The sequence below is a fragment of the Equus asinus genome, chromosome 1, assembly GCF_041296235.1.
Source record: "Equus asinus isolate D_3611 breed Donkey chromosome 1, EquAss-T2T_v2, whole genome shotgun sequence".
Taxonomy (NCBI): domain Eukaryota; kingdom Metazoa; phylum Chordata; class Mammalia; order Perissodactyla; family Equidae; genus Equus; species Equus asinus.
In genome coordinates this window covers 127,714,885-128,280,048 of record NC_091790.1, presented here as the reverse complement: position 1 = coordinate 128,280,048, position 565,164 = coordinate 127,714,885, and the positions used below count along the sequence as shown (strand labels likewise).

The following is a 565,164-nucleotide window of genomic DNA, read 5'->3' as shown; positions in this document are numbered from 1 at the left end:
GATCCAGATGGTCACTAATATTTAGGTCTCAGCACAATCTGATGGACATCAAAGTCTGGTAGGAAAGGATAAAAGTTCCCAAAGTGTGAACACTGATCGGCTTCAATTATTTGGTAATTCTTTTTAAGTGTTTTTTATTTGAAGTATTGTCATCTTTCTGCTTTAACTATCTTGGAAATTGATAAAAAGCAGCAGAAAGGCATGAAACAACAATGCAGGCTGTGAGGTAGAATTATTGTGTTCATAGAAACTTTCAGAGATCATTTAGGCTAGTTCCCAGGAAAGACTACTGTATATGTTAGATAAGCTGGAAGGGGGAAGAAAAAGAAGGACTTTACAAAAGTATTTTATACTGTCCATAACTGAAAAGAGCATTACGTTTAAAACTCAATGGGCAGTGCATATATTCACGGTAGCAAAGCAGACAATTTTTAGAGAAAATTGAACTACACATTCTTTAATGCCTTAAGTTGAAGTCTGTTCTCTGGATATCTTTCTAGGCTCTGTGTTTCTCAGTCCTGCTATGTTTAAACATTTTGCACCAATACAGCACAGCTCACTCTGCAGACCCAACTTTCATTATTGGCCATATGATGATATAATATATTTAACATAACATAAAGGAATTGGAAGAGAGTGCTCAAAAATAAGAAATTTTAAGAGCATGAGGAGCAGAAAAATCTCAAATGCTGTGAGATTATGAAGACAGAGAGAATAGGGGCCGAGTAGCAAGGGAAGAAAGTGCATTGATCTTCAAAGAAAGTAAAAGCATAAAGAACACAGCTATCATCTCTTTTATTAAGAGTGCAAACGCTTGAGTTCCTGTATACTTCCTCTTTTCATCCTTCTGGAGATCTCAATCTTGTGTGCTATTGATCTCTCATTATCTTGTCTGCTTTGGCCAACCAACCACTACATCTACGCTTCTGGAAACACGTAGTCAAAGTGTGGACTGCCAACATCGGCATCACCTGGGAGCTTATGAGAAATACAGATATCTAAGACCCAGCCCAGACTCACTTAATCAGACCTTCCATTTTAGCTCAGTTCTCAGATAATTTGTGCACTAATGTTTGAGCAGCAGTGCTCTAAGAGATTTGGATCTCATTCTCTTTCAGGGGCACAAATTTAGATTATTCTTAATATTTCATGACTCATTTATCAAGACTTCCCTGGCCCAATGGCTCCACACAGGCTTTCTCCTGTCCAAGCCCTAAGAAGACTAACCTGCCTCTAGGGTCTGTTGGCACCAGGGGCGGAGATCAGACACTAAGATATCTGGGCCCTGGACTATCAGGGGAGAATTACTTAGCCTATTGATGAAGAGAAACTATTATACATTTTGAGAATGATTGTGATAGAAATAGACAGAAAGTTGTTGTATTTTAAGTAATACTTATCCAACAATGATATAGCCTGGATTGGGGGTGGGAGAAGTCCCTTAGAAGATATTTCTACTATTCAGCTTTTTAAAAGTGATGCCTCCTGTTTGTTTGTTCATTTGGATTTTTTGGATAAAAAAGAATATGGTAAACCTCAACAAATAGTTTTATCTAGTTTTTAAATAACATTCTTAGGAGAGGGAGTGGAATGCAATGAAAGAGTATACTTATAGATAATCTTATCATCTCACTTCCTTTAGGTTTCCAAGTGTAATTAAGGTAGAAATTTTCCTGGAATGAAAGTCCCCAGTATTAGGCTTCCTCAAATTTGGCAGCAGTATGAGAGTGACTGCTTGAATTTCTCAACTATTTTTTTCCAGTAATTTTATAGTATTTTAATTCTATGAAGAGAATATAGTAATTTAAATACTTCCTTTTAAATAGAACTCCTTGAATTACCAACAGAAAGACTTTTTAAAATTAAATATGCAATTTAGTAAAAAACAGTAATCAAAGCCTATTTCCTTAGGATATTTTAGTGACATTAAATCCCAATAACATATATAACCAACACTTGAACAACCCACATTAATAATGCACACATGTATACATGCCATATATTTCTAAGATTTATTTTTTACTTCATCCTGGGTGGTCTACTACTGCTTTTTACACTACAACCAACTGATTCCGAAGTTCAGGGTTATTGAAAAGCATCACAAATAGAATCCATGTGTGCATTGTTTAAGTTCCAGTTGATATTAACAAAGCTTTCAGCAACTTTGCCAGTTCACTGCCAGCAAAAGTTACCAATGTCTACCATTGGTTGTAGAATCACAAATGTTTTTGTATTGTTCAATTCACTCTGATAATCTTTCCTGGCAAATTCAAGTATGACTGTTAGGAAATGATATTATTTATGTTGCACTCACTGATGCATGTCAAAGCAACAGATCCTATCTGTTTAAAGCAGCCCATACACTCCTTGTTAGACTATTCACTGTCACAGATCTATGCATTCTTATCAATCAGACTATCTGTCCTTTAGAAAAGAAAAAGTCTCAATGCTATTGTTTCTATGAAAATAGTTTGTTGATTAGCAGCAGCATGTGGGCCTATTAAAAATCACTTCTACAAAACCATTTAGAACTGAAATACTGGATGTTTTATGTCAATGAGATTTCAGGAAGCAGAGACTAAATTAAAGCTCATGGGAATTTCTAGCCACAAAGTTTGAAAAGCACAATCTTCTCTTAAGCTCTCTGTAAATCATCTTAAAATACTGCTGATTTGCTAATGTGTAACACAGACTCCTAAATTTTTGTTGAGGAGAAAGGATAAATTGAGAGCAATGAGAATGGGAGTCTGGGGATATTTTGAGGAAGAATGTTTCCAAAGTAGACATGATGTACTAACTGTACAGTTGCAAGGACACAATAAAGTCACTACCAAAGAGGTGCTAGTTTACTGTCCCTGAGTCATGAAGCAAGCATTTCATTGTGTACCATTGAGTATCAGCTTCTTGACATGACAATTACAAATTATGTTTTTATATTTTTAACATAAAAGGATAACCCTTGGATAAAATCTCATATAGCATCAACCGCTATAGAATTTACAAATCCAAGTCTCCATTGATAGCAAATAATCCACTCCAGTCTCAGGTCTGCATTGGCAAATGTGTCATGCTGAAGTACATTTGTGACAGTTCCCTTCAGAACCAATGAGCCTTTTGGAGCTGTTTTCTTGGCCAAGCACAGTGCACAATCCGTATTCTTTTACTGGTCAATTCTTGTGCTGACTACCATAGAGCAGTGGCCAGTAGCTTATGACCCATAAATGTTTTGTAAAGTGGCCATGGCTTTAATTTGTCAAAACTGTTGGAAAATTGTCTAGTGTAGCAGAAAAACTACACTTTCCAAAAGGTTGTTCATCCTTTCCATTTTGGGGCTGAAGAGAGGACCACATAGGACAAGGGCTGAGGACGGGGATAGGAGGACTCTGACCACTTCCAGAGAGGAAGGATGGTTCCTCAAGCCAAAGCTAAAGAGCTACAAGTGGTTGAGAGGTCAGAGGAGATATGAGAAAGTAAAAGTAGGGAAAGAAGTGAGAAAGAAGGTGGAAGGGTAACTAACTTTACCTTCCTTCCTTTAGGAAATCTGAATTTTCAAAAGGAGAGTTACGATGAAGCTAGATGGAAGATAATTTTAGAGTTTGGGTTAATCTGAAAAATGATATGATTAAGGTTTAGGGAGTTGCCTATTTAGCTGGAAGTGCAGATTCTCAAATCTCAGGTTGTTTGATCTAAGTTCTATAGAGCTGTGTGCATGTGCTTGTGTTTGTGTGTGTGCATGTGTGTCTTTTAATTAATTCGAACACGTCCAAACTAACTAATAGCCCTCTATTCAAATTTTAAAGCAGGTAACTTGTAGAACCTTATTTTCAAAGCTAAAATTGCTTGTTTGGAATCTACAGTCTTTACGTCTCAAGCACCTATCCACCTTCCTCATCTTTGCATTCCATACGTCTTTAGCCAACAGAATGGATTATAGCTCCCCTTTCACTAGGAATGTACACTTCAGGGGAAGAAATCCAACAGCCCAACCTTTATCACTAAACTCACAACTTATTTGGAAAAATAAAATGCAATATGGCACCTCATTGTGTAGGTTCCTTCATAAAGCCTTGCCCTTCAAGCCCTGTATAGTGCTTGTGCTGCAATCCACCTTCAGTTCCTGCTGCTCTTCCACATTCAACCCAATTCCAAGCCTCTACTGCTACCAGGCTGTGCTCATCCCAAGCTTACTGTGACGCTATCACCTGAACTCCTTTGAGCCCATCTCTGCTGATACTCACATAGCCAGAACAAGACACCTGCTCTAAGCAACCACAACAATCCCTGGTGCCATTCATTGGTGCCATGCCAATTCCTCTACTATCCCAGCCTTGATATTACTGACAGTTTCTAGTTCTAATATGCTTCATATAATTGAACAATAGAAGACCTAAGTCTGCGTAGATTTTTTTATTTCTCTAATAATCTCTTTTAAGAGTTTTAATCTGAACCGAAACAGACTTCAGGCAAAATGAAGATTTATGTCAAAGACTTTCATCTACCTCACGTGAGAGTACTCAAATGCAATTATTCTCCTTCTCTCTTCAGAGTGTATTTTTTAAAGGAGAAAGAGAAAATAGACCTCCAAGTCCTTCTTTCAAACTCCTCCCACAGATTCCAGAGGGAAGAAGGTAAACCAAGTGAGTCCTTTAGGATATGCTACTAACATCATAGGACCATCCCAAAAGGTTTAAAAATGTGACTCTAACAACTTCCCGGTTGTGCATATTAATATAAATAAAATAATTGCTATAAGTGAGGGAATTTCAAAAAATCTAAGTGACAATATCAAATATTAAAAGGGAAGTATTTGGGGGACAGGAATGATCGCAAGAAGTTTAAATGCTATGGCAAGTCATACACCGTGTTGTTCAATAAGACTCAGAAATAATTCTGGAAGAGCTCCCTTCTTTCAGGGAGATTCAGCGTTCTTAGCCCCATTATACAGAGAAACAGACAAGTAGAGGAATGCTTTGATGCTAGAGTTCATGTCAGTATAGAGTGCTTTTCATGCTAATTATCACTGTCTCTATGATGTATGAACTCAACATAAATATTTCTCCATGGTAATTGAAATATTTATACAAATTCACTCATATAAAATTTTTTGTAAATATTTTTGAAATTTTAGGAATAAATATTTTAGTTACGTAGCTTTCTGCTTTTCAATTTGCCTACTAGCAGCTTGTATGACTTCATACCTATTAAATCCTCCGTAATAATTGTTTTGTTTTTATGTAGAAAAATCCTAGAAGTTTAGATTACTCATCTCCTTCACGTAACTCTGATGTTATGCACAATTTATATTTAGCTAAGTGTGTTCACTTTTAAAAACATACTTCAGAAAGAGTTCAGTCTTGAGAATGGGTTTGTACTAGGGGAAAGTGTCAACAGGTTGTCAACTTTTCAAGTAAATACCTCTCAGGATAGGAGTATCTAGGGATTTTGCAAAGGCTATTTTCGCATAATAAAATGTCTCAGTCTGAATTTCTTGGCAACTTTTGCTTTTGACATTTTATTTTTCAATTAAAAAACATCTCAATGTGTCATTATTTGAAGAATGGAACATTACATGAGTCCAGATGAATATAAAAACAATGCAAGCTCCATGATTTTAGCCAACCTGCACCTGCCGTCTTCCCTGGAGACCCACTCCTGTGTGATTTCCTTACATGAAGTAAGAGCTTTTCACTGGTCAGACTGCAGTAATTCCCAACAGTTATGAAGTTGTGAAACCCTCTCATTGTTTGATTTCTGCCCTCCGCCTCTAGAATTTTGGAAAAAATTGAAGGAATTCAATTTAATCTAATCTTTTTGAAAAAATCCAAGTAATCAAATGAAAGAGCATGAAAATGAGATTGTAAAGTAATTATTAGCTCTTCTTTTTAGATCAGACTCGCATTCCTGGGCAAAGAATTGCTTCTACAGGTGATATCTCCTTCTATACCTCTGATTTGTATATTATCACTCCAGGAGAACATATTTCATTCATTCATTCATTCATTCATTCAGTAAATGATAAGCACTACTGTGTGCCAAGCATGGTTCTAGATACTGAATATTTAGTGGTAAAAAAAAGATGAAATTCCTATACTAAAGGCACTTACATTTCAATGTGTGAAACACAACAAAACATTAAACAAGGATCTAGTAGCCCACAATTTTCTTTAGCACCAAGCAAAGAGCTTTGTACATAGTAAGTGTGTAGTAACTATTTGCTGAATGAAAGATGTAGCCTAGCTTTGCTATTTACTGGCAAGCTACTTATCATCTTTGCTAAATGAGAATAACAATAGGTATCTATTGGGTTTCTGTGAAGGTTTAAAAATATAATGTATTTAATATGTAAGTCACAGTGCCTTGCATATAGTAAATGGTGGAAAGTGTCAGTTCACATCAGCACAAAGTTATGCACAATACATTGTAAGTATTATGGAAATTGAAGGCAAGGAGTTAGTGATGTTCTGGTGGATGGTTAGGTACAGTTAAGTGGGATTGGCTGGACCTGAATGCATGATGAAGGATGAAAGGAAGCATGCTATTACTTCCTCATCATCAAGGATGGTACCTGACAATTTACAACTGGAAATAAGAAATGTAAAGGAGTAAAAGAGATTTCAGCTAATGATTTGAATCTGCCTACAAGTGACGATGTTAGCTTTGTAAAATGGGAAGTAGGTCAGTATGGGTATGAAGACCATAATGGTTAACCAGGCAGTTCCACAGCTGTGGCAGAAAATTAGTCTTCTCCATGTGTCTTTAATATACAAGCTGAAGCAGTGAAAGAACTTAGAAGGGCAGATATGCCAAGCGGGAGAACAAAATGCATTACAAGTACTAAAACTGACAGTTATTGATAGTTCCAGTATTTGCACTATATCCCTTCCCTTTCATCATTATTAATAATTAAGTTTTGATTATAATATACACCTTAATTCACTAATTCAACAAATATTGAGTACCTCTAATGTGCCAGAAAATATGTGTATACTTTAAACTGGAATACCACACATAAATCCTTTAATATGAGACAAACTCCTCCACAAGTTATTATAATACGAATTCTCAGCTAACTGACCCTTAAAATACTTCCATTTAGATTGATTCCTGTTGTCCAACCATATAAGAGCCTTCACTTGCAAATTTTGCACCATGAACATAGAATCAAGTGGAAACTATTTAATGGAGAACTGGCCCACTCAGTTTGAATCTCGACATCTGTCCTTCAAATTAAAAATCTCCAGGGGAGGAAAAAAGGACACATTGTAAATCTGTGATAGTTTCAATCAGTGTCAGTTGGTAGAATTTAACTAATGCTATTTGAGCATTTAATAACATGAATAAAGTCAAAGTGTTTGACATGTGTAGATCCCATACACAAATTTAGTTCAATTACTAAATTCATCTATTTTTATTAAAAGGTAAGTAGGTGCCATAAATCACAAAATTATAATCTTTCACTGCTGAAGAAGAAAATAAGCAAGTGAATCAGTATACTGGCAAACACTGAATAATTAACCCTGCACCCAAAAGTATTCCTTCAACCTCCAAGGCCTTACTTGCTGGAATCCACACCCTGAGAAAATATGCTTTTCTTTCTAAACTTTCTCATGAGCTATAGAAAATAAAACCTGGTTGGTTAGGTGAAAGGAAGTAATATAAAATGCAATGAATAAATGAGAAAGATTAGCATGGAGAAATGTGGGTAATCTACTTATTCAGGAATATTTTAACAACAGCTCTTTTCTGCTGCTATCTCTTAACTCTGAAATCACAGAGGAGTTGAATACTATACTTATTTGGATTGATTCCTCAAATTCTTTGTTAATTGAGAAAGCTGATATTGTATGAATTCTCCAAATGACTATGGTTTCAAATGAGAGGTACATTCATGAAAGAACTTTAATTCTTCCACTTTCGAAATGAGAAGACTATTAATCTCAATTACATATTATTATAGCACCTAATATTTTAAAACTGAGGGGTAACTTTAAAAAGAGCAAAATCAAACTTCTTTTAGAAAGACTTTCCCATTAGGATATAACAAAATTATGTTTTAGATATGGTGAATTTTTCTTCAAAGTATTTAAAGTTTGTTCCATTTAAAAGATATTGTTTCTTATTCATTGCTAACAAACAACTCTGAAAGTCAGTGAGTTATACATCTGCAGTTAGCTACATAATAAAAATATTTTTATTTTTATTATTTACCCAGTGGTGTAGTGGTTGGGTTTGCACACTCTGCTTCTGCAGCCTGGGGTTTGCTGGTTTGGATCCCAGGTGTGAACCTACACACTGCTCATCAAGCTGTGCTGTGGCAGCATCCCACATACAAAACAGAGGAAGATTGGCACAGATGTTAGCTCAGCAACAATCTTCCTCAAGCAAAAAGAGGAAGACTGGCAAAAGATGTTAGCTCAGGGCCTATCTTCCTCATCCAAAAAAAAAAAAAAAAAGGAAATACTTGGGTGAAAGCTGAACCTGGAATTAAATTATCTGGATAAATATTCCGATTCACAATATCTCAACCATCTCTCAATTTTATCAGTACTTTCTAATTAATTCAATAGTTTTTATTATCTTGATCACATTTAAAGCACATTAAATGCAATAAATAGAATAGGAAAACAGAGGAATATTGAAATATTTATGCAAAAATATGCAAAAAATAATCTCAGAAGTATCATGAATTATCAAATACGATTTTTAGGAACATATGTGAAAAATAAAGACACATCAATCTACCATGATGCTGTGTAGAATAATTTCCATTTTTCTGAAAGTTATTAGTTAATGAATATCCCAAATTATTTAATGGATAAAAAAAGAAATTGCAACTTAATACTTTCATTTAATTAAATTATAACAATCTTTTTAAATGTATTTTTCTTCTCAAAAAAGACAGAAGCACGAGAAATCTATGCCATGTGGGAGAAAACACAAGCAAGATTGTCCAATAAAATCTGGCTAAGGAAAATCCATTTTATCTCTATCTAACTGGGATTCTTTACTGAAGCTATTTTGGGCCAAGTATATATGAAGAATAGCAGTAACAGGATGATTTCTAAAATCAAATATAGCGACCCCAAGCAAAAAACAATATAATAAAGTTGCTGAGGAAATGCACCTGCCACATAGATTAGTCTCCAGTGAAACAATGGCAACAGGCAGGTCACTGACGCCGAGCTAAGATAGAGTGATATGTCTCAAGCAAAGATTTTACACAGCTCACAAGACAAAGAGGTGAAGTCAATATCAGATTATATAAAGAGTGGAAAACAAACAGAAGGCCTGTGTGATCAGGTAACCAAGACCATAGGAAGCCAAGTGACTCAAACTCTGAAGCCTTAACCAAAGCACTGCTCTCCCCCTAGTGAGAGAATTTCTGAACTCAGGTTAAGAACACAGAGGAAACTGACAGTGAACATAACCAAAAAAGCAATGACAAATATGGAATCTTGATCCCTCAAAGGCATAGGGCCTACTATTTATTTTTTTAACTTCAGAAAAAATCCTGAATGTGCTTCTATTCTAGCACACATTATCTTCTATATCTATATAGAGATATACTCTATATTTTTATCTGACTGGCATCTTAACCAGATGATGAGCTTTTCAAGAGAAAAAAAAGCATGTCCTATTTATCTTTATATCTGCAGCTTCAAGCTCAGTTCTAGACATACAGTAGTAAGTACTCCATAGACGTTTAATTGATTGATTTGTAAAGTACTACTAGAAACATGCTAAATTTTCTAAACAAGTATATTACAATCAGTAGTGCTATGTTTGAGTACGAGTGAGAAAGGTGTGCATGTGTTTCTGTGTACATATAGTATAGTGTCAAGCGTATGTAACTTGATATTATATCATAGGATTGGACAAAATGGCATACTGAGCACACCCTATAGTCTTCTTCCTGATGTTACACCCCAGAACTGCCAGAAAGTGTATATTTTTTAAAAATTGCATAAATGTAGAGCCTTGCTCAGAAACAGGAAGGAAAGTTTCAAAAGATCAAAACAGTTATGCCTGAAAGACTGAAAGGAGACAAACTGATCAATTAGAAGAATGTCAGCTCCTCAAACTTTTGGAAGAGTATGACTTTTAAAGCTTGATAGGAGTAAAGCCCCAGAAATTCCATGGTGGATGCGTGGAGTGAGGGGGCGCAGGAGCAGCCATGGCAGGATTAATTGCAGTACCACTAAGGGAATAGTCTATCTGCCAACCCAAGCACATTTCATGCCCCTCTACCATCCCACACGACACATCCCTCTCCACCAAGTCAAGTTATAGTATTAGTGTTTGCCTCAAGGTGGACTTCCCAGGTTGGAAACAAAAGACAATGTTCTAGACAGCTGGCAATGCTAGAGGAAAATGGAGGGGAAAAGCCCAGAATAAAAGAGCAGAAACACTTTTATCAAAGGCTCATCTTGCCCCTCCAGCAGAATCACTGAAAACTGTGAGTAGGGAAAGGGCCAACTGTAGTTGGAACGCTCTACACTCAGATAGACTTCACAAGCTATAAGAGCCAAACACCTGAGAGAGAAGCTGAACTACAGATGAGGACACTCTGATAGGTCACAAGACACCTCAGGAGAGCCAGCCCCATGAAAGAGACACAATACTCAGGAGAACTTCAACCAGAGAAAATAGGTCAGATACAGCAGTGATGATCAACCATTGCTGCACTGCAATCTCCAAAAAGTGTTGAAACCTCAATGTCTGAGGGTCAGATATTATGATGTTTTTGGTTCAGGGTGCTACCTGAGAATAAGAATTTTTAAAAGCTTCCCACATGATATTAAAGTGCAGCCAAGGATGAAAATTTCTGTGATAGGGCATCAGTAACAGGAATTTAAAACACATGCGTGCTTATAGAGTTAAAGATGAGATTGCATCTGTGGTGCCTACTATGATATTCAAAGACCGTTTTAGGATTTATGCTATTATCTTTATCTTCTGCTAGTTTTCTTCTGTTACCATTCGCCATTATTGGAGGAGAGAGAGGTTTAAACAAAGAGAGGCTGTGTTGAGTTAGGGTATCTCCAAGGGAAATCCTAAGGATTAGCCAAACAAAGGACACACAAAGTAGAATTACCTTCTTTTATTCAACAAGGTCCAATGTCTGGTACTTACATGCTCAGAAACTTGATCTGCCAGATTTCAAGAGCCAATGTACTCAGGAATGCTGACCCCAGACTACAAAATACAATGTGGAAAGAACATGGACAATTTATTAATTTACAATGAGGAATATAACTGTGAATGAGATAGAAAAGCATGCAGAGGGAGATTTTTACTTAGTGTGAAATCAGAACAAGAGGAATTAGTCACATTTCTCAAAAGTTTGAGGGCCTCAGCTATGAGGATTGGAAGCATACTTCTTCATTTATTTATTAAAAGTAAAAAAGATTTACTGAACTCCTATTATGTGTCAATATAGGACATGAAGATATAGACAATGTTTCTCCCCTCAGGGAGCTGACATTCTAGTGGTGGGTGGGATGAGGAAGACAGTAAAGAAATGGATGCATAAATGAAGAAAAATGACATAGTGAGTATAGTGGGTTTAACAGAGTCCCTCCAACATCTGTGTCTACCTGGAACCTCAGAATCTGACCTTAATAGGGAATAGGGTTTTCACAGAGGTCATTCTGGATTGAGGTGGGCCTTAAATCAAATGATTAGTGTCCTTACAAGAAGAGGAGAGGATACAGAGAGACACACGGAGAAGAAGTCCATGTGAAGATGGAGAGAAGCCGAGATTGGAGTTATGCTTCCACAAGAGAAGGAATTCCGGGAGCCACCAGAAGCTAGAAGAGGAAAGCAAGGATTCTTCCCTAGAGCCTTCTCAGGGAACATAGCCCCTCCAGCACCTTGGTTTCAGACTTCTGGTCTTCACACCAGAACACCTAGTTTGTGGTCATTTGTTACGGTAGCCCTAGGGAACTAACACAGCTGTGATCCATTGTAGATAAAGAATTAAAAAGAGAACAGTATAATAGAAAGTCAATGAATGACACTGAATATGGGGTTTGACTGAAAAGAAAGAGCTAGCCACAAAAACTGAGCAGTAAGAATGCTCAAGATAGAAGAAATGGCCACAGCAAAGATACTAAGGCTATAACAAGCATGCCACATTCCAGGTACCAAAATCAGGCCAGTCCATTTAGAGCTCAATGGGCTGAGGGCAGAGGGGTAGGAGACCAGGTTGAGAGGAATTCAAAATGCATGTAACATAATGACTTATATAGATGTTAATTTTAAGTGCAATTTGAAAATGTTGGAAAATCTTAAAATAGGCAGGAAAAGGACTCAATTTGATGGAGGATTCTAAAAGATCCCTCTGGTTGCTTTGGAGACAATGTATTTTGTTTCGTTAACCCTTCACCAACTATTGTGTGGTCACAGAGGGGAGTAACTTGGGGTCAGCACAACATGTCATTTCTAGATCTCTTAGTCCAGTCGCTGGTAGCATGTTTTGGCATCAATAAGGTGACAGTAGGAAAGCTGAAGAATATTAAAGGAGGAAAAAGCAACACTGAATAATTGTCGGGAATGGCAGGCCTCTTCTCTTTTTGCTTCTCATCTGCTCTCTCAGCAGCTGTTGATTTCCTAAACTGAGAGTGAAGGGCTAAGACCTACAGCTTATGAATTGATCTTGTAATTTTCTCCAGCTAAGAATAATTTAGAGAAGTCCTGTTCATTTAGTAAGTATACTATTTCTCATAGGAAGACATAGCTAAATAGCAGTAGTATTTCTAATTACACCTAAGAATTTGAGATTTACTAAGAAATGACAAAAAAATGCTAACTTCAAATGATGGTTACTGGATATCCAGTTCAAAGGGAAAGTTATCTTGTATTACCTAAATAAATAATAACGTACCCATATATGTGTATATATGTATACATAACATATTTATAAACTTGCGTGCTAGTGATCCTAATCTTTGTAGTAATTCTAACAATTTCCCTGTATCGCTTCAGTATGTGTACAGTCACTAAAAAGGAAATGAGTAGCAGGTATGTACTTTGTTCTACTGAGAAGAAGCAGTGACAGGGATATAGAAGGATAATGTATTTTGCCCAAGTGAATTTCCCAACACATAAAGTTGAGAATAACAGCTAGTGAAGGCATGATTCTTTGGTCACCTACTTTTCAGAAAAAAAAAAAATCTGGCGAACTCATGCTCACCTGGGGAACTTGCTCTCATCAGCTAATTTCGAGAACAGGAAAAAGGAAATTGCGTCCCAGGCAGTTTGACACAAGACAATGGGGCAGTCTCCTTATTGCTTAAACATGCAGCATTGCGCAGAGCCATTCTGCACTTTCCTTCTCACAAAAAGCAAAATCAGCCTCAAAGACCAGGGTAGATATTGCACAAGGAGAATTTATTGAGCTTCCTTACATCTTGAAAGGATTAGTTGCACCTGCACATAAAGAACCTCAACTGGTTCAGATAAACAGGCTGAAGGCACCTTCGTTATTACACTTCTTTTATGGGGAGATATGTGACTGATACTCCTGACCAGTTTCACAGCCTCCGGGTTCACTGCTGAGGAGCAAGATTGCCATCTTCTGGTAAACAAGATTGAGAACATGCAGCTGGCTTTCCTTGAACTTGCTAGGAAAGTAAGTTATTAAACAAAGAATTTTCGTTTCTTTGAGGCTGAATTACAGAATTGTTAAAAATATCATTTCCTCCTTAGGATTTGATTCTAATCTCAATTGCAAAAAATGAAGTAAAAATGCACTCTAAAAAGTAAAGTGGGGGGGCTGGCCCCGTGGCCGAGTGGTTAAGTTCGCGCGCTCTGCTGCAGGCGGCCCAGTGTTTCGTTGGTTCGAATCCTGGGCGCGGACATGGCACTGCTCATCAGACCACGCTGAGGCAGCGTCCCACATGCCACAACTAGAAGAACCCACAACAAAGAATACACAACTATGTACCGGGGGGTGTTGGGGAGAAAAAGGAAAAAAAAAAAAAATCAAAAAAAAAAAAAAGTAAAGTGGGAAGAAGAGGGGGAAAAGGACAAGGGGAGATCTTTTAATAGAGAACATTAACAGAGAAGTTCAAATTTTACAGGTGAAACTAATTTTTTCCTAACTACTTGTATTTTCTTGTAAATGCCTTCAGGTAAATTAGCTATTAAATAAACTGGAAATTCTGATAGTTAAAACATAATGTTCTCTACTCAAGGACATTAATATCAACATTTAGAACTAGAGCAAGCATATATCAAAATATAACATAGCATAATAGCTTTATTAATGTTAAATTATTTCAATAACTTCTTTGTTCCACTTAAAACATCACTCACTTATGCAAAGTAACTTTACAATTTTCTCTCAATTTCTGACCTATAATTTTAACAATATACTTTAAACATTCATATGTAAATTTTTTTAAACCATTACATTGAAATAATTTTACCTGGTCTACAAAACATACACTGTTTCTAACTACAATTACCAATTCCAGAGTCCTGACCTTACTTGTGGTTCACATAAATTCTCCATAAAACTAAGCTGTGATAGATCTCCCTTCAAAGAAGAGCTTATTGTCCTATACTTCAGGTTGCAACCTCTTTAGGGATTCCTCAGCTGCACCTGCTGACTCTTCCAACTGCTCCAGGTTCCCAGTGGCCCACATCCAGAGACTGGTGGATACAGGAAAATAAAGGCCAGCCATTTTGGCCTAACTTTAGACTACTCTAATGGACCATCTTAGCTCCAGAGCAACTTATAGGATTTACTTTTGTCAACCTTCCTAGCCTGAATCTGGTCTTTGCCCAATCGTGTTTCCTCATCCTCCCTTCCACAGTTGTTAATCCCACTGACATTCCCTAATGAATATCTTGCAGGCTAACTCCATCTTAGAGTTTGCTTCCAAGGGAATCTAAACAGCAGCTCAAGCTGAAGGACAGCCTCATTGTGACCACTTACTTTGTCTTGTGCTTTTCTATGAAAAAAGACTTTCTTTTTAACTTAATCAAAAATGATTTATCTCATCAAATTTTATTAACCACATAACATACTTTTAGATAACTAAAATACCATAAGATGCATGGTTTTTGGCCATTTTGTCTATTTTATATCATTGAAATAGTTCACATAAGCCTATATGTGTGTGTATTGATCTAAATATTGATCTAAAAATTGTATTGATATATTTATCTAAATTGGAAAACTTGAATTTTATTGGATCAAAGTTTTAAATTCTAGACAGTTTAACTATAGAATATGTATACTTAAAATTTGTATTTTACAGTAATATGTGCCATAAAGAATATGTGATTTTAGTAATTCGAGATGATTGATTTACCTGAAATATTTTATCTTTGCAAGTTAAGAATGTATACTCAATATCTCCAGTTTAAAAAAAGATATGGACTAGGATTTTAAGATGGAAGGAAAATGCCCTCTAGTGGTAAATATTAATAAAATAAGTTTTATTTTTAAAGCATTAAATTTAATATCTTGTTTAACAAAGTTATGAAGTGTCTATTACACACTAGGTGCTATGCCAGGCACAGAATAAAATGAATAAAATAGAAAGAGTACAAAACCTCTTCTAATGTGCCTTCTAGTGGGAGAGTTAGACAAATTTTACAAAAGAAAACAAACTAATTGCATATTTAATGAACAAGATGAAGAGAAAAAACAGGATTCTGAGACAGAGAACAGCAAGGGGAACTTGCCTTATTATCAAAAACTGCTTACTCCATCATTTCTAGGAATCTTCAATCTTCTCATTTAGATTTGGTGGACTAAGGATGGTTGTCTTTATTGCTGTTGCTTTGTTTCAAACATTTGAGGCATGTGAGCATCTGAAACTAGAATCTCAAATCTGAAAGAGAACTCAGAGCTAATTCAGTTGTATAGAGGCATCTTGGAATAGTAAGTCATATACACAACTTCTAAAATTTTATATAGCAATTTTGCCAAATAAAACAGAAATAGAAGAAGCTCATTGTATTACCAGTAGGTGGGATTCACAAATATGTAATAATTCAAAGCCTTCCTCTCACTACAAGAACATAATCTCATTGGAATAAAAAAAATAATTTATGGAAATCCCCAGAATCCTGTCAATTAGATGAGCACTGGGCAAAAGAAAAACAAACTTCTAGATCCTACAAGATCCCACTACCTTCATCACTGAAATTTCCTGGGGTCTGTCAAATTTTCTTCCAGGATTAGACTCAACATGTTGCTCACAAATTGCTCTCTGACAACTTCAGTGCCCCCAATCACACTTCCACAGTTCAAACCTTTTATAAGTAGTTTAAGGCAGGGAGATGATAGTTGGTGTAAGAGATAATACTTGAAATCTCAGTAGGATGGCATAATGGAAGTGTGTTTGTTTACTTTTGTTTATATAAAGTCCAATCTGGTGTTGCCAATCAAGAGTTGGGGAGAGTGGGGAAGGGGTGTATTTCCATGAAAGTCCTACAGGGTTCCAGGTTATGGAAAGTGTATCACCTTCAATTCATATTTTATCAGGTCAACTTGGGTGTCAAAAACCAGCTAGTGGATGAGAAACATGAATGGAGATTACATAGAAGTTATGAACTGCCTATGGAGTTTATATGTATTATTTCTACTTCCATTCTGTGGTCAGAAGCCATTCATTTGCCATACCATAATGCAGTAGAGTTTAAGAAATGTGGTCCTACACTATTTTCAGGTAGGAAGAGAAATAGGACTGATGAACAGCCATACACAATTGTCATAACATTTTAGAAATATATTCAGCCATTTGGTTTATTATTGATCAGCAACAAAATAGCTTTGAGTCTCATTTTCCTGAAACACGAAAATCAATTTAACAAAATCTTCTTTACAACACAGTCTTAAGGTTAAGAAAAATAATTTATGTGAAAAGGAGTAACTCAGTGTTTGGCATCCAGTAGCTGCCAAAATTTTGAAGTTTTAATGATGTATTTGTGGAGGCCTGGAATTGGCCATCCCAAGATATGTCTCTTTGGCATGATGATTATGTGAGGCTGGTTACTTTGCAGACAGGAAAGCAACTGAAAAGTAGAATTTACTTGTCCTTTGTAAGAGACATTTACATTGTAAAGGAAATCTCCATCTGTAAAGATACCTCCCTCTCTGTACCAGGAAGAAGAGGGGGATGACTTTACCTCTAGAAACTCTTAATTAATGCCAAAAGCAAGGACTTAAATCTGCATAATAATCTTATTCCTGTTTCTGGTAATCTCCTATAATTGACTCCCCCCACCCCAACCTCCTCCCTTGTCTTTAGCTGGATATGATATTTAAGGTGGGGGCTTCAGCCATTTTGGTGAGTTGCTCAGCTTGCCTGAGCCTCCCATGTATACATTTATAAAGCTTTGTTTAATTTTCTCCTGCTATTCTGTCTCATGTGAATTTAATTCGTTCTCCCACCAGATGAACCCAGAGAGGGTAGAGGAAATGTCTTCCTCCCCTTCATATTTATTCCAAGAGTATCACAAAGTTTTAAAACTTTCCTAACTGACTACATCACTAATTTGATAAAATATTCTACATCTAGGTCATATTTTCTAATAAGATCAATATGTTATTCCTCTATTGTATCACACTTCTGTTTTTAGGAGGAGATTTCACACACATAGCTTAATGCAAAATATTGACTCTAAATTTGGGGATTCCACATGTGAGGTCAAGCCAAATGGGATAACATTTTAAAAACCATGCATCAAAATAGATGGGTGTCTTGCTCAAGCAGGAGATGTGTAAAGAAATGATCGGTTATGTTATAATATTAAAACCGAAGGCAGATAGTCCTGAGTCCTCACTCATGCTTAATTCTTGGCAATGGTGATATTGTATTCAGTAGGTGAAGCAGTAGACTAACATACCTTATAGATTAAACCAAGCTCTGTACTTTATTGTGTCTCTTCTCTAAATAAGAGAGTATTCAATGTTGTCAGAGTATTCAGGATATTGATTTATACATTGCATCATATCAATTATCAGCAGAGTTAGCATTGTTTCTTCTATGCATTTGACTCAAAGTTCAAATCTGATACTACCATTCTGTTTGCAAACTTCTCCTATAACTTTCCCCATATCCTAGCATATATTGATATGATCCTAAGCTATATCCCTCACTTTTATTTCTGGTACTCCTTCCTCTTCAGCCTGCCCTATAGGCTAAGATCCACTTTTATCAAGTACGCCATGAGCAATCATGTTTCTTTGCCCTCACCCAGAAACTGTTTTTATGCCTCTCATTTTTCTAGCTCAAATGCCACCTCTTTGAAATCGTCTCCAAATCTTTCTCTCACCAAAGAATTAGTGTGTCCCTAGACAACAGTCCCACAAAATTACAGTGCCTTTCTTGTGTTTTTTTTGTTCACATCTCCCCCAATACAATGAAAGCAGCTAAAGACTATCCTTTCTATGGTGTGCCTGCTTCACCAACTAAAGTATTGTCTGGCTTGGGAATCAGATGCATATGTTCTGGGCCAGTGATAAAACTTTAAAGGATTATAAGCTCATAATGAACTAGCCCAGTGCTTCATTTAACTTATAAATCATCTGAAGAATTTTTTGATATTCAGATTCTGATTCAACAGATCTGGTGTGGGTATGAGATTCTGAATTTCTAACAAGCTCCTAGCTGATGCCAGTGCTGCTGGTCCAGGGAACGCACTTTAAGTGAAAGAAAGAGGGCATGCCCACCTACAAATACTTAAATTAAAATAAATTTTTTAGAAAACTAGGCATGCAAGATTCAATCTTTTCAAGATGTCATTTCTTCAAAAAGTGATCTATAGATTCAATGCAATCTTTATCAAAATCCCAGGATGGTATTTTGTAGATATTGACAAACTGATTCTAAATTTTATATGGGGAGGAAAAGACCCAGAATATCCAACATACTCTTGGGGAAGAACAAAGTTGTAATACTGATACTACCCTACTTCAAGATTATTGTAAGTTTACCGTAATCGAGACGGTGTGGTATTGGTGAAAGAACAGACAAAGAGATCAATGGAACAGAATAGAGATATCAAAGTAGACCCATATAAATATAGTTAACTGATCTTTGACAAAGGAGCAAAAGCAATACAATAAAGCAAATACAGTCTTTTTGGCAAATAGTACTAGAACAAATAGACATCTACATGCAAAAAAAGAAAAATCCAGAATCTAGACACAGACCTTATACCCTTTACAAAAAATTCAAAATGGGTCATAGACCTAAATGTAAAATGCAAAACTATAGGAGAATATCTATATGACTTTGGGCTTGGTCGTGAATTCTGATACAATACCAAAGGTACAATCCATGAAAGAAAGAACTGATAAGCTAGACTACACTAAAATTAAAAACTGCTGTTCTGTAAAAGACAGTGTTGAAAGAATAAAAAGGCAAACCACCTAGTAGGAGGAAATATTTGCAAAAGACATGTCTGATAAAGAACTGTTCCCCCAAATATAAAAAGAACACTTATAATGCAAGGATAAGAAAACAAATGATTAAAAAATGAGCCAAAGACCTTAAGAGACACCTCACCAAAGAAAATATACATATAAGCATATGAAGAAGATGCATATAAGCCTATGAAAAGATGCTCCACATCATATATCATCAGGAAAATGCAAACTAAAAATACAAACAGAGACCACTACATACCTATTAGAATGGCTAAAGTCCAGAATACTGACACCACCAAATGCTAGTGAGGATGTGGAGGAAGAGAAACTCTCATTCATTGTTAGTGGGAATGCAAAACAGCATGTACACTTTGGAAGTCAATTTGATGATTTCTTACAAAATTAAATATACCTTTATCATATGATCCAACAATCATGCTACTTAGTATTTACTTAAAGGGGTTGAAAACATATGTCCACACAAAAGCCTGTACATAGATGTTTATAGTAGCTTTATTCATATTTGCTAAAACTTGGAAGTAACTAAGATGTCTTTCACTGGGTGAATGGATAAACTATGGTACATTTAGACAATGGAATTCAGTGCCAAAAAGAAATGAGCTATCAAACCTAAACAAACATGGAGAAGCTTAAATGCATATTGGTAAGTGAAAGAAGCCAACGTGAAAAGGCTACATACTGTGTGATTCCAACTGTATGATCTTCTGGAAAAGATAAAACTGTGACAATAGGAAACTAATACAGGACATAACGAATCCCATATTTTTAATCTATAAAAAATACATTCAACAAATATTTACTAAAGAAAAGTAGTGAGACATTTGGGGGTAAGAATTTTCTAGTCCTCTTAGTAAAGAAAGCATATGCTCTTTGATATGATATTGCAATTATACGTTTTATGCAATAGGGAATGAAAGATGATGCTCTTTGCTTATGGAAGGATAAAATAGGTTAATCTTATTCATATTAAAGGGTGCTGGGTTGGTCTCAAGATGGTGGTGTAGGTGGACTCTGAACTCACCTCCTCCCATGGACACAACAAATTTACAACTACTCTTGGAACAATTACCCCTAAGAAAGAACTGAAAATTGGATAAAAAGAACCCCCCACAACAAGGGACAGTCCTTACTGAGGTGGAAGAGGAAGAAATTGCTTTCTGGAGAGAAAAAAAAGGCATCTTCACAAGCTGCAGTGCTTCATGACCAACTGGAAGAAATCCTAACGTATGCAGTCTTCCCTGGAGGAGTGGGGGAGTGTTACTGCTATAAGCATCTTTTGGACTCAGCACAAGTGATATGAGTGTCATAATATCTAGTTTTTCAGGCTATTAACAACAATGGGGAATACCCCCAGAAAAGCTATCAGACACGACAGGAAAAAAGCTGGCTCTTAAAGGGCCTGTGTACAAATTCACTGGTTTTGGAAAGCAACCTAAAATTACCAGAAAGAAAGGTGCACAGTCCTTTGTTGAAAAGAAACTCACCTGATAGGCTCTGGGTGCATCTCGGTGAGAGGTGAGACCTCTCCAGGGACTGAGACATTGGTGGCAGCCATTATTGTGACCTAGTACAGGTGTGCTGACAGACACTGGCAGAGGCCATTGAAGTTCTTCCACTGGCATGTTAGCCCAGGGTCTGCCCCACCCATGAGGCCACCAATTTAATCCAGCTCAGCCAAGTCTGCTCTAGGGACTGGTCCCAACCAACAGCAAGCCCTCAGGCAACTTGTGGGCCTGCATATGCTGGGGACCTGGATCCTATGCAGCCAGGTGAGTCAGTCCATCTCTGAGGGGCAAGGCATGTGTGAGGAGTGAGTGGAATGCATGGGGCATTGGTAGAGTGTATTGGACTTCTGCAGTCGGGTAACTGGGTCCACTTCAGGGGGTTGGGGTGCATGCATGGGGAAGGAGTGTGTTGGTTGTGTGTGTGGCCCCATGGGCAGTGGTGCTTTTCAGCTGCAGCAGACTTGTGCTTCTCAATAGCAACATAGAGGATCAGCCCCACCTTCCAAAGCCTGAAACAATTGTATGCTCCTGTGCCTGGGACCTGCCCCACTCAGAGGTAATCATGAGAGAGCTGACAAGAGCCTTCAAGGCCACAGGCATGCAGCAATTGTAAACTCCTGAGCTCAGCAAACAGCCACACAGGGGGCTTACTCACTTAAAGAAAAACTGCAACAAGAATGTGGTATTAGATCTCACAGCCAACTGTGCTGGGGCTCCCTATGCCCAGTAAAGTAACTGAAGGGTCCATAGCAGCCACACACAGCTGAGCATTACAACCAAATGGCCAGGGGACAGCCTAGCTTCCCTGGGCACCTGCAGCAAGAGAAGCCCTGTCACAATAGAAGGACACATATACCACACAGAGAGAACACTCCTGGAACATTTGGAACTGGTGATGAGAGAGAAGCACATTGCTGGACCTCATAAGGCATCTCTTACCTAAGGCCACCTCTCCAAGATCAGGAGACATAGCTGACCTACATAATACATATATACAAGCACAGAGAAAGTGGCAAAATGAGGAAGCAAAGGAATACATTCCAAGTAAGGGAACAGGACAAAACTCCAGAAAAAGAACGAAATGAAACAGAGATAAACAATCTACCTGAGAAAGAGTTCAAACAAAAAGTCATAAGGATGCTCACTTATCTTGGGAGGAGAATGGATGAACTCAGTGAGAATTTCAACAAGGAATTGGAAAAATATAAAAAATAACAAATCAGAAATGAAGAATACAATACTGGAAATGAAAAATTCACTAGAGGGACTCAATAGCAAAGTAGATTATACAGAAAAACTGATCAGTGAGCTGGATGAAAGACTAGGGGAAATCACCCAAGCTGAACAGATTTTAAAAAAAGAATTTAAAAGAATGAGCACAATCTAAGGGAACTCTGGAACAACATCCAGTGCACTAACAGAGAAGAACTTCTAAAACACCTAGAAAAAAAGTAACAAAATGGCAATAAGAACATACTTATCAATAGCTACTTTAAATGTCAATGGACTAACTGCTCCAATAAAAAGGCATAAGGTGGCTGATTGGATAAAAATTAAAGGCCCATATATAAATTGAACACAAGAGACACACTTCAGACCTAAATACACTCAAAAATTGAGAGTAAAGTGATAGAAAAAGATACTTCATGAAAATGGCAAAGAAAAGAAAACTGGAGTAGCAGTACTTATGTCAGACAAAATAGACTTTAAAACAAACAGTGTAACAAGAGACAAAGAAGGGGCACTACATAATGATAAAGGAAACAATCCAACAAGATGATATAACACTTGTAAATATGCACTCAACATAGGAGCACCTAAATATATAAAGAAATTATTAACAGATATAAAAGGAGAAATAGACTGTAACACAATAATAGCAGGGGATGTTAACACTCCACTTATACAAATGTATAGATCATCCTAACAGAAGATCAATAAAGAAACATTGTCTTTAAATGACACATTAGACCAGATGGGCTTAGTAGATATATAAGAACATTCCATCCAAAAACCACAGAATACACACTCTTTTCAAATGCACATGGAAGAGTCTCCAGAATAGATCACATGTTAGACCACAAAACATGTCTCAATAAGTTTAAGAAGGTTGAAATAATACCACCCATCTTTTCTTACTACAGCAGTATGAAACTAGAAATTGGCTACAGGAAGAAAATCAGAAAAGCCATGATTATGTGGAGATTGAACAACATGCTACTGAACAACGATTTAGCCAGTTTGTTACTTTTTTTTCTGGGTGATCTAGTAGTTCTCTATTCCTTTGCTTTTCTCTTGCTCTCTTCCCTTGTGGTTTGATGGCTTTCTTTAGTAACATGCTTGATTCCTTTTATCTTACTTATTTCCTTACTTATTATCGGTTTCTGATTTGTGATTACCCTAAGGATCCTATAAAATATTCTATGCATATAACAGTCTATATTGAGTTGATAGACTCTTTAGCTTGACCTCTTTCTAAAAGCTCTACTTTTTCACTCGCTTCATCCCACATTTTATGTTTTTGAAATAATATCAAATCTCTTGTTTAGTGTGTGTCGATCCATTACCCTCTTATCATTGAAATAGGTAATTTTAGTACTTTTGTCTTTTAACCTTCATCTTATCTTCACAGATAGTTGTTCTGCTACCTTTACTATTTTTTTACCTTTATCAGTGATTTTATTACCAGTTTTTTGGGGGGTTTTCTTGATAATTTTTTATCTCTATTTATGGTCATGGCTTTCCCACTTAAATACGTCTCTTCAGCCTTTCTTGTGGAACTGATTTCTTGGTGAGAAATTCCTTTAATTTTTGCTGTTCTGGGAAGCTCTTTATCTCTCCTTCCATTCTGAATGAAAACCTTGATGGATAGAGTATTCTTGCCTGTAGGTTTTTTCCTTTTAGCACTTTAAATACATCATGCATCCTCTTCTTGCCTGTAGGATTTTGGCTGAGAAGTCTACTGATAGCCTTATGGGCTTTTGTTTGTATGTCACTTGTTGCCTTTCTCTTGCTGCTTTTAGGATTCTCTCTTTATCTTCAATTTTGGACATTTTAATTATAATGTGTCTTGGTGTGGGCTTCTTTGAGCTTATCTTGTTTGAAGCTCTCTGTGCTTCCTGTACTTGAATATCTGTTTCCTTCCTTAGATTCAGAAAATTTTCATCTATTATTTCTTCAAATAAATTTTCTGCCCCTTTCTCTCTCTCTTCTCCTTCTGGGACACCTATGATACAAATGTTAGCATGCTTGATATTGTCCCAGAGTTACCTTAGACTGTTCTCATTCTGCCTAATTCTTTTTTCTTTTTTCTGTTCAGCTTGGGTGATTTCCTCTACTCTTTCATCTAGCTTACTGATCTGCTCTTCTGTATCCTCTACTCTGCTGTTGAGTTCCTCTAGTGAATTTTTCATTTCCAGTATTGTATTCTTCATTTCTGATTGATTCTTTTTTATATTTTCCAGTTCTTTGCTGATGAGCTCACTGTGGTCATCCAGTCTTCTCCCAATATCAGGGAGCATCCTTATGATATTTTATTTGAACTCTTTGTTGGGTAGATCACTTATTTGTGTTCCATTTAGTTCTTTTTGGGAGTTTTGTCCTGTCCCCTTTCTTGGAATGTATTCCTTTGTCTCCTCATTGAGAGAAAAACTCCAGGGGATCTAGTCATAAAGGGGCCCCCACAATGTTTACATGAGGTAAATATGTATACCATATGGCCCAGCAATAATGTTCCTTGATATTTACCCAAAGGTGTTGAGAACTTATATTCACACAAAAACCTGATCATGGATGTTTATAGCAGCTTTATTCATAATTGCCAAAACTTGGAAGAAATCAAGATGTCCTTCAGTAGGTGACAGATAAATAAACTGTGGTACATCCAGACAATGGAATGTTATTCAGGCAAAAGGAAGTGAGTTATCAAGCCATGAAAAACCATGGAGAAATATTAAATGCATATTACTAAGTGAAAGAAGCCAATTTGAAAAGACTAATTACTGTGTGGTTCCAATTGTATGACATTCTGAAACAGGCAAAACTATGGGACAGAAATAGAATAGTGGTTGCCAGTGTTGGGGGTTGGAGGAGGGGATGAATAGGCAAAGCACAGAGGATTTTTAAGGCAGTGAAAGTATGCTGTATAATACCATAATGATGGATATATCTCATTATGTATTTTTCCAAACCCATAGAATGTAGAACACTAACATAAACTATGGATTTGGTGTGATTATGACATGTCAGTGTAGACATTGGTAGACGTCAATTCTAAAAAATGTACTACTCTAGTCGGGGGATGTTGATAATGGGGGAGGCTGTGTGTGTGGGGTGAGAGGATATACAGATCCCCTCAAATTTTTGTGAAGTAAAAACTTCCCTAAAAATGTAGTCTCAATAAAAATAAAATAAAATGAAATTGAATGTTCTTAAGTAGTTGGACCAGTACCTTTTTATTTGAGTTAACTCTAGTGAAGCAAACATGGCCTCCTTGAGGTCAGTGGAGGCTTCACAACTGAAGGTTCTCAGTAGAAGCACTCTCACACACCTTTACCCACACCAACATAAAGTCTGTTGTTGAGAATAGTTTATAGACAAGAAAATAGGAAACCTTTTGGTCTGGGTTAGACTTACTAGGATCTCACAGAGGTTTGATGATTTTAAAATGCTATTTCAAAATATTTGCATTAATAGTGCCATTTTTGTGAATTTTATGTTCTATTTGATTCTCTAAAATTATTAATGTCTTCATGCTAACAAAAACAAGCTCTCTTTCATTAAATAATTTTTGCCAATTTTCTTGCTCAGCATAATAATCTGTAATCAGGATGATGATACTTGTCACAGTCAATGGAATCATCACTGTGAAGCTGCTGCTCACCTTTGTGAATGCTTTGTGAACTGTCCTCATTGAGAGGGTTTTATAAATTATTAATTTCATCTTCTTTCTGCTTTTTAATTTCTTGTCTGGTATGTGTCCTAATTCTCATATTTTTTTATGTCTTATTGTTTTTCTTATCTGTATTTTTCTATTAGTCAAGGTTCTCCAAATATACATGTTTATATATATATATATATATATATATATAATATACATACAAACATATCACAACATGAGGAAAAAATACCCATAACAATATACCCCTCATTTCTGCAACTAGTCACATAGTTGTAGCTGGTATTAATACCTACCTTCTTTCACTACCCATTCTGTATTCCCTTTACCCTCAGTAAACATCTAAGTGGATTATGGTTTGTTGCCTGATGAAGTGATCCAAATCTTCATTCCTGAAGTGTCTGAGCATTAGTAGTCCTTCATGAATTGGATAGGTGTAGTTGTCCATTGACTTTAATGACAGGGTGTGGTAATACTAAGAAACTCCTAAGAGGTCTTCTGCATTTCAGACATACTCTTATTTATTTCTATTGTGGAGTAGCAGTCCAAATTCCCCTTGATAAACAAGATCAATAACCTTAGGAAGTACACTAACTTCCTTCTTTGCCTGTAGATTCAGAGGCATGAGGAGCTCATAGTGGCTGAGAAGCAGTCTCAACTTCTAGTTCAATGGAATCATTCTTGCCTCCCCTGGTGGAAGCAGGAGGTTCATCCCTTTTGCACTCTAGACCAGCAGAACGTAAGGTTTTAGGAACAGGAAGAAAAACTTTTGCTAGTGGATCACCAGGTGTAATAGTGAGTGGTGTCACTCTCATCTTTACCTGTTGATTCCTGGATGTGTGAACCCTGGCTATGGGAAAAATAGCATCATACAGTCTCCTGCAGACCCTTGACCCAATCCTGAAAGATATTGCCACTTAGCTGGTATTGTAACTGAATCTTCAAAAGGCTATTCCACCATTCTATCAAGTCAACTGCTTCAGCATGATGGGGAACAAGGCAAGACCAATGGATTCCACTAGTGTGGGTCCACTGATGCACTTCATTTGCTGTGAAGTGAGTTTCTAGATCATAAGCAATGCTGTGTGGAATACTACGATGGTGGAGAAGACATTCTGTAAGTCCATGGATGGTAGTTTTGGAAGAAGCATTGCATGCAAGGAAGGCACTTCTGCATCCACAGAAGTGTGTATTCCAGTAAGAACAAAATTCTCCCCTTTCCATGATGATAAGCAATCCAATGTTATCAACCTATCAAAAAGTAGCAGTCTGATGACCCTAGAGAATGGTGCCATATTGGGGGCTCAGTGTTGGTCCCTACTGCTGGTAGACTAGGCACTTAGCAGTGGCTGTAGCCTGATTAGCTTTGGTGAGTAGTCGTCTATGTTGCTGAGCCCACGCCTAACCTCTGTCCTTGCCATCATGGACACTTTGTCCATGAGTCAATTGGAGAATGACAGGAGTGGCTAGGAAAAGAGGCTGACTAATATTTGCAGAACAGGGTCATCTTATCCATTTGATTATTAAAATCCTCCTCACATAGGACTCAAATATCTTCATATTTTGTGTCCATTTGGAGAAGCCTGTCCACAGACCTTTTCTACAGACTTCTTGATTACCAATTTTCCAGTCATGTTGCTTCCAAGTCCCTCACCATTCAGTCAATCATTGGCCACAGTCCATGAACTGGTATATGACCACATGTCTGGCCATTTCTCCTTCCAAGCAAAATAAACAACCAAGTGCACTGCTTCAATTTCTGCTTACTGGATAGGTTTCCCTTCACCATTGTCCTTCAGGATGTCCCAGAAAGGATAGTGCTATAGATGTCCACTTTTGGGTGGGGTCTGAATAACTCATAAAACAATGTGTAAACCAGGACAGAGGCCTCTTTTTTCTTTGAAGATTTTATTTTTTTCCGTTTTATCCCCAAAGCCCCCTGGTGCATAGTTGTATATTCTCAGTTGTGGGTCCTTCTAGTTGTGGCATATGGGATGCCACCTCAGCATGGCCAGATGAGCGGTGCCATGTCCACACCCAGGATTCAAACCAGTGAAACCCTGGGCCACCGCAGTGGAATGCGCAAACTTAACCACTCAGGCACGAGGCCAGCCCCAGGACAGAGGCTTCCGTTCCTCAATCAAATGATTGTAGGGGACTCCCCATTATGCAAAAGATGTAGGCTGAGAAAGAGTAATATAGCAGCAGTGGAAACCAGAGGCATTGGGGTGACTTTCATCTGTGACTTAGTTTTGCCTTCATGGCCTACTTGAGCCCAACCTCATCTATAACACTTTCATGTGATGATGCAGTACTGCTGCTGTGCCCACCCAGCTTCATAGCTTGGTGGGTCAGACAATGCTTAGCTCATAATAGAAGGAAAAGCTCCAAAGTAATATACACAAAATTTTTGTTAAGTCAACTGGGATCCCAACATGATAAAGAATATTATGTTTGAAGAAACAAAGAAAGTGCAAAAGTATGTACCCATAGCATATTTTGTTCTTTCTCATTAACAGTTCAGAACAGTATATTTACAAGAATGACTTAAGAGGACAATTCCTTATAATTTTCTGTCTGTAGAGGCTAACAGTTTGAACAAAAAGGTGTTCAAAATTATTTCCATAGTCTGCTAACCATTTTCAACATTTCAAGTCAATGTATTCTTGAGATTTTTCTCAAGTATGACTCCTTGGTTTAACATTCTTTCTGGAAAACATGCTACAAAAAAACATTTCCCTGAATTACATTCCAGAGTGCATACAAAAATCTTAGCAGGGGCCGGCCCTGTGGCACAGCAGTTAAGTTCGCACGTTCCACTTCGGCAGCCTGGGGTTTGTTAGTTGGGATCCTGGGTGCGGACATGGCATCGCTTGACAAGCCATGCTGTGGTAGGTGTCCCACATATAAAGTAGAGGAAGATGGGCACAGATGTTAGCTCAGGGCCAGTCTTCCTCAGCAAAAAGAAGAGGATTGGCAGCAGATGTTAGCTCAGGGCTAATCTTCCTCAAAAAAAAAAAAAATCTTACCAATATTATTAAATGTGCTGTTTGAAAGTGACTACCTATTTAATATTTTAGTATTAGTATGTGACTCAGGCACATTATAGCAGTTAAAACTTATGTTCCTGAAGTATAATGTAAAACTTTTGAAAATGTATTTCTACAAGTTTAATAATAAAATTTAATAATAATATTGTACTCTTTTGCATAAAAATCAGCATTTCTTCTTATATACCAGAAACTTATTCTATATGTTGATTTTTTTTATTCTCACTTTCAGACAAATTTGATTTTAAGTAACTTAACCCATTTAACATTGGGTAATGTGTATTAGTTTCCCTCATAGTATATTTCAATAACAAAAGTGTTAAATAAATCAGAATATGCTTCTTATTGCAAGTGACCAGAGCTTTAACAGGAAATCCAAGAATCAGAGTGTTATGTTTTCCAGGTTATCAGAACTGGGAATTTGTGGAATTATGATCAATTTTGAACCACTGAAAAATTAACAGTTTCAGAGTGTAGAAAGTGACTCTAATGAAAAAAAACGTAGATAATATGAAGAATCACACTTGTGTATATGAAAGGACATTACGAGAAAAAAAATTACTGGAGCCCAACTATAGCAAAGAGATTTTGAGGAGTCATATGGGAGAACTTTTTGATATATTATACCTTAAACCTTCCATCAAAGAAGATGTTGGAACCTCTTTTCTGGAGATCTAAGTGAAAAAGTAGACTGGATTTTATCTTTCAGACTTAAAAGCCAGGTAATGTCGGGAACCCAAACAAACGAACTTTCTGTTCTATGATTCGGTTATTTGAAAGGTTTAAGAAATCCCAGCCCATCAATTTCTTTCTGGTACTTGTCTCCTGTTAAGTCCCATAGGTATATTTTCCTCTCAGGCACCAGCTCACTTAAAGCAAAGTAGTCACAGGAGTGGCCAAATCATCAAAAGCAGGGTCTAGTCCAGCATTAACCTAATTGTATGCTGCAACCACTTTCCTATGCATCTGGGAGTAACATCTTGGCTTTGAGACAACATCTCTGGGATTTGATTTTCAAGTGACATAGCCAGTTGCTTTAAAAGGTTTACCTCCTGAATGCTGGAGATGGAATGTCATCAACACAAAGAAGCAAGTTCACAATTGGATCAAAAGCTTCTGCTTACATTAGCCAGCATGGCTTTGTCAATGGCCAGAGAGCCCTGAGCTCTGGTTTCTCTGGACCCATATTTTCTCAGTAATGATGCAGTATCTGGTTCAGTATGATTCACTCTGAGATGATGAAATCATTATGTGCCTTGCTTTTTATTTCACAGAGCATTGGTAAGCATTTTTTTAAGGAAAATTTTATACAAATCTTTGATATGTCTGGCAAGGAAATTTGGCAGACATCTGGAAAAGAACCAGCATCATTTATCCCCATCCAAAATGTATTTTTGCTTCATGTCTATACTTTTTCTAAAAGACAATGTACAAGTTCCTCTTAGCCATGAGATTTTCTTCAGCAAAATTGTCTGAATATTCCATGGGTTATCTTCTGTGTCTTAGAAAAAGAAGTCTATGTTTCTATTCCACCCCTAGATTTCAGAGGGCTACAGTGTGGTGTAGAGCTGTCATATGCATTAAATCAATAGCATTTACTGTTGGCAGGGAAATATAACCTGCACTCAATAAGAAGACACATAAATTCAGCCTTACAAGGAAATTAGTCAATAAGTGCGTTTCTTCTCCATTTGTTGCTGCTGAGTTTGGCTACAGTTATCCCTTATGGTGGTTTGTAGTCTCTGTCTTCTGCTCTGTTCTCCATGGTAGAGGCTTTATGAGGTGGTTTCCTGAGCTGTTATAAGGCTCTTTTCCACACTCATGGAGTGACTGCTTTGATTGATCTTAGCACCTTTGCAAATTCTGGTGGAAATCTTTTCTTAGTTGAGGTTTTTAGATATTGGCTATATAACTAAATAAGGAGTTCCATATTTCAAAGTAGTATGTTTGGAAGGGTGCCTAGAGTAAAGAAAACATTAATAGGCATAAAAAGCTAGCATATGGATGCTATAAAAAGTATAATGGAAGATGTCCAAATAGAGTAGTGGAAACTCCCAATCAAAGGGTGTGAGGGGCAGTAAGGAAAATATGTTCTCTTATGTTTCTGCCAAAATGTAAGGACAATACAACCTATAGACTAAATGCAACAGATGCTAGAAACTGCAAAAAGGAACACTCGTGGCAGCCACCTTAATTTAAAATAACATCCTATTTGTCTCAATTTGATTGTAATTATATTCTATGTTATTTTATCTATTTATTTAGTCTATTAAGACCACCTTGAATTAATATAATTTTAATATCATTATATTGTACTATATTGACCTCACAGAAATAATGAAACATTAAGAAATATTTCCTTAGAAAGGTCAATCTAAAAAAGAAGATCTATAATATGTCCTGAACTCAATCAGTTGGTAATTGTCTTTAGGTTCCTATTATGCACCTCGACATACATGAGGCATATAAGTGAGGAAGATGGCATAATTGCTTCTTTTAAGGAATTTAAAGGTTGGTTTAAAATGGTAACTGGCTATATTTTCTTTGCCCACTCTAGCACAATTATTTCAAGTTTTTTGATTATGAAGATTTTTCCCTTCCCAAATTCCAAGGAACACTTCTTATTTGGAGTTCTCAGTATAAATGTTAAATTAATTATTTTTATTTGATGCACGTAGCTTTTAGGTAAGGATTGTAGTATGTTTTACAAGATTTAAAGATTCTTTTGATGGTAGGACATAAGACAGTAACAATCAGATACATGAAAGGCAGAACGTTTTGTTCCTTATAGCTCAAAACTAGGGAAGGCTGCCAGGCAGGGCCACACAGGAACAGAGTTACAGCAAGGTGGAGCTGTAAGAGGCAGAGTTTCTGGGGTTCCCTGTGGATAGGCTAAGTTGAATAATTTTGTGGGCTCTGAGGCACAGGGGCTATCTCTAGTTGTCTGTAACCTGGCCCTGGGGTGATTAGGGCAGGTGAATGGTGGCCCGGAGCAAGAGAGCCCGATGAGGTGAAGTGGTTTGGTGTGGACTTAACTAGCTGCTCAAGAAGAGCCGCTGATTGACCTCTAATCAGGGCCTCCAAACTGGGTCAAGACAGCACAACTAAAAAAATAAAACTATATTATACAAGATACAGATTAAACTGTAAAAATATTCTTCATAACTTATTCAGACATTTATTCACTCATATTTTCAATAAGTATTTAATGAACACACATCACATGCTGACTCCATGATGGACACTGAGAAAAGAAAAGATGAATAAAAGGTTTCCAGTTCAGTGGGAGACAAAGCAAACAATGGCAATGTAGTTGTAAATGGAAGAGAGTCATAACATAAGATGCTATTGGAACATAAATTTTTACAGTCTAAACCACTCAGGGCAAGCTTTCAGACACAGGATGCATCATGAACAAAGATACAGAAGGGAGACATAATATAACAAGCAGCAATGTTAGAAAAAAAGACTAGTACAAATACACTGTATAAATAAAGGCCCAGAAAGATAAAGAGACAGATTATGTCACAGATATCAACTAGAATACCTTCCACAGCCAGTATTCACCTGTAGTTTCCCTTGCATGGTCAACATGAACTTTGTTTTATCACAAATTGCACAGATTTGACTGTCCGGACATGATATGTAAGCATTATAATAATGTGGCCAGAATGACGTATCACAAGAAAGAACAGATTTAGAATTCCATTCTTTCAAAATGAAAACATAACCTCTTCTACTGAGCAAGTGGATATCTGGGCCCTCACCTGGTCTGGAAACCTTGGATATGAGATTTACAGTGGCTATCATTGGGGTGGAGCTTAGTATGAGAGCATGAAGCAAAGGGAAAGAGTAAAATGGAGTCTCCTCCAGAGACATAAATGTGTTCTCAAAGTGTTCAATGTTAAACCCAAAGGAAAAGGCAGAGAGCAAATTCAAGTTTTCGTGACACCTAGGAGGAGTGAGTTGGATCCTGGAATCCAGCCTGGAAATACGCCCTGAACAAGGGTTGGGGAGGAAAGTTGTAATGAATGTTGGTGACTTAATCTGTAAGTAATGATAGAGCCCTTAAGGATTCAATATGTTGATGATGGAGTTTTACCTTATAAAATTGAGGCTTTCTGTATTTTATGACATTAAGAGAGCTCTCTACTGAGGGAAAGATATTGAGATACTTGATTTTTATGTAATTGTAAACTTTATTAAAATTTTCCATTATTATATTAAAGGAATTGAATAGATTCTATTTATTCTGAGCCCATATAGAATTAACCCCTGGGGGCCAGCCCCGTGGTCAAGTGGTTAATTTCACGTACTCCACTTCGGTGGCCCAGGGTTTCACTGGTTCGGATCCTGGGTGCAGACATGGCACCACTCGTCAGGCCACATTGAGGTGTCATCCCACATGCCACAACTAGAAAGACCCACAACTAAGATATACAACTATGTACTGGGGGTATTTGGGGAGAAAAAGCAGAAAAGGAAAAAGAAGAAGAAAATTGGCAACAGTTGTTAGCTCAGATGCCAATCTTTAAAAAAAAAGTTTTTTTAAAAAAAGAATTAACCTTTGATTATTGAAAAGAATTATTGATCATCAGAGTCTAATAAAATGTATTAGCTATAAATCTATAGCTCCCTCTATAGGGAAGTTCATCATACAATTTAGAAAAAATAAATAACCCACTTATAGTCTCATTGGATATAACAAATCCACATCTTGCCAGATAAATGTATAAATATTTCAGATGTATGTACCATTTATGTGAAATAGTTGACTTTTTGGGTTAGGATTCCTTTGTCTGTCACTGAAGATGCAGAGTGTGACACTGCTATACTTAGACCCTAAATGCATGACTTCCATTTCTGAACCAGTCCCTGAACCTTCTATAACTCAGACCTCAAAACTTAGCTTGTTCAACTCAAACTGACTTTGCCATTATTCTCCTATTTGAGTTTGCCTTCATTGCTTAAAATATGTCTTTTTACAATTGGCTTATTTAAATCATGATTGAAACAAGGTTTAATTATTGAATTTGGTTGTACATCTCTTAAAGTATACACAAATAGACTTTACTCTTGAACTGATCTCTCTCACTCCAGCTTCACCATCATTTTCATGCCATCAGTTTGTGGACAGTTGTTTTTAGAATGTCCTATACTCTGGAGCTAACTAATTACTTCATAGTTTTGTCATTGAATACATTTTTGCATCTCCCATATTATCCTTATATAGGTAGTATACACATAGATTGATTTTACTTCATTATCTTATCTCGTAATCTCTGTCTTCTATCTGTCAAGCTTGGCCTATTATTTCCATCATGATGACTGACATATTTGGACTCATTTCTGCATTTTTATTTTACATTCTTAATATGTTACTTTTTCTGTTTCCAGTTTTCTTACATTTTCCTTTTTGGCATACTGAGTGTCTTTTCATTTTAATATTTTCCCTTAGAATAGATATACTTTAAAAACTTTACCACATATGTATTTAACCTAAGAACTTTCTAAAGTTATTCAGTATCTCAATTCCCTACAAAGCAATACAAGGTACTTAAAACACTGTAATTCTGATCTCTACTTTCTTGACTTATATGCTATTGTTATATAGAATTTTACTTGTGTTTTTTGTTAAATCTACAAATTAGACCATACTATTATCTTATATAGACAATACATATTTCAATTTACTTACATATTTACTTCTTTCTTTGTTCATTATTACTTTTTGTATCTCAAGTGAGTTTTCCTCTTCCTTAAGTATATCTGATAGAAATTCCTTTATTGCAGATCTATTGATGTAGATTCTTATTTGAACATTTATTTATGTTTCTGTTTTCTATTCATTTTGGCTCACTATTTATTTATTTGCCAAGGAAGATTAGCCCTGAGCTAACATCTCTGCCAATCTTCCTCCACTTTATATGTGGGTTGCTGCCACAGCATGGCCAACAAGTGGTGCAGGTCCATGCCTGGGATCTGAACCCGTGACCCAGGCCACTGAAGCTAAGCAGATCGAACTTAACCACTACACTACAGCACAAGCCCCTCACTATTTTTAGTGTTGTTGTTTTTGTGGATTGTTTTGTTTTATTTGTCCTTAGAAATTTCTTTAGTTTTCTTATGAGTTCAGTATGAATTAAAATTATATGTATTTTCATTGATTTAGAATCTTGTTTTATTTCCAAAGGGCTCTTCAGATATCCAGAACACATGCTTCAGGGGAATGGGTATTACAGGCAGTTATGATCTGGATGACTGGTATGATAAATGGGAGAGCAAACATATAGACCTGAAGTAATACCTAAGAAAGGGAAATCTACAAAGGAGGCTGAGAGAAAGTCAAGGACCAACTGCCTCAAAAGGGGATGGAGATTTGGAAGAAAAATCTTCTGAATGTTTCTATAATATAATAAGGAGTTTGATTCAAGCTCATTGATATCAACACATCAAGATTCACTGTCACTACTACTTGATTAACAATCAAGCTAGTATATCACAATGTCTCAAAAACAAATGGAGTTCAGTAATTTTTGTTAACATAAGTTTACAACTTAATATTAATACTTTTAACTTTTAAAGATTCAACTTGGAAAATACACACAATAGTCATGACTTACTAAAGAGACAACAGAATTCCAACCTTCCTAAAATACGTAGAGTATAAATATGTATGTGGTTTTAAAAAGACCTTTCCATCTGGCTTAAACTCCTTCTTACAGATATGTTACATCTGGTCATCAACTTTGACCCAGGGATGGGATCTAAAAGTCGTCCCCCATCTGCCGTTCTTTCTAGGCTTGCCTCTGAGATGAGATTTCAGAGAAGCTACTACTGTAATAATAACATGGGACTCCGAGGCTGTCAGTTTTCAGCTCAGTTCATTACTCAAAACATCTCTCATAACTCATCTCAGCACATTCCTTTACATTAATCATGCAAATGAGCATTCTCTCCTCTATAATCAAAACAAGGGAAAGGAAGTTGTATTGTTTTACTTGCCTTTTTCACTCCCTCAATATCTAATAGGACTTAGAATGGTGTTTTGGAAAGACACATTGAATAAATGAATGAAATAATAATTTGATTCTCCTCTTCCAGAAATACCCCTTCTACCTCTTCTCTTAGCTATGTTTTTTGTCATGTGAATCTCAAATTAAATGTCAACTCCTATCCAATAGCATAGGCTCAAACGCTTACTACCAGAAAGATGAGTGTCTGAAATGTGCTATCAGGTGTGGCAGTGCCAACACAAATATGATGTTGTCCTTTCCTTTGTAAATAAGTTGAGGGCCATGTAAATGTAGTTGAATTACATTCTATTTAATTCTACTTTTACAGAGTATTGTAGATTTACGTAACTATCACTTCTCTTTAAATTATTAAAAATAGCACACTCTTAGCAAAAGTATAAAATTTATAACTAACCAGAGACATCAAGATAATTAATTAGTTTCTAAAATCACTCACTTGTAATAAAAACATTATTTCTACTGTGAAAATAGAAACAACAACAAAAACACAGCTGAGTTTTGAAAGGGTTTTTGGTCAAAAACAGTTAATTCAGTAACCTCAGAAGAACATTCTGTAAAGTTGCTACTATTTGTCAGAATTCAAGTCTCATTGACCAAAGAAGCAAAAAAAGAGACAAAAACAAAACAAAACACAATAAGATAACTTATTTAGGGTTAAGAAAACATCTATTTGGTTTCAAATATTTATAATTGATGTAATTCTATTTTACCTATTTGGAGTAACATATAATTGTTTCAGTTAAATAACTTTAAGCTTTTATAAAGGTGAAAGAAAAGTCTAATTTCTATCATCTCTACATGAATTGCTCTCGTCACATGCAAATATAAGGTTTCCCGTATTCATTTCATAATCGTCCTCCCAAGAATGACTAGCTAAAGAATTTCAATGTCATGAAGGCTCTAAATCAACTGCCATGCTCAAAGAGCCTTTCCTGGAAAGAGTTTAGAGAACAGTCATGAAGACTGCCATTCTTGGAAATAAGATTAGAGGTGCTGGAGGATGTTCTTTTCCAGCAATTGAGATGTCATGTATCCTCAAATTTAACACTAATCTAAAAAAGACCTCCCTCTTGGTTTGTACTTGTGATATAAACATTTATATAAAACCAAGATTTGAGGCAAATCAAGGGTTGCCATGGTGTGAATTATCTTAATGGAAAAGATTGCTCTGTGTTTATAATCTATGTGCATGTTTCATTCATATTTTACTCATGTATACTGTTCTTATGAACTAGACAGCTAAGGTTTTGTAAAGAAATTGACATGTACTTTCTTTTTAAACATTGTCCAATATTCTCCCTTCATTTGTATTTTCTTTCCCCTAAGAATATGGTAGGTACATTCAGAAATGCAGAACCTCTAATACACATGGACCTATGATAGAAAAATTCACACTGGAAGTTTGTCCACCAAAAAGCTTCATTTCCTTGACTACAGTAAAATATTTAACCAATAAAAGCATATAATTTTCATTCAAATGGGATATTTTATGTTTAACTATTTTTTATTCTTCTTTTGTAAAACAATTGAACACAATATAATTTAAATAAAAGTTGTAAAAAAGTAAAAGCTAGATCATTTTGTCCCCTCCCTTAATAATCTAGATTATTCTAAACTGTCAATCAACATTAGAATGGAACATGGGAAGGGACTCTTAAGATGGTATATGAAGTGATGTAGTCCTCCAAATGACAAGTTTCATAGATAAACAGAGCAAAAGGTTTTGGGTGAATCTCAATTCAGCAGATAGAATTTTCCCAATGGACAAATATTCCATAAAGGTAAAGTTGATAGAAAGTTATTGATGGGGCTCGTGTTAAAATTTTGTAGATTCTTCATTGAAAAGAAGATACAGAAGTGTGATTATATTTAATTAATTTCCAAAATCTAAGGAACTAATAAGCTTTAAAGATAGTTGATTATCATTAGTAGTAATAGTGATTGTAATAATAGCTATAGTAGAAATTAGTAATAGCACTAATAGTGGTAATAGTTGTTATTTATTAAGCACCTATTTCATGTGTTATACATGTAATAAGCTATATGTATTAAGCAATTTACATGAATTAAGCATATGGTCCAAGATCAAAATGCTTGAATGAGATGGAGCTAGAAGGAGAAACTGAATGGTCTAACTCCAGAGCCTGCACTGTTGGCCACTATGCTATACTGCCTCCATTGGTAGAATCATTGTCACCATTTGGGAAACAAGAGCACTTAGAAAAGAGATAAACTCAGTCTTTAGAAATATTACATTTAAAAATATGTTTTTATAATTATTTATTAATTATTTTTATGTCAAGATTATGTAGGTTACAGATGTTTGAAAATGGAGAAATAAGATGAGTCAGGAAATAGAAGCAATCTAAGTGGACAACAGAAACAAAAACAGCAATTTCAAAACCATTTAAATGTTGTGCTAAGTTAGCTTACCTTGAAAAGTCTCTAAACAGAGAGCAATAAAAGAAAAACAGAAAACCAAAGGTAATAGGATCACATTCCATTATGTACTGAGCACCGGCAACGGCTCTCTTTAGATTGATACAGTGTTGTACCAATCATGTGGGTGCATCTGCCTGCCTAATTTGTGACCGGTGACAGAGCATCTACTCCATCTAGCATCACATGAATCCATAGCCTTGAACATGGCTGGTTACGTTAGGATGGACACACAACCCACAGGGAGAGGAGGGATCCATAGGCTGAGCTAAACCAATCAGAATATTTCTCTTAAAAACTTTAAGAATACAAAATGTAGTCAACCAATAACAGATGCCAGCCAAATGATATACTTTGGGGTTAAGGCCACCAGCTTTGAATCATTTAAGGGTGATAAATAAGCAGAGGAAGCCATTTTACTGACAGAACCAGGAAAGGACAGCAAATAAGCAGAGAGAGGCAGAGAAGGGAGACATGTAAACTCTGAGAGACACAGATCAGTTTCTGACAGTTTTCCAGGTTCTGTGAGACCAGTCTCTACTTATGTCCATTGCTCAAAGTCTCTGAATCTAGGTTTCTTACACAACAAACCCCTACCTGGTCTTTGTTTAAATGACACATGATTCCTTGAAATTAAGAATACCTTGACCAGGAGAAGGGGTGGAGCAAAATGACGGGGTGAGCTGACCTGGGACTCTCTCCCCTCCAAACTACAACAAAGGACTGGAAAAAAACCCTGAATTTCAGCTAATAAACCTAACGCCAGGACTCAGAGACCTACAGTATCAAAAGACGGAGAAGGGAGACCCTGCTGCCAGCCTCAGAGGAGCTTGAACGGGGTAGGAGAGAACTTTGCTTCTTCCCCTAGAGTCTGGAATTGCTGCCCAGGTGTGGGAAGGAGTGGGGGAGGTGCTGTGTGACCCGGCGATCATCTAGGACTCCAGCCGCTGGTACAGTGAAAACCCACTGATGGGGGAAAGCTTCTGTGTGCAGGGACCCCATAAACCCAGGTCCCCGGGAGACCAGAGAACAGAACTGATCCAAATCCAGATTGGCGCACGAGAAAAACCGCCTCAGACCCACCCCAGGAAACCGCACTGGGCACCGCCATCTTGCCCAAAGGCGGAGAGCTCAGAACGCGTGGCTCTCGACCCCCATCTGGTGGCAACAGGCTGTAACTGCAGCCGAATTCTACCACCATGAGAAAACACCACTCCTCTACCATCCAGCAATTTATAAAAGCCCCAGACCAGAAGGAAAAGAATAAAAACACAGAGTTAAGTCCTGAGGACTCGGAAATAGGTAAACTAAGTGAAATGAGTTCAGAGCGGCTATAATCAAGAAACTCAATGAGGTAGAGAGAAAGATAGAAAAACAAGCCGAGTTCTGGAGTTACTTCACAAAAGAGATTGAAATTATAAAGCAGAATCAAACAGAATTACTAGAGATGAAAAACACAATGGACCAGATAAAACAGAATACTGATTCCCTGAATGCCCAGGTAGACTCCATAGAAGAGCAAATTAGCATAATTGAAGATAGGCTGAATGGCTCCAGACAGAGGAAGAAAGAGAACTAAGGATTAAAAGGAATGAGGAAAGTATTAGAGACATAGCAGATTCAATGAGGAGAAAGAATTTAAGGATCATAGGAATTCCCAAGAACGTGGAAAAGGAAAATGGAGCAGAAAGTGTGCTTAACGAAATTATAGAAGAGAACTTCCCAAATCTAGGGATTGAGGAAGAAATGTGTGTAGAGGAAGCTTTCAGATCTCCTAGATTTGTCAATGTAAAAAGACCTACTGCAAAGCATATAGAAGTACAAATGGCAAAAATGAAAGACACAGAAAGAATACTCAGGGCAGCAAGACAGGAGAAAATAACCTACAAAGGAGCACCTATCAGACTTTCAGCAGATTTCTCTACAGAAACCTTACAAGCTAGGAGAGAATGGAGTGACATATTCAAAACTTCAAAAGATAAAAATCTTCAGCCAAGAATACTCTATCCAGCAAGAATATCCTTCAGATATGAGGGAGAAATTAAATCTTTTCCAGACAAACAAAAGTTAAGGGAATTTGTAACCAAAAGTCCTCCACTACAAGAAATCCTCATGAAGTCTCTCATACCTGAAAAAGAAAAATGGGAGAAAGGGTTCACAAACCACAGAGTAGGGAGACAGATAGATAGAACCAGAATAGGATAGCAAATATTCAACTATAACATTAGGATAAAGGAAAGGAAACTACCAAAGCAAAGACGATCTGATCACTCTAACTACAAACTCATAACACGAGTTGGAATAAGAAACAAAAATAATAATTTAGGAGGGGAAGAGCAAAGGGACTAAATCAGTCTAGGCCAAGTAAGTCAGAGACCACCAGAGAATAGACTATATTATACACAAGATTCTAAATACAATCTTCAGTGTAGCCACTAAACTAAAAAAAGAACAGAGCCAAAAAACATAAATAAGGAAAAATCTAAGAAACCTAGCATAAGAAATTTCAGTATCACATGGGTAGGATAAAGCACACAGGAAGAGAAAAGCAGGAAAACCAGATAATGAGCAACAGATTGACAGCTTTAAGTCCACATGCATCAATAATCACTCTCAATGTAAATGATTGAACTCTCCAATAAAAAGACACAGAGCGGCAAAATGGATTAAAGAACAAGATCCAACAATTTGTTGCCTCCAGGAAACACACCTCAGCCCCAAGGACAAACACAGGCTCAGAGGGAAGGGACGGAGGATAAGACTTCAAGCTGATAGCAAGGGGAAAAAAGCAGGTGTTGCAATTCTTATATCAAACAAAGCAGATTTCAAAATAAGACAGGTAAAGAAGGACACAGAGTGACAATACATAATGATCAAATGGACAATTCATCATGAAGAAATAACGCTTATAAATATCTATGCACCCAACATAGGAGCACCAAGGTTCATAAAGCAACTATTAACAGACCTAAAGGAAGATGTTAAAAACTACACAATAATAGTAGGGACCTCAACACCCCACTCACATCAATGGATAGATCATCCAGACAGAAAATCAACAAGGAAACAGTGGAGCTAAACGAAAAACTGAAACAATTGGACTTAATAGACATATATATAGATTACTTCATCCTTTAAAAAGCAGAATACACATTCTTCTCAAGTGCACATGGAACATTCTCAAGGATAGACCATATGTTGGGAAACAAGGCAAGCCTCTACAAATTTAAAAAAATTGAAATAATAGCAAGCATCTTCTCTGATCATAATGCTATAAGGCTAGAAATTAATTACAAGAGAAAAGCTGAGAAAGGCACACAGATGTGGAGATTAAACAATACACTACTAAACAAGCAATGGATCATTGAAGAAATTAAAGAAGAAAAAAAAAATACCTGGAAACAAATGAAAATGATAACATGCCATAACAACTCATATGGGATACAGCAAAAGCTGTATTAAGAGGAAATTCATCGCAATACGGGCACATCTTAACAAACAAGAAAAATCCCAAATAAGCAATCTTAAACTACACCTAACTGAACTAGAGAAAGAAGAACAAATAAAGCCCAAAGTCAGCAGAAGGAGAGAAATAATAAAAATCAGAGCAGAAATAAATGCTATTGAAACAAAAAAGGTGGTAAAAAGGATCAATAAAACAAAGAGCTGGTTATTTGTGAAGATAAAAAAAATTGACAAACCCCTAGCCAGACTTACAAAGAAAGAAAGGGAGAAAGCTCAAATAAACAAAATCAGAAATGAAAGAGGAGAAATAACAACAGACTCTGCAGAAATACAACAGATTATAAGACAATACTACGAAAAACTCTATGCTAACAGAATGGATAACCTAGAGGAAATGGATAAATTCTTGGATTCCTACAATCTCCCAAAGCTCACTCAAGAAGAAACAGGCAATTTGAACAGACCAATCACAAGGAAAGAAATTGAAACAACAATCAAAAACATCCCAAAGAATAAAACCCCAGGACCAGATGGCTTTCCTGGGGAATTCTACCAAACTTTCAGAGAGGATTTAATACCTATCCTTTTCAAGCAATTCCAAAAATTTAGGGAGGATGGAACACTTCCTAACACATTCTATGAGGCCAACATTACACTGTTACCAAAGCCTGACAAGGACACCACGAAAAAAGAGAACTACAGACCAATATCGCTGATGAACATAGATGCAAAAATTCTAAACAAAATTTTGGCAACCAGAATTCAGCAATTCATCAAAAGGATCATACATCAGGATCAAGTTGGATTCATACCAGGGACACAGGGATGATTCAACATCCACAAATCAATCAACATGATACACCACATCAACAAACTGAGGAATAAAAACCACATGATCATCTCAATAGAGGCAGAGAAAGCATTTGACAAGATCTGACAGCCATTTATGATAAAAACTCTGAACAAAATGGGCATAGAAGAGAACTACCTCAACATAATAAAGGCCATATGTGACAAACCCACAGCCAACATCATACTCAATGGGCAAAACTGAGCACCATCCCCCTGAAAACAGGAATGACACAAGGATGCCCTCTATCACTACTCTTATTTAACATAGTACTGGAGGCCCTGCCCACAGCAATCAGGCAAGAAAAAGGAATAAAAGGAATCCAAATAGGGAGGGAAGAAGTGAAACTCTTGCTGTTTGCAGACAACATGATCTTATATATAGAAAACCCCAAAGAATCCATTGGAAAACTTTTAGAAGTAATCAACAACTACAGCAAAGTTGCAGAGTATAAAATCAATTTGCATAAATCAGTAGTATTTCTATATTCTAATAACGAACTAACAGAAAATAACTCAAGAAAACAATACCATTCACAATCGCAACAAAAAGAATAAAATACCTGGGGTAAATTTAACTAAGGAAGTGAAGTACCTATATAATGAAAATTACAAGGCCTTTCTGAGAGAATTGGATGATGACATAAGGAGATGGAAAGAGATTCCATGTACATGGATTGGAAGAATAAACATAGTTAAAATGTCCGTTCTACCTAAAGCTACAATCTACAGATTCAATGTTATCCCAATCAGAATCCCAATGACATTCTTTACAGAATTAGAACAAAGAATCCTAAAATTCATATGGGGCAACAAAAGACCGCGAGTTGTTAAAGCAATCCTGAGAAAAAAGACCAAAACCAGAGGCATCACAATCCCTGACTTCAAAACTTACTGCAAAGCTACAATAATCAAAACAGCATGGTACTGGTACAAAAACAGGTGCACAGATCAATGGAACAGAATTGAAAGCTCAGAAATAAAACCATACATCTATGGACAGCTTATCTTTGACAAAGGAGCTGAGGGCATACAATGGAGAAAAGAAAGTCTTTTCAACAAATGGTGCTGGGAAAACTGGAAAGCCACATGTAAAAGAATGAAAATTGACAATTCTTTTTCACCATTCACCAAAATAAACTCAAAATGGATTAAAGACCTAAAGGTGAGACCTGAAACCATAAGGCTTCTGGAAGAAAATGTAGGCAGTACACTCTTTGACATCAGTATTAAAAGGATCTTTTCGGACACCATGCCTTCTCAGAGAAAGGAAACAATAGAAAGAATAAACAAATGGGCCTTCATCAGATTAAAGAGCTTCTTCAAGGCAAATGAAAACAAGATTGAAACAAAAAAACAACCCACTAACTGGGAAAAAATATTTGCAAGTCACATATCTGACAAAGGCTTAATATCCATAATATATAAAGAATTCTCGCAACTCAACAACAAAACATCAAACAACCCAATCAAAAAATGGGCTGGAGACATGAACAGACATTTCTCCAAAGAAGATATACTGATGGCCAATAGGCACATGAAAAGATGCTCATCATCGCTGATCATCAGGGAAATGCAAATCAAAACTACACTAAGATATCACCTTACACCCGTTAGAATGACAAAAATATCTAAAACTAATAGCAACAAATGTTGGAGAGGTTGCGGAGAAAAAGGAACCCTCATACACTGCTGGTGGGAATGCAAACTGGTGCAGCCACTATGGAAAACAGTATGGAGATTCCTCAAAAAACTAAAAATAGAACTACCATACGATCCAGCCATCCCACTACTGGGTATTTATCCAAAGAGCCTGAAGTCAGCAATCCCAAAAGTCCTGTGCACCCCAATGTTTATTGCAGCACTGTTTACAATAGCCAAGACGTGGAAGCAACCTAAGTGCCCATCAACACATGATTGGATAAAGAAGATGTGGTATATATATACAATGGAATACTACTCAGCTGTAAAACAGAACAAAATCATTCCATTTGCAACAACCTGGATGGACCTTGAGGGTATTATGTTAAGTGAAATAAGCCAGCAAGAGAAAGATAATCTGTGTATGACTCCACTCATATGAGGAATTTAAAACTATGGACCAAGAACAGTTTAGTGGGTACCAGGGGAAAGGTGGGGTGGGGGGTGGGCACAAAGGGTGAAGTGGTGCACCTACAACATGACTGACAAACGTTAATGTACAATTGAAATTTCATAAGATTGTAACCTATCAATAACTCAATAAAAAATAAATAAAAAAAATAAAAAAAAATGGGCTGGAGACATGAACAGACATTTCTCCAAAGAAGATATACTGATGGCCAATAGGCACATGAAAAGATGCTCATCATCGCTGATCATCAGGGAAATGCAAATCAAAACTACAATAAAATATCACCTTACACCCATTAGAATGACAAAAATACCTAAATTTAATAGTAACAAATGTTGGAGAGGTTGTGGAGAGAATGGAACCCTCATACACTGCTGGTGGGAATGTAAACTGGTGCAGCCACTATGGAAAACAGTATGGAGATTCCTCAAAAAATTAAAAATAGAACTAACATATGATCCAGCCATTGCATTACTGGGTATCTATCCAAAGAGCTTGAAGTCAGCAATTCCAAAAGTCCTATGCACCCCAATGTTCATTGCAGCATTATTTACAATAGCCAAGACATGGAAGCAACCTAAGTGCCCATCAACACATGATTGGATAAAGAAGATGTGGTATATGTATACAATGGAATACTACTCAGCTGTAAAACAGAACAAAATCATTCCATTTGCAACAACCTGGATGGACCTTGAGGGAATTATGTTAAGTTAAATAAGCCACTTAGAGAAGGATAATCTCTGCATGACTCCACTCATATGAGGAATTTAAAAATGTGGACAAAGAGAACAGATTAGTGGCTACCAGGGGAAAGGTGGGTTGGGGGGTGGGCAAAAAGGGTGAAGGGATGCACCTACAACACGAATGACAAACATTAATGTACAAATGAAATTACACAAGATTGTAACCTATCATTAACTCAATTAAAAAAAAAAAAGAATGCCTTGACCAGAACAAAATAAGAGTAGTGTGTCACTCTTCATTTTCTTATTAGAAAATGGCTTAACTTTGTTTAGATTTAAGCAAGGAGTGAGAAATGGAAAAATCTTACTCTATGTAAAGTTGCTTTGTTATGAATGGAGGGAGAATTGACTCCCTGGAGCTAGTTCTCTGATGAGATATTCCCTAAACCAGGCCTCCTTGTTAAGTAGCTAAAACCTGGGAGGACTCTCAGGTTCTGATCAAAAGAACAAATAGGAAGTAGAAGATGAGACAACTGAGAGATTTTCAATGTTCGCTATAGGGAAAGGTTATGCTGAAATTAAATATAAATGCATCCAAGTTATTTGGTTCATTTAAAATATGTCCCATTATAATTTTTTCCCCACTATTGAATAGATTTTAAATTGGTGACTTTAACTCATTGTAGTCTACATTACAAAATAATGATTTTTTAATTCATTTCCACAAAAAGAAGAAATTATATTAGATTTTTTGACTCATTCAATTAACATTTATTGAGTGCCTAACCTCTGTGTGGTGCCAAGGTTTCAAAGGAAAATAAGATATATTCCCCAGTATAGAAATAGCTTACAATTTAGTGGGGAGAATACTAATTCTAAACTACCAAAATCATATTAAACATTTAAATGATGTTTTAAATCTTGATAATAACTCATCAACATTTGCTGAAGATTAAGTTATAGTTGAAATTAGGTTAAGAATTTTATGCAAAATGTCATCTGCTAAACTGAGATAGTGAATCTATCTTTGTTGAAACTTCTTTGTGAAATATACTACCCAATGAACATTAAATTAAAAATAAACCTGCCTAATGATTTAATCAGTTGCTTAATTGAAGACTTTGATTCAATTATGTCATAAAAATCCTACTGTCAATGAAATAAAGGCTTAAATGTAAGACCTGAAACCATGAAACTCGTAGAAGAAAACAAAGGAAAAAAAACACCTTGACATGGGTCTTGGTAATGATTTTTTGGAAATCACATGTAAAACATAAGCAGCAAAATAAAAAATAAACAAATGGGACTATATCAAACTAAGAAGCTTCTGCACAGCAAAAGAAATCAATAAAATAAAAAGACAACCTACGAAATGGGGAAAAATATTTGCAAACCATATATCTGATAAGAGGTTAATGTCTAAAATTTATAAAGAACTAATATAACTCAATAGCAAAAAACCCAAATGATGCAATATAAAAATGGACAAAGAACCTGAGTAGACATTTTTCCAAAAAAAGATATGAATGGCCAACAGGTACATGAAAAGATTCTCAGCATCACTAGTCATAAGAGAAACACAAATTGAAACCACAGTGAGATATCACCTCGTGCCTGTTAGAATGGCCATCATCAGAAAGACAAGAGAACAAAGGCTGGTGTGGAAGTGGAGAAAAGGGAACATTTGTGCACCATTGGTAGGATTGTAAATTGGTGCAGCCACTATGGAAAACAGTATGGAGGGTCCTCAAAAAATTACGAATAGAGCTATTATATGATCTAGCAATTCCACTTCTGGAAATATATCCAAAGGAAATGAAAAACTAATTCAAAAATATATCTGCAGCCTCATGTTCATAGCAGCATTATTTACAATAGCCAAGATGTTGGAAACAACTTGTGTCCAGCAGCAGTGGGTGAATGGATAAAGAAATTGTGGTGTATACACACACACACGCACACACACACACACACAAAATGGAATATTATTCAGCCATAAAAAAACAAGGAAATCCTACCACTTGTGACAACATGGGTGGAGCTTGAAGCCATTATGCTAACTGAAATAAGTCAGGTAGAGAAGACAAATACTGTTTGATCTCACTTATATGGGGAATCTGAAAAAACAAAACAAAACACCGGACTAGTAGAAAAAGAGACCAGTTTTGTGGTTACCTGAGGCAGAAGGTAAAGGGAGGGGGGAATTGGAGGTAGGTGGTCAAAAGGTAAAAACTTCCAGTTACAAAATAAATAAGTACTAGGGATGTAATGTATAAGATGATGTCTATAGTCAACGCTGCTGTATGATATATAAGAAAGTTGTTAAGAGAGTAGATCCTAAGTGTTCTCATCTCAAGGGGAAATATTTTTTCTTTTCTTTTTACTGTATCTATATGAGAAGATAGATATTAACTAAACATATTGTGGTAATCATTTCACAATAAGTGTAAATCAAACCATCATGCTGTACACCTTAAACTTATACAGTAATGTATGTTAAAAATCCTGTCAGACAAAAATAATGTTTAACACATTTTTATACTATGACTTCTTATAGATTAAATTGTGAAATATATAATTTAGAATTCTTTACTCAAAAGTTGATGAATTGTATGCTAAACCAAGTTGTATGAAAATAAATGCCTATTGTTTTAGCACGAGAGTAATTAATTAGATATTTACTAATCCTCACCACATCAACACTTAGCAAGTAATACATAGTAAATGCTTAACAAAAAATTGTTGAATAAATTAATAACTCAAGAGTAAGCATTTTTAAATCTATTTTCTATGCTAAGCAATACATGAAACAGAAAAGAAAAAAGCTTCCTAGGGGTGAATTATATATTTGGGAAAGCCATATCAATATAAATAGTTACTCTCTTTTTTATTCTTTACTTTTTAATTTTGCTTTAGGAATTTGATAGTTAATATAATATTGCTAACTACAAGGAAACTAGGTATTTTAACAAAAATCTATTATTTTGTGCAATGGCATATGGAACTAGTTCATGGATGACCTTGCTAAAAATTCCAGACTCAATATGTAAAGAATAAATATGCTTTTCTCTCTCTAAGCCCAGCTCAAATTAGAAAGGCGTGAGTACTTTCAAAGAAAATCCAGCAAACTTATGGTAGATATCGCTCATATGAAACGGATTGTTTAAATTATTTCAAAAGGGAAATCCTTGATTTTCAGACACAGATGGGCCCATCAGGGGACATAATTAAAACCAAACGCAAAGAAATTCATTCAACTTTCTGAAATATGTAGGTTGTTTATGAAAGTCGGCAGAGGAGAGAGAAGAAAGCATACAGACAACTGATAGTTTTTAGCACAGGTGAATTTAGATAATTACATTTAGATATAAAAATTATCTGACAAAACAAATAATTTCCTCAAATTTCTAAAATCCATTGACATTTCATAACATTTTCTATTTCTTAACAAGTTGTACTTCTTTTGAAATTATAAATATAATTCATGTTCATTATAAATGGCACATAAGCATCCCTATATCACCCCTCCATATTTTCTAACATCAGTAATGTGAACTTCTACATGATGCGATACCCTGCCCACATTTCCCTAATTCTTCTATTAACTTGAGTTTCACTCGTCAACATTCGCTCTATACTAATGGTCTTAACTTTAGTTAGGCTTGGGGATAAAGTATAAAAATTGCAATCTAGAAAATAATTTAAGAGAATTCGAAATCATAATTTAAAACCTTCCTAGAAAGAAAACTCCAGGCCCACATTTATTCACTGATAAATTTCTCCAAATATTACAGGAATAAATGATATTTTTACACAAACTATTCTAGAGAATAGAAAAGGAGGAAATACTTCCCAGTTTATTTTTGAAACCAGCATAATCATCATATCAATGTGTGATATGACTATTACAAGAATGGAAATACATAATATTTCTCATGTGCATAGATGTGAAACAACCATCAAAATATTCACAATCACATCTGTATATGTATGTATACATATGCATGCACAGATACGTATGCACACACACATGTATATAACATCACATCCAAGTGGGAGTTATTTCAGGAATTTGAAATTAGTAATCATTCCAAGGACAATTACTGTAATTTATCACAGTGACAAGAAGGGAGAAAAACCATATGACTATCTCTGGAGGTGGAAAAAGCATTTGACAAAATTCAGCAACCATTTATGATAAATATTCTCAAAAAGCTAGGAATTGAAGGGATCTTCCTCAGCCTTATAAAGGATATCAACCAAAAATCTACAGCTTTCATTCTAAAAGGTGAAATATATAATGCTTTCTCTTTAAAATTGGAAAAAAGATAAGGATATCCATTCTCATTACCTCTTTTCAATTTTGTACTGAGGGTCCTAGCCAATGCAGTAAAAGCAAAAATAATTAAAACTGTAAATATTGGGGAAAAAAGTAAAATTATTTTTGTCGCAGATGACATAAGTGTGTCTAGAAAACTCAAAAGAATCTACAAAAATATTAGTATTTATAAGTGAATTTAGAAAGATCACTCAATGCATTGCCAATATGTTTCTATATACTAGCAACAAATAACTGGTAGAAATTATTAATATCAAATTATTAGGCCTTTTCTGAGAGAAATGTGTTAGATCTTTGCTAAGAGAATTTTAAAAACACCTAAACAAATAATGAGATTTTCCTGCTCGTGGATTGGAAGACTCAATATTTTTCTCCTTTATTGATCTATAGCTTCAATGCAATGACAATCCAAATCTCAGCATGCTTCCTTTTTGTGGTAATAGAGAAAACTTCTGTAAAAACTTAGATTTTTAGGCCAGCTAATTTCTGTGCTAAAAAGGACTTGAATTAGACGATGCAAACTTGAAAAAGGAAAAAAAAATTTAGGGGCTTACACAGCTAGATTTCCTACTTCTACTAAAGCTGCGATAATTAAGGCAGTCGGGTATTGGTGCAAGGATGGGCTCTGGACTTATTGTCACAGCGCTGCTACAGTTTAGGGGGAGGACGGTCTTTCCAATAAATGATGCTAGAAAAATTGCATATCTATTATATCCATTTAAAAAATAAAAAGAAACTTGATCTCTACCTCATACCACATTTAAATAAATAATGTAAAATTTTCAATTAAGATTTACACATTTTCACCTTAAATCTCACGTGATTTGATCCTCAGTGTTGTTACTAACAAAAAAATGATTCAAATATTATTTAAATAAGGGAATAATTCAGATATCTAGAATATTTTACTGTTATTCATTCCATCTCATAATTCTACAGTGTTCACATATGTTTTTAATGGAAACAATATTTGAATTTACTCAGCAGCCATCTCAGGTATTAATGTTTGGATCATTAATTATGCACCAATGGTTATTAGAAATTTTGTGAATCTATTTCTATCTTGGCACACTTGTTTCTTCCAAGTTAAAAGTGGAAAAGACAGAAGATAATGGAGCACAAAGAGAATTCATTGATGCTGTCAGCTTAGCGGAAGATTTGACAACTATGTTGGACTGAAAATTTTCAAACCGTGAGGGGATGAGGGCATGCAAGATATCAGGGCAAAGTTGACACAAGTATAATAAAGTATTATCTAAAAAATGTGTAAAATGTATCAGTTACATTACAATGATGAACTCAATAAATTACTGAGCTTGGTGCACTTATTCCTGGGAATTCCTTGGATAGTTATTATAACAAGAGATATGTGAACCAAAGCTTGGAGGAGACTTTACCTTGTTATGTATGAATTAATTTTATTTATAAAATTTTATTCCCTGCTTTGAGAAGTATATTTTAAAAATAGATCAAATACTTCCCATATCTTTATTTTATGGGCCGAAAAAACTTGGTATGTGATTACAAAACATAATAAGAACTACAACTTCTAAAATTTCTAGCCATTCTATTTTTTAAGAAGTAAACTTTGAACATTTTCATAACCTCTAGCATTCTGCTCTCCGTCCATTTCTTTCCAGTTTTATTGAGATATAATTGACATACAGCACCATATGAGTTTAAGGTATAAAGCATAATGACTACGCTTAGATGTATTATGAAATGAGTACCACAATAAATTTAGATAACATCCATTATCTCATATAGATACAAAAAAAAAGAAAAAATGCTATTTTTCTTGGAATGAGGACTTTTAATATCTACTTTCTGTGCAACTTTTCAATCACCATATGGCAGTGTTAGCGATAGTCACCATGCTGTGCATGCGTCCCTAGAACGGATGGATCTGACAACTGGAAATTTGTCCCTTTTCGCCACATCGTGCAGTTCTCCCGCTTCCCACTCCTTGCCCTTGCCTCTGGTAACCACAAATCTAATCTCTTTCTCTATGAGCTTGGTATATATATATATATATATATATAACCTAATATATATATATATATAACCTAATATATATATATATATTAGATCCCACATACAAATGAGATAATACATTATTTATCTTTCTCTGTCTGACTTATTTTACTTAGCATAATGTCCTTAAGGTCCATCCATGTTATCACAAATGGCAGGATTTCCCTTTTTTACTGACTGAATAATATTCCATTGTATGTATATATACACCACAATTTCTTTATCCATTCATCCATCAGTGGACACTTAGGTTGTTTCTGTGTTTTGACTATTGTAAATAATGATGCTATGAACATGGGGGTGCAGATATCTCTTTGACATAGTGTTTTCATTTCCTTTGGATATATACCCAGAAGTGGAATTACTGGATGATATGGTAGTTCTATTTTCAATTTTTTGAGGAAATTCTATACTGTTTTCCATAGTGGCTGTACCAATATGTAATCCCACCAACAGTGCACAGGGTTATATAAGCCCCATAAAACATTAATTAATTAATTAATATTAAATAATTAACTATTAAATATGTTTCATGCTCATACAAGTTAGCACCATTGAAAAGTGATAGTGAGGAAGTGCATGACATTTTACCAGAGGAGCAGCTATATGATACAGGTACATTGTACAAAGAGATAAGTGGCCGCTGTGAATATGATATATTTAACCACAACTACAATGTGACACTCCTGTACCTCTACCCCCTGGAGTTCACCAGAATGCTTAGATGCTTCTAGTGTTTTCTTGACGTATTGGATGAAGTATTGGTTATTTGTTAAGAGCATGACTAGCTTCATCCAAATCTTAACTCCAACATTCAGTTGATGTGTGTCATATGGAGTAAGTTATTTATCCCTCAGTTTCCTTATTTGGAAGATGGGGGTAATAAAATTGTACTACCCTGATAGAATTGTTCTAAGGAATCAGTGACCTAGCACATACAAGATTTAGAATATAAAAACATCCAAAAAATATTAACTGTTAGTAGTAGAAGTAGTAGTAAGAGTAATAGCAGCAGCAATAGTAGTACCGATTCTGAAGATAATAAAAAGGAAGCAATGACAAATTTTTAACATGAAATTTTAGGAAAGGGAGAGTATATATTTTTACGTGGCAGGAAATCATGTCCAAGATATTTGGTTTTAACTGTGTTTTTAGAAATGATCATCCATGATTTCTCAAAGCTATGTTGAAATTCCAAAAGCACTCTCCAGACAACAATAGAGTTCAGTTGTCTAGGCCTCTAGTTCGTGGTCTCTACTTCCCACCTTGAAATAGTCTCCATTAGGGTAGTGATGCCAAGGAACAGGCTCTCTAAAATCACCACGTGATCTATCAGGCAATCATAGCAACACCACAAATCACTGCCCTGAATAACACTGTGAACACAGTACATGGTAAAGTGATTCATTGCTGAGACAATGTTCATTCAGGAAAACTTTGGAACTGAGACCTAAGTGCAATATAGTACTACCATGGTTCTATTTAAGAATGATATTTTTTAAGGTAAAGTAAAGAATTTAGTATAAAATCCTTCCATTTATGTGGAATTAGAATAAAATATTGCCTTCTCTGTAAGAAAGAAGTGATTTTTCATCTTCGGAATGTTTGGCATGTGGAACAGTATTTCCTTAAAGAAACGAAATATGCTTATTTCTGCATGATTACTTACATCTTTCTAGTTGATCAGGCGCTGAAATGGCCTAACAAATAATTGCATGATGAAACCAAGAACATGATATTACAGTCAAGAAGAAGCATTTTTTCACAGAGCAATTCCCATGTGGGGATTGGATAAGGCATATGTATTGAAGGCCCTAGCCTATGTGTAGCATGAAGTAGAGAAAATGGGAGTTTATGTTAACCTATATTATTGCCAGTGGCCCCAACATCTGCCAAAAAGTGATGCCTGAGACAAAATCTATCTTTTTGTGTATACATACTTATTCCTCCTAGTAAATGGAGAAAGGAGAAATTTCTGTAGGCAATCACAATAGACAGCTAAGTTGAAATAACTACTTGGCAGGGTATAACTGGAAAACGACAAAATTTTGTGTTTCATCTACAAAATTAGTTCTGGAACTCATCAAAATTCATAATCTAGAATTCTTTCAAAAATACAAACTGTATAGTCTTCCTTTGGTTATATACAATGAATGACATATTTGAATTTTAGCCTTCATGAAAAATCATAACATTTTTACGGGGAACCAGAATTCAACTTTGGCATTGACCTACAACCTCAATGGTTGTAGTTAGAGGTGAGTAAAATGTTATTGCTACCACTATGATTCACATATCTATAAGAATTTCTAATAAAAAGTATATGCTTAATAAATATTTAAGGGAAAAACTAAATGAATGAATATATTCTATGTATGGGAGTGTTCTATACAACTATAAGACATTTTGGCCATCATCTTAAACATGGTTAGACAAATCCCGTAGTCGCATTTTATATATACAGTGCAGCGTTATTCATTCTGGAGGAAATTCCTCCAATCTAATTTCAAGCTCACCTTTAATTTTCTTGCTTTACCTCTTCAAGTTCACCAGTAATAGATGAAACTAAAAAAGCTACTTTTATAAAACAGAGAATTCATTTTGTGTGAAGTATATAGAAGCAATTGGAATTCAGTATTTCTAGAAACTTAGGTAACACCATAAATGCATTAACTCCACTAATTGTGTAGTTGAATTCATCATGATAAAGGCAAATTTTGTGTATTAGTTATTTATTGATGCATAGCAGATTACCCCAACATTTAGCAAATTAAAATCACACACATTTATTATCTCAGTTTCCGTGGGTCAGTAATCTGGACACAGTTTAGCTTGGTCCTCTGTTTCAGCATTTCTCACAAGACTGAAATCAAGACATTGGCTCAGAGTTTGCATTCTTAACTGAAGGCTCAACTTTTCATGCTCTTCGATGGGTGTTGGGAACATTCAATTCCTCTCAGGCTACTGAACTGAGGGCTTCATTTCCTCCCTGGCTATTGGCTGGACGCTGTGCTCAGGTCTCAAACACAGTAGATTACACCATCAAAGTGTGAAAGCAATAGAATTAGCTATCAAGACGGAAATCACCACCCTTCATAACCTAATCCCAGAAGTCATCTCCCCTCCACATTGCCATAGTCTACTGGTTAGAAGCAAGTTACCCAAGGCGAGAGTATTACACAAAGCTGAGAATAAGGTGTGGGTTATTAGGGCCATTTTAGAGGCTGGCCAGCACAGTAGATTTGTTGTGTTTGTCCTTAAATTGCCAAGCGTTATTTTGTGCACAAAGATTCTAAACACTTTTAGCAGCTAACTTATTATTTTGTAATTTTCAATTTCATCTGGCTCCTCATATTGGTTTAATTCAAGCTATTTCACAACATAAAGGTTGGAAGAAAAAGTACGTATATAAAGGAGAAAATATCTTGTGCAATCAGCAGAGGGAAAATCTGCTGTCACTTCTGCTCAATGTCCAAGAAAACTGGAAGGCAAGAAAGCCCCTTCCTTGGTATTTTGCCCAACCACCCTCTCTGGAAATTTAATAGACGTTAAGTGAATTTACGTTAAAGTGTGTAAGAATATGACTGAATTATTTAAACATTTGTTCCCCTTCACCACCTTTTCTTCAAAGCCTTGGAAATTTGTCTTTGGGGTTTGAAGGGTTTCCTTTATGCTTTTTTTTTTTTTTTTTTGCAAGGAAGATTAGCCCTGATCTAACATCTGCTGCCAACCCTCCTCTTTTTGCTGAGGAAGACTGGCCCTGAGCTAACATCTGTGCCCATCTTCCTCTATTTTTTTACATGTGGGACACTCACCACAGCATGGCTTGATAATCGGTGTGTAGGTCAGCACCTGGGATCCAAACTGGCGAACCCTGGGCCATGAAGTGGAGTGTGCAAACTTAATCACTACACCACCGTGTTGACCCCTCTTTTATCCTTTTCTCTCTTATAAATAGACTATAACATGATCAGGTAATTCACAACCACTGTTATTTACTATTTTAAAGTCCTAATTTTAATGACACTCTTTTGTATATAAAAATGAATCTGAAATTGAAATAATGATTATACAGCTTTTAAACCTTACTTTCCCAATAATGCCTACAAATATTTGAGTATTCTGCAGACCCTTAGACAAATAAGAAGCTCTATTTCTATCATTGCTATTAAAAATATAGTTTTAACAAAATTCTTAAAAGTTCCCGGAAAGATAGAATAAGTTACCATGCATTGCTCTTCTTTTGCAGGCTATTAATCCATTGCCGTATAATTGTGAGGACTCAGTTAGTTGCAAAATAGAAAAATCAAGTCAACCTAGACTACACAAGAAAAAGGGGATTTATTGGTGCTTTTATGAAGGAATCCCAAGCTTAAGTGGTGTCCTCAGGTTCCCATTCATCTATCCCTCTCCTATACTTCTCCTTGGAAGCTGGCTTCATTCCTCCTGCTTCTGCAGACAGACTTACTTCATACCCTGGGAGTACATGGCCTCTGACAGATCAAGCCTTATATAAGCCCAGGTAGTCATTCTGGAGGAAAGAAAGGTTTTCTCTTTCCCAATGTTTCCGTATAAAAACAAGATTTTATCAGATCCCTGTGACAACACCTGGGGCTTGAAGGATAAGGTACTTTTCTTGTCCAGCCAGAGTTAAATTCCCACTTTAAAAAAAAAAATTTTTATTGAGTTAATGATAGGTTACAATCTTGTGAAATTTCAGTTGTACATTGTTTATCAGTCATATAGTAGGTGCACCCCGTTACCCTTTGTGCCCACCCTCCACCCCACCTTTCCCCTGGTAGCCACTAATCTGTTCTCTTTGTCCACATTTTTAAATCCTCATATGAGTGGAGTCATACAGAGATTGTCTTTCTCTATCTGGCTTATTTCACTTATAATTTCCTGAAGGTCCATCCATGTTGTTGCAAAAAAAGGACGATTTTTCCTTTTTTATGGCTGAGTAGTATTCCATTATATATATATATATATATTTCTTTGGAGAAATGTCTGTTCATGTCTCCAGCCCATTTTTTGATCAGATTGTTTGATTTTTTGTTGTTGAGTTGTGAGAGTTCTTTATATATTATGGATAGTAAGCCTTTGTAAGATGTATGACTTGCAAATATTTTTTCCCAGTTAGTGGGTTGTTTTTTTGTTTCAATCCTGTTTTCCTTTGCCTTGAAGAAGCTCTTTAGTCTGATTAAGTCCGATTTGTTTATTCTTTCTATTGTTTCCCTTCTCTGAGAAGACATGGTGTCTGAAAAGATCCTTTTAATACTGATGTCAAAGAATGTACTGCCTACGTTTTCTTCTAGAAGCCTTATGGTTTCAGGTCTCAACTTTAGGTCTTTGATCCATTTTGAGTTTATTTTGGTGAATGATGAGAAAGAATGGTCAATTTTCATTCTTTTACATATGGCTTTCCAGTTCTCCCAGCACCATTTGTTGAAAAGACATTCTTTTCTCCATTGTTGGCCCTCAGCTCCTTTGTTGAAGATAAGCTGTCCACAGATGTATGGTTTTATTTCTGGGCTTTCAATTCTGTTCCATTGATCTGTGCACCTGTTTTTGTACCAGTACCATGGTGTTTTGATTACTGCAGCTTTGTAGAATGTTTTGAAGTCAGGGATTGTGATGTCTCCTGTTTTGTTCTTTTTTCTCAGGATTGCTTTAACAACTCGGGGTCTTTTGTTGCCCCATATGAATTTTAGGATTCTTTGTTCTAATTCTGTAAAGAATGTCATTGGGATTCTGATTGGGATAACATTGAATCTGTAGATTGCTTTAGGTAGAACGGACATTTTAACTGTGTTTATTCTTCCAATCCATGTCCATGAAATGTCCTTCTATCTTTTTATGTCATCATCCATTTCTTTCAGAAAGGCATTGTAATTTTCATTGCATAGGTCTTTCACTTCCTTAGTTAAATTCACCCCGGGGTATAATATTCTTTTTGTAGTGATTGTGAATGGTATTGTGTTCTTGAGTTCTTTATCTGTTAGTTCATTATTAGAATATAGAAATGCTACTGATTTATGCTAATTGATTTTATACTCTGCAACTTTGCTGTAGTTGTTGATTACTTCTAAAAGTTTTCCAATGGATTCTTTGGGGTTTTCTATATATAAGATCATGTTGTCTGTAAACAGCAAGAGTTTCACTTCTTCCCTCCCTATTTGGACTCCATTTATTCCTTGTTCTTGCCTGATTGCTGTGGGCAGGGCCTCCAGTACTATGTTAAATAAGAGTGGTGATAGAGGGCATCCTTGTGTCATTCCTGTTTTCAGGGGGATGGTGCTCAGTTTTTGCCCGTTGAGTATGATGTTGGCTGTGGGTTTGTCATATATGGCCTTTAGTATGTTGAGGTAGTTCTCTTCTATGCCCATTTTGTTCAGAGTTTTTATCATAAATGGCTGTCAGATCTTGTCAAATGCTTTCTCTGCCTCTATTGAGATGATCATGTGGTTTTTATTCCTCAGTTTGTTGATGTGGTGTATCATGTTGATTGATTTGTGGATGTTGAATCATCCCTGTGTCCCTGGTATGAATCCAACTTGATCCTGATGTATGATCCTTTTGATGAATTGCTGAATTCTGGTTGCCAAAATTTTGTTTAGAATTTTTGCATCTATGTTCATCAGCGATATTGGTCTGTAGTTCTCTTTTTTCGTGGTGTCCTTGTCAGGCTTTGGTAACAGTGTAATGTTGGCCTCATAGAATGTGTTAGGAAGTGTTCCATCCTCCCTAATTTTTTGGAATAGCTTGAAAAGGATAGGTATTAAATCCTCTCTGAAAGTTTGGTAGAATTCCCCAGGAAAGCCATCTGGTCCTGGGGTTTTATTCTTTGGGATGTTTTTGATTGCTGTTTCAATTTCTTTCCTTGTGATTGGTCTGTTCCAATTGTCTGCCTCTTCTTGAGTGAGCTTTGGGAGATTGTAGGAGTCCAAGAATTTATCCATTTCCTCTATGTTATCCATTTTGTTGTCATATACTTTTTCGTAGTGTTCTCTTATAATATGTTGTACTTCTGTGGAGTCTGTTGTTATTTCTCCTCTTTCACTTCTGATTTTGTTTATTTGAGCTTTCTCCCTTTTTTTCTTTGTAAGTCTGGTTGGCATTTGTCAATTTTATTTATCTTCTCAAAGAACCAGCTCTTTGTGTCATTGATCCTTTCTACCACCTTTTTCGTTTCAATAACATTTATTTCTGCTCTGATTTTTATTATTTCTCTCCTTCTGCTGACTTTGGGCTTTATTTGTTCTTCTTTCTCTAGTTCAGTTAGGTGTAGTTTAAGATTGCTTATTTGGGATTTTTCTTGTTTGTTAAGATGTGCCCGTATTGCGATGAATTTCCTCTTAATACAGCTTTTTCTGTATCGCATATGAGTTGATATGGTGTGTTATCATTTTCATTTGTTTCCAGGCATCTTTTGATTTCTTCTTTAATTTCTTCAATGATCCATTGCTTGTTCAATAGCACATTGTTTAGTCTCCACATCCTTGTGTCTTTCTCAGGCATTTTCTTATAATTAATTTCTAGCTTTATAGCATTATGATCAGAGAAGATGCTTGTTATTATTTCAATTTTTTTAAATTTGTAGAGGCTTGCCTTGTTTCCCAACATACGGTCTATCCTTGAGAATGTTCCCTGTGCACTGGAGAAGAATGTGTATTCTGCTGTTTTGGGATGAAGTGATCTATATATGTCCATTAAATCCAATTGTTTTAGCTTTTCATTTAGCTCCCCTATTTCCTTGTTGATTTTCTGTCTGGATGATCTGTCCATGGATGTGAGTGGGGTGTTGAGGTCCCTTACTATTATTGTGTTATTTTTAACATCTTCCTTTAAGTCTGTTAATATTTGCTTTATGAACTTTGGTGCTCCTGTGTTGGGTGCATAGCTATTTATAAGTATTATTTCTGCTTGATGAAGTGTCCCTTTGATCATTATATATTGTCCCTCTGTGTCTCTCTTTACCTGCCTTATTTTGAAATCTGTTTTGTCTGATATAAGTATTGCGAACCTGCTTTCTTTTATTTTCTATTATCTTGGAGTATTGTCTTGCACACCTTCACTCTGAGCCTGTGTTTGTCCTTGGGGCTGAGGTGTGTTTCCTGGAGGCAACAGATTGTTGGATCTTGCTCTTTAATCCATTTTGCCACTCTGTGTCTTTTTATTGGAGAGTTCAATCCATTTACATTGAGAGTGATTACTGATGCATGAGGGCTTAATGCTGTCATTCTGTTGCTTGTTATCCAGTTTTCCGGTGTTACCTTTGTTTTTCGTCCTGTGTGTTTTAGCCCACCCTTTGACTTCTGCAATTTATTATGCTGGGTTTCTTACATTTTTCCATATTTATGTTTTGTGACTCTGTTCTGTTTTTTAGTTTAGTGGCTACCCTGAAGTTTGTGTTCACAATATCGTGTATAATATACTCCATTTTCTGGTGGTCTCTTACTTACTTGGCCTAGACTGATTAGTCCTTTTCCTCTTCCCCTCCTAAATTATTATTTTCATCTCTTATTCCAACTCGTGTTATGAGTCTGTGGTTAGAGTGATAAGATCATCTTTGCTTTGGTAGATTCCTTCTCTTTATCCTAATGCTATAGTTGAATATTTGGTATCCTATTCTGATTCTATCTATTTGTGTCCCTACTCTGTGGTTTGTGACCCCTTTCTCCCTTTTTTTCTTTTTTCAGGGGTGAGAACCTTCTTCAGGATTTCTTGTAGTGGAGGTCTTTTGGTTACAAATTCCCTTAACTTTTGTTTGTCTGGAAAAGATTTAATTTCTCCCTCGTATCTGAAGGATATTCTTGCTGGATAGAGTATTCTTGGCTGAAGATTTTTATCTTTTAAAGTTTTGAATGTGTCATTCCATTCTCTCCTAGCTTGTAAGGTTTCTGTAGAGAAATCCGCTGAAAGTCTGATAGGAGTGCCTTTGTAGCTTATTTTCTTCTATCTTGCTGCCCTGAGTATTCTTTCTTTGTCATTCATTTTTGCCATTTTTCCTACTATATGCCTTGCAATATATCTTTTTACATTGACATATCTAGGATATCTGAAAGCTTCCTCCACACACTTTTCTCCCTCAATCCCTAGATTTGGGAAGTTCTCTTCTATAATTTCGTTAAGCACACTTTCTTCTCCATTTTCCTTTTCCAAGCCCTCAGAGATTCTGATAATTCTTAAATTTGATTTCCTCATTGAATGCACTATTTCTCTGAGATTTTCTTCCTTCTTTTTAATTCTTAGTTCTTTTTCTTCCTCTGTCTGGAGCCATTCAGCCTGTCTATATTCAATTATGCTAATTTGCTCCTCTACGGTGTCCATTTGTGCATTCAGGGAATCCGTCTTCTGTTTTATTTGATCCATTGTATTTTTCATCTCTAGTATTTCTGATTGATTCTTCTTTATAGTTTCAATCACTTTTGTGAAGCAACTCCAGAATTTGTTGACTTGTTTCTCTATATTTCCCTTTACCTCATTGAGTTTTTTGATGATAGCTACTCTGAACTCATTTTCACTTAGTTTACCTATTTACAAGTTCTCAGGACTTAATTCTGTGCTTTTATTGTTTTCCTTCTGGTCTGGAGCTTTTGTAAATTGCTGAATGGTAGAGGAGCGGTTTTTGCACATGACAGTATTATTTGTTTGCAGTTACAGCCTGTTGCCACTAGATGGGGGTTGATAGTCATGTGTTCTTAGCCCTCCACTTTCAGCCGCGATGGCAGTGTGCAGCACATGTTGTGGGAGGAGAGACACTTTCTCTCGCATGCCCACCTGGATTCCGATCAGCTCTTGCTCTCTGGTTTCCCAGGGCCCTGACTTGATGGGGTCCCAGCATGCAAAAGCTTTCCCCTGTTAGTGGATTTCCACTGCACGGGTGGTGGGAGTCCTGGATGATCCCACGGATGTGCGGCCTCTCCACCACTCCTTCCTGTACCTGCAGCATCGATCCCAGTCTCCAGAGGAGGGAGTGAAGTTTTCTCTTACCCTGTTCCAGCTCCTCCGAGGCGGGCTCCAGCCTCCGCCCTCCATTATCATTTGGCTGCTCTGGGTCTCTGACAATCTCTGTATTAGTCGAAATTCAGTTGTTCCATTTTGGTTGTAGTTTGGAGGGGAGAGAGTCCTGGGTGAGCTCACTCTGCCATGTCACTGACGTCATCTAAATTTTCACTTTTAAAGTTCAGAACAGACTTCAGTGATCGGGACTTCCATTAGAGCCATATGGATAGAAGAGGCAGATGCCCCATATAAGTCTGTGTGTCATTTCCTGAAGAAAAGAAGAAGAAACCTAGCAAAATAAAAACAAAAGATGTCATGACATAGCTGTAGGAGAATTAGAAATTTTCAATCTCCAGTTTACTAAGCTTTTTACTTTATTTTGCACAAATTTTGTTATTTTTAATGGAATAATTTTACATTTACACAGTAGGAAGCTAGAATAATAATATAGGAAATAATTTTTCTTTATGTAATCATTTCTTTCTCTTTTTTTTTGCTGTTCTGGTCATACTTGTAAAATTTATGTACAATCATAATACCTCTAGAATAACATAGCAAATCATTTGGTGTGCATCTGCTAAATTATAATATCATCACAGAAAAACAGTTCAAAGTAATATTAGCCAAAGGTAATATACAATACAAAATCAAAATCTAGAGCAATTTGTATAGTATACACTTTGGCAAAATACCATATTGTCCCTTTGTGCATAAAGTCATTCGTAAATGCTGTTTCTACCTTCACCATAAGTTTCTAAGTAACTGGAGCTAAATATATTCAGCTTCCTAGAAGCTAATTTCTAATAGTCAATTTGTAAAGTGATATTGTAGAACATGGCTGAAAGTAAATCTTGGATTTTAGAATATTTCATATATTCTACTTTAAATTTAGTTTTTATAGAACTTGACTCTATCTTATTTAAAACAATTAAAATGTTTAGATTAAAAAGATAAACACTAGTTTTGGTTTTACCTTCTGCTTAGAACTGTAAAATCTCATTCACTATTATCTAGGTTTTACGTAGGCATTCTAATTTTTTAATAATGGAAACTAGGATGCATACATGCAAAAACATAACTATTTTGAAAATAACTACAATAACACCTTCTTCTATTATTTTAAATTTCTCACTTTTTACAGATTTTCACCTTATTCACTACAAAGGTGTTATTATTTCACCTGGTATGCATAATAACACTAAATGAGAGATTACGATGACAGTAAGAAGGTGATTCAATTAAATCTAATTATTAGATTCCATTATTTTTAATGCTCATCCTTCTCTGTCTTTTCTTCTGCAATTTTGCCATAGATTTCACTCTGGTGTCTAAAGGATTTGAAGAAGCTAAACTCCTCCCTCTTCTTTGATTCCCATGAAGAATCTTATTTTTTAAAGCAGTCAAGGAAATAAAAACTCCTACCCACTCTCCCAAATGTGCTTCCTTTAGGAAGGCTCCTACTGAAATCTAGGCTACATTTAAAACCACATTAGCAAACTATGTAATTTTGAAAGAAAGTTATATAAGTATACATTTACTTAAAATTGTGTGGCTAAGACATAAGGACAAGAGGCATAAGAATTATCTTTAATATTAAAATGTTGCTGTGTGGAAAAAGGAATTGAAACAATTTTGAGCTGCTTCTCAGAGAATGAACTAAACTAGTGGATGAGATGGGTGTAGATTATAAAATGAAGATTTTCTCTCAACAATTAGAGTTGTTCCTGATTCAAGCGGTTGCTAATTTATTGGCTATTTCCTAGAGGGATACATAGGGAAGAAATTGCATTGGATGGATCTCTAGGCTCACTTTAGACCTGAGATCCTGGTGATTAAGCCAAAAGAGAGTCTTATATTTTTTCTGTTAAACGATAATGTGTAGCACAGATCTCAGTATTTTATTAATACTTACTATCTGATGATATACAGTGTTAATACTCTGACATCAGAAAAAATATTATATGTGTCCTCTTACAAAATTGGCTCTTTTGACATAGCTAATCTCAGTTTTACTTTATGTTGTTGACTTGCTTTATTCTATTTACCTCCGAAAACAATAAGGAGAAGAAATCACTGAGCATATAGTCAGAAAAGCCCTCATAAAGGAGGTAGGATATTTTATATTTTGGCAACACATTATAAACATTACCCTAGAATACATAAAAAGAAAGCCAACTTAATAAACCAATAGCATTTATACTGTACAACAACTGAAAAAAATTAACGGAAAACTTGAAAATATGGACAAAGATCCTAGTTTTATAACTTTGTAGAGATTGAATACCACCAAAATAACAGCACCAAAATTCACCTTTTTAAGTTTGTTTCTTGAATTTGCTTTATGCAAAGTTCAACATTCTTTGTATTTGTCTTGAATGGTAGAAAGAGAAAAGATAATATTGCAAAGTCTTTTCACAAAATTGTGATTTCAAATTCCAGAAGGAGAGCTGGAAGAGTAACTCCTAGTTAATGGACTGTAGATGAGTGATTTTTATGACTCTCTTTTTGTTAACAGATAACAAGAAATCTTTCAACAGAAGTATCTTCAAATATACGAAAACAAGCACAGCCAAAGAGGTGAGCAGTTTCCTTTGATGCTTTTTTGATTAGACAAGTTGGACTATCATGTACAGTCATTCACTGTTTAGACCAGGTCAGACAATTTAATTCCAACTATGGCTTTATTTGTTCATTTGCAAATCAACAGAAGTTTGCTAAAAAACAACAACAACAAAAAACCAACCCAAATCAAAAACACGCCATCCTTACCTACTGACTTTAAGGTCCTCTCTGATTGAGAATTTCATTAACAATTTCAAAATTTGCAAAGAAGGACTAAGTTAGGATGCAAGTCAAACTGTGATTTCTCTTCATCGTGTTCTTATTTGAAGGCTTTAGCAGTGAGAGCAAAAGAGAGAAACATAATTTGCTATATTGTGGAATTGAATACTGAAAATGTATGGAATTGTGGCAGAAATAATTCTGAGTAGACGATAAAGATATTTTGGTTTTAGTCTTGGCTGTAAAACAAACTATGTGACCTTGGAAAGTCATTTCACTTAATTATTAAAACTTCACAATCTGTAATATAAGGAATTTACTAGATACATTATTTTAAAACAATTTTTGCCCATGAAATTCTGCAGCAGCTATGAACATGCAGCACCCATATCTTTCTTCAAGAGAGAACTTTCTCCAAGGAATGTAGTTAGCTGACAGCCCCCAGCTGCTGCACCTTTAGAATGTGAGATAGTGTTTATGTGAAAGTCACTTTCTTCCTGGGCCACTCCCAATGACAGTCAACAATGGGAGTACAAGAACTGTGTCATTTGTGCCTAATTAGGGTAATTCTCTCTATCAGGTAATCTTTGCTCACAGTCTCTCCATCAGGTTAGCAGAAGTTTCTCAGAGCTGCACTGTAGTTTGAGGATCTTACCACTCAATCCTTTTCATTTCCCCTCTTTCTCCAGAGGTGTCAGATCAACATTGTGGTCTGGAGCTCACCCATGTGGCGGCCTTGAGAATGTACTTTACAGACGTCCAAACTTCAGGAAGAATTGATGAAGAGCTCCACAGCTGTGCTCTGACATCCATTGTCAAGTTTGCAAGGAAACTAGGCATTCCATGGGATCCTCCCCACCAATGACTGAAGGATCTTAAGGCAGCGCCATTCCTGGTAGACATAGGATTCCCCTGAAGGTCAACTTTAGCTTGCAAACTCCCCAAAGACCTTGCTGACTCTCTCTGAAGATTGCACAGCTGTCTGAGATGCTTCCATTCAAGCTTCCCTCACTCCTTCCCTTAGGATAAGACTTACATCATGGTCTAACAGTTTTCTCAGCCTTCTCCAGCTACCTGCCCATTTTCTTTCACACAGGAATTTCTGCTATAAAATCTTGACATTTTTAATTACATCTCAGCATCCACTTCTCTGAGGATTCAGGTATCACATTCCATCTTTTCTGCTCCTTCTCACCTTTATCCTTCACAGGTATTTTCCCCAATTAATATCTGACACTCTTAATTCCAAATTGGCATATGCTTTTTAGAGGTTCAAAACTACCATAAATCCTTTCTTTCAATGAAATTCTACAGGAGAGCTCAATATTGGAAGTAATAGAACGAGTTTCTTCTGGCTGAAGCAAGATTTGGGGTCCAAAGAGTTCCTTATTCACTGCCACTCTCACTCCACCTTTGCTTCCAGTGGAAGCTCCTGAAACATTTTTGAGAAAATGGGAAAGATAGTTTGGAAACTCCAAAACAAGATATCTTAACACATTAAATGCTGTAATTTTGTAACATCTAAATGTCTTAATTGGAGTCCATATAAGGCCTTTATAGTGCTCCCCCAAATCTGAAATTTTTCACCAGAGCCAGGTCATGTAGAGGTATTCCCTGGCAGAAGCCACAAAAATTGGAGCACAAGACAAAGGTATAAGCTCGTTTCTGGAAGATAGCGGCCAACTGGAGTGAGACAGAGGGAGTGCAAAGATGACGACCACCAGCTTCTGTTCCCTGAGAACAACTACTAGGGCTCTAGATATGGGCCAAACCAAGAGCTTGCCCCTCAAGCCAAAGTTCCTGGACAAGCAAATAGGCCTCTTTCACAGAAGTCTGGGGCTGTGTTTCAGTCTGTTGTCTGTGCGGTTCTCTGGGGGTGGTAATCTGCCAAGAACTCTCTCTCTGATTGTTACAGTCCCGTGGGACCCTAGAACGCAAGTTCCCTGGCCTCCAGAGCCAAGCCATCAAGGGGTGTTTCCTGGGCCGCAGCTGCAAAAACCTGGCACCAGACGTGTAAAAGCTCTTCCGGGAGATACTGGCACATGGAGAGGGCGAAGATGGAGCCCACCAGGGGAACAAAAAGAAGAAAAGACAGGCCTAGAATTAAAAACAACAACAACAAAAACGGTAGAGAGGGTAAGAAAAGAAGAAAGGCCAAGAATTAAAAAAAAATTTAAAAATGCACCCACAACGGGTTGGGGGTAAAGTGGAGATGGCATCCTCAGGAACAAAAAGGGCTGACAAAAGAGGGAGCCTCAGGGGGGCCCCCCTGGCGCCCGCAGCGGATAGGCGAGAAGAGAAAAGAAAAAAAAAATGACTTAGAATTTTAAAAAATAATAAAATTTCAAAATACAAAAAGGCACCTGGAGGTGAGAGGGGAGATGGATCTTAGAAAGAAAGAAACAAAAAAAGATGGCACCCGGCGGCTAAAGCAAGGCAGAGGGACAGCAGGAAGAGGGCTGGCCAGTCTCCATGCCTGGAGAGTGTGCCAGCAGGCTCCTAGACGTGTGTTTTAAATTCGTGCCTACCCCTCGACAGAGACTTTCGTATAAACATGAGCCTCTTTCACGCACCTCACGCCTGGTGGAGACCCGCTGCGTAGGCGCTGGGCCCTGGGGCCAGTGAGCCAGGGGCACAAGCCCTTTCAATAGCCTTTCCCAGCTCCCTGCAGCCTGTGGCTCTTGTGGACGTAAGTGCCGTTTGGTTTTCAAAGCAAGATCTTTGGGGGGCTACTCCTTCAGGTGCAGGTCTAAGAGTAGGGGTGCCCCATGTGGGTTTCAAACCCGTTGCTCCTCAGGAAGCAGCTCTGAGGTTTGAGTTCCCTCGTGGTTGTGGGACACCGCTCTGGGGGTGGGGTTTATGGTGAGACTGGGTCCTAGCCTCTCGTACCGGCTTCCGTGTGGTTTTCTTCTTATTTGCCTGTTGTAGTAGTTGCTCAGCCAGCTTTAGGTTTTTTGAGAGGAAATTGTTCTATATGTAGCTGTAACCTCGGTGTGTCCTGGTAGGAGGTGAGTTCAGGATCTTCCTAGTCATCGGCTTGCACTGGAACCGCCCTCTCTCTTGTAGTTGAGAATTTTTCATCTGATTGAATCTCCTATGCTTTGTTAGAGTTTTACTCTCTCCTGACCCTACTTCTTTGTTGTCTCTAATTTTCTGTAGTTTGGAATATCAGGCAGATTTATTAAAAATTATATACGAGATAGTATGAGGAGGAGAAGAAAAAAGATTGCATGACTGTAGTGTAAAAATCACTCATTTGGAGTCCATCATAGACAAAACTTTTTGTAACTTGAAGTGAGCAGAGACCACTTCATCTGACGATTTCATGTTTGCTCGTTCATATTTCCATAAGAAGCATTATGTTGAATATCTATAGTGATTCTCACTGCTCGATGAGTACCCGAGCCTAACTTAGGCTAATTCCTATTATAAGGAAAATGAAATTAATTTTATTTGTTCATCTTTTGCTGTGATGTACCAGGGTGTGTGTGTGTGTGTGTGGTTGTGGCTGAGGGAAGGCTGGGGCAGACAAGGGGAAAGAGAGGAAAAAAGCCTTCTAGACAGGTGATAATGACGATATAGTACAGAAATAGTACAGCAAATAGATTGGAATGGAAATATAATAAAGCAGTTCCTAAAGAGAATTGCCTTATTAATATAATCATTAGGGATTTTAATAAAAAAGATAGCAACATAATACAGCCTGACATTAACGGACTTTCAGATTCTTTGAATAACAAGGATCAAATTTGAAGTTATATTAATGTCACTGATCCATACAACTTTTGATTAGTTTCCTTTTCAGACTGATCTGGAATGAAAATTGCTCAGAACCATTCATACTGTGAGCATTAAAAGGGCTATTTGTTCACATTGTTCTGGTATGTCATCACTTTTTGGGGTTCATTAGAAAGATAAACATGGTTTATATCTGTGAGTTGTAGTCAACTCAGCAGGCATTTAAAACATTAAAAGTATGTGTTTCTCTTTAAAAGAGAAGAAGCTGTGCAAACAGTAACTCTTTATGTCTAGAATAGATAGGAATTATTATTTTTTTTTGTGGTAGTCCATTAATCACCAGGAGTTTTACATGTGATCTTGGCTGGGTTGGAGGACATTATTCATATTATTCATTCGTTTTTCTATTTCAATTTTGAATAGTTAACATGTTATTAATTTCTCGAGTTGGCTTTCGTTTGGGGTAATTTAGGAAAACGTTTCTATTTCATTGCCAACATAGACACTCCCCTACCTCATCTATGAAGTCTCCCCTGACTGCAGGCTGTCTTCTCTGATCAGAGTTTAACTTGCTTTCTCTACTGTAATTTGTCACTTTCTACCTGGCACTGTAATTTCCTTTGCCTATGCACATATTATCTCCTCAGATAGATCTTAAGCTAGCTGAAAGTCAGGCATTTATCTGAAATCTCTTCATATCTCCTAGACCTTCAAGTCTTTCATTCGTCAACTCTTGGTAAAGTTTTGCAACATAAATTTTCTCAGCATATAACATGATTTTTTTTTCTATATAAACATTTCACTTTGTGTGTTAACTTGTTACATATTCTGACAATGCAAATACGATACTAAATGTAATTGAAAATTTCCCTCATCTTTTATGATCCTAAATCACAATTTACAAGTAAAATATCACAAACACTAGAGATGAAGGTCAATTATTGATATACTTATATGTAATTTTTCCAAATAAGTGCTTCACATGTACATCAAAAATGACTTATCATCTAGATTAAAACAGATCTGGAAACCTACCTGGCCTTCAGTCGGCTGACTATACAAAATTCATTGATCTAACCATCAGGTTGTTCAGCTGCAGAACTAAAGGATTTAGAATGTCAGAAAACATGGATACCAGAACTCCTAAGCTTTACATATTAAAAAAATAATCTCTAGTGATCTTCTGATGCCATATTGCTTGTGCATTCACTCAATATTTATTGAGTACACGGCAAGTTCACAAACCCTGAGAATAGACCCTGACTGGAATGATTAAGGAATGCTAGGTGACCTGGTACGATCAACACTATCTGAGCAGGGGGAAATGTAGCAGAAAATACAGTTGAAGAAGTGGTCAGGTATCTGATCAGAGGATCTAGCAGGACACACAAAGGATTTTCCATTGTATTCTGAGTATGGTGATGACAAGTCTTTGAAAGACTGGAGTCAGTTGAGTCGTGATCTGACTATGCAATGCACGTGATGGTTAAGACGGACCATCAGAATTACTGCACTGATGAAACATGATTTCCACTGTGAGTTAGAGTCGACTCAGCAGGTATTTAAATTAAATATATGTGCTCTTTTTCAAAATATATATGTAATTAAGCCACATCTAGGACTCTGACTCTTAGGGATTAACCTAAAAATACAAAGATAGCTCATTTGTTAATTTTTGTTGTTTTCTTTTAAGTGGTGGTGACACTGGAGCTGAGTACTGTGGAACTACAAAAGGGTTTGGTGACCCGGAGACCAAGAGGGTGGTGCTACTATCGACTGCTTAATGGCTCTAAGTGATTTAGGAGCTCTATTTGAATCATTCAGATGGCATAAGCCAGCTATATTTTCACAGGCCACCTTTTTTAATCTCTTGTTTGCAACCAAAAGCTCTGAAAACCTTGCACTGTCCACATTTAAGAGACATTACTGCCAAATGCAACTTCCACTATTGAATAAATATAAAGAAAATACTAGAGGAATTTAATTGTCTCTGTTGGACCAGTTGTCCCATCCTCAAGCAGTAAGCCATGGAACAGAGGCCCAGTCCACTGTGTTTGGAGCTTTTCTTAGTGATGTGGGAGAAAATCTTCAGCAAGGCAGCCATCTCAAAAATCTCTTCTCCAGTTACAGTGACAAAGACTGGGACACATAGCAAAAGACATGGTAAGAATAGAGAGCAAATAATTCTGTAACTCTCAGCCAGAAATAGAGATGCTTGGGAGACAAGATTGGAGTCAAAGTAACTGTAACAGCAACATTCATTCATTCATTCAATATTTATTGAGTGGCTAATATGTATAAGCACATGAAGATACTGTTTGTTCAGTGATGACCAAGATAAAGTCACTGTCACTCGTGCATCTACATTCTATGGTGTTTTTCGTCCTCCATTTCCCCACCTAAACTAGAATCAAGACAGTCCTAGAGGAGAAAAAGCCTCATGAAGGCATCAATAGCTCTTGTTTTGGAAGTAGGGTTACAAATTCAGAGAAACAGAGAAGGCTGGCTGGCGTGCTTGTTCAAAAGAAGGAAAATCAAAACATTTTATGATCATATTAGCTCAACAGCTGCTAATTTTTTAGGTGCAATTTTGAATCACCTGGGAAGCTTTGAAAAAATCTCAGAGCGCTAGGCTGCACTCAAGACCAGTGACATCAGCATCTCTGGGATGGATGGGGCTCAGCCATCAATAATTTTTAAAGTCCCCAGGTGATCTCAATGTGCATCCAAGATTGAAAGTCACTGCAGTAGTTTATTATTTGTCTTGTGTCCTCCTAGGTATTTTCTTCGGCAAACATATACTGCAGAACATGTGTGTATATGTATATTTGTATGTGTACATATACATATCTATGTATGTCTGTATGTATATGGTGCATTATTATTTGAAGGCGGCAGAGATTATCTGACCAGGAATATATTTGGGGAGATTTGTTTTAATAAATGCATGGAAGCTCTTCTGTAGGCTGTGGTAATTTGGTGTAATTAACAAATCATGTTTGATGTCACTGCAAAAAGAAAGTCACCTGAAACTACATAAACTCTACAGTAATAAAAAAGAAATCCAGCGTTAGTTTCTGGCTAGAAGTTATTATCCCTGCATTAAATCCATGATCATGTATGCTACCCTAATTTATTTTCCTGTAGAAAAACTAGCATAACATCTCAAAAGTTAGACTATATCTTTAAATAAGATGAAACTATTTTGTTACCGTAACTGTCAATTTCCCATTCAACCATTAGATGTTGATCTTACTACTTGCAAGCAAACCTGTTGTTCGCTATATAGTACTTATTTATGCAAAGCCTCTTTCTTGCTCGTGATTAGCAGATGTGTAAAAATAGGTGATGTACACAAGTGGTACTGGCACCACCCCCTGACCAGCACTACTGTGTCTCTTCTAGAGTGTGGAGTAATTTCTCAAAAAATAGTTTCCATGTCTCTCTGTTCCTCATCTTCTGCCAAATTGCTTTCAGAATGGCCCCTTCATCCTCTCCCAGTTCTCACAGTAATGGCTACAAACCCAGCCAGACAGAGGAAAGCCGCTGCTTCAGGAGTTTAGAGTAAATTTGGTCTCCTAAAACAATAAGAGAATGGGCCACACAGCTCACTTATATTGTCTGCCCTTAGAGAAATGTATATTTCTTAGTGTGAGGTAGGGAACAAGTCAACATTAAATTATCTCTGTGGAAATAAATTAAATGACACCAGCAATTAAGAAACTTGAATGTAAGAACACTGTCTGATACAAAAAGATTAAGATTTACTTCTAGATCAGCTGACATATATCTTTAAACCCTTTCATGGTGCAAACAAAACCTTTAAGCAATTTGATTCTCAGCCTCTCTCCTCATCCTTCCAGGAGGATTCAGCTGTGATTTGTCAGATTTTGTCATGTTGTTATCAGACCTGGAACGACCGTGCTAATTATTCTCCTAATAGATGCCAGGATTTGATCATGCAATAACATGCTCCTAGTGAAATGATTTTAAAAATTGATTCCATCACACTGTCTCTATTGCTTATTGTTATTTGTAACAGAAAATAGGGCTTATTGTCTCGGTACTATTTGGGGATCCATGACAAATATTCCTTTTAACAGCGTGTAAACATGGATAGCCATAGAGGGATTTATTGCTGAAAACTCGAATTCTGTTGCTCTTGGCTTCTTGATCTCTTTTACCACTGTGCAGTGGAAAGAGCCTCCAACTAGCTTGATTTTGTTGCTGCTCCCACTGCCAGATATAGCAAACCTCAGACACGTTGCTTTGAGTTATGTCCTGGTAGGTTTTGTTAGTTTTGTAATTTAGCTTCTCCACTTTAGTTCACTCAAGTAGTTCTGTAGATATCTTGATGCATTCCATATTATACATGGTGATAAATATGCTATAGAGAAGAATTACATACAATAGTCATTGCTTCTGTGGTTATCACATAGGTTCATTATAGAACGGAGACTTTTTTTATTGATAAACAGTTCCAAAAATTTAATTATGTATGTATAGGTTATCCTGATAAAACAGTAAGAGACAAAATATGTTTGAGGCACATGCAACCAAATCATATCAAAAAATAATGTCTTACATTCAGGCCTTCCCTGACCTTCTATCATCAGATTAACAAACTTGAGTGTTTATTAAACTCCACAGACCAGAACTTCTCAATTTTAATGTGTGTACAGAATACCTAGGAATCTTAGTAAAACGCATATTCTGATTCAGAAGTTTTAGGGTAGGGCCTGAGATTCTCATTTTTCAAACCTCCCCAGTGATATCAATGCTGCTTGTCTAAGCATCACACTTTGAATAGAAAAGAACTAGGGAATTGGCTTAAGACCCAGATTCTTGGGGGCCAGCCCCATGGCGTAGTGGTTAAGTTTGGGACACTCCACTTCCATGGTCCAGGTTCATGGGGTCGGAGCCCAGGCATGGACCTACACCACTTGTCAGCCATGCTATGGTGGCAATCCACATCCAAAATAAAGGAAGATTGGCACAGATGTTAGCTCAGGGTGAATCTTCCTCAGCAAACAAAACAAAATAAAACAAACCCTAGATTCTTGGGCTCTGTACCTCACTTACTAAATGGGAATCTCCACTGAAATCTCATTCTTTTTTAATTCGCCTGTTAATTCCAATGAGTAGCAAAGTTATAAACCACAAACAATGAGGCACGATGTAAAGAACTCAACAGGGCAAGTCAAAGTCCAACTTCTAATTAATTTTTCTAATATCTAATTTCCTCTTAAACCTTGGAGGAAGCTCATCAAATTAAGCACTGTGGAGAATTAGGCTCTTAAAGTGGAAGCCTGCGTGGGAATACAATGCTCAATCAGGAAACAGCTTTTCTCTCAGCTGTCCCCTCAATCCAAGATAGAATATTTCTCAGAGCGAGAAGCACATGGATGCTGTGATGCCAGAAAATTGAAAGTGCTCTTCTCCACTCCTACCCATGACCATGTTCTCATAGCATTCAAGAGCAGACTTCAGTCTGAGGTGGTATTCCCAGGGTCGCTAATATTATCATGCACAGTGTCCCTTAATGTGAATGAAAACTTTTAATAGTCTAGCGTGTAGAGGTCCTCCAAGTTGCTTACCATATCCCCAATGTGGAGAATTTGTTTATGATGTTTTCCAAATATCCTATAATATTCATAATGTAATGAACACCTTTATGCATAAATCTTTGTCAAATTTTTCATTTCCTTAAAATATATTCTTTTTTGGGGGGAGAGGAAGATTTTCCCTGAACTAACATCTGTGCCCGTTTTCCTCTATTTTGTTTGTGGGTTGCCACCACAGCATGGCTTGATGAGGGGTATAGGTCTGCGCCTGGGGTCCAAACCCATCAACCCTGGGCCGCAGAAGCGGAGCTCATGAACTTAACCACTATGCCACTGGGCTAGCCCTTTAAAATATATTGTAACAGAGAAAATATTTAAACATACTTATTTTAAGGCTATTGCTATACAGTCAAACAGAATTAAAGAAGTGTTGAACCAATTTATAATTTTACCAAGAACATATAGAAATGTATCTTTTACTTCACCCTTGGTAACATTAACTGGAACTTATCTAAAAATAATGTGTGAGGTTGTGCAGTGGGAGTAGAAATGAAACAAGATTGGCCATACTCTGGTGACTACTGAAGCTGGATGAAGGATATGTGAGGTCTCATTATACTGTTCTATCTACTTTTGTACGTGTTTAAAATTTTCCTCAATAAAATGGAAAAAATTTAGATCGCAATGTTCCCAAACAGCCAGACAAATCTCTCTAAAGGAAACTCTGGTCATGTTTGTCCCCTCCTCATAGACTTTGCCGACTCCCATTGCCCTCAAACTTTAAACAAGTTAATTGAGCTCATCTGGTGCTGCAGATTCTAGGCCTTCTCTAATTCTTCAGCTTCATCTTACACAATGTCCCCCTTCATTCTCTAAGGTTCTCTGAGTTGATTTATTTGCACATCCTGTGACATGCTTTTTCTCTTTGGGGTCGCATTTTCTTTTCTGTATGAAGCTCCCTTCACTAATCTCTAATCTCAGTTTTTCATAAATATTTTTTAAATTTATGGATTTTCTTTGTGATTACTTATTGTTTGTAGTTTGGTGTCCATATTTTGTCCATGCATCTTTAATATTCTCTCATATAACTTTTATCTCTCTTCTTTTACCTTTATTTTCTTCCAAAGATTTTGACATTATCACTATCACCAATTAAGTGTAAAGCATTGAATTTTGCTTTTAGTGTTGTTAGTGGTAATGCCAAGTCTGCTATTGCTGTTTAGTTTATTTGCATTCTTTTCTTATTTCAATCATCTTTGCTTTATTCAGCTGATCATGACATTTGATACTGAATATATGCTTTCTTATTTTATTGAAAATGAGAAAAAGATTTTAAAACTTTCATTTCATCTAGTAAATTACTTTTAGATATATGTCTTACATGTGCACTTTCAGGGAAATGTTTCCTCATCTTAATTTGCAGAATCTTTTAATTGATTTTGACTTAGATTGGGTTCCTGCAAAGAGACTCTGAAATGGACATTTTCATGCAGAGGAACACTGCTTCAAAGATGTGAGGGAAGCAGGACTGGGCAGAGGGAGAAGTTGAATTGCAATGCAGTCGCAAAAGTGACCTCAGCTGCACCACGCTTTACCTTGAGAGTAGTCTGGAGTGAAGGCAAGGGTTCCAGGCTTTGTACATCTTCCCCTGCATTAATTAGAAGGGACAATTTCTGGGGTGCGTGCAGCTTTGAGACCTCAGCAGCCAAAGTGCTATGGAGATTAAGTACCTTGGACTTTTATGGATAGCGCGTCAAAGAATTACTAATATCTACTCACATCCACTTGCTGGTTCTTGTAATCTCAGCATGTCTGGGAACAACTTTCTCAGGATTCTGGTTTATTTCATTTCCTGGGGAAATTTAAAAGTTGAACGTTAGTGGAACAGATGATGATCTCTGTTGCTACAGCTTGTCTAAAAACTCAGCCATCTGCTCATTTTAGATTCCCCGTGCCCAGGGACAGTACTTCTGCTGCTGTATGTGGCATACCTGGTGAAGTGACCCAGACCTAAGTCCTTGGTCACCATGTTCTTATCTGGATAGCAGCAGCCTCTTCCTGATGGTCAGGGTCACTTACACCTGCCAGAATGTTGTTTCTTTTGTTTGTATGCTTTACTTTTGTCACGGGATCCTGAAGTGATTGGGTAGCACCTATAGCTTAAGGTTCAAAGGAACTCTCACTCCGTCCCATGGTGGGAACATTTTCCTCTCTGGGAACCAGAAAGTCTAGATCAGAGTTTCTCAGCCTTGGCACTATCGACATTTTGGGCTGGATAATTCTTTGTGTGAGGGACTTTCTGGCACGTTGCAAGAGGTTTAACAGCATCCCTGGCCACTAACCACTGGTTACCAGTAGGGTTCTCCAGTTGTGACAACCAAAAAACATCTATAGACATTGCCAAATGCTCCCTCTCCTCCAAGGAGGGGATACAAAATCATCTTCAGTTGGTGTAGGGCCACAGAGCCTAAACTTGAGGGAACAAGGAGCATAAACACCCCAACTGCCTCACTGGGAGTGACAGTACTACTATGTCTTGGTTCCAGTACCCATGCATCCTACCATTTGGGTACCAACTTATATTCATTAATTTAGGATATGTACCATGTCCTCCCTGGAGAATGGTGCAGGATATCTTCTCTAAGCTGGCCTTACAGCTGTACCTTCAGAAGACCACCCTTCACTCTATTTGTCCAGAGCCTCAGGGCAATGCAGGGGCCTGGGGAAAAAACACTTGGGAGTCTGTGGGCCTAGTGGACACATTGTGAGCCAGACCTTGGCCAGGGCTTCATTTATTACTAATTCCTCCTATGCCTATTTAACAGCAGCACAATGGTGACATTTTGGGATGTGGGTTATCAGTATAAACTTAGACCCTGTATCCTAGGTTTGAAATCCCTGTTCCTCTTCCCCAATAGTTTCCAAGTACATGGTCATGTGTTTCTTTAGAAAAGCACAGGGGATATCATTACTGTACACATTGTATAGTCTTTCCATCGTGTGGAGTCCTTCCTTATGGGGACTTAGTGTCTCTCCTTCAGTCAGTGCATTCTAGTCATAGAGCCGGCTCATGTCTGGCAACTGGGCCTGAGAATGGGACTTTTTATTGAGGAGGCTGCCCTCAGCCTTCTCATCATCCATCTGCAATTTTGTTTTGATTGTACAGGTTAAGTCATATTCCTGTTGGCTTCCCTACTATCATGGGCCTCAGAACATTGCATTCTGTTTTTTCTACAGTTCTCTCTGGGTCAGGATCGCAGGCTGCCACTCACACCTTGCTACTCTTTATGGTAATTGCTCCCACCTGAATTCTGATGGCTAAGTGCCACCAGCTGGACTTTTTTATTTCAAATCCTTATTACTTTCAGGGACCTCTGTTCTGAATCAGCATTTTCTACAATGAGCATAGCCTGTAGAGGACAACCACCATGAAGCTTCTCAATGATATTGGCTCACTCTCACTGATATTTTCCGTTCTGCTTTGATAAATGGAGTGTCCTTAGGCCCTCCCACTGAACGTAATTAGCTGGTGGGATTTTCAGCCTTACCTAGTATAGCCATTACAGTCTACACACCTGTTTGAGCCTTTGGAGACTGTTGTGGAATTGAATGTTCATGTCCCCTCAAACTTTATGTGTTGGAGCCTTTAACTCCCAATATGATGTTAATAGGAAGTGGGGCCTTTGAGAGGTAATTAGGTTTAGATGAGGTCATGCACGTGGAGCCCTCATAGTGGAGTTAGTGCCCTTAGAAGAAGAAGAAGAGAAGCCAGAGCTGATTCTCTCTGTCATGTGAAGATATGGCAAGAAGGTAGTTGTCCACAAGTCAGCAGAAGGGCCCTTGCCAAGAAATGAATCTGCTGGCACTTTGATTTTCGACTTCCCAGCATCCAGAACTGTGAGAAATAAATGTCTATTGTTTCAGCCCCATAGCCTAAGGTATTTTGTTATACTACCCCAAGCAAACTAAGACTTAGCCCTTCCTCTATGATTTAGTTTAAGTCATCACTTCCTCCAAACTTGCAAGGTCATCCCAGTAGCATGTTAGCACTGTCTCATGAGGTTCCTGCCAAAATATTAAATCTCCTATTATGCGAGAACTCTTTGTTATCCAACTTTACACCTCTTTCCTTGTCCTGCACCCATATATGTTCTCTCATCTTTACCAGAGAATAGTAAGGTCCATATATGTTGCTTGATGCTAAAGCTTCTTTGGAGTGTATTCCTTTTCCTCCCTTAGCAGGTCCGACACCACTTCAACTGGCTTATGCTGACATTCAACCCTAACTATGGGTCTAGTGGCCAGGTAGGGAAGAAAGGGTTCATTCTGTAGGGCAGAGCCTAATGTCTTGCAAGGCAGAGGCCTCTGTATTGCCTATAAACAAGTGGCAAGAAGGGACACTAACATTTGACTAAGAGATTGGGCTATTTCTACAGGTTCAGAGAGATCTGGAGTTTCAGAGATCTCAAACTCATAAACTAAGATGGCCCTATTTCAGCTCTCAAGTCTCCATTTCATCCCAACCAGTGCCTAATCTTGGTGTAGCAAACTTGCCGGGGTTGAGAATTCAAACTTTTCCAGGGCTCTCCTACATTTCTGATTAAGTTCTGGGCCTGATCTGCAATTTTTTCTTCCGTCTATCTGCAGCTGATGGGAATCTCTTTATGAGCAGCCAGAGAAACACTCTGACCTTCACATTTCACCTTAAATTGGTGATCAGTCATCTTCAGCCTTTTATTTCTTTCTCTAAAGCACTGATAGCTCCCAGCAAAAACCATCCAATTTCATAGTAGTTAAAATTACTACTTTCCCCTATAGCTCTCAAATGCTTGAGATACCCCACCAGACCTTACATTCCTTTCACAGGTATCTGTTCCCATTTACCATCAGTGAGATTTTTCACAATTGCCTCACTAGAGAATACCAAGGTCCGTCACTACTCTGACGGTGTACTTCTGGGGTCTTCGTGATCATCTGGATGGCGGGTGAGTCAAGCCTCCAATTCTCACTTTAAAGTCTGCTTCCTAGGATCATTCCTAATGCCAACTCTCTTAGGCCAGTTTTGCTTGAAACAAAATGCAGAAGTGATTTGTGTACAGGAGGTTCGTTGGGAGCACACACTGGGGCACTCCTGTAAGGCTGTGAAGAAAGCAGGACTGGACAGGGAAAAAAAGTTGAACTGCAATTCAGTTAGCATGCTTCACTTGACCCTAGCAGAGCTCTAGAGCTGGTGTGGCCCTTCAGAGTTATCTGGATTTGAGGCAAAGAAACATCAGGCATTTGTTCATGACCATCTTCTCCCCTCACACTTAAAAGTGGTAAATTTTATTGTTTATAAATACTACCTTAATAAACAAATAGGGAAAATATTTACACTCATGACAAGTAAATAAAATTTTAAAAATAACATCATTAAATAGGAATGAAGATTTTTCTGAAGATTTCCTAGTACAAAAGAGAGGGTTAGAGCACATTTAAAACAAAACTTTTTAAAAATCCTTTTTAAAACTCTTTTTGTCCAACATCCCACTCTGCAAAGCACTTGCCACATTTCTTCTATACTCTTATTCTTGTAGATTTAATCCCTCTTGGAGCATTTCCAACATCATCGTGGGCTGAGTTCTCCTTTTCATCTGTATCCTTATTATCCCTTTTTTACATAGGACAGTTAGGCGCTCTCTCAGCTTCTGCTGTTTGCAGCTCTCCTCACCAGTCCACCTTACTAATCAGGGATCTTCTTTGGGATCCATCTGCCTCAGAGGGGTCAAGACTGGAAATTATAAATTCTTTGTATTTAATATGTTATCCTCTCATATCTGTATATGCTAATTACAGCCCTTAAATGTTCCCCACCAGTTAAAATAAAATCTTTTAGTATTTTACTTCAAAATGACCAATAGTCTCCACTGTTTAAAAGATAAAAGTCAGAATTCATCAGTCTTAACTTAACCAAAGGCTACAACTTTTAAAACTAGATTTGGTGGGAAAAATCTAAAAGCTGTCCTAGGAAGATGTTGCATTTCTCACAATAGAATATTTTAAACAAATGTATATCAAAAATTAATATTTTAGGAAAATTTTGTTATATGTAGGAAAATTATTGACCTTAGTACAAATATTTTCAATTAAACAATAGACAATACAGCAACTCCACTAAGACTCAGTTTTCAAGGGCTGCAAGCAAGAGTGGTGATTCATCTTCTGCATGTTTTAAAACTATCATCTGTTCTCTGCCTCACATACTCTCTTGTTTACTAGAGAAAAGTTATAAAGAATATTTGTTAACCTATAGGTGAGCTCAGATAGAATTTTTTATGCAAGGAAAGGGAAATCGGAAATTGCTAAAGATAAACAGCTTATATTCAATGGAGTCATGATGCCAGAAAATAATGTGAGAAAATAAACCAGGTAGATAAGAAGTTCTCTCTAGCTTGAGAGGGGGCTGATGTCAAGTGTCCTCAGAGGATGTCTTAATTCCCTTTTTCTCATCCTTTCAGGACCGCATGTAAGCTGCCTTAGCACTTCGTTAGACTCACCCAAGGTGTTCTTTCATGATGTATTTACCAATCCAAAGCCAGCTCTCTTTTGTAAGGGAAATGTATTGAGAATGAAAAAAAATCTATAACATTGAGGATCATTCCAAATAATTTGAAAATAAGTATATAGGCTTTGCTCCAATGAATTGCACTATATTCTACACAAAACAAGGATTGCTTCATACTTGATCCCTTGAATTTGTACTCATTTTGGCAGTAGAATCTAAAAATATACCACTCAAATATAATGCAAGCATTTGCCACGAAACCTGATTATTTAGATATTAGGTCTAAAAACCTTAGAGATTATGAAGCTTATGGGGTTGAATCAAAGTCTAAAGATAAAACTCTAGAACAAATATTCCACTTAAGTCCTATCAGGCTATTTCATGTGTATGGTTATTTCTCAAACATGCTGAAATTGGGATAAGCTCAAGAATTTTATAAAATGAGAGTTACTATAGTTTCCACTTTTAACAAAGCAGTCTATGACTCTCCGCAGTACAGTTTAAGAAAAAAAAAAGTCCTGCTTATCTATCTATTATAAAATCTCAAAATTCAATCCAGTAACAGTGAGCAGTTCAGATTCATTCTATGTAAGATATTTGCAAAAATTCATCAGAAGCCTACAAAATTAGATATTTCTATACGATGTTTGCTTTTGCTAAACCTCTAAGACAAGCAGGAAGAGCAGTCCTAGGTCTTCTAGGGAAAAGGAAAAGTCGATTCAGAATCAAAAAACAGAGAACTCATCTCTGTTTGGATGCCCCCTTTCTTTACTAGGATATAAATGCACCACCCAACTCCAGCCTCCCAGAAAGTTATGCATTTGTGAAGGCCACACATCAATAGATAATTTTTATTCTTTTGCTCTAAATTAGGATCTTATTTAATGGAAGTGATTGCTATAATTGATATTTTAGTTATTTTATTTTCATTTTGTTTAACGAATATTTATATAATGCTAGCTATGGTCCAACCAAGGCACTGTTTTAAGTGCTTTACCAATGTTAACTCATTTAATCCTGAATACAGTGAGATAGGCAATAGTTGATACCCCTATATTACGGACAAGGAAACAGGCACAGAGCTGTTAAACGACTTCTCAAAGGTCACAACGGTAGTAATTGGCAACAGCAGAACTTAGTCCAGGGCTTCTCTCTCTGGAGTCCATACTCCTAACCATTACACTGCACTGGGTAGTGGAAGAATAAATTATAAAGCTAGAAATTGTTATATAATTTTATTTTTCAAATTCATAACAAAAATAAAAATCGTTTTAAAGGAACTCTGTACCTCATTCCCAATTTCTCTCTCCATACCTTCTGCCATCATCGTCAGTGACCCCACCCTCTTCACTGTTAATCCATAACACACTATAGCCTTATGTCTGGCATGTTACCTTTCTCTTTATCAGGCAGCAAAGCATAGTTTTAAAGGGAAGAGTCCTGGAGCTGTGCTCTTTGATTTGTATCCTGGGTCTGCCACTCACAAACCATGTAAATTCGTGCAAGTTGTTTACCTTCTCTAGGTCTCCATTTGGGTTGCTGGGAGGATAAAATAAACTAGAGCATGAAGAGCCTGAGATAGTGAGCAAATAAATGTTGCTCTTCTTCTTATTACTTTCTCTTCTCAGTAAAAATGTGCACTTCATAAGAGCGTTGCATGTTGACTCAGATGTTCTTTAAAGCATCTACCTCATGGCCAGATACCTAGGAGGAGCTCAATAAATGAATGAGTTTCTTCTTTCTGAAGTTCAGGCCCTCTTTCTCTCTTTACTAGACTGTGGACATCTAAATGGGCTCTTTCTTTCCAAATTTTTCAACCAATTCTGCAAATTAGTTATATTTCAAAATCTAAATTTGAGTTACATTGTAGCACATGTAATTTGATACAGTGTAAATTGTTAAGTTTTAGAAAGCCGTTCGATGTCCTGTGCACTTTGGCTGTAGCTTCCTTTCCTGCTTCATGTCCCTACTCTTTCTCATTTATGCACACAGTGTTCCTGTCACACCAGAGAAGTCACTTTCCAAAAACACTTTGATAGCTCTGTGCTGGTAATCATGCCTTTCTGCTTGAATGCCCTATTGCATTACCACTCTCAGCACAGGCCCCATTTGAAATTTCTCTGTGACCCTGTTCAGTTCTCTGGAGACAATTTATCATTGCTTCATCTCTACTCCAAAGGCACACCACTTACAATCTTCCAATAGTTCTAATCACCCTCCGTTGTATTTTGTAATTAATTGTATACCTGTTTCTGTCACTGTGTAGGGGGTAAATGCCCTGCATGCACCTCTGCACCATGAACAATGCCTGCTATATAATAACTTCTCACTAAATGTTTATCATATGCACAAAATATGAATTGAACACTTAATGATTCCTCAAGGACAATTTGAAAAAGGTAGCTATGTCAGAAATACAGAAGGAAAACAAAACCTTAATATCTACAGTGGAAAATTGGTTGGCATTCAACTTCTAAAAACAAATTTGGGGGAAAAAATATAAAGCAGATAGCCCGTTAATAGGAACAAGATGGAAAATGCTATTGCCAAACCATATTTAAGAGCAATCAAGTGCTCTAAATTGAGCATAAGTCTGAAGCATGATGAGGTTAACAAAAAAGAAAAGACCAGTGTTATTTTGACTGAATTGAAAACAGAGTGTGAGGAAACTTGTATTTTGCCTTGGAGAAGAGCCTGACTTTATTTCGTCCATTAAGCCAATTTTGTGCCATACCTTAGTGAGTGCTTCAGATCTTTATCAATAACCTCTGTCCCCATTGAGCATATTTATCCTTTGTTTCATGCCTGCCTTGCTCTGTTCTCTGCCAAGTGGTTGCTTATTCACCTTAAATTTTGTGTTAATGGACATCAAAGTAATAGCTTCACTTATATTAAATACATGTTTCATAAAGTTTTCTAGATTTAGAGACTTGATTATAAACTAAGGGTTGAATTTCCCTTAGACTGACCTTGGAAGATAGTAGGTCAGTCGGGAAATTCATTAACTATCTATTATATGTCGACTATTATAGGATGTAGCAGTGTCAAAGAAAGACCTAATCACGATCCACATGGAGCTCACAATGAAGCAAGAAAGGCAAACAAAGTGTAGATGAGATCAATGTTATAGAAGAATACTGTATATCTGCAAAACTAAAGCTTGTATATCCAGTTGAAGGATAAGAAAGTGATATTTAAGCCTAGTCTTAAAACACAAATTAGAATTAGCTGACCAGAGTAATAAAGGTAGGGGAGAGGTATTCTGGATGAGGGAGAGTGGTCCAGGTAGTGGGAATAACGTGTGTGCACACTTTGAGATGAGAGAACACTGAGAGACTATAGAAGAAACTGAAAGTCAGCATTTTTGCAGAGGAGATAATGAAAGAAAGAATAGGATACATAAGGCTAGAGATAAGGGCAAACTAATTTGAAGTCTTCTAGTTGACTTCAGGATCTTGGTCTTGATCTTACAAGCTCTGGCTTCCCTCATACAAAGGATGGATTCTCCATTCACTTATCAAAAGCCATTCACTCTACTTTGCACTGTATCCTGTCTCCTCTAGCACACCAAAGACTTTATTCCTGAAATCGCATTCTGTCTCCAGAATAATTACTTTTTTTCCTACTCGATCATTCCTATATAAATATAAATATACCATAAGAAATCACATCTTAAAAAATAAAAAGCCATTTCCCACCAGTCCATCTTCCCTGCCTAATTTCTATGTACCTTTTATAGAAAATCTCATCCAAAACTTTGTCTATACTCACTGTCTACACATTCTCATTAATCCATCATACTTCAACACAATTTTATCAGGATTTTGTCCCCATGCTATACTAAACCCACTTTGGCAAAGTAATTAGTGACCGTCATCATGCATGCTCTAGCTGATCCAATGGCATTTAATGAGCCTACATCTCATTCTAAATTTCTCAGTCAGATATCAGACATTAGTTCATCACCATATTCCTAATTTTGTTGAATACATATCAAACTGTCTAAGTGGTTCCTTTGAAGCCACTGTCACAAGTCTTTTACTAAGGTAGAGTAGAGAGTGTGGGGACTCACAGCACACTGACAGCTTTCTTTTAAAATCCTTTCAAATACTCCTCATTTAATCTTCATCTCCTGAACCTTTGATACCCTCGAGGTGGGTAAAGATTTAAGAGTTGTCTAACAGATTTTCAACCACTACATTTGATATTTTTGCACAGTTGTCTCATTTTTGCATAGTTGTCTCATTTTTGAATGTACAGTCTCTGTTCTTAATGCCTCAGATAAACTGAGATGAGAATAATTTCATTTTAATATACCATTACCAATGTATCTTGAAATGGATCACATCTTTTCATTTAGAATAGAGAATCAGTCCAATTTGGGAGTCTCAGTTCAAAATGCCTTAGGGACTCTTCCCTCTGCAATCATTAAGTTGCTAGGTAGATAATAGTTGAGAAAGTTCCAATGTGTACTAATGTCCATGATGAGGTCATTTTTTCTTTTCTTAGCAGGAGTTTCAAATATAGATTCACAGAGAACAGTATGCTCACCCTGCTGCAAGCCTCTTCACCTGAGTAGAGTAGAAACATATGGATGAGAAAATAAACAAAGATGGCTGTTCTGCTAATGCACGTGAGGGGCCATTTCAGTCACATTGTTAAGCCCATAATGGACTGAGCTTGCTAAGTATGTACAAACATGCTTTCTGTGGACGAGCATGTTATGTTATCTTGGAAAAAAGACATCTGCAAAGTAAATTATAAAAGACTAAAAACATTGGAGAGGAAATAAAGATAAAATAAATAAAAATAAGGATGTTTTACACTAAGAACGGAAGAAAGGTGACTCGGATTGATGACTTTGTGTCTTTCTTAATAGCAAAGCCCAGTGTACATAGCAGTGTGATTTACTGTTTATCTGTTAATAGAAACAAACATATATGTGGAATTTTAATATGGTAAGATATATATTTTGTATGTAAAAACATAACATAAGAAAATCAACCTTTTAAAAAGAATACACCAGTTTTGGCACTCTTATAAGGAAGACCAACTAGAAACAGTGCTGTTATTAGTACCCTTCCAAAATACAGAATTCCAATGTTTGAATAGCTTATAAAAGGAACTATCTCAAAATCCTTAAAGAAAAATGTAGATACTAAATTGTCACATGAATTCTGCCATATCCACTTGTGGTGGTTCTCACCAATATTTCTAGCTAACTGTTGCCAAATTTCATTATAAGCCTCAGAGATGTTGTATTGATAGGAATAAAAATTCATTGCTGAGCAAATTTTAGATGTGGCATATAGAGGGGTTTGGTTGATAGATAATCTCTACCCATTACATAATTATGTGGCTATCATGTAATGTTGCAAACCTACCATTGCTTAAAAAGTAGCAGTTTTTTCTATTCACATTACATTCCACTTTTTATCAGATGCACTTATTTTGAGTATATTTTGTAACTTAATTGCTTGTGATGACTGTGAGCATTAACAAGACAGTACAACTTAACTACATCATTTTATTTCTGTACTAACTTCATACCCATACAGTTGAAGTGGCTATCATTACATTGACATTTCACATGCTGAGGAAACAACTCTTCCTACCCACCAATGCAGCTAAGAATATGGTATATTTCTACTAATTAAGAGCAACATCCACGCAAGCTCTGGTGCTCCCATTAAACTTTTGGGACTAATATAAAGAGAAAAATAATGAAAAATTTGGTGAGGTATAGGGATGGGAATATAAATGATAGATTAAGCAAGAGCAAAGGAAAGGTGAATGCATCTCAGTTAGTACTTTGCAGTTAATTAGTAAGGGATCTATGACCTTAACATGTCCTGCTTTGTCTAATAACACAGGGTGCTTCCCCTCTATTAGATATTTACCATTTTCTATTTGTTGACCATCTTCACTATTAAACTAGATTTTTCTCTTTTTATCCTTGGTACTTAGTTCCATGGGAATAAAACACTTATAGTATAAAAACAATGGCTTTGAACTATGTATTAAGCAAAGTTATGTTATATATTCTCTTCAGTTAAGTCAGTATCCAAAATAAAATATCTTTCTTAATTTTCCAATGGTATATTACAAAGCAATATCACCTATAAAATACTGTTGACAAATAACCAAATCACATCTTTAGATGTGAATGATTAGAGTCAAGGAAAGAGAACACTTATCAAGCTCCAATTGCTCATTGTCCAGGAGAAAATAGATTTTGTTTTGAATTTATTTATTTACTTTTTTGGTGAGGAAGATTGGCCCCAAGCTAACATCTGTGCCAATCTTCCTCTATTTTGTATGTGGGACACCACCACAGCATGGCTTGATGAGTGGTGTGTAGGTCTGCACCTGGGATCCAAACTTGCAAAATGCAGGCTGCCAAACTTAACCACTATGCCACCAGGCTTGCCCCTGTTTTGAATTTTTAAGTTTAGGACACATAGGGGAAAATATTAGAGTTTGGAATTTCTAGCTGAACCCTACACTTTAGGTGGTTTGTCTTTGTTTATTCTTGGCAAAATGCAATCCTAGTAGAGATCAAAAGGCTTAAATGAGCTGTTAAAGTCTCCTTGGACTTCAAAGAGCTCTTAAAGTGAACATTTTCACGATTTAAATACAAATGAATGAAACCTTGTGGGTTGCATTTCTTAAATTACACATGCATTTAGAAATTAAGGAAAAATACACATGGAAAATAAATTCTAGGTTTTCATCAGACTCCACACTGAGCAGTCAATAATGTCATAACACGTCTATAATTAGTTTAAAATTTAAATATATCTGAAGCAGAAAAACAATCACTAGATTAGAATTCAAAAAGCTTTACCATGGGACTGGCTTGGTGGTGTAGTGGTTACATTCTTGCACTCCACTTCGGTGGCCTGGGGTTCGCAGGTTTGGATCTCAGATGCAGACTTAGCACCGCTCACTCGTCAAGCTACTCTCTGGTGGCATTCCACATAAAATAGAGGAAGATTGGTACAGATGTTAGCTCAGCAACAATCTTCCTCTCGCACACACACATAAAAAAGCTTTACCATAATTCAAATCCTCAACGTCACCAAGAATTAGTTAGTAATTTTCTGACTGTATGTGGCAAGCTACCATAAAATGCTACTGTGTTAGATCCCATCTCTGCTTTCTGAGAGTTTATAATAATCCACAGACATTGTGAGATAAGTTCATTCATTCACCCTAAACTAGAAAATTAATAGATAATAAAATATTTACAGGATGTGCAATGCACCACAAAGAGCCTTATGCTTTTCAAGACTGTGTACATGGCTGGAGAAGAACCATAGACCCACCAAGTCAAAATATTATGACAGAGAAGGATATGGACGGGGAATTGAGAGCTCTTTTTGTAACATCTGGAAAAGATTTTAAACCTTATGTAAATAGATTTGTTTATTTATTTGTTTGTTTATTTTTTTGGTGAGGAAGATTGACCCTGAGCTAACATCTGTGCCAATCTTCCTCTATTTTGTATATGAGATGCCACCACAACATGGCTTGATGAGCAGTGTATAGGTCTGTGCCTGGGATCCAAATCTGCAAAACCCAGGCCACCAAAGGGGAGCACACAAACTTAACCACTATGCCACTGGGCCAGCCCCTGTGAGATTTATTTTTAAACGATGAAAAGATAGTGGCTTGTCAAGCTAGAACTTGGAAGGATATTCTAAGTACCTGGTGTTACTAAATCAAATCAATTCAGTGTATCTTTATTGAATTCCAGCTATTGTACTATGCTACCAGCAAACATTCCTTATAATAGTAATAATGTGGGGCTCTGTTTTCAAGAGACATCTAACAGAGCACTTAATCTTGGAGTGAAACTAAGAATTGATTATATATTTTTGACTCACATCATTTTAGGTTCTCCAACTGGAGACAGGAGACAGAAAATATGAAGTTTCTAAAATGACAGGAACCATGTTCCAGGCAAGCTTAGTGAAGTGAGGCTTAAATATAAATGTGGCCAGCCACATTCATTATATATGTTTGGCCTAACTTCCCAGTCAGTATTTTCTCCTGTGTTATTTCTTCCAGGTTTCTAGAATTATGCCTATTCCAGAATTATTTGGTTTGTCTCTCCTCAGGAATCATATTCACAAGTTTATTCTAAATTGTGACGCCAGAGTGCCTGCTCTGTGAGTCACTTCTTCACAGCCATTGCATTAATTCTTCTTTAGAACTCTCTGCTCTGCACTGGATGCTTTAATTTAAAATTCAGTCCCTCGGTTTTTGCAGATATCATATAGAATTTCTTTTAATGATAGCCATACATCTCTCTGTCAATCAAATTGAGAAAATCTATTTGCTTTTGACATTGTCACTCTCGATACAATCAGGTTCCTATTTCTCCTACAACACTTATCTAAATGGGATACTCTCCTCAGAACTAGGTGTTCTAAATATAATGGGTCCACAGTCACAATCTTGAATATATTGGGTTCCCCCAGGTCTGGTTTTTAGGAACCCAGAATCAACTGCCATCCATCAACTTAGTCTTCTTTTTCAGAAAAGCACAGGTGAACAATTAGCGTTCTTTCTTCAAGCACGTCAAACAAACTTGTTACCAGGGCCAAAACCTAACTGCTGTCTAAGGTTTAAAACTTTACCCAGATTCTGATCTCACTGGGAAGGATTGACATATCCAATTTAGACCCAGGCATAAAGCCTCTATTCTAAACATTAATGGCAGTGTTCTGGTGTGGTCAAAGGCCCTGTGGGCCTCTCATGAGTCTCAGCAATGAAGCTACATGAAGTTTGAAAAAAGAAATCTCAGTTTGTTTATATTATTTCCCAGAAGGTATCACTCTTAGTTGACTCAATTTTGGTTTCTGGAAATGGAAGAGGTACCATTACCTCTAGTTTGGAGTTAAATATTTTCTTCCCAAAGGAAGACCCTCAACTCAGTATGAGTACCTATTTATTGTACTAAAGTTTAAAGAGGGCAGGACAAATGAGACAAGCAGACTTTTACACAGTCTTTCTTGCCATCTTCCTCAGAACATATTTGATAGCAAGTAACTGAAGCCTACTTAGGCAGGTTTCTAGGGGATTTACTGTACGATCACAAGAGTATCTCATGAAACTCAAAGGAAGAGAGCACAGCTGAGCCTGCCTTAGGATAGGACATGCTTGCTGGAAAGTCATCAGGGGTCAAGGAAGTTGCTCTTGAATTAGTGCAGGATTTTGCAGTGGTTGACAGCTTGGAATCTGGAAGCAGACTACATAAATTCAAGCCCTAGTTCCTCCATTTGCTTGCACTGCATTTTTGAAATATATAATCTCTCTCTGCCTCTTTTCTTCAGCTATAAAATAGAAACAATAATAGTTCCTATTTCAGAGGATTGCTGTAATAGTTAAGAAATACAAAGCGCTTTATAGTACCCGGCACATAAAAATGCATTCAGTAAAAGTTAACCACACTAATAACCTATTTATTGTCAGTGTGACATTGATTATATTATGTATGGGCAATTATCCCTTCAATTCTTACCTTTAAAGAAAGCTATCCCTTAACAGAAAATATTAATAAATTGACTCAGCCAAAATGGGGAAGGGGAAGCTAGGTAAATTAAGAGTAATATTGAACAAAATAGATCATGGTACAGAATATTCATGAGATAATATTCATATAAAATCAAACCCACATAAATTAGTGGCTTATTTTATAGAGAATTTAAAAATTCTCCATAAAATCTGTGCCTCTATGGCTTTAGTATGCATCAACTATGACTCAGCAAAATATTCTTTGTTCTTTTTTGAAAGTATAAAAATTATTTTATAAACTAAAAAACTGTTACATACAATAACAACATTTGCTAAGTAAAGAAGGGAAAAAAAACTAACATAGAGAAATCCATTGATTGCATGATTGCATGTATGTATTTTAATCTATATATATCACCTTATGTAATCACCCAAATTTCATATTGGAAAAATAAACAAGAGTAGCTGAAGGGGGTGTGCTGTGAAAAAGAAGAAGAAAGAAGGCAGACTAGCTTAGAAGATATGAAAATATATTATAATGCTTAATATTCAAAACAATTTGCTAATTGGAATATGAATAGACAGAGCAACTGAAGATATTAGGATGTCCAGAAATAGATTCAATTGCAAATAGTTATTTATTATAGCATATTGATGAGCTCTCAAGTCAATAACTATTGCTGGGAAACAGGGCAGCCATCTGTAAAAATAATAAACTTGGATCCATAAGACATATCATACCTGAAGGTAAATTCAAAATTGATAGATATTTATAGATGAAAAATAAAATCATAATAAGCCTGGAAGATAAGAGAAAATAATGTTTTGTTTTTTTTTTTTTTTTGAGGAAGATTAGCCCTGAGCTAACTGCTGCCAATCCTCCTCTTTTTGCTGAGGAAGGCTGGCCCTGAGCTAACATCTGTGCCCATCTTCCTCTACTTTGTATGTGATACGCCTACACAGCATGGCATGCCAAGCAGTGTCATGTCCACACCCAGGCTCTGAACCAGCGAACCCCAGGCCACCCAAGAGGAACGTGCAAATTTACCCGCTGTGCCACCAGGTGGGCCCCAAGAAAATAATGTTTTTATAATCACTAAAATGGGAAGGCCTGTCTATAACTCAAAATCCAAAAACCATGAAAGAAAGATTTACTAAGTATAATTGCATATAAATAAGAAGACTCACCAAGGAAGTAGCCTAAAAGCAAATCAGAAGATCTGAAGAGGGTCTGGAGAGAACCTCGTGACCTGTTGACCAGGGAGCATGGGAACATGGATGACTCAGCAGATGCCAAAGTGGAGGAAAAATAAGAATCAAGGATGAAGTGGAAGGCTGTACTTCCTAGCAGATGCCACCATGATGACAATCAAGGACATGCCCACAAAGGCAAAGCAGTGTGTTAGTTTCCTAGAACTTAGACCTAAAACTAGGGATTTGAGGAAGAAGGAAATGCCTGAATTAATTGATATATCCTGATTGATTGAGTTAGCCTACAGTGAAAGTTTTCACTGTCAGGCAGAATGGGGGCTCAAGAAACAAACTAAGTTCAGTTATGACATTTTGTGTGTGTGTGTGTGTGTGAGGAAGATTGGCCTTGAGCTAACATCTGTTTCCAATCTTCCTCTTTTTGCTTGGGGAAGATTGTTGCTGAGCTAACATCTGTGCCAATATTCCTCTATCTTATGTGGGATGCTGCAGTAGTGTGGCTTGATAAGCAGGGCTAGGTTCATGCCTGGGATCTGAACCTGCAGACCCCAGGCCACCAAAAATGAGCATGTGCACCCAACCATTATGCCACTGGGCTGGCTCCCCCTTTTTTTTATTTTGCATAAAAATTTCTTCTTAGGACGGTGACAAAATGGCAATGTAGGCAGACTCTAAACTCACCTCCTCTCACAGACACAACAAATTTACAACTACTCTTGGAACAATTATCCCTGAGAGAGAACTAAAACTTGATAAAAAAGAACCCCCGCAACAAGGGACAGGGTTGACTGAGGTGGAAGAGGCAGAAACTCCTTTCTGGAGAGAAACAACACAACCTTTGAGAGCCACAGTGGTTCACAACCAGGTAGGAGCAATCCTAATGTTTGAAGCCCCCCTTTGAAGATTGGGGGATCTGAGCAGGGGAGCATTAAAACCGTAAGCAGCTTTGGGACTCAGCACAACAGAGATGAGTGTTATAATATCTGTCTTTGCTGGCTACTAACAACAATGGGAAATACCTCCATAAAAGCTATTGGACACAAGGGGAAAAAATCCTGCTCTTAAAGGGCCCATGCACATCCTACATAAGGCCACTTCTCCAAGATCAGGAGACATGGCTAACCCACCTAGCACATAGACCTAAGCACAGAGAAAGAGGCAAAATAAGGAGGCAAAGGAACATGTTTCAAGCAAGGGAACAGGACAAAACCCAAGAAAAAGAACTAAATGAAACAGAAATAAACAATCTAACTAGCAAAGAGTTCAAATAAAAAGTCATAGAGGTGCTCACTAATCTTGGGAGAAGAATGGATAAACATAGTGAGAATGTCAACAAAGAATTGGAAAATATAAAAAAGAACCAATCGGTAATGAAGAATACAATACTAGAAATGAAAAATTCACTAGAAGGAAACAGTAGTGGAGTAAATGACACAGAACACCAGATCAGCAATTTGGACAAAAACCTACAGTAAATCACCCAATGTGAGCAGATAAAAGAAAAAAAGAACTAAAAAGAATAAAAGTCTAAGGGAACTCTGGCACAACATCAAACACACTAATATTCATATTACCAGTGTCCCAGAATGAGAAGAGAAAGACAAAGGGGCAGAGAATCTATTTGAAGAAATAACAGCTGAAAACTTTCCCAACCTAAGGAAGGAAACAGATATCCAAGTGCAGGAAGCACAGAGAACACCAAAGAAGATAAACCCAAAGAAGGCCACACAAAGACATATTATATGTAAAATATCAAAATTAAAGATAAAGAGAGAATCCTAAAAGCTGCAAGAGAAAGGTAAGTTACATACAAAGGAAACCCCATAAGGCTATCAGCTGACTTCTCAGCAGAAACCTTACAGGTTAGAAGGCAGTGGCACGATATACTTAAAGTGCTGAAAAGAAAACACCTACAGCCAAGAATACTCTATCCGACAAGGTTATCATTCATAATGGAAGGAGAGAGAAACAGTTTCCCAGACAAGAAAAAAATAAAGGAGTTTATCACCAAGAAAACAATTTTACAAGAAAAGCTAACAGACTTATTTAAGTAGGAAAGAGAGGACCACAAATAGGAATCAGAAAATTATCAAAAAAAAAAGGCAATAAAATCACTGGTAAAGGGAAAAATACAGTAAAGGTAGCAGATCAACCACCGATGAAGATAACATGAAGCTCAAAATACATATGTACTAAAATTACCTATTTCAATGATAAAGGGGATGAGGGGAGCAAAAGAGTAGGGCTTTTAGAACAAGGTCAGACTAAAGAGGCTATAAATTCAATGTAGATTGCTATATACGTAGATTATTATATATGAACCTCACAAATCAGAAACCCATAATAAATACACAAATAATTAAGAGAAAGGAACCCAAACATAATACTAAAGAAAGACATCAAACCACAAGGGAAGAGAGCAAGCGGAGATGAAAGGAACAGAGAAGAACTACTAAAACATAAATTTAAAAAGTAACAAAATGGCAATAAGTACACACTTATCAATAGAATTTTAAATGTCAATGGACAAAATGCTCCAATCAAATGGCATAGGGTGGCAGATTGGATACAAAAAACAAGACCCATATAGATGCTGCATAAAAGAGAAACACTTCAGACCTAAAGACACTCACAAACTGAAAGTTAAGGGATGGAAAAAGATACTCCATGCAAACGGCAAAGAAAAGAAAGCTGGAGTAGCAATCCTTATATCAGACAAAATAGACTTTAAAACAAAAACGGTAACAAGAGACAAAGAGGGGCACTGCATAATGATAAAGGGAACAATCCAACAAAAGGATACAACACTTGTAAATATCTATGCACCCAACATAGGAGCACCTAAATATATAAAGCAATTATTAACAGATATAAAAATCAGAAATAGACAGTAACACAATAATAGTGGGGGACTTTAAAACTCCACTTACACCAATTCATAGATCATCCTAACAGAAGATCAATAAGGAAGCATCGGCCTCAAATGACACATTAGGCCAGATGGACTTAGTATATGTATGCAGAACATTCCATGCCCCAACCAAAGAATACACGTTCTTTTCAAATACATATGGAACATTCTCCAGGATTGATCACATATTAGGTCACAAAACAAGTCTCAATAAATTTAAGAAGATTGAAATAATACCAAGCATCTTTTCTGACCACAACGGTATGAAACTAAAAATCAACTACAGAAAGAACATCAGAAAAGCCACAAATATGTGGGGATAAAACAAAATGCTACTGGACAATGACTGGGTTAATGAAGAAATCAAAGAAGTCAAAAAATATCTAGAGACAAATGAAAATATGACATGCCAAATTTTATGGGATACAGCAAAAGTGGTTCGGAGAGGGATGTTTATAGCAATACAGGCTTACCTCAATAAACAGGAAAAAATCTTGAACAATCTAATAGTGCACCTAAAGGAACTGGAAAAAGAAGAACAAACAAAGCCAAAAATCTGTACAAGGAAGGAAATAATACAAAACAGAGCAGAAATAAATGAAATAAAGATGGAAAAAAATAGAAAACGTGAATGAAACTAAGAGCTGGTTCTTCAAAAAGGTGAAATTGACAAAGCTTTAGCTAGACTCACCCAGAACAAAAGAGAGAAAGCTCAAATAAATAAAAGCCGGAATGAAAGAGGATAAATTACAATAGACATCTCAGAAATATAAAAGATTATAAGAGAATACAATGGAAAACTATACACCAACAAATTGGATAATCCAGAAGAAATGGATTAATCCTTAGAATCATAACAACTTTCCAAAACTGAATCAATAAGAAATAGAGAATTTAAATAGACCAATCACCAGTAAGGAGATTGAAACAGTAATCAAAAACCTCCCTAAAAATAAAAGTTCAGGACCAGATGGCTTCCCTGGTGAATTCTACCAAGCATTCACAGAAGACTTAACATCTATCCTTCTCAAACTCTGCCAAAAAATTGAAGAAGAGGGGAAGCTTCGTAACTCATTCCACGTGGCCAACGTTACCCAGATAACAAAACTAGGCAAGGGCAACACAAAAAGAGAAAACTACAGGCCAATAGCTCTGATGAACATTGACACAGCAGTCATCAACTAAATACTAGCAAATTGAATACAACGATACATTGAAAAGATCACACACCATGATCAAGTGGGATTTATTCCAGGGATGCAGGGATGATTCAACATCTGCAAATCAATCAATGTGATACAGCACATTGCCAAAATGAAGAATAAAAATCACATGATCATCTCAATAGATGCAGAGAAAGAATTTGACAAGATACAGCATCCGTTTATGATAAAAACTCTGGATAAAATGGGTATAGAAGCAAAGTTCCTCAATATAATAAGGCGGTATATGACAAACTCACAGCTAACATCATTCTCAGTGGAGAAAACCTGAAAGCTATCCCTCTAAGAACAGAAACCAGATAAGGATGCCCACTTTCACCACTCTTGTTTAGCACAGTATTGGAAGTCCTAGCCAGAGCAATCAGGCAAGAAAAAGAAATAAAATGGATCCAAATTGAAAGGAAAAAGTGAAGCTGTCACATTTGCGGATGACATGATTTTATATACAGAAGACCCTAAAGAATCCACCAAAATCTTTAAGAAATAATAAAGCAATACTGTAAATTTGCACACTATGAAATCAACATACAAAAATCAGTTGTGTTTCTATCCACCAACAACGAAGTAGCAAAAAGAGAAATTAAGAATACAATCTCATTTACAATTGCAATCTAAAGAACAAAATACCTAGGAATAAACCTAACCAAAGAGGTGAAAGGTCTATACACTGAAAACTATAAAACGTTGAAATAAATAGAAGACACAAAGAAATGGAAAGATATTCTGTGCTCTTGGATTAGAAGAATTAGCATAGTTAAAATGTCCATAATTCCTAAAACAATCTACAGATTCAATGCAATCCCTATCAAAGTTACAATGACATTTTTCACAGAAATAGAACAAAGAATCCTAAAATTTATATGGAACAAGAAAAGACCCTGAACAGCCAAAGGAATCCTGAGAAAAACGAACAAAGCTGAGGATATCACACACCCTGATTTCAAAATATACTACAAAACCATAGTAAACAAAACAGCATGGTACTGGCACAAAAACAGAAACATAGACCAATGGAACAGAATTAAGAGCCCAGAAATAAACCCACACATCTATGGACAGCTAATTTTTGACAAGGGAGCCAAGAACATACAATGGAGAAAGGAAAGTCTCTTCAATAAATGGTGGTGGGAAAACTGGACAGCCATATGCAAAAGAATGAAAGTAGACAATTATCTTACACCATACAACAAAATTAACTCAAAATGGATTAAAGACCTGAATGTAAGACCTGAAATCATGAGACTTCTAGAAGAAAACCTAGGCAGTATGCTCTTTGCCGTCAGTCTTAGGAGCATATTTTCAAATACCATGTCTGACCAGGCAAAGGAAACAACAGAAAAAAATAAACAAATGGGACTACATCAAACTAAAAAGCTGCTGCGCAGCAAAGGAAACTATCAACAAGACGAAAAGATAACCTAACACATGGGAGAAGATATTTGCAAACCATATATCTGATAAGGGGTTAATATGCAAAATATATAGTGAATTCATACATCTCAACAACAAAAAATCTAACAACCCAATTTAAAAAATGGGCAAAAGATCTGAACAAACACTTCTCCAAAAAAGGTATACAGATGGCCAACAGGCACATGAAAAGATGTTCAACATCACTAACTGTAAGGGAAATGCAAATCAAAACTACAATGAGATATCACCTCACTCCCATCAGAATGGCTATAATTAACAAAACAGGAAATAAGTGTTGGAGAGGAGAGGAGAGAAAGGACCTGTCATACAGTGCTGGTGGGAGTGCAACCTCGTGTAGCCACTATGGAAAACAGTATGGAAATTCCTCAAAAACTTAAGAATACAACTACCATACGATCCAGCTATTCCACTAGTGGGTGTTTATCCAAAGAACATGAAAATATGAATGTGTGAAGATACATGCCCCGCCATGTTCATTGGAGCATTATTCACAATAGCCAAGACTTGGAAGCAACCTACGTGCCCATCAGGGGATGAAAGAATAAAGAAGATGTGGTATATTTACACAATGGATTACTACTCAGCCATAAGAAACAATGATATTTGGCCATGTGTGACAACATGGATGAACCTAGAGGGTATTAAGCTAAGTGAAATAAGTCAGAGGAAAAATTCAAGTACTGTATGATCTCACTCATAAATAGAAGATAAAAGCACCAACAAACAATCACATAGAGACAGAGATTGGAGTGGTGGTTACCAGAGAGGAAGGGGATAGGGAGAAGGGCGAAAGGGGTGATTAGGCACACGTGTGTGGGGATGAATTGTAACTAGTCTTTGGGTGGTGAACATGATGTAACCTACACAGAAATCAAAATATAATGATGTTCACCTGAAATTTATATAATTTTATAAACCAATGTTACCAAAATAAAAAATAAAGTGATGAAAGAAAAAAAGTAAATACTGTCAACTTAGAATTCTATATTCAGTGAAAATATCTGTGGCAGGCAGAATAATGGCTCCCCAAAGATGTCCACATAAAAATAATTTCTTCTTTGCAAAGACAATCATAAATAAAGTCAAAAGCCAAAATCCAAAAAAGACCATAAAAGATTATTTAATTTGGCTACATATAATTAAAACTTCTGTAAATATACCATTAACAAAGTCAAAATACAAACAAAACACTGAGAAAAAGTATTTACAATGTGTTTCACAGAAAATGACTGATCTTTTCACTATATAAAGAGATCATAAAAATCAATAAGAATAAAGACATATAACCAAAAGAAATATGATCAAAGATGTGACAGAAAATAACTTATGAAAATTTTCCCTGCCTCATTATATAAATTGTATTTTAATACCAAAAATCATCCATCAACATGCTTTATTGAAGAGTCTGTGGGGAAACACACACTCTCATATATTGTGGGTAGAAGTGTAGGCTTTTACAAATGATGTGGACATTAGGCAATATCTGTCAAAATTATAAATACATATAAATGACTCAGTATTTCATCCTACTGATTTATTTGCTTGTGTCTGAAATGCGTATGTTTACTTTTTTATTATACATGATTTTTTTCATAGCAAGTGATTGGAAACAATTCAGTATCCATCAACAAAGGACAAATTAAATATTTTAAATATACAGCCAATAAAATCTAATTAGAAAGTTGTTCCATTATTCTAGGAGGAGTGAAGTAATATATTTGCTCAACTTATTTTTCTCAACCTTTTATTATAAGAAAACTTTACATTAAAATCATACTATGATTCCTTTTTTTGTTTTTCAAATAGGACAAGTCTAAAATTTAACAATTAACATTATTGGTGAGGCTCTCAGGAAATAGGCACTGTTGTATATAGCTGGTGGAAGTCTGAGTTATCTGCCAACTCTCCAACATTATTCCCACTCATTTCTTTTTTTCCTAGCAGGGCCTGTCTCCTGCTGTAATAGCTGAAAATATCATCTACTTGCTTTCCTAGCAACATGTAGCTAGGGCCTGTGCATACACACTAGAACAGACAAACAGAACCTGAGACAATGTCTGGGATTTGGTTTTTTCCTTTGTAATAGAAAGGAATACACAAAAGGAGAATGTTCTTTGTTCCTTGTGAGGCTTTTGACTGTGGCAACCATTTTGGACCATAAAGGGATGAGCAAAAAATGCCTTGCATTCAGATTTTGTGTTATATGAAAAAGATATGCCTGTCTTTTCAACCACTTTTAGTTGGATAGTCTTATTGCAGCTGTAAGCATTCGAACTGCTACAGGAAGTTTCTCAGAGGGTCAGATGTAAGAAACAGCAACTTCAAGATATGGTCATACCTGTTTTTCACAGGTCACAGTGGCAATGTATAGGAGGCTAAGGGTGAGAGAAGACTTGAAGGAGCAAACAGCGCAGTTTTGTATAGGTGTGCATTGTTGTGCATTGGCAACAAGCTTCTTTACCTGCGGGTTTGAGAACATATGGTTTTAATCTTCCCATCAAATATAACTTGTGGGCATAACAAATGCTGATATAATTCACTGAATGAATGTGGAATTCAAGAAAATATCTTCTCAATGAACAATGATAACACTGAGTTTTAGTCTCTTTCACTTCTTTATTGATTTTATCTATTTCAGATGTCAGCAGCTCTTTGTCATTTGGACCCCTAAAGTAGCAATCATTCAGAACAGAAACACATCAAGGTTGTCTCCTAAGCTATCCAGTGACCAGCAATTCCCTTATGAAAACCCCAATTATCTATGATTCTATGAAACCCCTGCAAAATTACTACTGCCTAATAAACTCAACAAGATTACCTTCCAAGCACAATTGGTTTTTAGGTTTTCAAGTTTATACCGTAAAATAATCCCAACAATTTAATTTTCCTCTGAATCAAATCATATTACCGATTGACAGATATTTGCGCATAAAAGATAAATTAATAGTAGTATTTACAAAGAGGGATATAAGTAAACATGTATTAGCAATGACTAAACCAGTTCTAATCAAAGAGCTGATTTAATTATTAATTTACTATGTTGCTAATAACTTCTCTAGCTCTGGTTTCCTACACTATAAATACTCATTTTGAATGAAATCAGTACTATGCTTCTGAAATTTGGAAATTCTATGTAAACCAATATCCGAAAATCATATATAAATATTTTTAATTTATGAGTAGTAAAGACTTACTGATTCCTTTATTTTGCCATTACGTCTATGGCCAAATCATACTTGTTATACAAATTGGTTTTCAGGCTTACTATGTTGTGGAGTTTGAGATAAATTTTTCTATCACTTTGTAAAATCTCGGTGAAATTGCAACCATTTTATCTGCAACAGAAATAACATCTAAGAAATTATGAACCTTTACAAATATTTAAGGTTTTGTTTTCCAGAATTACATGAAATATTTAATGTAGAAATTAATAGAATAATTGAATTCTTCGTTAAACATTAAATTCTATGTTGGCCATTCAAAATGTTTTATTCTATTTGTTGTCTATAATCATATATCTATATCTTTCCTTTTATACTTAGATATTTTAATTAGTGTGAGATCCACGTTGTGTCTTCAAGAGGATCAGAAGTATATACACTGTGTAGCAAATTCGGTTGATTCTCTATGCCTTAAGGAAGCTGAAACTGTGCATTGTCTCAAGGAGGCAATTTAGGATGAAAGACACACTGTGAGGGAGGAGGAAGAAGAGGCATAGTCAAAGTACCTGTGATCTTTTAAAGCAATCCATGGTTATATCTGAGGGAAAAAAAGCACAAGTTCAATACCCAGAGCTTTAAAGGGTAATATAGATTTGTCTGAATGATTCTTGGAGACGTGGGAGTAGAGACAGTCATCATCAAATGTCACAAACAAAATTTCCCAAAAACCCTTCTTGAGCATATGTTACTCATGACAAATCCTATTCCCTGAAGCAGATGACACTCATCTTGTTTTCATTCTCTCCTTCTGCCCAAACTTCTCCCCTGTCTTTCCTTCTCTAGTCTCACCTTTTTTCTACTTCCCTATTTTATGAAGCAAAAAGTGGCTTATCCATGTGTCTGATTTAGACAAAGTTTTTCCCCTAACATGTTTCTTGGAGGAATATATCTTTGTTGCAATGTAGGGGAGAGTCTTAGTTTTTCTTGCTGTATACTCTGTGAGAATGTATTTGTTGCATCTATCCTATGTTCCTAGCACCATTCTTAACAATAGGGATTCACAAATGCATAGACACACACATGCATACACTTACCTACGCCTACACACACACACACACATATAAACATACATGCATAGATATACACATGCAAATATATATACATTTAAAACGTAATTTCCCCATTTCATTTCATATAGGACTAACTTCTTTTATAATTAAGCTTCTACTCTGACACAGATTACATGCTTCCCTATGTGATTTCACTTCCATCCCAAGGATGCTTTGAAAAGCTTTTAAAGTAATTTCATTCGTCTTACAACTGACACTCCTCATTACTCTTGCTTTCCCTGATTTCAACTTATTTCTGCTTCTTGGACTCTGCAATGGTAACCCCATCATGAGCAACCCCAAAATAATTGTACACAAACGTACAGGATTCCAGCAGGAACCTTTTTAAATAATACTTAAAACAAGTAAGCCCTCAGCCTCATTCCCACCTACTCTTTTTATTAAGCTCTTTGTTCACTTTTAATGAGGAGCATAGTGTCATATCTATTCTGTTGGACAAGAGCCCCGGACTGCGTATCTTTAGCATCATTTCACTCCAGTTGCCCAACTACTTCAACTTTCCAGTCATGTAAATGTGTACGGTTTTATCATCTCAATGAAGGAAACAGTTAAACTTAGTTTTCCCAAATTCTTCCCATTCTGTTTTACTTATATTCCCCTCTTTGCTGGAACTTAACATTCCTTCTTTTCCCATTGTTAGTCAGAATAAAGAATAACTGGTCATACTTCAATCATCTCCCCCTTATTTGAAGGCCATCATATATTCACTTTTTCCATCCTGTTTGATTATATGCTATGCCATCCCATCATTTTAAGAGCATACCACAGCTAAGAATAATTAATTACCCTTCAGTGTATTATGGCAATGTGATTTATTGCCTTTCCTTTCAATTTTGCCTATATTTTAAAAGACGAATAAATATACAGAATTTTCCAAAATGTATCTACTTTTAAACTACTACCAGTATTCATGGGCATTTAACCAAAGCTGTCACTCATTCTGAAATACCCTCAAAGGTTTCTAAGGAGTGCATCTTCATGGGATGTTTGTTCACCTCCACCAACAAAGCAGCAGTGTGTGTGTGACTGGCAGAGAGCCTCAATAGAGTAAAGCTTTGTTTCACTTAACTAAGAGGAACAATAGGCTTCCTCAATTTCAACAGGTTTTTTTTTTTTTTTTTTTAAATATCACTCATCTACTCCAATTAGAAACGTTAGGAAAGTATGATAGTCACTCTTCTTGGGCTCTAAACTTCCAAACTTGCATTAGTCCATGGAATAACCAAAAAGAAATGTCTTTTACTTATACATCAGTGAAAATCCTTGACAAAAATTTTTAAGTGAGTTTGTGCAAAGCCACTTCTAATTACCATACTTGTGTCACAAGGATTGAGTAACACTGCTAATGATTACATTATTTTTAGCTCTTTTACATCATTAACACTCATGCACTTGAAATGCGCGTGCATCTTCATATGGGAAGCCGTTCAAATGGGTATCATTTATGACAAAATTGCTTAGGGCAAACAAGCTTCCTTTTCCAAATAACTTCTAGTACTTAGGAGGAAGGAACTCATTAGTAGTCATGGAACATTCACTATCAGGCCGTTTCCATTTCTAGGAGGTAGAAAAAGTCCTTTTGAAAAGCCATTATGTATAATGGTAGACAAGCAACCAGAGAATGATATCTCACAACCCAGGGGACCCTGCGAGGGAAGGAGCACCAAAATAGTCAGGAATTGTTTAAAACAGCTTTCTTGTTCAAAAAAAAAGTGTAGCCTACAATGTCTCATGAGATAAGCCTCGCCTCTCTGGTGTTTAGATTTCCCTGTCCCTGTTACACACTTCATTCTATAAATCTGTTCCAGTTGAGTACTGTAAATAATTCTTGTCAGGTGATTCTTCCATCTACTCTTTCACAAAAAGGCTTCTTCCTCAAAAATCCCAGGAAAGCCAAAAACTTTTTTGAATAATATTGTGGCACAGGACTTAGAAAATGAGTCTCTTGTTCCCTTCCTTCCTTTCTTCCTTTCTTTCCCATTGCCCTTGCCTTTCTTCCCTTCCTTCTTTCTTTCTTTCTTATCAATCATCTGTTCATCTGTGACACATATTTCTCATTTTATTATAGCATGCAATTCAGTTTAACTAAATAAACATTTATTGAGCATCTATTACATGCAAGGCATACACCACTTTTAAGATACCCTCTTGCAAAGGCCAAAAGTCTTAGAATTTTCAAGGCCAGGTGTGAAAACATCTGCAAAAAAAATAAAAGGCAGCCAGAGCACACTACCTACCTGTCAAGCAGAAGTTCATCTGGGCTCTTGTAGATACAGACCCTCATTCTTTCCATGGTGTTTACTTGGTTCAGCACTCTGGGCCCTTACTTTGAATATCTCTGTGGCTGTGGTTATATATCCAAATCTGATTTATTTTGATTGCTTGACTCCTGCTATTGACCCCATTTACAACATGGCATTTATCCTTACCAGCATCTCGTACTTTTTCTACTTGGTATTAACCAGCAGATTCACCTTACGCCTGTGTTCTTTTGCTCTTGATTAAGCTTGTGGTTTTTACCCCAGGACATTCTCTCTCTCCTTACACGTCTTCACTCAGCAGTTGTTTAAGAATTCCTGGCTAATTTGTTATTCCTACCCCACAGTATTAGACCAGTCTTGGTAAATGGTTTTATCTAGTTTCTAGTGATAAAACTACTGATGATTCTCCAGTACTGCATTCATTTTGAAGGTGTGAGAGCCCCACATTTTTAAACCAAGATTATAGAGTTCTTTGTTCTTTGTTGTTAGTGCCATCGAGTTGATTCCCACTCCTAGCAACCTTGTATACAGCAGAGCAGAACCCTGTCCAGTGTTTTTGTGCCATCCTCTCACCTTCCTATGCTATATCCGATATCCTCTACTGCTATTCATAGGGTTTTCTTGGTCAATTTTTTCAGAAGTGGATGGCCAGGTCCTTCTTCCTAGTCTGTCTTAGTCTGGGAGCTCTGCTGGAACCTGTCCACCACAGGTGACCCTGCTGGTATTTGAAATACCAGTGGCAGAGCTCTCAGCAACATACAGCCACCACAGTATGACAACCCACAGATGGGTGGTGTGGTTTCCTGAGTGGAAAACAAATCTGGCCTGTAGTGCTTTTAACCACTAGACCACCAGGGCTGGCTTCACAATGTTCTACCTTAGTATTGATGGAAACAGCACAACTCTCAAGCATCCTAGACAAAAAATGAAAAAGTTTATGCACTATCCCAATTTCTTCTTCCTACAACTCAATCTACCCTCACAGCCATTTAAGTCCTAACACATTCTTGTTGCATGCAGCAAGAGTAGAATTTTTTTTTCATCTCTCTTAGCTTAGGAGCTGAAATGTCTTTGTTTAAATATGCTAACTTGGGTCATAATATTGTTATCTTTCCAGCAGATCTATTCTTAGGCTCTGTTTTGTTCTTCCCATTTACTCATCCATTTGCTTCCCTATGGACACTCCCTATTTTCCAAAACTGAAGTTATCCACGCTTATTCCAGAAGCAGAATTGTTATCTATGTCCCTATTCAAGGCAGCTGATAGTTTTTTGCAGTAACTAAAGTTATTCATGAAATTCTTAGTTTTGCAGCAAACAAGAGTCATAACTTAAAATATCAAATATTCAGGATACCAGAGCACCACAGACTATGCAACAAATGAGCCGTGACCAAAATGATTCAAGGCAGATGTTATGATTCAACATAACATAAGTTGGACAATATATTTAACAATAAAACAGAAGGCCGGCCCGGTGGTGCAGTGGTTAAGTTCGCATGTTCTGCTTCTCGGCTGCCCGGGGTTCACAGTTCGGATCCTGGGTGCGGACGTGGCACCGCTTGGCACGCCATGCTGTGGTAGGCGTCTCACATATAAGGTAGAAGAAGATGGGCACGGATGTCAGCTCAGGGCCAGGCTTCCTCAGCAAAAGAGAGGAGGACTGGCAGTAGTTAGCTCAGGGCTAATCGTCCTCAAAAAAATAAATAAATATAAAATAAAACAGAATTATTAATAGAAGCCAATAGAAGCCAATATTAGATTGGACACGTGGGATGATGGAATTACTAGAGTTTCTGGGGAGCTAAGACAAAAGAGGAAATGTTTCTTTCACTACATAGCTTCTGTCCCAAAAAAGCCTATACGTGTTTCTCGAATACTACATTTTTTTCTGCAACTAATTTTGAGCATTACTTTTTATATCTTATTATGTAAAAGTGTTTAAAAAACATAGCAAAGTAATATTCTGATTCCGTAGTTTTTACCTTCAAATACATCCACTCCTCCTTACCTCTGCTGTTACCACTCTTGTTTAACTCCCTATCACTTCTCCCCTGGCTAATGCAACAGCCTCCCACCTAATTGCCCACTTACTCCTATTTGTACCTCTACTGTGACAGGGCAGCTGGGTTGATCCTGTTAAAACATATGTCAAATCATTCATTTCTCTACTGAAAACTACCAAAAGCTCCCTCATTTCACATAGAGTGAAAACAAATACTTTGAAATGGCCTGCAACGTCCTATGTGATCTTTGGGAAAAAGGAAAATGATTATAAAATGAATCTTCAAGATGCAAGAATGGAAAACAAAGAAATTGGAAAGCATGTGCATAAATCAGTGAAACATTATCTGTATAAAAAATTAACGCCTTGAAAATTAGAACATAACTCAAATAATGGGCAACAATATAGCAAATATGTAAGGAAGGAATTATCAGAATTAAAGTTTATTAAAGCCCTTCTATTTCAAGTGGGAACATTTAAGATACTGATTAAACTTGGACTACATCATCACTATAAAAAAACATTATAACAGAGCCTTACATCATTATATACAATAATTCATTCCAGGTGGATTAAAACCTGTTACATGAAAGGCAAAAATAGAAAGACTTTGTAAGAACACATAAGAAGATATTTTCATGGCCTTGGGGAAGAATAGGGTTTTACAAACAAAACAGAAAAGTGATAGCCATAAAAGAAAGAATTGATTGGCTATACATTTAAATTAAGAACTTCTATTCCCCAAAAACAGTGAAACGACAAGCCAGAAACTAGAAAACAGATGACTGTCTAAAAAGAACTCATACCAAGCACAAGACAATTGCACAAAATTCGTGAACAGGCAGGATGCTGATTGTGGGGGAGGCTGGGACTATATGGGAAATCCTTGTACCTTCTGCTCAATTTTGCTGTGAACCTAAAAATGCTCTAACATATAAAGTCTATTTTTAAAAAATCATGAAGAAGCATTTCACTGAGGAGGAAACAATAAAGACCTTAAGTATAGGAAAATATTCATCCTTGATAATGATTAGAAATGTACAAATTCAGACTGCAATGTCACCATTTCAATTTATACCCAATATATTGCCAAAAATTAAGATATCTGATAGTGCCGAATGCTGGTGTGCCTGGGAATCAATGGAACTCTTTTATATAGCTGGTAGCTGTTTACCATATAACCACTTTGAAGGATAATTTGGCATTGCCCTGTAGAGATGTACATTTTCCACAGCCCAGTGTTCTACTCTTGCACAGATGTGCCAGGATACAGGTACTTAGATGCTGTAATAGCCAAAATCAGAAACAACTCACATGTCCTTGGAGACAATATATAAACAAATTATGGTATATAAACAATGTAGTATTATACAGCCATTACTAAAATTATTAAATGTAATTAAATGAACTAAACTGTATGTAACAACATAGAATAATTTTAGGCACATATATTTGAGGAAGATATCATGAATTACAGCAATAAGGTGACATTTTTATTGAGCTGAAAAGCAGACAAAATCTAACAATATATAGGTTGTCCATAAATACATAAAGTGATAAAATCACTTAAACCAAAACAAAGAATAAAAATAATTAGCCTCAAATTTAGAGTATTGATGGAGTCTGGAGGTGAGACAATGGGATAGAATAGGGAAGCACGCTCGGGTGGATGTAAAGGATTGGCAATGTTCTAGATCCAAAGCTGGGTGGTGACAATAAAAGATACACATTTCATTATTCAGTTCCCTAACTTCTATGACTATTACATATTTTCTTTTTTCTTTTTTTGAAGAATTCCTTTTACTGTGGATGCATTTTCACAATATCCATTTATTGCAGCAATCATTTATCAGTACAAAGTATCAAGTGTTTATAAAATTGGGGAGAATGACACATTCATAGAACACATTAGTCAACTTGCAGTTTTACCTCTTAAAGATAACAAAGAAAATTGTAATCAAACAAGTAAACAAGGAATTTATTTTTCAAAGATTAAATCCAAACAACAAAATTCTACTCTAAAACTTATTCCGTCCAAGTATAGGAATAAAAATCAGGATTGATACATTCTCTTCTCAATCTTAGACTTACTTGAAAAATATATAATAGCGATCAGAAAAAGCTCTTGTTCAAAAGTACAGCAGAGCAATGTGACCTCACCCTAAGGCCTTAATTCAAACTTTGATCCATTTCACTCCAATGATGGGAGTCAGTGCCAAGTCGGGCTCTGCATGTGACTCTAGTTCATGTTGTTATAGACTGTGTCTGCTCCGTCCTAGGTGGGTGACTTGTGAAATCTTGGTGTCTCCCCTTCCTTTGGCCCAGGTAGGTTAAAGCTGGAGGATTCAACCACACTTTACTGATTTATGAGGAAAATAGACTTTGGAAGACGGTGGTCAGCCCCATGCCTACCATACACTGGCTAGCAGTTCTAGGAGAAGAAAATTAGAAAATATCTATTTGGAAAGCTCCCTCAGTGTGCTAGAAATTGAATCCAAAACAATTCTGGCTAAGTCAACTAGAGTATGGGTTTATATAACTATAGTATATGTGTATCTCTATACTAGAATATCTGTTCAAAACACTGGAGAACTCTTTTAATCATCATTAAAAAGTAATTGAACTTAATTCAAAGCTGAGCTTAACTAGTTTCCACTAAAGTCTTTGCCATACTTGTTTTTAAAGCCAGCAGAAAAATAAATAAATAAATAAATAAATAAATCCATTTTGAGAACTAGCCATAAATAATGAGTCTATATTTCTTTTGAGTTTTAAGAAATGTATTCCTCACATATAGACAGAAAAGGTATCTCTCCTACCCTGGACCCTAAATTACTCCTTTTATAACATTTCATTTCAGAGCGAGGCCCTGCTGGCCAGTCTGGAAAAACAATCTTGCAACTGCATAGGAATAGTGAGTTATAAAAATACTGAAGTCTTTCTTCAAAAGACACCTGGCCAGAAGTGTGGAGAATGTCATCGTAGCAGGTTGAGCCACTCTCCCTCCTTATCTGTGGGCCTGTGGGCATGCATTGTTTAAGCTGTAGACGAAGAACCAGGCCTATGACCAGGTGTGTGGAGCTACAATATTTACATATTCAGGTAATTCTTCCCTCTCAGTAGAACCGGTGATAGGTATACAAGAAATCTATGAGTTATGATGTTACAATACATTTACAAATATTATGTATTTTATGGTATGCTAATATATATCTATTTATATATAATAGTATAATACATGTTTTATATTTTATTATGTGCTACAACTGATTTACATAAGTATAATAAAAACTCGATTAAGACCTTGTTAATTTAGAGTTTGTCATATCATAGACATCATGTGTCGAATCAGGCAAACTCAACTTGCCCTGACACAGTTATAAGAGCAAATATTTGAGAAATCAGTTAAGCATTAACAACAACAAAATAAAACAGTAAAAAACCAGCAATAGTTTTGACCAAATTACAGATTTAAAAAAAGAACAAGCAAAATTTTTAAATATTTTATAATTCCCAAATATTTTTACTCTGAAGAAAGATACTTGTTTTCTATATTTGTCTTAACTTTTCTCAGGGCTATTAGATTCATGCCTGAAAGATAAATCTTGTTTGCTTCCTGTGTATTTAATCAGGGATAAATTGTCGTTGGATGTATGTTTCGACCTAACAACTAAGGGAACACTAACTCTTCAAGAAGCTCGAACTCCAGACTCTTGGCGCCTCCCTTTTCTTCTTTTTCCCTTTTTCCCAAAGTTCTTTTTTCCAAAGACACATTACAGCCTTCTTGCATTAGGAATGCTAGATAACACATCCAAACTACACTTGGAGGCCGTTTCAAGCAGCAAAACCACGAAGATAAAGCAGAGAAATGTGAAAAAAAGTGGTAGTAACTAGACTGCAACAAAGACATTTGTTTACAGTATGAGAGCTGAAACAAGAGGGCAGAGGCTGGCCTGTTCCGCCCCAGCTGGGAACGCGCACACTGGGAGACTCAGCTTCTTCACTGCCCTGTTCATGTCTGCAAATGACTGCAAAGCTATACCCCTGGTATTAATTTTGTGCTTACAAATAAATTTTAGCAAGTAGGCAAATTAGCAAATACCAAGTCCTTGCATAATGAGGATTGACTGTATTTATCCTAATTCCACTGCTTAGAGAACAGAACAAGCCTATATCCTCTTTTGTGTATTAGCCCTTCTCAAACTTGAAGATATAGTAGTTAACATTTATTCAGCATTTAACAGGTGCCATGCCCCTTTTCACAGGACTTTACTTGTATTTACTCATTCAGTCCTCACAACTGTTTTATGAAGTAGAAATATCATGATCATCATCCCTATTTTAAAAAGGAACCAAAAAGCGCAGAGAGGTTCGATTATTTGCTCAAATTACATAGTCAGTAAGTGGCAAGACAGAATTAAACCCAAGGTGCCTGGCTCCAGGCTTGTCCAGTTAAGCGCTCTGCTGTGTGGCTCACACAACTGCCCCCACTCTCCACACCGCCTAAATGTCCTCTGCATATCCAGTGCCTTGGTCTCAAGTCATCCATATTTTGATGGTTAGGTTTTATCTCTGAATCAAATTAAAGTGCAGAAAATTCTGCATTTGTGTAGCATGGTCTTGGCTCTTGGAGGACTGCTTTTCACAATATTTTGTGCTGGGCATGTACTATGGGACACCATAGGTGACATATGGAAACTGTTATTTTATTTACTGGAGAGGCATTGTTGAGGATGTTGTTTTCCAGATTATGCAGTGTTCCCAGTGTCGAGTGTCAAGTGAGTCAGTTCTCAGACCCAGCGCCAGGAAGGGCATGAGTAATGTACATGCATTTACTTTTTCTTTTGAGACAATGTGAGTCAGGTTAGTAACCATATTTTCTAAGTGGATGCCAGGAAACTCTAGAACTCTAAAGACCAAGTATCCACAACATCCTACACAGTCATTAAAACTTGTATTACTATATAATGCATGTTTTGATTTTCATCTTGCTCTTGATGCTTCATTCTATTTGAATTTCTTAAATATATCTACATGAGCTACCTCAAAACAATTGTGGGATGAAACAGACGGAAGCTATATAAATAAATGAATACATAGATTAATTTGATTTGGAGACATTTCATTTTCCTGTGTTCTAGCTTGTAGACACAATTTTAAAATTAGCATCCAAAACTGTGAAATTCCAGATGTGCTCTAACCAACACTCCTAGCATTATTCCCATTTGCTTTGATCTACTTTGGCTAAAAGATATCATTTAATTTCTGTCTAAGTTTTCTTAATTCACTTTGGTATGCTATTCTAATATCTTATAAAATTTATAAGGATAATTTTGTAATTTTCTGTTTAGATTTATGAGCATATTTTATTAATTTTAATTAAAAACCTTATTTGAACATCATATCTATTTGTTTCTACAACCAATAAAGTTATATCCAAGCTCTGCAATTTATTTTTAAAACTTACACAGATAAATCTAAATAAGAGTGACTAAATTTCCTAAGAGTGAGTAGGTGGAAATGTGTGTGAGCAGAGTTACACCTGCACAGATGATACTTCAAAGCAATGAAGGACTCAGCTTTGTAAACATTACGCTAGCTTAGCGACACCATCACATCAAATTAAATTCTAGGAATTCATACTAACCATGATTAAGGAATCTGTTATTTTTGTTGCCATTTTCTTCTAAATATATAATGAAGTTATTTACTGTGAGTTATAGACTAGCATCAAAAATTTTTTAGAATTAAACATAATAGGCTTGAAAAGGTGATATTCCCCTATGAGTCTGCATATATTAAAACTTTAAAAATAATCCTAAAAATGTCATGAAGGATCAAGAAGAAAGAGTAGGCTGCTATCTGTCTCTTAGGAGGGAGAAGTTAATCATGCAGTAAAGTAAATCATGCTTTGGTCTCAGTATAAGTTAACTTTATTTTATTAAGGATGATTTTTATCCCAGAAGATATGGTCCATGTTGAGACTTTTTAAGAGGCTTTAAATTTATTATGTTAAAGGATCTCCAGGATCCTTTCAGGGAGTCTGTTTATTTTCCAAGAGAGAATAATCCACAAGACAAAAATTTTGTTTCCATATTTACGGATTTGATGTTGAATATAGTTAAAGAGCGCATGGTAGATTGATTTTTTTTACTTTAGAAAGTGCATTTTTCAGGAGATATAGATATATTGACAGAAAAACAGATAGATAAATAGGTAGATAGATCGATAGATCAATCAATAGATTGATTGATAGATAAGTAGATAGAAAAATATATATATACACACTAAAATTGTATATTTCTGACTATCATTAATGTAAAGGGCAGAGTCCTCACTTTTCCAGAAAACCAAGAGGGCAGACCTGACTAAAGAGAAACAAAGACAAAATAAAAATGTAGACTGCATTTTCCCCAGAATTTGCTTAACTTTAAGCTTTTTTCCCAAGATGATACTGAATTTTAAGCATTCAAATTTATCAGGGAAAAGTACAAGGAAACTAAACGTGATTTAAAGTAATAAGGAACAAAAAGTGCACTATAGTAAATAATATATATTACTGTCTAGAATGCATCATTACAGACTATGATTAGGGAATTTTTAGTTTGGTAAAAGATATACATTTTGCCAACCAATAGTCCTGCCATTTGTAAATGTATCCATTTCCATCCATTCTTAATGCCACCCTAGGAGAGAAAAAAGTGTTTCATTGAATTAATTACATCAGTGAATGAAACACCAGAATCTTCTTTGGTATTTATTATTCTTTTTCTTCTACACGGTCAACAAACTGAAAGTTTTGAAAGCAATACAGGTACTTTTTGATATATGACTTCTATTTTGTCATGAATCCCTTGAAATAAAGTAAAATTCACCATTCTCAGCCCACGGAAAACTTTAGGAAACATAGCTCCTTCTAACTGGTAGAAATAAATTTATTGGCTAATCATAGGAAGTACAAATTCCACAGACAACAATATTTTTGTTAGATAAAATGTGCTTATGTATACTCTATCCAGAGTCTAAAAACATCTAAATAATATACTAAGAAAAAGCTTAGTCTCTCGCCAGCTATTGAGAGCACATTCTCTGTCTGATCATAGATAATTGCAGTCCCAAAAGTTGGCAGCAAAGAACTTTATCATGTAAGCAACATTTTAATTTATATGCAAAGGACTGTATGTTAAGAAAACACTTTACATGAGACTTTAAGCCATCTAAAAATAACATTTTTTGTGAACAATGACTAAAGATGATGGTATCTTTTAAAGTTGTGACGTAAAACATTAATTGTTGGGATTTGGAAATAGTAGAAATAAAAGAGAAATAACTAAAAAAAAATGCATAATCTTAATCTGTCCTCTGGTTTACTCGTTAGAGGCATAACATTTAAGACCATTCATAGTAACATCATTCAATGTTTACTGAGTAATTACTCTGTGCCAGGCACACTTTAGCACTCATAATATATAAGTGAATCTAGCACTCATGGGTCCTCTTTGCCTTCTCTTTGTCCAGAATGGTTTATATTCTTTCTTATTTCCTATCTTACCTTCTTTTGTATATATTTATTATTATTCTCAGTTTATTTTCCCCAATAGTTAAAGACTTATCATTTTACTGGTTAGTGTAGACCTGTGTTATCCAGTACGATAACCACTAGCCACAGGTTGACTATTAAACCTAACTTCATTAAAACTAAATAAAATTTAAAATTCAGTTCCTCAGTCTCACTAGCCACAGTTCAGTAAAGTGAACAGGATTTTATGATGAATTGGATGAGTGATGAAGAGAAAGAAAGCCATCAGTGAGGATTCTAAGGCCTTTTGTCCCAAACACTGCTGAGGATGGATTTGCTAACAACTGAGATGGGAAAGTCTATGGATGAAGATAAGTAATTGGATTTGGAACAAGTTAGATGTAATGTATTTGACAACCAAGTGGAGACGTCAAGGGGCATTTGACTATACAAGTTTAGTGTTTAAGAGAGAGGCTTGGGTTGAAGATTTTAATTTGGAAGTTAGCATATAAGTGATATTAAAACCTGGATGAGATCACCAAAACAGCAAGTGTAGATGGAGAAGATAAGACAAAGGAGACTTTGGATACGCCAAAATTAAGAGGTCAGGTGGAAGCTGAGGAAGGAGTGTAGGAGAGCAGTGTTCTAGAAACCAAGTAAAGAGTGTGTATCAAGGGGGGAAAAGTAATTGTGTCAAAAAGTTCAATAAGTCAACTGTGATGAGAACAGGAAATAACCAGTGGATTTAGCAACCTAGATGCAATTGACAGAAGCAGTTTCTTAGGGAAGTAAGGGTGAGAGCTTAATTAGAGCGTATTTAAGGATAAATAGGAGAGGGAATTTGAAAACAGGGTTTGTATACAACTTTTTGAAGATTTGTGTTACAAATGGGATAGTAGCAGGGTAAATGGGGTCAAGAGAAGAAATTTTTTAAGTCAGGAAATAACAGCTCGTGTGTATGATGATGGGAATGATCCAACAGAGAGGGAACATCGGTGATGTAAAGGGAAAAGAGGAGAACTGTTGCAGAGAGGTCCTTGCTTAGGGGAGAGAGGGTAGGATCTGTGCTCCCAAGGAGTGACTGACTCAAGACAGCTTGTGCAGCACTCTTCTATTGTAATGGATAGTAACAGAATATACATGAACAAACAGATGCTGGAGGAGGCACGTAAGGCGGTGGGAGTCTGTGGAAGTTCGCTTCTGAATGCTTTCTTTCCTCAGTGAGGTAGATCAAGATTGAGAGTGTGCATAAGGCAAGAGATTTTGGGGGTTAGGGGTTAAAGAAGAAAGTGGGAGATGGACGTTTAAGACTTTATGATTCATAGTACCATTGCCTGTCAATACTGAGTGTCCTTTTGAGGTCAAGGACACAGCGAGCTAAGTCACATGATTGTGTGAGTTTTTTCAGCTTTCATCTGCATAGATACAGCTGTGGAATAGGGATTTGCCAAACTAATATAATAAAGAAATATAAATAAGGAAATTAATTTTATATACACGGGAGTGCTTAAGCTGGGTAAGAGTGGATACAGCACCTCATGGAGTGAGGGACAATGAACAGATGGTAGCTTCTAGAAGAGTGGTTCTCAATGTGTGGTTTGAGTATTCCTGGTGGTTCTCCAGGATCCTTTCAAGGAGTCCAAACTATTTCCATAATACTACTAAGATGTTATTTGCCTTTTTCACTCTTCTTCTCTCATGAACCTACAAAGGAGTTTTAGAGAAGTTCAAGATGTGTCATATCAAAACACATTTAATACAGAAACAGATATGAGAATCCATCTGCCTTCTTTTAAGTAGATGTTGAAGAGATTTTAAATATGTAAAGCAATGCTACTTTTCTCTCTAAATTTATTTTTGCTTGGGAAATATGGCAATTTCTCAAATGTGGAAATTGATGCTAAAATTTGTATTTATGTTTACATGTGAGTCTATTATTGCTATTTTTAATAAACTTTTAAATTATTTTTTAATTTTTCCGTTTTAATTTAAAATGCAACAAGAACAGTAGATAGCACCCACGTAAATAAAAGCTTTGTAGCATCCTCTGTAATTATAGCTTTTTGCTTATAAACATATTTGGATTAATAATAAATTGTAGACAATCTTTAAACAACCCTGGCAACAGAATAAAATGATAACATAGTTAAGAGAGGATTTAAATTTCTTTTTATTAAAGTGTTTGTTAAAAGGGAGATATATTAATTCCTTTGAATGTAATATTTCATTTACTTAATATCTTTTATTAAGCATTTAACATCTAAAGCTAGTTACTGAATCATAGAGGAAGAAGACTTGGAGAAAGAGTACCAGCACAAAACGTAGGCAGTCCTAATGGAATTAAGCTCCAAACAATGTAAAAGTCATGTGGATAGGAATCCTTACTTGCAAAAGATAGTACTAATATTAAAAAGTAATACAGTAGCCCCCCTTATCTGTGGGGAATACATTTCAAGACCCCTAGTGGATGCCTGTGTGGGGGATCAGAATTTGCCATCCCAAAATGTGTCTCTTTGGCTTAATAATTTTTAAGAACAAAAGACTCAGAAAGAAACTTTGACCTTTCCCCTAACTGCCTAAAAGAATTTAAGATACAATGCCTCTCCCAAGAAGGGGCTATAACCATAGATAACTCTAGGTGTGGTAGACTGGGAGGAATCTTGCTAGGCCCATTTTTACCAAAGTTCTCTCTCATGTCATGTTGTCTATAGATGGCCCAGCAAATATTTGTTTATCAAACATTTGCTTTCCCATCTCCATGTGAATTGCCTTCCTCCTCTTTGAAGTCCCAAACCACCACCCCCAACATCCTCCTTTGTCTTTAAATAAAGATGGTATTTAAGGTGGTGGCTTCAGCCATTTTGGGGATTTACTCAGATTTCCTGGGTTTCTCCCATGTATGTTACTAAACATGTTACTGAACTTTGTTTGATTTTCCCCTGTTATTCTGTCTAATGTCAACTTAATTCTCAGATGAGCCAGGAGAACCAGAGGGTAGAGGAATAGTTTTTTCTCCCCTATACCTGAAACTGCAGATAGTACCGAACCATATACATACTATGTTTTTCCTATACATACATACCTATCATAAAGTTTAATTTATAAATTAGGCACAGTAAGAGATTAATAACAATAACTAATAATAAAATAGAACAATTATAACAATATACATAATAAAAGTTCTGTGGATGTGGTCTCTCTCTCAAAACTGTACTGTACTCACGCTGCTTCTTCTTGTGATGATGTAAGATGATACAATGCCCACCGGAGGAGGTGAAGTGAGGGGAATCACCTAGGCATTTTGAAATAGCCTTAGGCTGCTATTGACCCTCTGGCAATATGACAGAAGGAGGATCATCTGCTTTGGGACGGTGGTTGACCAGATGCAACTGAAACTGCACAAAGTGAAACGACGGCTAAGAGGCAACTACTGTATTCTTGAAAGTTAAAGTCAGTAACTGAGGCTAATGTATAGGAATTCCATTACTATTGGTCAAGTGTCTGTAGGGTCCTGACCACCATCCTAATCAATGGGGATCCAGAGTGAATAACACAGACATCATCCTGCTTTCAAGTCACAACAAATAGTGTTAGAAAATTAAAGGAAACTGAAATATTTAAACCTCTATGAAGACTGAAATATTTGATAGCAAAGAATACTTACGAACATAAATGAAAATCTCATAAATATCACTATATAACTTTTTTCTTAATTGGAAAGCTTCTAGGAGAAATTTGTCAAGGGAAATGTGAGGTTTGTATATATAGTAAGCAGTCTTTAAAGCTCTGATATTATTCTCTGTATATTCAGCATCTCTAGTGTGACATCAGGAATTATTTGTACCTCTCTGGGCTTTTTCTGTTTCCATCTGTCAAATTATCATAATGACTCATATCAGTTAACAATTCTCAAAGGTTAATGAGCCAAGCTTACTTTTCAAAGAGCTTTGAAAAGCTTTTTGTATTACCGTTTATTACCATCACAGTTTGATGCTGCTATAGGTTTGGCAAACTTTATTGCTACAATATATTTAATATGAATATCAACATATAGAACAGACAGTACTATCTATTATTGAAATAGATGTTTCCAGCTCTCATATTATTTAGAAGTAAATATTCTAAACTGTTGCTATGTAAATGTCTCTAGCTATTTAAATTGTCTGACTAGTTTATATGAAACTCCTCTGGTTACTAAAACAAATGATTCACCATTTTTGCTTCTTTTTCAGGGCAATATACTTGTCTAATTTCTTCTATAATGTAGAGCTTGATGAGCATTATGTACATCTTCACTCAACAAACATATATTCGGTACCAGCTAAGGTTAAACTCCTGTGAAGAATACAATGGAATACATAAATGATTCCTGTGATACAGCAGTTAAAAATTTAATTGAAAAAGAAAAAAAAGGAAATAAAGAGAAGAGTATGATATAATCATATTGTGCAGTGTAATAAATATAAAACAATAAAATTAATGAACATCACAATATATAGAAATTAAAATATATTTCATGATACATTTTCATAAGTAGACTGGTTTGTTTTCCATAAGTTTTAGATCTATCAGTTATGTTTTACTTCTGTGCATCTTGTTGTGGCTATTTCCTGTTATGTACTTGTCCTAGACTTGGCCCAGTTCATTGTTCTAGAACTCCATTATGAAAATGATATTGTATTGCTCTAAAATTAGAATAGTTTCCTTTGGTCATCTAGGTTTTGCTTTTCTATTTGGAAGTTTCCTAATTGTGTGTGTGTGTGTTCATGTATGCGTACTTTTATTTATTGGGCGAGTAATCAGAGCTTCTGCTAATCAAATCATGAAGAGGTGGTTTTATTAGGATGGTGTTTATTTTTTAATTCAGATTGCCAATCAGCCTAAAATCTTCATGTTGTATGATCTGCTGACCTCTTCTCAGTAGGAAAGCTTACATGGGACAGTGACAGACTATCTTGTGATAGTAGGTCAAAATAAAAGGGCCTTAGACATAATGTTTTCAAGTTATAATGCTATTCACCCGTCTCCATTTAAGGACACATTCTTCCTAACCGATCAGAATATCTGCACTGGCAAACCCCAGCATCACTTCACAATCAAGACAAGGAGGAAGAGATTCTGACTGACCAATTCTTCCTCATGATCTAAAATCCATGAAGAGTCTCACCTTTTTATATTTTAATGAACATGTTGAAATTTTCAAAGTTATGACATATTTTGCTTTAGTTTTATTTTATGACAATTACATCCTATTATTAAAAGAGAGTCACTGATTAGTGATCTCTTTAAAATCATAAATGAGGTGAGTTATTTTTGGAAAGGAAAATAATAGATAAATCTATTCTTTTGTGCATTAAGCTTCCTGTATCTTTTCTATTTTAGGATTTCATTTATTTAGTCCTTTATTCCTTAGTTGTAAAAGAAAAATGTTATCCTCATATTGAAGCATTTCTCTGTAATAGTAAAATAGCTTTTTTCTACATATATGAGAATTTTCCACATGCACTGAATCTCTATATTTCTGTATAATTTGAAAGATTCTGTTAACTGTCTTTGCACTTGTGTTTGACATTTTATGTATTATTTTTATAGACAAAGTATATATAATTTATGCTTTTAACTCTTAATACATATATATATATATATATATATATTTAGAGATATTTAAGCTTTTAGTACCCTTTAGCTTTACACTGGTAATTCAGATTATCTTATATTAGTATTACTGATACTATTACCTCGAAGAATTTTATTCTTTGATGAGCAACACTTTCAAGGGGTTTGAGGACAGAAGATTGGGACTTCTACAAGATGGATTCCACAGATTACAAACATTAACAGCAATCAAGTTAGAAAAGCTATTTTTCTTACTGAGTGACAAAAACCATAGACAGTTTAGGATGATGCTTGGCATATGCAATGATTCCTATAACTCTCATTATATCTTGCTGAGCCTATGAGGTTTCTTTATCCACTTTGTTGATTCTCATGCTGATCAGCTTCCCCTTGGCTGAGGATGGTACAATACAGTGGACTGGCCAAAGTGCTGAAGACTCACTCCAGATCAGAGCTGAGTAACCAAGTAGAATTTCTGCCGGCACTGACTCTCACCCATACAGAAATTCTTAATCTTCAGTGATTTATTAATACACTTTCCTGAATCAAATTTAATTTTTCTAAACCTTTATCTATGAAGAGATCTTAGCTAATCTCGTGGTTACAACTACCTATATTCACTTTGCTGCTGAACCTGAATTTGGAAGTACCTGTAACTGCCAAATGTGATACTGTTCTGGAAAACGCCTTTTAATATTTTATTATTTTCCTGTGGATAAGAAGTTGCAGTTAAATAATGAACTATGTCTTATCTCCAAGCAGCTGGGGAGAAGAGTTGCCAACCAGATAACAGGCCCAAACATCAGATACATATTTGATCACTGTTTCATTTTTCAAAAAATAGGTTTTTGAGGAAGTTACTTTTATAGTAAAAACTGCAAGAAATCATATGTTTTACTAAAAGGAATTTATAAATAAAATATTTTATTTTCTTCTTTGTCTAATATAAGTGTTGTCAATATAGGTCAAATGATTGTGCCAAAATGCCAAGATATGTGATGATGTCACCTAACAAATACCACAAACCCAGAACAGTGCCAATTCAGATCAACATGAACTCTTAACTGCTAAAGCTTTGTATTTTGGATCTGCTTAATATTGATGTCATTGGTAGGAATTTAAAGTTTCGTTTGTGAGTTCAGAAGAAAGTGGGAAAAATCAGTGAATTCAATATTACCGACTAGTTCAGAGACAAGGTTCAAATAATCTCAGAGAACAACATTGAAGAGGGAACTTCCTCACTTCACATAACAGAAATCACCTGGAGGAATGTCCATCTAACTGTAACTGTATTTTCCTGCCCCAATTCTCCTGAGTAGCTAAACTCACAATTATCATTGGAATCTTCAGAGCAAGCTGACATTCTACATCCCACTGTAGCTTGTGGAGGCCATTGTAGACTGATTCTCATTGGGGGTAAAGTGAATTTCAGCGTGAAGAAAGAATGAGATGTTCTAAAAAATGCCTTTTCTTGTTCCTCTATAATTTAGGTATCCTATTTTCCCTCTAGGTTCACCAAGGTCAGAAATTAGTAGTTATGAAATTTACTTTTCACTGCCAGCACTAATATGACACTTGGTATGTATCAAGATTATAATATATACTTTGTTGAAAAAAACCAATCAAACAAATTACATTACCTTCCATTCTTCCCTCTTTTGTTTAATTCCACTAATAAAAATCAGGTATATATTATTAAATTTTAATAATCCAAATTTAATATAATGTGAAATATATTTTATATGATTTTATATTATATGGCTATGGTATGTTAATAGTATATTATGTTGTACTATAAAATATACATTATAATTAATATATTTTAAATGAATGTTACTGTGATATATCATTTATTATAAAATAAAAATATTAAATAATATAAGGTACTATATTATTTTATGTTATGTAATTGTATTAACTAATCATCAATGCATTATTTATTTAAACTATACTTAATATCATCACATTAGTGTTATTGTGACTATAAGTCCTATTGAGTACTTGCTATGTGCTAGCCACCAGGTTAAGCACTACACAGCACCTAATGTAATCCTCAAAGCAACCTCTGGGGGCTGGCCCAGTGGTGCAGTGGTTAAGTTCGCACACTCTCCTTCTGCTTCAGTGGCCCAGGGTTCTCCGGTTTGGATCCCAGGCATGAACCTAGGCACCACTGCTCAAGCCATGCTGTGGCAAGCCTCCCACATACAAAGTAGGGGAAGATGGGCACAGATGTTAGCTCAGGGCCAGTCTTCCTCAGCAAAAAGAACAGGATTAGCAGTGGATGTTAGCTCAGAGCTAATCTTCCTCAAAAAAAAAATAAATAAATAAAAAGAGAAGAAAACCTCTGATTTATTGTTCCCATTTTACAGAGAAGGAAATTGAGACGGATTAATTTGCTTGCCTGGTGAGTGGAAGAATTGGAATACAAACCAAATATGCCTAACTCTAAAATGATTTCAGTGGACACATCTCTATCATACCTATTCATACATTACACCCTTCTCAGAAATAATCTGCATTTTAAAAGACTATATTTAGACTCCCAAATGAAACCGCTCAGCGTGTCATCTAAAACATAAAGGTTTCTATCTTATGGCATGACTAAAATAATTATAACTGTTTTAGATGGCACATGCATACTTTCCATGCGTTCTAAGTTCTGCTATATTTGTAATAACGAAACTGCTTCCAACAGCTCAATTCACCAAGAAGTAAAACAGACGGATGCTAACATGGCTTATCAGCAGCATTTTTCCTAAATTCCAAATTTCAGTAGATATTAGAGTAGGAAAAGCAAGCTAATTAAAGTAAAAAAATAAGTAGATTATTTTAATGCCCAAATGGCAGCACTGACGGTCTGTTACCAAATGTCACTCTAACAGAGTTTCTGAAGCTATTATATTTAATGGAAGACGATGTGAGAAATGTGTACCAGGTGCTGCCAACTCTGTCTGATCTCAGTGCTCAGTTTTGCACTCAGATGTTTGAGCATCGAGGAATCAAAGGATACAGAAAAATGGATCTATCCTTCTGTTGAAAATGGAGCCCACAGCTAAAGCCTGGAGGTGCATTAACTAGCTCAGTGGGAGTACATAACATCAAGCACCTTGTAACTGTTCCTTCTGCCAATCAGTATGTCACCAATAAAATTAACTAGCTAGGGTTAGTGAGTAACTTATGTCCCATGTTATTTCAGTGCTTTTTAAAGGAATAGGAATTTTATTTTTCTTTTGCCGCAGTGTTTTGGATGTATTGCAAATTCTCTCTTCTTTATTCTTCCTACTCCCGTAATTAGATAAAGAAACTCATTTTTTGACAGAAGCAGGGGAAACTTTCCAAGATGATTATTTTCTAAATTTGTATTAATTTCCCTAGATAGGTTTCTGATTTCCTAAATCCTTTTGTTCATCTGCAAATGTAGAAGCTTGCCATGTTCTCTCCTATCTGAATGGTGGCACTATATTTTAAATTTATTTCCTATGTATCTTTTTTCTAAAACCTCAAAATAATTTCAGTATCCCATTGAATGCCAAGAAACCATGAGCATAAATATCTAACTCATATAATTAGCTTACAGGAAGTGTTCTTTTAAGAAATGACATGTAAATTCTTTGTAGAAAGGATTAAGTAATTTAATGTAAAAATCCCTAATATAGATAGTTAAGGCTTTCCAACTTTTAAAAGTGTTATGTGTTTAAATTTAATTTAAACTGAAATACGAAGACTAAAATTCCCATTATGCAATTTTTTAAAAAAGCCATATGAATAATATCCATGAGGACATTGAAGAAAGACTCTCTTATTTTACTGCTGAAAGGCACCCGTTCATTTAACTTGTAACAAGGAAACATCTGTTTCTAAATTAGTTTTGATAATCTAATGACATCACAGAAAATAATAGAAAAGAAAAAAAAATCAAGATATCGGACAGATTGTCTTTCCATTCTGGAAAAGTCATCAGTGAACATCCTTTTGTGATGACTTGTTATCCCAAGAAAATAGATGTGGTATTCCTCAAAATTCTTAAAGAATAAAGAAGTCCTTCACATAAATTAACACGGATTTAGAAAACTTATAAGAACATGGCCCTTCACTCACCTGAAGACTTTGCAATTGCTGTAACACGTGTTTAGCTCCGTTTCTTATCTTATTTAACAAGACTGTCCTTCTGGGGGGGAATGTCAGTGGGTAAAGATAACAATATACTGGATTATCAATAAAATGGATATTCACTCCATATACAGCAATTGGCAGAACCAAATATAGGGAAATTTTTAGTTCCTTCTTCTTGGGAATCTAAATTTTTGCAATTGAGCCAAATCCGTGTTCCCTTTTAAAGATGAAGAAGCTGCATGACGTTAACCAAACAGAGCTGGTCACTCCAGTGTGACCCCAAAGGAATACAACCCAGAGGCTTCCATGAGATGAGGTGACTGTTTTCTGTCTCCACATTGGACACACATATAGGCCTTAGGAATCTGCAAAAATAATGGCTAAGAAATAAATGAAAAGTTACAAATCAACACTTTTTCAGTTATGGTTTCTAACACTAGTTAGTAATGAATAAAACAATAACTTTTCTTAGATTGGCTTACATTAATGAATATAAAGATTGTGGCACAAGATTCTTTTTCTGCTTCAGTTAAATTTAAAGATAAATGGATTTCATCAATTATTGAGGAGTCTATATCCAGACATACCTGACCTACTGTTAATAACAGTATTTTCATCAATGTGTTAATATAGCTACTCCTCAAGAGCAAAGAATGGCAAACTTTTAAAGAAAGTACAATGGATTACACAGCATCTCTAGTTCTTTCCATCTCTGAGTACGTAACCTACCAAGTTATAAAAAGCACACTCACTCACAATCTTACAAACCACAAAACAAAGGATAAACAAGACTAAACAAACTTTGATTAAGCAAGGCCAAGAACTCAACAAGAGAGTAAGGACTGAAAAATGGAAAATAACCAAATACCCTTTATATTTGATATTTTAATATATCTTTGACTGTTTGATGTTATAAAATATATTAAAACATACGGTATATAGGATACTCTATACAAAGATAAGAAATCCAATGATGGGAGAGTATATAAATTCCAAATTATGACTCCCTTTCACTGTCCTCTCATGCTGATACTAAACACAACCCGCAGGTTCTCCTTTCATTCTATAGCAATACTGAGGCAGGAAAGGCAAATCTTTAAACACAAAGAAGGACCAAATTTTTATCTACCGCTGACATAGATTTCAGTATGGAATGAAACTAAGTTAAAATGGAAAGTGGTTCAAATTCTGTTTTGGTAAATCACAAGTTAGAAGTAAAGTTAGTAGACAGAGTTCATAAAAAATTGAAAGTAGAATTTGCTAAATGAAACAACTTCAAAAGATGTATAAATGATTAGGTCTAATTATTTTAAAAATGCTATATAATTTAAACAATAATATTCCATAGTGGTAGTTGATATAACATAGTAATTTCTACTTTTGCTATGAATTTTATTTCAAAGCCACTAGATGGCTAACAAGCACAGATAATGTAGATTTGCATATGTGTGTATTCGTGTTTTATCACATAGCATACCTTTTCTTATAATGTATTTTTCAAACTATATGCTAGAACAAATTTGTATGAACAAATGGCAAATAGAAGGGTCATGTACAGACATTTCCTTCCAAAATTTTGCTTTGCATGCCTTAATTTGAAAGAAAAAACAATAGAAAAGACAGGCTGCTATGTTCTTGTTGCTAGTTGATGTTCTTTTGAAAAACTGATCATTTCCAAAAGTACTTGAGCTAAAAATGGAAGATGTCTAATCAAGGAGCTACAGACAAAGGAAGTAAATTAAGGATTCTTACTCCCAACTGTGATCTTAATTTTTAATTTAATTTTGCTTAAATTACATACATCTTTCAATAATTCAATTTCTTTAGCTTTGGAAAGGTTACATTAATTTTACCAATTGCCACTTATAAAGATAACTTTGTCACTTTGAGTCAAAAGTGTTTTAATATAAATCTTGAGAGTTCAGTATAAAACAATGAACAGTGTCACTACCTATAGTAGTTTCTTGCTTTACATAGAAATTGTAACCCATAATTTAATTATATTTAATAATAATATGCCCATATATTTTTCCAAAACTTTAGCATCAGATTTTTTTTGGAATTCAGGATTTGGTGATTTGAAAAAGTTAAATGGTGCATATCCCATATTGTATGTCACATTTCCTGTTAAGTATGGGGTTACAATACATAATTAAACTCATCAAAATGTCCACAGTGAAAAATATATTTTTCACCCTATTAGTAGCCTTATATCAATTCAAATTAGATATTCTCACCAAATGAATTACAAAAAGTCTATTATTTTCAAAGTATTTGGGATTTCAGAATTGTGGATCCATAATATGTAACATTTTTACACACTATTATTTGTTTAACCCCCATATTTATAGATAGAGAAATTGAGATTCAGAGAATATACCAATTTGTTGATTCCAAGCCGCAAATGACTGACCCCAACCATGTGATCTTTCTGCTAAAACATACTACCTCAGGAAAGGAAAGTGCAGGGGTAATGTGCATGTGAGAGACATTTATGTACTTTTCAAGATGACGAAAATCTCCAAGCCTCTCTCCACAGTTAGAAGTTATTAGGAAAAAAAGGTGCTATATTTGTATAAAATATTGTAACTATGATAAAAGCAGAAGATGTTTCTTGTCCTTACTCAACTTTGGGTTCAATCACGGGGAAATCTGACATCTGTTTTTCCAGTTAGGCATCCACTCTCTTATTCTGGAAGGTGTCATTCTGTTTTAGGAAAATGCAAGATTTGATTCAACATCTCAATTTTCTTATTAAAGCCCTTAAAGTCTCAGTAATAAAATACTTAACAAAGAAGGTTGTAACAGAAATTTGGAGCTAGACTGAGATGAGTTTAAATCTCAATTTACTAGTCACAGACCACGAGCAATCACTAAACCTCAGGTTGTTTAGCTGAAAAGTAGGAATAATACTAGCTATCCAAAAGGGTTCTTGTGAGGATAAAGGAGATAACTTGTGGTAATTGCTTAGTAAATAGTTGATACTCAATAAATGGCAATCCCGACCAGACCCATTTTATAAATGCAGAAGAAGGAATCTTAAATTAGGTGACTTTCCCAAGGAAGTATATCCCAAATCATGTGGCACCCAATTCAACTGAGTAAATGAAAAGAGGTACAGAGTGAGAGAGAGAAAGTAGTTCCTTAAGGATATGAATTATATCTTTCATTTTATTTCTTAAAAAAAAAAGCAAGGAACTAAGTTAATAATATACTTCAGAGTCTCTCAAGAGGTTGCAGTCAAGCTGCCTGTCATCTTAAGTAGCAGTCATCTCAAGGCTCTTCTAGGGCTGAAGGATCAGATTCCAAACTCATTAATGTGGTTATGGATAGGCCTGGTTCCTTATGGGCTTTTGGACAAAACACCTTGGTTGTTTTCTGGCTGTTCTTTTCCAATGGACCTCTCCAGAGGGCAGCGCAAAACATAGAAACTGGCTTCACCCTGAGCGAGTGATCCAAAAGAGAGCAAGAAAAAGAGAGCAAGAGAAAGTCCGAGATAGAAACCACAGTCTTTTATAACCTAAACTTGGAAGTGACATATCATCACTTCTGTAGTAACCTACTGGTCGCAAGACCAATGCTGGTACAAAGTGAAACAGGATCCCATAGGGTATGGATTCCAGGAGGCAGGGATTACTGGGGACTGTCTTGGAGGCTGGATGTCACAGGGTACATCCTCAGAAAATATTGAGTAGATTCAACTAGAAAAGATTATTTTCATATTTGGAAATCCAATATGTATGCTGAGATAATATATTAAAATGCTCACACAGAATCTGCCATTTATTGGTACTCAGTAAACAATAATTTCCTTTGTTTATTGAGTGATATAAAGTTAAATGAGAAATTCAACTATTTAGAAGACTTTCTAGTTATATGAGCCCCTTTATTTTGCTATTGTGAAATAATAATGACAAAAATATTGAATTATTGGAGTTTTCCCATAATAACCTTTCTTATAAGCCCAAATTAGACATGTTCTTATTCTAATTCTTACATTAGTATCATTTTCAACCTATGCTTTATTTAAAGGACTTTATTTAGGCCATGTACATCTTGTGAGGGCATTTTGTATTATGCTAGATATTATATCAGCACCCATCTTAACTGAGGGCACAAAAGCTGCGATACATTGCAGGACTTTCCTTTCACATAACTTGCAAGGCAAGTGATCGAGTAAATGAAGGACTAGTGAGAGCATCAATATCAACTCATGTGATGGATATTATTACAGCTTCAGTTTTCTTATTTTTCTATCAAAACATTAATTTAAAAGAATTTTTAATATTTTTTCATATGCTAATAGATCATCTTGTATACTTCTCTAAACACTGCTTTGGAGACACCTGATGTAATGATTCCCAAATTTATCTCCATATGCCCTTGACTTGTCAATTAGTAGAATTATTTTTTTCATCTTTGGCTCAGAAGCAGCAGTGGTCTTTTGATCGCAACTTCTTTGAAATAATCCAATTCTTCTTTTCATTTATCTCACAATAACCTTTAAAAATTAAATGAACCAACCAAAAACAAACAAGAACAGCAGCAAGAACAATGCAACACAACAGAACTCTGCCTTGTCACCATGCAAATGAACTCAGCTGTGAAGCCGTCTGAGATCTCCAAGACTCAGTATTCAGGGCAACTGAAGTGGTTTGAATGCCTGCTGTCTGTAGAGCTGGGATTCCTAGTAGCCTACCTGCCCTTGCGAGGATCAGAACTGTGCATGGTTAAACATCTGATTGGGGGAGCAATCAGCAACCAGATCTTTGGAAAGCCATATGTATTTTAGCTTAAACTGGTGTTGTTAATACTGATCAACAACAAAAATAAGAGCAGTAGAAACAAATGAATTTTTTATGTACTTGGAGTCCGCTACTCAATAGTGTGTTTATCTCCAAAACACCAAAGATATAAATAATAGATAATGGTAGACCTGACCTCTTGTCCCACATTGTGTATGATGAATGTTACAGAAATTGCAGTGAATAAATTTTTCCAATGTAATCCATGACTGAAAAGGAACACTACATCTAAGTTTTGGGGATGTGTGTTTTCTAGAAAGGGAGAACTAGACACAACTACATAATAAGACATGCAAGTCATACCCTGGAGGTCTGAGCCTGGCTGCAAAATAATTAGTTTAAGCACTTATTTGAATTGGTTTTGAGCAAGTGCATTGTTCAAAGCGATTATAACTTGCTTGTTCTAGGAAGGGAAAACAATTAAAATTAGAGTGTATAAGAGAAAAAGGCCCAATTCTGAGGTATTGCTGAATGACAAAATAATCTAAAATTGTTTATACTCAGAGATTTGTTTTCCTATTGCTTTTTATGCTTTTTCTTTCTAGTCAAATGATAGAAAGAAGAAACTCAAATTTACTGAGTTAATTTACTATGTTGGGCATTTGACATGATACCTTATTTAAATGAGAAAACATTATGATGAGCTTTGTCTTTTTATGCCTACTTTACAAATAAGAAAGAGATTAGGCTCTGAGTTATTAAGAAACTTGCCTGAGGCTACACAGTAACTGAAGGAAGCCAGTCAGTCTGACTCCAAACCCCATGTTTTTAATCCATTTACACTTCCGTATTGCTGCCTGTTTGAAAATTTGTTGGTGATTATCAGAATGTATTTTGCATAAAGCCAACTCAGTGTCTGATTATTCCCCACTAAGAAAGTGAATTTAAAATATATCATTCCAATATATTCCATAAAATATTGCAAAAGAATTATCTTTAAAATAACAATAATTACTCATGATTTTATCCTTATAGAAAATTGTAGACTCTAACTAGTTGAATGTTTTTTTAAGTTCACAGATTTTCATAGCATAGAAATTCATAACTCATAAGCTTGACAATTTTCCAAGCTAAAGATTTGTATGCAAAGGTAGACTGATCTTCTTCTTCAAGGGGATAAAAATGATTAATCAACCAAATGATCTTTCTTCTAGTAAAACATCTGGTATAGTATAAATATAATAAACATTACAAGTAGCTTGGCTGCTGTGAGCTTTGATAAATTACTCTGAGATACAAGGAGAGGCCCTTCTCTCTTCTGAATATGAAATTTAACAAAAAATACTCTTACCATATGGTTCTTGATTAACATTACTATATATACTGCTCATTGATATTGTTCCCAAGTGAAACATATTCTTCATCAAATTGCAGCCTCCACTCTCCTGTGGTGCATATAATTAACGTGTTTAAATTTAGATACCATAGAGAACATAGAACCATTACTTGTGAAAGACTATAAAGACAGACAGGTCATAGAATAAGGCATCCAGTAAATTTATAGCTGAGAAGCTTTTATGAGGTCAAAATTGGCACTGGATGAAATAATCTGGGATATCTTAGAGATCAGATTTAGATCAACATTTATTCACAACTTTTATTTGCATTAGTTATGCAATTATATTATCTATATAACATGTTAAAATATATTTTCATTTATTATAAATAATTAAACATTGAAATAAAGTTTGCTCATGAATTAAACTTGGTTTGTTTTAAATATTGAGTAATTGAAAAACCATATAACAACAAAGTAGTGACACATTGCTTTTAACAACCAAACTTCACAAAACTAAATGTAACCTTCCTAAAGATACAAATTATAATACCCAAATTCTTAATTATAGAATAAGGTATATCTTACTTTATGAAAACACAGATTTATCAAATTTACCCTTTTTTATACTATCAGTTTTTCACACCATTATCAAATTTTAAAACTTTTTAAAACCAAGTAACAAAATTTAAAATGTAAATGCATTTTTATATGCTAAATAAAAGTGTTGCGGACTTAATTACACAGATTTTGCCCCTGTTTTTAACATAATGCTTTTTATTAACCTAAAGCAACACCTGATGCTAAGTTTAATTTTGATGTCACTGAATAAATAAAGCAGAAGGAAATATTGTCATTGTTTCTTTCAAAATTGTTCTTTAGAGCTCTTTTGTAACCATATAACTATACACATATTGTCCACCCAAATGACTTTCACACCAGAAAAGGTCCAAAGTCGCCTTTTATGAATTTAAATGCTGTCCTCAAACAACTACTTAAAAGTTCATGCTCAGTCGATATAACAATAACCAGAAGTCTAAAGGCCTGTTTTCTGGTAATTAAGACATCACAATGAAGTGAAATTACCAAGTACTTTTCTGTATGATTTAACTAGAGGTAGGATGTGGTTATTCACTACATATTTTCATCTTTTAAGGTCTATTGTTACTAATAAGGATTTTAGAAGTGTGTTAAAATCATTTTAACATTAGAGAACATTTTTCAGAGATTTGTTTATCTAAAGATGATTCAAAGAAGGAATTAGAAGAAAACAAGTATTGAAAGAAGACATAGAAATGAGTACACGTAATTTCAAGAATGAATAAGTTACATTCCAGTAGGTCAAAGAGTTAAGGTGAAGGTCCATGCTTAAAAAAATTATTTCTTATAAAAGAAGATTTAAATTGGTCAAAGTAAAATTTTAAAAAATTGAAATAATCTATGGGACCAAACCCTTCCCTATATTCTCAATTAAATAACAACAGCTGGCATTTATTAAATGCTTATTTGTGTCAAGAACTGTAGTAAATAAGCCCCTCTCATTCATTACCCCATTACCTTTTGTAGTCCTCTCAACAGGATAAAGTAGGGGGTTTTGTTATCTATATTTTAGAGACAAGGAAACTGACAAGAGGGATTGTGAATCTTGTCCACTTTATGCAGATCAGGTAACAAAGTGACAAAGCCTGAACTGAAATACTTTTCTTATTCCAGAGCCCACATCCTTTAATTCTATGATAGGCTGCCACTTAGAACACAAATGGTAAAATTAATTTCTAATCACTTGAAAAATGCATACTAAAAATGTCTAATTCTTAGGATATAGAAATAGAATACTGCTGATAAAAGAGGCTAAGATTAGAGTAATAAGAGAGAGGCAACAGTGCTCTGTGAAGCTAGACTTAAGCCCAGAATGAAGGCAGAAAAGGAATGGCTATTAAAATAACCTAGGGGAAATTTGATGGAAGTCTGAGGCAGAGTTTTGATAATAGAGAAAATGATAAGGGAAAATATTCAAGAAATACTTAGAAGGTAAAATTGGTCAAACTTTTTAGTTGAATAAATTTGGATATTGGAAGAGGCAGGAGTTGACAATAATTCACAGATTGCTTTAAGTTATTGAATGGATGGTTTCTCACTGATTGCATTTGAGTGTTTTGCTTAAATCTAACTTTCCTTATTCATATACACACCTTGAAACAGAATTTTCCAGTAAATCCTGTAGGAAAGTTATCAGATACACAAAGAGATCTAATGCTTTTTTTTTTTTTTAAGATTTTACTTTTCTCCTTTTTCTCCCCAAAGCCCCCCGGTACATAGTTGTATATTTCGTTGTGGGTCCTTCTAGTTGTGGCATGTGGGACGCTGCCTCAGCGTGGTCTGATGAGCAGTGCCATGTCCGCGCCCAGGATTCGAACCAACGAAACACTGGGCCGCCTGCAGCGGAGCGCGCGAACTTAACCACTCGGCCACGGGGCCAGCCCCGAGATCTAATGCTTTTTGAAATAAAACTTCTCGTCCTCTCACTGTTGAGTCTATATTATGGATTGAATGTTTGTGTCCCCCCCGAAATTCATATGTTGAAATCCTACCCTGCAATGTGATAGTATTAGGAGGTAAGGCCTTTGTGAGGTATTTGGGATTAGATGAGGTAATCAGAGTGGAGCCCTCATAGATAAGATCAGTGCCCTTACAAGAGTCACAAGAGAGCTTGCTTCCTCTCTCTGCTCTTTCTGCCATGTGACAATACAAGAAGTAGCCAGTCTGCAACCCAGAAGAGGGTTCTCACCAGAACCCTACCATGTGGGCTGACACCTTGACCTTGGACTTCCCAGCCCCTAGAACTGTGAGGAATAACTATTTGCTGTTTAAGCCATCCAGTCTATGGTACTTTGTTATAGCAGCCCAAACTCACTAACATGGTCTATAGTATTTACATTGCTGGCAAACCCAAAGTTGAAAGTGAAAAGTAGTTCTTTTAAACACTCTGTGTTTAATCAGCATATCTCCAATTCAGGGGCTGTATTCGAAGACTAGTCTGTCTTGCTCCCGACACTACATACAACTTTTTAAGAACTTTGTCTTATGGTAGAATATTCACACGTTCAAGATAGTGCAGAGACAGGTAAGGTTTGTGCAAAAAGTGGACATTGAGAAAGTATACAGTCTGCCATGTTTGCCACATTTTCTCTACATCTTCATCATCTGTATTAGTCAGAGTGCTGCAGAGAAACAGAATCACTAGGATGTATATATAGGAAGAAAGAGACTTATTTTAGGGAATTGGCCCTGGTGGTTGTGGGAGCTGGCAAGTTCAAAATTTTGACAAGAGTTGGTTTTGCAGTCTTGAGTCCAAATGCAGTCTAGAGGCAGATATAATCTGCCTTACTCAGTGTTCACTGATTTAAATATTAATCACATCTAAAAAATACCTTCACAACCACATCTGGACTGGTATCTGACCAAACATGTAGGCATCGTAGCATAGCCAAGTTGACTCATAAAACCATCACATCATCCTTCTGAGCCTACCCATTGGTTTACGGACACTGATTTGCCTTTCAGTCCACAGGCAAATGGCTAGTTATTTGTATGTCATGTTATGCTTCCTATGGCTTTTTAGTAAGCTAGTACAAAAGTGATAACTTAGTACACCGCATTTTTTTCTGATCAGACACCAATGCATCAAGTCAAACCTGTCAGAACAAATTCATACTTAGCATTTTCTATTTACATAAATGGTATGCCAATATTTACCAGAGATTCAAGAGAATTCTATTTCTAGGCCAGCTATTTACTTGAGAATCATGGGTTATATAAAACACTTTTAATAGGAATCTATATAAATGTAGTTTTGTGGGACAGAGAAGCTAAAAATATCAGTTTTTTAATAGGAAATAAAGTTATTTTTCTTATATAGAAACTCATGGCAAAAAACAATTCTAATTCTCTTTAATGCCATTCAAGGACCCAAATCAATTTTCTTAACAAATAGAATTGAGAAAGCTTAATATAAAATGTAACTAACAAATTATATAACCAAATTCTAGTCTTCATAGAATTTTACCAAACCTTTGGTAACATTAATATCTCATGATTTTGCACATATTTAAAACAAGGAAACTGTAATTTCACTAAAAGAATCTTTAAGAAAGCAGTTTCAAAAATTAATGTACAAATTTTTCTCAGGAATTTTTTTCTTTTTTTATTGTGAAAATTTACAAACATTCATGTCAGTTGAATAAAGTTATAGTAAACAATCATAAACACTTTAGCATGCATATCATTAAAATTTTCAATATTTACTTATACTTCTATTTTTTATAAAATTTACATATGTTTAAATGCACAAATGTTAATTGCACCATTCTATATATGTTTTGATAAATTCATACAACTATGCAATACAAGTACCTATCGGCACTGCTCTTCATCCACAAAGTTCCCTCATCCTTCTTCCCACTCAGCCTTTACTACCCTCTAGTAGACAGCCAGTGTTCTGATTTTTTCCTTACCAGAGACTAATTTTGCCTCACTAGAATTACATATAATTAGAATAATGGTATTTTTTACTCTTTTGTGTAAGGCTTCTATCACAGCATATCTTAAGAAATTTTTGACTGTACATATATTTGTGTGTTTATGTGTTTTCTGTCAGGTTTTTGGCATTTTAGCAAATACGTTTTTATGATTCACAGCATACACATTATAAAAACACCATGCATTAACTTACCTAATATTTTTGAGCACCTACAGCAGGTAAATCAATGTATTTACTTTTGAAATTACTCAATAGCAAATATTCGGGAGTTTACAGTTTAGTTGGAGAAATATCAGAAAGCCAGAAATAACAATTTGATTTAATAAAATTCAACACAGACTACTCTTAGAGCCAAATATATAGAATTACCCTAAATTAAAGGATCATAGTTAGCTACATCTCAGTTGTAAAATACACAGAATGAGGTATTTTATTTCTTAATAAGATATGCACAATAAATAACCAATAGTAACATAATAAGAAAAAAGAAATATACACATAAACACATTGTTTATGTGTAATAAATATTGCTTGTTTTGTCATTATTTTTAATAACTTCTTCTGTAACCTTTTAAAATCACACATCATCAAAAAATAAATTTTATGAATATCATTATTTTAAAATAAATAATTGCTTAAAAAGAAAGCAATTGTGAAACCTACATTATTTCCACTGGTTTATAAAATGAATAACTAGTTTTCCTTCCACAGGTTAAAAACCTGACTCAAATACATTTTAATCAGAGCCAATTAATATTTTTAGAAAAGATTGTATTTAAAATGACGATTAAGAAATTATTCAGTTTATATGGTAGTCAATCTGCTCTGAAGTGACAACAGTTGCCATGGTGAGAGCATATCGCAGCCGCATCAGGGTGGGAGAAATCAGGACACTATTTATTCACCCCCACATCAAGAGACAAAGTTTGTGTCTTAAAGATATAAAAATCTTACGTTTTTAAAAGTAACATATTTGAGACAATTATCTTTAAGTTTTTGTATCAAATGGTAAAGGCAAAAATGTTTCAATGTGTGATTTAAAGAAATCAAAATGTGTTTAGGACTACAAACCACAGAGCTGACAAAACTGTCAAGCTGGAAGCAGGATGTCACAGATTGCATGTATCTCTCATGTCTCTCTAAGCATTAATAGGAATTTCAGGCATAGAGAATAAGTACATGACAAACACAAATGTAAAATAGCTATCTGAAAGGTAATACAAATCTTGCTTAAAATGTAAATAGCATTCACACATATCTAAATATTAACTACATGAGAAAAACCCAAACAATGTTAGCTGAAAAATTAAAGAATCTTTGTGCATGGTGTAAGGGAATGGTCTACTTTCATTCTTTTGCATATGGCTGTCCAGTTTTCCCAACACCATTTATTGAAGAAACTCTCCTTTCTCCACCGTATGCTCTTGGCTCCCTTGTTGAATACTAGCTGTCCATACTCAAAATGGATTAAAGACTTGAATATAAGACCCGAAACCATGAAACTTCTAGAAGAAAGCATAGGCAGTACACTCTTTGACATCGATCTTAGCAGCATATTTTCAAGTACCATGTCTGACCTGGAAAGGGAAACAAAAGAAAAAATGAACAAATGGGACTAACTCAAACTAAAAAGCTTCTGCACTGCAAAGGAAACCATCAACAAAACGAAAAGACAACCTAACAATTGGGAGAAGATATTTGCAAACCATATATCAGATAAGGGGTTAATATCCAAAATACACAAAGAACTCATACAGCACAACAACAAAAACAACAACAACCCAATTAGAAAATGGGCAAAGGATCTGAACAGAGATTCCTCCAAAGAAGATATACAGATGGCCAACAGGCATATGAAAAGATGCTCAACATCATTAGCTATCAGGGAAATGCAAATCAAAACTACAATGAGGTATCACCTCACTCCGGTCAGAATGGCTATAATTGACAAGACAGGAAACAACAAGTGTTGGAGACGATGTGGAGAGAAGGGAATCCTTGTACACTGCTGGCGGGAGTGCAAACTGGTGCAGTCATTATGGAAAGCAGTATGGAGTATCCTCAGAAAATTAAGAACAGATCTACCATATGATCCAGCTATCCCACTTCTGGGTATTTATCCAAAGAACTTGAAAACGCAAAGGCATAAAGATACCTGCACCCCTATGTTCATTGCAACATTATTCACAATAGCCAAGACTTGGAAGCAACCTAGGTGCCCATGAAGGGACGAATGGATAAAGAAGATGGGGTACTTATACACAATGGAATACTACTCAGCCATAAGAAATAATGAAATCCGGCCATTTGTGACAACATGGATGGACCTTGAGGGTATTATGCTGAGTGAAATAACTCAGAGGGAGAAAATCAAATACCGTATGATCTCACTCATAAGCAGAAGATAAAAACAACAACAAACAGACACGTAGCAACAGAGAATGGATTGACGGTTACCATGGGGGAAGGAGGGGAGGGCAAAAGAGGTGAATAGGTTCACATGTGAGAGGATGGACTATAATTAGTTTTTGGGTTGTGAACATGATGTAATCTACACAGAATTCAAAATATATTATGATGTACATCCAAAAGCTATATAATGTTATAACCAAATGTTACTGCATTAAAAATAAATAAGTAAATAAAATTGAAAAAGAAAATTAAAGAATCCTAATATAATTTTCAAATTTCTCTGTCACTATACCTATATTTGATCAATGAAATTCCTATGGTTATATCTACAATCTGTGAAATACCATCCATTCATATTCTTTTATTTATAAACAAGTATTTAGTATCTACTCCATGTGAGGCATCACATTAGACACTTGAAATATATTGTTGCACATCCAGAGCTTGCATTTATCAGTGGGTAACTGATAAAATAAAAATGATATGTGAGTAAATTATATAGCATGTTAAAAGTGATCAGGAATGTCAGGTGAAGTGTTAGGGGACCACTTGCAAGTTTACAAGAGTGGTCAGAGTCATCCTCATTGAGACAATGACACTGGAGGAGCAAGAAAGAAGTTCAGAGAGCTTACCAGTATGATACCTAGAAGCTATTCTAAGCAAAAGGGAGAGGCACTATGAAGACCCTAAGGCAAGGAGGCCAGTGTAGCTGGAGCAGCCTGAGTGAGGAGAAGAAAAGTAAAGAAATACTACGGAGATGAGAAGGGAGCCAGAACATATACTGTGTTGTAAGTCAAAGTTAAGGACTTTGGCTTTGACTCTGAGTGCAACTGGGAGTCAGTTTGCACAAAGGAATGCCTGTAATAGTTGGAGAAGGATTAGCTGGTTTATGTATAAGAAAAAGAAAGGAATCAGAGGTGACTCCAAGGTTTTTTAGTTGTTAGTTTGTTTTCCTTTTAAACTGAGCATTGAAAGATGGATTTTTAGGCTGACCCTATGTCCCAGTTCCCTCCATGTCAATTTATGCCTGTAATCCAAACAGTACAACTTTTACTTTGAAAGTACCTAATTTGAATGATAAATTATATGGTTTTCCTATGGTTACTGAAATGAGGGATACTGGCAGGAAGCAGAATTTTGAGGGAAGATCAGTAGTTAAGTTTTGGAAGTGTTTAGTTTGATTTGTCAATAGGAACTGTAGGTGGAAGGTTGAGTTGGCAGTTAGACATGAATCTTGTCTTGTATCTCCTGCAATGTGGTTTTGGACTTACTAGCACACGGATGGCATTTAAAACTATGAGACCATATTAGATTATGGACAAGGTGAAATAGAGCTAGAAAGGGAAGAGGGCCAAGGACTGAGGCCAGGGACATGAATATTAAAGAGCGAGTGAACCAACAAAAGAATAATCAACAAAGGACAGAGAATAAACTGTAAGTGAGGTGGGAGGAAAACCAAGAAAACGTTTCTGTTTTGGAAGCAATGTGAGGAAATTATAATAAAAGGAAGGCAGTGTGCTCCAGGTATTTATTGCTGTGAATTAAGCCACCTTGAAATTTAGCTACTTAAAGCAGCAACCATTTTATTATGTATCACAATTTTGTGGGTCAGAAATTCAGGCAGGGCTTATGTGGATCGTTATTTTGCTCTTCGTAGCATTGACTAAGGTCCTCAGTTGTCTTCAGCTGGAGGACAGCTGGTCTAGAGGATCCGACACACTTTCCGTCACGCGTGGCTTCTTAGCAGGGATGTCTGGAAGGCTGAGCTCAAGTGGGTCAGTCTACCAGAGCACCTACAAATGGCGTCTCCAACACGGCACTCTCGGTGAAATCAGACTAAGTACATGGTGGCTTAGGGCTCCCAGAAGGAATAAGTGAGAGATGGAAGCTGCCTGTGCCTTAAGGTCTGGGTTCAGAACCTGGAACAGTGTGACCTCTGCCATATAGGAGAGAGGACATAGACCTCAGCTCTCACTGAGAGGAATGTAAAAGAATCCATGGCCATTTTTAATCTACTGTACAGTGATTAGATATCAACTGTGGCTGCCAGCCAAAAAAATCTGATGATTGAGAATTGACAATTGGATATAATAACATGAAGATCACTGGTTTCCTTTACAAGAGAAGTTTCAGTGTCATGAGGATGATGAAAGTTTGCTTAGAGTAGGTTTAAAACAATAGGAGAGCAAGAAACAATTGATGAGTTCCCCTTGACCCTGGGTGACAAGATTGAGCAATTCTAAAAATAATATTGCAACTTACTCTGAATATTTTTCTAATGCAAAAAAATTGTCTTTCAGAGTAGTAAATTCTGATCTTGAAATCCAAATAAAAATCTGTTTAATATTTATTGCTTTTCATTTCCTTTTAGCTACATCATTGAAGTGGCAATGTTGGCACTATCCTACAGTAATGAAATATTTAAAAAATTTTCATAAGTGAAGCATAGATTTTGTGTGTTTTATCACATTTTCTGCAGCATCTATCTCAAACTAGACATTAGGGAGTGAAAATACAAAAACACAAACCATCCTTTCCTAGTCCAGCTAAAATACAAAAATTTGATATCTAGTTTTATTACAACTAATATTAATTTTGTAATTTTAAAATATAGCTTTTGCTACTGAATTTACAGTTTTGAAATAGGTTCAATTTCCTAAGAAATATAGAAAAAAATATGGGAATTAGGGAGAGAATAGCAGTAATGCATTTTGTAAAAGGCAAAAGATTTGTACAATCTGAAAAGAATTTGAGTGTTGAGTAAAGCCATTTGGGAATAAAAATACATGACTTCAAAACCATGATGTTTTAAATCTAAAATTCCCTTTGAGTATTTCAATTTGTTTAAACATCGTTTTTTGATCAAATACTTCAATGAAAAACAAAACTGCAGCATGCTGTTCATCTAATATTGTTTCAAATTTTGTGCAATAAATGTTTAATACTAAGTATGAATATTTAATCAGTGAAATTCCCAATGATAACATTGCATAATATTTGAATTGAAAAGACAATGTTTTAGTTGTTTGCGATATTTGCTATAAATATTTAAATGCATAAAGTAATTTTGGTATACTATATAATCCAAATGATACATGATGACTAAATAAGGTGTTTCTAAGGGCCAAATAAATATGTTCCATAAATTTCAGGCACTGTAATTAATTTGGATGATGGAGAATAGAAAGATCACCTTTAAGTGCAGGCACCCATTTTCCCTGATTAGTATTTTCTGTAGCTCTTTGTTTTTCTTACTTTCACTTAAATGATTTATGTCTTCAAACCATCACTACATGTGTTGGTTAAATTATGTTACAAACTTGGTTTAAATGTGGTTGAGCAGTTCATTCATCACTAACTAAATAGTGAAATATCACAGGGGAGTCTACAAGAATGTCACATAATTGAGTGAAAAGAATCTTATAAATATTTGCTTTAAATGTAAAGATTTTCAGAGGAATAAATCTGTGTATCTAAAAAAAAAACATTTCTGAGAGCTACACAAAGTTGATAAAAGCACAAATAACTTCCAGTAATTGCCGTTTCATTCACCTATGCAAGAGAATTAGCCTATAAAATAACATACCAGATTCATGTTTGAAAGATGTATGAATTAACATTAATGGTTACTGGCAGTACTGATATTGGTAAAAATTTTGAACTAAACCAAGGTTATACATGTCTTCTTTAGTTGTTCCTCTCACCATCTTCACTCCCAATCCATCAACCCTTTTGCTACCGCCAACGCTTACTGCTACCACAAAGCACTTCTGCCCTCTCTTCTGCGTTCCTTTCAGCTCATCTTTTCTGAGTATTCCTCTGCATCTGTTGCACCTCCATCCATGTTAAATGTCCAATAGTCTATCTGACTTTTAGCACATCCTTCTTCACTGCTAATCAGATTGAAAAGGAATTGATAATCTTATTTACATCAAAGTGTAAGTAGGTTGGTGATTATTTATTGCTGAATCGCTAGCATCAGTATTAACCACCATATATTGTAACATGCAGATGATCATGTTATACAACATGAGAAGCAAATATTTGTTTCTTTCATTTGCTGTATATCTTATTATGAGTGTCCAAGGAACAGAAAATGTCTATGGTAGAGGTAGTTTTTCAGGAAAGGGAATCTCTTTATAGCCTAAGCATAATGTTTTAGTCAGAATTCTCCAGATAATCAGAGCCAAAAGTATATATAGAGATATATGTAACAGGAGAGATTTATTATAGGAATTGGCTCATGAGGTTATGGAGGCCGAGAAGTGTGCCAGTCTGCTGTCTGCAAGCTAGAGAACCAGTAAAGTCTATGGTATATTTCAGTCCAAGCCCAAGACCAGAGGACAGAGGATGATGGACATCCCAGTTCAAAAAGAAAGAGTGAATTCAAGTTTCCTCCATTTTTTTGTTCTATTTGGGCCCTCAGTGGATTGGATGATGCCTGCCCACATTGGTGAGAGCAAATCTCCTTTATTCAGTCTACTGATTCAAGAGTTAATCTCTTACAGAAATACCTTCACAGACACTCCTAGAAATAATGTTCACCTGGACAGCCCTTAGCCCCATCAAGTTGACACATAAAATTAACCATCACGTGTACATATGTTTCCAAAACTAACATTATTGCAGTCTAACTTCATGAGTTTTGCTATATGTACTATTATTTAGTTAATTTTTAAATTTTAAGTCAACTCACTATTAGACTCCAATAAATTTATTTAGAAAAGAAAATGTATATCACAATGGTAAATGAAAACCAGTGTCACTTGCCATAAGTAGTACATAAAGATTAATATGCAATAAAAATTAATATTAAAATTTAAAAATACCTATCCATCCACTGCCAAAAATATGACACATACTAAAAAAACGGGGTATGAAATTATCTACCATCTATGGATTAAAATATAAACAGTCTTATGGCAGTTCAAAACAGCAAATTAAAAGATCCACTGATATGAATGCTTTTTAAATTTGTCTAATCTCTCTTTGTAAATCTCAAGAAAATGATAGCAACTTAAAAATTGCCAAGAAAAAGAGAATTGGAGAGGAAGATAATGACAGATAAAAGATATCAACAAGAGTTTTTAGGTGGAAAACAAATCATGGAGTGAAATCCCTGTAATCTACCAGAGAAGAGCTTCAAGTATACAGAGATGCCTTCAAGGAACCAATTTATTTGCATCGATTTATAATTCAGAAATCTCAGGAGTTGAAAGCATCCTATATAACCATGAATGAACTATTCTTGCTCCTGTCTAAAGCTAATCCTTCCATGTGTGCACTGGGCCTCGTTACCTTTCATCTGCTCAAGAGCAGCAATCTAGAATTTCTCTCCTAAATTATCAATGCTTTCTAATCTACTAGATCCTTTCCATCAGCATTCATATATACCATGATCACTACCATCTAAAAACAAAACAAAACAAAACAAAACTCTTGATTCCATTTTTTCCACCATCTACCACTCAATTTTTTTGGTCTTGGAAACTGAGTGGCCCAATTCCTTTTTCCCATTCTCTCTTAAACCCATTTAATGAGGGCTTTGTTCTCACTGGTTCATGGAAACTAGTCAAAATCACCGAGGACCCCTGTTTTGCAAAGTCCAATGGCCAATTCTTAATACTCATCATACTTACTCGACCTGTGAGAATTATTTGACACAGTGTTCAATGTCTCCTCTTGAAACCCTTTCTTCATTTGGCTTACAGAATGAATACCTCTCTTTTGGTTTTCTTTTCTGTCTTCCTGAACAACCTTGTGTATTCCTCTTCTCCTCAATCTCAGTCTCTTTATGTTGGGGTGTCCCAGTCTCAGGCTTGCTCCTCTTTTCTTTTCCTTTTTATTTTCTTTAAGATTGGCCCTGAGCTAACATCTATTCCAACCTTTTTTCTTCTTCATCTCTCCAAAGCCCCCCAGTACATAGTTGTATATTCTAGTTGTAGATCCTTCTAGTTCTATGTGGGGCACTGCCTCAGCATGGCCTAATGAGCCGTGCTGGGTCTATGCCCAGGATCCAAACCAGCAAAACACTGGGCCACCAAAGCAGAGTGTAAACTTAATCACTCAGACACAGGACTAGCCCTTTCTGTTCTTTTCTATGTATATTTATTCCTTTAGTGACAGTATCAAATCTCCTGATTTAAATACCATATTTAGGCCAAGGGCTTTCTAATTTATATTTCTACCCATATCTCTTTCTCTCTCTCTCAGACTCCAAACTCATATATTCAAATTCATGTATTCGTAAATCTCGACATCACGTCCAAAACTAAATACATTATCTTCCCCCCAAAGTTCATACTTGTGGTTACTCAAAAATCATGAGGTTTTCTTGATTTTCTTTCATACTCCACAGATAATTAATCAAGAAATCTTTCAAAATATATCTAATATCCAAAGAAACTCAGTTCCAGATCACCATTTTCTCTCTCCTGGGTTACTGCGACCTCCCCATTTGTTAGCTTCCTCACTAGTCAGCCAGTATTAATTCAACGCAATACCTCTCTTTAAAAAGGTAAAAATTATTGTCAACAAAATGGAGCTTTGTCTTTAATTCATATGCTTGATTTAATATGACTCTCCAGGGGACTCAGAGTTTCAAGGTCAACATAGTATAGCCTATTCTAATGAGGTACAATGATGCCACAACATCTTGCTTTTTCCTTAGTTTGGGAAATATTGAAAATGTATTTCTAAATAATATAATTATAGTAATTTTCAATAAGACATGCTTGTCTGAAGGATACTATTTGTCTTATATAGTAGCATATCTTTCTGGGTATCTGAGAAGCTTAAGTGATAGGTCATCTTGCAACAAGACACAAAATTAAATATTTCAGAATATAAGCTGATCTTTGAAAGACTTATGCAGCATTAAGCGACCTATGGTGGGAGGTCCTATTGTTCTGGCACTTTTAATGACGTAAACTAAATAAACTGTTTAATTGTATTAACATTGATCTCTCCAGACTTGTTTTTTTGTTTCCTCCACTCTGGGAAAATTGAAGCAAATGTTTAGACCCATTCCTTGATATCTGAGCATAGATAGCTAGATCAAATAAAATCTTCAAAATACACCTTTATTTAAAAGTACTTCAAGGATGTTTTTGGGGGTGTGATTTTTTATTTCATTTCTCTCCCAAAAGGTTTCGAATCAAATTATAGCTCTTTTTCAAAGGGTCTCAGTTCAGTTCCTCTCTTCCTTCCTTCTTATGAGCTGAGAACTCTAACTTCAGTCCTCCTGCAGCCCCAAAATGAGAACAGGGTTTACATTGTGGATATAAACAAATAAACAAAAATCTTATTTCATGAGTACCTATGCAACCTCTTGGCCAATTTAAATATTGTGTCATTTTCCTGCTAGCAATTGTTGCTGAGGAAGCATAGCAAACTGGTTAAGAGCGTGGACTCTGACACAGACCCCGTCCTCTTTCAGAACTTTCATATATTCTTCTGTTCTTCACTTCAGAGGGCAGTCCATTTCGGTCTCTCTGCCAAATAATATTACTTTTACCTTGTAACAGCTTAATTATGCCCTTAAAATTTAACTGGAGGTGGACAGGTAGTTTTAGTCAATAAAAATAAAAATCTGCATTTTAGAAATCTCACTGTAAATATCTAAAGCCCGGAAGAAATGCAAAGTATTTGTTGTTTTTTATTTTGCCCTTCAGTAACTTTACAGTCCATGCAAAGATTTTCTTTTGCACAGTTCCTTCCCTCTTCTGCCTCCACTCGTGTTTATTTTCATCTTTTTTATTTCTCAGCCCTTCCAACAGGATCCAGATTCTCAATCGTTTGGCTCAACCTAGTTGTCTGCCAGTGCAGAAAGATGGATCACAGATTATTTTAGACTGAAGATAAAATCTTTGAAATCCTCCTGTCTGACTAGATATTTGGTCTAAGCAGGGAATTTTAAAACAAATTCATATAAAATTTGTGCATCTTGTTTTAATATAAAACATAAGCATATATGTTTATTCAACAATTTTGTAATGTAGTGCCAGGCCTATTCTTTGACATGGGTCCATTAAATGAAGTTTTTCGTGGTATTTTATATAACACATACCCATGATTATCTATGATTTCTCTTTAGAATTTTTTAAGCAGAATAAGAACTTAAAGATACTTACAAAGCCGTCTGAATGAAGAATAATTCTAGATTTTAAAACTTTTTCTCCCAATCTTTAATAGTTGTTTCAACCACACTAAATTTGACAGCAATTCTTTGATTGGCTTGTCCTTATCAAGATTTTCCAAAGAATTCCATTGGTGGAAATCACATCTTTTTTTATTCTGTTGTCACTCATATTTCATTGGTTTGCATAATATTAACTGAATTCTAGAATTACGTTAGCAAGTAAAATTGCCACACATAGGTTTGCAGAATAAACACCTGACTCTCGGTGAGACCACAGCTCTACAGCTGAGGAGAAATGCTCAGGTGTTTTAATGAACATCTTGGTACCCTAGCAGTTCAGCATATTGTAAATCTCAGGAAATAAATGGACTCTGTGAACTATGTCAACCAGCCTTATGAGTTGGTTAAAGTGAGGTAAATTCAATAACTTCTACTGGAATTTTAATAAATCATGATGCAACTAGTATTTTTCTCTTTTTTCATCTTACCTAAAGACCCTTTCTAGTAAGCAGTTGCAGCAGAGAGAAGGGACAGGGTCAAAGAATGCCATCCTTCAGCAGTTGAGTTATTGATATGCATAAAGTCTTAGGAATATATCTGTAACATATTCAACATGCTAATTTTTATCAGAATTTATCTTTGCCAGAAAATAAGTAAGGGTATCTGAAGACAGATAGATTATGGGTGAACTGAAGAACTGTGTGTTATACTAGCACAATAAGAAATGGTACATATTTGTGAAAACAATGCAATTTTAATTATTAACCTAGGAATGAGGAAATTCTGACCATAGCATTGGTCCTTATTTATTACAAGCAGTTGGTTAATTTTATGTTTTTGCAGATCTATAGGTGAATACTCACTTGAATTGCTTAAATTGTATTAGTCTTCTCATCTCAGGTCAGCACTATAACTCATGCTTTCTTTTTCTAAGCTTACTCATTTATTCCATACTATTTATTTCTATTCCATTGGTTTTAAGTGCTTTACAAAAAATTCAAAAGGATTAATGGATGCTTATTGTGTTAATTTGCTAGGGCTGCTGTAACAAAGTACCACAAACTGAATGTCTTAAACAACAGAAATGTATTGTCTCACAGTTCTGGAGGCTAGAAGTCCAAGATCAAGATGTCGGCAGGCTTGGTTCCCTCAGAGGCCTATGAGAAAGTGTGTTCCATGACTCTCCACTTAGCTTCTAGTGGTTTGCTGGCAATCTTTGGTGGTTCTTGGCTTGCAGAAACATCACCACAATCTCTGTGTTCATCTTCACATGGCATTCTCCCAGTGTGCATGTCTTTGTCTTCACACGGTGTTCTGTTATAGAGGCACCAGTCCTACACAGCATTAGGGGCCCACCCTACTCCTATATGACCTCATCTTAGCTTAAATCATTACATCTACAAAAACCCTATTTCCAAATAAGCTCACGTTTGGAGGCACTGGTGGTTAAGACTTCAACATATGAATTTTTGTGGGACATAATTCAACATATATCACTTCTTACTTTTAAATATAAGAATTTGTAGAGAAATTAAATAAACGTATGCATTTAACTAGAAGAAATTGTCATGCACTTGTCTAACCCTTCACTGTAAATCCCATAAATGAGGTAAGGGCCTATATTGCTAGGACACAAGAATTAAAATAAAAACAACATCATGAGCTAACAGACTTTTACACGGCTAAAAGAACTAGCTATTTTTAAAACTAAATTCCTCATTCACGGAAATGACAGCAAGTCTCGCTTCTGATTTGTGCTTCATTTAGAATTATATTCAAGAATTATAAGCTTGAATGAAAATATACTATTCATCATCAATAACTTCAAATTCCACACTTTTTTTTCTTTTGGTGAGGAAGATTGACCCTAAGCTAACATCTGTGCCAATCTTCCTCTATTTTATATGTAGCATGCCGCCACAGGGTGGCCTGATGTGTGGTGTGTATGTTCACGCCCTGGATCTGAAACTGTGAACCCAGGCCACTGAAGCAGAACACATGAACTTAACCACTATGCCATGGGGCCGGCCCCAAATTCCACACTCTTTTTTTTTTTTTAATATTTTATTTTTCCTTTTTCTCCTCAACACCCCACAGTACACAGTTGTATATTCTTAGTTGTGGGTCCTTCTAGTTGTGGCATGTGGGACGCCACCTCAGCATGGCCCAGTGAGTGGTGCCATGTCTATGCCCAGGATCCGGACCGGCAAAACCCTGGGCTGCCAAAGCGGAGAGCTCGAACTTAACTACTCAGCCACGGGGGCAGCCCCAATTCCAATTCCACACTCTTAATATGAATTATCCATAGTATGAATTATCCATAAATGAATGAATTATCCAAGTATTCATAATATGAGTTTTTCATAGTCTATACTCTCTTCCTATGTAGATCTACATAAATAAATTATAAAGTTATTTTTAAGTTCCATAAATATGTGTATATATATATATATGTATATAAAATGTTCTTTTCCCTCTTCAACAATGTTCATATAAAACTGATTTTTCTGTTTAAAGTACAGAGTACTTTGGTGACCATTTTAGCTGTTTCTATTTACTATGTTAGTATTTTCTACATTTCTTCTTCCAGGTCTCAGCTTACTTTCTATATTTGCTTCCTTTCCTTTCTATTTGCATTTGAAACCCTGCTTTATAAGGGCTTCATTTGTTGGTTACTCAAGTTTTAATACAGTTTGCCTGTTATTCACTTTGGAAAGTGTGTTTTTTATCATATAATCATGTTTTTTCCAAATTATATTGTATAAAAGTCTTAGCTCTTGAAATTATGATATTTACGACACACTATATTTCTTAGATTTCTTGTATGAATTTTAAAAGTAAATGGGCAATTATGAGAAGTAACATAGGAACAAAAGTCATATAATTTGGACTCCTTTGGAAATCAATTATATTTTTTTTCAAAATTACATAAACAAATTATTTTACAACTTTACTATTTTTGAATGTCTCCTTTTAGTACTAACAGAATTACAGCTAATAATGTCGAGTTCCAAAGAGCACTGATTTACATCTGTAACCTCCTTCAAAGATTAGCTCTTGTCATTATAAGTCAATCAAAAATCAATTTAAGCCTCTTGACATAATTAGAAGTTTCAAAGTGATCTGAAGAGCACAATTTTCTGTTACATATGTCAAAGCTAGATGGGAAAAACACCATGGGAACAGAAAGGTCAAGGGCTAATCTACTCCAAAGTCATTAAAGATCATATTTAAATTGCTTTGGAAACTTTAAGGTTTTTTAAGCCATCATCAAATTCCCCACCAGAACAAGGTGCCTCTGACATGACAGCTGCTCTGCACAGACAAGCAAGAGAGTTCCTTTCTCCGTCATGCTGAAATGGATCTCTGGTTTTCAAAGTTTATTTTGTCATGTGCATATTTTTATCAACAAATTTAGTTAAATTTTAGAGCAGAAATTTATTCTGTCATAATAGAAGGATTTTTTAGCCTAAATGAGCCTATTTTAAATTGCATTTTATAAGACTATATTTGCTGAACTAATTATAGCCATTTGCACAATGCTATCGTATTAAATATCGAAGGAAAGGAGTTCCCCATTTATCTTGAGTATATAATCTCCATTGAAAACCTCGGACAGAAAAGTAATTACCTAGAAAATTAAAGGTACAACATGAGCATGTTTTGAATAAATCATCCAGATAAGATAATTGTTTTTCTACTTCATTTTGGCAATGGAAACCTATTTTACTATAAGGCATTAAATTATAGTCATTAAAACTTTGCTATAGGGCTGCTATAATCAAAACAGTGTTGGACAGACAAATATACATTCGTATCAACAACACAAATAAATTGGTGGAACAGAATAAAGTACATGGACATATGCAAATATCTGTATATTTATGCATTTACTACATAATAAAAGTGGCATTTAAATTCAATGTGAAAATAAGTTTATAACAAACAGTAGAAGATAAAAGTAAAAATGGACAATAAATCTATGAATCAATATGCAACCTGGGAAAATGCCAACATGACTTGATGCCACGTTGTATCCATTAGATGGACAAATTTCAAAACAATTGCTAGTTATAGCATTATTCACAATAGTCAAGGTATGAAAACAACCTAAGCGTCTGTCAATGGATGAGTGGATAGAGAAGACGTGGTATGTACATGCAAGGGAATACTACCCAGTCATGAGAAAGAAGGACATCCTGACATTTATAACAACATAGATGGACCTTGAAGGCATGATGCCAAGTGAAATAAGTCCAACAGAGATTGAAAAATACTGAACAGTATCCCTTATGTGTAGAATCTAAAAACGTCTAACTCATAGAAATAAAGAGTAGAATGGTAGTTGCTGGAGGCTTGGGATGGGAGAAATGTAAAGATGTTGGTCAAAGGGTACAAACTTCCAGTTATAAGACGGATAAGTTCTGGGGATCTAATGTACAGCATGGTAACTATAGTTATTAATACTGTATTATATACTTGAAAATTGTTAAAAGAGTACACCTTAAATGTTCTCACCACAAAAAAGAAACGGTAATTATGTGAGGTGCTGGAGGTGTTAGCTAACACTATGGTGACAAACATTTTGCAATACTTGCGTACATCAAATCAATACGTTCTACATCTTAAACTTACACAATGGTATATGTCAATTATATCTCAATAAAGCTGGGAAAAAAGCCATTTAAATCAGTAGACTCAGTAAAGAAGAATGTGACTGGACCTCATCCATCAGTTAAATGACTGAACAGAACAAAGAGGCTGACCCTCCCTCAAGTAAAAGGGAATTCTTCCTGTCTGATTACCTTTGACCCGGGACATTGGCTTTTTTCTGCCTTCAGACTCAAACTGAAACACAGGCTCTTCCTGGGTCTCAAGCCTATTGGCTTATGGAGTGGAACTACGCCATTGGCTCTCCTGGGTCTCCAGCTTGCCAACTTACCCTTCAAATCTTCGGACTTGCCAACATCCATAATTGTGGAAGCCAGTTCCTTAAATAAATCTTTTTTCTATATTTATATCCATCCTCTTGTTTCTGTTTCTTTGGATAACCCTGAGTAATACAATCATTCACAAAAATAAAGCAAAAATGATTTACTAAAGATGAAAGGTGGTGATGACATCTATTAGAGAGAGGGAGGAGGGCACATTCAGGATGGGACACAGGCACTGTGAAGGCCACGACAGTGCTCTAGGGCTTCAGCTGGGGCGTGAGCTGCAGGAACGGTCGCCTTGAAAGTGTCCTTTATCTTATACTCTTTTCATGTGTATGATATATCTCATAATAATTTTTTAATTAAAAAAGTTGCAACACTGAAAATAATAAAATATATAAAAACAATTGATAATATCAAGTGTTGGTGAGGTGGAAGAGATTGATAATCTTAAAAGCTACTGGTGTAAATGTGTATAAAGCTTGTTAACACATTTTTGGAAAGATATTTGGCAGCTCTAGTAAAATGTGAAATATGCACCTATTTGACACAGTGGTTCTATTTCTAAGACTTTGCCCTTCTGAAATTACAGCAACAGTAAGTAAGAATAAATTATCGTAGTATTTATCACAGCCTTGTGGGGAATGACAGAAATTAGAAACAGTAATGACCATTATGAGAAAAAATGAATAAATTACTTAATATCCACATTATGCAGCTGTTACATCTTTTAAAACATAGTTAGATGTGTAGATACTGTCCTGAAAAGCAAGTAGTTACCAGATGTTGTTCAGAGGAGAAAAAGGCAAATTGTTTTTTAATGTGTGTAGTGTGATGCCACTTTGTAAGAACAAGGTAGAGGGAGTGCTGTGGAATGGTGTGTATAGCTATAATTTAAGGCCAGACTTATGCTACCTAAATTTTATTTTAAGTCAAATATAAAAAGACCTAAACATCTGGATTGATTTAACACTCTATATTGCTGTCATGCAGACATTTGGTTTAAGTATTTAATGTTTCAGACAGGAGAAACACAGGAGTAAATTATTCACTTTGGGTACACTGATTTTAAAAAGGAAAGGTAATAGGTGACTACAAGTGCTTCCTGAAATTCAACTCCCCTGATACTATCCAGAAAAAAATGTATACTTCTTCACCAATATCTGTGACTAGAAAATAAGCGATGGCGTAAGAGAGATGATGCACAGCTGTTCTTCTTGTATCATCAATTCGTGCCCTCCTCTTAAATTCCTAAGATCCCAGCTCATCTTAGAAAAAATCATTTTTCATCCTAGAGAGTTAAAATAATTATATAACTAGTGAGTACATATGACTGAATCTTTCCAATAGTTCTATTAATACAAGACAAATTCTAATGTTTATTTGATGTACATTCCAGACACAAATTAATATTATGACTCCTGTATATGCAGTTATGATTTTATCACTTTTAGAGTCACCAAATAGGATACATCCATAGCCAAACTCATAGTAACTAGATGTGCTATTGTTTTCCATAAACAAAATATAACCTGAGTTGTGCCCTCCTCAAAATTCATATGTTGAAGCCTTAACCCCCAAGGTGACTGGATTTGGAGACAGGACCTTGAAGGTGGTAATTAAAGTTAAATGAGGTCATAAGGGTGTGTCCCTAATGCAATGTGACTGGTATACGTAAAAGAAGAGAGAAAGGCACAAGGGATGTATATGCACAAGGAAAAGGCCATGTGAGCTCACAGTGTTAAGATGGTCTTCTGCAAGCCAAGGAGAGAGTCCTTCGGAGAAACCAAAGCTGCCCACACCTTGATTTTGGACTTTCTAGCCTGCAGAGCTGTGAGAAAATAAACTTTTGTTGTTTAAGCCACCCAGTCTGTGGTATTTTGTGATGGCAGCCCTATAGCATACATATATATATATGTCGTACATGTATGATATATGATCGTATGATATATATCATATAAATATATAACACTTTATATACAGCCATGTGTTGCTTAACAACAGGGATACGTTCTGAGAAATGCATCATTAGCTATTTCATCCTTGTGTGAACATCCTAAAGTGCACTTACACAAACCTAGATGGTATAACCTACTACACACCTACACTATATGATATGATGTAGCCTATTGCTCCTAGGCGACAAACCTGCACAGCACACGCAGGCTACCTGGTAACGTCACAGCTCAACACATTACTCACATGTTTGTGGTGATGCTGGTGTAAACAAACCTACTGTGCTGCCAGTCATATGAAAGTAGATGTCACTAGGCAAAAGGAATTTTTAAACTCCGTTATAATCTTATGGGACCACTGTCATATGTGCAGTCTGTCACTGACTGAAACATTGCTATGTGGTGCGTGACTGTATATTATTATAAAATGTATGTAACATATTATATATAAATATTATGTTTTATATGTAAATATTTATACATATTATAGTTATATGATATACAGTTGTACAACATACATAGCATATTATATATATGTATTATGTTATGTATATATTTTAGTCTGTTAGGGCTGCCATAACAAAATGCCAGAGTGCCTTAAACAACAGAAATTTATTTTCTCACAGTTCTGGAGGCTGGAAAACCCAAGATCAAGGTAATATGTTATATATAAATATAACAAAAAACTCAGAAATGTCTAAGTTTACATGAAACAATCTCACTGTATTTGTTAAAATAAAAGGCACACCGATGTTCAGATAGAAATTTGTACCCTAACCCATCACACCAAAGGAATGGTAAGATACCCTGTACGTAGAATTTGGAAATTCAAGTTGTGAAAAAGGCCAACATTCCACAGTTATTTTTCTTACTTTCACTTCCTTCATCCTCATCCTATTCCTCCACCCACATCTGGTATGAATGCAGAGAACATTTGCTGCAAATGATCGTAGATTTACGGTCCTAGAAAGATTGAAATGTGTACTGAGAGGCCAAGTCGTTTAACTAACTGCTCTTGGATGATGTTTTATTTCTTAGGATTAAACAGTGAGGATACAAAACCATTTAACACGTCCTTGGACCCCCAGGGAGAGTGGAAACTTCCTTAAGTGTTCATGAATCAACCACACTAATAAGCAATTAAATTGCTTTAGAAATTTACTGGGCAATCCTCACTGCAGATAGCTATGAAGAAAAAAATCACATGGCAATAGGATTTGTGATAGGGACACAAGACAGATTATTTTCCCTAAAAGCACCTTTCTAGAAAGCAGTAAGTTTACCTTGAGCAAGAGAACATGGTTATAGTAAAAAGAACACTAGACAGAGAAATTCAGCACATGAAAATTTATATCTCTAAATCATGCAAGATTAATAGTGCTGATATCACCCCCAAGCGGGCGAAAATTGGTTCTTGAGGAGAGTGAAAAAAATTTAGATACTACAGTTGTCCGTGGCCCTCCAAAGGACACAGGACACAAACAAATATATAGTATATCTGTGGCGTTATAATTTCATGGGGAGGGGGTGGGGAGTAATTAGAAAAGAATTGTGTACAAAGATGCTTTAGAGAAGTGATTACTAAACAAAAAAAAAAGATTAAAAAACTGCTGTAGGTAAAATGTAACATAGATATATATACATATAGAGATATAGACTGAAAGATAGCTAGACCTACCTGCTCCCAGCCCCTTGGTAAGGAAACTCGACTAAAACACCCCACACTCACAGCCCACCAGATTCCCAGCCTGGGCATCTCCAAAGCATTCCTCAAACGTTCTCTGAGTTGATAGGAAGCTTATATTCTCTTGGCCTTCTCTTTTCCTGCATTCTTGCTTCTCTCTGTTAGTCTCTATTCAGCCTTATATCAACCAAAATGTAGGACAGAGCCACTTCACAAGATTCTACAAAATAAGATTAACTTTTTAAAAAAAATATGCACAAAGCATTTATGAGTCTGATAGATTTCACTTCAAAGCTGGACATGAAGACAAGGTCACAGATTTCAGTAGACAACAAACCACGTGCCGTACAAATCAGACATTTATATTCTTCAAAACCCCTGTTGGTCAACCCACAGCTAGGAATTCCTTTCTTGGTACTTACATTACACAGCACTGGACCTGTTTCCGCTTCTTCTTTCCTTTTATCTCATGCTTGCGGAACCCTAACTCCATCCTGTCCCCAAACGCACAGAAAACTTCTCTTCCTTTCACACAAAAACACTCAGACTTCTTTGGAACATTCAAAACAAATGATTTCTTGGTTACATCCCTAATTCTTTGAAGATTTTAACTCCTGGCTTGCTGTCTTTGATGGTTAATTTCATGTATCAACTTGACTGAGCTAAGGGATGCCCAGAGAGCTGGTAAAACTTTATCTCTGAGTGTGTCTGTAAAACATCTGTAAAGGTGCTTCAGGAAGAGATGAGCGTCTGAATTAGTAGACTGAGTAAAGATTAATTTTATCCAATCGGTTGAGGGTCTGAATAGAAGACAAAGGCAGAGGAAGGGCAAATTTGCTCCACTTGAGCTGGGACATCCATCTCCTCCTACCCTTGGATGTCAGTGCTCCTAGTTCTCAGGCCTTTGGCTTCAGACTGATACTTACACCATTTATTCTCCTGGTTCTCGGACATTTGGGTTTGGACTGGAAGTATACCCTCAGCTTTCCAGGGCCTCCAGCTTGCACATAGCACATTAGGGGACTTCTCAGCCTCCATAATTGCTTGAGCCAATCCCTCATAATAAATCTCTTTCTATATATCTCTCTAAATATGCCCTATTGATTCTGTTTCTCTACAGAACACTAAGTAATACGTGGTCACTCATGTCAAAATGGCTGCTGTTACATTTCCAAGTCTGAGGTTCTTCGCCTCTTCCTCCGCAATTATCTTTCCCTGTTCAACCTTAGCCACTTACTTCAATGGTCATACTCTAAGCTTGTTACTACCACTAGTGGTACCCTTTCTATAGTTTTAATTTCAAGGATTCCCAGTTTCTGATCACCTCCTCTTTCCATTTTTCTCCTAATATCCAGACTGCAAAAATACTGAGATCTCCAAATCATTGAGATGACTACCATTCCACTTTCCTTTACCCTGCATCATGCCTTCTCCAGCCTTTTAATCCAATGTATATTCCAAGGCAATCACTGTCATCCTTCCCTTGCAAGACGCTTTAGCTCCCTTATGTCTCGTGTTGTACCACCCTTATTTGGCAAAAAATCACAAGCCTGGTTAAATATTACTCCTTTCTTTCTACATGCCTATACCTGCACAGCTGAGCCATGCTGTAGAAAAACACAAAATCAATGGTGAATCATCTCACTTTACTTTGAGACCACTAACCTAGAGAGAGCCCTTTTCCTGCCTGGTAATTTTGCTGCTTTATTTTTTTTTTACTTCATTAAATCATCCCCTCGTCCATAAGAACTTCCATAAGAAGTTACAACTTCTTATGCTTCCTTTCCATTCCCGTTCTCAGCTGATGATCTTGCTTCTCTGACTGAGAAAGTTGAACTATCAGGAAGGAAGTTCCATAGATTTTCACCCCCAAATCTACCTCTTTTCTACATTTGTGTCCTTATATTCTGCCTTTCTACCATTACCATAGATGAACTATTTGTGTCCCTATCTGAGGACAAATTCCATTCATTTCTACACTAAACCTCATTCCCTTTCATCTACAAGGACATGGCTCTAGAATTCTCGTCTACCTCCAGTGTTTTCAGTATTTCCCTTTCTACTGGATCTGCTAGATCACCATTATAAAAACTTCAGTCGACAAACATATTATTTCTCCCTTCTCAAAAAACAAACAAAACTTCCGGTTGACCTCATTTTACCCACCAACCACAGACTAATTTTGTACCCTTCTTTTAGAGCAAATCTTCTTGACTCACTCTCTCTAATATCTTTTATTATATTCTCTCCATAACCTACGCTCATTTATTTGTAGCCCCTTCAGCATCACCAAAACTGCTTTGTCAAAGTCACTGATGAATTCTACTTTACTAAATCCAATGGTCCATTCTTAGTCCTCACTTTACTTCTCTTGTCAGAAGTACTTATCATGGTTGATTACTTCTTTTGTTTGAACCAATTTCTCAATTCCCTGTAACAAATTGTGTTGTTTCGTTTTGCCACTCTTTCATCTTTGCTACGTTTCCTCCTCTGTAAAGCTGGAATGCCCAAGCCTCCGTCCAGGGGTCTTTAATTTTCTGTATTTATTCATTCTCTTAATGGTCTCAGTAAGTCTCATGGTTTTCAATGCCATCTACATATGGATGGCTCTCAAATTTTGTCTCCAGCTCATATCTTTCCCTTGATCTCCAAACTCTTGCATCCAACTGACTGTTCAACTCTTCCATTTGAATGTATAATTGGCATCATAAACTTATCCAGAAATGAACTTAATAGTTTTCTCCAAAAATCTGTTTCTCCCACAGTCACCTTCATCTCATAAGTAGCATTTCTATATGTTTCATTGCTTAAGGCATCCCTGATTCTTCTTTCAGTCACATTTCGCATCTAATCCATTTCAAGTCCTTTTGTCTTTATTTTTGGAACCAGTCCAAAGCATAAATATTTCTCACTATCTCCCCTGCTACCTGTCTGGTCTAAACCAAAATCGCCTATCCTTTGGATTGTCACAGCAGCCTCCAAACTGATCCTCTTTCTTTCACACTCCCTCCTGCCTGCCCCTCTCCCACCAAGTCTTTTCTCAACATAACAGCCAAACTAGCATGTTAAAATATAAATCCAATCACATCACTCTCCTCGAAAGCTTGCAGAGCCTTCCCAGGCTTCATTCAGAGAATAAGCCTAAACCTTGCCAATGATCTGTTCCCTGCCTGCTCCTGCGTTTCTTCCTTGATTTCAGCTACTTTCATTCTGCCTTTCGCTTATTCCAATCCAGCCCCACTCACCTATTAATTTTCCTTCTCTTCCTTCTCACTTGCCATTCCTTGTGCCTAGACTATATCTTCTCTACCTAAAGATATCCATAACACTTTCTTCAAAGACTTCAAAGTGCACATTCTCAGTGATGCTTCCCTGGTTAGAGGCATGATCCTCTACCACTTCCTGCTCCTCTTGCAATCTTTGTTTCCCTTCTTGTTTTATTTTTCTCCTTAGGAGTTTTATCTATATGATAAACTATATATATTTTACTTTTTTTTTTTTTACTGCAGTGAACCATCTATGAGAACAGATATTTTCTGTCTTTTTTGTTCTCTGTTAATATTTTCAATGACTAGAGCCATGCATATATGTATGCCTATACAAGTATTTGTATGTATGTGTATTGAATGAATTAATGCATGTTAGATGAATGAATGCTATGATTGTTGACCACTTCCTCTTCCCAGTTCCTAAGACATATTGTAACAATGATTAACTGGTGACTATTCAGAATCACCACACACCGTGTTTTCTCTGTAAAGTAATTTTTGAATTTGCATAACTGTTCCTTTACCTTAAGATATCTGGATAATATCTCCTTATGGTTAACTTGTGGTACCAGTTTCAGAGGTTATGCATGGCTCAGCAACATGGACTTCCACTCATCAAGGCTGACCTGGTCATGGTCAACACTCAGTGTCCAATCTGCCAGCAGCAGAGACCAACACTGGGCCCTCAATAAGGCACCAGGAGTGATCAGCCAGCTATGTAATGGCAGATTGATTACATTGGATCATGTCTTTCATAGAACGGCAGTGTTTTGTCCTTACTGGAATAGACACTTACTCTGGATATAAATTTGCCTTCCCTGCACACAGTGTTTCTGCCAAAACTACCATTCATGGACTTGTAGACTGTCTAAACTACTGTCATAGTATTCCATGTAGAATTGTTTCAAATCAAGTAACTCACTTCACAGCAAAAGAAGTGTGGTAATTGCCCCAGGCTCAAAGCATTTATTGGTTTTATCATGTTCTCCACCATTCTGAAGGAGCTGGCTTGATAGAATGGAGGAATGGCTTTTTGAAGATTCAGTTATGGTGCCAGCTGGGTGGCAATACTTTTCAGGACTGGGGCAAGGTTCTCAGAAGTCTATATATGCTCTGAATCAGCAAAATATATTGTCCTGTTTCTCTGATAGCCAGGATTCACTGGTCCAGAAATTAAGGGGTGAAAATGGGAATGGCACCACTCATTAGTACCCATCATGACCCACTAGAAAAATTTTTGCTTCCTGTTCCTGTGACTTTTTGCTTTGCTCGCCTCCAGGTTTTAGTTTCAGAGGGAGGGTTGCTTCCACTAGGAGACACAACAATGGTTCCATCCAATTGAAAGTTAACATTGCCGCCAGGCCACTTTGGGCTTCTCATGCCTCTGAATCAACAGGCAACGAAGGGAGTTACTGTGCTAACTGAGATGATTAATTCTGACTGCCAAGGGGAAATTGGACTACGACTCCACAATACAAGTAAGGAAGATTATATCTGGAACACAGGAGATCCCTTAGGTTATGTTACCGCTAATAGTATCTCTTAGTACTAAGAGTAATAGATCTCTTAGTATTACCATTCCCTATGATTAAAGTCAATGGAAAATTACAAGAACCCAATCCAGGCAGGACTAGTGATGTCCCAGATCCTTCAGAAATGAATATTTGGGTCATCCCACCCAGTAAAGAACTACAGCCAGCTGAGGTGCTTGCTGAAGGCAAAGAGAACACAGATGGACAGTAAAATAAGATAGTCATAAATACCAGCTACAAACACTTGACGAGTTACAGAAAGGAAGACTGTAATCGCCATGAGTATTTCCTCCTTCTTTTGTTATGAATATGTTTGCTTGTCTATATACATATTTTAAGCAAACATCTTTGTTTTGTTTCTTTTATTCCTTTATCATGTAACATAAAATGTATTGATTTTTATCAGTATTTATTGTTAATTTTACATCATAGATTTCACATTATGGGATAGCAAGAAAACAGTAAACATCATTCAAGGACTTTACCTCCTCTTCTAGGGAAGAGATTAGTGCTTTTTCTGTTGTATGCAAGATAATTGTATCATATTAGGTGAAATTATGACCTTGTTATTGTTTTTATTTGGAGACTAAGTATGGTTTAAGAAGATGTGTATAAGTGTCAGGTTGACAGGGGTGGGTGGACTTGTGATGGTTAATTTTATGTGTTAACCAAGGGATGACCAGATAGCTGGTAAAACATTATTTCTGGGTGCATCTGTGAAGGTGTTTCTGAAAGAGATTAGCATTTGAATCAGTAAAGAAAGTAAAGAAGATCTACTCTCATCAATGTGGGCTGGCATCATCTAATCCGTTGAGGGCCAGAATAGAAGAAAATGTGGAGAAAGTGTGAATTGTCCCTCTTTTTGAGCTGGAACACATATCTCCTCTTGCCCTTGGACATCAGAGCTCCTGGTTCTTTGGTTTTCAGATTCCAGGACTTACCAGAGGCCCCACCCATTCTCATGCCTTCAGACTTGGATCGAATTACGTTACCAGCTTTCTTGGTTCTCCAGCTAGCAGATGGTAAATCATGGTACTTCTTGGCTTTCATAACTGCATGAGTCAATTACTACAATAAATCTCCATATATATATTTACCTCCTATTGCTTCTGTTCCTCTTGGGAACCCTGACAAATACATATGGCTGGCTAACAAATTACCCCCAAAGCTTAGTGGTGTAAAATTACCATTTATTATACCTACTGACTCTATGGATCAAGAATTCAGACAGGGCACAGCAGGGATGATTTGTCTGTGTTCTGAAATGTGTCAAGCCTCAAATAGAAGTCCCGAAGGCTGGATGCTAGAATTATCTGCAAATTTGTTGATACTGGCTATCCAATGGGAGACTCAGACCCTCTCTATATGGGTCTCTCCATGTGGTTTCTCCAGAAAAGCTACTTTGAGCTTCCTCACAGAGTAGATTCCCCAGAGTAGGCATGCCAAAGAGAGCAAGACAGGTGTAAGCCATATCCTTTTTATGAACTAACCTCAGAAGTCCCATAGCATCACTTCCACTAACTCTATTGGTTGAGCAGTCATAAAACTCCCACTAGGCTTAAAAGGAGGGAACATAGACACAATTCTTCATGGAAGGAGTGTCAAAGTTGCATTGTAAGAAGAGAAGGTGAGATGAGAAACATTGTTGCAGTCATTTAGGAAAACACAATCATCCATATTTTCTTGTGTAGGTTTTGTCAAGAATTTCCTTGTTCTCTGCATCTTTATTGATAAACTCAGCTAGGTGTTCTTATGTTCAGTAATTCAAGGTTAGAGCCAGTAATGTGTAACGTTAGACACATGGTTAGACCTCAGACCTGTTCTAACAACTAAAACACATATATGTATATAACAATGGTGGGGGTAGTTGTGGTGTAACAAAAAATAAATAATACTTGGTTTTTGTCTCCAGTTCCTGACACAGATCTCCTAAATCCCTTGGAATTTCCTGAGTGATAAGAGCATCTTTTGTTATATGTGATGACTCTTGGCAGGCCCCTAGACAGTTTCAGGATGGAGGCTGGTCACCAGAAGGACCAAACCTTGATAAGAAGACTTCTAGCCCAACTTTTAGCCCATCTTCCCAACCCCTGGGGAGGGGAGAGGGTTGAAGATTGAGTTAATAATCGATCATGTCTACATAATGAAACGTCTGTAAAAATCCCTGAATGATGGAATTGGAAGAGGTTCTGGGTTGGTGAACACATAGAGGTGCTGATAGGATGGCATGCTGGAAAAGGGCATGGCAGCTCCACACCCCTTCTCCCATACTTTGCTCTAAATCTTTTCCATTTGGCTGTTTCTCAGTTGTAGCTTTTATAATAAACCAGAATAGTAAGTAAAGTGCCTTCCTGAGTTCTGTGAGCCATTCTAGCAAACTATCAAACCTGAGGAGGGAGTCGTGGAAACATCAATTTTTAACTAGTTGATCAGAAGTATAAGAGGCTTGACACTTGCAACTGGTGTCAGAAGCAGGAGTAGTCTTGTGGGACTGAGCCCTTAACCTATGAGGTCGGCACTAACTCTTGGTAGTTACTGTCAGAATTGAATTGAATTGTTGGACACCCAGTTGTTGTCTGGAGAATTGGAGAATTGATTGTTGGTGTTGAAGAGTTAGAAAAAACTGCAGAGTGTGTGTGTCTTGTGTGTCTCGCTCTCTATATATATGTCTCTCTATATATGTGTGTCTACATATTATATATATATATATAATCATAGAAAATCTTATTTGAAAGAAATTTTAGAACTCATTTTCCAACATTCTTTATTTGCAATATCAACAATTGATATATATCCAGTCCTATTTAAGGAGCTTTATTTGGAGATCCCTAATTATTATAAAGGCATTTCTCAGCATGAACACATGTAGACCAGAGGTAGCTTCTGGAATTGGACGTGAGCCAAGTGATAGCTATGACATCCTCTTTAAGCAATTTATTTTAACAAGGTTAACATTTCCAGTTCTCTAATGTGTAGCTCCTCTGCTATGGTTACCCTTCTCCACTATCCCCTTTGGACTTGTGTCAGCTGGACCCAGATTAACCCATAATTTATCACAATGGTCCAGATATGGTCTGACCAGAGCTTACCATCTGATTGAACTTTAGTAAATAGGTTGAACAAATATTTTCTGATTGAATCCTTACAGCAATTTTTTGAGGTATGTATTACTATCTCTATTTTATAGACAAAAAGAGGGCATATTTAATCTTAGAGTTCTCTTAACTTTCTATAAAAACAAGATATCTCTCTCTAGGGCTAATTCTGCACCTGTCCTCCTCTTTTATGACTGAGGAGTTGCTTATTCCTGATCTGTGAGGCATGAGGATTCTGGTGCCCTCTTGAGAATAAAGCATTTTCCTTGATTTGTCTAATGACACATAGGCATGGTTAGTGCAAAACTGTTAGGATGACCATTAGAACAACCTTTTAAATAAGAACAGTATGATATGATATTACCGCCATGTTTAGGAGCACAATTTCATAGATAGGATATAAATCTTGGGATTGATTTAGATGAGGCTGTTTTTCAAAATGTGAGGCTCAAAATTAGAGAATAAGGTAATCATATGGCAAGAAAAAAAAAGAAGAAAAGAAAGAAACTGCCTCTTTAGAACCAAAACAAAAGATCAAAACTGAAATTCCCAAAATTAGGCTCACCCATCCAGGCCAGATTCACTTGAAAGTCACAAACATTTAATTCATGCTGTGGGATGGAAATAGAGAAGATAGAAAGTTGCTGCTTTCCTTCTATGATCTTAACACTTAATGGTTTGATAAAATAAGTAAAACTATAACTACAATACAAGGCAAAGTAAGATAAGTGCTGTAAGAGAGGCATAAGTAAAGTGCTGTGGGGAGTTGAAAGAAAGGTCAATGCCAAGCAATCACAGCATAGAAACGAGACTAACAAAACAATATAGAAAGAATTTTGCTAAGCTGAGAGCAGACATTTCTTCCAGCCTCTGGGGGAATTGCTCATTGGTAGGGCAGTCTTTAAGAGCAGCATAATGCTAAACAGAAGCAAGGCCAATAATAAGTGAATTTGGTGGCGGAAACAGTTTTCTGCTCCTGGGCCTATAATTTAAAATTATTATTTGGCCTTTGAGGCTAATCACACTAGAACAAGTCTAGGGGCTCTGGGCAGAGGACAAGTAGAGAGGCGGTGAAGGACCAGCAGCAATTTCTGGTAAATAAATTCTGAAACTTGGTATTTAGGTAATCTCTTGAGAACCAAATTCCAGCCATCAGAGGTATTTTATGACTGTAATATGTTAAATTTACTTATATGAGTAGCAGCACAGGTGTGTCTTAAACTATAAAAATTGAAAACAACTTCATAATAGTCATAAGAAGCTGGAAGAATGCCACTTTTTTCTCTTAAATAGTGAAAATGCACATAAGGCCTGGAAACCCTTAGAGTGTTGAATAAGAATTAAATAACAGCATCAACAAACTGGACTATGTCATTTTATTTATAAGTAGAGCTTAAATTTTCTGGTTAAATATTGTTTTCTTCTAAATTACCTGTATTTAGTTTAAGCAACTAATCTGACTTTTTAAGAAATATTTTATTCTATAGATCTTAGTTATTTAAATATTGTTTTGAATGACGAGAGATTTAATTTTTATGAAACATAGGGTCTTTTAGTTATAAAGTTTTGATAAAGGCAGCTTCCATTTATTTTCTAAGTGAAGAAATAAACTAGTCCCTTCAAACTACTAATCATGTTACGATTGATCCTTATTTTGTTTATCTAAGAAAGGATGAAAGCTTGGTCACTCCAGGCGTGTGAAATTGTCGACACACTTTTCAGCACCCCTACTAATTTATGGCTATTCACTGGGAACTGAAAAATACTCAGGTGGCTGACGGTAGACATCTCGATGATTTACGCACAACGTCTGCCATCTGACTACATAGGCTCCATTCAGCAGTCAGCTTCTTATACAACAGTGTTCCTCCTGAGTTCTCTCTTTTGTGCAAATTCGTATTAATTGACACGCCCTCTCAGATTGGTATTGAAAAAGTCTGTCTTCCAAGAGAATTATCATGAATAAATTCACTTTTCTGAATCATGTCATATTTAGCCCAGTAGTTAACAGAAAAATGGGGAAATGGAGAAAGAATAATTAAAGGGCAAAAACCTACAAGAATAATTGAGGGAATCTTAAGCCTTAGGATTTCATATCCACTTATAAAATATTATAGTGTGATTTTATTTTTTTAAGAAAGAAATCTTGCAGAATAAGTATCTGTAGACATAACCTTGAAGTTCTGATATTTGTGAGAGAGATGATTGCAGGGAACTGAATATAATTACTTTCTTTTCATTATCTCCAGGGAAAGTAAGAAGGTGCATGTGAGAACACGATGTAGACCAAACTCAGTGAGCTAATTATGGTTTAATAAAAGAAAAAAAAATCTCAGATTCCCACCTGTGGTAAGGATTAAAAATTAATAAAACCACAAATTATAAACATTGTAGCAATTAACCTATACTAAATACAATTAGTTCTCAATACATTTATGACCAACTATAAGCTTAACAATAAAATGGAACACAATAAAAAGGACCAGTTTCCAACTTTACATTAAAGAAAACTGTCTCTAAAAGTTATGTCGGTTCACATACATATGTGTGTTTCAGACACATTATGAGTTTTTCAAAGACATAGCATAACGAAACCAAAAGCAAGTTTACAGCTGTTTAGAAGAAACAAAACTTTGATTGTTTTTGAGGTTACAGCAAACCATTTGGCACAGAATTAAACTGTTTAAGGAAGTGAAATACGAAGAGCTCATCTATAAATTTTTCCTTTGTATTATCATGTACTTGACACAAAGATGAGCTTGGGCTGGGAGAACGGCCTTCAATTCCATCGTGTGCCAACCTTGTAGCAGGACATAACAGCTTCCTTCTTTTCACAAAAGAAAGTTCAGTACAGCATCAAGGTCAAGACCACCAATTCCAGAACCTGGGCTGAGATCCTAGCTCTGCAATTTAATTGCTGTGTGACATTGGGAAAATTATTTAACCTCTTGGTCCTAAGTTTCCTCATCTGTAAAATGGAAATAATTTACTCACTTCATAGGTTTACTGTGCCTAATAACTAATGACTGAAATGACTAAATATATGTGAATCCTTGGGACAGGGGCTTGCACATAATTAGTGCTACATAAGCATTAGCTATTACTGTCATCACTGTATCTGGCATTAGGAAAAAATGCACATCGTGCACATCATTGCATCATGTACACACATGTGCATCATTTCATCTCCTTCAAACATCTCCTTTTACCTCTCTTTCTGGGCTCTTCTCTTACGGCCTCCGTCTGAGTGCCCCCACCACCCTTTTGTCCTCTGTCCTCACCAGCCTCACTGGCTCTAGCCTTCTGTGTCCAGAAGTGCATCCCACACCAGTCACCTCTACCCATCACTCCATTTCTTACACAGAACAACTTAGCTTTGTCTCAGCTTCTTCAAACTTGGATCCTCTCACTTTCACTTAGTGTTGTCTTCACATACATGAAAGTATATTTACTGTATGTGAAGACCAGCATCAGTATCCTAAGACAGTGACCCAGGAATTATAAATAACATATTTTTTGATAACACAGGCAACATTTACTACCATTAATGTGATGCATGATTCATTTTTTTAAATATCCTTTACCATACAGCAACGACAAAAAGTTGAATATATGAATACATTAGCAAGTGTTTGCTTAGTGTAGTAATTTAGTGCAGAATCTGAAATCATCTTATTTACCTGTTCCAGCCTTGGTGCATAAAAGTCATGATTATTATCTTCAATTAAGTTCCATGTCCAGTATTAACAGGTAAAAATATACAAACAGGAGTTCTTTAATCAGGACTTCACAAAAACTAAAACAAGATTATGTGTATACATATATTTGTACAAACATTCAGAAAATAGTATTTGGTAGTGTTGTCATATAAACAGAGTGATAGATAATACAAACTAGAAAATATATAGTCATTCTCAAATGAATTTTCAGTCCTCCCCAATTCAGGAAATAATTAAAACTCAGAATACTTAGCCAGATGAATGTAAAGAAAACAATTTTGTTCATCATAACAGATTATATTTTTCCCTGCACTTTGTGGGGGGGGCGGGGATCTCAATGAAATGACTACTTGTTTCCCTCTAGAGAATTTAAAACCAATTGAAAAAATCTTCATACGTACTCCCCCTCCAACACACACAGAATCATTCTCAGTTAAGATTCATGAGTTTCCATCACTTGGATTTTTTCTGCTCTAGTAACCTTTGATTTACTTATACAGATCTGAGGTTTTCTGCTTCCAATCCAGTCTGAAAAATGCTTGTGCTAGTTTCTAGGACCAATTCTAGGACCAACATGTCTCTGTGTGGAGCTCTCTTGCATTTTCTTTTTCTGAAGATTTCTTCTACCTTTTGTGTATTTACTGAAATATTGTGGGCTAGAGGTAGGAAGAGGACATTATCTTGAAGAAAGAGAGTAGGAGATGGGGCTGGCCCGGTGGCATAGTGGTTGAGTTGGCACGCTCTGCTTTGCTGCCCTGGGTGTGCCAGTTCGGATCCCGGGCGCAGACACATGCACCGCTTTTCAAGTCATGCTGTGGAAGGCGTACCACATATAAAACAGAGGAAGATAAATCTACAATAATTTATGTCATATTCAAACAACCTGCTTCTTTAGCTAGAGAGGTTTAACTATTTAACTTGTAGTCGAGGTCCCAGCTTGGCAGACAAAATTAACCATTACAGATGTGAGAAACCGTAGCCTTCCTCAAAAGTATTATGTTGAGGTCTACTAGGATTCAGTCTGCATGAAGGCAAGCGGGATTCCTATGGAGCTCTGTGTCTTACTGGAAGGAAGACTCTGTCCCCAGCAAAAAGCACGAACATGAGCTGGTGTGGGTGGCTGAATTGCATTTGCTGCTCAGAATTTCCTCTGATCCAGTCTTCGTGGTGTATTCTTGATTGAAGGCTAGACATACGTGAGATAAAAGAAAAAAGAAAAATGCCTAAAAAGCTTTTTCGCTTAACTTTCTGGGTAAAACTTAGAGCACAAAGTGATGGTATAAATCTCTGGTGTTTTCAGGAGTGATGGAATGTGGCAATGACAGTTCTGAGGTAGTGTACCTGCAGTCTAAGCACAGTTGGTGGGGACAACTATTGCTTCCGATGCCAATATCACCACAGCAGCCAGACAGGTGGAGCAGCGGAAACCGACATATGCTACATTGTTTATAAGCAAGAAATAAGGGGAGAGAGTGAGAGAGAAGAATGGAAGAGGAAAATAGAAAACGCTTTCTACACAACCAAAAGAAAATTCTATGAAAATGTCGCCACCGACAAAAAGAAAGAGATTCTAATCCTTTTAAAGGATTTTAGTAGTAGTTTCCTGTCACTACTACTTTTCCATCTTTGCAAGATTTTACGATAAGAGTTAAATCTGAGGGTCACCAAATAAGGAAAAAGAATGTAAATTAGAAAATTTTTAATGGTGATTCAAAATATTTCAACCTGAAATCCTTTTTCTTCTTAAATTAGCATGTTCTCTTAAACTCACTCACAATTTTATAGCTACTTCTTAAAAAGGGGGAAAAAAGCAAATAAAAAGATTGTTTTATTTTTCTTTATTTTCTCTCTTTCCAGACGTGAATTACTATTTTCAGGAGCTTTTTCCTGTGAGAGTCATGAATCATTCTGGTCTGCTTTGAAGGGAGGCTCCAGTGACATTCTTTGTGCCCTACCAATGATATTATAAATATTTTTTGTCACAACCAAATGTGCAACTAATTATGGCACATTAAAATATTTATGTAAGAAGTTAAAAATATTTATAAAATCGATAGGTTCAACATTCAGCACATAATAAAAGCTCTTTACAAACACATGTGTGGTGTTTACTAAAACCCTGAGCTAACATCTGTGCCCATTTTCCTTTATTTTATATGTGTATCAAAATAAACCACATAAAATGATTTTTAAGAGTCTGACTAACCTAAGCATCAATTCAATTTATAAAATCACAAAGTTCATAATATATTTTAATATTAATCATACAAAGAGAATAGTGTTGCATTTATATACTGTCTAGAAAGTATACTAATGAGCAGCCTCCTACGTTTGTCCCTCTGTTAAACATAAGGTAACATCCCCAAAACTACCTTGTTCCCATTTTTAAGTTAATCTCAATCACCACCCAGAAGCAGGTGTTCTCCTTTGGCAACAAGAGTTGATTATTCTCTTGATTAAAGGGATGAATGGGAGAGGCTCATCCTATTTCTCTCACAGTATGACAAAGAAAATTGAGAATCCCACGACTTCGAACTTGCAATGTCCATAGACCAAGTTCAATACAAATAAATATTTATTGAGAAGCTTCTGCATGCTGAGGACAGTATTATATGATACAGGGGCATAAATATGAATACATTTAGTCCCTGCTTGCACAGAATTAGGTATTAAAATAACTCTCACATGAGGCAGAACCAGACAAGAAACAAAACAGAACTACCAAAGTCAAGTCAGGAGCTCTGATTATTAATACATTTATATTAATTTTAAATTTGATTCTTTGAGTAGCTTATGTTCCTTTTTCCTCTATTATTCCATTTTTTCTCATTCTTTTTTTCAAAGAAATTTAAAAGGCAATACCTAATTATCATCTCAACTGATAAAATGTTGGACAAGGACTTTAAAGAAATATGAAGAACTGAAAACTTGGCTCTATTATTGTGATATGTGTAATACATAGTGTTCTTTATTTTCTTAATAATATGATACTGATGAATTAAAAAGACAATGCTGATTGTTTCACATGTTCGTCTTCTAGATGGAAATGGTTACACATATAGCAGTAATTTTAAAGGCCAACACTTTTTTTAAGTGCCCAAGTGCTTTAAAACACACACACTACTAACAGTGATTATTCTGCATTGAATGTGCTCAGATACTCCATGAATTTTTTAAATTTCCCCCTTTCAGAGTGCACTTATGCACATTGGACATGGTTTGTACACACTTCTGGATCTCAAGGGATAAACACTACATGCAGAAAAAGCAGTCTTGTGTGGCTGTGGCATAGGATCCTTAATCATTTGTTTTCAGTTTACTCAAAGAAAAAAGATAATTTTGACAGTTTTTGATGAGAAAACAGATGATATAAGTTGAATTTATTGTATAATGTATGCAAAAATATAAGTATCATCCCAGACTTCCATTAAGCACAAATTTCTTTAGTAATATTTTGATATATAATATTGAGACAGGAACAAACCTAATGAGATAAGGTCATCTGCATGGCCCGTGGCCTAACAAGAGAAAGCCCCTAACTAATCAGCAAGCTGGGAGAATCAGAGACCACTAAGATCCACATTCTGCAGCCTCAGGACTTTCCTGGGCCCTCGCATGCACCCTAGCAGCCAGGATTTGTTTGAAGGTGACCGTAGCCCCAATAGTATAGGAAAAATCACACCCGGGGTGGAGAGCTAGCATGTTAGTGACACATACAATGCATGTGGCGGCATGTCGAACAACAGCGCAGGCGCAAAAAGAACCCCCAGCCCTATGTGCCATGACAAGGGACTCCTCCCCAGCCTTTGCCTAATAAAAAGCCCCACAATCCGGCTCGCTACTGAGCTGGTCACCTGCCCCTTTCCTTTCCACACTGGCCCCCTTGTGCCTCCCCTGTGCACGAGCTAATAAACTTTTACTTTTCTATCCCTGTTTGTTGCTTTTCTTGATTTCTATCCTGCAGGACAACAGAAATTCAATGTGGTGGTAAAGATATTAATTTCAATTTGGGAGTCTGGTAATAGATAGAGTTTATTATTTACTTAATAAGCAGGAGAGCCGTGGTGTGGTGTGTTTGTGTATGTGTGAGCTTGTGTTGTGCTTAAAGGACTCTTTCCCTGTATCTAAGTTGGAGAATGCAAACATTCTTTTCATTTCCATCTATATAGTCTGGAAAAGTATATAGGTTGGATTGTGAAAATAGTGCTATCGTCATGAAGTTCTTGCCCTATTTACCCCACCCAATTTTTATGAAGATCTAATTTTTATAAGTATGCGAAAAATCAAAGAACTATGTACACTTACAAATTATATGCTCAAAACTTTGATGAATAACAGTTAAAATATATTTATCATTAAGTATCATTATATAGCACACTACTCTAGAACTCATAAAATAGTATATTCAAAAGTTAGCAAAGGGGAAGCTGAAATTTTTAAAATCTCTGTTTTCACTGCAAATACATGTTTTTTCCAATCATATTTCAGGTGGATAATGAATAGTAACTTACACATAATAGCCTAGAATTGATATGAATAAGTTAACCAAGGATAGAGAACAATTTATCTAAATGGGCTTACAGGGCTGCAGGTAAGGGGGAGAAGGAGCGGGGAAAGAAAGACCTTAAAGGAGGAAAAAACCAGAGACATGTTAACAGGGACATTTTGCATCCTTTCCTCCTGCAAAACTTGCTATGTTCCCAATGACAATACCAGGAAGTAAAAAGAAACTGGAAGATTGCAGGAAAAAGTATGAGTTAAAAATATTTGAATTTACCAGAAAGGGTAGAGAAGTGCATTTTCATGTGACTCTGGCTCTGAATCCTATGACACTGACTTCCTAGTGAATCTCTGCTTTTGTCATCAGGTAGTTCATTGTGGTCTTTTCCCTGAACTCCTAAATCTGCAACATTGGTCATTTCATTTCCCTTCTATTTTGAGCATGTCATATATTCTTTCAATTATAATTCAAAAAGTATTAAATACTGAAAACTTACTACAAGTAAGGTACTGGGGATATGAGACAGACATAGTCCCTGCCCTGTGATTTGTGATTTTACAATTTGAAGTGGAAGGGGAAGAACACAGTTCTAAAATAGGGAATACCAAATGTAATAGATGGTCTTACAAAGAGAGCATAGAAACTTTGTTAGTGCTTAACAGAGCAGCCTGACTTAGTCTAATGCATCAAAGTAAGACTTTTCTAAGCCTTGATAATTAATCTGAATCCTGAACGAGAAGTACACGGTAATCAAATTACTCATGATGGGGAAGAGGGAGTGCTGTATCCAAAGAGTTGGAAGGGGAGAAAATGGTGTGCTCAACAAATTAAACAAAACTCAGAATGGCTGGAACACAGAGAGGAAGCAAATTGATATTATGAAATTAATAAGAAGAGTGATGGAGACAAGTAATGGAGGACATTGTAAGTTTTGCTAAGAACCCAGATGAAAGGCATCAGCAAGCAACCATCCCAGTACTTTAAGCTGGGGAATAATGTGATCAGATATGCATATTTAACAAATAATTCTGGAAGCAATATGAGACCCGAGTGGACTGGATAGGGTGAAGGTAGATTCAGTGAAACTAGTTAGGTGGCTAATATAGTAGTTTAAGAAGATGTTAGTGCCTTGGGCAAGGATTGTGATAGTGTGGATGCAAACAAGAGAATAGATATGAGATATATTGAGAAGCCAAATAGACGAGATCAGAAGAGGCAAGTCCAGGATTAGTTAGGTACAGGAATACTGAATTTGATGTGTCCGTGAAATGTCTAAATGAATATGTTTAGCAGGCAGTGGATAAATGGTCTGAAACTTAGGAGAGAGGTCTGGACCAGAGAGTCATTTGAGAGAAATGTTACAGTAATGGTAATTGAAGCGATTGGAGTGAATAAGATGTCGAAGAAGAGTGAGTAGAGGAAGAGAAAAGCGCATAAGACAGATCCATGATGGGCCCTGCTATATAAGGGCTAACTATAAGAGGAAAAGCAAGGAAAGGAGAGTCGAAAAATGTAGGAGAAAAACCACAGTAGTAGTGTTGTGAAAGTCCAAGAAAGAGGCAGTTTATAGAAGAAAATAATAGTAAACAACAGTATAATATTGATGGGCAATAACGAACATTTTAGATGCTCCCCACTCTAATCAGTGCTACCCAAAGTTTTCATATCCTGGCACGTACTGCAAATGCTAATGTTAGTGTGGCTCAGTTTGGTGACAGAAGCCAGACCGGGTCAAGGAGGTTTCAGTGAGAGAGGCAGACGAGCTTGTTTCGTTGCATTGTCACCCAGGAATTCAGCCTGAAGGAGCAATGTAAGTCTCTGACCAGTTCACTCTGTACTTTATTCCTCCTTGGTGAAGGGATGTCTTTCCAAGGCCCTAAATGGGAAAAGAAATCTATTCCTGTGGAATCCCCAGACAGATCTAATATACTTCCCTATTTTAATTGCCTCCTTCTCATCCTATTGGTGAGAGAAGGATTCTTTTCCCAGTTAAGGGGATGGCTGAACACATGATACACAGATAAGATTGACAGCAGTTTATTAGTGCCATATACTCAGCCTAGCAAAAGAGAAAAATCACACACCACACAGGGCCACATGGACGTTGCACCAGGGGCTGAGGGAGGAAGATGTAGTATCAAGAGTTTAGGGTGCCTCTTGTTTCCCACAGAAGAATATGGTTGGCTTGTTCACATAATTCCAGAAGCTGACAGGGAACTGAAGCCCACTACTCAGAGGTAAGTAGGAACTGCAGCTGGTCATCGTGATGCGGAGGTTGCTTGGCTAGCAAACCTGGTCCACAGGAACAGAGTGGGGAGGGGAGCTTGTGGTTAGGCCATTCAAGTCCCACTCAGTTCTCCCCAGATGTCAAGGCACACGTAATAGTGGGCCTTAATCTTATATACCCCACTCCCAGGAATGCCCAGAGAAGAAAATTGGCTACATGGATGTGAACACTGAATGTCTCTGAGTGTTCTGAACTCTGAACACTGAATATGGAACTCCCCATCTCTCTCTCACTCTTATTTTCTACCCTAATCCCCAGGACTACTTTCCTACTTAGAACAGAAAGACTTAGACTCAATTGTTTCTTTTCCATAATATGGAAGAATGTTTTGAGCTGAGCCCTCCAGGCTTGGTTCTTGAAATACTAGAAGAGAAGAGGAAGCCTTTAGGAAATCCTCTCTGAAGATAGAAGCCTGGCTTAAAGGCTTTTTGTCTGATGGAAAATGTGGAGTGTCTGTCAGTCTCTGCCTGGAGGCAGACACTGGAGATTTTAGTAGGGCGAGGACTTGGAAGGCTTTTGGTGGGAATTAAAGTGCATTTGTTTAATATTTGTCAACCTTAGAATCTCTCCTCTATTATCTTAGAATCTCTGCTTAGAATTATTATCTTAGAATATTACATTATTTGTTATCTTAGAATCTCCGCTCTATCCACAAGTTTTGAACACCTTGCATACAAATACAATATATCCTTACTATCCACCAAAGAAAAAACACTTTTAAAAATTTTTCTACAGCCTCGGACTTTTCTCCCCACTGAATTATTTCTAGGACTTGTGCTTAAGTGACCATGTAGATGGCTGTGCTACCCTCAGAGCTGGAGATTATAGGAAAGGCAAAGAACTGAATGCTGGGGAGTGGTGGAGGGAAACAAAGGTGTGGGGATAAAGAATTCAGTTTGGGGCATATTGATTTTCCAGTGCTGTGAACCAAATAAAAGGCCTAGTCTGGAGTTCAGAAAGGAGGTCAATCTTGGAGGAAAGGTTTGAAAGTCATCAGTTTATAGATAGTAGTAAAAACCATGTAGGTGAATGAGATTTCCCAGAAGAGCACATGGAACCCAGGATGAAGAGGTTACAAAATCTTCCCTGGGCTAGGGCCCAGACAGGGTGGCGTAGTGGTTAAGTTTGCTCACTTGGCTTTGGCAGCCCGGGGTTCACAGGTTCAGATACCAGGTGTGGACCTACACACTGCTCATCAAGCCATGTCGTGGCAGTGTCCCACATACAAAACATAGAGGAAGAGCGGCACAGATGTTAGCTCAGGGCCAATCTTCCTCACCAAAAATAAAGAAAAAATCTTCCCTGGGCTGGAAGAAGAGAACAAAAACTTTGAAATAAGCTTTCCTAACTGCAACTGTGCATATTCAGCATAATCAACTATTGTTTAAAACTAACCAGGTCTTTCTGTCCCTCCTTAGTATATGAGTGAGCTGTCTTTCACAGGAAGTCAAGGTCCAGACATCAACATTCAGCCTCACAAGGCCAAATGCAGGCTGAGGATGAAAACAAACCAGAAAAAGTCCAGACAGCCAAAGAAAAAGAAATTCAATCTTCAAGGCCAAACATAGGCTGGGGAGAAGGTGCCAACTAACATGGCCACATGTTCCTCCTCCGCTACCTACAACCCCAGCACACGCTCTCCATCCCCTACCTAAAAGGGAAGCATGTACTCTCCCTCCCCTACCTAAAACTCCAGATAAAACCCCCTACCTTGGTGAATCTGAGGTCTAACTCCCATCTCCTCTTCCAGCTGCCTTTGGATAATGTGAAACCTCTTTCCTTGCCACAAGCCTGGTGTTTTAGTCTTTTTCTTTATTGGCCCTAGTCTGCGGAGGGTGAGTGAACCTGTGTTTGGGTTCAGTAATACAGATGTGAGAAGAGAAGGGGGACCCCCAGAACGTGAGAGGTAGGTTCCCCAACTCTGCAGCGCTGAGAGAGAATACACTGATATTCACTTTCCAGATTTACCAGAGTAATTCAGAGTGAATACTCCTGCCTCAGAAATCAAGTCATTTATACACACTTGCCCTTGCTATTTTGATGTTTCATCTCAGTCACCATCTGTCTGGAGTTTACCAAAGGAAACTTTCATTCTATTGTATGTGCCTCTGAACAAGTGTTAGAAAACATTCACAACCTCCTCCTTGGGCTTTGCTCTAGCTACACAATCCAAAACTCTCCAACCTCTCACTCAACTCGGATCTCTACATTGATACTGCATCTTCAGTGACAGTGATGATATATTTTCAGAATATTCATTTAAAAAATATTCACACTTAGAACCGACGCCTAGTGTCCCAAGAATGTTTTTATCTCTCAGATATACATGAGGAATATCTATGATGCTTTTTTTGTGAGGAAGATTGTCCCTGAGCTAACATCTGTGCCAATCTTCCTCTGCTTTACATATGGGACGCCGCCACAGCATGGCCTAATGAGGTCCCACCCAGGATCCAAACATGCGAACCCGGGGCTGCCAAAGTGGAGCGCTTGAACTCAACCACTATGTCACCAGGCCGGCCCCTAATAATATCTATGAGGCTTTCTTTCTCAAATATTTTATGCTTTATTGATCTAATAGGGGAAGCATAGCTTTTAATTACAAATTTAAAAATCATGGGATAAATATGTTCCCTCTCAGAGTCTTGAAAAATTTGCTCTGTGAATTGGAATACTAAAATAACATCTTCCAAATCTTTTTATCTGCTTCACATTTGTAAGATTTGCACAGAACTTCTAGCATAATGCATTTCTAGAATCCAATTTATAATAGCACTGCAGGAGTTCATTGATAGTCCCATATGACTCATGAGAAAAAGGAAACAAGAAATAGTGTCACCATGTGCTTTGTTTTGAACATGTTAACTAAACATTACAGGGGCAGATTAGGAAAGCAATCCCTTTATTGAGTAATTGCCCACTTAAATCCCTAAAGATCAGTTATTGTAACATGAACTGTAAGATTGCCGCTAAGAGTCTTAAATGAGTCAATAAGAGGTCATGTTTATATACATTAAAAACACTTGAAAGAATAATATTAACATTGACTCTCGGGCGTGCCTACACTTGCCCAGTGAAAGGTATTTCTCTAGGAAATATGCTGCTTTCAACGTCAGTATTCTTCTAAATGTGCAGCAGATGTGACCACTGAAAATTCACTTTCAATATCTTTTGATTTAATAGTAATAAAGAGAAGCTAGTGTTAAGTTCATTGATGTGGAAGGAGGTCTTATTTAATGTCATGCTGTTGATATTGGCCATTCAATTCATAGATGGAGAAAGCCTCCAAAGTGGATAATTAACGGGCTATTCCAGCACTTCTGTTTTTAATCTGGCAAAGTAGTTATTAACAACAGAGGAGGTTTCTCACTATTCTTTTCAGTTAATTCTTAGCAGATAAACTGATACATGTAGTTGAATTTGCAAAATCACTACGTACTTCAGTAGTATAAAAGAATATGAATTCCTATTGTTTTTGGAAGATTCTAGATCATTAAGTATATTACGATCTCTAATAAAACTTGGTTTAAAAGTTTTCATGGCCTCAGAATACACTTGCACTATAAAATGAGGTAATGAAATGTGTCACATGAGTTAAGAGTTGTAAAAGTCAGAAGTGGAAACCTAAAAGAAAAATAAAACCCTCTACCTTAAAATTTAAAAATTAAAACCCTATGACTTTTCATTTTTGATGAACATCTAATCATGTATCCAAAAACTCAATGCGTTCTCTTAGACCCAGGTTAGGATGGCCTTTCCTTTTATTTATTTATTTTTGAAACAATGTTAGTAAAGAATTTTACTGTTTGAAATTATTTATCTGTTAGTGTATTTCTTTGTCATATTAAAATATCTTAATCTCAGAGCTCTTTGGTTTATGACTATTACATTTTGGGAGTTATCCTCTGGGATTTAGGGCTTAAGATTAAAATCATAATTTTAGACCTAAGCTGAGAGTATATATATACTTTTACTGTGATTTCCAATCTGTTGGGGGAAAAAGTCTGTTGGAAAAAATATATATACCATTAACAAATAATAAGAAGTCATCATGTCTCTTAGAGTAACACTAGAAAGCCAAAGAGACCTTGTATTAATGACACCTAAGTTGAAGTTGATAAACTGCTGAAAATTTAACATTTAAGAACAGATTGTACCAAAGCATTTCAAAATTATGAGTCCATGAGATTGAAGACATCTGAAAACTCCCTTATAAAACCAAATTGTAATTACATCAATCTCTAGCATTCAATTTCTTACAAAATCAGAGTCCTTGGGACCAAAAAGAAGAGTTCAATGCAACAACATTTGGGCTAATTCAAATTCTCTGCCCTGTGTCACCAGTGGAGACTTGGTCCTTGGGTATCTTCCTGGGATGTTGCAAGTAAGCAGAATTTGGGACTGTTGGTATAGACTAATTGCTACTAGAAAATTGAAAAATTCTTGGAAACTCCATTCCATGAACCAAAATCTAGAACTTTGAAGGTGGTTAGGATATGCAACAGAACTCAGAAAAGTTAACCAGATTTAGAGCCAGAATGGTGCCCCCACATCTAAGAACATCTCTAAGGACTTGCACTGAAGTAACTTACAGACTTATAGTTATGAAGATTCACACTCTTTACGGGTCACTCTTGCTGTCTCATTGAAATGATTCAGATCTCAAATTAATGATTATGACTGATTTGGCAACTCATTCCCTGGCATTTCCCAGATATCAGAGTCTAGTAGGGGTGAGATAAACCCAATAACCATCCCCAAAGGGTGCTTCCATTTTCCTCAAAACCTTGGAGACTAAATGTGATCTAGCATTTGCTTTGATTTTGGCAAACTGGTACAGGGACTACTGCTACCATAAAATCACCTATTCCCTGTAATGAAGAAAAAGGACGAAGGGGGTTAAAGAATCAACTTTAAGGCAGGTATGTTTTCTCCCTAGGAAGTTTCCCACTTGTAAACTGTGAAGTTTTACAGAAGGGCGAAGAGTGGAAACCTTCTCCAAGTGCAAGGCAATGAATTGAACAATAAGACCAAGTAAATATATATAATGATATGCTGAAAGAAAGGTGTAGAAAGAAATGAAAAATTGATATCACTGGGAAAAACAGGAAAGAAGTTTTATTTTTAGGAAATTGAAAGAGAATGACATTATTTCATTGACAATGGGTAGGGGTAAAGAGGGCTCATCTTTGAAATTAATTAATCTTTAACAAGTATTTTCCAGGCTACATATTTAGATCCTTTTTATTATTTTTGAAAAATAATAGCAGGAGATATGTTGCACATATCTAGAAGCTCATCAAATTCTTCTTCTTGAAAACACAGAAGGACTTCATATTCTCACAGCTGGATTGGGTCCAGGTCTCTTGGTTCTGCTCAATGGAAGTGGGTGAAAATAACATATACATATTTCTTGACCTATCTCCAGAACATCTTTTTGATGCTCTTTAGGGATCATGATGTTAAATTATCAGCATCACAAGATGAAAAGAGATTGACTCCCTAGCTACTTAATTGAAGGTAAACTGTTAAAGAGAACCAATCTCAATACACATCAGACTGTGACAGAAGCAAGAAATAAATCCTTTGTTGTTCTGAGCTACTAAGATTTCATGCTTTATTTTTAATCATAGCATACCTTAGTCTATGCTGATTAATTCATAAATTGGCATAATGTGAGGGCTACTGCTATAATAAAACCTAAAATATTTGTTATAGGTTTAGAGATCAGGTGATGGAAACAAGAAAACTGACAACTGAAATTTAAGAAGATGATGATCCATGTTACGCAGAGGCAAACATTTGGTAAAACTGTTGCATGCGATAACTTGAAAGGCAGACTATGTATCTATTCAGCTAGAAACTCTAGGAGATGTGGTTAGGGAAAAGAATCAAAGAATTAGTTTATTTTGAACATTATTGACTACTTTTAACAAGGTATTACCACCAAAGAGAGGAGCTCAGGAGTATATTGGCCATTTTGCAAACAGAAATAAAATAGAATGCAGAGTCCTAAAATTCTGCACCTTGTAAAGTTAGAAGAGCTAGCTGCTTATGGACTCCAAGCAGTTGGTGATGGGATTTTAATTGAACTGAACAACAAAGATCCAGTAAAATGTCTCAGATGAATAAAATAAATCAAGGCTAAAATTAGTAAATGTATGTATAGCTTTCCCACCCATTATCCTAGATTGGTGATTCCAATTAAGTTAACAGAGAAACGAGTCAGTAAAACGTAATGAAATAAAGAGATTTGAGAACTATATCTGGAAAAGAACTTTGGGTACATGATTACTGGTGCGTGTAAAGTTAGAATAAAACAAATCAGCAGTATACTGGTTTGAGAGAATTTATTGCCAAAAGTCGCAAGTTTGTGCTACAGAAGGCTTTGACTGCTTCAGACTTAAAACCAACAAATGAATAATAATAAGACCTTGAACCCTCCATTTTCTACCAGCATGAGGCAGACTTTGAAGGCTGTATAGCCTCAAAGGTATTCTCTCTAACACTCACTTCAGATGTAGCCAAGGAAAATAATGGACTAGTAGGAGTCTCCAAATGGGTGGATCATGGAGAAAATGGATAAAATAATTCCTTCTTGGGAGATGAATTGGAGCCTAATCCAGGTAACCCGACGCCCACATGCTCAGGGTAGGGGACCTTCACAAAGTCTTCCCAGTGGATTTTCAGAATTGCAGTGGGCAAGTGTCCACTGTGTGTTTTCTGTTCTTCCCCTTTCTGAGTGGGAAATTTTGTTCTTTCTATGTTCCACTATTGGGCAGTGCGCGCACGCGCGTGCACGTGTGTGTGTCTGAAGGTAGCCAAAGAACTTGTTTCTTTAGTTCATAGGTTCCCAATACAAAAGAAATCATAGGTGGACTATTGGACAGGACTGCACCTTAACAAAAAGCATAGCTCTTTGAACTTGCAGTCAGTCCACAGAACTTGGTTTTCCCCCTTTGGGGAGGAAATGAGAATGTATATTGTATGTGAAAAGGGACAAGTAAATTTTATATTTAATAATCAAGAGTAGACTATGTTAGAAAATGGTTAAATATTCATCAAATCTGTTTCCTTTTCCTTGGCACACAGGAAAATTCTATTTGCAAGCCTTTTTTGCAGTTAACTTTCACACGAACAGTTCTGTCTAAGGGAAAGTGGGAGAAAATGACAAACACCACTTCCAGACCTGGCTGTTAATATCTCTTCTGAGAGTGTCATGGAGCTCTCTCTTGCTTTTCAGCTATGGTCTGAGATTGTGCATTCAAGATAGTGGTAGCACAAGATGGAAGCATCCTCTACTTCCAAAGTCCCCCTTGTGGGATAGCCACAAGGGGAAGCCACAAGAAATAAAATATCATTGGATATATGTGTTACAACACCTAGCATGCTATGACGTATATCATTGATCCATTCCCTGAGTTGCCACTATTTCCATTCAATCCACATCATCTCTCCATTCTAAGCTTACTCCACACAAACCACAGAGTGACTTTAAAAGTGTAATTGTATTGTTTCTCTATTTATAAACATTCCATAAATTTTCACTCACTATGGCATCATCTTCAAATTAGTAACATAGAATGTAAGAATTCAAACTGCCTATTATCGCATCCTATATCTCAATTTTTTCTGGTGTCTCTGACTCACTCTCTAATTTCATTTCACTCTTTGGAAATTTCCTATTAATTTTGTAAGGCTTCTTGTGTGTGAAGACTTTCCAGTTGTCTCACGGGTAAGGGATGGGGAGGTGCTTTTTCCTCCATTCTCTCATAGCACCTGGTGCAAATCTCTCTTATTTTATTATAAATATTTGCTTATATCTGTCTTTAATTATGTGTATCTCCTCAAAAACTCTAATTTTCCTTCATATTACTCTTTCACAGCATAGTTCATAACACATATTAATCACATCTTATATAAATAATAATATAATAAATGAAAAAGTACCAATAAAAATGTTATTCATGTAGGCCAGTTGATATAGTCAATTAATTGACAAAAGTAGATTTCAGTTGAAGAACATACTTAGGAAATTCCTTCTTTCATATATTTTCCTGTCATATTTTTATAACCTCTTCATAACATTTTTAACCTCTTTATATAACCTCTTTTATAACCTCTCCATAACCTCTTCATTCATTATCGTTGTGCTTCTCACCTAAAAACCTATTTAGCACAAAGCTTCTGTGTTGTATTTCATTATGTTCTTATGATTTCTTCATGGTAGTTTCATTAGCCATGTTTATCACAGCCTGAGAATCCATCACTCCAAAAGAAAAAATAGCAGTTATATCATCCTTCTCCCCCAGACACAATTATAATGTGTTTTTAATGTAGCCTACTTATTAGTACAAAGCTAAATTGGTAGTCTAAACTGCATTCAAAATCAAATCACTCATCATTAATTCTATAGAAGACCTTGGGCTTAGAATTATGAACCCATGTCTATTTTTGTCTTATTCTCATTGAAAATTAAAAATTGACTTCTGATTAAATTTTTAAATGCTTTGAGTTAAACTGTAAAAATTACCTTCTAACTCCTTGTCATTAATGCAATGAGATGAGATAAAACCATTTATAAACTTGTACTTTGCCAGCAAATGATGTCTCTTAGACCCTTTCAAGAAAGAAATTTAAAACAAGCTTACTTAGTAACTTAGAAATGGATTTTATAATGAGGTATCATTCTTCATAAACCAGAAATGATTTTATGCTAACACTATGTTTATTTCCTTGACAATGTCAAAGAGACTTGCCATGAACATTTTATAATATGACTCAGTATCATAGGAGTGACAGCTGAAGTCAAAGTTTTCCTTCACATTTCTCTAATTTATTTAGGTTCCAAGATATTTTGCCATCAAAAACATTTAAAGATTTCCTAGGATAAGTCAGCAAATACAAACTGTGAACCTATAATATAAAGCACACTGCTAAAGGCTCACAGAAAACAAAGAGCAACAAAGCAGCACAATTCATAATCTAACTACCGTTCCAGGATTTTTCAGTTTACTTGGAGCAAAAGCAGCAAAACAAACTAATTCATTAGAGAAGCCAAATGAGTGATGACAAGAAAAAACTATGTTTCCATAATGCTTTTAAGTATCTTTGCTTTTTTATGTATTGTATCATTTGATCTTCATTAAAACCATACAATGTGGAAACTGTTATTATGCCCCTCCTCTCTGTTTACAGAGCCATTCTTATTTGAGTTCTATATAGGAGGGCTTGTCCATTATCTTGGTGCAGGGAGAAATACTGAACTGTTCCGTTCTTTTAGTAATACTTGAGTGGGGAAGTTGGAGATAGGCTTTCCTTTCCATCCACTTAAGTATCCAGGATCTACTTTCTGATTCTCTGGGGCTTATGACTATCCTGAAATGATACAAGGGTTGTCTACATGAGGATAAATCTAGTGAGGGCTGAGAAAAGTCCTGGGAAATAGAACAAGAATCGCCTAGGCTGAATAGTCATCAGGTGAAGTGCTGGCTGCAGGTGATGGGGGGTGCTCTCTCAACACTGTGGGAAGAGCTATGGTGTGGGCCCCAGCATGAGGGAGACATAGAGCTCACCAGTTGGCTACTACAGCCCTCACAAGACTCCCTGGTGCCTGCCATAGGCATATCTTCTCAAGTAGGCTTGGATGCCTACTCTGTTCCTGTCTACCTAATCCTTTGCTTCGTCCTAGAGCCCACCAACCACTCTCCCTGTGACCCACTCACTGTCTGTGTCCCTGTAACTCAGTTTTGCATCTCATATCCAATCCTACTTCCTTACTGCTAGATTCACCATCTCAAATCTGTACTACTGTATTAACCTTCTTCTAACTGGTATCTCTTCCCCACATCTCTCTCTACAAACTGCACATTGCCACACTTCCTAAAACACAAATCTGATGTTGTTATTTTCTCAAAGGTGAGGCTTCGTAGCATAGAATTCTCCTTATCTGACTGTCTTCATCTCTTACTACCCAATGCTCCCCGAGGTGGTCTAAACACACAAGAAACTTAAAGCATTCTCTCCATGCAAAATGCTACTCTAAAGCATTATGTCTTTGCTCATGTTCCCAGTGCATGGAGTGACCATTTCCCTCTTTTCCATATGGAAATAATCAAATATCCTCTCATTTACAAAATTCCACACTTCTCTAACAGGAAGAGTTACTGTCTCTTTTTCTGTGATCTTATTTAAAGCACACTTTTTCTAGCTTTATCAAATTGCATTGAGATTTTTATTTGTGAATGTGTCTACCCCATTAGATGCTAATGTTCTCAAAGTCAGAACAAGCAAAAAACTGTAAGAGCTACAATTGCCCATTACAAAATAAATTTGTTTTTCCACCTTCAGAGACTACTTACTCTTCATCAAACATACATGCTTCTTTCATCACGATAGGCTTTTATTTTAAAATACTCTGGCTTGTTTTTAATATACTAAATTTCTAATTATCCTAAGATTCTGTTCAAATGTCATTGCTTTTATGAAAAAATTGCATGGGGAATGGCACAAATAGGGTTATTTCCTTTTTTAAATATATAATTTCTTATGCCTTGCTTTAGAAAATATTAACAATTTCCTCTTTTCTTCTTCCATAGTACTGTATATATCAACAAGAATACACGAGTATTGTTATCAAAGAGAAGAAGTATAATATAGTGGATAAGAACAGTGCTCTGGAGACAGACCTAAGTATAAATCATAACCCAAACTTGTGCTAACTTTGAACTTGGGAGAATTGTTAAATTTATTAAGACTTGGTTTCTTGGGAAAACTGTTTTCATCTTAGTAACTAAGTTCAGAGATCACTTTGTATGTATTGTGCTTATTAAAAGAGACAATTTTTATAAAGCACTTAACAAAATGCCAGTGTTCAATAAATGTTATAATTACTGGGTGATTTTTGCCTCTTTCAAGTGAGAGGACTGGGGGAAAGCAGACATGCCCTACTTCAGTCCTCCAGTAATCTTGGCAGTTCTGAGATGCCCTTCTGAAGAGAGCATGGCTGCATCGAGAAGCAGGAATGTCTGCTACGTTTGGACGGAGCATTGAAGTATTAACAGTGTTTGAGATCCACTGTTCTAGATTTAAGGCATCTTGAAGCCAAGGATACTACTTTAACTATTTCGTACCTTCATAAATGAGGATAAGTTTTTCATAACGCACGTTTCAAAATTTTTTGTGGACCTGAATTGGTAATCTGAAGTTAGATGTCATTCCAGTTCTTCATTCAAAACTATATTGTATGCCAATGCCAATGGCTTCCAAAAAAGAATATTTTTTTGAGAAGGAAATCTGTTGGCCAAGAAAAGGATTTCAATTATCAAGCTGAAATAATGACATAAGTGAGTAGGAGTATAAAGAACAATGAACAGAATGTGGGTTTGATCATGGAGAGCAATATTTGGAGGCAGCATATTGCTCTGCATGGGTGGTAGTATTGGGACATTCATGGTAATACCTGGCTCATTAACCAGGTCAACCATACTGCTACTTAGAAGCAATGTTTAGGAAAATAACTCAACTTGACTATTTCCTCCTGGCTGCTCAAAAAGTAGCAGCATGCTCTATAATCACACCTAAATCTGAAGACTACCATTTCAGTAATTGTACAGAGAAGAAAGAAAATTCTTAAAACCACTTTTGTTCCAGGTTAATGACGACCTGGTCTCCAAAAGATGGGTTGGAGAAGTTGATTATTTTTTTAGTAATTTAAGTTATTTCACTTTAGACTAAAATTGATAAGAAGATGCTTCAGGCTTCTGGAAACATAGGGAATTTCTTTTCTGTTTCAGGAAAAAATTATGTCACAGGATTCTTAGCCTCATTCTTTTTGTGTGTGTGAGGAAGATTGGCCCTGAGCTCACATCTGTTGCCAATCTTCCTCCACCTTGTATGTGGGATGCCATCCCAGCATGGCTCAATGAGTGGTACATGTGTCCACATCCAGGATCCAAACTGGTGAACCCTGGGCCACTGAGGCAGAGCACACAAACTCAACAAGTATGCCACCAAGCTAGCCTGACTCCATTCTTTTCAATGCAAAAATAAATGGAAAAAACGTCACTTGATAGAAAATAATGTAGATTTCCTTTTAATTTTAAAGAAAATTGTTCATCTCAAATTTATAAATTTTCCATTTTAAATATCTGCTTTATGTGTATCTGCTAATTTTATAATTTTTTATTTATCTCAGTTAATCAATTACCCTGTGATTAAACTGTCTCCTGGGGGCTGACCCAGTGGTGTAGTGGTTAAGTTCGTACATTCCTTTCCAGTGTCCTGGGGTTCACAGGTTCGGATCCCAGGAACAGACCTAGCACTGCTCATGAAGCCATGCTGTGGCAGCAACCCACATAAAATAGAGGAAGATTGGCATAGATGTTAGCTCAGTGACAATCTTCCTCTAGCAAAAGGAGGAAGATTGGAAACAGGTGTTAGCTCAGGGAGAATCTTCCTCACACACACAAAAAAGATGAAGAAAGTATAAATAGGGTGCATGATTTAAACATAAACTGTCGCCTGCATTTAATTGTCAAATTTTTAATGCAAAATGAACTGTAAGGTAGTGTTTATATAATTTTATGGGCTTATGAGTTAGTATTTTCATGCTAGCTATTAATGTAATTTATGTTTGCCTTTTAATATACTGAAAAGACAATTGGTGATTTGGACTTACTATGTAAGCACCAAATAATATATATGGACTACATTACATAATACACGTGTTTCATTAAAATATATGTGATTTCAATGTTTCGTGGGCCAGAACATGAATTATATTTTCAATATCACCTCATAAATTTGTAAACCAGAACATATATATATTACCCAGATGCTCTCTTTCTCAGAACATAGAAATCCACTAATAATATACTTCTTTCAGTGTATATCTTTTAAATTTTGATGATGTAGCATTTCTCAGAATATATTGGGGGTAACTGACTAATGACATGCATTTTTTTTAGTCTAAAAAAATCAAGGCCCTTTTAGAAGACGTTTTTGGAAAAATCTAAATGCAATTGGGCATAAATACTCCTTTTCCAAAATGAACTCTAAATATCCATAATCAAAATTTGAAATACTCAGATTCAAAATTAGGAAAATAATAGCACCTGTGCCATGTGAGTGTAATGTACATCAACCAAGTGCTAAATATCTTCATATTTAATTTTCCCATCAATTACTAGATTACTCATATAATACATGTATTCTATATTTAAAACATAAGTATGTTCATATACACATACATTTCTATAACTTTTCCAAGAGTAAAGAATGGTATTTTAGTGAAATAAATGTTAATATTTTAAGGAAAAACAGTTCTTTTAAAAGTTTGCTAAATTCATGTCAGATTACCTTGTAGAAATTTACCAATTTAAAATATTGAGAACAGTGTATGAAAGTGCCCATTTCTCCATACCTTGTTTCAATTAGAATAGCATAAATTTTAAAACCTTTGCTAATCTGGTAGGTAAAGAATATCACCAATGTTTTATTAATTTAGAATTATTTATTTAATAGTACGTGTTATCATCTTTCATCTATTTATGGTTAGTTTGTTCTTTTTCTTTTGTGACTTATCTCTTTTGGTATACATTTAATGCCTGGCATCTAATCTACATTTAGGGTAAACCAAGGACACAATAAGAACTAGAACATAGAATACGCAACTGCAGGGCTGCAGGAATTTCCCTATATATTAGTAGGTAGTGTCAAAGGTGCTGACTCTACCTAGGGTAATAGTGCAATTTTGGCAATGCATCTGAAATTCACAGTCTCTTTGACTGGCAGTTTGCCACATGTGGAGTATTATATGCAAAACTTCAGGCGTGCCTCTACAAGGAACTAGGGAGGCATTAGGGAGCTCCTTTCCTTCTTTGAGATTTTTTATCCTAATTCTGTTATAAATTAAAGTGAAGAAAATTTCAACAAAGTTGTCATTCTTGTCTGCATTCATATCCAGACCAACCTTTGTAGTCTGCACTAGCCCTCACTTTCTGGGAACAGAACTCACGTTTCCTATGAGAAATCATCTCGCTGCTCTCTCCACTTGGCTTGGATGAGCTGATACCACATAAAAGGATTTACATGACCAAGACTGAGCAATCAGAGAACTCACCTCTGACTTCCTGATTGGTCCAGAATGAGCACATGGCCCAGTCAGAGCAAATTCGAGCTTGTTTTAGATTTTGCTGGAGGGACATCTGTCTTCTTTGGGGGTAGCGGAGAAAGTAGGATGTATCCCTGAAACTACCAGCATTCTGCTTGCCACTAGAGGAAAAGGGCTTGTCTGAAAATGAAGTCAACATATAGGAAAACAAACTGAAAGATGGAAAGACAGAATTCAGATTCCATCGTTTAACCAGTCAAATTCAGTTACACATAGGTTTCCCAGTTAAGTGAATAAACACATCCCCCTTTCTACTCAAGCCAATTTGTGTTGGGTTTTTTAACATCAATACTGAAAGATCTTGACTGCTAGAATAATTTATGTTTTTTGTCCTCTTTTCTTTTTGGAGTGTCCATTTCTTCATTATTTATAAGAATTTACCTTTAATTGTGTTTATGATGATTTTTGTCTTAGAGTTTTGATGATTTTACATTCTTATGCAGTTGAGTCTAACCTTTACAGGTTTTTCCTCGGGTGACTACACGTTTATAAAATCATACTACACCTACTCATTGCACCTAATTTTTAAAAATTTCCCACCTACAATATACTCAATTCTCCTGTTTTTGCAGGTCTCTTTTTTGTTTCATTGTTTTCTCTGTCTTTTAAGATAGTACAACACTCATTTTGATTATATCATATTTTGACACATTTTAATGTCATTATTTTTTAATCCCTCCATAATTTCCCTTGCTGTTATTGCATTTTTATTGCCTGGGTAGAATGTTGGAATCATTTTATAGTGTTTTCTAAAATAATATTTGGATTTTGATTACAATTATTAAATATGTGAATTAATTGATGGTAATTACTTTTTTTATATTAAACTTTTCCATTTAAGAGCATAGCATATCTCATCTGTTATTTACATGTCCTCAGTGATGTTTTACAGTATTTCACAAAGAGGCCATGCACATTTTCTTTTAATCTTTTCCCAAGGAACTCTATAGTCTTTACTTTTGTGAACTATTTTTTTCTACTGTATTATTGTGTATTGTGAATATATTAGGCAATTGGTTCTGGTATATCTCTTTTTATAAGACATATTAGTCATCTCATATTAGTTTTATAATTACTTAACTAAATCTTTAGGACTAATTGGTAGAGATTTTCATTTCTGTAAACCTTAATAATTTGCCTCCTCCTTTCCAGTATTCAGAACAGTTTTTCTCTGTTTGTGAATTGGCTGATATTTCCAAAAAAATGTTACATGTTACTGGTAATGGGCATACTTATTTTATTTCTGACATTAATGGAAATATTTCAAGAATTTCTAGTAATATTGTGATGACTATAAGTGTGTGTATATGCATGTATTATTAAAAGATAAACTGAATCATATTAAAATTTTTAAGAGTTTATTTGCACAAAAATCAATTCCAATCAGGCAGCGCCAAAACGAAAGTGATTAGCTGTGCTCCAGTGACAAGAGCTAGGGGCAAGGTATTCACAGGGAACACATGGCAGCAAAGCAAGGAAGGTATTTGATTGGCTATAGCTTAAGCAGTTGCATTATTTGGAAAGCCTAGCTGGCTGTTTGGAATCGGTTGTTACTCTCAACCTTGAGGCATTGGCAGGAATTGATTTTGGTTTAGGTTTCAGTTTGCTTACTGAGCTACTGAGGCATTAGAGACACATTAGTCTAATGGCCTCGTTGTTTGATAACTTTAACAATATACACAAATGGTTTAAATTCACATGGTACATAAGATGGTTGGATTGACAGGGAAAGTCTTAGAGCAGAGCTGCAAACATGCTTTTATATAGGGGACAGATATCCAACTGAAAGCTACATGGATACCTTGGTATGTGGATAATGCACTGTTTACCTAAAGAGGCAGCCACTGTTCACTACTGAAACTGTCATTCTAATCAAATCAGAAACCGCAGTTTTATGGCATAAATGTTGGCAAATCTTTAAGAATAGGCAATATTATACTGCAAATGAACAATTTGAACATTCCAGTGGCTTATAGCAATGAAGTTTATTTCCTGTCCATTGTGCATGGCGTCACACGTTTGCTGCAGTTGTGCTGCATGTCTACTACGTGTCATATGCACTCCCCGCGGATGAGGTTCAACAGAGGGCAAAGAGAATGTGGCAAAACATCCAGTAGTTCTTAAAGCCAAAATTAGTCAATAACTTTTCACATTCGAAACAGTAACATGGCCAAGACTAATGTCCATGAGAGTGGGAAGTATAACTCTTCCCTAGAATGGGGCAGAGAATAGCAACTACTTCAATCTATAGCAAGTAATTCGTAATGTGCATAAATACAAAGTGAGACAAACAAAACTTGTCAGCAGCCAGGTTTGGTTTGTGAGACATCTTGCAAACTTTATTTCATGCTCTTTAGTTCTAAATCTCAGTCCTAATGCCCTGTGACTGATGGCCTCCAATTCACCGAACCAAAAAATACAGTTGATTCACTGAATTGCAGCTATAAGCTTTCCAATATCCACTGAAAAATAGGAGAAGCAGAACTCCACAATAGCCTTTGGCGGCCTTGTGGAAGAATCATTGAACCATAAATCTTGAGTAATCGTTTCACATAAACTAGAATTAAAATTCTTTCCTGAAGGTCAAGACAAACACACAATCTCATGTTTTACCCTTCAGATTCCTAAACTTGTTTGAAAATGCAAATAACTAGGCTTCTATGATATGTTTATATCTAGCTGTTATAGAAACCAGATAAATTAACTTTAAAATCTATTTCCCTAATCAAATAACGGCCTTCAAAAATAACAAGCATATTTCAAAAACAAAATTCCGTTAACTTATCACCTGTCAGTATTTCTTGTTAAATGTTCAAGAGACCTTATCAGGGTATTTCTTCTTGTCTGAAAATGTTTCTTGAACAAATATAGTTTTTCCAAAAGATTATATAAGCCACTACAATGGACAAAGAGATGCTCCACTTGTAGCCCATTTCAAAGAAGGACATCTTGTCAGAGCTGCAGGGAGTGCTATCAGTGGACCCCATTCAGTGGACACCCCTTCAGGATGGCCTCAGCTGCAATGGAGCACATCTATCAAGATTACGCTCCTTCCACGGCTGCCTACATCCAATAACCGATTGATATGGGGGTACACCAATCAGCCTGGATGTGAGGGTAGAAGAAACTCACAATTTTGGCTCAACTCAGAACAACTCTGATGTTTTAGCTCCAGAGCTCCTTGTGGGATCAGCCACCGCACATTGGTGTATGCACAACCTCTCCCTCTGTCCAGTTCAGATAATCCATCCTTCCTTTTCCCCTTCCAATGTTATCAATCCCAAAGGAACTCCCTAATAAGCCTCTTACAGACTAAACTCTATTTCAGAGGCTTCCATTAAGAAAACCCAGCCTAACACAGTCTTTGAATATCCTTTCATTACTTTGTTGTCATAGTATACAAAATAGGAAGAAAAAGCCAGAAATTTTAAATACCTAGAATTCAATATTCACAGTTAGAATAAAAATTCTAATCAAATTTGAAAATTATTACATAATTTTTTAAAAGAATGAGAGAGAAAGAAACAAGCCTAAAGTACTGTGGTAGAATTAGTAAATATTTTTAACCTCACCTATTGATTATATTGATTTTATTTTTAATTCATTTAATTACTAAATATTACTTAACTTTGTATGCTGACTGTACTTGGTGATTAAGTCTGGTGTTAATGAAAGATTCCTGCATTGTTCTGTGGGCAAATACTTCACTGTAATATCTGCTAAATATCCAAAGTGTGAGCCACTGATCACAACAGTATACGCCCAGGTGATTGCATCTGGGGAGAGGAATGAGCTGGTGAGCCGGAAGGCAAACAGGGAGGGACTAGCTTTGATCTGGCATTGTTTTCTAAATCTTTTATCGCTACTGACTTTTAAAATAATTGCATGAAATATTTAGATAAAAATAGAGAAAATAAATATTTCAAAAGGGAAAGATTCACAATGAAAAATAAGGGGGAAAATTGCTGTTTACTGGACATTTTTTACTAGGCATTGGGCTATATATTTATCTCATCTAATCCTCCCAAGAAACCAAGATTTAAGTCATTTGCTCAAGGTTGCATATTTAGCAAAATAAAACAGCTTTGAACCCAAGCTGACTCCAGAGAGTCTACTGTGGGAATCACAGCATAGTGCGCTTAACGCCACCTTTAAACTAAATGATTGGTACAGAAAACAATTGCTATAGAAATTTAGGCAGGAGATGAACCAGGAAAGGTAGCAGGATGGATCTCGGATTTGATCTGTGTCTTAAAACACTGATATGAATTTGGAATAAGGAGGGATGTCAGGGGGACTATTCAAAACTCTGTGTGTGTGTGTGTGTGTGTGTGTGAATTGTATGTTTTCAGAGAGCAAGAGAAGAGTAAGAGGCAAACATCCTCCTCTAAATTATTCATTTATGTTGACATGCATAATTAATTAAAAATATATAATGCTCCCCAGAAAATGCAGGAAGAAAAACAGTATCAACATTAATATATCACAAATTTGACATATAACCAAGATGCTATCAGAAGCAAAATTTACTTGCCTTTCAGAGTTCAAACTTTTTTAGGCAAAGTTGTGGTCCCCTAGTCCCCTCTCACAGACATTGAGAGTGTCATACATTGACTCATCCTATCTCTGAGTTATTTTAGGTTGTCATAAATATATTTGCATTAAAGCTTGGCATAAGCTTTACATTTTTATATATATATAAATATTTAGATATTAATTGGAAGGACATCTGTTCCCTTCTATACTCATTGCTAAGCATGCTCACTAAGGGAAAAGTGGCTGCAGTCAGTGCTTGTTTCTTCACGCGCACTCACTCACATGCACATACGCACACACATGCTTGTTCTGCCTTTCACAAACGGAAGAGAATTACAGCCCTCCCTGCAGAACAACCCTGTGTGGAACGTGTGGAACGTATCAAGTCCAATGCCAAGAAGCGTTCCTCGGCACGTCCACGATTACTGCTCTAACTCTTCTTGTTTATGCTATCCTTAGTCAACAAACATTCTGCATACCACCTCCCACGTGTTTTCAAACTTGTATGACCACGCGCCCACTGTGAGGCAAAGACTATGCCTCTTTTTACCCCCGCCAGTGGATCTCTATTGCCTAGAAAAAAAATTATCACAAGTAGGTAATTAGTAAATATTTATTGAAATAATTAATAAATGATCATTTGATGTAACACTGAGAAATTTTTTCCATATCTATTTCCATATCTATTTACGTATTTGCTCGAAGACCCTATTGGGGAATGTTGCTAATGTACTACTTCAAAGATGGTAAATGAAAGTTTAAGGGGTATATGACAAAAAAGAATTATAGCTGTAATTACATCAAAGTCTTCTTAAATGAGTAAACTATGGTGTGTATAGAAATTCTCCTGAAGCCTTTAAGTGGTTTTATTTCTATAAAGACCACAATATTAAATGCACTATTAACATTTCATTGGAATCCCAAAGTGAATATATGGCAAAGTGTATTTTTTGTTCAGGAGAACATGACATAAACTTGTATTCTTTTACAAAATGTTCAAATTAAACTAGAGACTATAAATATGCTGTTCTACTTTGTTTTCTTTCAGCTTCCATAAAATTAATTTTATTTATTCCTTTTCTTAGTGTTTGGCATGATTCCTTAGGAATTTTCCAACCAAATTAATGGCTATTTTTCTTTCAAATTAATTACATGGCTTATATTAATACACCATTCCACACAAAATGTATAAAAGTGTTTTAATGCCAATAATACAAAGATAGAATAATACACTGTATGGTTAAAGTGCCAATTGGATATAAAATATATGAGAAAACAAAAACTTGTCAGATTGATTAAAAATGATGCTTTTTGTTTAAAAAATTATGAAGTACAAGGGATTAAAAGAAAATATTGCTGGATAGTTTTTTTTATTTGCCAGTGTTGCCTAATAAAAATCTCATTATAAAAGATCAGTCAAATTTTCACCTTCCATGGTTTCTTTTGGTTTCATTGTTGTTTCCTACTTATGAGAACTGGCGTTACAGCCATAATATTTTCTATAAAATATTTAATGACCAAACACATTTGAAAAGTATGATTAAACATCTATCAATTAGGGAGAAATGAAGTCTACTCCTTTAATAATTCCACAGCACATTTCTTTCAGGAATTTAGGAGTTAATTCATCTATACGTACTAATTCTGAGAAGGTTGTTGAAATCCATTATCCCCAGAACATGAAAGGCAACATGCATGGGAAACAGAGTGAGCTGTGAAAGCAGCCACAGCTATGGAACCTTGGAAGATGTCCTATTCTTAACTGACATTCTTTTATCAGGAAAATGAAGGATAATGATGAAACCTACCAGCGTGGGCTGTCATTAAGGTTAAACTTCCTAACACATGCACCTGGGCATATTTGTTCTTCAAAATTGTTGGTTTATTTGCTTTTTATTTCTTCCCCTCCTCTTTTCCCCTTGATAATATGTTGGCGGTTATGAGTGTGACCCTTGTGTTGGAATATTTGGATGTAAATATAGCTCTGTCATTTAACATCTATAGTAACTGGGAAAAGATATTCAACCCCTCTTTGCTTCAGCTTCCTCATCTGTATATTGGGAATGAGAATATCAGTACTTACTTCATAAGGTTTTCCTGAGTATTAAAGAGGTTAATACATTAATGAGTAATGCCTGACATAATAAATATTCCAAAATTTTAGATATTCTTAACACTTGGAAGAAGAGGTTGTGATTTCCAATTAATATTTACCAATAACAGTATTTTTCCATACCTGCAGTGGGTTGAAGAGCGTCCCCCCAAAATTCATGTCCACTCAGAATGTCAGAATGTGATCTTATTTGGAAATAGAGTCCTTGCCGACGTAATTAAGGTAGGGATCAAGATAAGATCATACTGGATTAGTAAATTACTAAATCCAATGAAAGTGTCCTTGTAAGACACAGAAAAGGACACAAAGGAACACAGAGAAGAAGGTGATGCAAACATGGAGGTAGAGATTGGAGTGATATGACTATAAGCCAATGAATGCTAAGGATTGCTGGAACCACCAGAAACTAGGAGAGAGACATAGGATGGTTTCCCCACATCAGTGATATGAAGTATTATGTATACAAGTGTGAGAAAATCAACTCTCTGGCACCTCTGTATCTTTAGATTAAACCCTGTAAGAATTGGAGATAAGTGTTAAAAATCAATTTCAAATTTGTATTCATCTCCCTTGGAATATTCAAGTTCCCATTAATGGAGCATTGTAAATATTGCTTCTAAATGTGTTGAGTCAAGATAACTACCGTATATAGGAGATTAACTCTCCTAAATCTGGGAAAATACCTATCTGGAAGAGTTTGAATGAATCTAATCTAAAACCCACTGATTTGTTCATGCTATCGTAAATAAGTAGAGCATTTTAACAAGACATTTTCTCAAAGCACATGGGATAAGCCTCAAATAAGCAGTGAACCAATACACTGATTATGTGCAACATTACTTTGTGTTTGAGATTGAAGCGTCAAAGGTATTTTTAGATCTTCATTCAAATCAACATCTAGAAACAAACTGAGCATCCCATTTCCCCCCAAAGAGACATGCAAATTTAATTTTAGAGGTGATTCTGGACCACAAAAGCTGAATATGCAATCTATTATTCATTTAAATATTTTGCTACTTGAAGGTTGAAGAGTTCATAAATATTTTTACAATTCCTTTTTCTTTTTTTTTGGAAGAAGACTAGCCCTGAGCTAACATCCCCTGCCAATCTACCTCTTTTTGCTGAGGAAGATTGACCCTGAGCTAGCATGTGTGCCCATCTTCCTCTATTTTGTATGTTGGACATCAGCCACAGCATGGCTTGATAAGCAGTGCTAAGTCTGTGCCTGGGATCTGAACCTGCAAACCCCGGGCCACTGAGGAGCTGTGTGTGAACTTTACTGCTATGCCACTGGGCCAACCACCACAATGCAATTTTTAACACCGGTAATATTCTAAATACTATATAACATTTGCAAGAAAAAAAGCCTGAAACTCTATCCTAAAATAGGTGGAATTAATTGGTTAGATTTGGGTGGTTATTACATTTAATGGAAAATTGATGTTGTAGGATTGGAACATGTTAAAATTATGTCAATTAGTTTTCATCCTAATTATAGTACGGCTATGGAAAGAAATTCAAAAACTATTTAATGACAGCTGCATCTTAATAACAGGGATTAGGATTTATTTTAGAGATCATTTGATGGCTTTGCTTTTGTTACATCTACTGAAGGAGTACATTTGGTTGCTTATTTGACAAATCAACAAACTGCTTTCACAACTGCAATATTCTTCAACAGCAAGATGAAAAAATACATCAATTATATCACTAATAACTGTCATCAATAACTGGCATGAGACTTTTAATCATCACTGCTCTATTTCAGAACATTTGTTTATATATGAATTAGTCCTAAATGTAGGCGACTAACAGCGAAATGAACTATATAAGAAATAGTCTTCTAATTAAAACAAATTGTGTCATAAATAAACCTTAAAATATAAAATACACCCTATCAAAACTTTAAAGGAAATAAAAATAAAAATGGTTTAAATAAATTGTGATCTGTTTTTCATCTAATTCTAGATTAAATTGTTCACATGCGTGAACCATCACAATGTAGACAGTTCTAATTATACAAACTAGAAGTCATGAGTCATTTACCAAAAGAGCACAACCTAATGAGAGGTCCTATTGAAACCTAAGGGGATAAGGTTTAAGGTGATTTAAGTGACACACACAAAAAAAGTAGACTTTGTGAAAAAAATATAAACTTTGCGAAAGAGCTTTTGATGTAATCCATCATGTTAATAGACTAAATGAGGGGAAAAGAGAAGTTGATAAACTTCAACACCTATTTATGTTCAAAAATGTATTAGGAAAATGGGAATATAAGGCAATTGCCTTAACTTATAGCAAACATTACACTGAAACAGCTTGGAAGTCATTCTCATTAAATTCAGGAATCTAACAACTATCCTAGTGTTTGGTATGCTCTTAGACTTTCTCATTAATATTACAAGACAACAAAATGGTAAATTTATGGATTGAAAGGGAGAAATAATAGTCATTATTATTGCATACTCGCCTACACAGAAACACATCCTCATAAATAATTAATAAGAATATCAAGAAATGATGACCGTATCAGACCAACTTAAAACAATTAATAACATCCCTCTATACTAGAAACAACACGTGTGAGATCATAGTAATAGCAAAGATAGATTCACAATGGCAATGAAAAACTTTTATGTATTTAGGAATCAACCCAATAGAAAATACAGAAAATCATTATACCCTACACATTAAAGAGTGGCAAATAATACCAAGTGTTACCGGATGTAACCAGCAAGGATTTATGGAGTACACTTGGAAGTATTTAGCAAAATTAAGCATGTGAATGCCCAATGATCCAGGGGTCCTACTATTTAGGTATATATGCCTGTATCAGTTATAGGCTAGGTTATGCTCTGATAACAAATGCTTTGAAAATCTCCGAGACTTAAACCAATACAGATTTATTTTTATACAACATGTCTGTTACGGGTCTTGTGGAGGGTGTTCTAGGTATTGTCCTCATGTCTGGACACACACTAACAGAGAAATACCATCTGTAATATTGTTGGTCAATGAGGAAGATGAAAACAGTGTTTTGGATGGGGGTCTCACATCGAAAATTCAACGGTTGGGCCAGAATTGACAGATGTCACCGCTGTCACATTGCCCCACTCTATTATTTGCCTGAAAGGCAGAGAACTAGAAATATTCCATGAGAAATTAATGGTAACCACAGTTTGCCCTTCTGGTTATTTGGCTCACTATCCCTCCTACAGGCAAACTACACTCAGTCCAAAAGTCTCATCTGGTCATAGGCATCAAGCTAAAAGTCCAGGATCTCTGGATGATATGTGTTAGTCTCTACCTCAGGTCCAGATGCGTCTCCTCACAATTCAAAGACACCCCACACTGCCAATATACCCTGGTGGAACCAGAGAGTCATACTAAATGCTCCTCTTCACAAAGGTGGGGGAATGCAACATACGTGGCAGTCATTGGTCTGCTGCAATTTTGAAATATATATGGTGAACACAGTAAGAGCTAATATGATCTTATCAAAATGATAGCAAAATTCTCATGTGGCTTCACATGGGCACTGGTACAATAAGTTTATCATGGCCTTGTTTGTGGTTGTGGGAGTTAGAAGTACCTAGGGGAAATCACTGGGGAAATGGAAAAGTAAAATATGATAGATGCATACTATAGAACACAATGCCATAATAAAAGTAAGCAACTAAACACATAACAGCATAACTGTATCTCAAAAACAGTATGAGTAAATAAAATAGAAAAGCTTAAATATTTTCCAATAATTTACCAGTTTTTAATGACATATAGCAAACAATTCAAAGAAAATGCCTATGTAGGAAGTTGAGTAAGAGTAGAGGTCAGAGGGAAAGTGAAAAATAAAAGGAGATAAAGTAAAACAAGCAAGTAGTCTTTTACTGATTGCTAATGACAATGCTCAGAGAGCTGAAACGCTGATTGACCTCTACTCTTAGCAACAAAAGGAGGTAAGAAGTAAAAATTCACAAAGAATACATGAGCAACACAGTCATATATAATAGGAGATTACAATTAACTCACAGCAAAAAGCAAAAAGTATTTTAAATAGATGTAATTAATTATATGCACCAATTATTTATATAACAAACTGAGATGAAATGTTATGTAGGAAATTTTCCTTACATCTTTGTGGAAACTTGATTCAAGAGTTCAGATTTTTTGTCAAATAGTCTTCATTGTACTTTTATATTCAATATTGGATAATGGTATTCAGGATTTCCTCCCCTGAAAATGAGTCCTATACTTCAGGGCACTAATTGCTTTAGGAAGGCAGCCTATATTGCATTGTTATTTGTCAGGTTTTTTGTTTTGTTTTGTTTTGTTTTCTTCAAAAAAGTAAAAAGGGGGGGCGGGACCAAGATGGCAGCGTGAGTGGTCTTCTTTGTCTCTCCCCCCTCGAATCTACAACTAATTGGACATTCACTGATTAACAAAGGATATCCAGACAGCATCTCAAGACGCCTAAAATTCTCGTGCTACTACACATCAGAAGGTGAATGGACTACCCCCAGGAGAAGGTGGAAATAGGTGAAAACTCTCCAACCCCCAACCCTCAACCCCCGGATAGCCTAGTTCCTGCAGGAGGCTCTCTTCCAGCGGAATACCCCATAGCATCACCACACACCAAGGGCAGGAGTGTGCACTCACCAGCGGAGCAACGGTGGAAACAGGTGACAACAGCCCTCCCCAAGCCCCGCACAATCACGCCTAAGCCCAGGGGGAATCCCCAGGGTCCCACACCCACCGGCAGGGAAGGCCTCCACTTGCCATTAGCAGGGAGGCCCTGCCCAAAAGCCAGAACAAAGAGAAGCTCCTGGCGGGCCCCGCACAGCACCAGACTACAAGCTGCCGCTGGGCTCATGGTCTCCAGCACACGGCTCAGTGCAGGGGGTGCCCAGACTTCCCATAGATGTGCTTGGGGACACGGTTGGAGCTCCAGCTCCGGGCTCTGCGGCATGGGGTAAGGCTCCGGGGTCCCACATGTCCCCGGTAGGGAAACCCTCTGCTCGCCATTAGCAGGGAGACCACACCCAGAATCCAGGACAAAGGGAAGCTCCCAGTGGGCGGATACCCCGGCGCGGTGGCAGACCACAAGCTGCCACTGGGCTCACGGTCTCCAGCACACGGCTCGGTGCAGGGGGCGCCAGGACTTCCCGTAGACGTGCTTGGGGACATGGTTGGAGCTCCAGCGCCTGGCTCTGTGGCACGGGGGAAGGCTCCGGGGTCCCGCACCTCCCCGGTAGGGAAAGCCTCTGCTCGCCATTAGCAGGGAGGCCACGCCCAGAATCCAGGACAAAGGGAAGCTCCCGTGGGCGGATTCCCCGGCAGGGCACCAGACTGTAAGCTGCTGCTGGGCTCATGGTCTCCAGCGCACGAGTTGGTGCAGGGGGTGCCTGGACTTCCCGTGGATGCGCTTGGGGACTGGGTGGAGCTCCAACACCCGGCTCTGCCACCCAGGGTGTCGCTCCAGTGTCCCGCACCCCACCAGCAGGGAAGGCCTCTGCTCGCCATTGGCAGGGAGGCCCCACCCAGCATTCAGAACACCAGGAAGCTCCCTAGAGCAGAATTCCTCACAAGGTAGCAGCTTACAAGCCACCGCCAGGCCCATGGACTCTGCCGTGTCCCAGACGAGGCAAGGGGCTCCCAGAGATCCCGTGGGAGTGGAGTGGGGCAGAGTAGAGCTCCGGTGAAATGGCTACATAGCCCAAGGAGGAACTCCAGGTTCTTACAGCAGCCTCAGCGAAAGCCTCTGCACAGCACTAGTGGAGAAGTCCCAACTGGCAATCGCAAGGTGGGAAGGCCCTGGGGCAAAAGCAGCACAGCTAGGTGAGCTAACGACAGACTGCAGAAGATACCCATACCTCTGCTGGGACCTATAGTGGACAAGTGTGATTGGGTGGGCTCTGTTAGGGACAAATTGGCGATTATAGGTGATCCTGCTCCTGGCTGGTGGGAAAGCCCACAACACCACTGCAGACCACAAGGAGGGAGTGCTTCTAAGTGGGCTGCAGCAGTAGGCAACAGCAGCCTGAGGAACCCTTGTGATTGCCCCCACAACCGACGAGGGACCCCACAGGACCACTGTGACTACGAGGAGGGGTCCAGGCCCAGTCAGTAACAGCTGACAGGGTTCCTGGTTGGTGCAGTCTAAACAGCTGCCCCCCCACACACACACCAGTCGCAACAAGTGGAAGCAGCGACCAAAACTCTATCTCTATGCAGAGGCACAAATCCATGCCATCAAGCAGTATGAAAAAATATATTAAATCTCCAGAACAGAAGGAAAATGATAAGCACCCAGAAAACAATCCCAAAGAGAATGAAATCTATAACCAAAATGACGATGATTTCCAAACTGCCATTATGAAAAAACTCAATGAATTAAAAGAGAATTCAGATAGACAACTCAATGAGTTCAGGAGCTATGTCACAAAAGAGCTTGACACTATAAAGAAGAACCAATTAGAAATACTGGAGATGAAGAACACAATGGAGGAGATTAAGAAAAATCTGGACTCTCTGAATAGTAGGGTCGATAATATGGAGGACAGAATTAGCAATTTGGAGGATAGGAATATAGAAATGCTGAAGGCAGAGGATGAAAGAGAATTAAGTCTAAAAAGAAATGAAGAAACTCTCCGAGAATTATCTGACTCAATTAGGAGATGCAACATAAGGATTATAGGTATACCAGAGGGAGAAGAGAAGGAGAAGGGGGCAGAAGGCCTGTTCAAAGAAATAATAGCTGAGAACTTTCCAAATTTGGGAAGAGAGATGGAACTTCACGTCACAGAAGCCAATAGGTCTCCAAACTTTATTAACACAAGAAGACCAACCCCAAGACATATAGTAGTGCAACTAGCAAAAGTCAACAACAAAGAGAAAATACTAAGGGCAGCCAGGCAGAAGAAAATAACTTACAAAGGAAACCCCATAAGGCTATCAGCAGATTTCTCAGGTGAGACCTTATAGGCTAGAAGAGATTGGAATGAAATACTCAAAACTCTGAAGGACAAAAACCTGCAGCCAAGAATACTCTACCCAGCAAAAATATCCTTCAAATATGATGGAGAAATAACAACTTTCCCAGATAAACAAAAGTTAAGGGAGTTCATCACCACAAAACCTCCTCTTCAAGAATTGCTCAGGAAGAAACTCATTCCTGAAAAATCAAATAAAGGAAAGGGGTTACAAAATCCAGAACAAAGGAGATAAGCAGAAGGACAATAACACAAAGCAACAGCTCTCCATCAGAACAAAATGCAAAAGAACCAGAAAACAAGTGATAAAATGGCAACAGTAGGCCCCCATATTTCAATAATCACACTAAAGGTGAATGGATTGAACTCTCCAATCAAAAGGCACAGAGTGGCAGGACGGATCAAAGAATAGGATCCAACAATATGCTGCCTCCAGGAAACACACCTCAGCCCCAAAGACAAACACAGACTCAGAGTGAAGGGATGGAAGACAATCCTCCAAGCCAATAATGAACAAAAGAAAGCAGGTGTTGCCATACTTACATCAGACAAAGTAGACTTCAAAGCAAAACAGATAAAGAAAGACAAAGAGGGGCAGTATATAACGATAAAAGGGATGCTCCACCAAGATGACATAGCAGTTATAAATATATAGGCACCTAACACAGGAGCACCAAAATTCGTAAAGAAACTATTAACAAAACTAAAAGGAGACATCAAAAGCAGTACAATAATAGTAGGGGACCTCAACACCCCATTAACACCAATGGACAGATCATCCAGGCAGAAAATCAACAAGGAAATTATAGAATTAAATGAAAAATTAGATCAGATGGACCTAATAGATATATATAGGACACTTAATCCAAAAACAGCAGGTTACACATTCTTCTCAAGCACGCATGGAACATTCTCAAGTATAGATCATATCTTGGGAAACAAAGCAAGCATCCATAAGTTCAAGAGGGTTGAAATAATATCAAGCATCTTTTCTGATCACAATGCTATGAAACTAGAAATCAACTACAAGAATAAAGCTGGGAAAGGGCCAAAAATGTGGAGACTAAACAACATGCTACTGAACAAACAATGGATTATTGAAGAAATTAAAGAAGAAATCAAATATTATCGGGAGACAAATGAAAATGAAAACAAACTGTACCAAATTATTTGAGATGCAGCAAAGGCAGTCCTAAGAGGGAAATTCATTGCAATACAGGCTCACCTCAATAAGCAAGAAAAATCTTAGATAAACAACCTCAAATGACACCTAACGGAATTAGAAAAAGAAGAACAAACAAAGCCTAAAGTCAGTAGAAGGAGGGAAATAATAATAATTAGAGCAGAAATAAATGATATTGAAACAAAAAAGACAGTAGAAAGGATCAATGAAACAAAAAGTTGGTTCTTTGAAAAAATTAACAAAATCGACAAACCCTTAGCCAGAATCACTAAAAAAAAAGGAGAGAGAAGTCTCAAATAAATAAAATTAGAAACGAGAGAGGAGAAATCACAACAGATGCTGAAGAAATACAAAGGATCATAAGAGAATACTGTGTAAAACTGTATGCCAACAAATTGAGCAACCTAGAAGAAATGGATAAATTCCTAGCCTCATACAACCTACCCAAACTGAATCAGGAAGAAATAGAGAATCTGAATAGACCAATCACAAGTAAAGAAATAGAAACAGTAATCAAAAACCTCCCCAAAAATAAGAGTCCAGGACCAGACGGATTCTCTGGAGAATTCTACCAAACATTCAAAGAAGATTTAATACCTATCCTTCTCAAACTGTTCCAGAAAATAGAGGAATATGGAGCACTCCCTAATACATTCTATGAAGCCAACATCACCCTGATCCCCAAACCTGACAAGGACAACACAAAGAAGGAAAACTACAGGCCAATATCACTGATGAACATAGATGCAAAAATCCTCAACAAAATTTTGGCAAACCAAATACAACAATATATCAAAAAGATTATACACCATGATCAAGTGGGATTTATACCAGGGACACAGGGATGGTTCAACATCCGCAAGTCACTCAACGTGATTCACTACATTAACAAAATGAAAAACAAAAACCACATTATCATCTCAATAGATGCAGAGAAAGCATTTGACAAGATCCAACATCCATTTATGATAAAAACCCTGAATAAAATAGGTATAGAAGGAAAGTACCTCAACATAATAAAGGCCATATATGACAAACCCACAGCCAACATCATACTCAACAGACAAAAACTGAAACCCATCCCTCTCAGAACAAGAACAAGACAAGGGTGCCCTCTTTCACCACTCTTATTCAACATAGTACTGGAGGTTTTGGCCAGAGCTATTCGGCAGGAAAAAGACATAAAAGGAATCCAAATAGGCAATGAAGAAGTAAAACTCTCGCTGTTTGCAGAAGACATGATCTTATATAGAGAAAACCCCAAAGAATCCATAGAAAAACTATTAGAAACAATCAACAACCACAGCAAAGTCGCAGGGTATAAAATAAACACACATAAATCAGTAGCATTTCCATATGCTAACAATGAACTAACAGAAAATGATCTCAAGAAGTCAATCGCATTCATGATCGCAACAGAAAGAATAGAATACCTTGGGATAAATTTAACCAAGGAAGTGAAAGATCTATACAACAAAAACTACAAGACCTCCTTGAAAGAAATCGATGACAACATAAAGAGATGGAAAGACATTCCATGCACATGGATTGGAATAATAAACATAGTTAAAATGTCCATACTACCTAAAGCAATCTACAGATTCAACGCTATCCCAATCAGAATTCCAACGTCATTCTTTACAGAAATTGAACAAAGAATCCAAAAATTCATATGGCGCAAGAAAAGACCCCGAATTGCTAAAGCAATCCTGAGAAAGAAGAACAAAGCTGGAGGCATCACAATCCCTGACTTCAAAACATACTACAAAGCCACAGTAATCAAAACAGCATGGTACTGGTACAAAAACAGATGCACAGATCAATGGAACAGAATTCAAAGCCCAGAGATAAAACCACACATCTATGGACAGCTAATCTTTGACAAAGGAGCTGAGGGCCTACAATGGAGGAAAGAAAGTCTCTTCAACAAATGGTGCTGGGAAAACTGGACAGCCACATGTAAAAGAATGGAAATCAACCATTCTTTTTCACCATTTACTAAAATAAACTCAAAATGGATCAAAGACCTAAAGATTAGGCCTGAAACAATAAGTCTTCTGGAAGAGAATATCAGCAGCACACTCTTTGACATCACCTTCAAAAGAATCTTTTTGGACACCATAACCCCTCACATGAGGGAAACAATAGAAAGAATAAACAAATGGGACTTCATCAGGCTAAAGAGCTTCTTCAAGGCAAGGGAAAACAGGATTGAAACAAAAAAGCAGCCCACTAATTGGGAAAAAAATATCCACAAGTTATTTATCCAACAAAGGGTTAATCTCCCTAATATACAAAGAACTCACACAACTCAACAATAAAAAAATCAAATAACCCAATTACAAAACGGGCAGGGGACATGAACAGACATTTCTCCAAAGAAGATATACCGATGGCCAATAGACACATGAAAAGATGCTCATCATCACTAATCATCAGGGAAATGCAAATCAAAACTACACTAAGATATCACCTTACACCTGTTAGAATGGCAAAAATATCCAAACCAAGAGTGACAAATGTTGGAGAGGCTGTGGAGAAAAGGGAACCCTCATACACTGTTGGTGGGAATGCAAACTGGTGCAGCCACTATGGAAAACAGTATGGAGATTCCTCAAAAAGTTAAGAATAGAAATATCTTATGACCCAGCCATCCCACTATGGGTATCTATCCTAAGAACCTGAAATCAGCAATTCCAGATGTTCCATGCACCCCTATGTTCATTGCAGCATTATTCACAATAGCCAAGTCATGGAACCAACCTAAGTGCCCAGCAAATGATGATTTGATAAAGAAGAGGTGGTATATATATATATATATATATATATATATATACACAATGGAATACTACTCAGCCATAAAAAAGGACAAAGTCTTCCCATTCACAACAACATGGATAGAGCTTGAGAGTGTTATGTTGAGTGAAATAAGCCAGACAGAGAAAGACAAACTCTGTGTGACTCCACTCATAGGTGGTAGTTAGCAATATGGACAAAGAGAACTCATCGGTGGTTGCCAGGGGAAAGGGGGGTGGGGGTGGGCACTAGGGGTGAAGTGGTGTACCTACAACATGACTAATAATGATGTACAACTGTAATTTCACAAGGATGTTAACTTTTATAACCTTAATAATAAAAAAAAAAAAATAAAAAGGCCTCCATGACTTGGCCAGACTGCTGAATGGTTTGGAAAATAAACTTGCTTCTGGAATGTAAGCCTAACATCACTGACCAGGTCAAGTCTCACAACACAAGAGGGATTTAAAGAAGATAGAACTTAATTATATCCTTGAGAATGTGGTTTCAGTGCTATGGTTAAAACTGTCTGCTGGAAAATTCTGAGGCTGTAATATGACAGGAGAAAGCACACAAAGGTGGAGAAACTGTGTACTTGACTATTTATATTCACAACTTTTCTGTCTCCCTCCTTCTCCCTCTCTCTGCCTCTCTCCCCTTCTCTGCTTTCTTTTTCATTTGCACTTAAGTGATAATAGCCTGTAGAAGTCAGTATCTGTTTAAGTATCACTAGAATTTTATGTTTAGATAAAGTTGAACTTCTTAAAAGTCTACAAATCAATGTTGGTTAAAAAATATTGAAATAATATTTTACAGCCAATAAAAGCTACCAGAGATATGTATAAGCACAGATTAGTAAATAGTAGAGAATTTTTCTAGAAATAGAATTTTCTGGTATTTTAGGAGAAGGCTACAGTCTTATTTCAATAAAACAACCTCTACAATGTATACTATTTTCATAAAAATATAAGGGAGGTGTGTATAACATTCATGCATAGTATATAAATTAGAATATGCCAAGTGGTCTAATACACACAAAACCATACCATTATGTAGTCAAGAATCTACATGAGCTGAGTAAATTATAAAAATAAGAAAGAGAGGTTAGTGTCAGGATGGCAGCATAGGCAAACTCTGAACTCACCTCCTCCCATGGACACAACAGATTCACAACTACTCTTAGAACAATTACCCCTGAGAGATAATCGAAAACTGGATAAAAAGAACCCCCACAACAAGGGACAGTCCTGAGTGAGGTGGAAGAGGCAGAAATTCCTTTTTGGATAGAAGAAAAAGCCACCTTCACAAGCCACAATGATCCATGGCTGGCCAGAAGCAAGCCTAAGTTATGCAGCCTTCCCTGGAGGAATGGGGGATCTAAGTTGGGGAGTGTTACTGCTATAAGCATCTTTTGGACTCAGCACAACTGAGACAAGTGTCATAACATCTGGCTTTGCTGGCTATTAACAACAATGGGGAATACCCCTAGAAAAGCTATTGGACATAAGGGAAAAAAGCTGGCTCTTAGAGGGCCCATGGACAACTTCACCCATTTTGGAAAGCAACCAAAAATCACCAGAAAGAAAGATGCACAGTCCTTTGGTGAAAAGAGACTCATTTGATGGACTCTGGGTGCATCTTGGTGAGAGTTGAGACCTCACCAGGGACTAAGAAATTGGCAGCAGCCATTATGTGACCTAGTGTAAGCATGCTGACACAGACACTGGCAGACACCATTGGATTTCTTCACCTGGCCTGTCAGCCCAGGGTCTGCCCCACCCAATAGACAACCGATTTAATCCAGCTCAGCCAGGGCAGTCAGCCTACCTAGGGGCTGGCCCCACCCAACAGCAAGCCCTCATGTAACTTGTTGGCCTACATAGGCTGGGTACCTGGATCCTCTGCAATTGGGTCAGTGGGTCCACCTCTGAGGGGCAGGGCATGTGCAAGGAGTGGGTGGAGTGTGTGGGGCATTGGTGGAGTGTGTGGGGCCTCTGCAGTGGGGTAACTGGGTCCACTTCTGCAGGTCAGGCATGCACACAGGGCAGGACTGTGTTGATGGTAAGTGTGGCCCTTGGGGCAGGGGGCTTGTCAGCTGCATAAAACTTGTACTTCTCAAACAGCCAAGTAAGGCATTGACCCCACATTCCAAAGCCTGAAACAATTGGGTGCCCCATGCCTGAGGCAAGCACCACTCATCTGTAATCCTGAGACTGCTGATAAGAGCCTTGCAAGCCAGAGGCCTACAGCAATGGTAAGCCCCTGGGAGCCTATTCACTTAGAAAAACTACAAAGGGAATGTGCCATTAGACCTTATAGCCAATTGTGCTGGAACTCCCCATGCCCAGTAAAGTGACTGAAGGGTCCATAGCAGCCACACACAGCTGAGCATTATAACCAGCTGGCCAGGGGGACAGCCTAGCCTTCCTGGGCACCTGCAGCAAGAGCAATCCTGTGACAACAGAAGGAAACATGTAGCCCACACAGAGGACACTCCTGCAACATTTGGAACTAGTGAGAAGAGGGAAGCACACTGCTGGGCCTCAGAAGGCATCTCTTACATAAGGCCACCTCTCCTAGACCAGACATGTAGCTGACCTACCTAATACATAGATATAAGCACAAAGAAAAAGACAAAATGAGGAGGCAAAGGAATATGTTCCAAGGAAGGGAATAGAACAAAACCCCAGAAAAATAACTAAATGAAACAGAAATGAACAAGCTACCTGACAAGGAGTGCAAACAAAAGGTCATAAAGATGCTCACTGATCTTGGGAGAAGAACGGATGAACTCAGTGAGAATATCAACAAGAATTGGAAAATATGAAAAAGAACCAACCAGAAATGAAGAATACAATACTGGAAATGAACAATTCACTAGAGGGACTCAAAAGCAGAGTAGATGATATAGAAGAACAGATCAGTGAGCTGGACGAAAGAGTAGAAGAAATCCCCCAAGCTGAAGGGATAAAAGAAAAAAGAATTAAAAAGAATGAGGACAGTCTAAGGGACCTCTGGGACAAAATCAAGGAGACCAACATCTGAATTATAGGTGTTCCAGAAGGAGAAGAGAGAGACAAGTGGCAGAGAATCTATTTGGAGAAATAATAGCTGAAAACTTTCCTAACCTAAGGAAGGAAAGAGACATTGAGGTATAGGAAGCACAGAGCATCAAACAAGATAAACCCAAAGAGGCTCACATCAAGACGCATATAATTAAAATGTCCAAAGATAAAGATAAAGAGAGAATCCAGAAGCCATGAGAGAGAAGCAACACATTAAATACAAAGGAAACCCCATAAGGCTATCAGTTGACTTCTCAGCAGAAACTTTACATGCCAGAAGGGAGTGGTATGATATATTTAAAGCGCTTAAAGAAAAAATCTACAATCAAGAATACTCAGGGGCCGGCCCCGTGGCCGAGTGGTTAAGTTTGCATGCTCTGCTTCGGTGGCCCAGGGTGTCGCTGGTTCAGATCCTGGGCATTGCTCATCAGGCCACATTGAGGCAGCATCCCACGTGCCACAGCTAGAAGGACCCACAGCTAAAATATACAACTATATACTAGGAGGATTAGGGGAGGAAAAGCAGGAAAAAAAAAGAATACTCTACCCATCAAGGTTATCATTCAGGGGAGATAAAGGAGAGAGAAATACTTTCCCAGACAAGCAAAAAGGAAAGGAGTTTATCACCAAGAATCCAGCCTTACAAGAAATGCTAAAGGGACTTATTTAAGTGGGAAAAAGAAGACCACAAATCGGAATAAGAAAATTATCCAAAAAAAGGCAATAAAACCACTGGTAAAGGGAAAAATACAGTAAAAGTAGCAGATCAACAACCTATGAATATAATATGAAGATCAAAGGACAAAAGTACTAAAATTACCCATCTCCATGATAAGAGGGTAACAGAGGCACACACACAAAAAAAGAGGTTAGATATGATATCAAAAACATAAAATGTGGGAGGAGGAGAGTAAAAGAGTAGAGCTTTTAGCAAGAGAATGACTAAATGATCATTGACTTAATATAGATTGCTATATATGTAAGTTATTATATATGAACCTTGTGGTAATCACAAACCAGAAATCTTTAATAAATACACAAAAAATTAAGAGAAAGGAACCCAAACATAATACTAAATAAAGCCATCAAACCACAAGGGAAGACAGCAAGAGAAGACAAAAGGAAGAGATAAGAACTACTAAAACACCCAGAAAAAATGTAACAATATGTCAATAAGTACATACTTATCAACAGCTACTTTAAATGCCAATGGACTAAATGCTCCAAGCAAAAGGCATAGGGTAGGGGCTGGCTGGTGGTGCAGTGGTTAAGTGCGCACATTCCACTTTGGCTGCCCGGGGTTCACCAGTTCAGATCCCAGGTGCAGACATGGCACTGCTTGGCAGGCCATGCTGCGGTAGGCATCCCACATATAAAGTAGAGGAAGATGGGCATGGATGTTAGCTCAGGGCCAGTCTTCCCCAGCAAAAAGAGGAGGATTGGCAGCAGTTAGCTCAGGGCTAATCTTCCTCAAAAAAAAAAAAAGGCATAGGGTGGAAAACAGGATAAAAATAAAAGGCCCAAATATATGCTGCATATAAGAGACACACTTCAGACCTAAAGACACTCACAAACTGAAAGTGATGGAAAAAGATATTCCATGAAAATGGCAAAGAAAAGAAAGCAGGGGTAGCAATACTTATATCAGACAAAATAGACTTTCAAAGAAAGACTGTAACAAGAGACAGAGAAGGGCATTACATAATGATAAACGGAGTAATCCAACAAGATGGTATAAAATTTGTAAATATCTATGTACCAACATAGGAGCATCTAAATATACAAAGCAATTATTAACAGACATAAAAGGAGAAATAGACAGTAACACAATAATAGTAGGGATTTAGAATTCCACTACACCAATGGATAGATCACCCAAACAAAAGATAAAAAAGGAAACATTGGCCTAAAATGACATGCTAAACCAAATAGACTTAGTAGATATATACAGAGTATTCCATCCAAAAACCACAGAATACACAGTCTTTTCAAATGCACATGGAACATTCTGCAGGATAGATCACATGTTAGACTACAAAACATCTAAATAAATTTAAGCAGACTGAAATAATACCAAGCATCTTTTCTGACCACAATGGTATGAAAGCAGAAATCAACTACAGGAAGAAAATGATAACAGCCACAAACAAAATGCTATGAGCAACAATTGAGTCAATGAAGAAATCAAGAGAACTCAAAAAAATACCTGGAAAAAAATGAAAATTAAAATACAACATGCCAAAATTTATGGGATACAGCAAAAGCAGTTCTAAGAGGGAAGTTTATCGGAATACAGGCCTACCTCAATAAACAAGAAAACTCTGAAATAAACAATCTAACAGTATACCTAAAGGAACTGGAAAAAGAAGAACAAACAAAGCTCAAAATCAGTAGATGGAAGGAAATAATAAAAATTAGAGCAGAAGTAAATGAAATAGAGACTAAAAAAATAAGAAAAATCAATGAAATTAAGAGCTGGTTCAATGAAAAGATATGCAAAATTGACAAACCTTTAGCTAGATTCACGAAGAAAACAAGAGAAAAGGGTCAAAGAAATACAATCAGGAATGAAAGAGGAGAAATTACAACAGACACCTCAGTTATACAAAAGATTATAATAGAGTATCACAAAAAGCTATATGGCAACAAACTAGATAATATAGAAGAAATGGACAAATTCTTAGAATCACACAACATTCCAAAACTGAATCAAGAAGAAATAGAGAATTTGAATAGACCAATCAGTAGTAAAGAGATTGAAACAGTAAACAAAAGCATCCCAAAAAATAAAAGGCCAGGACCAGATGGCTTCGATGGTGAATTCTACCAAATATTCAGGCTTAATAACTCTCTTTCTCAAACTCTTCCCAAAACTTGAAAAGGAGGGGAATCTTCCTAACTCATTCTGCAAAGCCAACATTACCCTGGTACCAAAACCAGACAAGGATAACACAAAAATAAAATTACAGGCCAATATCACTGATGAACATCGATGCAAAAATCCTCAACAAAATGCTAGCAAATCGATTACAACAATACATTAAAAAGATCATACATCATGATCAAGTGAGATTTATTCCAGGGATGCAGGGATGGTTCCACATCTGCAAATCAGTCAAAGTGATAAACCACATTAACAAAATGAATAATAAAAACCATATGATCATCTCAATAGATGCAGAAAAAGCATTTGACAAGATATAACATCCATTTATGATAAAAAAAAAACTGTGAATAAGGAGCCGGCTCTGTGGCTGAGCGGTTAAGTTCGCGCGCTCCGCTGTGGCGGCCGAAGGTTCGGATCCTGGGCGCGGACATGGCACCACTCGTCAGGCCACGTTGAGGTGGCGTCCCACATCCCACAACTAAGAAGGACCTGCAACTAGGATATACAACTATGTATGGGGGGTTGGGAAGATAAAGCAGGAAAAAAATAAAAAAGATTGGCAACAGTTGTTAGCTCAGGTGCCAATCTTTAAAAAATAAAACTCTGAATAAAAATGGTATAGAAGCAAAGTACCTCAACATAATAAAAGCCATATATGACAAACCCACAGCTAATATTCCCAACGGAGAAAAACTGAAAGTTATCTCTCCAAGAACAGGACCAGACAAGGATTCCCCATGTCACCACTCTTGTTTAACATAGTATTGGAAGTCCTAGCCAGGGCAATCAGGCAAGAAATAGAAATGAAAGGGATCCAGATTGGAAAGGAAGAAGTGAAACTGTGACTGTTTGCAGATTACAGGATTTTATATTTAGAAAACTCTAAAGAATCCACTAAAAAACATATAGAAATAATAAATGAATACACTCAAGTTGCAGGATATAAAGTCAACATACAAAAATCAGTTGTGTTTCTATACACTAACAACAAAGTAGCAGAAAGAGAAATTAAGAATGCAATTCCATTTACGGTGGCAACCTAAAGAATAAAATACCTAGGAATAAACTTAACCAGAGGTGAAACATGTGTACACTGAAAACTATAAAGAGTTGAAATAAATAGAAGAAGACACAAAGAAATGGAAAGATATTCCATGTTCTTGGATTGGAAGAATTAATATAGATCACATGTCCATACTTCCTAAAGCAATCTACAGATTCAATGCTATCCCTATGTAATTTGCAACATTTTCCACAGAAATAGAACAAAGAATCCTAAAATTTATATGGAACAATGAAAGACCCCAAATAGCCAAAGGATTCCTGAGAAAAAAGAACAAGCTGGAGGTATCACACTCCCTGATTTCAAAATATATCACAAAGCTATTGTAACTGAAACAGCATGGTACTGGCACAAAAACAGACGCACAGATCAATGGAACAGAACTGAGAGCCCAGAAATAAAGCCACACATCTATCAATTGCTAATTTTTGACACAGGAGCCAAGAACATACATGGAGAAAGGAAAGTCTCTTCAATAAATGGTGTTGGGAAAACTGAACAGCCACATGCAAAAGCATGAAAGTAGACAATTATTTTGCACATACACAAAAATTAAATCAAATTGGTTTAAAGATTTGAATGTAATACCTGAAACCATGAAACTTCTAGAAGGAAGAATAGGCAGTATGCTTTTTGACATTCATCTTATAGCATATTTTCAAGTACCGTGTCTGACTGTGCAAGGGAAACAAGAGAAAAAATATACTAATGGGACTACATCAAACTAAAAAGCTTCTGCACAGCAAAGGAAACCATCAACAAGATGGAAAGACAACCTAACAATTGGGAGAAGATATTTGGAAACCATGTATCTGATAAGGGGTTAATGTCTAAAACATACAAAGAACTCATACATCTCAATAACAAAAAAGCTAACAATCCAATTTAAATAATGGACAAAAGATTTGAACAGATATTTCTCCAAAGAAGATATACAGATGGCCAACAGGCACATGAAAAGATGTTCAACATCACTAACTATCAGGGAAATGCAAATCAAAACTACGATGAGGTATCACCTCACTCTGGTCAGAATGGCTATAATTAACAAGAGGAAACGAGTGATGGAGAGGATTTGGGGAGAAGGGAACTCTCATACACTGTTGGTGGGAGTACAAACTGGTGCAGCCACTATGGAAAATAGTACAAAGATCCCTCAAAAAATTAAGAGTAGAAGTACAGTATGATGCAGCTATTCCACTGCTGGGTATTTACCCAGAGAACACGAAAACAAGAATGCATAAAGATACATGCACCCCTATGTTCACTGCAGCATTATTCACAAGAGCAAAGATTTGGAAGTGACCTAGGTGCCCAACAAAGGACAAACTGATATAGAAGATGTGGTATATATACACAATGGAATACTCCCCAGCCATAAAAAAAGATGAAATTTGACCATTTGTGACAACATGGATGGACCTTAAAGGTATTATGTTAAGTAAAACAAGTCAGAGTGAGAAAGTCAAATACTGTGTGATCTCACTCATAAGTAGAAGATAAAAACAACAGCAAGCAATCACATAGAGACAGAGATTGGATTGGTGGTTACCAGAGAGGACGAGGGCTGGGAGGAGGGCAAAAGGCGTGATTAGGCACATGTGTGTGATAATGGATGGTAATTAGTCTTTGGGTGGTGAACATGAGGTAATCTACACAGAAAACAAAATATAATGATGTACACCTGAAATTTATATAATGTTATAAACCAATGTTACTGAAATAAAAATTTAAAAATAAATAAATAAAAGAAAGAAAAAAATTTTGCTAAAAATTAGCACTTACTTTGCCAAAGCAAAATACTTAATTCAGCAAACCACTTTCTTAGCTTAGTCTTTACAGTAAAAATAAATTCCTTGCACAGCTAGTTGAATTTAAAACGCTGAACTAGACATTCAACATTGTTGAAGTCTGAGAGAAAATTTTCTACATCAAAAGTGTCCTAACTGATCTTTACGAAGAATACTTACTCTGCATATGAGGTTTTAAAATTCAGCCCCGGAAACTGGGCTTGGTTATATTCCGAGGGGATGGAAAAGGGAAATTTTCAGAATCCTTTGCAATTTAGGGATTTGGTAAGCAAGACCTGATTTCTTTCCAGATTCCCAAATCACAAGAGATTCAAATTTATATTGTATATTTTATATATATATATATAAAATATTTGAAGTCCTCTCCATCATAGACGACTTCAATGTCAACATACGTTTAATTGGAAACCAAGTAAAGTCTCCAATACCCAAATTATCAGCACTCCTTTATACCCAGAGTACAGAAAATAACAGCTATTTTCCTGCTGTCTCAACACGTTTGTTTCTCAAATTATCTACTTCTATTAATTTCTAATATTTAATTTTAATGCCAATCTCCACAGCTAAATTTTATCCAAATTCACAAAATAAATTTTCATGTTTACCATTTTAGATTGCCAGATTTAGTGATTTTAATAACTTTAGTGATTAAATTATTTCTTCTCCTTTCTTTTTTGACACATTTATTAACTTTCTTGAAATGAAAAACAAAGTAGATATGGTCTAGCTTAGGAATTTCTTTTTTGTTTTTGAGGAAGATTAGCCCTGAGCTAGCATCCATGCTCATCTTCCTCTACTTTATATGTGGGAGGCCTGCCACAGCATGGCTTGATAAGCAGTGCATAGGTCCACACCTAGGACCTGAATTGGCAAACCCTGGGCTGCCAAAATGGAGTATGTGAATTTAACTGCTGTGTCACCAGGCCGACCCCAGGAAATTTCGGATAAATTGGAAAAGATGATACTGACATAAAAAGCTAGAGATATGAAAATGGAGCAACTATGGCTAGTGTATAAAAGGTTAGAAGCCATTACTCCTCCCCCCGCAAAGTGCTTTTGCCAAATTTGTGCCTTCCTCAGCTTATATACAAAACTTCTGCTCCCATGAATTCAAATAAGATATGGTTGTAAAATATTATTCAAAGGAGATATATATATTTTTTTAAATTCAGTGAACATGGGCTGGCCCAGTGGCACAGCAGTTAAGTTCACACGTTCCACTTCGGCGGCCTGGGGCTTGCCGGTTCGGATCCTGGGTGTGGACATGGCATCACTTGTCAAGCCATGCTGTGGTAGGCATCCCACATATAAAGTAGAGGAAAATAGGCACGGATATTAGCTCAGGGCCAGTCTTCCTCAGCAAAAAGAGGAGGATCGGCAGCAGACGTTAGTTCAGGGCTAACCTTCCTCAAATAAATAAATAAATAAATAAATTCAATGAACAGATAGATATTCTCGAATCTGTTCTAAAAATTACCTTATAAACACATAAGAATACTCAATTGTCATCTAGTACAAATGCAGTTAGGGCATTTCCCACAAATATTAACAATTTATCAAATTCTGATATTCATAATATTAAATGAGGAATTACTATGTTGAAATCAAAATCATCTTGATGCAAATAGGTCACAAACTTTTATGTAACTTATCAATGTTGTGTGTTATTTTGAACAAGGTGGAAAACTTAAAGCTTGAAAACAAAGTATCCCAAGAATAAAAAGCTGTATACTTATTGGATTGTCTATCTCTTTGCTTACAACAAATGAGAAAAAGTAAATATTTTTCATACCAGAAAGTTTATTTATTTTACCTCTGGCCAAGATTCTAGAATAGACTTGTTTCTTAATTTATTGAGATGAAATTCACATAACATAAAGTTAGTCATTTTAAAATCTAGTGGCGTTTAGTACATTCACAATGCTTTATACCCACCACCTCTATCTAGTTCCAAACGTTTCCATCACTTCAAAATAAAACCCTATACTCCCTAAGCAGTTTCTCCCCATTACTGTCTCCTCTCCCTAGCCCCTGGCGACTACTAATCTGTGTTCTCTCACTATGGATTTACATCCCCTGGACACGTCATATAAAAGGCATCATACAATAAGTGACCTTTTGTGTCTGGCTTCTTTCACTGAGTGTAATGTTTTTGAGGTTCACTCACTGTTGTATCAATACTTCATTCCCTTTTATGGCTGAATAATATTCCATTGTGTGTACAAATCACAACTGATTTATGCATTACTGCATTGATGGACATTTGGGCTTTTTCCACCTTTTGACTGTCGTTATTATAATTGCTATGAAAATGAGCATACATATATTTGTTTGAGTACCTATTTTCAGTTATTTGGGTTATATACCTACAAGTAGAATTGCTGGGTCATGTGGTAATTTCATGTTTAACTTTTTGAAGATCTTCTTTTTCCTCTTGAGGCTAAGAATTTTTAGCACTCTCTCCTCATGACCACTAAAAAAAAAGAAGATATAACAAAAGATAACACTTAAGAAAATATCAGATCGTGTAGAGTAAATACTCTCCCTCCAATATTCAAAAACCATGTTTGGCATATTTAAAAGTGGAACAAGGAAAAAAAAGATATTTTAAATCCTAATTTCGTTTTCATTAAACTCAGCCTTTCACATGGCTTATAAGTCCCGATCTGAAAAGTGTGAGATCTAATTTTTACTTTTAGCTTCATTCAATATTCTGAAACTTATTTTTATACATTTAATGTTTGGTCAGGTTTATTTACTCTTTTAAATTGGCTTAAAAGCAATTATAAAAACAAGAAAATTGATTAAACTTAAATAGAAAAACTTCTGGTGTGTTTTTTTAAAGAATAAACATAGTTTTCTTAGAATTCTGTCTCTTTTAATTGTCATAAAAATACACAGTAGTAAATATAAAACACAACATATTAAACATTAGTATAAAATGTGTCATTCGTTATCTTTTAAATGACGATTTTCTTTAGGAAGAATTTGATTTTCTCCATTTTTAGTTTCATTTGTTCAGAGACTCCCATTCTATACAATATATCCATGCAAACCCTCCACATTCTCTTAGTTTATATGATAATTACTTTAAAAATAGCAGGGAGTATTGTTTTTTAAATTAGATTTATGATACAATTAAAAATGTTTTAAATTATAATTTTATCAGTTAATTAAGATTAATATTTGGAGGTTAAATTTTTATGATAATATTACAGATCAGTGAAAAATCTACGTATGTATTACATTTTGTTAAATTTAAAGATAATAGCTAATTTTATTCTCCCAGGGGTTATAATTTAAGCACGACATCTATGAATGTCTCAGGAGTTATCCTAACTCATTCTTCTCTAATCAGAGTACTACTTTACATACTTAATGCCTTTATGTTAAGGTCCACAAATAATGAACAGCATGACAACTATAGTTAATAATATTGTATTGCATATTTGAAAGTTGCTAAGAGAGTAGATCTTAAAAATTCTCATCACAAGAAATAGAAATTCTGTAATTATGTATGGTGACAAATGTTAACTAGACTTATTGTAGTGGTGATTTTGCAATATATACAAACATCCAATCATAATATTGTACACATGAAACTAATATAATGTTGTATGTCAATTACACCTCAGTTAAAAAAAGGTCCATGAATAGACTGATATTGAAAAATCTCCAGGATGTATTGTTAAGGGAAAATAATCAGTGTTTAAAACAATATGCATACTACATTCTGTGTAGAAAAGAGAGAGATAAGAAAACATACTTATGCTTATTTGTATATGCTCAAAGAAATTCATAAGAATGAAGACAAGAATTATACATAAGAAATTAATAAGAGCAGTTATGGGTAGGCATGGGGTAGATAATGTCTAGATGAATTAATACTTTTTGCTGTACATCTTTTTATAGTTTATTATTTTTGAACCCTGTGAATACATTACCTAGTCAAAATTGTATTTCATTTGTTGTAAGCGGTTATTCAAAAAAAAGCCCACATTTTCAAAGGCAAACTTTTTGCCAGATAATGCAATTATGAAAAGATCATCCTTAAAGAGAATATACAAATATATAGAGAAACTTGTCATAAACCTTATTTTTTAATTTGTTTTCTTCTCCCTCAAGCTTTCTAGTAAGAAACTCATCTTACTCACTTCAGGGTTAAGGTACTTCCTGTTACTTTTACTATACGATGGATTTTCCATGTGACATTAATGTATCATCTTTTAGGTTGAATAGGAAAATCAAAACCCAGATCTGAATTACAAACGCCAGTTGTTTTCTTAGCAGGAAAGTCAAAGTGTGCCACCTTCTAAAATCAGAAAGGCTGAGTTTACTTGAAACCAAATGACTCATTCTTCCCTGTTGTTTTTGTCCTTTAGAGTAATTTGGATGGCTCACAAAATGAGATCAAAGTTGGATTTGGGAGGCTTCCCGCACAGTATTGTCAATTTACTAGTCTGGGACTCTGGATACCAAAAAATATGTGGGGGAACTCCATTCCTGCCTCACACAGACACACACAAAGACACACACACACACACACACACACACCATGCAATATGACACTTGTTTATACACACTTACCTTGAACTGCAAAAGATGGTACCAATGTTATTTTTCTTGGAACTAAATAAAATATATACGTTATTGCTATAATGGAACACAAACATATATATCAAGCTACTTTAATATGGAGATTCAACTAGAATGATCTTAGATTAGCTACCTGTGATTAAATTGGACTGTGATGTAAAAATAAACAAACAAAACAAAACAAAGCAAAATAAAAATGGAGTTTAGACACTTCAGATGTCAGTCATGAAATTCACAAAATTAAACCAGTCAATATTTTTTCCATATCTAATTTGAAATAGCTATAGATACTATTATAAGACACATTGAAAACTTGAGGATTAACCTGAGTCTATATTCCAGCTACCAAATTTTTAAAGTTATGCAACTTATCCTGCTCATCAAATTTTGAAGATTTATATGCCTCAGTATTTCATCTAAAATCTAAATCTAAATCTAAAAGATAGAGAATCATTAATGCTAATTAGATATTTACCCCAACTCTTCAAATTCTACCAAAGCTGACATTTATTTCAATCAAGAACACATAGACCTGGATTTCTAAGCCTCTTCTATGTACAGAATAGCAAGCACCTACTAGCCATCCTTACTTGAAAAATCAGATTTTTTACCTGGAAAAACATGAAAAAGAAAATTATTCTTAAAGAAAAAAAGGTTACTTAATAGCGTTTAAAAATAATAATACATAAACTTTCTGGGGTCCGGTCCCATCGCCAAGTGGTTAGTCTTGGCGCATCCCGCTTCGGCAGCTCAGGGTTTCGCAGGTTAACATCCTGGGCACCAAAATGGCACCGCTCATCAGGCCACGCTGAGGTAGCGTCCCACACGCCACAACTAGAAGGACCCACAACTACAATATATACAACTATGTAATGGGGGGATTTAGAGAGAAAAAAAAGCAGAAAAAAAATCCTTTCTTTGCTAACTCCTGTCATTCCCCAACCTTTTTCCTTGTCCCTTCCCTAATCAAACTACTGTACTTAAAAGCTAAATAACTGGTAGGACCCTCTTAATTGCTTTTTGCTGCAATCCGGCAGAATCTCAGTCTTTTTGTGGCAGTGGTGAGCCCAGGTAAAATTGATCAAGTCCCCAGACTCTCTTGTATCTAGCTGTCAACAAGAGACAAAGTTCTGGCCAATGAGCTATAAGAAGTCTATTGAATGGGGGACTTCTGGGAGAAGTATCTTGTGTAAGGTTGTGATAAAAAGATGAAAAGGTTGTTTGTTTTTTTATCTCTCTCTCTTTGAATGAAATGATTAGAGTCCAACAGTTTTTTTGAACCAAAGTCTAAGAGATAGAGCATGAGCTGGAAAGAGATAAGGGGTCATCCTATTAGCCTTGTACTGCCTAACTCTAGACTTCTTTTATGTAAGACGTATATTTTATTTTACGTAATATTGTATTGTTTTCTGTCCAATGTGGCTACATCTACTACTAACTAATACTCTATTCCTGTGCTCTTCCACAATGCCTGTACCTTTATCATTGCACATTTTTCAGTATTACAATTGCCAATTCATCCTACTAGACCAGATTTTTTAATTTCATGGGGCAGAATTTTTTCTTTAATAAATCAGGCAATAACAAATCATAACATCAAATCTACTCAGCATCATTTCATAAATAAAATGAAAGGAATTTTATCACCAAAAATGTAGGAATGACAATATTTTTTTTAAAAAATGAATTTAGTTTTGTGAAACACCTGCAATATTGTCTTCCTAGACTGCTTAAAACTTATTCAAAAATAAGCATGCACTTATCCATATACCACTTTTTGGGACTCACTGCACTGAGCTGTATGTTTCTTAGGGAAGGCCCACTATATTGTTCTCCTTAGCACAGCATCTGACATCGTGCTCAAGATATATTTGCTGAATGATTAAGTCATTCAAACAAATTTCCATACCCAAAGGGAAGAAAATTAAAAGAAAGAAAGAAAATGTTATCTTTTTTCTTTTGCTGGGGCCATGTGAAAATAATTTAAAATGTTCTGTGCTTATTAGTGCAAAAATGAAAATGATAACTTGTCCCTTTGACTCTTTATAAAGTCTTGTCACTCTGAGAAGAAAAGCCCATCATGTCTCCTGGTAAGCCATCCCCAAACTTAGCTACCTTCACTGGCAGGGGGCAGAGTTCTTGAAGCAAAGACTGTAAATGAGCAAAAATGAGGCCATCTTGTTAATGCTAAACGGCCCCAGCCCCTCCTCCATGCGACTACTCGCTGCTCGGCACAAACGGTAAAAACTTCACACGCTCTCCTGATTTATGGCCTCTGCTTACGTACGTACTCCCCAATAGCTCGATAAATTAAAACTTTGTTCTATGAGTTTCTCTCCAGGAACAGGCTGACCACAGTTGGGAAGCACACCTACAAGTTATCCATCACAGCTGACAGAGAATGGAACAATGAAAGAACTGGAGTCCGTCATGCGTGAAGGAAACACCCTCCTTACTGCCCATGTATCCCTGTATAACTAACTCAAGAGTCTGCAATTTCTGAAGATGTTTTTTGAGACACTAGCCTGCCATCTTCCCAATTATGCTGGCTAATTGAATTAAAACTTCCTTTCTCCGTCTCTAACTCATTGTGATTAATTGGCTAAGAGTGCGGCAAGCAGAGTGAGCCCACCGCTCAGTATCAAGATCCCGGGGTCTAGTCTGCCACCCATGATATAAACTTACACATTGAGCTGTCCTCTGTGGGCCTGAATTTCCTTCCTTCTGAAAGAGATGTGGTTGCACTGGATGACTTTGTAGTCATTTTCACTCTGGCCTGCTGTGATTATATATACATCTCCAACATAATCCTCTCACACTGTGGTTTAAGGCTCCTCTGTCCTTCTCCAACCTCGAGGGAGATGGGGATCACAGTCTCTGTGTGACTGAAAATCATTACTGAATTTATCCTTTGATATTCCTAGGTGTCTGGCCACACGCCCAGTTGGGTGAGCAGTGTGGGACAGGTTGCAGAGAGACCAAAGAAAAGACCTGGAGCCAGCGAACGAGACATAAAGGTTTATTGGGAGTAACTTACAAGGAGGCCCAGTGGCGGCTGGCTGGACAGCAACGTGCACCCGCTGCCACCGGTGGGAAGGTTTCTTATGTAGGCAGGGGACACAAAGGCTGGTATGACCAGTGTTCCCAGGAACAGTAGCTCAAATGGAGGGCCTCTGTGTCCCTTTAAGATGTGATGTTCTTTGATTGAGATGAGGTAGGACCGGGACTGGCCAGGCCCTGGATTGTTACAAATCCCAGCATCTGGGTGTCCTGCCCAGAAGAGAGGAAGAAGCACACATGGTTGCAATGGGCTTGTGGGCTTTTGCTGAGTGACCAAGGCCCAAGCTCTGGACTAGGCAACCTGAATAACCTCATTTCCTTGATTTTTTCTCATGTTCCCTTAACTGTAAATCCTAAATCGAACATAATGACTTAAGAAGTTACGAATATGCAATGGAAGGTGGGTAAGGATGATTCCTATATTTTACCTGTCCTATAGCTCTGCACATGGGCAATGTGGAAAGTAGAGAGAATTAGTGGTCACTATCAAAGTTGGTCCTGTATATACAAAAGAAAGCTGAAAATATGGTTATTAAAAGGAACTTTAACCACTTTCTTTTATACTCTCCACTAAACTTTAAAACACCACATTAGTATACAGGCACATGTGTACTTCCATCATTTATTTTGAAAATAGAGTGAAAAATGCCACCTGAGGATGACTGCAATGTTGGTCTGTAATTCTGCTTTAGAAAAATAGTTTATTCTGAAAACATCAGGGAATGATATCCATGGAAGTTTTGAACAACATAAAAACAGAGGGAGAAAGATAGAATAGTTCAAGAACAAAGTTTATCTTACTGTTCCCTTAGGGTGTTTCCCATTTCTAGGGCAGTAATTGAACAAACATTATTTATGTATAAGCTTTTTTGGACAAAGGCCCTCAGAACTCAACAATAAATCTCAAAGTATGAAGATAATTAATCTAACTAAAACTCATTTAGAAATATCAGCAACGTCAGAGAACAATAGCAAGCTAATTGGGGTGAAGGGATGCCTTGCAGATGAACAGCTCTGGGCTTTGTCATATCTCAAATCTGTGGAGGCAGAACAAACATTCATATTAATGAATCCAAAACAGATCAAATATGCCTTAGAAGACATATTTCTCTGTGGCTGTTTTCCTTGGTTGGCAGTGTCTCTTTCTCCTGTTTGTTTACACAAACAGACACTGTAGGTGCTGAATTCCTCTCTGGTGTCTCTTTTCCCTCAGGCTCCCTCCTTAGATCAAAGGACAACACCATGATTAAAAGGGAAACTAAATTACTTTCAAGGCAGAGAAAAGGGAAGTGCTGGTATACACCTGTGAAATTGTTGGTCAACAGTCCAAGCCATTCCTTCACTCCTAACACATTACATATTCTCCCAACTAGTATCCTGACTTTATACTGCCAGCATCTAGTTTAGGGCCAGGACCAAAATGGTTCTACTATTTATTTATGTTGTGATCTCCAGCATCTGTATGTATATAACATCAGGGGTAGGTCAGAAGTAGAAAGGATTCTAAAACTTAATTAATATAAACTTCCCTTTCTACATCTGTAAAATAGGAATGGTATTAATCTATGTCTTAGATAGCTACTGAAAGAAACAACTGAGCCTACATAAAGCAGCAGAATACCTATCTAGCATAGGGCTCTTTTCAGGATTAGTCAACAAAAATAATCCATAACCAATCCTTAAATCAAAATTTGGGTGAGTTTATTATGAACCAGATCTGAGGACCATACTGCCTGGGGTCTTCCTTCCCCAAGAAAGGAAGAGAACCAAAGAAGTGGGGTGTACAGAGTGGTTATATACCATCTTGGAACAAAGAGCATGTATCACATATGATTGGAATGCCCCTTTTACAACAGTCACAAGATTGCCTAGCCAGCACAGCACAGCTATTCACATAGCACGTAGCAGGTCTGTTCTCTCAAGCTGGGTGGCCACAGGGTGGGCACAGAAATCAAGTCCTAGCTTAGGGAGAGATGCTCATCCTTAACGAAATGCCAATGTGGCAGAAGTTGTGTCTTCATCTTACGGGCATTTGTTCTTGTCTTTGAGACATACCAAATGCTTAAAGCACATATACAATGCATGCTCAATGGCCACGTCAGGCCCTTTTGGAAAATAAAGTAAGGTCAGGCCAGACTTTACACCAAATGGCTTCCTCATGTACTCTAATATATCCTATTGCTTGCCATTTATTTATCAGATTTAAATGAGATCCTATTTGTAAAGTGCCCATAGTGTGTGCTATAGATTTTTGCTAAATAAAATATTAGTCAGCATTCAACAAATATTATCTAATAATCTTATGGTGATGCCACCACTGGTGGTGTTCCTAAAATTGATGACAGCCTGTACTTAGTCTTTCTCGAACACAGAATACAAAGGCATATGAGATCATTTTAAAATAATGACATAATACAGATTTGAGATGTGCACAGAGCATTAGGGAAGTCCCACACAGGTGCACTCATGCTTTTGACTTGCTCTGGGCTTATTTTCAAAAAGAGAAGTCAGTAAACAGTCTATTTGTTGAACCGTGTAATCATTGCCTTCATGCATCTTTTTGTCCTGAAAGTCAAAACTGGTAAAGCTGCTGGTTTGTGAGGGGAGGACAAGAGTAACTGTGTCCTAACTAAACCTGAAGAGGCAGTGGTAATAGTGAAACTGTCAAGAGGGAACTAAAGGCTTTGGTAACAAAAATTCATGCAGGTGTATTGCCTTAGGCAAAGGAAGGAGGCGTATTTAACCCTTTTCTAAAAGAGAAACACAGCTGCAACATAGTGAAGCAAGACTATTATATACTATTATGTACAAAGACAGGTGGTGTTGCCCTCAATGTTACACATTTTCAACCATGACTTGCTTCACAGAAATTTTTCTTGCTCTGAAATAGCTGGGTATTTATTGGGGCCCAGAATCAGCAAAAGCGAGAATTTTATAATAGTGTGAGCCCTTGGTGTAAGTTAGGGCCTCCTTAAACCATGTGTCATGTTTCCAAAGGTCCCCTACGATCCCTCAGGTCCCTCTGTAGGCAGAACAATTCCAAGCGTAGCCAGGCAACATTGGAACGAAAATCACACTTCAGGATCCTTTCTTAGACACAGTGAATTAGAACTGATAAGAAACAGGGATGTGATCTGGAAACCTGTATTTTTAACAAGTTCTCCCAGGTAATTTTGATGCTTTGCCAAATGTAGCCATGGTTCCAGATTCATGTTGCCTCTTAGATATGTTAAAAAGATGTAAATGTGAAGGACAGCCAGAAAGTAATAGTAACTTATTAACATAAATTTTTAGAGAAAATATTCATTAAATAAAAAATTGCTTTGAAAAATTACTTTATTATCCCAATTAAAAATCTTAAACATTAAAGGGAATTAATAGATATATCAATTCCATATAAATTCCACTCAACTTCCTTATGAAGAGTTTTAGGTATGAAAATAATATCAAGAAAAGAAAAATCCACGTAAGTGACTTCTTTATAACAAATTAATCTTTAGTTGTAGAGTATCCATTAAATCCTGTAAGCACATTAAGCAATGTCAGATTTAAGAGAATCTCTCTGGGCTGCATTTCCCTTAATCATTTTGAGGCAAAGCCATAAAGTAATTCTAATTCATATTTAATTCCCACAGAAGTATCAAGTTAAATGCAAGTAATCCTAAAATACTTTTAGTATTTGACACTAACGTGGTATTGAAATTTGGATCTCAATTTAAAGGACCTGTTCAAATTGCTTATCAAATATTCATTTGCTATTGGTTTTCTAAATGTCAAATACCACTTTAATTTTGAAAGACAATATATAATTCTAAATGCATGTGTGTATGTATACATATAAATGTATGTGTATACATAAATATACATATATGCTACCCTGTATTTCAGAATGCCTTTTGGACAAATTATCATGATGATATTAAATTCATAAAATACAGTTTGGTGATGTTTCATATCAAAGATTAAGCAATTGGTATAATTTGTCAATATTGACACTTTATAATACGTGAATTCTGTTTCTAATATTCAAAGTATACAATATTTAAGGCAATGATCACATGGTTTTCTTTCCTCATTTAAGTTAGTTTTTCATCATGGTACCATAAAAAAAATCTTCATTAATTCAGGAAGCAATATTCATATCTTTTCTCTTTAACTCGCTTTTGAAAATACTCTTATTAATCTCACTTATAACCTACACCAGTGATTCTCAAAGTATCAAAGTACCAAAGTATCAAGTACCAAACCAGCAGTATCAATACCACCAAGGAACTTTTTAGAAATGTCCATTCGTCCCCTTAGACTTATTTAATGAGAAACTCTGGTCCTGGCAATCTGTTTTAACATGTCCTACGGGGTTCTTGATACACAGCAGAGCTTGAAAATCAGGCTCTGTCCAAAGCTAATAGTATCACATCTTCATCTTACTTGACTTTCAGCAAGAAATGTCATAACTGACCACTTCCAACTTTAAAAATTCTTATTTAATTACGAAATATTTCAAAGTCAAGAGGTACAAAGAATAATATGAAATACTCATGTCCTCATGCCTGCAACTTAACCCATGTTAAGAGTTTTGCTGTACTTAATTCAAATGATTGTTTGAAAGGAAATGCTTCAGATTCAGTGGAAAGCCAATACCTTACCTAATACCTTTCTTTTCTTTTTCAAGGTAATCACTATCTTAAATGTGTGTACATCTGTTCTATTCATGTGTCTAATGCCTCTGTATATGTCCATAAATATATAATACTGTTTAGTTTTAAATTTTTATATAAATAAATAACTTTTTACAATATGCTTTTTTCACTCAAAATCATGTTTTTGATATCTGACTACGAATATGTCTTGCAATTTAGTTCATTCTTAGGTACTATATATTGTTGATATTATGAACAATTATTTATCAATTTTTTATCAATTCTCTACTGACAATGCTACAATAAACATTCTTGGAACTTATCTTTTTGTGTACATATGTGATATTTTCTAAAAAATAATCATATGTGTGCTTCTATTATATAAAATTATGATATAAATATTTTATATATTAAATAGTAAATATTTATATCATTTAAATATTATTAATATCTAAATATTAATGTTACATTTAGTAGAAATATTATGTATTTAATCTTACATATTTAAAATATAAATATTTTGTAATTATATATATAATATTTGGTTTGAGGTATACATGCAGGACTACCACAAACACAACTCCAGGAGACACAATTTACACATTAATCTATGTAAATACTGCCCCTTACAGCTGTGTGTTCCACATCCTAGGCACCTTGTAGCAACTTCACTAGATGCTGCTAAATGCTCATAATGTTTGTTGCTCTTAATAGCAGTTTTGTGTCTTTCTATTTTTTCTTATTCTCACTGACAATTGATAGTTAACAACTCTAATTTTTGCCCTAATATGATGAATGTGAAATAAAATTCTTTACTACTTTGTATTATCCTAATTATTATGGAAGATGAGTATCTTTTCATAGGTTTATTGGCTATTCAGTAATTTACCAGGGGTATTTTCTGTTTTTTCTTTTTTCATAGTTCTTTGATGTGGTTTTTATCTTCCCATAGGTTTTTTTTTTTTTTAAAGATTTTATTTTTTTCCTTTTTCTCCCCAAAGCCCCCCAGTACATAGTTGTATATTCTTCGTTGTGGGTCCTTCTAGTTGTAGCATGTGGGACGCTGCCTCAGCGTGGTTTGATGAGCAGTGCCATGTCCGTGCCCAGGATTCGAACCAACGAAACACTGGGCCGCCTGCAGCGGAGCGCACAGACCCAACCACTCGGCCACGGGGCCAGCCCCATCTTCCCATAGGTTTTTGATTGGACGTGTTGAATATAATTTCTTGAGGAGTGCGGCTTTCCTTTGAATTTCTTTTAACAGTGTCTTTGTTACATGGATTTTTTAAAACTTTTTAAACTAACTATATGTCCGGAAAAAATGTCCACATCTTATGTTAAATGAATTATCTTAAAGTGAACACACTTGTGTATCCTCCACCAAATTCAAGAAATCAAAAATTATATTAATTAGAAGAGAAGTTTTTAAATACATTTAATGTACTTTTTAGTGGTTTGTGCTTTTGAATCTTCTTTAAGAAATTCTTCCTTAATTTACAATCAGAAAAATGTTTCTATATTTTTTCTGTAAGTTATAAAGCTTTACTTTTTATATAATTTTACTTTTCACATTTTTTACCCATCTGGAATTTATGTATGGTTTAGTTTCAGTTTTCTCTTTTTCACCCAGATGCTCCCGACACGAAGCTGGATCAGCAATATTCTCCCAGGAAGCTGAGGTCAAGTCATGTTCCCAGGACTTCACCATTGCTAAGGCCTCACTCACAGGAACGCATGACTGCCTCTTCCTAAGAGTCCTGAAATGCTACATTTGAACAAAGTACTTCTCTAGGCTAAATTCCTTCAATTTACAGGACTTTTTATCTCATTAAAAATACCTTACTGATCTAGTGATAATTAACTATTCACATAGTTCTCGACTGGAGGGCAAAGGGTGAAAACTCCCCTCACCCCTTCCTTTTTTCTCTCCCTCTGCCTATTAATACCAATGCAGCCCTAATATCAGGGAAGGCCGGCATGACTGTTTGTCTGGTAATTAACTAAAGAAAATACTCACCCTGTATAATATTTACTTGGAGTCTCCAAAAGTTTAGCTATGTTAGCAATTGTATGAATGCAACAAAACAGAAGAAAGATTTACTACTATTTCCCCAATATAGTCTCCCAGACTCTGACTGACCCAAATATGAAGCACAAGATGAAACTGAAAACAATTCCATATTTAAGTAATGTCTTACTCTACTTATCCATTCCTTATCATATGAATCACAATTTATTTATTTAATTTTAAGTGAGAAAAAAATGCCAATAGAAGATGTTAGCAGTTCAGTACGTCAAAGCAATATCTCAAGAAGCTTTGAAAGCACTGATTTAAAAGCTTTGAAATTGCTGATCTAATTAGTCATTATAATCATGTACTCAAGGAAACAGCTGGATTTTTATTTTCACACTGGATAAGCTTTATTCCACACAAGGGTAAGAATTTCCTTCTGTGTGTGAAACATATTATATCACTGTTCTTTTCACTAGGACAAAGTCTATTAATTGCCTCTTGCCTCTTTTAGTTATCACTACATTTCCAAGAGAAAATATGCCAGTATTTTAGTATTAGTATTTTTCCAAGTAACCTTCCTTAGATTTCATGCAACATTTGGAAAGTAAAAGCAGAAAATTATTTTTACAAATGTTGCTGAAAACATAGACATACACACCCAAGGGGCCATTCCACAAAGGTATGTTAAGTAACTCTTAAATAGTCATAGAAAACAAAACACAACAGTTTTGTACACAATTAAAGCCATAAATTTAAATGAACCCATGACCTTTGATCTATACAATCAGATGGGCTATGCTAGAGAATAGCTGTGGTGTGCATATTGGAGGTGGGAGTAGGCAGAAAGGAAAGGTATGTAAAGATAAACACAAATATAAATACATGGTTGTTTTAAAATATGTCCCCAAGTTCTTTGACAGTCCTTCCATCAAGAAGTGGCATTTATGTTCCCTCCCCTAGAACATGTCAGGCTTTATAATTGCCTTGACAAATAGAATGTAACACAAGTGACATGGTAATGCTGCAGCTTCTGAGGCTAGATTAGAAAAGGCTGTGTAGCTTCTGCTGGCATCTCTTGAGACACTTGCTCTGGGAGCCTTCAGTCACCATGTGGAAAGACCATATAGATGGATCCCATCAAGGGAGAGAGAGATGCCCACAGACCTCCGGCTGTTTGTATCTTCCCAGGTCAGGTACCAGATATATGAGTGAAGAACCTTTGAGCCTACCCCCACCACTATCTGACTGCAATCCAGTGAGAGACACTGAGCAAGAACTGCCTACCTGAGCTCAGTCAAACCTCAGGTTTGTGAACCAAATGAATGTTTGTTATTCTTTTTTTTTTTTTTGAGGAAGATTGGCGCAGAGCTAACATCTGTTGCTAATCCTCCTCTTTTTGCTTGAGGAAGATTCTCGCTGAGGTAACATCTGTGCCAATCTTCCTCTATTTTATGTGGGATGCCACCACAGCATGGCCTGATGAGAAGTGCTAGGTCTGCGCACAGGATCCAAACCTGCAAACCCTTGGCCACCGAAGCAGAGTGCGCAAACTTAACCACTATGCCACCAGGCTGGCCCCAAAATAAATGTTTCTTATTCTTTTAAGCTGCTGTTAGGATGGCTTGTTACACAGCAACAGAAAGAACAGTGTACGATAAAATTAGCACAATGCTGTATGCAAATATAAAATAATGACTTTTTTTCACGCTACTTAGAATTGTCATACAACCTCATATAAATTAGATGCCAACCTAATAATAAAAACATATCAGAGGTAGAAGCTTACATAACTTAATTTAGTTTCCAACAGTGGAAAAATTATAGTAGTTTGTTTTCTTTATGTTATTACTATCAATAATTGCTATGATTTCAGGGTTCCCATTTCTCCATTTTTGTGACATAGCATCAGAATATAATACTTGAGATCAGAATGCAAGAATATGGTTTATTCTATCTTTTTCTTACTAAAAACACGTTGCTCTTTATTAATCCATCAAAGTTTTTCCCTAAGAAAATTGCATGTTTTCCCTCATTATAATTTCCATTAATTTATTCTATGTAATGTCCTTTCTCCATTGGATTATTGCTTTAAAATGTCTCCTGGTTTCCATGATCATAGTGCTATTTTCCTATATTAAGTGCAATGTAAAAATAGAACTTGGCCTTGTTATATTTTTCTACAGATTCACTGTCACCCTCCTTTAGTTTTATATATAGCCAATCCTCATTTCTAACTCCAGTAAAATGCAAACTTTAAATCCAGATGCTGCATCGCTATTCTTTTGCTATTATTCTTTTTCTCTCATTTGTTTCTTGTTGGTACAATTTAAGATATTGTAAGCACTTAACTTGCTGCCAGGCATTGGGCTGATAAGACGTTTATTTGACACTCAGGGTCTGAAAACAACAAGGTAACTTTAAGTCTTGTAGCAGTTAGCTTTTACCAAGTAACAAACCACTCCACAAATTAGTGTTTTAAAACAGCAACCATTTACTTAGCTCGTTATTCTGCAGTTGGGTAATTTGGGTTGCCTGAGCTGGGCAGTTCTTTTGGTCTGGGCTGGTGTATCAGACACGCATGCCAGTAGAATTACCTTTTATATAAAATTGATACTTTACCAAATACCTAATTCCTTTTAACAGCTTTTAATTTCCACTTAGTTGGCAGGGCGAAAGCAAAGAAGTCCTCACAGTTAATGAGAGTTGATGACTTGAGACACTTATCTGGATAAACAGAATAATCCATTCAAAAACACGATGGTTGTTAATGAAAGAGAAATACTCAATGATGAATCATCCTAGTGTGAAACCCCTCTTTTTGCTGTTGATTATAAGGCAACATTAAAGAGAGACAAGAAAAAAATAAATTATTCTCTTATGAGTCATTAAATAAATGAATTCTGAAGGGAGGGCTGCTTCTTTTTCAATACTTTACTCCATCCTCTAAAACTTTTCCACCGAATGCCTTGTTCTGTGGTACTTACTGCCAATTTATGTTTTACAGAGATTCTACTGTGATTTGCCCATAGACAGAGAATTCCTCATTAGTCCGGATTTATTCCGCACTAAAGAATTTGCTTTCACACTGTGTTGTGAATTTCTGAGGCAGCAAAACTCATTGGAAAGACATTTGTGTAAAAGCTCAATAAACCTAAAACAATGTTCCTCTTTAGAAAATTAAAACTTCTTCTGCTCCAACTTTTACTACTTTGAAGAGAAGGATAATATATTTCTATCTCACAAGTAGATTACAGTTAAAAGCAGAGAACCATCATGCCACATTTCATTTATTCATATACCATCCTATAAGAGAATTAACTGTACTAACACAATGTTTTTCTATAAATTCTCACTTAAAATCAAATCCTATGTTAATCTTATCCTAAACAACAATGTTTATGAAATCACAAATAAGTTGTTTTATTGTTTTCCAATATACATGACCATTAACACATAATTATTAACAGAAAATAATTATTCTATAAATTTTCTAAGATCACATTATATGACACCCTTAATAGGCATGTTGTATCTTGAAAAACACTAATTGAAATTTTCACAAATGTTTGAGAACTAAGAACAAGAGTAAATATTCCCTTTTCCTGGTACTACATTCAGTAAGAAAAGTTGTGAAGACGATAGTGGGTATTGATGGCAAATTCATAGTAATGGAGGTGAAGTGATTAGTTTAGTTCTCAGCATCATATTTTTAAAGGATCATGGATAATCTAGAGCATGTTTCTAATCAAAATAAGAAAATTTAGACCAGATCAGGAGTCACAGATTTTCCAGCAACTAAAAATATTCAAGCAGAGGTGGAATGAATAATTGCCAAAAGGGTGTGCATGGACTGCTATATAAGTTCTAGGATTCCTTGTAAGATTTATATTCTGTTATTTTCCCATTGCTTTGGGCCTCTGTAAAATAGCTGCTGTGATTTTTAGTAGAGAAGTTATTAAAGTCCATTATCTGATATATTTCATAGGAAAAAACTTTTCAGGAACCTATTGTGGTTCCTTCTTTAAAAGTTTAATAATAAGATAATTATAATAATTTCATGAATTATAGTGCTTCAGTTATACAAACATTTGTTTCTTTTTCATATTCTAAATGCAAACTTTTGAGCCCAGTGCCTTACACCAACACATTTATGCTATAAACTTTCTTTAGTTAATTCATTCTCGCTGACAAGCCAGATGCTAGACAACAAAACCTGATAAAACTGTTCTAGCAGTCCAGTAGTAGAAGTTGTACAAATAATTAGATGAGTCACTTGACATCTTTGGAAATGATATAGCTATATCTGAATTATCTCATTCAACAAAACGTAATTTGAATGATGTGTGATACATTATAATAAATAATACATTAAAAGACAATTCCAATTTCAAAAATTTATTTTCCAATTCACATTATTTTTTAATTATAGCAGTGCACTTATTTTAACTAAAGCACAAATCAGGTTCTGTCTTCCTCCAAACTTGTATCCTACACTCCACTTCTCAAAAACAAAAGGGAGAGGGTAAGATTTATGTCAATGTGTTGAGTTTGATGTAAACTAGGTATAATTTTCCAAATTCGTATTGGACTATAGAAGTAAAATATATCTATAGTTGGCTTATACCACTTACTTTTTACTTCAGATCAAGTGGGTACTGGTGAACCAAAATAAGTTAATTGAATACTGTGTGTCCATATATATGTGCGTGTATGAAAATTGCATTTCAGACAGAAAATTCAAGGTTACACTTATTTAACAAACACAGAAACATCTAAATTAAGCCAGAATAACCTAGAAAAGAAAACACTTTGAATTTTGAATATACTGTGATAAAATATTTTAATTACTCAATAAACAACTGATCAATAAGTAAGTCATGCTCTTAGTTCTGAAGTGAACTTGGTATAACTTTGCATATCCTTTAATAAATAATTCATCTCTCTTCTAAAAACAAACACACAAAGTGTAGGACTGTAAGAAATTTACTATATTTTATTTATTGTTACCTCACTTTATTCCATTTTTATCAGATGTGACATTGAATGTTACTAAAGTTGGAAAACTATTTCTTTTAAGTCAATCTATCTAGCTAGCATTAATCCAAAAGAAAGCAAATTTCAAGTTATGTGTCACTTATAATTGCTTTTGAAATAAGCCAAGTAATTCATAACAGAGCTTTTAGGCAGTTAGCACAAACTGTGATTCAAATATTTCTTCTAAATTGCAGATTATTTAAATTCCAAATATTTATAATATATGTTGTAATGTCTTTGAATAAATACTTCTTTCAATGTTCTAAAATTAGATGGAAGTGATGGTTGTACAACTCTATATATACTAAAAACCATTCAATTTTACATTTTAAATGGGTGAATTATCGGGTATGTGAATTATACCTCAATAAAGTTTTAAGCATTTGTTTCTCACATCTGATGTATTCTCCCAAAGCGTTTTAGCCCCCTTGCCATTGCTCATAGTTATATCTTTGTTTATTGTCTCCCACTTAGGTAGCCCACTTTGTACATGTCTTTATTATTAATGCCCATATAGACTTTTTGTAATTATGTGTTTAATATCTATTTTCCTTCCTAAGTGTATAAGAGCATTTGACAGTAGAGTTTGTGGTTTATTTTTATATTCTTAATACTTAGCATGGTGAATGATACATAATAAATATTTGTTGAACAAATTAATTCATTCATATATTAGGGAGTTAAGAACAGAAAATATCAATTTTCATTTGATAACTTTAAAAATGGAAATACAAAGTTATTACATATACTACCAAAAAGACAGAAGCCAAATACTGAATGTATGAATAGGCTTCAAGTTACCTGGATAGAAACTTACACATTCCGCACTAGCATGACTCCATGTTCAACATACTCCTCATCCCAAGTTCACCACTAAATATGCCAGATCAATTATCTGTGAAAACCTAGCTCTTGTTGCAATGAAAATCTGGAGAAAAAAATTATAGCAATCAAAATTATGTTCATAGCCCTGCCAACTTACTTTTGTTTCTCTCATGAGAAACACTCCATGATTATACTGATAATTTCTCTATATCACCTCCCAAAGTTTGGCAGAATTGTTAGATGAGCAATAACATATACCTAAAATTCCAAATCAGAGAAAAAAAATTAGTGAAGCTATAAAACAAAATAAATGGGCTAATAATCTGTTAATAAGATAACAGTTGAATAAACATTCTTATTTTTCTTTATAATGTGACATTTAATTTATAGTATGGACTATGAGGCTATTTGATATGCTGTTAAAAAGTTCTTATGGTCATGATAATATGTTTCATTGAAACATACTGACATAATTGGCAAATGTAAGACATTCTTTTGAAAGAAAATGCATTTAATTTTAAATTTAGTTTTTTAAAAAAATCAGTACTTTAGATTACTACTGACCAATAAAAATGGCAAGCAATAGGATATATTGGAGTATATGAGGAAGCCATCTGGTATAAACCTAATTCCACCTGACTTTGTTTTTTCCAAAAGAGCCTGACTGTGGCTATTGAGCACGCATTGTAAATCTGCTTTAAAACATTTACTATGGCAAGAACAAATGGCCTTAAGATAAAGGTGCAACTCCCCCTCCAAACATTGGCATCTGGTTAAAGATTAAACATCTTTCCTTAGGCTGGGAACTAATTGCAATGCTCATCTGTGACCACCCAGCTTGAGGCAACAGACCTGCCACCCTGCTGTGTTCACCTTCACCGAGAAAGCAGGCCTATCTGCTATTTCCATCAATCGCTGTGCTGACAGAGCAGCCTCATGACTATTGTAAAAGGGACATTTCAATCATATGTGAAACATCCTCTTTGAGGGTATATAACCACCCTGTATACCCCCACTTCTTTGGAGTGCTCTGTTCCTTTGTGGAAAGACTCTCCCGGGTTATAATCCTCAGATTTCATCTCAGAAAAAGTCACCCAAATTTTCATTTATGGATTGGTTATGGATTATTTTTGTGAACACTACAATTTCAGATATTTGCAAAATTTGTTGATTCCATCAGGTCAGTTTATATATCTCTTAAAAAATCACCGAAATGCCACTCTTTTCCAATTGAAATCCGGCCACCTCTTAAACAAGAAAAGGAAACTGAAACTCACAGCAAAGTGGCTGTAAAACAGTGAAACCCAGCTATATAATAACTCAGTATTAAGAGATTTTGCTATTCCATAATCCAAAATATTGTACAAAACATGGTTCTATACACTAAAATCTACTCTTACATGATTATGATTTATGATTTACTATTGCATAACATTGCTATTCTATAACTATAGAATTACACATGTTGCCTACTATATTATGACCATGGTGAAGAACTCAAGCGCCCCCAAAAAGTCTCAACCCAAATGAATTTTTATAGACCAACAGTAAAATTTTTAAAAGACTCAGATAAAAAAATCTGCATTGCAAACAGTCCCTTGGAATACTAATTGTTTGATATGATAATTAGGTACTTTAACACACTGCTATAACATTTTTACTGATAGCAATATAGAAAATCAATGCATTGATAAAAATTTTTATGTAAAAATCTCGTGTTCCTAAAATGTCTATTAACATTTTAATCAGTATTTTAAAAAAATGAAAAAAACAGAGAAATTAATTTCTTTTTAACCAATATGTATTCCATGTTAAGTGTTTTTACTTAAAATGCCACATCAGGTCATTTTCAAGAAAAAAACAATACAAAATTTATATAACCTTTTCTATTTTATCAGCAAGAAAGAAATTCTCGCCAACACTCTGCTTGGAGGGGACTTCTAACTCTGAATCATTGGCAGGTGCTAATTGGCAAAAAAGAAGGCAGTTCGCAGTAAACACCTTTCTCCATACAGAAAGTGTTGGGCTGTAAAAACCAAGCTCTTTGAGCTTTATTGGCTGTTCAACAAATAGTCTTTTAATGGTAACAAATGCTTAGCTCTGTGTTAGCATAAAGGAAAATTATTTGTTAACTGTTCATGTGGTTTCACTGGCTTAGTTTCATGTTTGGTTTTATTACTCATATGAAAAATAATCTAAACAGTTCAATACTTTAGGAAGTTAAAAGTTTTTGTTTGGACAATTATTCATCTCAATGAACTACAAAAGGACCCAGGGTACAGGAACAGTTTTATATTTATCATGCAGTGAAAAGTGCACCCCGTGTAGAATTACAAGGATCTAACTTCATTGAAAGTTTCTGTGACATCGTAAACCAAAAGGCTGAAAACTAGAATTCTTAAAATCCTGATATGAAAAGGTAAAGACTTCTATTACCTCAATATGCTCTGTAATCTAATCTGTACATTAATTGTTTCTTAAATGACCCATTTCCTACTCTCATATCAAAATTTGTAAATTATAAAATATTCAGAAAAAGCTTAGTATTTCATTTAGCAATCAGTAATAACCAATTTAAAAACTCATTCCAGTAGGAAATTAACTATTTTCCTCCCTTAGAAATAAAGCAAAATCATATTAAAATTTATGACCAGTGAAAACCTCTATTAAAATACACATATAATTTAGAACAACTTAATCGGGATCTAACTTTTGCAAAATATTAGGCAGTCATGATGGTAATAAATCCCGAAGTTACTCCAAGTTAATAAGTATGTGTCTGTTCAGAGCCACAAACCCTCCTGTGGAGCTTGGGTATTTTATAAGCAACAGCTTCTTATAAGGAAACTTAGCTACCATTTCCTATCAGCTGGGACACAGCTTGAGCTTAACTATGCAAGTTAGCTCAGTGAATTTAACCTCTACCAGACACAGAAATCCTCTTGGTGAAGGAGCCTTCATAGATGGGTAATAATATCCTAGGAAGCAATGGAAATTCTGAATATACCATGTTAATATTCACAATAGTTTGTATCCTAGTCCAAGGCTCTCATAGATTTGCAGATGCATTTTAAGGGCAGAGGAGCTATAAATAAAAGGTTTAAGAATTATTTTCAAACAAAAATCAGTGTGCAATATCTGGAAGCTTAACACAGAGGCAGGGAGAGTTGTAGCCTTGTGACTGAGATGAAGACTGCAGTGTGGCTTTGACAGATGGGTCTCACGGCACAGCCTTATCAGAGCACACAGTCCAGCATATTGCCCCAGCCTGTGGTGGGTGAGCTCAGCCTCCTCATTAGCACCCAGTCTGAAGCCATAGCACGGAGGTGGCACATGGGCAACTGTATCCAAAGCAATAGGAGGCTGGCAGTGCAGTGGTAAGTGCAAACGCAAACATCGGTCCCTTGGCCACAGTGCATGGATACCACAGTTGATGAAGGCGAGCTCTAAATGTGCGTGTATGAAGGATTAAATGTGTCAGCCAAGCTACAATTCCAAATAGGAACACTTCATGGCTTTGGGCTAGGCTGGCAGATGCTGAAGGGTTAGTTCTTAACTTTCTGCCTCAAATAGCTGCTTTGTATCATTATAGTTCTAACTGAAATAATGCTAATATAAATTCACTCTTCTTTAAGTAACTGTCAAAACAAAACCTCAAGGGGCAGGCCAGGTGGCGCAGCGGTTGGTTAAATGCGCACATTCCTCTTCGGCCGCCCGGGGTTCGCCAATTCCGATCCCAGGTGCAGACATGGCGCTGCTTGGCAAGCCATGCTGTGGTAGGTGTCCCGCATATAAAGTAGAGGAAGATGGGCACGATGCTGGCTCAGGGCCAGTCTTCCTCAGCAAAAAAGAGGAAGATTGGCAGCAGTTAGCTCAGGGCTAATCTTCCTCAAAAAATAAAATAATATAAAATAAAAAATTTAAAAAAATTAAAAAAACAAAACCTCACAAAATAACCTTATTTGTAGACAGACTAGAATAGCAGCTTGGGAAGTAGCTCGAAAGAGAGAAAATATTTGCATTAATTCATGAGAATGCATTACCATTGTCTGTTAAATGAATACATTCTACGAGATTCAAAGTCTATTTTTATGCTGCTTATTTGGGATTAAGGCAATTTTATATAATATAAATATAATTTTAAAGAAGAAATCTTTTAAAAGGGAAATCTATGTGAAATGACAAAATTTACCAGAACCTGCAAGTAATTTTAGGGACTGTGGAAAGATAATCAGATTAAGAGAAGACTGAAGAATTTCCTGGTCGTTGCATAGAATTGTACTTAATAGTATTCTTCTAATGATGAGTAATTCTTTAAATTTTTAAAATATAAAATATACTAAGCAAAATCACTCATTTAATATGCGATGTATGAACTATAAGGTAGATATAATCTAATTATACTTTCACATTAACTAGTGAAAAAATAACATAAACTTCTAGGCAGCATTTCCTCATCTGAAGAATGCAATAATTCTTCTACCCTAACTATACTTATGTTTTCTAATAAACATAAGATTATTAAAATTAAATAGCTTTCTCATGTGCTGGAGTTCTCATCAAAAGGGATTTTTCAACTATGAATCACTGCACTGAGATATCAAACATGTGAAAATCAGGTTGCAAACTATAAATGTCAAATTGTGACATCTTAGTATTAGGCCTTAATTCAACATCAGTTTATTGAGAAATATCTTCAATGTGAAGAGAACCAGAGATTATGTGAAATTTGGACAGAATATGGAAAAGTAACATTACTTATTTGATCCAATTTGAGAGAGGTCAAGATATGCCCTCCTGCCAAGGGGCCCTGCTGAGGGGCCTGAATTCTGACATTAACGCTCCTTTGAGAGCATGCAGTTGTTACAATAAAAGTATTTTCTGGCATATCGTTAACCCAGTAGTTCAAATTTCTCAAAAACATTAATTATCCAGTCACTCAGCAGTGCACTGAGGTAATGAAACTTTAGATGGGTTGATTTTACATTACTAGGGGACTGGGAAGAATGTGGGGGGACATATATTAAGCTGAAGGACTAAGCATTCGAGAGGCAAGATGATATGGACTCTAGGTGAAAGGCAGTGATCTTCAGAGACCTGGATGTTGGGCCAGGGTGGAGTTGCTGGAAACTCTCCTCTCTGGGTTTCCTGTGCTTTTCAATCTCTTACATTTCTCCCCATAAACACAATCATTCAGTATCGTCTTTCCCTAGGATTCCACCCACCATCTTCTCCTGTTCTCCCACTTAAGTAATCTCTTTGAGTAATGTCTATAGTGTTCTGCTCCTCCTACATGACCAGTAGTTCTTGTGTGTTGAATTTATGGAAGGATAAAATGAAGCAAAATGTAGGTAGATATATCTTAACCTTTGAAAAGTCCAAGTCTCCAAACTATGTATGTAAAATTATTTTTAGGAACTTTTTCAAAAATTATACATGTTGAAATATAAAATATATATATGGCATATATGAAACATATGCCTATAATCTATGTTTTTGGGAAACCAAAGATGAACTTTTTCTTCCCTCTACTATTGTAAGGGATATGTGGTTTTATTCTCATTGAACCAAAAGAAGAAAATCAGAGTAAAAATAGTTTAATAAGGAAAAATCCAAGATAAAAATGCAAAAGGAATAGATATCATTTGGTCTGAATGGAAGAAGAATATATAAAAGCCTTAAAAAAATATTTGTAGACCATCTGGATCAACTAAATGAGTTATAAGATAATACTTTATGGAACATGCTTAAAAGAGAATATCATACAGCTGTTACAAACAATGAAGCAGAAATAATAGAGAATAATTTTCACAATAAATTATTAAAAGCGTAAAGCAAAACATATTTGCCACAAATGTTTTGTTGAATCTAGAAAGTCTAAATGTTTTCCATTGCCATATATAATTTTTAATGTAGTCAAATTTGCTATCTTTTTTGCAATTACTTTTACAATTTCTAAGAATAGCAAATCTTGTGTTCTCCATATTTGAAAATAAATGTTTGTGTGTGTGTATAAAAATTAAAAAGCATATTGCAGTATAGACTGAATAGTATGCTACCTTCGCTGTAAAAATTTTAAAAGGGATTAATATACATTTAGTGTGCTGTGAGACTGGAATGTTTTTGGAAAGCAAGAAATAGAATTAGAGTTTTTCTAAGGAGGAAGATTGAGGCATGGTGGTCAGGAATGGAAACAGAACTATTTGCACTCTAGAGTGTATGCTATTCCTTTTTTTTTTTTTTTTAACCATACAGGTATTATTTCTTCAAAAACAGTTTCAATTTTTAAAATTATGATACTATAATGTTTATATTTTTCTACCATTTATCTATCTGTACCATTAATGGGTATTATTCTATTTAAAATTATGTCAAAAGTTTAAAAATCATGAAACAATAATATTTAAATAGTACACTGACTTATAGCACTCGAGACCTGACCATTGCTTCCATTCCTAGGTATCATCATAGGTAACCACAGAATGTAGAGGACAGTGCTAGAGCGAGTATTTACAAAAATAAAGAGGGGCTTCCAATTTCTCCACATCCTTTCCAACACTTATTATTAACTGTCTTTTTTATTATAACCATCCTAGTGAATGTGAAATGCTATTTCATTGTGGTCTTAATTTGCATTTCTCTAAAAAGTAATGATGTTGAGTATTTTTCATGTGCTTATTATCACTTTGTATTTCTTCTTTGGACAAATGTCTTTTCAGATCCTTTCATAAAATGATGTGGCTTTTCAGCAAACAGTATGGTATTTCTTCAAAAAGTTAAACATAATGATATCATATGATCCAGCAATTCTACCTCTAGGTATATGTGTAACCAAGAGAAATAAAAACATATGAAAAGCTTGTACACGAATATTCATAGCAGAATTACTCATAGTAGCCAAAGGTAGAGACAACCCAAATGTCCATGAACTGATGGACAAATGGGTAGATAAAACATGGTAAATCCATACAATAGAAAAGTATGCAACCATAAAAAGGAATGAATTACTACAAACATGGATGAACCTTAAAAGTATTATGTCACATGCAAGAAGCCAGTTACAAAAGACTAAGTATTGTATGATTCCACTTTTATGAAAGTTCCAAAATAGGCAAATCCATAGAGGCTGAAAGTAGATTGGTGGTTGTCTAGGGCTGAGAGAATGGAGGTAAGTGGGGAGTGACTGCTAATGGGCACAAGATTTCTTTTGGGAGTGATGAAAATGTTCTAAAATTATGGAGATGGTTGCCCAACTCTATGAATATACTAAATGCTATTGAAATGTACACTTTAAATGGGAAGATTGTAACATGTGTGAATTGTATCTCAATAGAACTTTTTTTAAACAAGACAGACAATAGAGTCCACTTTCTTTAAAAATCTTAGACTCTACATATTTCCAAATCATTTATGTTTCTTTTATTATGAAAGACTACTATGAGTACTGGAAAAACAAGCAAATAACTCTGGCCAAGTATGAATCTTTGTTTCTTCAAATTTTGGTTTATATATTCAACAAACATTTCTGAGGTGCTTACCATACAATGATTAATACAAAGCAGGATTAGAGATATGAAGTTGACAGAGAAAATGTTTGTACACTGTGTGAGAGAGACAAGATAAGTCTTAGATTAGTGGCACTGAATTCTATAAATTTATCCCCAAATGTGGATATAGTAGTGGGAATAGAAGGATTTAACCAGAAAAGGTGAGACCCAAAGTAGACCTTGATGGTTTCATAGGAAGTTAGCCAAGTAAAAGATTATGATATATTTCTGAAACTCACCCTTCCCTTCCCTTCCCTTCCCCACACCCTTGACGAGGGATTTGCCCTTGACAGGCATACTGTTATTATTAGACCCTCTCTGCTGGCTGCAATTGACCAGACCATAAATAAACCCCTGACCCAAACTGCTCCAGATGCTCTCTCCTAGGCATTATGAATTTGGACTTAGTCTAGATAGGTTTAACTTGAACCTTGGAATGTAACTTCAGGAATTATTGGTCTGCCATCTCCCGTTGTCTATATGTAGAGGCCAAGAAAGCCAAGCTGGGAAGGTGGATAAAAGAAAATGATACCCCAAGAGAAGGAGTGATAAGAAATGAAAAGCAAGTACTACTGGGTTACTGATGACTTTTTCATTCCTGCTTTCAAGCCTAATGGACTTGCATTTTGTAAAATATTCCAGTATTCTTCCAATCAAATTACCCTTCTGCTTCAGCAGAAAAATATAAAAATTTAAAAAAAGGGATACAAAGAATGTGAGGGAGCCAGGAATGTGTAGTCCAGCCAGAGGAACTGGCTTGCGCAAGGGCACAGAAATGTGAGATTCAGACAGTATTCTATGTATTTGAATATAAATTCTTGCTTTTAACATTATTTGCTACAGTATTAGAGTCTTATATATAATTATTCATGGTCAAATATATATTCTCAGAGAAAATCTGACGAAATCATTGAATTCATAGTAAAGTGTTTACCACATGGCAACCTCCAAATATTGATGGGGATGAAGAGAAATCAAGGGGAAGCAATGCCTACTTCACTGGTAATTCTTATTCCCATCCCTTTCCTAGAAATCCAAGCTATTGCACGGGATAGTGGTACTTTCCAGTTTTTTGTCTTGAATAGTTATGTCACAGAAGATATATTTGTAACTAGAAAGAAGTAAAGGATAGTCAACAGCAGAATTTAATCCTCTGGATTAGAAATCTAAGCCAAAAATCCATCTAAATTTATGATTCAGGATATTTTTTCCAAAGTCCAGAGCTAAGAATAAACTTGATATTTAACTCACATACATATAACAGAAATTCAAATTTAAAAGGATTCAGGGATCTTGTCAAGACGGTGGCATAGGCAGACTCTGAACTCATCTCCTCCCTTGAACACAACCAGGTTACAACTATTTTTGGAAAAATTACCCTGTATAGAAAACTGAAAACTGGATAAAAAGAACCCCTACACACAAGGGACAGTCTTGACTAAGGTGGAAGAAGTAGAAATTCCTTCTGGAGAGAAAAAATGCCACCTTTAGGAGCAGCAGAGTTTCTCAGTTGGCCAGGTGGGAGCCACCCTAAGTTACTCAGCCTTCCCTGAAGAAGTGAGGTCCTGAGCAGGGGTGCAATACTGCTATAAGCATCCTTGAGACTCAGCACAACTGAGACGAGGGTCTTACTATCTGGCTTTGCTGGCTATTAACTGCAGTGGGGAATACCCCAGAAAAACTATTGGACTAAAGCTGGAAAGACCGGGGTCTTAAAGGGCCCGTGCATAAACTCACCCATCTCAGCAAGCTAAAATCACCAGAGAGAAAGCTGACAGTCCTTTGGTGAAAAAAGACTCATGTGGTAGGCTCTGGGTGCATCTTGGTGAGAGGACAGACCTCTCTGGAGACTGAGATATTGCTCGTGGCCACTGTTGTCACCTAGTCCAGGCCTGCTGGCACAGACAGGCAGATTCCATTGAAGTTCTTCCCCTGGCCAGTTAGCCCAGGGGTCTGCCACACCCACTGGAGTGCAGAGTTAATCTAGTTCAGCTAGGGAATGCAGCTGCCCTAGGGACCTACCCCACCCAACAGCAAGCCCTCAGACTACTTGTCTTGGCCTGCCTTGACTAGGTGCCTTGATCCTCCACAGGCAGGTAAGCATGTCCACCTCAGTGGGGCAGGGCCTGTGTGAGGACCAAGTGAACTGTGGGGGGCATTGGTGGAGGGCAGGCACTCTCCAGTGGGGCATTGGGGTATGCTCCAGGGGGTTGGTAGGTGTGCATGGACCAGGACTGTGTTGACAGTATGTGGTCCTGTATAGGGTGAGTCTTAGCAGCAGCAGAAGACCTGTACTTCACAAATATCCATAAAACGGATCAGCTCCAGCTTCCAAAGCCTGAAACAATTGAGTGCTCCCACGCTGAGGGCCAGCCCCACGCAGCTGCACTCCTAAGAGAATTGACAACAGCCTTGCAGGCCTGAGGCCTATAGCAACTGTCTTACAGTTGAGCCCTTGAACCCCTGAACCTAGCAACCAGCTATACTGGGTACTTACCCAATTAACAGGAAAACTGCAACAGGAGTGTGGTGTCAGACCTTGTAAGCAATGGTGCTGAGTCTCCCCAAACCAGGTTTACAAACAGCTGGCCAGGGAAGGAAAGACTAGACTCCCTGGGTACCTGCATTAAGAGCAACCCTGCAACAGCAGGACACAAGTAGGCCACAAAGGGGTCACTTCTGAATCATTTGGACTGGTGACAAGAGGGAAGCACACTGCTGGCCCTCGAAAAGCATCTCTTACATAAGGCCACTTCTCCAAGATGAGGAGACATAGCTGACTCACCTAATACATAGATATAAGTGCAGAGAAAGAGGCATAATGAGGAGACAAAGGAATATATTCCAAGCAAGGGAACAGGACAAAACCCCAGAAAAAGGACTAAGGAAACAGAAATAAGCAACCTACCCAACAAAGAGTTAAAAAAAAAAAACTCATAAGGATGCTCACAGATATTGGGAGAAGACTGGATGAACACAGTGAGCTCATCAGCAAAGAATTGGAAAATATAAAAAAGAACCAATCAAAAATGAAGACTGCAATACTGGAAATGAAAAATTCACTAGAGGGACTCAATAGGAGAGTTGAGGATACAGAAGAACAGATCAGTGAGCTACATGAAAGACTAGAGGAAATCACCCAAGCTGAACAGAAAAAAGAAAAAAGAATTAGACAGAATGAGAACAGTCTAAGGGAACTCTGGGACAATATCAAACATGCCAACATTCAGATTATAGGTGTGCCAGAAGGAGAAGAGAGAGACAAAGGGGCAGAAAATTTATTTGAAGAAATAATAGATGAAAATTTTCCTAACCTTAGGAAGGAAACAGACATCTAAGTACAAGAAGCACAGAGAGCTCCAAACAAGATAACCCCAAAGAGGACCACAGTGAGACACATTATAATTAATATGTCCAAAATTAAAGATAAAGAGAGAATCCTAAAAGCAGCAAGAGAACGGTAACAAGTAACATACAAAGGAAAGCCCATAAGGCTATCAGTGGACTTCTCAGCTGAAACCCTACAAGCAAGAAGAGAATGGCATGACATATTTAAAGTGCTGAAAGGAAAAAAAACCTACAGACAAGAATACCGTATCCATCAAGGTTGTCATTCAGAATGGAAGGAGAGATAAAGATCTTCCCAGACCAGCAAAAATTGAAGGAGTTTATCACTAAGAACCCAGTTCTATAAGAAATGCTGAAGGGACTTATTTAAGTGGAAAAGCAATAACCACAAATAGAGATAAAAATTTATCAAACCCCCCCTCCCCCCAAAAAACAGGCAATAAAATCCCTGGTAAAGGTAAAAATACAGTAAAGTTAGCAGATCAACTACCTGTGAAGATAAAATGAAGGTTAAAAGACAAAAGTACTAAAATTACCCATTTCGATGAAAAGACGGTAATGGATAGACACACACAAAACAAGAGATTAGATATGAATTCAGAAACATAAAATGTATGAGGGGGGAGTGAAAAAGTAGAGCTTTTAGAAAGAGAGGTCAAGCTAAAGAGTCAATCAACTCAATATACACTGCGTATATACATACAATATTATATAAGATCCCCATGTCAATCACAAATCAGAAACCTATAATAAGTAAGCAAATAAGTACAACTAAAAAATCAAATATATTACTAAAGAAAGCCATCAAATCACAAGGGAAGAGAGCAAGAGAAAAAGAAAACAACAGAGAAGAACTACTAAAACACCCAGAAAAAGTAACAAAATGACAATAAATACATATTTATCAATAGCTACTTTAAATGTCAATGGATTAAATGCTCCAATCAAAAGGCATAGGGTGGCCAACTGGAAAAAAGATGAGACCCATATAAATGCTGCATACAAGAGACTCACTTCAGACCTAAAGACACTGACAAACTGAAAGTGAAAGGATGGAAAAATATATTCCATGCAAATGGCAAAGAAAAGAAAGCAGAGGTAGCAATACTTAGATAAAACAGACTTTCAAAGAAAAACTGTAACAAGAGACAAAGAAGGGCACTACATAATGATAAAGCGAACAATCCAACAAGAAGGTATAACACCTGTAAATATCTATACACCCAACATAGGCGCACCTAAATATATAAAGCAATTATTAACAGACATAAAAGGAGAAATAGACAGTTACACAATAATAGTAGGGGACTTTAACACTCCGCTTACACCAATGGATAGATCGTCCTAACAGAAGATCAATAAGGAAACACTGGCCTTAAACGACACATTTGACTGGATGGACTTAGTACATATATACAGAACATTCCATGCAAAAACCACAGAACACACCTTCTTTTCAAATGCACATGGAACATTCTCCAGGATTGATCACATATTAGGGCACAAAACAAGTCTCAATAAATTTAAGAAGATCGAAATAACACTATTCATCTTTTCTGACCTCAAAGGTATGAAACTAGAAGTCAACCCCACGAAGAAAACCAGAAAAGCCACAAAAATGTGGAGATTAAACAAAATGCTACTGAACAACGATTGGGTCAATGAAGAAATCAAAGGAGAAATCAAAAAATTCTTGGAGAAAAATGAAAATGAAAATACAGCATGCCAAAATCTATGGGATCCAGCAAAAGCAGTTCTAAAACGGAAGTTTATAGCAATTCAGGCCTACCTCAACAAAGAAGGAAAATCCAAAATGAACAATCTAACAGTGCATCTAAAGGTACTGGAAAAAGAAGAACAAACAAAGCCCAAAATCAGTGTAAGGAAGGAAATAATAAAAATCAGAGCAGAAATCAACCAAATAGAGACTAAGAAACAATAGAAAAAATTAATGAAACCAAGAGCTGGTTTTTTGAAAAGATAAACAAAATTGAGAAACCCTTAACTAGACTCACCAAGAAAAAAAGAGAGAAGGATCAAATAAATAAAATCAGAATTGAAAGAGGAGAAATTACAGCAAACGCCTCAGATATACAAAAGATAATAAGAGAATACCATGAAAAGCTATACACCAACAAATTGGATAATCTAGAAGAAATGGATAAATTCTTAGAAACATACAACCTTCCAAAACTGGACCAAGAAGAAGTAAAGAATTTGAATAGACCAATCACCAGTAAGGAGATCCAAACAGCAATCAAAAACCTCCCAAAAAATAAAAGTCCAGGACCAGATGGCTTTCCTGGTGAATTCTACCAAACATTCAAAGAAGACTTAACACCTATCCTTCTCAAACTCTTGCCAAAAATGGAAGAGGAGGGGAGGCTTCCTAACTCACTCTATGAAGGCGACAGTATCCTGATACCAAAACCAGACAAGGACAACACAAAAAAAGAAAACTACAGGCCAGTATCACTGATGAACATTGATGCAAAAATCCTCAACAAAATACTAGCAAATCGAATACAACAATACATTAAAAAGAACATACATCATGATAAAGTGGGTTTCATTCCAGGGATGCAGGGATGGTTCAACATCTGCAAATCTATCAACGTGATACACCACATTAACAAAATGAAGAATAAAAATCACATGATTATCTCAATAGATGAAGAGATACATTTGAGAAGATACAGCATCCATTTATGATAAAAACTCTAAATAAAAATGGGTATAGAAGGAAAATACCTCAACATAATAAAGGCCATATATGAAAAACTCACAGCAAATATCATTCTCAATGGAGAAAAAATGAAAGCTATCCCTCTAAGAACAGGAACCAGACAAGGATGCCCACTGTCACTACTCTTATTTAACATAATATTGGAAGTCCTAGCCAGAGCAATCAGGCAAAGAAAAGAAAAAAAAGGGATCCATATTGGAAAAGAAGAAGTGAAACTGTCACTCTTTGCAGATGACATGATTTTACATGTAGAAAACCCTAAAGAATCCACCAAAAAACTTTTAGAAATAATAAATGAATATAGCCAAGTTGCCAGATACAAAAATCAACATGCAAAAATCGGTTGCATTTCTATACACTAACAACGAAGTAGCAGAAAGAGAAATTAAGAAAACAATCCCATTTACAATTGCAACAAAAAGAATAAAATATCTAGGAATAAACTTAACCAAAGAGGTGAAAGATCTGTACACTGAAAACTATAAAACATTGTTGAAAGAGATCGAGAAAGACACAAAGAAATGGACAGATATTCTGTGCTTTTGGATTGGAGGAATTAACATAGTTAAAATGTCCATACTTCCTAAAACAATCTACAGATTCAATGCTATCCCTATCAAAGTTCCAACAAAATTTTTCAACAGAAATAGAACAAAGAATCCTAAAATTTATATGGAACAACAAAAGACCCCAAATAGCCAAAGCACTCCTGAGAAAAAAGAACAAAGCTGGAGGTATCACACTTCCTGATTTCAAAACATACTACAAAGCCATAGTAGCCAAAACAGCATGGTACTGGCACAAAAACCGACACACAGATCAATGGAACAGAATTGAGAGCCCAGAAATAAACCCACACATTTATGAAGCAGCTAATATTTGACAAGGGAGCCAAGAGCATACAATGGAGAAAGGAGAGTCTCTTCAATAAATGGTGTTGGGAAAACTGGACAGCCACATGCAAAAGAATGAAAGTAGACTATTTCCTTATGCCATGCACAGAAATCAACTCAAAATGGATTAAAGACTTGAATGTAAGACTCAAAACCATGAGACTTCTAGAAGAAAACATAGGCAGTACGCTCCTTGACATCAGTCTTAGCAGCATATTTTCAAGTACCCTGTCTGACCAGGCAAGGGAAACAAAAGAAAATTAAGCAAATGAGACTTCAACAAACTAAAAAGCTTCTGCACAGCAAAGGCAACCATCAACAAAATAAAAAGACAACCTAACAATTGGGAGAAGATATTTGCAAACCATATGTCAGATAATGGGTTTATACCCAAAGAACTCATTAGATCTCAACAACATAAAAACCAATAACCCAATTAAAAAAATGGGCAAAAGATCTGAACAGAGATTTCTCCAAAGAAGATATAGAGATGGCCAACAGGCATATGAAAAGATGCTCAACATCATTAGCTATCAGGGAAATGCAAATCAAAACTACAATGAAGTATCACCTCACCCTGGTCAGAATGGCTGGCTATAATTAACAAGACAGGAAACAAGTGTTGGAGAAGATGTGGAGAGAAGGGAACCCTTGTACACTGCTGGCAGGAGTGCAAACTGGTGTAGCCACTATGGAAAGCAGTATTGAGTATCTTAAGAAAATTAAGAATAGATCTGCCATATGATCCATAAATCCACTGCTGGGGATTTATCCAACGAACTTGAAAACACAAATGTGTAAAGATACATGCACCCCTATGTTCATTGCAGCATTACTTACAATAGCCAAGACTTGGAAGCAACCTAGGTGCCCACCAAGGGATGAATGGGTAAAGAAGATGTGGTATATATACAAAATGGAATACTACTCAGCCATAAGAAATGATGCAATATGGCCATTTTTGACAACATGGACAGTCCTTGAAGGTATTATGCTGAGTGAAATAAGTCAGGGGGAGAAAGTCAAATACCACATGATCTCACTCATAAGTAGAAGATAAAAACAACGACAAACAAACACACAGCAATGGAGATTGGACTAGTGGTTACCACAGGGGAGGGGAAGGGAGTAGGGCAAAGTGGGTATTAGGCTCACATGTGTGGTGATGGACTACAATTAATTTTTGGGTGGTGAACATGATGTAATGTACACATAATTTGAAACATATTATGATGTACATCTGAAAGGTATATAACGTTATAATCCAATGTTGCTGCAATAAAAAAAATATGTGAAAGGCAAAAAAATAAAAAAGAATAAAGGGATTCAGAACTGAGAATTGATCAAGTAATAGTTTAATTAATATACTAAATTAAAATATTTTTTACATGGAAATACAAAAAACTTAGAAAGTTTAAGATTTTCAGATCCTGAATTAAGTAGTATGAATGAAAGAAGTAGAAAGTCACTAATAACTTTTCTACATTTGTTTATGGTTCTCTGTAGACTTTAGGCCAAGAATGAAAATCTGCCAGTTTATTTTGTTCGTCTGACACTTTCTGTAACATTTCTTTGCCTGGATTGATCTGTATGCATTTCAGTATTCAGCAATCTTTACCTGTTATCATATAGAAAGACTTAGTAAAAGACATGATTGTTTTCTGTATCATGTCCAGATGTAATTTCCAAAAACCCATTTTATAAGGCAGCCTCACTTAAGTGCGTACCATGGCATTAAAGCTAGTATAGTTCCCACAGTTAGCATATTGCACTACAAAAATGAAAATGGCATTTTAAATTCTTAAGCCAAGTTATTTATGCTTTGCATATATAATTCACACATAATTTTGAGTAATGTGTTAGAAGAAGGATTCAACGTGTCAACCAAGTTATGTGTCCCAATAAGAACACTTCATTGCTTTGGGCTAGGCTGGCACATGCTGAAGCTTTAGTTCTTAACTTTCTGCCTCAAATAGCTGCATTATCATTATAGTTCTAATTGAAACGATGCTAATAGTAGTTCACTCTTCTATAAGTAACCCTATTGAAAATAATTCATGTATTCTGTTTATCAACATGATTATATATAGCGGACATGATTACACATGATTATAGATGTTCTTGCGAGTATGGTTATGCAGTTGTTTACCACAAAAGCATTATGTCAAACTGGATGTCATTTAGGGAAGCACTATACATTTCAAGTGTTAATGGGAAACATTGACTAAAAAGTAAAGTTACATAAAGTATACCAATTTTATCTAATTATCTCCCTACTTCACATCCTATATCTTCTAATTCTTTCCTGAGTCTACTTGAGCTCTTTAGTTAGATCCCGTGTCTTGTTCCTCATTTGGTTTCCAGAGTCTGGCACAGTGCCTCATATACAATAGACACTCATGGATGTTTATTCAGTTTGTCCAATTAATACAAGAGTTTTGAGTCCCATTCATTACCAGGTCCTATGCTAGGTAGTGTGTTATAGTAGAGTTTGAAATAATAAAAACTTCCTACCCTCGCAGAGCTTATATTCTAGAATGGTAAAACATAATAAAAAGTAAAAATAGATGATACAGCACACTAGATGTTAGTAAATGCTATGAAAAAAATAGATTTGTGAACAAGAATAGTAAATGATGAGATAGAGACAGTTACAATTTCAAAAGGGGTAGTTACGTACATTCTCAACTGAGGTTATATCTGAGTAAGGACCTGAAGGAGTGAGATAATCAGCCATGTGGAAATATGGACGAGGAGCATTCCAGGCAGAGGGTAGAGTAAATGCAAAGATCTCGAAGCAAAAGTCCACCTGATGTGTTCAAAAACACAAGGACACCAGTGTGACTGCTGTGTGATGAGCAAGGGAAGATCAACAGGACATGAAATCAGAAAGTTAACAGGGAACCAGATCCTGTGTGTGTGACATCTAGGTCATGCTAAAGACTTGCGCTCTTAGAACAAACAAGTTGAGAAACATTGAAGGATGAAAGCAGAGGCATGACATAATCTGATTTGTGTATTTTGCAAGATTACTCTGGTCCCTGTGTTGAAACTGAGCAGAGAAAGGCCTGAAGCAGGAGGACCACAGCCATGTAAAGGGAGCAGAGACACCTGCACCACCGGTGCCAATACAAAAAAAAAAAAAGGCACAAACGTAAAATAGATTGGAGGGGAGGAGAACTACCTGCAAAAAACTGGTGGCATGCAATTTGCTGAGCTCTCAGGATGTCACAGGGAGGAAGAGCTCATGAGCAGTTGTATTTGTGTGTTTGACCTCCCACGGATAATGTGTTTGAAAGAGGGAGAAGTCCCTTTTTTAGATAATTAATAGTGGGTATTTCTCTTTGGCACTATACCACAGCTCAATAAACTGCAGTCTTTTAAAGACTAGTTGCAAAAAGAAATCTGAAACTATATCGATAAACACTTTGTCTTCTGTTACATTGCAATCCATTGGTCTATCTTGCAATTTGGTGGGTTTTTCACTCATGCATGATTTTATAACATGATGTTTTGGTCATTTGGAAAAGGGCTCACTAAGTTATGTAAATATTCCAAATGATATATTTTATTATACAATATCTTAAAATATCACTTACGTTTATATCATCCCTATTTCATCAGAAAAAAATTAAGTATTAGGAAGCACAAAGTGGCAAATACAAATTGTCCATAATCATAATTTTCATTTGAAAGCTCAAAATTTATCACCGGTAACAAATCGTGTCAGTTGTTTTTCTTAAAATGAAAGACTCACTTTCTTCATTTGTGAGGAAATGTCTGCCAAATATCTAGTTGTGAATAGCAATAATTTGTCTGTCAGTTGTTCCTTCAAATAAAAATGGTATTTTATGAAAAAAGCACGTTTTTCCTAAAGACAACTATCATACTTTACTACACAGCAGAAATGCTTTATGTGTCACACAGAATATCTAAATGACATACACTCAAGTGTTGAGATTTAATATTAATATTTTTACTGTTTCCTCTAAGACACTCTTAAATGAAACTCATATTTTTTTTTTTAACCAAAAGTGCTTGTTGATGACTTTTGCTATAGTTTGGTGCCAGTACTTCAATTGTGTTAAAACACCAATAATTCTACCCTCTATACTTTTATACTTTTGGAGCTAATGTCAACACAGTAAAACAGGCAAACAATATGCAAGTATTATGGTGAAAATAATAGTTTTGATTTCACAGACTCCCTGTAAAGGTCATGGGGACTTCCAGAAGACTGTGGACCAAACTTTGTGAAGCACTGGTGCAGGGGACTAGAAGAGCAAATGGACTGAAGAAACATAAAGTGATCATCAGGTAGCATTTAGGTTCTTGGCATGAGCTTAAAGTGAAAACTGGAAGTCTGGTTGTGTGTCTTTCCCTAAACTTGTTCAACCATGTGGTATCAGGCAGGATTCAACAAAGGGTTGAATTAAACCAGGATTATGGTTTGGTTGAGCAAATATATGGAAGGAAGAAGGTCAAGAGAATTAGGCATGAATGCCAAAGAATAATAAGGATTGACTCTGAAATTTAAGCTGTAAAAGGAGGAAAGTAATGGAGTAAGGAATCATAAAAAAGATGGTAGGATTAATGAATGCTGTGTCTGAACAGGGTCAAAGAATTGTTTTATTTCGTTCTTGTTTGGAGCTAGAAAGTTGGGAAGTGACAGTTGAAAAATGAAATATTTGAAAATGAGATTAAGGTTATTTGAAATTATAGAGAAGATGTAAGGTATGACCAGAGGAGTGAGCAGGTGCAGTTTCAGTAGGTCAAAAGTAGAATTGTTGGAAGAGAGGAGGTCAGGAACTGAAAAACCATTGACCTGCCAATATATCAAAGTAAATAAGAGCATGAACTTTGGAGCTTTAATGCCTGGATTCAAATCAAGTAGACTTCTAGCAGTACCATTTGCTTGTTTTTTCTGTGCCTTAGTTCCTCATCTGTAAAATGAGGGTGTGATTATATTATCAAATTCATGGGGTTGTATAAGAGTTAGATGAGTTAATATATGTAAAGTACTTAGAACAGTGCCTGGCATGTAGTAATAAACCTTGTATCAATGGTAAATTTTCATTAAATCTATTGAAATCTCCTAGAACTATGGTAGGAAGAATAATGCTAGACAGAGCCTCAGCAAACCAAAAGTTAAAATCTTCATAAATGGAGAGGGTATGACCCAGGGACTATAACAAGCAGGAGAAAGAGCTGACACAATGTAATGACGTGAGATTCAAAGCTGAGGACTGTAAGAAGGAGGGAGGTAATAGAGTCTGGAAGAGACAATACAGACCAGTTAGGATCAGTAATGGCCCAGCAGTAGGAGGAGCACTTGTGAGCACTCTAGGGGAAGCAGTGTCCTCAGGGAAGGGCCAGGTGTAATCTTCCAAATTCCCCTCTGTGTATTAGCAGCACTTTTTAATTCTTAGTCTCTGATACTTAAAACTTTACAACTAAAGTTAACACCTTCTCCAAGTTTCCACTTGGTGTATGTAAGTCACTGTGTTCTCCTGACTTTACCTCTGCACACTTTCATTCATTTTAATTTTCTTCCTTTGTTTTAATTCTCGCTGCCACGAGCCAGGGTCAAGCCGCTATTACTCTATGCCCAGCTGTGTATTATTATCCTAACTGTTGGTGTTAACTCCAGTCTACCACTCATTTCATTCCATCCCATGCATTTCATCCTGAGGCACACCTCTGCCTGATTCATTCGCTTTCTCAAACTCAAAAAGGATAATAATATATAATGCCATGTTATCATTTGCAGAAGAAATCTCTTTGGCCTGGTGTTCAAGATCTTCCTTCCTGCCACTTGCCTGACTACTTCCCTCTGTAAGTTACAGAGCGTTCCCGGTAGTAAACATCTCCCTCCTCACCTTCCTACTTAAAAAGAATTTGTCTTCTCTGCTTTTCGGCCTTCCATTGTCTTCTGAGGGTTTTGTCTTTGCCAGCTGAGTTTCTGGATCTTTTGTGGTGCAAATTTTGGAGAAATGTACCAGAAAAGCAGTGGGGGCATCTTACCACTGGTAGGGCAGGTGTTTGCGTTTATAGGGTGAGGAGGTAATAGCGGGTTTTGGTGAGAGAGCTTCACCCACTCAGCATGAGAGAAAATCCACTGCTTTGATTCCTACAGGATGGACGCTCCTTTCTCTGGAGGACTCACTGCCCTACTAAAACCCAAATGACAGTTGGTCAGGAGATGAAATTAGTATGTTTCAGTAATGTAATTAACATATAATTAACATGTAATTAAGTCCATGTAATTAATATATCTGTGGTAAGAATAAGAAAACTACTGCTACAGTAGTATTCCCCCCACCCTCCCACACACAGAGGCAAAGCAGCGTGGCTCGGCTAATAACAATAACTGGACCAGATTTGTTCATGAGTGACTTCGTGTCAGCCTTGATACTCTATATAACCCCAGTGAATTCTGAATTCCTACCACTGTTGAAATGAGTAAAGACTGAGGAAGACAGAATAACTCCCATTATGCTACTCCATGAATGAGGCTGAGTGCTAGAGCTAAGGCCTACCTCTTCGGTAGTTTGGGTAGTCGAAAGAGATAATGTGTGCTTATCCTCTTCAATCATAATCCAACAAGCAAGGTTCTGGTGACTGAGAGTAAGTATATTTTCCACGACTGGTCAGGAAAATTCTCCTCCTCCCCCTTCCCAACTCTCCCCAAGCAAAACAAGAGCTCAAGCAGGAGGCAATTCCCTCTCATTTGACTCCAATGAGAGAAGAGGATAACGTGTGGACTCCTCTTAGCAAGTGTGCTCTCATCTGCTGGTGCTTTACAAACAACGTGGGCCAAATCCAACGTCTGTTCCTAGATAGCTGAAAACTTTGAGTGGGCTTAGCATTTCCTTACTTGTGATTCAAGGACTATCTTATGGCAATCGGCCTTTATGAGGAAAAGAACTCAGAATATACACTATTTTTTTTCTCATGTGGTGAAGAAGACAGACATTGAAGAAAAACTATATTTAAACTCTAACATCGATGCATTTATCTTCCAGGAAGCCCCAAATTCCTCTGCAACTAGATTTGTAAGAAGGAAATATTTCAGACCAAGTGAGTACCTCCAGAGGCATCCCATTAAATACGGGAAAAGGGGATGGGATTAGACCATAAATACAAAGAGTCTCTAGATGATATAATTAAAACTGGAGCCCTCTCATAGAGGTTCACAAGATGGGGGAATACATGACTGGAGCAAGATTTATTAACAAGTACACAATCCCCATATTTTAGCCATTTCCTCACTAGCAAGATTATAGTCTTTGTTTATAATGTGTGCTGCCATGCCTCTTTTCTCTTCTGTGGCTTTGCCAACTAATTCCATCATTTTTTGCAATTCAAAATTTGAAGAGTAGTGAAGGTAAACTAGAGGTCAGAGGGAGTTGGAGAGGATTTAGTATGAAAAATTATGGTGGAAGAAAGGACAGGTAACAGAGAAGCCTTGCTGTATTAATGAACTGAATCCCTTAATCTTTCTTCAGAAGATAGAATTTGGGAAATATTTTTATTCTAATTTTGGGATTTATTTACATGACAGTCCATAGATAGACTGAACCATATAAATCCTGCTTTTATTAAGATTATATAGTCTTATATGTAGCTCACACTGTAAGAAAACTCCTTTGCCTTTTCCTGAATACACTATAACCAAATACACTATAACCATGGTTCCCGAACTTTGAACCAAGGTGCCAGGGGGCACTGCAATAAACTCTCAGAGGCACTGCCAGATCTTTTAAATATTCAATGGAAATATACTGACATTTGTTGCATACCATATGAGCTACTCCTATAACTTGTTTGGATTTAAACCACTTAATAAATGAAACTGTCAAGTATTTGTTTTGGCTTAAGGTTGATGTGAAAAAATTATTGAGACACTAAGTGCTGTTAACCAGAAAGTTCTATGAGCACTATAAACTTTCCAAATTTCATACCTTCCCCCACTGCTTTCATTTCACCGAAAATAATTTATTTCCCTATCTTTATTTGAAAAATTATTTCCTACTAATTTTCTATTCAATTTCAAATGCTGCCTCCTCCAGGAGGGCTTGCCTTATACCTACTTACCTTCCTGCCACAATTCTCTGAACTTTTTGGTCTATTACAACACTTGTAACATTCTCTACTATTCTCTTCTCTCCTATAACACTATAAACTCCCTGAAAGCAGAAACCACATCTCATTTATAGATTGAGATTTTTAGAGATGTCAGGGACTTCGGAGATTATTCACTCCAAAGATTACTGTATTTTTCACAAATGAGGGCCGTGAAGTAGAGAAAGAACAGTTGATTGATTAGAAGACAGCACCATAACTTAGTGGCAGAACTGAGACTGAATCCTGTATCTTCTGACTCTTGGTAGCATTCATTCCTCCAGAGAATTTCAAATAATAGACGTCTAAAGATATTTGATGAATATATTATTAAACTGTTGATGGAACTAAATTGACTTTTTAAATTATCAGGATAATATAAATTTCCAAGATATAATCTTCTAAGAAAAAATTAGATCTAATGTAACATTTATATGACTTTGAGATTGAGATTAGGGTAATTAAAGATAATTTCTATTCACAATTATTTGCTGAGTGAAAACTCTGGCTTTAAGAATTCCCCATACATTTCCAATTTAATGGGGTCAGAAGTGTGACAGTAAATGTCCAATTCATTACAGTCACTTGAAAAAAATATATATCTATGGAACATGTGATGGTATGAAGTTTTGCAGCCATATGAAAATTGGTAATTTTATGCAGTAGTTAGAAATTATGCTCTTATTGCCATCTATACAATTTATTGCTACATATATAATTTTAGCTTATAGTCAATGAGTTTAGGAGTTTTTGTAAAATAATAGTTATTCTTTTTACACTAGCTACATTAATTTTTCATCGTAACCACATATTTGTCTTTATTTCCTTTGGAAAAGTATATGCTGAAGGTTATTGCTTCGGGAAATAGTAATAATATAAAGCAAAACCTACTTTTACCAGAATTCTATAAAACTTAACACTCATTTTCAACTTAATGTGTTATGATTCAAATTACATATTTATAATTTTATTTTTTAATTTTAGTACTATATCCTTTTATATACTATGGACATTTTTTTTTAAAGCAGCGATTTTTTTTAGATTAAATGGACCCTAAAGTTACCAAATCCAATCACGAGCTCTGGAAGTGTTTGTATTTACACTGAACGCTTGCATCTCAACTCTCTGTAGAACACACACACAGATACATATTACATATACTTGGGTATCTCTAGTCAAGGAACTACCAATTTTCTTAAGAGAGCCCATTTTATAACGTTGACTCTTAGTAAGTTCTTTTTTATGCCTCCAGAATTCCACAGTGAACACTACCGTGGAATGAGTCAGGAAAGCTTTTTCATGACAGAGTGCTCTAAAATGAACTAGTGCTTCTTTAAAACTATTACATAAATTGTTTGTACTAAAAATATAGATGTCTTTTTTTAAAAAGCATTATTTACATTAATTTTGTTCTTGATCTCAAGCATTTTAATATTGTGGCATATTTCTATTCCTTTTTTTCTATTCAGACTTCGGATATTAAGGTATCACATTAAGGGATCAAGTTTTTATGGAAGAATCAGTTACGTGTGTTAGGTATTCAGAGCAAGATTGATTTCTCTTCTGCACTGAATAAATGTCTTAAAAATTTCAGTAAGAATTTACTAATATTATATCAACTTGTAAATATTTCAATTTACAACCTGATTTTATTTTAAGCTTTGCATTTGATTGCATTTCACAATTTACCTCCCAGTTAGCACTCTAGCATGGAAAGGTGTAGGAATTCAAATAACAAATGCCACGCATATCTCAGCCCTTGGACTTCTCTGTGGATGATACGAGTCTCATAGACTTTCAAGCAACCAAATCATTTGCTTTAATGAAGAGGAATTGAGACTATTTTTACAAGGTAACAAAAATTTCACCCTTTGAGTCACAGTTATGCTTAACACAAAACACACCACTCCTCATCTTCTCTTACTCCTTAATGGTTCTTCAAAATGTTTATTTTAGGTAGAGAAAACTTCTTAACTATTTCTGGAACTAACCGTTTAAACAGGGAGTATACGCAATACACTTTGGAGTGAATTTACAGATGCGGAATTGTCATTATACCAAGCACAGAAGCACAAAGTAGAGGCTGATCAATTTTTTTTTTAACTCAACACTAAAGCTGAGAAGTAAACTATCAGGAGACAAAGAGCAATCAAGATAAAGGACATCGAAATGGCTTATCCAAGTAGATTTCTAAATGCCTTTTTCTGTTATATTTGCTCCATAACCTCGAGCAGGACTGAATAGATTTAATCCCTGTGTGAATCTGACTTATCTGAGGATGTTTTACAGCTGAAAACTCAGTATCTTTCAAGATCTGCTATGTGCTTTTAGAATATCTGCATTTGGTTAAAAATCAAGCAACTTCTTTGATTGTTTAGCATATATAAGTAGTAGTAGTCTACTTGCTGATTATTTTCAAGGTTCTACAGCTTTACTTTTTAAAAGTACTCCCTTATTTTAATTTTAGTTGGTTTGAACTAAACTGTAATTCTGCAGCTGGTTTGTTAAACAATCTTGGGAAAGTCATGTAATATACCGTGATTCCATTTCTCTCGACTATGTAAAGAGGGAAAAATAACCCACATGTCTCAGAGAAGATGTACAGGCTCTATAAAATATTATTAAGATCTATATGATGGAAAATATTTAATATATGTGCATCTTTTTTAAAACAAAAGTATAATCTTATTTAGTAGCTCCTCAAATCCTCTATCAACTTCAAAAAGAATATTTTATTGATCCTTAATAATCTTGAAATATGCTTTAAGCTCTTAGGGAAAAGGGTTTATCTGTTAAAAAGAGACAAAGCCCACATAAATGAATAAATAAGAGAAGGGTAGGCAATATTACATTATCTGAGAAACCAGGGAACTGGGGTGGGAGAACAGTAGCAAATTAGAGCAACTCACCCATCCCAGATTTGGTAGGAGAAAGGGTAAGGAAAAGAATTCACTCCAAACTTTCTATCTTTAGGATGGGCAAGTAGGAGACTTAACAAACATTATGAAAAGTGCAAGAATGTAAATATCTTTGCTCATGCAGTGTAAGTGCTGAACTTCAGGTAATCCTTGTATCGACATGAATTTATGACGCTCAGTAAACTTTCTATAAAAAAACATGATTTAAGAAAATAATGGGATAATGAATAGACTAGCCTCAGATCCAGATTCAACCCTCCATATGTTAGGTTTTTGACCTTGGGCATATTACTTAATCTTATGCTTCAGTTTCCTCATCTTTCCATGGGTGTGATAGAACCTAAATTAGAGCACTCTTTTTTTCTTTCTTTCTTCTTATGGATTAACGAAAATACATTTAAGGTACAGAGCATAGTGTCTGATAAAAGGTCATTTTAAAATAGTAGTTTTTACTAATTTGTAGCTAAGTAATTTCTAGTTTGGTACTCATGAAAATTATAAAATAATTAGATTGATTCTATAGCTTTAGACTATTAAAATTCTCCACCATCACTGACACAGTATGCGAAAACAGGGAGGACCAAATTCATATGGACTCAGAGGGACAGCAGCTCAGGTCTGTTCACTGCCACCACAGCCAGTTTCCAGCGTGAGGGGTTCTCTGCCAATCACTGTGGTGTGAGAAGCCCGGGGCCCAGTAATTCCGGCTTGGCTTTTAGCACTTCCTCTCTTCTAAAAACTTGTCTGGAGACTGGAAAACCCTGTTACTTTCAGAATATATTCTTGCAAATGTACTTTAAATCTCAGCAATGTTAAAAGACATTTATAGAAAGACTACTTAAAGTTCAACAAAATGTTAACTGAAATTATGACTAGTCATGATTTTTATATATTTTACAATATTTACAATGTGCATTTTAATTAAAAATAACTGTCACATTAAAACATACACACATTTCCTTTGATATAATAATTGTAGTTCTTAGAAGTAGAATTTATCTTAGGGGGCCAACCCAGTGGCGTAGCGGTGAAGTGCGGACGCTCCACTTAGGCGGCCCGGGGTTCGCCAGTTCGGATGCCGGGTGTGGACATAGCACCGCTTGGCAAAACCATGCAGTGGTAGGTGTCCCACATATAAAAGTAGAGGAAGATGAGCACTGATATTAGGTCAGGGCCAGTCTTCCCCAGCAAAAAAGAGGAGGATTGCCCCCAGATGTTAGCTCAGGGCTAATCTTCCTCAAAAAAAAAAAAAAAGAATTTATCTTAGGAATTGATCTTAGGGAAATATTCAGAGAAGTGTGGAAGTATGTATGAATATGCTTACTGAAACATAAACAGCAGAAAGAAGCAATTTAAATGTTCATCAATAGATTATGTTGTTAAACATTATCAATACAAAATGCTCGTCAGCATTAAGATGATTTCTTAAATGCTATATATACATGAAATGTACTTGTAGTAAAATATGCAGCCATTAAAAATTAGGAAAACTAATATAGTCATCGAAAATGTATATAATATAGTTTAAGATGAAAAATGGATAACAAAACGGCATGAGTAGCATCCTCTCAATTTATTATAATTATGTATGTGTTATAAGAAATTTGTGCTTAGAGACACAAAAAAGAGTATTGTAGATTTCTCAGGGTGATGGGTTTATAGATCTCCTAAGTTTTTAAAGTAATTCTCTGATTTTTTTTGCATTAAGCATAAGTGGCTTTATGCTTGGAAAACTAAAAATTAAAATAAAATGGCTATTTGTGAATCATGCAATGCTTAGAATATTTAAAACAGACCTATACTTATAATTTTAAAAGTCAAGAACTTGAGATAATAGGATTTTAATATCTAGTCCAACTTTCTTTTTCAGGTAAAGAAACTGAAGCTCAGGGAAGTAAAGTGACCTCCCAAGTTATGCAGCTCATTAGTAAGAAGGCAATTCGTGCCAATCCTCTGACTCTATAATGCTTTTAAGTTTGCGTCTTTCATTCCAAATAATTAGGTGGATGTTACTCATGCTTAAGTTATTTATGGCTTTGAAGATTACATCACAATTTTGTGCAACACCACAATCTGAATCAAAGATCTAGTCCGTGCCAAATCTCTAGATGGGGCTTTAGATAGCATACTCTTTTACCTCCTCCCCTATTCTTCCATTTGTTGTTTGTTTGGTTTCAATCTTAAACTAAACGTTGAAATAACATCAGGATAATGTGATCGCTGAGGTAGTGCAGTCTTCGCTTTGATTTACATGGAAGCCCTGGACCCTCTCCCCGTGAGTCCTGAATGCCTTCCGCTGGCTGAGGCCTCAGAAATGGCAAAGAGCTCTCTGCAGTTTCACAGCCCAAGCTAAAGTGGAGAATCCACATTCCATCCATTCTTCCCCTGAGAGGGGGGCTTGTCAGGCCTTCCTCATGGAGCACAGCTGCTGAAACCATCGAGATTCCCACAGCCCCAGACCTTATCAGTCCAGAAGCTCTCCCCGAGGATTCCACCCCAGGATCTCACCTCCACACCTGCTCCTTTCCGGTGCCTTCCCTTCTGTGCTTATGATGGAAACTTAAGGCGCTTTGTAATCATGTTTCTCACAATTACTTAAACAAACGAGTACTCCTCACGCCATTTCTTATTATTTCAATCGTGTTGATGTGGATCAAGGCTGCCCAAGGTAGAGAAGCCCAAGGTTTCCTGGCCTACATGCCGATCTATATGACCAGATTCATATCTAAAGTTATACGACCACACAATAACCAGACCCCATCTGCACTGAAACCATTTAATGATTTTACATCATCTTTTTTTGTCTAGTAAAAATAAGTCATGTATTCATACCTTATAAATTTAGCCCTAACCCTCAACACATTGCAGCAGCTCTTCACTGCCCATGGGTCCTGTCCCCATGCTATTCCATACTATTCTCTGAATAAAAGAGCACTACTGCCAGACCTTGAGAGTCTAAGAAATCTTTCTTTCAACTCCTTGACTCACTGAGCCCACATCATTTCTTCTGGTGGCCCGTATGGGGAGCTTGCTTCATTGGCTTGTGAGTTCAAGTTCTGGTAAGTGACCTTTTTTTCTTCTGCCTTTCTCTTTTTTAAGGATGGATCTAAATTCACTTCTTCCTTGGGAACTTTCTTGGACAGCTGTATGAATCCACGTTTGCTGCCCATGGCTACTCTATGGGGCAAATCATGGCATTCAGCTTGAAGAGAATCATTACATTACGCCTCAGGATGATGAAGAATGAATTAATCTATTCCTTCCCGACTGTATCTTTAATATACAAATTTTACATTGGCGCGGGTCGACCACTTAAGTCATTAGGACGGTCGCCAATCTCCAAGACTCCTGTGGCAGGTTTCTTTTCTTAAGGCTGGATTGGGATCCCACCCTATGGCTCCTGACCACATTCTGAATAGCGAGAAAGTCCCAATTGGGACCCTGGTTCAAGGAAAGTATCAAACTCTAAACTTTGGTTGAGTATGGGAACCCCTTCTTGGGAGAATGGCTCCAGGATGCAATTGGGTAGAATGTCCCCCAGACTGGCAGAAAATTTCTCACGGCTTTTCTCTATTCTTTTAACTCTGGGACCATTCACCAGGCACCTATCACTGCCAAGCATAATAGGGAAGAGATACAAGGGATGCAATGCAGGGGGATGTCCTCATCATTCCTTTCTATAGGAACCCCATCAGGGGGGATTTCAAGGCAATGGATCCTTTTATCTCGGGGACCATTCACCAGGCACCTATTACTGCCAGGCATAGTACAGAAGGTATACAAGGGAGGCAATGCAGGCAGACGCCCCCATCACCCCTTGCTATAGGAACCCTACAGAAGGAACAATGGGTAGGAGGATGCTGCCCTAGGTTCAGGGGGGATTTTTCAAGGTAACGGACCCTTTTCTTTTGTCTCTCTTAGAGTTACAGTGGCCATCTTGGTCTCCCTTCGAGCTTTGCAACTGGGAAACAAAGAAATCTTTAAAGAGTCAAAAGCTCCACCTCTGGGAGCCCCCTCACTCTGGTTTCTGGGCCTGATCACCCCGGCAACCCCAAGTGGGGTGCCCTCTCTTGGCAGTTGACTCATTGAGTATTTTAGTCACCTATTGAGTCAGTTATGAGGGTAGGAGACCTGTGATTCATTCTGTGAACCGTCCTGCTGGGGTTGTGTGCCTCGGCATGGGAACTGTTGTGTAACTCTTATCGTGATAACCCTCTGGAAGAGGACATGAGGGCGAGGTCTGATCTCTTCTTTTCCTTTCTTCGTCTGTTTCGTTCATCACTTCCTCTGTTGTCACCCAAGTGGAGGTTAAGTTCAGGCTGGAACTGAGCAGAAACTGAGCAGAACCTGGACCTTCTGTAAAATCAAAAGCTTGATCCCCATCAGTGTTAAACTTCCAGAAATTTGAAATCGAGCAAATAGCAATATAATCTAAATTGTGGCAAAAAGTGTGATTTCCTAAAACTCTTAAAAAAGTCCTTGAGACTTTATAAAGATAGCCATTAACTCACACTCTGGTGAAAACTAGATAAAATTTTAAATAATTTGGCAGCTGGGATCAATTTAATTTTTCCTTGAGAAAATATACAAATAGGCAATTATTCCCACTAAATCTATTTAAAATGCACAGATGGGTACATCATAACACTCTATTGATTATGAAAAAATAGAAAACTTTTTGAAGAAGTATGATTCCTTAGTTCAATGACTCATATTGTTGCAATATTAAATAATTTTATCTTAACAGAATAGAGTTTGATATACAAACATGTGTAGCGTAAATAGATACTCTGCTGTTCATAACAACAAGGACAACCTCAAAATGTTTGTAAAAGTATAAAGCAGTGAAAGAGTTACTTATAGCTTCTAAATCTTTCACCAAATATGAAGAAATTCTGGCTAAAATAACCACCTTGGTTTTATATTTTTCTTTCTTCCTTGAAGACGTATGAACTTGCACTGGGTTTGCTAGTTAATGAAAATGATGATAAGGAGCTGCATGCTTTTGAGGGCCTTCCTTTGAAAAGGAAATCGATGTTATGTAATGTAGAGCTCTTAGTAAGTGACAGGTTCTAAGGCTTGCATGCTCCTGGGCCTTCTCTCAGTCTCCACTGCTTGTTTAAGGACCCAAGAAGGCTGAATTTTGAGCTGGAAGTTTTCCTAATAGGAACCACAAAAATAAATCATCTTTGAAAGATTTTGGTTTCTGCCTTTTAGATGTTCATAATGCTTGTCAGTGTGTGCAATTAATCACATCCTCAGATTATAAAATAAAGTTGTACAATTATTGAGTGAAATAATGACAGTTGCATAGATTTGGTTATTTCTGAGACAATAAAAAATGTAGAACCTGACATAATCATCTCCTTTAAATAATTTTAACGGAGCAAAAACAAAATTATAAGCCTGCCTATCTTAAACAAGTAGTGGAAATTATTTTGTAATAGCTTTATGTATTGTGTATTAATAAACAACCCAACAATTAACAGTTTTCTCTCCTGGTGGTGGAAATTACAGAGCATGATTCCATACATACTTTTCTATGAAATGGTAACTGTTTCTAAGAATATCATAGTTTACTACCAATTGATAAGAAATTACCACATTACACTTTCAACATCAAGTTATTTTACATATTAAGTTCAAAAGCTTTGGTTGTTTATCACCATTTGCTGAGAATGGTGATAGGAATCATGAACTTCCCTTCCATTACAGAAACCAGAGCTAACCGTCTACACAGTAGGATCAAGGTAAGAATCATTTGGGGAAAATGTGGGATTTGTGGGGTCCTAAGCTCTTTACTCCCTCTTCAAGCAACTAGGATCTGGCTTCTGTGTCCACTAACAGTGACTGCACCGTGAAGCAAACCAATGACCCCCATGATCGCCGAAGCCAAAGGTTCTTGTGTTACTTAGATTTTGTATTTAAAGTGTGTTTCTACTCTTTCTTTGAAATTCTCTCTCTTCCCTTGGATTTTCTATGCTTACCTTTGGTTTATAGTTTCTGGGCTCTTCTTCCTCTGTCTGAAAACTTAACATTACTATTCTCCCAAGTTATTTCCTCAGCCTTCTTCTGTTCTTGAATTTTCTGTTGCTGATTATTCACATCCATCCTCACAGCTCCAATCTGACGTTCTAACTGGAATCCATAGACTGGTTACTGCTAAGACACCACTTCCAGTCCAGAGCTTCCTGACCTACTTTTACAAATCCTAAATTCTGCCTTACATCTCCACTGTATGTCCTATAGGAACCTCAAATCAACTTGTCCAGAATTTAATGCATCATTCTGCACTTTCTATTGTGTTTTCTATCTTATTTTCAATGCCAATGAGCACCCCATCATCCAGGCAAGAAACCAGGAGATGACCCCTCCTTACTTACTCATCTCCAAATGATGACCAAGATCTGCTGATTTTAGCTTTTATATGTTTATATACATGCTCCCTTTTCCCATTTACTATTGCCACTTTCCTTAAAATCGTATATTCTTTCACTGGGATCATCACAGAAACCTCCGTATACCAAATTTTCCCTTCTCAAATACATCCTGCTCAAAGCTGCCAACTTGATTTATATAAAACACAAACCTAAACAAATTGTGCCTCTGCTCCAAATCATCAAAAGCCTCCCATTATATAAAGGAAAAAGTTAAAGCTTTTTGGTAGGCCATCCAAGGCCTCCCTAATCTTACCCTTTCCTAGATCTCCAAGCTCAGCCTTCTCTGCTTCCCCTGTCACTCTAAACCCCTGTCTGCCTTCTTTGCTCATCTTATTCCTTCAGCCCAGATTTGCCACTGCCTCCAGCCTTTCATCTTTTAGAAGCTCCCACTAGAACTTCAAGTTCAAAAAATGTCTTATTTCCTCTTGGAAGCCTTCTCTGATCCATTCCTCACTTCCTTTCCCAGCAGGGACTGATAATCTTAGCAATCAATAAAATCTAATATTATCTGTCATTCTATTAAAATAAATGTCTTCACTTTCTGACTTCTGATTCATGCCTTCACCACCACCATCTGGCTTTTCCTACTCCACCTCACTGAAGCTAGTAGGAAAAGCCAATCAACAATCTTTAGACTTATAAAAAATGGAGTATCTGAGGTGTCCGACCATTCTGGCACCTTCACAGTATATTTGTATCACATGTGAACATCAGCTTAGTTTCTTGCTCATTATGCAATCTTTGACAAGTTATTTAACATCTTTCTATCTTGAATTCCTTACCTAGAAAATGAGTATAATAATGTAATCTATCTCAAAGTTTGAGTAATGTATTAATACGTGGAAACTACTTAGAACAGTTCCTGGCTCATCATTGTTACCTGTATCATTAAGGGTTGTTGTGCACAGTAAATGTGTGTGTGTAAGCATGCAAGTTCACCTGTAAGGAATCAATAAGTCTTATCTCAAGAATTGACCTTAATGGAGATATAATAGACTTATTCAAAACCAGATATAAATTTTTCATCTAGTAAGTCAAGATGCCTTCTAAAGAATGATACTATAATAATAATTTTGGCATATAATACAATAATACAGATAAATATATGTTCTTAGTATCTTATGTAGGCACAAGGAAATTCTCTCATTTAAAATGTGTCCTTTCTTGACCATCTTAAATCATTTTGCTTTTGTAGACAACATAATAATAATGCTGAAATAACATTTTTATATGTGATATCAAGTTTTCTTGGCCATTACATTGCATTCTTGATTCATAAAATTAACCCTGTATGTTTTTTCCCTCCCTGAAATAAGTATTCTTTCTTTATAAAAAGAATCACTTCCATTGTTTCAGAAATGCAAATCACCAAACCTCTACTTATACTTCTATTGTTGTAGGTATTGTGTAATGAGTCTGCGTTTCTCAAAAACAAAAACAAAATCTTAATCATATAATGTAAGGAATATCTGCTGTTTTTTAATCGCGTGCATTACTACCAGTGTCAGTGGGTGGTTAATTGTTAAAGTAGAAAAGTTACCGTTGTTTCCTTCTTCTACATGAGCATTTCAACAGACAGAGGCAAAGTGACAGCATGTTGTCCCTTTGTAACTTCACCTGAATGTGTCTCTCTTAAGTCAACCTCCTTCCTCAAGATCTTTCTTTCCATATTGTCCAGCAGAGCATAACTGATTAATGTATATTCCCTCTATTTTCTGCTTTATGATTAGATAATGACGATGTAAAATAACTTCTGACTCAGTATCTTATATCTCAAAAGTAATATATAAATTTTGTAGTAGGGGTGTTTGGACACAATAGAAATGGGCACAGTGGTGAGTATTTTAATGGGTTGGAAGGTCCTATTTTGGAAAGGTGAGCTATCCAGCATCTCAAATTGGAACATATGTGGAGGTGAGAATTCAATCTTCCCAACCCCCCAATTTAACATCAGCTCTATTAATACAAAATGTTGTGTTATCCTTTACACATGCAGACAAAAAAGATAAAAATTATTCCACATCCTACTGAAAAATCATAAATACTATAATTTATATGTGTAACCTCCACTTTTATAGAAAAATGTCTCTAGAAACTATGCAGTGGGATAGATGGCCACAACACAGAGAATATGTACAACTATTCAAACACGATTCCATCATCAGTAAGGTGGTAGGGTGTTGAGAAATGAAATCATTTTAAAACTAAGAGAATAAGGGAGGAGTAAAATATTAGCCAACAATAAATAGCAGTGATTGTCTCAAAAATGTATATTGGCCATGCAAATTCTGTTTTATGATTACTTGGCAATATAAAAAATGTTTTGGGGGCACCTACACTTTTTTTGTAAAGAAAACTTACTTATATTTCCTCAAACCTTGGAAATAGAGCATGCAGATGTTGACAGAAAATGAAGTGACCTCCCTGGGGAATAGCACTACCAGATATCTTCCAAACTCCACAAGGAATCATGATGGCAAACACCAAAATGTGGGCATCCACCTTGTAGAAATTTATCTCAATTGGCAACGCCCTATTTACTTATGAGACATCTAGGAACAAAATAGTTATCTGTATGACTGAAATTGCAATTACTAACATTCTTCTGTTTTTAAAAAATACTTTTAGAAAATATAATTTCATCATAATCTATTTTTAAGTATCAAATATTTGTAAAATGATTTCATAAAAGATTGCCAATCATATTAATATTAAGATTTTAAATTTTGAAGGTGTGTTCCATCCATTTTAAAAAGTAATGAGAGGAATTAAAATGAACCTTTCAATCTCTATACTAATACACTTTATCTGATTTTTTAATCCTTTTATAATGCAGTGACTTATGGCTCAGAAGATGTGTTTTGACTGCTAATGTGAGACAATCTATTTTAATCCAGGAATTCTCCAATATATACCAAATAGCCAAATCTTGTCTTAAAAGTAGAGATCTTCCTTGATGTATGATGGGGTTACATCCTGATAAACTCATTGTAAGTTGAAAATATCATTAAGTGGAAATGAATTTAATATACCTAACTTACCAAACATCATAGCTTAGCCTAGCCCACCTTAAATGTGCTCAGACACTTACGTTAGCCTACAGTTGGGCAAAATCATCTAACACAAAGCCTATTTTATAATAAAGTGTTGACTATCTCATGCAGTTTTTTGAATACTGTACTGAAAGTGGAAAACAGAATAGCTGCATGGGTACAGAATGGTTGTGAGCCTATCAGTTGTTTACCCTCGTGATTGCGTGGCTGACTGGGAGCTGTGGCTCACTGCCACTGCCCAGAATCATGAAAGAGCATCGTACGGCATATCACTAGCCCAGGGGAAGATCAAAATTCAAAATTCCAAGTACAGTTTCTACTGAGTGACTCTTGCTTTTGCACCATCATTAAGTCGAAAATCATAACTCACACCATCATAAATCAGGAACCCTCAGTACTCAAATATTTAGTGTTAGAGATGTTAGTTTTTAGATAATTAGGAAACCATTCTGTCCTTAATCATTTTAAGAGATCTAGGATATCTAATGCTAATATGGAAATAGAAAACATAAGAGTCTCAGGAACAAAGCCTCCATTACGGACTCTTGGTAGGGCATGTTCTCATCCATTTTTGACTCGAGGGAGCCATAGTTCATGCTGATTAAGTTAATTGCCCCTCTGGTACTGACTCCAGCTACAGTCTCCCTGAGGCCCTCAGTCCTTGATCCTACCATCTCCACACTGTCCCCCTCAGCCCACCTTTATTCTATCATTCTTCTCTAGTCTAATTACATTCTGTGGTCAATCATTCTGCATACTCTTCCAACTCTTTTACCTGTTTTTTTCTTCAACATATTTGCTCAGCAAGACACCTAAACCTGCTACATCCACCACTTTCTACATCTTAGCTAATAAATCTTCATTATTCCAAATGCTCAGGCCTGACTCAGCTACTTACCTCATATCCCATATCCAGTTGATTAGCAAATCCTGTCAGTTCCATCTATAAAATATATCCAGAATCCAAATCATTTCCCTCAAACTTCAATACCCTCGCTCTGGTCTAAGGGAACTTCATCTTGCCTCTAAGTTTTATTTCCTAACAGCACTCTCAGGTTGACCACTCCTCCCTCCCTGCTCCCTGGGTCTATTCTCAACAGAAAAGCCAGAGTGATCCTTTAAAAATGGAAATCAGATTATGTTCCTCCTCTGCTTAAAACACACCAGCTTCTATTCTCATCAGAGTAGAAGCCTCCCCTTCCCTGCCTCAGACTCCCAAGTCTCAGCCCCCATTCTTTGCAATTGCTCACTCCACTACAGCCCACAGATCTCCTTGCTGTTCCTGGATCACCCTAGCAATGCTCCGGGGTGCCTCAGGGCCTTTGAACTTATTCTTTGGCCTGGAATGCTATTTGCCCTGGAGGTTAGGCTGGACTGAGGATGGAGAAGGTCTTGTTTCCTCACCTCCTTCAGGTCTTTAATTATCACTTTCTGCAGGCGATCATTACTGACCACAGGATTTAAAATTTAACATCTCCATGATCCACTCTCCTTTGCTGATGTTTTTTTCCTCTATTGCATTTGTTATCTACCACAATATAGTCACACACCACATAACGATGTTTCAGTCAACAATGGACCGCATATATGACCACGGTCCCATAAGACTAGTACTGTATAAGCTAGATGTATAGTAGGCTAGACCATCTAGCTTTGTTTAAATACACTCTATGATTTTGCACAAAGATGAAATCACCTAACGACAAATCTCTCAGAACGTATCCTTGTCATTAGTGATGCATGACTATACAATCTACTTACTCATTTATTTTATTTATTGTGTTTTTCACCCTCAGAGAATGTAAGCTTGATTAAGTCATTTGTGTGTTTTATTCACTGTTGAATTCTTTAATAACAGTGCTCAAATATAGTTTTTGCTTACTATGTGCTTGTTACATAGATTTTCACTCTCCCACAGTGATTATACTTCCTCTTTCTTAAAATTTAAATTATTTATTCAGGAAAAAAAGTACAATTGATTTTCAACCATCATAATTGGTAAGAGTTTGGGCTCTGGAATCAAAGATCTTGTGTTCACTTTTTGGCTCCACAAATTACCCGCAGATGACCGTAGGGATAATAACAATATTCACTTTGCAGAGTAATATATTAATGGAGATCTGGCATGTAGAGTGTTTTGCAGTGTTCTTGACCAGGGTAAACACGAGTCATTGTTAGCTATTTACATGGCTTAGGTGGGCAGGAAAGTAGTACTGTACATCCTGTATGGTGATCTGCTTGCCAGCATGTTAGATATGAAGTGCTGTTGCCCCGGGGACTCCAGAAATATCTGGACTCCTCCAGATAAAGCAAGGTATGGGTAGGTTGATCTTTTCTCTGGGGTTGTGTCATGTCAAGTGTACAGTGGGCATGTCTTAATTTATTCTGCAATTGCTCATACTCTCCAGTACTTATTGGAAATGTAAATAAAGAATCCTATAAATTACGATGCAAAGGATGAGGAACCATAAGAAAAATTAAAAGGAGCTAGAAACACTTTCTGAAACCCAAGCCAGTCCAGACATGATGCTGGGTCCAAGAGGTGATCCCAGGTTGTGGGGATGCCCTAAAGCCCACAGGGTTTGCCTTTTCCATCTGGGTGTGGGCCTGTGACTCAGGCTGAATCACCACCGCTTAACCAGTCCAGCTGTTTCCATTTCCAGAGTTGTGAGAACCTCCTTGGCCTCCAGGTTGTCAAAGGTAGTCATTTAGAGTGTTTTTAAAATTGTTGAAGTGACTTCTGCTTTACAAAAGCAAAAAATAAGTTTTGCCCTGTCTTTAGACTTATGAATCAACCTGGGAGCCCAATCCTAAATTACAAAAAGGAAAAAAGTTAGTCTAACTTTCCATTTAGAAACCACTCTTGCACTGGAACTCTTTTGATTTAACAGCACATTCTAACAGGGAAAAAAGACAGGAGAAAAAATGTTAAACTCAGTAAGAGTGGTAACTTGTCAAAAAGTGTTTGGTCACAATTTAAGACTTTACAAAAGGAATTAAAATTCTTCTAACTCTAACAGTTCTATAGGATTGTTAGTAAATATATTTGAATGGAAATCTATTTTGGAAGAATGTATATATTTTTTAGTTTGCAGAAGATTTTGCAAGGCAATATGTGGTAAAGTATTCAAAGCTAAAAGTGCTAGAGATGAGTTAGATCAGACTCTGGCTTATTTCCCAGAAAATATAACATTCTGTAAAGGAAAGCATTATAATCGGTTTCTTATGCTACTCATTCAGGTGTCTCATGTTTAGTAGAAATTTAAACCATATCTTCAAAGAGAAATCGACTTAAAATGTAAAGAAATAAGACCAGATACCAATAGTAGGTGAATGGTTTTCCTACGTGTAAGAATTTTAGATGCATAAAATTTATAATTCTCATAGTTAGTGGAAATAAACTGTAAAATAATACTGATAGATTTATAGAATTAGAACTCATTAAGGAGAAAAAGGTCTCAATTTCACTCCCTTGGATAACATAATCTGATAATCCTGTTCTGATTTAAAGGCTAAACCAGATTAAGAAAATGCTGATCATAGACACGTGCTTGGTAGATGTTGAATGAATAAATGAAGAAAATTAGGTGTTAACCAAGCCCAGAATGAGACAGGCAAAGAAGACTGAGAAGCTAACAAAAAGGCCTGAAATTAATTGAACAGCTAGGTGGGCCCATATTAATGATATTCAAAAGATATATAATGATAGTCAATTTTTTTTTCTTTTTGACATGCAGGTCCAATTTATTTTTCTTTTTCTCTTTTGGGTAGTCCAATGGGAGAAAACTTCCAAATGGGAGAACACTTCTAGTTGGCCACGAAGGAGAGAATGGCGCTGAGACGGGTGGGTGGTCATTCCTGCAGGTCATCCTTGCTGGCCCTAGGGGTCTGACTTCTGAGCTGTTCTGTCAACTCTGGATTTTGCTGCTGCATCTGCTGAATGAACTCCTGGCCCGCCTGGATGAGATTGGCCAGGTCTTTCTGTGAAGGGTTGGTGCCAGGAGTCCCTAAGTGTTTATGGCCACTGAAATCATCCCAGACATGAGCTGTTGAACTTGGGGATTGTTCATTAGGTTTGACGCCATGCTCCTGAAGCTTGGGTTCTTCAGCTTGCCGGTGATGTCAAAGCTTCCTGTGGGACTCGGCCCTCTCTCAGCTTCAGTTGGCTATCTTGAGATTCGACTTGAAAGTCTTCTAGTCCGGGTCCAGCTCCAAGGCCTCCTCGTAGTAGTAGGCCACTGTTCAGTGTGCTTGTGTGGAAGCTCTGGTACAGAAATAGACCGAGCAGGCCCGGAGAGCTCAGCGGTTGTGTAGCAAAAGTGTTTCTACTTTCATCTGCCCCTTTCCTTGAGTGTTGAGGTCTTCTGCCTCAGCTGAGTCCTCTAAGGCGGGGTTCCTTTGGGGCCTCTCAGGGCCTGTGGCATCTCCTTCCCCTGTACAGGTGCTTCAGATGTTTCTGGAAGAGTCTGAGGGAGGGCGAGGTAATTGTCTTCCACCATCTCCCCGAAGTGCTCTCCAGCCACCGGATTAGAATACATTGAATGTGTGTACAAGAATATACATTCTTGTGCTTTTGATGTTATTTGAAAAGCATATGTAATTTAAGTAGCTGAGATAAAGTCATTGCTGAAAGAATTAAGGTAATGAATCCGGAAAAGCATAGTTTATTATTATTACTTATTCTGATTCTTTGCTCCATAGCATAGGTTCTTAATGGGTTTTGTACCATGAGGGGACATTTGGAATTCGTGGGATCAGTTTTAGTTTTCACAATGATTATGGGACACTCCCAGCACTTAGTGGCTGATGGCTAGGGATGATAGTCACACTGCAATACAAGAACAGCTTGGCACAAGGAAAACTTTCTCGCATAACTTTGAAATATCTTGTTTAACATTCCTATGATTGAAATATTCATATTATCCGAACCTAAAATCTCATTTTATTTTACATATAAACAAAGAAGTTTTAAAATATATCGGATTTTCCAGGAATGCAACTCCAGTGTAAATGAAGTGTAAATTTATGTGATTATTTGTTTTTATTACAGGGCTTTAATCCCAAAATACTCTGGGAATTCCACTATCCCTCTAGTTTAAGGTCTTGCTTGACTGGAATTAGGCTTAGTGGCGTTTTTGCTGATCTTGTTCCTTAGAACATCCTTCCCTATTAATGATAGTGAGCAATGGGCTTGCTCTGCGCACCACCATCTGAGCCAATTAATCACAACGAGTTAGGGATCAAGAAAGGAAGTTTTAATTCGACTAGCAGGCATAATCAGGAAGATAGCAGACTAAATTCTCAAAAGAAAATCTTTAAAAATTACGAAATCTTGAGGTGATTATACAGGGAAAATGGGCAGTAAGGAGGGTGTATCCTTTAGGCATAACAGACTCAAGGGTCTTTCATTGTTCCGTTTTCTGTCAGCTGTGATGGATAGCTTGTCGGTGTGCTTCCCACCTGTAGTCAGCCTGTTTCTGGAGAGAAACTTATAGAACAGGTTTAATTTATCAAGCTATTGGGGAGTACATACGTAAGCAGAGGCCATAAATCAGGAGAGCACGTGAAGTTTTTAGAGTTTGTGCCGAGCAGCGAGTAGTCACATGGAGGAGGGGCTGGGGCCATTTAGCATAGCATCATGGCCTCATTTTTGCTCACCTACATTATCAAGGGACAAGGAATCTTGACCCAAGCAAAAGAATATTTCACCCTAAAGTTTAGAGAAGAGCTGCTATAAACTGGCCGCCCCGGGTGGCCTCTTCCTAGTTTTGCTAAATCTTAAAATGACAAAGGGACCTCCCAAGAAGAGGTCATCACAAACTCATCCTTACCATTCCAGCCTACGGGGAAAGGAAGCAATTTAGAAAGAAGGGAGAATCCAAACAGAGAGCACTATACACAGCAGAGCTGTAGCCCCTCAGCTCCTCCCTGGGCAAGCTCTTCCAACACAATGGCCTACTTTGTCCTTTTATCAATACTGAGAAAGAGAGGCTTAGAGATACCCCTATAGCGGATAACCAATGCTTAGAATAATTTACCAGAGCTATTTTCTTTGTGACTTTTAAAATAGTTTGAGATAATATTCGCAAAAAGGGAAAGAACTAAGCATTATAACCTAGTAGTTATTATAGATTTTGTATGCACATTTATCACTAATACAGTCATGTGTCACAACAATAGGGATGCATTCTGAGAAATACATCATTAGGCTATTTCGTGTTGTGTAAACCTCATAGAGTGCCCTTACACAAACCTAGATGGTATAGCCTACTACTCACCTGAGCTATGTGGTGCTGATCTTATGGGACCACCGTTATACAAGCAGTTTGTTGTTGACAAAAATGTCATTATGCAGAGCATGACTGTGTGTTAGAATTAAACATTTCAATGTGTTTGTAGGAGTTTGCATGTTTAATTCTTCTATTACATGAATTACTACATTAGAAAATATAATCTGCTGGTATATGTCAATGTATTGAATACATATGTTAGAACATTTAGAAATTTTCTGCTAAAAATTTACTGTACATCAATGCTCTGTAACTATTTCTTTTGTTATCCATTTTCTCTATCCCTATGTACAATCTGTCCAGATCCATTATTATTGATTTTCAATGAAAGGGTGATCTGAGGTCCCACAAACACACAGGCATGTATGCACACAAAACACAGTGGAAGGTGCCCTGGAAATGATATGGGTTTTTATTTTTTATTTTTTTACAAATAGGATATTTTGTATATTACATTGAAGTGGTAACCCAGAGCTTTACTACTTGGAGTGAGGTTCACGGACCAGCAGCATTAATATCACCTGGAACTTGTGTAAAATGCAGAGTCAGAATCAAATCTATATTTTCAGATCCTCTTTGTGATTTATATGCACGTAAAATTTGAGAAGCCAAGATCTTGATGAAGAGTTAGCAAACATTCTGTAAATGGCTCAATAGTAAATATTCTAGGCTTTGTGGGCCATTTAGTTTCTGTTGCAACTGCTCAACCCTGCAGTTGTAGTGCAAAAGCACGCATAGATAATATAGAAACAAATTTACGTGGCTGTTTTCCAATAAAACTTTATTTATGAACAGTAAATTTGAATTTAATTTAGTTTTTACATGTTACAAAATATTATTCTTCTTTTGATTTTTTCCCCCACTACTTAAAAATGTCAAACGTTTTTTAGCTCGCTGTGAGCTGCCTTCGCCTGTGGGCTGTGATTTGATGACCGCTATTCTACAGCATGGTAATCTTCCATAAGCTGGCTTTTTATGCAGAAGTAACAGAATATTTGAGAAGCAAAACATAGAATTGCAAATAGAATGGATCTAGTCTCAAGTACCTGCAGATTATATTAAAGGCAATAATAAAAGACAATAAAAAAGACAATCATGAAAAGAAAATATTCTTTATTATATAGGTAAAATATGTTTATAGAATATTGAAAATTATAAAAGAGAAATTTAAAATTATGGAAAGCATTCCCTTCAGAGACAGATACTGTTAAACTCTTAGTTTAGCAAGATATTTTTGTATATACACAAATGACTTTATATTCAATTTTATATTCTAATTCTCCCACCTAATACTATTTCATAAGCTTTTTACATGTTAGTAAGTAGGCTTCCAAAAAACATGATTTTAAATGGCAGCCTAGTATTCTAACATAAGAGTGTGTCACATTTTATTAGGCCTTGGTATCTTAAAAGAACAGTGGAAAACACAGTTTCAGGATAACTGGAAGTTTGGAGAATGAGTAATGATTACTCAGTTTAACATGTTAAAACTAAAAAAAGAATGGCTGCAGGCATACCTAATTATAGATTTCAAAAGGTAAGTAAGGATGTCAGCTGAAGAATCACCTCAAGGGAGGGTGAGCGCCTGGATACAGGAGAGCACACCAAAGTTCGTTGTACATCGTCTGCCTGGAGAAAAGCAAAAATAGCGTGAGCAGTATGGTTCCTCCTGCTTAATAACAAAAATCTTTACAGTGATGTGATGACAAAGATAATACATCACATACAAAAACACTGACATGAATGCTGTAGTTGCATTGGCTTCTTGCCAAAAATTATACCATTTGCAATTCTGACGTTCCTTCACTTATTGTTTTGAGTGAAAAATATCGCACCGGGTTTCGTATTATTAGAGAAGTAATTTATTGTCTTCCAATTTAGAGATGGAAAGAACCAAAGAGTAGAATATTAGTTAAATTTTAATCATTTTTAAAAGTGTCTAAATTCCAGAAGTGTGATTATTTTATAGAATTAACAAATTATAAGCATTTATTTAAATCTAACAAGCATTATAAGCACTTCAAAACTTTCTTCAAATTCCCTGAATTTCTTGAGAAATTGCATGTTTGTGTGCATGCATCTGTGTGTATCATTTGTTCTTTAATATAAAGCTGATTCTTGGGATTTGTTCTGTGAGGATTACCTTATAGATGAAACAAATTTTAATAAAAGATCCTTCAATAACTGTGTAGGCTAACATTCTACAATAGAGTGCAAGGTACAATTATGAATACTTTTACAAAAAAGTGTCATTTTATTTGTGAAAAGAGAAAATTATTAGGTCAGATGTAACTTTTGTCACAACTTGGTTAGAGTCCACCTGCAAAAGACACCAGCAAACTGCCTAGGCTATACACCTGGCTTTGAATAGAGACAGTCTCAAGGAAGTTATAAAAATAACCAAAGTGAATATAACCAAGCTATTTTTTTAGCATACCTTAAAATTAACTTTTTTTAAGATGTTACCCTTTTTTTGAAAGATTATTGACAAGTGACTGGAAGCCCTTTAAAATGGAAAGTGCCTTTCAAGTGATAAATTATTGCAAAACAGTTGTTTAAAGAACAGGATAAGGGGCCAGCCTGGTGGCATGGTGATTAAGTTCACCTGCTCCACTTCAGCAGCCTGGGGTTTGTGGGTTTGGATTCCAGGCAGGGACTTACACACCACTCATCAAGCCATGCTGTGGCGGCATCCCACATACAAAATAGAGGAAGATTGGCAACAGATGTTAGCTCAGGGCCAATCTTTCTCACCACAAAAAAAAAAAAAAAAAAAAGAATAGGATGAACGTCAGATCGGAGGGGACTCAACCATGAAATGGACAATTAAAATTTCTCTTTAAGTACAATGTGCCTCTCTTTACTCAGGGTGCATTTCCATCTTATAGGTGATATAACTATAGGATATAACAATAGAATATGGCAAAGGTGATGGGATGTACATGTTTATGTGTATCAACTGTGTGCCTATGTTATATGAGATGGTACTGCCCATCTCGTTGGAGTCTCCTTCTCCCTTGATGACTTTGAGGAAGCTAGTGACTATGTTGGGGAACCCCACATGACGAGAATCTATGAGTGCCTCTAGAACTGATGGCAGCCTTCAGATATAGCCTGTAAGAAACTGAAGCCCTCAGTCCCACAGTCCCAAGAAGCTGAATTCTACCAACAACCTGAGTGAACTTGGAAGTGGATCCTTCCCTAATAGAGTCTGAGATGAGACTTGAGCTCCAGCTGTATGGAGAGACCAGTTGAGTTAGTGTTTGCATCTTTACTGTAACGTCCTTTCTCCCTGCCTTGACTTTCTGCAGCAGTGCTTAGCTACTTTGGGTTTAGTCATGGAGAAAACAGATAATCAGGTTAATCCAAGCCTGGTGTTTTTCTAGATGGTTGAAGAACAAAAGAGAGGGACTAAGGAGGTGAGGTTATTGGCAATAGCATTATTAAAATAGGGTAACCTTAGAATCAAAGCAGGATAAAGAGGGAAGTAAAGACAGGAGAGTGCTGATGAATTGGAAGAAAATCAAAAGAGTAATCTAAAGGTCTTGATGAGATGTAGGAGTTGCAAACTGTAGTGCACAGGCCTAATCTGGCCCTATTTTTTTTAAAACCTGCAGCTAAAACAAATTTTTTCCATTGTTAAATAGTTGGAAAAAAATATCAAAGCTATATAATATTTTGAGACGTAAAAATTGTGAAAAATTCAAGCTCCAGTATCCATAAAAAGTCCTATATTTCTGACACAGCCATGCCCATTTGTTTACATGATGTCTACAGCTGCTTCTGTACTACAATGGCAGAGTTGAACAGTTACAGAGACCCTGTGGGTGCAAAACCTAGAGAACTTGCTATTTGGCACCTGAGGTTTAGAAACCAAAGGATTGAGAAATTAAACCTGTGGTAAAGGAGTTTTTGCTCAGAATTAATGCTATTAGAAATAGAGCAGTTTTATAGTAAAAATATCCAGGCTGTTTTAAAAACCAAAATTCAATCAAGTACATCTGAAGATCTAATTGGCTTTATTAAGTGATTCATGAATTGGGCAGCATCCCATCTATCAACCAGAAGAGCACTGTGAGGGGTTGTACAAAATGGAGGGTTTTTATAGGAAGAAGGGTGGGGCAAGGCAGCTATTAGCAAAAGAAAAGAAAGGGTTATTTTGGGCCAGGACATGTTGTTTTGGGGGAGAAGGAAACTCACGTTTTATCATGATTACTGCTTCTTCCTCTCGAGGACAGAGAGGTTCTAGGTGATGGGTTACCTTACGGGTGCTTAACCAGAGAATTCCAGACTGGTCGATTAAGATTACGTTTCTGGGAGAGGCTGATACTGCAATTAAATCAGGCATTAAATCTAGGTTTGGTATCATGGGCTTTTGGCACCAGTGATGCCATTTTGGGCCTATGGTTTCTTTTTTAGTAGTTGTAACCATGAGATTGGAGTTTAGGGAGAAGCTAATCATTGGTGATCAGAAGGTCAAGGAATTGAAAGTGTTGGGGGTACATTTAGAATGCCACGAGATAAGTGTCCTAATCTTGATGAAAGATTGGAGGTAATAAAGAGGTTGCAAGCAGCATCAATGAGAAGGCAGTCATTAGTTCAAAAGGTATAAGCTCCAAAATAGCAGAGCTTTTTAAAAGGAGAATGAATGGCTTTGAGGAGGATGGGTTTTGAACATGATGCCGTCTTGTGACCGCTCTCCCCGCTCCTCTAGAGCAGAGTGGTGGTAACCACAGTGCCTTGTTAGGAAGAGGAAGGCATGAATTTTGAAGCTTTATTCTCAACAAAAGATCTTGGTCATTGCTAAAAGGAATAAAAGATTATTTTTTAGACAAAATTTTCATGATGTCAGGAGTGTATGTTAGTGCTAAATATAGTTTTAAATGTTCATCTTACTTACATTCAGAAAAGGGCGGGATAATTTAAGATGTTTTCTTTTCAAAATTTTTCTATACTAGGCTCATCTTGAATGATTATATTCTAAAAAAATTTTATAAGTTAAAAAATTTATACCTAATATTTTAATTATTAATTTTTAAACTGCTTTATTGCTGTGTAATTGGCAGAAAACAAAATACACATGCTTAAATGTGGAATTTGATAAGTTTTGGCACATGTATACACTTGTGAAACAATCACTTTTATCAAGATAGTGAATATATCACCCCCAAAAATTTCTTTATGTTTAATTATTAATTTCTGATAATAAAACTTAACCTAATTTTAACTTGAAGTATTTGATATATCTTGGTTCATTCATATGTTCTTTCACTCTTCAGTAATGAGTAAATGAGCACATTGAGATGAGTACATTGAAGTGAGTATCTACCCAGGCTTTTACTGGTAATGTCACCTATCCAAGGATTATAAATTTGGTCAGAATAAATATCATTATGCCAACGTGTAAGTAATGAATATTTTTTTAAAAATCTCTTAATGGAGGGGTGACCCCATGGCTGAGTGGTTAAGTTCACGCACTCCACTTCAGCAGCCCAGCGTTTCACCGATTTGAATACTGGTCGTGGACCTAGCACTGCTCATCAAAACGTGCTGAGGTGGTGTCCCACAGAGCAGAACCGGAAGGACCCACAACTAGAATATACAACTACGTACTGGGGGGCTTTGGGGAGAAGAAGAAGAAAAAAGGAAGATTGGCAACAGATGTTAGCTTAGGGTCAACCTTAAAAAAACCAAAATCTCTTAATGAGTTTATTTTTGCAAAGAAGCAAATCCATAAAATAAATGAAATTATTCTAAAATACAGATTTTATAAAATATTTTGCTTTGCAGATTAAATTGTTCAGTATAGTTTTCAAAGGCGTTTTATACTCCTTTAAATTCAGGCCTTGTTGAAAATGTGTTAAGGATTATTCCTATATTGATTGTGAGATACTAGCTCTCTTTTATCCTGAGAGGCTAGATTGTCTTTCTTGGAAGGCATTCATTTCATTAGTGGGAATGGAGAGGTATTGGGTTGCCTAGTACTTATATCTCTTTGACAGTACACAGGAGACATTCCTTATCTACAGCAATGCCTCTAAATACATGGAACACTAGGAATGACACAAGAGCCCTGTTATTTAAATTTTGAAAAGTCAATTATCCTTTTGGTAATGTTATTTCCAGAAGTATCTGATAAGAGAGTTGTTAAGAGAAAAAGATGTTTTAACCTATTGTTCAAAGGGTAGTAAAACCAGAGACAAACTTGCTTTAACTATACTTAGTTAGTTGTCTGTTTGCAAAAGTAGTTAGATAATGTATTGTTAAAGCCCACACTATAGATAATATCTCTGCACTTGGGTCACCATGGTAACAGGTGCTTAAGTTTTTTAGGAACTGAGAGTCGACTCCTTGTCTAGTTCAGGCAGGTTAAGACCACTGACTCACCAACTGGGCCTATGCAAATGCTTCATAGGTGACCCTTTGACACCAGGGGGCTGAAAATTTCACCCTCAGATCATGCTAACACCAGCATTTTGTGAACATGTGTCCTTTGAAGAGTGACGAAGCTTGATGATGCTTGCACAGATCATCAATTACCTCACTTCTCCTTACATTCACTCATCTATTCCCACACTTCAGACCACCCTGCCCCTTTACCCCATAAATATTCCTAATCTCCATTTTCTGGGAGGCAGATTTGAGACTTCTTCTTTTGTCTCTTGCTTGGCTGCCTTGTGAATAAACCCTTTCTCTGCTGCAACTTGTCATCTCAGTGATTGGCATGTCATGCAGTGGGCAAAATGAGCCCGGTTCAGTAACAGTAGAAATTAAAAAAAAAAAAAAAAAACTAGCATATTTATAGAACTTCATACAGATCTTTTTGTACCCCCAAAATTGAAATAAAACTTATTTAAATATCTTAATATATTAATGTTAATGCAAAAACAGTATAGAAAAATTATAGAAATGTTTGTATACTTAAGCTTTCAATATAATCATATCAGTTTCATAATACTTATTCTACTTAAGCTTACTTATTATAACTATCTCTATGAAAGATGCTGGAAAATAATGCTCGGAGGCTGGCGCCATGGCCAAGTGGACAAGTTCATGCACTCCACTTCAGCAGCCCGGGGTTTCCCTGTTCAGATGCTGGGCACAAACGTGGCAACAGCTGTCAGACCATGCTGAGGTGGCATCCCACATAGCACAACTAGAAGGACCTACAACTAGAATATACAACTATGTACTGGGCGGCTTTGGAGAGAAGAAGAAGAAAAAAGAAAGATTGGCAACAGATGATAGATCAGTTTTAAAATCTGATCTTTAAAAGCAAAACAAGAGCAATCTTTAAAAGCAAAAAAACAAGGGGCCAGCCCCGTGGCTGAATGGTTAAGTGCACATGCTCTGCTTCAGTGGCCCAGGGTTTCACTGGTTAGGATCCTGGGTGCGGACATGGCACCGCTCATCAGACCACGCTGAGGCAGCATTCCACATGCCACAACTAGAAGGCCCCACAACTGAAAATACACAACTATGTATCAGCGGGCATTGGGGAGAAAAAAAAAATGGAAAAATAAAAGAAGAAAATACTGCTCAGAAAAAGGTGATATTTTGATTAAGGGAACCCACCTACATAATATTAAAGCAGAATTCAAAACATGCCTTTTTATCTAAGTACATTTTTAACATCATGATAGATATTTGTAGGTGGTTGAAATATAAGAACTAGTATTTAGTGTGATAAATTATAATATTCAGCATTTATTTTCTTAGTAACTGTCTTCTTAACTTTTTGATTTATAATAAAAATTTATAGTTATTTTCATGTCAGACATGAATTTCTGAGGAAAAAATGTTGTAGGCAGAGAAAACGTCAAGTGCCAAGGGTGTAAAGTGGGAATGTACTTAGCCAGGTTGAGAACTACCAAGAAAGTCAGTGTGGTTCCAGCGGAGCGAGGAGGAAGAAGAGTCATAGGTACGACGGAAGACATAACAGAGGCCCAATCAAAAAGGACCTGCAGATCACTACAAGGATTTGACTTTGACTTTAACTGATGTGGAGTAGAAAAGCATTGGTGGTGTTAAAGAGAAAGCCACAGGCCCCAAATGACATCACTTGTGCTAAAGCCCATGATACCAAACCTAGATTTAATTACTGACCTAATTGCAGTCTCCAACTTCCCCAGAAATGTAATCCTTTTTATTTTATTTTATTTTAGGAAGATTAGCCCTGAGCTAACATTTGCTGCCAATCCTCCTTTTTTAAAAAAATTTTGCTGAGGAAGACTGGCCCTGAACCAGCATCCATGCCCATCTTGCTCTATTTTATATGTGGGATGCCTGCCACGGCATGGCTTGACAAGCAGTGAATAGGTCCACACCTGGGATCTGAACTGGCACACCTCGGGCTGCCGAAGTGGAAGGAGTGTTCTTAACTGCTGTGCCTTTGGGCAGACCCCCAGAAACGTAATCTTAATCAACCAGTCTGGAAATTTCTGGTCAGTACCAATGAGGTAATGTGTCACACCGGCCTTCTCCATCCTCTCCCCAATCCCCTACTATCAACTCCCCACTCCCCAGAGGAAGAAGAAGCAATCTGCATGACAAAACACTTGGCATTCTTTTCCCTGCAAAGAGAAGATGTCCTGGCCCAAAATAATCCTTCCTTTTCCTTTGCTAATAACGTCCTTGCCTCACCCTGCTTCCTATAAAAACTTTCCATTCTGTACAACTCCTCGGAGTATCTCTCTGTTTGCTAAATGAGATGCTGCCTGATTCATGAGTTGGTGAAGAAAGTCAATTAGATCTTCAAATTTACTCGATGGAATTTTGTTTTCTAATAGTGGGAAAGGACCTAGACATTTCCATTTACTCAGATGGGGGAAATAGGTTTACAGATTGAGGGGGTGAGGGGCACGTAAGAAACCAAAAGTTCTACTTTGAACATGTTAAGGTAAACATGTTTATTAAACATTGAAGTGGAAATATCTAGAAGACAATTGGATATACAAATCTGTTTGAGTTTTGTGGAGGGATTGAAGGGTTGAGTTTATTGATGTAAATTTGGGATCCTCAGCACATAGATGTTATGCAAAGCTATAGTCTTGGATGTGCTTACTAGAAGGTGTACTTAGTCAGGGTTCAGTGGAAGAAGTAGCACCTCTAGGAGATGTATATGGACTTGTTACAGGGGTTTAACTTTATGCATTTGTGGAAGCTGGTTAATAAGTCTCTATAAAGCTGTTGTCTTCATATCTGATGCTGGGCTTTTAAGTACACCAGGCAGGCAGGCAGAAGAGAAAAAGGATGTAAAGTGGGAGAGGAATAACAAGCTGGAACCCACCAAGTATGGACTTGAACCCAGTAAGAAAAGACTGAGACCTGTGTCAGCAGTTGTTGCCTCTAACCTTGATGGTGTCAGTGTCCAGCACAGCCATGGCCTTAAATCATGGAGTTAAACATACACACACTTGGCTTGGGAGACAGAAAAGCTAAAGGAGGTTGCTGGGATGGTGGAGCAGTTGCATATGCAAATAAAAGACACTATGTGTGTTACAGAATGATTGCTGTTTCTCTTCAAATCTCCCTAGGTTCCCATTTAGCTCAACCTAACTAGAAATAGACAAGAAAGGGAATTCTGGGAAAGGTGGTTTAGCTTAGCCAAGTTGACATGTTGCAAATCCACTACAGGGGGTGAGTATATAGAGAAGATGTGAGGTTGTAGGTCCGAGTCCCATGGCACGCAAAAATATAGAGATCTGGAATATGAGGGTTTCTAGGAAGTGTCTTAAAAGCAGAAGGGATGTCCTTCATTAATTCCTAGTTATTTTTGGCTGCAAAGAGGATGTGATGGCTGGAGCTTGGACTGTGAGATGGAGGCCACCTATTGAGGACGGATAAGCAAGAAGATAGAAAGTGCTCATGTTAGTTATCACTAGATAGCTAATGAGTTTGTTATCCTGCCACACCAGCCCTGAACCTACCCCTGGACTGTGTTTACAAGAGGGACAGGTCAAATTCGTCTTATTTAGACCACTGTTGTTTGTGGTTTTCTACTACCTGCAACCAAACCTAATTCAAGCTGACAGAGTGAATTCAAGAGAAAATGAGAGGTGAACAAATGAGGACAGAGTACAGACAATAATTTGAAGGAATTTAACTATAAAAAACTCAGAAATGGGTCTCTAGTTGGAGGATAAGAGAGAATAGGAAGAGACTTATTTTCAAGTTGGGAAATGTGAATACATTTTTCTGTGAAGCTGGGGATTATCCAGTAGAGAGGAATTATTTGATCCTATAGAAAAGGATTAAATTGATGCAAGGAATTGTGAACTAAACAATGAGAATAATAGAAAATTCTAAGAGAAACATTTAGTTTACTTGACTGCTTATTCAGAATGGGCACAATTATATTTGAATTATTCTCATGTCATATAGATGTTAATATTGCTTTAGGTAAAAACTATAAGTTGAGGCTGTCCCAGTGGTGTAGTGGCTAAGTTTGCACGCTCCACTTTGGCAGCCCAGGGTTTGTGGATTTGGATCCTAGGTGCAGACCTACGTACCGCTCATCAAGCCATGCTGTGGGGGTGTCCCACATACAAAATAGAAGAAGATTGACACAGAAGTTAGTTCAGCGATGATCTTCCTCAAGCAAAAAGAGAAAGATTGGTAACAGATGTTAGTTCAGAGCTGATCTTCCTCACCAAAAAGAACAAAAGCAAAAACAACTATAGGAAACAGCATCCTGAGAATTTAAGCAAATTAGCACAGTTTTTAATCAGGTAATCAGAAAGAAATAGATAATATACTATGTTTTTAATCCTATAAAGCTTACTTCACTGAGAATAATTGCTAGATGTTTTACTTTAAAACTTACATCACTCAGGAAATCTTAAATTTGATTTTCACTTTTATTTGCAGCACACGTTGATTCTTGCATTTTAGTCCTGGATAAAGTTTAGCAAGCTTATTATAAGAATATGATGCACCAATTAGCTTTTCATGCTTAGCTATTAAAATTTCATTCAGGGGCTGTCCAGGTGGCCAAGTGGTTAAGTTGTCACAGTCCGCTTCAGCAGCCCAGGGTTTCACTAGTTTGGACCCTGGGCGAGGACATGGCACTGCTCATCAGGTCATGTTCAGGTGGTGTCCCGTATAGCACAACCAGAGGCACTCACAACTAGAATATACCACTATGTACTGAAGGGCTTTGGGGAGAAGAAAAAAAGCAAACAAAAAAAGACTGGCAACAGATGTTAGCACAGGTGCCAATCTAAAAAAGAAAAAATTCATTCAAAGTGTACAGTTTTCATTGAAACTCTACTTTTATAGCTTTCCTTCAGATCATTAAGCAATTTATTGAAATTCTCCTGCAATTAATTTTAGGCATAATTCTATGCACATACACTAATTTATCCTTGGAATCATGCTAATTTCTCAGCTCTTTCTAATATAAAGTGAATTCCTAGCTTGAAACATTCTTTTGTTTAGATCTCAGGGGAAAGACATTGTTTTATTTTTTCATTTCTTTTTTTTCTTTTTGAGGAAGATTAGCCCTGAGCTAACGTCTGCTGCCGACCCTCCTCTTTTTTTTTTTGCTGAGGAAGATTGGCCCTGAGCTAATATCCATGCCCATCTTCCTCTACTTTATATGTGGGACACCTGACACAGCATGGCTTGACAAGCAGTGCTTGGGTCCACACTCAGGATCCTAACTGTCGAACCCTGGGCCGCTGAAGCAGAATGTGCAAATTTAACCTCTGCACCACTGGGCTGGCCCCTGTTTTATTTTGTTTTTGTTTTTCTTTTTGGCAAGCAAGTGGAGTGAGGGTAAAGTTTAGAGCAGTTGATATTTTCTGTTCATATTTTTGCATTATTTATTATCTATTATAAACATACGATTATATAAAGAGGACATATTTACATGCAATTATATCATTGTCCCACAGTAATAATCATGTTAGAGATGCTTTAGGTATAAGACACGATAGTCATAAAGTCAGGATAATTAAATTCAGAGTTCTCCAAACAATCAAATTTTCAACTGAATTTGCTGAATTTTAATCAACACATTTTCACAAGACAGACTGTCCTATTTATTATCTTTGTTTCTGATACATTTATGCTCATCTCTTCAAAATTCTAAGCCTTTTGTTAAGAAAATATTTCTTGGATGGAAGTTTTAATGTTCTTAAGTCCTAAATCTTCTACAAGGAAAATTTAAATCCTTTTCCCCTTAGCTGGCAAGACCCATTCTATCATCCATGAAGAGTGAGTATACTGAGAACATAAAGCATCACAGTATTACTGGATAAAGCACATTCTATATTTTGTAATAAAAAACAAGTTGTGAGCATGAATAGGCTTGTAACGTGGTTTCTTTCACAATTGGAGACATGCAGTACCAGTCTTGGCCTCCACATGGTGCTAGCGTTATGCACTGGGACACAACAAACCGGAAGTACCTGGTAACGAAAGATAACCACCCACACTGCCCATCAAAAATAATCCCAATAATGAAACAACAGATTCAAATAAAAAGACACTATACCTGAAATCCTGCCTTATGAAAAATCTGGCTCATGCACAATAATAGTTTTGCCAAATAATTTGTGGATATTATAGTAAAGCTAAAGAAAAGGTGACATGAAATAATGAGTTTAGATTTCTCGTTTTACCTTCGGGATCTCACCAACGGGTTCAACATCACGTTCTTTTCTTCTGTGTATTGCTTTCTCTCTCCCATGGATAGTTATATGGATTGATGTTAAGGAAAGGAAGTCCTTGGGGGAAAAGAGGCTTCAGAGATCTTCTGCCAAGTTTTTTCTTTGGTCATTGTGATTCTTTTGAACTCCAAAATTCACTTTCATAGGGAAAATATGATTTATTTTGAATATTCTTATTTTCTGTCAGATTCTTCACAACATTAAAGTTAGTGTTTGTTACCATTTATTTTAATGTGAAACAGGTATATTCATTGAGTTGATGGCAGCTTTATGTGAAGTAGACAACTTTATATCTGTCTGCCAACTGTATGACAATTGAAGATACTATAAAATATTACAAAATATTTGGAGTGTTTCTTGCCAATTGACTAATAGATAATTACACTGGCTTTTTCTAAAGACTTCCTCTTCTTTCATAATGGGACACAATTGTTTTCTTCACTTTTGCTTACACATTGGCCATTCATCCTCTGTCAAGACAAAGTGAACAACTAAAGAAATGATCCATGTAATTAACAGAAAGAAACTAAGTTTTGGTCTCTAAACATCTTAAGCCATATAGAGTGCCTTGCAAATATCATACACAATAAATATTTATTAAATAAATTATTCTATGCCAACTGGTTTAGTCTTGCTTTAGCAGTGGTAGTTAAAAAGCAATAGAGATCATAGAGAGAATGAAAGATGACTCAAGACCTGAAATAAAGAAAAGTTTAAAAAATTACATTAAATTATCCCTTCCTTCCTTTTGTAAAAGTTAGTAACCCACTGGGGCTGGTCCAGTGGTGTAGTGGTTAAGTTCAGTGTTCTCCACTTCAGCAGGCCAGGGTTCGTGGGTTCGGATCCTGGGTGCTGACCTACACCACTCATCAGCCATGTTGTGGTCGTGACTCACATGCAAAGTAGAAGAAGATGGGCACAGATGTTAGCTCAAGGCCACTCTTCCTCAAGTGAAAAATAGAAGGATTGGCAACAGGTGTCAGCTCAGGGCCAATCTTCCTCACCAAAAAAAAAAGGTAAATAGCCCAGAAACTGACCTTGAAAAACGTAATCATTTCTTGACAGGAAAACAGAAAATAATGGTGGTCTTAAATTCTAGAATGAGGTTAAAGAAGCCAGTGGATGGATAAGTTCTTTTTTTTTTTTTGTTAAAGATTGGCACCTGAGCTAACATCTGTTGACAATCTTCTTTTTTTTCTTTCTTTTTCTCCCCAAAGCCTCCCAGTACATAGTCATATATTCTAGTTGTAGGTCCTTCTGGTTTTGCTATGTGGGACGCCGCCTCAGCATGGCCTGATGAGCAGTGCTATGTCTATGCCCAGGATCTGAACCAGTGAAACCAGGGGCTGCTGAAGCAGAGCGTGCAAAATTAACCACTCAGCCACAGGGCCGGCCCTGATGGATAACTGCAGTTTATGACATTTATTATTGGTCTCACACTGAGTCTGTTCCTTAAGTGGGCTAAGTATAAAATGTTGTCTTTTGTTTAGATACATTAGCAGTAACATTGTTTGAAAATGTTCGAATCTTTTGGACTAAATAATATAAACATAAGTACTATTTGTAAGTGATTTATTACCCTTAAATCCTTTTTTGGAAATTTCTTTCTTCTCCTGTAACTGTAACTAGAAATGTGTGCATGTGTGTGCATATATACATACGTATATTTCTACGAATTAGAATAACCATTACTTGACAATTTTTCTTAACATACCTATTTGTTGCACAGCTACTGTGCTTTTCCATATGGAATAAAGGCCACTAATAGAAAAAAACCTTGTTGCTTAGTTCTCTTAGAAATTTGTTCCTCAATAATTTTGCTTACTGTATTTAGTTCCAGTGTTGTGCCTGATTACCAAGCAAAGCAGACTCTAGTCAAACCTAACAGGCTACAAGGGCCAGTATTTAGCCAACTGAACAAATCACTAAAATTTGTGCAGCTGAACACTATAACCTGAAATGGAATGAACAGAGTGTGGTCCGCCATCTGATGCAACATTGGATGGAGAGTTTTATCTGTTGAGTTCAATCATAGAGGCTGCTGTTGATTGAAGCACCAACTGCCTTGAGAGGCCTTTATATTAAAACTACATGCAGTTCATTATTAAAATTTATTAAAGATAAGTTCCTGTTAGTGTAGTAATTTGGAAGAGTCATTATGAACTGTCATTTAAATAATATTCTCTGAGTAGACAAGTGTAATTATTGGAACACAAGCCTTGCAGCCTGGGTTTGAAATGGCAGTTCTGTCGCAAGCCGGTATTTCACCTCAGGCAAGAGACCTAACATCTGTGACCCAGATTCTTCTTATGTGTAAATGGGATTAAAAATAGTTCCTATTGCATACGGCTGTTGTTTGGGTTAAATTGGATTATGTATGAATGTGCCTTACACGGTGCCTACCATATAGAAAACAACAAATTAACATTATTATTATTATTATTATCATAGTAATCATTATTTTTATTCCATTAAAAAGCAACTGGCTTGAAGTACAGTGTTAGCTGTGGAGGATACTAGTCATGTATTATGAACAATTCACCATTGTTGCCACCAATAACTTGCAAGTATATGTTACAACAGACATATAAACAAATAAATTATAATATATTATGAAAATTTGTTTGATTTTTGAAAGCAATCAATTGGAGCTCTGCCTTTTTTAGGAATTCTCTGTAACCCATAAGGAAGAGTGTAGAGAAACCTCTCAGGATCAACAAATTAAAGGATTTTCAGAATTAATGACACACATAATAATTTCATTTTACCATAAAAAGGGCATGAGAAACATCACTGCTCTTTGATTAAAATCAATTAAAGCTGATATCTGGCTCAAAATGTTTCTTCTGCTTTTCTTTACTGTCAAGGACCTAGAAGAAATTTAAGCCTAGTGTAAGTCAGAAACAAAGAATTCAAAATTCTCTGAAACATAAATTTTACTCAAATTTTACCTTTCCTTTTAGAATAGATGGTCAAAATGGAAAAATAAAAGGCCAATTTATTGAATTGTTAGCTGTCTAAATGATGACATCAGAATGGCATGAGCCGAACCTCTCTCAGGCAGGTGACTGGATTGCGTCTTGGATGGTACTGATTAATGGGATGCCATTCTCTGGGCTACTCTCAGTAACGCACAAATCAGGAGTGATTTAATTATCTATTTTCCTCATCTTCTTGAATCACTGAATGTGGGAACTAGTCATCAATCCAAACTTCTGGCACCCTCACAGATTCTGTGCTATAAGGCATCTGAATTGACTGACCAATAAATGCATCAGTAATCTTGGCCTGTAAAACCCAGTAGTAGTGATGGCGACAGCGGCAGCAATAGCAGGCGATGTTGGTGGGGCATTTGAGATGCTCCAGATAGACAGGCCAGCAGGAGTAGAAGAAGGATTGGTGAACCTGAAATGCCATGACCACTGTAGAGAAAGTTCATCCTGAGTTCTAAAAAGGATCTCCATCATTGCTATTGTGATATTTTATTTATTAATGGTTTTAATCATAATGTTCTCAAGATGCAGTACTATTTGTTCACTTATAAATAGTGTTTATGACATCATTTTTGTGTCCAGTGTCCAACTGGAAAAGCTAAAGGCATATCGCATTCCATTCTAAAAGTGACATAGGGAATCACTTGCCTGTTCCTTAGCCCCCATGTATGCACATCTCTCGCTGGCTCTATTAGTAACTTCTGCTGAAGTAAGTTCAGCGACAGGAAGGAATGCAGCATTAGTGACTTATTGATGCTATATGTTTGTTCAAGAGCATGTTTCCCAAAGCACAGTAGGTAAAGTGTGTGCAGTTAGTTAGGAGAGGCTACGTTATGCTGTGGTAACAAATAAACCAAATAGCTTAACATAACACATGTTTAGTTCCTGTTCGTATAAAGTCCATGTGGGTCTGGGTAACTTTCCAGGGCAACTATCCCCAATGTGGTGATGCAGTAATACAAGATGCTTCAATTTTGTAGTTTCACCATTTCAACATAAGGCCTCCTTCTTTGCTGCAGACAGAATTGCTTAGGCGTATTTCACTGCCTCAGCCCAGATGTGACACACATCACTTCTGCTCACATTTATTTGGTCAGAAATTGTCAAAAGGCTTGACCGAACTGTCAAGGGACTGGGAAGCATAGTCCCCCAGATATATCTCCCATTTATCTGGGTAGGAAGGAAAGAAAGAACGGATATTCAGATATTCTTGAGGGTATCAGTAAGTCAGTATGTGAGAGAATTTTACGTGGTGCAGAGATAAACTTTTACAATTTTTGTTTGTTTTCACATGTATTTAAAAATTTAAGTAGCACACCAAGCCTATGAGGAAATGGTTTCATTTTATATAAATTTAAGTTAAATTTTAATTGTAGATACTATGCTATTATGATAAAAATAGTGAAAGTGGCAAACATGTCTGATGTTTTAATAACACCGACCTAAAGGAACCACTGTAAAACCCAAATTTTAGTACATACAACTTCAGGCACACAGGGAATATGAGGTGGGGCTAGGAATTTGCTCTTTTAACAAGTACCCCACAGGATTCAGCAGCAGATAGTCTCAGATGACACACTGGGAAAGATTGTTTCAGAGACCATTTGCTCTTCTGCTGTTAAAACTGGGGAACCAGTGCAAGAACCCACCATGGGGGAGCCTGGAACCCCTGATGGGTACTCAAATCCCCTTTTTATTCTCATGACCACGTGGTGACACTAGCAACAAAGGGCTAAGGTTTTGGAATGAGACACTCGACCTGGCAGGCAATACCTTCAGAATTGCCGTTTCCCTTTTTACCAGTTTTCCATGTTGTCTAACGTTTTTCAAGCTGGCAGTTTAGCTCTTTTCAAATCAAATATAATATTAACAGATATTGTTGCTAGTCCCAAAACTCTTCAATTCACTAAAGCTCTTCATTTACTATTGGTGGAAAGTCTGTTTTGTTTTGGTTTTGATTTTTCCATGTCCATGTTTCCCGAGGGTACTTAGAAATTTCTTCCAAGTAGGGTGACTTTGATGTCCTGATTTGTCTATAATATTCTTGTTTTGTATATGATTTTTTTTAAAGATTGGCACCTGAGCTAGCAACTGTTGCCAATCTTCTATTTTTTTTCTGCTTTTTCTCCCCCAATCCCTCCAGTGCATAGCTGCATATTTTAGTTGTATGTCCTTCTAGTTGTGGCTTGTGGGACGCTGCCTCAGCATGGCCTGATGAGCGGTGCCATGTCCGTGCCCAGGATCCGAACCGGAGAAACCCTGGACCACTGAAGCTTGCAAACTTAACCACTTGGCCATGGGGCCGGCCCCTGTATGTGATTATTAATAGAAACCTGCTTTTCTCTCAAAAAATAAAACTTTTTTGGATGATAAATTATGTGGTGGCCCTGCTCCTGAGGGTTCTTTTGTTTTATTTTATGATGTGAATGACTGATTTGGTCTCAAAGACTCTTTATTCCATTGCTAGTGGGCAAAAGCCACATGGGGGTAGCTGAGGCAGTGGTTAGTTCTGAATGTTTAATATTTTTAACAGTCTTTTTTGGGCATCATCTGTATGTTTTCCATAGGCTAGAGAAAATGGTAGAAGGACACAGAGAGGAGTTAAAGGGAATAAGCAATGACATTGATGACTGAAGGATAAACCAAGGCACATTTTGAGCCCAAAGGAACTCGTTATTCTGGTACGTACTTCAAAATACCCTAACCTAATCTGAAGTATGCAATGTAAAACTGAAGACAAATCTTGGTATGTAGCTTGTCTGTATGTAACTGGCATTCATAACATTTATTCCTCCATCGACATTTAATGGTGTGAATTTTGTATCCTAATGAAGTGGTTGTAATGTCTCACGTTGCCTCAGTTCCATAGCAGAGTTAGGACAGGCCCTGCACAATCTGAAGTAGAATTTCAGTTGTATGAGAATAGTCATATATTTGTAATAAAAGTTACATGTACCACATTTATTTTTCCTGGAATCCTTCCACTAGATAACACATATAAAAGCTGCTATTTACTTTCTAGTTACTTAAATTCTGGAAAAAAGTAAGAGAGGATTCTAAAAGTATAGTGTATCACATTTAAGCAAACTTTAGGTCTGTAGCTCATCATGCTGACTTTTGAAATATGCAAGCACCTACAGAGACCACCCCAGGTTAAAAGTCTGTAAATACTTTATGTTGTTTCACTGTTAAATGATGTTTAGAGTTTGCTATCTTTTATAGACCTTGGAAATCTAATTATTTATAATATCCAGTGACATTTACATTTTGTTAAATATTTTCTACTTGTAATAGAACACATCGTGCTTAGCAAAATGGAAAGAGAATGCCTGACTACATTTGCTTGTATATAATGCAAAATATCAGAATAACCTGTGTTATCTTTTTGCTATAATTACGTGATTTGAAAAACATAATTCTCAAGAAGTGTCCTTAATCACTACTGCTTAAAATACAGAATAAGAAAAAGTTATCATAGCTGAAATCGTTTGTTTACCATTTAACTCTCAACTATCAAATCAAATATCTATTTAAGTTTATTGGTATCTTAAAATAATACCATTCATTACCATGCCAACAGCTAAAGTGTGTTTGGTTTAATTTTTGACATTGATTGAAAGTAGATTGTAAAGTTGAACTATTATGTTAAGTTTATTTACACAAACATAGTGTCTTGGAAAATAAACTCTGAAAGTGTACAGCAGTTGAATCCTAATGTATTTCACATCCTGAGTTTTCTAATATCTGCTTTCCTGGGATCTGTTGGATAGAGAATCTCAACTTTACCATAGTTACCTTATTTAGGATAAAATTACCTCAAAATTTAATCATTCTTAAATTCAAGGTTAAATTTATGACTTGCTTTAAAAAAAAAGAATTTTACTTTTAATTGATTTGAAGAATTTGCCTAAGAAAATAATTTATTTCAAACACGTCTATGAAATAATCACAGATGACATTATTTTTTAGTCTCTTGAAACACACTTTCCTTACAAGAGTCGAAAATAACATTTCTAAGATGTAATCAATATAAAAAGCCATAAACGCTGGGGAAAAAAAAAACCAATTTCAGTAGAACCTCTGAAAAAAATTGATTTGGGTACTGGACAGTGACACATTATTTAAATTAAATTTTTATTTATTCAAGAGTTAATCTTGGTGAGTGAGCATTTAGAAGCCCTTCCTGACACTGCAATCTCTTCTGTTATATATTCTTAATCAGCCTATGACGTATCACTCTCTCGCCTGATTCCCCCTTTCCCATCAAAACGCCGACTGCTCCCCTGGCGCTGAGCGGCGCGGGGCCGGTGACGCTGCGAGGGCGGGTGGGAGCAGGGCACGTGGACCAGAAACACTTCCTAGAAACAGCAATTCGCTGCTCAACCCTGCCTGAACTTTCCCTGTAAACACAGCTCGCTGACAGAACGGCGTCCCTGCTGGGTGGATCCTGCAACTCCTAGAGGGAATGGCACTTCTCGTTTTTCATTAGAAAGGCGAAAGGTGAATTACAAGTAGCTGTTCGGCAAGTCGGTGCAAGAGCCTGACTTCTGAGAGGCTTCGACGAGCAGGAAGAGCTCTCGGGGAAGGTAGTGGGAGTGCTCGTGGGGTTTTTTTCTGAATGAACCGCTTGCAGAAGTGACTAAAGAAAACCACAGTTTCTTCCTGAATCTACGGGCACAGCTACTGAAGAGAGCTTTAGACAGGACGTGCCTCTGAAGACTCATTCCTTGGAATGTCCTCTTGCTCCCGGCTTACAAACAACTGTCCTGAGGAAAGAAAGATTTTACATATCCAAATAAAGCCTGACAAATGGCACTTTGGAACTGTGCTTTCTGATGACAACGCGTTCGATTTCTGACAAAGCCTCTCGCAAGCTGCCCCTGGAGGGGAGTCCTAAGTAAAACTCAAACCCACCTTCAAGTGAGGATCGTTCGGAGGGCTCGCACCGGGAGCACGGGAGCATGGCATCGGCTGGGCACATTGTCACTTGGCTTCTGTGGGGTTACTTACTGGAGCTCTGGACAGGAGGACACACAGCTGATACCACTCACCCCCGGTTACGCCTGTCACATAAAGGTAGGTCACCTTTTCGGGTCCTTTTGTCAAAAAATAAAGTCATTTAACATGAATTGATCTTCACAGACTCTTAAAATGCACCTGAAAAAAATAATTGCAGAACTGACCTAAGATTCTAAGTACCTCTAATTAATAAGTCACACTTACCACGTCTGAAAATAGTGCAAAATCACATGCCAACTTAGAGATGTTATTTTCGTCTTGTAAATATTTGGTTTTACTAATGAGAAGTTCTCTCACTAGCAGTCTCAACAGAAGAGGCTGGGAAGCAGGTTGTAAATAGCTTTGAGGGGTTGAGTCCACTAAGTTGGAAGTGGGTATTTAAATACTAATTTATGCATTGTGGGAAACGAGGATGTTGGGCAAGGGCTTTAGAAATACAGGTGCAATTGGTTTTTTGTTTTGTGTTGTTCATAATGGGGCTTCCAGGAAGAGAAAAGAAAATTCCTGAGAAGCAAAATGATTCTTTGCCCAGGATAACAAGATCATTACCATGTGATTAAAATGACTAACAACTGATATAAATGAGCTTTCTAGTTGAACTAGTTATTAGAAATTTTTGTGTGTGTAGCAAAAAAATTCAGAGTTTATTAGCAATCCTTGTAAACTGATTCATATTGATTAAAGTGTTAGATACTATTCATTAGCATCTATTCTTTCTAATCTAAGTTCATATTGCTTAACTGAAGGTCTATCAGAGACTGCTTAAATATTTTATTCTGCGACTATGTCTTGTAAAGCAGCATTTAGTCATAAATAAATGATCAGAAGATAGCTTTTGCATCAGGACAGTAAAAGTCAGTCATGAACAGGTTTGGTGATTGTTCCTGTAAACAAACAAATAAAACCCACACTCTGAGATAGTGATTTTGCTGACTTGAAAGAAATTTGGAATAAATTTTTCAGGAAAGAAGTGTTTATTATCACTAACCATTGAGACAGAACAGATGCAATACGAGAATTACATAAGAACCATTTTTCAATTGTGTAAGCTTTTAAATTGTCTCCCACCGTAGAAAGAACAGAAGCGTGTATTTTTAAAATATGGATGTAATCTTTACCCGAAGGAGAAACAAAAAAGGGAAGCCTCAATTTTATATGACACAATTGATCTTTTTTGTCTTTTTATTTAGTTGATTTTGACTATAGAAATTTCTCATTTTTAGAATAGCTAAACTCTATGGATATTTTCTTAGTTTAAATAGATTTCCTATAACACTCCCCAGTAGATAACATAAATTTAAGAAACACATTGGCACTGAATTTGTAAAGTATTAAAATATAATTCCTAGCATTAGCACAAATCATTTGATTTGGGAAGGTGTATCATGGTATGTATCAAAATCATATTTCTAAAAAATTATGAACAAATTGTCAAAAAGTAAAGATTTGCTGTGATAGAATACAGATAAATAAGGATTTCAGAAAAAAACTGTAATAAATGAATTGTTTATCTTATGTAGACAAGTGGATAATCCACCAGTTTTGGCAAGCTGCCATTCTACTATGCCTCATATTAACCTTTTATACCTCATTCTTAGTGTACTTGTTTTTCAATAGCTCAATATCAATATGTTTTCAGAGATATTTCATTTTAATATTTCATTAGAAAGCTTGTAATTTGGTCAGAGCATACCACAACTTTCTAATTCAACTAATTGCTATGTACAATATTGTTAGCAGGCTCCTCTTTACTACATCTCTCTTAACCCAAGGAATAACTGTACTTGATTTTATGGGTTGTGTTAAATGGTGTGGGAGTGGAACTGCTGGTATCTGTGTATACACTGGACTGAAAACTCACACAAGATTTCCCTTTGGCTTTTCTGAACCTTTTGATTTAATGGCACTAGCTGAAAACGTGCAATATTGTGCTTTTATACGAAAACACTTTAGAGTTACCTGAAAATAGAATGTTCTCATTTGTGCGATTTTAGGTAGCAAAGTCAGCTAAAAGATCACACCAGAGATACAACCTGAAGTATCGTGCCTGCTATTCCACAGGTGCCTCAGGGAAGGAAAAAGCACAGAACTGTCAGAGCAGAATATTCAGTCCCATCAATACCGTATGAACAGTCCATTTACCTCTCTACACTCTGGAATTCGATGGACAATTTAGAGGAATCCAAAAACTATGAGTAGGGTATTGCAGAGTATAATCTTTTGCTATTTTAAATGATATCAGTAATGGTAAATTTTCACCAGTGGATGAATTAGGTGATTAACATTATAAATGAGTACATGGATCTTCAAAGGAAGAAGCACTAGATAGAAGTGACAAAGCACTTCTGTACTGCTGCTGGACCCCAGCAGAGAAATCCAGTAAGCTCCCTGGAGGCAGCCTACTGGATTAGTCCCGGGATTCATTTCATAGCAGTGCTCTATGCCATGTAGGAGAAGGACAAACATTTTTCTTATATCCTTCATTATCAGGATGACACTTGAGACCATAAGCCTAGTACCTCTTCCTGAAGAAGAGAAGAAAGTTTCAGTGTCATATACAGAGCTTGAGTTAAATTACATAAAAATATGTTCAGAAAAAAATGCCCAAGAACTGCCCTTTTCCTCTTTCTTCCATCTTTCTCTATCTCTGGAAATGGCATGTTCTTAAACAGAGCTTGAGAGGAGAAGACCGTTAAGACAAAAAGGGAGAAAAGGCAGAGAGGGAGGAGGACAATGTAGAAACCTGGTATCAGATATGGAGCCGTTTCTAGCTTATTTCCCACTGCTCGCAACCCACAGTGTGGTAATATTGAATTCCTCCCTCTTCCTACTGATTATTGGTCTACTCCAATATTGAGCAAGTATGTCAACTTAAGACAAGCCTAGTGGATAAAAAGATGAGATATTTACTCTTGTCGAGGCAATGCATATATCTTTTAGTGTATTTTACAAGTACAAGGTAAATTGGGTTAACAAATAAAAATTTGGCAAAGATTAAAATGACGAGATACTGTCCTGCGTTGTAATAAGTTTCATTCAAGATTTGAGTTGAGATTAATTATATCAGGCAAATATTTAGAAGTTTTTGAATAGTTATGAATTATAGCCAACTTTATAGCCAATACTCCAAAAAGGGTAATATTGATGTGATTAATACAAAATTATAATATTCTACCCCAAGGATTTTCTTGAAAATAGCTATGACCCTCATTGCAGAAATTAAGGGAAGAGAGAATGAGGGGAGAAGAGTCTTGGTGGATTCAGCAACTTCGGTCTGTTGATATCTCTTCTCTCCTTATCGTTCACCATCCTGCGTTGATGAGGTTACAGGGAAGGCGAAAACAACCTTCTTGATAATGGAGCTCAAAGAAGAAAACAACAAATTAGCAAAGCCCCATGTCAAAGAAGAAATCCCAATGCATGTAGAAAGCCCTGGAAATTCAATCAAAGGAGCTTGGCAGATGGAGTAGGTGTGCAAAGTCGCAATAAGGGGCAACACAATTGTAGAAGCCAAGGAAAATGGCTGCTTTAAGCAGAGGATGTTCTCCTAGGACATTTGGTGAGGAGATAGCTAAATAAAAGCATAGATGAGGCAGAAGATAATTCCTAAAATATGTTGACATTATAAATGTAGATTTGAGCATTGAATATATATCCATACATATAGAAAGTGGGAAAGAGAGTGCTAATTAGTCTGTCTGTATTTGGATATTATAACCAATTAAATATGGATTTCTCATAGTTCAGAAAACTCACAATTTGAAGTCAGAGGTCTCTACTCCAGCTCTTGTCCTTCCACTTCTACTAATGGTAATCGTCGATGCCTCAGTTTCCTTAATTTGAAAAGAAGAATAGTAATGGTGCTTTCTATGTATATCTTACTGGGTTCTTAGGTGGATCAAATGGAACAACAATATCTGTGAAATCACTTTATCACCTAAAAATTATGTTGCTAATGTTTCCTGAAGACTGCTATAAATTGAGAAGATTGGAACGAAGCATGTCCCAAAGAGAAAAACCCTTGGGAATGGCATGAGTTTTGATACCGATAAGTGCTGAGATGATACTATAGAAGACAGAAGAAGTTGATCTTAATTAGCCTGAAATGTATGGTTTATCCCTGTAGATTTTATTCACCCAAAATCCCATTTCATAGACCTTTGACCTCTAGTTATTATAATTTAGAAGATGATTACATCAGCTGTGCATTTTCAAAGATCCATGGCCAATATTTTTGCTATAAAAGTGTGCATATGTCTGTTTATTACACATGTTTACTTTCTACCGCACGTTTTAGAATTTTTTAATTTCTATGAAAAAAATTGCGATAGAATTCTAGAAAAGCACAATGATAAATAAAAGTTTTAAATGATCATTCTGGAGGCTGTGGTATTTATTTTATATCCAGAGCAAATAAAGAAGAGGCAGTGACTGAGCCAATTTTTCCTGACCCAGCTCATGGCTTTGGTTCCTCAGCCAGTAACTAGATATTATCAATAGTGACATTAGTCACACATCCCTGAGTGGTTAATAAATGAAAACTAGTCATAAGGGATAATTCAAAAAGAAAGTAGTGGGGCTGGCCCGATGGTGCAGCGATTAAGTGTGCAAGTTCCACTTCGGTGGCCCGAGGTTTGCTGGTTTAGATCCCGGGTGTGGACATGGCGCCGCTTGGCAAGCCACGCTGTGGCAGGCATCCAACATATAAGATAGAGGAAGATGGACATGGATGTTAGCTGAGGGCCAGTCTTCCTCAAAAAAAAAAAAAAAAGAAAGTAGTTAAATAGGACCCAGGAGTAAACACAACCCTTCATGCCCAGCTCTGCGTCAGGGAGAGTCAGTGAGAATTAAGTGGTGGATTTATTAAGAAACAACTTATATTAAAAAAAAATTGGGTAGGATGAAAAGAATAACAGTATGTTTTGTTTTGCATTCTGTAGAGGAAGTCTGTAAGGGTTTTAGATAGCGCTATTCTTTGTATTTTTATATTTGTTATAGATAAATATTGGCCATGCATCGCAGAAGTGCATCTGGGTATACAAAAGCCCATGAATGGTTCTATGAATTATTCAGTTTTTATCTTGATGTTGAGTATAACAGTGGGAAAACAGTTATCCTTTAATAAAGAAATAGGATGAGGGGAGGTCATAGATAGAAAAAGCAGTAAATGGAATTTATACACGAACTGAGTGAATTTTAGACTGAAAAATAATTTAGTTTCATAAAATATTTACCGATAAATAGATGCAATAGTCATGTTGTCACAATGGAATACTCTTTTGAAAATTTATGTCGCCATGTTGTTCTTTTGCTGTCCGTGTGAGGTTTATCATTTAGCCTGAGAGTATTTCATAGAGAAGGCCTCCCTTTCTGACTGGGATGAGATCACTTAATGGCCTCAGTTCTATGAGCACATAGTAAAACACCAAACCATCAAATTGGTTGTTGCTGGTGAAAATTATTGTTAACAATCTGCTGAGTCAGTTTTATTTCATCAAAGATATCTACTGGAATCATCATTGGGAGTTCTTAGTGGGAGAGTGTGCAAAGATTTACTCCTTTATCTTTGTGTATAAAGCTCTTTTGTAGTTTGGTAGAAGAATTTAGTCTGTAGGAATACAGGAATTGCACTTGGCATGCATGCATGCCCCTTCATACACAGCCACCACAGTGTTAAGTGGTCTTGTAAGTTCAGTCTCAGAGAATTTAAAATAAAACAAAACTGAAATTATACCACTTAAAACATTTTCCAGAAGATGCAGAGTGAAAATTTAGATTTTCCTGGTTTTAATATACAGGGCCAAGTCTTGTTAGTAGTCTCTAGCATAACATCTGACACTTTGGAATATTATATAAATTATACAAAGGATGATGGTTATTTTAATAATGAATTTTTTCACCGTATGGTTTTAAATTCGAAGCATAAGAGAAACTATCAATGGCATTCGTTATTTTTTGGACTTAATGCAAGCATTATTCTTTGTACTCAAGGTAAGGATGATAATGACAAGACTAGGTCTGCACTATAAATGAAAAGGATATGTTAATACCACATTTGAACCAAATGTTATGGTCTCTGATGTTGAGAGAACATTTTCTGTCAAAGAAAGGGGTGATTTCAAGAACAGAAATGTCTGTGGAACTGATTACTTGACTTCTTATGGCCCTGGTGGTGCCCAAGGCAATTGATTACTCGAGAAGTTTTCAGCCTGCCTTAGTTCTAATGGCTAGTTCAGGATATTCTCACTATGTGGCCCCATGGCTTTGGTAATCTTGCCTCCACAACTAGGATAGAAAAGGAACAGAGAAATCCATGACTTGCCTGATTTCTGGGGCTTAGTAATGAATTTCCATTTCTATTTCTGGTAACTAAACTTTCCCTCATCACTGTGCTCTGATCAAGGACTTAGCTCATAACCTTGGCACAGTGCACATAGAGAAGTAGTTTAGGCCCAGGTATTACAAAACACTCTCACATTCTAATTTAAACGGCCTGAAAACTCTAGACTTTGGATGTGACACACCTAATCTGAATCTTGCTTCTGGCTGGATGAGCTGAGCAAGTTATTTATCTTTTCTGAGTATGAATTTTCTCGTCTTTAAAGTGAGGTAATATATAACTTACAGCATCCTGAAAGGATTACATGGGATAATGTGAAGTAATGTGGCAAATACTTTACCTTTAGGAAGTTTTTCATAAATTACTTAGTGAATAAGAAGAGGTTCAGAGAGAATTAGCCTACTCTGGTTCCACTCTTTATTTTAGAAGCAATCATGAGTTAATTATTAACTTACAATTTAAAATAAGGGAAGACCCTTAACCATCACAGTTTTTTTATTTGAAAGCAAAGATTTTCTTTTATGAAATCAAGCTCTTATTGGAGTAGATGACTAGAAGAAACAGGAGATATTGGTGTCTTTCATGTTTGTAAATTACCATAAAGTATTTCGTTAATAATTTAAGGACAGTTGGGACTTTATCTGATGGCACCTTGGAGACAACAGACCAAAGCCACAAAATAAACAAAAATTACTAACAAAGATAATTGTAGACCCAGCTTTGTAAAGCACAATAGAGCTAATATCACTAAGGCCAGACCACACAGTCAAAAGTTAAACTAAACAGTGTCCTACAAGCAGCTATCAGCCCAGTATGTGTTGTTTCCTTTGAATGTGAAAGAAAGCTTTCCACTCTACCTTCCCCTGGACAAACAGGGAAGATATCTGGAGTGGGGCGCCGTTCTGACGCTTAGTAGGTGTACAATCAATGCTCGTTGAGTGGGTGTATGAATAAAGCAAAATGATTTAGAGCGGTGTTTTTTAAAGGAGAGTCTGATGAGGGGGTAGGGTAAGAAGTACCAAGGAAACTAAGGAATCCTGAACAACTATTTATGGCTCCTTTGGTAAAACATCCATTCAAAGAAAGGCTAGGGCTTTCTCTGCCCATTCAGCTTCATTCCTCCGGTGCTGCGTTGTAGTGAAGCAACCAGGGCCTCCAGACATCCTCCAGAGGCGTCAGCCATATCTCTCACTTATAATCTATGTTCGTTTTTTTTTTTTCAATCTTTTTGATGCACTTGTCATTCCTGGCTGACCACCACAACTCCTTCCTTTATTCTCTTATCACTTCATTCTTTGACTTCCCCTCTGTGTTGTTACCACCCTCCTTCTCTGTTTTTCTCCTCCTATACTTCTTTTCCAGATATTTTTAATTCTTACCCATCTTAAGCCAAAAGTAGAATGAAAACATATTTTTAGTGAGGGTTATATATTTATTGGTCCTCAGTTTACCTGCAATATTTCTTTCACTCTTGTTGTCTAATTCAATGAACAGAAAATATTACCTTTGAATTAAGAAAAAAAGTTTAATTTCATTCATTAGACATTCAAAATTTGTTGAAATTCATGACTTAGGAAACAGCGAAATATTAAATAAATAGCTTTTTAGTCACCCAGACAACTTGTACCCTTTGTCTAGCCTATTTTGCTAGTGGGAAGCCAATGCTCAGAGGCACCATGGGGCTATAGGGAGCTGCAGAGGCATTTAGGGTTCTGAAAAGCAGAGTAGTGCCTCCAGCCACTCTGGCTAAAAATGAGTTAAATGTAAGTTAGACTATTATTTATGGAAACCTAGATATTTCTATGCAGTTTGAGTTCTTTTTCTCTGAGTTTTAATTCATGGAAACTAGAATAAAAAGGGGGTTTTATTCACAGGATAGAGCAGAGGAGCACCATCCCCAAGGATAACTCTTGGTGGTGGTTATTGGTGGCCAGACTAACTCTAGAACCAGAAAAGAACAGCAGCAAGGAAAACGGGAATAAAAGAGGGAAAGAGAGAGGCTAGCTAGGGATACTGACCCTTTCCCTCCTGAGCAATTCTCTCCCAGGAAATGATGGAAACTGAGCAGGGCTTTAAATTCAAAGCCCAAGACACGTTGTGGAACTAAAGCGAAAGAGGAAATGTGCTGACAGCCTTGCGTGTAGCTGTTCACTCCTCCTGAGTGCTTTTTTCCTAACCCTGAGTCAAAAAGTGTGTTATGGATCATGCGACTTCTGAGATCCTTCCCAATTCTAAAAATGTAGGACTCTGTTCTTCTACTTACCAGACCTCCCAACGTGTCTAATTTCTCTGAAACACTTCTGAAAGTTTTATTAGGAGACGGCAAATTTTAGTGGAAAGAGTATAGACTTACAATCTTAAAATCCTGGGTTTGAATCTACCGTATAACCTACTTGACGATGCATTATTCTTGCTAAATCATTGAACTTCTGAAGGTTACTTTCCTCATAAGTATAAAGAGACTAATGGACAGTGGTTTTCTATCTCATATGATTGTTGTAGAAAATTTAAATGTACCATGGAGATCTATGATACTGTGTTATGATGGCTTATAATATTCTCTAATTTATGTAATTGTTATTAAATACATTTTAAGATCTTTGAGGGCAAGGAATATTTTTTTAGTAAGACCCTTATGGACAGAATAAAATAGTTTATTCAGATCATTCCTAAAGCCTGTAATTAAAGCCTGAGTGTTTAGTATCTACTGAATAAAAACAAAACAAAACAAAGCTTTTTTTAGTTATTTTCCATGTTAGGTCAAAATGACAAAATTATAAAGGCTTATTTTATTTTTTTACGAGCTAGAGCTACTGTTAAATAGTTCACCTGAGGGAAAGCTCGGTTGAATTTCATTGCAGAAGAGATGATGTTACTTATGATTTTCTCTGCTCCTCTTCCAAACTAGGGACAGAGAGGAGATAGACACTGGGGTTGAACCAAAGCTGTGCAAAGTGTCTGAAGCTGGCAGCATCAGCCTGCCCCGGGAGCTGCTAAATCAGGACCACTCAGTCAATAGTTGTGATGCTCAGGAATCTGTGTTTTAACATGCCTGCAGGTGATTTTTAATCATTAGAGCGTGAGAAACACTGGGCCGAGTGTTTGGGATGATGCTACAAAGAAACCTCACTGTCGTGTTACCTTTTTAACTATTTTCCCCTTCAGGTCCCTCACTCAGGTTAATGGTATCATTTATTCAAATTTCCAAATGACAGTATTGGTCTTGATAAGTAAATTTATAAATATTTAACTATTATACCATTCTCTACATATTATTTTTCTATTAGGTAAGATATATATGTAGTTATTGTTAATATTTTAACATATAACTTAAATCTGTTTTTAATGACTATTAATAGTATAAATTGTGACACATCATGTCATCATTGAGTTCAGATGAGAAAACATCTAGTATTGGTCAATTGTGGAAAAGCATTTTGTAGGATTCCAGAACTCCCTTACTCTCCATGGAAAGTTTTCTTGGCCTAATGAAATTAGGTCCACTTCCTTGCTTTGTTATCCATCCTGATCTTTCCCTTCAGGGATTCAAAAGCTTCTGCATCCTTTTTAGAAATATTTGTTCATTCAGTCATTCACTTTTTCTATGACTATTTGTTAAGCTTCTGCAAAGCTTCAGATACGGAACGTCATGCTGGAGATTTAAGAATAAAAAACAGCTTCCTAAATGTAATGTGTGTCCTGGATGGGATCTTGGCACGGTAAAAGGATATTAGGTAAAAACTAAGGAAATCTGAATAAAGTGTGGGTTTTAGTTAATAATAGTGTATCAATATTGGTTTGTTAACTGTGACAAATGTACCATACTAGTGTAAGCTTTTAATAATAGGGGAAGCTAGGTGTGTGTATATAGGAACTCTCTGTACTATCGTTACAACTTTTCTGTAAATCTATAACTATTCTAAAATAAGAAGTTTATTAAAACACACATGCAGCACCTCTACCCAAATCTTGTTCCCAGGAAGCCTAAGGCCTAGTTGTAAAAAAGAGACAAGTCATGATAAAGCAGGATGTTTTTTTCAGTACTAAAGGATAATACAAAGTGCTATGGAAGCACGGAGTTGGGAATGAAAGAACCAGAGCTCAGCCTTGGGGATGAATAGCAAGAGCCTGAGCAAGAAGCAGTGAGCAAATTGTTTCCGTGTCTTAATCTGTCTTGCCACCGTTCCTGCCATGCTCCCACTGCCATCCCACTGCATATAAGGCACTGTAGCCTCCTAGAAACACAGGTGCCCTAGGATAGCTAATTGACTGAATTCTACTGTGTTCATAGGTTTACTACTCATGGTAGTATCACTAATGCTCTTTGTTCATACTAAATTGGATTGCTCCCATTTTTATATGACTTTAAAGAATTCTGATTTTTTCTTGCTATGAGTAATATATGATTAATACAAATTCAGAAGTAGATTTTGAAATTTTTGAAGGCAAATATATTGCATTTTATTCTCTGAATCCTCAGAATCTAACAAACTGTAGCTACTTAATAAATTTATTTTGTCTATTGCATTTGTAACCTAACTTAATGGGTTTGTCTCTTGGTGAGTGTGGAGGTGAAAAGCACAACCAAGGCAGAAGTAGGTGAAAAAAGGTTTATTATTTGCACAAGCAATGGAGAACACCAGGGATAACTCCCAAAGCAGTGTCTCCCCAAACAGGGATTTGAGAGGTCCTTTTGTTGTCACATCAGAAGGCAGTTCATGAATATTCAGTTAAGTAAAAGGTGCAATATTGGGGCTCATTGCATAAGAACTACTACATGTGAAGGCACATGTGATACTTGTTATGTCTATTCACATTAGTATTACTAATCTTAATTCTTTTGTTAGATACTGCATACAGATAGGTTCCTAATAAAGATGGCAGAAAAGGAAATGATGGGGCTTGGAGAAGCATTCAGAAGTCCGGAAAAAGGATGAGAATGCTTCTCTTCTGTCCCAGCTCCAAATTGTTAGGCCCTAGCTTGGCTTCATATGTTCTATTACAGAAGCTCTGAAGAGAAATCCAGAACTTCTTTAAAATATTCAGAAAACACCCATATATTATTGCAAGATACGATCTGAGGCTCTGGCACAGTATGGTTTGAATTCATCTGGGCCATTACGTGATCAGTTTCACATTTCAATCACCTTTTCTTCCCATTTGCCAGTTGTGAACTCCCAGTGTTCAATGTAGCATCCCATTCATTTCTAGTGATGAACTGTGAAGAAAGAGAGAAAGAACTAATGCATGGAGTTCATGACAAAGCAGAAAGCAAAGACAGGACTAAGAAAACATAATAACTTACCCAACACCTTCATTTTTGAGGAATGCCCTAAATGACCAAAGTAAGAGTGTTTTTTGTTTTTATCAGTTTATCCCTGTGTGAAGGTTGTTTTATGAATAATTTAACTATGTTGCCTTTGTGTTCTGGATTTATCATTTTAAAAGCATAGCTGTAAGTAATAACATGGGGGAAGAATAAACAATGGTTACAAGTTTTATAATTAGAGTTAGTTTATGCAAGGCATTTTCAATTTATTTCCCAACTCAATTGAGAAAGAATCAGTGAAAATTCTATCTTATTAAGATTTTATTATCTATAAGCCTTAGAAAAATTGACACTATATTTTGAAATGTTGTACCCTTGAGGGTTTTTTTCTTTTTAGCACCATGCTAATTAGTCAAATATAATACACCTAACATGAAAGAGGAAATTAGTGGACATAAATAGAAATGTCAAAAGTGAAGTTAATTCTGGAGAAAGCACACATTTATCACTGTCCCTTACTACTATAAGGAGTAAATAAATATGGAAATGGGAAGCACTTGATTATTTTATTTTTGGAAACTAAAGTCAAGTTGTCAAAATAAACTTGTAGAAAATAGGGTCATTTCAATCATTATGAGCAAGGGAAAAATAATATATTTTTTCAAGAAAATGTTGGGAAAAGTAGTGGAAAATAAAAATGATTTTGGTTGAAATAATTCTACCTGTTAGTAATGAAACCGATATAGCTTATTTTTCCTTATCTAAAGAAAAAAAAAGGAAAGAGAAAACAAATTTCAAGTTGACATTGTCACAATGCATGAATGTTACATATATTTCTGGTCAGATGAGTGTTACCTGACAGATACTTTATAGTAGTTTAGAATGGGTACTAGAATATGGGGCTTTCTGGCAGGTTAAGGGTCTGCATAAACTTGAATTAACCATGTGGTGTATTCTTAGAATAACTATACTACTCATGTTTAAAATTTAAATTAAAAAGAAGGAAAATCATTTTTCAAAGTCAAATGTTATAATTTTAGTTGTTGGTGTACTCAATTATCCATATAATTGCACCTTCCTGTTAATAAGAGAGCACAAGATACTTCCTTTTCATTTGGCAGACTGAAGAAAGAGAAAAGAGAAGACAGCACTATGAAATACTGGAATGAATATTATGAGCCATCAAAAAATATCAGTTTTATTACTATATTGTGATAGCTCTGTGAAGTTACTATATTTTAACTTCAAAACATTAATATGCTTTGATTTCCTAGTAATTTCCCAAAGCAAAATTTCCTTGTAATAATATTTAGATAACCATAGAAGGAAGAAAAATATTTCAGTTATCAATTATGCTTACAATTAAAGGAATGTAATTGCATCTTTGTCATTATATTTCTCAGAAATAAGACAAAAGTTATGTACTGGGCACTGTTTTTGGCAGATTTTTTGGCCAGATGTTTTTTACTTGCTCCAAAATGTGTATGCCTAAACTGAAGTCTGACATATTTTAGGATTGCAGAAGAATTTTTCATATCTGGAGGAAAAAAGAGAAGTCTCTAAGACTTAAAATCAATAAAATTGGACAAGAACAAAAATGAAAAATAAAATTAGGAAATTGATCCCAATGAGAACGTCTACATGCAAATAAAGCAGTAATCACTCAGAAACACATTAGCTGCCTGTTCTAATATTGATCTCAGGGGACATAAAAATAAGTAGAATTCTAGGATTTTATTATATGCAGTTATGTTTTGGAATATATAATTATGTTTACTGGGTATTTACATTTCTTTATTAGTGAAGATATAATAACAGCAATGTATTTTCTTAGATTAGAATGCTATTTGTCCTTTTAATCTGCTAATTTATACCCACTGCATAGTTAGAACAGACCTTGGTATTGCTTTATTTTTGAATGTCCAGGATACTGGTAATAGAAGAAAATTTATGCAAAATTCGTCACTGGTAAGTCTTTCTGTTGCTGGAATAAAACTCTCACCAGCAAAGGCACTACTGTAGGGAGCGCTCTTTCTGTGAATGGTTTGTGGAATACTGAAAATTTGTTGCTGACAGCAGTGCTGCGTTTCACTCTGAAGCTCCCCCAGCCAGGCTCCAAGTTTCCATTCACACTGCTAGCCACTGAAATTTCCCTTTGTCTTCACTATTTTTTTCCCTCTTAACAAATAGGCCCAGCTGCTACTGCAGCCTGTTGCCTGCTCTCCCCCATGCTGCTCTTGCTGAGGATGGCAGCCAGAGTAAAGAATAACAGCTGGGATTGGCTTACTTTGGTATCTAAATAATTTTGGGTGGGTCCATTCCTAACTTTATCGTTTCATTTAGTTTTATCATCTTTCCTTCTGCTGAACTTTTAAAAAATAGGTAAATGATGTTTTTCAAAAATATTTACCTCATCTGGCTATGATTCTCATATACCTGGCTGCTCAAGGCAAACAAACTGGTTCATTTTGCACATTGTTATTTTTTCACTATTAAGCACCTTTTGGAAAGCAAATGTAACAGAAACAAATTTATTAGTGTGGTCTTGGACACGTTATTAACCTTTCTCTGACTCACAAAGGTGGATAATAAATAGCACCTATGTCATTGATTGTGGTAAGGATCAAATGAAAGAACATTTAAATGGATTTAGAATAGTGCCTAAATGCTAAGTGATAGAAAGCAAGTCAAAGAGAGAAGGCGAGGGAAGGAGGGCAGAATTGAGGGCGCAAAAGCAAGAGTGGAGTGAGAGGAAGGAGAGAGAGAAATGGGAGGGATGAGAGAGAAAGGGAAGGAAGAGAAGAAAAGGAGGGAGGGAGAAGGAGGAATAACTGCTGGAATGTGGAAAAAGCAGTAATTACAGTTACACAATTAAGACCAATGTTATGCACTTAGCATTTTATATATCCAGTTCTAACCAAATAATCAACCAAAATCACTAATGAGAAAAAGACTGGAGTTTAGGAAAGCTTATGGAATTTTGCCCAAGTCAGAGAATTTTATTGAAGGTAAGAATTTTGGTGATTTAATCATGTTCGTGGTGTCCAGACAGGTGGTCAGACACATTTATCATCTTGAATCTGTGCATTCTTGTGGAAAGAGAAATCACTACCTGATAAGAAAGTCCATTCCATTTTGAATGTCCTAACATTCAAAAGGAGAAGAAGGTATTTACCTACCTAATCCCAAATCTGATTTAAGTATAGCATCCACTTTTTAGTCTTAGTTCTTTCCTCTAATGCCAGCAGGGCATACGTCTTGACAGATCTCCAAATGTTTAGAGAGAGTTGTCATGCCACGGTTATCCTGACTGTGCTGTTAGTGTTCTGATCATGCTCCTCTCTGTCAATGTCCTCCTTAAAATAGAGCACCAGAATCAGTACTCAAGAGATCCTGCCTTGTTCCCTGCATTGTGCTGCTATTAATTGGTGACTTTTATTTATTAAAGCTACCTGAGTTGACAGCAGCTTATTTGTCAAATATGCCAACCTATTGTTTTACATTGAGATTGCTGTCAGCCCCTCTAAGGGTTTTTCGCATAGACTCGAAGCCAGCTTTTTCCTTTATTTCACGTGTGGTTTATCTGTTGAAGTTAAGGAAAACCCTCGTCTATTCTCTCCAATCTTGAATGTGGGTCTTAAGCATAGTAACAGCATGTAGTGTCCTGGAAAAGGACGTGAGCTCTGGAGTGAGACAGTCCTAAATTCAAAGACTATTTCTGCTATTGTGTACTCTTGCTTAATTTTCTTAACAATAGTTCACATATTTGTTACCTTTAGGGAACTAGCTAGTTAGAAATGATAAAACTTGCATTCGCTGTAGAAATTCTTTTAAAGTATTTTTTAAATTATAAATATACATTTTATGGGCTCTCTCTAAAATGTCAGTATTTGGAAGAAGTTAAACACATATTTAAGACAATTTTAAAATAGAATATATAAAATATATGCTTTTGGCTTTCAAGGAGGATGTAGACCAATAAATGTCATTGCTGATTTTCTTCATAAATGTTATAATTTATTTAATAATAGTAAATAAAGGGTTAATTTGAAATTCTTTAATATGAAGAAATAAAACACAATCTTTCTTCTCAAGAAACTAACAGCTAAAGTAAACAGGATACTTTTTAAATGTCTTACAATTTTATTTAAAAAGAATCTGGAATGGTCACCATAACAGAATGGCAGAATTAAAATACCATCATAGCTGTGACTGCTTAATTTTGTAACTTTAATTTACTGTCATTTTGTAGATTTCCCAGTCTCTATGGGTATTTGTAGAAAGTCCTGTGAATTAAAAAAAGGGGCATGTGATTTTTCAGAATAATCTTTTTCATAACTCTTTGCAAATCAAACAGTAAGCGCTAGAAAAATAATTCTGCAGAAGACTTTGTGTTAAAAAATATGCATCATTAAAATTAAACTTTAAAAAACGTATTTTTTACCGAACTTCTCTGTTCTGTTCTTGTTATAGGGTTAACTTCATCAAATGCTCTTTTCCTGTATTACTAGTTTATGAGCTGCTTACACTGTTTTGGGATTTTGATGTGGAGGAAGAGTGACTCTAAGAGTGGTGTTGAGTCAGGTGGTCAAGGCCAAAGAACACTCCATCTTCATTGTTTCTCTGACAGTTTATATCTGCCTGACGCCACTAATGTTTTTATGGTCCATCTGCTTTTTTGCGTTAGACTCCTAACTGATATCTTACTGTCAGTCCCATCTTCTTTTCATACTACAAGCCGAGTGATCATTAAAAATGCAAATCTTACTCACTTCGCTCCCCAAAATAACTCTTTAATGGAGGGAGACACATGGCTTTTTAGAGAACACTGCTCAGTATGATACACTAGGCTTTTTGTGATCTGAAGCTAGTTTACTTTTCCCCGTCTTTCTTGTTATATTTTTTTTTTTTGAGTTCCAACCTCCAGTGGTACTGAATTCCATGACATTCTGGACACCTGTCAAGCTTTTTCTTGCCTCCAGGCCTTTGTACGTTGCTTCTGCTTCCTAGAATGTTCTTCTTTTTGTCTCCATCCTCTCTTCCTGTTCTGCTTACCGTTAAGGTCTGCTCATTTTTAAGACTCAGTTTAGACATGATATTTCTTTGCCAGTGTTCACTTACCCCCCACAGCACTCCATGCATAATTTATAACAATTATTTACTTCATTGCAATTTCTCTAGCCTAGGAGAGCCATAAATAGCCTGTTCCCAGATACCTCCAAAATTATTCACAAATATGTTATCCATAAATTTAATCATTTTTAGGTTGATATTATTTTTTTGTTGTGAAAGAATACTTTTTAAGTGCTACTATACTTTGTATGAATTCCAGATCAGCATCTTCGTTTGGTAAGATTAGTACATGAAGCAACCTTTCAAAAAGCCCATCAGATGGTGATTTACAATTTCCTCCTTCATAAAATCTTTTCAGTTACCAATGTAATCAAATTATAAATCCCAGTAAAGAAACTGGAAGTTCTTTATACTCTGTGACATGGTTATGCAAAAATGTTTGGTGGGGTTCGTGTCATCCCTTTGTAGTTGACCTCCTTATGACATTTATTAGCCTTCGTCTATGAACTGGAAATTGGTCATTCTCAAAGGAGGATTATGTATAAACACTGTTAGAAAATGAAGATTATATAGGAACACATAACACTAAAAATAAAATTTAATGATGAAAAGGAATTTTTTTGGCCACTGAAATATTTAAAATCATGCTGATATGTTTTACACTTTTGTATTTTCTATTTAGAAGAATAATTCTTAACATATACTTTGGAATTTTAAGCAAATTAATTATTGAAATGAAGAAAGTAAAGAGTATGAACTGGAATATTTGAAGAATATTTCTTGGCAGAGGTGGGATCCCATCTGGGCCTTGAAGGATGGCTAGGACTTCAATAAAGAGTGAACAAGGAGGATGGCATTTCAGGCTGATGCAAAAAGGCAGAACTGATGTGGAAGCTGTGGATTTTTAAGAGAAAGTTGAACTTTTGAAATAAAGAAGGGAATACTATTGAATAGGTAGACTGAGGCCGGTTTACCAGATACTTTCTTTTTATTAGAAGCTATAAAATGTGACAAATTGTGATTTTTGCAAAAATAGGAATTCAAATTTAGTTTCTTTTCCTATTCCGGCAAAATGGCCCATCTCAGAGCTAGTTATCTCTAACATGAGGTGGATGGCATTTCTATTTGATATAGAATCAACTTGTACACAACATAGGAAATGCAAAAAAGAGATTTATTTTTTCTTATGTTAAAGAGATCATAACAAGAATGACAACTGCCCTAGCTACCTAGATCAAGTTTTGTAACAATCCAGATATTTCTATATTGTGCATCATAATTATCACCGTAGTTCGAATTGTATTTGCAGTATATAGACTCCACTTGGCAAAAGGTTAAGAAAATAAACTCACACATAATTAAAGCAGCTCTTTACCCCAACTGCACTTAATTATTGAAATCACAAAAACATAAATTCAGAAGGGGCCTCCACAAGTTATCTAGTTAATGGTCTAATCTCTTCAAGGGCGTATATTTAATGTACCACAAAACAGGTACTTACTGAAAACACATTTTTCTTTTGTTTTCTTAATTAAGTTAATCATTTTACGAACTTTAGGCAGGATTTTTTAAAATCTTTCCTGATGAAAGAATTCCGTTTAATAAATAAAGCTCTCTGGAGAGAGATTCCACAACAACTCTTAGTATTTAGAAAGCTTAGTGTTTAGAAAGCTTATTGAAGACAAATTCTTCATTATAGCTAAGGTAACTTCTCTAGTGTGGTGCACTCACAGCAGTAGAATCGCTTTATACTTGCTATAATCTGCCTTTAGGTGGGAAGGTGTGGTGTATACACGCAAACCTCTTTCCTCTAGTGATAAAAACAATGGTGGAGATATGTAAGTGTGGCATTATTAATGTTAGTCTTTTAATGACCTTAAAAGTTTCGCGTCATTTTAACCTATAAGTCATCTTTCCTTAAGAATAGAAGCATCTTTTTTCTCCTGCCAGTTTCCAGGAGCCCCTACATTCACCCATGGCTGCCCACATTACAAAGAGCCCATCTGAGCCTGTTTTATTCTCTGGGCCATAGTTCAAGCTGTTACATTTTCCCTAAGTTTTTCTCATCATCATTATTTTATTCTGTCTCCAAGTCCCTCAGGGCTACACTATCTGGTAAGTAGGGAGCCTAAAAACAACCTTATGTGAATTGAATGCTGTCTGTAATATAAACTGCACAAACAATATATTCACATTTGAGAACTATTTGGAGGTTCAGATCTCAAATTAAGGGTAACAATGGTGGTAATTTCAGGTTGCTTGAAGATGTATAAGGTGCTTGGTGCCACAGAAACCCTTAAAACAGTGTTGGGCACAGAGAAAGTGCTCAATTAATATTGGCTACCATTATTAGCTATGATAAAGAGGTGGTGGTGATGGTATTGTCTAACTATATTAGAGCAGGAGCTGTATCTTATTCATTTTTGTTTTCTGTAGGGAATATACTGCTTTGTTCTATTCATAGATACACTCAATACGTATACTCACATATGTATTCAATAAGTATGCATTGATTAAACCAAACAAAATCCTCTATTTAAGAACAATGGGTAGGAAGTTACTTAACATTTAAGTTATTGTAAACTATCATTTGAAGTGTTTGTTACTCTTTTAATTCTTCATTGGGCACATGATAGGATTGCAAATCCCTGCCTCCCTCTAGAAGTTAGCATGGCTTTGTGACTTTCTTTGGCCAATTAAATAAGGTCAGAATTGACAAATGCCACTTCTGTGCAGAACTGTGAGCTATGAGACCACGAGCATGATTTGTCACATTTCCTTTTCCTGCCTCACCATCACAAATGCACTTGCTAACATGGAGCCTCTGTTACCCTGCGTCCCAGAGTTACTTGCTAAGCAGGGTCCCATGAGAAGACCTGCCTTGGATATGTAAACTGAGCTAGAAATAAATGTCTGTTTTAAGCCACTGAGATTTCTGGAGTTGTTTTTATTGTAGCGTAAGTGTAACCTGTCCCCTCTTGACTGACAACTGGCAACACATTTATTTGTGAAGAAAACATTTTTGCTTCTCGACATGACTAAGCAAACTGTTTTCTCCCCACACAAATAAATTATGTTCAGGTGTCACTCCGCATAACTGATTGTGCCATGCCAACTTTCTTTACACTAAATGTGGTGAAATTCTTTCCTTACAAGGAAGAAACACAGCATCTGTTGTATTAGAACAGGAAAACAGCTTCTGGCTGGCTGTCCACAGTGCTGAATCAGGAATCAACTCTGGCTGGCTGTTTATCTCCTGAATTTGAGCACTTTGGAGGAATAGGAGGATCTAGGCTTAGCTATGTTGTTGTATCTCACACTGCTTTTTCTCTTGTCTTATGCATTAGAAAGTATAGAGTGAAGTGACGACTTGTGACAGATATAGTTGTTAAATAATCACTTGGGACTTTCAGGGGCAAACAGAGCAATTCTGCTCTCTCTCAGTGACAGCAAGAAAGACTGAAGGGTGGAGAAAATAATCCTTATTTCCATTCTTCTACCCCACATACTTGGTACTTCGCTGAGAGAGTCAACAATATTTCTGGAATTCTTGTTTCCCTGCTTTTATATATGAATATTGTTTTATAGTTTAAATGCTTTAAAGGATGCTCTATCCTTAGGAGTTATTTTGTTACACTTTTTGTCAGTAAATGATTATAAAGAAGAATACATTTCTTACTTGCTGATGGGAATGAGCAGGAAACTATGATGAAATATGTGGTTATGGTGGCAACTAAGGGAGAGATTGAAAAAATATTATTTTGAAAGAACTGTCTTTACAGTTTTACAGGATCTGTTTACACCATCCTCAACAGTACTGTTTTGAGTTTATTCTTAAGTTTTACATTCATTTTACTATTTTGGTGTTAAGAATGAAAAATTATGATAAGTTGAAATATTGATTGTAGAAGACAAAAGAATATTAAATGCAGAAAACAGTAATAATCTTAATTCAAAAGCTTTGTTAACCCTATTAATACGGATTATTTTTAGGCCTGAATTCTTGTTCTCATATTATCTTAAGAGTAAGCCTGTTTCTCTATGTCGATGGTAAATAGAGCTCCTTGTTAATTCAATTTTAAATGAAGAGAGTAAAGAAAGAATACTTTCTGAAGACAGTAGTCAGTTCATATTGTTTTGTGGTTTACAGCGCTCCATTAAAAACAGTGTGATGTTGTTGGGCCTATTTTAAGCAGTCATACAGTCTAATTCACAAAGGAGAACTGATCACTCCTTCCCATGTTTTATTTCTGTGTATCTTAGATTTGCTTCTGTATGTTATTTTCTTATTGATGGGAAAGATGGCGAGAAGGGCAGGATGGGTTAAACAGATTCATTGGGAGACTTTAAAAGTCAAACAGTCTTTGTTGCTCTCAGGGTTTATAATAGTTATGATGTCAGGGTGCTTCTTTCAATATAAATAAAAATAGCTGTTTTTAAGTGTCTACTATGTGCTCAATGATTTAGATGCACTATCTTAAATCCTCCAAATAGCTTTATAATATTATTCATATTTCATGCATAAGCTCAATTGCTTAAACATATTGCCAAGTAAAGCTATGTAGCTAGCAAACGATGAAACTGGATGAAACCCAGTGTCTGTCTGTACTTTTTGAATACAATAAGCCCAGTTATGGGTGTGAGTTTGGAAAGATTATTTCCGCTTAGTATATCAAACTCTTTCCCAATGGTATTTAGATTAGTCTTCATTCTATTTTTCTCCATGAAGTGTTAGCTTTTATAATACTAATGTCTTGAGAATTGCAAGATCTTGCTATCGTTCATAAGGGAGTTACTTTATGAACTCTAAAACATGGTTTCCGAAGAACTTGTTCCTCAGGGCAAGAGTATGTTTATCCCAAAAATAGATATTCATGGGTTTTATCTCATCCCTGTGACACTGGAGCACTCTGTTCTTTAAAATCCAGAGTTAAAATTAGGCAAGGGAGGCTTAAACTGGCCCAGCATACAATTATTGAACTCTGCTCTCAGCATTAGGAAGGCAGTGGGACTAGGTGGGTATTTTGTTTGCTTGTTTTTCTCGTCAGTTGAAAACACAGCCAAATTCTGGCTGTGTGACCTTGGTATTTTGCTACCGAAGTCTCAGTCCTTCATCTGTAAAATGTACTCATCTCATGCATAGGATTATTCTTTGGTTAATTTAAATATTATATTTAAAGTACAAATCATGGTGCCTGCCATAGTAAGACCTTAAAATTCTCTTTACTGAGCACACGAGAACATATAGTAAGAAAGGAACTGTGTTATTACTGTGCTTTAGCTCTGATTATATTTTTTGCTGTTAGTGCTGTGGAGTTGATTCTGACTTCTAGCGACCTCGTGCACAGCAGAGGGGAACCCTGCCTGGTCTTTTTACGCCATCCTCTCACCTTCTAGTGCTGTGTCAGACAATGCTCTGCTGCTATCCATAGAGTTTTCATGGCCAAGTTTTTGGGAAGTAGGTGGCCAAGTCCTTCTTCCTAGTCTTTCTTAATAAGGAAGCTCTGCTGAAACCTGTCAACCCTGGGTGACCCTGCTGGTATTTGAAATACCAGTAGTATAGCTTTCAGCATCACAGCAACACGCAGCTGCCACAGTATGACAACTGACAGACGAATGGTTTGGTTCCCTGACGGGTGAACGAACCCAGGCTGCAGCAGTGAAAGTGCTGAAATCTTAACCACTAGACCACTAGGGCTGGCTCTGAATATATACTATAAAATAATATAAATAGAAGGTTAAGGAGGAAAGGGTGTGCAGGGGTTCTGTTTTACATGGGGTGATCAGAGAGTGTCTCTGATAAGGTGGTGTTTCAGTAGAGAACTAAAGGAAATGTGGAAACCTGGGAGGAAAACTATGGACAGGGAGACTGGCAAGTGCAAAAGCATTGAAGCTAGAGTGTTATTTGTTCCTTCCAATAGTGAAGTGAGCAGGGAGGAATAGTGAGAGATGAAATCAGTGAGGTAGGTGGGGAACTGATCTGTGGGTCTCATCTGCCATGCTGAAGAGTAGACTTAGGCTGTGTGAATGGGAAACTGTTGGAGAGTTTTGAGTTACAAATGACGTGGTCTGACTTCCAGACTGAAGAGGTCACTGAATGCTAGATGAGCAGATGATAGACCTTAGGGGCAAGGTTTGAAACAGGGAAACCAATTTGGAGGCTATTTTAATAATTCAAGTCAGAGAATGTGGTAGCTTGAATGAGAGTGTAGCCATATCACAAGAAAAGTATGCAAGCGTTTGTACAGATACTTAGATACTTGTTGTAAGTACTGTTGTGTTGCAATAGACAGCTCCAAAGATTAAATGGCTAGGTTTTTATACCATATTTCAGAAGAATGCTAAGGTCTACAGCAGACAAAAGTAAATTGTGGCTTAAAAGATTAGAAGATACTTGCCTTTGTGAGAAAATCATTAATGTTTTGGCCTTGTTTTATTTGCTCTTTAGATAAAACTGTACCCGTCTCACTGCTGGTATTAGAAGTAATTTATTAAGCAACTAAACTTAACCTAACAGTGTGGGCAGAGTACTTTCTTATCTCTTTAGTAAAATGCCTACAGCATCATCTAGTTTTGTTCTGAAAAGGTGTGCCTTTTTTTCTATATGAGTGGTTAAGAGTTATTTAAATAGTATTAGCTCTCCTGTCATAAGAATATAAAGCTTCCTTCTCTCACTCCCTCTACCTGGTAGTAACTTACAGACATTCCTACTCATGTATAAAACAAAAAAGGATCTGACACAAGGTTTCATGCTTTTTTACTCCCTTTTCTCTTTTATATTTCATTTCCCTAACACAGCCAGCAAGAGCTGAAAATAATCCAACACTCAAATTAACACATAAACTTCAGGGATTTTTTTTTGGGTGGGAGCTAATGATGAACACATTCATACTATACTTCTAAATGCTTTATTATTCTCAGAAGTAGGGGACTTTGATTAATGGGTTAATGGTATTTCATGGAGAAATACACTGTTGGGTTGGAAGCTTACTGAAGAAATATATAATATAACTGCTTTTTCTCAGACAAGTACCTTTGCATAAAACAATATAAAATTACACATTTTTGGTGGGTTAAATATCAATTTCAGTTTTATTTACCAAATATTTGGGGATCTACTATATGCAAGTTATGAAACTCAAATGGGCCAAGTATAGTTTTAGCCATTAAAAGAATTCATAAAGGGAATAGTAACACATATAAACAAGTATGAATGACATGAGCAAAATGTATCATCATAGGGACATTACAGGCAAAAAGTGGGAGAGTCATGAGAGGCAAAATGAAACTAATGTCTAAGAGTGCTTAACTTAAAGTTAAGGTGTAACAACCAATTTTAATAGTTTTACTTTTTGAAATTAAAATTGATAGAGTTGAGTGTTTTTTTCTTTGTTTTGATTCTAGTGTTTTAATTGGCTCCTGCATACACCCAAAAAAAGATATTACTAGTGTTGGCACATTTTGAATTATGTCATGAAATTAGAATCTATTGAACTTATATATTCATCTGGAAAAAAGCAGTCTTCTTCCAAGTGTCAGGTGTTTTAGACCCCAGAGGGTAAGATGAGGGCACATCTCTTTTGGGAGTGGGAGGAGTTGTGGAGCGGGGCATACTCATTTGAAATTTATTGAACACTTACTATGTGAAAAGGATTTTAAAATATAGCATCAAGAAAGGTCTCATGAAGGCAGTGGTAGTTCATATGATGATGGTAACTTGTGATTTATGACCACCTCAAAACTACAGAGAATATGGCCTGGTTTTCTCATTTTCTACTTTGTTACATTGGTGTTGTTGACTTTATTGTGTTTCCCTGTGATTAGGCAGGGATGGAAACAAAAACTACATCGCTCCTATCCTGAAACAGAATTAGAGAAACAAAATTCCCATCCACTGCATTCCTGATGAAACCCAGAGCCCCAATGAAATGCTCTCTACTATTCAGTTAATAAAAGTATTCTCCTCTCTTCTCCTTCCTCCCACTCCTTCTCCTCCTCCCTCTCTTCCTTCTCCTTCTCTTTCTCCTAGTAGTGCTGGTAGTAATGGTAGTATACAAATAAGCATAGTTGTCATTTATTGAACTTTTACTATATGTCAAAAATTATGCTAACAACATTAACTATATTATCATTTATCCTGACACCTCCACTTCAAGGTCTATTTTATGTCAGATTTCTTTTTCAAGTAAAGGAAAATAACTTGTACTAGATTAAACAAACAGGACAGATTTATTATAAGATAAGGGATGGTTCATGAACCAGAGCACCACAGTATAACCAGGCTTCAAGAAAGAAGAATCAGAACCTGACAATATATTAGGAGCTCAAGGAGGAGGCTGCCTCAGTCTCTTACCTTTGCTTTTGTCTGTGTATCTGTAGTTTGGTTTTCTTTATTTCTATGTACACAGACAAGAGAAAGGTGGCCACTCTACAAGAGACTCGCCAACATTAACGACTGTCTCTCAAGCTCAAGTCCAAATTCTCAGGAAAGAAAATTTGACTATGAGAGCTTAGGTCAAGTTTCTAAGACTGATCCAAACAACTTTAGCTGGAGAGTCAGGCTCACTTAGAATACGCATGGGGAAGGGTGCTCAGAGAAAGGGATCTTGTGTGCATTCTCCAGTGTAAGGATGGATCAAAGAGGGTAACTAATTTTCCTAAGTTCACACAGTAAATAAATAGCAAAATGAGATTTTAGAACACAAATTTTGTCTGAGTTTAAAGCCCAAGTAGTTTTCACTGTATTGTGTTGACTCTTGTATTAGTTTCCTATTGTTACTGTAACAAATTATTATAAGCTTAGTGTCTTTAAACAACACAAATTTATTATCTTACAGCTCTGGAGGTCAGACGCCTTAAATGAGTTGGAAGAGCTATGTTCCTTCTAGAGGCCCTAGGAGGAATCTATTTCCTTGCCTTTTATAGCGTCTAGAGGCCACTTCCATTCCTTGACCTATGGCCCCTCTGTGCATCATTTCAACCTCTGCTTTCATCATCACAGCTCTTTCTCTCATTCTAATCCTCTTGCTTCCTTCTTATAAGGACCCTTGTGATTGTATTGGATCCCCCAGGATAATCCAGGATTATCTACCCATCTCAAAATCCTTCACTTCTTGACATCGGTAAAGTCCCTTTTGCCATGTAAGGTGACAAAGTCACAAGTGCCAGGGATTCGGGTGAGGACATCGTTGGGGAGGCCATCATTCAGCTACCACAACTCTCTAGAGTCTAGTCCATTCCTATGTAGTATTGTCATTGGAATTTATTTTTTAATCTTCTTTTTACAACTTCACTTCCCAATCATTTCTAGTTATCCTTATTTCTTTATGATTATGACCCTGTTTGGCAAAACAAAACCTATTTTTTTTTTTTGTTACACCTTTGTATTGCTTGAGATTCTGCCATGCTTCCCATAATGAATATTTCTTGGATCCTTATCTTCTAATGTAATCCATATATTTTTTGAGATAGACTTTGAAGCAAAGTTTTAATTTTGATAGACAGAGATGGGAGCAAAGGGAGGGTATTTCATTTTGACGGATTTTTTTTTCCTGAGGAAGATTCACCTTGAGCTAACATCTGTGCCAATCTTTGTCTATTTTTTATGTAGGTTGCTGCCACAGCATGGCTGACAAGTGGTCTAGGTCCACGCCCAGGATCCGAACCCACGAACTTGGGCCACCAAAGCAGAGCACACCAAATTTAACCACTAGGCTATGGGGCTGGTCTCTCATTTTGAAGGATTTTTATGAACAAAGGCCCAGAGCAAGATATACATGGTGTAGCCATAGAAAATAGTCTGTTACCTAGTCTGTAGTGAACATTTGATGGAAGGATTAGAGAGGGAAAGTGGATTGGAAGCCATATTTTGAAAGCTTTCAAATTGATCAGTAGTGTACTTGTAGAATTTAATTGATGGAAAAATGATTATTATCTCAAAATTAAGTTTTCTACAAATCCGTTACTTTTAAAATATGTTTAATGTGTGGAAAAATGCCAAGTTTTTAAAAAGTTTTCCATTCTTTACATACATGTGTTCTACCTTAAAAATTCCAAAAAAAGTCTTTCAAAAATAATTGTGCTATTTATTATTTAAAAATAGACACACACACGCACACACATACACACACACAAAGCCACCAACACATCAGCAGGACCTCATGCAATGCTGACTGTAAAACAATATTGGAACACTGCAGACGTATACCTTTGTACAAGGGTTTGTTTATTCAGCTTATCTCATTCTGTAGTTCTAATGCTCTTTAGTAGTATTAATGGTTTTCTGAATGTGGAAACTAGTCTATCTGTAATCTCTTGGGTAGTAAGGACCCAATGGACCATATATGTATTCATTTCTATTATATTCATCTTAGGTAGAACTATTCATATTTATGTTAACAAAAATCAACTTAATTTTATAGTCATTAAGGACCAACTATCAAAGTACTTAATAGCTGTAAATCAACCTTGGAACAAAAATGGGTTATTGAATTTAAGCTCACAGTATAAATGAACTATTTTGGCACTCACTAGATTAAAATGATTAAATTGCATCTCTCCTGTGTCTCATATTCACATAAGAAGTTTTGTACTTTTGGTTAAGCATAAAATACTTTATCCTCTAGAAGGAGAAAAAAGTAATCCCATAGCTTTTTGATGAAAGGGACATTGTGTTATGTGTAACTTAATTTTTCCTCTATATTTACTATTTTAGAAAGGGCTAGAAGCAGAAAATATTAGACACTGGTGACTTACAATGACATCATTCTGTATTTAATTCAAATGTGTCCTTAATACTTCTCTAAGGCTTTCAAAGCCATAGAACTTTATCTAGTTTCATCTTTTGCTTTTCAAAACTAGAGTTCTTGGAATTTTCATATTTTACATTAATTTTCTGAGGTATGATAGATGATAAATCCAAACATTTAAGAAAATTTTACTCAGAACTGTTTTTCCTACAAAAATTTTCCTAGTGACTGTTTATAAAGAGAAATTTCCATAATGTTTACTGCTTATTCATTTATTTAGCTGATGTTTATTAAGTGCCACATATTTAGAGATACAGTCTTATAGAGATATGAAGCCTCATAGATATAAAAATGCATAATACGTATATTTTGTTCAAGGAGAAAATTGATATACAGTTAAGTATATAGCATATAATGGGATAAATGACAATAAACACACATAGAGATGCTACAGAAGCACAGAGGGGTGTCACAACAGATTTTTTTAAAGTAAATTATGTTATAGTTAAGCCTTAGGAGACTTGCTGATTCTGGGCATTTGGTCCCTTTAAGAGAATATTGGAATTCTCCCAGCTTAAGCTCTGCAAATGCTCAGAGCAGCAAACTGCAAGCATATTAATGCAGCATATTTCCAAAGGGAGGACTCTAGCCTGTATAATAGCATCGACTTACCATTGATTTTTATATATAAACACTGACTCAGTTATCTATATGGGCAAGTGAAGATGGATGAATAAAACCCAAGATCGCTTTATAAAAGCCACTACTATTCAGTGCTTTATATTATTTATTTGCATGCTTTCCCTCACTAACTCATTTAGTAAAGTTGACCAATAGAATAAAATGGCATCATTTATCACGGTGGCATTCTTATAGTCTTTTAAAGGGTGTCTGGAACAATTACGTTTTGATATTGTGAAAACTTGAAGTATACAGAAAGAGATTGGAGAAGTGCTAGATCCAGGACCTCACTGCATTTAACTTTTGGCGCAGTCCTTGTGCCATCTGGATGATCCACCCTAACACCTACCATTGCAACTGGATCTAGCTCACCCCTCCTCTAGCATTCTCAGCATCAGTGGAGCCAACTACCATAAATCTCCATATTCATGAGAGAATAGAGTATATGTGAGAGCCTTTTGGAAACCATAATTGATATATCTATATGAAACTTTATAATAAAAGTACAGTTAGTTGCAGTACTTTCCAAATATTCCTCTTCCTCTCAATTTCCAGAAATGTACCTGACCATTCTTTTAATCTAAATTATTTCTAATTCCTTGTCTCTCATATACATTCTTTTGTGCCTATACATATATTTTTCCCCTTAGGATAATTAAATTCTTTCTTTATCAGAGTATGGAATATTATTTCTATAGTAATAGGGGATAGTGGTGGGGTTTTAGAATTGGGTTTGATGTTAGATTACAACAGCTTGACTCCATTCTATCTACAGAGTGAATTTTTCGTGAATTCATAGTATTTTACCACAACAACAACCAAGAAAAGTGTAGTTGTGCTATAGTGTCTTATATATGTTTAACCTGTGTTTGGACAAAGTTGAATATAGTTCTATATAATGTAGCATCAAAAAAATAAGCAAAAGAATTAGAAAGCTTGCTAAACTATAACAGTGCTTATGAATGTGTTCATAGGATACTTTCTAATAGGTAGGACAGCTCATGGAAGCCACAACTAATGTGTGAAAGCTGGTAATATAGGAGCTTGTGTTTAGCAAAACACAGTCAAGGTAGTAAAATGGATGGACCTAAAGAACTGAGTGCTAAAACAGAGCGTTGATCTGATGCATTCTTACCAGGGAGAGAATAGAGATGGAAGATTACGGAGTGAATATCACTAAAGGCTCGTCTTGGCAGTGACATGTTCAGTTAGGAAAATAAATATCACAAAGAACTATCAAGTTTTTTTTAACAGAAGGCCTAAGTCTTACAATGACCAGAGAACTCTATGAGAAAGGCCTTGGTTGGGCTAGATCATGATTTCAAGTGTCTTATTCTGACCCTTGTATAGTCTGTCACACCTTGACCATAAGACTTTGTGAATCACAGTGTTAGTGTCAGAAGAGGTACCTATGTAGAGGTGTCCCTTGCCAGGAGCATAACGTTATGTGGATGCTATCCATAAAATAGATGATTGCTCTGATGGTTCTATAAGGTATTACTGTTCTTTCTAGAAGTATCAGTCAATCACCTGGCCAATTGGTCTTGCCATTAATCCACAGACTTATTGAAAACAGTGTGGCTGTGGTGTTGAGGCTTAAATGGGCAAGCTGAATTAAAGGACCGTTGATTAGCTGTCAGGTAAGAGAGCTCTCTAAAGTCCTGCACTAGGAAGTTACCATTTTCAGTTTAGTTTGATTATTTGACTCCACGGATATTGTTTCTCTGTGGCTAGGAATATTTTATGAAGTGGCCAAAAGATTCACCAAAGTTCTTGTAACTATAGGAAGGTCCAAGATGCCGTCATGAGATCAGAGGGCACACGGAAGGCATAGGAAAGAGAGTGAGACGCCAATAAGAAGAGACCACATGTTGGGTAAGATGATGAAGAAAAATGGGAAACTGGGCACCTAGAGGCTAGTGAGCAACATCTCCCACCCAGGCATTGGAAAATCAGATGAAGGAATCAGGCTGGAAAGTAAAGATTAACAGATTGTTCTCATGGAATTGTAAGATATATACACAGAGAGATAGATATAGAAGTAATCCATTCTGTGTTTGTTCATTTATGCATTTATTATATAGTTAAACTATAGCACTGTGTCTGAATATGTTAATATGCATACATATATCTCCTGTCTTTATCCACTGAGAGAACCCAGAAACAGTGACACTCAAGAACATGAGTATATCTGGCATTCTCAATGAAGAGGAACCAGGGTTTTTTAGAGAAGTTGTCGGAGTGGTTGGACTGGAGCAAATAAAATACAAGATTGACCTGGAGAATGAATGTGAAACAAAAGAAAAAAAAGAGAGGAAAGAAGGAAGGAAGGAAAGAAGGATGAAGTGTCAAAATAACACAGGAGCCAACCTGAAAGAGCTCACTATGGCCAACACTGGAACACTTGAGCAACAAATAACTTATGACAGCATTGGATTATAGCCAAAAGAATAATATGAATATCCATGAGTCCAGACTAACTTAAATAACTAAATAAATAAGTAAATGGGAGAAGGGACAATTCTTTCTCATAGGAAAATTCCAATTAAAAATGAAGAAATAAGAGAAATAGAAAATCACCATTAGAACACCATAGTTATAATTGCTGCAAGTAAGAGCCAAAGATAGGTGCTAAACTTAGTGGACAAAAGTTTAAGGAGAAACAGGATATTTGCGTAGTCACAAAGTCCCTTCCCAAAATATATTAATTGCAAAGAAAAAATGTAGTAACTTTACAGTTGAGAAACCCTGCAGATGCCACCTTAACCAAGTGATCAGGATAAACATGAGCAGACTTCTCAAAGCACGAACTCTCTGTTACGGTGCTGAGATGTGATGCTTCTCTGTGGTGTCCTTCCTAATGACATATAACCTCAACCTAATTTTTAGGAAATATCAGACAAACCCCGATTAAGTGACATTGTACAAAACAACCAACTAGTACTCTTTAAAAGTGTCAAGGTCATTAAAGACAAGGAATGAATGAACAAATACTACAGGATAGAAGAGACTAAGAAGACATGACATGACCACTGAATGCAATCTGGGATCCTGCATTGGATGCTGAGACAGAAAAAGAACATTGATGTAAAAATTGATGAAATCTGAATAGAGTGTGTAGTTTAGTTAATAGCATTGTACCAATGTTAATTTATTAGTTTTGATAATTGTACCACCATCAGATTTTAACATTAGGAAAAGCCAGGTGAAAGGTGTATTGGAATTCTGTGCTGTTTTTGCAACTCTTCTATAAATCCAAAATCATCTCAAAATAAGTAAAAAGAAATATAAGACTCTTAAGAAAAATACAAATCATTTTCTATGTCATGGAATTGTGAAAAACTGCTATTTAAGCACACTATTATTAGGATGCTTTTGGTTACAAGTAAGAGAGAAACCAACTTAATTGTCTTAAATAATTGCTTATTTAACTGAAGAAATCTTAAAAGTAAGGGGGTGCTCAATCAAGATGTTCAATCGAGACTCTGGCTTCTTTTAACGTAGCTTCTTTTAGTTTAGCTTTCCTTCACACGCACTTTCTCCTCACCCTGGGAATCAGCTAGCTACGGGAGTTCTAGGCTGATCACTAGCACCCTGAGTGAGAGGCCTGCCCATTGCAGCAGCTGACTTTAAAAAAGTAAGAGACGGGGTCTTGGCTCCGTGCCGCAGTGGTTAAGTTCGCACGTTCTGCTTTGTCGGCCAGGGGTTCGTCGGTTTGGGTCTGGGTGCGGACGCGGCACCGCTTGGCAAGCCATGCTGTGGTAGGCGTCCCACATATAAAGTGGAGGAAGATGGGCACGGATGTTAGCTCAGGGACAGTCTTCCTCGGCAAAAAGAGGAGGATTGGCAGCAGATGTTAGCTCAGGGATAATCTTCCTCAAAAAAAAGAAAAAAAAGAAAGTAAGAGACTGTCTTTCCTGGAAGTTCCCTGGAAACTTTATCCCCCAAAGATCTAATTGGAATAAATTAGGTTGAATGCTTATTACTAAGCCAATTGCAGGTGCAGAGGGAGTCCTTTAGACCACTTGTCGTGGGCCTAGTTTCTAAAAGCAATCACTGGCCGGGAGATTTCAACTACTATGCCCACCCTGATGCTGAGGATAGAGCTCAGATGCTGAGCTGTGTAGAGCTTGTTTAAGTACATGGACTAAGTCAAGTTCTTAGGAAAGGGAAATAATTGTTAAGAAGAAACAAAACAAGCCAATATAACATATTTTAAAAAAAATGTGCACATGATCTGGTACTAATAAATAAATATTCCAATATTGAAGCAAAAGACAGAATATCTGAAATTCATACCCTTCTAGAAAAACTGGGAAGGTTTGCACTCATCCTCTCTATAGCAGTGTGATAATTCTTTCAGCAATCTGCTCAGACCCAGTAGGTTAATTTATTAGTCCTTCAAATTCCATCACTGTTGAGTCTGATCCTTTTCCACTTGTTTCAGTTGGCATCCTCGGAAATGGTTCCTTTGTTTATATATATTTGGCCCATTTCCCATCCCTAATTTGATCACCTGCACCTGGAAAGACTGGTAATTTCATTTGAAGTTTCAGGTGCCCTTATTAAGAAACAAAGCCTTACATAAACTTCTTGCTGGCTGAACAAATTTAAATTGTTCCCACATAAGCTCCTCACCTTCTTACACACAAAATGTTATTTGAAAAGCAAAACAGAAGATTGTCTTCTGACAGAGAGGGTAAAATATTCCATGCTCCCTAGGGAGAAACCATCTTTAATTGGAATAACCTGGCAAAGTTCTCTGTCTTGGCACCATTCCCTAGTATACGGAAAAACCTCAGCCACTAACGACACCTGTGAATGTATTGTAAAAAAAGGAGACGGCTGGTTTGTGTACCTCCCAACACAAACATAACTTTTAACAAATGTGAAATAAAATATTTTTCACCTACTTTTTAGCATTCAAATATAGTTTTAAAAATTATCATCTACAAGTAAATATAGTTTTGCAAATGCCGTCAATGGAAACCAACTTCCATTTATGCACTACACGTTTTGTTATATATTTTTGTGGTGTATTTAGAAATATTAAAAATATGTGGATAAACTGTTCTTGCACTGAGGATCAGTTGGATCCACATCTGTAGATCTGAACTCTTCTTTATCTCTAGACCCTTACTTACTACTTGCTGGCTTTCTCAATGTACATAAACCTTGATTGTTCAAACTCAGTCTGGTTCAAAACAATTCATTCTAGAACAACCTGAAGCTGTTCTTCTCCCTGCATCTCTACTGTTAGTGGACAGCACCACCATGCTGATGGTGACCTTAGTCTATAACTCCTCCTGGCATCTCTAATTCCACCTAGCTGCTTTCCAGCCTCTACATGCAGTTACTAAGTGCTCTTGATTTTACATCTAAGTATTCTTTTATTCTGTGCTTTCCTTTCCATCCCACAATGACCATCTTGTTACAACAGACTACATACTTACTAACTAGCCCAAAATTCTCTCCTCGTCCAGCAACCCCTCCCAACACACACATGCACACACACACATAGAGCTTTCAGAGATAATTACTACCACATATATTTGATTTTATGATCTTGTCACTCCCTGCTTCAAAATACCTGATGGCTACCTAGTAACTAAAGTTTAATAACAATGCTCTCTATGATTTGCCCACTAACTACCTTAACAGTCTACTTTAATGAGCACTTTTTAGGTCTCAGCTTAATTGACTTTATTCATGTCCTTCTTTTTGAAACGTGCTTCTCTCATCGTTGAAGACATCTTTCTCTCCTATTTCTCTTTCCTCCCTGTCTAACTTAGTTTGGGTTGCTATATCAAAGTACCATAAACTGGGTGTCTTATAAACAGCAGAAATTTATTTTCCACAGTTCTGGAGGCTGGAAGTCCAAGATCAGGGTACCAGCATGGTCGGGTTCTGGTGAGGGCCCACTTGGTGTTGCAGACTGCCAAATTCTTGTTGAATTCTTGTTGCCGAATTCTTGGTTTAAAGAGGGCCAGAGGGTTCTCTGGGGTTGCTATAATAAGGGCACTAACCCAGTTCATGAGGGCTCCACCCTCATGGCCTAATTACCACCTAAAGACCCCACCTCCTAATACCATCACATTGGGTATTAGGATTTCAACATACGAATTAGGAAGGGACACAAACATTCAGTCCATTGTACTTCCTGACCAGGTTTTCTTCAGCTATTTCATCCACTCCTTTTATTTCAGCTAGCACCTCTATGGTAATTACCCCCCAGTTTAGTACCTTCAACTGAGATGCTTTCCTGAACCTCAAACCTATATATCAGCTGCTTGCTACTTAATATCCTCCTGGATACCAAATGTCTCTCTAGGGACATTCACTATGTCCCTCTGTATTCAATCATCAAGTATTGATAATTCTACCTCCTAAATGTCACTGTGCTGTTAGATAAGTTCCAAGCCTTTTGGCTTAATCTGAATACTGGCCATCGGTGGGGGAGAGATAGGAAAAAAAAATGTAAATTTGGTTCTGTTATTTTAAAATTAAATGAACCAGAGAAAATGCTAAAAAATACAGGTTAGACTCACTAGTACTTTAAAACCTGGGAATAATTAATGCTTTGTAAATATAGCAAGCAAAGTATCACCCCCAACCTACCCATTAGCTTAACCCTAAGTATATATTTATTCATTTTATCTAGCTTCTGTCCACACTTAGTATAAAGCATAAGTTTGATATTGAGTAGTAATCCTCATTTACAGCTCCAGGATAATTTAGAAGTCCCAGTTTCATCCTTTTACATGTAAATGATATTTTAAAAATAAAAACATTACCAGGTACAGTATTTCTAAAGTTTATGGCAAAGATTTTTTTCATCATGCTCTTTATAAACTCTGTTAAAAATATGCATTAAGATATTAACACCATGCAATGTTAATGTACAAATACTTATAAATATTTTTATTCCCACAATTAGAACAGAACACTATACTTATAAAGCAGTATTGTGGTTGTATTTTTTGTATGACTGTATCTGCAAGACAGACGTAATGTTATAGCAATGAAAAATGTTTGATTTGGAACTGCGTTGCATAAACTGATGCGCATCAACCAAAGGTAAACCCTCGTCCGGTCCCTGTGCTGTTTGTTATGTTAGCGTTGTCTTCTCAAGCAGAGCTCTGCTTCTGGTTTCTTAAGGTAAGTGACATAAGCCTTATTTGTTCATTACAAAAAGAAAAAAAATAACTTTGAAATACAAAACCATGCCAGTTTTTATATTTTCTGAAAAATTCTTAATTGTTTTGTTTTAGTTCAAACCATGTGAAATTTCCAATATTTGATCATTTTGCCTACAAAAGTGGCAGTTTTATATGATTCATTTCTATGGTTTGATCCTATCCCATTAAATCTACTCAAACTACCACATTTTGTTAATATTTGTATTATATGTGACAAATACATATGGATTCTTAAATATAATACATATTTTTATGTTTTACTCCTTCTTCAAACTAAGTGTATGGAACACTGGACACACTCCTTAAGCGATAGGCAGATGGTAGTAATTTAACAGGGAGAAAATTACCACACTATAAAAATAAATAATTATAAGTTGCTACTGACAGCTGGTCCCAAAATATATTCTTTAATCCAATAAAGATTTGCATGCATGCAAAAACATTTTAAAATAAACAATTTTGACAGTGTATTTATATTTTGTTTATCTGTGTCAATTTTATTTCTACTGGCAGTAAAACTAAACATTTGTTTATTCTTTGGAGAATTACTCTTTGTTTGCAAATAATTCTAAGTTCAAGTCATAATGTATAGATGACATGGAAATAAATTGACAGAAAATTAATAACTTCCTCATCAAGAACTGGTGGCTTAAATTCTAATTTCACTAATGAAAACGATTCCTATTTCATTTTGACTAAAGTCTATAAAACATATTTTTCTTGATGTTTGTATCAATAGACACTTTAAGTTTCAAGTAACAGAAAACACAACTAACAGTGGATTAGCAATAAGAAGGTTATTATCTCATGTCCCAGGAAGACACCAGTTCTGCAGTAATACCAAGGATCCTGCAACTTAGACTAATCGATATCCCACTTTTTAGCTCTTCTCTGCACACATGGCCATGTTGATAGTAGATAGTTGTGGTTTTATTTCTGAGCTTTCAGTTCTGTTCCATTCGTCTGTGTGCCTGTTTTTTTCACCAGTACCATGCCGTTTTGATCACTATGGCTTTGTAGTACATTTTGAAGTCAGGGATTCTGATACCTCCAGCTTTGTTCTTTTTTCTTAGGATTGCCTTAGCAATTTGAGGTCTTTGGTTACCCCATATGAATTTTAGGATTTTTTGCTCTATTTCCGTGAAGAATGTCATCGGGATTCTGATTGGGATTGCATTGAATCTGTAGATTGCTTTGGGTAGTAACTACATTTTAACTATGTTTATTCTTCCAATCCATGAGCAAGGGATCTCTTTCCATCTCTTTATGTCATTATCAATTTCTTTCAGTAATGTCTTATAGTTTGCAATGTATAAGTCCTTCATCTCCTTGGTTGTATTTATTCCTAGGTACTTTATTCTTTTAATTGTGATTACAAATGGATTTTTTTTTTTTTTTTGAGGAAGATTATCCCTGAGCTAACATCTGCTGTCAATCCTCCTCCTTTTGCTGAGGAAGACAGGCCCTGAGCTAACATCCATGCCCATCCTCCACTTTATATGTGGGAAGCCCACCACAGCGTGGTGTGCCAAGCAGTGCCATGTCCACACCAGGGATCTGAACCCGTGAACCCCGGGCCCCAGAAGCAGAACGTGCAAATTTAACCTCTGCACCACCAGGCGGGCCCCTGGAATTGTATTCTTGAGTTCTCTTTCTGTAGGTTGGTTATTGTGGTATAGAAAGGCAACTTATTTTTGCAAGTTTGTTCTGTACCCTGCAACTTTACTGTAGTTAATTATTTGTTAGTTTTCCAATGGAGTTTTTTGGTTTTTCTGTATATAAGATCACGTCGTCTGCAAACAGTGAGAGTTTCACTTCTTCATTCCCTATTTGGATTGCTTTTATTCCTTTCTCTTGCCTAATTGCTCTGGCCAAAACCTCCAGTACTGTGTTGAATAAGAGTGGTGATAGTGGGCATCCTTGCTTTGTTCCTGTTCTTGGGGGATGGCATTCAGTTTTGCCCACTGAGTATGATGTTGCCTGTGGGTTTGTCATATGTGGCCTTTATTATGTTGAGGTAATTTCTTTCTATCCCTGTTTTGTTAAGAGTTTTTTTATCATAAATGGCTGTTGGATCTTGTCAAATGCTCTCTCTGCATCTGTTGAGATGATCATGTGGTTTTTATTCCTCACTTTGTTGATGTGGTGTATCACGTTGATTGATTTTAGGCAACCTTATATTTCTAATAGTCATCAAACATGTATGTGCACTAGACCTTGTAATGAATCTACGCATCTTCATTTAGGAGAACAAAACCTATATAAAATATTGTAAATGAATCTGAGTATTTAATACCTGTTTCTAAACATCTCTTTGATATGGAAAAATGTCTACAATGATGTACCGTAAATCTTGAGTGACTCTAGGGAACAGAATAGGGAACAGGAGGGGAGAGTACTTTCACTTTTTAATGTATATGATTTTATGGTATTTGATTTTTTATGATGAGACTATGTTATTAATAGTTTAATTTCAAAACAAAGAAAATAATTTTCCCTAGCTATGTAAGAAATTATAAAAATGATTGCATTAAAAAGAAATATTCTTTCTTCAATTTTAAAAAAGCAGAATAAAGCATATAATGTCAGAAGCAGGGTATTATATATTGATCTGAGGAAACAATCGCTCAAGGTGTGAGGAGTCCATCACCGGACATGATAAACAGAAGTTTAGTATTTAAGATAAGTATTAATGTGAAACAAAGTTTTTAGACCAAGCTTAAACTGTTGAGCCACTTTGAAATCGCCATTTCTGGACTATCCAGATCTCCACCATCCAATAAAATAGCTACTAACCACATGTGGTTAGTGAGCACTTGAAGCGTAGCTAGTCCTGATTGAGATGTGTTGTAAGTGTAAAATACATACTCAATTTCAATAAATATAAAATATCTCAATAAATTTTATGTTTATTACATGTTGAAATAATCATATTTTTGGGTATATTAAGCTAATAAAGCATATTACTAAAACTGTTTTCATTTGATTCTTATTTATTTTTTTTAAATGTAGTTCATAAAAGATGTAAAGTTACCTATGTGGCTCACGTTTCTGTTGTGTGACCCTGGTCTAGATGTCTCGCGAGAAGGGCTGGCTGGATCTCAGCTGTCAGAGAGCTAAGCAGCTTCATGTAAAGACAAGTGGCTGAACATGCTGGGATTGAAGTAAAATGGACCAAACTCGAGTGTTTGTGTCTTGAAAACAAGAGCAATTTTTAATCTCACAGATAATAATATCTAGATATACATAATCTAGGCAGAATCTTGATAAATAATAATCTTAGATGGGGAAAACTCAGTCTGAAGAAACGAGAGGAGTGTAAACTAAATAAGGAATAATTATTTGTTAAAAGTCTGAGGAAAGGAATAGTGTTGACTAACAAAATCCTGTCAATCAGATTACCTTCTGGACTAGTCAAAAAAACATGAGTAAAATTACAATTAATTTAAGAAAATGATAGCTGGCTGAGCCAGTGAAGTACCATGAGAGCTGACAGTGCGTTTGATTCTGACCTGATAACGGAATTGAACTTGACAGTGAAGAGGGTTTCCACCTCTTTCCCAATCACGCACCTCGGTTTAGTGAGCTGCCGAAGAGAAGTGAGAAAGGCATCACCTTTGGAAAGTTCAGAGGATGTCACCACAGAGACACGAGCTTGTCAGCCTTGTTGGGAAAATCTGAGGAGCAGGATGCTATAGTTGGAAGGTCCCCCAGGAGCTTTAGGAAGTAGTCATAGGAATCTGGGCACAAGATTTCCAGAGGTTTCACTAGTAGGGCTGCAGCTAAGATTTCATGTTTCGTTGTTTTTTATTGTCAAGACTTTCATTTACTTTTCATGCTAATATGATCTGAGACAAAGGTGGACTACAATTTAGAACATTCAGACACAAGATTAAGTCATTTAAAAAGCGGGGTGGGGGAGGGGGTGTCTAACACCTTTATGCTATTAGCAAATGCATCTATAATAATATGTGACTTTTGTCATCTGCTGCACTAGCTTGGAGTACTAATAGTTGACATTGACTTAATATTCAAATTAATTACTGGAGACTCTTCACATTACCTGGGCATTTCCTCTTTCTCTCCTTGTCTCCACCCAGAGAGAGAAATGCCTGGCTGCTTTTAAATGGCAGTTTCTTTATGTCCATCTGCCTAGGCCTTCAACTACGGAGGTTTTCACAATTCTTATTTTTTTAATCAACAGCTTTTCAGCTTCTTTAAGCAAATGAGAATCAATTATTATATCCAGCATAAAAACTGTGAGACTTTTAACATTAAAAATAAGCTTGTAAAAGGCTACCAGTATAAATATTGTCAGTTACACCAAATATAATTAGCTTATAGACATGAAAATCAAATTAATCTAATGATAACTGAGGTATAAAAGGTTATAAAATGTAAAGTTATTACTTGGAGCAATATTTAAATATTTTAATTACATAAGTAATTCTCAAATACCTGTGTATTTAAAAAAATCATACAACACAGATGCATATTTTGTAACCATATTCATCTCTAGTTTTATTTAATCATTGTCTTTAGAAATTTTATACTGTACTTTCAAACATTTCTCTACGCAATCTAATGTATTTACCAATATGCTATTTCTGATTATGTGTACATGTATATATATTTACCTGACCAAATATGCATAAGTTTTATGTACATATATATAGTTTTTAGCTGTTTTCTACATAAATGGGCTCATACCATATGATAACAATATTTGGGAACTTGATTTTCAATCAACAATGTATCTGAGATTCTCGCCATATCTGCACATCTAGATCTAGTTTTTTTTTTAAAGGGCTGCTTAGATTTTCATAATATGGGTAAAACATAGTAAATAAAGTAAAATAACTTTCAATAAAGTTAAGGAAAGCAAGTTACTTTACTTATGAGAGAATAAACTGTGTTTTTCAGTCTAGAGTATGTGAGCTTCCAAGGGTTTCAGATGTGAGAGGTTGACCTGTATTATCGTGTCCATTTCGTATAAGGAAACCATGTCTAGAGAGCATAGAGACCTAGCTCAGGTCAAACAGTTAGTAAGTGTGGTGATGTCTGGCTTATCGTTGGCAGCCCCCCATTATGCAGCAATGTGAGAATAAATATTGCTGAATTAAGGATGGTATAAAAGGATAGATTTCTGAACTAAATATATAATTATGATAAAGCAGTATTTCTGATTGAAGGGGGAAAAAAGAACAAATAAATATCCAACAGATATTATGGAATATAGGTTGTGATTGGTATCGAAATGAAATTGAATCACAAATCCCTAAGTGACTATGACAGCATGGCAGCAACTACCCAAAATATGTGCAGATGCGTTGCTTGTATGAATTGACATTTTATTGGAAAATATATATATATATAATTTATTTATAGTTAATTGACCTACATTCCTTTTGCAAGGGTTTTAACTCAACAAATTTCTACTGAAAATTGTGATGAATTCTTCTTAGTTCCTTTTGATTAATATCTGAAGACACATTTTAGAGGTCTACAGCTCCAAAAAAAGAAGTAGCATATGCATATTCACAGTCCTTTCCCTTTTTGCGTGCTAAAAAAAATTCTGAATCTGCCAAGTTGATTCCTGCTTCTTTGCTAAGCATAACCAGGGTAATGGGTAGGAAAAAAGCAGATGCCAGGAGTACTAGATTAAATTGGAAAGGACAACGTTATTTCTGGAAGAGAAAAGTAATAAATTCATAAAGGAAGGAAAGGGAAGAAAGCTTTTAAATATTTTGAGAAAAAGACATTTTTGTGGGCAGATTCTGTGTAAATGAGATAAGAAGACAAGAAGGAGATTTTGCTGTACATTATGAATGGTATCTCTTTTTGCCATTTAAAAAAAGACTTTAGTAAAGATTGGTAAACTTGTTAGGATTTTGCAAATATGAAATTAAAGTGGCTAAAGAATAATTTGAAAAAACAGATTTAATTTGACAAAAACTGTTTAGCATGCTGTATAAAGGCTACTATTAGATATACAAAATTGAATAAAACAACTGGAATAAATAAAAAAATTAGCAAGGATAGAGATAGAAAGTATTGGGAAGAGAAATACAAACACATTACATGGTTGCTCAAGAAGACTTAAAATGAATACCAGGCTGAGAAGTGTCGGTTGGGAGTAATGATTTCTTAAAATCATTATTTCAACATGAAAGAAAGAGCGCACATGATGAAAACTGTGTTGTAAGAAAGTGAATCTTTTAGCAAGGTACAGGATAGACGAAACTGAAGAGAAATAGAAACTATATCAGAATGTATTAACATGGGACAGATGTGATTAACTAATAAAGGGTTAACTGTTTCGTACCAACATGATTAAATACTAACATTTTAAGCCAATAGATCACAGGCATATAACTGAGTTTCTGCCCTACCCTAGATTTATTCCTGTGAGAAATAGTAAATCTAAAATGAAATTTAAAATATTATATATAAAATGGAATTAGTAGTATATCCTATGTATTTTTGAATCAGATACCCCAAATATGTGGAAGTTACACACAAGAATGCCTGATCAACATGATTCGTAATATGTTAGGAATATATTTCCTATAACTTTAAGGCCATGATATTGGTATATAGAATAACCTTTGAGCCTTAGACTCAGGAAATTACACATTAGTAAAAAACTTCTTCAAACAAAATAAATAAATAAAACTTAAAAAAATTATATTATGACTAACGCATTTCATGAATTTACTAAATTCAAAGTAAGATACAAGATTAACTCATTTCATCCTCAAACAACTCTAGAAGTTAGTTCCTATTATTATCCTCATTTTAGAGAAAAGAACCCTGAAACATACGTAGGTTAAGTAACTTGCTAAAGTCATTCAGCTTCTAAGTGGCAGAGACAACATTTCAGTCCGGGAAATGTGGTGCAAGAGCTTGCACTTACCCACCACTCACCATTGCCTCACTCAGCAATTAATCCAACCTATTTCTAAAAGCCACAGAGAAGTTCATTTTTAGGGGAAAGCAATCACTCTTCAAAGTCACAACTTTTAAAATCAATTTGATGACTTTTAAATGGAAGACTTTCATCCACACAATTATTTCTGTGCTTTCAAACAATAAAGGGGCACTTACTGTTCGTCTGCCGTATAAAACAAGGTGCTATGCCAGATCTACCACACCTTCTTCTCATATAATAATTTGTTTGAATCCTCAATATTCTTCATATATTTACATGGTGAATAAACTGAAAACTTAGTTTGCTTTAATTTTCAAAAACACTGCCTGATAATCCATAATATATTTCCTACAAACCCCAAATAACTTAAAATTCTGTTAACTTGAAAGAGATGAGAGACATGCATAATTCTTTACAAGAAATCACTTGACATATGATTTATTTTGTTTATACTGTTGACATTTGCCTCATGTGATGATATTCTGCAGGAAGTTCTTCAGTTTCTGTTTGGTAAACTTTAGAAAGTAATAAAAGAGAAGCAGTGAATTTTAAGAACTTCATAGGATCCAATTCTTATCAGATACATGTCCATTCTAACTTTATTTTGTAGCCCTCAGTGTACACAATGCAGAAATATGGCTGTTCTGGTAAGAATGACCTTGAAGTTTCTTACGTTGAAAGAAGTAAGGAAACTATGTATTTTTCATTTACTTTCTTTCCTCTGTCTTTGTGCCTCCTGTGACCCTTTAACTTGAATACAGCAATTTCAGAGCTCAAGGAAACCTGGAGTCTGTATTTATACTGTTGACTGTAGAGATTATTTCCTTTCCTGGAGGTTGGTGGGTAATGACAGACTGCACATAAGGAAACGGAAACCTGTAGATTTTTATTATAATGTTTGGAAGAAGATAAGTTTACTTAAAACAACTTCTATTATAGTCTCTTCTTTGGCTTGCTCTTGGTCTTCAAAGATAGGATCTTACTGATTAAAATAGCATGTAAAACCTCTTTGGCTGCTTTAAAGTGACATAAACCCGAAACATTGCATCAATATAACAGCTAGAAAGGACCTTCAAGATGCTCAAGTTTGAGATGATTTCTCTTTTGGAGGTCCCAAATGCATCTGAGATTTGATGAAAGCTATGCATGTTCTCCTTGGAAAAAAGGTTTATTTGACTATAACTGCAACATTTACTTGATTGGCAGGGATTCAGGACTCCTCAGGTGCCCTACAAAGTCACTAATATGAGATTCACAACTTCTGATTTGGCCCAATGCCATTGTTTGTTTCAAAGATAATAAAAATGATTTGACAAGATGAAGATGATGACATGGGGGTGTGTGTTCAAATGACTGTATTTATCTCTCTATTTGCATACACATATGCAGTGATATATTTGCTATTTGTAATATATGTAAATTGAACTAAGTAATCCAATCTCTGTTTCCATTTTCACGTGGCTTTCTCCTCTTCTCTCTCTGTGTCACTGATAAGAGGACATTTGCCCATGGACTTAAGGTCCAGCAGAGTGATCTCGTTTTAAGATGCTTAATTATGTCTGCAAAACCTATTTTTCCAAAGCATGAAAACTCATTTTCTAATAAGATTACATCTACATGTTTTGGGATGTGGTCGTATGTTTTGAGGGATACCATTCGATCCACTATAGTTACCATTATTGATAATGTGAAGTACAAGGCATTGCATATACCATTTCATTTAATCTTACCAAAATTCTGTGAAGTAGGTAGCAGGGTACCCATTACAGATGAGGAACTTGAGAGCCCCAGAAGTTGACTAACATTCCAGACTTCACATAGCTTAGTCAGTGGTGGAGTTCTTGGTTGGCCTATGTTTTCACTGTTCAAGGTTAAGAAGGAGAGCTCAGTTAGTTACCCAAAGTAAAACTAAACACAAAGTTCTTAAAGTCCTCTTGGACTTTGTGATTTAATAAAACAGAAAATATATGAACACAAATAGCTGAGTTACAAAATAGAAGGTACATACAGTTAAGAGAAATACATGTAAATCATTATGGCTGTTCAGAGGGAGCTGATTTACCCAAGCATTTACCAATTTGTGATGTCTTAGTACCCTAATATGATAAGGCTGATTATATATCCCTCATGTCACATTCTATCTTATTACTTTAATACTCATATGTGCAAATTTACACTGTGTTACTTAATGGGCATTCAGTCATTCACTTATTCAGCATTTATGGAGTACTGGGAAATTATGCTATACACTCAAGATGCAATGGTAAAAAAAAAAAAAGAGAGAGAGAGACAAATGTTGTCCCTGTCCCAATGTACATGCTAGTGGGAGAGATAGACAGCAAAGAAATGAGAAGGCAAATATACAAAATCGTTGCTAGTTTTAGTGAGTGCTATGAAAGAAATGGGAAGCTCTGTTAGAGAATAGTGGAGGGAACCCTAGTTTTGGTTGGATGGTCAGGGAAGGCCTCTCTGTGAATGGGGCATTGTTGCTGAGGTGTAAGCATCGAGAAGACTTACCCATGAGAAGATCAAAGAAAGAGCATTGCAGATGAGGGAACAGCATGTGCCAGTCACCTAAGACCAGAGACTGCTTAACATCTTCAAAGAACTGAAAACAATGATTAGTATGAGAGTGTTACATACTATGAAATAGGCAGGGGCCCGAGGATGCAGACTCCTGCACAAGATAAGGAGTGAGGATTTTTCCCAAATGTACTGGGAAAACACAGCAGGGCTTAAGCAGGGAAATAATGTCACTGAGTTCCTTTTGAAAAGATTGTTTTTGCTGTTCTATGGAGCATGAATTGGAGGGTGGCAAGAATGGAGGAGGAGGGAACAGTGAAGGGGCCTTGAAACTTAAAAATATTCTGTCCATATTCAAAGTTCACTTAAATGACGGCCTGTTTCTGATATATATGAAGAGTACACTGTACTTTTTTTGAGAAAGATTAGCCCTAAGATAACATCTGCCACTAATCCTCCTCTTTTTGCTAAGGAAGATAGACCCTGAGCTAGCATCTGTGCTCATCTTCCATCATTTTATGTGGGACGCCTATCACAGCGTGGCTTGACAGGTTGGTGATATGTCCGCATCCAGGATCTGAACCGTTAAACCCTGGGCCACTGAAGTGGAACTTAACCACTGTGCCACCAGGCTGGCTCCTACACTCTAGTTTTAAAAAAGTTTATATATATACTCAACAGTAGCATATACATATATACATATACATATATATAATTATTATAGTAATGTATCAGTATATTTATCTGATACCAATTACCTTGTACTCCATAAAGGTTAAATATATATATAATGTGAGGTAGATATGTTTGTTTTGTTGCTATGTAATAGAGAAAATTTATCTAAAAATAATTTCTTTCAAGTAAGAGATTAGATGGCAATCCTATCTCTCCAGCATCTGGCTATCCAAATAAAAATTAATCTATCATTGAGAAATAGTGGTCATTATTTACCTGATCAGTGCTGCTGTGCAACTCTGCTCTCACCAGCCATTGTTCAACACTTGATAGAGGTGCGACAGTCTGCAGAGCAGAATGACTGCTGGTTGTCAGAACATCATCCAACCAGTGGAAAAGGGAGGTGTATTATCTTATTATCTAGGTTTTCATGTATTTGGACTTGAACAGTCTAAAAGTAGAGTTGTAATTTGTGTCTCAGGAAAACTCTAATGCAGTTAGTTTCCACTTCCATTTTTCATTATGAGTACAGACTTCTAATCATGATTTTACTTTTTAAACTGGAATTGTTCTTTCTTCCTTTTATGTATGAGAAAAATACTTGCATTTGTGACTGCAGTATAAAACCATGTTCTCTCCATGACTCAAAAGTTAAGGTTTCATGTAGAGTTATGACACCTCTTTAGACCTGCCTTAAACACATAAGTATTCTTAAGATGTATAATTCTGTTTCTTCTCACAGCACATGAAGAGAAATAATGTTGGTATTTTGCAGTTAAATGCTTTCCTCTAGTAAAAATGATGACAGGATTTCCTATTGCTAAGAAAAGTTCCCCAAACATAATCCTTGATTGGCAGTGTAGACAAAACTTCTTGTGAATGAAATTAAAAAATTGCCAATTCATTTCTACCTATACACTCTGACAGCTTGTTTCACATGGGCTTTCAGTCCATTTTATAATACTCTGACTTCAGTAGCAGTTTAATGATCAATTGGTCAGCTAATAGCTTTCATCAAATTCCAGATTTCAGTTATCACTTGCACTGATTTAAGTTATATGATGTCATATTATGCCATATGTGTTTTTAGATTTAATCTACTGGTGTTTGCAAAATTTCTTTTTCATGGTGCAAAATTCAATGCATTAAATTGAAAACATTAAAAATAGTAGTTTGAAAATTTTAGTTTAAAAATGCTACGCAGGTTAAACAAACAAACATACCCTAAGAACCAAAATAAAACAGTGTTTGTAGTTAAAAACCCAGTGGTATTATTATTCATTAGCACAGGTCCTTCAAACAAGAAAATTGATAGAGCTCACTTCCCTTTTCTTGAAACACAGAAGTTTAAGTTACAAGAAAAATAATTCAAGGTCCATGCCTGTAAATACTGCTATGAGCAGTGCAGCAATCTGCTTCAGTTGATGTGTGTGGAACATCTAAAAAAACAGCTTGGAATCTTTAATGCTGAAATAACACACGATAGTAGGGACTTAAATTGTGTTGCAATTTTTTTTTTTAAAGATTAGCACCAGAGCTAACAACTGTTGCCAATCTTCTTTCTTCTTCTTCTTCTTCTTCTTCTTCTCCCCAAAGCCCCCCAGTGCATAGTTGTATATTCTTGCTGTGAGTGCCTCTAGTTGTGCTATATGAGATGCCTCCTCAGCGTTGCCTCACAATCGGTGCCATGTCCATGCCCAGGACCCGAACCGGGGAAACCCTGGGCTGCCGAAGCGGAGCCACGAATGTAACCACTCAGCCACAGGGCCAGCCCCTGTGTTGAATTTTATTTTTGAAGATATTTGAGGAGTTAGGACCTCAGCCATGCTACACATCCTTGAAAGATGCTGAATCTTGTGAAGCTGTAAGTTTTAATTCCAGTTATTGTACAGAATGACTTTATTTTGATAATTGCTTTTGAAAGTCCAGGATTATAAATTGGTTTCAGAGTAGATATATACAAGGCTTAATATATGAAACTTTAAGCTACTTAAAATTAATTTAGATTTGTTCTTAAAATCCAAACTCATCATCTAGAGAACATGAAACCTATGCAATAATGAAAATCTGATATTATCATTTTTGATATAGAATTTGACATATTAATAGGTACTAGGATCAAGAATTTTTAAAAAAACTTCTTGGCAACTGTATTTATTGAAGAAATATTCACAGCGTTTAGTGCCTCATATTTTCGTGGACCAGGAGTAAAACAAATAATATAGGACTTGCCTTCAAGGCAAAAGGGGGAGGGTTATGTAAACTGATAACTATAGTTCAATGGTATAAGTACTGTAATAGAGTGGATTAAGGAAGCATACAAAAGAAATTTACTAGATTGTAAAGTTAAGGAAGGCATCCCAGAGCTGATTTGTGAACTGTTTTTGATGAAGGAGTTGGGATTAGCTCTATGAAGGAGAGTGGGGAAGTGCATTCCAGACAAGAGGAAAATCATTCAGTTAGTAAGATACAGCAAAGAAATGATCATCCTCCAAATGGAGGAAGGGCCAGTAAAGGTAAACAGGAAGGGATGCACATAATAAATAGTAAATGGTTAGAACAAACAGGAATGGATGAGAAAATGGAAATGAGGGAGCTGATTGAAAGAAAGACATCTAGAGTGACTCTACTTGATTCTATGATTTTAGCTAAAATGAAGGTGGTAGTAAGGGTGAGTTCAGTTTTGACCACATTATTTAATTTGCAGTAGAAGTGATTAGTATAAGGAGGATGAATTGAGAGCCATTAAAAAATACAGAATTTCTTGAGCAATCAAAAAATTTTCTACTTTAAAAGCAGGAAATCAAGAGATTGGAATATTCTGTGTACTTGTAATTATTCCTGTTGAGTTTTAGAAAGAATTTTGGATAAAGGGACTTAAGATATCAAGTTCCTCGTCTTACCAAAGTTGAGATTTTTGTTCTTCTTGTGAATGATTTTTTGTAATTGAGTTGGCTCATATAACTAAATTGATTGGTTGTTTAGGCACAGAGCGGCGTGTGCTTTGGTTAACTACACTGGGCAAAAGCAAGAACCTTTATCACGTTCCTAAGAATGACTCACTCCGTCAGTGAGTTCATGCATTGTTAGTTTTCCAAAGCCAATTTTAACAAGCCAGTTTATAGATTAATGTTAGCTACTTTTCCACCTAGCCAGTCTTAAATTTGCTGTGGTAAATGTGAATTAAGACAGGAAAAAAATAATTGTGGAAGTTGAAACTTGTTCTTAGAGCTTTTATTCAAATCTATATCTATCAATTAACTGAAAAATGATAGAAAACATTTTCCGTTCACTCAGGATTTCTATTAATCATGTTTTGTTTTTCCATATTTCTTACCAATGGTTGTGTTGCTACGAATATATGTAGGAATATCTGCCAATGTTGGGTTAATTTTAATTATTAAATTTGATTTACTGTAAACCATGTCAAAATATACTGGACATTTATGCAACCCTAAATTCTATTTATTTGTTTGCATTGCAAATGATAGACTGATTTCTTTTCTAAAAAAAACTTTTTCTGAGATTTTTTTAAATTTCAGATTTTAAATTTGAATTTGAAAATTGGTTGTAATTTTTTAAAATAATATCCAAAAATTGTTCTGCTAATGCAAAGTGAGATTATCATGCTAAAGCAATTACAATATGTAAGTATTGTATTTACATACTTTATTATATAATACAGCTTATGCATAATAAATAGCAATAGCTTTTAGTTTTTTTAAAAAGAATCTCTGTCCTAATAGATTTAAGTGTAATTAAATAACATGTCATTCAGTCTTGAAAAGTAAAATCTAACGAAACTTCTATCCCACTCAACATACATCTGCCAATAGTTAAATTATATACTACGATAAATTGTATTATGTCTTTTAGAATCTGTCTAATAAAGCATGGCCAAACTTAGCTCTTCATATATTAAATATTATAATAAGAGTAGTTATTAATTGAATTTCTATACATTTCTGATTAATTCCAATAATGGTACTGAGTCCACAACTTCTGTGACTTTTTTTCTTCAAGGACCTGCAAAGCTCCGCAAGTCTGAAGGACGGATATTTGAATGAGCTGTCTTTTGTTATGGCTACATTTAATCAAATTTAGGCATAATACATTTCTATTCTGAAGTCATCTGCTTTTTATTATAGTGAGTCCTTCATTTTCTAGATTTTCTCCTCTTAGTTACAACTGATTCTACTGTGACACGGAGTTTGTTTTGGAATGGCTGTGAAAGAAATAAATAATCTCTACTTTCCTTTTAGTAATTAGTTCTTTCATTTATTTTATGAATTGTGTGAATTTTTAAAACATTTCTCTGTATTGGCTGGCATCTTTCAGTAGTCCAAACTATGGATTATATCTTTTAGTAACTACAACAGCAAAAAAGATAATTTTTATGCATAGCATAGCAATCTTACACAATATAGCCATAAAACCAAATTAAATATCAGAAACCTTAAGAAAAGTCCTTGGGGTGGAGGGGGAGTATATGTGAAACATATTTATTATTTCATTGCAGTATTTTCTTATCAGAAAGCTGTCACAGTCATAATTGGATGCAAACAGTACTCTTTCACAAAAACTTGGTAGAAATTGAGGTAATGTACTTTGTCTTCCATGTGCCAAAATTATGTTAATATTTACATATTTTTCAAATTCTGGCAGCTATTTACATTACATATGTTTCTCAGAATCAATGTATTTTAGGTTTCTATATTTAAAAATTAAAAACGGTAGGGGCTGGCCCAGTGGCATAGTGATTAAGTTCACACACTCCACTTCAGTGGCCCAGGGTCTGCAGGCTTAGATCCCAGGTGCGGACCTACGCATCGCTTCTCAAACCATGCTGTGGCAGGCATCCACATATGAAACAGAAGAAGATGGGCCCAGGTGTTAGCTCAGGGCCCATCTTCCTCGCAAAAAAATAGGAGCATTGACAGAGTATGTTAGCCAATCTTCTTCACCAAAAAAACAAAATGATGATAGTAGTAATAAATAAAAAAAATTGTCAGTGTCAAATTTGAGATAAAATTTTATATGGAGACATTTTTGCTATTCCTTATGGTTTGTTAAAATATAAATGCTATAATATTATTTATACTTGTGATAAACATGACAACATAAAATATTATGTTATTTCCAAACCCCTGAATTGACATATATTTCTTTTGACTTTTTTATAATGAAAAAAAATCACTCTACATTTTCTATCCTAGAACAAATTTTTCTCTATTCTTGCTTTAAAACCTCTATCATCAATCACATACTTCACCTAGAATTAAAATGAGTGGATAATCTGTCAGCACTTTCTTTGTTCTTTGTTTCAATTTCATCTAATTTGTATATATTAGAGAATTATTGGGATTAACTCAGGCAAAGCATTACATAGCTATATATCACATATATATCTCATATATGTCATATATCTCATATATATCTCCTACATATTATATATATCTCATATGTAGATCTCATATATATCTCATACATATATGTCATATATATAGTGATTTCCCCTACCTGTAAAATAAATGCAGTCCTGATTAAATGGCTACTTTCATATGTTAAGTGACTTCTGCAACTACCAGGATATGTCTTGGACATTGCATTATCCCCTAGTATCTTAAGAGTAACATCTTGAGTCTTGGCAAGTCACTGACATCCTATTGTTCAAACTCTCACTTAAGTTAAAATAGTAATGAATATGGAAAATAGAAACTATACAACAAAAGGCTACTATACAACGTATGGTTTTTAAAACTTTCTTCAAAGTTTTGCTCCCATTGGACAAAAGGAGCTGTATATTCTTCTGATGCCTATTAATTTATTCTTTATCCTTCAATTTTCTTGAGTAAACTATGTCTCCACTCACTTGTTAGAGACTAAGGGAAGGGTAGTACCATCATCTGTCTACCTACCTACTTACCTACCTATCTATCTATCTAATCTGCCGTTCATGTATATCTATCATTATGTGTTGATATGTGTGTTTATATATAAATTTTCATATAATTATTTTTAAATTTAGATCTACCTCTTTGATGGTTTGAATAGCGATAGGTGGATGATACAAATAAGTGAGGTGAATATAAAACAGATTGCATAAGTGAGAACTTGTTAAATCTCATTTATAGATCTCAAAATGATATAAAACAACATAACTATCATGGAAATTATTTGGAATTTGAGCTAATGATAATGACAATTATAGATCAGTCATGTTCTTTCAGCCTAATGTGTTTTACACATTCATCTGGGATATTGAAAAACACACACTTGTATGGCTAATTTACTTACAGAAATTCTAATTAATTAGAAACTCCTTGGTACATTTTAGCCATTTCACAATTACCAATCCTGTGATATTTTCCTCTTCTTTCTTAGGAACAGAACCCCAATTTTTGGCTGGGCTTAATGCTGTCTATTTTAAAGCCTACATTTCCCATCCTCCCTTATAGTTTATATACTATTTACTCAATATTTGCATATGTCTGAAATTTTCTAATAAGAGCTTGAAAATGTTAATCATTGTGACTCAGCAGATAGACAAGCTTCTACAGAGTACTCAGGTAAATTAAAGAATGAATAAGCAAGATATCTAGCAAATGCAAATGAAAAATTTAAATTATTTTAATAAGATGCTGGCTATGAGAAACAAACTTTTAGGTATCTTTTGTATAATAATTCTTATAATTAAATTTACTTTTTTGCATCTTTCCTATAGACCTATATCCCAATATATATTCTGGTACATATTCTTTGATAGTAACGTGACATTTACTTGAAGCTCTCTTTTCTTTGTGAACTAATAACACTGAATTTGTTGTTTGAAGACTTGAAGCTATGCAATGGAATACTTAACCACGCAAGAGCTTGACTGTAAGAATAAAACTTTCTTCATAGTGCTGTAAATAGATGAATTTATCTCATTGTTTATAGTTTTGATGAAATTATACTCTGAAGGTCATACATGTATTCTTGTACTTCCATTTAGCATTTATAAATTGGTATTTTCCTGAACAAACACAAAGAAAAATGTAAAAATAGCTCTTTTTCCAATTATTCAAAGGGCAGGAAAATCAAATAAAAGAGATAGTATCTATCTTTGGTACTCATAAAGGGACCCAACAGCTCGCAATAACATTTACTTATCACTGACAGCCCACTCTGTTGCAGCTGTTCCAGATAATGATGAGCCCAAGGGCTGACATAAAAATATAAGGAACCACATAGTTTTGCTTGAGAAATTTGTATCTTAAAAATCAAAAAGAATAGAAAACTTAAATATGAATAAAATGTCAGGCACATTGAAAATGACTCTTGATAAATCCTTTTGAATTTATAGTAGAACCAAATAAAACCTGTATCCAATAGTGTATGTAAAGTAAAATTACTCAATAATATCTATATTATCAAATATTAATAAAAATTATTGCTTTTTACTTTGTCTTTAAAAGATATTGTACTGAAGATATCACAGTCCATGTAATATAATGCCAGGTCTGATCTTTGGTTTGATTCTGTCTTGTAAGCAGGTGATAACACTGTGACCTGCTTCTATCTGAAGAACAATTTTAGGATATTTTGTCCCTCCTGCCACTCTCCTCCAACCAGGGCTAGGCAGGTAGAAGTGTGCTGTTATTTCCAGCTTTTTCAGCAAGGCTGTCTTTCAGAGTAAAAACACATCTTATAATGAATCAGACCTATTAAACTAATGCTCATTTCAAAGGGAAATGAAATGGTAACTTATTCTGAAGCCAACAACTAAAATGAACCAATAAGTGGAGAAATAAATAAATGTTTATCTTGCTTTTCTCCTCAGCAAGAGTTACTGTTCCCCATTTCTGTTTACTGTTCCCTCTATCAGTTAGCTTTTGCTGTGTATAAACTATCCCAAAACTTAGTGACTTAAAACATTCGGGTTCTTTATTCATGGTTCTGTGGTTGGAATGGGCAATACTTCTGGTCTGTGATAGCTTGACTGATCTCTACTGGGTCCTCTCACGTGTCTGTGGTTAGAATGGCCTCACACACGTCTGGCTGTTGGCAGATGGTTGGCTAGTGGACTTTTGGCTGAAGCTCCTTACTTCTCCACATGGCCCCTCATTCTCCAGCAGGTTAGCACAGGCTTGTTCACTTAGTGGTCTAAGGTTTGTAAGCACAGTAACAGAGAGGAAGTCTCAGTAGGTAAACACTGTTGGAATCACTGCTAGGATAGTGTTGGCTTTTATCCCATTGGACAAAGAAAATCACATGGCTCAAGATAGGTTTATGAGGGTGAGGATTACCCAAAGATACAGATACAGGGAAGGGAGTTATCATGGCCATTTGCAAGCCATCTACCTCACTCTCTTTTTTAACTTCTATTTTTTCCTTTTCTTCTCTTTTCCTCAGAGCATGGCCTCTCTTTCTTATTGTATGTATTATAATCTGTGTGGTCTTTTTCATCATAGAGATTTCTCTCCCATGGCCCTATGCCTTTCCATTTTCTTCTACTCTATCTCTCATGTCCTAAGGGAGAAAAAATCAATTCAATTTTATTTTCTGCCTTCTAGTAAAGTAAAAGTTTTTGACTAGAAAAACAGAATTATTTCACTTTTTATAGCTTTATTCTTAAATTCTAAATAGTGCTGGGAACAAACTTGAGATGTCCTTTGGTCAGAGAGGCCAGAGTGATGAACATACTACACTAAGATTTTTTTAATACAAGTCCCTGAGGATTTGATTTGCATTTCTGTTTAGTAAAGAACAGGGAGGAGAAGTCAAGGTTAATATTTGAAGATCAAGCTGCAGTCTTAGTACTTACATATAAAAGCATTGAGCATTGATCAGAGGAAGGAGGGCCTGTAGCTCTAAAATTTACAATCTTAGTCCATTTTAAGGTCTTACTCAGAACTTTAAAATTCCTTTTTGTTTTTGCAGGCTTCCAGGAAACAGTAATAAAACTGATTAGAGCTATTTAAAAAATTATTTTATTCCATAAAATGCTAAAGTAAGCATTATTATACAAGATTAAAATATTTCTCTGATAAAAATAAGAAGCCTAGAAGAATGGAGGATCCAATATATAATTAAGCGACTATTTTTCTTATTGTCTCCAAAGTTAAAAAGTATACTATGAATGTATACATTTCTCTATTTATGATGAACTAGTTACCTTAAATAGGTAAAGTCAGGCAGCGAAAACAATGGATATTAAATAAGTTGAACTCCCTAATTTTGAAGGTTATATTTAAGTGCAAAGGTCAAAGAAAGTTACAAACATAAGCTTATTATTTATTCTTAAGTCAAAATGTCTTTGTCCTCCTCTTATTTTTATTTTTATTTTTTGAGGAAGATTAGCCCTGAGCTAACATCTGCTGCCAATCCTCCTCTTTTTGCTGAGGACAATGGGCCCTGAGCTAACATTCCTGCCCATCTTCCTCTATTTCATACATGGAACCTGGGCCACTAAAGTGGAATGTGCAAACTTAACTGCTATGCCAACTGGCTGGCCCTGTCCTCCTCTTATTTGTATAACTGACCAGACAATTTCAGAACAGTGATAGCAACAAACTAGATTTTCCCCCTCTTTTCCCAGAATGTCAGTTTTTGCCAGAACACGTCAGTTTTTCCTATGACAAAATTTGTCTTAAGACAAATTGGTTATTGAGAATGAGATGTTAACTTGCCCAATATTAAATAGCTATAAAGTGTTGGACCCCAAATTAGAAAAGTTCAAAGTTATTGTGCTAAATTTTTTCTCTGATGATTTATTTCTTGGATTGAGACTTAAGATTGCCATAAACAAATTTTTAGGCAAGGATTATATGTATGTAGCTATCAATATGCTGGAAAACCAAGAAAATATATAAAGAGATATTGATGGAATGGGGGGAGTGGTTTTTCAAAAAATCTTAGAATTTAGAAAAGATAAATATGTTAGGCAATAATCAACACTGCCAACATAGATGAGGGAATGGTCATTAAGGCATAATGGAATGAGATGATCTTGGACCTTCAGGCTAAAAACAAGCCAGTATTTCACGGCTCTTGAAGGGAGAAAAAGCCAATATCACATTAGGTCATATTAAAACTTGTTTAGGGCCTGGCCCCATGGCCAGGTGGTTAAGTTCTCACACTCTGCTTTGGCGGCCCAGGGGTTCACCCGTTTGGATCCTGGGCGTGAACATGGCACTGCTGATGTGGTGTCCCACACAGCACAACCAGAGGCACTCACAACTAGAATATACAACTGTATACCAGGGGGCTTTGGGGAGAAGAAGAAAACAAAAAGAAGAAGATTGGCAACAAATGTTAGCTCTGGTGCCAATCTTCAGGAAAAAAAAACTTGTTTAAGACGATGGGGCCAAGAGTCAAAATATGTGAAGTGCACTGAAACAGCAATATCACATATGAAATAGAATTCAAATAAAAATGTGAGAAAGTCCAAAGAAGGATCGATCATTGATTGCACGGTTGCAAATATAGTATATGAGAAAAGGTTAAATGAGTTAGATGTCTTTAGAGAAGAAGAATGAAAACATGGGGTAAGTAAGGAAGTATATAAATCATATATGACTTTAAGGTGAGTCCATAAAACTAAAGGATGGTAAGATTTAAAATTCTATGAAAAAGACGTTTTAAAAGAAATAAGAATGTGAAGAAGCTATTTTGTGGGGGCAAAGGAGGAACTTCTTTACTCTCAATATGATAAAATACAAGAAGAATTCCAAGGAAATCATAGAATTTCCCCCTGGAAAGTGAGAAAAACATTGACAGCTGTTTGTTTTGTTTAGATATTCTGTAGCCTTTAGGCGAGGAAGCTGGAACAGAAATACTCTCAGGGTCTTTTCCACAAAACCAATGTGAAAGTTTGGATATCAAATATATATTCTGGATACCCATATACAAATTGATAATGAATCGCAACACATTAAATCTTCTTGCATTTGCATGCATTTCCCAGAAAATATTTTGAGTTCATAATAATTTCTAAGCATATTATTATTTTCTTTTTTAAAAATTATTTTTTTGGCCAACCACATAATTGTCATCGTTCTATTACATCATTCCTGCAAACATATATCGAACAACAAATCTGAGTTTAATACTGAGTCTGGTGCCACAGCTGTAGCAGTTAAAAGGACGGACAATTCCCACCTCAGGGAGTGGATTGGGGAAAGAGGGCTGCATAAGCGATTAATTTAACAATTGTTAAACAGCAATTGTGACTAAAGAACAAAAAAATTTAATAAAAACATTTTAGTAAAACTGAGAGTGATATATTGATGGAAAACTTTCTAAAATATTCTAAGGAAAGTACATTGTGGACAACACTCACCCAGAAAGACCTGGACATAGCATTCCAGGAATGCAATTTTGTGAATGAGTTTTTTCTGTAACGCTTTTTTTTTTTTTTTTGACTCCTTGCAATATAGTTTTCCCCCAAATTATGGCTCTTTAAAAAAGAACAGTTTTATTTGCAAAATATATTTTGAGAAGCTATATAAAGCAATCACATTTTAGAGAAAGTGAGTTCATTGCCCACTGAGACGTAATATTTTAATCTTGTATTTTATTGTGTTTCCAAGACTGGTTTCTATATAGAATTCTAGGAAGCTTGACAGCTGTTATTTGGAACTCTTCATACTTGATGGATTGGACTGGTTAAAACATAAAGGAAGGAAATGGTCAATCTAGTTGAATTGTTGTCATCTTAAATTTAAAGTTGACTGATTATCTTTCTCTTTTTGGTGAGCTGAATTTTAGGCACCATTCTAGACAGATACCAAATAGGAGGTGAATAATAGCTTTGACTCCTGTGGGCAAGAGGAAGAATCACATGAAAGAATTTTGTTGAACTTAGAGAAAGGAAGACTAAATGGGGATGGGAAAATCATTTTAAACAGTTATGTATTTATATTTTCATGTAACTCAAGAATTGAGAAAAATTAAATGGAGAACCCATGGAAGTTATTATGAAGCAGATAGAATAAAGGGAGGCTGACATATTTGGACTGAAGGCACAGAGCAGTGATTCTCAACCTTGGCATGCATCAGAACATTGTTAAAACCCAGAGCGCTGGGCACCACTGCTGTTTCTGATTAGGTAGGTCTGTGGTAGGACCTAAACTGTGCATTTCTAATAAATTCCCAGATGCTGCTGCTGCTGTGGGTCTGGGCATCACACTCTGAGACCCACTGGCATAGAGTATGTCTGGTTAAGCGTTTGAGTAAAAAAGTCATCAAAACAACAAAGACAAAAATAGTAAAAATAGTAGTGACAGAGGCAAAACAATGGCAAAAGGAAAAGCTGCAGGCAAAATGTACTAGGGATTTATTTCCTAGTCACAGAAAAGCTATCCCTTCCACAGTCCTGCTGCCTTTAAATGGCTGTGTCCTGTTACAAGTAATAATCATGACACTGTAATCTCCATGAGGCCAGGGACTTCACCTGTTTTGTTCATCTCTGTATCTATAATGTGGTCCCTAATTACACAGTTTACTCAATCCACAGGCTGTCTAAGGACCAGATTCTGACTCTCAGAAGTCTGAACTGAGATGCATAGAGGATGCCCGCCCACTGTGGGCACTGGAGTTGTGAAGTGAACGGATTCCACCAAAATCAAGAGAAAGTGGAAAGCTCCAGTAAACAAGGAAATCAGCAGGTAGAGGGGAGAACAGAGCTGAGAAGGGGTAACACTGTCCTTGAGAGCAGCAGCTCTCTTTCATATGACTTTTCTTTGCCCCTAAAATTAGCTCTATTTTGTTTCCTATTCTTAGATTCTTATAAGATTTTCTAATATCTATATAATAACTCTCCCTCTTTGGGGAGATAGTTTGGACATGTCTGCCTCATGCTACCGAGAAGTTCATGCTGTGACCTAAGGGCTTATTTCCCTGGAATCAGTCACAAATAATAGCCACTTCTAAAGGTTGCAGAAGGGAGTTTTGTCAGCTGAAGCCAAATTCCCTTTGCGACAGATGCACTGGGTTCTCTAAGGAAGATCTTCTGGGATAGGATGTGCTGTTTGAACTGTCAATGTTTGTCTAATCTTAAGGAATAGTTTGGGCAGAATATGTCTTTCTAAGACAGCGCTACTGCTATAGTCGTCCTTTTATACACTCAACTGAAAAAGGAGATTCTAGAAACCCCACTCTGGCTGCCGATACCTGCAGCTTTGGATGTGTACCTGGGATTCTGAATGCTTCTTGGCAGGAGCCAGAACTAGGAGGGAAAATATGCTGACACTCCCAAAGCCAACTGCATTGTAGAAATGCAGTTTATAGTCAGTGTTTGGAAAAACCAGGCCCTTTTCATTAAACTCCCAACCAAAGAAATCACAACAAATGAAACCAAATGTAACCAAGAAATTAATCTCGAAAATAAAAGTTTCAACTTTAAATTAAGGTTAAGAAAACTCTGTGGCTTTAGATTGTTCTTTTAAAAACATGCTTTTCAAATATTTCTTTTAAAAAATTTTCATCTCAACTATGCATATTCAATTCTAAGTATAGTGCTGAATGTCAGACTGATGAATTATGAATAATATGCTTGGTTATTTTCTGGCATTGTATTTTTCATACTGTGTCCATAGGAGTCTGACGAAACTCCTACATGGATTACATGCCCCCTCCCCATCAGAGTTCCAACTCAATCGAGTAAGCTTAGTGGGAATTTTGTGTATGATTTTCTTTCAAGAGTAGTTCTGTGGCTAAAAACTGTTAGAAAATTCAATCCTTGGATATTACTTAGTATCCTTCCCCACTTATCTAAACGAAAATGTCTACTTTTTTCAATTTTGTTTACTGTAAAATCAGTGATGCTATGTACATGAGCATTAGGATGTCAGAAAATACCATTTTTGTTAGCATATTGATGGAATATCCCAAATGAATAAATTAATTTTTAAAATCAGTTTGTCATTATGCAGCTACAGGTAAGATTGACATACAGTTTCCAGAGTGGATTGAAAATGCTATCAGCTAGTTACTGTGAGAGCTCATGAGACTATGTAACATGGCACTCTTGCAAAGGGGATATGCTTTAAAAAAGCAGCTTAATTTAAAGCATAAATTGATTCCTTGAGGTGTTAAGAATGAAGCTGCCTACCAGAGGGAAGAATATGATCAGGGATTAGGAGGCAGGCAAGACTGAAAAACAGGAAAAAGAAAATTCAAGTATGTGCAAAACCCTGAAAATTCTATTGTGAAATTATGTTTGAAGCTCAACAGGGAGATAGGAAGTGATAATTCTAAGGGAATCAGAAGAGAACCCCATGGGAAATATTTTATCATAAATGAAGAATAGAGGAATGAACAATTTTTCCTTTGAATAAACTCCTAGTTTATTTTGTGGAAGTTTAAAACTCACTTAAAATGCATTGTTGTTTTGGAGATCAAGGTGAGTTCTCACATCTGTCATGTTGAAAAAGTGTCACTAATTCTCAATTTATCCTATATTTTCACACTGCAAGCTTGTACACAGTCTGATAAATACAGATTCCTTGCTGATTTTCTGAGTTGTATGAGAATGTCTGTACTTTCTTAGCACAATTAATGAATGCAATAAAAGGACACTAAAATTGCCATATCATATATAATAATTCCTTTAGGATTTCTAGTAAATTCCAGTAAATTAAATCATAGTTTATCATGTGTCTTTATTCCATTGTTTTGAAACTATGGTTTGGAAAGCAGTATTATAAAACTGACAAGATTAGTTTACCCCAAACCATATGTTTGAAAGTCTGTTGCCCACTTCAAAAAAGATTAGTGTAAAAGTTAAAAGGATATCATTGGAACAAAAAGTTATGCTCAAAGTAGTCTTCTTAAAAATTTTTTCTTAATGTGCAAATTCCATTGGTATATAGATAATACAATTTATTAAAAATGGGTAGCAATTTTAAAGAATAATTTTTTAAAAGTTAGTCTTGACTCATAAATATTAAATGAACATGTGTCAAAGGTTAATTTAACTCATTATTAAAGAGAGAGCTAGTAAGATGTTATAATCAGTTAAAAGGAGAATTGTAAGAACCACACATATATAAGGAATAGGGAATTTTGAAATGAATTTACAAATAGATGCAAAAATATATCTATCCACAAGACCATAATCAATCGCATACCATCACACACAATAAATGTGCATTTCTAGGGACAAGAATCACTTGGATTATTATCAGCTTTCAGCATGAAAGGCAATTAGGTGAGCTAGACAAGACACCACAATTTTTCCCCTGTTTTAAAAGTATTATTTCTTGACAGCAATAATACTGAGAATATTAAAAACAAATATAGATATAACTAAACTATTGAGACTGCATTTCCATTAATGATTGCTTTTTATCTTGGCACGATGCTACAGCATATATATATATATATATATATATATATATATATATATATATTCTTTCAATTTTCTCAATACCATTGGGAAAGGTATCATTTTATAGAAGAGGAAACCAAGGCTCAAGAAGATAACTTTCCTGAAGGACCACGGTTGGCAACTGTCCCAATGAGGATTTGGACTTGTTATCTTGCTCCTGGTCCAATATTCTTTTTGCTACATCAAAATTGATATAGTCAAAGAAAAGCATTAATTATTGGTGCTTTATTTATGATTATTAAAAACCTAAAGGGCCTTTAATAATCAACTAATCATGTAGCTGGTTAAATTTATACTTTATTCAAAACCTGCGAGCTGAAATAAGGTAGAATAACCATGACTTTCAATTGGTGAGCTAACCGAAGTTAACAATTCAAGGAAAGCAAAAAAGAGAGCCAAATCTGAAGCTTATATTTATGTTGTATTTCTTTTTTATATTAAAGAAAATGTTCTGCATTTGTTGAAAGTTTGATTTTTGTAGTGACATGACACATTATTAGTCATTTCTAATACTAAAAATAAGAGTTTTAATCTTCCACTTTTAGGATGCTAAAATGGAAGGATTATTATTTCATTTTATTGTGGTTTGTCATTGTAGCCTTGACTCTCAACCATGATTCTCAACCAAATGTATTAAAATATTTAGTTCAGTCCTGAAATATAACCATAATTTAAGAGACACATCTGGAAGACATCTCTGCTAATATTAGTGGCTCTATTATTTTCTTCCTGCTTCATAATTTGACAACTGCACTTTTTGAAAAGTGGATAAGTGTATATTTTTATAACTTTCTATCCCTCCCCAAATGCCACATTTTACATTTTAAAGGAAAATTACTAAATAAATGTTCTTTAAACAATTTTATATTTGTCTTTTGAAACCAAATACCAGTAGCATAGAAGACTGCAAAAAAATTATTCAGTAAAATCTTGGTACCAGTCCCTATAAATTAAAACAATATGGAAAATATGCTGTTTTGAAAAATCAAGGCTGATATTTTTTACATACGTTATTAGCTGAATTATTACTCATGGTGGAATGGGACACCTTTGGTGATGTTCTAGTCAGAGTTTTCCAAGAAACAGAACCAATAAGATATATACAGATAGAGAGAAAGAGATTTATTATAAGCAATTGGCTCATGGCATTATGGAGACTGGGGAGTCTCAAGATCTACCAACAGCTGGCAAGCTTTTGACTCAGAAGAGTGATGGTATAGTTCCAGTCCAAAAATCAGTAGGCTTGAGACCCAAGAAGAGCCAATTTTTCAGTTCAAGTCCAAGGCAGGAAAAGACTAATGTTCCAGCTCATGCAGTCAGGCGGGTGGAGTTCCCTCTTACTCAGCGTATTTATTCTATTCTGATCTTCAATTGATTAGATGAGGCCCACACACATTAGGGAGGGCAACATGCTTTACTTAGTCTACAGATTCGGATGTTAATCTCATCCAGAAATACCTTCACAGACACACCTAGACTAATGTTTGACCAATTATCTGGGCATCCCATGGCCCAGGCAAGTTGACACATAAAATTAACCATCATGATACCTTCAAATCTTTGCCTTTTTTTTAATGGCTCTATTTATCTCAAGGCTTTCCTCCACCATTTGTTAAAATTGTTTACTATACATTACATCTACTTTTCCAGATTAAGTTACAAATATTATGAAAGCGATTACTAGGAATATATTTTAATTAGCAAGTTAAATGGAGAACTTAATTGGACAAGGACATCAATTTTCTTCTATAACTTGGGTACACAGAAAAATGTTTATTCCTCTAAGCCATGTTCATGTAGGAAAGACATGTTACTAGGTTTAACAACCTTGGGTGTATGTGCAAATGAGAAGCTCATTATTTCAGAAGCATATTGTGTAAATTTTGAATAAAATGATAAAGCCTTATTCCTGGAGATAAAACTAGAGTTTGCCTCACCCCAGCCTCCCAGAATAATTCTTGGCTGGAGAAGATGAGGAATGGAGGAGTGTACATTTAATCAGTTAACCATTATGCTAAAGACATGCAAGCTACTGGCCATAATAATTTCATTCTTCAGACGAATGGGAGGAAATAGGAATATATTCCTTTTCTTTGTGCAATTGTTAGCATCTTTGCTGACATAAAGTGTAAAACTTAACTCATTGTTTTAATTTATAGAAATTTGTAAAAGGATTTTCTTGAATGATTTGTCAAGTATTAACTGTTTGTTTAAAATAACTATATCTCTTGAGAGTTCTTTGATAACTGGTATTTATGATAATTAATGAAGACTAATATTTTTAAATTGGAAATAATAATGATCATTGAAATGTTTATTATGTGAATTAGGTAGAATTAATTTAAATTTTTTCCCATAATAGGAACATTGATTAAAATAAAATCTTATTTTAATGTGCTTTGTTAATTGATTGATTAAAATATATTAATATAAACTATTAATACCTATATTTAAAAATGTATCAAAGTGATTGTTTTGATTTTATGGCCTAGTTGTAGATTAATATAAATTACTTATCTTTTGCCTGCCCACTGAAAAATTAGGTAAGGTTCATTTTAATTCAAATGCATCTAATTGAAGAAAGATTATAAATATAATTATTACATAAATTTAGTAATAAAAAACAAATTCACTTTCAAGTAAAATGTCTTGACATAAGACTGTACTGCTCTTTAATATATATTCCTTACTTTTATTTAGCAATCTTTAAACTTTGTAAACTAATTCATAAATCAAATCTATCTTGAGATCCCCCAGTGATATGCTATGTCATTATTGTGTGCCTGCTATCTGTACCTACAAATACCTCTGATACTGAACCTCTTAATCTCAGGTCTGCGCCTTCTGCGCGGTAAGACAATCACTGAGACACCAGTGCTTGGAGGTAGAGAAATGTTTATTCGAATTGGCAAAATGAGAAGGTGGGACACTAGGTTCTCTCAGATCTGCCTTAACAAAGAAAGAATGCAGGGAGTCTTTTAGGACTAAGGGGCTTGGGAGGTGGGGTTTTAGGGAAACAAAGGGGAAGTCCATGTTTCTTTCACTTCAGATAAGACCTTGAGCAACTAGACTTCTTGGTGCCAGGGGTAGCTGGGGTTGGGTCATCTGGTGGGCATATCTTCCTTAAACGCATTCTTTTTCTTCTGGAAAACAAGCTCATAAATCCTTGTGATCACTGAGTGACCCATCTGACTAAATAAGAAAACAGCAAATTAGCAAGCTATAATTATGCATGGGGTTCAAAATAAGTATTTGGGCTCAACAGATACATCTAACAGTGATTGAGGTTATTTATCTAGGATTTACTGGGTACTGATTTGTTTTCATCTGTGGCTGTGTTGAGAACAAAGTAGTAACCATGTTCTTATGGGATATTTACAGTGACCTTCAGGTACCCGGCTTCACCTCCACTGCACGTACTCTATTAAACAAAATATAAAGTCATTAAAATTTGGAATTTGTTCCATACTCTCTCAATGTCTAGTCTTTTTCCAAACACAGTTTTCTCATAAAATGTAAGATCTATGAGAGCAGAAATCATTGCTTGTTTTATTCATTGATGTATCATAACTAAAACCTGCATGACATTTAGTAAGAGGCTCAATAAATAGTTGCTGAATGAATTAATAATACTAATAATAGCCATTTGACATTGAGAATATAGATTGAAAAAGAATATCCATGCAAAGTCCTTGGCAATACGAAAAGCTCATTTCTCCATAAATATATATTAAATTATTATCAATAGTTACTTCAGCAGGAGAAGGGAATATGCAGGAAGGTAAGGGGAGGGTGTAACATTTTTAGTTTATGTGTCCTCTTTTTTTTTTTTTCTAAAAAAACAAGCTCATCTTACGTATATGAATAGTTCCTGTTATGCTAGAAAGAGAACAGAATGAGGTGCAACTGGAGCTGCCTTTCTCATTTACTGGAAGTTAGACTGAGGACAATCACAGGGAGCAGAACAGAAATAATAAAGTCTGCAGTTTTAAAAAGAAATGTCAAGGAAAATACAGGATGCATGGCATAGGGCCTCTTGGGGTGGGAGTTCCTTGGCAAGGCTTCCACACTCCTGGTTTTAATGTGTCCACAGATGACCAATTTTAAGGAATGATCCATGCTATCAAACACGGATTTGAAACAAAGAAGAGCAAATAGGATTTACTAAAGCGTCGTAGAAGAATGTATTATATTCAGGAAAAAAAGAGAGAGAGAGAAAGCATCATGAGGATGCAAGAAAGGTGATACAATTTCCTCATGTTAAATGGGTAAACCAGAGTATCTCGAGGGGCCTTTACATCTGTGAAAGCTCTGAGTTGATTCTTCCACTGATTTGCAGTGAGAACTGGGCAGATCACAATTGCCCTGCACCTCAGTCTCTTCTGTCCCATGTTATACCTGGGAAACGTTTGCTTCTAGTGGGAGAGAGGAGGAGGTAAACAGCAAAGAGAACAGGAGTAGTTCAGGATAGAAACAATTTTAACTAATAAAACACATACTTAGTATCTTTATGGTGGGAAAAAATGTTGTGACTTCCACCATATACTTTGCTCTTTCAAATCCATTTAAGTGGGAGAAAGAAAAAAGGAAAAACTAAAACACTCATCCACAAACTTTTTGATACAGAAAGTGAACTAGCGTTAGACAGATTTACTCCTGTACCGTATGTCAGGGAAAAATATTTTTTCGGTGAAATGAATTTTTGGTCTACAATAAATGACAATAGGAAAAATAGTGTTTGTTTAACTGAATTCAAGGCTGCATCTATTCTGTGGAAAGAATGAGTATTCTACTTTCATTTAAATTTTAAATTGAGTTGTTTCTATGAGAAATCCAAGTCTTTAAAGTATTCTTATACTTTTTATAAAGTGAATGTTCTGGAATTATGCATTAAGAATAATGCATGAGAGATTTTCCCTTCTTTTACCTAAAATGGCAAGATAATTGCTCTTATATTAACTGGATTAGGAAACTCTTGACATACTGAATTTTGTAAACTGGATTTTTAAAAAAAGTTCCAAAACTTTTCTTTCCTCTTCAGTTTTCATCTATATTTCTAGAATAGTCAGCAAAATTGGCTTAGCTCTATATAGATTTTGGAAACCTTATTGGATGGACATAACTGTACTCAAGGCCTAGAAAACCATGGGTGCTGCCTCATGTCAAGCAATTTGGTTTCAGCTTTTGTATGAGGATTCATCTTTCCATATGTTGTTAATTTGACAAACTTGACTTAAGATTACTTTTAAAACCTTAAGAAACATTACAAATGTTCACACCTGTTTTCACATAGAAAGTCAATCATTATTTTGGTCATAAAATGTGAAAAATCAGTTTATACATACAGTGTACGTGACTCTGGGTTAAAATCATGCTATAAAAAAATCTTTGTTATGTTTATTCCTTAATTTATGTTAAAAATGTGATTATGCAAATAAATTCTTGTCACATTCAGTGTTTTAGAGTTGCATATTTAATTATGCAGGAGTGAAATACTTTTGATGTATGGAATTTTGAAGTAATAATTCAGCAAGGAAAATAAAATCAAAAAGGATAGAGAAAGCAATTAGGGAACAATCTTGCTAATCATTAGACTTAAATGGTAGGTGTGTGGGGATTCATAATACTAGTCTCTCAACTCTTATGTGTGTTTGAAAATTTGCGTGATACAAATATAACAATCTAGACCTAAAAGAGACATTACATAGTTCTCTAGAAGGAGTCATCAAGAAATTTTCTATTTAATTTATAGTGTAGGATTGTGTAGGGGAAGAAAAAAATATTGTTTCCTTCTAACCTTCTGGATTCTCAGCTGGGGCTCTGTAACAAAAGAGAGATTAACAAGAAAAGCATACAAATTTATTTAATATATATTAAATGACATGGGAGCCTTCATAAGGAAATGAAGACCCAAATAAGTGGTTAAACCTGAGCGTTTTTGTACTAGGTTTGATGAGGAGTGGAAAGTCATGGGAAAATATGGTAGAGAAAGGAGCATGAGCTGTGTGTAAGTAAACTGGGGGAAACTTCGCAAGACCTGTGTGTTCAGATTCCTCTCAGCATTCCTCGGACTTCAGAGACAAGGACGCTCCTTTCCTCTGGTGTAGGAAGGGCACCTCTCAACCTGAAGGTCATAACCTGCTTCAGAGGATAAGGAGGTGGGGCTCAGACAGCACTTGCCATTTCCCAAATTCCTTCAGCTTAAAATATTCAATATGCCAAGGTGCCATAATTTGGGGTAGCATGTTCTGAATTCCATCAACTGGTAACTTTTTCTGTATGACTATAAATTTACAAACATATAAGAAGAAATATTTAAATAAAATGTTTAGAGTTTTTACCAAAACTAATGTCAAGATCCGTTTGATTTATATTTTCAGTACTGAATGTGACAGAACTGGTTGATTTTGCCAGCTGTTTTGGAATAACCAAAGCCCCCAAATTAATTAATTCATTTATTTATTCATATATATTCAAAAGACATGTCTTGATTACTTACTGAGGTCAGATATTAAGCTAAGCTTTGGTAATATAAAGATGAAGATAGCATGCTACCAACATTGAAGGAACTAACTGGAGGAAGCTGGATATACACACACACACACACACACACACGCATGATTGTAACACTGTGGATGAGTGCTACAGTGGAAGACCGTATGGAAGTTGTGTGGAAGCATAAAGGACAAGAGAGACTAATTCTGCTTTCTGGGTCAGGATGGCAGTTACTTGGGTAGAGACAGAAGTCATTCTTGGCAGACAGAATAATGTGTGCAAGTTCATAAAGGAGTGGAAGAGTGTATATGTTTTTCAGAGTCAGAACTATGGTAGGGTATCAAACTGCATGTTCTTTGCAGATTCTTTGAGAAACCTTTCATACATAACACAAAGACATTATGACAAATTAAAAATAGTATGCCTAATATAAAACATAATATGTGTATGTGTAATAGTGGTAGCACTGGGGTTTTTAGTGTTCAACATTTGTCTGCAAATCCATGTTTGTGGATTTGTCTGTGAATCCAGTCTTGCTACTAGCATCTAGTGAGCAGAAACCAGGGCTGCTAAACATCCTACAATGCAGAGGCAGCCCCACAGCGCAAAAGAATTATCCAGCCTAAAATATCAACAGTGCCAAGCTTGAGAAACCCTTCTCTGAGATTACTGTTGGTAACATTATATACAAAGTCCAAGGAAAACAAAGCTATGATTTCTCTGGTATTCATTCGTGTATGTAAATGCTGTAGTATAAGTAAATTATATTATAACTTATAAAATGTGTATGCCTGTGACCCTATTACCCAGTTGAGTATCTAGAACCTTCTCTATTCTGTGTCATCTACTGGTGTGCTCTTTCCCCAATTCATCCTCTTAGTTTCTTCCAAGAGGTAATTATTATCTTGAATTTTATGTGTATCATTCTTATCCTTTAAAAAATGATCCTTAAATAATAATTTAATTTTGCTTGGATTTGTACTTTCTAAGAGCAGTATCGTAATTTATGTGTTCTTCTGCTATGTGTTTTTATTTTACTCAATAGTATGTTTTTAAGAATCTTTCACTCTTGAGAGTAGCTATATTTCATTCATTTTTACTGCTGCATATTAATTCATTGTGAGTGTGTGCTAAACTTACATAGCCATTCTTCTTTTGATGGACATTTGGGCTATTTTCAGTGTTACAAACAGTATGTTATAAACATTATTATATGTCTCCTGATGGATATATATGACAATTTCTTTAGAGCATATACTTAGAAGTGGAATTGCTAGGTCATGACTATGTGAATGTTGAGATAATGCCACACTTTCTCAAGGTTATACCAATTTATAGTCCTACCAGCATGAGTGTATGAGTGTTCCTCTTGATCCACATATTCATCAACATTTAGTATTATCTGATTTCTTTACTTTTGTCAGTCTGATGGGTCTTAAATGATATCTCATTAAGGTCTTAATTCTGCTTTTTTTTATTACTAATGAGGTTGAAAACTTTTCATATGTGTATTGACATTTATGTTTCTTCTTTTGTGAAAGTATAATCATATTTTATGCCTGTTTTTCTATTGGGATGTTTGCATTTTTCTTATTGATTTATAAGTTTTTGTATGTATATTTTCCAGTTCGCTTGTGCAATGTCATAGGTTAATGATCCCAGGAAATGGTTGGAGTTTCTACTAGTCAACTCATCAGAGCTACTTGATAAAACAGTGAATCCCCTGAGGAGTAGATGATAAAAAAATATTAAGAAAAGGAATCTCATTTTGAGTTATTTCGTTTCTATCATTTTAAATATTTTATCTTTATTCTGCCATAATGTAATAATAGAGAGTGAGATACTGAAACTGGTGGTTATTCTATAATATAAAATACCCAGAAAAATACCTTAAAAGGTTACATACTTCCTTGATAAATGAATGGAATGTCAAATGGTAACTTTTTGTTCACACTTAGAATGTATTACTGTGTTTATCTTTTGAAAAAAGGTATGTCACAACTTTTAAAGAATCAGTGAAAGGTGAAGAAGGAAGTTCAACAACTCTATTTTCCCCTGTTTGGAAAAGATAAGTATAAGAAGCTGAAATTAATTATTGCCTGATCAATATATGTTATGCCTGTGTATATTATATATGTATAAGCATTCCACTGGGTACCACACATACACAGGAATTCAGAAATAATAACAATTTTAACAGTTTTTAAAGCAGGGATTTCAGATCAACACAAAATATCATCTGTCTTAAGCAATTGTAAATGTAGAGGTTACCACTTCTTCGAATGATAATTGACCTACATATTCACCAACATATGTAAATGTGTTTAATATTGAAGCGGAATTAGATGAATGAAGACAGTTGATTTTCTTGGCACTGGATGTTTCTTTAACATGTTTTCTGTAGATTGATTTGTGTAACCTCAAGCAGTGCAAATAAAACTGTGGTCTGGTCTTTACAAAAATAATGGACTAGAGTAAATATACTGCAGCAGAGGGAGAGGGTATTCTGACAGGCCATTGTTAATAGTGTGGATGATCGGGCTTGTTTGCATTAAACTAGAAAAGCTCCTTGATTTTGAAAATGAAAACTCCTAAATATGATTATTTACCATTCATGGCTGAGGTAAAATTAGTAAGGGAAGAAATACAGAGAACGGAAGGGTGGAAGCGAATTGAATTTGACCTCGCAATGATCATATCCTGGGAAAAGGAGAAACTATTCACGTTGTTGACACTAACGGGGAAACTTAGAGCTTGTAAGCCATCTGTCTAGGATCTAGCAGAAGGTGGAACCAAAGTGGTTAAACTCACTTTTAAATATTGCTTTATCTTCAATGGCAGCATTGCTGGAAATGTCCTATGGATACACGATTAAAGAAAGGTGAGTTAGACATTAGATGTACATACAGAAACAATGATTCAATGGGAACTGATGAAATAGTTAAATAAGAGCAGAACTTCCATTAATTTTAAATAATAGGATTGGGATTAAAACAAACAGATAAAAAGAATTTTTAAAAAATCATTAAAGAAGCTTTGTTAGACTGTGTGTTAAGGAAAATTGATAGTGACAAATGTCAAAAATAGGAAAAGAGTCATTGGGTTTGATTATCAGGCTAAGCAGTGGAGTAAGAATTCTAACTCAGGTCCCTCTGAGAGGCTATTCCATTTACACGTAGCTGTTATCCTTTAGAAAATGTAATGGTAGTGCTTGAATATTTGGAGATAATAAGAGTAGTACTAGTTTGTTGAGGGATTAAATGAGATGTTAAAATACTTTGTAAATTAAACAGATTTACAAGGATAAGTTGGTATAGGATATTGATAAGAATGTTTCCATGTTACTTGAAAATTGTCTTTATTATGTAGTAGAATATAAATTTCAATATCAAAAATTTATATTATTTGGTGGGAAAAAGAAATACTGTTTAAAATGAGATATTAGTTTCCATTTTGTTCTATTTTCATACTTCCAAATTCCTAGAAAGTAGTCAGGCTTTTAGGTTCCTTTGTCCTGGGGGCATATGTGGTGTCAGGCTGAAAGAAAAAGTTACCAGACAAAGATAAGTACTCTTCCTGGCTTTTGTTTTCCACAACCCTAAATCTTGACAGTTTCTGCTTACAGGGGCAAAGGTAGGAGTTGAACTTGTAGATGAGAAGAGTCTATAGCTCAGAAGGGGCCAGAAGTTGGGGCACCTGGAAGTAGTGGGGACTCATTCTCCTCATTCTTCCTGCTCCAGGGAGATGATCAGACTTAGGAGAATGCTGTGTGGTGTACTTAGGGAGAGTGTACTTAGTGCTCTAGGCGCTAGGATTCCCAGCCTCAGTAAGAATCTTGTTGCCCAAGTTTGGGAAACACCAGAGGGATGACAGCCTATTAAGGGGTTATGCATCCTAGCACCACAGACATTTTAGAGGTGATAAGTGTGGAACAAAGAGCAGAGAATCTGCCCACCAGATATTCTGTCTGGATTTGAAAGACACTAGGGATCTTCACAAGACTCTCTAGGGAAGGAAGAAGTCTCAATGGTGTGTTAAATTGTAACTCCTCCTTCCTGTTTAGTGGAGGCTCGGGGTCTTATATAATTTTATTTAAATAAATCATGAAGTATTTTTATACCCAACTAGATACTGTAATATTCCTAATTTCCATGAAAAATAAATTCTGGGGAAGAAGCAAATCACAGACTTTTATATACTGACTTGTTTCCAGCAAGCAATGAAAAACTTGAAGTAGGGCTCCAAGGCAGAGCAAACTTAAAGTAATGAAATATTTTTAATGACCTACAGAATCACAGCATCAGTGTGGGTGTGAGAAGTAATCAAACTCATCCTAGCTCTGCTTCTCTAACAGCCCTTAAACATAGCTATGAAAATGAAGAAAGGAAAGGCCTAGGGATAGACACAGTGCGTTAAAAGAGGAGAAGAGAAAGATTAATCCTGGAACAAAGGCAGGAAATAAAGGAAACTGAAGCTCTCGTTCGTGAGCCCACCTTGGACTCACTGGAACCAGATATGGAAGAAGATATTATACTGAGGGTAGCAAAGTTCACCCACCTGGATCTGGCAGCCTTGTCCAGACTGGGAAATGCTACCAATTACTCATTCTTATGTATTTTATTTTCTGTTGAAAGATTGATGATTACTCTAGCATCAGAGTGGGTGAATTTTTTCATATATCTGCCTTAGTAAGCCTACTAGAGTCTGGCGGCTTGCCTCATCTGGCAGCTAAAAGGCAGGATATACCCCTCTGAAACTCTGTGGGTGGAAGAAAATTTGCCTTGGCCTGTATTTGCTTTAGACAACCTACTAACCACCACCTCTAGCAGCAACCAAGAGGTTATGACAAAGAGCCAGTTTTCTAAAGTTAAACAGAAACTTTTAAATATGATTTGATAAGAATATAATAATACCATACATTCTTCATTTGGAGAGTTTTTATAGCAAAGTGTGTTTGACCACAGCAGACTAGTCAGACAAAACTACTATGGGTTACCTTCTTTATTTAGGCTGTGAAAATGGCAGGATGAGTGATTCCTTTGTGAAGAGAAGGCATATCCATACAGAAAATTAGAGTTAATGGTGTTTTTGCGTGATGTCTGGACTTTCTGCTAAAATTTTAGCAGCAGTTTTGCAAACTGGAGAAGAATAGGGAAGGTTATAGACCAATGATTCTGCTGGTGTCACCTTGATGAATTTGTCTCAGAATGTTAGACCTTATGTGGTGCTTATGGGTGAATAATGTGCAGTTCCATAGACTGTGATTTCTGACTCTGCCTAAATGTTAATTAATAATAACCTAAAATATGACTTATTAAAGTTTATAAAATAAACTTTATAAATTATTCATAAATAAATTTAATAATAAAATTCATAGACATTATGGATTTATTCCTCATAATAAAATTATGTTATTAATAATTACTTATTCATAACTAAAATGATAATATTTATTAGAATACACTTAGGACTCTAATTTAGTATTCTAAGAAGAAAATTGGGCTCCAGTTAATGTTTGGTAAGTTTTTCAGAACTGTTGAGGTATACTCACATAGCCGAGTGGTTGAAATTTTAGAAAGGACAATTTATTAATTCATTTTCAGCCTTGTTTTGAGTTGCCTATAGTTTTCGATTGCTGCCATTCTTGTTTCATAATCAGACATTAATTATGCTTGCTTAATATCATTTTCAATTTATTTTGTCATGCGCTTTTTGTTTAACTAACTTTGAGTAAGATAAATATCTCCATCAATAGAATTTTGACCTAGGATTTAGTGATATTTACTTTAACTAGTTTGCTTTGCATTTTGAAAACAAATCTGCCATACTTTGTTGCTAAGGAGATATATGCATATATAACTCGAATGTGCACTTTGTCACTGGTTTATTCTTCACTGGAGTGTGAGACTTGGTGGGGTAATGAACATGAGCTCCTTTCCTGGCCTCAGCAAGCAGCATCAAGAAGTTTGAGAGACACTGATAAAAAGTGATTTCAAAGTATATAATTGGATATTGATACAAATCTAATCTTGACGTTAAAGTGAAATCTAAATGTGCTAGTGGAGACACAAGAAACACATGTACGACTTCTTGTGAGTAAAATTGTAACATAGAAATTATTGATCTTTTTTGTGTTTGTCTCCATCCCTGCCATTTCTCACTCCCCTGCTGCTGAGAAACTGGAGCCTGTCTCTTTGGAAAGGAACCCCCGCCCCCTGGCTAGACCTACACTTGTCCTGCACCCACTCACTTTATTCCCCTCCCATCCTGCCTCCCATACGTACAACAATGCATCTTTAGTATATTTCATCAAGCACCCAGTATTCAACTAGCTAGGTTATCAAATCATCTAGTAAGCTTATTCAGGTTACAGATCACTGTAAATCTGGGTACTTTAGCAGAACATTATAAAATATTGATATAATTAATTCTATCAGCTAAACATGGAACTTTTTTCTAAAATGAAAAAATAAAACCTTATAAAATATAAGCATGCAGTTCTGCCTCAGCCAATATCTAATGGGGATACATACTAACACTAGTCATCTTAGAAATATTTATATATATCCATTAGAGTGCTGGAAAATTGTGTTAACATATAGTTTTCTCCTAGCCTGTCTCAAGTAAAGGGAAGAGAGCCCTATCATATGTCCTTAATAGCTGGAAGTTCACACTGCCCAGTGCTTGCCTCGGTTTGACTCTTTCTGGCCCATGTGTTTATTTTTTCCACTACAGTCTCTCTTTCTGCCATTTTGTTTTTTTACTTCTCTTGAACTGTTTTGACATAGAATGGTTAGAGAAATTTTTTGTCAAAGAAGAGCATCACCCTGGATATAAAACTACAAGTTTATTTATTTATTTATTTATTTATTTTTTGAGGAAGATTAGCCCTGAGCTAACTACTGCCAGTCCTCCTCTTTTTGCTGAGGAAGCCTGGCCCTGAGCTAACATCCGTGCCCATCTTCCTCTGCTTTCTATGTGGAACGCCTACCACAGCATGGTGTGCCAAGCGGTGCCATGTCCGCGCCCGGGATCCGAACTGGCCAACCCCGGGCCTCTGAGAAGCAGAACGTGCGAGCCTAACTGCTGCGCCACCGGGCCAGCCCCATAAAACCACAAGTTTAATAGAGGCTTAGGATGCTTTCAAGAAACATCAGTAGGCATTTGGGGATTGGGAATAGACTTTTGTGATTATGAAGGGCACGATAAACATCACTGCAGCCTGGGAGGACTGACCCCAATTAGATAGGAGTGGGAACTGAATAAAGCCATAGTCCCTGGAGTTTATCTCGACTTCAAAGGTTTTAAAGAAAAAGGAAGAATATTTGAACAAAGTTCCAAATGGACTATACCGCTTGTAGAGCTTATTTAGTTATGGCTCCCATTTATGAACATTCCTAGTACTAAATGGGGTATACAATGTACAGTAAAAGCACATCTTCAAATAATAACTAAGTTGGTGGATTTAGCAAGGTCAGCAGATCCTGAGTTTCCTATTAATGTGTTTCTGTTACCGCATAAAGGGCACGATCTGTTCACCGTGAGACAAAAGCCAATCATCAAGAGGCAAGATGGTGGCAGAGAAAGGGCATTTTATTACAGCTTGCTAGCAAGAGGGAAGATGGCCAACTAGTGTCCAAAAGAACCATCTTAAGGGGGACACAGAATCTTGAGACAGTCATATAGGCCAGTTGTCATTGATGATGGCTATCAGCATAGGCTCTCTGTTTGGGGGGTCATCACATTCCTAAGGAACTCAAAAGAACAAAGTTATCATCTTATCGCAGCTGGCAGGTATATGCACTAGCAGGAGGTCATAAAATCTACAGAACGGGTGGATCTCCTGGAGGATGCAAACCCAGCTGGGTTAGTTAAGGGTCATTCAAAGTTATGACATGGTCTCTTTTCTACACTATGGCTTCCCTTATGTCAATGTTGTGTTGAGCCAATTTCATTTATGATGCTAGTTCATTAATTTTTTCAACTAGTAGCATTATTATCTGGCACCAAATGTTTAGCTTGAGAATGCTTTTATCCAATAGTTTAATTTTTTCCTGTGAATTATAAAAAACAAAAAGAAAGATGATTTTATCAGTAAACAGCTTTTGTTCAAGTCAAGGAAACTATTAAATCATGGTTTTAAAAACACATAACTAATCCAAAGGGCTATAAAGGAGTGAGATGAAGGGTCCCACATTGATGAGCTATAAGTGTTATGAAACTACAGCACGAGAACCATACTGGCTTACTTTACGAAAGCCACCTTCAGGGATTAGATTCAGAAGTACTTATGTGGAATACCAGTTCTACCTGTGTATGGGCAGTATGTCCCTAGGGAAGCTACTTAAACTCTAAGTCTCAGTTTTCCCATGAATAAAGTGAAAAAAATAATTGGTATTTACCATATTGAGTTGTTGTGATGACTAAATAAGATAATGCTTGTAAAGTACTTAGGACAAAGTACATATGTAAGCACTTAGTGTCTGGCACTTGTTATGTTAACTGGGACTTCTGAAAACAGTACAGCAGAAAGCTTTCTCTCTCATCAATGAAGCTTTCATGCCTCCTTCAAGTGGAACTCTGTAGTCTCCTACAAATCATCCCAGCAAATAGTCATCAACTCGGGCTTTAGAACTGACTAGTATTTATATGTGTAGCTGCTCGAATGAAGGACTAACACCACTTCTAAATGATATTATTATTTGATATGATACACACTGGATTTGTTCAAGCACTAGAGTTCTCAGTTACCTGTTATTTGGGTTTTAAATAAATGGTGAGGTAAGGAAGGAAACAATATAAAGAATTTTTAGAGTCCACTTAAACATATTTTAATCAGCCTGCCATTAAAGGCCCATAAAGTGTTAGTATCTTCTACTAGGCAATTATGTAGGTGCCTATTTCCAAGACATCTTATGAAGTCTTAGGAAATTTAATTAGTACTTTATAGAATTTATTTTGTTAATGTCTTTATTCTAAAAAGAACCTACTCAATGAAAGAGTAAAGAGAAAGCAACAATTTAAAGAGGACTTTAGGAGGAAAGGTTAAATGGAAAATATGAAGATTAAAGAATTATTGACCTAACTAAAATGTAAAGGTTAAGGTAAACTGATCAACAAGTTTGAAACCATAGTGATATAAACATCACCCTGATATTGAGGTTTCAGATTGTATTTCTCCTTTTTCCAATAGCTTAGCAAAATGGGAGTGTGTTTGCAATCCTGAAAACATTGTCTAGTGTGTCGTTTTATAGGCATGCAGGTCAAGTCCAGAGAAATAAGTTATTCATGTGCACAGGAAAAGATTCATATTTAACCAATTTCCCACCTTTATCCATTTACGTCATCTTTTTTTACCAGGAGGAATTCATTTTACTGTTCTAGTTACAATAGAACTGTCTTAGCTTGTTGATTCCCCGCAAGCATTTTTATATACATATATCACCTTAAATTTCTAAAGCCATTAAATCACAGACTTCCCATTCCAAAGGAGCTTGTCAAGAGGATGATGTGTTGGAACTTTGCCATGTTGAGTAGCCAAAAACACAAACTTGAGTGTATATGAGTCTAGACATATATGCAGTCTCCCTGGAATCCTAGAAGAGGTATTTTAGTACTTGTAACCACTAATGGATTTGGCTTTTTATCTTGCCTAAGAAACAAAGAGAAATCTATTTAGTTTATGTTATCGATGCTTTTGGAATAACACCCTCAGTATTTCAGAGGATCCATGGAAATTAACTGCCACATCTAAGACTGAAGTTTGAGAGGTTTTTTTTCTTTTTGACTGACTTGTCCAAATCACTTTATGTCTATTTGTCTCAGTTTCCCCAAACTCAAAGTTAGTCCATCCGTGTGTTTTATCAGTGCAAGACTATCAATAATAATAGCTACCACTTACTGAGCACAGACTACATACGAAGAATTTACACATTGTCTTTTATACCAGTCCTACAACTAGGTATAATTGGGAAAACTGAGGCCCATATTAACATCAGAAGTAGCCTTCCCAAAGTCTCAGGACTAGTTCACTTTTTCATAGACTGTACATATATAAAAAGTCTCTCTTTTTTTGGCTTATGAGCCATGAAAAGACTATTGTTCCAAGTTTTCCATTATTTATCTGATTATAATATAAATTATAACTTAATAACCTGGTAAAAAGTTTTTGGGGGGCCGGCCCAGTGGAGCAGTGGTTAAGTTCGCACATTCTGCTCTTCAGCAGCCCGGGGTTCGCTGGTTTGGATCCCGGGTGTGAACGTGGCACCGCTTAGCAAAAGCAATTCTGTGGTAGGCGTCTCACGTATAAAGTAGAGAAAGATGGGCATGGCTATTGACTCAGGGCCAGTCTTCTTCAGGAAAAAGAGAAGGATTGGCAGTAGTTAGCTCAGGGCTAATCTTCCTCAAAAAAAAGTTTTTGGGGCATCTATTTATACCAGTTATAGTGGCTTAGAGACAGAAATACACATGAAAACAGATGAATTACCACCTAAACCCTGTCCTTCGGGATTTTACAGTCTAGTGAGAGAGAAAGGCATTTAAGTTGATTATAAAACCAAGTAATAAAATGAAAAAGTAAGGACACAATCTGTGACAGGTATATACTTTTACATATTATATGCATAATGCTGGTATTTACATTACATATTATATGCATAGGAATTATGTTAAATACATATGTATTTAAATGCATTATATACATAAATTTAAAATCTATACATCAAATTATATAACTATAATATATATAACTAAGTCTATTGTATAAAAAAATGAAATTGTTTTCTGTGTTAAAATATTGTTTTAAGACTTGTGTGTGTGTGTGTGTGAGGAAGATTGGCCCTGAGCTAACATCTGTACCAATCTCCCTCTGTTTTGTATGTTGGATGCCACCACAGCATGGCTTGATGAGTGGTGTGTATGCCCTCTCCTGGGATCCAAACCCACGAACCATGGGCCGCCAAAGTGGAATGGGCAAATTTAACCACTATGCCACTGGGCCAGCCCCAAGTTTTAAGACTTTTTAAATAAAAAGCAAAAGTTAACAACAACAAAACATTTGATTTCTAAGAATAGTAACTATCTAAAAATCCTCAGAGTTCTCTGTTAGTTTATCTAATTCTCATCATTAAGAGTTAGCCCTCGGTCTTGCCTGTCACTAAGTCACCGCACAACAATGGTTGTCAAAGCTAAGTCCTGGAAGGATACCACTGACTCTAGCAGTAAGGTTATGCCAGGCTCTTCCAACCAGCGTGCCACAGATTCTATTTCCTTTAATCTAGTCCATCCAGAGCCTCTTTTAGTGTATGTTTTCCCATGTAGTCCCCTTATAAGAGCACTGCTTGGAAACATGAGAGGTTATATATTCCTTCAGCCTTATAGAAAGTCAATTTATCATTCTGTGTATTTTTGCCACTATCACTGGATGTCTCACTCCAAGGGCTTCTACCAGAGTCAGAGTTTTCGAGTTTCTCTCAAGGGTAGGCTTCATGACTGCTCTAAATTCTTCTGCATTTGATGGCAATACTGCATTGGTTGTCCAGCGTTCCCCTATCTGCTTAAAGAGGTCAAAGTTAAACCAAAATCTCCCCTTTCAATAATTTATCATTACTATCCTGGTGTTTCGTTGGCCTCCAAGAACGGTTCTCAGGTGAACAAATGGTAACTTCTATCTTTGCCTCTCTTGAGCAGCAGAGAGGATCTGATGGAGAGAATTAGGCTCACAGTGCTGACTCTGGTTGAATCCAGTAGCATTTACCCTTGCAACGTCTACATTTTCTTACTATTGTAGCCTCTCATGGTCAAGTGTCTGTATCTGTTCGTTCATTCAGCAAATATTTACTGACCCCTACTGCATGTGGTGAGCACTGTGCTGGATGCTGAAGATAAAACAAGGAATTTGATAGAAATGATCTGTGTAACTAGCAACTGTAGTTACAGCCTTTGTATAACTTCAAAGAATTTTTGAAGAGTTGAGAGGTGAGTGCTGCCTAGTCCTTCTCTCAAGGAAATTAGTGTTATATATACAAATCCATGTTCTTAGACTCTAGTGTTCTTTCTCACTAAACTAATGAGGTGGAGCAAATGCCAGCAAGCCCTCTCGCCCAAATAAACTGATTGGAGTCATCATTTAAGGCTTTTCCTAAGAATCTGAGCACCTGAAAATACTCAGTCATCCCTTTACTGATGATCTAGGCAACTTGTCTCCTTCCTTTAACTCTTTTCTCAAGACATAACATGAAAATGACCTCTGTGTCCCTTGGATACAAATTTGTCAAGTCTTTTCTTCCAGAAGACTTATATTTAAACAAACAGCCTATGTTTTATGCCATTTGGGGTATAAAAAACAAATTCATTAAAACCTACAGATAAAATTAATTTCCTAATCCTACTAAGTGTGATTCTCAAGTTTATCATGCTTCAAATTTACTCAGAAAGGTTAATAAAAATGAAGACTCAACCCTAGAGATCCATACATAGTAGTTCCCAGGTAGAGATAAGGAACCCAATCCTTCTTTTAAAATTTTGCATTTTTACTGTAAATAGTCTATGGATCAACCCTTGAGATATATTACTTTAAGTAATACATACCATAATTGCAGAAGTAGAATATCTGTTAAGACTTTAATGTTTGCATCTACTTATTAAAGTATTACATATTTTTAGAATGGCATATTTAGAATAGATATATGCATTCTAGGAACATAAAGTAAGACAGAGTCTAAGGAAGAAATATTATTACATATATTTTGGCCATGTATGTTCTTAGAAAATATCTTTATTATGTATATTGGGTTATTCCCAATTCAAAGACCAGCAGTACTCTTAGACATATCCATTGATATAACACCCAAAATTAACATGGTTTACTAGATTGATATTTAGATAAAAATTATGCCTAATAAGCAATTTCACATCTAAAATGATATCCATATCCTTTTATACAAAAAACGTGTTAATAGAACAACTAATTGAATTTTTCTCCAGCATCTTTCAAAGCTAAACTTAACTTAAAAAATGGAAAGAAGGGGGGCTGGCCCCGTGGCCGAGTGGTTAAGTTCGTGCGCTCCGCTGCAGGCGGCCCAGTGTTTCGTCAGTTCGAATCCTGGGCGCGGACATGGCACTGCTCACATCAAACCACGCTGAGGCAGCGTCCCACATGCCACAACTACAAGGACCCACAACGAAGAATATACAACTGTGTACTGGGGGGCTTTGGGGAGAAAAAATAAAATAAAATCTTTAAAAAAAATAAAAAAATAAAAAATGGAAAGAAGGCTTTTGTTGGGGGCTGGCCCAGTGGCATAGTGGTTAAATTCATGCACTCTGCTTTGGTGGCTCAGGGTTTGTGGGTTCAGATCCCAGGCATGAACCTACACACTGGTCATCAAGCCATGCTATGGTGGCACCCCACATATAAAATAGAGGAAAATAGGCACAGATGTTAGTTCAGCAACAATCTTCCTCAAGCAAAAAGAAGAAGATTGGCAACAGACGTTAACTCAGGGCCAATCTTCCTCACCAAAAAAAGGAAAGAAGGCTTTTTTGGTTAAATATGACAGATTGAACATGCACATTAACCTCCACTTTTTCTCCAAAACTAACTAAATGTGGATAATACCAATGGAAAATTTGGTAGGAATGATATTAGGAAAAAAGAATGAGGTGGGAAACATGGCAGCAATGACTTTAAGAGAATGCAACAGGACCTAGCAGCAATTACATTTTGAAGGCTGAAAACCAAAGAGGTAAGTGGTAACAGATTTAGCAGACCAAGAAAGCTGGATCTTAATCTGTAGTAAAGACTGAGAATAAATTCAATCTGCCAGGGAACACCCTAAAAGTTTAGGAATTGGCCTACCAGATTCTCTGAAGTTGAGATAAGGTGGGGCTACACAGGGAGATAGGTTGAAAGTCTGTTTTAGAAGTAATTAGGACATGAGACTCTCCTTCCCTTCTCTACAACCAGCTGTCTGCTGCTCTCTCTATTATCAGAAGATTTAAGGTTTATTACCTGTAGAGGATAAAGCAGAGGCTTTCTGGCTAGAAGATACCAGGTAAGTTGAGAGGGAGGATAGCTCTTCTAAAAAATCTAAAGATAAAGAGAAATTTTACTAAGGCATTTTGAAATTCCAGCTCTCTTTCCTCCTGGGCTCTCAGAGCCTGGCACTAGGCTATACCTAACATAAAAATATTAAAAGAATCTTTTGTGATGAATGAGACCAGCCCAAAGGTAAGATCCTACACTTCCTTAGAAAGTTGCCAAACAAAACCACCCTATGGGCCTATAATTGAAAAGCCCCACCTCCCCAACTGGAGCTTCTAATCAACTTTTTAGGATCCCAGTCTTATATATGAGCGGACAGCCATGAGTCTCACCAGGTACTCGAGGAAAGACTCTAATAAAGAATCCAAACTGCTATAAAAAACCAAGTAAAACAGAGGTTATACAGAAGTGATACAACTAAACAAAAAAGAAAGAAAAATAAACTTCTTGATATCCTTAGAGATAAGAGGACTCATGAAAATATACTTGTTTTTTTAATCAGGGAAAAAAAGAACTCTTTACATTAAACTTGTGATATTTGAAAAAAATCAGTAGATGAGTTGGATGTTAGATTAAGGAAATCTCAGTGAAAGGAAAACAAAAAGACAAACAGAAAACAGAGAAGAAGAAATAATTAGTAAAATAATGAAAGAATATATCCTAGAATTGAAAGACTAGTATAAGGATTGAAAAGACTCAAACTAAAACACATTATCATTAAATTTCAAAGTAGCAGGACCAAGAGCATATCCCAAAAGCTTCTAGAGAAAAAACAGTTTCATACAAAGGACAAGTGTCAGAAGGCAATGGACTTCTCAATAGCAGCTCTAAGCCAGAAGACAGTAAACCAATTTCTTCCAAGTTCTGAGACAAAATCGTTTCCAATCTTGAATTCTACACCAAGCCAAATTATCAATTAAATGGTATGAATGAAGTAAAGTCTCTAAAATTTTGCTTCCCACGTACACTTTCTCAGGAAGCTACTGAGGATGTGTTCTACCAAGACGAGAGAGAACCAAGAAGGCGAAAGTCATGCGATCCAGAAAACCAGTCTTCAACAAAAGAGAGAAGGTAGAGAATTCTAGGTGACTGTGAAGAAAGATCCACAAATAATATTTGTATGGCTGACCTAGGACAGGTCAGAATGCTCCAGGAGAGATTTATTCAAGAAGATAAAATTGATTTTAATGTATTAAGAGGAGATTGATAACAACTGGAGAAAGAGTTCTGAGATATGGCAGTGAGAAGCACATAGAAAAAAACAAGAAGAAGACAGTTATTCCAAAGGGGGAAGAAAAAATGAAACCATAATAAACTATATGGTTCAGCTAAATATTTACATAGTTATAATAATATAAGACTGTAATAACAAAAAATTGTTTTAACAAAAGTACAATTTCATTATATTAGAAGAAAAAGAATGAGATGTATGCATGTACATTATGGTAGTTGCTGTGGTAGGATGAGAGACAGACAGAAATTCTAATAGACATTTCTCTAAGGAAGATGTACAAATGGTCAATAAGCACATGAAAATATGCTCAACATCCTTAGTCATCAGGGAAATGCAAATTAAAAGCACAATGAGATAATACTTCATACCCACTAGGATGGCTAGAATCAAAAAGTCAGAAATGTATTGGCGAGGATGTGGAGAAATCAGAACTCTCATGAAATGCTGGTGGGAATGTAAAATGGTGCAGCTGCTTTGGAAAACAGCTGACAGTTCCTCAAATGATTAAACATAGAGTTACCATATGACCAAGCAATGCTACCCAGGAGAAATGAAAATATATGTCCACACAGAAACTTGTACACAAATGTTTTATAGTAGCATTATTCGTAATAGCCAAAAGGTGGAAACATCCCAAATGTCCATCAGCAGAAGGATGGACAAACAAACTGTGGTATATCTATATAATAGAATGAAATACTGATATATGCTACTACTTGGATGAACCTTGAAAACATGCTAAGTGAAAAAAGCCAGTCACAAAAGTCCATACACTATAAGATTCTATTCATAAGAAAGTCCAGAAGACAGAAATTGATAGAGAGAGAAAGTAGATTAGTGGTTGCTTAGGGCTGGGAGAGGGGTAAGGCAGGCAACAAGGGGGAGGACATGGTAGAGGGGTGATAGCTAAAGGGTATTGGGTTTCTTTTTGAGGTGATGGAAATGTTCTAAAACTGTGGTGATGGTCGGACTTAGCTGTGAATATACTAAAAGCCATTTAATTATACACTTCAAATGAGTGAATTGTATGGTATGTGAATTATACCTCAATAAAACTGTAAAAAAAAAAAAAGAAAGAAAAATTAAGCAGCAGGAAAACAACCATATTATTTAGAGATTTGAAGGTAAACATTAAAAAGTTATAGCATAGGAGCTGGCCCAGTGGCATAGTGGTTAGGTTTGTGTGCTCTGCATCAGTGGCCTGGGGTTTGTGGGTTTGGATGCTGGGTGTGGACCTACACACCACACATCAAGCCATGTTGTGGTGGCGTCTCATATACAAAATAGAGGAAGATTGGCACAGATGTTAGCTCAGGGCCAGTCTTCCTCACCAAAAAAAAAAAAAAGTTATAGCATAAAAGTGATTGCCTCTAAGGCAAAGTTCCTCAGCCTGGGCATTATTGACATTTGGGGGTCAGATCATTCCTTGTTCTACAGAGCTGTCCTAAGCATTGTAGAATGTTTAAAAGCATCACTGGCCTTTACCTACTAGATGTCAATAGCAACCCTCTCTCCCTTTCCCCATTTGTGATAATAACCAAAAATGTCTCTGGACATTACCAAATGGCCCCGCACGTGAGGGTAGAAGGTTGGTTTTCCCTAGTTAGGAACCACGGCTCGAAGGATTGGGAATTGGAGTGGGGGAGAAGTGCAGTGCAGAAGCATGGCTATTTTTATAACAAATATTGAAGAACTACTTGACTATTTAAACTGTGAACATGTATGTCAGTCTGCTTGGGCTGCTATAACAAGATACCAGAAGTGGGATAGATTAAGCAACAGAAATTTATTTATTTCTCATAGTTCTGGTGGCTGGGATGTCCAAGATCAAGATTTTGTTTCTGGTGAAGACTCTCTTCCTGGCTATTAGTTGGCTGTCTTCTGGCTGTGTACTCAGATGAGGAGGGCAAGAGAAGGAGATCTCTTCTTATAGGGCCACCAACCCTACTGGATTAGGGCCCACCCTTACAAGCTCATTTAACCTTAATCACCTCCCAAAAGCCCTAGCTCCAAATGCAGTCACACTGAGGGTGAAGGTTTCAGCCTGTGGATTTGGGGGGGATAAAATTCAGTCCATAGCAATGGATAACTTTGAGTAAAATAGAAACTAAATATTTGATATTTTCATCAAAAAGCTATGATAAAATTAGCCACAAAAGTTATTCCCTTTCTAGGTAGCCAAAATGAGGTCACTGTCACTGCGGATATTATTAATATACTTGGAACACTGTTTTTTGTTGTTTCTTTGTGTTGTTTTTTCATTTTGGATATTTATATTCATTTGGCAATAATCTTCCCAAATTGTTATTGTAAAATTCTTGGTGTTTTTTTAAACTGTCTCTATATATCACATTATTAAAAAATTCAACTGGGCCATTTTATTGGCAAGATGCTTTACTTATTTTGTTTTGCTTTAGATAGACGAGCACATAAATCTTTACCATATTTTTCAAGTGATTCAGGAGACAAAGTGCCATATAAATGAAACACTAACCTAATTATTCCTCAAGCACTTTCATATCAAATCTGAAATATATAAGCAATTACACTATTTTTCTAAATTGTTATTGATTATTCAAAGCCCTAAATATGATATTAGTAACAGATACTAGTTTTAGTTGGTCTGAGATGTTTTCCTGGAAAACTAAAATCATTTGATGTTGCGGTTATTTCCCTGAATATTCAACCATTAAACAGCAATTCAGTTTAAAGTTTTTATTTGGTCAATTCATTAAAAAAAATCAAATCTTCTTAGTCAAAGTGATCAAAGCTTTATTTAGATTTTTAGCAAATAATCTTAGTTTTACTATGTACATTCATCAGCATATGAAAAACAACACAGTAGATACTTTTGAAAAAATTACCCCATTTATCAAGCTGACATTTTGGCTGCTTCACAAAAAAAAGCAGATTCCATCATTGGTGGATATAGAGGCAAATTCAAATCAAATCATTTATTCCACTTGGGAATGTTTGATTAATGAGATCCTCCTTGGTTTTATTAATCTTTCTGCATTCTTCACATCTCACTTTTGACACATAATCATTCTCTTTGGAAACTACCTTGATTTTTTTTATATATAATAAAGATTTAATCATAATTTAGGTTTGGAAGTTTTTTCTTTTACAAGTCTTTTCATAAGCCATTTATAGGACCATTATTTTTAAGCAAAATATATTTATCTACTCCACTGCATGTTGTGAAGATCTTTCTGTTTTTCTAACCTCTGTTAATGAAACCCACCTGGGAAATAACATAAAACATTAAAATAATTAATTGAGACCTTTTGCCTCAAGCATATTTTTCTTACCATACCTTTTAGAATATGAAAAGATATAAAAATACAGCTTTAGATTATAACTCAGAACAATATAGCTTTAGAAATCATTCTCAAGGTCGACAGCAGGTCCTTTAACGTTGTCTTTGACGCAACTGTGAATAGAATCTAAGTTGCCATTAAGAACTCTATGACTGTCATGCTTACTTAAAGCAAAGCATATTTGCTAGAGATGCATAGTATAAATGTTTACCATGTCAGCTTAATGAATGAATTAAACATTACCTGCTGGAAAAAAAGATTGCTTTTTTTTTTTACCGGTCTCTTGGCCACCTTTAATTTAATGGGCTTGCAGCTAATTTTATGTGCTGTCAAAACCACAGCAGCTTCAGCCAGGAAGCATAGTTGGTCCCCATCACAACCTCTCCTTAGAAAACTGGTGAAAGCCACCTTTAGGTGGAGCCAGGATGCCCACTGAACATGGTCCAGAGTTATGAAACCCTCTGATGAGACTCAGGCAGGAGTCTTTATCTAAAAATAGGAAGGAGGTTATTAATTCCAGGAGTTTCATATCAAAGCTAAGCAAAGGCTAAGTGCACATTTAGTGGATTCACAGGAAACATCAACTCTTGGAACCTAGAAAGGCACAAGGAACAAGATATAATTTCATCCCTGCCTAATGTGCTCAAATTTCAGGGTTTTAGAACTCAGTTGGAGCCTGTTGATCAGAAAAGGGCTTTACTCCTACCTGGGAATGGTTCATTCTTGACCCCGGGGAAAAAGCTCATCCCTAGGTTGGAATACCAGACCATTCAAGAGTTAGATCCGGATAGCTTTTCTAACAGCTTTGCTTCTTACGGTAATTCCGTCCCTCCTAAAGCAAAAGACTTAAACAAGCGGGGGTGGCTAACTTTCTGTAGCGTCAGGTAGGAAAAAGCTGAGACTTTGTGAACCACTCGGTCTCTGCCACAACTACTCAACTCTGCCGCTGTTGGAGGGAAGCAGCCATAGAGAACACGTTAAAAAGTGGGTGCGGTTGTACGCAACACAACTTTATTTACAAAAACAGGTGGCTGACCTGACTGGCCAGGCCCATGGGCCACAGCTTGCTGGCTCCTGCTCTAGATCAGCTGATTTACAGACTGAGTTGTGACTGTTGAATAGAGTATGCAGTTTCTGGGCCAAATCCAGTAATTTATTTATTTTTTAACCTTAAATCCCCCAACCATTCTTTATTATAAAGATGAACTCTGATGCTCATGATGTGGGCTTGTCGGTAGGATTTCTGGGAGTGAGCACCCGCACGGGGGCCTCCAAACTTTGTGGATTAGCAGTGACAGGGATCAGCTACCAGCAGGATCTGGTCATACCGGATAAGGATATCTTTGATCTCCTTGGAAGCCTCATTCATGTATTTCTGGTAATAGGCCACTGGGTCTTTGGAGGTGGCCTAGCAGATTGCGTAAATTTGGGCCATGTGACCGCTAACCTTCACATGGACACGTGAGTCCTCGCCAATAATGGCTCCTTGCACAGAAGCAGAACAGGTTACAGTAGCTTGCACTGCAGCGTGCGCAGCTCCATCAGGGCGCGTTCACCTTGAGGAGGCCTTTGCCCCGTTTGCAGCGCGCCAGGGCTGTGGCTGTGTTCTTGCCTCGGAAGACCCGCGCAGAGGGCAGTGGGCCTTTTAATGGCGCGGGTGTAGACTAGAGCTCCTTACCACGTGGCACCACAACTGGTGTTTTTTTTTTTTAATAGATACTTGCTTTTAATACTATCTAACATTGTTTTAAAAATTCTGGATAATACAATAAAAGAAGAAACAAAATTAAGAAATATAATGATTTTAAATGAAAAGGTGAAACATTATTTGCAAGTAAAACCATATTCCTCAAGATCTAAGAGAATCACCTGAAAACTCTTTCGAATGGTGGTTTCCAAAGTTACCCACACGTGGGAATCACCGGGGGAATGCTTAATAAAAAAAATCCTGATGCCTGAGCCTCTGCCCAAGAGATTGTGATTTAATTCGTCCAGCCAGTGTTTTTTTAATAAAAGTATGAGTTGACGTAAATCAAAAAATAGTGTGTATTGCATGTGGTAAGAGTAAGTATTGTTTTGTGAAACCTTGTTTTCAGATATGTTTTACAAGTATGTGTACTGCCTGCAAAGGGGTATCTAATTGTTATCTGTGGGCATGGTCTAAAAAGTTTGAAAGCTGCTTTAAATTACCTGGAATTGGCATAGGCTTAAAATGGGAGCTGCATTCTCTTCCCATGGAATATGTTGCATAGAACAATACTTGAATTGGTACCAGCACTTGAGGTGAAGAGGAGAACTCCAGAGGCAAGAAGAGGTAGGGGAGGAAGACATTTCCTCTACCCACTGTAGGTCCTTCTGCTGGCTAGGCTACAAATTAAATTCACATGAGATAGAAGAACAGGAGAAAATTAAACAAAACTTTATAACATGTATACATGGGAGAGACTCAGGCAGGCAAACTGAGCAACTCACCAAAATGGCCGAAGCTCTCGCCTTAAATAGCACCCTCAGCGAAAGACAAAGGAGGATGTTGCGGGGTGGGAGGGGGGTGTGCAAGGAGCCAGTTATGGGAGATTACCAGAAGAGCACAGTAAATAAGAGTAAGGTTATTATGCAGATTTAAGTCCTTGCCTTCTGTAATGATAAGAGTTTCTAGAGATAAGGTCATCCCCTCTTCTTCCAGGTACAGAGGGGGAGACACCTTTGCAGATGGAGAGTTCCTTTACAAATGTAAATGTATCTTACAAAGGATAACTTCTACTTTTTAGAGTTTCTCTCATGCCTGCAGTTTTTAAAAGTAACCAGCCCAAAATAATCCTCATGCCAAAGAGGCAGATCTTGGGGTGGCCAATTCAGATTCCCCACAAAGCCCTTCTAGAAATGCAGTCATGGATATTAGCAAGGAGAGAGTGCTCCTTTTGGGGACAGTGGCCTAAAGCACAGCTGGGAAGGCAGGCGGGAAAGAACCTTACCCATCAGCAGTGCCTCAGCCCTCTGACTGACAGCAGTTCCAATAACTCACTACTTCTCCTCCTCCTCCTTCTTTTTAATTATTCAAATATCAATTAAGCAGAGTAACAAAAGGGAAGGAAGTTTGAGATGTCGTAACTTCCCCCAGGATGGAATAATCCTGAGGCACAAGAGGGACCTGAAATACCTCATCTCCAGGTCTTGTCTCAGATAAAGATTTCTATGACATTTAATTGTTTTCCTCTCTTCTTCTGCCTCCTGACCTTGCTTGTTTTCTTTCCACATGTGACTCAAATGTGAATTGAGATGAGAAAGAGGAGGCTCCCATTTAGGTTGCAAATCCTAGTACTCCACATGATGCCATAAGGAAATTCAAGTAGACAGGTGGAGGGGGAGGGTGGGAGGGAGGGAACGATACAGCAGGAAGTAATAGAATGGCTTATTGGTGTAGTTAAGATAGTCCTGTTTGGGGGATGGAGAAATCCTAGAGAGTTGTAGGGGGTGAATGAGAAAACCAAAATTGTCTTCAGAATTTAGTGTTCATCTTCATTAAAGACACATATGAAACAGGAACTCTGGTGAGAATTCCTCACGTTACAGATCACATGGTCTTTCATTAACAAATGAACACCAATAGACAAAGCAAGACTGTAGCCTCACATTTGTTTTATTTTTGTTTTTTTAAACAGGTAATAATTTCACCTAGATTATATCTAAAAACTGGAAAGGACTTCAAAATCATTTATAATCATCTGTCCCCTTTTTATTTTATTTTATTTTCTTATTAAACTGAAGTAATGAGAGTAAGTTAGAATAAGTGCAGAGAAGAAACCAGATGCCAGGTATCAAGATTCCTGCTTAGATTGTTTCCATCACAGCAAATTCTTTTTCTTCATGAAGAAAAGTTTACAACTCGCTTCATGTTATTATGCAGCCCATTCATACATTTACTCATTCATCCTTTCAGAAACTATTTATTGAATTCCTATTATGTGCCAGTGACTCTACTATGTGCTTCTCTCTAGAAGTAGAATGAGACTGACTTGGTGTCTGCCCTCATGTAGTTCATGCTGCAGTAGGAGACAGAGACATTAAATCGCTTTGAGTTTAATTAGTTCTGAAGAGGAAAGGCAGTTGAATATGGGTTTCCTAAATTCTTATGACTGTCAATATTCATTAAACCCTATTCTCTAGAATGTAAGAACAGCTTCCTAGCTCCACTTTATGTTCTCAGATTCAAAAAGAGTCAAAGACTGTAACAAGAAAAATAAAAGTGCAATGAAATGAAAAAGCCTGAAATTCTAAAAAGTTCCCTGATTTGTTTTTTAAATTTTTGCATTGAAAAATATCTCCTTCAGATTTCCTTAATTTTTACATGCTTTTACCTAGAAGAAATAATGATCAGTAACACATGCTAAATTTTAAAAAGCCACGTTTATTGTTTGGGTTTGAGAGTGAAAGGTCGAATGCCCCAGCTCCTGCGGATGCTCACAGGGCACAGTGGGATGTAAATATTTATGCTGGAATTATTTTTGTACGTGCTGGTTTTATGTCTTAAGGTGGTTCAAATTAATCAAAAAGAAAATAAATCTTTCCCGTATAATTTTTACAACAAAAAAGAAGTAAAATATTTCTTAAGTGAAACATTTTGGTATCTTAAAATGCATGCATTTTCATACTTAGTATCTGTTCTAAATGGGAAGGTAAATTTTAAATAAATAAATGTCATATAAACATGAAAAAAATATAGATATTTGAACACATCTATATTAAAAATATTCCAATCAAGAAGCAGACACAAAATGACCTATTGTTTAAAACAAACTAAGATTTAGGAATTTTCCCAAGATGTTTGCTTCTTGTTTGATTTCCTTACATGATAGAAAGAAATGTTTATACTGGAATAAACAAAATGATCACCTTAAGTATTAATAATAAGAGTTATAATATTAGGCAGCTATTAGGGCAAGCTGATTCTATCTTATAAATATATTTTTTTGATTGTGTGTGCCAAAATAAAAATTTTCTTACACTTACAAATACCAAATTCCCTTTCTTTAAGAAAATGCATAATCATTTCAGGGAAAACATGTATGTGTGTGTGTGTAGACATGTGTCTAAGTATGTAATATGTATATATAGACATATGAATCTGATGTATAATATATGTAGCTTATAATATATATGTGAAATATATGTATTTCCACAAACACATTGGATTCATGCTCTACTGACTAGAATCTTGAATTAAAAAAATATATAATCTAAGGAGTTGTTCCATGTACAACAAATAAAACTTACTCCTGCTTTTTCTTTTTTTTGATGAGGAAGATTGTTCCTGGGCTAACATCTGTTGCCAATCTTCCTCTTTTTGCTTGAGGAAGATTGTCCCTGAGCTAACATCTGTGCCAATCTTCCTCTGTTTTTTGTATGTGGGATGCCACTACAGCATGGCTTGATGAGCAGTGTGTAGGTCCACACCTGGGATCTGAACCCATGAATGCCAGGCTGCCGAAACAGAGCCCACAACCTTAACCACTACATCACTGTGCCAGCCCCACTACTGCTTTTTAATGGTTATATAGTATTCCATTTTGTGATTCTTCAATGATTTATTTAATTAGTCCCAATTGAAAGATATAGTATCAACTTGAGAGGTCAGGAAAGAAATGAGAATTAGAGTAGTTAATGCACAGTTGAGTTCACAGTGCCAGTTGAATGGCAAATATCTGAGAAACTGTGTGATATCCCTATTTGATGCCATGTAAACAAAATTATTGAGGCAATGAAACTAAGACACTAAAGGCTTAGAAGGAGGCAGATCTGAGCATCAGTAAGCACAGCCCCTAGTGTATTAAAATATAACCTATGTGTCAAATAACTTCTGGATGCATTTTTAATGTTCAGTTAGACAACTGGATGGTTCACTTTTGTATAACACAACTGCTGTGGGACCCATCAGTCTCCTTGTCAATGGAATTATTATTAGTGCATTATATTTGTACAGTATTCTCTAGTTTTAATTTTTTTAACATTATTTGATTCTTCATAAAAACTCTCTACGTTAGACAAAGCAGATTGCTGATGTTACAGAAGAGAAATTGAAGCTCAAAATTTAAATGATGTGCCTAAGGCCGCATAGATAAGAAGCATCAGGATGGAGACTAGGAAAGTTCATAAAGAAAATCTGACTGTGGATTGTAATATTGCTTCTCAACCAATGAATCCATTCTTTTATTTTAAATCATAAATACTTTGTACTATGCTATCATGGTCATTTCTACTTGGAACTTTTTGAAAATTAGAAAAAACACAAAAGAAATAATAATTCAATAAGTAGCAATGTTTTCTGTGGAAACTGTAACCTAAACAATCATAAAATTACTATATTTCTGAATACAGGATTTAGTAAATATTAAAAACATTTATTCAAAATAAATATGTAAAGTATTTCACAAATCAGCATGAGCATTTTCAGTTTTGGTGATGAAAATTTATATGCATAATTGGTATGTGTCCCTTGCTCATCTCTTGGGAATAATTAAAAGAAAAAAGATGCAGGAGGACAACTCTCATGCTGAAAACTATACTGTAGAATAAGTTTAGAGTGACCAAAGTGATTTAGAGATTTGGAAAGTCAGTACCATAAAAATTAAAGTAACTAGAATATGTAAGATCTATTTTTTAAGAGAAAAAAGAGCATGAATATAGTACTACAACAAAATACAGGAGAGAACTTTATAGAATAAAAGAATGAATACAAAGTGACCCTTTGCTTCTTTTTATCTTTTGATGGAGTTACATCCAATTTAAGCTTCATAAATAAATAAAGGCCATAAATAAAGCTTATTCCTATTGTATTTCTTCATGACACTGATCCATAAACCTGTATATTATCTCTCATCTGTAGAGTTTCTGGAAATGGAAATTTGACAAACTGGAATTAATATTGGGGCGTATAGCAATTTGGGTTCTTGGAGAAACAGTCTCTGAGAGAGGTTATCATGCAGGAAGTTTATTAGAGAGTGTTCTTTGGAGGAGAAGGGAAGATACCAAGATTGGGCAGTGAGGAAGGGTTGAATGGAGATGTAGTCTCAGCGATGGCCTCAGCCTAATGCAAGAGGAGCTCTGAAACTGGGATGATCCTTCAGAGTTGACCTGCATTTTACCCTACATGGATCAGGCGTAGCATATAGGCTACCCTAGGCAGAGGGTTGACCTCGGGTAATGTGGCTCTCTTCCTCTCTTCAGCTGAGAAATTTCCTGGAAGGGTTGAGAGTTGAACTCTGTTGGCAGCATTCTCAACAACTGTGGAAATAAATGCCTTTATTCCTAAAGGAGGGTGTCACTGCACATCACAGTGCCTATCTTCAGAACTGAAGCAAAGAAGGAAGGAATGAGGTCAAGTTTGTTAAGGCATGGAGCCAAAATTGGTAAAGGGGAGATCAGGCAGGAGGGGTGAGACATTTTCATTAGGCATTGAAATTCAGTATTTATCTGCTCTAAAGAGTGACAAGTATTTTCAAAGAAATAAATCCTATTATTTTTTGTGAGCAAGAAGTTATCTTCTATATTTATAAAGATAACATTAAGAAAATTTATTTCTTATATTTGTTTACCATGAGAGTCAGTATTGCAAAGTGGTTCAGAAGCCATATTATGAGCCAAATTACCTAGTTTATATTTCAATTCTAATACTGGTTATTTAAGACCTTTTACAAATTAAACTTTCTATTCTTCAGTTTTCTAATGTGTAAAATGGAGACAATAATATTATGGGATATTACCTATCCCATAAGGCTCTTGTAAAGAATATAAGAATAGTGGCAGGAGCCTTGTGGTAAACAGTTAGCAACATGAACTCTATCTCTGTGTCCATTGAAATGTAAGTTCGTTCGAATAGAGACTTCATCTATTTTGATCACTGCGTTATTCCCAGGGCCTAGAAAAGTTGGTAGCACATAGTAGGTGTGGATGAATAAAACCTGAATTCAAATCTGATAGTGTAAATGCATATTGAAAAATACCTATATTTAATGTTTTTAAGTAATAATTTTTAGGGTATAAATAAGTGTATTGATCTTATTTTGACACGTAACTTGACAAAGTTTCAAGATATCTTAATCTATCTTTTATAATCTACTTAAAATTTTTAAATAATGAAACAGGATACTAAAAATGTACCAAAAATGGCAGTTCTTTCCAATTTGAATTAATTTTTTTCTTTATTTTTGTTCTAATATATAATGAAAAGAATTTGAAGAAGATATGCAAATTTTATTTATGACATCCATCTATATAATGTCTTTCTCCATCATATATGGTTTACTCTTTTGGTTTTCATACATTTTTAAGATATTTAATGATCTCCGTTTTTTACCTCTGGGAAACTTCAACCTAGAATAGAACACCTGATCATTCATTGCACTTGGCAAACATCTAGGCACCCATCCCCACTGTGGTACTTATTATGGGAGATACCAATGAGGATGCACCCTCTATCTGTTTAAGGGACCCATGATTTAGGAGGCAACAGACACTTAAGCAGGCCAATCAATGAGAAACTAGAGCTAGGATGTGGTAAGCGAGAACCACTTAGTGTGGACTAATCATAGAATTAGCCAACATAAATTGGCTAGTGTAGCTAACATGTAGGGCATCTTTGAAACTCCTGTCCTAGCAATGGCACATCTGATATTAAAAGTTTCTCTTCTAGTCTATAGTGATAGAAAAGCAGCCCACCTTCCTTAAGAATTTCCAAGCAGGGCCGGCCCAGTGGCGCAGCAGTTAAGTTTGCACGTTTAGCTTCTTAGTGGCCTGGGGTTCGCCAGTTCAGATCCCGGTGCGGACATGGCACCGCTTGGCAAAAGCCATGCTGTGCTAGGCATCCCACGTATAAAGCAGAGGAAGATGGGCATGGGTGTTAGCTCAGGGCCAGTCTTCCTCAGCAAAAATAGGAGGATTGGCAGTAGTTAGCTCAGTAGTTAGCTCAGGGCTAATCTTCCTCAAAAAAAAAAAAAAAGAATTTCTAAGCAATCCTTCCTTGAGTGACTATCATAATGGCACCTTCAAATCACCAACCATAAAGTGTGAAATTCATCTTGCTTGTCATTGTGCTGGTTCTTAGTATTCCAAAGAAAAGCTTGGGCATCTAGATAATCTCAAATTAACAGTCTTTTCCTTTTTTTGCCCATCCCATTTACCTAATTTTATGGTCTAAGCATACTTTAATGTTGTAATTGTTATCCCATTTCCCTTTTCAGCTGAGTACCTCCTTTTTTTTAGGGAGCTACTCTGAAACTTGTGTAGTTTTAGAGAGGCTGACAATCAGGATATCCAAAAATCACTGCTAATTCTTGACATAGTGGTCAGTCACAGTACTCTATACCCCTAAATACAAAATTAGATTCAAAAGCTGGGCCTGAGACACTTGTCAGGACACATGTCAGGACATGAGACACATGTCAGTTATAACCCTTAATTCTCTGCAGTGTTGGTGGAAGGGTAGTTTCCCCTGGGTTGCAGGGGTCTGTCTAAATACAGTCCACCCCTGGGCCTGCTGGAGCTGTTCTCCACCATACTGAGTGGGCCTGACTATAGAAAAAGAGAGGAAAATATAATCAGATGAGTGTCAGGGTTGGGGGAGAAAGAGAGAGCACACACTAGTATTAAGTCCTTGATTTTAGTCTCTGAAGCTCTGATTCCTTTCACTCTGAGAAATGCCCCAGTATTCATAACAGTCACAGGAATCCTCTCTAAAAAAATGCTTGGTCCAATTAGAGTTGAGTTTCCATCACTGAGAGAATACTAATACTTGATTTTGCTTCAGTATCCCTGCCTAGCATTTCTGTTCCATGTATTCCAGACACCTTGGTGGGGTCTCCATCACACTGCTTGGTTTTTTGCCAACCACTTTCCAAGTAATAGTAAATCCTAGATCTACCAGCTGGAGTCCAGTAGTGAGTGGTCTGGTCCCCTGGAACAGCTGCCCGGCTAACCGCAGCCTACTCTAGGATTACAAAATCTTTGTTTGCCCGGACTACCTGCAGTCACAAAGTGTTTGTGAATCTTTTTGAAGGCAGAGCCTTTTTTCTTCATGAGAAATTAAATCTCTTTACCATAGACTCATATGTTATTTTATAAACATATTCATTAGTTTTTGGCAGAGATAGTTCAGTTGTCCACCGATTGCCTAGAGCATACGAAGACAGCTATTAACTGCTCTAGACCTTGGTCAGTGTCTTTCTGAGTCAGTCAACCTGTGCAGGAAAGTCAAGTCATGGACAAACAAAAGCAAATATATTGACACAATCACTATAGTACAGTTTTAGGCCGTGATGCTTTCCGTAAAGAATATGCCACACTACACAACTCCCTGGTAGGAGAGCAGTGGCCTATCTTCCCTTTGATCAAGAATATAATTTTCTAGATATTTCACCATCTGCTTCTACTGGCAGTTATAAAATTCTTTAGTTACTGTTTAAAACACTTATGTTACATTCCAGTGACCACTATGTGAATGATTTGAAATTCTCTACCAAAAGGTAACCCTTAATGAGACTAGAATAGGCAACTTGAATATTCTTTTAATCTCAGAACTCGTCTGGAAGATTTTTGTGAAGACATAACAGTTTCATTATCTAAAAAGTATTTACTTCTCCACTTGAGCATATTTTTCACATATTTAAACCCTTACAGTGTGGTTCCTTAAAAAAAATATAAAAGACCCTCTGAAGATAGAGAAGACTTATAAATCACTGCAAGTTTATTTGAATTTTATTTTTTCTTTTTCTTCCTGTAATATTCTCTGTCTGAAAATGTATTTGTTTTAAGATTTTTAAAAATAACTTGAAAAGTTAATCATGTTAAATAGGTATTTTATTGTATGGGTCACATTTTGCAAATGGAATTAGTAAGCGAAAATGTTAAAGCAATTAAAGGTTTGGGTAGGAGTAGCTTTTCTAATGAGGTCTTGGATTTTACTTGTTCAATCTTTTTTGCCTGGGTTGATAATTTGGTGAGTATTTAATATGAAAATAAATAGTAAATTGAAGTGATTATGAAGGAAGTTTGGGTAAATTATTTATCTATGCCAAAATTGGTGCTCTTGATAATAATATCTTATAGTTTGTTACTTCAGCCTTTTTCACAGCTCAATCTGTGATACATTCCAGCTAGTCTTAAACCATGTTGTCAGATACAGCAAAGCTCCTGTTCAATCCCTGGTAATACCGAATTGCTATTCTAACTTCAGAGGAAGAGATGACAGTATTGCATGTTATACTTGTGATTTTTTTATATTTATTTGTTTTTCTTTCTTCAAGATTTATTTTAATTTTTACTTGAGTTCCCCTAGTTAGAATGCTTAATAGCTCCTTTGCTAAAGATTAGTTTTTACAATGAAAATTATATAGAAACTATTTGTACTTTATTTATGCTCCATATCTTCACTATACTGACATAAATGGTAATTACTTTTGTCTTATCAAAGAGGGAATATGGTAAGAATTATGACAAAAACTATACATAAGCATGTAATTGCCTAAGTTGAGTAATTAAACATACATTAGAAAGTCATTTTTATCAAATGCACAAGCAGGCGTTCTGAGTTGTTTTTGCTTTAAAGATCTCTTCCTCATCACAACTTATTCTTTTTCTTTTTGTTTTTTGTTTGCTGAGGAAGATTAGCCCTGAGCTAACATCTGTGCTGATCTTCCTCTACTTTGTTTGTGGGTCACTGCCAGAGCATGGCTGATGAGTGGTGTAGGTCTGCACCTGGGATCCGAACCTGCAAACCCAAGCCACTAAAGCAGAGGTGCCAAACTTTACCACTATGCCACTGGGCTGGCCCCTTTCTTTCTTTTTTTTAACCATTCACATATTTTTTCACTCAATCCCTTTAGTGGAAAACTTAGGTTCTAGATATAATAACTGTGTAAATGTTTTTATAATTATTGCCACAAAAGATATAGATTGCCCCCCCAAATCACTAATGACCAAAATTTTAAAAGAATAAAGAAACTTATTGAAAGGGCTCTGTAAATATTCATAATATATCTGCATCTTAGAAAAACTTATAATGAAAATGTTGTCTTAGTCAATTGAAATTATTGGTCTTTGCTACCAACTAAGATTGAACTTCCTAAATTTCAAGAGTGAAGTATTAAAAACAAAATGCTGCTGTTATATCTCTCCTACCCGTAGCTTTTCAGAGTTTAAGTACAAACATATTTGAGTATATATTTCTGAGGTCCTTGCACCAGAATGTAGTTACAACACTGATCCTTGAAAATCTGAAGTAATTGGGTGGATATAGGCAGAAGCAGGGACGTGAAAATCATCCTCCACGGAATCAGTGCTCACTGTTGAGAGGGTTATATTAGTGCCGATTGCAGAGTTTTTCTTTTTCCACTCCACCTCACTCCAAGGAAACAGCAAAGCACAAACCTTGGAAGTAGATCACTGGGGTTGTATTAATTTCCTAGAACTGCCTTAACAAAGTACTGCAGAGTGGCTTTAAACAAAGGAAATTTATTCTCTCTCAGTTCTTGAGGCCAGAAGTCCAAAATCAAGGTGTTGGCAGAACCAACGCTGAAGAAAGAGAAAATAGGGAATGTGTGAGAGAAGTCATCAATAAAGTCATTAAAGGAAATTTCTTTGTGCTTAATTTTATTTCCAGATCGAGAGGGCCCAGTACACAAATTCATACCAAAACAGGTCAGTGTAACATTTTAGAACACTTGGGAAAGAAAGAAGGCTCTATGAGGTTTCAGAGAAGATAAATACTTTAGACACTTTTCAGGGATTAGAATTGGTTTGTTCTTCATAGCTTCAACCCTAAAAGTCAGGAGGCAACAGAAAAATACCTTCAAATTTCAGAGGGAAATAATTTCCAATGTAGAATTTTGTATCTAGACAAAGCATCAATTAATGTAGAGGTTAAATAAATACATTTCAGACACACAAGTTCTCAGTCAACCTTGATGCACCATTTCTTAGGAAATTGTTAGAGGATGTGCCCACCAAAAGACAAGAGTAAACCAAAAGAGAGTTAGATTCAGGAAGAAGGGATTCAGGTGGGGAAGGAGTAAAAGGCATCCCCAGGATGAGAGCAATGGGTCATCTAACAATGCACCAACAGCATGCAGCCAATCCCCTATGCTGCTGGCTAGAGGCCCCAAGACAGATTTCTTCAGGCAATGACACTAATGGACTACCAGATGCATCTGAAACTGTTCAGAAAAGATTTAGACAACTGTTGGAGAGCTGGGGGTTGAATTTGTGATTTGAGTATAGGAAACTAAGCAGAAAAAAAAAAAAACCCAAAGAGTAAGAGAGAGAGAATATTAAATCTGATGATTAAAAGAAGACCAGGAAGAAAACAAACATATTCTTATTACATATAACTTTGTTCAAAAACGAGCTCCAATGAAGTCACTATGTTGTTTTAGCCCAAGAACACATAGTTCTACGTACAATGACTGGATAAATTCATCAAACATACAACCTGCTTCTAGGAATGTGGCATGGCCACTGCACAAATTATGTTCTCTGCATCCTGGAAGAGCTAACTCAGTGAGTAATGAAACAACTTAAAAATTTTTTTTGACTAAGTGCACAAAGGGATATCAGAAATTTCTCAGCTTTGAGAATATTAGGTCCAGGTTTCCTCAAGAAAATTTTGGCCCTTTTATTTCACTCTTTTGTGGAAGACTTGAGAACATCTTTTCCTCTAATGTACTTCAGTTGGATTCACAGAGTATTAATGCATTTGGGATTTTGTAAATTTCTCTACTGGTATGATTTCTCTGTTAAGGGAGATAAAAGCAATTCTTGTAAGTTCTATAAGGCAAGCCTGCATAAGTGTAAATGAAAATGTAATTTTTGCTCAAAGCTGTGTTCTTTTTGTACTAAGTTAATTTGCTTGATTTATATAGTTTATGAAACATTAGATAACAGTATTTTAGCTAATAAAGTAAAATGGTGTCATAGTTCACTCATGATTAAGCAAAATAATTTTTCTCTTTTATAAGATTTTTAATGAGATTTTTAAAGCATTTTCCCAAAAGAAGATTCTATGAATTAATTTTTTGTTATTAGTTCATTCAAAAATCAGTAACTGGGGGGCTGGCCCTGTGGCCGAGTGGTTAAGTTCGCACACTCCGCTGCATGTGGCCCAGTGTTTCGTTGGTTCGAATCCTGGGCGTGGACATGGCACTGCTCATCAATCCATGCTGAGGCAGTGTCCCACATGCCACAACTAGAAGGACCCACAACGAAGAATATAAAACTGTGTACTGGGGGGCCTTGGGGAGAAAAAGCAAAAAAATAAAATCTTTAAAAAACAAATCAGTAACTGGTTACCTTCTAGGTCTCAGGCAATGGAAATGCAAAGATATGACATGGTCTTGCCCTAACAATGGCCTGTTTAGCCTTAATAAAGAAAAATACATCAACGTAATTTGTAATTTGATAAAATGCATTTGAAGTCATAAATGTAATCTAGGGACACCAAAAGAAAATATGTAGAATGGGAAAGCCCTTAACAATATCATTTTTTATGAGAAAGCTAAGGAAGAAAATTCTACCAAGCAGACAGAGTTATTGGCCAGAGTGGGAGAAGACATACAAGGTTATCAGGAAAACCAAGGATAGATAGAGGTCAAGATGGCAGAATGGCTAACTGGGATGAATGCCACTGAGAGAGAAAGAAAATAATGACAGGAGAGTTAGTGGCAAATTTAACAGGACAATACTGTTTGATTACTTTCCTGAATGGAGCTTCCATGGATTGGTGGGGTTGAAACACCTTGTGGTGAACTTTTCTATTCATATGGATTTTGTTACATTTTTAAAATCATCTCTACCACCTCCATTCTCTGACCTCTTTCCTGAATAGTGTTGGTACTCCTTGACTTAACTAAAAGCTGGTTCTCTCTTAGGATCACTTTTTCTCTGTGAAAATCACAAGCAGAAACTGTTTAGTCTCCAAATCAAAAGTCAAGTTCAAGAACATGACAGTTAGGCCTGTGACTCTTCAATAATAAAGAAGAGTGATGATGTCAAGATGGCAGCATAGGTGGACTCTGAACTCACCTCCTTCACAGGCACAAAAAACTTACAACTACCTGTGGAACAATATTACCCCTGAGAGAGAACGGAAAACTGGATTAAAACATACCCTGCAACCAAGGATAGTGCTGACTGAAGTGAGAGGCAGAAATTCCCTTCTGAAGAGAAAAACAGCCACCTTTGCAAGCTACAGCACTTCACAGCTAGCCAGGAGCAATGCTAAGCTTTGAAGCCTTACCTGGAGGAGTGGGGGATCTGAGTGGGGGAGTGTTACTGCTATAAGCTTTTGGACTTAGCACAACCAAGATGAGTGTCATAATATCTGGTTTCACTGACTACTAACAACAACAGGGAATACTCCCAGAAAAGCTATCAGACATAAGGGGAAAAAAATCCCGCCCTTAAAAGGCTCACACACAAATTCACCCATTTCAGAAAGCAACCAAAAGTTACCAAGAAGAAAGGTACACATTCCTTTGGTGAAAAGAGACTCACCTGATAGGCTCTGGGTACATCTCAGTGAGAAGTGAAGCCTCTCCGGAGACTGAGACATTGGCAGCAGCCATCATTGTGACCTAGTATAAGCGTGCTGATATAGACATTGGCAGACACCATTGGAGTTTCTTCCCCTGGACTTCTAGCCCAGGGTCTGCCCTACCCACTGGAGCACCAATTTAATACAGCTCAGCCAGGGCAGGCAGCATGCCCTACGGAATGGCCTCATCCAATAGCAAGCCCTCAGGCAACTTGTGGGCCTGCATAGGTGAGGTGCCTGGATCCTTTGCAGCTGATGAATGGCTCTGCCTCTGCAGGGCAGGGTATGCATGAGGAGTGGGTGCAGTGTGTGGGGCCTCTGCAGTGGGACAACTGGGACTGTTTCAGTGGGTTGGGGCATGCATACAGGGCAGGACTGTGTTGACAAGGTGTGTGACCCTGCAGGCAGTGGGGCTTGTCAGCTGCAGAAGACGTGTGCTTCTCAAACAGCAACATAGGGGATTGGCTTCATATTCCAAAGGCTGAAACAATTGGATGCTTCCATGCCTGGGACTAGCCCCACTCAGCTGCAATCCTGAGAGAGCTGACAAGAGCCTTGCAGGCCAGGGGACTACAGAAGTTGTCAGCCCCTGAACCTAGCAACCAGCCATACTAGAGGCCTACTCACTTAACTGAAAAACTGCAACAGGAGTGTGCTATTAGACCTTGAAGCCAACTGTATTGGGTTTCCCCATGCCTGACAAAGTGACTGAATGGTCAATAGCAGCCACACACAGATGAGCACTGCAACCTACCCGCCACAGGGACAGCTGAGCCTCCCTGGGAACCTGCAGCAAGAGCAACCTTGCCACAACAGAAGGACACATGTAGCCAAGACAAGGGGACACTCCTGGAACATTTGGAACTGGTGATGAGAGGGAAGCACACTACTGGGCCTCACAAGGCCTCTCTTACATAAGGGCACCTCTCCAAGATCAGAGACATAGCTGACTTACCTAATACATAGATATAAGCACAGAGAAAAAGGCAAATGGGGAGACAAAGGAATATATTCCAAGTAAGGAAACAGGAAAAAACTCCAGAAAAGGAACTAAATGAATCAGAGATAAACAATCTACCTGACAAGGAGTTCAAACAAAAAGTCATAAGGATGCTCACTGATCTTGGGAGAAGAATAGATTAACTCAGTGAGAACTTCAACAAAGAACTAGAAAATATAAAAAAGAACTAATCAGAAATGAAGAATAAAATACTGGAAATGCAAAATTCACTAAAGGGACTCAATAGCAGAGTAGATGATACAGAAGAACAGATCAGCAAGCTAGACAATGACTAGAGGCAATCACCCAAGCTGAACAGATAAAATAAAAAAGAATTAAAAAGAATTAGGACAGTATAAGGAACCCCTGGGACAACATCAAGTATACTAACATCCATATTGTAGGTATCACAGAAGGAGAAGAGAGAGACAAAGGGGCAGAGAATCTATTTGAAGAAATAATAGCTGAAAACTTTCCTAACCTAAGAAAGGAAACAGACATCCGGTATAGAAAGCACAGAGAGCACCAAACAAGATAAACCCAAAGAAGCCAACACCAAGACACATTATAATTAATATATCAAGAATTAAAGAGAGAATCCTAAATGCTGCAAGAGAAAGGGAACAAGTTACATACAAAGGAAATCCCATAAGGCTATCAATTGACTTCTCAGCAGAAACCTTATAGATTAGAAGGGAGTGATACGATATATTTAAAGTGCTGAAAGGAAAAATCTTACAGCCAAGAATACTCTACCTGGCAATGTTATCATTCAGAATGGAAGGAGAGATAAAGAGTTGCCTAGAGGAGCAAAAATTAAAGGAGTTTATCACCAAGAAACCAGTCTTACAAGAATTGCTAACAGGACTTATTTAGGTGGAAAAGAGAAGACCACAAATAAGAATAAGAGAATTATCAAAAAAAAGCAATAAAATCACTGGTAAAGGCAAATATATGGTAAAGGTAACAGATTAACTACCTGAGAAGCAAATATGAAGGTCAAAAGACAAAAGTACTAATATTATCTATTTCCCTTATAAGAGGGTAATGGATACACATGCACAAAAAATGAAGGTAGATATGATATCAAAAATATAAAATGTAGGGGGCTGGCCCCATGGCTGAGTGGTTAAGTTCACACATGCCACTTCAGCAACCCAGGGTTTTGCCAGTTCAAATCCTGGGCATGAGCATGGCATTGCTCATCAAGCCCTGTTGAGGCAGCATCCCACATGCCACAAGTAGAAGGACCCACAACTAAAAATATACAATTAGGTACTGGGGGGCTTTGGGAGAAAAAGGAAAAATAAAGTTTTTAAAAAATATATATATAAAACGTGGGAGGAGTAAAAGAGTAGAGCTTTTAGCAAGAGGTCAAACTAAAGAGACAATCAACTTAATATAAATTACTATATACATTATATATAGTTATTATATATATATTATTATATAGGAACCTCATCGTATTCCCAAACCAGAAACCTACAATAAATACACAAATAATTAAGAGAAGGAAACCAAAGATAATACTAACGAAAGCCGTCACACCACAAAGGAAGAGAGCAAGAGAAGAAGAAAGGAACAGAGAAGAACTACTAAAACACCCAGAAAAAAAGTAATAAAATGGCAATAAGTACATACTTATCAATAGCTACTTTAAATGTCAGTGGACTAAATGCTGCACTCAAAAGGCATAGGGTGGCTGATTGGATTAAAAAACAAGACCCATGTATATGCTGCATACAGGAGACACACTTCAGACCTAAAGACACTCACAAACTAAAAGTCAAGGGATGGAAAAAGATTCTCCATGCAAATGGCAAAGAAAGGAAAGCTGGGGTAGCAATCCTTATATCAGACAAAATAGACTTTAAAACAAAAACTGTAACAGGAGACAAAGAAGGGCACTGCATAATGATAAAGGAAACAATCCAACAAGAGAATATAACACTTGTAAATATCTATGCCCCCAACATAGGAGCACCTAAATATATAAAGCAATTATTAACAGACATAAAAAGAGAAATAGACCATAACAAAATAATAGTAGGAGACTTTAACACTCTACTTACACCAATGGATAAATCATCCAAACAGAAGACCAATAAAGAAACATTGGCCTTAAATGACACATTACACAAACAGACTTAGTAGGTATATACAGAACATATGAAACCACAGAATACACCTTCTTTTCAAATTCACACGGAACATTCTCCAGGATAGATCACACATTATCCCACAACACAAGTCTCAATAAATTTAAGAAGATTGAATAATACCAAACATCGTTTCTGACCACAACAGTATGAAAGCAGAAATTGACTACAGGAAGAAAAAAGGAAAGGCCGGAAATATGTGGAGATTAAACAAAATGATGCTGAACAATTATTGGGCCAATGAAGAAATCAAAAAATACCTGGAGACAGGGGCTGGCCCCGTGGCCGAGTGGTTAAGTTCACGCACTCTGCTGCATGTGGCCCAGTGTTTCGTTGGTTCGAATCCTGGGCGTGGACATGGCACTGCTCATCAAACCACGCTGAGGCAGCATCCCACATGCCACAACTAGAAGGACCCACAACGAAGAGTATACAACTATGTACTGGGGGGCTTTGGGGATAAAAAGGAAAAAGTAAAATCTTTAAAAAAAAATTTAAAGAATACCTGGAGTCTAATGAAAATGAAAATATGACATGCCGAAATTTATAGGAAAAAGAAGTGGTTCTAAGAGAGAAGTTTATAGCAATACAGGCCAACCTCGACAAACAAGAAAAATCTCAAATAAACTAACAGTGCACTTAAAGGAACTGGAAAAAGAAGAACAAAGCCAAAAATCAGTACAAAGAAAGAAATAAGAAAAATCAGAGCAGAAATAAATGAAATGGAGACTATAAAAACAAGAAAACAATGTCAATGAAACTAAGACCTGATTCTTTGAAAAGATAAACAAAATTGACAAACCTTTAGTTAGACTCACCAACCACAAAAGAGAGAATGCTCAAATAAATAAAATCAGAAATTAAAGAGGAGAAATTACAATGGATACTTAAGAAATACAAAAGATTATAAGAAAATACTATGAAAAGCTATACGCCAACAAATTGGATAATCTAGAAGAAATGGATTAATTCTTAGAAGCATACAACCTTCCAAAACTGAATCAAGAATAAATAGAGAATAAACCAATCAACAGCAAGGAGATTGAAACGGTGGTCAAAAACCTCCCAAAAAATGAAAGTCCAGGACCAGACAGCTTTCCTGCTGAATTCCACCAAACATTCAAAGAAGACTTAATACTGATCCTTCTCAAATTCTTCCACAAAACTGAAGAATAGAAGCTTCCTAACTCATTCTACAAAGCCAACAGTTCCTTCATACTAAAACCAGATAAGGAGAACACAAAAAAAGAAAATTACAGGCCAGTATCCCTGATGAACATCAATGCAAAAATCCTCAACAAAATACTAGCAAATCCAATACAACAATACATTAAAAAGATCATATGCCATGATCAAGTGAGATTTATTCCAGGGATTCAGAGATGGCTTAATGTCTGCAAATCAATCAACATGACAGAGAAAATTAACAAAATGAAGAATAAAAATCAGGGCCAGCCCCAGGCTGAGCAGTTAAGTTTGAATGCTCTGCTTTGGCAGCCCAGGGTTTCACCAGTTCAGATCCTGGGCATGGACATGGCACCACTTGTCAAGCTGTGCTGAGGTGGCATCCCATATAGCACAACCAGAAGGACCTACAATTAGAATATACAGCTATGTCCTGGGGGGCTTTGAGGAGAAGAAGAAGAAGGAAAAAAAAGAATATTGGCAACAGATGTTCACTCAGGTGCCAATCTTAAAAAAAAATAAAAATCACATGATCATTTCAATAAATGCAGAGAAATCATTTCACAAGATACAGCATCCATTTATGATAAAAACTCTGAATAATGTGGGTATAGACGGAAAGTACCTCAACATAATAAAACCCATGTATGTCAAACCCATAGATAATATTCTCAATGGAGAAAAATTGAAAGTTCTCCCTCTAAGAACAGGAACCAGACAAGGGTGCCCACTTTTACCTCTCTTGTTTAACATAGTATTGGAAGTCCTAGCCAGAGCAATCAGGCAAGAAAAAGAAATAAAAGGAATCCAAGTTGGAAAGGAAGAAGTGAAACTCTCACTATTTGCAGATGACATGATTTTATATATAGAAAACACTAAAGAATCCACCCAAAAGCTTTTAGAAATAATGAAGGAATATAGTGAATTTGCAGGATACAAAATCAACATACAAAAATCGGTTGCATTTTTATACACTAACCGTGAAGTAGCAGAAAGAGAAATTAAGAATACAATGCCATCTACAATTGCAGCAAAAAGAATAAAATACCTAGGAATAAACGTAACCAAATAGGTGAAATGTCTGTACACTGAAAAGTATAAAACATTGTTGAAAGAAATTGAAGATGACACAAAGAAATAGAAAGATATTCTATGCTCTTGGACTGGAAGAATTAACATAGTTAAAAATCTCCATACTTGCTAAAGCAATCTACAGATTCAATGCAATCTCTATCAAAGTTCCAACAACATATTTCACAGAAATAGAACAAAGAATCCTAAAATTTATATGGAACAACAAAAGACCCCAACTAGCCAAAGAAATCCTGAGAAAAATGAACAAAGCTGGAAGTATTACACTCCTTGATTTCAAAATATACTACAAAGCCTTAATAACGAAAACAACGTGGTACTGGCACAAAAACAGACACACAGATCAAGGGAACAGAATCAAGAGCCCAGAAATAAACCCACACATCTGTGGACAGCTGAGTTTCAACAAGGGAGCCAAGAACATACAATGGAGAAAGGAGAGTCTCTTCAATAAATGGTGTTGGAAAAACTGAATAGCCACATGTAAAAGAATGGAAGTAGACTATCATCTTACACCATACACAAAAATTAATGCAAAATGTATTAAAGACATGCATGTAAGACCTGAAACCATGAAAATTCTAGAAGAAAACATAGGCAGCATGCTCTTCGACATTGGTCTTAGCAGCATATTTTCGAGTACCATGTCTGACCGGGCAAGGGAAACAATAGTAAAAATAAACAAACAGGACTACATCAACTGAAAACTTCTTCACAGCAAAGGAAACCATCAACAAAACAAAAAGACACCCTAACAATTGGGAGAAGACATTTACAAACCATATACCTGATGAGGGGTTAATATCCAAAATATGTAAAGAACTCATACATCTCAACCACAAAAAAATGAAAAACAAATTAAAAAATGGGCAAAAGGTCTGAAGAGACATTTCTCCAAAGAATATCTAGAGATGGACGACAGGCACATGAAAAGATGCTCAACATGCAAATCAAAACTACAATGAGATGTCACCTCACTCTCATCAGATTGGTTATAATTAGCAAGAGAGGAAACAAGAAGTGTTGGAGAAGATGTGGTGAAAAGGGAGCTCTCATACACTGCTGGTGGGAGTACAAACTGGTGCAGCCACTATGGAAAACAGTATGGAGATTCCTCAAAAAATTAAGAATAGAACTGCCATATGATCCAACTATTCCAATACTGGGTATTTATCCAAACAACATGAAAACATGAATGCATAAAGATACATGCACCCCTATGTTCATTGTGGCATTGTTCACAATAACCAAGACTCAGAAGCACCCTAGGTGCCCATCAAGGGACAAATGGATAAAGGTGATGTTGTATATATACACAATGGAATACTACTCAGCCATAAAAATGATGAAGTTCAGCCATTTGTAACAACATGGATAGAACTTGAGGGTATTATGCTAAGTGAAATATGTCAGAGGGAGAATGCCAAATACCATATGATCTCACTCATAAATGGAAGATAAAAACAACAACAAACAATCACATAGAGACAGAGATTGAAGTGGTGGTTACTAGAGGGGAGGAAGGAAGGCAAAAGGGGTGACTAGGCACATGGGTATGGTGATGGATTGTAATTAGTCTTTGGGTGGTGAACACGAAGTTCTCTACACAGAAACTGAAACATAATGATTTACACCTGAAATATATACAATTTTATAAACCAGTGTTACCACAATAAAAGAAATAATAAAGAAGAGGCAGAATCACCTCTGAGTGCGTAGTGTGTGAGGCACTGAACAGGAACCATTAATACTCATTTCCTCTGGTTCACTCCTACTTGCTTTGTTTTCCACTGTATCTGCCACTGTATTTGCCAATGCATTTCCTTTGATTCAGTCCCTCATTATGCTGGTGTGCCTGTTCACCTGTGCTGTTCAAGTCGCTGTAAGTAGTTGATCAAATACTACAGCCATATGCTTCCCTACCTTCCCAATTGTATTTCTGTCAATCATGAGAATTGTACTTAGAGTTTCATTAAGGGTATCTGGCATGTTAGGAAAAAAAAGTGGGAATTCAGGTGAGACTAAGTGTCTCAGGCAGGCTGAGCAAAGTACAATGGAGAAAAAAGGTCCTGGATGAGACAATGAACCAAAGAATGAGGGATTAAGTTTGAATTAATAACAGAAAGACAGCTAGAAGAATGTCATATTAAAAGATGGTAGGCGCCGTCCCCATGGCCAAGTGGTTAAGTTCATGTGCTCTGCTTCGGTGTCCCAAGGTTTCACCAGTTTGGATCCTGGGCGTGGACATGGCACCGCTCATCAGGCGATGCTGAGGCGGCATCCCACATAGCATAACCAGAGGCACTCGCAGCTAGAGTCTACAACTATGTACTGGGGGGCTTTGAGGAGAAGAATAAAAAAATAAAAATAAAAAATATTGTAACACTTAACATATCCTGTTCATCCCCTTGGTATCTCTTGATAATGTTATAAATATTATCTCAAGTGCTTTCTTAGGTTGCATTCCTCAGCAGAACCTAAGATGTGTGTTGCTGTGCAAGTGATTTATTTAAGAAGTGCTTCTAGGGGAGACTGATAAGGTTGGGGATGCTCAGGACAAGGAAATAGGGGAAAGACAAATAAGGGTAGCTTCAGCCTGATCCCACAGGGGAACTTCAGGTTGTAAATTAACCCCTAGAAGTACCCTGACTGAAGCAAAAAGGATCTGGGTTTTTATATCCTTGCATCTGTCACATATTGGTCAATGACTGGCTGGAGAAATAAATTTCTAGGCACTTCCGGGTCTCCATTGTGTGGCAAAACACCTCCAGTAGTGAGGGCAGTAACGACAGCCATGAACACAGGATGTTAAAGATAAAAGACCACCGAGTTAGAGGAATACACAAAAAGAAATGAAAAATAGAAAAAGTGATTTGAGAGGATCTAGGTAGAGCACTAAAAAGTATCTTTGGCTAAAATTATTGTTTTAGGTAGCATTGGAATTTAGGAGAACACTGATTTATAATTTCTTAAGAATCAACCGTGATGCATCTGTTAGATACATCTGAGTATCAGATACGTGACAATTCTGAGTAGCACATCTTTATAATGCTTCTGTGGAAACATTTTTATAACAATCTTGTAGAACACATCTGTCTAAGTCTTGTCTCTTCCCTGAGTGTCCCTATAGCATTACTTCATTAGAAAACACATGACAATTTTTTGCCAAGGTACCTACTGTAGACTGAATTGTGTCCCCTCAAAATACATATGTTGAAACCCTAACCTCCAATGTGACTGTATAAGGAGTAAGGAAGTAACTAAGGTTAAATGAGGTCATAAGGGTGGGGCCCTGATAGGATTAGTGTCATTATGAGAGAGCTTCCTTGCTCTCTCTCTCCACCGCTTGAGGACAAGTCAAGAAAGTGGTTGTCTGCAAGCCAGGAAGAGAGCTCTCACCCTGAACTCAATCGGCCACAACCTTGATCTTGTACTTCTTAGCCTCTAGAACTATGAGAAATAAATTTCTGTTGTTTAAGTCACCCAGACTTTGGTATTTTGTTATAGCAGCTAGAATAGACTAATACAGTACCACATATCTGTACTCATCTTTAAACATGTCTTATTTTCTTCAGGAAAACATAAAACTTGGTAAAAGTGTTCTTTCTATGCTTCAAAAGTCAAAACCTGCATCCTGGCAGAGACTGGTCTCTGAGACACTACAGGAAGGACTGCGATTTGAAAAGAAAATGATCCTTGGCAAGAACTGCTACAGGGGTCCCTGTAAAACTTCCACTGGCATTTTGTGCATCTATACACAGGATTTAAAAAATCTTTAAAAGTCCAGGTGCTTCCCAGAACAGGGACCAAAGTATCTATTAACTGCAATGAAAACATTCTATTTATAGGCACACTGCCGAAGAGGGAGTTAGCCATGTGGCTGACTTCGCATTCACCCCACAACCTAATGCTCCGCACTCGTAGAACTCTGAACAGAGCCAGGCAGGTTGCTCTTGGGAGCCAGCCAGCAAGACCTGGCAGCACTCTGCCTTATTCTCTAGGGCAGATGGCTGTAAATGGCCAGTTACAAAGGATGATCAACAAGGCTAAGTTTGGCTTAAAATTATCTTTGAGTGGCTGTGTCTTTAAATTGACTCAGTGATATCTTCTATCCTATCTATCCCCTGAACAGTATTTGAACTGGAAATGCTAAATGGGCATCTTTTTCTTAAATGAGATAGAGGTTAGCATTCTAGTCCTGAGGAGAGTGGTGGATTTTGTTCCTCGAAGAGCTCTTACCTCTTACTGCTGCAGAGCCAGTCTTGAGCTTGTTCTTATTGGTTCTTGCCAGCTTTCCCCTGAGCCTGCATTTCTCATTTAGTCCCATTTCCCGCTGGTAGAATGGTAATGATGGCAGAGGTGGGAGGTGTTGGAGAGATTGGGTGAACTTCTGTGCTGGCTGGTAAGGAAAGAGGAAAATATAAAGGGAGAAAACTGACATTGATTCTGTTGCAAAACATTTCTCTCAAAGTCCTTTCATTGGCGAAGGAGCTTGCTAACTGAGATGGGAGCAGCTGTCTGTCTAGGCCCATTCCTGAGATTCTTCTAATGAATGCAATTTTCTAACTGTGCTTTCTCAGGCAGAACTTGAAAAAAAGTGGTAAATAGCACTCAATAAATATTTAAATGAATGCAAACTCTCTGGTGCAGAATAGTGTTGTAGCTTCTTCTCCATAGATCAGAAAATTGCCTGAAAGAAGGTAATATCCTAGCAGTGCCAATGAGAAAGGAATATCAGGGCTGATTTTATTGTAAGCTTTCTTCAATGATAGCTTACATATTCATTCATCTTTCACAGATTTATTGAGCACCAATTATGTGACAAGCATTGGAAGTGGCTAGTGTAGTGCTTAGGAGGATTGGACAGATCAAACAACCTAGTTTGTGGCCTAGTTCTAAACCTTAAAAGTTTGTACTTTGGGCAAATTACTTCACCTCTTTATGCCTTGGTTTTCTGTTGTATCAAATGGCAATGGTAATAAAGGTACATATCTCACGGGGTAGTTCTGAAGATTAATTGTGTCTGGCACATGGTAATAGCCCTTCAATGTCATAGCTGTTGTTATTGTGTATGCTAGGTTCTATCATGCAGAAATCAAGAAGACAAAGCTTCCAATATTCTCATAGTTTGTTGGGACAAGAAAATTCATGATTAAAACTCCAAGTGATAGGTGCTTTAACAGGAGACAGGTTCCTGAGCTATGGCACTCATAGCAAGGGTTACTCAGTTTGAGGAGACTTGATATTAGAGTTTGGTGTGAATGTTGAAAGACGTTTTCAAGGAGACAATGGGATGACGACTGCAGAAAAGACACAGAAGTATGAGAAAATGTGGTGCCTTCTTGAAATGTTACATAATTTAGTATATCTGCCACGAGAGGAGATTCTGGGAGCATGGTAGAGAGTGAAGTTTGGGTAATAGAAAGGGACTGGCCATGCTAAAAAATGCCAATTTTTGTTGCAGGATATTAGACAAGTCAGATTCTAGAAAGTTTTTTCTAGATCTAGTGAGAAAGATATATTTGAGTTGATAAATCTGAAGGCCAAGACAAGATGGAAATTTATGAGAAAAAAGAACTGCAGTGAGGAGTTTTATTATGCTGTGAAGCAAGAAAATAGGTCCCAGTGGAAACAATGGCTCAATATGAGGACTGGGAAGTAATAGAAAGGAGAAGCAGGGAGTGTGCCTGAGAGGGAGAGCTGTGCTAGAGTCTGGGCTGATAGGACCTCTGGGCATCACCAAGGAAAGGAAGAAATGGAGGACAGGGAAGCATTACCATTGGCATTCACTGAGATCTCTTGTTGTACCTTTATCCTCTCTTTTTATTAATGAACATAATATTCTGCTATTTTACATAAGTCACTTACTTTTCTCCTTGCAATAATTATATCAGGTCTGACTATTATCTTCGTTGTATGGATAAAGAAACTGACACAAAATGAAGATAAGAGATTGCCTAAGATCAAATAACTGGTAAGAAGATGAATTTAGATTTGAACTCAGGTCAGACTGAGACCAAAATCGATTTCTATACTTTCTACAGCTTTTCAAATCTATGAGCCTCTTTCCTGTTTCTGTGTCCTCTTAGCTTTTTCCAATCTCCAGTTTCAAACACTGGTATTGCTATCACTATGGATATCCTTGTATCTTTTCGTTTCTTTACCTATGATTTTCAAGTGCTCACTCATCTATCTCTTATTTCTAGAGAATACATTTGGCAAAAACCATGTTCATTAATTCACGTTCTCCAACTTCAGTTGACTCCTTATAGTGTTCTCCAGACAATTTTCTACATGCATCTTGTTCATTCTGTGATCCATTCCCTATAAATACCTCCCAAATTGAGACTGTAGTCCTTATGTACTAATTACAAATCCATCCCCAACTCACAGATGTCATACTTTTTTCCTCTCATGAAGAAAACCAAGGCCATTGTGTATACTTGTTCAGATTTGTATTCCTTCTCTAGATTCTCTTTGACCCCTCGTTACAACCCCCACACTTTTATGTCCCTCAAATGGAAATAACAGCTTTTGGGTTTCTAAGCTCCTAATGGAATTAACTCTAGTAATTACTTTTCTCACCCAGAATCTCCAAACCATTCTTCTCTACCATAGTCTTCATTTACTACTACTGCATAAACACATTCTCATTTACCTCAGGTCCCCCTAAAAATTTTGTGTCTCTTCTCTTCCAAATTGCTGTTGCCTTAGATTCCCAGTTGTGGTTAAAAGCTGGAAACTCTCATTTTCCATGGCGTAACAGATGTATTGGTCATGTTGCTAGCACCTGAAATGTGGTCTCTAAAGCTATTTTTGCTTATATGTTGATTGTCTTTCCTCATCCCCTACTTTCCATTTTCCTCTCTTCTGTTTATGGTAAATTTGCTGCTCTAGGCTTCTGCCGTTCTTCTCCATAACCCTCACTCTGTTCTTCATACTAAGATAAGGGAATAGCTAGTCACGAAAAATATTCTATCTCCTTCAAGAGGGTGGGGTAATAATGATGAAGCTGGTAGACAGTTCATTGCGAATTCTTTACTTAATTATTAATTAATATTTTCATTTATCCCTGTCACTGGTTAGAAGAAGTGTAGCAAAAGCAGGATTTCCTGGGGTATAATTGCAATTAAATTCCAAAATATGAATAGTTTTTCTTTTCCTTAACTTTTGGGTAAATAAAGCTTGCAAAGCTGTCAATGTATTTGGAACATGCTCTGGAAGTGACAGTTTGATTACTTGCCCTTCCTCCACTTCTACAAAACCAACTTGTTATTTAGAGAATAGAGTGTGTAAAGGCCATGGAGCAAAGTCTTTCATGCTCTGTCTAGCATAAGGCAGCTGCAAAAACACATGATGGGGAGAATCAAGGCCATCGCTGAAGCCTTTCCTTGTCAATGCAGATGTTCAATTTAAATGCATGTGCTTGTAGACCCTGAAAGGAATAGGGTCGATCTGCTATAGGACCACTAAAGATGTGTGGTGTTTCTTTCATTTTGGTAGTCACAAGAGTGCACTGAGTTTAAAATTATATTCCAGGAAGTAAAACATTCTATGGAATGGATGCAGTATTCTTATAGTAACAAATTCCTTTTATATCTACTGTATACTATATGCTGTATATATGCAAGACATGAATATATGATGTCTATGGTTGTACATCCTTACTTTTATTGCTAAAACTTATTATTGTAGTTTCACTGTAAGGTACTGTCAAGAACCAAACTCTCTCAATCATGTCTGATACAGTTAAAAACAATATGACAGGTGAAGAAACTTAATTCCCTACTGCTTAAATGTACCATTTTGTGTCTACTGATGTTGAATATTAAAATGAGGTGCTGAAAATATCAGAATACTTTGGCTTTAATGGTTATAATCAATGCATTCTGTCTGTTCTAAGCATTTATATAATTTGTAATTCTTAAGTCTACATAATATTGACTTATCCTCTTCAGTTACTTAAGCAAGTATTATCTCTCAGCAATGGCAGAATCAAATGATAGAAAATTCTCCTCATGTTAAGATTTGCTAAGCATTGTTTATGTTTTGAAAATTTAAAATTTGCATTTTCTTTATTTGTAATGGAAGTCTGTTTTTCCCTAAATAAGTTAGCCTTACTATGAATTTTTTTCCAAGTAAAATCAGTGTTGAAAAAAGTAGACCAAAATATCTACTTTTTTTGTATTTCTGTCAAAGAATATTTAAGAATTACTATAATTGTCTAAATTCCTGTTCATAAAGAAAATATTTTCTCTTTAAAGGAGAAAATATGTTTTGTTTAGAGGAGGGATACTCTATGAAGCCAGAGGCCATAACTGTTTTATATGTTAGTATACCCAGAAATTAATACTGTCAAAAAATGCATATTAAATTTATGAGTAAAACTAAGTTTACCTGGAAGAAAATTACCTTATGCTTGATTGTGATATGTTATATAAAAATGTAAATTTAATGACCTAAGAGAATCACTGATAACTAGTTGTTTTATTGAAAGACTCCATAGTTGAGAAAAAATATATCAAATCCAATTTTTTTTTAATATTCTTGGAACCTTGCCGTTGCTGAGGTGAGCAGTCTATCCACGAGATCCCTGGGGTTACTCATTTCTGTAGTAAACTCTAAGGAGTAAGCAGATGGATTAGCATTCATGGTATAGGCAAATCTTGGACTTCCACAAGTATTTTGTGATGGGAGGATGCTGCTCATTAGGAATATGTCATCTCTCCCCTCTTCCAAGCAGTCCATCCTTGATGCTGATGCAGTAGGTTAAGGAAATCAGTGTCATTTTCTGCTAGTCTTCTTGACAATTTGTATGAATATTTCATATCATCTTTAATACAAAAGAACAACTCATGCTTAAGGCCTCCAGTACTTTGTAACAACATTTAGTTGGAACTGAGGACATTTCTTTTCATAGGAAAAGCCCTGTATTGCATTTAAAAAGTCTACACAAAGGAGAACACCTGCAGGGCAGAAGGTTGCCTGGGAGGCCTCTGCCCCCAGCCTGGGGTAATAAGAAGGAAAAGGAGAGGAGGCAGGAAAAGGCGGGGGAGGCTTTGGGTGGGGAAAGCACTTTGTGAACTGATTGTTTCCCCACTCTCCCATCTGACCAAGGCTGTTGCTTAGTTTAATTTAATCTCTTATTTGCCCTGCAAGGACAAAGCGCATTTCAATTAGTCAAGCTTCTGCTGGCAACAGTGGTTGCTGTTTCAAGAGGGAGGAGTGAAGAATATGTGGGAAAAATAATTTTTCTTCATTTTTTACTTACCCTGTACATGTATCTATAGGAAAGAGTGCGCACCTGTAGGCAGGTGAAGCATCTAAGTAAGTAGGGTATTAAATCATTACCCAAAATAAGAATTCAATTTGTCCCTGTTCCTCTTCCTAACTTTCCTCATTCTTTAAAAAATCTTGACAAGTGTAAGTGAAAGCAGCATATTTCCATTTAATTATTCACAGTTTGTTACAGAACGTCTAGTTAATAACGACTGTGTAAATCCAACTTTGCTTCATTAATCTTTTTTCCTCCTTAGAATAGGAATAGGAATGTTTTTCTCCTTCTGCAGCTGGGTAGTTTCCAATCAAAGAGGAAACAGAACCTAGATTGTACATTAACCACGATATTCCATCAGCCAATAAAATTTTATGCTTTATATTTAAAGTGAAGTTTGGTATGCAGTTACATTGGACAGTAAAGTTTTTATTTTTCTTCACTTTTAGGAAAACAAAGTCTTTAAGAAAAGAATTATAGAGATAGGTGTTAGAAGCTCCTTAAATCTTGAATTTGAGCCCTTGATACATTTATCCAAAAAACTTTTAAGAGATTTTGGGAGCTTGATCAAAATAGTATGGTATTGATTTGAAACATACATAATTGGTTAATGATATTTGAACACCTAATTTGATAAGTTCTAAAAACACAATGTAATTACTGGTTTCCTAAAAGAGCATACTAAAGTCACCTAGCTAAATCATTGTAACATGAAAGTGTATGTATAGGTGTATTTTTTTCCCTTCTTCTTCTCCCCAAAGCCCCGCAGTACATAGTTGTATATTCTAGTTGTGAGTGCCTCTGGTTGTGCTATAGGTGTATTTTTTAAAGAAGACCCAGCTGATAGCTCTGCCTTTAATGATAAAAGATAAGGTAAATTTGGTCTGATAGACTTTAATTTTTTGGCAAGTTCACTTTCACTATAAATGATGTGATTAAATTTATAAGATTTTAAAATGTGTTTGTGCAGTGAACATTGGCCAATCATTGTATTAATTAATCTCTTTTTAGAAAAATGTGTCTTTTTTTGCTTCTAACTTAAAATGTTTACGGCACCTCTGTGCTGGCTGCCTTGGGAACCCTGCTCAGAGTGTTTGGAAGTGTTGTGGGAAGGGGTAATTACGCTGTCCTGTCCGGGGACTTTGTCAGGGAACAGAGCCATGGGAGATTAAAGGAGATGTGATGGTTGCAGGGGTCACAGCCTTGATTTTGAGCCAAGACTCACTATCACTTTTTTAATTGAGTCTGAAAACTAGAAAGCTGTGATGTGGTAACCAGCTATTTTCAGGGAGGACATATCTAACTAATTGGAAATGAGTGAGCCTGGAGCTTAACGACTCCAAAAACAAAGAACCAGGGCAACCAAATATGAATGGCAGCTCATTAAAATAAATACTCAGATAAATAGAGACTTTTATATTATAATTGATGTGTACCCTCCCTTTGATATTTTAAAAATATAAACTCACTGTCCCTGTTTCAAAGAATTTGAATAGGTTAGCCTCTATTCTAGCCTTAGTCTTTATGTAAGAAACTGAGAAAAATGCTTTCCATAAGTGGTGAAACTTTGAACTGAGATAATTTTTGTTTTTATACATTGAGTAAAGTTTAAAAAATTATGTTGATATTATTAACACATCATATTATTTTTATTGCTGTATTACACCAAAATTAAAAGGCAGGTACAATTTAAGTCATATGTCATATTTTAACGTACAAAATTAGCTCGTGTTATGATATTTAAAACACTTGATTTACCTAGTATAGCATAATTGCCTTTGTTATGGCTCCAATTCCTTTTCAATACATTCTCTTGTATATTCAAACCTCAGATGATGTTACAAATTTCACATACTATTTAATAAGACTAAGTTTTATAATTGCAAAAAAATTTATAGTTATAAAGAAATTTGGCATGTATTTTGTTCCTTCTTGTTAAGCTCAAATTAATACCATATACAGCTATCTCTAAAATATAATTATCTGATTTTTTCCCTGTTTCCTGCCTTTAGAAGTTACAGAGTATCAGAACAAAATGAGATACCTTTTTGGAATGTAATGTGCATCCCTTTGCCTTAGTTTATCCAGTGTCTATGCACACAGTAACATGAATGCAACTAATCCACAGCCTGTATTTCAAGAATTCTCTAGTTTGTGAATCCCTATAAATGGAGGCTCAGATCAAAAGCGTCAGCCATCAGTAGTTTAACAGTGTACATACAGCTTCTTTGGGGTTGCTAGCCTGAGAGATCTGCTAATTTTATATTCCTGTCCAAAGACTCTTCCTTTTTTTGTCTGGGAAGTGTGTTTGCTTCCTCTAAGTACACAGTTTTAAGGGGGCACTATATGGATGGATTTGGGAGGGCAGAAGAAATCAGCCACTTGGATGACTACTTCAGTTAAGTTAACCATGGGCATCAAATGGGTGAAAATCAGTCCTAGGAGATTTTTGGACGAATTTGCCTTTATGGGCCTAAACAGTTCCTAGTCTTCACCTTCCAATCAGAATTTAAAAAAAAATTCCTTTGGGGTAAACAAATGAAATTAGCAAATTGTGACCCTTATCTCTTGTACTGAGGTAATACTAACATTATATGCTCCTTTCTCAGAAAATACATTTCTTATATTGCAACAACTAGAACATGCCATGGTCTCTTGTTGTTTTAATGTTGCTGTTAGAGAAGAGAGAGGGACTTTTCCCCTTGACGTGAATGGAGATCTCATCGGTCCCAAATCCTTACCCCTCAGAAACATTCAGCTGCTGGTGGGCAAAGACTAGATCTGCTCAGATATTTTGAAAAATGCTCATGCACTAAGTAGAGGACTACAATCATTGGGAGCAACCATGAATGTTGTTTCAAACTCTTTTCAGTAGAGAATATGACATTAGAACTCTTTGACAGGTCTCTGTACCTTGGTGTCCTAAAATGTCTGCCTTATTTCTCACTATAAAATAAACACATTTAAGCCTGACCCAAAGGAAGGATTTGCCTCCAATATTGAACAATGCTTCATACGGTGTCTCACCACTTTTTTGTAGCACACGAGTTAGACATGGTCTGAAATCTTTTAGATTAGCTATATTTCTTACCTCAATGTCTTAAAAACCTCACAGATGACAGGACATATATAGTTTACTAAGAAATCTGGAGAGTTGAAAGCTGCTTAAAAGCAAACTTGTAGAACTCAACACAGACATGGATTTTTTAGTTTATTCCTCTTTTAATTGCATTAAATGAGAATGATGAAGCACCATCTTTTAAAAATAAACTTTCTTCCAGTGGAAATATTCAAGGTTAGCCATTATACAAAATATGTGATATCTTAAATATAATTATATTCTTTTCCTTTTTTTTTTTTTTGAGGAAGATTAGCCCTGAGCTAACATCCACTGCCAATCTTCCTCTTTTTGCTGAGGAAGACTGGCCCAGAGCTAACATCTGTGCCCATCTTCCTCTACTTTTTCTGTGGGATGCCTGCCACAGCATGGCTTGCCAAGCGATGTGTAGGATCTGAGGAATATGCGAACTTAACCGCTGCACCACCAGGCTGGCCCTTAAATATAATTATTTTCTTGAATGCTGTACAAAATAGATTCATCATATGAGAGGTGTGTTACGGGACAGATGGGAAGGACTTTCCACTAAATGTCAACTAATCACATCATGGAATTCAAACACAAATACCTAGGAACAGCCACATTTGCTTCCGTTATTAATATGTTGATACAATATTCAAATGAGATTTTTTCTCACCCCTTCTTGATCTTATCTGTAATGTCAAGCATTGGTCAGTCTTATTTTCCTCCTGTCATTGACTCAGGATTGGATAAGGACTGGAACATTTTGGCAAGGTTGGTACCCTGGTAATTCTTTGTAACTGACCAACAAGCTTATAAACCTGTGATTATGTGCATACAATATTTGTATCTCGTGTACTAGCTGAGCTTCAGCAGAATCATTTTACAGTAGGGCTTCTCAGTTTTTTGTCGTGTTGGATTTACCTGGGGAAATTTTTTAAAAATGCCAATGCCAGACCAAATACACCATACTCTCTTGATCAGGGTCCCAGGCATGAGCCTTTTTTGGAGCTTCCCAGGGATTCCAATGTGCAAGCAAGGTAGGGAATCTGTTTCTGTTGTAGAAGAAACAGAAACAGAGTCATAGTCAGCATGAAGAAAATCCCCTACACTGAACACTGAATTTACCGTAAAAATAAGGCGTTTTTGTCAGGCTGAGGGGTGCTAAAGTAAATTTTTGACCAAATTACTCAGAATTTTGTAACACTGTTCAGACACACCCTCATGTGTCATGGAGTATGTCTCATTGCCTCCAGAAAACTAGGCCAAAAGAGAACAATTTAGTTAGCCCTGGACTCCTTATTTTGTCAACATGGCAAATCTGTGTACCAGGACCTAGAAACCTGGCCTATTAGGGCAACAGTATGAAGCTTATATTAGTGTCAACCTCCACATCCCCCCACTGTCCCTACACACCCTAACCTAATATTATCCTCTTTCTCCAGGAGAAAAACACCCCTCCTCCAGGTTCATCTAATGTTATGTTTATGCTAGACCCAGTTCAAGTGTTCAAAGTTAAGTTGTTAGTCGATAAAGATTAAAGGTATAGTCCCTCCCAGAGGTTCCAAAATTTTAATAGTCTCTTGAAAGCCAGAAATATCAAAGTCATAAAATTTTAATGACAGGAGTAACAGGGAGAGGGTTAAATAATTGGACTCAAAGGGCCATCTACATTCCCCCTCTTCAAATTATACCATGGGAAGTCTTGCTCATTAGATTAGCCCCTCTGGAAAACGTTAAGCTTCTATTAATAGTAAGTTCAGAGAACTTGCTATTAGCTGATCAAAAAAATATTTTTGTCCTTTTGGTTCTAAATATGGTGTCTCCTTGGTTGTATAAGTACGGTAGTCACTTATGTTGGAGATTAGTTAATTATTATTTTACCCATGGTAATTTGCCACTGATGCACTAAAAAAACCCTTTATTTACTAAGGGAAATACGCTAATTAATTGCCTTCCAAAAGTTTAATTTACTCTAGATAATTTATTATCGTAAAATATCCTATAAGATGTCATACATATTATGCTATATCAATGAATATTAAATACATGAGTGAAGTACCTACAGAATTTTAAATATTGCAATTGACTTTATAGGAGTTATAGCCTGTGTTAGTAATCTTGCCTTTGCCAAAGAAAATTACATTACCAATCATTTAGTTAATTTTTTGTGTTCTTGAATGTTCTAACTATAAACATTTTAGCAATTTGAAAGCATGTAATAACTTAGGCATAGTAGTATCTTTTATTCTTTGTCTGGGAGATCAGGAGGCGCTGAGGGCTGAAATCAATCCTTTCCACAGAATCAGCCTGGGCCTTGAGAGCTTTAAATGCCCCAGTATCATGTCTGTTAATTTATAGTTTTTTTAGCAATATGAACTGAAACTGAATAATCATTTCTTGATATTATTTACTTCAGTTTTAATTGCCATTTTTGTTTTTTTCTTTGCCCTGTTGCAAAGTGTGAGGAAATGTTGAAGTGAAAGCTTTTACACCCCTGCTTGCCTTGCTCACCAACCTCCCCCTTCACATTTTCTGTGTCCTCTCTCTGTCTCTCTCTCTCATACACACACAGAGCTCTGTTTTAGGGTGATAAATCCTAGCAGACACTAACGTAGGCATTTGAAAAAATTGCATCATCACTTTGAAGGTGTCTGCCGATCAGAGAGGTTAACGCATCTGCTCCCTTCCAGTGGCAGAGGCTATCTCTTCTTGCATGACAGGAAAAGAAAATTGACCTCCTGTTCCCAATTTCGTATGGAATTTTTTTTTTCCCCAGATACGGGCGGTGACCTTGCCAGAAGGATCCAAGTACGTGTAAAATCATATTTGACTTGATGATGGATGGCCGGTTACCTGGGTACATACATCTGTTCTGATAAAGTTAGGGGCTCGGGAGAAGGCAGCTACATGTTAATGCACTTTATAATTCCCTCCAGCTGGCGGGAATGATATTTTCAGAAAGTCGCTTGATTCTCAAAGGAGATGATTGGCAGTCCTATCATAAAATAAAATACAGAATAAGGACCTGAGCTTGAATTTTATACCAGAACTTAGATTTCATTCTTTCAGCTTGCTCCGCTAATAAATTGCTTGTCCAGAGCTAATTTTATACTTTGAAGTTTCTCCAGTGAGTTCTACAAAAGACATTTTAATTTGTTCCATAAAATGGCTTCCACTTTTTCCTTGCTTTTCTTATTTATCATCCATTCTCTTGTTCACAGCATATGGAAAGGTGTTCGCAATGCCAAGTGACTTGTTTCCTGAGTAATAAGGTTTTGGCTTAGATGATTGCATTATCGTTTATAAAGGTTTTATCAAATCATCTACTTTTTCTAATTTTAGCATGACCTAATTCATATTTTCTCATTTTCTTAATAAGTATGTTATAGCAGTATGACGTTAGAATATATTTGATTTATAGCTTCCCCTTTATATTTGACACCTGTCAAAAATTACAGGAAAACAGATCAATAACAATAAATTTGTTGGTTTTTATACCCATAGTGATACACAATTTTTGACAAAAACTCAACAGATAAATTTGTATCTTCAGCATATTAATTCTTGTCTTTCCGTACAGCTAGGATTAATTCTGTAGTTCTCATGGTTTTCAAAGACTAACCAATTAAAAAATTCCAGACAGCCTCCTTTGGACACTTCCACTTTATGTTTTCCCCAGCTGGAGATGATGTAGTCCATGGTGTAGTCTGGTTCACGAAGCTAGAAGGAACCTTAATGAGGATCTCATCCACTCCTCTCATCCTACAAATGGGGAACTTAATCTCCTGTAAATGGTATACTCAGTGGCAAAGTTGGGAACAAAACACAGAGATCTTTACTTGTTGTTTAAATTAATTTTTATTTTTAAGAACATTATCTCCTCTTACTTGTTTGAAATTAATATGTATAGATTTTTATTTTATTTTATTTGCTTCTGATTTCTGTATTGTCTGATCCTCTGGGTCCCATTTTTTTTCTGTTTTATCGGGTTATGCAAAATACGCCTGGCTGCCATGAGATACCCTTTACGATGCATGAGGCAAATTATGAGAAAAGCCTGAAGTACAGATTGAAAAAATGCCTGCTTCCAAAGGTGTCTATGACCACTTATTATGGGTAAATCTCATTTGATAAATGCATGAAATACGGGAAACACCTGTGACATACTCTTAAGAGATTTACCATACTGAAAACCTATGACTAATTTGAGTCCATGAAGAAACTACACAATTGTATGAAGTCTTCTGTTATGGTCAAATAACAAAATAATGTGCTAGATTCAGAGATACCGACATTGAAATGACATGTGACCTTAGGAACTTTTTGTTTCTCTCTGAGCTTTTCCCTAATCTGTAAAATGGGAAGCATTATGCTTCCATTGTTGGAGTGCTGTGAAGGGCAAATGAAATTATGTCAACCGGATGTTTCACACAGTACCTACCACACAAGAGCCTTTCTGTGAATGTGAATTCCCCTTCCTTCATAGTTTCTGGAGAAAACACGGGTGGTCTTTTTAGGTACTGTTTGCCTTCTGACGGGTTATAAACAACAGGGTTTTCTGGGGAGTGAATCAATGCTTATTGAGGATTGCCAGAAAAGGAAAACAGAAGAAGAATTTGTTAGCAGCTTAGTCACTACGGCCTTTTTGTGAAAGAAAGTCATCAGTGAATTGTACACATAGCATTGGTTTGTCTCTTCTCTTAACATTTCTCCTAGTTAGCCACATCTGAAGAGAACGCACCTACCCAGGGGGCCTATTACCTATTAAAAGGGATCTGGTTCACATGGCAGCAGCTACCGTAATTGAGGCGTGTAATTTAAGAGCAAATGAGCTTTTAGTGGTTGTCTAGCATTTCCAAACCTATCAAATGATGGCAACTAACACACAGCCTCATTTCTCTATCCAGGTATACATCTACCAATGGTATGATTGGCATTGTTTTCTTTGTCGTTATAATGTGGATAAGTAAATTCAATTTCCATTTAATTAATGAGATATCAAAAGATTATAAAGTTGCCTTTCATTCTGCCTGAATTTGAAATTCAGTTATTATTCTATCAGTATTGAAACCAAGAGGAAAATGTACTAATAATAGAGAAAGTATCCAAATTACACAGTAGTCATTACTTTGTGGTCATATGTCAGTCTAGAAACTACATATTTTTAAAAGTGCAAATGTTCAGTGTATCAGATTGTCAGATTGCAAACTCCTGGTACATCTGGAAGTCATTTTTTCTTAGAAAGAATGTTTTTTAGGATTAAATTATGTGTGTTGAGAGAAGGCTTTATTTTTGTAAAGATGAAACTAAAGATCTTTATTAGAGGTCAGGAGAAGAGAGGGCAGAGGTTGTTTAGTTGCAGTCCTTTAACGCCACATCAAACCATGCACCTGTCTAGAAATTGACACCTCTGTTCTTATAAAAACAACTACCAAATTAAATACTGGACAACTCATAAAAATACAAGGCTTAATAATAGTAGCAAAAATGTTGAGGGGCTGGCCTGGTGGCATAGTGGTTGGGTTTTCACACGGCTTTTGTGGTCTGGAGTTCAAGGGTTCAGATTCTAGGTGTGGACGTACACGCCACTCATCAAGCCATGCTGTGGCAGCATCCCGCATACAAAATGGAGGAGGGTTGGCTCAGATTTTAGCTCAGGGACAATCTTCCTCAAGCAAAAAGAGGAAGAGTGGCAATGGATATTAGCTCAGGGCCAATCTTCCTTACCAAAAAAAAAAAAAAAGTAAAAAGAAAGTTAAAAATTTTGAAAGAATTTTTGCCTGCCATTCTGGTACTTAGAATTTAAATTTCAAGAGTGGAGTGGAGACAGTTTTGTATAACATGTTTCAGATTGGGCTTATAAATAAATAAATGATAAAGAAATGCAGCAAGCTTTCTAAGGAAATAAAGACAGGTTTTCTTTCGCAAGCTCAGATGGATGTGGATTGCAAGAAGGAATAGAAAATTATCCCAAACTACTGTTGGTAAGAAAGCAAGGCTTTAAGTTAAAAAATAGACTAGCTGTTTACACTGATCATAGTAATCATGTACTTACAAAATTTCCTATTTCACTTTAAACCTATGTAATAAGCCTAGAGAGCAGCTATGTGCACTTGACAGAATATAATTAAGAAAGGTCTATTTCTACAGGCGAAATCTTTATTTAGTGCCCTTGGCCAATAACTTATCAACATCAAAGAAAGGAGAAAGAAACCCATACATATTGGCCATCCATTAGATACTATGAATCATTTGATTCTTACAGCAAGACTACTAATTAGTTATTATTATCCCCATTTCACACATGAGGAAGTTGAGATGCAGCGAAGTTCATTCATTTCACATATTTTTATCAAGTGCCTAGTCCACAAATGGCTGGCACTGGTCTAGGTTCTGGGGATATCACAGTGACCAAGAGGGAACAAATCACTCCTCTCATGGAATTTTTTTCCTGTTAGAGGAGGAAGAAAATACATGAGTAAAGAAAAATACAAACAGATGAACAAAACAGCCAAGTAGCATTCATGCAATGTAGGATATTAAAAAAGAGTCATGCCACTAAGGGTGCCTAGGTGGGAACTTCAGATTCCTTAGACTGGGAAGACTTCAAGGAGAGAAGATCCGAATGACAGGAGGAGTCAGCTGTGTGGAGGGCAGAAGGATGCACACATCAGGCAGAAGGGAGAGTCAGGGCAAAGCTCTAAAGCCCATGCCCTGGAGCTCCTGAGCAAGGGAGAAAGTAGAGCAACATCCAAGGTGAGGTAGGCAGTTGACAGATCCTGACTGAATTTGAGCCAAGATTTTAATCTAAGGACATTGGGAAACAGTTATAGGGTTTTATGCAGAGAAAAGAAAGTCCTGACCCAATCTATTTATTTATGTTTGTTTGTTTGTTGAGGGAGATTCACCCTGTGCTAACATCTGTGCCAGTCTTCCCTATTTTGTATGTGGGTCACGACCACAGCATGGCTGATGAGTAATGTAGACCTGTGCCCGGGATCTGAACCTGTGAACCCCAGGCTGCCAAAGCAGGGCAAGCCGAATTTAACCACTAAACCATAGGGCCAGACCCCCAATTTATATTTTTAAAGAATCCCTCTGGCTACTGTGAGGTAAACCAATTGGGTAGGAGGGGGAATGGGGTGGGTAGAAGCAGGAAAATGGGAAGCTCTTTCACTGGTCCAGTTGAGTGGTCATGGTAGAGATGTTGAGGACAGAGAGTGTGGCATTCAGGGAAAGAAAGATCAGCACAAATCCTACATTTTTGCCAAGATCCAAAGAATCATTTACTGAAAGTGTAAGACTGAGAGAGGAGTTGGCTTATGGGTAGAAATCAAGAGTTCAGTCTTCATTTGCTAAATTGGTGAAGACTGTAAGAGAAGTCAAGTAGGCATTTGGCTAAACAAGTGTACAATTGGGGCTCAATGTAGGAGATAAAAAATTTGAGAGCCATATAACCTTGAAGAACTTCAGATATCAAATATTTGAATCAGTATATGATGAAGTAAAAGTGCGATTCCAGTTTTAATTTGCTTGTTGTTATGTGACAGAATATTTATTAGGGAAAATATTGTGTTATAGACCAAAGATCAATGAAGTTATCGTTAGAGAAAGATACAGAATTTCTACAAAAACAAAAATTTAGGGGTAGGGGTAATGGGTGAAGGTGTTCAAAAGGTACAAACTTCCAGTTATAAAATAAGTTAAGTCATGGGGATGCAATGTACAGCATGGTGATTATAGTTAACAATACTGTATTGTATTTCTGAAAATACAGAGTAGATCTTAAAAGTTTTCATCCCAAGAAAAAAAATTTTAACTATGTGAAGTGATGTTAATAAACTTTTTGTGTTAAACATTTTTCAATATATACATATATCAAATTGTTGTATTGTACACCTTAAGCTAATATAATGTTGAAGTCAATTATATCTCAATAAAACTATAAAAAATAATTTATACCATGTGCTAGCAAGTTATATTACTCTAACACTGCAGTGATCAAATACAAAATGAAAAAATAGGTAATAGGCATATCCAACTTCTTAGCATGACTTAATTAAATGTATATATTATAGAGAATACATTAGTTTTATAGCAGAGAACATTTCTGAGGTAAGATAACATTGAAATATATTTATAATTTAATTAATAGCTAATTATACTAATACAGTTGTGTATACATTAGTCAACTTTGTTCAAAAATCAGAAATCTTACAAAACGCATTGTTTTGGTGGGGGTATAGATTGAACAATGACAGTCAGGATTGTTAAATATGTGTTAGAGGGAATGAATTATGACGTATTATTCTTTATTTATTTTAAACCTAATCCTAAAACAGAATATGATATAAATTTATAGAGTAGTACTATTTTATTATTCTTGTTTTAAATATTAAATGAGAGCCAACTCATTGTGAAATGGTATAATCCGGAAAAAATGGCTTTTAAAGCATTACTCCAAAATGAATCCTATTTATACATCTAACATTAAGAAATAAGTAACAAATAAATAAGTGAAATCAAAAACAATTTCATAGATTGAAAATATTTTGAAACGAGGATATTCAGATGATGATCAAACCTACAGCACACTGCCTATTACAAAACTGAGAGCATTTTGTAGGACTTCTAGAAACCTGTTTCCTCCCATCCCCCTCATCTAGGTAAGTTTTGGATAACTAGGCATACAGAAAACATTACAGTATTTCACGTATATTCTTGGCTTCATTAAGTTCTGCTTTGAATATTTAAAACATCTTGTAAAATACTTGTTACTCAGAATCGTGGAATTCTCAGAAACATATATCCAGAAATCACTAGAGTCAACTTAAGAGTAGGGTTTAAAGGTCAGCTTGCATGAGTCATTTTCCCTCCATATGAAAGAAGCCTTCTCCTTGGCTAGTGTTCAATAACAGCCTGACCCTAAATAAGAGTTGACCTCCCCAGTAGTGGCCTTGGGAAACAATGTATTAAGCACATTTCCTATATTTTATAATAGTGAGTAAATTATTAAGAAAACATTATGCCTTTTTTTTATTGAGTTAATGATAGGTTACAATCTTGTGAAATTTCAGTCGTATATTAATGTTTGTCAGTCATGTTGTAGGTGCACCACTTCACCCTTTATGCCCACCCCCCACCCCACCTTTGCCCTGGTATCCAAAACTGTTCTTAGTCCATAATTTTAAATTCCTCATATGAGTGGAGTCATACACAGATTATCCTTCTCTCGCTGGCTTATTTCACTTAACATAATTCCCTCAAGGTCCATCCATGTTATTTCAAATGGAATGATTTTGTTCTGTTTTGCAGCTGAGTAGTATTCCATTGTATATATGTACCATATGTTCTTTATCCATCCGTCTGTTGATGGGCACTTAGGTTGCTTCCATGTCTTGGCTATTGTAAATAATGCTGCAATGAACATTGGGGTGCATAGGACTTTTGGGATTGCCGACTTCAAGCTCTTTGGATAAATACCCAGTAGTGGGATGGCTAGATCGTATGGTAGCTCTATTTTTAATTTTTTGAGGAATCTCCATACTGTTTCCCATAGTGGCTGCACCAGTTTGAACTCCCACCAGCAGTGCATGAGGGTTCCTTTTCAACCTCTCCAACATTTGTTACTATTAGTTTTAGATATTTTTGTCATTCTAACGGGTGTAAGGTGATATCTTAGTGTAGTTTTGATTTGCATTTCCTTGATGATCAGCGATGATGAGCATCTTTTCATGTGTCTATTGGCCATCAGTATATCTTCTTTGGAGAAATGTCTGTTCATGTCTCCAGCCCATTTTTTGATTGGGTTGTTTGATGTTTTGTTGTTGAGTGGCGAGAATTCTTTATATATTATGGATATCAAGCCTTTGTCAGATATGTGACTTGCAAATATTTTTTCCCAGTTAGTGGGTTGTTTTTTTGTTTCAATCCTGTTTTCATTTCATTCCCAGTTAGTGGGTTGTTTTTTTGTTTCAATCCTGTTTTCATTTGCCTTGAGGAAGCTCTTTAGTCTGATGAAGTCCCATTTGTTTATTCTTTCTATTGTTTCCCTTCTCTGAGAAGGCATGGTGTCCGAAAAGATCCTTTTAATACTGATGTCAAAGAGTGTACTGCCTAGGTTTTCTTCCAGAAGCCTTATGGTTTTAGGTCTCACCTTAAGGGCTTTGATCCATTTTGAGTTTATTTTGGTGAATGGTGAAAAAGAATAGTCAATTTTCATTCTTTTACATGTGGCTTTCCAGTTCTCCCAGCACCATTTGTTGAAAAGACATTCTTTTCTCCATTGTTGGCCCTCAGCTCCTTTGTCGAAGATAAGCTGTCCATAGATGTGTGGTTTTATTTCTGGGCTTTCAATTCTGTTCCGTTGATCTGTGCACCTGTTTTTGTACCAGTACCATGCTGTTTTGATTACTGTAGCTTTGTAGTATGTTTTGAAGTCAGGGATTGTGATGCCTCCCGTTTTGTTCTTTTTTTCTCAGGATTGCTTTAGAAATTCGGGGTCTTTTGTTGCCCCATATGAATTTTAGGATTCTTTGTTCTAATTCTGTAAAGAATGTCATTGAGATTCTGATTGGGATGGCGTTGAATCTGTAGATTGCTTTAGGTAGAACAGACATTTTAACTATGTTTATTCTTCCAATCCATGTACATGGAATGTCTTTCCATCTCCTTATGTTGTCATCCAATTCTCTCAGAAAGGCCTTGTAATTTTCATTATCTAGGTCCTTCACTTCCTTAGTTAAATTTATCCCAAGGTATTTTATTCTTTTTGTTGCTATTGTGAATGGTATTGTGTTCTTGAGTTCTTTTTCTGTTGGTTCATTACTGGAGTATAGAAATGCTACTGATTTATGCAAATTGATTTTATACCCTGCAACTTTGCTGTAGTTGTTGATTACTTCTAACAGTTTTCCAATGGATTCTTTGGGGTTTCCTATATATAAGATCATGTCATCTGCGAACAGCAAGAGTTTCACTTCTTCCCTCCCTACTTGGATTCCTTTTATTCCTTTTTCTTGCCTGATTGCTCTGGCCAGGACCTCCAGTACTATGTTAAATAAGAGTGGTGATAGAGGTCATCCTTGTCTCGTTCCTGTTTTCAGGGGGATGGTGTTCAGTTTTTGCCCATTGAGTATGATGTTGGCTGTGGGTTTGTCATACATGGCCTTTATTATGTTGAGGTAGTTTCCTTCTATGCCCATTTTGTTCAGAGTTTTTATCATAAATGGCTGTTGGATCTTGTCAAATGCCTTCTCTGCATCTATTGAGATGATCATGTGGTTTTTATTCCTCAGTTTGTTGATGTGGTGTATCACGTTGATTGATTTGCAGATGTTGAACCATCCCTGTGTCCCTGGTATGAATCCCCCCTGATCATGATGTATGATCCTTTTGATGAATTGCTGAATTCTGGTTGCCAAAATTTTGTTTAGAATTTTTGCATCTATGTTCATCAGTGATATTGGCCTGTAGTTCTCTTTTTTCGTGGTGTCCTTGTCAGGTTTTGGTATCAGCATGATTTTGGCCTCATAGAATGTGTTAGGAAGTGTTTCATCTTCCCTAATTTTTTGGAATAGCTTGAAAAGGATAGGTATTAAATCCTGTCTGAAAGTTTGGTAGAATTCCCCAGGAAAGCTATCTGGTCCTGGGGTTTTATTCTTTGGGATGTTTTTGATTGCTGTTTCAATCTCTTTCCTTGTGATTGATCTGTTCAAATTGTCTGCCTCTTCTTGAGTGAGCTTTGGGAGATTGTAGGAGTCCAAGAATTTATCCATTTCCTCTAGGTTATCCATTCTGTTGGCATATAGTTTTTTGTAGTATTCTCTTATAATCCATTGTATTTCTGCAGAGTCTGTTGTTATTTCTCCTCGCTCATTTCTGATTTTGTTTATTTGAGCTTTCTCTCTTTTTTTCTTTGTAAGTCTGGCTAGTGGTTTGTCCATTTTATTTATCTTCTCAAAAAACCAGCTCTTTGTTTCATCGATCCTTTCAACTGCCTTTTTCATTTCAATAGTATTTATTTCTGCTCTGATTTTTATTATTTCTCTCCTTCTGCTTACTTTGGGCTTCATTTGTTTTTTTTTCTCTAGTTCAGTTGGGTGTGCTTTAAGGTTGCTTATTTGGGATTTTTCTTCTTTGTTAAGATGTGCCTGTATTGCGATGAATTTTCCTCTTAATACAGCTTTTCTTGTATCCCATATGAGTTGGTATGGCATGCCATCATTTTCATTTGTTTCCAGGTATTTTTTTATTTCTTCTTTAATTTCTTCAACGATCCATTGCTTGTTCAGTAGTGTGTTGTTTAGTCTCCACATCTTTGTGCCTTTCTCAGCTTTTTTCTTGTAATTAATTTCTAGCCTTATAGCACTATGATCAAAGAAGATGCTTGTTATTATTTCATTTTTTTTTAAATTTGTAGAGGCTTGCCTTGTTTCCCAACATATGGTCTATCCTTGAGAATGTTCCATGTGCACTTGAGAAGAATGTGTATTCAGCTCTTTCAGGGTGAAGTGATCTATATATGTCTAAGTCCAATTGTTTTAGTTTTTCATTTAGTTCCACTATTTCCTTGTTGATTTTCTGTCTGGATGATCTGTCAATTGATGAGAGTGGAGTGTTGAGGTCCCCTACTATTATTGTGTTGTTTTTAACATCTTCCTTTAGGTCTGTTAATAGTTGCTTTATGAATCTTGGTGCTCCTGTGTTGGGTGCATAGATATTTATAAGCATTATCTCTTCTTGATGAAGTGTCCCTTTGATCATTATATATTGTCCCTCTGTGTCTCTCTTTACCTGTCTTATTTTGAAATCTACTTGGTCTGATATAAGAACTGCAACACCTGCCTTTTTTTCCTTGCTATTAGCTTGAAGTATTGTCCTCCATCCCTTCACCCTGAGTCTGTGTTTGTCCTTGGGGCTGAGGTGTGTTTCCTGGAGGCAACAAATTGTTGGATCTTGTTCTTTAATCCATTTTGCCACTCTGTGTCTTTTTATTGGAGAGTTCAATCCCTTTACATTGAGAGTGATTATTGATGCATGTGGACTTAATGCTGTCAATCTGTCGCTCATTATCTTGTTTTCCTGTGTTTCTTTTCCTGTTTGCTTTAGACTACCCATTTAATACTGCAATTTCTTATGCTGGATTTCTTAGATTTTTCCTTATTTATGATTTGTGACTCTGTTCTGTACTTTATTTTAGTGTCTACCTTGAAGTTTGTATTTAGAATCTCGTGTATAATATAGTCTATTCTCTGGTGGTCTCTTACTTACTTGACCAATACTGATTTAGACCCTTTGCTCTTCCCCTCCTAAATAATTATTTTCATTTTTTATTCCAACTCGTCTTATGAATTTGTAGTTAGAGTGATAAGATCATCCTTGCTTTGGTAGTTTCCTTACCTTTACCCTAATGCTATAGTTGAATATTTGCTATCCTGTTCTGGTTCTATCCATTGGTCTCCCTAGTCTGTGGATTGTGTCCCCTTTCTCCCTTTTTTCTTTTTTCAGGTATGAGAGCCTTCTTGAGGATTTCTTGTAATGGAGGGCTTTTAGTTACAAATTCCCTTAACTTTTGTTTGTCTGGAAAAGATTTAATTTCTCCCTCATATCTGAAGGAAATTCTTGCTGGATAGAGTATTCTTGGCTGAAGATTTTTATCTTTTAAAGCTTTGAATATGTCACTCCATTCTCTCCTAGCTTGTAAGGTTTCTGTAGAGAAATCCGCTGACAGTCTGATAGGGGCTCCTTTATAGGTTATTCTCTTTTTTTTTTCTTACTTCCCTGAGTATTCTTTCCTTGTCTTTCCTTTTTGCCAATTTTACTACTATGTGCCTTGCTGTAGGTCTTTTTACATTGACAAATCTAGGAGATCTAAAACCCTCCTCTACACACATTTCTCCGTCAATCCCTAGATTTGGGAAGTTCTCTTCAATTATTTCGTTAAGCACACTTTCTGCTCCATTTTCCTTTTCCACATTCTCGGGAATTCCTATGATCCTTATGTTCTTACTCCTCATTGAATCCATTATCTCTCGGAGATTTTCCTCATTTTTTTAAATTCTTAGTTCTCTTTCTTCCTCTGTCTGGAGCCATTCAGCCTGTCTATCTTCTATTATGTTAATTTTCTCTTCTTTGGTGTCTACACGGGCATTCAGGGAATCCATATTCTGTTTTATCTGGTCCATTGTGTTTTTCATCTCTAGTAATTCTGTTTGATTCTTCTTTATGATTTCAATCTCTTTTGTGAAGTAACTCTAGAACTCGGCTTGTTTCTCTATATTTCTCTCTATCTCATTGAGTTTTTTGATTATAGCTGCTCTGAACTCATTATCACTTAGTTTACCTAATTCCAAGTCCTCAGGACTTAATTCTATGTTTTTATTGTTTTCCTTCTGGTCTGGGGCTTTTATAAATTGCTAGATGGTAGAGGAGCGGTTTTTTCACATGGTGGTAGAATTCGGTTGCAGTTTTAGCCTGTCGCCACTAGATGGGGGGTCGAGAGCCACATGTTATGAGCTCTCCGCCTTGGGGTAAGATGGCTGCACCCACTGGCTTTGCGGGGCGGGGGGGAGGGGCTGTTACTCTCACGTGCCGGTCTGGGTTCAGATCAGTTCTGTTCTCTGGTCTCCCGAGGCCCTTGGTTTATGGGGTCCCCACGGACAGAAGCTTTCCCCCCATCAGCGGGTTTCCACTGAACCAGCGGCAGGAGTCCTGGATGATCCCTGGTCGCACAGCCCCTCCCCTGCTCCTTCCCGACCCGCACAGCAGCGATCGCAGACTCTAGGGGAGGGAGCGATGTTTTCTCCTACCGTTCCAGTGCCTCTGAGGCTGTAAGTAGGGTTTATGATCTCCGCCTTCTTGGTTTTGTAGGTCTCTAACTTGTTGGCATTATGTTTATTCTCTGAAATTCAGTTTTTCCAATCCTTTGTTGTATTTTGGAGGGGAGAGAATCCCGGGTCAGCTCACCCCACCACTTTGCTCCGCCCCCATGATCAACATTATGCCTTTTGATGTAACTCCTAATCTATGAATGAGGAAGGCTAGTAGATTTGCAAAATCATGAGTGACTGAAAATAATTGTTAAAACAAAACCAAATGGGGGGCTGGCCCCGTGGCTGAGTGGTTAAGTTTGCGCGCTCCGCTGCAGGCGGCCCAGTGTTTCATTGGTTCAAATCCTGGGCGCGGACATGACACTGCTCATCAAGCCACGCTGAGGCGGCGTCCCACATACCACAACTAGAAGGACCCACAATGAAGAATATACAACTATGTACTGGGGGGGCTTTGGGGAGAAAAAGGAAAAAATAAAATCTTTAAAAAAAAAAAAAAAACCAAATGGGTAAAAATTTGTTCAATAGGGAGCTTCAAAAATGGAGTTACAGGAAAAGTCCAGAAGAAGTCTGAGGGGGCTTGGAGCCTGAAAAGGCCAGATGGAAAACATGGCCCTGAAGACAGGGAGGGTGGATGAGAAGAAAGAAAAGTCTGCATCAACAGTTGTGTCATTGGGAAGGAAGAATCTCACTGAGGCCTCTAGTTGTGAACCCGCTGTCTCCACCCTGACTGTGGCACCTCCTCTGTGGCCAAGTCTATGCATTTCTGTTCCCACATAACTCTCCAGCTGAACAGTTGTGTCTGGGAGTTTGCTGACATCTATACTCAGCCTCTGGGAGACTGACCATGTGCCCTGCCCACTTCTGATTCATAACATTTTTTTGGTGAACTATTAATTGCAAAACTGGTTAATTACATGGGATAATGAAGAATTAACTCTAGTTACTAAAGCAAAAATGTAACACATTGAAATATTTTTATAACATGGTTGAAGCACAAATTTCTACATTTAAGCACCTAGCCTCCTTCATCTTTCAACCATGATTTCATATAACATAAAACTTAACAGTTTGAAAATTTCTTAAATTCAGATGTTGACAAAGTATCTTTAATCCTGTAGAAAAATAGGCAATAGACATAAAGAGAAAAATGACAAAAAGTAAAGACAAAGTACTGTAAGATGTATGATAAGATGCTTAACTTCACCCATGAGAGGAGAAATGTAAATTTAATTTGTATCTCTCCCATCAGATCAGCAAAAATCCTAAAACTTTAATAACACACTATTGTCAAGGCTACCTGGAAACAGTCACTCTCACATATAGTAGTGGAACTTTAAACTGATATAATCCCCATGGAGGCAAGTTGACAGTATCTGTGAAAAATTACAAATTCAGGTCTCTTTTGACCCAGTAACTCCACTTCTAAAAATGTATGTTATAAATATATTTTCATATAAGCAAATTAACATATATTCATGTATATACATTATAGTGCTTTTTTTTTTTTTGAGGAAGATTAGCCCTGAGCTAACATCCATGCCCATCTTCGTCTACTTTATATGTGGGATGCCTGCCACAGCATGGCTTGACAAGCAGTGCGTAGATCCTCACCTGGGATCCAAACCAGCAAACCCCAAACTGCCAAAGCAGAACGTGCAAACTTAACTGCTGCGCCACGGGGCTGGCCCCTGTAGTGCTGTTTTTAATAGCAAAAATTTGACAGAATTTAAATGCCTGCCAACAGATGATCCATAATATGGAATATCATGCCGCTGTACACTCCTCCAATTTTGATACAGAAAGATTTCCAAGACATAGTAAATGAAGAAAAACAAGTACAGAACAGGATTTACATTATGATTCTTTTTTGTGCACACAAAAAAGTTAGGAATGTATGAAAAATCTATATAGCTTATTTGTTGTACATGCATAAGAAATTCTGAAAAAATACCCAAGAAACCAGACAGGGTTCAGCCATTGAGAGCAAAGGAGCAAGAACTGTACAGGAAGAAGGTGTCCAAATGGGAGGAAGTTTATCATTTTAAACCTTTCTTTTCTTTCTGATTTTGAACCATAAAATGTATTTTCTTTAAAAAAAAATATATAAGTGAATAGGCTCAATTTCATCAAGTACATAAGTTTGAGAAACCTTACCTCTAAAATTACTTTACAGAAATAAAATGAGGAATACCAAAATCTTATTTGTGTTATTTTTACAGATGATATTGATCATTAATATCTCTCTGAAACCCCAGATACAGTACCTAGTACAGTGGATGTTCAATATATATTGATTTTTTCACAAAATTGAATTATAATCTGTTATTCTAATCCTAAAATAACTTAAATTAAGAAAAACATACTTTTACCTTGTGTAAGATGTGATGCCCAGCTTTCTTCCATTTACTCCTTCAGGTCTCTCTCTCCAAGTGTACCGTGCTTTGCGACTAAATTCTCCTCACTTGCTCCTAAAAAAATAGTCTTTAACACTCGTTTCATCCACCTCTTGCCTCTTCTGCCCGTTAAGCATCTTGAAACCAATTGGTATTTTTAAAATAGGTCTGGTCATATAATTGCTCTTAAAACCTTTGAAGCCCCTCCCATTACATTTAGAATAACATGACCTAGTTTACAAGGCCTTAAAGGAATGTTGGTCGAATGATACACTGTGGTCCCAGTTCAGGGTACCCCTGGCATGCAGGTTCAATTTAGGAAGCTATTCACATAGGACTTGGCCCTTTGGCCACCAATGAAATAAAGTATAATCATGATTAAACAGTTAAGCATTTAAAAATAGTTAAGTCATTGACTTTTATGAAGTAGCACTTTATATTCTTTGATTTTTTCAGTTTAATAATTTAAATAATGTGCACACAAACACACACATGCATAGTACATGGATAGACAATGATTCTGTGTAACCTTGTCGCATGGTGACCTAGTGTTCACGGACGAGTTCAGAGGCCTATAAGCCAGAATATCATGTATAATACTGAGTAATAATTTATATAAAATAGGAACATGAGGAATTTAAAAATTGTGACATATTTTGTTTTCCTTGATTGAGGGAATAAAAGGCTATTTGATGTCTAAGCTATGTGCATTTGAACACTTTTTGCTTTTGTTGCAAGTGGTTTATGATTAAAGCTTGGAGCACCGCAATGCCTGTTGTGGACCTTTGACTTGTAAGAAAGAGAATCTAAAAGTTCAGAGAATGCATGAAAGGCCAGCCACAGTCCGTTGCTAGAAAGAGCAACTAGCAAACCATTGAGCTATCTCCTGTTTACACTTTATAAAAGTTAATTGCTTATTTGTTTACCACTTTGTTTCAACATTATTACAAGCCATTAGCATTCATTGATCAGATCTGTCAAAATCATCAAAGCATGTTGTGAGAAACCTTTTCCTTTTAAACTAAGTTGAAGAAAATTTCTAATAGTCATATCTATATTTCATTTTCATTTGCAATGCTTACGTGTGCAATTCAACATTTTATTGTTGAGTTAATTTTAATGTATGCATTGAATACAATAATTGATTTGGAAAATAATGAAAAGTTTGAAGTCCTGGGTCTCAGGAAGTCACTACTTTGCAGGTGACAGTGGAAGAAGTGTGCATTCAAGAAGAAACGGCCCCTCCCTTGGAAATCTATTTTTGTTTGAGAACTGAATGTGTACGCCCACCTCCCTCATCTTACACATGGATGTGTGGAATTTAAACATATTTTGACAAAGTGAAGAGAACTGTCTCTGTGATATGTTGATGTCAATGAGTTTTAAAGCTATTTCCCTTGCAGGTTAAAAAGAAAGGCTATGAGAGGAAATGACTAAATCCTCTGTGTATATCTTCATTGACAGCTGATAATTAGCATGCAGCTTAGCAATAATAATTAGTTCCCTCTTGAGAAAATTTCCGGATGGACTCAGAGCTGGTGCATCTCAGTTTAGTCTTGTTTCTTTGTCCACTGCCTGCCCCCAAGTAATTCGTGTTATTTTTAGAGTAGGAGGAATTCAAGATGAGCTCCCTCTTTTTAACCGAGTCAGTGCTGGCCATTATTTGCACTGTGTTTTCTGGAGATTACCTAAGATTAGAATTTCTTTTGTCCCCCTCTTCCTGCATGTTGTCTGATTCTTTCGTCTCAGCAACTTGAAGCAGTGCAAAGAGATCAAGAAGTTAGCCACTGCTTGGTGAATATGCCAAGTCCACAGACTTTAATTTGGAGCTAAGATCACTAATAGGGCTTAAAGTGCTTGCTCTAAAACTAAAAAGAGGAAAAATTCTTAAGGAGAGAGAAAAGCTTCCTGTGTGACTTTCTTTTGCCTTTCGGATACACCAAAAAAACGTTTAATACATTTTGAAGCTCTATGGAAAATTCAGTAAAAATATTTCAGTTTTCTCACAAGATGTATGAAACTGAAAATGTCATGAATTGATAAGTCAAAGCAACATGAAAATTTCTGTAGTTATTTGAGGCACTTTATAAAATAACAAATTAAAGAGAGTTAAAATTAAAATTGATATTAACTTGACTTTTCCTGTTGATGTTTTTGCTGTTGATTTATTTTGAATTACATCAATCCCAAATATTGGGAAACTTTCCATTTTATCTTAGTTATATCAGGCTCTGCAAAAATGCATTCAATTTCAGACACATAATTCCTTAACAGACTGGACTTTTCTCAGTTGCTTCTGTAAGGAGTTTTATATATAATAGGTTATGGAGTCACTGTTAATAAGGAACAAGTTTTTAATAAGTCAAACAATCTTTTGGCTCTTTGACTCTGAGGACCAGAACTGGGGATGGCCAAGCTGTGTGAGTTCATAGTGGTGATAGACACCCTGTCTCATGTACATTGGTAATAGCAAGGCTTTCCAGTCAACTTCTCTTGTTCAAATTTTGGCACCAATCCTGACCAAATAACCTTAACTGTGCACGGAATCTCTTAAAACCTCTCTTTCTGCATCTAGAAAATGGGATAGTTGTAGGTCTTACTTCATGGAAGTGCCACATGATTAAATTAGATAATAAATGCCAAAGCTGTTAGACAATATGTGATACATAACTACTCAATAAATACTAATTAAATGTTATTACCATTTTGAGAGTCAGGACTGGGAAGAACAATATCAAGATATATGAGGAAATTTGGTTGCATGAAACTATAAGGCCATTTCCCTCCTCCTCCCCTTTTTATTTATAAGATAATTTTGTTTTTAATAAAGTAATACATGTTCACTGGAAAAAAATTTAATAATATAGAAATGTCACATTTCTATATTGTCTAGCCTCTAGAAGAGTCCTAATAGCAATATCCGGAACCTCATTTTCACTGGTTATTGTAATTTTTAAAAATACCATTTAAAATGATATTTTCACATCCATCTCTTTGTACATCTAATGACGTTAAGTTCTTTTTATGTGAATTAGTTTTTGTCTTCTTCTTTATGACACGTTTATTTACAGAACAGAGGTGATAATTTTTCTTTTTTCTTTAAAATATTTTTTCCAACATATTGAAAGAACAATAACTTTTTTCCATATCTATGCTGTAAATAAGCACATTTGTCAGGTTTTTTTAAATAATTATGTTTCTACTTTGTTAAACTTTGGAATTCCATGATTTACCAAACTTTCCTGTTTTTATCTTATTAATTGCTTTTATGTTTACAATACTCTTCTTAGAAATAAAGCATACTTCAATTCCTAGAAATTTCATATGGATCAGAGAGGTGAGTGTTTCCTCATTCCAAAGGAGAAAAGAAGTGGAAATATTCTCCGTGCAGTCACTAAGGTTTATTCTCCAGTTGTATGAGTGACTTTAATAATTCAGTTATTACAAAAGATGGCTCAAGATCAACTAGTGAAAAACCCAAATTTTCATTTTTGGCAGATGTTCTTCAACACTTAATAAGATTATATTGAACATCTATATACAGTGGGTCAACTTATTCAATCTAGTGGAAATACAGATTGTAATGAATCTATGTTACTATAAATTTATCCATGAATAAAGACAGACTGGATAGGTTTGCCTTTGGGATTGATGCATATGCTTCATGGTAAGAGGTCTGACCCCCCCATACTTATAGGGACCACACTACCACATGGCTTCCACATTTAATTATGGATGGATAATTGATCCCAAAGCATCCAATCTAGAGGAAGCCAGCAATCTATGAATTGTGAACCTTGACTAAGGCAATTACATTCTTTTCCTTGAGGATTTGAATTGAAAAATGCAAAAACTATTGTAATACAGTGGTGGAGTGAGAATTGAAAGGTCATACAATTGGGGGCTAATGCAGACATATTTGGCCATGAACAAACTAACGAATAAAACCTTTAGAATCAGTACAGTGAAGCAGTGGTGTTAAGAGAAGCAAGAAGCAAAGATCCACCATCTTCTAAGAGATAAATTACCTTGTGCTTCTGTTGGTTTTTTTAATTACCATGATACCTGGTTTTCTGTCCTTGGATTTGCATTACCCTGATTTAGTTAACATCTGTTCATTGCAGTCATTAATGTCCTGACTAACATAGCCACCCATGGCCACAAAGTCACTTCTGGTAGTCACTTTGATATAAATTCGGTTGGCTTGTATTGACGGATGTAATTATAAGCAGAGGTATGGCACTTAATACCTTATTTTTTAGTGATGTTGGGTATCCATCATAGTATTTTTCAGCATTCTTATTAGCCCTTAATACCACGTGTATAAGTCAGAGTTCTCCAGAGAAACGGAATCTATAGAACCAATAGGAGATTTTATATATAATGAGGAATTGGTTTATGCTGTACAGAGGCTGAGAAGTCCCACAATGTGCTGTCTGCATCCTGGAGAGTCAGGAAACCTGGTGGTGTAGTTCACTGTGAATCCAAAGGCCTAAGAACCAGGTAGCTGATGACGTAAGTCTCAGTCTCAGGACAGGAGAAGACTGATGTTCCAGCTCAATCAGTCAGGCAGAAAAAAGGAGTGAACTTTTCCTTCTGCTACCTTTTGTTCTACTCAGACCCTCAACATATTGGACGAGGCCCACCCACATCAGAGAGGGCAATCTGCTTTAGTGAGTCCACCAGTTCAAATGCTGATCTCATCCAGAAACACCCTCACAGATACACCAAGAAATCATCTTTATCTAAATATCTGGGCATCCCATGATCCAGCCAAGTTGACACGTAAAATTAACTATTACACCAGGCAGTGCTCTTAAGTAACTGATATAGTTTTTCTCTTGTTTTGTTGTGACTTTTACTTTGAATTTTAGGAAGCCTGGAGTCAATGTTGGTATTCACTCTAACAATATATAGGATATTAGAGAATGACTTTCAGTAAATAAAATTTATTCCAGCCTTATTTTCTTTGTTTTTTTTTTTTTTGCCTTCATCTGAACACTTCTAGCAATATATTTGTTTGTTCAGTTGACTATATTTGTATAAGTCATCTCAGATCATTTTTGGGAAGAGGCAAGTTAAATAAAAGAGAACCGGAGTTAAGTTGAAGCATAAATATACACAAGCTTTTAAAAAAAAGTTTCTATTAAAGAATTCTGCTGTGACCATTATTCCAGATATGTCTACAGCACAAATATTTACCCATAATGGATACTTTTAACTTTTCTTGACTTAAAGTCAAGGATGTTGGAGAATCACAGACAGGAAGGATAGTTTTGGTCATAGAGAAAATTAAAGATCACAATCAGAATTTATGCCTGTGCAAATGGACAAGAAAAATATAAACTGTTGCATGGATATATTTTGATTAGTACCATGATTCTGAAATAATACATCTACTGACAAGCCTGAACTTCCCAGGAATCATTTGTTGGCACTATTCTGTTGTACAGTGATGGTCAAAGCAGAGAGTTGCAGAAGCATTCGATACGCTTCTTTCATATTGTGAAAATGTTTAAAGAAAACTCCAGTCTATTTGCTGGGTCTTATAAGTTTAAAAAATTACTTTAGAAATTATTCAAGGAAGTTTCTTCATAAATGAAATGAGATTTCATGACGTATTGCCTAAGGCATGCATACAATATTCCATTTTATGTATCCAAACATATCTTGGCAGCAATTTCCTCTGAGGCAATAAGAATGAGTCAAAATAAATAAGCTCCAAAATTCCTTATAACTTAAAAAAAAGTATTCTCTGACTCTATAATAATTTAAATATATGAGAAGTCAGAAATGAATTTTTAACTAATCTTTAGGCAAGCTTAAATATGGGGCGTGGTATTTAGACTTGTTCATGGACCATTCCCACTACTTGTTAAGCTTCTAAAAATATAGGTTTAGCACTATACTTTGAAAAGCTCTGTAAAACATCTGTATGTTGGGTTTATTTTTTTACAATGTGTTGCCACCTCCATTTTAGAGATGCAATTTAGTCAGAGAATTCAGAATTTTGAAGGTGGAAGGGTGATTAACACATGAGGAAAACAATCTAAAGAGCTAAGGTGGTTGTTCAAGGTTCATGGCAAAGCCAAGACTAGAACCTGGCTCTCCAGATTCTCAGTCTACAGGACTTTCTCTTATGATATACACATCTGTTGTACTTTAATTCTCATGTTTTTTCAGTATTTGAGCGATTTTTGTTGTAATATTGTATATTTGTAGGATGGTCATTTAGTCTTTGGGCTCTTGAGTTTCTCCATCAGTAAAATAAAGGACAATGGTAATTTAAACTGTTATGCTATGGTTGTTTACTGTTGTGGTGAAAAAAGATAAATGTAAAAGCTATAAGAAGCGAACGTTTAACGAATTTGCATTAGTTGAATGCACACTGCAGTTTTTTCCCTTTGCATTTTCCAAACTATGTCTCTGCAGGAACATGGGTGCATCTTTGTGATCTCATGGGATAGGCTTGGCCATAGAGAGATGGAATTCATTCATGGAGTGCCTCCTTTAATGGTTGGCCTGCCATTTATTCTAATTCAGACTTTTTGATATTGGCATAGACTACTCCACTGTGGCAACACATTAGGGTAGGGCCCTCAAGTTTGACTCTTTTCATGATTTTCTCTTATTTTCCGGCAAACTTAGTCTCCTAAGTTCTGCATCTTAGTGTGTCTGGTAACTGTAATTTAGAGACCTGCTAATTCTAGCTAATATGTAACCATTCTTTGATCAGTTGCCTCCTTTCAGATAATGATTTCACTGTGCATAAAACTTGGGGGTTGTAGCAATCTATCCTAATAACTGGGGAACCTCTTCTGCCAAAGAGTCCACTTAGCAACTCTGATATAAAACCATAAATGATTATATATAATGACAAGGTATGACAGTAGTGGATAGCTTTGATCTATATTTTTGTTATGGTATTGGATCCCTAAAATATGCAGCTCTTGCTGTTTGTGAATGACTAGTAAGGAAGGGAAACTGTGTGATTCTACTTTGACAAATTTGTCTCTCAGGATTCAAGAACCCCTAATCTCTCAAATTACTATTTTCTTCCTCTCCAAATAAAGCACCTTATTATTCTCTCCATCCCTTCATCAAAACTTGTTCTCAGTTTCTTTATTTAGGTCAATAGTCAAATGACTCAATATCGCAAGTTCTTTAGAAGAGATGCTTTGATTTTAGCAGTATTGCTTATTTAAAGCTAAAGATTTAAAGTTAACCCTACTCTACACAATTTTGGACATCAACAATTTCAGAGTATAGATATAGGCAGTGAATAGATTCTTAATAGTGGGGAAAAGACATTTCATCTCTCTTTTCTCAGAAACAGATGAGGTAAGACTGGGCACAATGCTCTAGATTTGTCATATTTCCTATTGCTCTCTGTGTTTCAGTGTTCTGCTCACCAATATTCCACATTTTCTGTCAGATGCATTAGGCATTGACCTTTGGAAGATGAAGTTATCTTCTAACTTGTCAATATTTTCCAAGGAGCTTCTCCAGGAATTCTTCAGCATGCAGGCTCTAGCCTTCGGGCCAATATACTCTCTCGTCATCAAAGGCTGTCATATATTATATACTAACCTTAAGTGCTGAACTACATATACGATTAAATACTTTAAGCAAGAAAACAGACAAATGCACACACATGAGAGGTTTGCCAGATTCTGACTTTCTAAAATTAAATGTATATATAGCTGAAACAAATAATTTGTAATTTCGGACATAGGGATGAATGCATAAACCCTAGCCAAAATCACAATGATAAAATGTAGATCCCCACCAGTATTATCAGTCATGCCCAATGTACTGAATGCTACCATGTGTTACCTCACTGTATTAACAACCCTGATAGTTTCCAGACATGGACAATTTAATTTTGGATGTGACTTTCAAAACCAGTATCAACTGGAAACATTTTTTCTGAGTTGGTGTTCATCTGGAATCAAGTGGACACGTTTTGAGAATATTTATTATACATTTGAGATTTTTGTTACACATAAGAGAAGTAAATATAAAAGTCATAATAAAATGACTTTTCCACATAACGCTTTACGTTAAAGATTGTGAAGGAATATTCCCTCTATATTTAAAAACATAGGATATTTCCCCTACATGTTAAGTTGACTCGAAGTTTTTATATTCATAAACTTATAAAAGATTTTAATTTGTGCATATTAAAATTTATTCCCAGTTGCACTCTTTCTACATGTTGAACAAATTTTTCCAGTTTTATTGAGATATAGTTGATATATAACATTGTATAAGTTTAAGGTATACAACATATTGATTCGATATGTATATAAATATATATATAGAAATGGTTACCACAATAAGTTTAGTTAACATCCATCACCTCACAGTTAGAATCTTTCTGTTGTACTGAGAACTTTTAAGATCTACTCTCTTAGCAACTTTCAAATATACAATACAGTATTGTTAGTGCACTGTATAGTTTTAATCTTGAGTAAGAAATTTTAAAGTCTTTATATTTATGATGAAATGAATGTTAACTACACAGTTCCAAAAGTATGAAAATAAAGCCATGAGAAAAGTGTTATAAAAGTACTGTATTTTCTCTTGTGTTTAGCATACATTTCCTTTTACATTTCAGAGCTTTTGGATCTAAACAGAACATCAATCTTTCACAGCCCTTTTGGATTTCTTGATCTGCATACAATGCTGCTGGATGAATATCAAGAGAGACTCTTCGTGGGAGGCAAGGATCTTATATATTCCCTCAGCTTGGAACAAATCAACAATGGCTATAGAGAGGTATGGAAACATCAAACTATATTTCAGGAGGGAAAGAAAAGGGGTGAGGGAGATATCTTCTTGTACGGGTGTTACTTGGATTAGTTTTTTCATTTTCTTGGCCACTTTAACATTCTGAGTGATAATATTATTGATAGAAATAAAATATTCGTTAAACATGAAATCATTTTGAGAAAAGCTTATCAATTATCAAGAATGAACTTTTTCAGCACACCAGTGATCTCTGTTTTCCCAGAAGACTTCAGATTGGAGCATTTGCCATTACTCTTGCATGATGCTCCTTGTCACCACATCCGCTATCCTGAGACCTGGATTTGGAACATGCTGATTTGTAGTAGTCCCCTTAGGCTTTATTACTCCAAAATCCCAGCCTGAAGAAATATGGATGTGTGATCTTGATATAGTGAACTCATGTAGTTCTATTGGTAATATCACTAATTCAGATGGATGCTCCTTAAACCTGGAGGATTAAAGTATATTAAAATAGGCAAATGCCCAAGATTTTCAAGGAAAGTTTAACTTAATAAGAAGAAAAGTAGTTTTTGTAGTCTATGCTTATACAGAACTGAATTGGGCTAAACTTTTTTCAGACCCATGTCAACCTTATATAAAAGATGCAGAAATATTTATACTATTAATTTTTTTGCATAAATGTATTACATATTTTCTTATAATTTAATAATTTATTTCTATGTTTGTTAAAATGATCACTATCCATATTTTTTAAAGTCATTTTTAAATAATTTATGATGAAAGGTAGCATCCTTTCATCCCTGCCAGTTCCTAATTCCTAGAGGAAATTATTTAAAACTGCTCTGTTATTTCTTCTGGTTCTTACCTCCATATTTCTATTTATTTCTATATGTGTACATATTTCTATATGTGCACTGTTATTTCTTGGTATCATTGATTTTACACAATATTTGTTGACTTTCTGTTTAGGAAGATGAAGATTTTAGCTTTCTTTATTTGCAATACGATAGCTAAAATATCTGTGCACTACTGCACCGGCAACACCCAGTCATCTGCCCCCTCATCTTCCCAATACAGCTACACCATAACTTTCAGTTAAGTAATAACTATTTACGTAGTAGTAGCTATTTACATATTATTTAAATACGTTATTATAATTAGGAAAATATATCACACTTCTTTCCCCCCAGATTAAATATTATCCCTTTTTTCCATTTGCTTATATTTTTATATTACTTTCACTAATTTTTCACCGAACTCTCTACTAGAGTCTTTATACTCCTCTCAATGTAGTGAACTGCAGTGGTTTCCATCAGGTCCAAGTTTTTGGTTTTTAAATTAGAGATATCCATCTTGGTTCTCTTGTCTCAACCGTCGTCCTGGAGCATCCCCTTGATCTCCTACTTGTATAGCCTTCTTTTTGAATTTAATATGACATTTTACTGAAACACACCTTCTACTAGATTCTTGAAGAAGGATCCAAAGTAAAATTTTGAGTTTTTTATGTTTGAAAATAATATTATTCAAACTTCACACGTAATTGATAGATGGATGTAAAATTCTACAATGAAAATCACTTTCTTCAGAGTTTTGAGGATATTGCTCCATTGTTTTCAGACTTCCAATACACTGCTGAGAAGTCTGATGCCATTCTAATCTCAAAGTTTTGTATATAACCTGTTTCCTGCCACTTCATCCCTCTAATTCTGATCCATGCAGCTCTGTGTTTTAAAATTTCCTCAAATTTCTCTTAGATTTTTTCATCCACTGTGCTGGAACACAATGGACCTTCTACAGAGGACTCTGTGGCCTTCAGCTCTGGAAAATGTTCATTATTTCTTTGCTGTTTTTCCTTCTTTCCATTTTCCTCCCAACTCTCTTTCTGGGACTCCTGTAAGTCAGATTTTTTTTCTCAGTTGTCTGGCCTTCCTATTTTTTATACAGACTTGGAACTGTTTCTTCTGGTTTCATCCACACCCACCACTTTTCCCATTCTCAGTGGGACTCTAGACTTCCAATTCCTGAGAATTTCTGAAGTTCATTTTCATGAATCAGCTTGTTTATTAGCTCCCTTCACCTTACAGGCATTTAGATTTCAGCTATTCTAGTACGGAAAGCCAGTCAACACTTGTCCACATGTCGTAGAACTTCCCAAACGTTGCTGATATTTCTTTGGCCTCTCCACTCAAGTTCTATTAGTCCTGTTTGGATTATGTCCTTTTACTAACATTTTAGTAGTTACAGGATGGAGTGGAAGCACATATTGTGTTTCACTCTCTTTCCTTTTTTCTATCAACTTTTATTTTCTCTATAGTTCTCAAAAGAGATGATCTCTCTTTGTCTCTACATGTATATTTACAATATATATTTTAAAATTGTATGTGTATTTATATATAAACTATGAATATACATTTATATTATACATACACATACCCTCCCCCATACACACACGCGCATCTCTAAGACCATCAATGACCTCCTCTTTCCAGTCAAATTCAATGGGTTTTTCTCTCCCTCAGATGGTCTTTTCCCACTAACTGTGGCATTCACCACATGGCTTTCTTCTTTTTGTCTCAGTTAGATCATCTACGTACTCCACTTTTCTGTGAAGGAATATCTAAGCTAGGGATCGTAAGTATGGAGGAGCCATAGAACAATCTCTGTTATGGGCTGAATTTTGTCTGCCTTATTCATATGCTGAAGCCCTAACCCCCAGTACCTCAGAATGTGACTCTATTTGGGGATGGGTTCTTTAAAGAGGTGATTAAGGTAAAAATAAAGCCATTAGAATGAACCTTAATCCAAACTGACTGATGTCCTTATAAAAACAGGAAATTTGGACACACAAAGAGACATCAGGGATGTGTGCCCACAGAGGAAATACCCTGTGAGAACAGAGTGAGAAGGCAGCCATCTGAAAGCCAAGGAGAGAGGCCTCAGAAGAAACCAATCTTGCCGACACCTTGATCTTAGACTTCCAGCATCCAGAACTGTGAAATTTCTGTTGTTTAAGCCTCCAGTCTGTGGTACATTGTTATGGAAGCCATAGCAAACTAATACAATCCCATATTAAAGTTATAACTATGTGAATATGAAAAGATCCTCCAAAGGATCTGACACCAAAAAGGTTAAGAATCTTCACGTTAAGGAAGTAGTTCTTAAATTGTTGTCCTTTGCTCAGAATCATGTAACTCTCATAGAATGGGTCTCTGGAATTCACATTTATAACAAGCTTTCTAGATGACTTTTATTATACAGTCTCATAATTTTCCTGAGCCGTTTCCTATGTGGAACTAAGACCAAGAGATAGCAGCTTCCCTCTCTAATGTGATTCCTCTTTAGAGTAGGGGAAATTGAATCACTTATTCTCCTTTACAGTTTTTGCCTAATTGTACCCTCAAGCCTTTAATGCTGGAAAGACTTGCTTTTATGGAGGAAGTGACCTGTGAAGACTATGTAAGAGTAAGAGACCTGGAAAGTGATGAGGTCTTATGAACTGCATCTTGGGGAGCAAAACAGAATAGTATGTGGCCATTGAAGCTTCCTGGTGCCAGCTAGCAAGGATGTCAAGGAAAGTAGCGATACAAATTATTACATTGAATAACTTTGCTACATTCTAGGGTAAATCTTCATTTTGTGTGGCCTGAAGTGTCTACAGTTTGGTGGACCTCCTCAGAAAATACAATTATTTCAAACATAAATTTAAAAATTGCTAAGGTCCCCCCCAGGACCGCAAAAGGGCTGAGTGCCAGCAAGGAGTCCCAAAGCTTAAGCTTCATTAGCTCTGAGGTGACTTCACCTCACCTGCATTTGTTATTTTGTACTTTTCTAGACTCTTTCCACAGAGTGATTAGCAATAAAACTCCAAACAAGCCTTTTGTGTTTGTTTTCAGTAACAGCAGAGTTAGAGTGAGGTCTGCTTCATAGACATTCTGTTTAAAGGAGTGGACTTAAGAATGAGAGCCAGTGCCTCAGTGCCGTCCAGGCTCTGAAGACGTGATGTGTCTGCTCCCGGACCAAGCTCTCCTCCTGTCTTTTCTGGCCCTTGCTCCTTCGATTATTTACCTGTCATTATATTTTGAATCTCTTCTGCTTTGCTTTATCTAACTCTGAGTTTCTCAATCTCGGTACTACTGACATTTTGCATTAGTCTAAGTTGGGAAAGGGAGTGTCCTGTGCACTGTAGCATGTTTAGCTGTATCCCTAGCTTCCATCCAATAGATGCTAGTAGAACTCTCCCCCAAATCATGACAATCAAAAAGTCTCCAGACATTGCCAGATAACCTCTGCAGGCAAAACTGCTTCAGGTAAAACCGCTAAACCTAGTTCATCATTCTATAAGCAGGATCCAGGACCTCTCATAAAAAAAAAAAAATACTCCCTTAAATCTGTATCTACCTGGTGATGGAACATACTTCCTTCTTCCTTTGGGATCAGGGGCCTTGAAAGAGTAGCCAAAGCTCATTTTCACTACTTTCTCACTTTCTACTTATTTCTAGGTTCTACACAAAAGAATATAATGTAGGGGCCGGCTCAGTGGCCTAGTGGTTAAGTTCGAGTGCTCTGCTGCGGCGGCCCAGGGTTCGGATCCTGGGCGCGGACACGGCACCACTCGTCAGGCCACGTTGAGGTGGCATCCCACATCCCACAACTAGAAGGACGTGCAACTAAGATATACAACTGTGTACGGGGGTGGTTTGGGGAGATAAAGCAGAAAAAAAAAAAAAGACTGGCAACAGTTGTTAGCCCAGGTGCCAATCTTTAAAAGAATTAAAAAAATGAATATAACGTAAATATGCTAGAAAGCATAATAATGAAATTAACATCTGTGAACCCACCAGCCAACCCAAGAATGAAAATATCACCTGTCCCATAGTAGGTACAGCTACCCTTATCTCCTCTGCCTTTCCCTCCTCAGGCCTCCTGCTGCCTAGAAGCAATGACCCTGGATTTTACGTTTATCCATTTTTCGTTTTTATTTTTTAAATTATCTTATCATAATGGATGTTTCCCTGTACAGTATATTTTTTCGTGTTACTTGTTTTGAGCTATGTAAAAATGATATACAATAGTATATTGCAGTCTTCTGGAACTGCTTTTTGTTTGGTTTTATTCAGTATTATTTCTTAGATTCAATTATGTTACTTAGAGCATAGTTCATTGGTTGTTGAGGTAGAATAGTGAATTAGGAACACAAATTAGATTTCTAGGTTCAAATCTTGCCTCTGAATTTATAACATTGGGCAAATTCCTTAACCTCTTTATGCCTCTGTTTCCTCAGTTGTACAATGGAAACTATTAGTCCTTTCTGAGAATAACAATAAGTTAATGCAAGTAAAGAACCAAGAACTATGCTTGACACACATGTATAAGCTGTATATAAACTCTTATTATTCTCTTTGGCTTGTATGTAACATGTTCCATCAGATGAATATAGCACAATTTATTTATCCGTTACCTGTCAAAGGACATTTGGGTGGTATCCGGTATTTTGCTTCATCTGTGTTTCTATGATCATTCTAGTAATCATCTCCCAATACACATGTGCAGGGCATATAATCTGGAGTAGAATTGCTGTTTATAGGTTAATTGCTGTTAATGTTCACCTGTACAAGGTAATGCCAAATAGTTTTCCAAAGTGGAAAGTAGATATGCCAAGTCCCACTCCCTCCAGTGATATTTGAGTTCCTGGTGATACACATACCCTCTAAACCTTCTTCCATTGGTCTGTTTGATCCACAGATTCCTCAGCAGTCTTCCCTTCATTCATTTGTTTATCCATGCCCAGTACCTCACTATTTTAGCAACTGCAATTTCACTTTTATTTATTTTTAATTTTACTTATTTGTTTGTAATTTTAATAACCCAATTATTATTTCAGAAGCAGGACATGTACGTTGTAAAAAGTTGGAAAACACAGACAAAACATAAAATAATACCAGATGGTGATAAATGCTATGAAGTAAAATAAAGCAGATAGGGAGATGAGAGTAAATGGGTTGCTGTGTTAAACAGGATGGTCAGGAAAAGATTTTCTGGGATGTGATATTTGAGAAGACTCCTAAATAAAATGCCTCCTATATTTCAAGGCTCAATAACTAGTTGCAGCTAGTGGCTCCAATATTGGAATGTGGAGAGCTAGAGAAGTAACATCAGAGTGTGTGGCTGAGATACATTTGAAGGACCAGACCAATGAAAGAGCAGAGGATAGGACATCAATTGGCCAGGGTGATGGCTCATGAATCATCTTTGTGAAGAGAAAGGCAATAATGTAGGTGAAAAAAAAAATTTCAGTTAATGAGGAGGGCACGGCAGAGGATGATGGTAGATGACTACAAGAAGGAGGGATAGCAAGTGGTATGGTTGTGCTCAGATGAGCTTTCAAAGTAGCTGGGGTTTTATTTTTGCTATTTTGTTTTAAGTTTTTATTGGGTAGACAAGTTTGGAGAGAGGCAACATTGATTAGGAAGAGACAAGAAGGATTAATTTAAACATTTTCCTCACATATGAGTTCAAAGTAAAAAAGCCACCATTATTAGAGATGGCCAGTAGAGAAACAGTAGTCTCAAGGGACAAGCTGGATTTTATTAGAGCAAGAAGGTAAAAGGACACTGGAAAAATAGGTGGAAGTTACAGGGAATTTTGTTAATGCCAGACCGGGTGTGCCAGATGATTTGAGAACTTCCAAAGGATGGAGTCAGATTGAGTGCTGTACAGAGTTGTAAGGGGATATGAATCCAAGTAGTGATTTTTGACTAGGAGGCTGGGGTAGTCATTGCTTCCCATGGAGCCTACAGTCAACAGGGTTATGTCATGATTGATTAGACCTGATGATATCTTCAGGGAAGATGAATAACTTTAATTTTTATCTTCATCAGAAAATAGAAGCCATTAAACAGGTTTATCCTCACTCTCCCACCACCAAGTCTATTGCTTCTGTGGGACTTTTTCTACCTCTCTCCTTGGGTAGAGGAGCTGCTCCTTCATTTAAGAAATGCCACTCCTTCTGGACATGCTCCGCATCCTAGCCTGTTGACTTTTCTTAAGGGTTGATTATCTTCTATCTTTTCTATGTTATCATTCCCTCTACAAATCAGCAACAAATATGGTTTGGTATAGAGGTTCTCAACTTTTGTGTGTGTCACGGATCCATTTGTCAGTCTGGTGAAGAGTTTATGGTCCTTACATGCATTAAGTGAATATGTAGGATTACAAAGTAAAATATTGAAAAAAGTTATCAAAATGTAAATATATTGGAATACAACTATCAAAATATAAAAATAACAATTTGTAATATGAAAACATGTAACTCCTTTATTAACATTAAGTAATAAGACCTAGTAACATCTCATAAGCACCATAATTTCAAACTAATTATGAGTGTTAATGCTATTTTGAGATACGTGCAACAACTCTAAAGTAATATTAAAACGTCTGTTATGTTTCCTACTTTTATATGATAGAAGTGCTAAATTTCAGTTGGAGATTGGTGCAAATAATGATGTGATTTTTTTCAACTGAAGTTGACGAATTCCCTGAATTCTTTTTTAAAGCCCCAGTTAACAACTCCTCCATAATTTCCATCTTATAAAACATTCTAAAACTTCTGACTAAAAATTATTATAAATTTTTAAGTTTAGCAAAGATGTAGGCCCTCATGATCTACTCTTGTCTCCCTTTTTAGTCTCATCTCCACTTGTTCACACCAACACATTGCTAACAGATCACTTCTATGTGCACCTTTTTCCCAGCTTTATTGAGATAGAATGACATATAACATTGTGTCAGTTTAAGGTGTACAATATGTTGATTTGGTATATTTATATATTGCAAAATGATTACCACTATAGTGTTAGCTAACACCTCCATCATGTTATATAATTACCATTTCTTTTGTGTAGTGAGAACATTTAAGATCTACTCTCTTAGCAACTTTCTAGTATATAATACAATATTATTAACTATAATCACCATGCTGTACATTAGGTTCCCAGAACTTATTTGTCTTTTAACTGAAAGTCTGTACCCTTTGATCAACACCTCTCCATTTCCCCCATCCCCTTGCTTCTAGCAACTATTATTCCTTAAAAAAAATTTTTTTTCTATTGAGGTAACACTTGTTTATAACATTATATAAATTTCAGGTATCCATCATTATATTTTGATTTCTGTGTATACTACATTATGTTCACCTCCCAAAGACTAATTACCATCCATCACAGGTACACATGTAGCAACCAGTATTCTATTCTCTGTTTCTGAGTTCAGCTTTTTTAGATTCTACATGTAAGTGATACTGTACAGTATTTGTCTTTCTCTATATGACTTATTTTACTTAGCATAATGCCCTCAAGCTCCATTCACGTAGTTGCAAATGGAGGGATTTCCTTCTATCTCATGGCTGAATAATATTCCGTTGTACATATACACCACATCTTCTCTACCCATTGGTCTGTTGGCAGACACTTAGGTTATTTCCATATCTTGGCTATTGTAAGTAATGCTGCAGTAAACAGGGAAATGCAGATCTTTTCAAGATTTTGTTTTCATTTCCTTTGGATATATATCCAGAAGTGGGATTGCTGGATCATATGATAGTTCTAGTTTTAAATTTTTGAGGAACCTCCATGCTGTTTTCCATAGTGGCTACACCAATTTACATTCTCACCAACAGTGCATAAGCGTTCCCTTTCCAACACTTGTTATTTCTTGTCTTTTTGATAAGGGCCATTTTAACAGATGTGAGATGATAACTCATTGTGGTTTTGATTTTCATCTCTCTGATTATTAGTGATGTCAAACACCTCTATTTTCTTCTTAATATCTCCTTATCCTTATACACTCTTCTTGCCTGGAATTGCCTTCAAGCATAGCCACTGTTTTTTCTTTTAAGCTATTTTCTTCCTCCTCTAAACTAGATTTTGAGAAGGTTCTCCCAGGCCTTCCTTATTCCTTGGTCTGGTTTTGATTCTCATATTGTATTAAAATTGGCTGTTTACTTGTCAGTCTACTTTATAAGATGGCTCCTTAAGAATAGGTACTGTGTTATGTTCATCTTTGAAGATGTAGGTACTCAAAGAATCCAGACACTGAAAGAATAAAAATGTGCCTGTTGCTAATCCTGATATCATCTAATAAATCTGCTTTCCTCAGTGTCTGCCCTCTTGCAAATCCCATTATACTTAATTGTCAGAACTGTTTTCAAACTAATTATTCTCTAATTTCTTTTAGGCTAATTTTGTCTGCCTTCTACCCTCTTCCTCGCCAACCACCTACCCACTTCCCCACTGGCACACAGAGTGAGGATGTTGTTTTACAGTGTGGAAATAGTCCTTACTTTAACTGCACATTAATGGTGCCTGATGATCTGGTAAATAATATCTATGCTTTGGCCCTACCCCTGGAATGAACTGAGGAATAATTAGTGGTACTTTTTAAAACTTTCCCTGGTGATTGTAATGTGCATCCAACATTGAAAATACCGGAGAATTATGTGTCCCTTAAGCCCTAGGAAATACTGGTCCTATATGTAATGTTAAGTAAATAATTGTTTTATATGTAATAATGAGAACTTACATAGTTACATAAGACTGATTTTTCTCATGCAATTTTGAAATAGATAAGAACTTACCATTTAACAGACTCACTGTATTATATTAGCCTTTTTTAGTTACTGAATTTGCATTATAAATTATTTAATTCATTGCATTTCCTAGACCACGTAATAACACTCTTTTCACAGTGAAATTCCGCTCTGTTATATCTTTGTCACATTTGTAAAAGACCCTTGACCTTCACTCAAAAATAGGAAAGTCAATCCTAATGGTAAATCATACTCTTCACTGTAAAAATTCTAACTTTATAATTCTGTTTGTCTTATCTAATATGAGAACCTCCCATCTGCCAAAAGAGGGAAGCTTCTGCACGTTACTCTCTTCTAAAGTTTCTAAAATCCACAGATAATGGGAGAATTCTTAGATTAGAACTCTGATTTCATCAGGAATTTTCTAAGAAATTTTTTAAAAAACCATTAAGTGCCTAGAACAGTGCCTGGAACATAGTAAGTACCTTCTAAATATTTGCTGTCATGATTATTATCTAAACTAGACATAGAATCAGCACATGATTCCAATCTACTGCCATTTCTAAGTGAGGTGTAAGAATACTACATGCTTTTAGGGGCTATTCAACTAAGTTCTAGAAACATATATAGTGATATGACATACGCAGAAATGAATAAAATGGCTCCTACCCTGAAATATTTATAACATAATGGAGAAGACACATGTACAGACATTTGTCATAGCACAATTTGAATGGAACTATAATAAAGGTCCAAATAAAATGCTCAGAAAGTATATAAAAGCTGAGGCCTGGGGTTTCCTGGAGGAGATATAAATTAAATTGGGCTTTGAATGATAGTTGGACTTTTTATTCGCACAGTTTGGTAGTGGGAACAGAGTGAGTAGTGGGAAGAAGGACGGAAATCTTAAAGCAGTTTGAAATAATGACTAATATCCTTGGCTGAAGTAAATAGGTGAGATGGGTGCATATGGGTGAGAACAGGGTACAGAGTGAAAGTTAAGGATTAAAATGTGGTTGAGAATAGATACTGAAGAATGCTGACTATTATGCTGTTGAAACTTAATCTCCTAGGCAATGCAGGAACCAGTGGGAGATTCTGAGTATGTGCATAACACAATTAGAATTGTAGTTTAGTGTGATTGTTTTAGCAGCAGCATGTTGAATAGATGGAAGGAAGAGATTAGAGTCATGAAGCCAGTAAGTAGCAGTCACAATTTAAAACCATGTCCACCTGTCTTAGAAGCCTATACTCGTTGCACTATGTCACATCATTGAGAGCCAGGTTACTACTTTGGTGTGAATTTCATGTCGCCCACATTGGTCTTCAGTGTAACACTAGTTCTGCCTTTAGTTATAAGGTATTTCTTTCCTCTTGGTTCTTAGTACCTTTTCCTGACTATATTTTACCATAACAATGATGAACAAATTAGTGAGACAGTTGTTGGTGAGAGTAGTGGAGAAAAACCACTGACTAATATGAGAAGGAAGTGTATCCCTCTTGTTTACTTACAGTAAGGGCTGAGAGCCCCAGGAGGCTCTAGTATTCAACCACAGATAGGAGATTAGCTTGTCTGTGTTCTGTCTTATAGCCCCTTGCAATCCGTGCACATTTAAGAATTACTCAGATTTCCTGAAAAACAAACCAAAATTATTCTCTGGAAGATAGCAATACTAGTAAGAGGTATAAAATTTTCTTTTCTTTTTTCATTCCATGATGAAATCAAAAGTGATTGTTTGTTTACTAAATCTACATTTTAAGGGACTTCATAGAATATTCCATATTCAGTAATAAACTTTCAGTTTAACAAAATTTCACTCACAGTTTTCCTCTAAGTTTCTAAATTTTAGTGCTTTTTTCTGAAATTATTCTCAACACTATTATTTTTACCTAAAATTGTACTCTTAATTTGGATATCTGTAGATATAGCGCTGTTAGACACCTTTGTAAAAATATTTATACTTTTCTCATTTATTCAACTTTATTGCATCAAAGGTGAAAAAAATCTTGTATTTTAAATTTAATTTTTTGTTGAGTGAAAGGCATTAAAATGTAATTTGCATATAAATAGCAGATGGTATTTCACATTAGTGATAGCAATTGAGTAAATTTCATCCACTAAAAAAGGTATGCATCAGGCCAATAATGTTTTTGTAGTTATAATATTGTTCTAATTCAAATACTTTGGAGTATAAACATTTCAAATACAAATCTTGTCTATAATCCAAAAGATTATAATTCTGCCATAAAAACTACTTGAGTAATGACAGTCATTATAATTAAGTATAAAAGCATAAACACTGAGAAGGATAATGTGTGTCAGGTTAAAGACCACCACCTATAAACCATTAGGACTCTTTTAATGTGTCATCGTCAAAATATATTTTCTTGATTTTAATGATATTTATAGGACGTATAATTAAAATTACATTAATGGACGCTGATACTATACATAGATGTAAAATATAGAAAGAAAAACTAAAATATAAACATTCACTATTATTCAATTATTCATTAGCATAATAGAATTGGGAAGAGAATATTAAATGAGTTTATAATAGTGTCTTAGTCAATTAAATGTATTCCATGAAGAGAGATGAAGAGAGACATATTAACTGGATCGTTTTATTTAATTTTTTTAAAATAAGAAGGGAAATGCTCTTCTTTTAGACAGTTAAATGATTTCTTCTTTGTTTATCTGTTTTTGCTCTCCTAAATGTCTGAGTGTCATAACATCTTGTAACAATAAGTTGTTAAATCCTTAATCCTGGTATAATTATGAGACTCAATAGGGAGTCCAGAAGAAATTACTTTGTAATTAAATTTTTATTTTATTTTATGTTTCATTTATCCTTTGAGATATGCAGGAATAGTAAATGGCCTGTTAATGTATATTGAAACAATGAAACTATATTGTAGGAGTATTGTGATGAAATGATGTGTATTTAACCTTTTGCTTTTTGTACCATTTTTGGTGCAGGGATTTGGAAATATCATTATATCCTGTTGTTACTGCCTTTAAAAATATTTTGTGTGAACAAACAGTTTAATTTTACGGTGTTTTTTGGACACTAAATTCTGGAGCAGAACCAAAAGACTTCCTGACTGCCAAAACAAGCGAAGAAAATCATTTCCCTTACTATCTTGGCAGAACATTTGTACATGATAGCTTTAAAATAACTTTCCATTTCCAGTGAGGTCTTTCTCTGTCATCTTTTCTCACCTTTGTGAACATTTGAATGCAGTCCTGAGACTGTTAAATTTTGTTGAAAAACCAAACCAAAACAACAATAGCAAAAACAAAACGAGTAAATTTATAACTCCGTTGTTCCTTTGGAGAGTTCCCATGTGTTGGATTTTATAGTAGTGAGTGTTCATAATTTAATCTCTACCTCTCTTCCTTCCATCTACCCAAAATGATCTGGTTAAGATCCCTTTCTCTGCCCTCAGAAATCCTACTAGTCTTTCAAAGTCCAGATTATTGCTAACATCTTACAGGATTTCCTCCCTGATTAAATTGGAAATTGTTACTTGTCTCATTCATCTGACACTGATTACAACATTTTCGTGTCAATGAAGTCTTATCTCTCAAACTTTACTGGAAGCTCCTTAAGTGAATTGATTTTTCAAAGCATGTGATGGAAGTGTATTGATTGATACAAGTCAGTCAATGGACGTTGAGTAAACAGTGACTGCATTTAAGGCATTGTACCAGGTAGGTATTGGTAGGGATACAGAGATAAGCCACTGCCTTGCCCTCTGTAACTTATAGTCTAATGAAAGAACTGAAGTTAAATACACAAATCATTATCGTCTTAGGTAGAGAAGGTAAGAAAAACAATACAGAGGATCAAAGGAGGGAGAAATGCTATGTCTTGAAAAAGTTAGCAGGAAAGAGTTTTTTGTGAAACACTGTGAGATGTACCTAAAATAATGATTTTGTTACTCCTAGAGTAATTGCATTATTAGGTTTGCTACTAGAAACACTTATTCTGACAATACTAGAATCTTCGCCATTACGTAATATGTTATCTTTTCTTTGTGTCAAGAACTGTGAAGGGTCTGAGATTTCACCTCATTTTCAAGACAATAAGTTAGCCTGTCACCATTTCATAGATGTTGGCAGAAGATATGAAACTCATGGGTTAGAGATAAAGGACTCTATTACTCACAGCAGGCATGCAGTATGAGCTTCATGTTTCCATCAGTTGCCTTTTCCCCCTCAAGTCTCCCAGGGAGTGAGGCTTAGCAGCCCAGATAGTCACTGCATACACAATGAATATATGTTATACCTGATTAATCTCAAACTTAGAAAACTCCCAATTTTCTAAGGGGTCTGCTAGCAAACCTGTCCAACCTCTGCCTAGAGGGAGACATTATCTTTATTATCCTGGTCAGGAAACAAATCTTCCATTTGGCTGGAGGGAGATTCTATCTCTATCTTCCAAGACTGTTTGAAAAGACAGTATAGAAGAAAAGCTGTCAATTGATGTGTAGAAATGCTATGGAGAATTTCCCCCCAAATAGCATGTTCAAATAGTCCTGGAAATAATCATTATGAAGTAGTGATTTAGGGGAATGTAGGATAATATATGGAGATTGTTTTACTGACCAGGATCTATTTGAACATTGAAAAGCTGAACTTGGGAGAGAAGATCCAAGATGGCGCCGTGAGTAGTCCTCTTTGTCTCTCGCCCTTCGAGTCTACAATTATTTGGACACTTATCGCTAGACAAAGGATATCCAGACAGCATCTCAGGACGTCTGAGACACCCACGCGACTATACATCGGAAGGCGGATGGACTTTCCTCCGGGAGGAAGTGGAAATAGGTGAAAACTCTCCGACCCCGACGGGCAGCCTAGTACCCGCAAGCGGCTTTCTTCCAACGGACGCCCCCAGAGGATCTACACACATCTAGGGCAGGAGCGAGAACACAACAGAGGAGCGACAGTGGAAACAGGTGACCAGAACCCTACCTAAACCCCCCGCAATTACTCCTAAATGCAGAGGGAAACTTTGGAGTTGCACACCCGAGCCCGCGGGGAGAGTCTCTCCCCGCCATTGGCGGGGAGACCCAGCCTGGTGCTCGGGGCACCCGGAGGGTCCCAGAGAGAGACACGGAGGGCACGGAGGTCTCCCAGCTGCCGTTGCCCGCCCCGTGGGACTAGGGATTGCCGGAGATCTCGGAGAGGACCGGGGCTGGGGGAACTTTCAAAGGCCGGTTCTGCGACCCGGAGGGGAAGCGCCGGAGCTCCGCCCGGGCAGCAGACAAAACTCTCTGTCTGCCGTTAGCAGAGGGGCCACGCTGAGCATTCACGGCTCCGGGAGAGGCCCGGAGAGAATCCCAGAGGGAGGGGCGACCCCCAGCTGCCGTTGCCCGCCCCGTGGGGCTAGGGATTGCCAGAGATCTCGGAGAGGACCGGGGCGGGGGGAACTTTCAAAGGCCGGTTCTGCGACCCGGAGGGGAAGCGCTGGAGCTCCGCCCGGGCAGCAGACAAAACTTTCTGTCTGCCGTTAGCAGAGGGGCCACGCTGAGCATTCACGGCTCCGGGAGAGGCCCGGAGAGAATCCCAGAGGGTGGGGCGACCCCCAGCTGCCGTTGCCTGCCCCGTGGGGCTAGGGATTGCCGGAGATCTCAGAGAGGACTGGGGCTGGAGAGAGTTCCAGAGACCCAGCTTAGTAGCCTAGGGGGAAACCCTACAGGCTCACAGCAGCCTTAGGGAAAGCCTCTGCACAGCACCAGTAGAAGGCACCCAGCCACCAGCCACAAGGCTGGAAGACCCCAGGGCAAAAGCAGCATAGCTAGATGTACTAACCACAGACTGTAGAAGATGCCAATAGCTCTCCTGCGACCCATAGAGGACAAGTGAGATTTGGTGGGTGCCGACAGCAACAGAGCGACAAATATAAGTGATCCCACCCCTGGCCGCTGGAAAAGCCCATAACACCGTTGCAGACCCCAAGGAGAGAGCACATCTAGGTGGGCTGCAACAGTAGGCACCAGCAGCCTGAAGCCCCCCTGTGATGGCCCCCACGGCAGAGGAGGGAATCCAAAGGGCCACTGTGGCTACGAAGAGGGGCCCAGGCCCAGTTAGCAACTACGGACAGGGTTCCTGCTTGGTGAAGTATAAACAGCTGCTCCCCCCACCGCAGCAGCTGAAACAAGTGAAAGGAGCAACTAAACTCTATCTCCATGCAGAGGCACAAATCAACAACATCAAGCAATATGAAAAAATGCATTAAATCTCCAGAACAGAAAGAAAGTAACAAATACACAGAAAACAATCCCAAAGAAAATGAGATATATAACCTAAATGATGATGACTTCAAAACAGCCATCATTAAGATTCTCAATGAGTTAAGAGAGAACTCTGACCGACAACTCAATGAGTTCAGGAGCTATGTCACAAAAGAGTTTGATACGATAAAGAAGAACCAAACAGAAATATTGGAAATGAAGAACACAATAGAGGAGATTAAGAAAAATCTAGATGCTCTGAACAGTAGGGCCGATAATATGGAGGAAAGAATTAGCAATTTGGAAGATGGCAATATAGAATTGTTGCAGGCAGAGGAGGAGAGAGAAGCAAGACTTAAAAGAAATGAAGAAACTCTCCGAGAATTATCAGACACAATTAGGAGATGCAACGTAAGGATTATAGGTATACCAGAGGGAGAAGAGAAGGAGAAAGGGGCAGAAAACCTATTCAAAGAAATAATGGCTGAGAACTTCCCAAATCTGGTGAGGGAGATGGATCTTCAGGTGACAGAAGCCAATAGATCTCCAAACTTTATCAATGCAAGAAGACCAACTCCATGGCATATAGTAGTGAAGCTAGCAAAAGTCAACGACAAGGAGAAAATATTAAGGACAGACAGGCAAAAGAAACTAACCTACAAAGGAACCCCCATCAGGCTATCAGCAGATTTCTCAGCAGAAACTTTACAGGCTAGAAGAGAGTGGAATGATATATTCAAAAATCTGAAGGACAAAAATCTACAGCCGAGAATTCTCTACCCAGCGAAAATATCCTTCAAATACGATGGAGAAATAAAAACTTTCCCAGATAAACAAAAATTAAGGGAGTTCATTGCCACAAAACCTCCTCTTCAGGAAATCCTCAGGAAAACCCTCATTCCTGAAAAATCCAAAAAAGGAAAGGGGCTACAAAACCAAGAGCAGAGGAGATAAGTAGAAGAACAACAACAGAGAGTAGCAGCTCTACATCAGAACAGATTAAACCATGGGACGAGAAACAAAGGAAACTGAAGAAAACCGGAAAACAAGACACAAAATGGGAGTGGTAGGCCCCCACGTCTCAATAATCACTCTAAATGTAAATGGATTGAACTCCCCAATCAAAAGACACAGAGTGGCAGGATGGATCAAAGAACAAGATCCAACAATATGCTGCCTCCAGGAAATACACCTCAGCCCCAAAGACAAACACAGACTCAGAGTCAAGGGATGGAGAACAATGCTCCAAGCTAATAATGAACAAAAGAAAGCAGGTGTCGCTATACTAATATCAGACAAGGTAGATTTCAAAGCAAAACAGATAAAGAAAGATAAAGAGGGACAGTATATAATGATAAAAGGGACTCTCCACCAAGAAGACATAACACTTATAAATATATACGCACCCAACACAGGAGCACCAAAATTTGTAAAGCAACTCTTAATAGAACTAAAAGAAGACATCAACAACAATACAATAATAGTAGGGGACCTCAACACACCATTAACACCAATGGACAGAACATCCAGACAGAAAATCAACAAGGAAATAATAGAATTAAATGAAAAATTAGACCAGATGGACTTAATAGATATATATAGAACACTTCATCCAAAAACAGCAGGTTACACATTCTTCTCAAGTGCACATGGAACATTCTCAAGGATTGACCATATTTTGGGAACCAAAGCAAACATCAATAAATACAAGAGAGTTGAAATAATATCAAGCATCTTTTCTGATCATAACGCTATTAAACTAGAAATCAACTACAAGAAAAAAGCAGAGAAAGGTCCAAAAATGTGGAGACTAAACAACACGCTTCTCAACAAACAATGGATCATTGAAGAAATTAAAGAAGAAATCAAATTTTATCTGGAGACTAATGAAAATGAGAACACGACATACCAAATCATTTGGGATGCAGCAAAAGCAGTCCTAAGAGGGAAATTCATTGCAATACAGGCTCACCTCACTAAACAAGAAAAAGCTCATGTAAGCAACCTCAAACGACACCTAACAGAACTAGAAAAAGAAGAACAAACAAAGCCCAGAGTCAGTAGAAGGAGGGAAATAATAAAAATAAGAGCAGAAATAAACGATATTGAAACAAAAAAGACAATAGAAAGGATCAATGAAACAAAGAGTTGGTTCTTCGAAAGAATTAACAAAATTGACAAACCCCTAGCCAGACTCACCAAGAAAAGAAGAGAGAAATCGCAAATTAATAAAATCAGGAATGACAGAGGAGAAATCACAACAGATACGAATGAAATACAAGAGATCATAAGAGAATACTATGAAAAACTATATGCCAACAAATTGAACAACCTGGAAGAAATGGACAAATTCCTAGACTCCTACAATCTCCCCAAACTGAATCAGGAAGAAATGGAGAATCTGAATAGGCCAATCACAAGTAAGGAAATAGAAACGGTAATCAAACACCTCCCCAAAAATAAGAGTCCAGGACCAGACGGCTTCTCTGGAGAATTCTACCAAACATTCAAAGAAGACTTAATACCTATTCTCCTCAAACTGTTCCAGAAAATTGAGAAAGATGGAGAACTCCCTAACACATTCTATGAAGCCAACATCACTCTGATCCCCAAACCTGACAAGGACAACACAAAGAAGGAGAACTACAGGCCGATATCACTGATGAACATAGATGCAAAAATCCTCAACAAAATTTTGGCAAACCGATTACAGCAATACATCAAAAAGATTATACACCATGATCAAGTGGGATTTATACCAGGGACACAGGGATGGTTCAACATCCGCAAGTCAATCAACGTGATACACTACATCAACAAAATGAAAAACAAAAACCACATGATCATCTCAATAGATGCAGAGAAAGCATTCGACAAGATCCAACACCCATTTATGATAAAAACCCTCAGTAAAATGGGTATAGAAGGAAAGTACCTCAACATAATAAAGGCCATATATGATAGACCCACAGCCAACATCATACTCAATGGACAAAAGCTGAAAGCCATCCCTCTGAGGACAGGAACAAGACAAGGGTGCCCACTTTCACCACTCCTATTCAACATAGTACTGGAGGTGCTGGCCAGAGCAATTCGGCAGGAAAAAGAAATAAAAGGAATCCAAATAGGTAACGAAGAAGTAAAACTCTCGTTCTTTGCAGACGACATGATCCTATACATAGAAAACCCCAAAGAATCCACAGAAAAACTATTAGAAATAATCAACAACTACAGCAAAGTAGCAGGGTATAAAATTAACGTGCATAAATCAGTAGCATTTCTATACACTAACAATAAACTAACAGAAAAAGAACTCAAGAACTCTATCCCATTCACAATCGCAACAAAAAGAATAAAATACCTTGGGATAAACTTAACCAAGGAAGTGAAGGATCTATACAATGAAAACTACAAGACTTTCTTGAAAGAAATAGGCGATGACATAAAGAGATGGAAAAACATTCCTTGCACATGGATTGGAAGAATAAACATAGTTAAAATGTCCATACTACCTAAAGCAATCTACAGATTCAATGCTATCCCAATCAGAATCCCAAGAACATTCTTCACAGAAATTGAACAAACAATCCTAAAATTCATATGGGGGAACAAAAGACCGCGAATTGCTAAAGCAATCCTGAGCAAGAAAAACAAAGCCGGCGGAATCACAATCCCCGATTTCAAAACATACTACAAAGCTACAGTGATCAAAACAGCATGGTACTCGTACAAAAACAGGTCCACAGATCAATGGAACAGAATTGAAAGCCCAGAGATAAAACCACACATCTGTGGACAGTTAATCTTCGACAAAGGAGCAGAGGGCCTACAATGGAGAAAAGAAAGTCTCTTCAACAAATGGTGCTGGGAAAACTGGACAGCCACATGCAAAAGATTGAAAATTGACCATTCTTTTTCATCACACACCAAAATAAACTCAAAATGGATCAAAGACCTAAAGATTAGGCCTGAGACAATAAGTCTTTTGGAAGAGAATATAGGCAGTACACTCTTTGACATCAGTTTCAAAAGAATCTTTTCGGACACTGTAACTCCTCTGTTGAGGGAAACAATAGAAAGAATAAACAAATGGGACTTCATCAGACTAAAGAGCTTCTTCAAGGCAAGGGAAAACAGAATTGAAACAAAAAAACAGCTCACTAATTGGGAAAAAATATTTACAAGCCACTTATCCGACAAAGGGTTAATCTCCATAATATACAAAGAACTCACACTGCTTAACAACAAAAAAACAAACAACCCGATCAAAAAATGGGCAGAGGACATGAGCAGACATTTCTCAAAAGAAGATATGAATATGGCCAATAGACACATGAAAAGATGTTCATCATCGCTAATCATCAGGGAAATGCAAATCAAAACTACACTAAGATATCACCTTACCCCCGTTAGATTGGCAAAAACATCCAAAACCAAGAACGACAAATGTTGGAGAGGTTGTGGAGAAAGAGGAACCCTCATACACTGTTGGTGGGAATGCAAACTGGTACAGCCACTATGGAAAACAGTATGGAGATTTCTCAAAAAGTAAAAAATAGAAATACCCTATGACCCAGCCATCCCATTACTGGGTATCTATCCTAAGAACCTGATATCAGATATCTCAAGAGTCCGTTGCACCCCTATGTTCATCGCAGCATTATTTACAATAGCCAAGACGTGGAACCAGCCTACATGCCCAGAAACTGATGACTGGATAAAGAAGATGTGGTATATATACACAATGGAATACTACTCAGCCAAAAAAAAAGACGAAATTGGCCCATTCACAACAACGTGGATGGACCTCGAGGGCATTATGTTAAGCGAAATAAGTCAGTCAGAGAAAGACGAACTCTATATGACTCCACTCATAGGTGGAAATTAGTATATTGAGAAGGAGATCTGATCGGTGGTTACCAGGGAAAAGGGGGGGTGGGGGGAGGGTACGGAGGGGGAAGTGGTGTACCCACAACATGACTAACAAAAATGTACAACTGAAATCTCACAAGGTTGTAATCTATCATAACATTAATAAAAAAAAAAAAAAAGAAAAGCTGAACTTGGTATATTTTTCCAAAGAATTGGTTGAGTTATCTAATACTTCCAAATTGCGGAAATACAGTTTAAAGAAGTCATCATTTTACATAATGAAGAAAAATAAATAAGAAAGGATGCTGATATTCTGAGAAGAAGTGTCTTGCATCTCATAAGTTGTATGTTAAGAATATAAAACATTATTCTGAATTACTGATGAGGTGTTCGCTAGTCATGAAAATCTTTCCAATGATAGATGATCCTAAAATGAATTTGTATTTTGTTTTATGTTTATATATATATGTATACACACACATTATAGAAGAGACTTTTTAACAATTTATGCACCCATAGTAAAATTATACTTCCAAAACCAAATTGAATCTCAAGTTAGAATGGATTTTAGAAGTCATCTGAGAAAATCTATCCCTCAGTACAAGAATTTTTTCCGAAATAATGAATCAGTAAAGTTTATAAATTCTACAGTTTCACTTCCAGGATCCTTATTCTTAATCCTCACAAGTGAGTATTGTTAATAACTCTCCTCAGGCTGAGGCAAGGCTGCAACCGAACCTAATAGTGAAGTATTTGTGTGATGTCTTTCCTAAATCATGCATGATCCACTGATAGATTCATTGCTACAATCAAGAATATTGATTCCAGGATTTTGTGTGTGCTTTTGGTTTGTTAGGTGGTTTTCTTTTATATCCCTACTTTTTTCCTCTTTTTTGTGCCACAACATAACAGAAAAGCTCATATGTTTTCATTTAGAAGTTTATATACTACACTGTGAAACAAGAACATCTGATGCTGAATATATTGTTAGTAAGAAACTTTTGGGGGCCCATTACACTAATAAGAACACCAAAATAATATTTTATACCTATAATTCAAACCATCAGCGCTTATTCCTGTGATAATAAATTTAATCATATAGGGATCATCATAGTAAAATGCTATTGTCACCACTTTTATAAATTTCCACTATTGTTCATATATCAGGGAGTGGGTTTGGCTACATAATGTGTGAGTTAACTGATAAGCCTCTTCCACTTCTAGCATGTAAGTGTCAAACTGATATTTTATGGAGCACAGCTTAAAAAGAAAAGCTTAAATCTTGACCATATTCAGGATTCAACTTGTATATCAGATTTCAAAAACTAAACTGCTTATTGTGGCCAGTCAGGTAGAAGAAAAGTCTGAAGCAAATCAGAGTGCCTGTCCCATTGAAAGAAGGCTTCAGACTTTCAACTGCAGAGGAATGTTGCCACATAGGAATGTATGCATGTTGCTTGTCTTCACATTTTTCTAAAGAAACTAAAAATCTGGGTTCTTATGCAAAATTGCTCATTTTTGAATGTTGGCCACTAATTTAAAAATAATTAAGCAGTATACTCAAATAAAAATGCATCCAATCAGCAACAGCTAATATGTGGTTCCGTAACCAGAATGTCTTTCCAGGCTAACAGAGCACAGAATGGGATGGTGGTGGATGTAGGGAAAGGAGATATCAGGGAAAGATAATAGGGACCTTAAGGGAAAAAATAAATTGCATAGGTAGGAAAAGCAATAGAGTCTAATGACAGTAAACATTGACACTGGGTAGCAGGAAGCCATACCTGAGCCTTTCTCAATCTAGGCCCTGAAGACTCTTAAGGAGAAAAAGGCTATTTTTAAAAATAATGTCTTGAGAATCCCAAGCTACTCTACTGGGAAGTTTCTACTTCTTTACCAAAATGTTAACTTGAGAATGGAAGATGATTGCTTACTAAAAGAAGGGAACCAAAAAAAAAATATTTATAGCCTGATTCAAAGAAGCCATAGAGATAAGAGAGGAAGATAGAACATCTTAGGAGTTCTATATACCAGTTCATGCAGATCTAAGGTGCAGGATTTTGGAGGCAAAGACGAAAAAACTATAGGGTGTTCTGGTGACAGCCAGCCTCCCTCAAAATGGAATCCATCATCGCCTGACCACCAGAGCCATGAAGGTGATACGTTAGCATGAGAAGGTGCTCCATGGAATTTTGAGAGAGACACAAGAAAGGAGGCTGATTGAGCTTCGTCAGTCTGGTGGGGAAGGGTGATTGATCCAGCAGATGTGGGGATAAACTATTATCTAGGAGGCTTAAGGTCTTGAGGCACAGGAAACATTTGAGAACTTACCAGTTGCTACAGTTACTCTATGGTTCCTACCCGTAGATCTACTGCATTGTGAAGTTGGACAGAGAATGCCACATAATTTTAAAGAAGCTCCCAGATAATATCGCATCTTTGATAAAGTTGTGGTACAGATTAATTTAAAGGCTGAATCTAAAGTGCTCATTAAAAAATTAGAAAGCTGATAATGCCAAGTGTCAGTGAGGATTGCTGGTGGAATATAAACATGTCACTATTCTGGAGAGCAATCTGCCACTACACTAACAGATTAAGTGTATGCTTATGCTAAGACCCAGTAACTCTGCTCTTGGTTGTGCCTACCAATGATGTTCTCATACAGATCCCAGAGCAACATGTACAGAGATGTACCAGTGTTTGATGTGGTGGAGATTTGGAGGCAATCTGAATGTCCATCACTGGGAGGGTAGATAAGAAAATGAGGGGCATTATATCCTGAATATTACAAAGCAGTTAAAAACAACAGAGTGTATGTGTACATAGGACTGTGCAGGGATCTTAAAAACCCAGTTCTGGGCCGGTTTTTAAGCATTCCGCTTCAGTGGCCCAGGTTTCGCCAGTTCGAATCCTGGGTATGAACATGGTACCACTCATCAGGCCATGCTGAGACGGCGTCCCACATGCCACAACTAGAAGGACCTACAACTAAAATGTACAACTATGTACTGGGGGATTTGGGGAGAAAAAGCAGAAAAGAAAAAAAAAAGATTGGCAACAGTTGTTAGCTCAGGTGCCAGTCTTTAAAAAAAAAAAAAAACCCACTTCTTAGTGAAAAAGATGAGAAAGACTTTACATAAATTGAAAAATACTATTTGCATAAATTTAAAACTGTGCACAAAAAGCAATAATACATACTTTGTAAAAGAGTATATCCAAACAAACAAAAAGGTGCCTGGCAACAGTTTACAACGATTGCCCCCTGGAGGGCTGCAAGTAGAACATGGAGAGAGAAATGGAAGGAAATAAATAATTGAAATGAGAGGGACCTCTCGAGACCAGTAATAATAATGAGCCATGAATTGAGTAGCATGACAAACTCAAACCTCTGCACATGAGTTTATAAAGCAGAAGAAAGAAAAACTAAAAGTTCTTACCACACTGTCTGGTACATAGTATAATTAATTGTATAGTTGCAAAAAGAGGAACAGAAGCAGTCTGAGAAAAGAAAAGGAAATGATTGAGAAAACAATTTCTTTCATTAAAAATAATACAGCTCGTGGTCAGAAATTTGTGGAATCAGATAACAAGTACTTACTGATTTCTGCTGGTGGCCCCAACAAAATGCTAGGTAATACTGGAGATGACAAAGAAGAATTTGAGATATTCTCTCTCTTCAAGGAGGAAACCAACAAACTTGAAATATAATGAAAATGTTCTGAAATCCAGTGGGAAACTGATAGAGTTAAACAAAGTTTTGAAAAGTAATCCAAGTCAACATGTAGTGTACATTATTAGGCGATACATTGTAAATTTGCACTTAAAGAGTCATTCAGTGCTCTGATCCTTTCATGCAGAGAACATTACATGCGTGGTCTGTGGAGTCCGCCACACACCAAGTTCTGTGTTAGGTGGTAAAAATGCAAAACCAGCTCAAAGGGGCACTTGAATTTGTAGGAGCAGACAGTCAGATTCAGGAGAACTGGAGGCCAGAGCTTACGGCAGGTTAAGCATACAGCAGGGCTGCTTGAAGGGTGTGTGGCCTCTGACGGACTGAGACTTGAGGTAAGCCTTCAAAAAGATTTTAAAAAGTAGTACGGTTTAGCCTGAAGTGTAAGCTCAAAGATAAGTGCCTAAATTGTGCAAATAATGATGTAAAGAAGATAAAGTGTTGCTTTATCTTCTCAGAAAATAGAACAAAATGAAAACATTGAGTTGCAGAAAAAATGAAATGGTTTTTCAGTGTGGTTTACTTTTATAGTTAGTTGTGTAATAGTATATTATCTTTTATTTCAGATACACTGGCCTAGTACAGCACTAAAAGTAGAAGAATGCATAATGAAAGGAAAAGACACGGTAAGTATTTTTCATTGTACATTAAGGAAATCACAGAGGACCAAATCCCTAACCTTTTATTTGCTCTTAAAAAACATATACACATATACATATACAATATGTACATATACATTACATATGTGTAATTATTTAAAAATTAGTTTCAGTGTAGAGTTAAAGTGTCATCCATATCTTGGTTTTTACTTTGCTTTGTTACATTTTAATCAACTCAGATTTATAAATACTTTATACTAATGCTTGTTTCCTATGTATTTGGGAGAAAAATTATTGCAGGTAAGTTTTTAATTTGAGGAAATGCTAAGCACATTCTTTGTGAGATTTTGTTTCACTTTGATTAGTAAATTGTAAACAAATGAAGGACAAAAGGAGAAAAAAGGGAAAGTTTGAAAGAAGATGGCAAAGGCAATAAACATGCCTGACCTATTCCACAAGGCTTTTAGGCTCTTTCCTACTTACACCATCACTCCTCCATTTCTCCACAGCTTGCCTGCAGTGTGTGAGTGAGAAATGGGTATGCAGCCGCAGCAGCCCTGACAGAGATCCTAACACACAAAACCCTGAATGAAAGGGGGACTTTCACGTGCTCGGCAGAGCTGGCCCATGACACCATACGCGTCTTTGGAGGAAGGCATGCACATCTCCTTTTGAAAGTTAACCTATGCTTTTTTTCAGTGAGAAAACAAAATATTATGTAAGAGAGTAACATACAACTCCTGATTCTCTGTAGCAAGTGAGTCACAGCCAAGAAGTGAGTCAAGACATTCTTGCTGCCTTGGTCCACAGCCTGATGATAACTAATTGAACACACTCTTAGGCTATGTCAATCTAAGCCAAAATGTGATCTAATTGGCTCAGTCAAGATGTGACAGTGTCAAGAGATGAAAAGCAGGTGTTATAGCAATATGAGAATAGAATATTTTCCCTATACCCGAATGATTAGACTTTTCCAACTATATGAGTTACCCACAGAATAAAATGCTACACAAGTGGGAAACTGAAGAAATAAATTTGTCTGTGTTTCCTGGATAATAAGTGTAGTGAATTCCTCATTCTTACCAAGGGAATACTATAATCTGAAGCACTTAGTGTGAGATGGTTCTGCTGGCTTTTTTATCCTAATACTGTTATATGAGGGACTTTAAAGTCACAATCTGTCCTTATAAAATATTACATTTACTGATTATTGCATGTATTGATATCGAAGTAATATTTAGCATTAAAAAGTTTAGCATTTTCTCATATTTATTTTAAAATTTAAAAAAATTTAAATTAATTTTCTCTCATAGTTTATTTTAAGTAAACTAGCGACACCTAATTTGCCAACAAGGTATTTGCTAGAATTAATTTAGCCAGGTTCATTTAAAGCAATTTTAAACTCTTTTTTTCATTCAGCATACTGATCATAAAACTCACCTAGTGATTGATGCATTAAAATTTGTTAAGCATGTAATATGTATTAAGTACTGTGTTTGATTAACTGGGGAATACAAAGATGTATAAAGATTGTGTCCTCAAAAAGCTTATAATTGAATCTCTGTAGGCAAACTTGAGCTCCTGGGCCAAATGTGGCCTGCCAATCTACTTTTGTAAATAAAGTTGTAATAGACCACAGCCACACACATTCATTCTTGTATTATCTATTGCTGCTTTCATGCTATAGCTGCAGAGGTAAGTAGTTGCAACAGAGACCAGATGACCCATCAAACTAAATATATTTACTCTCTGGTCCGTTATAGAAAAAGTTTGTTGAGCCCTGGACTGTAATCTTACAATAATAGGTATAAAATGTTATTTTTATTGGTCAGCTTTCTGTCTATTTACTTGAAAATTCTCTGTGAAGGTGCTTTATGTGAATGTAATGAGTTTGAAGATATAAGACATTTTCTCAAACATCAAAATTCTGTGATGCCCTAAAGTCTGCACGTTTCCTTATAGGTAATGAAGCTTTTTCTAATTATTGGTGTCCTGACTTTATGCTGATTCATGTTTGTATGTGCTTTCTTAAAATTTTTATTTTATTTTTTGAGGAAGATTAGCCCTGAGCTAACATCTGCTGCCAATCGTCCTCTTTTTGCTGAGGAAGACTGGCTCTGAGCTAACATCCGTGCCCACCTTCCTCTACTTTGTATGTAGGATGCCTGCCACAGCATGGCTTGCCAAGTGGTGTGAAGATCCGCACCCTCAATCAGAACCAGCGAAGCCCGGGAGGCTGAAGTGGAATGTGTGAACTTAATTGCCACTGATGGGCCCCTTTTGTCCTTTAAAAAATAAAAGCATTGGGTAACTTAGTTACTCAGTGGAACATATTACCATGCAAATCTTTACACTCAAATACATTTCCAAACAGTGCTTCTTTTATTCCTCAGTTGTGTAGTAGAACACGTGAAAATGATACACTCCCATTAGTAAGTGTAATTCATACATCACTGCTAACTAAAATGTGCATCCGGCACCCCAGTCTCTTCTTCCACTGGTCCTTGTCCTCTTTTCATCTGCCCCTTTTGCCTCCTACAGCCAAGGGATACTTAAACATGAGATTTCTAGGGTTAGGAAAAATGGAAATCAAAAAAGGGCCAGACATTTTTATTACACTAACCAATTTCTTCCTTTTTTTTTCCTGACTTAGAGTGAATGTGCAAATTATGTTCGGGTTTTGCATCACTATAACAGGACACACCTTCTGACCTGTGGTACTGGAGCTTTTGACCCACTTTGTGCCTTCATCAGAGTTGGCTACCATTTGGAGGTAAGATGATTTCATTCATCGCTACCAATAAAAGTAATGCTTAAAAGAACTTTGTTTTAAAATAAAGGGTGTGGAATTTCCTCCGACAAAAGAGAAAAGCATTTGTGATTTACTGATTCAGTTTGCTTGAGTCAAAGAAATGGTCTCTTTGGGCCTTTACAAGCCCAATCAGCTGTGAAATCTGTGAACCAATTAATTCTTTATATATTCATTCACACAACAATTTCATTTACTTAATTTGTCCACTTAAAAATATTTGTTAATATCAAACTGTGTCTCTATTGTGTTCTTATATAAATTTTTATTAATGTAACCACCAAACTAGAATGAATATACATATGTATATACACACACAGATATATATATATATATATATATATATAAGTAAATTTATATAAATAAAATTACTACATTTAATATTTTACAAAGGACATGCAAACACTTGTTGATTCTGTAATGCCTCCTTTTCTCAGGCAGTGACGTTGGGGAGGTGGAGTTGGGCATGGGAGGAGATTGCAAAATGGCTGAAACTAAATATTAGTGAGTGAGAGCTAAATGTCTCTTCCGCCAAGCCCTCACCACTAGGCAATATGGTGTAATGAAAGTAAATCTCAACTGAATTCTGCCACATGCATATAATGTTTAAAATGAGCAGGCTTGTAGATCAGTCACATAACCTGTTTCAGCAAACTGAGTAAACTCTCAGCTCATTTGTTTTAGGCACATTTTCAAGTACCTTGCATCTGTTTCAATGTGAAATATTTTAAACAAGATTCTGATGTCAGGATCTGTTACCTTTCGTTTAGGTCAGAAGGCAGAATCCTACGTTAAGATGGGACACAGATAAACCAGAGCTCTAGATATTCTGTAGTTAAGCAGCTAGACTCTCTTGATTCTTATACCCCATTTATGAAAGGGCAGCAGTGACTATAAAGTATTTTCAGCTGCCACACATATAAAGAACAAAATTCATTTCACTAGTGAAAAGTTATTTCTGTTATTCCTCATACTAGTTAACACTCTGGTGTTCATATAATTAGCAATATTTGAAGTGCTTACCCTAGCTGCCTCTTGAGAGTATCCCTGATTGAGATACTTCAGCTATTAAGTATCCTTATAGGCAGGATTTTTGATTAGCATATTTTAAATATTAACTAACCACCTCTAGTTGTAGAATAAATTTAAGTAGCATACACAAACACATCACAGTGTATTTACTGAATTATTTTAAAGAAACAATGCAGGTGATGTAATGGGAGAATTTTAAACAGAGATGCAGGCAAATCAGTCCAGTGCAAAGTTGCAGTATTTACGCATATACAAATATATGAAGCATGCATATGTATATACGTATATCCATACGTATATGTATACAAACACACATGTATACCTGTATACAAAATCAGAATATATAATCTTGTGGTGCTGATCTATTGGCAACAAATCCTCTCAGTTTTTATTTATCTGAAAATGCCTTTATTTTTGAACAATATATTCCCCGGATACAGAATTCCGGATTAACTTGTTTTTCTTCTTTCAGAATCTCAAAAATGCTTTATTGTCTTCTAATCATATTCTGATGTAAATTAAGATTTTATTCATTTTGATATTATCATGTTTGTAATTGCTTTATTTTTCGAGATTTTTCTCTTTATCTTTGGTTTGCAGCAGTTTTGCTATACTGTGCCTATCTGAGTGTGGTGGTGGAGGGGAAGAGATTGGTATTTCTATTTCTTGGAATATTAAGATTCTTCAATACAGACGTTTATGTTTTGCACCTAATTTGGCAAATTTTTGGCCATTGCTATTTCAAATAATATTTGTGCCTCACTCCTCTCTTTCAGGGATTCATGAATAGATAGATAGATAGATAGAAAGATAGATATTTGATAGACGTTTGGGCATTGTCCCACAGATCACTGAGATTGTGTTCATTTTCCTTCAATCTTTTTTCCTCTGTTTTTCAAATTGAATAAATCCTATTGATTTATTTTCGAGTTCATTAACCCTTTCAAGTGACATCCCTATGTGCTGTTAAGTCCACCCCACTAGTGATCCATTCAGATATTGTACTTTTCAGTTCTAGAACTTTCATTTTGTATATTTTCCATTTCTATACTGAGCATTCCCCCATATTTTTACTCATTGTGGCTATATTTTCCTTTAAGCCCTTGAACATATTTTTAACAGCTGTTTTAAAATCCCTGTGTGCTAATTTTAACATCTAGGTCAACTTAAGGTAAGTTTGCATTGATTGCTTTTTGTCTTGATTATGGATCACATTTTCTTATTTGTTTGCATGTCTAGTAATTTTTATTGCATACTGGACATTATAGATTATATGTTTTCATTCTGCATTCTGGATTGTATTATCTTTTGAAGAGAGTGGATTTTTATTCCAGCAGGTGGTGTACTTGGCTGAACTCAAACTCAAAACTCTCTTGGAGTGGGCAGCAGCCACAAATCTCTTTCAACTTTCCAGCCACTGCTTTTCATTTTCTCCTTGCCCATGCAGTTCAGGTGTCAGCTAAGTATTTGGGAGAGAATATATACAGGTTTTAGGGTACCCCCCTCAGTTTCTGGATATATCTTCTCACTTTTCCGCTGATCTGATACTTTAAATCTTGGTTCTATGACTTGCCAAGCTAGTAAGTCTCTAGCTTTCTGCTTGAGTTCTAGCCATTTCTCACCACTTAAATTAGGGGATTTCCTTGAGTCAAAAATTCTCCAGTCTTTGCTCTTAACTGATCTCCCGTGCCTTCAAATAATTGTTTTTATATTTTTTTTACTTAGTTTATCATCATTATCTGTGGAAGAGTTAGTGCAATGCAAGCTGCATCCTCGTTAGCAGAAGTGGACCTCCATGTAATTCACCCTCATATATATAATATTGAATATTTTTATCCTGTAATTATCAAATATGATTAAAAATATATTTTGAAAAAAGTCTTGTATGTGTCATAAGAGGAACTTGTGGCCATATGATAAGAACAGTAAGAGGTTTATTTCCAAAACTCCATTTTGTGTCATGATAAGATTTTATATGAGGGAGTGAGAAATACAAATTATTATAGGCAAGGAAAATACTTTGATTAAATACCTCAGAGGCAGGCACGTATCGGATTAGTTTGTAGACATTAGTCTAGTTGGTTGGAGAACAGCAGGAGATGAAGCTGGGGCAAACTGGTGGAAGATTTTAATCCTAGACAGTGGCATTCTGTAGTTATCTGAATACAGCATGGAGACCATGAAGGAATTTGAATAGAGTAGCTGATTGACATGACATTAGTAATATTTAGGATTGACTCAAGCAGAGAGAGATGAAAGGCAGAGAGAAATTAAAAGAAGCTATTCTAAGTGTCTTTATGAGAGATTTTGAGGATATTTAACAGTGTTGTCACAACAGCAAAGGAAAGGAAGTGTGGAACTGATGTGAGAAGCTGCTCAGCAGGAGAGTTTACGTAACTTAACATTTTATTGGATGTTGCTGATGAAAGGGAATTAAAAAACAGTTCCAATTTTATTTCTTGATGATTGGGAAGAAAAACAAAGTGTTTAACAGAAGGAGGAGCTTCTGAAAAATGTTCAGAATTTCTAAGTTTTAGCTTTTTCATTTCCATGTACAGTTATTTGAAAAATTGATCCTGGAGCTAGGAGAGGGTGTTATCAGAATACGGTGAATTATTGAACCCTGGGAAGTTAACAGTCCCTGAAGGAGTCTCTCCTCCCTCTCTCTCCCTCATTCTCTCTCTATTTGCCTGATTTTTTTCTCTCACACTGCTTTTCTCCCTCTCACTTTATCAAAGTAGCCTGGAAATCCATTATTGGGGTGACAGCGGAATATCTAGGGAATATCAGTGTAAACAGACTGACCGGACAGAGTAGTATAAGACAAATCAGGTTAGATCAGATTCAGAATAACACTTGTAAAAGGAAAGAAATGTTTTTAAATGATGGGCAACTTCATCAACGCTACAGAGAGGGCAGTTTTGGTAAAGGGATGAGTAATAGGAATGTAGGAGGTTAGGAAGTGACTGAATAGTGACCAAATAAAGGCAGTAATATTACCTATTTAATCCAGAAATATAATTGTTAAGGAAAAGAAATACGAGGAAGGATATAAAAAGTGTAGGAGTGTTGAAAGAAAGTTTTTCTTGGGATAGTATATAGAGAAAACTGAAATTATTTATGAAATAAGAAGATATGACCACTTACCTTCTTGGAGTTAAGGAAGGCTGGGTGGGGAGCAAGTTTGCCATGGAGGGGGCCTGTGGGATAGTCAATGGAGAGATCTCAACAGTTGGACATAAAGGGCTGTTTTCAGGAGACAGATCTGAGCTAGGAATGCAGATTTGAGAATTAACAGTATATATATGTGTGAAAGCTGAGATCTCTAGGTATGATATCATTGCTTAGGAAGAAACTTTGAGTGAAAAGGAAAAATAAGTGAATATAGAGCCCCAAAATACCAATATTTGCAAGTCTGGCAGAGGAAGGAAAACCGGCAAAGAAGATTAATAAGGAGTGACTAGGGAGGTTAGGAGGAAAATAGGAGAGTGAGACAGCACAGAAATGAGGGAATGATTACTCATGTTAGAAATCTCAGAGTCAAAGTGTCACTGGACAGAGAAAGTACTCGCATTTGTTCATCCACACCTGCTTGAATGCGGGGGCTCACGGAGGTGACTGAACAGCCCGTTTTGCTGTAGTAGTTGTCATGAACTTTCGGTTTTGTATTCCTAGTTGATCCATCTGTTTTTCTGGGAGAATTTACGGAGAATAGAGTATATGCCTCTGCTGCCATCCTCTCAGAAGTCTTAGAGTACCTTTTAAGTAGTAAAATGCTATCCCAATATAAAACACTACAAGTTTATATCTACCTATAATTTTACTCACCTTTCAAAGAAAACGGAAATGATGTGTTGAATGTAGAGGTTCAGACAAAAAAACCCCAGCGGTTCAGGTATAAAACATGTATCTCTAGAGAAGTGGCAAAGGCCTTGAACTCCTGCAAAATTAAAATCGCTTTCAATACTTAACAACTTAAGTCTCTCTTGAAATATAATGACTTTAGCACAATGATAGTAGCATGTTACTATTTGTGTTAGTTTTCTGTGTTGCAAAACAAATTACCAAATGTTTGGTGGCTTAAAACAACACACGTTTATCATCTCACAGTTTTGTGGGGCAGGAGTCCTGGCCCTGCTTGGTTAGCTAGCTCCATGCTCCAGGTCTCTCAAGGCTGGAGTCAAGGTGTTGCCTGGGCTGTGATCTTTCTGGAGCTCAGGGTTGTATTCCAAGTTCTTGTGGTTGTTGACAGAATTCAGTCCTTGCAGCTGTAGGACTCAAGTCCCCATTTTCTTGATGGCTGTCACACAGGCTGCTCTCAGCTCCTAGAGGCCACCTGCAGCTCCTTGCCGTGTGGCCCCGTCACAACATGGCAGCTTACTCCTTCAAGGTCAGCAGGAGAATCTTTCTGTCCAGTTTACTAAGAGGGAGTCATATAATATAACCTAATCATGAGAATTACTATACTATCACCATATAAAGTGCTTTAATCTAGACAGTGGTTTCTCATCATATTTGTAGGTCCCACCCATCCCCAAGGGGTGGAGATTAGACAGGACGTGTGTAAGTGGGGGTGGGAATTTGGGTACCATTAGCATTCTGCCTACTGTACTACCCTTCACATTTCTTACATATGAAAGGAAGATTCTATTAGTATAGTGTTTTAAGAGGATGTTTCTGGGGGAGGCAAGGCAAAGGCATAGAGGGAAGGGTTAGAATTGTAGTCATTCTTTTTCCAACTTTGTCCATGGCTCTCCTCTTAAGAGAAATCTGCATTCTTCCTTGCAAGAACCATAAAGATTAAGGGATGAATGTATGGGCCAACATTTGTCTGCCCAAACATGGGAAAATTTGATTGTCCTTGACGGCATAAACATTTTAATATAGATTGCTGCTATATTTCATTAGTGTAGGATACATGTTCTCAGTGTATTTTTATTTAAAGCTTATTTATATCGCTTAAAAAATGCAAGTTTTAAGTATGCAGACTAAAGTAGTCGTGCAAATGTGTTTGGCACCAAAGATAATCAATAATGCACTTTTTTGATTTTCAATATATGATTTTGACAGAAGCTTCCTCTAATGCAGAAAGTAGCAGCTCAGCTATTTAAGTTGGCATATTATCAGCTTCAAAATCATAAGAGTTATATATCTACCTCAGTCTGGTATAAATCTCTCTGAAAATATATTAGAAACTGTACCCAAATAATGTCCTTACCAAGTTAGTCCACATCTATACTTCATAGACTGGAAATGAAGTATTTTTCTAGTTATTTGTATTCACTAATTAAATTTCGTAATTTTGTAATGTGCCTGTAAGAGATTACTGTTTAGACATAACAGGATTCTTGTCTTTTAGAGTCATATGTTTTACATATTATCCCATGGGTCTGTTAGAGTATGAACCCTTTCTTATTTTTCTCCCCCTTCTTTTTAAAGACTGGCACCTGAGCTGACAATTGTTGCCAATTTTTTTTTTTTAATTTTCTTCCCAAAGCCCCCCAGTACATAGGTGTAGATTCTAGTTGTGAGTGCCTCTGGTTGTGCTATGTGAGATGCTGCCTCAGCGTGGCCTGATGAGCAGTGCCATGTCCGCGCCCAGGATCTGAATCAGCGAAACCCTGGGCCACTGAAGCGGAGTGCACGAACTTAACCACTTGGCCGCAGGGCTGGCCCCTATTTTCAATAAATATTGAAAATATCTTTTCAGGCAATAATATTTAAGTATCCAAAATAGATTGAAATATACATGTTATAAATATATGAATTTTTATCAAATACATTTTCCCCACAGATGCTTAATTAATATTTGTGTCTTAGAAGATTAAATTTTAGTTTCTGCTTATAGTACAGAGTAAAAATTCCATTGGGATAGCCAACAAGACTAGTAGCAGTTTCTTGGGGTTTAAAAGTTACCCATTAGAATTTTATGACTGATATAACTTGCTTTACACAGGTGAGGTCAATATAGCCATGCATTTAATATTCCTTGTGTTTTTCACAACAAAATATGCATGTCTTGATTTCACAAATTGTTTTGTTTAGTATAAATTCTTGCTGCACCTCGCTTCCAAACACACAAAAGTCCAAAGATTTTCAAATTTGTTCTTTTAATGGGTTTCTGTTAGGTCCCTGTTTGTTTCTGTTTGTTTAGCTGCAATTACCTTAACAGGTGAAAAAATGTTAAAGATTATAATTTTAAAACAATTTTGTAAAATCTAGGGTGGGAGTTAGCCATTTGAATAGAATAAATATATGAAAATTTGCACTATTTAGCAACATTTGTGCTTTCAGTTAATTTTTACATATTAAACTGGCCTGTAGTTAGCAAAAATGTCCAGATTGTAATCTGTACCAAGATATTTTTATAAACCTTCTTGGTCACATGTTTTGAAAAGTAGCTCTGATCTGCAGTTTCCTGATCCATTTATGTGAAAATATATAGAAATATTTTATTGATTTAGAAATTATGGGAATTTTTTATATTCTCATTTTAAATAAGTGATTAAAAGGTAATGTGTATCACCCTATGAAGTTAGGTTTATGTTTTGTTTTGGCCTCAGTTTATGAGTTTTTGATTCTGCAAACCAGATGCTGTATATGTATTTTTGACTGGAAGTCTAATGGAAATTACAGGCAATGAAAATAGAGATTACCTAACGATGATTTTTTTTTGAAGCATGGAGAATGGAAATATTTTAAACATTGAAACAGATGTTGAAAGTTAAATGTGAAAGAGGAAATTATTTACACTAATAAAGTAGCTATCAAATAAAGACAATATATCAATATTTCTTTAAAAAAAGAAGACTTTTTTTGAGTGGGTAAAGAAGGCTATTTCAAATTTCATATCGCATTTTATCAAGATTTATTTAGAAATTAACATTAGAAGACAAAGCAACATTTTTTAAAAAATTATACGTCTTGTCCATTGGGTACTCAGTCTTTCTTTACATTGTTTCTTCTGCTTTCTTTACTGCAAACCAAAAAGTATTTTTCAATGCAGGAGATAGAAAAGGTAGTGTTATAATCCCTGGGGCGTAAGCAGGTGAGTATGACACTTTCTCCAGGAGCTTGCAGTCTGTCATGTTTGTGATTTTTAAACTCCCTAAGGTTATTTACAAATGTTTCAGAATAGAGGGATTGTCCCTTGAGATCTTTCTGTCCTGTTGATCGAAATAGTGAAAGCTGGGTACATGATCTTCTGGGAAGGAAAAAGGACTCCATAGGCTAGTTTTTCTCTGAGAAGGATTGTATGAAAGCTCTTGGAAAGGCAGACTGCTTGACACACTTCTCTTACAGCTCTCTTTCCACACTCTCTGTGTGTGAGGCAGTTCCTAAGAAGCCTCACTCTCCAGCACCACGTCCTATGAGCAAAGAGGAGGAGCAGAGAGAAATCAAGGGATGCTGTTCCTGAGCAGCTTTTCTGTTGGCCACTGGGAAATGAGGGACTAGGAGAGCCTTCTCTTGGGCCAGAACTGTAGCTAATTAAAGAAGTAGCAGGCCAGATCCACAGGGAGCAATAAGCTCTGCAATGAGGGCCTTTTTTCCTACTTAAAAAATATGAATACATGGAAGAAGTCAATAAAATAAAAAGTGAAAGTGCTCTAGTACCAACTTTTTCCCAGCTCTTCATGGCACTCCTCTGTTAATAGTTTGATGTTGATTTTTCTGAACGCATGTGCATGTATGTGTAATAACAAAAAATGTTAATATTCTACTTGAAGTTCTGATTTTGTTGACTTTTACTCAAAAATATTTCATTGACATAACTCTATATATGTTATGACATAATAATTCAATCTCATTCATTTAAATGGCTGCACAGTATTTTATAGTAAGAATGAACCATATTGTGTATAATTAAGTCATTTATTTTTAAACTGTTAGTCCTGAGGCTACAGTGAAGCAGAGAATGAGTGTGGTGCTTGAGTGGCTAGGCACCTTGAGGGCAAAGGAGCTGCTCATGGCTGTAGCCCAGTAAGCATTCATGTCTCTTTAATTCAATCAGATGTTATAAACTGGCAGCCATATGCCCAATTCAGCTCACAGACGTACTTTGTCACAAACAGTATTTCTTGTTTGTTTTCTTTTAAAGAGCCTACATTTGAAAAGCAGTTGGTTTCACGTATCAAATTGTGATTGCCGTTGGACTGACATGAAAAGAATCAGCTGGTGCTAAGTAGCTGCTGCTCCACTGCTCGCGTAGGGGCACATGCTTAACAGTATTCCACAGTCCCCATCACTCACACAGTGCACACTTACACCCAGCCCTTGCCAGTTTTGCCATCTCCACCTGGCCCTGACAGACATTTGCATTTGTTACTCAAGTGCTAGAAGGATTAGGAACCTTCTCAAAACCCTTAAGTGCTTAGAATCGAGTAGTCAGTAACCAGAGAAAGAATGATGACTGAGGGAATGAATTAATGAACTAATGGGTTTTTACATTCATACTTTGATGTAAAACTCTAAGATTCTAACAAGTCCAAATTGAGAAATTGGGGAAAGTGTTTATAAGATAGAATTATAAGTGCCCTCCCACACATACTTTTTTCTTTTAATTAGGTAGATTATTTCAAATCTTGAAAGTGTTTGGTGATAGCATAATAATAGATATTTGTTTTTACTTTTCTGGCTTTTAGAACATAAATTAAGAACATAACATAGGAGCAGAGAAATTCTTCACATATACTTCTTTGTTAACTTATGAAATGCATAGAGAAAAGTGAACAGATCAAAAATGTACCCATAATTAGTTTTCACAAATTGAACACATCTATGTAATCAGCATCCAGATCAAGAAATAAAACATTATCAGCATCCCATAATCTCTGCTACTCCTTTCCAGTCACTATCCCCCCTAAACAATTGCTATTCTGACTTCTATAACCATAGATTAGTTTTGCCTCTTTTAGAATTTTATTTAAATGGAATCATACAGTGTATATTTTTTGTGTGTCCAGCTTTTTTTGCTTAATAATACGGTGAGATTAATCTATATTGTGAGAAGTTGTAGTTCATGTATTCTCATTGCTGTGTAGTATTTCTTGGTATGAATATACCTCAACTTATTTGCCCATTCTCCTTTTGCTGATTATTCAGGTTGTTTAGAGCTGTTGTGCTGTTGTTGATGTCTTTTGGTAAACATATGCACATCTTTTTGCTTTGTGTATTCTAGGAGTAGAATTACTGGCTCATAGAGGATGCAGATGTCCAGCTTAGTAAATATATCAAACTGTTTTCCAGTCATTGTACCAGTTTCATGCCTGCTAGCAATGTATGAGTGTTCCAGTTACTCCACACTCCACAGACAATAATTGATATTGTTTGTCATGTTTTTGTGGGGTTTTTTGCCATTTTGGTGGGGGTGTAGTGATATCACATTGTGGTTTTAATTTTAATTTTCTTGATGACTAATATAGTTGTACATCTTTTCATGCATTTATTGAGGCTTAGGATTTTTGAGTTGCTCTTGAAGTTTTTGGTTGGCCATTTAAGAGTTGCTTGACATTTGCCAAACGGGTTTGTTGGGGGAATTTTTTGAAGGAACAAATATATAATATCCAGTTCAGTGTTTGACATAGAGAAAATACCCAGTGAAAGATAATTCCTATTGCGACCCCTTACTTTTGCCTTTTGAAACTGATAGAAAATTTAAAACAAAGGTCAGAAGTAAAATTGGGGCAAAATGATGGAAGAGAACAGTTGGATTATACATAAAGAGGTGGTGGTGAAAGAGGAACAGGGAAAGAGAATGAAACCAAATAGTTCCTGATTATGATATTGACCTTCTTGGCAATCAAAGTAAGTCCAGGAATAAAGATTTGTTATGTAGTTCTCATTAGGAAGGAAGAATGTAGAGATTAATAGTATAAGCTTTGGATTCAGGAATACCTGAGTTTTCCTTTGTTCACTGTAATTTAACCAGATATCATCCTATATCATCCTATAGGGAGTTCAATAATATTGTATTCATAGAGTCAATAGTGAGAATTAAATATGAAATATGAATACAAATATTTTAAGTATAAAAATATAATAATCATATATATATTTACATCATATATATATTTACAATTTAGCCCAGTAGTGAAATAAGTACTCTATAAAAATTAGCTATTTTTATTACCTTTTCTGGCTTTGAGATTTGAGATATAATTATGACATTATTCTCTATATAAGGTTCATTAACAACATAATGGACGCTGTCCACAATATAAGTCCATTGCAAAGAAAGAGCAGATGCTTTCTACATACAAACTTTGTACCTCAGGTCCAAAGCTTAATGTTATCATAGTTTATTACTTTTCGCGTTTATAATACTGTGACAACCAGATGATTTCTTTCCCTCATACAACAGCTTTTGAGTAATAGTAAGCTGCATTAGCCTGCTTTAGGTTAGAAATGATGTCAAATAGATTCAGTTCTTAAATATTCAGTTCTTGAAAGTATCTGGAGAAATTTTGAAAAAATATATCTTAAGATGTTAATAATATTCTCTAACTCTAAAGATACACTTGACATTCATTGAGACTTAATGACTATAAGAAAATAATATGCTAACCTGGTAGGATTTTCTTGTTTTCAAGAAAATGTTCACTAAGATATTTGGGTAACATTAGGTGATTAAATGATATGTTGCCTCCTTACAACTAACTTGAATTTTATTGGTATAGTCAAGTTAAATTAGTTCTGAATTCAGTCATATGCTAAACTGCTAATTCATGGGCATGATGCAGAACAGATGTCCTTGGAGTTAAATTTGGTGGCTTAATTAAAATATTGGCTTAATTAAAATGACTTGCTTATTCCAGTTAGGCAAATTGAATTTTCTCAGGTTTACTTTCCTAAGGGAAATTAAAACATAAATTTTTTAAGTAAACTCTAATTTTACTCGCTTATTGTGTTAACTTTTAAAATTCTACAATGTTGTGGATATATTTTCTGGAAAACTTTATTTTGCAAAGATGAAATGGCTGGCAGAAAAAGGTAAGAAAAGAGAAGTGGTGAAGTTTGATAGGAATTCAGGATTCTGGATGCACTTTTTATCACCATCAATTTCCTACAAGAAAATAAGGAAAAAAGTAATAGAAGGGACTCAAATAGAATGGAGCCCTCTTATAATCCCAATGTTGGGAAAATATCATTTGACAGAGAACTTTGACCACTATGCCTTTTTTTTTACTGACTTCACAATCTTCTTCGGTATTTCCTGCACTAACTGTGTCTTTAGTGCCATTGGAGAGCACAGATGCTCCAATTTTCTCTCTTCTTAAATATCTTTTCCATTTTGCATTTGTAGTAAATAAAGAAGCTTCCATGTTCACCTTCTCCTTTTCTCCAACAAGCTTCCTTCCTCCAAGATTAAAATGTTAAATATAGTTTTATATGTCCATTCATATTTTCATATCTGAAATATTTGTCGGATTTTGGCAAGCTATATAGATTGATTGATCAATGTGTAGCTTCAGTTTTATCTCTGGAATAAAACTCTGGAGCAAAATTAAAAAGCTGTAGTCTCATTCTAGTTCAACCTCCTCAGAAAAGTTTGTTTTTCCTCTCTAATCCTGCATTTTCTCATTTACAAAATGAGATAAGAAGGCATCTTCTAAATCTAAAGTTACATATCAATGAAGTAATATTGTCTACCTCACAGTCTTATTGTAAGAATCAAATTATCCCAATACGAATCTTAATAGATATAACTACCATTTATTTAGCACATACCATGTGCCAGATGTTTTTGTTCATTTGCCTTAATGCTCGTAACTTCCCACAAGGGAGGAATTATTGCTCTCCTATAACAAATGAGGAAAGTAAAAAAAAAGTTAAATTGCTTCTTAATGCTGTACAGTAGGTGGCCAAACTTGGGCCAAGGCCAAGTTCTTTCCATTATGCTGTGCTGCTTTCCTGAATGGTATATGAAGGCATTTTGTAGTCTGTGAAGGGCCATACAAAGAGTTTAATGAGGATGTGATAATAATTATGTGATAATATGTCATGTGATAATAATAGTAATGATGTGATAATGATTTTGTCTAAGCAGGCATCTTCTATATGAATCAATGCCTTCTGCTACTCTTCTCTTTCTCTCAACTTGACCTCCATCCTCAGCTGTCAGTAGACATCTTCCTCTTCTCTCATTCCTTCAAATTTTACTTCTTTCAGTGGAGAACTGCACACTACAGGCACAGTGGAGACCTTCCTGCAGTGATAGTCACAAAACACCACCACACACTACTTTGTTCTTTTGTATGCATCTTTATGATTTACTAGCCCTGTCTCAATTGAACCTTTTGCTTTCTCCACTGCTGCTCCCAAACTGCTGAATATCATCAGAGACAAGTAGAGGATGTTGGTTGTCACCGTTGTTATTCAGATGAGCCCACTTACATGTGGTCAATCATTTGTAGTCCTCAGTTAACTCCCTGGCATTGTCCAAGTCACTAAGATTCTGGAGTTGGGATGGGGGTAAAATAATGAGGTGATAATAATATAGGTTTTGAGGCTAGACAGGTGAAATTTCAAATCTGGGTTCTGCTTCCCACTACCTGTGTGACTTTGGATCAATATTTAACATCTTTGAACTTCAATTTCCTCATCTGTAAACTTAAGTCTCTATTTTAATACTGAGCTTACCAGAGTTGTATGGATTTTCTGAGACGATATGTGGGAAAGCAGCTTCCCTAGGGACTGGTACATAGTAAATGCACACTCGATGTTTTTTCATGTTAAGACTCCAGCACTGACGTCCTAGTTCCTAACTCTCAGATTTGAAAGGTCTTCCTATTACAGAAGCAAGGAGGTCATAAAGTAAAAGTCCATAACCTCCCCTCTGTTCCACTTCTAAATTTAAATATTTGATGCTGCCTTTTCACTGTGTCTCAGATGAAGACATCTCTGGACTCTACCCTCCAAGATTACTTATTCCACTTTGCACTTTATCACATCCCTTACCTTCTTCATTACTTTAATCTACCAAATATGCTTTCTTTCTTTTTCCACTCTCTTTCCTTCCATCACACAAATATGTTTAGAGTTCTCCATTCTAAAGTAAAATTATAAAACAAACAAAAATTTAGCCTCAACTCTACTTGGCCTGTAAACTTATATCCTGACTTCACTGACTAGCCTTTCATATAAATGCCTTCAAAGAATAGTCTTACTTGCCATCTGTGCTTCCTCACCTTCCGTTGGTTCTTCAACCCAGGCTGCATCCATCACTTTGCTAAAATAACTCCCGTTACTGTTATTCATGACCTTCTGGTTGCCAAATTGGTATCTCTTTAACTCCTCCTCTTTTGTTGCTTCTCTGCTACATTTGACAGCGTCTATAATTTTTGTATAGAAGATTTCCTCTTTTAGTTTTTAGGACCATTTTTTGTCACAGTTTTAAAATTCTTAATATTCTGTCTTCCCAGCCCTTTAAATTTTGGTAATTGCAGGAATTCTGTCCTTGATGTGTGTTTCCTACAGTGCATGCTTTTCTTGATGTTCTTATTAATTCACATGGCCTTATCTTTTATCTATTTGCTGCCTCCCAAATCTTATCCCCAGTCTTGACCTCTATCCAGAACTCTACATCCATATTTCCTCTGCCTACTGGACATTAGTACAATAATTTCCTAGAGACATTGTGGGAAAACAGCTCCTTTAGTAATATAACTCTGAAAATTTAGATGGATAACAGAGGGAGCATCTCCATGACAGGGGGAGGAGGCAGATCCTGCACTACCTTCATGACCCCCTTATTCTAAGAGACCAGTGAGGCAATCACAGCATTTTGTGCCATGTCTCAAAGACATCATATTCACTCATTTGCTCATGTCTTCGCTCATGCTGATCCCTTTACTTGAAAAACTCTAATCCTTATTCTCTGCTTAGAAAATTCTAACTCATCCTTCAAGACTGAGCTCGTAGATCACTTCTGTAATACTTATCTCAACCTCCACCCGGTGAAGTTAATTGCTTTTCCTTTGGATTTTCATTGCATTTAAGACAAGCTTTAATTATGAATTGTTATTTCTATATTAATGTTAAAGTGTCTCTAGAGAAGAAACTGTCATTTCTATCTCTGTTTCCTTCTGGCCCAACATAATCCTGGCAGTTGTTATTGAAATTATTCACTAAAAACATATAATGGAGTCAGGAACTCTTACATGCTTCTTTCTGGTGGGAACATAAAAACATACAAACTTTTTTTGTTTGTTTCTTTCAAAGTATTGTTATTTAATCTTACATCCAGTATAATTCACTTTTATTTGATAAATTTACCCTATGAATTTTAACACACTCCTAGATCCTGGTAACCGCTGCCACTTACAGGATTTGCAGTCAAGCTTTCCCACCTGCCCCCCAGCCCTTGGCAACTGGTGACCTATTATCTGCCCCAGTAGTTTTGTAATTTTGGAGAATGTGACTTAAATGGAATCATACAGTAGGTAAACTTTGAGATTGGCTTCTATCACTTAGCGTAAAGCACTTGAGATGCATCAAGTAGTGTGTATATCAGTAGTTTGTTCCATTTCAACACTGAAGAGTATTCCATAGTATGGATGTATCACGGTTTGCTTATCCATTCACATATTGAGGGGCATTTGGGTCATTTCTCATTTTTAATGATTACGAATAATGCAGTTTGTGGTAGGTGGAATTCTAAGCTGAGCCCCATGACCCCTGCCCTGTAAAATCTGCTCCCCCTGATTGAATGGGACCTGTAACTTGCTTCTACCCAATAGAATACCACAAAGGTGATGAGATATTACTCCCGTGATTAGGTTAAGTTATGTGACAAAGGGGAAGGGATTCTGCAGATGTAATAGTCCCTTGTCAGTTGCTTTTAAGCTGGTTTAAGTTTGCTAAACTTTGTCAGTTGGTGGCACTGAGAGACATTCCAGAAGGAAGAGGCTGTCCTTGGTTCAGATATGGCTCCTTCACCAGCCTTCTGGAGAATGCACTTTTTTCTCCACTGCCCAGCCACTGTGGTTTTCTTCTGTGTGAGGTATGCTACACACAACTTTCTCCAGCATCTGGCCATAGATCTCAGTTCTGGCAGAGGCAGCATGGGAACCTGAGAGCACGTGGGGCTGCGCCCCAGCCAGTGCACATTGCTGCTTCCCTGTGCCCTCACCACACAGGCTGTGGGCCTGTAGAGCTGGCCATCCAGTGAGCCACCCAGACCCATGCCACCCCAGTATACTAGGTTCTACAGAGGAAGACCTCTCTGACGCCACGTTCCCCCTGTGCATGTGTGACTTTCTCTCTGTTCCTGAGGGTTGTTCCACTTCCCTGGGGATGGTGAACCAGCTCAGACCTGGTAACACTCTGAGCTTCTCCACCAGCCAGTGGCATGCAAGCACACATTCTTCAGTGAGGTCTGAAGGTCCCTTCCAAGTTTTTCCGGCCTCAGCCTACATTTCATCTTTGTACTAGCTTTCCAATCACTTAATAATGGTTTATATTAAATGTCTCTTGTTTAACTCACTATCATTTTTTTTTTTTTGTCTCTTGATTGGGTCCAGTCCAATACAGAGAACTCCCTCTGTCTAAAGAACCACCTACTTGCTGATTTTCTATTGAAATTACTAAAAGGATTTTACCAAAGTGGAAAACTTGCATCAACATATGCTACTAAGGAGGAGAGTGCTACCATATGCTAGAAAGTTCAAGGACATTTTATTAGCTATGATGCAGAACCAGATTGGAGGAAGGTGCTTAAGGTTGACTAGTACTACTTGACAGAGCAGTACGTCCTCATGGGAAGCAGAGAAGTTTCTGGCAAACTCCCAGGCCCTTGCCAGGAGCATCTGGAAGGAGGCTCGATGAATACACATTACTCACATGATGTAGAGGCTAGCCTGAACATAAAGTTGTATGCAAAAGGCTATAAAACAAAAGAAAAACACACAAAAAACTGACTCCCCATTGTAGCAGCTTTAGGAAACACAAGAAGGAAGGAAACAACCAAGTCAACAAACACTGCCCTGATCGTGTTTTCCTTTCAGGATTTGATGTAGGATGGTATCCTTCTCCTTCAGGCAGCTGAATCACCGTTGAGATAATATAAAGTTTACATCAGCTAAACATGTGAGAGGACAGAAGTAAGAGGAGCCAAGAGGACACTGAGATACTTAAATGGAGAATTTCTTACCTTACGTCAAGACAAAACCAGGCTGGTAGACACCTCTTCACTCTAGTGATATCTAAATAAGAATCAGCGAACAGCAGGGCTGAAGAAGAGCTTCTGCACCTAAAGCGTCATAGCACTGGGGACTGAAAAGTATTTCTTAAAGAAATGGAGAGAGGATGTAATATCATTTTTTTGACATCCAAGTAAAACTCAATATAACACGAGCTCCATGAAATAAGAGCTGCTGTAAAGGTGCTGTAAAGACTGGAAGAAAATATAACAACTTCAACAATGGTTCTCTCTAAATAGCAGGGTTATGGAAAATCACTATTTTCAACCTTTATATATTTTTATTCTATGTTTTCCTCCAGAATGATATATTGATCTAATATGTAAGTAATGAAGTAATGTCAATCATTTATAATCATACAAGTCTTTACCTTCTTTGTGTAAGAAAGTCAAAGAACTTGAAAGTTCTTTGAAAGTCAAAGAAATTTAAAGTATTTCTTCGACATTTCCCCAATCTCAATCTCTTTCCCAGACTAAACCACCATCAGCACCCGGGGCTGTGTCTTTCTTTCTGTCTAGAAGGATACAACAGAAACTAATGATAGTGATGCAATGATGTATATATAAAATATTTCCATACCTGTGGGCTTAATCCAGGTCTCCTACCAGCTCTGTAATTTAGGGCAAGTCACTCTTCCTCTCCATGCTTCAGTGTTCTCCATAAAATGGAGCTTATACTAACACTTCATATATAGGGCTGTTGTGAGGATTGGAGTAATATAAGTAAAGCACCTAGAATAATGCTTGACAGATAATAAGTGTTATGTAATTGTCAGTTAGCAGCAGCAGCAGCAGCATCTCATTCCTTTAACTCTCCATTGGCTTCAATTATTGTCATCACATGTTCACTCACAAATCTGAATTCCTAGTCCTAACATATCTTTTGATATTCTATATCAAATTTCTATTTTCTGTCATTTAAAAAGTATCCAAATCAATAAATTGGAAACATATTCCTAATATGAAATTTATGATGTTTTCTTAAAAACCTATTCTTTCATTCCTTTTTACTGTGCTCCTTATCTAGTTAAAAGCTATTACTCTTTTCCTTTTTATCCATGCTTAAACCCTCAATGGTGTATTGTCAACCAGCTTTCCTCCAGATCAATTAAGTAACAAAATTCTTTCAGCTGTATCTTTAAACTATCTTTCCAATCCATTCCACTTTCTATTCCTTCTACTAGAAGCATTATTATCCATGACTGCCTCTACTAGCTTTTTTACACTTCTCACTTGCTCTTCCATCTAGCTGTATCTATTCTGTCAAATTAACCTTGCTAAACAATAGCTCTTTTCAAAGCATTCATGATTTGCTGTTGCACATTGAGTGAGGGAAGTCCAAATGCCTTATCTCAGATAGCCACTCTTCTTCACAGTCTGGCTTTAATGTACTTTTTCGGTCTTCTCTCCCTGCCACTTATTAAATTTCCCCTGTACAAATTTGGTTACCGTCAGTCAGGGCTACTTGCTGATTTTCTGGCCAACTCCTTTATATAAGCCTTGAATGAAATGCTTTTATCTCTTTCTAGAATGCCTTCCCATAGAAGAGTGGTTAAGAGACTTTGGAATTAGATCTTCCTGTTACTAGCTGTGTGAATTCGGATAAGTTTCTTAATGTCTCTAAGCCCCAGAAAATTTATTTATAAAATGAGGATAAAATTACCTGTCTCATAAGGTTGTAGTAACAATGAAATAAATTTTCTTAGCAGTGTTCTTACCACAACCCCTGAGACATAGAGAATGTTCCTAATATAAATCTTGATTCAGTTTGTTTTCTTTGGAAAAACATCTCAGAATATCACCACTCCCTCTCTCAGCCCGGACCACTCTACCCCTAGAACCAGAATCAGGTTCCAATTTCCTGTTCTCATAACAGTTTGTACCTCATTATAAGACTTTTCACATTGAGGTATTCATTGTACTAGTTGTATTTCCCTATTTAGAGCCTGGAAGACACAGTTCCTGACCTCAGGTGTTCTTTGGAGGCTCACTGTATGTTTAAATACTTATCTTAAAGGTTTGTGATAAGCACTAAAGGACAATATTTAGGTAAAAATGTTTTGTTATCTTAAGTGCTCTGCAGAAATGAATTGTTATTACCTTTGCAGCACCCAGCACAGTGCTGTGCACAGAGTAGTGAAGTGCACTTTGAATTGAAGTGCACATTGAAATGATGTCATATGGCACATAAGTTAGATACTGTGTTTATTCCTCATTCTGTTATCTGTATATGTGGTCTTAGTAAAACAGGCTAGTTGTCTTCTTTAATTTTATAATATTTCTTTTCTATTCTGTTATACGGTCATGCACCATGTAATGATGTTTTGGTCAAGAATGGGCCACATATATGATAGTGGTCCTCTAAGATTAGTACCTTATAGCTTAGACATGTAGTAGGCTCTACCATATAGGTTTTTGTAAGTACATTGTATGATATTCACACAATGGCAAAATTGCCTAGTGATGTATTTCTCAGAACATATCCCTGTCATTAAATGACACATGACTGTATATCTACAGGCATGAGCCTCCAGAATAATCATACAAGAAAATAAAACATGCTAAGGTCCCTTTTCCTTCTGTGTAATAAGCTAATTTTTGTGGTTTGATAAAAGAAGAAATGAGATGCAAGAAGAAAGGTGGAACATATACTCTTATAGGTCTTGGAGCAAGATTTCCCAGATCAAGTATACAGCAGGTTAGAGCGTCGCCTGGAAATCATAAAATCAGAAAGAGTTTAGCTGTTATTGACTTTGAAAATAATTTTGGAATACTCTTCTCTAACTATGTAAGAATACTGCAATGTAGATACATTTCCTCATATGCATATTTCCTCTTTCCCAGAGAAAAAGCCAAGAATCCCTTAACCTAGTCCTCTGATAAAAGAATCCCTAATCCTCTAATAACCATGAAAGATTTTACTCATTAACCCTACTTTCCAAAATTTCCTTTGTTGACACTCTTAACTCCAAGAGCTGTCTGGTTCCAGCCAGGGTTGAATGACAAATCAGCTGTTACAGAAAGCGTCCTTTCCCTCCCAGCTGTCCAGTTCTTACTGTGCAGATGGTGGATTTATTTTTCCTTTTACCAGCAATTCTTTTCTTTCTTATCTACCCATGGCTGTGATCCTTTGTGATCATGTATGACTCAGTCACCAGAAGGAACACTCATAGGATTGAGGAGTTTTCAAATGTGTCCAAGTGAAAGGGAACAGGAATTCCAAAAAAAGAAATTGCTCCAAAGGCTGTCTGCATACTAAAAAGGGGCTATGACTTCCTTCCCATGAAAAGCAGATAGTCATAGTTTTATAAAAAGCATCTTTGTCCTTAAAAAAGAATTTTCACTCTTGCTTCATTGTGTGTGGTCAGAATAACAGTGAGAGTAGTCAACCCAGAGAAGGTGGACAGGAAAAGTGGTGCAGAAGAGAAATCCAGATCTTAAAAGTAGTTCGTCAAGATGGTTCTTTTCTTTTCATGTGTAAATGTCTAAATAATTACCTCCGTCCTTCAGTTAAATTTTCAGAAGTATGCATAAATGTTTATTCATGATTATTTCTAGCATTCTTCCATTTAATATTTTACCATTAATGTCAAATTAATAGTAAATAATATTTTAATATTATCTCCTATTTAATATTTCACATATTAAAATATATGTGCTTACTTTGATTATATATACACATATATAAATTGTCATATGTATCACATATTTTATTTAAGAAACAGTTTAATCCAATTCCTTATTGGATACTAATTATTTTATCATACAGTGTATAGAGAATATTAGAAGTTAAACACCTTTGTATACTCAACGAATACTTATTACTGCTATTTTTTCCTGTGAAATTCACCCTGAAATATCTATACAGGATAGCATGTCCATAACTGCTCAAAAAAAAGCCAGTCATTTTTTTACATTCACTAGAGATCTTGGAATTTTATTAAGCAGCTGAAATTATGAAATCTAGACCATGATGCCAATTACGGCAAAGCATTATTTTCTTCAGCCTTTTTCCATATAGACCTACTTTGACTATTATATAATTTGTTTATGTAAAGAGATTGAAAGTAAGCTACGTGAGTAATTTATTGTGGAATGATGTTTCAGTTTCAATATGAGTTATAAGCTTAAAGTTGGATTCACTGGATAGTCCAGGCAGGGATTGACTAGACATATGTGCTGGATTTTCTATCACATTAAATTTGACTTTTTCCAAAATCAAACACAAATGAGTCAAATTAGAACCAATGCCATAATTATAAGAAGATTGGCTGTGCTGATTTTTCAAGTAATTAAAATACCAAATTTCTTTTCTTAATCTTGAACTAGATATTTATTATAATATGACGTTTTCTAATGTGGCCTTACAGGATATTTCCAGTAAATATTGCCAACATTCAACTGTTTATAGTCTTTGGCTTATTTAGGCTTATTTCAATCCATTGCAGTTATTCTCCTTGTTGATGAAGAAGTTTTCCCATCTTTGTCCAGTAGATACCTCTTCAAGTTGACATCTAAGTCTTTGTGATAGAACACTAGTAGTTTTGATAGCTTCTTTGCTTTGTAGAATGAAAAGATATTCCAAGACCTCTTTGGACATTTATGACCCTAGACCATTTTTTAAATTCATTATATAATAAGGAAAAAAGAAAGACTATGTTTTTTATTTGAATGAAAAAAATGTTTTTGGTTTTTTCCATGTAAGATTTTTTTCTTAAAAGGTTTAAGTTGTATTATTTATCAATCACTTTTTTTTTATCTCTTCTAGGTTTTATGTATTATTTTAAAATGGCTTTCCCACACCCAAGGTTGTATACAAAATGTTTAGGTCTTTTTCTATTCCTTGTGTAATCCTATTTCTTATGTGTAAATTGTGGACCAATCTGGAATTTGGCTACAGGACTATAGGACATGAGGTAGTAATCAAACTTTATTTTTTTCCAGATGGCAGCCCAGTTGTCTAAACACCATTTATTGAATAATCCATCATTTATCCACAGTGCTTGAAATACTATCCATATTAATGTGCATTCTTATGCCACATTGGCTTCTAATAATATAGAACAAGGTTTTAAAGTTAACTGTAGAACAACAAAAACAAAATGCTGAATTTTGCCTTATGCACCATTGGGTTTGGGATTAAATATTGATTTACAAACACTTGGCTTTGTAAGAGATCAATTTTCTTTTCATATATCATTACCTCATCTATTCAGATTTTCTAGTCTTTGTAGTTTCTCAATGGCCTTTCTATTCATTCCTTTCTCTGATTCTCACAACAGTCATAGGAGAGAGCAGCATGAACATATTACTTCTTCTTCTTTACAAGTGGTTAAATTGAAGTTGAAAGAGTATACAGGACTTGAGCAAGATCAAATCACTACTTCTCCTATCTCCACTTAGGATTAACTCTCCTGTAAAACATCTTGATTCTTATTCAAATTCTTATTCCTATTCCTATTCTCATTCTTCTTCTTCCTCTTCCTACTAGTTTATGAGAAGATAGTATCAGAGACCTTATTTTATTTCTGCCATTGAAATAATGTATTTGTCTAACCTGATTCAACTATTGAAATGTAGTTACTAGTTATTGAAATATAGTTAATATATTGATTAATGAAAAAAATTAGGCTATATTACTAAGTTATATGTTGGGTTCAGTCACCTGTTTTTTTGGCTTTGCTGTTTGTTAAATTGACAATTAGAGAGGGTAGTTTGCTTAGGTTTTATGAGGTTGAAAAGGAGTAGCATGCAACATGCTTCGTAAATTCAGTATTGACTGAATGCTTAGAACATAGTAGGCTTCTTAAATGTTTGTTGAATTACACATTTATGCATAAAAACTTGCAATGGAAATAATGCTAAAAGAGGTACATTGCATAGTCCATGGGAGAAGTTTTGCTTGGAGAAGTCTTGCAGAACATCATCGAAGTCATTTTCCAAACATCATTTTCTCATTAAGTAGGAATTTGGGTTCTGGAGAAAGGATGAATTGAATTCCTTTTTCCCAAAGGAAAGTGTAATCAAAGAGCTATGGGCATTATCATGCATACAAACTTTTTGTTTTTTTTTTTTTTTTTTTGAGGAAGATTAGTCTTGAGCTAACATCTGCTGCCAGTCCTCCACTTTTTCTGAGGAAGACTGGCCCTGAGTGAACATCCATGCCCCTCTTCTTCTACTTTGTATATGGGACGCCTACCACAGCATGGCTTTCCAAGCCGTGCCACGTCCGCACCCGGGATCCAAACCGGCAAAGCCTGGGCCACAGAAGCAGAACATGTGAACTTAACCACTGCACCACAAGGCCAGACCCCATGAATACAAATTTTAAAGAAAGTCAATCAACTTGTGCTGCTGGAGTTTTTATTGAATGGTGTGAGTCATGAGGGATAAAGCCCAAGATCAAAAAGTGAAGGTCCTGGACTGCCATTCTAGAGGTTAGGCTTTCTAAGAATGAGGAAGCACTAAAGGCTTTTTCAGAGGGAGAGACACATGATTGTATTTGAGATGGTGACAAGGAAGAGGTAGGCAGCAAGGATGATGCTGTTTTCTAGTAAAAGCATGCTTCCGGACAACATAATAAAGTTTGAAGAGCATTTGCTTCCAATACTTTTAGTACATCCAAGCATACATATCTGCTAGACAGAGCTATCAGTGTGGCATTTAAGAGAATACTAGCGTAAGATGAGGGCACTTAGGGTGAGGAAGAGAATGGGATCCTGAAGTAATAATTAAAGGATACACAAAAGAGAGGAAAAGATTAATTTTGCCTTCAAATATAGGTTTAAGCAAATATTTATTTAAAGATTCAAGACAAGACAATTGAATTAGAATTTTACTTTAAAATTTCTGGTAATATCTGTAAGCTGTTCCAACAATATTAAAGGAAGTAGAACATTTGAACATATAAATTAATAAATAAATAACAAAATTATAATAAAATAAATGTTTTTCTTCTTTAAAAAATCGTAATATACATTTTCTAACCTTGATTATGCATGAAGTACCTTATAAAACACACTCAGCCATGCCCAGCAGCACAAACATGTACACCCCTCTCCATTTACCATGGTGGATAGAATGGGTAGTACTGTAAAATGAATAGGGAACTGGAAGTTAGAAGACACTCACTGAGACCTGCAAAGCCTCACCCTGCCTCTGATTCCTCACATATAAAAAGAAAATAGTATTTATGAACAATATGATTGAGCTTGTCTTACTTCACAGGCTTATTTTGAGGGTGAAATGAGATAATATATGCAAGAATACTTCCTAAATTTTAGAGTATTATACAAGTACAATGTAGTACTTTTAGACAAAAAAAAGTAAGAGAAAGTAATTAAAAACTGTTAGCCTTAAAGTGAAAACATTTCCTTACAACTTTACTCCCTTTTTGGTTTTTTTCTTCTCGTTTATTCAATCTTTGGGAAATGTTTCAAATATTCTTTCATAAATGTTTTTATTGCTTGGCAGAAGAAAGGAAAAAAAAACCAAAAGGTATAATGAATCACATTCAAAATTAGTTTGTGATACAAATTGTTAAATAACTATTGTGTAAATAATTAAAGTGCACATTATGGTTATATATTCTAGACATTTATGGGCAAATATTTTTCATTGTCCACAGATACATTTGTATGAGCCTTGTACATTTTACTTTGTATCTCACCATTAGAAATAACTACTAAAATAGGTGATTATTGTTTTGTCTTATAGTATTTGTAATGTTCTGGTTTACTTTTGATATCTTACAGAATATTCCAATGGCCCTGAGGGCAAAAATAGTATTAGTTCATGAAGCTGATTTATTAATAGGAAACTCATTTCATTTAATTGGCATCACATTTAATAACTCATATGCAATGAGTCACACCTATTGAAAATTGCTTATGGGTCAACTTTCTGGGTTTTGAGGGCTCTCCTCAAGACCCAAAGGGGAAAATTCTCCTGACAAGAGCTACTCTTTATTCTTTACAAATATTTTTCTGAAGAGCACAAGCATCTGCCCACATTTGTAAAGTAAATGTCCTGCTTTCCCTCAAGCACAGGAGGATCTATTGAAAAACTTCTCCATGTCACACTGAAACACAAAGTCCTGCCCACATTGTTAATACTAGCGATGTCTTATAAATTTAAGCCACATTATTCAGACAGAAATTCCAGCTGTTAAAACAGAGATAATGGAAAGTCAATGTAAGTAGTAACCAACATTCTCAATAGGGTTAAACACCAGCATTATACATTACTTGAACCATAAACTTGATTGCTTTAGGGTCATTGACAATGTCATCATCCCTTAAGTTTTCTGGTTGGCTTGGTTGCTGAATTCCACTTCATGGAAGAAAATTATATTGCTTGCCTTTTAGTATTTACTGGGTTGTACACTAAATCAAACACTGCCTTTAAGACCACAATGAACTCTCAGAATAATATGGGAAAGTTCATTCTTGAATTTTTAGTTAATTTTGAAGTTAGCTTGATCTGTGCAAAACAAAGCAAGGAAAATTTGGAATTTGACTGCTATCTGTCACAATATCAGTACTATTCAGTCTATGGTGAATTTTCTTCGTTTTTACTTCTTTTTAACAATTTCCACATCTCAATTGTATAAAGTGCAAAAATAATATATTGAGTCCTTAAGAATTAAGATGAATTGGATCAATGTATCTTTCTGTTGTATTTGGCTTAACAAGGTAAACAAAGCTTCTGCTCTAAAATCATGGAGCAAAAGATCAATTAAATTACTAAAAAACTACTGTCAAGTTGGTGTTTAATAAAAATTAAGAACTCTGTCTTTATTCCCAATTTTGTATTGACGTTTCATGACCATGTGCCATAGTATCAAGAGAATACCATTTTCTCATTTAAAAAAAGTTATGTGGGAAAAAGGGGGGGCCTAACTGAGAGTCGTTTGACTGCATCACCATGTCACCCCTCCGTATTACTTCAAATTACATATCATTATTAATAAGATCTTTAGGGATAAAATAAATCATCTTTATAGTTCTTCAATATTTGATTCTATTTTTAATACCTTCCATGAGATATGAAATTTTGTTATATTCATCCTAACTTTTAATATATTAATCTTGGTGAGAGTCCATCATAAATTGTAAAAGTATATAAAAATATATTACTAGTGTATCTTAGCTGGGGAAATTAAGAACATATCTATTCTTCCTTTAGTTGTTTTAACAATGTAGTTTTACTAAAGCCAATGGGAATCAAAATATAGGAAAAAATAGAACCATGACGTTGCTATATAGGCAGCACAAAGAAAGCATGTACAACATACATAACATAGCATAATTTGTACATATTGTCTGTTTTCAAATCCACATGCCTATCCACAGCTATGTTTTGTGAGTTGTGTTAGATCTATAAGAAAATAGGCAAGGACCACACAAGAAAGGAGATAAAACAATTTGTTTCTGGAAAGGTAGTATTTATTCAAACACCATAAATAGTTGTGCATTTATTATGCACCAAGTATTTTATCTGATAAAGGGAATCAAATAGATGTCAGAGAGGCAGTTTCTTCAAGGAAACTCCACAAATCAGTAGGGAAAAGAGTCAAACAGACAATTATAACACAGAGAAGTTAAACAATATAAAAGAAGGATTCGTATAGTGATACAGGAGGACACAAAAAGGGAAAGGAATTGATACAAGGGCAGGCCAAGGAGTCAGACCAGGATTCCTGGGGGTGATAGGTCTGTGCTGAATTTTTAATATGATATGGGCAATACTAGTCTAAACACATTAATGACCCCAAGTAAGAGAGGTTCAGAAACCCGCGAGCAGTTCAGAATGGCTAATTCACAGATTGTAAGAGTGGCTTTTTAGAGATAAAGTAGTACCTGTGGATAAAGTCTCTTATGTAAAACCCTAAGGACTTTAGGCTTTGTTCTGTGGAGGCTATGGGAAGTCAATGGATGATTTTAAAGCAGGGGAATGATAAAAGGAAACTCACATTTCAGAAAGAACTCTTTGGCAGCAGAGTCAAGGCTCAGGCGGGTGGGTGGGCAACTTCTCAGGAGTCTGTGTTAAAATTAAGGTGATAAGTAGTGACGTGAGCATCATGGCAGAGTGAGCTTACCCAGGACTCTCTCCCCTCCAACATACAACAAAAAGGAGCAACCACATTCCAGCAGAAAATATCCTAACAGCACAGGAGTCCTTGAAGAGTCACGGCAGCCAAATGACAGAAGGCAGAGAGGCTGGAGCCCCCCTCGGAGGAGCCAGAATGGGGTAAGAGAGAACTTTGTTCCCTCCCCTAAAGACTGGGATCACTGTGTGGGAGGTTCTGTGAGGGAAGGAGTGGGGGAGGGGTTGTGCATCTGAAGGATCACCCAGGACTCCCTAGCACCCTTGCAGCCTGGAGGGAAGCCCTCTAATGGGGCAAAAGCTTTCGCATGTGGTTATCTCATCAAGCCAAGACCCCAGGAGACCAGATAGAGAGAGCTAATTGGGAAACCGGGGACTGCGTGCAAGAGAAAAAGCCCCACCCCCATGCTTTGCTGTGCCATCTTGACTGACGGTGAAGGGCTCAGAATACATGGCTCTAGACCCCCATCCAGTGGCAGTAGGCTGTAACTGCAACCAAATAATATCACAATGGGAAAAACGTCTACTTCCAGCATCAGGAAATTCATCAAATCTCCAGACAGAAAATAACAAGCACCCAGAATTCAGTCCTGGGCATGCACAAATAAATAAACTAAACAACAATGAGTTCAGAATAGCTATCATAAAAAAATTCAATGAAATAAAAGAGAATATAGAGAAACAATTCAGCAAGTTCAGGAGCTACTTCACAAAAGAGATTGAAACTATAAGAAAGAATCAATCAGAAATACTAGAGATGAAAAATACAATGGAACAGATAAAACAAAATACGGATTCCCTGAATGCTCGTGTGGACACCATAGAGGAGTGAATCAGCATAATCGAAGATAGACATGTTGAATGGCTCCAGACAGAGGAGAGAGAACTGAGACTAAAAAGAAATGAAGAAAATCTCCGTGAAATATCCGACTCAATGAGGAAAAGCAACATAAGAATTAAAGGTATTCAAGAAGGAGAAGAGAAGGAGAATGGAGCAGAAAGCGTGCTCAAAGAAATAATAGCAGACAACTTCCCAAATCTAGGGAATGAGAGAGAAATGTGTGTGGAGGAAGCTTTCAGATCTCCTAGATTTGTCAATGTAAAAAGACCTACCACAATGCATATAGTAGTAAAACTGGCAAAAATGAATGATTAAGAGAGAATACTTAGGGCAGCAAGGCAGGAGAAAATAACCTACAAAGGAATCCCAATCAGAATTCAGTGGATTTCTCTGCAGAAACATTACAAGCTAGGAGGGATTGGAATGACAAATTCAAAACTTTAAAAGATAAAAATCTTCAGCCAAGAATACTCTATCCAGCAAAAATATCCTTCAGATAGGAGGGAGAAATTATATCTTTCCCAGACAAACAAAAGCTGATGGACTTCATAGCCACGAGACCCTCCTCCCTACCAGAAATCCTCAAGAAGGTCCGCATACCTGAAAAAAGAAAAAAAAGGGAGAAAGGGGTCACAAACACAGAGTAAGGAGACAGGTAGAATCAGAATAGGATAACAAATATTCAATTATAACATTAGGCTAAAGGGAAGGAAAACACCAAAAACAAAGACAATCATGTCACTTTAACCACAAACTCACAACGCGAGTTGGAATAAGATATGAAAATAATAACTTAGGCAGGGAGGAGGAAAGGGACTGAATCGGTTGAGACTAAGGAAATAAGAGGCCATCAGAAAATGGACCATGCTATGCAGGAGATTCTGAATACAAACTCCAGGGTAGCCACTAAACTAAAAAGAAGAACAGAGACACAAAAAATAAGTAAGAAAAAAACTAAGAAACACAGCATAAGAAACTGCAGAAGTCAATGGCTAGACCAAAACACACAGGACAAGAAACAAAGGAAATGCAGGAAAACCAGAAAATGAGTGACAGAACAACAGCATTAAGCCATCATACATCAATAATCACCCTCAATGTAAATGGATAGAACTCTCCAATAAAGCGACATGGGGGGCCGGCCCAGTGGCGCAGCAGTTAAGTACGTGTCTTCTGCTTTGGCGGCCCAGGGTTCCCAGTTCCTATCCTGGGTGCAGACATGGCACTGCTTGGCAAGCCATGCTGTGATAGGCATCCCACATATAAAGTAGAGGAAGATAGGCACAGATGTTAGCTCAAGGCCAGTCTTCCTCAGCAAAACAGGAGGACTGGCAGCAGTTAGCTCAGGGCTAATCTTCCTCAAAAAAAAAAGAAAAAGAAAAAAAAGACACAGAGTGGCAAGGTGGATTAAAGAACAAGATCCAACAAGTTGTTGCCTCCAGCAAACACATCTCAGCTCCAATGACAAATACAGGCTGAGAGTGAAGGGTTGGAAGACAATACTCTAACCTAATGGCAGACAAAATAAAGCAGGTGTCACAATAGTTACATCAGACAAAGTAGATTTCAAGATAAGGCAGGTAAAGAGAGACAAAGAGGGTCAATATATAATGATCAAAGGGACACTGCATCAAGAAGAAATAATGCTTATAAATATCTATGCACCCAAAATAGGAGCATGAAAGTTCATAAAACAACTATCAACAAATCTAAAAGAAGATGTCAAAAATAACACAATAATAGTAGGGGAACCCCAACACCCCACTCACATCATCGGACAGATCATCCAGACAGAAAATCAACAAGGGAACAGTGGAATTAAATGAAAAGCTAAAACAGTTGGACTTAATAGAAATATATAGAACATTCCATCCAAAAACAGCAGAATATACATTCTTCTCAAGAGCACACAGAACATTCTCAAGGATAGACCATGTGTTGGGAAACAAGGGAAGCCACTATAAATTTAAAAAATTGAAATAATAATAAACATCTTCTCCAATCATAATGCTATAAAGCTAGAAATTAATTACAAGAAAAAAGCTGAGAAAGGGACAAAGATGTGGAGACTAAACAACAGGCTATTGAACAACCAATGGATCACTGAAGAAATTAAAGGACAAATCAAAAAATATCTGGAGATAGATGAAAATGATAACATGCCATACCAACTCATATGGGATACAGCGAAAGCTGTATTAAGAGGGAAATTCGTCACAATACAGGCACACCTTAACAAGAAAAGTCCCAAATAAGCAATCTCAAAGTACACCTAACTGAATTAGAAAAAGAACAAACAAAGCCCAAAGTCAGCAGGAGAGAAACAATAAAAATCAGAGCAGAAATAAATACTATTGAAACAAAAAAGGCAGTAGAAAGGATCAATGAAACAAAGAGCTGGTTCTTTGAGAAAATAAATAAAATTGCCAAACCCCCAGCAAGACTTACAAAGAAAAAAAGAGAGAAAGCTCAAATAAACAAAATCACAAATGAAAGAGGACAAATAACAACAAACTCCACAGAAATACAACAGATTATAAGAGAATACTATGAAAAACTATATGCCAACAAAATGGATAACCTAGAGGAAATGGATAAATTCTTAGACTCTTACAATCTCCCAAAGCTAAGTCAAGAAGAAACAGACAATCTGAACAGATGAATCACAAGGAAAGAGATTGAAACAGCAATCAAAAGCATCCCAAATAATAAAACCCCGGGACCAGATGGCCTTCCTGAGAATTCTACCAAACTTTCAGAGAGGATTTAATACCTATCCTTTTCAAGCTATTCGAAAAAATTAGGAAGGATGGAACACTTCCTAACACATTCTATGAGGCCAACATCACTCTGATAGCAAAGCCTGACAAGGACAGCATGAAAAAGGAGAACTACAGGACAATATCACTGATGCACATAGATGCAAAAATTCTAAACAAAATTTTGGCAACCCAAATTCAGCAATACATCAAAAGGATCATACATCATGATCAAGTGGGATTCATACCAGGGACGAAGGAATGGTTCAACATCCGCAAATCAATCAATGTGATACATCACATCAACAAATTGAGGAATAAAAACCACATTATCATCTCAATAGATGCAGAGAAAGCATTTGACAAGATCCAACAGCCATTTATGATGAAAACACTTAACAAAACTGGGATACAAGGAATTACCTCAACATAATAAAGGCCATATATGACAAACTCACAGCCAACATCATATTAATGGGCAAAAACTGAGCACCATCCCCCTGAGAATAGGAACGAGGAAAGGATGCCCTCTACCACTACTCTTTTTTTTTTTTTTTGAGGAAGATTAGCCCTGAGCTAACTGCTGCCAATCCTCCTCTTTTTGCTGAGGAAGTCTAGTCCTGAGCTAACATCCATGCCTATCTTCCTCTACTTTATATGTGGAACACCTAACACAGTATGGCTTACCAAGTGGTGCCATGTCTGTACCCAGGATCTGAACTGGTGAACCTGGGCCACCAAAGCAGAATGTTTGTACTTAACCACTGCACCACCAGGCCGGCCCCAACCACCACTCTTATTCAACATAGTACTGGAGGTTTTGGCCAGAGCAATTAGGCAAGAGAAAGGAATAAAAGGAATCCAAATAAGGAGTGAAGAAGTAAAACTCTCGCTGTTTGCAGACGACATGATCTTATATATAGAAAGTCCCAAAGAATCCATTGAAAAACTATTAGAAATAATCAACAACTTCAGCAAAGTTGCAGGCTATAAAATTAACTTACATAAACCAGTAGCATTTCTATACTCTAATAACTAACTAACAGAAAAAGAACTCAAGAAGACAATACCATTCACAATCGCAACAAAAAGAATAAAATACCTTAGAGTGAATTTAACTAAGGGAGTGAAAGACCTATACAACCAAAACTACAAGACTTTCCTGAAAGAAATTGATGACGACATAAAGAGATGGAAATACATTCCATGCACATGGATTGGAAGAATAAACATAGTTAAAATGTCAATACTACCTAAAGCAATCTACACATTCAACACAATCCCAATCAGAGTCCCAATGACATTCTTTACAGAAAGAGAACAAAGAATCCTAAAATTCATATGGGGCAACAAAAGACCCTGAATTACCAAAGCAATCCTGAGAAAAAAGAACAAAGCTGGAGGCATCACAATCCCTGACTTCAAAACATAGTGCAAAGCTACAGTAATCAAAACAGCATCGGTACTGGTACAAAAACAGGTGCACAGATCAGTTGGAACAGAATTGAAAGCCCAGAAATAAAACCATACATCTATGGACAGCTAATCTTTGACAAGGAGCTGAGGGCATACAATGGAAAAAAGAAAATCTCTTCAACAAATGGTTCTGGGAAAACTTGACAGCCACATGTAAAAGAATGAAAATTGCCTATTCCTTTTCACCATTCACAAAAATAAACTCAACATGGATCAAAGACCTAAAGGTAAGACATGAAACCATAAGGCTTCTAGAAGAAAATATAGGCAGTACACTCTTTGACATCAGTTTTAAAAGGATCTTTTCAGACACTATGTCTTCTCCGACAAGGGAAACAATAGAAAGAATAAACAAATGGGACTTCATCAGACTAAAGAGCTTCTTCAAAGCAAGGGAAAACAGGATTGAAACACAAAACAACCTACTAATTGGGAAAAAAATATTTGCAAGTCATATATCTGACAAAGGGTTAATCTCCATAATATACGAAGAACTCACGCAACTCAACAAGAAAGAATCAAACAACCTGATCAAAAACTGGGCAGGAGACATGAACAGACATTTCTCCAAAGAAAATATACAGATGGCCAATAGGTACATGAAAAGATGTTCATCATCACTGATCATCAGGGAAATGCAAATCAAAACTACACTAAGATATCACCTTACACCTGTTAGAATGGCAAAAATAACCAAAACAAAAAGTAACAAATGTTCGCGAGGTTGTGGAGGAAGAGGAACCCTCATACACTGCTGGTGAGAATATAAACTGGTGTGGCCACTATGGAAAAATAGTATGGAGATGTCTCAAAAAATTAAAAATAGAAATACCATATGACCTAGCCATCCCACTACTTGGTATCTATCCAAAGAACTTGAAATCAGCAATTCCAAAAGTCCTATGCACCCCTATGTTCATTGCAGCATTATTTACAATCTCCAAGATGTGGAAGCAACCTAAGTGCCCATCAACTGATGATTGGATAAAGAAGATGTGGTATATACATGCAATAGAATACTACTCAGCCATAAAAAAGGGTAAACTCATCCCATTAACAACAACGTGGATGGACCTTGAGGGTAGTATGTTAAGTGAAATAAGCCAGATAGAGAAAGGCAAACTCTGTATGACTCCACTCATATGTGGAAGTTAAACGTGTAGACAAAGAGAACAGATTAGTGGCTACTAGGGGAAAGGGGGGTTGGGGGGTGGGTACAAAGGATGAGCTGGGGTGCACCTACAACACGACTGACAAACAAGAAAGTACAACTGAAATTTCACAAGGTTGTAAACTATCATAATCTCAATAAAAATTTTTAAAAATCTGGTTTATTCTTTCAGGGAGAATTGATCAGACATGCATCTGTAAAATAAAGACAGGCTTCTCCATTTAAAAAACAGGCAAAGAAGAGTGTGGGAAAATTAAAAATAAGATTACTGTGAAAATTAATGAAAAGAAACTTCACTTAAAATGGAGTTAGGAGGTCAGAAGGCAGAGCTATCAGCCCTCTGACCGTTGTAGAGCCCAAGAGGGACAAGAAAGACTTTCTCTTCTTGCTCAGCAAAATCTCGGTCAATGAGAGACTGTCACAACTCAGCCAATGAAACGCCGTGACGCTTTGAACTCCCAGTCTCCTCTAAGGCACATTTTGTTTACAGTAGCCCTCTCAACTTCCTCTTTCCCCTATGAAAGAGTTTCTCATCCCCTTCTTGCTCCTCAGGAGTGCACATGGCTTGCCATAATTGTAGACCCCGGATTGCAATTCTTTGCTGATCCCAAATAAACCCATTTTTGCTGAAGAAAAAAAATTAAGGCGATAAGTGGTAAAGGAGTGAATCAAATAAGTGCTAGGGAGCAGGCAACAGTGGTGAATATTGCAGAAAGAAACAGTAAAAACAAGGGAGAACAGTCTATTGGGGATAATATTATGAGAACAGTAGAGCGATGGGGCTGGGCGCTTCCTTTTGTTTACTACTGTGCTTCCTTTTCCAGGAACAGGACCTGACATACACGCAACATTGATCTTTTTAAAAAATAATTACATATGTAATTTAATAATTAAAAATGATGGAAACTTATTTTCTCCGTCAAACGTAAGGTGTGAGATTGTCTGCCTAGTGTTGAGAGAGATCATAAGTTAGGGTGTTTGAGTAAATAACTGCTCAAAGGAGTTATAAAAGGGCATAAACAGGGAAGTGTATAAATTCCTTGGTAATTTTGACGGCTGAGTCAAAACCACCGGCTGTTAGTGATTGTTTTACATTTTTGTATGGTTTTCTCTAACCATCATCAGTATCGTAGGTTTAAAAATGGGGGTGGCAGGCACACTAATGAGAAAACAAGGGACAAAGTGAGGGCTGACTAAGGGGGAGAAGACAGCAAAGGACTTTTACATTTTGAAAAAGATAAAGGGGTCTCAACTCTGGAGGTTTGTATGAGGTCAGAAAATATTTATATCGTTGTGAATAACCATATAGAGGAGCTGGAAGGGTGAGAGGCTGTAGGCTGTCAACAGAACATTCAAGCTTTATTATTCCACCTTTGAGCAGTTGCACTGGATGCTAAGGTCTATGGTGGGGCCATGATGTTGTGGCTGAAATTTAGTGGCCTTGGAAGCCATTGTCCCTGCGGAGATAGGAACCAAGTGGTTGGGTTGTGAATTGGACACATGGACGCTGAAATTATCCAGCATAAAGGTGGATTTAGGATGTGGAAGAACACTGTGAAAGTGGATGTGGTTGTGAAGGTGGATGAGGTGTAGATGTTAGCAACAAATGTTGAAAGGATTGCACAGATGCATGCCATGAGTCTTGATAAGAATGATTTATTGTGTATTAGTTTGGAATTTGGACGACAGGAGCCTGAATAATATTAATATTGTCTTCCAGAATATAGAGTCTTGGTAAAAAGAGAGCCACCATTCAAAACCCTTTGGGCAGGAAGCAATACCTTCATAGGAGCTGCATTAGTTTTCTATGGCTGCTGTATCAAATTACCACAAACTTAGCGGCTTAGGAGAACACAAATTTTTTTATCTCACGGTTCTGTAAGTGAGAAGTTTTGAAATGATTCTCACTGGGATGAAATCAAGCTGTCAACACTGCTGCATTTCTTCCAGAAGATCTAGGGAGAGAATCCATTTCCTTGTATTTTTCTGTTTCTAGAGAACCATCCACATTCTTTGGCTCATAGTCACATTCCTCCATCTGCAAAGCCAGCAATGAATGGCAGGTCTAGTCTTCCCCACACTACATCACTCTGGTGATTCTCTGCTATCATCATCACATCTTCTTCTCTGACTCTTTTAAGGACTCATGTGATTACCTTGGGTCCACCTAGATAATTCAGGGTAATCTCCCCATCTGGAGATCCTTCGCTTAATCACATCTGCAAAGTCCCTTCTGCCATGAAAGGTAAGATCTTCACAGATTCCAGGGATTAGGGTGTGGACATATTTGAGGCACCATAATTATGCCTAATATGGGAGCTTAGGCAATTAAGGCAAAGAGGTGTTGAAACATGTTGCAAATTGAGTGTGGTTTTAGGGATTTACTTATCATGAAATAGGGATTTCAGAAGGTATGGTGGAAAGTTTGGGGAGGAGCAATATAATTGGGTGAGAAATATAGTTTTAATATTCATATTATCTCTAATAGAAATTACCTTCCTGAACTTTACGTTTCATTATTTATTCAATGGAAATCCTCTACTTGTTATTAACGAAGACTGATGGGTAAAAAAATGTGAGTTTTGAGTATGTTTATAAAAGAGGCAAACCATTTCTAGGGTTGATTAGCCTTAACCACAGACTTCTTTGTTTACAATGTCATAAAGCATTGATTTAGTAAGTGAAAGATAACTTCATGTTCTTAACTATTCTGGTGTTGACTTCTTTTGTGTAACTGCTCTGAGGTGTCATCCAAATATGCTTTAAGGGTATGATGCACATAATGTGCTTAGATGAAATTCACTGAACAGTTCTGATGAAGCTATTGCTTTTATCAACAAACGAGGCTTGGCTCCAGATAATAGTAATGTAAAGTTGCGTGTGATCATAGCCATGCTTAGACTTTCAAGTCACTCATATGAAAAGTGTCAACCCTTTACTAGCTTTTACTATCAAATGTTATTTTAGTAATAACATCACGATAGCCTTTGTTGAAAAAAAAGGCAACATATTTTTATTACAACTTAGTAACTCAAAAATAAAATAAAAAGCAGGGATATAATATTACTGTTTTAAAGGCATACAATGATTTAAATAAAAGGTATTGACAGCACCTGTATTACACTCCTGAGGTAAGATATGTTCTGATTAATAAAAATAAATATAGAGCTTTCTGTGCTATGTAATGACATCTTAATTTAGTAACTAAAATGTTCCCTTAACAATCAGCCAAGTTTGGGGACAGGGTCAAAGAAGACCTATGCAAAGTGAGAGGAGTTATAGAATTTTCAAGTGTCCAAAACAACTGTCATTGTTTTGTTACAAATATTATAGTCTACAAAATACACATTACAATAGTCCTCAAATTTAAGAAGTATCACAATCTATAATCCAGTTTGACAGTGTTGTCCACTTTTGTATTATTTGACTCCCAGAGTACAGTCACGTGTTGCTTAGTGATGGGGATATGTTCTAAGAAATGCATCATTAGGCGATTTCGTTGTTGTGTGAACATCATAGAGTGCACTTACACAAACCTAGATGTTATAGCCTACTACACACCTAGGCTATATGATACTAATCTTATGGGACCACTGTTGTGTATGCCGTCCATCATTGACTGAAGCATTGTTATCCGGTGCATGACTGTATTATTAACCAAGTGTTATATATGGATGAAGTGACTATATCTTCTAAAAATTTGGACCTTTCTTCTCTTTGTACATAAAGATAATGGTGCTTATCTAATGCAGGGAAATTCCAATAGTTTTATCTATTTTTTAATGATTAGTGGCCTGAAAAATTATAAACTGCAGAATACATGCATTTTTTTCAGCATTACTGAAGTATAATTAGCAAATAAAATTGTAAGATATGTGTGCATTGTGATAATTTGACGTAGGTGTATATTTACAACACATGCATTTTTTTAAATTAAAATGATAGATATGTCTATCCTTTAAGCTATTCACAAATATGGGTTCTTAATAATGATATAAAAAGCAAGCAAAAATTTTTAATTTAGCTTGTTCCTTATTTTAAATAACTATTTGTTGAGGTAGCCATTTATGTGATTAGCCATTAATCAAACAAATGAGAGAGAGGTATTTGAAGTCTTCTAGAAAAAGATGGGAAGGGTTCAGTCAAGGTACATCTGTGTCAGACCTGAGGCATAGGTCTCTGAGAATATATGAGTTATTCAATATTCACTACTCATGTATTCTCAATGTCAAATTTGAGGTTTCATAAAAGAGCATGTCATTTTACAGACTCAAATAGATTTACGTATAGCACAGAATTGTGCCTCATACATAGTTAAAAATTCCAGGATGATTCTGGGTTCCACTTAATTGTTTTCAAAATGTTAGGGTTGTAGGCTTCTTTGTGAATAGTTTCCAGTAGATTCAATTTACTTCTCTTAAAAGTTGAAGACACTGATATGTCAGATACTTGCTATCTCAGAAACATGCTGAAATTCACAAATCAACAATAGCCTCAGAAGCCTAGGTTATGATTTATATTTATGAAAGCCTGTGACTTTTCTAAGAAATTGTCACTTCATTTCCTTGATCTAACTTTGCAGTTCTTCAAAATCCGAGATTCTCTTGATCTTAGCATTCTTACAGTTAGCGTTTTCTATCTGTTTCACCCACTTGACAGTTTGAATTTAAATGAATGTATTGTACTTCCTTGAATAAAGAAGAAATGTACTTGTTCTCTTGCAGTTTCAATTGTAGTGTTTAAAGTGTCTAATGATACTCGTTAGATAAACCAACTTCATTAGAGATAAAAAGTTGAGTTCAGAGAGGCTTGAAGCTATAGAAAGACTTGCTTTAAGAAAGCGGTTCAGTATATCTCTTCAACAGCTTTCTATAACTGAACATTTGGACATTTGACTGTATTAGAAAAAATATAATATGCGTATCCTACCCATTTTTTTCAAATATTCTGTAAAGTGGCAGTGACTAAAGGGGCAAACCAGAATAACATTCATACACTTGATCCCTTCCTTCTCCATATAATGCTATGGACCTGTTTCACAAATTTACATGAAACCCTTTCAACATGAGTGTTAGCTGGGCAGACCAATAATTCCAGCTCCTTTGAACGAATGTTTTCTTCTCATGTTGTTGAAAATTTGTCATCTGTGGGAAGTAAACACAAAAATGTCTCAAATTGTTTACTGGCATTCTTGCTCTCTACTAATTTGTGTAAAGTGTCTAAATAGGTAAAACTTTCTTTGACTTAAAATATCAGTTTAGCCACACTTCTGGACCAGGAGGCCACATTTGTTCTATAAGCTCTGGTTCAATTCTGAATATAAGACTGGAGAGTTATAGAGGTCATGTGAACTCGCATTTACGGGAAAGATTTTAGAATGGCAGGATCAGGATGGCGATTTTAAGATATCATAGAGAGAAGAAGGAAAGTGTGTCAAATAAGAATGCCAAAATAAGGACAAAACAAATAACTTGGAGTAAATGGGATGTCTACGAAAGTCAAGATCAAGTTCCAGAAAAGTGCATGCAACTCTCAGAGGCTAGTCAGGATTTAGGGTTGTTATAGGTTCATGATTCACAGGTGGGCAGGGTTATCATAGATGCCACAGTCAGCAGTATCAACAATATTCTATTGCAAAGTAGTTTTTTCCTACAAATTTTCAATATTGACTTTTATTGTCACTTTTTCAAACTATTTTCTTTTACCCAGACCGTTTATGACACACTTAATGGAAATTGATTATAAAAATATCCATTAATGAGAATTTTGAAATATGAGAACATTCAGAGAAAAGTTCTGTGGTTATGTGCTTGCAATAGGAACCCATAAAGTAGTGGTTTTTCATGGAAATATTTATTTTCAATTATCTCCTTTGTATGAGGCCAGATTGAAATTTGTTTATACCTGTATATTCAAGTAGTTATTTATGCAGTAATCATTCTCTAAATTATTAAATATTAGATGTCTACACAAAGAATATGTGATGAAGAATAAAAAATGATTGGAAATAAATGTTCCAAATTACTGATAGAAAATTGTATCATTTTCTTTTATAGACTATTCAGAAAATCAATAATGGCCTTTGTGGAATAAAAGCCCATTTCCGTGTTTATCATTGAATCTTCTGTTTTGTTTTTCAGCAAGTTTCCATTTCTTTGGAATATTTAACTGACACATCTCCGAATGACTAATACTGTCTGATCAAGGGATAAACACTGGGAATTTCTTTCATTTCATCACCTGCATATTTTTGGGGAGGAGGGAGAAAACCCATATGGGCCTGCAAAACCCATGTATTTATTTACAAGATCCTGTTTGTTCCTAAATAGCTTGATGTTACTCACTGGTGTCCTATTTACAATACCTATTTTGTAAATATCAAGGTTTAATATATTTTATCTGAGCAACTACATTCTTATTAAAATTGCAATATTCATAAAGACATTTCTGGTTTTCTTTCAAGGATCCCCTGTTTCACCTGGAATCACACAGATGGGAGAGAGGACGGGGCAGATGTCCTTTTGATCCCAGCTCCTCCTTCACCTCTACTTTAATTGGTAATTATTGTCGCTGCAGACATCAGGTGGTAGTCATATTGATTTTGAAATTTCAGTTAGTTTTTTGATATTTCTTTATATATGGTGCCTTGTCATATCCATTTATTGGTGCTGGGAGCAGTGATATTAAATTTCAAGCCATGCTGACTTGAGCCAATTTGACTAAAATAAGTGTAGCTGCTGTGAAGCATGGGTGTCTCATTCTGAAAACACAAATTGCTGCTTAATACCTTAAGTAAGATATTTTGTATTGTGCCATTGATTATTCACAAAATGCAATTATATGAATACTTTATGAAAATTTAAAAAACTAAACTATTTTAACATATGTTAATTCTTTATGTCTTAAATACTCTGTGTCTTTAGGGGAACTTTTTTCTTTTTAAAGATTGACACCTGAGCTGACATCTGTCGCCAATCTTTTTCTTTTGTTCCCGCTGCTGCTGCTGCTGCTGCTTCTGCTGCTGCTTCTGCTTCGTTGTCTTCTTCTTCTTCTTCCTCTTCTTCTCCTTCTTCTCCTTTTCTTCCCAAAGCCCCCCAGTACATAGTTGTTTCTTCTGGCTGTGAGTGGCTCTGGTTGTGCTATGTGGGATGCCGCCTCAGCATGGCCTGATGAGTGGTGCTATGTCTGCACCCAGGATCCAAAACAGTGAGACACTTGGCTGCCAAAGTGGAGCCCGCGACCTTATCCACTCAGCCACAGGCCGGCCCCCTTAGGGGAACTTTTAATATTCTCTTCTTGGTGCATTTCTCTGTATCAGTAGAATGCAGCAGAAAGTCATCTCAATTTAGAACTTCAGTCATTTGTCTAAATTCCTGTTAATATGAAATGAAAACTATAGAGGTTGAACAGCTCAAACTACCAATAAATGTCCACATTGGAATAACAGAATAAGCTGGCCATGTCTGATCTAGATTTCAATTTGATTCGATTTAATTAGATGAGGTAGCTGAGAATCTCATTTAAGACCCAGCAAAATATTTTTTCTCTTTTATACAATTTGGGATTGAAAATGGCACCTTTGTCAAAGTACTCCAGCACTGTGATGGTGCGACAGATGGATGAGTTCCCACATACACAGTTGAGGAGAGCAACCCCTGACATCTAACATAGGTGCTATGAGGAATCATTCTGTTTTCTCAGTGTTGAGAGGTTCTGCTATAGTCATAGTACCTCTCCTGTTTCACCTGAAATCACACAGCTCAGAGAGAGGACGGGGCAAACTTCTATTGTTACACTTGCAACACGTAGAGTTAGTTATGTGCGAGTATTAGGCCATCCTGTTTGCAGAAAATGAAAAAGTGTAAAATAACATGTAGAGACTTCCTGTTCTAAATAAGTAGTTAAAACTTAAAACTCCCTACTGATGATTAATCAAAATATCTTATTCTCAGTTTAGAGTTGATGCACATGTTCCTGCATATTCTAGAGACTATCCATGCCCTGAACCTAGTCCAGACAGTTGATTTTGATGGGCGTGGCATCCCACTCCCTATGCTCCCCCATCCCAATCATGGGACTCAGGTCCAAATAAATAGAGCTTTTACATATATATTTATTTGTAGAACAAAAATCTTGTTAGCTCTAATTAGTAGGGAAAGTTTCATTTACTTCAGCTTCATTATCTGAAAGATCTGAAAGATGAGAATTTCACATAGTAATTAAGTTCTTCAGGGGCTTGAATAAAGAGATGTAATATTTTTAAAAAATAAAAAATTTTAAAGAAAAATATTATTTTAAGACATCTTGAGTTCCTCTACTAACCCGTGTGTGTGTGTGTGTGTATGTAAACACAATATGAGGAAGGGACTTTTTAAATAGGAGAATAGAGTTGCCTAATGCAGTTTAGACTTAGTAGGAATCGAAACCTTAGAAATGCCACTTTTGGTGAATGCCAGATCCATAAATGAATGCCACTTTTGGTGAATGCCAGTCTACTGGCAGTATACGAATTAAAATACATGCATTTGATAGACTCATACAATTCTTTTGGAAAGTTTTTAGTGATTTTTGTAACTTTATGGGTTTAAGATTTGAATATGTCTGGAAGAAAGAGACTTTCTCATCATCTTTCGTTTCCATACAATATCTTGCACAGAAAAGACCTCCTATATATTAATATTGACTGAATGGAATACTGACTGGAGTTCCTAAACAAACCAACCAAAAATAAATGTGGGGATATTACTCATAAGAATATTATAAGTGATATTGAAAGGTGAAAATTCTGAGGTTAGAAGAGAATATCATTTTTTTTAACATTTCACTTAAATGGTTAAAAGTAATTTCTTTAGCCACCCTGCCACTCACCACTCAGCCTCCCTGAAGCTTGTTTATGCATGAAACCAGGAATTTAAAGCTGGTTTTTTTAAGAGAGGAAATATTACTGGGGGGACATTTCCAAGTGAGTTTCATTGAACTTTCAAACCAAATTACGCTATGCTGAAATGTGAAGCGCTTGCCATCTAGGTGGCTGTTTCGCTTATTCAGAAGAGCAATCAAATCATAAGAGCCCTCCAAGCTAAACACAAAAGTTATAGAATAGTCCTGCCAAAGAGAAGAAATAAAAATATAATTCTTCACATTTATCCACGAACTTTCATCTCAAAGTACCTTTGAGAGATAGTTCACTCACTCTGGATATGCAGCAGCCACCGGGATGGAAACCTGATAACCTACGTGAGCCAGCAACTCTTTAAGAGAGGGAGTAGAAATAATTCCCCCAACTGAAAAAGCAGCAGGCATTCGGGCTGAGATGGAGCTCCCTGAGTTGGAATTTGGCAAGCTTACTGTAGCTTACTCTGACAGGGAAAGAATGCATGATTGTGGTATTTTATGACCACGCATGTTCTCTGCTGATGAGTTAGGACAAGACTCCAGCAAAAAGATGACCATCTTTAGATTATTGCTCCTTCTTTGTTTCTTTGTTAATTATAGGTTACACTTAATGTTTAATGCTTGTTCACATTAGGATGCACTTTCATGATAAAAAACTCAAATTTGTAGCAGTACTTATAAAACTAACAAGGCCCCCAAAGAAAAAAACGTGCTAGCAAATCAGAGAATTATTAATAATTTCTTTAGATACAATTTTCATTTCAGTTAAATTCAGTTGACTTAAGATCACATGGAGTAAAAGCTTACTGAAAAACTAAATAAAGAATAAAGATTTTTGCTGGGTGAATGCAAGTTAACAAGACATTTTTATTAAATTTATAATCTAATTTAGAAGTGAAATGTTAGTAACTTACAATGATTCTATGTGAAACAGGATTTAAGGACTAAAATAAGCTTCTTATTGAGCTGTGTTCTGTATGGTGAGAAACGAATCAAACTGAAATCACACATTAATTAGGCCTGTTCTTCAAGTGCCACTTACTGTTAACATAATCTATCTTGGTGGCATGTGCGTTCATACGGCAGCTGCGATATTTCTACGTCAGCCACATTTTCCCCCTACTGTGATTATTAGTATTACATTTAAAGTGGTCTTAAGTAACTGTCTGAAGAAAACAAAACATTACCACCTGGTTTTAAAGGCAATTTGTTGAAACAGTGAATTATTTAGTAAAACGAACTGCTTCATTACTTGTCTATACCTTTCAGGTCATCCAAAGATACTTAGCACTTATTCTGCCACTAAATTATTAGGATTGTTGACTGGCCAAATAAAAATTCAGGATTATTTTGTTTGTCATATGCCATTTTGGCCTAGAAGGAAAAATATTAGCTGACTCTTTCATCAGTTATGTTTGATGTAATTTTCCAATATGCTCCCTAAGTTGATAATATCTTCAGTAACTTCAGGATTTCCCTTATACTTCGCCCTCTCAATTCTATTGCCTTTTTTTTTTAATGTTTCATTCTGGCCCAGATTTGTATTACCAGTTTCAGGTGTAATTTAATACTTACCATACCTGAACTGTCTAAGGTATGTTAACGGGCATGTTACTGTGTTTGTTGGGAAAACCACACTGATTTGTCACGTACCTTTTCACACTTTGCTTTCAAAGTGTTAGCTTTGTTGTTGGGATATTTTTAGGATACTTCTCAAGTAACAGACATAATTTTATTTTAACAAATAGCCACAACATATTTTACACTCACTGAAATTTTCTTTCTATGCCTTTTTTGTCCTGTTTCTTTTTTTCAGAAAATAAAACTACGATACTTTACAGCCACTGAAATTTTCTTCCTGCACTTTTTTCATAATAATAAGACCTTTGTCAATATATCTCCTCATTACAAATTTTACAAATTCTGTGAATTAAAGGTCAATGTTGATTGAATGGAAGGGAGTTGGAATACATGCAGGGAAAATTTGATTATTTCAAGCTCTTAATAACATTAAAACTTTCTTTTCTAAATAAATGTTTCTTTCTAATTAACTATATTTATACTCAGGGCAGAGTTATGCTTAAATAATTCTGGCACAAAGTAAGACTTCATAAATATTAGAAAAACAAACAAAAAAATCTAAGTGGGGGGCAGGCCCAGTGGCACAGCGTTTAAGTGCTCACATTCCACTTTGGCGGTCCATGGCTCACTGGTTCAGATCCCGGGTGTGAACATGGCACCGCTTGGCAAGCCATGCTGTAGCAGACATCCCACGTATAAAGTAGAGGAAGATGGGCACGGATGTTAGCTCAGGGCCAGTCTTCCTCAGCAAAAAGAGGAGGGTTGGCAGCTCAGGGCTAAGCTTCCTCAAAAAAAAGAAATCTAAAAGAAGGTAAAATCCATGTCTTTATAACTACAACCTCTATAAACATAAGTGAAAGAGTTGGGTCATTTCTTGAATTCATCTCAACTGTGTAGAAGCTTAGACTTACAGTTAGACCCTTACCACATTCCTGTTCCAAAAGAGTATTTGTAATTTCCTAGCCAAGACTGCTGCTCCCTCACATTTGGCTAAATGCCAGTTATCCACACGCTTTCTGTTGATTCTGGCCATAACTGCTAGTCCCTCAGGAGCTTTTTGAATACTTTGCTTATGCTTTCCTCAACACAAAACAAAATGTCTTTAAAAAGATAGGAGAAAAAAATCCTACTCTTCAATTCCCCATTGACATTCTCTCTCTTAGGAATCTGGTTGGACCATCACGGTATCAATGTCACCAAGAAAACTCAGAGTTCAGCCATGGGTGACAGTGAATGCATATGAACAGATTCAAAACACATTTTTTTTTCCTTCATGCCTCAGAAACCACCTTCTTAACATTGATAGCTAATGCCACCTATATGCCAAAACAAACAAGCAAAAAATCCCAAAAGCCCAAACAACTACATAACTAATAAAAGGGCACGTTCTCCCCCATTTCTTTCAGCATCTTAAGCAGTGTAGGTGTGATCTGGGATGCTGGATTTTATGGCTCATTTGTATCCATTCTCATCCTTCCAAGCACATTTTGTTTCTCCTGGCGGTTGTGCATGCCACTGTCATTCTGCAGAATAGTGCATTGAAAGTAGTATAATTTTCTAACAAAATTATACAATTCAGTTATAAAATGATGCAGTTAAGCTATTCTTTAGCACGTGCTTTCCACGAGGCAAATGTGTTTCACATTATTTAGATTTCTAGACATAGGAGAAATGCTTGAGTAAAACTTAAGAAGAACAAGGAAAACTGTGAATTTTTCTCACTAAACAGTTAAAAATCTATATTTCCAATGTGGCAATAAAAACTCAAGTAGATTAATATTCAGACCATGAACAAAACTCTTGATTAGTTTCATAAAATATTAAACTAATACAATATATTTAATTAAAACTTCAGTTAAAGTTTGTGTTGTAAGAAAAGGAATTATATAGGAAAGTATTTTCATAATGCATTTTAACTTAGGGTTATTTACAGTGGATTTGTTTTATATATTGCCAAGAGTCAAGTGATTGTCTCATTTTCTTTCATATAAGCAGTTTAATGTAGATATGGTCTTTTGGGGAGAAACTATTGGGGATAAATACTAGAAGAAAATAAAGTCCCTGTGTTCATTAGTTAAAATTACTAAATAACATAGATTTCTTGAGGAGCAAAAATTCAAAGAACTTGTTATTCATATAAACGACTAGTGGTTTTTTCTTTCTTTTGAAATTTTCTCCCTGAAGCATCTTTGAAAAATCAGAATCTTATCCTGATTTTTTTCTTACTACGTTTCATAGCTTTTTAATTTAAACATCTAAAAGGAGTTTTAGATTTATTCATTTATTAATTCATTATGTCATTCATTGATTCAACAAATGTCTTTTGAGCATTTCTGTACTACAGACACTGTGCAAGATACTCAAGACATAAGAATATATAAGACACATCAAGAAGTTTACATTCTAGTGAGGCATAATGTCAAATACGTAAGGAGACAAATACACATGCTAGGATGAACAGTATGACGGAAATGGGCACGGGGGCTGTGGTGGTACTAGGAACACTGATGAAAGTTTGGTCAGCGAAGGCTTCGTGGGGAAAGTGGGCAATAGTCAGGTAAACGGGAGGTGAAGTGGGAAGGGAGGTGCAGAATTCCAGGCAAAATAAAGAGCAGCAGAGAGACTATAACAGATTTGCATCCTCAAGAAATCACACGTAGGTCTCTCTAATTCTACAGGTAAACAAGACCATGAGATATTGAACAGTTTTGCCATGGTCAAACACCAGATTTCGAGCTAGGGTTCCAATGCAGAACTATTTCCAATATTTCTGTTTCTGTACATAGAGACTATTGTCGAGCATGACAATGATAAGTTACACTCACCTGTCAAGATACCTTGCAGATGTGTGTTTTATTTTTTAATTGTAGCCACACTTGACCATCTAAAATTAACATAACATCTGTTACCATCAGAAGCCAGCGCTGTAACAATGAAAAGTAATATATGGCATAAAAATCAAGTTGGTTATTTATATCCAGAATATCAAAATAGATTAGATACCAGTTAAATTTATGGCTAAGCTAATACATTTATTAAATATCATTTCTCCAGAGACATAGAAAACTAAAAACTTTGGTAGTTCTGTTCTTAACATTGAAAACTCTAAATATTTTACTACATATTTTACTACAGTTGCATGCCACATAATGATGTTTTGGTCAAGGACGGACTGCATATTTGACAGTGTTCCATAAGATTAGTACCACATAGCCTAGGAGTGTAGTTGGCTATACCCTCTAGGTTTGCATAAGTACACTCTGTGATGTTTGCACGACCATGAAATTGCCTAATGATGCACTTCTCAGAACATATCCCTGTTGTTAAGCAGAACATGACTGTATTTACATGAAACTTAGTCCATGAAAATATGATTTATTCAGATGTTATCTTTGCACTCTGTAAAATACCAAAATATTGATTCACAAATTTTCTCTATAGCAAATGCTTATAATTTAAAGTTTTCAATTAGAAACTATGTATTTACTGTAAATAGTATCAATTATTATAATGATGCTGAGTATTTTTACTCATTTAATTACGATTAGATATCATTTGTGCCTAAAGCTTTATTCTAATTTATTATTTTTCATTAAAGTGTTTATTTTTTCTTCAGAAAGTATTTTACAAAATATCCTTATTATCTATTACTATGAATTTATTTTGTTCTTCACACTGATAATAAGATATGAAAGGAGAATGTTTCCCTTCTGACGAAAGCCTAACATTTCCAACAGAAACACATTTGGTTCAGTTTACATAGCATATAGTTTTAGCACCTGTCTAGCTTCTTTGAAGTTTAAGTCATACAGTTCATATTGTGTTATTTGAATTGTTCACAAAGTATTTTCTTTTATCTGGGTACAAAAAGGGAAATTAGGTAAAATTAGTAATATATCTTCTTTTCCTTTGTGCAAGTAACCTGCCCTGGATATAATATTACTTGTTATCATAGGGTTGCCATCTAGTGGCTCCAAGGGGTATTTAATTGTTAAGTTTATAGAATTGAATAAAACAAGTTCCAAACAAGTTCCTGAATGTTCCAAACAATGTTCCAATTTGGGATAAGCACAATAAAATTGATAAGGACTTAAATAAAGATTGCTTTCCCATAATAATATTTTCAGATATCAAAGTTCTAGAAATATTTTAGGAAATTAAATTAAATCTAATATTAAAAATTTAAATAGAAAACTGTCATGATTTTTAAGAAATCTATTTTTTGTATTCATTATTCATTACGCATTCATCCCAGTCTATATTAGAAAAATAAGTTATATTTAGGACAATTTTACAAAATTGCCTATATTTTAGACAGGAAATATAATCAAATATAATAATTAAAAACAAAAATATTTCAGAAAAATCCTTGCTCTGGGGGTTCAGTAGTCAATTAACCCTTTTTTGTGTCAACTCATTCATTTATGCCATAGAGTTGATGATCCCCAAGGGCTTTTAATGAATTCAGCATGAGTCTCTTCTATCCATGTCCAAGCAGTACAGCCTGCGTCCCACATATGGTTCATATCTCTAACCACTGAGTGCCTTTGATCTCAAAATACTCTTGCTCCACATATAGATATAAAATTTCTGGTAAAACAGCACTAATCGACTTTGATATAAATTATGTTACTCTTTCCCCTTCTATTACCAAATAACACGCTTAAATAAGAGTTCTGATGTAACTTTTCCCCACCAAATTGTGTTTTCTTAAGTCCAGACATAAAGTGTCCTTGTTTTCCAGTTTTTGTTATTTTCCTTATGACACCTCTTAGCATAGCATGGACTCAACAAACACAGCTCATTTTTTTTAAGTTGTTATCTTGAAAATTTTCAAGTGCAAAGAAAAATTGAAAGTGGAGTAAAATTTACATGTGTATACTATTTACCTCGATTCACCAATTGTTAATATTCTACTACATTTGCTCTCGCTCTTCTCTCTCTTTTTCTCATATATAGTTTAAAAGTGAATTCCTTTGTGGGAAACCTAGATTTATTTGTATCATATATAATTTTTAAGTATCCATAGTGAATTTTGTGAACTGATAAAACTATTTAGTTACTTGTCTTTTTGTAAATGAAAAAGTTTATTATAATAACATTTCTAAAAACTTATTTTTCTTAAGCCTTTGAATTCCATTTATATCTTGTTCTTTTTCTAAACCTGATATATCAAAAGTAATTATCTTCACTTTCTAAAAATTGTTATTTAACTCAAGTTGAAAATAAACTTCCTAACAATGTGTCCCATTTACAACTCAGTTGATTACTTTCTCAAATTTTAAACCATACAAATGTATTTAATCTATTGAAGTTTTTTAAAGTTTGAAGGACTCACATTAGAAAAAACATTCATAAATATTGAAAAAAATTTTAAATCTAATCCATAAAATTTATAAATATGACACTGAAGTTCTCTTAAATTCTGTTTACTTGGTCAAGTTTTTATTTCTGTAAATTTAATAATTCTAAATCTAAATTTGAATATACAATTAAATTTATTAAATTGAAAATACAATTAATTTGAATTCTCTTAAGCTTTAAACTCACACTTTAAAGCACATGTGTCCACATCTGTACACATTCCAAATTTAACAGAAAAGCACTCATACTTTGAGTTTAGTACACTCATCATCTCTGTATTTTTAAACCTGACCAGAGTTATATAATGCTCATTATGAAAATAGTTTGACCGCCCTAAATTGAGGTTGCTAGTTCAGGTGATCTGCTGCTGTCATTTGCTTCTTGGCCAGAGATTTTTACCTGGAACAGGACACCGGAGCTGCATATGCCCAGGACAGTCCTCTGGCCCCACTGATGTTCATAATGATTACCTTTCGTTGTCACTTTGACAAAAGCGGACTCCAAGTCCCCATGCTTGAGAAGTATTGGTCTTTTGGGAGTTCCAGTTATATCCTTTCATTATTTTTCAAAATTTTCTCTCTTCTCTTAAGCTATTTTTTTAAGATTTTATTTTTCCTTTTTCTCCCCAAAGCCCCCCTGTACATAGTTGTTATATTTTTAGTTGTGGATCCTTCTAGTTCTAGCATGTGGGATGCCACCTCAGCATGGCCTGACTAGCGGTGCCATGTCCGTGCCCAGGATCCGAACTGGCGAAACCCCTGGGCTGCTGAAGCAGAGCGCGAGAACTTAACCACTCAGCCATGGGGCTGGCCCCTCTTAAGCTATTTTAATGTCTTTCTTCTGGCCAGCCGCAAAGACACATTGTCTCTTTTTGTTTTTCCTAAATATTGGCACCTGAGCTAACATCTGTTGCCAATCTGCTTTTCTTCCTCTTCTTCTTCTTCTCCCCAAAGCTCCCCCAGTACATAGTTGTATATTCTAATTATAGGTCGTTCTGGTTGAGCTATGTGGGACGCTGCTTCAGCGTGGCCTGTTGCGTGGTGCTATGTCCGCGCCCAGGATCTGAACCAGTGAAACCCTGGGCCTCCCACCCTGCCGCAGGGCCAGCCCATTGCCATTTCTTGAGACCCTGCGCACATTGGTGTATTCCTCAGTCTGCTTTTAGGGTTACAAACTCCACCACATGTTGCAGCTAACTTTGTTTGTTCTGTCGACTGCCTGATTAAATTATGAACTCTTTATATGGTCCCAACTAACTAAACCACAAACTTAAAACAAATTAAATGACAATTAATTGGGTTATCTACAACTTTGTCAGATTTTGTGGTTCCTGTGCTAAAATCATGTTAGTGGAAGAAATTTCTTATTACAAGAAGGATTTGGGTTAGCTGATTCACATATAAAACCAATAATAATACCTTGATAATATGAAGGTTATAAGAACTTTAGTAAAATAAGAAGAAATCAGGTTATTTATCAAATACTCATGTGGGTCTTAGTATATGCCAGCTACTCTTCTAAGTACTTTACTCTAAGCACTTTTGAGTGCTATTCCTATTTGTAAATGAGGAAACTGAGGCGCAGAGAGATTAGCAATTAGCTCAAGTTCACACAGCTAGTGATTGGCAGAGTTAGGATTCAAATCCTGGCAGTCTGACTGTACCATCAATGTTCTTAACAATAGTGTTAATTTCGTAAAGTCATATACACAGTAAACCTGGATACGTTTAACGTTATTTTGGTTTATACATTGTTGTCAGATCCAGAAACAAATACTGACTTATTTTTAACTGCTGTTTCCATATAGGTAGTGAATTGTTTACTGGACTCTACAGTGACTACTGGGGTAGAGATGCTGCAATCTTCCGGAGCTTGGGGCGACTGGCTCACATTCGAACTGAGCATGACGATGAACGCCTGTTGAGAGGTAGGTTTGAGGAGGAAAGAGCATATAAATCAGAATAGAAAACAAGGCTAAAACTGATGGGAAGCTTGCCATTTTTATAATAATAACAATACAAATGTAATTTATAGTTTTTACAAATTTCAGGATTTTTTTATTAGCAATATTCCTGAATTAAAATGTTAACTATGATATGTGTCTATCATTTTATATCCAAATGGATTGGCTTTATTATAAAACCAAGTTACCCTCATAGCAATGCTTAGAAATCAGGATTTAAATGAAGAAAACAAACAAATACATGAAAAGTGAAAAACCTTTATCCAGTAAGTTGTTTTGTTTTCTCTTGTCAATTGAAATAATTTTGGATGCATTGATTGCTTTGCTTTGCTTGTTTTAAGATCACATTGCACTTTAGAGACAAGACTCTAGTAAAATCACTAGCCATTCATTGGCAGAGAATTCTTTGTAAGGAATAACGTTTATATTACGGCATACTGGTATATCTAGGGACTAAATCATCATTTTATGATGAGCATTTTCATTATTTTCAGCCTTTTTATTAAGTTTTCGAGTGCATAGTCACTATTGGCAGCATGTTATCATTAACATGTTAGACACACCCTATCAATCAAAGGTTGTTCACTGAGACTCCTCAGACTTCAAACACAAAACTTAGAGTAAATGTTCCACCTTAAAATTACAATGAGCTAACCTGGTGGATAATTTATGAATTAAAAAAAATAATGGCATAGTTTTTTACTAAAATATTCTACACATATTTATACTGACTTTTTATATAATTGGGAGGAAGTTTATAGAGATTGTCATCATCATGCCCCTAATCTGTGCTTCTTCGAATGCATTTCAAGTCTATAATGCTTGTTGTCTGAAATTGTTTTTCCCTCCCTGATTCTTTCATTTTCCAATTAAATTTTCCTCTAATATTTCTTAAAAATGGTTGATTTACAAAGACAATGGAGATATCTATAGGATTTTAATGTTTAGTACAAACTTTTAAAAGAAATATTTTATTTCTTCATGAAATGATAAAAGTTAAACATTCACGTAATATATAATTCAGTAGAATAACATCCTTTTGTTGTAATAGCTATTTCACTTTTCTTCTATTGTTTACTTGTATAGAACCAAAATTTGTCGGTTCACATATGATTCCTGACAATGAAGACGGAGATGACAACAAAGTGTATTTCTTTTTTACTGAAAAGGCGCTGGAGGCAGAAAGCAATGCTCACGCGATTTACAGCCGAGTGGGGCGACTTTGCGTGGTGAGGATCGCGTGTCTCTCTCAGTAACTGTGCGGGTCTCGCAATTCGTGCTCAGGTCTTGGTTAATTTTTTAGTAGATTTCTACTTTAAAATAGTTTCTAATATTCTGTAGGCTGCCTAAAATTGATATTTACTGCCTAATCTTTATACTTCGTATCTGGGAAAGGTCTTATCTGAAATGAACTTTACATTTTGTCTGATTTTCCCCATTTTCAGAGCCATGCTGAAAATAAGTCTATAATTAGGCTGTACTTCTTCCCATACAGAAGTTTGAGCGCCATTTTTAAAAATTAATTTAACCAAAATCTTTTTAGTTTCTTGAGTCGTCATTCTAAGTGATTTACATAAGTATGTTTCAACAATTCATTTGGTTGACTCTGTAGAAGAAACATCTGTAGTTTGCTGTTGTCAGATAGGTTGTTTGGGATCATTCAAAACCAACTGAAATAGCATATATATTGAGAGAATGCTAATAATACTGCAAATATAAAGTTATTTTGATATTTAAAAGATATTTAAGAATAAACTTAGGAAGAGATATATATGTCAACGCGTGTATATGTAGTGTATGGGTATGCAAATATATATTTACATTGTGTGTGCATTTCAAGGTTTTTTTCTAAAGGAAGAAAAAGGAATGGATGTTTCCATATTTCTGAGATAAGCAGATTATTTATCACTAAAATAATAAAAAGTTTGCTGTATTGTAAAAGCCACTGCTTTATTTAGGAGAGACTACTGTTAACATTCTTAATATCTAGAAAGTATATTTAACGGGCCAGAGTGAAAGTACACTGACACGGCAGATGTGCAAACCTAAAAAGAAATTTATGGGGAAATGCGTGTATGGGATTGTTCGCTAAATTTTCCACATTAAATGAAAAAGCTACAACTCTTGCCATCTATATGTTTAATAATACAAAAAATCTGTTGGTAAAAGTTCCTTAAGCAGCTATTTACCTGCTTTTTGTTTTTCACAGAATGATGTGGGAGGACAGAGAATGCTGGTGAATAAGTGGAGCACTTTCCTAAAAGCGAGACTGGTTTGCTCAGTACCAGGAATGAATGGAATTGATACATATTTTGATGAATTAGGTAAATATTATTGGGAGAACTGAACTTTGTTCTTTGATGTATATGCCTTTCCATAAACCTCACTGTCTCTAGCATATATGGGCACTTGCTTTCTGGAGTGTTTGACTTCTGTCTAATTTAGAGCAAGTTTCTGTTCTTTTCAGTTTGACCAGGTCCACGTGTTGGGGACAGATGAGTTGCAGGAACAAAAAGAGACCCATCTCATTAGCTCAGGGTCAGCTCCTCTGGTCCCTTCCTTGAGGGCCAGCTCAAAGCCACCGTTTCACACTGTTGTGATTTGGTCACGTTTGTATGATTGCATATGAAAATTTGTATCTTAAAATATGTAATTGGGGGGCTGGCCCCGTGGCCGAGTGGTTAAGTTTGCTCACTCTGTATCAGGCGGCCCAGTGTTTCGTTAGTTCGAATCCTGGGCGCGGACATGGCACTGCTCATCAGACCACGCTGAGGCAGCGTCCCACATGCCACAACTAGAAGAACCCACAACGAAGAATACACAACTATGTACCGGGGGGCTTTGGGGAGAAAAAGGAAAAAATAAAATCTAAAAAAAAAAAAAAATCTTTAAAAAAAAATATGTAATCGGTTCTAAACTATTTTAGAGGGCTAAAAATACTAAGTAATGTAATGGTCTTTAATTTTTCAGAGGATGTTTTTTTGCTGTATACCAGAGATCATAAGAACCCAGTGATATTTGGACTCTTTAACACTACCAGGTGAGAAATTTATATGCTCAATAAAAATGTGATGAAACAAAAAAAATGCCTCACCCCTTCACTGTGTATGCAACTTGGAATACTATTGACCCATTTGTCATTCTCATTTTCTGTACTTTATAAGTCACCAATGTCTCTTCATTCTCCTATGTTTGCAATTCTACTTTCATTTTTAAAGCCACCATCTCAATCCAGATCCTTATTGGTTTTGTTTGAAGTACCCCAGCACCCTCCTATGCCCAGCATCCTAATCTCTTTCCTCTCTGATTGACAACAGAATGATTTCCTTTCTTATCTAGTTTATAAGTTATTAATTTCATGCCACAGAGTCTAGGGCAATTCTTTTAATCATCATATAGAATTTGCCAAGTCAGACTTTCAAGGCTCTCTATCAGATCTTACCTACTTACCTTTGAAAGTTTTTACTCAAAGCTCTCAAATGCTTTGCTTTTGATAAGATGATACCTTCACAGAATCCCACTATCTACTTTATCTTACTTGAAATGACTCTCTCTTCCAACCCTGGCTTATATCAGTTCTCCAATACAGGTCAGTTGTCATCTTCAAGAAATACTCCTTGATTACCTAATCACAAAGCACTCTGCCCCTTCCTTCACTCTGGTTGTCCTGCTCCTATGCAGACTCATAGTGGACAAACATTTGTAATTTGCCCTCCATGTTTTGCACTTAAATAGGCTACTCGAGTTTAGGGCTTTAATCTATTATTTTTCTCTTTTACGTTTTTGTATTTTGTATCCATTGAAGAGTACTGGAAAAATGAACTAAATATAGTTCCATGTGTGTTGATACATGAATGAAAAAATATTGTTAGAATCAATTTTGGCTGAAAGTTTACATAATAATTTCTTGAGTGTATTTCCAAATAAGGCAGAGTAGAGGTGAGATGACAGGATGAGAAATAAAGAATATGCCTCAATTCTCTTGACAGGGATAGAATGATATTACTCAGTCCCTCTTTTGCATTTCATTGGCCTTAAACTCTTATATAACCATGTAAACATGTTTGCTTAGGGTCTCTCCATAGAGCTTTTGTTTAGTTTTTCAGCTGGTGATTTCTTATGTTCACTTTGAAAAAAATAATAAAGCTCTTTGGACAAGCATCTTGATATTGTAAAGTGACCTTTTCTTCAGTAGAGAAACATGCAAACAATTTTGCTATCAATTATTCCCTGATGCAAAGAAAATTAGTTACTGTTTGTTGATAGTTATCACAGTCCGTGAAAAATCCCTAAATTTTTTCTTTTACTTCATCTTCTCCTGTATGCCAGTGAATAATTTATATGTTGCATGAGAATTCTATGGCTTTAAATGATAAATGCAAACTATGAGTGTAGTTTTCTATGGGTTAGTATCTTCATTTTATATGCTACTTTCCTAAATGATAGCATAATGGTTCTGTCTGAGATTTCAAAGACAAGACGTGATTTTCTTTCATAATTTCAATTTGGACTGTTCAATTTATATATAAATCTGAGAAAAAGTCTTCCCAGCTGTTACCTGACTTAAAGGTTGATATTTGTAGCATGGTGATCAAAGGTTTACTGCCACTTTGGTTGGGAGACTATCTCTGGTTTTCTCCCTACAGCAGGCATTTCCAATTGCTTCAAGGTGTATTATAAAATGTGTGAATTGATGTCCTAAGACCTAACACAAGTGCTGTTCTACAGGTGTCTTAGAATGTGGGAAATTTTATATTTATAAAGAACTTTGCATTTTGCAGAGCACTTTCACAATCATTAATTATTTTTACTCTCACAATAAGGATGCTATGGAAATGTTAGAATTCATTCAGATAATGCCAATTTAAGAAATATGACCAGATCTTTAAAACAAATCATTTGGAAATGTTCCTTTGCAGAATCTTATTACAAATGTCCCCGATAAACCTTGCTGTCATTAGTCAATGTGTTTATCCTCAGCATGTAGAAATTTTTATCAAGAAAATAATTTCAATTGCTACTAGTTCTGGAGGTAAAAAATCTGTTTTATATAATTTGTCATTTTCCCGAAATTAATCTTGTTCGGTCCATCCTCTTTCCACTATAGCACTGTTTTCAGTGACCTAGAGGAAGGAAAATACATCAAGCTTGTTAATGTCTGTGTGACCTCAAGCTAAAGAATATAACAAAGTTCCAAATTTTTGTGACTTTTAAATTGTTCATGAGTAACAATCTGAGAAATTGTTACTGAGAAATCTAATAAACACACTGAGAAATCTAATAAAGTTTGAATAGAATTTGTGGCAATATTAACAGCATGGTGATTAGAAAAGCAGTATCTCCTCTGAAGATGGAAAAACATGCAAGGAAATAAACCTTAAAATGAGTAATCCAACTTGGGAATGAACCTTCTTTAATATTAAGGCCAGATCTTCCTTAATAAAAAATGTATAAACATAAGATTTAATAGTGATAGTGAAGTGACACACTCCTTTTTGATTCTAACAATGTCATTTTCAATTTATGATAGTAAATAGGCAAAGAAATGGTAAGTTTTGGAGTTTCAATACTTGAAATATTCCAACAGTTAATATTTCTAGAATATACAATGCTTAAGAGATTGCAACTTTTTTACCCAAAAGACTATATTCTTATCTACGTAGTCTGGAGGGTTTGACTAGGTGACCTCCTAGTCAGTTCCAGAAGAGTAATTATCTTGTTTTGTATTTTTCAGTAATATATTTAGAGGGCATGCAGTATGTGTCTATCATATGTCTAGCATCCGGGCAGCCTTTAATGGGCCATATGCACATAAGGAAGGACCTGAATACCACTGGACACTCTATGAAGGAAAAGTCCCTTATCCAAGACCTGGCTCTGTAAGTTTAGATATTTAACAACATATTCTTATCTTTAAAGACTCTGACATAATATTTTGCTCACTGTTTCAGGTACTTTAAAAAACTTTGCCTTAAACAATCAAGAAATTCTACACCTAAAAATATGCTTGATTACTTGCATGCTAAAGAAAAATCACTTCTTATATTTAGTTGTATGCTTGTTATTTAGTGAAAAGAATCTATGATAGGTACATGTTAGCAGCATTATAAAATATGTATTATCACTGATATTTTGGCTGTCTAAGTAGCTCCACCTAATATTTTATTTTTAAGGGTACTGATGAATACAGAAACATCACTAAAGGAGTATCATTTTCCTCCAAGCCTCTTCAGAAGAATTAGTGCCACATATAACTTCCAAGCAGAAGAATGTTATCAAATTTTTATATTCTAATATTTGGGTCAGCCTCTAAGTTCTCTAGGCCAAACTTTCTTCTTACTTCTCACTATGGCATATCTAAAAGAAGCATTTCTCTGCCTCCTCAGAATACTTAGCATCTCATTTAACACCCTTGCTGGCTCCTAGAAGAAAAGTGCCAATACAGATATGCTGCTGGAGGACAGGAAGCTCCAGCGCTTGCCTCTGAACTGCTGCCGCTAAGATTCTCCCTAACTAGCCATTCAAATTCTTGTGCTTTTAATTACACACCTATCTAAAAATGATGATGATGACAATGATGATGATGAGATTTTGTATTACATGTCCTATGCACAACTAGATTGGAAAAATGTAGGATCATTGTGTGTGCTATGTGGGCTGTGGAGAACAAACATTTAACTTGTCGTGCAAGTCAAAGTCTATGCTTTTATGAGCAGCTGGTGAAAACTCATAACTATGCTGATTCCTCAAGTCCTTGCAAGTCAAGTAAAAATCGTTTTTTAAGAGCCAAAATCCAAAGTGGAAACGAGTCTCACCTCTACTGAGTGTGAGGCTTTACCATTTCAATCACTCTCTCTCACAAGCTTAAAATTATTACTTCCAGGAAGACATAAAGTGTATTTTATTTCATTCTATTGATTGAAATTACAATTTAAATGGAGAAAAGCCACTCCTGTGGCTTTGCTGGAAGTACTTCTTGAAACCACATGGTATTAAAGGAGATTTGAAGGAAGTGACTAGTTACTGAACTGCTCCAGGCTGACCCAAAATGTTTCCAATTATATATCATCAGAGTACACTCAAGTGAAAAAATTCATGCCAAATTAAGAAATATGACCTGAAGTTTTAAAACAAACCATTAAAAGTGCCCTCTTTGCAGAATCTGATTACTAAACTATTGTATTTATACTCTGAAGTGGAAAATTTTTATCAACACAATCATTGCAAATTTTGCTGGTTCTGGAAGAAAATATGTGAAATGAGGGAGTACTTAACAAGAACTTCGCTATTCCAAGGAGTAACTTAGGGGCTGTGAACATTTATTTTTAGAGTCAGTGATTTGAGAATTGAGACATTTAGCAAATGTTTCTGGTTTTCTCAATTTGTTGTGGCTAATCCATACAAAAATAATACAAATTCATACAGATTACAGTGGAACAAAGAGCTTTTTTTTCCTTAATTAACAATGATGGAATTTGAATAGGTTTCTATATTACAGCACTAAAACTCCAGTCAGTGAACCAACTGGAATCATCATCAATCATATTATCACAGTATCTATAATGGGAAAGCTGTTTTTTGTGGCTGTGATCTTTAATTTGGGGGGAAGATTTGGCACAACAAGAGGCTTTTTGTTTTGCTATGAACAATAGATTGTTTTCTTTCAAAATTTAACTTAAAATGTGAAAAAATAAATGTCCAAAAAAAGGGAAAATAATTACAATATTTATGATATTATACATTTTTGCCCCCTCCAAAATGAACCAGTAGTAAATATACTTCACTTTTCTGGGATTTCATTCTTTTCTGTATATTTCTAGTGCTGCATGTTTGAAATAACTGCTTCCCTTTGCAATTTTTAATGCAGATGGAATGAAAAACATATGGTTTCTAAAAATTTCTAAATGCACAGTTGATTAATTGAACATATCCAATTTTTCTAATTCTTTTCATAATTGATTATAAATATAAGGCAAAAAATTATTTCATCCACTTCTATTTCAGTGTGCCAGCAAAGTGAACGGAGGGAGGTACGGAACCACAAAAGACTATCCCGATGATGCCATCCGATTTGTGAGAAGCCATCCACTTATGTACCAGCCCATAAAACCTGCGCATAAAAAACCGATACTGGTGAAAACAGATGGAAAATATAACCTGAAACAGATAGCAGTTGATCGAGTGGAAGCTGAGGATGGCCAATATGATGTCTTGTTTATTGGGACAGGTAAAAATTAGAAAGTACTTGGAGACATTTAAATTGAACCCTAAAATCCATAACATTATTAATATTTTTAGAAAAGACCTATCAACAAATCTGTTGACCCGTTAGCCCATTTATACACTGCTCATCCGCTGCATTGGAAGGGAGGATTTGGGGCAGTTACAGCACATAATTCCTGTTACGTGGTCAATACTTAATGCATTTGAACAGATGAATAAGTGAAGGAATGAGTAATCAACGTTATTAAACAGTATTGGTTCCAAATAGAACTTCTCACAGATGAAATAGGGTGCCATAGCAGGGATGGTTCCCCGTCAGTCCCTCAGGTCCTCTCCCACCCTTGGCTGCTCAGTTAAGGTCTGGAGATCTTTCAAACAACTTGGTACAATAACTTCACCTAAATCTATAATCACAGCAATGCTTATCAGGCCCCGTCAGAATCAACCATTTGTACGAAACAGGGCAAATGTTACCCATAATGGAGGTAAACTTTTAGACCAAAGCTATAATATCCTGCATTAATAAAACAAAATGTAATAAATATGCTAAAAGTGAAATTTTAAAATATCTAATCTCAGTTAATGCCATACGTTAAATCTAGCTTGTGGAAGAGAACTTGGAATCCTTTAGCATTCAGGGTAATATGTATCAAATTCTAAGTACTTTAAAATTCTATAGTCATTTAAAAAGTCTTTAAAATGATAATTTCTTTTTTCATATACATCATAGTAATAGTCATTTAAAAAGTCTTTAAAATGATAATTTCTTTTTTCATATGCATCATAGTAATTGCTCCAGTAGTTGCTATTTAGAAGAGTTATCATTCCACCATATATAACTTTAACCATGGACTCATAATTCTAAAGAGACATTGCATATGCTCAGATCAGGAATCTCAGGAATCAGGATATAATATTAATATTGGTGCTTGGGCTTCTCCAGTCATACTTTTTGAAAAAGCAAAGATTTAAGTAAGCAAACATTCATCTGATTTCCAGACATTGATCTCTGGTGCAGGCTATCTTTTATCATTTATTTTAGGAGATTAATAATATGCTCTGCACTGGGGCTCAAGATGAACAAAGCATCAGATTTCTTTAACAAACTTAAAGTTACCTGGCCATGAATTCATTCATAGTGATATCCAACAGAGTTAAAAAAAAATAAAAATGAAAAAAAGAGTTTCATAAGCTAGAGAAATATTTGATAAAATTAATCATGGAAAAAGGTATATTATTTTTAAATGCCGTGGAAAGTAGAAGTCATACATATCAGTCCAAGACTGTTTTTAGAAATACTTTCTTCTTATATTGACCAAAGCTATTTCAGAGAATTCCAGAAATGTCAAATATATACTTGTGCTATCATATAAACCATGTTTAATTCAAAGATATCAAAAAATTGAATCACAGCTTTTCAGCACTAAAGAACATATTTTATGAATGTGTGATGAATACAGCATTGGAAAATCCCACAAATGATAGTTATTTTTATGCAAATTTACCAGACACATGCTTTAACAATTTATGTATATGTATATACGTAGAGACAGAGAGAGAGAGGAGAGTTCTTATTGCAAAATCACTAGTTACAATTTAACAATTTGAGTTTCACCTTTGCTTTTTGCTTCATATAATAATCGTGGGATATTTATTATGTGTGCTTGACTTTAAAAATTATGATAACTTGTGTTCCTTTTAGTGTATAAAACAAGTAATTGTTATTAGTTTTATTTTAATCAAATTTTATTAACCGAACCACAAGATTGGATAATTTTTAAATAAATTGCTTAGATACCATAGAAACTGTTGCATCAGTTCCTCCAAAGTGCTTATGTTTTTCTGAGTTACTTCTAGCACTACACCAAATTATTCTTCCAGGAAAATTAATGTCTTATTAAATTTTTTTTTGGAAAGAACAAGCTCAGAATATCAGGAATAATAAAAATAGGTGGAGTTTTAAGATATGAATATAAATTTATAAAATCCTTGGTAATTATGGAAGCCAAGTGATTAGTACAGGAGGACTCACGATGCTATTCTCTCGATAGCATATATTTGAAATTTTTCTTATTAAAAGTATACACACACACACATATAAATATAAAGATTTCCCTAATGTGTTGTTTGGAAGGCTCCCTAAGATTAAAAGTATAGTTTCCTATAAGGAAAGTAGCTTTAGGTAAAAAGATTTTCTTTCATCATTCAGCACAGAAGAAGCTAAAATAATTTGGCATCTATCTTATATCTCACTAATTCCAAAAGACGTTTTGATTTCTAAACCTTTATTAGATTTTTGAATTGAAATTTTTTTTTTTAAAGATTTTATTATTTCCTTTTTCTCCCCAAAGCCCCCCGGCACACAGTTGTATACTCCTCGCTGTGGGTTCCTCTAGCTGTGGCATGTGGGACGCTGCCCCAGCGCGGTCCGATGAGTAGCGCCACGTCCGCGCCCAGGACTCGAACCAACGAAACACTGGGCCGCCTGCAGCGGAGCGCGCGAACCCAACCACTCGGCCACGGGGCCAGCCCCTTTGAATTGAAATTTTTGAAAAATAATTATATATTATTTGGTCTTATTTTTTGGCCAGGCATATAAAGTTAATTTTTTTTGCTAATTGAAAATAGGAAGATATAAGTAGTAATATTGTTTTAACTGCAATGATTAAATGTTTCCTTCATCTAGATTTCAAATCTTATTTGAATCCATAATGCCTACATGGCTTTTAATTGTTTGAAAACTAGATTGTGATAAAGCTTCTAGTTTATCTCTTCTTTTCCTTTCTTGCAGATAATGGGATTGTGCTGAAAGTGATCACGATTTACAATCAAGAAACAGAATCAATGGAAGAAGTAATTCTAGAAGAACTTCAGATATTCAAGGTATTTTTAGTAAAAGTATAGACGACATTTATGTATTACAGACAATTGCAAGTGAGTTGTAAATAGGAAAGACATTGTGTCAGTTCTTTTCTAACAGGCATGTTGTGAATTCAAATGAAGTAAGGAATGATTTAAAATCTTGATGTATCTATCTGATTGTCATAGACTATTGAAATGAAGAGGCCAATATTTACCTAACATGAAAAGCATTTCTATATGTGAACTGTGACTTAAAGAAAGAACGCTTATCCCACATATGAATTCCAGAATCATTATTGCCAAGTCTCATCTTGTACAAATGTACTATGAATACAGACGATTTAAAAATGTGATAAGTATACTGCCGTTTTAATAAAATAACATATTAGTTACACAGAGAATTTATTAAAAAAGAAAAATGCAAAATGATAATGAAAAGTTTAGACATGACAAAAACAATTGTGTATATGCACACACACACACACACACACACACAAGTCAAATCTCAATATTGTGGCAGTTATGGCCTTTAAAGTTACCATGAACACTGACTTAGTGAATACTGACCATTACTCTTAGAGGAAATACAGGATTAGGTTCCCGAGAGTCTCTAGTCACAAGGTTTTTGTCAACTGATTAATTCATAGCCTTCTTTTATGTGTGTTTCTGTTCTGCCCTGTATAAAAATCACCTTATTGAGTATATATTTTTGATTAATTCACATTGAACTCACAGCCACCACTATAACTCCTGCCTGAACAAAGATTAACACACGTGTTTTCTCCATAAGGCACATCACAGCCTTTTGGAATTTAGGGACGCAAGACAACACTTCATCACTATGGGGCCATTTTAAACATCAAAATTGCCAAAAAGAAACACAAAAGTGTGAAAACATGGCACTAAATAGCCCACAAAAGGGACACTTGTTTACCATATAAGAGCTGAAACGAGAAGGTCGGTTATCGCCTTCATCGACCTCAACTGGGAATGTGCATGTTGGGCAACTGCAATTTTTTGCCACTCTATGCATGCACATGTTTGTGAATGACTGCAAAACACCACGAATATTGAAGTTGGGGTTACAAATAAATGTTAGTGAGTTAAGCAAATATGCAAAAACACGATCTGCAAATAATGAAAATGACTGTATATATATATGTAATGATTATATATGAAAATGTTTTTATTGATGAAAAACAGTTTGCTTCACCTTGGCTGTCCTGGAGATTAGATTCCCCATAACCACACCCAAAGCTAACCATCTTTCTATCTCAACCAGAGCAGCTATGCTTTTGTTTATTTTGCATATTGGACCTCTGTGTAAAATTTCATTTCATGTTAAGGACCATAGCTTTCATATTAACAGCATCCACCACGGTGTCTTGATCATATAAACCCTTAAGTGACATTGTTGCCTGAATGAATAAATGAATGCATGCATGCATACGTAAAGAGTTCTGTAGTTTAAAATATTTTTTAAAGTAATCATTGACACAGGGGTCAAATTTTCTCTTTCACAATGTAATTCTTCAAAGGGTAATCATCCAAGAGTGCCTGCCCATTGCTTCTCCACTTGCAGAATTGATCTGAGTTTGTGGCTCCTTACACCCTCTAATCGCTATCCCTCGAATAACACATAGGCTCTCAAAACTGTGCTATAGGTCATTCTTCCTCTGGTGCAATGCTAGAACGATGAGGTTTTTCATCTTGTTCAAAGCATCCTGGGTTCATTGTGATTGACCATGATAACTCCAATGAAAATTATTTTGTTTAGGCTTGGGTTAAAACAATTAAAGATCACGTGGTTTATTAGCAATAACACCGATGCAAAAACATAACTGTTTCACTTCTAATGGTTCAACATACTTTATAAGAATGAACACTCTGACTTTATTATTTTATTTAAAGATATTTGAGTTTCCAAAGCATGAATAATATTCAAATGCAAATACAAAAATTATGTTTTAGAGACAAATAGTAAGCTGCTTAGATTATTTACTGCTTTTCTCATCTACGTATCTGTCCCATTCCATCAGAAAAGACTTTTAAAAAGAAAGCTATATTTTAATTTGATTGTATTTTCCTATTGATTTACTAAAATGAAAGGTATAGACTGCTTGGCATAGAACCACTGACATATCTAATATGATTTCAGGTAATTTACAACCATGTTAAGGTATGTTCCTATATTTCCTTTCGTAAAAAGGAAACTTTTTTAAAATTTTTCAGGATCCAGTTCCTATTATTTCTATGGAGATTTCTTCAAAGAGAGTAAGTTGTGTGCATGTGTGTGTATGGTGTGCATGTTTTATATATGAGTTAAGGTCAAAGGATAAAGAGCATATGTATATGTGTTTATAAATGAAAAAGTTACAGTTTTATTCTGACAAAAATATATAGTGATTTACATATAATATGTTTCTTCATTTTGTATTTTTAGAAAGATATGCAAGAGTTTATTTACTTCTATTATCATGATAGGACTTTATTCTATAATTTTTTTTGCTAAAGTTTTTGCAAAAATAATGGTAATGATGGTAATACAAAAAAGTGTGCAGGGAAACACAAACTTCCCTTCCAGGAACCAGTTTCTGGTGTATATTTCTTCAGAAATAGTTGGTTGTATATATTACCACAAATTTATTTATGAATAACCTTTTATGTTTAGGCAAATGGGAACATGATTGTTGTTCTGATACTTATCCCTTTTACTTAACAATGTATCTTACAGTTTATTCTATGTCATTCTGTATGTATCTACATCACTCCTCTAAATGTTATATGTCAATGTACAGTGATGGTGGGAATATCAATTGGTGCAGTCACTGTGGAAAATGATATCGAGGTTCCTCACAAAATTAAACATGAACTACCATATGATCCAGCAATTCCATTTCTGGGTATTTACTTGAAGGAAATGAAAACACTAACTCGAAAAGATAGCTGCACCTCCATGTTCATTGCAGCATTATTTACAATAGCCAAGACAAGGAAACAACCTAAGTGTCCATAGACAAATGAATGGATTAAGAAAATGTGGCATATATGTATATACAATGGAATATTATTCAGCCATAAAAGAGAGGGAAATCCTGCCATTTGCAACAATATAGATGGACTTTTATGGCACTATGCTAAGTGAAATTAGTCAGAGAAAGACAAATACCATATGAACTCACTTATATGTGGAATTTAAAAAAAACACACAAACAAGCTCATAGAACAGACTGTGGTTGCCAGAGGCAGGGGAAGGAGAGTGGGTGAAATGGGTGAAGGTGATCAAATGGTACAAACTTCCAGTTATAAAATAAATCCTGGGAACGTAATGTATGGCATGGTGATTATAGTTAATAATACTGTATTGTATGTTTGAAAGTTGCTAAAAGAGTAGATTTTAAAAGTGTTCATAACAAGGAAAAGAATTGTACCTGTGTGTGGTGAGGGATGTTAAGTAGACTTATTGGGGTGATTGTTTCACTATATATACATTTATATACATACATATATCTCAAATCATGTTGTATACCTAAAACTAATATAATATTCTATGTCAATGATCTCAGTTAAAAATGCAAAAAAGACCATTCATCTAATCTCTTATTGGACATTCCTATAGCTCTTTAAAAAAGACCTGCAATGTTAGATGATCAAAGACTCTTTCTACATAGATAATGAATAAAGGAATAGTCACTTCTTGAGATTTTGTCAAGCTCACTCTAGCAATTTTGTTACTCATGCATCCAAGTCTGTAATAGTATTTCAAATCTTGGAGAAGTGAAAGGATCAATATTCAGTTATTCATCCTGAGTAATTACAGTAATTTAAGTGAATATTCAGAGAGCTGATTGTCTATAAATGTGAAAATCTAAGTATAAGAGCTCAGTGAGAGTTCTGTCCATTTCTGCTAGTGGCCTCTCTCTTCTTTGATGTCTGTAGCAACAGCTGTATATTGGATCCACTTCTACCGTGGCCCAAGTCAGATTCCATCAGTGTGACATGTACGGAAGTGCTTGTGCTGACTGCTGCCTGGCTCGAGACCCTTACTGTGCTTGGGATGGCATATCCTGTTCCCGGTATTACCCAACTGGCAGCACACATGCAAAAAGGTGAGACATAGTCTTCCAGGGAATATTTCTCTCGATTAATAAAACCCTAACGCTTTTTTTAAATCTTCTTTTTTCTGCACCCATTCCATGAAAATAGCCATATTATTTTCATTTAAATAAATCATCATAGTCATATTTTTCATAAAATGAGCTTTGAAAACTTGAAGTTTTCCTGAAAATAGCTCTCATCAATTATTGTGTAGAGACTGGAGCTGAGCATATGGCTAGGATTTTATTTTTCCACCCAGGTTTGAATAAACTCCTCCCCTTCCTGAAACTTTTGGTGCAAGACATGAAACCAGTTTAGATAAACCTAAAAGGTGGAAATGGCAAGCCATCACAAGTGAGGGATTCGAAGACTTACAAGGAAAACCAATAAATAAATTCTAAAATCCATCCTGCATTTGCCCCATGTCCTCTCTACCAGCTGGTCTTCATTTGTTTCGTTTTGAAAGTTCATTTTGAATATTTTAACTCCTAGGCAAATGCATGACCTATATAATTAATGAAATGTGTGACTTAATTCAACACAAATGAAAGATACTTCAGGACCTCCAAACTCTATTGTCTACAATTCAGCGAGGTCATTGCTACTTGTTAGAGAAGGTAAATTCCAGGATTCTGTGAACAGGAGATCTTGAGGTGCACACAGTATTTTGAAGAATAAGGATATTTCTTCACTCAAGCCATATGAAATTGTGCATTCTTTGGGGGAAAACATGAGGGAAAAATATTTTTATTTATTATAGAATAATCAATTTTTTAATCTTAATAAAGTGACCAAAGACAATATAAAGCAAAAACATAGAACTATATGCAATTTACTTACTGAAAAGCAATGTTTGTTAATTTCAATTATTCTTACTCTTTCACTTTGGTTTACTTTTCTTTAAACCTTTCTCAAAATCTAATTTAACATAGCTGTTATTTTTATAGGTTCACATGTATAGTAGAATTTCATTTTTAAAAAAACTTGTTCCCTATTCCAAAACTTGTGTTAATTTGACCTTAGCTAAATTAACATTTAGGTGAGTATTTGAAGAAAGGGTATAATAAGCAGATAGTAAAAAGATGCTTTGAAAAGACATTTATGAACTAAATAATTTACCAACTGTATTAAAGAATTGAGCAAGTTGATTTTTACAAATATTTATTGATGCTTGAAAACAATTTGTGAAGAATATAAAGATGTTATTTGAAAATATTGTCTAATGATTTATTCACCCATTAAGCCAATTACTGTGCTATGTACAAAGGGTATGAAGAAAGAATCATAGCCCCTTGTCTATAGGGAAGCAGAAACTAAGGTGGAGAATGGAATTGTGAGTAAGAGAGGGAGAAAGCTCTACTGAGCACTCACTTATGAGGTACTGGACTAAGTGCAATACACATAGAACATTATTTAACTCTTAAAATAACCCAGCCTTTGGGCTCCATCCTGAAGACAGAGATAGAAGGAGATTTTAGTTAAAGGGAATTAATTGTTTGTACAAAGACACAGAATGTTCAGGGAAAACCATGTCATTCCATATGTTAGGAGTGAAGTAGCAGGATCTGAGAGTGGAAAGGTAATTTTACCCAAAATAATAAAATTATTTTATTGTTATTGGCAACAATAAAAATGTTTACAAGCCTTGCATCAAATACGTACAAATAACAAGGTTTTTTATTAGGTGTGCAATAGTGGTGATGAATTTTAGCTGAGCAGTTTCCATAGCTAAATATTTCTTGGCATGTTTCATCTTGTAAGAGTGTACAACCACAAGCTTTGTAGTATATTTAAAAGGGGTGACCAAAACAGTTATTTAGAAAAGGTTAAATGAATGGGCAAAATCGTAGACAGGGAGGAGTGAAACGCTGGAGTCAGGAGGTGTGTTCATCAACGGATTAGTTCAGTTCAGCACAGGTCATGGAGATGTCAGTGGTGTCAGATTCTTTTGAACCATCACTCATCCCTGGAGGAAAACTTTTTGGATAAGTTCCAGCACGTGAAGGGAAAATAGTTTGCTTTTGTGGCAGATTGCTTTGCTTCAGACCTGACTAGCAGCAGAAATTGAAAACTGGTCATTAAAATAAATACTTTTCAGTTCACAGAGTGAAAATGAGTCAACAGAAGAAAACCATTAATTCACAACCCTAACCACTTGTTTAAAATAGTCTTCCAAAATACACTATAATTTATGGAGCTAGGTCTTTTCCTCCCATTGCTGTTATATTTTGTCTATGTCCAGTGTTCTCTTAAAAAGTTTCTAAGAGGCAAGAGATATAAGAAAAATATATGACTTTGAGAATAAAAGGCAATTTTGCTTATTAACCTTTCTCAAACTCCTGAGCATTTACATTCTTTTTTAAATGCTGAAATAGAGGACAGCTATGTTAGGATAGCATAAAATGAACTGAAACCTTGCTGGAGGATATGATAACTTTCTTTTTAAATGCATGTTTCCAATGATTTTAAACAAAATTTTTGCATGCTTATTATTCACTTTACTTACCTAGAATTACCTGATTGCAGTTCCCTTTATTCTCACATCATTTGTATAATAACATTTCTGTAAAGTAGACACTAGTTCCCATTTCCTTGATTTCCCACTGCTTTGTTATTCAGTATTGCTCAGCAGACGTTGGATTCCCAATACCAATGCAGTACTTAATGAAGTGAGGAGTCAACACCAGCAGTTTACTTCTCATCTAGAGCTGCTGGAGGTTGTATAATAGCTGTTCATACTAGTATTAAATAATCGGGAAGCATAAAACTTTTTACTTTTGCTATTTACTTTTTTGTCAAATTCTATTTTCAGTTTAGCTCAGTAGAATCATCCATGTGCAGTTTCAATCTTAACTTTGTAAAATACCAGATCTTTAAGTAAGGTTTTATTTATTTATTTATTTATTTATTTATTTATTCTGAAATATTACATTTTATTACTTTTATTTATTTTTTTTACATACAAATATTTTTAATCTTTTTTTCTATGATTTTTCTTTTTTTTCCCCAGGTTTTTTTTTTAATTACTTTCCGATGTACATCATATTTTGAATTCTGTGTACATTACATCATGTTCTTTAGTTTTCAGGTGGTGAACATAAATAAGGTTTTCTAATCAGCAATCTCTATTAAAAAAAACATGCTTTTGCACATAGTTCATAATCCTAAAAATTGATCGAAAATGTTCATCTGCCCTTACTTTCAATATAAGGAAATTCTTAAAGAATTGTTGTTTAAATATTGAGTTGTTAACTAATATCTGAACTCATATGTGAGAAAGCACTCCATCTATTGGAATAGTGTTCCATTATCATTATTTGGAGACAACGAGGAGCACTTAGAACAACAGCAACGAAAAATCGAGACTGGAATAGAGTTTACGTGTCAGTTAGACCAACTTCATCTTACAAAGGACATCACAAAGAATCAGGAAAAGAAAGAGATGTGTTTAAGACTATACAGCATGTGAGTTTTACACTGGGATTTGAATCTGGTTCCCTTTTCCAAGTTTTATCGTTGCATATGGTTAAAGCATCTCCTTGTCACGTTGGAAGCCTCACCATTCTCCTCAAGGGTAAAACTTCTGCTTTGCCTCAATCTTGAAGAAATGCCACGATTTAGAGAAGCAAGTGGTATTTTCTGCCTTTATGTATTTTTTATCTTTATTTTTATCTCTAATCTGAACTAATATGCCGAAGATCTTGATTTTAGAATTCCAGTATTAATAATAATTTCCATTGTTTAATTCCTCGGAAAGATATATACAAATTTAAAACATGATGTATATTCTGGAATTCTTTTTCCATGAATAAGGAGTGTTATTTTTCAATTATGTATCTAAATAATCTATAAAATATGAAAATATGCTAGAAGTGATCCTAATTCTAATAGACAAATTGATGAAAGATCTAATATTCCTTGAGTTTCACTAAGTGGAAGACATCCTCTTAAATATGTATAACACACCATCACATTCAATAGAGGCATATAATTTCTGAATATTATATCTGAATAAGAGTAAGTTGAATATGTTGGCTTATCTCTTTTTATTAGCAACTATGTCTAATTGATCATGATTGCTATAGAACAAAACATTCGGATTCAAATACCTTTTTTAACATCCAATTTATTACATATATAAGTTTTATGCATTTTTTCCTCAAATAAATAGTCTGCCTCAAATCCCTGTCTTTATCTGTACACATCCCTTACCACCCAAAACACTCATTTCAAATAAGAAGACTTCTTGTTGAGCTAAACTTTTAACAAAATGTGAAGAGAACCTTCTTAAATTATTGTTTCAGGATCCAGAACTCAAACTTACGTGAACATTTAAAGAACAGTTTTATATAGATCTTATCCATTGAATGACATTCAATGGAAATACAGGAAACTATGAAACTTGGATTTCATCCTTGTTTCATATGACTGAGCAGGTTTTCAGTAATAGAATACTACTTGAATCTTTAATGCAGTTGGCTTTATTTTAAAGTCTGGAAAATTGAAATCTGAACATCCCTAAGGGCATTTGCTTTCTTCCAGGCGGTTCCGCAGACAAGATGTCCGACATGGAGATGCGGCCCAGCAGTGCTTTGGACAGCAGTTTGTTGGTAATCCATAGAAAATTGATTGCTGGAGATTATTCAGAGTGTGCATTGAAGACAAAGTGCAAACTTCTTGAAAAGCGTCCTGTTTTCTCTGTGATTGTTATACATACTAGAATGTTACTGAAAGTATTACGTTCTTTTCCATGTAGTTAAAATTTTGTAGATTTGACATATAAACTTTACTTAATTAGGAAAATGGTTTATTTGCCACCACCAAACTTTACTACTAGACCTCAAAATGGGAATCCTAGAACAAGAATGTTGCATACTTTAAGTGGCTGGTGACACATGAATTGCAGGACTTATCTCTCCATCTCTACCCTGGGAATATGGTCACCATGTTATATAACTTATGGTAATTTTGTAAACAGTGAACTAATTATATCAAGTCACCTACTGAGCTTTGGGATGGAATAAAGCGAAAAACTTTTGACTCTTTCACTGGAGTGGAATGAGCCTAGAGCTGGGATTTGAGGTGCAGATGTGGGTTTCTGAGGAAGGGTGGTAGGTGGTCTGATGGGTAAAGGATGAAAAGAAATTTCAGCTTTAGGCAAATGCAAGGTAGTCAAAAAAGACAGACAAACACTGTCCTGACTCTTCACACTATGATGTTGGCTGGTGAATAGGCTGTGATTAGTGTCACCAGTTTTACTAGGAAGTAACAGGGGGAAGGGGCACCATGATTGGGAGACCATCAGTGCTTATACACAGATCCAAAGATTGCAGTTTGCTAGACCCCAGGCTTACTCAGGATTTGTTGCAGGACATAAGCCTGCAAGAATATTGGCTAGAGAAAGGCAGGATCTTAATCTTAGGGAAACTTAGGGATCAGTTTTGAAGGTGAGGACAGATCAGGCATAGGGAAAAAAATCCCAAGATCTTGCTATTGAATTTGATGTTGATTACAACAACAAGGAAAAAATTCACTTGCTTCTATTCCCCATTGCAGTTAGGTGTACTTGCCTGTATGCAAATTTAAGTTCAAGTCCAGTCACAGCCTTTCTGGGCCAGGATACAGATCATAATCAAGAAGCTCTGGGTCACAAAGTCCTTAGTTCAGTTTCGTACTCTTTTCTTACTGAAGGAGCCCAATATCTGGATGAGTGTAATCCCTTGTTAAGATGTTTACATAGAGCCATATCATCTTGGTTTCTGCTTTCTATTTTTATTTTTAACGATGAACTTGATCCTATGCCATGCTTGATTGTTTGGTGCTCACCTTCTCTTGCCTGCTTTATCAATGGATGTTGCCAATAATTTCCCATGAATTTATAACATTGATGCACCTGCTTACTGTCTTGTCTCATCCTTTGGAACCAAATTCCCAGTTACTTCCTTCTGTTCCACCCTATAGCCTGCTGTTCCTTTTTAATGCCTAGATTTTGGTATGTCAGTCTCTCTAAATAACTCCTTTAAATGACTAGCAATAAGTAATAAAAGTTATTTACTTGCTGCAGGGATCTGAATAAAGAATCTTCTTAAAAATATTATTTACAAGTAAAATCAAAGTCTCTAGGCTGATGTTAACATTTATGTTGTAGGGGATGCTTTGGATAAGACTGAAGAGCGATTGGCCTATGGCATAGAGAACAACAGTACTTTGTTGGAATGCACCCCACGATCTTTACAAGCAAAAGTTATGTGGTCTGTACAGAAAGGACATGACACAAGGAAAGAGGAGGTAATTCATAGCTTCACGTTCACATCATGGCATCTTGAATAAAGTGTGCAATTATTAAAGAGATAATGATTTATTTGGGTGCTTAAAAATGAAACACTCTGTTGTGCTATACATGTCATTTAAAAGGTGGGTTTATTTATTATGTGTAATTTATATGCCTATAAAGATTTTAAAATACTTATACATATAGATTTTTAGATACATCTATATTTATATACATATATAAATAGATTACATATATATGTTTTTGTTATATATATTATAATTCGGATCCTAGAAATTGGATTTTTATTAAGGAGGTACTTATAGCATCATGATTTTAGCGTCATGTTGTCAAAATGATAGTCTTAAATTGTATCACCCAAGGCAGTGTTCTAGAAAAATAGCAAACTTAAACACCACTAACACATATATCTTAGACATGTACATAATAGAATTAAAACAACAGCAGCAGCAGCAACATTAAACCTGTTGTTGATAAAGCTATTAAATCATATATGGCACATCAACGTTGGGATCCACTGTTGTCCACTGGGAACAAAAGAAAGGCATCAGCAATTTTGTCCTTTGAAGCATGTTTAGTGGTGGAGATCATATTTCCATAATCATCTAATAATGACAGAGGGATGAATTGGACTGCTCTTATAGATAGAAGGATAGATGGCATTTAAAGCACACACAGAATAGTGTGGAGGCAGTTAGTGGGTAAAACAATGTGAATCTAGAGAGCTGATTATGTACAGGAAGAGGTCAAGGGCATGAAACAGTTAGGGAAGGCAGATAAAGCATGGTTGATGTTGATGTGGGCTTTGAACTCAATTTTCACAAAAGTAGAATTATAAAAATAGAAGTAGAAGAAAATTTGGTTATATTAAAAGGAGATAGATCTTAGTGAATATTGGAGAAATGGTCCCTGGTAAGGAGAAGGTAATGAATTGAATAAGGGAAAGAAATTCTAGAGACTTACCTTAGGACACAGGAAAGAGCTAATAGATGCGTAGTGGAAAGAGAGTGAGTCAATCAGGTCTCTGCCTCATTTTGGTGCTGGAGACCAAACATTTGTCGTTGGATGCCAAATGTAAAGCATGTTGACTCTTTATGCTTTTTTTTCTATACTGTGGTAAAATTAAAAATCCAATATGTTTTTGATCTGAAATCATACAGTACATTCTGGGAGATGATTAAATTTGTAACTCCCAGGTTCCTGGGACAGCTGTTAGAGAGGAAGGCACCTCAACTTTACAAATGCTATTGGAGATAATATAGAAAGGCAATCAGGAAAGGAAAATTCTCCTAAATTTTCATGACTTCCTAAGAATAAACAAGAGTCCAAAAATCTTATAGCACATTGCACTCAAATAAACTGTTGATTTAGTACTAAAGTATTTTCTATCCCCCAAATCTGAGGTGAAATGCTTTTTTAAATTCCATCATAACTCACTTGGCAGGAGAAGGCCTAGAAATATTCTATAGTTCTTCCACTTGAATGGCTTCAGAAGACAAAGAAGTAATTCTTTCATCAATGGTTTCTCTCACTTAGTGTGGTCTGTTTCTAATTTGGACTTCACCATAATCTGTCTCCTTTGGAAATATTTACCAAATCATTTGACATGCTGCATCCATCAATGTTCAATTATAAGCTTCTTTCTCAGATTGTTCATGTAATCTATTTTTCCTTTCCCCAAATTTTTAGTACCTATTTTGAACTACATTCAGATTTCCCTAACTGATATATTTACTGATACATGAAGTTTTGAATTTACTCTCTGCATTATAAGTTATGTCATAATCAGATAATACTTGGTTTCTGTAGAGATAGCAATATACGTACTGATGTATTCACAATCTAAAACAAAACAGCCCGTGCAGGGATTTGTAGGCTCTTATGAAGGGCTCTGATCTTTGCTCTGAATTAAATAGAGAGCCATTGGGTAGTGTTCAACAGAGCCTGACGTAATCAAAATTTGGTTTTAAAAAGGTCTCTTTGGTTATTGTATTAAGAATATAGTATGTTGCGGGGGGGGTCAGAATGGTGGAAGTAAGTAATCATTGAGGTGATAGGGACATAAATCTTCATGTTCAGTGACACAACATTAACTCTTAATGTGCCCTATACCTCCAAGGCCAAATGATGTGCAAGTGATTGCCTCATACTCACAATAGTAATGTGATTCACATTCTCCTGTATTATTGAGAATTGTGAAGGCTACGTAACTTCTAAGATGGAAAACTTTTTCAACCAGCTGCTCTCATCTTTGTTGAGGTATCTGCAATTAGTGTTTTGAACTCAATAGGTATTCACTTGGAACCTACTTTAATAGCTAATGAACAGGTCATAGCCTTAGCCCTTTTGAAGCTATGGTCTTGTAGTGAGTACAAGAATGTAAACAGATAATTATGATATATTGTGTTCAGTACAAGTTCTGTTGAAACCAGAGGAAAAGAAAACTGTCTTAATCAAGAGGTCAGGTATGATAGAAAATCAGGGGTCATGATGGACAATCAGGAAAAGATTTACGGTAGAGGTGACACTTGGGCTATGTCCTAATGGATGAGTAGAAGTTAACTAGCAGAGAGAATGGTATAAGCATATGGGATGGAGATGAGGAACAATGTGGTATGTGTAGAACTGTGGCTGGAAATGAGGATGAAAAATGAATAAACAGACCAAGGAGCCATTTTACTTTATCTATAAGCCAATGAGAACACCTTAGACAAACTGTTTAGACAAATTACTCTGGAAACTTGCATATGGACTTGAAGGAAAAACAAGATGTCAAGACGACCAGTTAAGAAGGTGTTTCAATAGTTAATGAAAGATATTTGACCAAAACTAAACAGTGGTAGTAGGAAGGGAGAAGACAGATTTTGATTTTTATGAACTAATGCTGAGTTCACTTGATATTTGAGATAAAAGAGAAGCAATAAAAAATGCTTCCTTGTTTGGGTGTCTATGTGGTTGATGGTGCAGTAACATGATTCAAAGAATATGATGGGAAAAAGCAGACTTGGGAGAAAGATGTTGAGTTCATTTTTGGCCATGTTGAATTTGAGGCTCCTGTAAAGCATTCAGATGGATCTGTCCCTCTGGTATATTCATATTCAGGAGTATAAAGTCCAAGGAAAGATTTGGAATGGCAAGAGATGTGTGAGAGACATCGTCAAAAATGTCATAATTAAATTTGTGGAGATAATAAAGGTAAGAATAATATAGCAACAATCAGTACTTAAGTATCACTTACAGTGATATTTGCCCAGCACTGTCCTAAGCTTTTTAGGTGTAGTAATATTTTTTTCATCCTTGCAACAGCCCTGTGAAGTAGATACTATTGTTATCCCCACTTTATAAAGAAACTGAAGCTCAGAGAGATCAAGTTACTTGCAGAATATCACATAGCCTGTGAAATAAGTCTGGCTTTGTGCTTAGACAGTCTGGTTTCAATTCTAGGCCCTTAGTCACAATGCAGTGGTGCCTCCAACTGCCATACCTCACCTTGGAGAATGAATCAAGAAGAAGCAATGTGAACTAAGGCTAGAAGCAGGGGGAAAACCCACATCTAAGGAAAACTTAGGAGATGACAAAATCTAAAAGATGAAATGGAAAGCAAGAAATAATTATAGTTAGCATTCATTTAGTGCTTACTCAGTGCCCTGTACTCTTTATGTGCTTTATGTGCAGTAATTTATGTAAAAGTTATGACACCTCTCTGAGGTAGTTAGTATTATTATGTGTATTACGGAGATGAAGTTGAGTAACTGATGCAGAGCACACAATGGTGAGTACCACCAGAGTAGTATAGCTTAAGGACTTAGAGCCAGCGGAGTCAGGGGAGTGTGAGATAATAGAACTTAGGGAAAAGGAATTGGACAAGGATAAAGGAAGAAACAGCATCGTTTGAAAAATTCAGAAAATAAGTACTCAACCTCTAGTGAAAATGTATCCAGTGGAATGGTTAAGTAGGAGTCATCTACCAGTAGGTTAAGTGATAAATGGGGCTGTATTGAATTAGAAACAGCTAGAATAGTGTACTCCATTAAAGGTTTGGATGAGAAAGAAAGAGGTGGACAAAGAGAGAGAAGAGTAGAGAGAATTTGTTTTGTTTATTTGACTTAAGAGAAAAGATGACTTGGTTATGTTTATAGGTTGAAGGGAAGTAGCCATAGAAGAAAACGTGGGGGCCAGCCCGGTGGCACAGCAGTTAAGTCGACACGTTCCATTTTGGTGACCTGGGCTTTGCTGGTTCAGATCCCAGGTATGGACCTGTGCACCAGTAGTCAAGCCATGCTGTGGCAAGCATCCCACGTATAAAATAGAAGAAGATGGGCACAGATGTTAGGTCCAGGCCAGTCTTCCTCAGCAAAAATAGGAGGATTGGTGGCAGATGTTAGCTCAGGGCTAATCTTCCTCAAAAAAAAAATAAATAAATAAATAAGAAAACAAAAAAGAAAATGTGCAGCTAATTGGGGAAGCAAGATAAAGAGTATGTGGAAAAGAATATAATTACGGGCAAAAGTTAAGGCGTGGAGTCTAAGAATGAAGGGAGAAACCCCTCATTCTCTGAAGTAGGAGAAAAGAAAATGAAACTTTTATGTGTGTGGATAAGGTAATTTCATCCACAAAATCCAAGTTTAGCTGTTCCAAAGGCCTTCTGTAATTATTTAAATTTGGTGGCCATATATATTTACATATAATAGGTTTAATTTGCAATGCTAGCTCTAATCTTCCTTATATGAAGGATGTATAAATTATATTTTTGTGATTGCAGAGGACAAAACTGTTATAAACCCAACTAAATCACCCTAAAATGATACACCCTAGTTTATGAACTCTCACTTCCTGAAATTCCATATACTTGAATTTATAAGCCTCCAAAATAATTGCCAAAATTTAATCCTGAGTAACATCCAAAGGAAAGGAATTCATACCTCTTAGGGCACTTAGGTGGACAACGGAAGTATTTCTCTTTCTCTAAAATGCATAAGCACTATATTTTAAAACTAAGTAAATGAGGGGAAATTTAAATATGTATTTATTTACTTAGATTTGTATGTTTATTAGTTCACTGTGTGTAATTTTTAGCTGTCATAACAAAGAAAACCATTGTTTCTTCAGGCTACTCAGAAGATTAGTAAATAACTCCTCACTTTACTATATTTATTTTGAATGTTTTGGGTTTAGAATATATGATTTTTTACCTGAAAATAGAATATTCCTTTAAACCCGACAATGATTTAAAGGAGACGTTGGCAAACTGCAGCCTGGGGGCCAAATCTGACCCTTTGCCTCGTCTGTAAATAAAATTTTATTTGAAAGCTACCACACCCATTTGTTTACCTAGTATCTATGGCTGTTTCATGCCACATGCACAAAGTTGAGTTATAAGGGAGACCATGCGACCTGCAAAGCCCCAAATCTTTACTGTATAGCTCTTTACAGGAAGTTTGTTGACCTGTAATTTAAGGGCTCTAATGAAAACACATGCAAGTGAAGCCTTATTAAATGAGCATTATTGTGAAAAATATCTCTGTATTTTGGACAGAAAATCTTTTCATGATAGCTAAGCCCTCACTTTGTGCCAAGCACTGTAATTTCATTGGAATGAGTTTTCAGTAAAGCCAAGCAATAAGAATAGTTTCTTGGAGAGCGTTCTTTATTCTTTGGTACTTTACTGGCAAAACCAAAGTGTATCCCAAAGACACTGTAAACAAGGTTGTGTTCTAGGAAGGCGCTGAGTACTCTTACATAAATGCCCGGGGGGAAGTGTGGAGGCAATCTCTAGATACATAAAATATTGCTCATGTCGAGCATGTTGAATAGTTTTAAAAATATGTTTTAGGGACATTTGGGTCCTAGAATTTGTCATACTTTCCTCTTTCCCTTGGTCACTAGGAAATTTAGCATTGAATTTGTACTATAATTATAGTTATTGCTCAGGGCCTTGTGGTATGCATTTTTGTGTTCAAACATTATCTTTACTTCCATTCTCTGTCCTCTTATTTTCCTTTCATCCTGATCATCCTGATATTCTTACCTATTGAAATTTTCAGTAAAACGTTATCCTTAAATTGCTGTCTATTTTTGAGCAGTATTTCTAAAATCATATGATTATGGTATACAAGAGCATTAACAGATCTTACAAACAAACTTAGTTTATTGGTTGCCAAACCAGAGTAATGATTACAAACAACTGGAAAATTCTTTTGCTTTTTGGTTCATGTTTTTGGCTTCAGATGCGTAATTTAGTTAATCATACTACTTAGTTTATGGTACATTGTCATGATGAGTCCAGACAAATCTCCTCTCTTGTTTGACTTTATTTTTCCTGGACCACCTTTCTTAACTTTCGTCCTTGCTTCCCCATATGCATCTATAGTAATGATTGGCATCAATCCAATACTACGTTTGTATTTTGGACAGGTATCTAACATTTTGAGCATGTCTGATTTGTAAAAGTAAATGTATTGTTTAATAGATCTTATTCTGCTTCTTACTTTTAAAAACCCAACACTATGTTTTTATGGTTTGTCACTGTTGCTGTGTGTGTCTCTATTTCATGTTTCCTAACTGCTACTTAATATCCCATAGCTTGCATTCATTGCTTTTAGCTGATTCATTCCCCTAAGAGTGGACCAGGGTGTCATTAATTCCCACTACCACATCTTTAATGTTCATCCCTGCAAATAACCCCTTAAAGATCTGAGTGCATTTCTGCATTATTATCTGTCAACATCCTTCATTTCTGTAATTATTGCTAGCTTGCTTTCCAGAATTTCTGCACCATCTGCACTACCAAAGCAGTTCATGTGGATTCCCATTTCCCCACATCCTCTCCAATATTTGTATTTTCTAATTTTTCCTTTTTTCTGGATATAGTTGGCGTCTTGTTTAAATGTGCATTTCTATAGTTACCAGTAAGGCTGAACATTAACTTGCATACTCATTAAACATTTGGGTTTCTCCTTCTCTGAATTGCCTACTTACATTTTCCATTTTTCTCTTTTATTTCTTTCTGTTGACTTTCAAGAGTTCTTTGTATCTTCTATACATTAATTTGTTCTTGAATATAAATGTTCTGAATTTCTTCTTTGATATAGTTAATGATTTTGAATATAACTTTTTCTACAGTCTGGTTTTGAGTTCTTATTTATGATAACTTTCTTTTCAGTATCTTCTTTATTAGAAATAAGTTTCCCACATTTAGATATTTAATTAAGTGTAAATAAACGTTTTTTATTCTCTATATAGTATGATAGGTTTCCCTAAATGAGCTACTAAGTAATTCACCTTTTCTCTGTTGAATAATCATCTCTATCATATAGAGGTTCACATTGGAAGGTGTTTTTAATAAAATAACATTTTTATTTTTATGCTGTCACATATGATATATTTTCTGTAAGTCAATTGAATTTTTTTCTGTATTGAAGGCAGGCCAGATAAACAAACATATATAAATTGTTGGTCTTTACTTCTTGACTAAAATTGATTTCATAGTTAAATATATTCTGAACTAAACCAATTGAAGGCCTCTATCTGTCTTTCTCCTATGAAAAGTGTGGAATCAATATGGTTGATACACATGGAAATCACTGCTTCTTCCTGACCAGCTACCAGATGTGCAGGGTTCTTTATTCAATTACTTTTTTTATTTGACATTATGAAACATATTGAATCAATCTTTATAGCTAAGAATATTAAAATCACTTTTAGTAAGAAATTCTGTATTTTTGTAGATTGGCTATAAGAATATTTGATAAAATGCTGTATTGAGTACTATCTTCTTGACCAGGGAAATCTGGTCTGCAGACACAGAAGAAACACAACTGGATAAAAACAATTCTGTAATCAAGATTTTATGTTGAAGGTACCCATGTTAACTAAAGTCGAAAGATGAAATCGTGGAAGGGTTTCAAATACAAATTTCTAAGTCATTTTTTATTTTTAGGTATTCATAGTTTGTGGAAAATATATTTAACTTTCAAGGTGATTTAATAACTTACATAGTGTGCGGCTGTCCAACTTGAGAGTTAAAACATCTTTAATTCCTGAATTTATGATTCACTGTAACCAGGAGGAGAGACCAAAATTCTGAGACAGGCACTATCTCTAACATGCAAGTAAACAATGTAGGACAATTCTCATTGTAAATGTCGTGCTTCTGCATCTTTGAACCAGTCTGGATGTTTATATATACACAAGCAGCATTTCTCAAACTTGGGTTTCTGATTATGAAAGAAATATCTGCTTTTTATACCAGATTTGAAAAAAAACTCTTCTAATTCAGTGGTCAAGGATTTGTATTTACTTCTTTTTTTTTTTTTTTTTTGAGGAAGATTAACCCTGAGCTAACTACTGCCAGTCTTCCTCTTTTTGCTGAGGAAGCCTGGCCCTGAACTAACATCGGTGCCCATCTTCCTCTACTTTATGTGTGGGACGCCTGCCACAGCATGGCGTGCTGAGCGGTGCCATGTCCACACGTGAGATCCGAACCGGCGAACCCCAGGCCACTGAGAAGCAAAATGTGCGAACTTAACCGCTGCGCCACTGGGCCGGCCTGTACTAGTTTTTTAAAACACTTCCATAAACTTGCTATATGCCAGAAACTGGGCTAGATGACTTTCATATTTTCTCATCTATCATTCACTCTCACAGGAGATATAGTAGAGAGAGAACCGAGCATCATATTCAATGAGGATGCTTGTATGCAGATTCTTTTCAGGTGAAGGAAATGTCCTGTGTCCTAGAACTGCTTTTCCTGTGTATCTGTGAAGCATAGCCCGCTGTCATTAGTTAATCGCTGCTCCTGAAAGTATGCTTGCTTCCTCCCTATCCAAACCATTACTGGAAGAAGTGGCTAACTTTGGGATATATCCTTATCCGTATATGCCATTGCCTTGCATGCTTGTACACTCTGAACAAAGTGATATGTTCTCATTTTTCACTGTATTTTGAGCACTGTACTCATTACAGAATATTCAGAATGCAAAGAGATAGACCATTGCCCTTATGAAAGTAATAATACGGTTAAAGAGATGAGATTCGCATGGAAAAATTATTTGAAGAGGACTATAAATATCCAGCTTCTGTGCTACAAATGTGAATGCTGTTGAGTTACAACAAGAAACAAAACATCTTTATGGGCTGTAAAGAAAGTATTCATTTAAGAAATGAAAGTTTAAGCCTGGAAGGAACTTTTTAAAAATGAATTGATGGACAGTAGAAAGTATCTCACTAAGGGAAAGGAATAAAGAATAAGACCAGATAAGACTTGGAAGTGTGAGAAAATGTGGCACTACAGGGAGCTCTCAAGCAGAGGAGTTATGGACAGGGAGATCTGACCCTAGTGTTGTATAGGTTGCTCCCACCGCCTGCCCTGAAAAGTAAAACATTGTCGTGGGCTGCTACCATGACTTTTGTTAAAATATTGGTTAAATATTCACAAGAATGAAATAAGAAATACATTCTTTATGCTTGCAACTTTTATTCAAATATAGAACCAAAATTAATTTACAAATAAAATATAAACATCTGTGCATCATTTAAATGTTTATTTAATGTGATGATTTTTTTCACTGAAATGAATGAATCCCTATGAATGTAATATGGGACATAGACTACCACATATGTGTATGTATATGTGTGCATAAAACATCTGCATACGGCACTGTGCCATGTGATGATTCAGTCCCCCCAACGCTTTATACAAGTGACTTCAAAACTTGTTTTGTTTGTTACTACAAGGGTGCTGTTTGGTTTTCACTTGGCTGGAACATATCATTAACATATTAAATCCATCTGTGTTCTTCTTAGTAGCTGAAAACTATTAAATTTTGAAAATGGTTCAGAATCTATGATAAACACAAATACTAACAGTGAGGCTGATCTTCCACGTGATCCCAAATAGAGTTTATTAATTTATATTGATTATCGTGAAAATAAGCACAATAATCTAAGAAATCCTTATAGAACACTCATTGATTTCCAGAATTGTACCTATTCCACCAACTCTAGTAAGAAGCGCTACATTAAGCTGTTTTGGGTTATAGATTTAGAAAGGCAAGATCTGGTTAACTGAGAAATTCTCACCTGCTCCAGCAAGCAATAGAGTCTGAATAAGTTCTCAATCAGGAGTGTGACAAAAAGAAGTGAAATTTGAAGAAGAGTGAAATAGTACCCATTTATTGAAATGAAGGGGAATGATATCAGTCAAAAGAAAATTCATTGAAGGACTGTTGTTCTATATATACAGGTAATGTTGCATTCTCAGGTGTATAAAGGTTAACAGGTAAAGTGACAGGAATAAGGGAAGGATGACACTTTCACCGGGGTGTGAGGGAGGCCTGTTTGAAGAGATGACATTTAGTTCAGCCTTTCCGGATGAGAAGGAACCAGTCATAGGGAAGTTCCTCTAGGCAGAGACAGGTCCTGAAAGAGAATCAAGCTGGGTGTGAAAGCAAGAAGAGAAGAAGGAAGATGGGCAGTCTGCCATGAGATAAGGTCAAAGAATCGGTCATGAACTATGAGAGTCTAACTCTGTGCCAAAAATAATGAAATGGAAGGATGTTTCTGATGGTCATCAATGAAGAAATGCTGATGGGAGTTTGTGATGTATTGGACATGAGGACATAATAATGAGAGGAAGGTATAAATGACCAACAGTTGAGGATGGGGGACTAGAAAAATTTGATGTAAAATGTACAAATATGATGTAAAATATGATGTAATTGTCTGCAATAGGGAAGTTAGTAAATGGGGGAGGTGCAAGGTGCAGCTGGAGTGGGAAGACACTGAATTTTCGATGATGAGGGATCATATAAGTGTTGGTCAGTGTTTTGCAATTAATATGAAACAGAAAACAATGGGTTATCTTTGTTTAAGTGCACCATCATAGGGAAGCTGGCTGAAATGAGAAAATAGAAGAGTTATCAAAGGGATGCAAATAAAACATGAGATCAGGGAAGAATGGAGGATTTTCCCTTAGAGGGAATGAGAAATCTACAGAAGAGACCAAGAAGAGAGCTAGGACAGTAAAATGTCATGTTCTGCACAGAAAAAAAAAATATGTTTAAGGAGGAGGGTCCACCTCTGTCAAATGCAGCCACAGGTTTGAAAACAACAGAGACTGTGCTTCAGAGTCAGTATCGCCCAAGGCATGATGTGGTCACAGCTGGGTTGCCATAGATGGTAAACTTAGGGAAAAAGCTAGTGGTAGAAGAGAAGACTGCCCAGAGGCCTGGTGAAAACGAGCAGAGCGAGCAAAGTCCTTTAAGACTTAGTTGGCTGTGGCAGGTGCTAAATATATATTCTCAGCAAAACCATAGATAACAGATTGTTTCTATGTAGTGAAGAGGGTTTTGGTTTGAGGGCTCTTCCTGTTTCCTCACTGGAGAACTTGAGTTACTGGCTATAGCATTCTGCCTACCAGAGCATAGTCCTGTGGAGTCCAGGGAAGCCCCAATAAAAGACATATGGAGCCCCTTTATTGCCTAACTATGGTATTCTGAAGCTGCTGAGTAATTAATTTACCTTACATGACAGGAAAAAAAATGTCTATGGGAGCCTCATAATTTAACATTAACATTCCTATTAGGGGTACAATCTCTTTACTACACCACCAATACCATTTTGCCACATTATCCACAAATTATATAAAAGACCACACATGAGGCATTACACATACATAATCACATTGCAACTTCGGACATGCCCGAACTGATCAAGGCTTGAAAGAACTGAGTCCAGTTGGCCTTGCCAGGACCCACCACTGGGACAAAAACATGCCTGTCGCTGATGGCCATTACTGTCAAAGTGGTTGTGGTTGTTGCCTCTACACCCCTTTTATATAGACAAAGGTGAATATTGCTTTTGTTTTGTATTCTCAAAGGGGAAGTCAGCCAGCATAGTGTGAATCACCTTTATATCAGTATCGTATGATCCTGGGCCATAGGAAAACCTCTATCAGTTTGTTTACAGCCAGAGAAAGTATGTGGGAAAGGTAGAGGTAAGTGTTGATAGCACTGTACAAAGTATGCTCACCTGTGTTATTTAAACTTCACAGCGATCCTTCAAGTTACATTAAGATTATTATCTTCATTTTTACGAAGAAAACTAAGGCAGAAAACATCCACCTAGTGCGCACAATTAGCAGACAGTGGTGCCTGTGTTTGAATTTAGCTTTGTCTAAAGTCAGATCTTATACTCACGAGTGCAACTATTGATGATAAGACGTGAGCTATTTACTAAAAGCTTTATTGTGCTCTTCTTACCCTGAATTGTAATTATTTATTTATAAAAGTAATGTGCAAAATTTATTATATCACAAACGTAAAAAAGGAGATATTTGAGTACTGAAGTTATATGCTAATGTAATATTTACTAGACTGCGAGGTCCTTCAGAGCAGAATCTGGATTTTATTTTTTAATCTCTGTTAAATGGACAGCCTTGTAGAAATGTAAGGAATGCTCACTGAATTAATGAGTGGATAGATGTTTTTGTAAGAAGATAAAGTGAAGGGGGCCCAGCTCTCTAAACAGAGGTCCTTGTAGAAATGTTGTCACTATGATCTGGAAGGCATCAGAACCCCTGAACTAATGTGAGGCATAGCATTTATTCTCTTTGTCAAAAAAGAGAAGTTCACAACACACACACACACACATACATACATACACACAACTGATTTAATTACTTAGCTTCTCTCTCTCTCTCTTTATATATATGTATATAGTCTTTCAGGATTTCATCATGTGATAACAAAAATGAAAAAACTCATGATAGATAGTGGAAAGGATTACAGCCTGGTGTTCTTTTCTCCTGGCTAGTACTCCAGTGCCATTAATTTTCTTGTTCCTACAGGTGAAGACAGATGACAGAGTGGTTAAGATGGACCTCGGTTTACTCTTCCTAAGGGTGCACAAAATGGATGCTGGGACCTATTTTTGCCAGACAGTAGAGCATAGTTTTGTCCACACGGTCCGTAAAGTCACCCTGGAGGTAGTAGAAGAGGAGAGGGTGGAGGAAATGTTTCACAAAGACTATGAAGAGGATGGGCCTCACAAGATGCCCTGTCCTGCCCAGAGCAGCATCCCCCAGGGAGTAAAACCATGGTACAAGGAATTCTTGCAGCTGATTGGTTACAGCAACTTCCAGAGAGTGGAAGAATACTGTGAAAAAGTATGGTGCACAGAGAAGAAGAGGAAAAAGCTTAAAATGTCACCTTCCAAGTGGAAGTATGCCAACACACAGGAAAAGAAGCTTCGTCCCAAAGCCGAGCACTACCGCCTGCCCAGGCACACGCTGGACTCCTGAGGGGGTGAAACTCTCTACTGGCTTCTGAAGAATTTCTATTTAGAACCTATAAAAAAAAAAGAGAAACCAACTTCTTTGCATTACTTAAAAGAGATTTCTGTAATACAGAAATTACTGTAAAAGTGGTATGATAAATTATTCTGCATACTCATTTGACAGGTTAAATATCACATAAAATTAATTTTTAAACAAGTTCAATGGTTTCACATTATATTGATAAATTTCACATAGTATTGATAAAAGTGACGATAGCTATAGTTTTGAGTACTTGGCTGCTTTTCCATGGCAATTATTATTTTACCCTTGGAAGGCTTAAGATTATTAGAATATTGATGAAAAATTAGAGATGTTAATAATCACGAAAAAATAAAAATAAATGTTTTAATCTTTCTGAATTTTACCTTGCCACCACCATGTGAAATATACAGAATACCAGATACTTTAATATCCTTATGTGAACTCTCTGTTCCTTTTGAGAATTATTGTATTAGTGTTGTCTAAGCCATGAGTTTTATGAAGCAGGTGTATTGTAATTATTGTAAACCATGAAAGAAAAATTATGGTCACCTTCATAAAACATTTGTTAAACTAAATTCACAATAGTTATGTTTCAAGATGAGAAAATATCCTTTCAATTTCACTCCACTGAGGAAAGAATGAAATTTAGGTAACTTCTCAGAAAGTTATCAAAGGACGTCAAGACAGGTAGAGTTACAGTTAGAACTTTAATTGAAAAAATTTTTGCTGCCCTCTTGTGGTAGAAAAAGTATATTCTCATATTGTTTTTACTCTACAGATTGTCTAGTAGATTTCTCAGTAAATACGTCTAGCTCACTTTCAGAAAAAACTAACTGAAATAAAACTGTGTTAATACTTATGATATGCTTTAAGATGGAGATGTTTATGAATAAATTTATTACCTCCCCACCAAAAACAAAGATATTACAATACTGAAGCGCCATTAAAACTTAAATTTTATGCCTTCTAAATAAACATCCCTGAAATCTAAGACATTCCAGAACATAATTTTTTACTATTAAAAAATATTAAAGCATTTTGCTCTCAGATATCAAATTTTCCTATTTTATATTAACAAATAAGAAAATCGTTTCATGAGTTAACTTAATTGTCGAGATGTTCAGAGCACTTTTACTTTTATAAATACTATCAGAAGTTTTTATTTTTGAGAAGGCTTATTTCTTGAAGTCTTTCCTTTCTCCTATTTTATTTAGCAATTACCTTTCTAAACGATGAAATTTTGTTGAGATTTTTATTTAAATAAAAATTAAAAGAAAGTGAATTACACAAGAAAACAATTATTAATATTTATTTAAATGTTAATTTTAAATATTCATTTCCATTTTCAAAGTTAGCTTATAGGCTATATAATTTAAAAAATTAAAGTGTTGATAACTTGTAATGGCTTGCAATTTCATTAGAAAATTGACAAATACATAAATGTTTTAAGAAAGCTTAAAAAGTTCATTGGGTAAGCTGCCTTGCTCCAAAGGGTCAAAAGGATACAAATGTATTGAAAACATTCTCTGAAATTCCCAGTTGCTGTTTACCTAAGAATCCACCAGAGGTCGTTACTGCCCACCAATATTAACTGAACATAGCATGTATTTCAGTAAAAACCTGCCCAATATGGAGAAATAGAACCATAACTACAGATCACAGTGTCCTTAGCAAAATTCATGTCTGGAATATTAAAAGTGAACAGATAAATCAATAAAGCACAATTTGTTGAAAATATTCTTCCGTTACCACAAGAGAAGGGAAAGCAGAATTTTCTTCTGTATTTGATTTTTTTTAAAAAAGTAAAGCATAAGTAGTTATTGCTTTAATCTCAATGACACATACAAGCTAGTTAATAATAACAATGTGTCACTTGTGAACTAAAATATTTAGTAACTGAAAAGATAAGACTGAGGAAAATAACTTTTCTATGATGTATCTTAGGAATTAAGTGAACCTACAAGCCACTTGACTAAAATGAGATGACTATTAACCAGAAAAGAAAAAGGCTTTAAAAAGAATGCTGATTTGAAAGAAGACTGATAAGAAAATTTTGAGGACTCAAGGCCACTATTTAGGAGGAGTGCTAGATTTCAAATTTACATACTTTTTCATTTTTTCAGTCTCTTTCTCCCCTTTTCTCCCCCCATACATGTGTGGAGGTACACATTCGTGCACACACACACCCCCTCACGTCATGACAGGCTTTAAGATAAATCTCCATTGCCTTCTCAAAAGACCAACAACACACGTTGTTCTTTTCTTCTTGAGAATCTGAAACATACCAAGATAAAACATTTCCAGTCTTTTATTCTGTCTGGCATTAGAATTCAAATTCAGAAACTCCTTTGAGAAATGCCCAGGTTTGGAAAATCACAGATGAATTCATCAGATTTATTCCTTTTTTCTTGAACTCAAGAAGAGCACGTACTTAGCCACCTGCAAGACTTGGAGGAATTAAGAGTCTGCCTGACCTTACATTTACCCCAGACATCAACTTGATGAAGAGAAATCATGCCCTCTAGAAACACCCAGCTGAGAAAGAATCATAACCACCCATCCTGGTTTCAAAGGGGCACCTCCATATAGGGTCATCTCAGACTTCTTCTCTTATTCTTTGTTAAGGAAGAGGACCTGTAAATAAAATGAGCATCGACATAGAACAGTGTACACCTCCTCTTTCAGTACCACAGCATCCATTGACCTAGAGATGCAGATTTGTTAGCAAGGAGGATTACAACTTGAAGGGGTTTTACTTGATGATTTGCGAGGTCTCTTCCATGTCTAACATTCTACATTGCTAATTCTTTCTGTGTTTAATTACTGAATATTTCAGTACAGAGCTATCAACTTGGAGAAACAGGGATTAAAAATAGAAATAAAACTAAGAAGAGCTCTAGAAAAAGGGAGTAGAAAGTCTTTGCCTGTTTAATAAGTGGCAATTCCATATATATTTTAGAGCTTTTCATTCCCAAAATTAGTTAACTACTTAGGATGCTTTTATGGAGTCTTTAATATTTGCTATAGGTTGTACGGTTTGTAAATCTTTGTAGTGATTATGAACATTTGTAAAATTTGTAAAATACAGTAAATCATTTTGAATATGTTAAGCATGAAACAAACACAGCAGATGTTGTCCTTAAAAATGAATTGTCTTGGGGCCGGCCCCGTGGCCAAGTGGTTAAGTTCGCACGCTCCACTGCAGGCGGCCCAGTGTTTCGTTGGTTCAAATCCTGGGCGCGAACATGGCGCTGCTCGTCAAACCACGCTGAGGCGGTGTCCCACATGCCACAGCTAGAAGGACCCACAACGAAGAATATACAACTATGTACTGGGGGGCTTTGGGGAGAAAAAGGAAAAATAAAATCTTTAAAAAAAAAAATGAATTGTCTTTAGCCTGACAGATACAGTAAGAAAATTGCTTAGCATTGTATAGATATTTGACATTCCCTGGAGAAAATGGTACAGTTATGGTGATAATAAGGAGTCATTCTTTTCCTTACAGCAGAGTATCACATTGAGTTACCTTTTCCAAAGCAGTGTTCATTTTTCAGGCCAACAACTGTTGCACTTGAATCAGATATAAATAATAAATTTTCCACACTCTTTTGATTGTAGTGTATTTAAACTGGTATGTTTATTTTATTTTTCTTGGGAAGATAGCATTGTATTTTGGCTTTCATTATAAATTCAGTGTGTTCTGTGTGTGTTTAAATGGCTTAGTTAAAAGCTAGAGTACTATATTGGGGCATTCTTGTCTGTATGGCGTCCTTTTATTTGCTTGCCTAGGTCTGTAACAGCATGTGCCATGTTATTTCTTTTCATTTATTGTAAACCATGAGACTTATTATCATCTAGTGACAAGCTGCAAAGACCATTGACATGTCTCTTTGATTGTCACATGGATCTGCTGCTATGCATTGCATAATTTGTCTGTACCTTTATATGCAATTTCTATTTGGTTGAACTTAGATGAAAAAGAAATAAATATTTGCTAAACCCTTAAATGCTGTCTGAGGAGTGTTTTCTAAGTTTTTGCCAATTAAAATCAACTTTCATAATACATCCAGCCTAAATGTAAACATACAATTCTAGACGAGCACTGTTTTTGGTTGTTTTTTTAAGTTAGAAAAGGATTCAGTTCTCTTTCCTTGGAAATGCATAAGTCAACTTTCTTAAGGAGGAAAAAGTCCATTCATCTCATTAACTTGCATCATTTGGGGTTATTTATGCCACATCATGTTTTTAGGACCAGTAGCCAGAAATTCCTTTCCAAGTTGCATTATCTAGATAAGAGATATGGGAAATGAATGCTTTTAGAATGGTAACAAGTAGCATGTTTACAATTTTTGCAAGCTTCAATTTCTATCATAATGTATCTAAATTGCTGTTTTCTCTGCTATTTTTATAAGACCTTGAGAAGATTGTTTAAATGAGACAGAGTTAAATGAGTATCTCTTTTGGGGGTTTTGTTTTCAAAGCAAATTTTGTTGTATTGGTGAATAGTTACAATGTTTTAAAGGAAGAATTTGGCAGTAGTTTCTGGCATCTTTATGATATGACAATGCCATTGATAGTAACTATACATGTTTCAGACTTGCATTTATTTATAATACAGGGCCTACTTTTAGTGGAGTATTTGATAAACCCATTGAAACTGCTCTTTAGATACATATTCAGTCATTAGACAATTATGGTGACTAGAAATCTCTTGCCGATTATTCAAAGGAAACAAAAGTATGCACCCATTTTTTTCCAAAAACTATATGCCAGGCACTGGACCAGGTACTTCATAAAGTGTAGAAATGTTTGTAATACCTTAAGTTATATGAATAAATAAAAATTGGATTATATCTGTTCTAAGAATATGTTTACAGTTTTTCATTGGAAAAATACCAAATCTTCACTATACTTTATGCAACTTGAAACACAGCAAGAGTGTAGCTTTTAAAATGTTTTTCAAGTGTTTGGAATGTTATGGAAAGTGTTTCTAATTATGAATCTTGAGACTTCTGGTCAGGATAGCATTGAAAAGCCAGGCTTTGATTCAGCGGAGCTGCAATAATGTAGCAATGATAGATGGTATATAGAAAGCGAAAATAATTTAACAAAAAAGAGACAAACAAGACACAACAAGAAGACAGCCATCTGTAAGACAGGAAGAGGGCTATCACCAGGAACCAGGAAGACCTGATCTCGGACTTTCCAGTTTCCAGAACTGTGAGAAATAAACGCCTGTTGTTTAAACCACTAAATCTATAATATTTTTTATAGCAGCCTGAGAAGACTAATACACAAGGAAAGTACAGAGAAAAGGGGAGAGATTAAGCATAAACAGAAACACGCAAAATGAGCCTACAAGTAAATATTGCAAAACATCTGAAAATATCTAAAGTTAAGTAAATAGTGATATCTGGAAAAAGTGGTGAAAAATGGCCTCTGAGCTATAATGACTATTGGCTTATATCAATCAGGTTAGAGCATTCAGAAAGAGTTTCGAAATTACTGGTGATTTATTCTCTGTGGATCAGAATAGTTTTCTGAGGAAGGGGAAAATTCAATTTTCAACAACAACAGCAAAAGAGCTAGTGACAAACAGGTGATTCCTTGGAGATTATTCTGTGAATTCAATCTACTTTGAAAGAATGGTTAAATAACTTCTTATTTCACATTTTTTTAAATGTGTTTAATAATAAATAAATAAATGTGTTTAAATAAATGCTTAAAATGACTCAAATTTTTTATGATTTCCGTAAGTCAAAAGCCAAGCACAGCATGTCTCAGCTGGATTTTCTGCTTAGGATCTCAAAAAACCAGAGTCAACATGTCAGCTGCCTGGGCTCTGGGGGAGAATCCACTTGCAAGCTGGTTCAGATAATTGGCAGAACTGTGTTCCTTGTGGATCTAGGACTGAGATCCCTGTCACACTCCACTTTCAACCACAGCAATGGACTATTGAGTCCTTCTCAGGCTTGGAATCTCTTGACTTCCTCTTATGCTGCATTTCGATGCCTCCCTCCATCCAGAGAAGTTTCTCTGCTTTTAAGGTTTGTGTGAGTAGACTGGGCCCACCCAGATAATCCTGGTTAATCTCTCTATTTCAAGCTTTGTAACCTTAATTACATCTACAAAGTCCTTTTTGCCATGTAACACAACATATTCTCGGATTCTAGGGATTAAGACGTGGACATATTTGGGGTACCCCTGGTCCCCAGAGATTCACATCCTTCTCAAATGCAAAATGCATTTACCCCATTTCAAAGGTTTCATCCTATTACATCCTCAGCTTGAAAGTCCCACATCTCATCTTCTGTCTTCTAAATCAGGTACAGATTAAGTTCCTGGTATTATCCATCAAATACCCTCCTGGAGCACATTTCTTATCCATCTGGGACCCTGTGAAACTAAAGGAATAAGTTATCTGCTTGTAACATGCAGTGATGGGACAGGCAGAGGGTAATAGTTCACAGGTATTCTGGTTTAGATGAGACAAAACGGGAGGTAAAATGGAGTTTACATCCAAAGCAGTTTCAAAATTCAGCCAGGCTACCTCCTTTAGATTTCAAGGCTGGGAATATTCTTCTGTGGCTCTCGGCTTTGCCCTCTGAATCTCCATTTTGCCCTGTGGGCTCTCTATCCCACCCCCTGGATTCCTAAATGGCTTTTTAAAATACATCAAAATCAAAGGCATAGCTTTTCATAGAAATATTAACATGAAGTACACAACTCTCAACTCTGAATTTGTAAAATCATTTTTTTCCTATTAAAACCAGGATGGTGTCTAATTAACAGATGACTTTGAATGAATTATGCTGACTATACCATTCTGCCAAATTAATAAGTTAAAACTCTAAGTTCACAGTTGTATTTCCTAAAATGTTTGTAGGAAGGTAAAGTCAAGGCAGAATTTGAGGAAAAATAACAAATATTTTGTATTTGTAAGCACCCATTATGCTGTAGTAATTATTTCTAAGCATTATCTCATTTAAGAGTGAAAAAAAAAACACCAAAATCTCTTTGAGGTAGATACCTTTATTTGCAGATGAGGAAACAGATGTAATTTGTAGATCCTAGATGCAAAGACAGAGATTAAACAATGATATTTACACAAAAGTCGAAGCAGTGAAACTCTGGGACCACCTGATGATGTGTGGGGACTTCTTTTTAATGTGAATATGTAAATATCTCTTTACGTTTTTTTATTGCTTTTAGTTCATGCCTCCCTTTTTTCTCTCCTGAACTTTTATCATGGTCCTCCCTAGTCTCTCTGCCTCTACTGTTGCCTCCTTCTCATCCATTCTTTACCCAGCAGCCAAAGTCATCTTTTTAAAGCACCAGTTGGATCCTGTCTCACTTCTGCTTAAAATCATTCAATGGCTTCTGGATCACTGATATAAATCCCAAACCCCTTAACTTGGCTTTATGCTCTCTCTTGACTTAATTCTGGCCAAATCACTTCAATCTTCATTCCCTCCCACTCTCTTTATCCCACTTGCCATATTTATTTCTATTAACCTGTTCCACCTAACTCTCTTACCTGAGGGCTTACCTCTGCAAGAATTTTCTGGAAAGCTTTCAGTATCTTCAAACCATGCTAATCTTCCAAAATTAGTGAGGCGACACTAGTATGTTACCTCACAGTTCTCTGTAGTCAGCCTTTTCGTAGCACTTTTAGCACTATATTGTGATTGTTGGTTTGTTATATCAAGGTTTCTTATGGGCAGGAGCTGTATCGGTCCACCCTCGTCCCTGGAATCTAGTACTAATAACTGGTAACAAACACTACTTAAATACTTAGGGCATAAATGAATGAATCCATTAGCTTTTGATTATGCTGAAGTGATTCATGAATTTTCTGAAGTTGTATCCAAATTTTGTTCTAAAGAAAAGTTGGTAGATAGTTTTTATCAATTTTAAAAGAACCATTGACCAAGAGGTCAAGAAGAACGTGCTAGTATAGTTCATCAAATTATACATTAGGAGACAAAACCAATGATGTTAAATGACTCTTTAATGGTAAAATGGAGATGCAAAATGAGAGAAGAATCTAGATTATCAGATGTTGCACATTTTTATAAAGGACGCACTGTGTCTCTTATAAAATGAAATTTCACATAAAAGATTTTTTAGATGTCTGGGCAGAGCATTAGAGTGTGAGTACAATCAGAATAAAAAGTTGCATTATTGTAGCAAGCTATAGATCTTTCTATTCATTGTCCCTCCAGTCCCAGGTGAAGATAGAAACTTTGTTGCTTTGGCTGAATGCAAGAATGCATGAAGGAGTGAATGATGAATGAACAAAGTCAGAGAGTAGCATCATTTATGCTCACAGTAACAAAATATCAACAAAAAGTTTTTTAAATAAAGAGGACATTTATTCCCCGTATAACTAGAAATCCAAAGGAAGGAAGACCCAGGGGTGGTTACTTCCGTGGCACAGAAATATTTTCAAAGGCTCAGGTGATTTCCAACTTTCCCCTCTGCTGTCCTGGGCATTGACTCTGTCCTCAGGCAGATGCTCAAGATTATCTATTTTTTCATAAGCAAAGTGCTAAGGACAGTACTCAAGGGCAGATTATTTGCTCATCCTGCATCCCAACCACACCAAACTTCCAGAAGACTTCTGCACCAGGACTGGGTCAACACTCACATTGGGGAATCCGGATTTCTAACCTATAATAGGTAATTCTAACCCTATAATAGGAGACAAATATGCCTATAAGCAATTTTTAAACCTATAATTTCTAAAGGAAATTTCTGACCCTGTAAGAGGAAACGAATATACCTATAAGAATGAAAAAGAGTAAGAGAGAGAGCTGTTGGGTAGAAAAAAAAGCAGGATCTGCTACAGACATCATCTGTTGAGTTAACAAAAAGTAGATTGAAAACTAAAGTTTAACTTAAAATTAATAACACTGGTGTGGGATAGGCAAGGAACTCATCCCTCTTCCTGAACTGTGAGTTTAGAGAATTAACTCCCTACTTAAGAATCCAAATTTTGGCAAAACATTATACTCAGGCAATGAAAAAGAAATCAGTCATTTCGTTGGTAAATTCTATGTTTGAAATTTTGGAACAGTAGTATATGAGAAAGTAATATTTGGGGGAAACTTTCTGAAACTAGGTTAATCATGGATAAAGATATTCTTTTTATATAATTGAAGCAACAGGGCAAAATATTGACTCCAAAAAGAGTACCCAGAGTTGATGTTATAAAGACCAAAAGGCACAGCACATTTTTCTTGTCGTGCAATTCCTAACAGATGGCAGAAGGAGACACTGCTGGAGTGGTCTTGGAATGACTGTTTCTTGTCAGTTTTGTTACTGTTTGTATTAGGAAATTTAGTCCTATGGATTATATAACAAAAACTCCAGAAATATGCGAAAGTATCCTAGCCTAGCCAGGAGGTCAGAGTTCTAGTTCTCATTTTACTAGGTAACTTAGAAAAGTCATTTAATTTCTTTGTTTCTAAATATGTAAAATATATTTCAGCTACTAAATATGTAAAATGAAGTGGTTGGACGAGATGATTTTGGAATACTTACTGTTTATAACATTGTGTGATCCTACAAAATGGGATTTTTTTCAAAAGACTATGCTTAAGTATCTTATGGAGAAAAATCAGTCTCTTTAGTGTGGAGGCCAAACTACTTTATCTTTAAACTTTAACAAAAAAAATCTTTATTGACCTATAATTGATTTAAACAAACTGTATATATTTAAAGTGTACAGTTTGGTGAGTTTTCACATATGTATACATCTGTGAAACTAGCACAATTAACATAATGAATATATATTACCTACAAAAGTTTCCTCATGCCCCTTTCTAATTTATTTTTCTCTCCGCTCTCCTACACCTGCCCAGGCAGCCACTCCTCTGTTTTCCGACACTACAGTTTTGGATGGACATGGAAGCATTCACAGTGTCCTCTATTGTGTAGCGTCTTTCACTCAGCATAATTATTTTCAGATTCTTTCAAGTTGCTGAATGTATCAATAATTTGTTCCTTTTTATTACTGAGTAGTATTGCACTGTAGTGGATATATAAAAACTGATGGAAATTTTATTTGTTTCAGTTTTTTTCTATTACAAATAAAAGAACTTTGAAAATTTACATACAAGTCTTTGTATATACATAACCATTTATTTCTCTTAGGTAGATACCTAAGAGTGGAATTTCGAATTGTGTAGTTGGTGTATATTTAACTTTTGAAGAAACTGCCAAGTTTTGTTTCCAAAGTGATTAGACAGTTTTACATGACCACAGGCAGTGTATGACATTTCCATTTCCTCCATATCCCCATCAAGACTTTGTGTGTTTAGTCTTTTTAATTTTAGTCATTCTATTAAGCATATAGTGGTATTTCATTGTAGTTTTTAATTTGCATTTCCCCAACAACTAATGATGTTGAGCATCTTTTCTTGTGCTTGTTATCCATGTATCTTCTTCGGGGACATGACTTCAAATATTTTGCTTATTTTTATTGAGTTGTTTGTCATCTCATTATTAAGTTGTAGGAGTTCCTTGTATGTTTCAGATACAAGGCATTTGTTATAGATTTTGTAAATATTTCTCTCAGTCTTCGGGTGTTTTCATTCATTTTGGTAACAATGTCTTATGAGCAGCAAACGTTTTTTATTAAGTCAAATTTATTGACATTTTAAGGTTTTTTGTGTTGAATTTAGGAAACTTTTGCCAAACACTGGACACTAAAGATTTTCTCTGATGTTTTCTAGAAATTTTGTATCTTTAGCTCTTGCATTTAGATCTATAATCTATTTGAAATTAATTTTGCGTATGCTGTGAAGTATGTGTCAAGATTTATTTGTTTGCACATGGCTACTCAGTTATTCCAGTACCATTTTTTGAAAAAATGATTCCCCTATTGAATTGTTTCGGCACATTTTGATGAAGGTAATCAGCTATAGACATTTTAGGTTGGCTGAGACAGACGAACCTACTGGACAATGATTCACCCCTGTCCCCAAATGTGCAATGTTCTGTATATATGAAAGTCTTTTACCTTGGTCTCAAAAATTTTGTCAGGCAAAGTTGTCTTGATGTGTCAAGTAACCGTCTTTAAAATGCTAATAACTCTTGTAGAATTGAGTAGGCTAGAATTCACACAAGCAGTATCAAATAGACAACCAGCTAACAGCCATCTCCGGTCACCTGAACTGCTAAAATGACATTTTTGATGGGATGGAGGTTGCGTAAGGAAGTGAGGGGAGGAAAGGAAGGAGCTATTTGGCTTTTTAGAATGGAACACTTTAAGGGAAAGTTCAGGCCTTGGTTGAAAGACTTAGAGTAACAAAGGAGGAATGTGCCTCCAGGGGTAAGAAAAAAGATAATAGGAGATAAAGTGCTTTTTCATGCAATTTTCCCTATTTTTTTTTTTGACCCTTTATTCAGGAAAAGTGATAAAGTTTAAAAATGCTTCCTATAACCCCCTTCATGTCTGTTGTCCACTTCTCTTGTCCAATTCCTGAGTTCTCAGATGCTCATGTCTTCTTCCTCCTTTCTGCACTGTGTGGCCTTAACTCTCAGAAAGCAGGACTCAGGCTAGTTAGCAGAGATGAAGTCTTTCAGGGACAGATCAGCTAAAAAGAGTCTTGTGGTCTTTCAAAATAATCCAATAGCAGATTACAACATTATTTCCTCTGGAATAGTACGTTTTTGAGTTACCAAACTGGTTTGAGAAGGAATGCAACCTGTCCCTTTTGGCAGGGTTTTCTGTTACATTATCATAAAATGTCATCTAAATTATCAAAGATTTAATTATGTGCAAAATAATCTTAGTGCTAATATATTTTATTGGAATGCCACCTTCTAAAATGTGAAATGTGTATTTGGTTATCGTGTTCTTTATTAAGTAGACCACTATAAGAAGTAGAATAATAGGACAAATATAAACTAGTCCCTAAAATTTGTGCATAAATGGACATGTACTTTATCATTTTTACTCTATCTGGAGTGATATTGCAGATATATTCTTGGTAGCCATCTGAAAATTAGCTTGGAGTTTATTTTTAATGTGAGAATGTCTCATTTCTCCAACTAATTAATTCTGTTTAAAGAGGACACACGTTGGGATACTGTGAATTTATCTATTCTAGTCTGTCACGTCTCTATGTAGACTAGCAGTCAAAGCATTTCTAAATAGGAGACTTTAAACTGCATTCATTTTACCACATTTTATGATATAGCTCGACATAGCATAAAAAGCACTACGGAATATTTCAGAGAATCTGTAAATGAAAGACTGAGACACCTTCCTGAGGAGGTCACTATTTTATATGCTACATACATCTGTTCATCATCTACTACATTTGAGGCATGTGGTAGATATTGT

At 36.1% G+C, this 565,164-nt stretch overlaps 1 protein-coding gene and 1 pseudogene across 1 annotated transcript; one reads left to right on the top strand and one right to left on the bottom strand.

Annotated features, from left to right (window-relative positions):
* The first annotated feature begins 292,807 nt into the window (after positions 1-292,807).
* On the top strand, positions 292,808-556,813 carry SEMA3E (semaphorin 3E). Its single transcript, XM_014843190.3, has 17 exons — positions 292,808-293,598; positions 438,663-438,823; positions 463,788-463,847; positions 466,474-466,593; positions 506,677-506,770; positions 517,861-517,980; positions 519,103-519,245; positions 520,226-520,340; positions 520,987-521,056; positions 523,751-523,895; positions 526,021-526,243; positions 529,031-529,122; positions 531,334-531,375; positions 533,041-533,210; positions 537,742-537,809; positions 539,348-539,487; positions 552,339-556,813. Exons 1-17 carry the CDS (start codon positions 293,484-293,486, stop codon positions 552,789-552,791), a joined length of 2,331 nt encoding a protein of 776 aa, XP_014698676.2. The 5' UTR covers positions 292,808-293,483; the 3' UTR covers positions 552,792-556,813.
* On the bottom strand, positions 380,600-395,057 carry LOC106832423 (small ribosomal subunit protein uS9-like; annotated as a pseudogene).
* Positions 556,814-565,164: the final 8,351 nt, after the last annotated feature.

Bases quoted from the DNA above. Each gene is read 5' to 3' on its own strand.
- SEMA3E (XM_014843190.3), top strand. From the start codon at position 293,484: ATGGCATCGGCTGGGCACATTGTCACTTGGCTTCTGTGGGGTTACTTA. The intron at 519,246-520,225 runs GTGAGGATCGCG...TGTTTTTCACAG, and splicing joins GAGTGGGGCGACTTTGCGTG to AATGATGTGGGAGGACAGAG. The intron at 533,211-537,741 runs GTGAGACATAGT...GCTTTCTTCCAG, and splicing joins GGCAGCACACATGCAAAAAG to GCGGTTCCGCAGACAAGATG.